At 36.4% G+C, this 546,447-nt stretch overlaps 1 protein-coding gene and 1 pseudogene across 1 annotated transcript; both read left to right on the top strand.

The window, feature by feature from the left end:
- Nucleotides 1-81,845: 81,845 nt before the first annotated feature.
- Nucleotides 81,846-518,952, top strand: COL25A1 (collagen type XXV alpha 1 chain). The gene is made up of 37 exons (XM_088792400.1): nucleotides 81,846-82,983; nucleotides 84,077-84,146; nucleotides 310,100-310,144; nucleotides 312,022-312,029; nucleotides 340,341-340,358; nucleotides 364,274-364,300; nucleotides 364,446-364,472; nucleotides 397,906-397,965; nucleotides 399,548-399,655; nucleotides 402,297-402,332; nucleotides 417,354-417,380; nucleotides 419,377-419,421; nucleotides 436,608-436,661; nucleotides 438,611-438,637; nucleotides 441,009-441,053; nucleotides 447,556-447,588; nucleotides 448,028-448,063; nucleotides 452,716-452,760; nucleotides 466,226-466,288; nucleotides 470,220-470,288; nucleotides 472,661-472,705; nucleotides 473,637-473,714; nucleotides 479,232-479,255; nucleotides 479,860-479,904; nucleotides 483,321-483,365; nucleotides 485,596-485,676; nucleotides 486,567-486,629; nucleotides 487,248-487,298; nucleotides 489,350-489,376; nucleotides 492,667-492,747; nucleotides 495,275-495,310; nucleotides 496,937-496,990; nucleotides 501,675-501,728; nucleotides 504,192-504,245; nucleotides 507,778-507,864; nucleotides 510,260-510,298; nucleotides 513,835-518,952. Exons 1-37 carry the CDS (start codon nucleotides 82,687-82,689, stop codon nucleotides 513,835-513,837), a joined length of 2,007 nt encoding a protein of 668 aa, XP_088648526.1. The 5' UTR covers nucleotides 81,846-82,686; the 3' UTR covers nucleotides 513,838-518,952.
- On the top strand, nucleotides 88,245-90,010 carry LOC141568449 (suppressor of SWI4 1 homolog pseudogene; annotated as a pseudogene).
- Nucleotides 518,953-546,447: the final 27,495 nt, after the last annotated feature.

The following is a 546,447-nucleotide window of genomic DNA, read 5'->3' as shown; positions in this document are numbered from 1 at the left end:
GTACCCTTCTGACACCATACATAGTTATTACAATATTACTGAGTATAATCCTTATGCTATACTCTACATCCCCATGACTACTTTGTAACAACTAATTTGTATTTCTTAATCCCTTCCCCTTTTCACACACACCCTGAACCCCCTCCCATCTGGCAACCAGATGAATCTGTTTCTGTTTTGTTTGCTTATTTTGTTCTGTAGATTACAAATATAAGCAAAATCACATTGCATCTGTCTTTCACTGTCTGACATACTCCACTCAGTACAATACACTCCAGATCCATTCATGCTACTATTCTTATAACCATTGTTTTTTATTTTTTTTTAGATCATGTTTTAATGCTATGTTACTTCCCTTGTCTTTTTTTTTTTTTTTAAAGGTTTTATTGGGGGAAGGGGAACAGGACTTTATTGGGGAACAGTGTGTACTTCCAGGACTTTTTTCCAAGTCAAGTTGTTATCCTTTCAGTCTTAGTTGTGGAGGGCGCAGCTCAGCTCCAGGTCCAGTTGCTGTTGCTAGTTGCTAATTGCAGGGGGCACAGCCCACCATCCCTTGCGGGAGTCAAACTGGCAACCTTGTGGTTGAGAGGATGCGCTCCAATCAACTGAGCCATCCGGGAGCTCAGCGGTAGCTCAGCTCAAGGTGCCATGTTCAATCTTAGTTGCAGGGGGCGGAGCCCATCATCCTTTGCGGGACTCGAGGAATAGAATTGACAACCTTGTGGTTAAGAGCCCACTGGCCCATGTGGGAATTGATCTGGCAGCCTTCGGAGTTAGGAGCATGGAGCTCCAACCGCCTGAGCCACCAGGCCGGCCCTATAACCATTGTTTTGAATTCTGTATCTGGTAGGTTGCTTGCCTCCATTTCGTTTGGCTCTTTTGCTGGAGTTTTCTAGTTTTCTCCTGTTCTTTCATTTGTGACGTATTTCTTTGTTTTTTCATTTTGACTGCCTCTTTGTGTTTGTTTCTATGTATTGTGTAGGGCTGCTATGTCTCCTGGTCTTGCCAGGTGGCCTTATGTAGTATGAGTCCTGTAGGGCCCAGTGGCACAGTCTTCCTGGTCAGCTAAGCCAGGTATTCCAGGAGTGTCCCTCGTGTGGGTGCGTGTGCTCTCCTGTTATAGTTGAGCCTTGATTGCTGTTGGCATGCCAGTGGGTGGTATTGACCCTCAGGCTGACTGGCTGCAGGGTTTGGCCATGTCTACAGTTTATGGACTGCTGTGCAGGGGTCTCCAGGAGACTCTGCTGCCTATTGAGAATGCCCTTTGCGTGTGCTGCTTGTGGGACTGATTGCATGGTGCTCTGCTATGGTCTGAAGCTATCCTCCAAGTATGTTGGTTCTTGGGCCTCTTGGGAGGGGCTTCAGTGCAGGCCAAGGGCAGCCACTGCCTACGACTGGGCAGGGACTAGCTGGTAGAGGTTACAAAGTGATCTGCAGTTGGTTGCTGCTTGTGCTGTACCTGGAGATACGTAGAAGCGGCCACGCTTTGAACTGAGACTGCTGCCACCAGTACCATGTCTGGGGTAGCTCCACAAAGAGCCAGGACATTCTGAGGCCTGCTGCCAATTACAGGCTCCTGTATGGTTCAGCTGCTGAAAGAGCCTCTGGCAGTAGGGAAATTGGCTAAGGCAGGGTCTCAGTGAGTCAGCAGGGTGGAGCAGTGGAGCTCACCAGGCCAATCAGATTCAGATTTAGCCTGTGGGGGCGGGCTCAACACAGGAAAAATGGCATCCACCTGCCGGATGCACAGGAGAAGGACCCCACATAGGGAAAATGGGAACTGTCCCTCCAGTCCTCGCCCCAAAGTTACACAACTCAGTCGCTCCCCATACGTCTCTGACACCCTTAGAGTCACTGTCCACCTGCCGAAGCCCAGGGTGAGTACCTATGGGGGCCCTTTAGGAGGATGTCTGGGTTTCCTGCAGCCTTCTGTCCCACCCAGGTAGTCAGAATCCTCACTGTTTTTCACAGCCAGAAGTGAGTGGTCCTCTTCTTGACACCAGTACTCTGGGCTGGGGAGCCTGATATGGGCGGCTGGGGTCCCTTGCTCCTCCATGGGGAAACACTGTGGCTGAGATATCCCTTCCTATTTTTATCTGTTACATGGAGGTTTGGGTTCTCGCCATTTCATGTCTCCGCCCCTCCTATAAGTCTCGACCTGGCTTCTTTTTGTCCTTAGTTATAAAACATCTGTTCAGCTAGACTTCAGATAGTTCTCCAGGTTGATTGTTCTATAATTTAGCTGTAATTTTATGTGTTCACAGGATGAGGCAAGCACAACATTTATCTACTCTGCCATCTTGGACCTCCCTCTGCCCATTTTTTAAAAAAAATTTGATTGTTTTTGTTGTTGTTCTTATTGTTGAGTTGTATGAGTTCTTTATATATTTTGGGTATTAGTCCCTTATTGTAGGTGTTGTTTGCAAATACCTTCACCTATTCCGTTGGTTGCCTCTTTGTTTTGCTGGTGGTTTCTTTTGTTGTGCAGAAGCTTTTAGTTTGATATAGTCCCATTTATTTATTTATTTATTATATAAATTTTATTTGGGAACTGTGTTTCTCCAGGGCCCATCAGCTCCACGTAGTTGTCCTTCAGTCTAGTTATGGAGGGTGCAGCTCAGCTCCAATTCCAGTTGCCATTTTCAACCTTTAGTTGCAGAGGGTGCAGCCCACCATCCCATGCGGAAATTGAACCAGCAACCTTATTGTTGAGAGCTCATGCTCTAACCAATTGAGCTATCTGGCTGTTCCCTCTGGAAGATCAGCAGCAGCTTCTTGTCTTCAATCTGGTTGTGGAGGACTCAGCTCACTGGCGCATGTGGGATTTGAAGCACAACTGTTGTTCAGAGCTCGCGCTCTAACCAACTGAGCCATCTGGCTGCCTCCCATTCATTTATTTTTGCTTTTACTTCCTTTGCATTTGGGGTCAAGTTCACAATAACCCCTCTGAGACCAAGGTCCATAAGTTTACTGCCTATTTTTTCTTCAATGTATTTTATTGTTTCAAGTCTTATGTTTAAATGTTTAATACATTTTTAGTTAATTTTTGTGTATGGTGTCAGATAGCAGTTTAGTTTTATTCTTTTTGCATATGGCTTTCCAATTTTCCCAACACCATTTACTGAAGAGGCTTTCTTTTCTCCATTGTATGTTTTTGGCTCCTTTGTTGAAAATTAGTTGCTTATATATGTGTGAGCTTATTTCTGGGCTCTCAATTTTATTCCATTGGTACTGTGTGTCTATTTTTCTGCCAATACCATGCTGTTTTGATTATTGTCACTTTGTGGTATAATTTGAAATTAGGGAATGTGATACCTCCAGCTTTGTTCGTTTTTTCTCAGGATTACTTTGGCTATTTAGGGTCTTCTGGGGTTTCATACATATTTGATGATTTTTGTTCTACTTCTTTGAAAAATGCCATTGGGATTTTGATGGGAATTGCATTAAATCTGTATATTGCTTTAGATAATATAACCATTTTAATTCTTCCAATCCATGAACATCTTTCCATTTCTTTGTGTATTCTTCAATTTCTTTCAACCATGTCTTGAAGTTTTCAGTGTATACGTACTTCACTTCCTCTGTTAAGTTTATTCCTAGATATTTTATCCCTTTTGTTGCAATTGTAAATGGGATTGTTTTCTTTATTTCTTTTTCTGATATTTGATTGCTAGTATATAGGAAAACAACAGATTTTTGTACGTTGATTTTATATCCTGCAACTTTACTGTATTTGTTTATTGTTTCTAGTAGACTTTTTGGTGGGGTCTTTAGGGTTTTCTATATCTAGAATCATGTCATCTGCCAAAAGTGACAGTATTACTTCTTCATTCCCAATTTGGATGCTTTTTAATTCCTTTTCTTGTCTGATTGTTCTGGCGAGGATTTCCAGTAATACGTTGAACAACAGTAGTGAGAGTAGGCATCCTGGTCTTGTTCCTTATCTTAGAGGAAAAGCTTCCAGGTTTTCACAATGAATTATGATATTAGCTGAAGGTTTGTCATATAGGCCTTTATTATGTTCAGGGACTTTCCTTCTCTACTCATTTTATTGAGTGTTTTAATCATAAATGGGTGTTGCAAGTTGTGAAATGCTTTTTGTGCATCTGTCAATACTATCATATGATATTTATCTTTTATTTTGTTAATGTGGTATATCACATTAATTGATTTGCATATGTGAACCATCCCAGCATTCCTGGAATGAGCCCCACTTGATTGTGATATATTATCTCTTTAATGTATTGTTGTATTTGATTTGCTAGTATTTTGTTGAGAATTTTTGCATCTGTGTTCATCAGAGATATTGGCCTGTAATTTTCATTTTTTGTGTTGTCCTTGACAGGTTTTGGTATTAAGGTAATGTTGGCCTTGTACGATTATGTAGGAAGTATTCCCTCTTCTTCAGTTTTTTTGGAAGAGTTTGAGAAAGATAAGCATTAAGTCTTCTTTGAATGTTTGGTAGAATTCACCAGTGAAGCCATCCAGTTCTGGCCTTTTGCTTTTTGGAAGGTTTTTGATTACTGTTTCAATTTCCTTACTGTTGATTGATCTATTTGGGTTTCCCAGTTCTTTATGGTTCCATCCAGGAAGGTTATATATTTCTAAGAATTTGTCTATTTCTTTCAGGTTATCAAATTTGGTGACATATAGCCTTTCATAGTATTCTTGTATAATCCTTTGTATTTCTATGGTGTCCATTGTAACTTCACCTCTTTCATTTCTGAATTTATTTATTCGTAGTCTCATTATCTTTGAATGAGATTCCCCACAGACACTGGGTTATAAGGTGCCCAGTGATAGTTTGCACAAACTTAATTGAAAAGGCCTAGCTCTTCTTATTTGCTAGATCTAGGACATTTATGATATATGAGTGATGTAGGGATAATTCTTAGTCTGTTTTCCATGGAACTCCAGTGGAACTATAAGTTGTATAGGTGAAACCAGGTCATATAATACATGTATTTTCTACATAATGAAGGGCAGAGAAAGTCAGCAAGTCTGGTATCTATTATTTCCCCCCCTTTAATTGAAGTTTGGGAAATATGAGCTTTGAGACACACTCTGGGCTCTGGGTTTAGCTAACACTTGGGGTGTGTGTGTTTGTGTGTGTGTGTGTTTCGTGTCTATTATGCTGCTGTAATCAGCCACCCAGGCTAAAGCAACAAAAAATGGCTGCAAATATACAAGTTCTTTATAGAGAGAATATAAACATTTTTGATAGTTAGTCTGCACATATATAAACAACAGGCAGAGTTATAATTTTATTCCATGATCATTAGGTACAAATGATGAAAATGGTACACAAATTACTACAATTAACTCACACGTTCACTTTCAAAATACGGTAAAAGAGGCAAAAATAACAATTGTTGCCATTTTTTGAGCACCTACTATGTGCCAGGCATTGTTTTAAGTTCATTAATACATTATTTCCATAGAATAATAGGCATTTAAAAATAATTTTATGGGGGAGAAATCTGAAAGTCAAAGAGAATAAGATCACAATTGTCTCAATAATTCAGTGAGTGGGATGAGAAATGGGAGAGGTCATAGGGAAAGAGGGGAAGGTTCCCTGAAAGACTCCAGAAATCCAGGTGCAAAGGTGGCTGATTCAGTCTCCAGCAGCTGATGATGTCCATTGAGAGGACTTTTCTTTTGAATGTTTTAGTTGGTTATGAAAAAGTGTAAGTTTTCAAGCATATTGAGGAATGCCACTCTCTATTCCTTCTCCAGCAAAAAAGCTTCAATAAGATCACTGAGAACTTCTTAAAAATATATCTTAGCGAGCTTTACTCAGGCAATGGTGTTCAGAACCATTTTGTTTCATTAAAAGAATCATCAGAAAATATAATCTAGTGAGATTATTAAAAACACTGTCATTAATATATCTTTCAAAAATTGTTTTTAAATTGTGCTTTTTTCAAAGTCCAATATCTGAGGCTCTAAAATGTACTAGCCCTCTTGGATTTTACAGTTAGGTTTAAAAAGAGATTAGAAAGTCCCACCTTCTTCTTTGTGGTATGAAGTGTCGGTGGGCTTCCACCGCCATCTGGTGGACAACATGTAGATGTGCTCTGATTTGAGAAGACTCCTCGTCATGGAGAGGAGTGTGATTCATGACAAGTTTTACAGACATGCAATTAATCTGAAAGGAATGCATGGGAATATAAAAATTAAATGGATCAAGAATAGTTTACTTCTCACTTAAATAAAGATGTTTACCCCACGGTCTTGTTTCAGAGGAAAGGAAGTTCTGTAGCTACATCCATTTCTATTTCTAGAATCCCACTTCTTCTACACCTAGAATTTCAACATTAAGGATCTATTCCTTTCTGATGAGATTGTCCTATTTCCTTTAATTTTAAAATACTGATAATCCAAATAAATAAGTAAGTAAGTAAGTAAGTAAGTAAGTAAGTAAATAAATAAATAACAGATAATCCTTATGGGTCTAACACCTTAAAGTGTTGAGGCGGAGATGTTGGGGAATGTGTGTGGCAAAGGAAAAGCAGCCTGTAGTGCTTGGTCCCTGAGTAGTTCTTGCTGTCTGTCTTTCAGTATATGGTTAGATTGCACTTGGTGTTTAGAATGGCCATGGGTCCCTTTCTGGTCAATGAATTATGAGTTCAGTTTATAAAAGTCCACGTGATTAAAGAAAAGTAATTAATAGTTGACAAAAGACAGCAGTGTAGATAGAAAATTCAGGGTTTTTTATTGTTATTGTTGTTGTTAATTTCCTTTGTCATTTTTCCATTAGTAAAGCAAATGAGGCATTAAATATACAGCTTGCTTAATGCCATCTTCTCCTGTCATAAATATATGACAAGTGGTATGAGACATGATAAAATATAATGAAATTAATTTTTTTGTACCAAAACATATTTAGCTATATAAATGCTGCCTTTCAAAGCAGTCAGTTTGGGTAATGATATGCTGTCAGTACACAAAACACACCAGAAATCATAAGCCTCCATTTGTCCCCAGTCCCAATGCCTTTACCTGCTGGCCAGCCTTCACCAATTGGCAAGACATTACTAAGCAAATGCGAGCTGACAAAGAAGCCCCAGCCCCATAAGTGGTCATATTGAATGTGACTAGGCCCTTCATGTCTGCCAAGTCACATCAAACCTGACCCTACCCTATCCACATTGTATTGCTGACTATTAAATTTAGGCCAGCCCTGTAGTTGTATAGAATCTACCCCTCAAGCCCCACCCCACCCTGGCTTGGATTCCTATTTTTAAACTCTGACCTGGGTAGCTCAGTGTAGTGGATAATGTATGAGCCTTCTTCTGTCTAGTTCCATTTAATTTCCTTCCCTTCCTAACCTCTACACTTACTACCTCACCCACGTAGTCATAGGGATAACTCTCAGCCATGCTTTTGCTACATGACCCTACAGTTGATTGAACTGGGAGTGGGCCACCAGACACAAACTGGTTGAATCAGAGTTCCTTCACTCTCAATTTGGGACTGAATAAGATAATTCAATGTCACTGTGGAATCTCTGTTGAATGGAATAGCTACAAATTCTGGAGCTCTAGACAGCCATCTTCAACCTTAGGGAGCGCTTAACAGCATTTTCTTGCACTTCCTTGTAATGTCATTGTTATCAGTGAAGAAAGGAGGAAAAGGATGAAGGAATGAATGAAAGATCACAGCAAGGAAAAGGACTGAAGCAGAGAGGAAGTACAGAGAGGCACGTAGAATGTTCCTGCCAGAGATGAAATACCCAAGGCTAACCCATTCCAGAGTCTCAACAGCAGTCCAACTCCTTACAGCAAGAATCTCTCCTGCTTTCTATAATATTAGAGCTGATTTGTTTCTTGCAGTCAAATGAGTTTACACCAACATCCCCATGGTTCTTGCATGCTTTCTGAGAAAGCTATAGAAGGAAATGTCTTCAGAAACAGTTCATAAGCCAATCACAAAATCAGTTTTACTACATTATAATCGCCGTTTATGAATTTGGTGACATTTAATATAGCAAATGTTCAGAAAATTCTTACTCTGTGCAATGCGCAGTGCTTGTAAATCACAGGCATGCAAAGATTAGTGAGAGCTAATAGTTACTTCGGAGAGGAAACAATATACAAAAATAATAATAGGTAATAAATTCCATGACACAGGTATAAGTAAAGTGGTTTGGAACAGAGAAAAGAGAGCAATTTATTTAGATTAAAAAGAAAACTTTATCAAATGCTGAAAGGCTGCCAAGCATGCTGAGAAGTGTGTTATGATCTGGAGATACAATGAAGAATAAAACATAATCTCTTATTTCAAGGAGCTTAGGTTTTATCACAAGGATAAGTGTAAGTGCGTTTGACATTCAAAGGAGCACCTCACCATGTGTTGGAGGTGGGGTTGGAAAACTGGAGATTTGAGAAGGCATCCAGAAGAGGGGATAGCTACATCGATATTGGAAGGCATAAAGGTGAAATGGGATCTCATAGAAGAAACTGCAAATATAAAAACCGAGTACTTAGACAGTTCTCTTAGCAACATTAGACATTAACACTCAGATTCTGTTACTCTCCACTTTTCTGTTTTTCCTCTTACCTGTTTGGCTCCTTCTCAGTCTTCTTGGTGCTGAGTTTCCTTCCCTTCTCTTTCCTCATTCCCTTGCTAGGAGTGTTTTAACTAACCAGTGCATATCTTGAGACCTGAGGTGTGGTCAGTGAGTCCTGTTGATCAGCTGGGGTGAGTGTCCTCCACCATGTTTCTCTGTCGTCCAGCAGTGGGCTGCTGGGATGTGTGGCCTCCAGCAGTTCCATTGCCACCAGCAGCCACATTTCTCCTTGGAGGTCTGAAAATCAGCCGTGGTGGGGAGATGTCTCCTCAGAATTTCAATATTTCCTTCCTGTTCATTCTCTGTTGGTTTTGGAGGTAGTACTGGCCATCTGCTGTTGCTATTTCTGTACCTCTTAGAATTCTCTTTTATCTCTTTTCAGTAGTTCACCACATTTTACTACTTAGCAATAGTTTATGTTACCCTTTTCTGTTTAAATAACTGATGTGGTTTCTGTTTCCTCATTGGAACTTGGCTGATATAATGAGGCAGGAGCTGGCAATGACTCTACAAAAAGCACAAATCATAACATAAAGAATTAAATAGTTTTATTTCATGAAAATTAAAGACTTCTGTTCATAGAAAGTCACCATTGACTCTAACCGGTGAAAACACAATATGTGTGATATGTAGATGATATATTACAGAATTGTACACCTGAAATCTGTGTAACTTTACTATTGTCACCCCAATAAACTTTAATTTAAAAATTAAATTAAATTAAAAATCAGTGAAAAATTAAAAGGCAAGTCAGTCGAGTAGAAAATACTTGCAATCCATATATCTGACAAAAGAATTGTATATAGAATATACAAAGTATCTAAAAAATAATACAATTGTGTTAGTCTGCTAGGGTGACCATAGACTGGGAGGCTTAAACAATTGAAATTAATTTTCTCACAGTTCTGGAGACTAGAAGTCCAATATCAAGATGTCAGCAGGTTTGGTTTCTTCCGAGGCCTCTGTACTTGGCTTACAGATGGTGCCTTCTCTCTGTATCCTCTCGTGGTTTTTCCTCTGTACACACATGTCTATGTCCAAAACCCTCTTCTTATAAGGACCACTGAGACACCTGCAGTTCGTATGGTCAGAGTATTCTCTCTATCGCAATAGTCCCTCTCCTCCTATTGCAGTAAACCTTTTAAGTAAAGTTGATCCTTACCTATGTCCAGATTTGTTTTTATTTTGCATTTCTTTCTTGCCTTCTGTGTGTTCAGCAGTGGGGCAATCTAGTAGGAATTAAGCAAGTCAATAGTCAATTACAAACCAGTAAGGAATGTATTATGTAGGGCCTGCTACGTAATTTGAGGAAATCTGTAAAATGAAAATGCCAGATGCCTTGTTCAAAAGAACAGGGAAAAGGTGTTAATAAAGGTACTAAAATGTTTTCTTTTTTCTTCCATGATCTCTTTCAACTTATTGTAGCATCCTGTATTTTTTATTTAATGTTCTAAATAAAGAAAAACTAAACTTTTTAAATATTAGCATGAATTTTACCATTCATCTTTATATTGTACAAAATCAGTTTAAATGTAAATATAAGAGCATTTAACATATGGAATCACCAAACTTATACAATTTGTACTTTAAAAAAGATTTTTATTAAAATAAAGCTAACATACAATATTATATCAGTTTCAGGTATACACCATAGTTACTCAATATTTATATACCTAAAGAAGTGATCACCGTGATAAGTGCAGGAACCATGTGACACCATACCACACTGTCACAATATTATTGACTATATTCCCCATGCTGTGCATTACATCCCCATGACTCACTTGTTTTATACCTGGAAATTTGAACCTCTTGTTCCCCTTCACCTTCTCCCTACTTTTAAATTTTTTTTCAATTAGAGGTGACAGTAAATATTATTTTATATTAATTTCAGGCATCCAACATAGTGGTTAGATATTTATATAATTTAAGACATTTATGTAATTATGTAGTAAGTGTCCTGTGGGGCCCAGTGTATAGTCTTCCTGGTCAATAGACCCAGGTCCTCTAAGTGTGTCCCTAGTGTGGGTTGTGTGTGCCCTCCTGTTGTAGTTGAGCCTTGGTAGCTGTTTGCATGTCATGGGAAGGATTGACCCTCGAGCTGATTGATTGTGAGGACCGGCTGTGACTACGATGGAGAAGTTGTGGTGCAGGGCCTGACCCCACAGAGCAGAATTCACTTTAGCAGTGCTCTGGTGCCTGATGGGTCTGCTCTTTAGGTGTGTCATCCTTGGAGGCAGCCAGATAATGCTCTGGCTCGGTGTGAAGCTGGCCACTGGATATGCCAGCTCTGGGACCTCCTGGGAGGGGACCCACTGCAGGCCAATTTCAGCTGCAGCCTGCGTCCTGCCCAGGGCCACCTGGAATGAGCCACAAAGAAATCTGCAGATGGCTGCTGCCTGTGCTGTGCTTGGAGGTGTGTTGAGAGGCCAACCCATGAAACAAAACCAGCTGTTGCTAGTTCCGGGCTTAGGGATCCACAGACAGAGGTAGGCTACATGCTGAAGCCAGATGCTGCTTGATTAGGTTTTGTGAACTTTTGAGAGATTTTGGGAAAGTCTTCAGCATGAACCAGGTTAGGCCTTAGTCCAGAAAAGCCACTGGAAGCATCTTGGGTGTGTTGGAAAAGTCAGGTAGGAGGGGTCTCAGAATCACCAGGGCGGGGTGAATGAATGGCATTAGCTAGATTGATGGAGACTCAGATATGGTAGCTGCCTGTGTCTGCACGCTGGGAAGGAGAAAGACTCAACAAAGAAACAATGGCCTCTACCAACTCCTCTGTGCAGGAGAAAGCTGCCCCATCCAGCCCTCGTCCTGAAACCAGATAACTCAGTTCCTCCCTGTATGTCCCTGGTGCCTTTCAAGCTGCTTTCCCAGCACTGGAGCTCAGAGGGAGTGAGTCCTTCAGTGGGTAAGTCCAAGCATGGGCCCTTTAAGAGGGTGTCCTGTGAGTGCAGCCACCCGTCTCACTCAGCCACAAATGCTGCTGGTTTTCACAACCAGAAGTTATAGGGACTTCTTCCCCCTGTACTGAAATCCTGGGCTGGGGAGCCTGGTGTGGGGCTGGGATCACCTGCTCCTCCAGGAACCTCTGCAGCTGAGATACCCTCTTGATTTTGAATGGTCTCACATGGGTGTGGGACAAGCTCATTCTGGATCTCCACCCCTCCTGCCAGTCTTGAGGTGGCTTCTTCTGCATGTCCTTAGTTGTAGGACTTCAGTTCAGCTAGACTTCAAGCGATTGTCAGTGATGATTGTTCTATAGTTTAGTTGTAATTTTGATGTTGTTGTGAGAGGATGCAAGCACAGCACTTACTTGCTCTGCCATCTTGACTGGACATCCCCTACAATTTGTACTTTTTAGCTCGTACATGCATATGCATTTTGTTCCTAATAGAAGAGTGAAAATGCTGCACAAAACGGACTCAACTTTTTCGCCAATTATTTATATGTTCAATCCTACCAATAGTCTCTGCTTTCAGCTTCCTGATATATAAGAATGGACTGAAAAGAAAAGGAACTATGGGTCCCCATATATGTCCCTCTCTTTCTATGTTATCATTTTCAATGTAAGTGATTGCCTAATACCAGGAAGCTATGTGAATAAGAGAGGAGATGGTAGGGTTCCTTAGTTGTTTCTTAGAGTGCCATTGCCTTCTTTCTGCTTTATTTACTTAAAGAAAATTCTTGTGTGAAAACTGTGGCTTATTGGGAATATTGCCACCTCCCTGTGTCGAATCACAGCTTAACATACTTACCTTGTACAGGCTTTGAGTCTCTCTGAAACTCCATCGCCTTCATATCACCCCCACCCAAGGGCAAGCTGCCATCTTCTATCATTTGGGCTACGGAAATAATCTACTGACTAGTCTATCTGCATCCATTCTTGTTTCTGTACCCCATTCTACACACTGCAGCCAGAGTGATCTTCTCAATACCAAATCTGGTCATGTTATCCCCAAATAAAAACCCTTTAGTGCTTTGATAATAAAGACAAAACTCCTTTATATGATCTAAATTTCTGCAAATTTTGTTTTTACGTTTTTTCCCAGTTTCAGTTTGCAGCATGCTCCACATGTGCACTCCCCGTTCCTGGACACTGGCCTTGCAGCTCTTCGATCACCCCATTTCTTTTGACTTTTTCTTAGAGAACTCTTCCCCACCTCCATCCCAGCCTCTCCTTTACCCAGTTAAACTGCACTCATTCTTCTGATTAGAGTTGAAATACCCCTTCCTCAAGGAAGCTGTCTCTTAACTCGGACAAGTTCAAATCTTCTAATTATTTTTTCATAGAACCACTTACCTCTCCTTGCAGCACTCATAACAATTGCAACGTTATATTTATTTTTGTGGTTATTTGATTTTTTCCCTATCTTTTCTAGTGTACAAATAAATGAAAGAGAAGAAACTACTTTTCTATGTGTCTTTTGTTGTTGTTTTTGTAATAGTTATTGTAGGTGGTGATTGATCAATTACTCAGGAGATTACTTGAAACGTGTCTTCCACACAGACCATGTCTATTTATTATTCCCACCACTGGGACCTAGAATCATTCCTGATACATACTAAAGAGTATGTATCAACATACTCATTCAACAACAAATAATCACTGAATGAATGATAGAAAACTTGATCAGACTTTTCCTTCTAAATGCCAAAGAAGTGTTGATTTCAATGAGTGCCAAGTAGCATTGCAAATAAACATATTGTCTGAACATTCCCTCCTTTTTCCTTTTTTTAAAATTTTATCTTAGTCTCAAAATCTCAACTGCAAGATAGATGCAATCCTCTGTTCCTTTGGGGTGAGAAGTTTGAAGGATTCACACTATCTTGCTTTAGTGTGCTTATCAGCTTATCTCTCTTTCTAACCACTCACCTATGGGCCCCTCCTTTTTCTGTCACTGATATAGTCCTTGCTTATATCCCAACTTCCATTTCGTTTTAGGCTAGACTCAGTGTTTCCAACATCTGTTATGGTTTAGAGGGACTCTTGAAATAGAAGTTCTTTCTGGGCCATGATACACAAAATCAAGAGATTGATTTTTTAGTAAAAACAAATGAATGACTATATAGCAAGGAACAACATTTCATAAGGAAGTTGACCTGGAAGTGGGCTGCTGTTATAAAGTGAGGCATTTGCCTGTTATTTCATCCCTAGAAGCCTGACCACTTCTGCCCAATCAGGACTTCCCATCACATTGTGTGCTTTGCTGTTCCATCCTCCACAGACCGTGTGGGTTACAATGTGTATATTGGCACTTGTTATACAGCAAGTGCAAACAGCTGACTTTCTTGCTGTTCATCCAGCGCCAAGATATTATTCCTCATAAGACCTTTTAACTGCTTTTGCAGTTAGTAACGTCAGTGACTGGGAAATCAAACATTTTATCTAGTGTTTTGTTAACGTAAGGCTATTTTCCAGATGTTTTCTAGAACTGTTCTTCCGATGCTGATTTGTGGCAGCGTTGATATTTTCTTTCTATAGCATTTTATTATTTTTGAGCAGTAAAATTTAATTTAGTTAGGGGAAATGTCTTTTCCAAACTCCTTGTTTCTGATGACACACAGTTATTTAGTGCCTCGCGTTAATCCCACGAACTATAGGACTTGGCCCAATTATAGACATAACTAGACAATAGAAGCTTTAGAAAAATCACTGCACCAGACCTTCACATCTATGGTGGCTACCAGATACACTGATGGATGATAGGCCCAGGGAATTTTAGGGCCAGGGGGATTATTTACTCAGATTCCCACTTTATTCATAAAACATAACTGGAACTCATAGACACTAAGTGATTTTTATCCTGGGCCACACATCTGGTTGCTAGTAAAATCAGAACTAGAACCCAGGTCTCCTAGATACTATGGAGTGGAAACCTTTTTTCTATGCCTTTCACCTGGAGGTGTACATGCAGATTTGCTTGCCCCTTCAGTGGCACAGGGATGCTTTATTGGCAAGGAAATCTCTTGACAGCATTTTGAAGAGGCAGGACAAACTCGTAAGCCAGTCTTCAGGAACCATCACTCTTTCCCAGTGACCAACCCTGTGATGTGGCACGCTGCCAGCCCTCTCTTCTTACAGGCTTGTACTGAGTTATCACATGATGGAATGACTTCTGTGCAAAGCCATTTTACCAGGAATCGTTTTTGTTTCTCTACTCTGCAATCCCTTCTTTCTCCCCATAAGCTCTCTCCTATCATACAAACTTTTAAGGGCCTCTCAAAGGTTTGTGATCATCTGTTTCTCCATCCACAGTGAAAGAAAGAGGGGAAAGAATCAAGTTCAGGATGTTGTGAGACCAAAAAGTTTTGAGAGTTTGACAGCAGTTTATAAATAACTCAGGGTAGATATTGCTGACAATGGGAAGTATATGTGGGAAACACCATCATAAATAAATATGTTCTTTGAAAATGAAGAGTGACAGCATACAGTCCAAACCCCCCAAACCTTAACAGAAATTCTCATAAAACTGTAGGTAGGCTTACACTATATTACACAAGTTTTAAACTCTGGATCATGGCCGAAAACATCACCTGCTTTAGGTCTTCAAATAGATGCTAAAGAGCTACAGAATGATATAATTGACGAGCAAAACAGTTTAAGATTTGCTTGTAATCTATAGACTGTCAACTTGGTGGTAACTGGTAAAGTAATTTGTGGTCCCTTTTTGTCTTTTTTAATTAGTGATATTTCTCTGCAGCTAGCCTTACAGGACAAATTGAAACACAGCTGCTGCATTGTAAATCACAAAGTGAAATAAGCAATGTCCAGTGAATAGCAAGAAGGCCCCAGAATAGCTCCTCTAACAATCCTGCTTGATTTCTCGACTGGACTCTTTCCTTGTGGGCGCAACGATGACTCATGCATGGAGGGCTGTGGGGCTTGGGATTCAAAGGCACAATAGGGCAGAGAGGAGCCCAAACTTGCTGTTGGGAATTGCACCAGATGAGTCAACAACAGCAAAGGAGGCCTGGAATACCAGCTTCAAAATCTGAGTCAAAACTTGAGCTTTGACTTTCAGGTCAGGGAAGGTGAACTGTTGAGTTTCCAGATGTCACCACTCTTTTAGAGGACAATTCCTGTGGATTCTAGACCTGGTATGTCACCTTGTGTGGGCATTGTTGCCAGCACCTCTTTCGTTCAATCCCAAACCATTGACATTTTTATTCAGATGAAATTATGTTAAAATAAATACCAAGTAATGACTTCATCAAGAGAACCAACACTGGGACCTTTAATTTATAACTGGTGTGTATGTTTGTGTGTGTGTGTGTGTGTGTGTGTGTGTGTGTGTGTGTGTTGGTACAAAGCTGGGAGAAAATTAGAGTGACAATGTCATGGAAAAGCACTATTTAGCCTGAGAGGGCCTGTGGAAACAAGAGGGGATGTTGCCAGGCCATTTACCTTTCTTCTCGCATTACTTAGTGATTTCGGAAAGAATGTAGATAGAAACTCGAACAACATTCTTTACATCTCTCTCGTCCACTGTGTTCTGTCTCCCCTCTAGTTCCAATCATTGTCATCTTGGATCTGGATTATTGTTAATCGTCTCCTGATTTACTTTTCTGCCTCTAGTTCTCCGTCCTCGAATTCATCGAACAACATATCCTTGTCAGACTAATCTCCCCAGAGCATTGGACTGATTGTGCCAATTGCTTAGTCATAAAGTTCAGTCACATTTATTTAAATTCCCTCTTTTCCCCTTAGTTCCTCAATGCCACCCAGGATCTCCCTCTAATCTGAGTTTCCTACTGATCTCCCAGTACTTCCTTTATGCACATTCTCTCCCTGTTAAATAGGACTCACTTCTCTCCCAACACCCTCTCCCCCCCACCCCCAATGTCCAGGCTCTTCCACAGCTGGTTGTCCTGTACGACAATGTCACATATTGAAATCATTCCCATCTTTCAAGGCTCAATTTAAAAGCTGCCCTGTCTATGAAATCTTTCTTAAACATCCATCCCTTTGGAAGTGTTATCTGTACCTCTGTTTTTCCACAGCATGTTGCGTTTTTATGTTTCTTGAGATACTTATGTACGACTTTCTATCTTTCGTCATTCTTACTGTGAGCCTTAGATGCTCTGGGTCGGCCAGCCTGGATTTTAATCCCAGGTCTGGTCATTTATGGGATCTTGGTTATTAACCTTGTAGAGTCTTGGGAGCTTCCTTGGTAAATTGGTAATAATTGTAGCTATCTTTTGATGAAGATTAAATGAGACAATGATTGTATACTTGGTGCTTCACATACAGTAAATGGTCAAAAAATTATGTTATTTTGTTTATGGTTATTGTTTTAATTTCCTTTCCAGACTAACGTCATTGAGGGTTAAATCTCTCTATATAGCAGGCATCAACAAACTTTTTCTGTAAAAAGCCAGACAGTCAATATTTTAGGCTTTGCAGGCAATGCATATATCTGTCACATTGTGAAATAACAGGAAAAATGATATATATCCGTCTCTACTCCGCACCCGCTCCCCCGCCTTCCTGGCACAGAGCTCCTAACACTCTTACAGTTTCCTAAGAGATAAGAGCACTAGCAGCATCTTTGTTCTAAGACTCAGTCTTTGACTTCAGTTCCTGACATGGGGCTGCTAAAACCATTGTAAATTCCTGGGTCTATGATAGGAGCGTTTCTTGTTCTAATGAGGTGACTCTGGGTGGGCCCCCGGATGGCTCCTGGGTGAGAGCTGGTCACCAGGAAGACCAATCAATGATTAGAAGCTTGGAATTGTCAGCTTCCCTCCACCCCTCCCCATCATCCAGAGAGGAGACATGGGATGGAAATGGTGCTAACAATTGGTAGTGTAGTGCTGACGTGAGGAAGCCTGCATAAAAATCCCCAAAGTAGAGGGTTTGGAGAGCTTCCAGGTGGGTGAACACATCCTTGTGACACAACTCCATGGGGACAGAAGCTCCTGCCCTGGGGACCCTGCCAGACCTCGCCCTATGTCTCTCTTCAGCTGACAGTTAATCTGCATCCTTTGTCATATCCTTTAATTAACTGGTAAATGTAAGTCAGTGTTTCCCTGAGTTCAGGGAGCCACTCTAGCAAGTCAATCAAAGCTGAGGTAGGGATTGTGGGAACTTTTGATTTGTAGCCAAGTTGGACAGAGGTTGTGGGTAACCTGGGGACCCACTGCTTATGATTGGCATCCAAAGTGGGGGGTAGTTTCAGGGGACTGAGCCCTTAACCTGTGGGATCCGATGCTATTTCTGGGTAGAGAGTGTCAAAATTGAGTTAAATTGTAGGACACCCAGCCGGTTCTCTACAGAGAACTGCTTGGTGTGGGGAAACCTCCACGCAGAAATGTTATGAGTGTGGCAGTAGTGTGAATGTAAATAGGACTCATAGAAGGAAAGAAATTAGTTTTTCCAAATATACACGTTCTTTTCTTTTTGTTTTGTTTCTCTTTTTTCTTCTTTGAAAATGTAAGATTCATCCCTAGCTCATAGACCATGCAAAAATAGGCCACAGGCTGGCTATAGTTTGCTGACCTCTGCTATGTAGTCTACAGTGCCCAGATCAGTGCTTCATGGATACAGAAGTTCACTGAGAAATGCTGTCTGATTAATTAAATGAGTGATTACATGATTGATCTCTGTTGAGTGCCTCTGTTCTTTTTCACCTTTTGCAAATGACTCCATTTTGCTCCCTTCACCCCTGCGCCATTCGGAGTCATGAATATTTCCAGCATGTCTGGTTCTAAGACAAGCTGGATGAAAACCCCAAAGCGTGGAGCCAGTAGTGAGTTGCCATTTTACACAGCTCTGACTCTCTGTATTGGCAGATTATCTCTGATCCAATCTAACAGAGAAGCTGTACATACAGTCAGTGAGGTTGAATTATTCTCGGGAGGAGCATGGTGAGAGTATTAGAACAATATTAAATACTGTAGTATTGCATTTAGAAGGGAGCTATTTATGTTTCTCGATGCGTGTGTGTCAGATCTTCTCACCCATGTTTGTTTTAATTCAGTGTCTGACAGATCCAAAAATAAGAATGGTGGTATTAGGGTGATTTTTAATCCTTGTTAACTGCACTGACATATCAACTCTTGGGATAGTATACATTATTTTTTCCTTTGTAGCTTGGTTTTATCACAATAGTATCAATTACGCATCTTTCCATAGATATGTGAGAATGAATGGCTTAACTCTGACAATTTTTATTACCGGCAATTCAGGCATTGACTCTGCTTCTCTTAAAAATCTATTTTAGAAAATAATTAATATGGTATACTACATTTGAAGCACAGACTATATCTTCACATGTATTTTAAATACTTCTCTCTTTAAATACTCAATGATTAAGGCTGATTATCATTCTTTATGTTAGGAGAACTCTATAAATGTACATGTTTACTTACCAGAGCAATATGATCATCAGTAATATCCATACAAATTGCATTCCTTAAAACAAGACAATTTCATATTTTGAAAGGTAGTGAAGATTCTTCGCTGAGAAGTACAAGAACATCCACTAGGTAGTGCTGTTGTACACTGAATTAGCCAAAGGAGCCTAAAGAAATACAAAGTAACAATAATTCCACCCACAAATTCATTATCATAATTGTTTAAGCAATTATTATTGGGAAGACAAATAAAAAAATAAATGGTACATAATTTAGTTTTATATAATTTTGAAGATGATGTCATTTGTAATTTTTGTTTCATATATAGAAAGAAAAATATCTTAGGAGAGGAGTGAAAAAAAAATCAACACTAATTTTTATTTTTTAATAAAACAACCAAAACGAATATATAAAAATAGGCTATTTAAGGAATGCAAGAAAATCAGAGATAAAGTACACATATAGACACTTGACAATGCTATCTTTTAATAATATTAGAAAACTTTTGGTTAATACACCAATTAATTATTAATCTGGAAATTTGGTAAAAATTCCATAGCAGTCAAGCAAAGTCTTAAAAGAAAGAGGAAAACTTAATTTTTATCCTGGTTCAAAATTCAAGCCCTATTCATTTTATTTCCAGGCTTATAGAAAAGTGACAGCGGCCAAAATAGCAAGCATAAACTATAAATTTTATGAACCATGCTTTAATTTACTTTTTAGGATTGACACATTGAAAGTTCAGTGGTGTTGTTGGTTATGACAATACCCAAGATTAGTTCAAAAAGTCTAGAGGGCAGTATGATCGTCCCTTCTATGAGTGTAGTCGCTATAGTTGTTATGGAAAGGTAAAGTTGAAACAGTGTGTTAAAAGGAATATTTCTCTTTTAACATTAGTTTCCTTTTTTTTTTTTTTTTTCAACCTATGGGGGGAAGAGAGGTATCTGAGCTGTAGACTGTGTACCTTTTCCCTCCTGGGCAGCAAAGCTCACAAGGAGAGTATTGCTGCTTCTCTGGTACTTCGCTCTCATGGAACAAATTTGCAAGGTCTGTGGCAGTGATTCATAGCTCAGGAAAGACACACCTTCCAGAAGCAAAGATGAAGAAAGAAGGATATTATATGTTTAGTCTTTGCTATTTTTATCCTTCTGGTTTTTAGTTAAGCTGTAACTTACAATCGTTTGGTTATGGTGACCCATTAATTCACCAAGCAGAAGTTCCATTTGAGTCAAAGACTCCTTTTTTTCCCCAAACTTAAAAGAAAATGAATCCGTATGTTCTTATGCTTTCCTGGTGGTGTGTTCTGTCATTTTCCTCATGCTCAAAGTCTATCCAACAGTCCTGGACTCGTCTTGAATAAAAATTTAGAGTTTCACATGAATAGAGAAATAGTGTTGAGTGTTTTCATTAAAAATGGACAAACATAAAAACCAAATTAGCTTTTTTTCTTGGCCCTTGTTTATAATATGCACTAAAAATTATGATTGTTCTTGGGAAATATTTTTAAGATTAAAGCTGACTTTACTGGTACTGAAATATTTGTTCCTTCTGGTGTGTCATATGGCAGGAACCTTGTGCCATGTAAAAACAACCATTTATATATTTAATTGTGCACATTTTCTTTAACATCTGCCTATCCTACTAGACCACAAACACCCCAAGGACTGTTTTATATAAACGGTGTCTATACAAATAGGTGCTTAAAAATTTTTGTAGAATGAACTAGCATATGAACAAGTAAAGATAAACATTGCTGAATTAAACAAATGAAATATCAGCCAAGCAGAAATTCAATCTTGGTTCAAAAATAATTTGTGAACTGTGAGTTAGTTAACCAGAATATTCCTAAGACTAAGTGCAGGAGTCCACGAGTAAGAGAAGCATTTAGGATCTAAGGAACTTGTCATCTTGATTGTTTCCTAAATTTTCCAGATCCTCAATACCTCTTCTAGAATTCAGTTTTCAGCACCTTGTTGCTTGAGTCTTCTATTTCATAGTGATTAGTCTACAGTTGGACAGCTGACAGCTGCATAGTACTTTCGGGTTTCATCTCTGGCCTCCAGTCACACTAGTTATGCCAAGTCCATAAGAACACCAAGTGATTTAATTAATGCCAGTAAGTATCGAATGCTTTCTTGAGCTTGGTTCTGTGGTATATTCTATACACCATGGTGAGTTATTCCTTTGTGCCTTTGTTAATGGCAATCTTCTACCTTGAATTTTTCTCCCCTTCCTTCTTCATCATCAATGCAAACACTACTCTTTCTTTAAGACTCATCTCAGGCCTCATGTACCCCATTGAGCATTTCCTGAGCCATAAGCCTCGGGTCCCATATGATATTATGCATAGCTCTGTTACAGAACTTAGTTATTTTATTTTACTACATATGAACTTTATCTGCTTGTTATCCATATCCCCCACTAGTCTATGAGCCCCTCAAAGTAAATCAATCAGAAGAGAACTAGCTATTATTTCCACTATCAAATGTACCCCACCGACCCATATCTGCACTCAAATCCTCTGACTGATTTCTTAGTACAATGGATGAACTGCCATTGATTCATCTAAGGCCCGTCTATCTACTTGGGCACTTCCTTTGCCCTTGATTTACACTTTGTCTTAAGTATATAGAATTCTAGTTTGGAAATAATTTTCTTTTAGAATTTTGAAGACATCACTCCATTGTCTTTTTATTTGCAGTGTTGCTGAGAAAGCCAAACCATTCTTACTATCCCTTTTTTAAAACTTCTGCATTATAGAAAAATTTAATATCTACAGAGAGAATAATATAACAAATCCCCACATATATATCACTGCTTCCACAATTATCAATTCATAGCCATTCCAAGACCTGAGTGGATTGCAGAGGGCCCTTGGGCAACATGGTTGCAGTTATAGACAAGAGTTCCTCAATGTACAGCTTCATAACTGGAAAAGGAAGACTTCCTTCCTGACTTGAATTCTGGGATACCACACTGGCCTGTTTAGTTTTTCCTGAACTCACCAGGCACCCAGTTAAAAACAATCATTTAAGAAATATTTTTTGTAGTGTTTTCTAAATGCCAGGCACTGTTTACAATAACAGCAAACGATAGTGAACAAAACAGACAAGTTTATGTCCTCATGGGTCATTTTTCCCCTTGCCTTTGCTAGGCTCATCCTTTTTCTGACCTCTGAATTATGTAGGGCCCCAGGACTTCGTCCTTAGACTTTTTTGTTTTTCCTAAGTTACCTCATTCAGTTTCATGGCTTTGAAAACACAAAGTGGTAACTCCAAATTTATATTTCCGACTCTGATTACTTCCCTGAATTCTAATCTCATATACCCTTGTCTACTCAGCCTTATCATTTGAAGTCAGTAGTGGACTGAATTGTGGCCCCCACAAGATATGTCTGCTTCTAATACTCAGATCACATTATTGGTACCTTATTTGGAAAAAGAGTTTTTGTAGATGTAAGTAAAGATTTTGAGATGAGGAGATCATCCTGGATTATCTAGATGGAGCCTAAATTTAATGACAAATACCCTTCTAAGAGACACGCAGAGGAGAACATAGATACCAAAACATGGCAATGTAAAGATGGAGGCAGAGATTGGAATGATATGACTGCAAGTCAAGGATGCCAAAGCCACCAGAAATTGAAAGAGACAAGGAACACATTCTTCCCTAAAGACTTCAGAGGGCTGTGACACCTTGATTTTGACTCTGGCCTCCAGGACTGTGAGAGAATAAATTTCTGTTGTCTTAAACCACCAAGTCCGTGCTAATTTATTATGGCAGCCTCAGGAAACTAATATAATGTCTAGTAGACATAAAACACTTAAATATCCAAAACAGAATTTGTGTGTGTGTGTTGGCCTCTTTGATCACAGCTCTTCTTTCTTCTCTGGTTCTTCTTGAATTCTTCTCCATTCAATAAATAGGGTATCCCACCATGACTTTGAAGATTTTATTCCATTGATTTTTAAATAATTTTCATTTAATATCCAATTTACAGAAATTTTGCAAGAAAGCACTTTGCCTCTTTTGCAAAAGAGGCAAAGACATCATAAGAAAACAACAGACAAATGTCCCTTTTAAATATAGACACAAAAATCCTCCACAAAATAATACCAAACCAAATTCAGAAATATATAAAAATGTTATACCATGACCAAGTGGGATTTATACCAGGAATGCAAGGTTATTTCAACATAATAAAAATAAATCAATGTAATACATCATATCAATGGAATAAAAAACAAAAAATGCATTAATTCTCTCAATATACATATAGAAAAAGTATTTGACAATAGCCAACATCCTTTCATGATAAAAACTCTTAACAAACTAGGACTAGAAGGGAAATTCCTCAACCTGATAAAGGGCATCTATGAAAACTTACAGCTAAGATCATAGTTAATGATGAAAGACTGCTTTTCCCCTAAGATCAGGAACAAGATAAGATTTCTTTTGCCACTCCTCTTCAACGTTATGCTGGAGGTTCTAACCAGGGCAGTTAGGCAAGAAAAAGAATGAAAGGTCATCCAGATTGGAAAGGAAGAAGTAAAGCTATCTCTGTTTGCAGATGCCATGATTGATCTTGTATATAGAAAATTCTAAGGCATCTACTAAAAACTGTTATAATTAATACAGTACAGGAAAGTTCAGGAAGTTTTCAGTATATAAGATCAATACACAAAAATCATTTCTATTTTTATGTCCTAGCAATAAACATTTTGAAAATGATAGTAGGGAAAGTATTCTATTTATAATAATGGCATTGAAAAGAATAAAATACTTAAGTATACATTTAACAAAATAAAGTGCGAGTCACACACTGAAAACTACAAAACATTGTTGAAAGAAAGAGAGTTTAAATAAATGGAAAGACATCCCATGTTCATGATTGGAAGATTTAGTATTTTTAAACTGGCATTATTTCCCAAATTGTACAGATTTAAGACAATCCCAATCAAAATCTTAGCTTTTTTTTTTTTTTTTTTTTGCATAAAATTGACAGGCTGAGTTTAAATTCATATGGAAATACAACGGAGCCTGAATAATCAAAACAATATTTAAAAGAACTAAGTTGGAAGATTCACATTTCCTGATTTCAAAATTTACTGCAAAGCTACAGTAATCAAAGCTTGAAATTCTACATATCTATTTCTTGGTCAAGAAATAAATCTCAGTTTGGTTAAAAAATATTTTTTTGTGACAAAATGTAACAAGTGGGTGTGCTGTGGGACAAAAATAGTGTGTTCCTGTATCTATCTGTCAATTCTCACCAGGTGGGAGCATGCCACATTCTTTCCAGGTGTGCTTAAGTGACAGTTGCTGGTGACAGAGGATTGGAGGGCTGAAATGGATTACTCTGGAGCCAGCAGCTCCAGGTCACTGCCCCTTTGGCAAGCCTACCTGCAATACCCCATTGAATTGTACACTTTAAATGGGTACATTGTATGGTATGGTGCTTTAGCTCACGAAGCCCATTCCAGGAGGTGGGGTGATGTCACCTTTCGATTTTAGGAGCTGTGATTAAGGTGGAGTGAGTGCATGGAGGTGTGGGGAACCTGCCTGTGGCTTTCTTTTTCTGTTTTTTTGTGTTTTTTTTTTAAACACCCCCAAAACATTTATCTTTCCCATTTTACCTGTGTATAAAATTTTAGTTCCTTGAGGACACACTCTCACACACATATTTTCTCAATTTTTAATTTGCAATTGTTTCCTTCCATACTTGCTCTTTGGACAGCTGTGGATGTGAGTGCTGGGGCCGGCAGAGGGGTGAGGTGCTTTTCTTCTGTGGAGGCAGCTTCCTTTCTCTCATCCCACCCTAATCTTCCCTTTTCTGTTTGCTGTTCAGAGAACTCAAAGGGAGTTGAAATTCACAGACCAGGACACATCTTTTGTTTATTTAATTGTATTGCCCAACAGAACTTGATTGTAAATAAAGAAGAAATCTGCTATATACTTAAAAAAAAAAAAAAAAAGACGTATGGTACTGGTATAAGCATAGACATATATGTTAATGGAATAGAATTTGAAGTCTAGAAATAAACCCCTACATTTATGCTCATTTCAATTTGACAAGGGCCTTAAGACCATTCAATGGGAAAAGAATAGTATTTTCAACAAATGGTGTTAGGAGAACTGGATAGCCACATGGAAAAGAATAATAAAATTTGGACCCTTACCTCGCACCATAAATAAACATTAACTAAAAATGGAATACTTAAATATAAGAGCTAAACTTATCAAACTCTTAGAATAAAACACTGGAATAAATTCTTGTGACCTTGGGTTCGGCAGTGCACAAACAACAAAAGAAAAAGTGGATAAATTGGACTTTATTAAAATTTTAAACTTTTGTGCTTCAAAAGATACCATCAAGAAAGTGAAAAGACAATCTATTGAATGGGAGAAATATGTGCAAAACATATCTGACAAGGGAATTATATCCAGAATATATAAAGAACAACTCAATAGTAAAAAGACAAATAACATCTTAAAAATGGGCAAAAGATTTCAACAGCTACTCCGGCAGGCAAAATAATGGTCCCCCAAATATGCCCATGTCCTAATCCCTGGAACCTATGAGTATACTAAAAAACATTGAATTGTACACTTTAAATGGGTATGTTGTATGGTATGTGAGTTTGATCTCAATAAAGCTGTTTTTTTACAGAATAGTTCAATGAACTCCTATATATATATATACATATATATATGTGTATATATATATATATATATATATGTATATATATTACCCAATCTTACCAATTACTTACATTTGCTTCCAGTTGCTTTATCATATTCTCTCTCTCTCTCTTTCTTTGGATGTACATATATATGTATGTATATGCACATATCTTTTCTGGATCCATTTGAAAATCATTTGAGATGATCGTGGAATACTACTCAACAATAGAAAAAATGAACTATTGATAACACTGCATTAGATGCATCTCATAATGATTATGCAGAGTGAAAGAAGCCAGACAAAATAAGAGTACATACTGCATATTCCCATTTACATAAAACTATGGAAAATGCAAACCAATCAATAGTGGCGGAAAGCAGATCTGTTGTCATTTGGGGGATGGGATGGGAGAATGAGGGGAGCAAGAGAAGGATTGCAAAGGGGCACATCCACCCAAAATACTTTTGGGGGTGATGACTATGTTCATTATTTTGATTGTGGTGATAATTTCACGAGTGTAGACATAGGTATAAATTTACCTAATTGTATACTTTAACTATGTACAGTTTATTGCATGTCAATTGTACCTCAATAAAGCTGTGAAAACTTTTCAACTTGTACACTTTAAATATAAGTAGTTTATTGTACATCAACTGTATCACAATAAAACTGTTAAAGAGATGAATGAAAAGTAAGAAAACAGTTTTAAATTATAAGCAAAGAGCTTATAATATAATTGCCTCTTAAACCTAAGAAAAGATACTCAACCTCACTCATAAAAAGAAAATTTCAAATTAAAGCACCACTGACATGCCTTTTAAATGGGCAAATGTGCAAACATTTCATAAAACACTGTACTGGCATAAGTTTGGGGAAACAGGTAGTAGTTTCCCCCATAGATGGTAAGTGTATTGACTGGTGAACAGCTAGGAAGGATACTTAGACAATATGTATCTGATTGCTGTATCCTTCTACATAGCTAGTCCACTTTTTTCCTACAGGTATACTTGTGTAAGTGCAAAACGACCTATGTTCAATGTTATTCATTGAAGTCGTATTTGTAGTAGTTAAAAGACTGGCAACAATCTGAATGCCTGTCCATAGGAGACAGGTGAAATCGGTTTAAAAAAAAAAAGAGAGAGAGAGAAAGTTCTTTGTAAGTATGGATAAAATCAATTAATCTTAAGTGAAAAAAGCAGGGTGCAGAACAGTGTGAATAGCATTCTACTATATGGATTAAAAATAAATCTACAAATGAATACTTGCCACAATCAACATAAGATTGTGTGGAAAGACACACAAGAAACTGGTTAACAACGGTTCCCTCTAGGGAGTGGTTTGAGGAAAGATTTGGGAATAAGTCTTTCTTACGTATTTTTTTAATGACTTGAATTTTGAATAATTTGAATGTATTTCCTACATTTAAAAAAAGCCTCTTGATTACTGATACTAATGAACCCCTCTGGGACGGCCAAAGTCTTAGCTCATAAGTGAATTTGGTTTTTTTACAGTTCTACCCCAATTCTCCCTCCCTCCCCTCATTCTTTTCCCCAGCACTTAAAAAAAAATAAGTTTATTTTTAATCCAACATTTCTGGATTTTTGCAGCACAAAAATCTTTCTTATTTTCAGATTACGTAGTTCATAGCACTTGTAGATATTGAAGTTTTCATTATTTCTTACCATATTTCTGAAGGTGACAGCTGGGTGAAAACAGTCTAAACATTTTTTAACACTTTGGAAGCATGTGGCCAAATTGCTCCTTGAAAGATTAACCAATTTACATTCTCACCTGCAAGTAATGGAAATACCCCTTTTCTTAAATTCTCATTAGCACTTGTGCTGTCATTTTTAAAAATTCCAATTTGATGGGCTAAACTTACATCTCATTATTTTAATTTGCATGTTCTAAGTTGTAATGAGTTGGAACACTTTTTCCAAGTTATACTAGTCATTTGAGTTCTTTTTAATCTTTTTTGTTTTTTCAATTCCTTAAGTAAAACATTGATTGCATTTTCATGATACATGATTAAAATCATATTGAATATACAAATATATATTAATATATAGTGTTAGGTAAGGACTCTGTATTTTTCCAGTGTTAACAAAAATTTTAAGCAACCATTTATTAAGAGTCTACTCTTTCTATATAGATTATAAAAGTGCTTTACTAATTATAAGTTCATATATATTCTTCGATATATCACAGATTTTAGAATCTGTTTCATTGACTTACACATCTGTTTAGTATCATGCCAGCACTACAATTAATTATTTATGCTTAAGAGCTTTAATTCCATTTTTTTTATCCTTTTATCATATAATTTTGGAACTGGAACTTGAAATGGAGTTGCATTAAATTTATATTGAAATGTAAGAGATTTGAAATTTTAGAATATTCTTCTCATTTGAGAACAAGGTATTTTACTCCACTTATTAAGAACCACGTTTATATTCCTCAGTAAAATTTTGTATTTCTTTTTATGTCGGCAGTACAAACTTCTTGTGAAGTGTACCCCATTTGGAATTTATAGCCCCTTCCCCAATGATTAGATTACCTTATTGTGCTCTTTCAACTTTCTGTCATATTATATCACTCAGCATCCTTCAGCTCTTGGCAGTTCCCCTGCTGTCAGAGTGGTTGATGGGAGTTTGAATGCCATAGGTCTGATGGATATGATTTACTCTTCTTGTGCTTGAATTGACCACCTCTTAGTCTCCTTTTACAGCCTGTAGAGAGTTTACAGTGACCCACTGCTGGACCAAAGATGAGAATCTGCAGTAGCTCTTCTTCATTTACATAAACAGCTAACTGGTTGCCTGCCAGATTTTTTAGTGCCACCCCACAGAGAGCTCACCACTTGTGCTTCTGATCCCTTCTTGGATATCTGATTCCAGGCACTTCCTTCCTCACAGGGCTTATCCCCACCCAGGGCCCCCTGAACAACCCTAGAAAAAAGTCAATTACTTGTTTCCGTTTGAACCCCAGAATCGTTCCTATATTGATTAAATACCTATATGAGCTCACAGAACGTAAAAGAACCTGGTCCTCAATCAGAACATGTAAAAAAAGAAAGAGTAAATCAAAGACAAGAGCCCCTTTCTATTGAAGCTCTCTATGCCAGGCACTTTCTAAGTTTTTTTAAGGTAAAATGAAATCTTTTATTCAAAACATTTTCTTTTCTATTTTTTCATTTTTTAAAAAATTGTGGTAAAATACACACAACAAAATTTACCACTTTAAGCAATTTTAAGTGTACCGTTCAATAGTGTGAAGTACATGTACGTTGTTGTGCAGTTGATCCCCAGAACATTTTCATCTTGCAAAACTGAAACTCTATAGCCATTAAACAACAACTTCCCGTTTCTCTCCCCACCACCCAACCGCAGCCCCTGGCAACCACCATTCTGCTGTGTTTTTAGGAGTTTGACGGCTCTTGATACTTCATATAAGTGAAATCAGATAGTATTTGTCTTTTGGGGACTGGCTTATTTCATTTAGCTGAATGTCCTCCATGTTTAGCATGTGTCAGAATTTCCTTCTTTTAAAACTGAATGATATACCACCGTATGTACATACCACATTTTGTTTATCCATTCCTCAATTGATGGACACTTGGACTTCTACCTTTTGGCTATTGAGAACAACGCTGCTATGAAAATGCATGTACAGATACTTCTTCAAGACACATGCTTTCAATTACTTTAAGTGTTTTACTAGATTTATCTCTTTGATCCTTACTACAGCTTTATGAATCAGGTACTATTAATATCCCAGCTTTACAGGTGCAGAAACTGAGGTACATAGAGGTTAAGTAACTAAGTAATTGTAATTCTAGAACTCTCATGTTTAATAGCACTCTGTACTGTTTTCTAAAAGAGGCATCTAGGTGTCTTGCACCAGAGAATGGAAAATAAGAAAAATGAAAATCATGTTTGCATTGCTAGTCTATAAAGTAAGAGGCAGGTATTAATTTTTACCATTCACTATATTCAAAGAATAATACAATAAAAAATAATATTTGGGTTATTTCTATTCCAACACAATGAATTATAAAGTTGAGAGCTATCCAGGTAATTCAGGAAAACATCCTGCTTTTGAGTTGCCTTTCAAAAGAATTAATCAGCTAATTGCTTTGATATATGAGTAATCTAGTAAGGTTATTTCTTATTTTCATTAGCAAACACATTCTCAATTTTCTGTATTTATAAACACAGCCATAATGAGATAGATAAGATGAAAATTAAAAAGGGTGACGGGTCTGTGAAAATCTTGTGAAACGGAGATCCTTTTTTAAATTGTTAATATCCACAAGTATTACTTTCAATGTATATCTTATATACATTGAAACCTATATACAGTATACCAATATACAGTAAACCAATATATACAGTATAAAACCGCCTATGTAATAATTTGAAATATTACTCTAGGAAGGAAAAATGAGCCTGAACAATAGACTCTTCATAGTTAAATAGCCAGTGTGTGGTAATAGAAAAACTGGTGATGGCAGTCATCATATGATCTGCATTCCTGGTCCTTGATTTGACTATGTCTTGACGTGCATATACCTTATCTAAGTTTTTGCAGTATAAATTCCAAGAGAAAAACAACATGAGAAATGTAAAAATGTTTTCTGTGGAATATTTTTTAATGGGTTATCTATAAAGCAAGAGTGCGAGCCCTGGTGCGTTCGCGAGGACACGAGCGCGCGCGCGCGCGTGTGTGTACTGCATATATCTTGATATTACTTCTTTTTCATTTTTTTCAACTTAGCTGCACATTAAAATCATCCATCTTCCTTGGGTCTCGAAACACTGCTGTGTCCTCAGGATCAGGAAATAAATATGATTTGTTTCCTGCCCCCCAAATAAATTATTTGAGTTGTTGTTTTAAGCTAAATTTTATTTCACTTCCTTTTAGGTTTTTTTTTTCTTTTACCTCTGACATTTTTTTTTTTTGTTATTGTAAAATTTATACATAGCAAACACATTTTAAAAATATGTAAAGTCCTTTCTAGAGATAGGAATCATTGAATAATTTTTTTCCCCCACAAAATTATCCTCAAGGTAGATGAAGAATGTTTTGGTTGTACAAATATATACACAGTAGTGGATAAATAAAGTATTTGAGGAAATTAAAAAATGCCCTCAATTTAAAAATAAGTAAAACACTACCCTACAATGGAGATATTAGATTTAAAGTTTTCATCATTGTTAATCTACTTTGATCACTTTTATATGATGGGATTTTAGGGTAAATGTATTGGTATCTCATTATAGGGGAGTACATGGTAATATCATAGTAAATGGAATTGTCAGGATTTTCCTTTTTTTTTTGCTACATGACAGAAAACCAGCTCAAATTTATTGAGATATAAAGGTGATTTTAATTGCTCACTGAATCTTAGACAGGGATGAACAGACAAAGCTGGGGCCTGGGCCTCAACAACTGCTGGAAACGGTGTCCAGCTGCCATTATATTGTCTCTTTATTGGCAAGTCCACTTCCTTCTCTTTAGCTGTAGACCAGGCTCCTCCACATGGCAGGAAGCAGAGCCCACTGACAGCTCCCTAAAATCCCCACCATTAACCACTGCACCAGATGCTGTTGCTGCCCTGGCCATGTGTCCTTGGCCCATCTGTGAGGCCTCCTACAATTGGGGAATTGCTCCCCTACCTGACCCAAGCTTCCTACCTCAAGCACCTGCATCTTTCTGCCTGAAGACAGTGACTAGGGAGTGAGCTGGGATAGCAGGTAGGGATAAACCAAAAGTGCCAGGTGGTTAATATACCCAGGAATAACTAACCTTCAGCCAAAATGGGATAAGAATTGGTGCATAATACCTTACTTCCTCCTTCTTTGTTGGAGCGGTGGTGGGGGGTGGGGGTGGGGCGTAATTCTGAGTTTTGTTTTATAGGCCTTTTAAAGGGTCCCCAGCAGGACTCAACACCTTTTATTATTGCTTTCTTCCTTTCCCTGTTTCACTTCCAACTCTCATTACTATGCTTCTAGGGATCATCTCTCACATAAACAACTTGTACCCAAATCTTTGTTTCAGAATGTTTTTGGGGGAGAATCCAAACTAAGACAACTATTTAACGGTAACTCATTTTGGTTTCCTTTGTGACCCAGTGCAAAAACCATGGAGAGATTTTTTTTAGATTGGCCCATCTTGGGTCAAATGCTTACCCATTGGCCAATCAGATGTTAGCCCTGGGGCAAGGATGTGGCAACTATGCTATGGCTAGAATATGGGTAAAGTCAGGGCTAACAGGAGTGAAGGGAAGGAGCAGGTATAAGATTTAGCAGGATGCTATTTGCAGAAGATAGGATATGTGTTGGGGTGATGCACTGTTGGGTACATAAAACAGTAGGTCTTTACCCATATGGTAGTTAATAGCATGTTTATAACATGTTTTACTGAGCCAATTTTTTTGTAACTTTGTTTTAAAATAATTTCAAATTTACAAAAAAGCAACAAGACTTGTATGAAGAGCTATCATATACCTATTGCCCAGATTTACCAATATTTTATATTTTGACCCTTTTTTTTATTTTTAATTTTTATTTTCTTTCTTTTTTATTGAGTTATAATTGACATAAACATTATATTAATTTCTGGTGTACAACATAATGATGTGATATTTATATATGTATGTCCCATTTGTTTTTATAATATTCTATCTCTGTGCATATATGTATATATCTAATTATATATCTAATTTATCTAATATATATATATACATACACACACTGGGGATACCAAAAAATGTATACAAGTGGACACTTTGATCAATGTTGCTCAAGCAACAGTTCTCTGTAATCAAAAGTGTCTGGACCCTGATGGTAACCACTTTAAGCACCTCTTGTAATTGCAGAAGTCAAACGTGACTTGTATTCATCTTTTGTTATCGGCATATATTGAGTATTACAATTTTAATAGTTTTCTCCTTTCTTAAAATGTGGATACATTTTTTTGGCACCCTCTGTATACATCTCTCTCGATAGATAGATAGATAGATAGATAGATAGATAGATAGATAGATAGATAGATAGATAGATACATACATACATACATACATACATACATACATACATACGTACAGTTGACCCTTGAACAACATAGGTTTGAACTGTGTGGGTCCACTTATATGCAGATGGTTTATGGTAAGTACAATCAGCCCTTTGTATCTGGGGGTTTTGCATCCTCAGATCCTACCAAGTGTGGATGGAAAACAGTATTTTTGTATTTTCAACGATGGATTCCCAGCCATAGATCCTCAACTGCAGATCGAAATGACTGTTTTTGATCAGTGGCTGGTTGAATTGTGGATGCACAGTGCTGACTGTACTTAAGTTTTTGGGGAGTGAAAAGTTATACCTGGATTTCCAACCGTGTTATGAGGAATGTGGTTAGAGCCCCTAACTCTTGCATTGTTCACTCATACATATGCCTTTACATGTACGGATACAGGATATGTATATATGTATCAATGTGTGTATCATATATTTCTTTCTCTGAACCATTTTAGAGTGTTAGAGGTATCTTGCCCCTTTACCCCTAAATACTTCAGTGTGTATATGCTAGGCGCAAGAAAAAGTATCCTCTTACATAATTTAAGTGCAGTCATAAACTCAGGAAATTTATCATTGATTTTACACTGTTATTTAACCTATAGTTCATATTCAAATGTTATCAATTATTTCAATGGTATCCTTCAGGGCTACATGTCTTTTCTCCCTAGTCTAGGATCCAGGAGCATGTATGGCATTAAACTGTCCAGTTTCTTTACTCTCTGTTAATCTGTAACGGTTTCATCAGTCTTTCCTTGATCTTGGCATTTTTTGAAAATGACAAGCCAGGTATTCAATAGAACGTCCTTTAGTTATGAAACCAATATATCTTTCACTGGTGGGTATGTGGGAAATAGAGTGAGAAGTGGCAGTGAGCAGAGGCTCCACAGAGAGCCTTGACAGTCAGCTCATTAACTTTGAAGTGGTTTCCATTCTACCTTATATTGTACTTAGCTCTGGAAAGACTAAATCATGAGAGAGAATGTTCACTGATTTAAGCTAGACAATGCAGTATTATTGGAACATGTAGGAACATGTGGATATAATTAAAGTGTCAGTGATGAATTCTTTAAATCATTCTTTTTTAAAAAGTATAATACTGTTCAAAGGTGGTCTCGAACCAAAACTTCTACATAGTGAGTGGGTATGTTGAATATATCATAGAAATTTATAGCTGAGTGGAGCTAGATATTATTTCGTGCATTTTACAGAACAAGAACTTTAGATTTACTGAGCTTAAGAAATTTGACTATGGTAGTCAGTGGAAAGTCAAGGTTAGATCTCACATCATCCTGATTCCTTGGCCAGAGCGCTTTTCTATTTTGCACCAAATGATCAAAACTATGCTACTCACTGTGGTTGTCATTATGAATCTCATTTGTGATTGGGTGGTAATCCAATTTTAACGTATTTGATTCATCTCTTTAATAAAACAAATGAAACTTTACCAGGAAAGTCCTCACTTTAAGGGCTACTACTTAAAATTGTCACTAAAATTAGCAATTCTTTTGTACCTCGAAACATTCATTCTGCCAATAGAAATGCTTCCATAGCTAAATGAACAACCATTTTAATACATTAATTTCTGTTGTTTAGATTTTTATATTTTAGTTACTGTTTCTAAGTAGACAATAGAATCTCCTCCAACTGTTTTAACAGTTAGAATGTGGACCCCGTCGTCTTATTTGTGACAAAAATTTTATACAGAGCTCTCCCTTCAACAGGAGAAATGGTTGAAAGACAGTTTAGTGTAGTCTAGAAGAGCATGAGTTTTAATCAGTCAAATGGAGTTTCAAATTCTGTAGCAGCCAATTCTACCGTGTTTCCCTGAAAATAGACTGGGTCTTATATTAATTTTTGCTCCAAAAGATGCATTAGGGCTAATGCTCAGGGGATGTCCTCCTGAAAAATCATGCTAGGGCTTATTTTCCATTTAGGTCTTATTTTCGGGGAAACACGGTAGCAGTATGGCTTGGGCAAATTAAATAATCTTTATGAGATTCCTCATCTATGTAATGGGAGAAAGAATATCAATTATTTGACTCTCTGGCATGTAATTACTTATTCTTCAGGATGTCAGAAAATGTCTTTTAAAGTGTCTGATGTGGTGGAAGTGCTCAATTGTGATTATTTTCCACTGGATAATTACCCAAATCCTGTGCTCTGAGGAGGTACTCAGGAGCATCATTAGAGAGTGAGGAAGTCAATCCTACCAGCTGGTGCTAAAAATAATCCAAGACAGTCATAAACAGTCCCTACAGTTATCCTTCAGAATTGCTTTGTCCCGGGTTTGGAGCTAGTAGTTAGCAACAGTTTACCCTGCTTTGTCCCACTTTTCTGATGAGTTAGTTGCATTAAAAGAAATAAAACTTCTTTCATTCCTCAAAGCCACCCTAGATTTTTATTTCTTCTGGTTTCACTGGCATAAAAATGTTTTGGGGCGGGTGTCTTTATAGCAGGACTTGTTCTGCACTCCTCTTGGGTGTCCATTGCTGTATTTATGTATTCCTTTCTTAATTTGATAATATGACCCAAGTGTCCATGGTATGTTAATGAAACTAGACTGGTAAAGCGATGTCTTGGAATTTTCAATCATCTCTGTGCTTTTGCTTCTCTATTAGTTTTCTCATCTCTAAAGCAAAGTGGTAAAATACATTTCATAGTCTTTCATAGGAATATTTCTTCCTTGGTTAAAGTCAGTAATGTCAAGTTAGGCATGAATTACAAAAATCTGAAAATGGGACCTATAACGGAAACTACAACTCAACCCTGTAACAACAATATCGCGAATGTGAAGCTGATACAGATTCAGTCACTGCTAGGATGAATTCCCCTGCTTTCAGGTCCCATGGGGTGGATCCTCTCTACTCTTCTCTTCCTGTTTGAACAGAAAAGATGCCAACAGTATCAGCAATGATCTGTATGAATCAGCTGCTTTTGAGTTTGACAATTTTCTTGGCAAAACACTTTAAAAGCAATTTGCCCAGCACATGAAGATCACAGGATTGCTAGTTTGGAAGGAGCAGGGGCGTCAGGGGTCCAGCCTCCAGTTGCAGCAAGCATTCCCTCTGCAGTCGCTGTAACAGATGCCAAACCAGGCTCTTTATCATTCAAAATGATAAAAGAAGTCATTCTAAAGAAAAAGGTGAAGTTCTGTATTTTGAGCCCCACAAACCTTTCCACCTTATTTTAGTCATTGTGTTCCAGGAACAGAAAATATAAAATGAAAGCAAAGTAGAATACTGTATTGAAATATGTCTATACAATTGAAAGAAGACATGCCTTTTGCTCTTCTTTTTATTACATTAATTTTTATTTTCTAATGGCATACACACAAACAAATTTATGCCAATACAGAATACACGCACAAAAATATACACATATGCCAGCAAAAAAAACACATGGACACAAACACACACATACACGTTCATATGCTTTATTTCAGGCCACCTCAAATTATTTTTATAAAGAGTGTTTAAACTATTACATAAGAAACGTGGCATTGAGAGTGCTGAGCCTGGTAACGAGGATTGGAACTTACACAGGCAGTCACGTGCTACACACAACAGTGTCTCAATTCCCAGGTGAAATTTGCTTGCTCTTGCAGGGAGTGCTCAATCATTTGCTGTACTGATCTCCCTCTCCTGGGGTCTCTATTTAAAAAAGAGCCCAGAAGGAAAGCTGAAACAGCTGAAAACAGAGCCAAATATGACAAAAAGCACAAGTAGCTTTTTGGTGGCATGTTGTAAGCTTTATTTCTTGGTAGTCTCATGTCGTAGAGAATATTCTTTTCTGCCTGCTCTGTTATCTGTCCCTTGGGAGATGCACTGATGATCAGTCATGGTCTGATACTGAGCTTTCTGGCCAAACACTACTGCTGACGTTGGGCTGCAGTTTCTGCAAGTGCCTCGTTTTGCACAGGGATGGTGTGAGAGGTGGAGGAATGATGGCAGAGAGCCAGGAGGCAACAGCTGTCTGTCACATAGTAAACAGGGACGGCTGCAGATCAAGGCCAAGCTGGAACACATGGCCGGCTGTGGGACAGAGCAGAGCTGCTGAAAATTGAATCCTTCCTCCTAGCTCCTGCCCCTATCAAATCACAGAGCAAGCAAGAGTTATTCTTATGGAGTTAGAGTTCCTAATTTTTATTTTCTCCACACATTTTGCTTTTGATTTTACTCCTAGTAACAAAAAGAAGGCTTGAAAAGCAAAGAGATTGCTATCTCAGGAGTATGAGGGCAAAAGTCTCCACCAAAACCTCACTATGCTAACTAATAGGCACTCACAGAATTCAGTTATATTTTCCACAGCTTGAGTCTCGTAGTGCCTACCTTTAGAATGCATGTTCTTGTGCCATCTATTATTAGCATTTAGCGTACCTTACGGTAATTACTGTTTATTATCTACCAGTGGGTCATAAAAATGAAAGATTAAGGTCACTACATGTTTACTTGTTTTTGAAGATGATTTAAAAACAAACAAACAACTCAGTGACTGCAGAAATGAAATGTTTAGTTATTTCTGAACACAGATGCGGCCAGAGCAACCTGGTTTCAACATTTTTAGACACTGACTACTTTCAGGACTCAAAAAATTCTGGCGATTCATGCTTGCCTTGGGTTGTTCCACCAACTCACAGGGCGATTCTACCCGTCAACCACGGTTTATTAACAGTACTTTATGTGCCAGGCCCTCCACTGGGTACTTTGGAGAATTACAAAAGAATAGAAGACAGTTTAAATTGTAAATTCTTGGGGGAGTTTATGATTTAATGAAAGAACCAGAGAAAACAAATCGGTACCTGTAAATATAATAGGCAAAACAAAATTGAGCTCGTGCACTTGGTGCCCTTATCAACTGATGTGTTACTCCTATGCCAAGGGCACTGATAACACACACTATTGGGTGTTCAGGAAATAAAAGCCTTCTCAGTATTTTTTTTCTCTCTTATCCTAAAAGTGGTAAATGGGGTACCATAGTTCCTAATTCATAAGGGATGCAACACAGCTTTGACTGAAAGTAGCAATGTTCTCAAGTATCAGAAATGATGCTTGAACTTGCCAAGACAGTCAGTCCCAATCATGCAGTGAGCTTGCTCTGCTTTGGAACTAAATGGTTCGAATAGCCTGTGTGGGATTCTGAGGTTAGACTCGGGGAGTCCATGCATCCAAGCTAGGCTTGTCAATACAGTTCATTCAAGAAACATTTGAGTGTCAATTACCTTCCTAATACTCTTCTAGACGTTGGGGATTTAATAATGAATAACAAAGATGCCTTTCTCTCAATGAGCTCATAGTGTAGGTGTGTGGGCAGGGGGTGGGGGGAAGTTTAGGTGGGGAGCAAGCAAGCAGAAAATTGCATTAGAATATGATTTTTCTTTTCTATTTTTGGATTTTGGAGTACAGGCGGTTGGTAGCTGTACAGCTACTAAAATTTCAGGAGGAGGGGATTGTGAGTGACAGAGCTGTTGCTAGGTATGGGCTTTGAGAGTGATAGAATTAAGAAACAAAATAGAGTTATGCTTACTGATGAAATTCTGATATTCTGAGGGCAGTGAAATTCCCAGGCATGACCATAAAGTGGAAACGAGTCTGTAACAACCACTGTTAGTGCCTGGCCCAATTTCTCTTCACCTTACCATTGTGGAAACCACTATGACTGACTTCTGACAGCCTGAAGGTTTTCCTGTAGTCTTCCGGTGAGATAACTTGGAGACTTGACTCACAGAGTTCTAGAGAGAGATTAAACTGGTGAAAGCTTTTAGGTGATCCTAGACAGTTAATAAGGGTAATTATGTTCATATTAGCTCCTCGCCATCCCTCAATCCTCCTTAACCAAGCCAATTTTTCTTTCTTCTGCTAGATCCAAACAGGGTAAGAAATTTTCATAGGTGAATGTCCACAGATGAATATGCATGTTCTAAAGGATATCCCACAGATCCCTGCTGAGTAAAGCAGATTTTCAAAATTTTTCACATAATTGGTCAAGGTTTATACCATATAACTTTGCCTTCTTGGCTGTAAATTAGATAGATCTAGAATGGGCCAGTCTATGAGTTGGCCTAAATGAAACATTCATTCAAAATATACTTGAGACTATACAGTATGCCAACCACTATGTTAGGCATTATGAGTGTAGCTATAAATAAGGTACATCTAAATTCATCCTTAATTAGGCTTCGGATGCAACACTTATAGAGACGGCAAGCAGGAAGTGGTGGCAAAAGCTGGGAGGTACACAATGGATGTGTCACAGAAATGCAGAAGCCACAGGAGGGAGAGACTTATGCCGGTTCTCAGTGGGAGAAGTTAAGACACAGAAGCAGAGACAGAGAGTGGCAAAGTCATGGCAATGTTATGACTCTAGAATTGGCATCCCACAAGCCTGCTGATGAGATGGCGACAAGGTAACTGGGTTGTAAAAGCTGCACTGGCTTCTAAGGACCACCTAGTTCCCAAACTCCATTTGTCTCTGAAAGCAGGCTCTGCTGGAGGTCCTGTTTATCCATGTCTTTGGGGTCTAAGATTTTGGTTTCTTATTTATTGGTGCATTATTATTATTATTATTATTTTACAGCAAGGCTTCATTAATGAAGGAAACTTGTGATGAATTCCTTTTCATTTTAAAGCTGATTAACGCAGAGATGAGAATATGGAATTAAGTTCTCACTTTTAACAGATGAGGAACCTGAGCTCTGGTGAAGCAAAGTGATTGTTTAGTGAGGAGAAACCCCTGCCTCCAAATTCACATTTTAGATTTGTCAAGAGCAAACACTAATAACCTCACTTATTGTGAGGAGGCTTAGAAACAAAGACGTCTCTTGGGTAGCCAGCATCCTAACCTGGCCTTCTGCATAGTCTTCAGACATATTAGACTCATTAAAATCTGTATATTTCACTAAATTTGTGCTGGTCCACCCACACTTATCTGTGTCATTCTCTAATCTTCCTATTTATTCTTTTGATTCGCTTTGTGCTACTCCACATATCTTTAAGCCAATAGCATCAGCATCACCTGGGAACTTGTTAAAAACGCAAGGTATTGAGCCCATCCCAAACTTACTGAATCAGAAGCTCAGCAGTTTGATCTGATAAGCCCTTTGGGTGATTCTTATGGCATGTTAGTGTCTGCGAATCACTGCTTTGGGCTAAGAAAATGCCTGGCTCCACTTGCAGCAAATGTTCAAAGTGTTTCTCCAGATTCCCATGGAAACATTTAGAAAAGAAGAGAGAGCATATCCTTTTAAAAACTAATCTCTCTGTTTGATGCTTATTAGACTTATTTTGCTGTTGTCATTGTTGGTGATGGTGATGATGTATATTTGTATATGTGTGTGTTTCAGTTCTAAGTACATCAATTCCAGTGGTGTGCTGGTAAATGTTTTACAACCAGCAGTCTGAAAAAAGAAAAGGAAAGACCTCATTAATAGGATTTGCTAATTTCTGTGGTGTAAATACTCCCACCATGGCCAATTTCAAGATACCAACATGACATCATTGAAAATGGAGCTGGGAAGAGATGTGGAGTGTAGTTGACTCTGATAAGTCAATACTTGCTCAATCCATCAATTTTGATTCTACACATTTAAGCATAAATCCCAGGACATAGCTGTATGTACATGTTTGCTGAATGAATTATGAGAGAGTAAACTAAGGATATAGGGCTAGAATTTTATCTTGTGGGTAAAGACAAAGTTAGTGTGATTGAAGACTTTAATTAGCATCTCATACTATTCTTCCTTGATTTTAATGACTCACAAAAGTAACAACAGAAAGAAAACTTAAACATATATTTACGTAAAATATATTCTCTAAATAGCTCTTTTTATTACATACTACAACAAATCAGCCTATTAAAATAGGAGCCATTTTCAACATAGCACTTTATGGCAATAAAACACTTTGCAAATCAATTTTATTGTTCCGCTCTACAACCTCAAAAGGTAATAGATATGAGTTCCTTATTTTTACAGATGAAGAAAGTAATGCACAAAGAGATCTTCAAACTTGCACATAGTGTGCTAATAGAAAAACTGGGATTAGGACTCGAGTCCTGGAATTTCCTAAATAGTTTATAAGGTTATATTTTCTAAAATGTAAATAATTTAAAATTAGACTTTATTTGGCTTTGGTATGCAGGGTTGACTCTGATTTCTGTTGGCAAAATGTACCAGACCTAAGGCTCACACTGATACTTGCCATGTCCCTTCTGCCATCCTTGACTTCCCATTGTCCCTGTCAAGAAGGATGTTAGAGGGCCAGCTTTCTTCCATATTCCTAAACCCACCCATCCTCCAAACCATAACTACCTGGGTTAGAGCTGGACACCAGACCTAGGGGTGGCCAATCAATAGGTTGGCCTGTGGCCCAAACAAAGTAGGACAGTTGTACTCTTTGTCTCTAGAACTCAGAATAACAAAAGATGAAAAAATTTGCATGGGAACTGAGAGTTAAAGGTTATGATATAAAGATATGCAGGAAAGGCCATGGAAGATTGTGGGTAAACTAAAGTTACGGGAAGCAAAAATTCTAGTAAGTAGAATATTTGGTTTAGAGAACAAATATAGTGATCAGATAAGGAAGACAGTAGTTAGAGAAAGGAAAATAAATAAATGTTTAGGAAAAAAAAAAACACCATGAGGAACAGACTATGTAGCAATTGGGTGAGAGGGAGAGATGGAGAAAGAAGCCATTTTCTGGGGCTGCTCTGGTGACTGGCAGCTTTCCAGCTTCTATCCATGTATCTATGTGTAAGTTCTGCTGCATGGAACAGGAACTCTGCATTAGTGACTTAGTTCAAAGGGGGTCTGTAGTCTTCACAGAAAACTGTAGTCTGAAGGCAGGCGGTTCAGGGCTGGAGCAGCGGCTCCACACCATGACGCACAAGGCTCCTCTAGCTTTATTTGTCACTACCCTTGACAGGTAGTGTTCATCTATCTATTTGTCATCACATGGCCTCCAGCATCACGTCCATTCCACGCCAGAAGAAAGAAATGATAAAGAGAAATGTATTTTCCATATATAAGTATCAGGAATTCAAAACTTCTGTTTTTGTCTCGTTGGCTTGGACAGTAAAATAGACTCCTAGCAACAAAAAAAGGGTAGGGAATATAGTCTTCCTTCCTTCCTTCCTTCCTTCCTTCCTTCCTTCCTTCCTTCCTTCCTTCCTTCCTTCCTTCATTCATTCTTTCCTTCCTCTCCCTCCCTTCCTTTCTTGCTTAGCACATTGCTGCCCAGGACAAAAATGGGAGTCCAGCTAATAATGAAGAAGGGGAGAACTGGGTCAGCAACTCACAGTGTTTGCCCAGTATCTTATATGTAGGCCTCTACCATTTGGGTAACTTGAGTGAGTCTTGAACTAAATTAGAACCAGCATGGAGGAGCTTGGTTGGCCTATCAGCCATCATAATTCTGCTACCCCCCTCCTTACATGAATGTAGCTGGCCTGTCCGGAAGAGTTAAAGCACTTAGAAAAAAACCCCAAACAGTAATTGATAATAACAATATAGATTTGTTAACAAATCATGCCAAACTCACTTTAAAAACATGTTTTTTTTAATTAGATTGAAAAGATCGAGAAACTCTGTAGACATAGAGTATCTTGCTTTTAGCAGGGCATTTAGTAAATTGTCTTAATGTCATTGCAAAAGAAGATATTCTACCACCATTTAACTTGATGGTGGTGGAGTAGCTGAACTTAAAGCTGGTTAAATATATTTACCTAGTATATTGACAAACCGATTAATGTTACACAGCTAAGAAGTCTTTAGAGGTGAACCAGTAGATGCTCCCCTTGACTTTGTCTACTTCAGTATTTCTGGTGGTGACTGGAAGAAGAGATAGATGTTCACTGATCCAGAGTTGGAAGGATAACTATTACAATAGGTGATGGAATAAAAACACATGCACAGAATGGACAGCCTTAGGTTCAATAGAATCAATCACATACATATAGCAGAGAGAGAATCTGGCTTAATAGCAGTTTGTGGGGAAAAAACAAAAAGGACTACATTCAGTCCAAGTCAACTGCGATGATTTGCTTGCCCCTCTCTCTCCTTTATCCAACTCAGCAAATCCACAACACGGGGGAAACCCAACCCTTTCTACCCTACACTTGCACCTGTGCAGCTGAAAGTGGCTGGAAGAAAATACAACCACACTGAAAGTCCTCACTTCAAATTCATGAACACATAGGCCCTTAATGCTGCTTGGTAGTCATAGAACCATATAAACGCTCCTGGGTGCGCTAGCTAGGACTTTTCGCTGGTTTACTGGCCTCTCTCTTCAAATCCTCAGCGTCTCCTCCCTCATCCTCCTTCTCAGCTGATGCTCGTGGCTGCTACTTAACGGGAAAAACTGAAGCAGGCAGAAGAGAATGTGCACAGACTCCCTGCCACCATGTGTACCTACCCCTCAGTATCTCCACGCACCTGTTCTTGCCAGCAACAGAACACTCTCCAGCACCTGCCTCTATTTGTGCAATGGATCCCACCCTTCTTGCCTCCAGAGATATCATCCTAGCAATTCTCCCTTCCTTGTCTGTATCAATTGTTCCCTCTCTGTGGGCAATTGCCACCAGCATTAAGTCATGTTGTCATTACTCTGTGAACTACTTCTAGTCCTGTGTGATCTGAAAATTGTGCCTCTTCCTCCTTATCTATGGTTCTTTCCCTGGCATCCGGGGGTTTCCTCTTCACAGACATGTGCTATTCGGTCCCCAGCTGAAGCTCCTCTAGCAGGATCCCCTGCAGAGCTCCAGAACTTTCTCTCTGTGCTGTTTCTCTCGTCCACTCTGCTACTCTGCTCTGTGTCCTTGCATTGCTTGTCCTCCCTGAATTCTCAGCTCCGTCTCCTCAACTCAGAAGGACCTCGGAGGTCTGTTTGGTTGCCCCCTCCAGGCTGTGGCCAGAAACTCTCTATAGGATATAAACTGGTGCAGGGATCACTGACCCATGTTGCCTATTTTCCAAATCTGAAAACTGCTGTTTCATGTGTTTTGTCCAGTTTTTCAGGCGTCTAAAGTGGGAGGGTAAATCCAGTCTCTACTGCTTCACTATGGCTGGAAGCATAGGAAGGAAGACCGCTGCCCCTAGCATATCCTCTGAACTTCTCTCTTCTGGGTCATCACTGATCTCTAGGGGGTGAAATCCAGTTCCCAGTCCCTGCTCTGCTTGGCCTGTAAGCAGCATGGCTGCATTTGAATGCTCTCTTCCACTTGCTGCATCTCTTCCTCTGGCTTTCAGGACAGCACTTTCCTTCTCTTCCCCATGGTACTGCTTATTCCCTCTCAGTCTCCTCTTCTGGTTCCCCCTTTCCTCCCTTGACCTCTGAATGTTTGAGTCCCGGGACTTAGTCCTTGGGCTCACTCTTCACCCAGTCCACTCTCCCTCCTGGCTGATCTCATCTAATCCATGAGATGTGCCCACATTTATGTCTGTAGCCCAGACTTTCTCCCCTCCTCGAGAGGTGCACACTCAGCTTCTTGCTCTACACCTCCATTTTAGGTTTAGTTATAGCTAAAACTCATCATGCTCTGAGTGGGAGTCCTGCTTTTTCTCTCTAAGTTTCTCCACTAGCAGCCCTCCTCAGCTCTGTGGCAGCAGCTCCAAGCTTCCGACTGTCTCTGGAAACTTGCAGTAATTGACTTCTCTTTCTCTCATACCTCCTATCTCACCCACCAGAAAATCCTCTGGATTCCATTCAGAACCTGACTACTTCTCATCTCCTTCGGGCTGCCACCCTGGTCTACGCCATCGTAGTCTTTCTCCCTCAGTATGGCACCAATCTCCTAACTCACTTTCTCTTCAGTGAGTTAGGAGGGGAAGGAATCTATTTAAGTCTTTTCTCAAATCATCCAGAATGGTCTATTTAAAATACAACTCAGATCATTGACCCTTCAAAACTGCAGAGGCTCTGGGTGATCCTCCCCTTCCTCCTTACCTCTGGGTCTTCCTCTATTACTGCTCTCCCCTCACTCATTGTGCTCCAGCCACGATGGCTTACTTGTGTGCTGGGGACATGCCAGGTGGGTCCCACCTCAAAATCTGTGCATCGTACTGCTGGAACACTATTTTTCCCGATATACCTCCCCATGGTTAACTCCCTAGCTTCCAGTCTTTGCTCAAAGAGGCCTCTCCTCATGAACCTGTTTAATACAGCTTGCTTCCTCACCCCCCACGTCACCAGTCCCTCCACTTGCTCACAGTAGGAACATAATAAATAGTTGCTGAATGGAAGAGTGAATAATGGCCGTTAAGAAAGCAAATGGAGTTTTGGAGTACTTTAGTAGAATCACAAATTCCACACAAGAAATATATAGTCTTATGGTGCTCTGCAGTGATGGTAAGTGGTAATTTTTTTGAGACTTTACTATGTGCTTTATAACTGTTATTATACCACATATTCACAGCAGTATTTTAAGGTAGTACTCTGTTATGTTGATTAAAAAAATGGGACACAGGGAGGTTAAATGAATTTTCCCATTCACATGGCTAAGAACTGGTAGTACCAGGATTCAAATTTAGGCAATTGACTCTGGAACCCATTTTCTTAACCACCCACTAGAACCGGAGTATATCAAGAGTAAAATGACTGCATTCTAGAAAACCTGTTGTGTGACAGAAGGCTGAAGGAACTGGCATTTTCCCGAGAAAAGAGAATGCTTGTTGGGGACATGACAATTTTCCAGTGTGTGAAGGGATGATGTAAAAGAAGGATGAAATTTTTATATTACTACAGAAAGGGAAAACTAGAGCTTGTGATAGAGACAATACAGAGAAGAAGATTATAGCCTAATATTAAGAACTTAAAAAAGTTAAAACTACTGGAGCTATAAAACATTAATATGACCTACTATTCAAAGTGACTACTTCTCTATCACAAAGTTTATGCTGACCTTGGATGACCATCTCTTGGGTATAAAATTTTTTTTTCCTTTATAAAATTCTTGACGTAGACGTTCAGACTTACCTTTCCAACTTGTAGATTTTTTAATTCACCTGTCCTTTATCTGATGGCCTCCTTAGATGTCCAGAGCAGTGTAAGAAAGGGACCATAGCTGGAGACTAGAACTGCTTCACTAGCGTGAGAAAGAGAAGCAATTCCTTCTCATTTACAGCAGCCTGCATTCCACAGGCATCTGGAGGTAGGGGAGGGACCATTTTCTATTTCAAAATGGAAAATGGTGTTCCCAGTATGAATGCATTGAGATTAAACTCACATAACAATTGTACTTTGCCCTTATTGGGAAGAGGGCATGTGTTAATTGGACTCACAGGAAAACTTATCATTGCTCAGGATGGAGGAAACTTCATTAAACAAAGCATCCAGCTTAAAGAAAAGAACTCATCTACTCGATGTGTCAAAAGAGGGTGCATCTGGAGGGTGGATGTGTAATAATGTTTTGGAAGGATGGTGGTGGAGCAAGCATAGGAAGCTTAGAGAAACAAAGCCCAAATTTTTCTACTTCACAAATTTTCCAATGTGCGGGACCTACTTTATTCCTTATTCTTGGTCCAGCACGGCATGGCCTGCAGTTTGTCTGAGTACCAGTCTGATCTGAGTTCTAATCCTGACTGTCATGCTTAGTTGTGAGACCATGGGCTAGACCTTTCATTAGCCACGGAGGCTCTGTTTCAGAGTGTCGATTAACAAGTACCTCAGAAGGTTGATTTCAGCATCAGAGGTAAAGAATATAGACAAAACTAAGTTTGGTTTTCTTGCTCAAAAATGTGAGTTCCCTTCCGTCTTCTGAATTTAAGGAGGGAAATCTAGAATTGTGTTGTCCAAACAGTAGTTTAGTCTGTTGCTAGTCCATGAACTGTCGTTACCGGTTAGAAGATGAAATGAGCAGCTTGAACCAGGGTATAAATCATGTGCACGGCTTCTTTCATTCAGGAGACCTATGCCCCTCCCCCACAAAAACATTGGCTGAACGGAACAGTGGGTTTGGTGACATAGCCATCATGTTCTGCTGTGAGTGCCTTACCTCATTGTGGATCAGTAATAAATATTGCATGACTAGCACTTTGAGTAGCACTGTATATAGAGACTCTACAATAAAGATTAAGGACATAGCAACTAGATCCTAGTGCCAGAACTGACCACTAGGTTCAAATCCTGGTTTCACTGCTTAGTAATTTCGGGCAAGTTACTTACCTCCTTGGTCCTCAGTGACCTCATCTGTAAAGAGCATATTAATTGAACGTCTGAGTTACTACATGTGAAACCTGGCATAAAGTAAATACCACGTAAGATTTTGCTATTGTTATTATCGGAGAATCTTTAGAATTAAGTTTTGGCCTTATAGGCACTAAGGCAGTTTGTCTTCACTCTATTAGAGATGACTACCCTTTTGTGGATCTTTATTTTTTTGTTTTTTTCCCTCCCTCCCTCCCTCCTTTCCACTCTCCTCCCCCCCTTACTCCTCTTCTTTCTCCCGTTTCCTCTCCTCTCCCCTTTCTCTCGCCCCATCCCTTTCTTTCTACTGTTGAAGTAGATGACATCATGACCTTTTCTGCTAGAGCTAAAGTTATATTCAGCCCTTGATGAATTCACTCAGCAATGTTAATAATATTTTGGAAGCTTGGTTTGTAGTGGGTTGTGACTTAATGTACTTGTCCTGGGGTAAAAAAGACCTCTACATCATTTTTTTCAGGGAAGAGAAAGGTTTTGTGGTTTCCCTCAGGGAAGTAGATTTGTTGCCCTGTCTCATTCCTGTTGATGAGGACAGTGATCTCTGTTCTTTTTTAAAAAAATTTTTATTAAATTTATTGGGGTGACCTTGGTTAGTAAAATTGCATAGGTTTCAAGTGTACAATTCTACAATACATCATCTGTATATTGCCTTGTGTGTTCACCACCCAAAGTCTGTTCTTCCATCACCATATATTTGACCCCTTTTCCCCTCTTCTACCAGCTCCCCTCCCCCCTTACCTGCTGGTAACCACTAAACTGTGGTCTCTGTCTATGCATCTGTGTTCCTTTGTTTGTTGTCTTGTTCATTTATTACTTCGATCACGACCACACCAGTGTCTTGAATGCATTCCCTTTGCTCCTCTACTTCTGCGCCTTCGTCCAGGTCATCGTTAGCTCCAGTCTGGGTTCTTGCAAATAGTTTCTAATTGGTCTATCTGTCTTTAATCCTTGCTCCATACTGAGGCAAGAGTAATCTTATGAAATGAAAATATGGTGACACTAACCTGCTTAAATCCCCTCCCGGCCTTCCTATTGCCTTCAGGGTAAAGATCAAATTCCTTAATTGGCTGAAAAAAGCCTGGCCTCTGTCCGTTCCTCCAGCATGGCCACTAACCACTCTCTTCCCTCTCTTGAGTTCTTTTTCATTTCTCAAACTCACTTCGCGTTCTCATATACATTTTTTTTCTGTCGGGATCATTCTGCCCCTTCTTTTCACCTGTTGAACTATCCGTTCAGGTCTCAGTTTAAATGCTGCTTTGTCATAGAAGCAGACTCTCTGGTTAGATGCCTTGCTATATATAATGCTGTTATGAAATGTTTGTCTTCTCTACTCGACTGTAAACTTCAGGAGGACTAGGGCCATATCTGTCTTTTTAGCTCCAGAGGTGGTCAACAAATATTTGTTAAGTGAATGAGTAAAGTGATTAGCTCATTGTCTGGCATATAGTAAGCAGTTAATGAATGGCAACTAGCTATGTCTCCATCTAGACCCATACCAATTCACACACACATGTGGCATGGCAATGTTAATAAAATAGTCTTTCTGTATATAAAATAGATTTACAATGAAGACAGTGATAGGAAGGATACAGTCTATTTATTTTTTGAAATTATTGAATGTGTATAAATTGGCTCTCCCACCAAACTGGAAAATAATCTTATAAATAAACATGTTCCTGTTTTGCTAAGACTTAAATTTGAATAAGCTTTCTGTGCCATGGAGGTGGTAGAAAAGTCCACGTGCAGTGAAACGTAAGTAGCCCGTATTATATGAACATACTCAGAGGTTGTGGTGAACACATGTTTCAGTTATTGCTATTTAACATGTACGTGTGGCACTGAGTGCTCACGTTGGGTCTGGGTACAGTGTATAATTTAAAAGTAGATGTCCTTCCTTGGCCGGTGGAGTTATGTGTTCTGATTCAGGAGAGGATGTAACAGGTTTAGGTTTTGTTAAACCTCAGCCCTACTACAAAGTTCTTCCTGGCTCCCTGGAATGTGTTATAAGCTCATGGCATTCCAGGTGAAGACAGTGGTGAAGTGAGAGGCCATGAGCCTGTAAAGTGAGAGGAGATGAGCAGTGTGAATTGAGGGGAATAACTGAAAGGCACTAACCTTCAGCTGCTGGCTTCCAGTTGCTACTTCCTCTCCAAAGGAAACAGTGGTATGCATAACGAAAAACCAATTAGGGAGTCAGAAAAATCACAGCCTGTAACATTTGCATCGCTTTCCATGATTGAAATGTTGAGAACCGAAAGTGACTTTCCTAGCCAATTTCTCATTGATAAGCTGGTTCAGGAATAGCTAAGCTCCATGGAGTCAATAAATGTAATTGCTTTCCTTCATTACTCTCTGATCTCAGTGTCAGCAGAACAAGAGTATGTGTTCACGAGGCTCTGTGAGTCTTCAGTATGTTTTCTCCAAGGTATACTCACTTTAACCTCTCAAATATAGAAACACATGTTTTCTTTCTTAAAAATTAGAAAGATCTCAAAGATCAAGGTATATCCAAATTGGATAAATACAGTTATTCACTCACTGTCTAGAGCTCAATCAAAATCTGTCAATGGACACCATCTCTAAAGATTTTACTCTGAAGGAGGGCAGACTGTGCTCTGTTAAGTATCTGTTCCCCACAACTCTATGTCATAGTAGTTCTGTGTTAGTGTGTATAATACATCTTGCCTTAGTCTATTGGCTCTTAAGGCTCTTTTGTGTTTTAATGATTGCAATGGCATGGCATAAGATCTTTATTATATGTGGCTTGGTCATGAGCATTGTTAAGAGATGTGAAAAGGATGTCCTTTCGGAAATCGATCTATGTATGATCAAAATTAATAGTCAGCACCCACAATACCTAACTTGATGAGGTCTTTTGGTTCCTAAGTAAGAGCCACGTGGTGCTGGGAAGTATAGAAGTCAACTTTCTTTCTCTTCTCAAATTCTCCATTGAGAGGGTTTGAATACATAACTGTTTTGCAAAGCTGTTTTAAGCAGCAGCAGCAGCAGCAGCAGCAGCAGCAGCAGCAGCAGCAGCAGCAGCAGCAGCAGCAGCAGCAGCATCTATTTGCTACAGAGACAGCCATGAAACAAGGAAAGTACTCCAAAATGTGTGAATGACTTCCCCACTATGCCCCAACCATGACCCATTTGAAACCTCACGTTGTCCCATTCTGGTTTCTGCAGAGTGGCATTGCATGTTGAGCCACAGCTGGAACCATGTTGATTCCTCACTCTCCGGTGATACTCTTTAGATCCCAAAGGAATTTTAGGTAAATCCACTCTTCAATTTTAGACACAAAATTTGAGATTATGTAAAATATCATGATACAGTCCTTTTCTTCCAAAGAGCTTAACATTTATTTTTTATGTATGTCATAGTCATTTCCTCCTATTAATGATCTGATGGAAAGAGAGACATATTTTCAAATATAATTTGAACACTGAAACAAAATCCACGAAGGATTTATACATTTTCAAAATATATTTGGTATTAATAGTATGTTAATAAGCATATTATACAAAAATATTTTCTTTCCTACTATAAAAGAAAAAAGCCTATACCCATGACATATATAATGATACATATTCGCTTTCTATTTATGAGAAATAATCTTAATTTGCTGATATACTGTTTGAATAAATTACCTCTGTGAACATCTCTCTCCTCTTATCATTTTCTTTTTTCAGGGGGAGGAGTTTACTTGAAAAATAAAATTCACACCCAATGAATTGAATACAGAAACAATTCCTAAGAATATGTGTAATGGCTGTTCATAGTACTGCACAGCTGTTATTATATTTAAATATCACAATTTTAAAGAGACGCCGTCATCCTGGGACATATGATGCATGCACAGGGTATAGCTGCTCTAGAAAGAGTCAAGGCAAATCCCATTTTTATGGCTTTAGATTTTAAATCCCAGGGAGACTTTACAGAAAGAGACTGACAAGAGGGACAGGTGGATATTGGTTCCAACTTGGTGACAAGTTTTCAACCTCAGCTGCATTCTTACAACAGGGGAGTGAAGAGCAGCTGGCGGCTTGGGAGCCACTGTTCTACAGATGGAATTCTTGTGGCAGAGGGAAGAATGTTCTATCTGGCTCCTCATGCTTTATGAACAAAGAGCACAACTTAAGAGCTTGAAGCTACTGTTTGATCTAAATGGTGGAGCTTTACTCCCCCTTTCTTCCTTCACATCTTTTGTATGATAGGCCTAGTGATTTATGTTTAGAAAAGAGTGTAAAGTTTCCCAATTTACTGTTACTCAATGATTTCTCTGAACTCTAGACGTTCTTCTAAGGCCCACCCCTCACATTTGTGAAGTTTGAGGCAAGAATATAAATAGAGACCCACAGATCACATAGCTAAATATTTATAAGTTATAAATCAAGTTAGCAAACCGTTTCGTAGGAGATGTTTTCTCCTAACCTGGCGTTCCCACCGGAGCACGGAGATATGAAGGGAGCTGATCCCCTTCTCTGTCTGCACAGGCTCTGTCCCGCACTGCACGGGGCGTCCTGTGCACATGTGCGGACACCCCAACTCACAGATCCAGGCTCCATCCACACCCCGTTGCTGATAGCTGCCCTTTGCTCACCCTTAGGAAGCAGATTGAAGATGATTTGGACAAGGAGTTTCGTGGTCATGGATCAGAAAGTGGTGCAGAAGGGAAAGCTCAGGCTTGGGGAGGGCAGGCCCCCCCTCATTTGCTACGTGGGGATGGGGAGGGCTGGAGGAGGGCCAGAGCGGGATGCCCAGCAGCACGGGGCTCAGGACAAGGGTTCTTTCACCTGGGTCTAAGGACAATGCTTTTCTTTCAAACCTCAAAGTGTACAACCCCGCTCTGACCAGAGAGGGAGAGGACTTTGTGCTTAACTTCTAAGTTCTCCATCTAATTAAGAATGCTTCAAGTCAGTAATTGTTTACCTGGTGTTTATGGCCCATCTGCTCTCAAACTAGGAATGATTTCATTGAAGACAAGGTAAACGCTTTACTGCCGCACATAAAATGTGAAACCTAGTGGTTCAACATGGAGATCATTCTTCCCCTGCATTTCTGTAGCATTGGGAAGGGTGACTGCAAATGTGGAATGGCGTCCTTCTAGTTATATTTGACAGGACTTTGGTCTGAAAGGTAAATGGTAACCATTATTCTAATCCTATAAATAAAGGAACTTGGAAAAGCCTTTCGCTTTATGGTTACTTCAAATACACAATAAACTAGTGAAGGAGCTAGTAGCTGATGCAAGAGTTTTACCTATGCTTAAACACCAATGAAATACAGGGTGAGATAGAACACAGAACCGAAAAGATCTAAATAATATTGCCTCTTGGTATATCTAACAGAAATGTAAAAGAAAGAGCCGAGGAAGGAATCCCCATTTGCATTATTCACAGAACTACTCATAAATTAGTGGCATGATGTAGGTGGAAAACCCCACATAGTGTTAGTAGGAAAGCTAATATTACATAGATTTTGACTTTAAGGTCCGGGGGGACCCAGCCAAGTGGAAAAATAGCTGAGTTATGGTGGAAACCAGTCACCTTGTTAAAACTGAACAACCAGGTGTTTAGGAAAAGAATGGTATGAGAGACTGGTTTATTTCTTGCTGAACACAACCATTCACTGTGAACACACAGAAAAGAAATCTTTGTTATAAGATTTTTTTTACAAGAATTACAAGACTCTTTGCTACAAGCATAGAGGAAGATAAAATTTTGTGTATTTGAATGTTTAAAAACTAACCTGTTTCACAAGTCATTTTGGGGTTCACAATGTAGCAAGTAGCGCTACTGTGAGCTGTGCCTTCCACAACTAAATTGAAACACTACTGGACTTGTAGCTGATGGATCCTGGAAAAACACACTTAAAATAAATAAAAGTTAAAAAAAAAAAAAGGATACAGATCATTCTCATTGCAAAAAACAAACAAATAAACAACAACAAAAAAATCCAGGCGATTATTATGCATAAGAGAGGTTTAGAGTACAAAATCATAGATCTTGGCTTAAAAAATAGTATTACCAAAAAATTACAGAAAAACATAAAGAATATTTACAACCATAAATATAAAATAAGTACTCTCAGGTGGCCTCCTGTTGCTTTGGGGATAAAAAGCTGGCATGATCTGGCCTCCCTGCCAATCAGCCTCATTTCCCAAATCTCTCTCTTTGCTCGGTGCTAACCTCGTAGGCCTTCTCTTTGTTCCTGCAACACCACACTCCTTTCTCTCATTCACAGTGTCGGATTGTCTTCCCTCTCCTGGCTAACCTCTTCTCCTGCTAGTCTCAGCTTAAATGTTATTTTCCCAGGGATCTTTTTCCAGGTTACCAGACTGGTTACGTCTTCCTATTGAGCACTTCCATTAAACCTTTCCTTCTGTGCAGAAATAAAACATTGTATCATAGGATGATCCCAGCCTTTTCCTTCTCAACTGCTAAAGAGTGTGCTTGTTTGTCTATTCCACTCTCCCACCTTCAAGGAGAATTTGGGGATGCTGTGTGGGAAGATAGAAGTGGAGAAGAAACCAGGAGGTGAAAAAGTAGAAATAAAGGGATTGATGTGGCCTCAGGCTAGAGGATGAGATGTTTTGTGGCTCCAAGGAGTGAGGCGAGTGACTAAGGAGATGGACTTGGTGGAAATGTTATTGAGGATGAGTATTTCCTTCCCGTTGTTATACTGGAATTCCCTGTTCGTTCTGGGACTGCTTTCTTTGCAGCAATGCTGAGACTGGATCACATGTGCCCTGGTGTTAGCAACACTTCTTGAAATGTACCACGTTTATAATCGTACAGTTGTTTGTGTAATTGTTCCATGCTCTTCCCTTCTTCCTCTCCCCTCTAGACCACAGGCAGGGCTCATATCTGTGTTGTTCAGAGCTAAATCCCGAGTGCAGAGGACAGCTTCTGGCCCATGGTAAACACCCAGTAAATGATAACTGAAGGGGGTAAATGAATAGATGAATGTGTCAGTCCATTCTGTTTTAGATTTCTAATCTCTAAATACCACCGTTGTCCTCAGTGACAAAATTATGCTCTCCTCAGCCAAAGCTCTCTAGAAGAAGGTGTCTTGAACTGGTTTTTAAATACCTATAATTAGAAACGTTTAAAATGAGTTATTTTTATTTTGCTTACCACATTCCTATAATTTTAAGAGGTACAGGGATTGAATATTAATATGATTCTTGTAATTGAAATGAAACTCACCACATAAATTATTTTTAAAGTATGTTAAAATATTTGCTGAAATAACTGTATCTTTGTTTACATGTTAGCTAAGAGTTTCTCTCTGTTAAAGAGAAAGACAAAGCCAGGTAGTATATATAATGGCAGCCACTTACTGAGACTTACCATGGACCTAGCACTGAGGTATTTGCTCTACACAGATTATATCCTTTAAACACATAAAAAATATATTTTAAAAAATTTTTTATTGGGCAATATTGGGGAGCAGTGTGTTTTTCCAGGAGCCATCAGTTGTAAGCCAAGTTGTTGTCTTCAATCTATTTGTGGAGGGCACAGCTCACTGGCCCAATATTTTGAGGTAGGTATTAGTTCCTGATTTTGCCAACAAGAGAACTAAGGTTGCCCGGGACTGCTAAATTAGGAAATTATGGAGCTGGCGTTAACACATGGGTCTGCTGATTCCAGAGCTAATGCTGGTGAGCACAGCATCCATTTTTCAATTTTGAGGAATAAACTGAGAGTTTATTTAACTTGTAGTTTTAACAGTAAGTCTGAGTTCACAGGACTGCTCTGCCGTCTCTTTTCCAGAAATCAGCTCCACTCATCCTGCCTTCAGTTCACACTACCAATTCTGGAACTTGACTGCTATTTACTATAGTGCTAGATATAGACCATGCATAGTTAATGCACATCACAAGGAGACTTATGCTTGTTGAGTAACTTGACAGAAGTTTACAACACAAAAGAACCCTCTCTCATCTAGGAATTCCTAGTTGTCACGTTAGTCCACCAGCTATTCCCAATTCCTCTGGGATGGCAGTTCCAGCTCCATTTTAAAGTGGAACAGTTTACATTATTTTTTACATGATGTTTTTATCATGGCTCATTCATTCATTCATTTAATTAGAAACCTTTTTTTGTGTACCTACTCTGTTCCAGGCCTTGTGAGGATCCAGCAGAGAAGAAAGACATGGTCTCTTCCCTTATATAATTTAATAAGTTAGCTTATAAATAGATAATATAAGCTATTTAGTTTAGGATTGTGATTGGCTTTATATAACTCAAAAAATACAAATTAACAGTGATTTAAGCAGCATAGAAATTTATTTCTCCTTCACATGAACAGAGCCTGGAGGTAGGTGGCCCAGGGTTGCTATGACAATTCAATGGTCATCAGTGACCCAGGCTTCTTCTATATGACTACTCTGTCATCTTAGCATGCTGTTTGTGGTCCAAGACAGCTGGTCCAAGTTCCAGGAATCCTGCCTGCATTCCAGCCAACAGAAAGGAAGGAAAGGGAAGGAGAGCACTCTTGCCTCATCTTAAGGAGAGGTTCTGTGCATTCCACACTTACCTTACATCTCATTTACCAGAATTTAATTACATGTTTATACCTAACTCCAAAGGAGGCTGGGAAGTACAGTCTATTAGTTTAGTGGCTACATGCTCAGCCAAAATCCAGTTTCTAGCTCTATTTCCAAGGTAAAAAGAGGAGAAATGTACTTGGGAAGCAATTAGCAAGCTTCCACATAGATAAAAACATTTTTTCTCCTGCCCATTTTATTGAGAAAAGTGGATATACATTATTGTATAAGTTTAAGGTACATAGCATGATTGTTTGACTTACATGTATTGTGAAATGATTAACCCAATAGGTTCAGCTAACTTCTGTCTTCATATATATATATATATGTATATGAAGACAGAAGTTAGCTGAACCTATTGGGTTCATTAACCCCCTTCAGTTATCACTTACTGCATGTTTATAATAAGTAATAAGGATACAATGTACAACACAATGTGTATATCCAGCACTGCTGTAGGACATATAGAAAAGCTGTGTGTGTGTCTATGTGTGTGTGTGTGTATATATATATATATATATATATATATATATATATATATATATACATGTGAAAAGAAAAGAAGGAAGAAAAAGGAAACAAATTTCTCCTTGCGATGAGAACTCTTAGGATTTATTCTCTTAACAGCTTTTCTGTATGTCCTACAGCAGTGCTGGCTATACACATGGTGTTGTACATTGTATCTTGAATTACTTATTTTATAACTGGAAGTTTGTATCTTTTGACCACTTTCCTCTAACTACCCGTCCCCCCACCTACTGCCTCTGGTAACCAAAAGTCTGATCTCTTTTTCTATGAGTGTGGTTTGTTTTTAAAAACATTTTCTAACCTCAAATAGCTTTATAAAAGTCAAAACATATTATTGAATAGAGTTGGATTATAGCTGCTTTTCTTTGACATTGTCTAATGGTCTTTAGTTTTTTATTGTAGTGATTTTTTTGTTCTTTAGGGCCCTAGGGCTTTTATCTGGTTTCTTCAGCAACTCCAATATCCCTGAATTTAGACTCATCCTCTTTGATGTGTTTTGGAAACAAGAAAGCTAGATGCCTTCATATATATTTTAGCTAAAAATTTTTATGTAATGTTTTCTTTTGGCATTATACCAAAGTGAAATCATTCAAAATGCCCTCAAGAGGTAAAAATAATATTTTGGAGGATAGTTAAAAACTTAATATTATAAAATTTAGGAAGATTGAAATCATATCTAGCATCTTCTCTGACCACAATGGTATGAAACTAGAAATCAATTACAAAAAAAAAGAAACTGAGAAATACGCAAACACATGGTGGCTAAATAACATCCTACTAAATAATGAATGGGTTGAAGGTTTAACAATGAGACTAAGGAGGAAATCAAAAGATTCCTTGAGACAAATGAAAATGAAACCACAATGACTCAAAATCTACGGTACACAACAAAAGCAGTCCTAAGAGGGAAATTTATAGCAATATAGGCCTACCTCAAGAAACAAGAAAAATCTCAAATAAAGAATCTAATCTAACACTTAAAGGAACTAGAAAAACAACAGAAAACAAAGCCCAAAGTGAGTAGAAGGAAGGAAATAATAAAGATCAGAGTGAAAATAAATGAAATAGAGTCGTCTAAGAAAACAATACAAAAGATCAGTGAAAAGAAGAGCTGATTATTTGAAAAGATAAACAAAATTGAAAAACCTTTTAGCAGACTCATCAAGAAGGAAAGAGAGAGGACCCAAATAAATAAAATCAGAAATGAAAGAGAAGTGACAACTGACAACAGAGAAATACAAAGAATTATAAGAAAATATTATGAATAATTATATGCCAATAAATTGGACAATCTGGAAGAAGTGGATAAATTCCTAGCAACATCCAATCTTCCAAAACTGAATCAAGAAGAAACAGAAAATCTGAACAGATCAATTACTACAAATGAAATCAAATCAGTAATCAAAAAATTCCCAGCAAACAAAACTCCCAACCATCAGCTTCACTGGTGAATTTTACCAGACATTCAAAGAATTAACACTTATCCTTCAAACCATTCCAAAAAATTCAAGTGGAGAGAAAGCTCCCCAACTCATTTTACAAAGCTACCATTACCGTGATGCTAAAACCAGACAAAGACATGACAAAAAAAGAAAATTATAGGCTGATATCCCTGAACATAGATGCAAAAATCCTCAACCAAATATGAGCAAATCAAGTTCAGCAGTGCATTAAAAAGATCATACACCATGATCAAGTGGGATTTATTCCTGGGATGTAAGTTTGGTTCAATATCCGCAAATTGTATATGTGATACACCACATAAACAAAATGAAAGATAAAATCATATGATCATATCAATAGATGCAGAAAATGTATTTGACAAAATCCAGCATCCATTTATGATAAAAACTATCAGCAAAGTGGGAATAGAGGGAACATACTTCAACATAATAAAGGCCGTATATGGCCAACCAAAGCTAATATTATACTCAATGGGGAAATACTAAAAGCATTCCCTTGAAGATCAGGAACAAGACAAGGATGCCCACTTTTACCACTTTTATTCAACATAGTACTGGAAGTCTTAGCCACAGCAATCAGACAAGAAAAAGAAATAAAAAACATCCATATTGGAAAGGAAGAAGTAAAACTGTCATTATTTGCAGATGACATAATACTATATACACCGTGTTTCCCCGAAAATGAGACCTAGCTGGACAATTAGCTCTAATGCATCTTTTGGAGCAAAAATTAACGTAAGACCTAGTCTTATATTATATTATGTTAGACAAGACCTGGTCTTATATTATAGTAAAATAAGACCGGTCTTATATTAATTTTTGCTCCAAAAGACGCATTAGAGCTGATTGTCTGTCTAGGTCTTATTTTTGGGGAAAGATGGTAGAGAACCTTATAGATTCCACCAAAAAACTATTAGAACTGATGAATGAATTCAGTAAACTAGTAGGATACAAAATTAATATTCAGAAATCACTTGCATTTTTATACACCAATAATTAACTATCAGAAAGAGAAATTAAGAAAACAATCCCATTTACAATTGCATCAAAAAAAAAGTTAAATACTTAGGAATAAATTTAACCAAAGAAGTAAGACACCTTTACTAGGAAAACTATGACACCGAGAAAAGAAATTGAAGAAGATACAAATAAATGGAAGCATATAGCATATTCATGGATAAGAAGAATTAGCATTGTTAAAATGTCCATATTACCCAAAGCAATCTACAGATTCAGTGCAGTCCTTATCAAAATACCAATGGCATTTTTCACAGAACTAGAATAAATAATCTTAAAATTTATGTGGAACCACAAAAGACCCTCAATAGCCACAGCAATCTTGAGAAAGAAGAACAAAGCTGGAGGCATCATGCTACCTGATATCAATCTATACTACAAGGCTATAGGAATCAAAACAGCATGTATTGGCATGAAAACAGACACATAGATCAATGAAATAGAATAGAGAGCCCAGAAATAAACCCATGCCCATATGGTCATTAAGTCTATGACAAAAGAGACTAGAATATACAATGGGGTAAAGGCAACCTATTCAATAAATGGTTTTGGACAGATACATGAAAAAAAAAAAAAAAAAGAAACTGGACCATCCTCTTATACCATATACAAGAATAAAGTCAAAATTGATTAAAATTTTAAATGTAAGACCTGAATCCATAAGATTCCAGAAGAAAACATAGGCAGTAAACTCTCTGACATCACTCATAGTAAATTTTTTTTTTTTATGTATCTCCTTGGGCAAGGCAAACAAAGAAAAAATAAACAAATGGAACCATACCAAACTAAAAAGTTTTTGCACAGCAAAGAAAACCACCAATAAAACAAAAAGACCACCTACTAAATGAGAGAAAATTGTAGCCAATGATATATAATTAAAACCACAATGAGATATTACCTCACTCCTGTCAGAATGGCTATCATCAATAAATCAACAAACAAAAGTGTTGGCAAAGATATGGAGAAAAGTGATCCCTCATGACCTGTTGGTGGGATTGCAAATTGGTGCAGCCACTATGTGGGAAAATAGTATGGAGATTCCTCAAAAAATTAAAAACAGAACTTATCTTATGACCCTGTAATTCCACTTCTTGGTATTTATCCAAAGAAATCCAAAACACTGATTCGAAAAGATACATGTAATCCTATGTTTATTGGAGCATTATTTACAATTGTCAAAATATGGAAGCAAGCAACCTAAATGCCCATCAATAGATGATTGGATAAAAAAAGAATTGGTACACGTATACAATGGAATATTACTTAACCATAATAAAAGAATGAAATTTTGCCATTTGCAACAACATAAATGGACCTAGAGGGTATTATGCTAAGTAAAATAAGTCAGTCTGAGAAAGACAAATACCATATGATCTCATTTATATATGGAATCTAAAGAACAAAATAAATGAACACACAAAACAGAAACAGACTCATAGATACAGAGAACAAACTGATGGTTGCCAAAGTGTAGGGAGGTTGGGGGTATGAGTATAAAAGGTGAAGGGATTAAGAAATACAAATTGGTAGGTACAAAATAGTCACAGGGATATAAATTGCAGCATAGAGAATATAGTAATAATATTGTACGAAGTATATATCATGCTAGGTGGGTACTAGACTAATTGGGGGATCACTGCATGTTATATAACTGTCTAACCACTATAGTGTACACCTGAAACTAATATAAAATAATATTGAATGTCCTCTGTAACTGAAAATAATTAAATAAAAAAAGGGGGGAAAAGTAGCATTATAATTAAGATATTTTTAAGAGCCTGTATAAAAAAGCTAGAAAAAAATGAAGCCACTGTTTTGAAAGAAATTGAGTTTTGGACTGTCTACTCAGAGAAGAAATAAGTATTAAGGTACTTTAATTATATAAAAATTTCAGATAAACGGTTCTTTTTCTTTTTTTTAACCTGTATAATCCAGAGATTGCCTCAAATGACCGTTTTATCATTTGGGCATGTATCAATCAATGTCCTGGCAGATAACATTCAAAGGGAAGAATTAAAGAAAGTTTAATGGAGGTTTAGACTATTTACAGAGGCAGGGGCATGTGTTATGGATGGAATGCTTGTGTGTCTCCCCACTCCCCAAACCATTTGTATGTTGAAGCTCTCACTCCCCAATGTGACTTATTCAGAGATAGGGCCTAGCAGGAGGTAATTAAGGGTAAATGAGATCATAAGGGTTGAGCCCTGATCCTATAGGTTTAGCATCCTTATCTCATTCCCCAGCCCTCAACTCCAGCAAAAAGAAGAGATTATATGAGCACACAGCAGGATGACAGCTCAAGGGGAGAGCCCTTACCAGAAACCAAACCCCACTGTTTTTTTTTTTTTAAGATTTTATTGGGGAAGGGGAACAGGACTTTACTGGGGAACAGTGTGTACTTCCAGGCCTTTTTTCCAAGTCAAGTTGTTGTCATTTCAGTCTTAGTTGTGGAGGACGCAGCTCAGCTCCAGGTCCAGTTGCCGTTTTCTAGTTGGAGGGGCCACAGCCCACCATCCCTTGCGGGAGTCAAACCGTCAACCTTGTGGTTGAGAGGACGCACTCCAACCAACTGAGCCATCTGGGAGGCAGCTCAGCTCAAGGTGCTGTGTTCAATCTTAGTTGCAGGGGGCAGAGCCCACCATCCCTTGCGGGACTCCAGGAGTTGAACCGGCAACCTTGTGGTTGAGAGCCCACTGGCCCATGTGGGAATCGAACCGGCAGCCTTCCGAGTTAGGAGTATGGAGCTCTAACCGCCTGAACCACCGGGCCGGCCCCCCCCCGCCCACTGGATTTTGATCTTGGACTTCCAGTCTCCAGAACTGTGAGAAAATAAATTTCTGCTGTTTAAGCCACTCACTTCGTGGGATTTTGTTATGGTAGCCCTAGCAGACTAATACAGCATAGTTAGGAGAACCCGTGAGGAAGGGTGTCTATCTGGGGCCTACCTGTCACAGCCCTGAGACCTGAGGGGCAAGTGGAAGAAGTTGTTTTCCTGGAAGCTTGTGAGAGCTCTAGCCTAGCCATGTCATGAGTACCACTCAACAGGAGCTGTGGCCTCACATAGAGTAATGCAGCCACTGTCAAGCTAGAGCTTGGCAGGGAGGAAGAGGGAGTTGGGCAGGAAGGGATGTGGAATGTATCCCCCAACTTCTCCCTCCTCCAGCTCTCTCTGATCTTCTGGAAGTGCTTCCCATTACAGAATGGATCTGTAGGGTAAATGAACAGCCAACACAATGTGCAAAGGTCATTTGAATACACCCACATGTCAGTCATTTTTACTAATTAATGCTTCCTGACATCAATATTATGCACTAAATTTCCCAAACTGGCTGCAGTTTAGCTTTTCAAGTGACAATTTCAGATACATGTTTCTAATTTCAGAATATGTTACCTATTTTCGTTCTTCTGAGTTTGGCTATACTTGTCCCTGGAAATGCCCACAGTTTTAGAAACTTTCATGCTAATATACACCATGTTTCCCCGAAAATAAGACTGAGTCTTATATTAATTTTTGCTCCAAAAGATGCATTAGGGCTTATGTTCAGGGGATGTCGTCCTGAAAAATCATGCTAGGGCTTATTTTCCAGTTAGGTCTTGTTTTCGGGGAAACAGTAAACTTGGTGGAAGTAGAACAAAACACACCTGCTCTCCTCGACTTGACCGTTAAGATCGATCAGGTGGGTTTCTAGCTCTGAAGCCTTCTTCTTTCTCTGCAGGATGTTACCTAGGAATTGGTGCAATCCGTGATAGATGAATTAGTGCTGTTTCAGAAAATTCTCCAAAATTATCTCTGTCCTCAAATAGTTCTTCCATCTATTTTTTTGCCACCACCTCCTACTTGACGTGATATTCCCCTCATTGGATGCCACTCTTTTGGACCAGAAAAATGTAGAAAGAAGCCCATGATGAGAACTAGGAGAGAGACATAGTTACCTGCTCCCATTTGCCACAGGTTTGGTTTCTTTGCATATTCCTTAGTTTTCTTTTGACACACATACTGAAACAAATGCTAACGAATCTCAGACAAGTAAGTTTTGATGTTTGGTATACAGAAAATGAGCACAGGCCTGAGCCAAAATGACCTGGCAGTGTGAGCGATCTGGAGAGTCGGAGAAAAGAGGCCCGAGGAGGTATGTTTCACAGGAATTACCACATTTTTCTTATTTGATCCTCACCATCACTCAGCGGGTTAGCTAGAAAATAGATGGTCTCATTTAAGAAAAGTTAAAGATTCTAAAACAAACAAAATAAAACTGAGGCCCAGCTAGGGTTAAGTAACTTACCAAGGCAAAATGGCTCAGCAAGCCAGGCCACGAACAGGAAACCATAGATCTTCCCCATACTTATTGTGTGGCTTAGGGTAGACCACGTTGCTATCTGTGGTTCATTTCCTTTTCCTCCTCGTGGTACAAAAGAGTCTCAGAAATATACAGAGAAAAGTTCTAAAAATCCCTATTACAAAAAACAACAACAACAACAAAAAAAACAATAAAAAAAAAAAAAACTTTTGCATCAAATATTACTAACCCAGCTTTCTAGTCCTTTAGTTTAAGTCAAGACCCAGTTAAGACGTATTTTCCTTTCTCTCACTCACCCTGGGCAATGACGAACGTGGGAGAGCTGGGGGAAGAAATGTTGATGAGGGGACTGGGAGCCTGGGCTGGAGTGTGCTTGGACACAGCCTCCCAGTCTTCCAAGAATCCCTGCTCTTTCTGGTGCCTGGATTCTGCTGGTGGGATGACCAACCATTCCAGCTTGCCTGGGAGTAGGGGGCTTCCCAGGAAGTAGGACTTTTAGTGCTAAAACCAGGAAAGTCTTGACTAAACCAGGATGAAGTGTGCACCTTAGTCCTGTTTTCTCTCTCTCTCTTTTTTTTTTCTTTTTTTTTTTTTTTACTCAAGCTATTTTTCAATTTTCCCTCCATCTTTAGGAACGATCCATTTTTCTTCATTAAGAACCACATGCAGGAACCAGCATAGCCAGCTTTATTTGTCAAACAAGGCAATACAGGCTGACTTCTCTTAAAAAAAAAAAAAGAACCACATGTTGGCTTGCATTTAGGGGCCATTGTATGAAAAGCATCTATCTTTAAATAATAGACTCATGCTCAGTCTGGGAGTTCATAGAGGAGATGCTCATAGTATGAGAAAGTGTCAGGAACAGAATTATGTCCTAGGAAATAGCAGATCCCACTCGGGCTTGAGCTTAGATGGGCTGATAAATTCATAGAGGACTGGCTGTGGAACTACAGGCCTCCTTTAAATTGGTATTTATCTTTTCACTATTCCCACCCCTTGTTCCATGGGCACGTATAATTAAATTCACATAAATTAAATCCCTCTTCTGAAAGAGACCTCAGTATATATAAGACTAATCCAGCAGTTAAAGACCTTAGGGGATGTGGAGAATGGCTCAGAGGTGAGCACTTGTAGAAACAAGTGTGACACAATATAAGATAGGACACTTCCAATCACAGTTTTGGCTGAAGCTCCAAAGGCTGAGAATAAAACAGCACATGCCTAGTCACCACTACGCACCAAGGGAGGTACTGGATTATCTGCCTCTTCATGACATGTTACATGATGGAGACCACAGAGGCTGGGAGAGAAGATTCCTTTGGGGTGACTTGTGGTATGGCTAGCCAGTCCTTCCATGAGAGAAGGGAAAGAAGGAGGTAAAGTTAGGAGGGCGAGCAGAAGCTGACCCTTCACATTCCCTCCCACACTAACATACAAAGCCTTCCAGGTCTCATGGGTTTTAAGCTAGGGTACAGGAAAATTTCTACATTAGCTAAAAGTTAGAAAGTTTGATGATTTCTTGCTACTGGATATTTTAATTACTCAAATATAACTTCTTGGGACAGAGAGTGATTGTAGTCACCAAGAAAATTCTGGAAAAGTTATAGGACCAGTTCATGATCTTATCCAAGGGATCAGAAGAAACAAATTCTTAGGTTGGATTTAAAGGGACTGTGTGTGTGTGTGTGTGTGTGTGTGAGAGAGAGAGAGAGAGAGACAGAGAGAGAGAGAGACAGAGAGAGAGAGACCCTGCTTAATGATAGATAGCTGGTATTCACACAATGCTTATTCTGTTTCATGTGTTAAGTCGTTTAATGCTTTCAGCAACTCTGTGAAACAGGTATTATTATTACCCTCATTTTACAGATGAGGAAATTGAGTCCCAGAAAGGTTAAGTAATTTCCCAAGGTCACACACCCAATAAGAGAGAAGTTGGCATTTAAACCCAGGCTCAGGAGTTCATATTCCTAATCACACTATGTTTTGCTTGTTTTCTGAGAAAATGTTTACAAAAAGATGCTGTGAGACTTATAGGAGTAGGAATGAGTTAGTAGAGCAATGGTCTGCAGCAGCAGTTAGGTAGTAGGAGGACGCCAGGTGCCAGCATTTTGGAACTCCAACTGGAACCTGCGTGCAAGGTTATTCTGGGACTACTGTAGGTTTTCACCCCAGAGGATTCTCACGAGACCTGGGATGGTGAGCTGCCAGTTCTGACCAAAAGAAAAAATATTCTTAGACATGGATCCATTGATGGTCTCTGTTTTTGAATATTACCTAATCTGTTTTTCCCATTTTTGAATTATTTTGCTTCTGCTCTGGCCCTCATTATCTGGGCTCCTTTCTCTTTCGAGTCATCAAAGCGCTAATACTAAAAGCCACTATTTAGTTATGATCCTCCTTCAACTCCAAGAGTGAATTTAAAAACATTTCTGATTAAATAAGTATGAAGTATCATATTTCATGCATAATGCTCACCTTTGTATGCAAGGCCTCCAAACGTCACAGATCCAGGATGTGCCCCAAACTATTTGATCTGATTAATTATTCTAATAAAGACTTATTTCCATAATACGTTAGACATAATGGAGAATACATTAATTTTTAAAAAAGTGTAGATACATTATTGCAGAGTTAAAATTTGCCAACCTTGAATGTCAGAATATACAAAGTCATAGTTTTCATAAACTCTATTACCCTCTCACACTTTTTATATCACTACAATTTAATGAATGTTATTTTATTGCATTAATGCAAAATTTAAGGTCAAAATAATGAAGCTACATTGAGGCTTACAGCAGGAAAACTAAGGAACTTGAGTGCATTTTTCTTCATCCATTCTGGTTATAACACTTACAGTGCCTCGATCCACCCTGCTAGTCAGCTGAGAGAAGGTGGTTGGAAATAGTAAAAAATTGCAGAAAGAAAGATTGGGAAGTCATATTAAAGTCATCTAGAAGGAGGCTGGGTTCTCTTCTTTTCTCACTATCACCTCTCACTTTCCAACTTAAGGTTGAATTCTTAAAAGAGTAAAACTTGGACAGGTTCAATATGAAATTCAAGTTTTTCTAAACCAATTTTTATTTTTATCAAGTTAATACATGCATATAGTTAAAATGCAAATGATATAAAATCCCACATAGCACTCTAAACTGAGTCCAAAAAAATTCAATTAAATATAATATGGGGTTGCAGTCTTCTGAAGTTAACAAATAATAAGGGTGAGTCTAGTACAGAGCATAGGAACCAATCACCAGTTCATTCAATTACATTGGAATTCATGTGATTGTGGGCGTATCAGCAACGGTTTCCCCGTAGTTCTATAATTCATAGTTAAAAGCAGCAATTCTCCCCTTGACTTTCCACACCGCTAGTTCCACTCCCCAGACATAATCTCCTCCAACATTTTGAGCTGTTCTTGGTGGTATTGACATTTATATTTTTAGATAATATTTTGGGATAAATCAGTAGTATTATATTATTGTAATATCTAAATATTATTCACTGAACAGGTAAGTAACATATGACGATTTTGATTCTTTTCTTGCATTATGGTTTTTCTGAACTTTTATTCTGTTTTTCATATGTTTATCCTCAATTCTTTCCACACGCACTATCAGATCTATCATGTATAAATTGCATTTTCCAAATACTCAAATGTGTTAGAATATCATCTCTTTATAATGTAAAGTTTAAGCTTACCTTCTGAGAAGCAACTACTACCAGGCTTGCTGTTACACCAAAAAAATGAATGAGAAAACAACAAAGACTAGTCAGTTTAGGAGTTTTATTCCATTAAATGATTGGAAACAGTCCATGCTTAATGTATATTTTTTAGTACCTCAGACTAACTAATTACTCTATATTTTTAATTTTTGAAAATAGAATAAAAATGAAAATCTAGACTTGAAAGAGACTTCATTCATTCATTCATCATTAATTTTTTAACAGAAGTTTTCAATAGATATTTTTCAACCATTTTTGACCTACCAAAATGGCAATTTTATGTGACTCGAATTACTGCGATATGTCTGTCACTCTGCAAGGCCCAAAGTCATAGTCGTCTTATTCAGTCCCTCACTTTACAAATGAGAAAGGAAAATGAAGCTGACTTGTAAAGTCCATTGATAAAGCTATTATGAGAACAATAAAGAATAATACATTTCTAAGCGCTAAACAAAAATATGATTGTTAGTAAATGCTTTGGAGGCATAGTTTACTTCCTGCGGATTTATGGTTCCTATGGCACAGTTTATTTTCCTGTTACTTTACTGTTCTAAATTTGAACATGTTGCTGAAATCTTATGTCATAGGTACTTAAAAAATGGAAAAAAACCAAAAAAACAAAACCCTCCCTAAAGTGTAAACAAATAAAAACATTATAAAGTGGGAGAGTCTGAAAACATGCCTATTTATTTTCACGTTACGGTGGAAAACTTTTTAGCCTCCTGGGTAAATATTCATTATCTTAATGTACTTCTGGCTAGTCAAGTCTTCAGGAGGATAAAAAATAGTCTGTGGGTTAAATATGTTTGCTGGAAACTACAGGGCTGGAATGAAAGCAACATCTGAATTTCACTCTGAAACCAGAAAATCTAATGCAGTAGTAATGATTTAGTCATGCTGCGTTTTCCAGGAATGATCAATAAAAGAGGGGAAGTCAAGTCCTACGTGGAGCACTGGAGCTCAATAAAGAATAAAGTATAAGAGCTGAAAAAGAAATCAGAGTTACATTATTTGGAAGCACATACTGGTAAGGGAAAGTCCAAACAGGAGTGTGAAGAGGAATGGAAAGAAACAAAACTGTTCCATTAAAAAGGTGTTTAAGGGGCTTATTCTCCCTCAGCGTGCATGCATATAAATTCCATTAGTGTTAATGGGACCTAAATGCATGGCTCAAGGGTAGAAGAGAGTGACTTGTGTATATGTAATTAAATGAAGTCTAGGAAAAGTCAATTAAAAACCACAAATGGTAGTTTGGGAGTCTAATAGACTTATAGATAACTGCAAGAGAGGCATTTAATTTTAATCAATGGAATAATGCATTTTTCTTTTGCTAAAGACAAAAGTTATAAAAATGGAAAAGGGAAAATAAGCCCAAATTGAACTCTCAAAATTATTGCTTAAATTTAAGGGATATAGTCTTGCATTCCAGATGGTAAAATTGACCCCTTGTGAAAGATTTATAATTTGCATTCAGATTGGAATGTTGAGTTATATAAAGAATTCAAATCCACTGCCCATTTTTCCTAGCTTTCACAGTGAGAAAGAAGAAACAGACAGAAGAGAGAAAGAGAGAGAGATGGAGAAAGAGAGAGAGAGAGAGAGAGAGAGAGAGAGAGAGAGAGAGAGAGAGAGATACATAGAAACAAAACTCTGGTCTTTGGTTACTTAGAAAAGAGAGCATAATCAAACCAGATTTTTTTTTTTATTTAAGTAACTAATTGTACAGAAACTAGTAGGTGGGAATCTCTTAATCAAGGGAGAAATTGTTTCTGGAAGAATAATTTGAGATTATTTTGCTCTAGTTCAAGTGAACAATAAAATTCTTTATCAAGAAGAGACAGAAAACCAAGAATGTTTTTCTTTATAGAAAAAAAGTTGGGGGTTATGAATAAAGTCTTTCTTTATGAGTATTTATTACTTATGTCTTATAAGCCATAAGTTATTTCAAACCAGGCATGTTGTAATCCTCTACTTTATTCCTCATAATTCTATGTGTATTAAATAGGTGCTCAAACATTTAACTAAAGAAGAATACATAAACATGAAGGTAGATTTAAAAAAGAAAACTTAATGACTTACCTAAAGTGTTTTCTTTGAAGTGTCTCAGCTATCCTCTGGTTTTGGAAAAGGCTGAATTTAGCACTGAGAAATGCTTTAGAAGGAAATTAAATACGTAAGAATTTATGTGATCTCTTTTCTAGTAAAAGAAACTACATTTAGGAAGAAGAATGTGAGTGAATTCTCCTTTGGCTGACTTTAATAAGAAGCAGATCTTAGAGAGATCTTAGAAGGACTTGCTATCATATACTTGCATTAAACTTTAATCCTTTACTCTATGATAGCTCCAGTGTTATGGCACTGAAGTCATACTGCTTCCCGTTCACTTTATTTTAATCATTTAAAAGAGTTCTTTACATTTGAGGATCTAATACAGCAATATTTTTGAAATAAAAGGGTTATAAAATTCACACATTCCCAGGACTGGCACCAGTTGTGCGTAGAAGTCTATGACTGCTAAGATCAACTTGCTCCAAGGTAGGAAAAGTTAAATATGGGTAATCTGAGAAGAATATAAAATGTGCAATGTCATTTCTGTACTGCTGGTGCATATAAGGTCGTACCTGAACCCAAAGGGTGTATTTAGTTTTAATGTAAATGCTAATTAGTGCAGTGACACTGCTGAGATGGGGCTGTCGGGTGCAGGAATAGAGGGTGGAATGGGAACCTGAAAACTGTCTTTATACAGTGAGAAATAGGTGATCTGTGCCGCATCAATGAAAAGGGAATGAAAAAGGGCTCTGCCATACGAGGTGTTGGCAGGATGTAGAGCAGCTAGAACTCTCAAACATGACTGGTGGTAGTGTAATTGTTGAGACCATTTTGAAAAGCTCTGTGGCAGTATCTACTAAAGCTGAACATTTGCAAATCATATGAACCAGCCATCTCCTAAATATATATGCAGAAGAAATGTGTAGATACTCATTAAAAGCCTTGAGCAAGTATGTTTATAGCAATAATATCTGTAATAGCCAAAAATTGGATCCATCCCCCAAACCCATCCATAATAAAATGGACAAATTGTGTTATGTTTAAGCAAAGAAATACATCCAGTAACAGGAGTAAATATGCATATCATTTGCAATAGTATGAATGACTCTTACAAACATAGTATTGAGCAAAGAAGTCCGGGGAAGACAAGTTTGTATTGTTTGATTCCATTTTTAGAATCAAAAAAAGAATCAAAAAGAAGAAGGTGAATCTGAACTATGTTTAGCTTGTAGTTTTCTAATGGGGAATGACAGAGGGCATTGTGATTCTTTCCTAATTTGGGCATGGGTTACCCAGGTGTGTTCATTTTGTAAAAATTTATGGAGTTGTACGTGTATGATTTGTGCAATTTCTACTTTTGTATGTGGTGTGCAATAAAAAGTTTACCCTCCTCCTCAAATAAATATAGACCCTGTGAAAGCTTGGAAACTCAAGTCATCAGGGAAGAACTTTAGGCAGAAAGGGTGATGTCAAGCTTCAAACAGGAAGAAAAGTTCGGAGGGTGGTGTGGTCTTTGCACCCAGTATTTAATCACTTAAGGGGATAGAATTTGAATTTGGGTAAAACTTTAGGTCATGATAAATAACAATATATACTGAGCATTAATATTCAAAGATCTGAAGAGATCCAAGCTTGAGTCAGAATAAACACAAATATGGGTTTCAAATGAATAAGACTAGAGACAGGGGCAGGCTGGAATGCCAGAGTTCAGAAAGCATAATCGTTGAGGTATGAGCAGCATATCACACAATAGCTTGGCGTGGCCTGCCAAACCCTGCTTGGGTTTCAAGTTCTCTTGCCCATGAATGAGGCCTTGGCAACTTTGTGTGGTTTATATGGAAGGCTAGAGAACAAAATAACATGGCTTACCATTTTATTTATAAATCACTTACTCATATAGTCATGCTCTGTACTTGTAAATTTTCCAGTTTTTCAAGCTACATTCTGACTTCTACATGTAAAACATGATGTAACAAGTACATCAGCTTTTATCTATTCATTTAATTCCAATTGCTCATCAATGCAATTAAGACTGGCAAAGACCCAAAGTAAGATACTTACTGATTTCAGGACCCTATGCAAAGTGAATCATTAAGAAAGTAAATCAGTAACAGAAACATTGAATACTTGCTGTATACTAGGCACTGTCCTCAGAACTTTACATGTATTTTCTTGGTTAATCCTGACAACCACCCTGGACCTCAGAGAAAAAGGCACATGATGACGAGCACAGAGTGAGGGTTCAAGGCCGGGTTTGTCTGACTTTACACTGTATGTTGTTTTATCTTGTGAACTATATACAAGCATTTAACCACCAGACATAAAAAATGCTTTGAAATCTCAGTGAATGCACCTGTAAGTCTCCCTTAGCTCAGCCTTCACCCGAAAGAAAAGGCTATCTGCATACCTTGCTCGAACACTTTTTTTCAACTACAAGAGCTGGAGCATATCCACAGGAAATACTCAGAAGGTAATGAAGGCAGTGGGAGATTTTTCTCATGGAAAGACTGGGCGATCATTTGGCAAAGAGATCAACACAACGTAGCTCCTGCCCCCTGGAGTGGTGCCCTCTCTGTGGGCCTTCACCTCTCTCCATTCCCACATGCAAAGTCCAGTTCTCCAGTTATCCCTCCTCAAGGCAAGAGGTGATCTCTTCTTTCTCGAATAGTCTACGAAAAATAGAGCCTGATTTTTTTCTTTTTGAGAGAACAGTGCATGGGGAAACTTTAAATACATATCTTGTGGGGACAGGATAAAAACATGGAGGTCATAAACTTAAACACCTCCAGAAAGGATATTTAAGTAACTGAAAGTGGTGGTGGTGAGGCCTTATCACACAGATTTTTTTATATAGAAAAGTAGGATTGAACTGTGTGTGTGTGTGTGTGTGTGTGTGTGTGTGTGTGCATGCATGTAGGAGGCTGTGGATTTGAAGGCCTAAAATTTGCAATTGGAGTCTTGCAAAGAGAAGGGCTGAAAGCTGCATTTATATAGCACTTTCATTAGACTGAGAAAGGGAAACATGCGGGTGTGAAGGATGGTGGTGGAGAACTGGTGGGAAATATGGTGAACTGAAGAAATTAAGCTCTCCCTAAGGAGGCAGCTTCTACTTAGCTCCAGCTGATGGTTGCCAGTTGGCAATGAAGACAGTTGCCAGATCTGAGTTTTCAGAAGATGGAAATCCAGATTTTTTTTAAATGGGAAATCTCCTATTTTTAAAACACTGTGTGGGCCAAACCAAACACGTTTGTGGGCTGAATCCAGTCTGTGACCTACCATCTTGAGACATTTGATTTATAGTCCTCACAAAACATGACATTTCTGTTCCAATTTGTAATCTCAGGCTTCTTACTTCCAGCCTCAGTTCATTTTCTGTACTCCACCTTCCTCCTTCGCTTCTTTATTATTTATATGCATGTCTGACACCCCCTCAAGATTATACATTTTTTGATGGTATAACTGCATCTTTTTCAATTTTGTATCTTCTCAGTGGGTTACTCTAGTGCTTAAATAGTGTAACACTCAGTAAGAGCTAGTTTAACAGGTATTTATTAAATAATGCCTTTTCAAAGCTAGTCACAAGAAAGTTGAATTTCTACTTGGGGTCCATTCATTCACTGAATCACAATTTGCCAAAAGACAAGTATCTTAAAGCCATTTTGGGATTTCCACTTCCAGGAATAGTCTACTATAATTCAGCCTGACTTTCTTGCAAACTAAATTAACATATCTTGACAAAATATAGAAAACATTTTATTAATAGCATCAAAGACCTAACAAGATAGCGAGGAATTGCTTTGAGAGAATAGGGAGAGGGTAAGAGTATACATTGGTGAATTGATATGTTTTTTATCCTGGGACATTTGCCATGCATAGCAGGTGGCAGAGGAGAGAAGGAAGGGTCATAAGTGGGCTAGGACAGCAAAACAAGATGGACACCTTGGAGACTCACCTACTGCCCTTTGGCTGGGACTCTCCCTGTGTCCTTACCTCTCCTGCATCCAACATTCAGTATGTGACCTTTCTGGGGAAATAGCTGAGCAGTGCTTTGGGCTTCCGAGGGATAAGAGTAGAAGCTCAGAAACATCTAAGGTCAGAAACCTTATGTAACATACTCTGGAACAACTTGGTGACTTGACTTTTCCCACTCAGCTTTTTTCTCTTGTAACTCATTCTGATAAGGCTAATCTTAAGTGAAATGATTCTTGAACCTGTGGTCAATGGAACTGTTAAATCTCTACGAAGTGTGCTGAATGTTAGCTTGAGGCAGTGCCACTCTTACTCTCTGACCTCACCTTTTCAGAGCCTCTGTTTGGATCCTCCTGCAGTTAACCCACTCCCCACAGAGTGAAGGGTCCGCTGGGCCAATGGGATATGCCCATCTAGTGCTGATTAGGTACTTTGTCCCTATCTCCAGCCATGTTCAGGGTACTAGACAGTGAAATTCCTCACCAAATGGTGCCAAAGCCCATTTCCCAGGCTCCCATGGGCTTCTTTCTCAGGCCTGTCTGCCAAAGGGCATGCCTTGCCATTGGGGTGTGCATCACTAGGTCCCTAGGGTAACCAAAGGGTAGGTTGTAGGGGTGTGTGTGTGTGTGTGTGTGTGGAATTGGGGGTTGGATGCCCACACGATCCCACATAGTGCTGGGTTATAGATTACTGAAAAGAAATAGCCATTCTAGGAACTTAGTGAAGCTGAGGTTTGTAAGAGTCCCTGAACTGGACTAGTTGCTATGATAACATGCGAGTAGCCAACTCATGTTGACAAAATTGTACTTAACATCAGTCTTGTTGGAAGACTTGGATTCCCAAATCAGGGAAAGCTCTTATTTGGGTGTGAGATGTATAATAGATGCCTATATAATGGGTGGCCTGGAAAATTTAACAAATGAGGTGATTAAAATATTATATATAGCCTGCTTGGATCTTTGCCCTCAGCCCACTGCCAGACCCCTCCTGATGCCACACTGTAACCACTTGCAAAGATTTCCGTCTTATACTAACTTCTAGGAATTTACTTAATCACATCTTAGATCCAGACATAGTAGTGACAAGAGTAAGAACGTGTACATCATGTTAGCAATGAGCTAAATACCCTATTAATTATACTAAATGACATCTCAAAGAGTGAGGCCTCAAATATTTTTTGTGGTGTCAACATGTTCCAGAAAAAACTATATACTTTTCACAAATGAGCATTTTTGCCTTTAATAATAATTACTTTTAGGAATGTTGGAACAACATGTCAAATACATCATGTTGGGAGAACTGAATAAAATTTGTTAAAAAAAATTTCCCCTAAAATGCTATAAACGCTACTTATTCTTTTCTACTTCAATTTTTATAGATGTCTGTGATGGATATGTTATATGAACGAGATGCTAAACTTTCATTGTTTAAAATGTTCTCATTCTGTTGAATATTTGTTTTAATGAAAAGAGAGTTTTAATAGCCAAGTTTTTATTTTTAAATTGAAATAAATTTTCAAAACTTAAAATTAACCATTTTCAAGTGTATGATTCAGTGTCATTTAGTGTATTCACAACGTTATGCAACCATACCTCTCTCTAGTTTCAAAATTTTGTCATCACCCTGGAGAAAAACCTGTATACTCATTAAGTAATCATTCACCTTTCCCCTCCCCCATCTCTGGTAACTGCTAAGCTGCTTTTGGTCTCTACGGATTTGCCTATTTTGGGTATATCATATAAAAGGACTCATATAATATGCGACCTTTGTGTCTGGCTTCTTTCATTTAACATAGTGTTTTTGAGAGGTTTATCCAAGTTTTAGCATTTATCAGTACTTTGTTCTTTTTTTATGGCAGAATAATATTCCATTGTACGTATATATCACAATTTGTCCATTAATCGGTTGACAGGCATTTGGGTTGTTTTTTCTTTTTGGCTATTATGAATATGCAATAAACATGCATGTACACGTTTCTGTGTGGATATGTGTTTTAATTCTCTTGGGTACATACCTAAGAGTGGAATTGTTGCATTATATGGTAATTTTATGCTTAACTTTTTGAGGAACTGCTAAAATATAACCAAGTTTTGTATACTCTGATTACCTTTGAATTTTAAACATAGTGTATCTTTTCTTTTAACAGCTTTATTGAGACCTAATTCACCCATTTAAAAAGTTCATCCATTTAGAGTATACTATTCAGTGGCTTTTATGATATTCCCAATGTGAATGAACCTTGAAAACATTATACTAAGTGAAAGAAGCCTGTCACAAAAGACCATATATTATACTGTATGACTCCATTTATATGAAATGTCTGGAATAGGCAAATCTGTATATAAAGTAGATTAGTGACTGTCTAGGCTTAGGGATAATGGAGGGGATGAGAGGTGACTGCAAAAGAGTACTAAGTGATAAAAATGTTTTAAAATTATAGTGATGGTTGCACAACGTGGGGGAATATCCTAAAAACCATTGAATAGTATACTCTACAACCATCATTACAATTTTAAAACATTTTTATCACTTAGTACTCTTTTGCAGTCATCTCTTATCTCCTCCATTACGCCTAAACCCAGACTATCACTAATCTGCTTTATATACAGATTTGCCTATCCTGGACATTTCATATAAATGGAGTCATAGTATACGGTCTTTTGTGACTGGCTTCTTTCACTTAGTATAATGTCTTCAAGGTTCATCCACATTGTAGCATATATCAAGTACTTTATTCCTTTTATGGCTGAATAATATTTCATTGTGTGACTGTACCATATTTTATTTATTCATTCATCAGTTGATGGGCATTTGGGCTGTTTCCACTTATTGGCTATTATGAATAATGTTGCTATAAACATCTGTGTACAAGTTTTTGTACAGATGTATGTTTTCAGTTCTCTTGGGGATATACCTAGGAGTGAAACTGCTGGTTCATATGGTAATTCTGTTTAAGTTTTTGAAGACATTCCAGACTCTTCCAAAGTGGCTGTACTGTTTTGCATTCCCTCCAGAAGTGTGTGAAGGTTTCAATTTCTCCATATCCTCGATAACATTTTTTATTTGTCTTTTTTATTATAGCCATCCTAGTGAGTGTGAAGTGGTATTGTGTTGCAGTTTTGAGTCACGTTTCCTTGATGGCTAATGATGTTGTGCATCTTTTCATATACTTTTTGGCCATTTGTGTATCTTCTTTGGAAAAATGTTCATTCAGATCCTTTATCTACTTTTTAATTGGGTTATTTTGTCTTTTTATTATTGAGGTGTAAAAGTTCTTTGTATTTTGTAAGTGCAAGTACCTTATCAGATGTGCAATTTGCAAATATATTCTCCTAATTTGTGGATTGTTTTTTTACATTCTTGATCTTTGAAACACAAAAGTTTTAAATTTGATGAAACCCAATGTACCTATTTTTTTCTTTTATTGCTTGTGATATTGATGTTGTATCTAAGAAGTCATAGCCCAAACCAAGGTCATAAAGATTTACTCTTCTGTTTCTTCTAAGGACTTTATCAATTTAGGTCTTTGATTATTTCAGGTTAATTTTTGTACCATGGTGTGTGAAGTAGAATCCAATTCATCTTTTGCATGAAATTTGGATATCCAGTTGTTCAAGTGATATTACATCTTCATATTACTTTTTCCTAAAAATCTGAGTATGTTTTTCTGTGTGAATGTATAATTACACCACATAATTGATTGAAAGTCCATCTTTTTCTCACTACTCTTCAGTGTCATTTCTTTCCCATTTTAATGCCAACATGTGGGTTTGTTTGCAGTCTCTTTATTCTATTAGGTTGGTGCAAAAGTAATTGCAGTTTAAAAGGTTAAAAATAACTGCAAAAACTGCAATTACTTTGCACCAACATAATATTTCTTTAATTTCTTCTGTCCCTGCAATAATCCCAAACTGTCGATTACTATACCTTTATAATATATTCTGGTATCTGACAGAACCACGTCCTCTTTTTATTCTTCTTTATAAAAAATATCTTAGCCATCTCTAAATGAAAAAAAAAATTGTTTTTTAAAAATATACAAAATAAGAAACTTGTATATGAATATTCATAGAAACTTCGTTCATATAGCAAAAAACTGGAAACAATTCAAATGTCCACCAACAATTGAATATGTAAACAGGTTGTGGTATACAATGGAATATTACTCTGCAATGAAAATAAACAAAACAGTGTTATATACAACACTAAATAAATCTCAAAAACATTATGTTGAGCAAAGGAAGCCAGCTACATAAGAATATATACCATATGCTTCTATTTATATGAAGTTATTGAACAGGCAAAACTAATCTAAGATAACATAAAACCCATCAATGGTTGCCTGGGATAGAGAATTCTTTAAATCATCTAAGAGCTGAAAAGTGGCTCTGACACTATTTTATTTTTGTAAACTGAGATAGGACTAAATAATGATTAAGACATATAGGTGCTTGATAGTATAAGACTGTACCTTTTCTTGCCCTTCAGTGCCTATATATCAGTAGATTGACACTTTTAAAGCAAAAATAATAATAGCCCCTGTAAGAGCTAAAATTTATATTGCACTTAATATTTACTAGGCATTGTAATGCTTTACACATATCATTCCATTTATTCACCCTGAAAAACTTTATAAGTAAGTATTATTATCTTTGTTTTATAGATGAAAAAACTGGGGCACAGAAAAGTTAACTAATTTACCCAAAGTCACACAGTTATTAAATGGCAGAGCTGGATTATTAATCTAGGCAGTCTGGCCTCAGAGTCTGTGTTTGTAACCATGATCTGAATCAATGCTACAAACACATTCTATCTACATAGCATTATAACAAAATATTAATTTGGTAAATTCAATGAAAAATTGCTCCTTGTTAGAATTAGCAGTATAATTGGCAAATTTGGGGGAAATGTAAATGGGGTTATTATCTTGTTACTTAAGATTTGAGAAAAAAAATTCACCTCCTCTCTTCAAATAAAAGAAAACAAATCAGAAACAAAACAACAAACATAAAACTGACTTTGTAGAGAGGAATGGGATTTGGGGGCTTGTATTATCCAGATTATTGGATTCCTACAGTTGTAAGCCTCTTGCTTAAACAGGCTTGTGTAAATGGGATCCGGTCCTTGATCTGCCTGAAAGAATTTCTTCAGCCTGTCACTAAGAGCCAAATCCTTCTCTTCTACTCATAGAGATACTTATAATTTGTGATGTACTGAAATTCACCTGGCTGTGGGAGAACTGCATCTCTTAAATTCACTTCACTGCCTACTTCATTCTATTTGGACAACTTTGTCTTCTTAAAAGATGTTCCTCTGAGAACACATTCTCATCTGAAGTTTATGAAATAGCATGCTCCATACAGCACACAGTTCTATAATTTTCTTTATTAAGTGGCTGGTTGTGGGTGTACAAAGATAGCCACAAATCCCCTCAGACATTTGTTTCTGTTTAATAACTTTCGTGGTGAATATTGGTTAAAATTGTGGTTTTAGGAACCTAATTAGCCTCAAAAATTAGTGGTGCTAAAAGATATTTTCTAACCAGACTTAAATATTTTTCTGTCATGTAATTAATATCTAAAAACAGCATAATATGTTTATCCCAGTTATTTGTTTTGGTCAGAGAATCTTTCTAAATACATATAAGACATTAAAATGTTAAATATGTGCTAGTTCTCCTCTATGCTATTATATAGTTCCTATTGATCAGCCTCTTAGATACGTATAGGAGTGGATTATGCCTTTTTAAAACATTAACATTTCTACCTAGTTGAAAAGCTCTTTTCCTCTACCTTATTCATTTTTTCTCCTTATCTTGTTTTTCTCCCAGTCACTTTCTTTCTCACTTTAACTTCCTGCCATGTCTCTGTCAGAAGTCTTTGTTTATTTGCCTTTTCCTGGGGCCTGCAGATTGGTAACAGTTGTGCTAGCAATGATACTGAGTCCCGGGTCAGAATCGTGGCTGCGCCAGCATTAGCAGGGAGGAGAGATGAGAGTGGCTGTACAGTTTGACTGGTTTATTGTTTTTGAGTTGCACCAACGGGAGACATCAAAGAAACAGAACACATTTTATTCAGTTGAATATGCCTCAGTAGAGGGCATCCTAATTTTACATGACATGGGAGAAGGCATATCTCTCCAATTCTTTCCCAATGGGCATGTCAGTGAAACAGGAATGCATAAACATTTCGGAGACAGGGATTGTTATGACAGGGCCTGCTGGAGTTATAGGGTATTACGGTGGTTACAATACTGCTTGTGATGCTGTAGCAGATGAAAACCGATTTCTTGTGACTGTGATTCTATTAGTTTCCCATTGCTGTTGTAACAATTACCACAGACTCAGTGACTTAAACAACACAAACTTATTAATTACAGTTCTGATGGTCAGAAGTCCTGAAATCAAAGGGATGGCAAGTCTTCATTTCTTCTGGAGGTTTTTTGGGAGAATTTGTTTCTTGACTTTGTCAGCTTTTAAAAACTGCCCATATTCTTTGGCTTCCATCTTCAAAGCTAGTATTCATATCACTCTGACCTCTGCCTCTGTCATCACATCTCCTCTTTGAGACTCTTATAAGAACCCCTGTGGTTACATTGGGCCCACCCACATAATTGAAAAGAATCTCCCCATCTCAAGATCTTTTGCTTAATCACATCTGCAAATCCATTTTATAAAGTAAGGTAACATTCCCCACTTTCAGGTTTTGGAGATTACAATATGGACATCTTTGGGGGTCCATTATTCTTCCAATCACATACGAATACCTGTTTTACAACCAGCTGCCTGCCTTTTATTACTATTGATATCAGTCTTAGATAAATTGGAGTCAGCTGGACTGTACCATTTTTAGTGCTATTTTTACTTTTTTGAATCCTTCTCCATATAAGAACCAACTGTGGTGTGATGAATCTACAGAACCACGTGCGTTCAAATCCCCAGAGCCTTCTTGATCCACGCATTCTCTGTGCTTGATGCAGAGAATCTACTGGGTTTTGAAACCTTAGTGTTAATGACAGTACATTTCTGAGCTATTGTGCCCACTAAACAAATAAAGCAAAATTAATCCTCTGGATAAAGATCCCAAATCCACAGAATTCCAACTCTATCTTTCCACTAAGATCTGACAGTTTTGAAAGCTTGCAGGAGTTGTTAATGTATTTTCTCATGGCCAATTTACACAAAGCATGATACAAAAACATTGTACCATCAAATTAAATGTGTGACTTACTGTCAGCATCAGTCAGCAGGGAAAAGGGTCTTTCTACCGACATTTGAAGAGAGAGATGTTTGCCGTGCCCCAAAAGTTCTTCATTCTCTTTTCCCCCATACTTTCATTAGAGAAACTGGTGTGGAAAGTGTGAGGGGAAAGATGAGTAATGAGGAAGGAGACATGACAGACACCAGGCAGTGACTTGTAAGAGATACGATTCCACTATAAGGACAATAGGCGGTATTGAGGAAATTTAGGTAGATGAGGAGGGCAAAGGAGAAGTCCAGGGTTATTACTGAGTATTTAGCTTGAGGCACCTCCATTTATTGAGGTGGGAAACAAAAGAAGAAGAGCAGGGTTTGGAAGTAAGACACAGATTAAGTTGGAATTGCTTAGGGGACATCGAAGTGGAGATGGCAGACTGGCAATTGGCTACGGGTCTGAAGCTCAGGAGAGAGATTCGGGCTTGCAATATGGGTTTATGACTCATCAGTGTAAGGTGGTAATTGAGAGCACTACTGGAGACAGTGTACAGTTAGAAGATGGAGTAAGATAAGAGACCTGAGGAGTGCCAACATTGAGAGGACAGGCAGAGGAAAAGCCTGCAAAGGAGGCTAAGGAATGGTTAGAGACGTAATTGAAAAATCAGAGTTGACATATGAAAAATTTGTACCTATTCCTTGGGTGCTATTATTGGAAACACATTTAATCACAATTACAAGTGACTTGAAAATTGTTTCCTAATACATAAAATGGGGCCAATACTTTCATCACAGGCTCATGAGGTTCACGTTTGAAAAATGTATTTGAAAATATTTTGTGAAGTGTTACACCAGTGTTCTCAAACATTTCGTGTGCATCAAAATCGTTAGGAAGACTTTCGAAGACACAGATTGTTGTATTTCTGATTCAGTAATAGCAGTAGTTGCTGATTCAATAGATGTGGGGTGGGGCCCAGAATTTAAATTTTGTATAAATTCTCAGATAATGCAGATGTTGTTGGTATAGACCACCCTTTGAAAGCACAGCGACTGTGTAATACAAATATAAGGAATTCACTTTTGATTTTATAGCAAAATTCACTGAGGTTTCCTCCAATGTTGTATCTGTTTCATCCCCTAATTGTTTTCATTCTTGTATCTTCCATCAGCAGACGTTGAAACATTTTTACCCTGTTTCATACCTAGCAATATGTGTTGACGTATGTGAAAGGTCATTTTAGCGCAGTATTTTGCTGGTTGTTTACACTGACGAGCAAAACTTGAGGTTAGCTTGATTAAGAAGGATAAGAAAAATATATGGTATTTCTTGTGGGGAGGAGGGCATAAGAAGAAACTCGTTGGACTAAGAGGTGGGATTTTTCCCCCCCCAAAGTCAATTAGATGTAGAATGCTACTTGTTACCTACTTACAAAAATCCCATTAGAGAACTCGTAATTTGATCCAGAGGGAGCAGTATGAGGAGAGTCAGGTAAGAGGAAAAATTGACCTCATTCTTCAGTCCTTTCCTAAATCCTGAGAAATGTGTACCTCAACACTCCCTTTTTCAATCCCACAAAACAGGGAATCAGGAAAACGCATTAGCACCCTAGTACAGACTAGGAACACGAAGCGGGGAGGAGACTCGGCCCCGTCAAGACAGAAGGAAACTGGGGGAGGGGAGAAAAAACTTCCGTAGGCGGAGAATCTGCAGCGGCCGTGGGAAGAGAAGGGAAGTGGGGAAATGTACCTCGGGCGTCAGCCAGACCCTTTGCCTCTGGGCATGTGGAAAAGTGAAGGAGGAGGGAGAAAGGCTGCCCAGAGCGAGATCCCAAGAGCTCCCGCCGCTGCTTTTGAGTGAAGATCTGGGGAGCTGGAGCTTTCTGCTCCACTTCTTCCCTCCTGGAGGCCGTTTCTCCAGATTTAACCGCGATAAAGAGAGGGCGCTGGGCCGAGTCAGTCCAAACCAGAGTTGCCGCCTAGTCCACAACAGCCCCACTTCGGCCCCTGGCCTGGGCGGGAGAAGTGGCCTTCGGGGACGCTGAAGTTACTCTATGGAGGGGGCGGAGTCGTCAAGCTCCTCTCCAATCACGGCGGCAGCTCGATTTGCATATATTATGCTAATATAGGCCTCCTGCTCAGCTCCCCAACCCAAGGGGGTCTGGGGCCGGAGCGGGCCGGGCGAAGGTGAATATATTAGGATAATGAGGCAGGCTTCGGTCGGGCTTAGGAGGGGGACGCGCTGCGGCGGGGCCGCCGGCCCGAAGCCGAGGCGGGAGGGGGCGGAGGCGGGACGTCGGCTCCGGGCGCGCGCGCACTCACACACTCACAGACTAGCATCCCGAAGGGTATTTAAGGCTCGCACGCGCGAGGCTGCGGAGAACCTTGGGGCAGTCGTGACATCGGCTTCGCTGCTTGCTTTTGCTCCTGGGTTATTTCGTTTCCTCTCTCCTCTCTCGCTCAGCCACCCTTTTAGCGCTGCGCTCCCGCCTTCTCTCAGCCGTTTTGCCTGGAACCGAGTCCAGGTGGGAAACAGGTCGGCGTGCAGAAAAACACCGACTAGGTAGAAATAAGGCGAACTAACAGACGCAACAGGTCCGCACTCCCGGACGAGGCGAGCGGCGACCCCAGCAGCTCTCTCGCCCGCTGGCCCCAGGCCCCCTGCGCGGCCGCTCGCGGGGACCTCGGAAGAGGTGTCTTCCTCTTGGGGGGCCAGCAGGGCCATCTGGGTGGGTTTCATTCCGGTTTTTACCTTACTGCCACCAGTCCCCGGACTGAGGGTCCTTTTCACCCCTAGCTAGGAGGGAAGAAGGCGCAGGACGGTCCACGACTGCTGTTCTAGGCGCTGAGGAGAGTAGGGGTCCGTCTCCGAGCCCCGGCTCCCACTCTGCCAACTAGTTGTGTGGCCACCGGGACTGAACTTTGGAGGAATCGTCCTTTTTCTTTCCTTTTAAGATTATTGGAAGTGGTAGAGGGTGGGAGGCGAAGCCGAGGCAGCCGACCCCGCCACGATGCTGCTGAAGAAGCCTGCGGGGAAAGGAGGCGCCCTGGAGCCAGGCTCCGAGGACCCGAACCCCGCCGGGCAGCGATGTGCCCGGACCGTGCCCCCATGCGCAGCTTTGGCGGCCCTCCTGTCAGTGGTGGCCGTAATGTCTTGTCTGTACCTGGGCGTGAAAACCAACGACCTCCAGGCGAGGATCGCCGCTCTCGAATCCGCCAAAGGGGACCCTTCCATCCATCTGCTTCCTGATTGCCTGGATCAGCTGAAAGCAGTGGTGCAAGAGAAAGTGGAGCGACTTCTGGCTCAGGTGTGAAAGGCTGGGGTATTTTGCATGTGGATAACATTTTGCACAGGCGGTATTCTGTGTACACGACCAGCCTCTACCCTTACTGTCCGCATTCTTGATGTGGCTGTGTGTGCATATGCTAGGCGACCATCTCATTGTATCGCACATTTGTATATGCATATCCTTTGATATTACCCTCTGTCTGTATCATCTTCCCTCACTCTTCTGAATGTTTGCATGTTATGTTTATACGGAAGTCTGTCTAAAAGGGGGAAGGGTGGCCAGAATGGCAGGGTGGTATTTTATCTCCTTTTACTTTCCCAGAATCACACGTGAATCTTTTCCAGTTTTGTGGAGACCATTCCTCCAATAGATAACATCTGTTATGTCCTTCATATGTTCTAAGAAGGTTAGGGCCATAGGTGTTTTTAACATACAAATGATAACCACTCGTAAAAGTAAAATAACCCTAAATGTGATTTAACTTCAGTCATTTCCCACATTGAATGTTTTCATATTAAATGTTTAAAAAGAAAAAAATAGTAGCTTAATTTTTTTGTAAAAGATGCAGTTCCAGGGGTGTTTATGAATGCAGAGCCATTGGACTTGAGAGTTGAAAGGAATGTGCATTATGTTTATCAAAACCAGGGGCAGCTTTAGATTAGAGTTAGGAGGGGGGTTTTCTGGAACTTGCTCTCCCAATAGAGAGGCTGTTTGGCAGTAGTTGCAGCACAACATGATTAGCAGTTGACCTTCATGTATAAAATATTGACTGTTTCAAAACCCGTAGCTTACCTAGAACTGCAGCATGTTAATGCCAGGTGTTTGCACTGATTGCATATGCTTGAGCTGAGAGAGGGTGAAGGTAGTAGAAGAAAGATGTTATGTAAGTCCAGCAGGCTTGATATTATGTCAATGGTCATTTTCTTTTTTTAGGGCTTGGGTAATGCTACCTTTCGATTAAAGTCCAAGTACATATGTAAACTTTAGTTATGCAGGTTATCAAATGCTGGTAAATCAAGCATATGGCCAGAGTCCCTAAAGAACCCATTTTTTTTGTTTTTTTACCATGCTACTGATGATTCTTAATATGTCTTTTTTTCCCCCCCTGCAGAAATCCTATGAACATATGGCTAAAATAAGAATCGCAAGAGAAGCACCTTCAGAATGCAACTGCCCAGCAGGTAAAATGGAACTTATTTAACAAGGTTTGCTCCATAGCAGAACATTTTAAAACAAAAGTCCTGTGTCTGTCAAGTCTACCTGTAATAATAGTAAAGAAACAATGCAGACCCAACTTACTTTAATAAAATCAACATGTCTCAGTCAAAAGAATGGCAAATAAAGCTCCAAATATTATTTTAAGCAACATACCAAGGTCTGTTATGGGAAAGCAAAAGAGAGAGAGATAATCGCCAAGGAAAATAGAGGCAAGATGATATACAAAGATGAAGTTCTTAGATTCACAGATTGAAAAGTATTCTTTAATTTTATTCAGTTTTAATGTCTAAGGTGAAAAGGACTGCAGAACACGTTAGATTCCAAAGTCTCTGGTGGCTAATGTTGGATTAGTACAGGTTTCCGTTTGTTCCTTTTGACATATGATTATGTTACTAAACCACCTTAATTTCCTCTCCTGCTTTTATTCTTTTCTATCAAAATACATTGTAGGTTCTCTCTCCTATCCTATAGCTAAAGGAAATTAGTTCTTTATCTTGAGCTTCCCATTGCAAACTACTGCATTCTCAATGACCTCTCAGAAAAGGCTGTTATATTTTTACCATTTTTCTGTGCAGCTTTAGTGAACCATATGAATGACAGCATATTAGTAGAAGGATGGAAAAGAGAGACATTAATGAATAAAACCCCTAGGTAATCAATAAGTCTTCCTTCATACCTCTGAGACTTGATAGTCATCTGTAGATCTAACAATTTAGAAGCCCTTGGAATATGTCCATTGAAAAACCTCTAGTGGATTCACTGATAAAAGCCATGAAAAACTCCCAGGAGTCGAGACTTTTATTTCGGATAAATGTTAATTTATGAAAATTTAATTTCTCTTACCATCTCTTGTGGAAAAGTGAGTCTTCTACGTTTTCTGTAATGTTCAGGAACATACTTATATATGGAAAGGCTAGTTCCTGTATTTTTTCATATTCTGAACTATTTTTCTCACAATAACTTGTTTTTTCCTCCCAATAACACAGCTAAACAAGGCACCATGTTTAGACATCTTAAATGTCAACTCCCAGTTGTACATCATAAAAGTTGTACTATTTGTCTTCTGCTACATTGCTGATAATAATGGAGCTGTATTTTTTTTTTAAATGAAGCAAGCCCTTTCAATTGAGAAGGCATATACATTAGGTAACAGGAAAACAAAGAGTTAATGTTTGACATTGTAGGTTTCATTCTTGGTTGTTTTAAGCTGGGAAAGACCTCAGAAGTCAAAAATTCAAGGAAGGCACTTTTCTAGCACAGGAATTAACTGGCAACAACCTCATCAGCTTGTAGGGATTATTTAAATTCCCAGGACAGTTGGTATAGGACTTCACTGATCATACCACGTAAGAGTCTAGCATTTTCTCTATACAGTATTCTTGGTAGCTGTGTGGAAAATAACTAATGTTTAATTAACAGGATTCTTAGTGAACTCAGTAAAAAGTAGAAAAGTGATAACTACAACACTGTTTTTTCTGGATTTAACTGCTTCATGTTTGATGTAGGCTAATTGTTGAGGTCTAATTTGTAATCTGAAAGTTATCACATTTCGAGTTTACCTTACATTATCTTGGAAGGTCAGTTGGAACTATTTTTCTTCTTAACATATTAATTGAATAACAAATGGTGATTTCACCATGATAACAAATAAATTAATAATATCAATGGTGAGTTCTTTGGCTTTTTTGTTGGCTCTCACTAATGGCTGCTTTACTTTCTTGCCACCACTAGAGCTCCACATTACATCAGTTTTCACCAGGTTACTTGAGAAGTAAATATTTGAAGGTGCACATTCAATGCACAGAATCAAACAGGTTTCTTGCTGACAAATCACTATTATAGAAATACTCTTTTCTGCTTGTAGAATAATTAGACATCCTTGAAATAAAAGCGTTATGTTGAAAATAGTATCCTGGGGGAAAACTAGTTATTTTGAATGATAGTCAGTGGAGTAGTGTTTTAGGGAATGAATGGGCTGGCCAAGAGGATTAGAAAGGAGATATAGCACTTCCCACCTGGTTTGGCTCTAACCCTGGTTTGCAGTGACTAAGAGTTGTCACCCAGACATCTGTTTGTAGGGCAGAATGAGACAAGTCTGTGACCTCAGCTTGCTCAGTTCCTGTGGACAGATGCCCACCCCTTGAAGTTGACACTCTTGTTGACAGTACCCGTCACAGAGCCAAGGACTGATAGCAAAGGACTAATGCTGTGTTGTTTGTGTTCACTTTAATTGCTTTTGATAGAACTCAGTCCCAGTAAGGTTTATCCAGGTAGGCTATAAGGAAATCATAGACTTTATAGATTTTTTAAAAACACAGCAAGGAACTTGTGTGGGAGAGGGAGGCAAAAGACTATTATTGAATAGTTTCTAATTGTAGGGTAAGCACTCTCTCATTTAATGTTCACAACAACCCTGTGAGTTAAATATTAGTGATTTCATTTTATAGATGAGGTAACTGGACTCAGAGAAGGTGACTAACTTAACATAGTAAATAAAGGCAAAGTCAGGATTCATACTCACATCTGACAGAATCGAAAGTCCAGCCTAATGAAGAATAGAGAATGAGTATAGGCTTTGGAGTTGGACAGTTTTGGATTGGAATTCTGGGTCTGCTACTAAATAACTATGTGACCTTGGTCAAACTAATGAACTCTATGAGGAAATTCCGGTTTCCTCATCTTCAAAAAAGTAGCTAATAATAACTTCCTCATAGTATGAGAATTTAAACAGTCTGGCGTATTGGTGGCTATTCATTAGATGATAACAATTACTATTCTTTTTATTATATTATGTGCTGCTTAACTCTTATCTGGTCTACAGGGACATGTGATATAGGTGGGAAAACTGAGGTCTGGAGATGTGTGTATAACTTGCTCAAAACCCAAAGGCTGGTTAATGACAGGTTTTGCACTTGAACACTGTGCTTCATTAAACAAATATATCTGTAGATCATTCATGCGGATAATCAATCAAAGAATGCAGTATCTATTGGTGCTACACCAAGATATTTACATTAACCTACTAAATTATTTTTACCAAAATTGCAGGAAAAACTTTTGACCTTGTAGGTAAACCGTGATTGAAGTAGATAAAACCTGGGCTTAAAAGAATGTGGGGATATATAAGAATGTCTTTACAGTTTTGATACCAGATGTTTGCAAAAAGAAATACTTTAACTAGCTGACTCATTTTCACACTTATTTTTAACAGGTTTCTTGAAGTATAATTTATATATTTACCCAGTTTAAGTGTGTAATTTAAAGATTTTAAAAATAAATTTATAGACTTGGGCACAATCCAATTTTAGAGCACCTTCCTCACCCCTGAAAATTCACATTTACTTTTTTCATATGCTGAAGCAAAGTTCTATTTTTTTTGAATATTTGCTTTAAAGAAACCCCAAAATAAAATTTAAAAACCATAAAGTTGGAGCTGTGTTTAGCAGAATATTTGATTTAGCAGCGGCTGAACCATAGAAATTCAGGTGGCATATGTGGCTTGGTCTCTGTAAAACTTGACCCTCCTATTTGAGAATAAATTGGCTCTTTGCTCTGGCTGTAGAATTCCATTTTGGGTTCTGTTCTTGGAGTCTTACATAAAGTATATATAAACCAGGCATATTTATGGGAGGGTTTCTATGTTCCAGTTGATACAGAACACTGGGAACCAGGCAGCCAACCAAATGATGTTTAGATAACAAAGGTTTTGGTGCCTTACTCATCAGTAGTGTTGCCTGCCTAGGGTATTAGGAATACGAACCTCTGTGGTGTAATGGGCAGAGAATGTGAATGGGCAATAAAGAATCCAGAATTCTAATCCTGTCTTTGTCATTAACATGTTATACAATCTGGGGCAAGTCACTTCTAAGAATGACTTTTATAGACTCTATTTTCATATCCCCAAAATAGGATTGTTGGACTAGAATGATTTTGAAGGGCATTTGTCAGTTCTCCAGGTATAAAGAGCCTTCTGTGTGCCAAATATCAATAGAGAGTTGGAATATACTGATGAACAAGGCAGACTTGGTATCTGTCCTCATGGAGCTTACATTTCAATGAGGATGACAGACATTTATTTAAATTTGACAAGAATTTACCGGTGTGACAAGTGCAGCCAAGGAAGAGAACAGTGTGATTTGGAGCACGTGACCAAAAGTTCTTCCATGTAAATACTAAGGATTTCTTTTTCTTTTCTCTGGGGAAAGAAGACATTCACAGTAGGAGAAAATCATATGAGAAAATCTGACTTCTGATTACAGATAAAGCTGTAGCAAAGGGGGAAAAGCTAATTGGCATAGCCTTACCTGGCTTTTGGCTTTCCAAAAGAATTTATGGTCAGGTGAAAGTACATAGACACCTAGTTTACCTGCACTGATACACAACTGAAACAAAAAATGTGGCTTTAATGTAGGTATAAGGGGTTGGGCGCTGCACCGGAAGTGGCGGGCAGAAGGGGCTTTGTGGAGAAAATGGCTGCAAGAGTCAGTCGGGGCGGTCCAGGCACAGAAGCGCTGGCGCACCCCGGTGCAGCTCCACAACCTCTAAGGCCTACCCTGCATAGCCCCACTTGTTTTTGTCTGGGCAGCACGGTTCATGGCGTCTGGCAGCTCAGCCTGGACTTACGGTGGGTCATAGAGCCGCCACTGCCGTCGGCCTGCAAGTATGCAAGAAAAATTCTCTAAAGGATTGTGTAGCAGTGGCTGCGCCGCGTGGGGTCACACATTTCCCGATCTTGAGCAAAACGGAGACCAATATCTACTTTAAGCTGATGCACCTCCCAGTAGGCCCCACCTGACCTTTGGGATCAACAAGTGCACGCTGTGCACGCACTGCATGCGTGAGCAGCAGTTCACCCGCTCGCCCCTCTGGTGCTCAGCAGCTTGGCCACTTGGCCTCCTGGCGTGCACATGAGGCTCATGGCCACCGTGTTTCAGAACCTGTTCCCCTCCATCAGCATGCACAAGGTGAACCTGAACACCATCAAGGCTGCCTACTCATCAACTACAACCCCAACTCCCAAGAGCTGGATTTCCGCCAGGATAGCATCAAAGGTGTTCCCGTGGGAGCAAGTTGCCAGACGAAGAAACTTCTCCAGAAGAAGTTCCCCAACATGAGCCGCCTGCAGGACATCAGTGAACTGCTGGCTTCAGGCGCAGGGCTATTGGCGAATGAGGCACAGCCGGATGGTGAACACATTATGGAGCTGTCCCAGGCTGTCGCTGGTCATGGCCCAGCAGAGCACGGTTGGGCTCACTGAGATTGGGCCTCGGATGACACTGTAGCTTATTAAGATCCAGGAGGGCGTCAGGGAGGGGGGAACATGTTGTTCCACAGTTTAGTAAACTGAGATGGAAGAAATGGTGGGCTATCCTGGCTGCCAAGGAGGAGAAGCTACAGCTTGAGGCCCAGAGGCAGGCCCAGAATGTCCACTGCAAGCAGGAGCAGCGACAGGCCCACAAGAACAAGAGCCTGGAGGGCATAAAGCGGGCAGGAGCAGAGGCTGATGGGGACAGCAATGCCAGGGAGCCTGGGGCCCTCCCAGAGGCAGAGGGGGCAGGTCAATAGGAGAAGGAGGAAGCTGAGTATTTCCGCCAGACAATGGGTGAGGAGACTGACAAAGACATATTCCTGAAGGCCCAGCGGAGAGGACCCACTGGGCCTCCAAGCGAGAAGGGGCCAGTAAAGGAGCGGAAGTTGGACGTTGGCAGTGATGGGAGGCCTCCACAGGCCAAGGGCAGGTGCTGGGGGCCCAGGCCAACGTGAGGCCTGGAGGGGCTGCTCGGGACAGTGGGTGGGGCCTAGCAGGCCACCTAAGAGAGTGGCTTGAGGCCATGCCTGAGCAGAGAATGGAATGTCCCAGATTAGAGCTTGAAAAATGCTGCCCTGGGCTCCTGCCTGGGGGTCTGTTTGCATCTCTCAGTTTCCTTTCCTAAAGGAACTAGTTCCCCAATCTCCCACTTTAATAAACATTGATTTCCTGTGGGGTAAAATATATGTTGTGACAGACAGGATGTAATTTATTCTTCTACCTTTCTCCTGGAAACAGTGAGATTTGTGTTGGATAAGATTTGAAACTTCCTGCCTGATGGTACTGAACAGTGCCAGTGGACCTGGACCTGGCTTTTCTACATTCACTGATAATGATGAAATGTAGCACAGCTAGTCATCTGCTTGGCAAGTTTGATAGAGATAAAAACGATACACCACATGATTTCTGAGGTCCTTATATACCTTCAAGTCTGCGAAAATGTATACGAAATAAGAATAAATGTAGCCACGTAAAGTCCGTCTGATTCATAAATGTGAGTGATAATAGCCTCTGGTTACGGGCTTTGTGGCATCTTCTAAATTTGGGGTGGAAATAAATGTTAACTGTATCTTTAAGGTTGTGTATCCTTTCCCATTGTATGAAAAGATCTTTAAATTACCTTGCTAGCATAAATTTACTTCATCATGTAAAACTCGTATTACCCACTAACATGGTTTTCCACTATTGTTGTATATTATTCCTAACCAACAGCACAATGAATGGAAAGAGTGCATCTAGTTAGGGTGTAATAATGTGTAGATTTTCAATTATCTGAGATAAACAATAGTCAGAAAGGATTGCAGAAAGAAAGCAAACTAAAATGCTATAAATGTTACTTAAATGAGAATAACAGGCAATCTCCTCTTCTTGTAAGGCTGAACAACACAATGTGACATCCAAGTGCCTCAAAGCGTTCATAGTAAATGGTTTCAGTCATAATAAGTACAACAGTTTGGGTATAACACTTTCAGTTGATCCAGTAGTGACAGCTTGCAAAATGCCCTGCCAGCCAAAGAACCGGGGGAAAATTGCCTTTTGAAGCAGTGTTCTTCTTACCTTCTCTTTCTCTTGTCTAAAAGTTATTAATAAGCTAATTTTTCAAACGTTCTTTTTCTTACCTTAGTAATTCTGTTTTTCCATGAGCTGGAAATTATTTAAAAGAAGGGCATAAATTCTGCATAGGTGTTAATTCTTTCTAGCTCATTGGAAGAATGTACAAGTTCAAATAACTTCTCAGGGTCATAATATCCCACTGCTTCTGATTGGTTTGTAACTGCAAAATCAACTACATGACATTAACAAAAAACAAAAGCATTTGAAGTCAAAGTTAGGTCTAGGAATGGAGAACGAGGGCATTCTTTTATTAACAAGATTAGGTAAATGGGAGGCTGATGGGAAAATATGCCAGAATCAGGACTGTTTTGCAGTCCATGGAGGCATTTTCTGTTGCAAGGGAACCTTACTAGACATTCATCAAAATAACATCAATCTGTGTTACCTTGAGTGGAAACCATCCAAAACACATAATGAAAAAGTGTTTTTATTCTATCCTTCCACTTGATGAACATTACTTGGTGCTTTGTTGGAAGCTGAGAACGTGAAAACAATGACTGAGTCAGCCTGGGCTGCAGTCTGTAACCCAGGATGGGACACTAAACACAGAAGCTGCCCTGCCCTCCCTGGTTTGCCAGCGTGGGTGAAGTTCCACACAGTGGTTTAATGCACCATAATATTTAACGCTTTTTTTTGTTTCAAATTGTGTTGGAAGTGGTAGTTGCATACTGGCATACTGAATTCTTAGACATGTATAGTTACTCTTTCATTTGGGATGTGTCCAGCAGTCTTGCAAAATTAAAAAATATTTTAAAATCCACTTGAAAAAAGGAGGAAATGCACACGAGTGGGAAGCAGAAGTAAGTGGAAATCACTTACCAATTAAAACGGAGCACTTTTCATTGGCATCATATATTCCTTCAAATGACTCTTCTGTAAGTCATTTAAATGGTAGGATTCCCTGAAGAAATGCCACCAGATGGCAGGCACCTTCCCTTTGTGACCACAAGGAGGAGGAACTGAGCTTAATAGTGGGACTTCCTCTGTTCTTCCACATCCTCAATTAAATTCCTAGCTGACCTCTATTTCTTGACTTCTGTTTGCAGGATTTCTAGAGAAAGCAAGTAATTTCTTCCATCTATATTTGAAAACTAAAATGTCCTACCTAGCAGCTTTAAGATATTTAAAATAATTTACTAAATTTTACATTTGTATTAGTCAAAAAGTTTAGTTATTTAGTAGATAAACTCACAGATAATGAACTTGAGGCTGGTAGTTCAATAGCTAGAAATAATGAACTAAATGTAATTGAATTTATCAGTTTGGGATTTTGTGCTTACGTTTTGTAATTTCTCAGAATCTAGAAATCATTTGTAATCACTATCATTCTTTTGACGTGATTTCAGCCCGAGTCTCCATTTCAACCTGTTGCCACATAATATGACGGTTGAAATATGTTCTTTATTTTTCTCATGTTGTGTTCTTTAGTCTGATTGCTTTCTGATTTGCCAGGAATGCCAAAAACTGTTTGTTCATTTGGATATTAGTAATTTAGATTTTAGGTGCTCTAGGCTTCTGGATTATGTGCACAAAGTTTTTATTATATTTGAAATGTGGTCAGCACATGTTTAAATGCAATTTTCACATTTAGGCCAAATGGCTGAGTAAACTGTATGACTTGGGGTCAATTCTAGTTTGTGAGTTATGGTAATACTGAGTCTGAATGCATCTAACTAGAAGTAACCTGGTTGTGAAACCAGAGGGCAACCGAGTCCGGGGCTTGTGCTGCCTGTGCCACTCAGCCAATAGACCAACACAGGAGTTGGGCTATAGAATGAGCGTTTATTGTCAAAGCATTGGTGGTCTGAGAACGCAGCAGGTTAACTCCTTCAAAAACTGCCTTCATGTTCTCAAGTCTGGCGTGGGGTATTGAAGGGAAAACCTGGGCATTCCTCCAGAGGCTACGTGAAAGTTCTAGGCGTCTGCATGGAGCATTCCCTCTGGCAGTGTGGTTCTCCTCTGGCATCAGCAACCCAGGAACAAGGATGAGAGTAGCTTGGAAAGAATGCTAGACCACAGAGATTGTGATCAATAAGACTAAGGGTATTAATCATAAGTTTCAGGGTAATTTTCTAAAAACAGAACCTGGGACAGGAGACATTCCCATCCCAAGCTGCAGGGGGGTGATCTATGGTTAAGTTATAGGTAGGTCAAGGAAAGGTGAGGCCGGCACGTCCCGCTGCTGTGAGGCCTCTACTACGGGGGTCCCAGCCAGGCCCTGCATCAGTGGCAGGGGGAGAATCTGGTTTTCCTTTCTTTACCAAAGTGTTCACATGTAAGGTGAGTAAAAACGGGGAAAGAGTCAGCCATGTCCTCTAATCTCTCGGAATCGCTCTGTCCCCACACCATCTCTTTACCATCATACTTAACAAGCCTGGTATTTTAGAGTTCCTATTATAATGGAAATCTGGACAATGGTTTGAGAGTCGGAGGAATTCTCCACTATATCTTTGTCTCCAGCATCCTTTTTGCTCTTGTAGCAGCTAATGGGAGAGAAAGATCTCATCGGTGCCTCTCCTTCGAGTCTATTATGAGGCCAGAATGGTGTTCTTACTTTTGATCCTTAAGATGCTAGAATTAAATATGCCCGGAAAATTGACGCAGTGATTTTCCAATATTTCTGTATCTTAGGTCAATTCTGGCAGCTATGAAAGATAAGTTGTTTGTATTAGCCTTCTAGGAATTATGAAAAACTCTAATGTGTGTCTTTGGAGCTTTAGAATCTAGCTGGCATTTGTTTTAGATGTACATGATATGATCATAAGATGAAACATTTCCACAAACCAACCTTTTGACTTTAAAACATGCTAGAAATGATGGCAAGTTCTAGGGCTTTGCCAGTGAACTTTGGAATACTGAAAGTTGTTTTTTTTCCTGAAAGAATTAGTGCTCAAGGTCAGAGCAGAGGAAGTTTGAATAGAAACAAACTTCTTAAATAACTGCCTTTCTGAGGATGGTTATCAACCTCATTGGAGGTGGAGTGAGTTAAGTGGGTCAAGGATGAGGTGACCCTCCTGGGCAGGTGCTAACTGTCAAGTGTTCTCATGGTATAATTGCATTCTACTTCCTGAGGGAATGGGTTAGGAGTCCAGTCTACCAATCTCATTTACGCATTCCATGGCCGGGTTTCTGGTTTGCATCTGTGTATCTCTAGGGCTTGTTATAGAGTTCTCCATAGAAGGTTCTCTATCAAATTCATAATGGTCATAATGCAGATCTGTCAGCCTGACTTGGTTGAGAACTTTTTATTGTGGTTTATCTCTTTACATACACAAATAGTCTCATCCCTGTGCTTTTTAAACATTTTCTCTAAGGACTTTGTGAGCTAAAACACATGAAAACTAATACAAATCTTGGAGATCAAATAGTTCAGGCATTTTCTATCATGTCTTAAAGAGGCTGAACCTTTTTAAAAAGTGAAATTTTATGAGAAAATCTGGTATAAGAAATCGGATGCAATGTTAGTTACACACTGATTGAACTTGAGGTTTAGAGGGGACAGAGACCCAAACCCTATATGCTCTTTCTTTCTGCTGCCCTCCCCTCTCCCCCTTGATGGCCCCTGAGATATCTCCAGAGAATTTTAGGACTCTGTAGGATACTGTTAGAAAATTACTGTAAGTTTAGTCCCCAGCATGATCCCAGTTGCTATATCTTGAGATACCATATATTTGTCAATACAGAAATCATCTCCAAAATTCTGTAACTAGAAACATTACTAGGCATAAAGGAAGTCAAATTATTTATTAAAATGAGAGGAATCTAGAAATGACTATAGTATAATATTGTTCTTTAATGAATTGTAGTAGTCCAGCAAAGGAGATGTTATTTAGATGTCATTTAGTCCAGCAAAGGAGATGTAATAATAGTAGTAACACCAGAAATCTGGGAAAATGTACTATGTAACTGAGCAGGGTACTGTTCATCAGGAAATCAACCTCAGCCTTTTTCTTAAAGTCACTTATTTATTTTTTACTGGGAAATATTGGGGAACAGTGTGTCTTTCCAGGACCCATCAGCTCCAAGTCAAGTCATTGTTTTCAATCTAGTCATGGTGAGCGCAGCTCACTGGCCCATGTGGGGATCGAACTGGTGACGTGGGTGTTATGAGCACTGTGCTCTAACCACGGAGCCAACCAGCCACCCCAAAGTCACCTATTTTTAAGCCTTCAAGTTACAATATAATTCTTGTTTTTAATGACAGTCTTTTGTGTTTTTTTCAAATTTCTTCCTTTGTATTTTTACTTTTTAATTCTATCCATTAATGTGGGGCTTTAACACCAAGTAACATCACTCCATTGCCTTTTAAATATATTTATTTAAAGCAATTGATTTTTAAGTTTAAAAGTAGTTAATACTTAGTTTGGAAAGTAGTATATGAAAAATATCTATCCCCAAATTGTATTATTTATAGAGAATTTATATTGTGAGAAAGTTATTAAAGTTGCTTTTAAGATCTTTGAGATTTTCTTACTTGATTTGATTCTTATTTATGTTACGCTCATGATGTCTATGTATTGAAATTTAAATTGACAGTGCAAAGAGAATATATGAATTATGCATCTTTGTTTAAATAATAATAGAAAAAATTTCAGGAATTAACATTATTCTAGCCCATCCTGAGTGATATATGTAGTACATTTCAGAGAGAGAGTGTAAATCTGAGTGCAGTCGTACTGTAACAAGTACTGCAAATGGAAATTTGAAAGACAATACTCTAGCTCCCATCAAAATGAATGTCCACTGTCATCAGCAATGCTATTTACTGTTTGAGTATCTAGTTGTGGACAGTAGTTTGGCCGAGTGCAACACCTTCCTCAAGTGTCCTATTGGACAGATAATAGAATGACACAGCAACAGTTCAAGTTATTGAGCTTTGGTGAGCAATTTATTTTCTCCTTAATACACAGTCTCACCCTGTGGACTTCCAGGAAGTCTGGAAGAGAAAAATGACTTTTTTTTTTAAAAGCTACTTTAGTTACTTTGCCTTTTGAGAGAAGACAACTATCAGTAAAGCAGCAAAGATAGGAAGGCTGACCAAGTACTGAAGGCTGGAAAGGCCGTGTATGCCAGTCAGAGCTATTGTAAGCTGCAAAACAGGTTTAACCAAAACAACTGTATTCCCTAAATTTACTTCCCCAACCCTTCCAGACATATTGACAACTTCCCAGGAGTTTAAGTAGAAGCCTTGACAAGATGGCTTAGTACTACTATACATGTTATACATCTGGAAGTTTTTAATAAAAGAAAAACTCTACCATTGAGAAATTACATCCATAAAGAAACCAGAGCTTTTATGTTCTTGTATATAGTTTCCTTTTGTGAAAAGTTATTTAATGCTCTAAATTTCAGCTACGTCTGAGGATATGTTCCTGAATATTGGTTTGGTTCTACAATCAAGATATGTACGAGGAATGCTATGTGTTAAATGTATATTATTTTTAGAATATTAAAAAATAATTTATTGTATTCTTGAATTGAGAGGTCTGAGGGATACTTTTTGTTCTCTACATGTGAGCCCAGGACACGAGACTCAGAATGTGTTTTATTCTTTTATGCCTTTATCTGAACAGAAAACCCATGCTTTCAGCATCAAATTTCAAGAAGAAATTCTAGGCAGAGAGGAAGTTTATAATCAGTCACATTTATCCCCTATGTATGTATATCATACATCATTTTTCTCACATTTTCACTCTTTTACAAGTCTTTTCACTTTTGTTTAATTGTAGTCATAGGCCGCTAGCATTTTTTTTTTTACATTTACCAGTTTATTATAAAGGATACAGATGAGCAACCAGATGAAGAGGCAAATAGAAGAAGGTCTGGAAGGGTCCTGAGTGCAGGAGCTTCTGTCCCCATGGGGATGGGGTGCGCCACCCTCCCAGCACATGGATGTGTTCAACTCAGAAGCTTTCCAACCCTGTTGTTTAGGATTCTATGGAAGTTCCATTATATAGGCAAGATTGAAGCATTGGCCGTTGATGATTAACTGAATCTCCGGACCTTCTCATCCTGGAGGTTGGGGGTGGGGCTGAAAGTTCCAAGCCACTAATTAGATGATTTGATTCCTCTGGCCACCAGCCCCCATTCTGAAGCTTTCCAGTCTCCCCCTCCCCCAGTCACCTCATGAAGGTACGAAAAAACTTTATCATTCTGGAGAGGCCAAAGGTCTTAGAAGCTCTTATGTCAGGAACCAGGGATGAAGACCAAGTATATACACATTTTTTTTAAAGAACTTCTTACTTTTTTTTTTTTTTTTTTTTTAAGATTTTATTGGGGAAGGGGAACAGGACTTTATTGGGGAACAGTGTGCACTTTCAGGACTTTTCTCCAAGTCAAGTTGTTGTCTTTTCAATCTTAGTTGTGGAGGGTTCTGTTCAGCTTCAAGTTGTTGTTCTTTCAGTCTTAGTTGTGGAGGGCGCAGCTCAGCTCCAGGTCCAGTTGCTGTTGCTAGTTGCAGGGGGCACAGCCCACCATCCCTTGCGGGAGTCAAACCGGCAACCTTGTGGTTGAGAGGACATACTCCAACCAACTGAGCCATCCGGGAGCTCAGCGGCAGCTCAGCTCAAGGTGCCATGTTCAATCTTAGTTGCAGGGGGCAGAGCCCACCATCCCTTGAGGGACTCGAGGCATTGAACTGGCAACCTTGTGGTTGGGAGCCCACTGGCCCATGTGGGAATCGAACCGGCAGCCTTCGGAGTTAGGAGCACGGAGCTCTAACCGCCTGAGCCACCGGGCCGGCCCCACATTTTTTCTTATGTTACAATATTACCAAGTCCTTTGCTCATTTTTAATCAAGTGATTTGTTTTGTTGCTGTTGAATTGCAAGAGTTCTTCATATATTCTTGCTAGTAACACCTTATCAGATACATGAATTGTAAATATTTCCTGACTTTTCACTCTGGTAAGTGTGTCCTTCGAAGAACCGTCTTTAATTTTGATGTAGTCCAATTTATCAATTTTTTCTTTTATTGCCTGTGCTTTTGGTGTCATATCTGAGAAATTATTGTCAAATATAATGTCATGAAGTTTTCTAACTATTCTATAGTGTTAGTTCTTCTATTTAGGTCTTTGACCCATTTTGAGTTAATTTTTGTATATGGTGTAAAGTAAGAATCCAACTTCATTCTTTTGCATGTAGATATCCAGTTTTCTCCACACCCTTTGTTGAAAAGACTGTCCTTTTCCCATTGAATGGTCTTGGTACCCTTGTCAAAAATCACTTGACCATATATGTGAGGGTTTCTTTCTGGGCTCTCTGTCCCATTCCGTTGGTCCACGTTTCTGTCTTTATGTCAGTACCACACTATTTTGATACCATCGCTTTGAAATCAGGAAGTATGAGATCTCCAACTTTATTATCTACTGACTGATTTTTTTACTGTCTCCATAGTTTTGCCTTTTCCAGAATGTCATATAGTTGGACTCACACAGTATGTAACTGCTAGCATTTTGAACATTCACACGGCATTCACAGTTATAGGATATGGTAAGATTAATAATGTTCATCTGAAAACCAAGAGTGAACACAGCAAACACACAGATAGAAATGATGCTCTGTCAGGCAGTCAGGCAGTGAGCAAGTGTTGTCCTACTGCAATCTGTTACTCACAAGCAGTGGACAGGATTGTCTTTGGGATGTAGTCATGTATTCATGAAACTACGATAATAGATCTTCTGTACTGCTCAAGAAGAACTCTCATTCTAGTCAGACTCTCCTCTCTATCCTCCCTCCCCTTCTCTAGTACAAGTAGAAACTCTTTTGTCTCCATTCTATGGATGAGAATCTACTTGGCTTACTGTTCACCTCTGATTTGATCAGTCAGGGACTTTATTATCCTTAGGTCCCCTAAACTCGAGGCCTTTCCGGGGCAATAGCTATACTTATTAAATCCAGCAGCAGAACTAAGAAAGCATGACTAGTAAATATCAGTACTTCTCCCAAATTTTAAAAAGTTACTAATTGTTTTCTCAAAAATTACTGATAACAGATAATTTTCAAAAGTAAAATTATGACTTTCATACAGGTATAAAATGAGCATGTGTTAAAGATTTTACTAAATTACTAAAGAAGTAATTGGCAAGATGTCATAACCTGTTCAATTGAGAATTTAAAGACAGACACACTTAGAGTTGCAGAATATTGAAATCAGTGTATAATGGAGGCAAACCTGGATTTTTCCACAGTGAGGGAGGGAGTCATTTTCACTCAGTCAGAAAGAATTTGCATGTCTATAGATGCCCACAACCTTACCAAATTTTAAACAGCTCACAAAGAATCAGAATCAAATAAGTGGGAAGGGTGCATTCTAGACAATGCATAGTTTTCCATTGGAACACATATTTTCTCCTATATTCCTAAAGCAGCTACACCGGAAAAGTTTTCAGGTAAGCAAAAAAAAAATGTTTTTACTCTTCAATGTAGTAATGGTTGTTATTCTACCTCCTTCCATGTTCCATGGGGATAGCACAGATTGCCAAGCCTGTATTATTGGCATGATTTACATAAAGTGGCCTTTAAAATTATAATACTGAAAATTTGTTTAATGTAGAGACCACTTTGGAAGACTCAGCTTCCTGTGTTTTGATGTCAGTGCATAGTTCCACTAATGTTAAAGACAGAGTGGCTGACCTTGCCCTTGTGGTTTGGGATATTATGCCCAGGCTATTATATTATTTACCCAGGCCACATATGGTTCTGGGATCCTGTGCTATTTTGACAATTCTGGCTTTGACTTTAGAGATCTTATCTACTACTTTTGCAACTTGGACACTCTCATCCAATTCCCATATGATCATTCTGCTTCAGACAACTTGTCTTTAGTCAATACTTCTAAGACTTACTCCCCTATTCTTGGTCAGTTACCTCTTCTGGTGACCCCTGCCTTGTTTGATCTCTACCTTTACTGTTACCTAGGCACAATGTTCATTTTACTAGTACTTTAAACAGCTTAGCCCTTCGCCGCCCAGGTATGGATGCTTGTCTTTGCTCCTACCTGTTTCAGTTGCTGCTACCTTTTATCAGAGCCCAGGTGGGTTTTGGTAGAAGAATGGCTCACACTAGATATTGGCTAGATATTGGCCCTGCCTATACATCCTATGAAGAAAACATGTCAGAAAGGGGGTGAGGGTGGGTGGGGATATGTTGAAGCTGCATGGTGATTGGTGTTTTATTGTAGGGAAATATTTACCTTCTCAGAAGCAGCTCATGTTCTGGTAGCCTCATATTACTAGATGGAGGAGAGGATTCATTATAAATATTAAATATTTTGGATATTAATGTCTAAAAATTATATACTGTGGGTGGTAACATCTCTGGTACTACCTAACTCAACTCTCGCAAAAATTAAAAAGTCACGTGTATAGTAGTCTTTAAACAATCTTTTTATTCAATTAACTAATAAAGAAATGTATTGCAGTTCACTATGGGTAAGACCCTGTGCCATATGCCTTACCGTTTAAAGAAATAAGTAGGCTGCTAAGCTCCTGTGAAGGAATCGTGGTGTCAGATATGCAGACTGAAGACTGCAAGAAAAGTAAAAGCTATAAAAGTATACCCTGTAGCCAACCGCATCCAATTTTAATGGATTTAAAACTACAATGATAATTGGTATTTGAACTCTTAATTCCAGTTCATTTACTTTTCATGATTTAAAAAATAGTAACATGTTATTAGAGAAGTTGGTATTTGATATTTTTCTTTAAAGAAAATGGAAAAGTTCTCTAATGAGTATTACGATACTTTGCAGAAATGCTGGTAACACACCAATTAGATGGTTTTTCTGAAGAAAAATAATCTGTCAGTTAGGTCAAGTGTAACATTTTTAACCCCTCCCCAGGCTACCTTTCATGGCAGTTATTTTTAAGGAGCCATGTGGGTTCGCTTTAACATCAGTTCAGAATCTCTGGCCATATTTTTTAGTGAAGATCCTGGCTAGACAGTCTTGGGTAATAAAAAACAGAGATCCTCTCGGGTGGTCTTTAGTAACAGTGGTGCAGGGAATACTCTACTTTGTCACTATTGATATTTTGGGCTGGATACTTCTTTGTTGTGGGAGGCTGTCCTGTGCATTGTAGGTTGTTCAGCAGCATCCTTGGCCTTTACCCACTAGATGCCAGTTGCACCTCTTAATTTCTACAACCAAAAATGTCTCCAGATATCTATCCCCTAGTGGTAAAAATCGCCCCCGGTTGAGAACGTTTCTTTTAAGGATACCCAGGGAATAAGGAAGGCAGGAATATTTCCTCTGGGCAGGCTCCCTGCGAAAACAGGAAATGGAGGGCAGCCGGAACAATTGGGATGCAGAGTACATCCTGCAGGATGACTGTACTATCTTCTCAGCAGGAGGCGTTCGGTGCAGTGCCCTCTGGGCTTAAGACATTTATCTCTGCTTCTGCTTTTCTCAAGGCTCCTCTCCTCTCCCACTTGTGGATGCGTCTGTTCGTTGCCTTGGGTCAAGATATTGCTCATGGTTGACCCCCTTTTTTGTGTTTGATTATAACATGGTTGTTATAATTATTAAAGTAATACATGCATGTGCCACAAATGCAAACATTTGAATGAAAAACGGTAGCTAATATCCCGTCTCTCTCCACAGAGGAGTCTAGTGTTAGTAATGTGTATGTGTCTTCCCAACACAGATTGATTTACATCATTCGTTTTAAAGGCTGTAGAATATTCTACTGTATAAATGTACCACAGTGGATTCAATAAGAAGTCAGATCACTTTTGCAAGTTCAGATACTGCTTTCCATTTTTGATTTTCCTGTTTCTGGAGGAGGAGATTTCTTTGATTCCTATTTCTATCCCACACAGCCTCAAGCTGTACACGTATGTATGGAAGATTAATAAATACATATGGACAAAATATATTACTGATGTGGTGTGCCAATGACAAATATTTCACAACTGCTCTCAAGAGAAGCCCTGATTTGTAGCATCAGGGTATAATTCTTCCACAAGGGTTGATTTCAAGTTAACAAAGTGACATTAGGAAGTGTTTGTTAGCTTTGTTTTAAATAGTTTTTTTCATTGTAAGTTTATATAATTTGAATTTTAATATTGACTGTGGTCAGCAATGGTCTTACAAAATCCTGAAAATTGAATAGTCAGCTCTTCTGAGTCAGCTTCCAGCGCCCACTGGCCCTGATATCCCTGTTTCCAAAGATAGTGTATTGCTTTGTTCTTGGTAATGTCTCTAAGTGGTGATGCTGCTTCCTATAGTATTTTATTATCTCAGTGTTGGGAGGATCTTTAAAGCTTATCTAGACTTATGTTGCATCTGATATTTGAATTCTCTCAGTGACGTTCTGGTTAAATGGTCATGCAACTTATGATTGTCTCTTGAATAGACCATTCGGACTTTGGACTGGTTGTTAAAAAGCTTCATGTTTTTGTGAGGTTTAAATTCATCTCCTATGAACATCCACCATTTGGTTCTTCACACCATCCCGCCTACTTCATAAAAAATAAATTGAATACTTCTGTACTCTTCAAATGTTTGAAATCACCTGTTATATTTCCTGTTGATGTTTTTGTTTTTGGAATAAATGTCCTTAGCTTGTTCCAGTGTTCTACTTAGTCTACTTCTTTCTCAAAGTGCTGTACATTGATTAGAATACAGCTCCAGATGGGGCCTGATAGGAGAGAGCGACAGAGAGAAACAGAGAGAGAGAGAGAGAGAGAGAGAGAGAGAGAGAGAGAGAGAGAGAGAGAGAGAGAGAGAGATTCCCTAGTTCCAGATACTATACTGTTAACTAATGCAACCTAAAGTTACAGTGATTTTTCTTGTTGGTAATTCTATTGACTGACACTGAGTTTAGTGTTGATGAAAACGCCGAAGTGTTTTTGTACACACTACTATTAAGTTCTGTCTTCTTTATCCTTGGTTGTATAGTATTTGTTTTTGTTTTCTTGAAAGGGGAAGATTAATCAAGACTTTATATTTATTTTCATTAAAATTTCACCTATTTTATAGACCCCCAATTCTAGCTTTTTCAGGAGTTGTTGGGATCACGATTCTTTCAATAAATTTCCAACTCCTCTTGGATTCATATAATTTAGAAATTTGATGAACTGACCTACAGTATTTTCTTTTGATTCTTTGATGAAATGTCTGAGCATGAGAGTACAGGACAGAGCATAGTGGCTTTCTAGTAGTCTTTTCATTTTGGCTGCCATTAATCTGTTTATGAGCACCTTTGGAATTGTCTTGCTTCCACTCAGTTGTCTTTCATGTATTACAATGCGTCCAACTGTGTTCCTCAGAACACCATTTCTTTTTCATGTTCACAAATGTTCTGAGGATAAAGTTTTCAAGGCAAATTAGAGACACACTGGGTTAAACAGATTTATTTACTGTAGGATTTATGTATTTATCACAATACATAATTCACAATTATGTATTGTGAATCTCCAAAATGGGGAATATAATGTATCATGTTTCCTAAACTTTTTTGTTCATGGAAAACTTTTTTCCTTTTAGATGAATTAATGTGGCTAAGAGTAAATTATTCTGTGGGTTGATAAATGTTTTTCACCAGGGCAAAATATAGAGAAGTAGTTTGGCGGTTTTCTGAACTTTAGGTGAGATCGTCCAGGGTTAATGAAGAACATGGTTCCCAACTTGCAGAAGTAAAGTTTGATGAGTATGTAGAAAAGAGGAGATGGAGGAGAAGAAAGAGAACAAAATATAGGGTAAATGAGGGTTAAGACTTAAGTCTAAAGCCAGAAGGTAAATTCAAATACCAGATGAGTAATGTACAATGTTTGTTAGACTGGGGTATCCTGTTATCAGATGGGAGATAAGACCCACTTAAAAGCATTCAAATAACTTTTTAAAACACTTTGCCAAATAAAGCAAATCTTTGGGTGCTATTTAGTCTGGTCAAAATGCTGAACTTCATGATAACAGCTACCTACCTCAACGGCACACAGAGGTACTCATTTCATTTTTGGAGAAAAATTGAATAACATATTTTATATAAACTCTTTTTTTTTTTCAGTACCATAATCCTCCCTAGTTAATGCTATTTAGTTTTGTTTGTGACATATTTCAGAGTATCAGATTGTTCTTAAGCTGATTAAGAATATTGTAATATTTTCCTTTCCTTAAAAGTGATTGTCATCCTTTGTTTCTTCAATGCTGCACCACGAATTGAGCAACAATAATAGAACTTATGTAGTAACTAGACATAAGTTACAATAAGCATTTAAGTTATATCAAAACCTCTTATGTAAAGTCTGAGTCAAGTAACCTAATATTATATGGCTCAAATGAATGTTCTCAAGACTTCAAATATATATTGAAAAGACAGCAAACTTAAAATTTTTTTTCTTGTAAAAGTAGAAAAATAGTTTCTTAAAATGGCATTATATAGTCATTATAAAACCATGCTAAATCTCTAGGTGATAGTCATGTGGATTGCCCATAATTTAACAGTTTCTGTTTTTATATCTCTAGATTATTTTCAATGCTTTTATAAATAACTTTACAGTGAATAATCTGACCCGTCTTGGTGTGCATCGCTGATAATTACCTATAATGATTAAAATTTTATGAACATTTTACAGCCCATAATGCATACAGTTCACATTAAAAAGTGAATGAAAGTACTGATCCCCTGGCACTCACTGGCATTATAGGGAACTCGAAGCGGAGGTGATAAAACCATAGTATCAGAAATTAACAAATTATGTTTAGGAATATTTTTAACTGTGCTTGATTCTACAAATAGTTACTTGAAATCTTCTCAGAATTCTTTCCAAAGGGTGTTAATTTTTCACCTTTTGGCTCAAATCAATAATTTTTGGTGGGTACAGTCTTTTATATGTAGAGATAGATAGATAGATAGATAGATAGATAGATAGATAGATAGATAGATAGATAGATAGATAGATATAATATATTGTCTCATATAATTTAACAACTTTAGTTCTTTTCCACTTCTGGCTTATGGTTCAATTTTTGTGCTATAGAGGGAAAAAATATTGTACTTTTTTCTAAGTACAAAGAATATTCTAATTATAATAATCATTCTTGAAGCACTTTTGTTGTTCTTGAAGTTTTGTCCTGAAGGCTTTGCAGAAACTGTTTTTGTTCCTCTTATTCTTTGGGGAGCTGGATTAAAAACCCAGCCAAAAATCCATCAGCATTCTACTGTATTTTTTGGAGTAGCTGAATAATTGCTTAGTATGAACTTTCGTGTTCATATAAAAACACGATTTTATTGAGAGATGAACTAGTTTTAAAAACATACGTGAAGCAAAAATATAATGTAACTGAATGTGACTTAGCGTTTGCCCATTAGCTTGGTATTGTGCTGTCTGCAGGATTGCATATTGGCACACCTTACAAGCTCGGCTATCAGAGTTTATGGTTATATTAATCACAGTACATTTGACTGTAACTTACAACTGTCGCTCTTCTTGGGGTTTTCAAGGAACTAGGGGTTTTGAGGAAGAAAGTTCTAGTAGTGTAACTAGCAAACGTGCTTATTTTGCTGCAAAATAAAGCTATAACTTTGAAAAGAAAACCCTCTGTTGCACTGTTTGCTTTAGTGTTGCACTTATTAATGGGCTAGATACAACCTTTTAAACAAGTTTTCTTGGATATAACCAGATTGATAACCATTTAAGAATGTGGAAGTGGCTTTCTCTGTTTTTTTAATTCTATTTTGCTTCCTGCGTGTAAAATATGGTTTTGAATAAATTATTAGTAGTTAACAACTATTAAGTTGTCCCTTTAAGTCACAATCAGCTCATATCCAGGTGCCTTCTGGAATGGACCACCTGGTCACCTAAACGTTCTAAAACCAGTTTGAGGGGTGGAGTGCTAGTCCTTTATAAAATTAGATTTTCTACTGTTTCATTAAAAAGGAATCTAAAATGTCAACATAACTGCACTTCCCATACCTCCCACTTTCTAAAATACCTTACTTATTTGGAATCAAGGTTTTCTTTACCTTTTTTGTAAAGAAGAGGAATTTGAAAAATATAACCAGCTGATTTCGAGGATTTGTTCAAGATAGAAATTTTCAGAGCATGACAAAGTCAATTCATAGCACCCTCTCGTATACTCTATAGTTGCTGGATCGCATTGCTGATAACGAAAGAAAAATCAAGCAGAGTCCTGCAAAGTTTTAGGTTTTTTTAGCTTTATTAAGGTACAATAAAAAAAAAAATTGTGTGTATTTAATTTGCACAAAGTTATTTGTTAAGGTGAACAACATTATGATTTAATATACATTGTGAAATAATCATCATCAAATTAACAATTTTAGTTTTAATTGTAATTGTTTTATTTGTAAACTAGTGAATGGTGACTAGTATGTAATAATTTGTAGTTTACTATATTTATTTAGAAGAGCCCTCTGTACACCAATTTTGATAAAAGTGGAGAATGTTGTCTTACAGATAAGTATTGTAAAATGTTTAATTGTACTATCTCAATTAATATTTTTCCTATTTAATATCCAAGTCTAACATTTTCCTATATGTGCTTTCTGTATCTATGTATTTACATCTATATACCTTTATAGTTATATGTGTGCGTTTTGTTGAACTGTTTGAATGTAAGATGTAGATATTATGATACTTCACTAAATATTTCAGCATAAATTTCCTAAGAATAAATATACTGTTATCATACCTAAGAAAATAAATAATTTCCTAATGTCATCTACTATCATATATTATATTTGAATTTCTCCAATTTTCTTGAGAAATGCTTTTTTTAGAGGTCAAACTTTCTTAATTTTTTAAAAACATTAAATCATTTTTTAAAAAGTATAAAAATAGTCTATTTTCACTAAACAAAAACATCAGAAATGGAGAAAAATATATGAAAAAACACAAAACAAACAATCCAGAGATAGACTCTTGTATGTTAGGCCCATATTTTATGCCCCATCCTTTCCTAGTAGTATTATAAGATTATCATTTATTTTAACATACATTATTCTGTTTTATGCCCCATCCTTTCCTAGTAGTATTATAAGATTATCATTTATTTTACCATACATTATTCTGTTTTAAGTTTATTATTAACAAATAGTTAATATTATGAAAGTACTACAATTCTTTCAAATGTTTTCTTATTGTTGTATGTTCAGATACAATTTCTAATTTTTCCCTGTTATAAATAATGCCATGATGAACATTGTTCCACATTGAGAGTATCTTTTCTAGCTACCATTTTTTCTTCTAACCAAATCAATTCAAGATTTATGCATTGTATTTGGTTGCTCTGTTACTCCAGTTCCTTTTAGGGTAGAAGATTTTCTCTCCTAAATTTTTTTTTTTTTTTTTTTTTTTTTATGACTGACTTTTTGAAGACACTGGGCCAGTTGTCTTGTAGAATATCTCATGTTCCAAATTTATCTATTTGTGCATGGTGTTATTTCACTCTATTTCTTGTGTTTCCTGTAAACCTTCTTTTCCCCCCAAAAAATAAGATGTTTTATTTGCCACCATTAGAAATCTCAGTTTTGGACTGGTGGCTCACATCCACCACCTTGTTGAACATTAGCCCCTGTCTTATCCCCAGTAGCTTTTTTAGAATGTCTGCCTTTACCAGGCGCCGTGAGTTTTCCTAATTTGAACTTGGGCTTCTTCGGCATTTTTACTTTTCTAACAATGACATCATGGAGCCGGTAAATAGATTGGCAAGCCTTTTCTACATTTTTTTTTCAATGTTGTCTGGAATCAATTTATTGACCACTTCAGGTCTTTTGTCTGCACCTCTTTCGTCATGATTTCTATCTTGTTCTTCTGATTTTGGCAGAACTGTTGGTGCTGATCATAAGAAGTCTTCTGAATGTGATTGTTGCATTTTTTAGTACAACCAAGACAGAACAGACAAAATAAATAACTATCAGTAAACAGTCTTCACATTAACATGAGCTTCAATCATGGTCTGCCATTCTTTGACCATAGAGTACATTTTGTCTTGGGTAAGATCCATGCCGTGGAAGTTAGGTAGTTTTTTCCCTGACCATCCTCAGTAATTAGTTTGGCTTTTCTAAATGCCACTTCATCATTCTGCAGATCAGCAAGGCTCACTTCAGAAGCACAACCCTTGTTGCCATCACATGCAACTTTGGTTCCTTGAGTTCTTGTGACGAGTGTTTTCCCAATATTTCTTATATTGAACATAGCTGGTGCTTCCACAGTGTACCAATGTTTCTTAGAAAATGGATCAACCACTTTTTCTTGGCTCCCTTTCTGCTGCCTTTTTAAATGTGCTTGTTTTTGCTGACTGCCATGGTGCTGCTCAGAGAGCCAAACAGTGTGTTTCCTGTAAAATCAATAAGATTCAGGTTACACATTTTTGGCAAAAATATTTTATAGGTGATATTGTCTCATCTATTGTTGCTTTAACAGCTGAATAGAATTCCATTGAATGGATTTGTATTTAAAAAATACTTTCAATGGATCGACATTTGGGTTGTTTCTTGTCTTAAAACCGCTTTTAAACATGCAGTAATGCACTTTGTTGAAGAGAAGGGAATACTCAAAATATGCTCATGTTTTCATCTTTCTTGTTCAGTCCTGTTCAATCCTTTTGAAGTGCTTAATATTTTTATATTTTCTTAGGTTTATGGAAGATCCAGAGAATTGGCATTCACTTATGTGAAAGACACCAATTTAAGACCAAGGCAAATACTTGAATCTGAGTGTTAAAAGGATCATCACCATATAGTGAAGTGTTTTCGCATTGGCTCTAATCCGAAGGCTTTTGTTAGAACATCCTCTCTCTGAAACTGGGGGTGCAGATCAGCTTGCGGAAGAGCTCCAGGAACCCCAGCTTCCTCATAAGATGATGTAGACCCTTTGCTAAATCCTAGACCCTAACCCATCTTTCAATAACCATGGAGATTGGAATTTCTTTATTAGAACAGACTATTCATATTTGTACCCTTAATGTTATGATTTCCAGAACTGGCGTAGTCTGCAGAAAACATGTTTTATAAAATATCTTTTATATTAGGTTATTTGCTTTTATACCCATTTTATTTTTCAAGAACTCATAGTTTGCTTCTAATTATGGGAGAGGTATATTTAAAAATGTATAATATTACCTTCTTCATGGCTAAACAGTGAGTCAGTTGAATTCCTTGGTTCTTAACTATGAAAATCTTATAGCCATAATTAAGGCAGAAGTTGAAATTGAATGTTAAACCAGTTGTAACAAATTGGAGGATCAGTTTACTTTAAAAAAAAATCACTTGTTGAGAGAATTCTTCAAGGAAAATGAACATTTCCAAGTCACCAAATTCTTCATGAACAGAATTGAAGCTGGAAGGTGTTCCATGGGGACACTGTTCTCATTTTAAATACATCATTAACAGAAAGCAATTTCTCACAATTAGCCGGACCTTAGTACTCAGTATAGCATATTGTAAATTTTCATAAGAAACGCATTTCTCATATATTTGGCACTATATTTAGTTCTTCAGACTACTGTAGGAGCTGGTAAATGGCCATTCAGCTCCACAAATATAACTTTCATATGAAAAACAGATAAAATATTTTCCAAGGAAGTATAGAACAAAATTCAATGAAAATGAATAGTTTAAGGCATCCAGCCTTTTTCTTTGGTGAAACTGCCAACTATTTCTTATTTTAATATACAATCTCAACATGAGAAAAATGAATGCTAGACAGAGGGTATAATCATTGTACATTTATAAAACTATATAGTTACATGCTGTCTGAGTAGTAGATTATATAAGGTTTGAAATTATATAGATCGAGTTATTGTGCTGCAGAGAGGTGGCCTGAATTGATGTGCTAATTCAACTCATGTTCATTGAAATAATAGCACAGAGTGCCATTATAGAAATGAAAAAAAGTATTCACATGCAAGTCATGGTGTAAAATAATAATAATAATAATAATAATAATAATAATAAAGTAATAATAATATAATAGGTATTAATTGGGCCAGAAAACCCTTAGTATTACACTGAAAGGCCGAACCAGATACATGGAGATGATGTACAATCTAACTTATCTGAAAGATTCCCAAGCTATTTACCATTGAGTGAAATTTTTCTGTGATCTATGTTAATATTTTGAACACTCTATTGTTTAAAATATATGAAAACACAAGGTTTCTTGGGATATTGTTCTGATATTTACGTGCAGGAAAAATCTAAATTAGTTGATAGATACTTTGAAAGAAGAAATTTTTAAAAATTCTATTTCAAAAATGAAGAAATCAGTATGATTGTCTCCTTTCCCCTTGCCCCACTCCTGGCCTGCCTCTTGTCTTTCAATCAGGCTAATTAGTTGAAGCAACTGCTTATAATCTTGTGCTTTTAAGAAAAGCTCTAAATGAGTATGAATGTGTGGATGATGATGGACAGGGGTTTCCTGTCTGCTTGATTAAACACATTGGTCACTGAGCAAACAGAGTTCCTAATCCCATTGAAGTTTTCGATCACCTTTCAGGAGCGTGGATGGAGGGATACCAAGGAAAAAGCTGAGGGGGAACATTTAATGGTGCATTAATAACGCTGTTATGCCTGGAACAAAGTTAGGTAGTATTTCTGCCATGTGATGCACAGTTTGAACCATGCATTCAGTTTTTTGTTTAGTTTTCAAGGAAATATTGAGAAGCTAAAGAAGTTCTAGAGGACAGCAATGAGGATGAAGGGCATCTAAAATGTATCTTGTAAATTTTAGGAATGACAGGAGGAAAATGGGAGCATTTAACTTGAAAAAGACAAGAGCTAGAGATTGTGGTGGTCATGTTAAGGAAAGCAGGGTAGTTATCTTCAGATATGTGGTGGACCATTTCTACTTAGCACTACAGGGCAAAACTTGGAGCCAGGTGTGGAAGTTAACAGGAAACAGGTTTCTGTCATCTGCCAAGCCCCCTCCCGCTTCCCCCGCCCCCAATAAGATTGTTTAAAAATGTCTTCCTTTTGATGTGGTAGCTCTCCATCATTGGGAGAATTCAAGAATTACAATACAAATAGTTATGTGCCTGCTATGTGTCAGCTCTGTGTTAGGTGTACAAAGTAATACGACATACTCTTTATCCTTGAGAGCTTATCATCCAGGATGAGGATACACACATATAATAAGAATAATGAAATGTTATTAGTTCTGTGAGAGCAGCACATGTGGAAGAGAACAGTGAGCTAAGGAAGACTTTATAGAAGACATTTTCTTTAACATTGAACAATATATGTTGGTGTTTGCCCAGTAGAGGGAGGTTGAAAGGAAAGAAAACACTTGCATGACTTCCTGTCAAAGACTTTGTGGGAGGCTTTTGCTGTTTTGACATCAGGGTGGTAGGTATGTAACCCCAAAGATATATAATAATTCTACAACTCCACCAAGTGATTGCCTTCTAAAAAAAGTTTTAGAGAGAAACCTGACATTGTACTCTATCCTTAATTTTGCCTGGGGTTCAATAGAAATTGTCATTTCTATTAATATTTCTTGTATAAAGAGTGAAGGAGACAGAACCATTAAAACTCTTTGGGAAAATGCCTGATGGCATTAAAGACAGATTCCAAGTGAAGACAGATTCCCTCTCCAACCCTCTATTCTTCTCCCTCAGGCGCCTCTGCATATTCTGTAGTTGACTACATTCACTGTGTGGCAAGATGCTACAAAGAGGGTCACTCACATCTCTGTCTTGCTTTGTGCCCAGACACACTAATCTTTTTGTTAGGCCATGGTTGGTCACCTCAGACTAACCCCTATGAAACCTCTGGGGAAAGTGGCTTGAGAGGAACTTTTTGTGACAGACAGCTATCAGTTCAAAGCCTATGCAGTGTCAGGGATGAAGGGAACTCTAATGGTCCATGAGAGGCGGCTCACAGGGGGTCCTTTTTGCGGGGCAGAAGAACGAATGGTTTGCTCCACTTGAGATCATACACAATACACAATAGATTCCAGACTTGCTCCCCTACTATACTTTACGCACGCCTTCTTCACATGGGAACATACACTTTTTATAAACCCAGCGGGGGCACATTTACTCGTTGCTACTGTTCTTTTCAGTTGTTTTCTTGGTATGCTAAGACTGCCCTTTTGTAGTGTGACAAAAAGGGGATTTAGTAAAACATTGGCTCCATAAAGAGGGCCATTGTGTGTACATGTACCTTCTTTGTGAAAACTAATTTTGTGTTTTAAACACAATCAGAGGAAAGTTCAACAACTAATAACTCTGGGTCTCAATTATTTGTGGTAAAATATAATCAATGGTTTTTACTATGCTAACACATACTGAAAAGTTTCACAGAGAAGGTAAATCATCTGGGTGTTATATAAGAAGATATACCTTATCGTGTTCCTAGACAATTTGTAAGTATTATAACCACGTGTTCTGCACCAAGTACTTAAGTATCCATTATACCAGTTTTACTTGCTAAATTTGGTAATTATTTTCCAGTTATAAATAGAATGTGATTTTTCCATTTATATTTTCAAGTCTTAAGTACTTAAGTTTTTAAAGTTTAAATAAAAAATTAACTTTAAATTTTTTTTGTTTATTTCCCTGAATTCGTAAATGATTCGTTTTAACAGAAATTAATTGCTGAGATAATTTTTAGCATTTTAAGTGATTACTTCTTTCCCCTAGGGTATTTTGCCATATTTTCTACATATTCAATGATATGGAATATTACGTGAAAGGACCTTTATTATGTACTCATTATATTGAAGGCAATAACATGCTTTTCCATTGTTGTCAACTAATCGGTGGGAATGATTTCTTCCTTGGTAAACCAGTCTAAAGCTAAAAGGAGTAGCTTTTAATTTATTAGAATCTTATTAAATCATTAGAATCTTATTAAATTTCTTTTTATTTCTTTTTGTTATATCAAAAATTAGAAATTTGTGATGAAAGTAATCTGTACACAAGTTAGGGTATTTTTAATAATGAATCAGAAAAGTAGATTTTTAATTGAGTTTTGATTATCAAGATTTTTTAAATAAAAAATAGAACATTTGACTGACAGGAAAATCAAATGTGCTTTGAAAAAATTGGAATTGTATAATGTATATACAAAGAAACATAACATAATACATGATTTTTATAGTGAGTCGTACTGGCTGTATGTGCTATGAATTCAGAGGAAAGAAGATTCAGGTCTGTGTGTCAGGTACTCTGCTATTTGCCACATAAAGAAGAAATGCCTTTAAAAATCCTTTAGTTTATTTTCAGTTTTGTTTTACACTTTATAATTAATCTCACATTAATTATGTCGTTTGACCTCTGTAGTAACCTGGAGAGCAGATGTGATAGTCATTACTATCACAATTTGCGTATAAGAAAACTGAGACTCAGAGGTCATGCCACCTGCCCAAGGTGGAGGTGTTAGCCTTTATTTTTCCAATTATTAGGAGGCACAAAAAGATCTGCTGGTGCACAGAATGAGTGTTTCCTTAAACTAGGGTTGCTGCTGCTGTACCGAGAAAGATGGTGTTTAGAACTTTTGGCAATATTGGAAACCATGGGGTCAGACATAATTGCTTTCAATCAGAAGTAATAATCATATGAAAATATATTATTTTGAAAACTTAGCCATTTTATTGTCTTTTGGCAAGCAAGAAATACAAAAATTACATTCATTTTCTGTATATTAATGGTTATTCCATTGCCCAATTTGCTGATATAGTTCAGTGCCAGTTTGGTCCTTTAACAGGACTATATAAGGCTCTGCGTGGCACTTAGTTAACTTGAGCTAAATGAAAAATTTCAATTATTAGCATCTAATTTAATTATTTTTAGTTAAAAAATCTTATTACCTTTTATTGGAAGGCTTTTGCTTAGTAAATCAGACAATTGCCATAATCTTAGTTCTTGTATAAATTGAGAATCTGGTGAGCATGAGGTATTTTAGTGGGCTGATGGGTTACTGGGATGCTACAGAGAGGTAGGTAATCCTACATGTGGCCTCTGATCTCTCTTTATCCTCTTTTTCATAGTTCAGATGTCCTCCCTTTCCGCTCCTGTTTCCCTCTCCCAGTTGGGCACATATTGAGACATTTCTAAAATGCAAATCTTTTAAAAATGTCATATCACATGTTCATTAATTCAACAAATATCTATTGAGCAAATATCTGCTGTGCCAGGTATTGGTGTAGGTAGTGAGGATACAACAGTGAGTCAGATAAACATTTGATATAAGTCGAGCAGTTTTAAAAGCTACTGGGGGTGATGGTAACATGCTATATCTTGATAGAGGTTTGGGTTACATACAAAGATACATGCATTTGTTAAAACTAGAGTTTAATATTTATAGTTTTCTCCTTTTGATGTACAATGTACATATAATTATATACACGTCTTAAATATATGTTTGCTGATTTTTGACAAATTCACAATCATTACGATGCTGCCTCCCTCCCTTGTCAGCAATGGATATAACCTTGCCTCCTACTTCACTGAGAAAATAGAAGCCATGAGACAGTCCCCTTCCCTCAATTTATAAATGTATCTGCAGTCATATCTATCCTATATTCCTTCTCTTCTGTTATTGTGGACAACATGTCCCTCCTCCTAGCTGAGCCCAATTCCTTCCTGTTTTTTTTTAAAATTTATTTTTCAATTACACTTGACATACGACATTATATTATTATAGTTTCAGGTGTACGACACAGTGATCAGACTTGCGAAGTGATGACCCCAATAAGTCTAGTACCCATCTGACACCACACATAATTATTATAATATTATTGACTATATTCCCTATGCTGTATTTTACATCTCCATGACTTTTTATAACTGCTGATTTGTACTTCTTAATCCCTTCACCTTTTACCCATCCCCTAGCACCCTCCCATCTGGCGACCATTAATTTGTTCTCTGTATCTATGGTTTGTTTCTGTTTTGTTTGTTCATTTATAAAATACAAATCTTGTCATGCTAAAATACTTCCATCATTCCCATTGCTTTGAGGATGGAGCCCACTTCTCACGGTGCTTAGTATCTGGCCGCAGGAAGCCCTCATTCTTTCAGACATGCTGGGTACCTACTGTCTTTGTTTCTGCCAGGAACTTTCTTCATTCTTGTTCCCTGCCCGGTAAATGCCTACCCATCCTTCAAGATGCACTGAAATAGACTCACTCAAATAGTTAGAAGTTCTATGAGAACTTGATATATCACTCTCGTAGTGATACCTCTTTGTATCTCAATTATTTCTGGACCGGACTATCCTCCACAGTGCCTTCCTCATAGTATATGCTCAATACGCATTTGACAGAAAACTTCTTTCAAAGAACTTTATGAAGAATTGGGAAACAAATACAAGTATCAATGAACCCATATTCCGAAGAAGATTATTTGGTTAATCCTAGATAACGCTCTCACAATTACCTCTGTTTCTATGTCCTTTAAATAATAGAGTTAGCTTAAATAATTTCCAAAGTATATTCTTGCTTTAAAATTCGGCCTTGTGAGGGCAGTAACAATTTGGTGTATTTTAATAATGGCATGCAGAAAGTGGTAGTTCATTTGCACACTGATGCACATATTCATGAAACCTTCATCCCTTTCCATGATTTTATTGTGATGTAGCTGGAAAAAGACTCCTTGAAACTTCTCAAAAATTTCCAAAAATATACTGCCTGCTAAGTTGAGAATTTTCTGAAAAAAGGATTTACAATAAAAACATTGCTAGAATTTTGAAAGGATTTGAGATTTTGTTTTCCCTGCTAATTCTTTGGAAAAGTTTAACATAAATGCTTTAAAAGTTATATGTGCTCTCCCTAGGTTCTCCACCCCATGTTAAAATTTGAAGTAAAAAGTAACTCATTAGTATGAAAAATAACTATGGTGTCCAGGGTTGAAGTTTTTTTATATAAAGAACTCCCTTGAAAGGTGCTGGTCAAATTTCTTTTCTACATAGTTCATAGCATGTAACTGGTACTCAATAATATTTAATATAATTAGTTACAGAGGCTTTGAAAATTTAGGCCTCTGAAGACCAAATCCAAAATGGTAGATGGGATTTTCACATTACTGTGAAGACAAGGTAGAAGTTGATATAGTTGGTCTCCTGGGGGTGCTTCATCACATAAGTGAAAGAGCTATATTCATCTAATTTATTTTAGCAAGGGAAAGACTGTTCTCTTTAATAGCCACTTATTTAAGGCCAAAGAGAAAAGAAGGCTAGAGGAAGTAATATCATTTTAAACTAGGTAAAATAGAATTTAGTACACTATAAAACTTGGCATTTTTTTTTCTATCATCTTTCTTTAACATCCAACATTATTTTCTTTGCCTTTGTTAAATTTACATTTTAGTTTTGCTTTTCTATATTATTAGGAATTTTGCATTTAAGTGTTTTTTGAGTAAAAATAATAATAAAAAGGAAAAAGAGTACTATACTCTAAATCAATACAAAAACCAGTGTTGGTTATTTTCCACTGAGGCGGCGTTGGTGTAGCCAGTAGGAGGAGCTCAGGCTTTGGAACCAGACAGAACTCGCCCTATTTCTGGCTCTACTGCTTGCCAGCTGTTTGGCCTTCGGCAAATAACTTAAATCCTTCCAGCCTCAGTTTCCTCATTTATAAAGTAGAAATATTTACATCATTAAGAATTAGAAACAATGTACAGCAGGCATCTAATAAAACACTGGCACATAGAAAGGTATTCAATAAATGGAATATAATAATTACACTGGTTAAGTCTTAGATAATTATGATCTTTGTTTATTAAAAGCATTATATGCCACAGATCTTTTTAGTGCCGAACACAAGGCCTGACACATGGCAGAGTCTCGATAAATATTTACTGAGTAAATGAACTAGTGTAATTTTGTGCAAAAGGGGCTTGGTCACATATACCATTAGTGTCATGTAGCAGAAATATGAAATAGGGATAACTGAAGAGAAACTCAAGAGTGGAGAAGTGGCCTAAAATCCCTGAGCTGTCACGTAGTAGCGCTGGACGGCATCCTCCCAGGGCTGCTCCAGGAAAAGACCTGCCCCTCAAGGCTTTACATACTTCCAGGATGGGTGAAGGGGCAGCAACAGTGAGGTAAGTGTGAAGGAGGGAACCCAGGGAAGCCTCCTGGTTGAGGAAGTGGTCTCCTTCGAAAGGGGAGCATTCAGATTTCAGAGGCTGGGCATCATGTCCCGTTGTGCCAGCTCATACCTGTGGAGCCAGCTTTTGGCTGAGCCTTGGGGCATCTAGATTTGTCTTCCTGAGCAGGCGAAGTAGTCTTATTTAGAAATTACCCGTTATGGTTTATACATATTAGATTGTCGTGATTGGCCTGCCATCTTTTTCTGTTTCATAAACAACAGTATTAAATATGTGCATGTCTTTGGCTCCAAACATTTAATTACATAATATTTTGTTATTTTTGAATAGGTTACACAGGCTCATTGTACAAGAATAAAAAAGATTATCTTTTTTCTACCCCATCCCTAACTTAAACTTCTCATCTGTTCTGAAGAAATCACAATAATGTATTTATTGTGTATCTTTCCAGTGGTGGCCTATGCATGCAAGTATATTATGTTCCATATGCTTTAAAAACTTGTACAATGGTCACCACTTTCTGACCTCACAACAGCAGTAATTTACAGCATAAAATATACCGTGTTTCCCTGAAAATAAGACCTAGCTGGACCATCAGCTCTAATGTGTCTTTGGGAGCAAAAATTAATATAAGACCCAGTCTTATATTATGTAAGACCCAGTCTTATATAAGACCCGGTATATTATATATTATATTATATTATATTATATTATATTATATTATATTATATTATATTATATTATATTATATTATATTATATTATATATCCGGTCTTATAGTAAAATAAGACCGGGTCTTATATTAATTTTTGCACCCAAAAGCCGCATTAGAGCTGATGGTCCAGCTAGGTCTTATTTTCGGGGAAACACGGTACACAACCACCGTGATTAAATGTGCATAAATACTTGTCCTAATTATAACTATCTCTTGAAAAGGAAACAAAACAAAGAGAAAAGGACAATGCTCATAATTGCCGACATCCTTTGGTCACCCAAATGTCTTAATGCATATGCTGTTACGTGTGGTGAAAATAATTGTGCTTTGTTAAAACAATGTTCTCTTTCAGTATATTGTAGATATTCACATCTTTCTTTTAAAAAAATGTTCAAAAGTGATTTTCAATCACTTTGATAATTTACTTGCAGTCCAGATTTTATGGTAAATTAAATTTAGCATTTTAAGTTTTAGATTTTCCCCCAAATAATCTTTCTCACAATGCACAATTTTTCCATACTAGTGAAATAATCTTGATGAATGGATGTCATAAGTAAGAAAAGACAGTATGGGCTAAATCCAAACCTCAGATGAAGTCAGATTTGATTAAGGGTCTTTTAGGCGATTTTATACTGTGTTATCCATAAGGGAGAGATACAAAGCCATATTGACTAAAGGAAAAAAAAAAGAAGAGTTAAAATTTCTTGCTTGATTTTTCTACTCAAAACTTACAATGGAATTTTGTTTCATTTGATCAAGGGCATGGAACATTTTCTTTTAATTGGGTGATTTTCTAGTTTCTTTTCTTTCTTAGATCCCTGGGTGTGTGTGTGTGTGTGTGTGTGTATATATATACTTTTATATATATAAAGAATATATATATACACATATATATATATGAATAGGAAAGAACATGCCATGTTTGAGTGTGAAAATTTATTTTGTTTACTGTCAATTTGGAAAACTTTTACTCAAATAACAGGTAAATATGGGACTTCACCTGATTTATTGGGCCTTATTATTTTGTCAGTTATAGGAATGAAAATTTGTCACCAGTTGTGCTAAATAAATGAGTAGGGGTTTCTGACCGTCTATTTGGAAAGGTGACTAGGTTCACCATTTTTAAAAACCCACAGGAAAAACTCTGTAGACTTTTCCCATTTGGTTTTAAGAGCTGTAGCTCAGCATTTGGGTTCATTAGCTTCTCCACCACATGATTTAGGATGATCTCAGATTCAAGTGATGCAGTTTAATCTAATTAAGACACAGTGCAGAATAAACTTGGAGGGCAGTGGTGAAGGGTCTCAGAGGACTCCCAAAAGGCTGACAGCACAAAAATCATAGGTTGGGTTTATAACTATAATTGCTACTTGGTTTTCTCTTGAAAAAAAAACCATGCAGTTCAACTGTACAGAAAAAGATTTGTATCCACATTTTTTATGTCATTATTTTCCCCAAGGTTGGGAATAATCTTTATCTTCTCTTTCTACAACGAATACTTTTTTTAGAGGGTAGTAAACATTACAAATTGAGGAGGTCATGCTGACTAGTCAGGGGGCAACCATTTATTTATGAAAGCCAGTCCTAGATTATTAGTGCATTCTCCCTTGGTCTATCTTGGTAACTTTAGTGCCCTCAACATCAACAATCTGTAAAGTATATTTTGGGGTCAATGGGGCCTTTTTAGGATACTGGAAGTTATATGGCTTAAAGCATAAGCTTGATCTTGGCATTCTTTCTTCACACCACTCCATTGTTGTGTGAAGATTTCTGAAGATCATTGATCTTCACCTCATTATTTCCAGAGAATAATTGTAGATTGTCTACTTCTTCAGCTGCTCATCCATAGCTTTTCAAGCAAATATAAAAATAATAGCTTATACTCATTAGGTTGAGTGCCAAGCATTTTTTTAAAAAGTCTTTTTCATGTATTTTCTCAGTTAATCCTTACAGCACCCTATTCACCCAATTTTATCGGTGGGATAAATGAGCCCCAAAGAGGTAAAATAACATCCACAGATCATGTAACTTTGAAAGTAGAGGTTAGCTCAGTCTTATTCCAGAGTCCAAACTTTTAGCTCCTAACTATTACACCTATTCCTGAAGAGAAGACCCTATTAAAACATCTTTAGCAAAGGAAATGTTTGGAGTTGGTATTAGCAGGAAGGATGGGTAGGGAGTAGAACAGTACCAGGGAGAAGAAAAGGACTGTGGGAAAGTATTCCATTAATATGAGAGGAACCAGAGAAAGGGTTGTGTTCATCTATATGGCTTGGTTGTAGTTTCTGTAGTTTCTGTACCAGTAAAATTTGTTTAATTCTTTTTTTATTTTTTTAGGTCGACTTTCTAAGTGCTTATTTTTGTAACGTTGCTTGTTTTTAATAGCCATTTAGCAGGTAGATAATCAGAAAAGCAGATCAAATATTCTGAAAGTAAAATTCAGGAAGGTCTGGTGGTATGTAGCGTAAGGCCACAACAAAGGCTGTTCTGGAGAAGAATCCTGACATTGGGATTCTGAAATGGTTACATCTTTAATTCTTTATGTGTTTTAAATGGCACAAAAGCACACAGACGTCTTGCTTCTCTTTAGTATATACTGTGTTTTTACATCAAGAAAACACATGCAAGAGTAAGTTCATTTTAATGAAAAAAGTATGAGGAAAATTTCACTGTTAATTGGAAAGAAATACTAAAGAGAAAGCATAGTCAGCTTGTTTAAAGAAAGTGGTGCTGTTTAAATTGTCCCTTGGTCTTCACCTCAGTATTATTGCAGATACGATCATTAGTCCAAAGTTTTAGCTCATGCTGAATACTTTGTAGTGTCTCAGTTCCTTAATAGATAGATTAATAGATTAGAGTAGGAGAGTTGAACTAATATAGCTCATGGTTTGCCCTGAAAACTTGAGGATTTTCTAATTAAATACTAATGATCAGTGAGCTTTGCTCAACTTACTAAATCATGAATTTTTCCATCTCACTGACAGGGTTAAAATTAGAAATGTCAAAAATGTCTGAACAAAAGCATGATTCATGGACTTGAACTTGAACTTGCTTTTAAATTTCTTTATTAGAAAAAGGCATTATAAATAGATTAACCAGAAATTACGGTGCATTAATCTGTCTTTTACCAAGACTGTGTTTCTAAGTTGGAAAACGTGCTTCTTTCAACTAAGGTGATGTTGGTCTCTCAAAAATATATTAACTTAATTAATTACCAATATCAGAGGCAAAAACTACATGGTTCAAAATAACAGAAGTCAGAACTCACTAGTGTGAATGAGTGGGATTGCTGAAGATGTTTGTGAACCTGGTGCTGCCAATAATACCACATGTTGCTGGATTTCATTTGAAATCTCCTTAGAGGCATTTAATCAGCAGGCCTTATTTTTAGTTGGGCATCTTAAACTCAAAATGGCTCAGACTGACATTTATCATTCCCTTTTCTCAAGCTAATTTGCTCCTACCTCTGCACCTCTCAGTGAATGGTGGTTATTGTCCAAACCAGACACTTGAGAACTATCCTTGACTCCGCCTGCACTCCCTATAATTTTTCATTTACCAAATCCCATCTATTCTCCTAAATTTCTCATGTCTGTCAGCTTTTCTCGGATCTTTCTGCTTCCCCTCTAGTCTTGCCCACTAGTATCTTTCGCTGGGGTTGGTAACAGCCTACTATTCCTTTATTGCTCTTCTCCAAGTCTGTTTTCCACACGGTAGCCAGAGTGCTTCTTCTAAAATAAAATCTGATAAATCCTGAAGCATATTTAAACCTACACAGATAACACGGTCTTTGACAGGACCTCCATCAGCCTTCCCAGCCCCGTCTCTCCTCTCCTGGTTGCCCTGGAGCCATATTGCACCGTTTCCACTTTTCTCCTGTTATATTCTTCAACTGACTTCTTCAATTCCAGCTTAAACTTCTCTTCCATCCTGAGCTTAAGTTCTCCTGCTTATGCACTTCTGTCTGGATTCCATAGAACTCAGTACCTTAAAAAAAAAATTGTACTTATAATCCTTTTTTGTTATTTCTTGTTAGATGGTTTGTTTCATTAGACTCTAAGGTACCCACAGGAAGGGATTCTCTCTGCCCATCACTGTATGCCAAGAATTTCTCATGGTGCTTGGCCCATAGAGGACATTTAAAAAATATTTGTTTAATGAATGATTGAGGTGTGCTTTTTGTGTTCTGTTTTGTTTTTTGATGGATCATATTATCTCCTATGTTACTCTGCAAAGTATATTCTCAAGGTAGCATGAACGAAGAAAATTTAGAAAATGTAATTAGTAGAGGGCATAGGGCTCAGTGATAGAAAATGTGGCAGGAATATAGTATAAAATTCCAGAGGCAGAGAGGGCTTTGTTTTAAACATTGTTCAGATTATCAATCTATCCATCAACCTCATACCAGTTTCCAGTGGAACAAAGTCTATAGTTTTCCACAGTAGTGCATTGTAGGAGCCAACAAACTTCAAATTAAACAGTTCTTTCTAATATCTTACATAAACTTGTATTTGCTATAATATAAAGTCATTTCCAATCTATATATATGCTTGTGTTATTACCAAATTTTTTCTGTTCTTCTCCAAAATCCAAGGTTTCCCCCCCTTTTATATCAATCTTATTTTTCTAATCTTTTAATTATTTTTATTGCTCATGTTTGAACCTTTCTGAGTTTGCCACCCTTGAAGTGGCAAACCGGGATTATCAATGCTTGATTAGAACTGAATACAGTGAAAAGAGAACTACCTTATAAAGGCTCATTATTGTGCTCTTTTGAAATATATCTCCAGCAGATCTCCACATGATATATTGTAAATGATTTAATAGTTTGTGATTAAAAATATTATTGCCCTTAGTCTGAAAGGTTTTGATGGACAAATTACCAGAAAATGATTCCTTCAATAAAATGTTATTATGCATAAAGAGCTTAAAATCACCTTATGTGATCCATGGCGATGTTAATACATATCCTTATTTCAGTCTTTTGTCCAGATTGGACTTAACTATGACCCTTTTGTCTAAGAAACTGTAAAGGAAGGAATATGTTCTTTGAAAATTGGATGCCACTCTTTTCTTGACATCAATAACTTTTGCTAATGACCTAAGAGGAATGGCTCTTTCAGGCGTGTAGTGGTTATACATATGATGCTGTATTATATACTATGATCTTTATTTTTCAATAAAGGTAAAGTTGAATGCAGGTAAAGTTGGTTAGGACTAAGATGGGAGCGTTTTAGAGCTTGCATTATATCATGCATTTAAGAATCTAGTAGGTAAATGTATGGGATATTGGGGAAATGCTCTGAAAATGTACAGGTCAGCAGTCAAGCTCATGCTGACCGTAAGGCACATTCTCTTACCACGTATTCTTACACTGAGCAACGGTGCTTTATTATAGGGAACAAAAGGGAAATAACATGGCCCAAGGCTATTTTAAATGACTATATATCAGAATACTAGATGGCTACACTATTATTACCTCAGTCATGATTTGCTCTGAGAGCACCTTGACAGATGCTTACAGAGCTGCTCACCAGGGCGAATGCTGCTTATTAGAGGGAAACACAATTTCTTTATATTGATAAAGCCGATTTAAATTCAAGAAGTATTTATTTAATACTTATAATGTGTCTAGCATTAAACTGTATACTGTGAAGAATTCTATTAAAATTTTTTTTCTTGTGATGAGACGAACTTTTAAGATCTATTCTCTTAGCGACTTTCAAATGTACAATATACTATTGTTAATAATAGTCACCATCTGGTTTTATATTTTTAAACTAGCTTGTCCAGTGCGTCAATCATAGATTATCCCCAAATCCTACGTTAACAAACACTGCTTTATTTTTCCCTTTCCCACTTCCCTAACAAAGCATTCCTCACAGCTACCCGTACTGACTTCTTCGTCGGATTCTGGAGGGGCACATTGACCTCTGATGTAGCCCTGAGTAGTTTGTCTTCTTGCATTGTTCTTTATTTCATGTGGTTAGATCTCATTTCTGAACTAGATTGAACATGCTAGGGAGGAACCCCATGTCTTCAATGATGGTATAGAAATGTACAATAACCGTTAAATAATATTGGCATGAGGAATGCTATTTTTGACTTTAAGATGTTAAAGATAATCACATCTCAAAGAAATATAATTCTTGAAGATACTATAATTTGAATAAGGCAGCTTAAACATTTTTATGGTTTTTATTACCTTCCAGTTTTCATAGGAAATCTCCCTTGGTTGCTTTATTTTTAAATGATAATAGTAATAACAATAATTTGTGTCATTCTTTGTAATTTACAGATTACATTTAGGTATAGAAATGAATTGGGCTAGCACTTTCCATTTGAACTAAATTTTGGAAATCTTTTTCTTTTAGTATTGAAAATATACTTATTTTCTTATAGTAATTAGTGATACTCCCCTCCCCTTATAGAGGTAATATAAGCTTGTTGAGGAAAAATATAGAATATAAGAACTTATGTAAAAGATAGTTCTACCAACCCAAGGCAGTGACTGTTCATGTTTAAACATGTTTCCTTTTTTTTTTAAATGTTAAATATGGTTTACATAGTTGGGAGTATATGCTATAGATAAAATTGTGTTCTATTTTTCATTTAACATTATTCAATAAACATTTCCCATGTTATTAAAAAGCTTTATAAACATCATTCTCGATATTTACATGGTAAAGATATACCATGATTTCTACAATACTTCTACCTATTTACGTACATTTTTTTTCTTATAATCAGACATTTAATAAATAGTATCATCTCAAGGTAAGACTTTTGGAAGGAATAAAATACATTAAACACAATATTGGTTATTTGTATAAGTAGAAGTATTTACTTCCTGCTTAAGTTCCCAAACCTTAGTAGTTCTCCATTTTACCTAATTCTTTTAATTTGATTCAACTATTTTTTTCTCTGTTCATTTTACTTTGTAGCTGTCTCCAAATTAAGGAAGCACATTATGAAAAATCTCTCTTCTCTTGCCCCCTGTTGTTCAGTACTCATTGAATAAAAAGATGTTTCAAAGACTTTATAGTATGATATCCAGTAGTTCAAAGAAAACATCTTAAAAATCTTGATGTGGACAACACAGGCAGCTTTGTAAAAGGAACTGGGTTAAACTCTGGAGAGTTTTCTCGCCTGTTCTCATGTTGTACCTGGTGCAGCTGCACCTTGAGTCATAAATTGGAATTCCAGCTTACTAAAAATTTCAGAAAGAGTTCATTCATCTCTTGTCAGTCACACAGTAACTCTTTATTTATTTTTAAGATTCTCCCTACAGTACATGCAATGAATGAATGATACGGCAGCTTCTTGCTATATTGCTTGTTTTTTCCTTTCTGTTTTTCTTTTGTTGTTGGTTTGAAACTAGGATTAAATGGAGAAAGACGATACAGATAGCTACTATTAAAAATGGAAATAGGTAGTAGCTCTCTGCTTGCACGCGTATCAGTGATTACTTATATTAATGTAATTATTTAGCAGTATAAACATGAGTATATGTTTCATATGTGAATTCATGCTTATGGTAATCCTAACTGCTGCCCTTGGGGGGTGTACAAAAGTATTGGGAAGATTCTGCTGTTGTATTTTAATGTGGCATTCCTGTTGCATCAGAACTAGGGCAATGCCTTATATAACTGAAATTAATCAACATAACCTTTGGGCCTTATCCATTAAAGCAAAATAAAGACTCAAGAAAGGAAAATGCCATTAGTCTCAGTGACAGAATTGTAGTTCCTTCCTACAGACTCTTTCTTTTAGTTACTGTGGCAACGAAGCCCCATTTTTCTAGTAATTAGGAAGTCTCAACGGTATTTGGAAGAAACAGATGCTAGTTTGCAGCAAGAGACATCTTAAATGAAAATTGAGTTTTTTGAAACTGGAAAGTTATTTCTTTTTTACTTTATTAAATTTATTGGGGTGACATTGGTTAATGAAATTATATAGGTTTCAGGTGTTACAGAAATACTTGTAATCATGTATTACAGTACAGTAATCATGTATTACAAAAATTATATAGGTTTCTGTAATACATGATCTGTATATTGCATTGTGTGTTCACCACCTAAAGTCATTCTCCTTCCATCATCATCTATTTGACCCCCTTTTCCTCTTCCTCCCCTCCCCACTTACCAACTCTGGTAACCACTAAACTATTGTCTGTGAGTTTTTGTTTGTTTATTTGTCTTGTTCATTGGTTGCTTTTAATTTTATATCCCACCTATGAGTGAAATTAGGTGGGACTTTTTTTTTCTGTCTGACTTAATTCGCTTAGTATGATAATCTCAAGATCTATCCATGTTGTCACAGATGGCAGTATTTCATCTTTTCTTATGGCTGAGTAATATTCCATTATATATATGCACCACGTCTTCTTTATCTAATCATCTATCAAAGGACACTTTAGTTGTTTCCAGGTCTTGGCCACTGAATAATGCTGCAGTGAACATAGGAGTACATATATCTTTACAGGTAAACATTTTCAGATTTTTTTTGGTAGATACCCAGAAGAAGGATTGCTGGATCATATAGTAGCTCTATTCTTAATTTTCTGAGGAACCTCCATACTGTTTTCCATAGTGGTTGTACCAATTTACATTCCCACTAGCATTGTATGAGGGTTCCTTTTTCTCCGCAACCTCTCCAACACTTCTTATTACTTGTCTTGTTGATAATAGTCATTCTAATAGGTGTGAGGTGGTGTCTCATTGTGGTTTTAATTTGAATTGCCCTAATAGCTAGTGTCATTGAGCATTTTTCATTTATCTGTTGGCCATTTATATGTCTTATTGGGAGAAGTGCTTGTTCAGGTCCTTTGCCCATTTTTTAATTGGATTGTTTGTTTTTTTGTTGTTGAGTTGTATGAGTTCCTTATATATTTTGGATATTAACCCCTTATTGGAGGCATTGTTTGCAAATGTCTTCTCCCATTCAGTTGGATGCCTGTTTGTTTTGTGGGTGGTTTCTTTTGCTGTGCAGAAGATTTTTAGTTTGATACAGCCCCACTTATTTATTTTTGCTTTTACTTCTTTTGCCTTTGAGGTGAAATTCATAAAATCCTCTCTGAACCCAAGGTCCATAAGTTTAGTACCTATACTGTTTTCTATGCAATTTTTTGTTTCAGATCTTATGTTTAAGTCTTTGATCCATTTTGAGTTAATTTTGGTGAATGGTGACAGATAGCAGTCTAGTTTCATTCTTTTGCATGTGGCTTTCCAATTTTCTTAGCACCATTTATTGAAGAAGATTTCTTTTCTCTATTGTATGTTTTTGGCTCCTTTGTCAAAAATTATTTGCCAATGTATATGTGGATTTATTTCTGGGTTCTCAATTCTGTTTCATTGGTCTGAGCGTCTGTCTGTTTTTCTGCCAATACCATGCTGTTTTGATTATTGTTGCTTTGTAGTATAATTTGAGGGAAGTTATTTTATAAAGAAAAACAGGATTTTGTGTCTAAACACTTAAATTAATTTTTTCCCACCATGAAAATTAATTTGGTTTCTTTCTCAATCACTCTATTGAAACTGCTTGTACATAGGAAACAACTGACCTCCCTGCAGGTAACTGTGGGATCTGTTCTTTGTAAGGCATGGTACTAGCATATGCTGAAGTTACTCAGAAGTATAAGTCTCCATCCCTGCCCTCAAGGGCCTGAGCCAGGGAAATAAAACATAAGGAACTGATATCTATGGAAGTGATTTGTAAACTTTGAAGTAATATGAAAATGTAGTTGTAATTATAACTTAAATTTTAGTAATGATGAATTAATGTGTCACAAAAAAATAAAGAAAAAGTGCAAATGAAATTCAAAATGGTATACCATAGCCAGTTTGACTGGAAAGCTCAGACAAGATGTCTTGAAAAGGGTGGTAATTAGACTGGATTTTTAATGATTATACTTTAGAAATTGATTGTTGGAGAATGGAAGGATCCTTCACATAGAAAAAATAGTAAGAACACATGCTTGAAATTACAGTTTAGAGGCAGCAATCTGACCAGTTCTTTTTAGCATTATAGCATAGGGGTTAAAGCATAACTCTAGAGTCAGATTGCATGCATTCAAATTTTGGTGTCACTACTGCTATTATTTTCATTATTGTTAATAACATGTTGGGGTGTTGTACAATATTTGTCTGAAAAGGTAGTAATAAAGCCAATAATTTTACTACAAATTATTAGTAAGACAATAAAAATGATAATGATTGTTAATAGATATCGAGCACTTATTAAACAGCGCAGTAACTGTTTTAAGAGTTTTACATATATTCGTTTTATTGTCAAAATAATTATATGAGGTAAGTATTATTATTTGTTCCCATTTTATACATGATAAACTGAGGCACAGATAGTCTAACTTGCCCAAGATCAAACAGCTAGTATAATGGTCATAGAGCTCATAAGTTTAACTAGGGCCATACTAGGGAGCAGTCTATTTATTTATTATTTTTTCAACTCTTTAACTATTTTTTAATTTTTTCCAGTTTTATTGAGATATAATTGACATCAGTTTAAGGTGTACAGTATAATGGAGAGCAGTTAAATATAAGAATGCACGTGGGTAACCGAAAAGACTATGAGGATGAATATTGTATGGTTAATGGAAAGCCATTTTGATTTGTGCACAGAAGAGTAATACGCTCAGACAATATTTTAGGGGGATTAATCCAGAAAGTATGAAGGACAGGGATTGGAAGCTGTAAGACCAAGCCACTGCAGTTTTCAGTTGTGAAATTATAAGGGTCTGAGGTTGGGTGGGGTCAGGAAGAATGGACAGGAAGGGCCTGAAAGGAAGATTCAGTTGGGCCCTGTTACTAGTTGGTGGGGGAGAAGAAGGTGTCAGTGATGATTTACAGGTGTTTTACTTAGGTTAATGCGATATCATTAATAGGTAGTCTGTCCTCATATTTAACCAACTTCTGAATGCCTAACATTCAAGCAACCTTTTGCAATTCTCTTTCCTTCTTTATTTTGGTGACTATTTTTAAGCCTTGGTTCTCCTCTTACCTAATTGCTCCTTCAGAGTTATTTCCTGTAGTGCACAGCCTTCAAAGCCTCAATCAGGAGCTCATTTCTCTTTCTTTTACTTGCCCACTTTAGTACAGACGGTGTATGCTGTCCAGTTGCCTTTAATGTGGAGGCAGGGTAACCTCATGAAGGGAGAAAGCTGGGCCTGAAGCCCAACTACACATTACTAGCTGTGGAATAACAATTTCTTTGATCTGAGTTTGCTCATTTCTAAATGGGAATGACACCTACCTTATGGAGTTATTATGAGCACTAAATGAGTCTAGGAAAAAGGCTCAAAACACAGTAGTCCCTTTCCTAGTTTTATTTGCTCCTTTTGTTCCTTTTTCTCCTATTTGAATGTTTCCCTTTGGTTCAAGTTGCTTCCCTGATGGGGTCTCTCCTACATTAAGAGGAATAGTCATGATTTTCTGCCAGATGTTACGCTGTACATTATCATCTTTCATGGATAAATAGCACAGCGATTGTCTTTCTGTTTTAAACATGGAATGAGTTAATACTCTAAAAAGATAAGATATGAACTACAAAGCGATGTAATAATATACTGGTTTTATGTGAAATTACATTTCAGACAGGGCGTGAAAATTTGTCTTCAAATTGGATTCTTAAGTGCGGAAGACAAGCTGTGGAAACATGATATATGAAATATAAAATGTTCTAAACCCCTTACATATCTAGAAAATTTACTTGTACAGATGTTATGAATGATACAATGATTGATCTTTTATGTAGCAATTAGAATAGGGATTTTATTTGATTCAACAGATGCTATTATGAAGAGAATGTATCTCAGCAAAGTACTGACACATACAAAATGAGAGGAAGCATCTTTTTTATAAATAGATGAGCCGAGATAATATTTGCTATGGGTAGCTAGTCAAAATGGTCAAGTTATCTAAGTTCTTGTTAGGCATTTGGAAATGACCCACAGGAGAGGTTTCCCTGATCCATGTAACTTGCATGGACTCCAATATCTCAAGGGCAATATATCACAAAATAAGAAAATATTAAATATAATCTCAGAACATAGAGGAGGTTTTAGGTTCAATCTAGTACAACCACTTTGTTTTAGAGAGGAAGAAACTGGGCCTAAAGGTTGAAAGAGACTTGCCCAAGACATCGCATAACAATGGTGACAAGTCAGAGATCAAATTTAGGTCTCTTAACTCCCAGTGTTCTTGCCACTTTGCAACAAAACGCCATGGGCCTCGAAACATTATTTCAACGAAACCCTGGCCTAGAAATGAGGTTTCTGTGAAATTGGAAAAAAATAAATAATAGGACTTGGAACTAAAGCTTCTTTAGTCATTATTTCTGATGACTTTTTCTATCCCATATTTCTGTAAAAATAAATATAAAACTCTTTTAGATCACAAAGGTTTAGTTATATTTCAGATATTCACGTGAAGTGGATGTTTCAGGAGTATACATCATGTTGGTATGCTGGGCACTGACATTCTAATGGGGGATGTGACCTCGGGTTTGAGAAGATGCCGCAAAGGACACTTACGGTCAAGCTAGTCGCCATTGTGCGCATTGCCCAAGGTGAATTTCATCTTAAGAAAATGAACTGTTTATACATTGTCTAAATGAACATATCTTACCATGTAACTGTTGGACAAATTAATTTTATTTAGGATATTATTGGAAATATATTAGCACCACAAAGTATCTGTTTATAATTTCTCTATGTGACTCCTTTCCAAAAGGCTTCGAGGGAGAAGAGATGAGATTAACGCCCATGAACAGACAATGTGGGAACTAGGTGTGCTCTGTTCTAAAGCCTGGCTGTGACTTTTGGACTATCTCTTGAAATCTGGAAAACGCTCGTTTTACGTACCTAAGTAAAGACACAGAGCAAAATGGAATAGAAACGTTGATGTGTCCAATACTCAAAGCAAATTGTGTTAGTGTGTACAACAGATGCCGTATTCGGTGTGAGGTAAATATACATGAGATTGTCAGAAGGCGTTAATATTTTGAAGTTAATATTTTAGTGAGAGGAATTTATTCGTTATTACTACCTTGATTTTTCATCAGCTTCTTCTACTTTCCTGGTTTGAGGGGAAATCAGAAAAAAAGTAAAGGGGTTTTTAAAACAGTCAAGTACATAATAATGACGATTACTTGAATGAATGAGTAAGCAGTGGTTCTCCTTTGGGAGGCGGTATAGTTGCTGGGAGGGAAAGGGCAGCACATGAGAATTATCTAGGTTGCCTGCCCAACCACAAATATTCACCCTCTTTCCCATTCTGAGATAGTCTGCCCTGGGGGAGAACCACGGCTTTGGAGCAATGAGTTAAAATATATTTGGAAAGCACCCAAACCATGAAGTCTGTGAGCTTTGCACCAAATTTTCAACTTCAGTGGAGTCTGGGTTTATTTTAGCAATGTGGCAGTTTTTTGGTTTCATGATTTAAGTTTTATTTTTAAATTAAATTGTAGTATAAGTTGAAGTCACATTTGAAATATATGAGTTTAAATCTTCCAAAGGATGCTATTTATGAGCAAAATAATTTTTCATTATGGCTAAGCTCAGAATTCTTGAAAAATTGTGGAAGTCATATTCTTATTGTTCCAAGGGAGAGAGCTCTCCCAGCAAGTAAAAAATTCACTGAGAAGAGGTATTGTCCCACCCAAACAGGATACTTTCTTTTTTAAAGAGTTCAACTGCCAGATTTCATAAACCTTATAGAAAAAGATAACATTTTCTTTGCCTATGACTCCGATTCATCCCTAATGGATGAAATTTTGTAAGCCTTGTATCTGCATTAGTGTTTTTTGAAAGGAATTCTGTGAAAACAGTACAGTTCCCAGTGCATGACAGACGCTCAAGAAATGCTAATTTTCTTTCTCCCTTTTCTTCTTTCTCAAGAGATATTAAGAGATGTACAGAATTTATTTCAAGAAATTAACATGTTTATTGATTTGGAAACCCTGTCAAAAAATTAGAAAACTCTCGCTCTGGGCGATATGTCTCATTTTCAAGTATATGGATCAACATGTAGTGACAGGCAAGCTTATTAAAGGAATTTCATTCAATTGAGCTCAATTTAACCAATTTTTATTTGCTATCTACTATACACAAGGCACCAATATAGACGTTATAGAGCAAGCAAAGATGAGTGCAACATTGCTCCTGTGTGCAAGGAGTTTATAATCCAAAGTTGGTGAATGTGAGTGGGCATATATTCAATACAGCATATATACACACACACATTCACACACATATATTCATATAAACATATATACATAGCACCCAGGTCTCCAAACTTCTAACCCCTTATTCTTTCCACTATACCACATGCCTCTTCTACTGGATGCCCAGTTCCTTGAGAAAGAAGGTGGGTTTTAGTCTCACCTCCCATTTACTTAGTGTAGCTGAAAGTGCTTCAGGATATCTCCAAAACGCTAGCCTTCTCTCTCTAAATTAGAACATTTGAAGGAAGCATGCATGAATTAGCAAACTGTATGTATTGTAGATTATTTATAAAGAAGCGTACATTTTAAAAGTTTCGAGTACATACAGTAACCCAATTTCCTTGCTAACAAGTGTTTTATTGATAGAGGAAAGTAAAAATCTCATTGGTCCTGCTTTAATGAACACATACAACTCTCATGTAATTAATATTCTAAAATACTGAAATACAGTTCACCTAGAAAGTTTAAGTAGGTCATGCATATTTACGTTAGTAATTTTTTTGTATTAAATAGATGCAAAGGTGAGGTTAAATCTTATCTTGATCAAAGTGTAATAAATTCAGTATTATTGGTATTGGAATTATGATTATTACTGTGTTGCACTTATATATGTAATTTTTAAAATTTATTTTGTCTCTCCTTTTAAGATTGTGAAATTCTTTTTTCTGCTGTAGAGAATAAGACATTGTTTTCTCCCTAAGCATCTAATCTGTGCTGGGCCAAGGTGGACAGCAGGTAGCTCATTAATATAGTTATTAGGCAAGTAACTGCATTATGCCCTGAGGAATATGAAGATAAAGGGGATATTAAGATGACATGACTTTGCTTCTTACTCATAGTCTATTAGGAGATGGCACATATAAATAATTACCATGTTCCATGAAAGAGGTCCAACTAGAATGTTTTGAGAATTTAGAGAAAAGAGTTGTTACTTTTGTCTGGGAGACTGAAAGCACACCTGGCATTTGAGCTGGACTCTTAAAGGCGAAGCTGGGTTTGAGCAAAAGGGAGATATTTCTGAGCAGTTTCTACCATTTGTATGAGTTAGTGAAGGTGGTTAAGAGATCTGATTCTTACTGCAACATCCGGCACCCAGTAAGTGTTCAATAAATTTATGCTGAATAAGTGCATGAACTACACAATTAATTGTATGCCACTAGCCAACTGTCTTCCTTATATGAAGGTTGTCAGAAAAGTAATTGGAAAATTTTTGCCCATGTGCTGACTTGAGCAGTGCCTCTGCATTTATCAGGGACTTTAACTGCTTTGTTTCCCTACATTCATCTTCTCATGAACATTCAGCACCGTGCTTTGTCCCTGAAAATGGTGCAGCTGCTTGATGGCTATGTCACCCACCCTTCACTAATCAGCTGTTCACCAGCGACCTGGATTGACATCTGACAAACAGATGATTGCCTGCAGGGAAGGGGAGGAAGAGTAGCCGGCCACTGGGAGCTGACTAGTGCTCAGGTTTGTTTGGCTTTATTGTAGAGCGTGGGTGGAGACTGGTGGCTGCTTATTTGCAAGCCAGTTGTGACGATAGGGAGATGCAGATAGTTTTTGTGTGGGACGGCTCTGAAATGCTGTGTTCACGAAGCCGAGCAGAGTGTGGAAGCTAATACAATGCCACTGAGGGTTCATGTGCCTTCACTGCTGCTAATTGAATGAGTAGCTGAGGTAGGGCATTGTCCAACACAGCTGCCCGGATAACTGATGACGATTTCATCCTCCATGTCAGATCAGGATATAGTCTGGACACACATGCAAGCAAAACAAACTTTTACCATAGTTGAATATCCACACGTGTATTGATAGAAATGATAAGAGTCTGAAAAAAGAAAATGCTAATTATCTTTTTACTAATTATAACTTTGAACAAGCTAGATCAAGAATAAAATGTTTTGAATTACCCTGGCTAAAGACTAGAGATAATAGTAATTATAATCCTAAAAATAATTTTCTATGGGGCTGTGTAGAGGGTAAAACATTCTCACATATTATCTTGACCGTTGAACAAGGTGGCCTGTTCCGCGTTCTCGTTCTCATTCTTGTCAACTTTCTTAGCATTTCACCCTGTTGACTATAACTTCTTCTGTAAACTTTCTTGCCCTTGGCATCCATGACAGTCAGCTCTCTTGATTCTCTTCTTTCTTTGCTGTCTTCTAGATCCCCTTGTTTCATCTGCTGGCTAGCAGTACCTCATGATTTTTTACTTGGATCTTGTCTCTTATATCTTTATAGTTTTTTTTCTTGGTGTCCTCTGTTCGGGTGAATCCCTTATCTTTACTTTCAGCTCTGATCTTTCGAGCTGCAGCCCCATATTTTCACCTGCCTGGTGGTTATCCTACGCAGAACGCCTTAGTTTTACCTCACACGTAGCATGTCCAAGATGAACTTCATCTGCTAAATCTGCTCCTCCTGTTGTCTACCTACTGGTTGTTTGTTCCTGACAACATCTACGTCTTCCTTTCATGTGTTTCTCCTGTTCATTATTTTTAATGTCCCTGCAATTGTACCTACACAGTGTGCCCCCTGCCCTAATCCAGGCTCACATTACCACTAATAGTTTTTCAGCTAGTTGTAATTGCGGTTTGCTTTGCTATATAAAACCAACTTACTTCCTTACCTTCATCGTTTCTTACCTGACATTCGGACCCTTCCATGATCAGGCTCCTTTCTACCTTTTCAGGTCTCTCTCTCTTTACTTCCTTTCCTCTGTATCACATGCCCCCCGCCCAATCTGGACACTGTAAATATCTCAAATATGCAGACATCAAGCCTCTCATTTTAGGGTTTTGATTACATACATTCTTTTATTCCCATCTTTTAGAGCCCATGTCGAATGCAGGCCTCCCAATTTAGAGATAATTCTTCAGCATCTGAACGTTTAGGGCACCAATTCTGTTTCTCTTTAGTGACAATTGTTACGGTCTGCCTTGCACTCTGGTGCTCATTTCTGTGCGTGTTCCATGTAAACGTCTTGAAGCTCACACTCACCTGGGGTTTTATCTTTGTGCCCCTCGCAAACCCCGGAACAGAGGCCGCTTCCTAGATAATTGAACACATTTGTAAAAAGTTTAACAGAGAGAGAATAAATCGGAGAAAGAGGATAGACTTATATATGGAGAAAAATGAGCACAGAGGTGTCAACTCTATGGAAGAATTAAATTGAAATACAATTGAATGCCAAAATATTTATAAAATTTTAAGTTTTGTTGCGTGTTTATTCAGAGATATTTTAATTTAGCTATAAAGATTCAGATATACTAATTTATAATAAATATGTTAAGAAAGTGCACACAGTAAGATCTTAAATCACTCCAGAGAAAACAAGAACGCCTTGAGATATGATGGGGTAATCACGCATCACCAATTAGAGTACCTTTCCTTTTGTTACATTTGTTTGAATATCTAATGATCAGAATTTTAGTGATGTAAGTGACAATGATTTAGTCTCCAAAACTTACTTTTACTTTAATGATTTATTTACTGCTAGAATTAGTAGTTCTTTGGCTCTATCATATGCTTCTATATGATTTATCATTTGCGTTTAATGTCTGTGCTTGATTTTATAAGAAGAGATGGGTGTTTGTATGCACTATCTTAAGGAAAATCTGAATATCGATCACTATAATCATCACTGTTTTGAAATGTTGCTTCTGAGCAGACTTAGGGAATTTGAAATATCTGCTTGTGATAGTGTATCTTCCTGCTGGAAAATGAGTTCCTGTCACTTTGGATATCCTTATTGCTGTTAGTATTTTCATTTTGTGTGTTACTTATGCTTTTTCAGCAAAATATTTGTTGTTATTTAGTAAAACACAACTAGAAGGTCATCTGTTAAAAAAATCCAGTGGCCGTGAGGTGCAGCCTCTGCCTACCTCCCCTCCCCATGGTCTTAGTTCTTAATACAGGCTTGTTTTATCTTCTTTAGGTTTGATCCTTACTTTGTGCTGTAGTTTTGGTAAATGATCATTTGCTCTATTTTTACTCGCTACCCTGTGCCGTATCTACCACTGTGCTCTGGTTCCTCAGTCTCTGTAGCCAGGGTTAACATAGTAGGTGTTCATTGAATATTTGTGCAGTGATTGGATGACTGGATCCAGCTCTTGAATTGCAGTCAAACCTGCTGCTTGCTGATTGTGTTCCCTGCTTGTTGGAGTTTTTCCTGCGTTTTCTTTGCCCAGCTCTATGCTCTGCCCATATGGTAGGATTCTTCTGTTATTTCAGGTTGGGCCTCCATTGTTGCTGGCTTCTCTGGAGTGGTCTTTTGATAGATACTTTGACCTTCCAAATAAACTTTCTTTCCACTCCTTCATACCAGTGAATTATCTCCTGCATCCCTGTCTCCATTCAGAGGGCCGAGTCCCTGGAGACATTGCAGGCTTCTTTGGCCCTAACAAACTGAATCATGTTGCTCTATGACAGGAGTGTCCATGTTTCCAGGTCTGCCTACGATGGTTCTGGTTTTTGCCTGCTGTTCTGGTTTGTTTTTATTAATAGAACCCCCTTCACTCTCAACAGTGTCTCAGTTGGGATAGTAAATTATATAATATGGTCACGTAACCTCTTCCTAAGATATGATAGTAACTGAACTTTTAAACTTTGTCTTATCTGTGTCAGTTTTAGTGTCCTAATGAGAAACTCTGAGGTTTAGTTTTTTTTAAATCAGATCACATAAGGTATCTAGTTTAAGTGATTTTGAATTTATAGCTATTGGAATAGAAATTATAAACTATAAAAATATCAAATGGACAAATCATGACAAAATATTTTTCTCAAGGCTCATACCTTTATTGTGCATTATATTATCATAGGCTTAAGAATTCCTGGGAAATCAATTTTAAAGGAGTTGTTTCTTGCCCTTCATCGAATATTCTGTAAACCAATACACTGCCTAAGACACTTAATTTTGAGTGCCTTTATTGTATATGTTTAGTTATAGAAGCTCTTTTGGGGACCATATCGCAAGTGCTATAGTTATTGAATCACTCAAGTGAGGAATGATAACAATTCTAAAAATATAGCATCTCAGGGTATTAAAAAAAAAGTGATAATATGCCTTTCATGTGCAGTGGAGCAGAAAATAGCTAGGCCCTGATAATTATTCTCAGGGCTGCTGTCTGTGAGTTAAGGCTTAACTGCCTTGAATTTCAGATGCTCCAACTCCTTTTTATTCACTTTATAAAGTCCCTTAAAACTGTTGCAAATTACTGCAATAGAAAGGGAACAGTGGGCTCTTATGACTACATTTAAATGAAATACAATCATATTAAGGCCTACAAGATGACACAGCAATTTTTCTGATCAATTCTGTGAACTTTACAGATATTATTTTGCTTTTCCTAATGTTTTGATGGATAGTAAGATATTGGAAAAAGGAAAAAGGTCACCCGCAGTGTAAACACTATGTCTTTCCATTGTGCATGCCTAACTTACTTTGACTTAGGGAATTAAATGTCTATGTTTGGGCTATTTTTCTTGATGAGGAAAAAAAAATCTTTTTTCACTTTTTATATCCTTCTGCCTATTTCAGGATAGGTAAAGACGAGGGTGTTTTTATATGAGTGTAAGATCAACAAAGGCAGTTTACTGGAGCCTGGGGCTCTTCATGTAAGATCTGAAAATCTTTTATGTAGGAAAGAGTCTCTGTCTCCTAGACCTGTTTTGACTTTGACGTCTAACTTCACTGCCTCTAGTACTTTTTTACATAAGTAATTGTGTATTAAAAGAGAAGAGAACCTGACTCAAAATCATGATTTTATAGGTATAGAAGGGACAGGAGGAGATTTTTCCTTCTACCTTCTGTTAAGCACCCTGAGTCCCACTCCAGGAAGATGGTCATCTAGGTCAGCTTGAAGACTTTTAGAGAGGATCATCCCTTCTAATATTAGATAACCTCTCTCTGAGAAATCTTTCTTAGATCTAACCCAAGTCCTTCATATTGGAATTTAAGGCCATTTCCTTGGGTTCTGTCCTCACTGTAGACAGAGAACAGCTGGTCACTGGAATAACTGATCAAATACCTTAAGAATGTGATTAAATCATCCATCAGTCTTCCCCTCACCAGGCGCAATAATCTCAGCTCCTTTAATCTTTCCCCATAGATATTACTTTCCAACCCTTTAATCATCTTTGTGGCTCTTCTCCACTTTAGTAGAGTTAAATTTGAACCCTACAAATTGGGCACAGGTTTTTTAAAAAAATTGTTCCTTTTAGAATAAAGAGTAATTCTCTGGTCCTACAAAGATTTGGCAGAGTTATAGCTGCACCCAGAGGCCCCTTTCATCCCAGAAACAGACATGGTTCCTAGACCTTTTACTTCCATGTTCACAAGACAATTTCTTCCACATGTGTTGATGGCATGATAACTCGTGGTCAAAAAGAGTTGAAGCCGTAATTTTCAGGTGATACTCTTTCTGAGCTCCTATTTTTCTCCCCTCCTACATGGAATATTTTTTATTTAGTTTATGAATATAACTATTAGTTAAAGGAATATTTTAAGCAGGATAGTTAGTATTTAGAAATAAGTCTTGTCCAGTTCAAGTTCCATCTTATGAACACTAATATTGGCTAGTCTCCCAGAGCATAAAACTACCATTCTTCATTTGACCTTCAACCCCACCCCCTCACCTCTTGAAAAACTTTGACAAATTATGTGTTGGTGTGTGTGATTATTGCAGGGAGTGAAGTGAAATGCATATGGGTTAAAGACATTCATTATTCCAAGGTTAGAGTTTGCCTTTAAAAAAAATAAATGAGGCAAAAGACTTTCAAGCAGAATAGACTAGTAGAAAAATTGTTGGTGGAATTGACTTCATGTTACACAAATGTCACAAAGCTGAGGAAACGTGGCTGTGAAACACAACAGCTATTGGAGTGTTTGTAGGAAAAACTGGATGACAAGCTTGCAAGCATGTGCAAAGCCAGCAGTATTCCATGGCATACAGGCTCAGGACACTGATGTCACAGTTAGAGAATGTGGCCGATATGAAAGGTGAAGTTCATCGGCCATTAACGTTTCAGACTCAGGCCCCATCGGTCTTTGTATTCAGCTCCCATTGCAAGTTTGACACAACATAAGGTCACAAGGTAGAAAAAAGTTAAGACTTGATATGCTGTCTTTCTGTCAACTTTTTTTTTTTTTCAGTTTAAGTGCAATAGAAGTATATTATATTTGTAATAAAAAAGACTTATGAACACATCAGGAACCTGTACAAATGAATTAAAGTCATGGAAGTAGTTGTCTGGGGGTAAGATTGGGGTTACTAGGTTCCACTAACTCTACTTCAACAACAAATTCTAAATGTTTCCTGTGTTGTAAATTAGAATCTACTTGTTTTAATTAATACCATGTGTATGCTCACAATGACTTGGGGACTAAAGGAGTACCAAGGTGAAAATGGGTTGTGTTTATCTGAGTCATTTATTCCTCAGGCCAAATATTTTTTGCTACGCGAGTACGAGTTTTCATAGATTTGAGTTAGCATCTGACCTGTTTCCTCTAAAGGTCTCCCATTACGTGGCTAACAGGTGATTTAATGATAGTGTATTCAGAAACTACTATGTGGAAAACCAGACCACCCTCCCTGGTTTGTATATGACTTAATACAATTTTTAGCAATAAATCTTGCTGATTAAAACAAGGTATCTATTATTTTAGGGATTGGACAGAGAAGGTGAAAGTGAAGAAACATGGCACTCCAGAAATACAAACCATATAGATGGCATTTTGGAAAGAAAGAGGGCATTTAAGCAAGAGGGCAAGGAATGCTGGCAAAGCTAAAAGGGAATAGCTTCAGCGTAGAGCAAGGAAGACTTGGCTCTAATAGATATTAACAAATTTCTAGAATGTGAGAATTAGAAAGACATCTTTGAGATTACATAGTTCAATTCTTTAAATGTATAGATTAAAAACAAACAAACACACAAAATCAAATTCCTGATTTGCCGAAAGGTGTTTCTTTTGTCTCTGTATTCTTCTACTGAAAGACTGGTGGGGTGAATACTGAGGTAGTGAACAGACATTCAGCCAATAAACCTGGGAGGTGTTGTGTAGTGTTCTGGAAGAATTCATCTCCATTCAGATAAACTAATAATACCAAATTGATTTTAGGAAAAGTAAATAAGTAAGTACTCTCAAGGAATTATTTATTTGCAGCCTGTGTTGTTCCAGAGAGGATTTATAATTTAATACAGGATAAAAAGATGTACAAGTGATCACAGTACAGTAGCAGTGGTGGGACTTAATGGGCTGCCAAACTACTGGGCAGACAAATGTATTATCTCATTAAATTCTTGCGGTGACCTGGTGAGGTATTATTTTTGCTGTCCTCCCTATTTTACAGCTTAGGACAGTGAAGCACGGAGAGATTAAATTACTAGCTCAAGTGACAATGTGAGAGTTTGCAGTCAGGTCTGTCTGCAGAGTCTGTTCATGGCTGAGCCATCACTGTACCTCTGAGGATACAAGGAAAAATGCTAATATACTGCAAGAAAGAGGTATATGGACTTATATGTGGAATTCAAAGATTGGAGAAAATCGTGTGGGCCAAGGTGGACAGCAGGGTTGGAGGTAGATTCTGCTAGAGATAGTGGTCCTGGTAATGGCTTTTGAAAGATGGTGGATTTTAGATAGACGTTAGTAAGAAGCATGTTCCTGAAAGTTTAAGGAGGCCATAATTTCTTTTAGCAATGATGGTATGGATTCCAGAATAGTTGGTTAAAAATGGCCATTTAAACCATTCCTTTACCAGTGTACATTCTGTGCGTTAGTATAAATGGAAATGTGCCAATCTCGGCTTTAAATAATTCTTGGGATCACTCCCTTGTTTATTCATATAATTTTTATTTCTCTTTTTACTGCCATGATTGAAGGTTTATAGTCCTGTAAATTTTGCATTTGAAAGGTTTCATCTGGGCAAACCCTAATTTTCCCCCAAAATATGTTGAGTTCTGAAAGAGAATTTTTCAAAAAGCTTTAAGCGTGAGATGCTTTATTCGTCCCGCTGATGGATGAATTGCTCTTGCTTTCTATTTCCCTAGTTGTACCACTTATTTGAGCAGTCAGGTCTCAGCACTTGTTTTATTTTTATTTTTGTAATGTATAGATCATCTTAGAAATGTTTTTATATTTCCTTTCTGGTATCCAAGAAGGAGAGCAAAGAGCTGCTACTGGGATGCTGGGATAATGTGTATTAATAACATTTTTATGAAACAGGGCACATTATAAGTTATATCTCTTTACATAATTCATTCATTACACTCACGTAGCTTTTTAACATGGTCAACTGATGAACTAGTAGTATAGCTTCTAGTTAAAAAACACCAGATTTTAATTTTACATGTTTCTAAAGCACTTTGAAGCCTTTCCTTCATTTTCAGTGGTCATTCTACATAATTTAATGCTATATAACAAAATAACAATGTTCTTAGAAGTTTTTTCTTTTTCACTTAATTTTCCTCCCCTATTCACTGCTTTTAACATGGCCTATAAATTGATATTTAGAAAATGGAAATCATTAGAGAAGAATATTAAATCAAAGAGTATTCTCAAAACAAATAATAAGCTGATTTTAAAGTATTGTAGGACAATAAATAACAAGACATTTCTGAAAATTAGTTATTTGGAGGAGACTCAGAGTTAAAGTATCTTTCTTGGGTTTGGATAACTTTTTCAATATAAATGCTATTTAGCAAACACCTGTATTTTGTGCCAGGCTTATAGACTGAACATGATTTATTCATTTCCTGAAATATTGAGTGGGGGGAATGGCCATTTAGGGTTGTACCCACAAGTTTTACGAGAGCTTTTAAGAATGAACTGGAGAAGTTACAGGTGTTTGGGGAATGTCTTTGGGTTTCATCCAATTCAGGACTAATATTCTCTGCCAGGTTCTATAGCTTCTGATGTCTGGCAAAACAGAAAATTCAAAATAGTCCTTATTTATCTATTTTAGTCTCTTATTAAGTGTATCTTGCTTTGTTCAACAGATGTATTCTTGAAAAATTTTGTGTAACAAAGTTTTGCAAATTAGATGTTTTAAATACATATTGGGACTTCTGATTTATTTGATATTACAAAAGTGAAGAAGTCTTTGGCAAAATGAATCATTCTCCAAAGTTACTTATACAAGTATATTTAAAATTATATATGTTTAAAAAATCCAAAATTTTATACCTTGGTGATTTTTTCCAGCAGTTATTATTTTATGATAGGATGGAACTTTTTATCTTCAAGCAATTTTATGAAGAAAACAAATGAAGTAGCTACAAAGTATAAGCAATATATAAGAAATCAGTGTTACATATTAAACAAAAACAATGTATTCACCCCTGTATCCAATCACTGTAGCCTGCACAGATGGTGCCGCCACAGAGAAGGTTATACCTAGAGCTAACTGCCCAATCTGTCAATTAGGAGGTTATCCTCAGCCATAAATAAATAATAACTACCTTTGCCATAGAGGAGTACACCTGAATCCAACTGCAGAATCTGTGCCACACAAGAGGGTGCACTGAGACCTAACTGTATAATCTGTGCCATGGATTGGGTTTCACCTGTACCTTATTATTTGTTTCATGGTTTTATGAATGAATTCTGTAAGGTCTGTATTCTTTGTCATATGCTGCCACTGAAGTCTCTGCTCAGCTCAGTGGTCAGCTAATGATTGGGCAGAGATTTCTTTAAATGTGTTGAACCAATAAGTCTTCCTTTAGGTTGAAGCAAGTTTCTCTCTTGAACTACTAGGGCTGCCAGCAACAACTGGGACAATATGTTTCCTGGTTTTCATCAAGGGACATTTAGGATGGGGGCAAAGGGAAAGAGAGGAGAGTGGGAGGGGGAGAAAGAGAAAGAGAGAGGGAGGGAGGAAGGGAGGGAGGGAGGGAGGGAGTAGAGAGAGAGAGAGAAAGAGAGAGAGAGACATTAGTTTCTCTGAGAAAACCAAATTGACCTAGAACAACTCTTTGCTGAAACTAATGTTAATTGCCAGCAAGGGGGGAGAAATTTATCACAGTTGGCTTGATTTAAACATTTGGAAGCGGAATGGATGTTGGAGAATTGACTACACTGGTAGCAGGGTTATTTCTGGAGAATACATAAGGGGAAAGCACAGTCTTGAAGGAGAAAAACAGCTCAGAAAGGGAAGACTGGAGACAATCACTGGGAATTCTTGCCCAAGCCTTGTCTTCAGCTCTTGCCTTCATCCTTGTTTATGCAAAGATGCATTTTGATATGGGAAGAATATTCACTTTAGTCCCAGTATGGAATAATTAAAAAAATTGTCTGTATGGGCTTCTACTCACCTTTTTCTTTTCTGGTACACAGTAAAACTTTTCTGGTACACAGTAAGGTTGTTTCAACAAATCATGTGGGACAATGGACGGGTCATTGAGAAAAAGTTTATAAGGTGTAAGTAGGTAGGAAATCTGAATATATTTGAAGCTGAGAAGTATCCTATTGTATTTCTGTTATTCAAGTTGGGGACCTTGTTAAGAGGGCGTTGTTATGTTTGGAAGCAGTAGATGATCTGCAGAGCATGTAATTATTCAGTAGCTAGAAAAGGGTGATAGAGCTGTACCTATCACTTATAATTACCCACTGCAGCAGGAGTATTGGAGCTTCTTATTCTATATGGTAAAAGCAGGTGGCTCATTTATTTATTTATTTATTTATTTATTTATTTTTTAAATGATTTTATTTATTTTTATTTATTTATTTATTTATTTTCCCCAAGTCAAGTTGTTGTCCTTTCAATTTAGTTGTGGAGGGTTCTGTTCAGCTTCAAGTTGTTGTTCTTTCAGTCTTAGTTGTGGAGGGCGCAGCTCAGCTCCAGGTCCAGTTGCCGTTGCTAGTTGCAGGGGGCACAGCCCACCATCCGTTGTGGGAGTCGAACCGGCAACCTTGTGGTTGAGAGGGTGCACTCCAACCAACTGAGCCATCCGGGAGCTCAGCGGCAGCTCAGCTCAAGGTGCTGTGTTCAATTTTTAGTTGCAGGGGGCGCTGCCCACTATCCCTTGTGGGAGTCGAGGAATTGAACTGGCAACCTTGTGGTTGAGAGCCCACTGGCCCATGTGGGAATCGAACCGGCAGCCTTCGGAGTTAGGAGCACGGAGCTCTAACCGCCTGAGCCACCGGGCCGGCCCCAGGTGGCTCATTTATTAGTAATTCTTCACAATATCTTTGTGGAGTGGATCCGTATTATAATCATTACCTGTCTCCTCCATGATGACTAAATTGAATCTCACAAATAGGAATCACTTTACTAAAGATCACACATATAGCTTATAATAAGTTCTGAATCAGTTCTTCCAGTGTTTGTTCAAGGCCCATTCAATGAGATTCCTTCAGCAAACGGACTTAGACATGATTTCCTCCAATAGTGAGGAAAAGGAAAAAATCCACGTACTGTCTTTTAATATTGTCTGTTTCCTGTTTCATAAGGTGAGATAGTTTTGGATTAGTTGAACCAGTGTGAATATGGTATCAGGGTACTATAGAGAGAAACTGAAGTGTAATTAACATGGGGGTAAAGAAAGAACAAGAGAACATGCGTTTATCAGTCTCAAAATAAAATTATAAGTAATATATTTGTTAAGTACTTAATTATGAGAGTGATTATATTTTCATTGGGCAGCACATTTCTCTGTCTTGCTAAATGGATTGCAATGCTTCATAGCAGATTAGCCTTAAAAAGCTGTGTCTTCTTTAAAGAAATAAAAGCAGCCCCAGGTCCTGCAATTCATAATATGTAGGTTACAGCCATATTTGGTAGGAAGGAAGAAAACAAAATTCATTAAGTACCCAAAAGATAGTTGTTGCTGACATTTGGTCTAATTCCAACATTTTGGACTTCCTCTTTTCCACTGCAGATAGCAATTATCACTTTTTAATGTGGCTTTGAAATTTTAGAACAGAATCCTTGTGAAGTGCATCAAACATTCTTGAACTGTTTTCAGAACATTCTTTTCATGGAGCCAAGGAACCAGCTGCTCTTCTGCCTTAGTCAGTTAGCATTTTGTCATTGATGCTTTTATGAATGTGTGTATAATAAAACAGAATCTGAGACATTGATCCCGTTGCATCTATTTTAAGGAGGCAGTTATAGCAAAATGAGACACTGATTTATAATGCATTGTTCCTCTGGTCTAGACCAAATTACGTATGGTTTGTCACAGAGGTTACCTATGTATATCTCTCAGGACAAATCATAGTATTGATGTAACTGTAGAACAATTGAATGGATTTTTTTTGTGTGTGTGCGTGTGTATGTGTTAAAGGAGACTGCAGTTATATGTTAGGGAATTATTATGGGCTTAGGGCTTTGATGTTTTTCTTGATAATTATACAAATGCATTGAAATGATGACACAACTATTAGGATAATTCAGTTTGAAAGTCTTTCTGTTGAAGACAAAGTTTTGTTGACTCTGTATGTTCAAAAAGTGAATCAAAATTTCAACCAAAGTTATTGTTCTTTATCAAAAAATAAAATTTTAAAATAATATTTTAAACTTACTACAAACGTGCATTACATGTCAAGTAATGTTTTAATTGAGGTAATTTTTATTTTTTTATTACAACACCATTACTTTCGTTACGGTTGAACTTTTATGATATTGTTTATAACTGACCAGTAAAGAAGTCTGATTAAATTTGACATTGTAAAAATGTAAAAAAAAAAAAAATTCGTAACTAAGGTGGGCCGTAGTGGGAAGTCACATCCTTGACCTGTAGCTTCCTTGACAAAGGTCAGTCTTTACCTTAAGTGAGCCTGTCTGTCATCTTTTTGCATCTAAGATAACATACCCTTGGAATCTCAAAGTAATCTCTTTCTCCAGACCCCCAAGGGGGAACAATCCACCACACTAGAGCAGGAAACTGCAAAATCCCTCATGCTATCTTGTTCCCCAAATACTATTTTAATGTGCTATAAAGTACTATCCTGTACCCACCAATGTAAAAGAAGTATGTGTCTCTTCATTTTACTTTTTATCCATTCCCAGAGATTTCCCCACTTTGCTTTCTCCCACTCCCTTAATCTACAACCAATGGATTTTATGTAACCTTCCTCCTTTGATTCTAATGTATAAAATAAGTTCAAAATGGCCATTTTCTGGAGCATTTTCTCAATCTGTTGAGACCTTGCTTCCCAGCTATTGTCATCAGTTTGACTCAATTAAACTCTTACAAGCTTTAAAAATATATATACATATATATATATTTCAACCAAAATTATAGGAGTGTTGTTTAGCATCAACACTTTTGATTCAATATCTAAAGTTAACTTGTTATTTTTATTGACTGAAATAGTAATACTTAACTAGCTCACTTGTTTTTCTGTGTGCCATGTTAGAAAATTAGTTGGTAGGATGAATTCTGAGTATATTGTGCCAAAGATCCATTGGGAAAATTATCAGCATGAATTATGATTTTTTGCTCACGGTGTGGCTTATTGACAAAGTATTGATATTTGAGTTAGGCACATTTTTCTCTTTTTATCTACTTACTCTACAAATTAATTGTATATAGAACTGGATGACTTCTGAAATCAACAACAATCGTATTTGGATTTTTGGTATTATCTGGACTAACGTGAGAAATTGAGGCGATGTCTTCAGAAATCTTTGCTATTTTCCTGTGCCAAAGCAATTATATATGACTAAGTTCTATGTTAGCTACTATTTATAGTTTAACCTTAGTTTTCACAACACAACCATTTGGTGTAAGGATTTAATTTCCTGATTTTGCACACGAGGAAAAAAGCTCAGCAAGTTTCTAACTTGCCTAAGACTGCACATTTAGTAACTTGGGGAGCTGAGGTTTCAACCAGGTCTGTCTGAATTGCAAGCCATGTTTTTCCTTTCTGCCATGTTGCTTCTCAGCAACAGAAGGAACATCTCTCTCACTAAGCACTAGGAAACCTGTTTAAAAAATCCCATTTAATTTGGGTGATCAGGATAGAATTCGTTGTAGGTTAAAAGAAAGAATAAAGTAAGCAGAGCTACATTTGCTCTTCCAAATAGACTTCTTTTATTGCATCTCTTACCACACACCTCATGTCATGTAAAAAGAGGCACTCGCTGTCTGCAGTTGTCTTTCCTGGATTTCTCTGTGAATTTTTGCCCTCTTTGATACATAATATCACACACCACAAACAAGAATGTGGTACAGCTTGAGACTGGCCTAAGCTGAGCTAGTCGTCAATAACATTTTATATGTAAATAAGGAAGTTGAACTAAGTAATAGCTAAATCTTGGAAATTCTAAGTTGGAAAATTCCAAGATGTATAGATTAGCTTGTCACATAATATGGACTTGACTATGAGTATTCGGTGGTTTTTAATACTGAAATGTAATCAGTATGTAATAACAGTAGTTATATTAAGTAACTCTCACGGGCCATGAATAATTTTACTCATTAACTTTTAATTTTTAATCAACAATTTTGAGTTTGTATTTTCGGTACTAGAAATATATTTCAACTGACCTCCATTTCTTCTCTGTTCCACTGATTTAAGTAGTCTGTTTGAATGTACTTTTTCCATCTTAAAACACATTTATTTTTTGATTAAGTCCTTTTGAAATAGAACCTTTGGATTGGCATATTGACATTGGCAAAGATGCTCCCCCCTTTGACAACTTAAACAGCCTGTGTGTAGCCATACACATATCATTGGTAAATTTTATAGCATCTTCTGGGCACTTAAACACTTGCAATGTTTAAACACATATGTAATTAGAGAATATTAGAAACTTTTTATGAAATGCAACAACTGTTGATTGTACTGAGGCAGGAAAGATAAATCATTGAAAATGTTAAAATAACACTATTTTATGGCACAGTGATATGTTTCACTGCAGTATTATATCACTGGAAAGGGGCCTTAGAAAGTACTGCTATGTGTGTATCAAACCAAAGATAAGGACTTGCACCTTGATCGTTCATAGATTCTATATTTGCACTTCACCTACTTGAAAAAAATGTATTTGTAAGTCCCCAAATTAATACCTGTGGCACTTTCAGTCATTTGTGGACATGCACAGTGTGCTGAAAAATGTGTCGCCCAAAGCTCACATTTCCAGTTGAGGTCCAACAACAGCCTTCTTGGTTCCACTCTTTAACTGCAAACAAATGTCCCTTTTGCAGTCTACTTAGTGCCACCTTTTTTACATTTCTGTGCTCTTTTGGGTTGTTGCACTGTTTAATATGGCCCCCAGGCAGAGTGCTGAAGGGCTGTCTAGTGTTAGCACAGGAAAGGTGTGATGAGCCTTATGGAGAAAACCCTTGTGTTAGATAAGCTTTGTTCAGGCATGAGTGATAATGCCATGTTTCCCTGAAAATTAGACTGGGTCTTATACTGCGTTTCCCCAAAAATAAGACCGGTCTTATATTAATTTTTGCTCCAAAAGACGCATTAGGGTGTATTTTCAGGGGATGTCTTATTTTTTCATGTACAACAATCTACATTTATTCAAATACAATCATATCACCTTCTTTCGAACATCGTCATAACATACTAAATGCATCCGTCTGGCTGACGATCTTAACTGGGGCTTATTTTCGGGGTAGGTCTTATATTCGTGGAAACATGGTAGTGCTGTTGCCCATACTATATTCAACGTTAATGAATCAGAAATATCTACTAAATAAGGTATCATTAAACAGGAACATACATAAAGCAAGGTTATGTGTTAAACAGTTGACGAAAATGATATGATCAAAGGCTCACCAGAACCTAGCCCTGTATTGTCCTTACGAGCAATGGTTCAGAATTTACTGATTTAATGTTTGTGGTGACTTTATAGAACTTAACTACTGCAAATAACAAGAATAGACTATATTTAGAGTCACAACAAAATGCCTCCAAAAGGATAGGGAAGACTTTTCAAATGTAGCTATTTAGAAATCAATTTTTCTTAGGGAAGGGGGGCAACCCCATAACTTAAAGCTATTTTTTGTTCTTGCTAGATGCCTCTCCTGGGATTTTCCTTAAGATATTAACATCACTCTTGTGCAATTTGGTTCATTCTCACTTTCAGATTTTACTACATCTATACTGTAAATGGCTGCATATTTTCAGAAAAGTGATATTTTAGTTAGTTAAGCGGTTGGGCCTTTAAAAAGAGATTTTTGTTGTAAGAGTCATCCAGGTAACCCTAAGATAGGCTATTCATTAACAAAGAGACAAAATAGTCTTTCCTACATCTTAGTCACTGAACTATCAGGAATGCCAATGCCAAAAACTTTAGCGGTCCCTGTACCTAAAGGGATGATGGTCCTACCATATTTGGTCTCTGGTTAAGAAAAGGATTTTCAGAGTGCTACAGCAAGTTTTCACATTGCAGGAAAAGCCTTGGTGGGATTCACTTTTGCCTGCTCTAATGGCCTAAGAAAGAAGGGAAGCCCTGAGATTTTTCCTTCGGATTGACAGGAGATAAGCCTTGGTTAATATTGCACATGTTAGCGTAATATGTCGTGTAGGAATTGAATGGTGCTTTTCATAAATCTCTGCTAAATTTGGGGGGCAAGTTAATATTAAATATTTATTTTACTGAAAATGGTTCTGTTAAATTAATTAAACAAGGTGGTTCAATACCATGGCAGCTTGTGTAAGCAAACCAAAATCTAAGCCTGTAAATGCCTCAAGGTTATGAAATTGAAACTTAAGGACAAACGTCCAAGAAGGCTTTAAGCTAGAGCCAGTCAGTAATTTCCTTGCTTTGCTTCTGTCTTTTTTCTTTGAACGTCTCTCCCTGAGCTCCTGTTGGTGGGGTGCTGTGAACCCCACTACAATTTGGCTTGATTAGTATTGATTTTTGTTCAAATAAACTTAGAATTTTTAATATGTCTCAGTTTATCTTTTAACAGTTCTTTGTGGGTCATTTTTAGAAGCAGTTGTCAGACACCTACTGATGTGGTCATATAATTGGAAAGTTCAACCTTTATGAGAATTGAATGTTGTGTTCCTTCAAGTGTGGTTCTAAAGCCACCCTCAGCATGATCAGCTGGAGGATTATGAAGTTTGCAGATTCCCTAGCAACAGTTCACTCCAAAATGATTAAATCAGATTTTCTTGGAGTATGACCCAGGTTATCTGTTATTTTTTATTTTTTATTTTTTTTAAAACAAATACCCAAGGGAGAGGATCTCTCTTCTACTGAGTTGGTAGAAAACCAGAATTCCTATCACATTTTAGTCAAGTAATTTACATTCTTTGGCTGAAATAGGTTTGATTTTTTTTTTTAATGTCTAAGGAGTATAAATATGTATGTGTATATATATATATATACATATGTATTCTCTCTGTCTCTATATCTATATATCTATAATATATCTATATCTATCTATATCCATCCCAAATTAAGTAAATTTACCGTGTTTCCCTGAAAATAAGACCTAGCTGTACAATCAGCTCTAATGCGTCTTTTGGAGCAACAATTAACATAAGACCCAGTATTATATTATATTATATTATATTATATTATATTATATTATATTATATTATATTATATTATATATGACCTGGTCTTATAGGAAAAAAAGACTGGGTCTTATATTAATTTTTTCTCCAAAAGACATATTAGAGCTGATTGTCTGGCTAGGTCTTATTTTTGGGGAAACACGGTAGTATTTGAAAATATAGATAAACTGTAGGATGGGATTTTTATTTTTTTTATTTTTAAATTTTTCAATTGCAGTTGGCATTCAATGTTACATTAATTTCAAGTGTACAGCATAGTGGTTAGACATTTATTTAACTTATGAAGTGAGCCCCCCAATGAGTCTAGTACCCACCTGGCACCATGCATAGTTATTACAGTATTACTATATTCTCTATGCTGTACTTTACATCCCTGTGATTATTTTGTAATTGCCAATTTGTACCTGTTAATCCCTTCACCTTTTTCATCTAGTCACCCAACGCCCCTCCCATCTGGCAACCATCAGTTTGTTCTCTGTATCTGTGAGTTTTTTTCTGTTTTGGTTGTTCATTTATTTTGCTTTTTAGATTCCACATATAAGTGAAATCATATGGTGTTTGTCTTTCTCTGTCTTACTTATTTCACTTAGCATAATACACTTTAGGTCCGTCCATGTTGTCCTAAGTGTAAGGTTTCATTCTTTTTTATGGCTGAGTAATATTCTCTCTCTCTCTCTCTCTCTCTCTCTCTCTCTCTCTCTCTCTCTCTCTCTCTCACATATATAGTGGGCTGACTGACATTTAAACATATATGCCAAACTAGAAATGTAGTCTTAATGCTATCACTCAAAGGACCTTCATCTATGGTTTTACCATATGTCCTTAAGCATTTCCACTCATACTTGAGTGGGCAATTCCAATGATTTTTTTGGGATTTCCTTTTGGAGTTTTTTAGAACCTGATCGATAGCATCTGTAAATGAGTCTCATGACTTTTTCCTTCTTTTCCTTTCCCGTCTTTCTTTTTAAACACAAATGATATTATCCATCAGGTTTGTCACTGTTATCACAAGTCCTGGCTAAGAATAACTGTAACTATTTCTAAAAAAACATATGTACTCTTAAAGGATAAAAAACACTGAGGATATTAAAAATATTTGTAATTCTAAAATGGGAGTTCAGAAAATATTAATAACAATGAAATAACTATCAATATGGTACTTAACGGTGTTTACTTGGAAGAGGATGATGATATAAATTCTGAGATGTATATTTCAAAATTAGTAGATAAGGTATATTCATAGATATGTAATTCATATATCTTCATTGATATTAATGTCTTATACTCAACACCAGTCAACCACTAGTTTGCATAGTATGCCTGGCTGCAAAATACATTATTTAGTAATAAACATGGAATATTAATACTTAATCATTTAATACCTTTACTGAGGTGAGATACAATACATTTTGTTAGGCAGTAGACTTACTAATAGGACTTAACAAGTAAATACAGTAGCTAAGACACAGTTTCCTATATTCTGTGGAGTTTTGAGTTTAATAAGGAGCTTACAGTGTTATAGGAAGGGAATCATCTTTACACAGATATAGATGAAATTTCATTTCCCTCTTAATATCAAGGTGGGAGTGAGAGAGACATGCCCCACTCCCTTTCTCTCAGGACTCTTTCCTAACTTGGTTGTGGATACTACCAGCTGCTGGAAACTCCCATCAACCAATTCCCCATACTCCTAAATTTTGGGGAGTTAGAGTTCTAAAATCAGTATTTAGGACACAGAATAATCCTTAGTGCAGTTTTCTAGGTGAACTTGGAGTATAATAACAAAGTCTAATATTCTCATGTATTCTCATGTAAAAATGCACCCCAAAATTCTAAGGGAAAACTTAAAAAGAAATTGAGGCCTGCCTCGTTACAATTGATATATTAGAATAGTAAATTTATTTTTGGGTAAGGTCTGAAATGGTATCCTAATAGGCTGATATGGATTGGAAAGATGCAAATGTCTATAACTATGTAACATTTAAAATTTTATTTCCATAGATGACAGAAAATTAAAAATTATAGCATGAAGAGATTTAGGCTGGGAATAAAGAAGCATTTCCTGATAGCGTATGGACTTAAAGCATTTTAAGAAAAGATAGTGAAATATCCCACCTTCAAGAATTAATCCTTGGTCTGTTTGAGTTGGTTTATCTGTAAGATCAGCTGAAGGCAGGAGATTAGCTTCTGTAGCCCCACTTAGCCCTCTGAATACAACACACATATACCTAATAATACACACAAGCATTCATTCCTAAAATTTATTTATTTGTTCTAATCATTTTTATTTAATGAAACAAATCATATGTCTTTTAAGATGTATACAAGACAGAGTGATTGAAACAATAAAGTGGATTTGTAGAGAATCTGTTTAGCCAGGGCGTTATTTAGAACAATGCAAAACAAAAACCAAAAGCAACAATGCAGCTTTTCCACTCAAAAATATAGATTTACTTCATCTTGAGCTCAGGACTGACAGCCTCCTTTGGGAGTATGTCTGGTTTATAGCTGTGAAGACAACATGACCTTTTAAAACTCTCTTGGGTCAGTGAGGAAATCGTTGACTAGGTGTGTGAAGTAAGGATTCTAAATTCTACATTTAACATTAATATAAAGGGAGATGGAATTTATAAGTTAACATATTAAAATGTTTATAGAGTAACTATTAAATTATTAAGTAGGTTAATATTAATTATTGAAAACATAAATTCTTTTTTTTAATTACAGCTTATTGGGGTGAGAACATAAATTCTTATAAATACTTAGTAGGGGGCTAAAGCTTATAAAAGTGATATTTTAGTTTATCAAGTTTCTCTGATATAAATGTTTCAAATGTTGAGAAGTATTAGGATTGAGGTTAAAGAATAAAGAATAATTTGAAATACTATGCTTCAATTATAAAGCATGATAATAAGTATAATTACAAAAATGTGATTTAATGGTTTTATTTTTAAATTTTATTAGTTTCTCTTGAAGCACTTATGTCCATTATGTTGAGATTTGCACCCACTTTATTTCCCCTCCTTTTAAGGGTTTATAATAGCAGCAACATTGGCTATTGACTCTGTGCTTATGAGGGTATTTAAAAAGCTTTTTTTTGGCATACATTGTCCTTAAAATTTATAACACTGAAGAAGACTGACATAAATATTAACATATAGTTATTGATTAATAAAGTCTTTACATTTCAGACATGATCATGAGCTCATACATTCAGTAGGTTGATCAGTGAAAGGAAGGCCAAGGCAGCTAGCTGTTCAGTACCGTTGGCTTGGAGCCTTTTCTACAGAAGGTATGAATTGGGTCTCCTAATTGTTAACAGCATTGCAGTGTCCTCAATCTGATATTCAAAAACTGTATTGCTTAAAATAATAGAAGTGTTGAAAGAGTTATTTCTAATTCACTTTTTGTTATAACAGATATTAATATATGTTTTTAAGTATTATAAATGAAGCATTTACATAATGTGTTGTAAGGAAAACAGAAGCCTGCTGGGTTCAGATATATTTTGGCAAATTCTCGAAAACTTTAACTGTGATTTCATCCATTACTATTTCAAACAAGTTTGTAATTTGATGTGACCCCTACAGTTATAGATTTTAGAAGCTGGTTTGACACTTTCAGAACTCATCAGATAAATTTGCATGAATTTTCATTCTACTCTGATTTAATGGAGATTAGTCAAACTTGAAAAAATTTGAAACTGTCTTAGTTTTCAATGAAAATTTATTCACACAAAGGGTAATATAGTTTTATAAGTTATTCACCCCAAATTATTTAGTACTTGATATATATAAGACATTGAACTAGGTTGGAAAACTCTTGCTTCGTAGATCTACCCTTTGGCTCTTACATTCAGTTTGCACATTGTTCAGTCTTGGTTCTATATTTCAGCCATGAAATTTTCTGGAAAAATACTCATACATGCTAGTAAGATATTTGTCCATTTTATATTCATTTCAGAAGAATTATAAATGCGGAAAATGCATAAACAACATAACACTGAAAACAGTGACATACCAATATTACAGGAAATAAATCATATTATGTTTGGTTACTAAAAAGAAAGAAAATGGTTTCCTTGTGCCCTAAAGGAATTTGAATTTAGTTTCCAGAATTTAGATTTCAATAAAGTACTTTTGAACTTTTTCTACTATTGTAATCTTAGTGACATTATCCTAGTGAGATTTGATTTGGTCTTAATAACAAAGCACATTTCTATATACTTATGAAAAAAAATCTACTCAATTTAGATAATACTATGTATATATCAAAAATGTTATTACCATACTTGATACTTTGTCCAATTTATTCAGTCTTCAATTCTTCATTAAAAAATAACAGTAGAATTTTCTGCATTCCATTGGGGAAACCACAGGGTGCCTGGTGAAAAACTTTTTAAATAGTCTCTGTGTCTAGTCTGAGTTGCCTTTGTTCATAAAAATCTATTATGTAGAGTTATTTCTGAATATCTCATCAGTTGAGATAAACCACAAGTACCTAAAGTGAACTGGATGTCTGTTTAATCTCAAGGAATCTTCAGGTTCAGAAATATGGATTCACTGAAGAGCAAAATCAGTTAATCTTTAAAATAAAATGTAATGAACCAATAAAAGAACTATAGTTCAAGTGGCTGACATCATACTAAATGTCTTCCAGAAAACAGAGATTTTCTCATAGTATTATTTTGATGAATCTTTCCCTTATAGAATATACAAAGACTCAATTGACTGAGAACTTGAAACAATCAGTGACTATGATATGGGGTCTATTGATTTTATTAGTTTAGAAGTAAGGCTATAAATCACATATGGTACCTTGTAGCCTACTTCAGATTAGAAAACAAATAATGCATACAGATTTCCCATCACAGTATTGAACATAAATACAAATAAACTTGACTTGTCTTTCAGGAGATTGTAATGGTATAGAAACAATAAACATACAACCATTTTCATTCTAGCATGACTTTTTCTTTTGTAGGGTACAAAGAAGTTGACTTATTGGAAGCTAAATTGATATTTTGTAATTTTATGTCACATAGGAGGCGATCTCAAGAAGAAACTAAAATTATAACTATAGTTTGGACATAAAGAAAGTATTAGCCTTTTCCTGCAGGCTAAGCAAAACTGAACTATGTAAAGTCATAGGCAGGCAGCTTTTACTAGGATATATAATTTTCTCTCAAGCTCATTGAGAATGACAGACAGGTATTAATGAAAATAAAGACATGGCATAGGAGAGCTAAAAAGTAACTAAAAAATTATGTCCAGGTTTATGTTTGCTTTTTGGGGGGATGATATAGAGAGTGGTGGTGCAGGATGCTGGAGGGTGGGCAGGGGAGGGAGAATGGGAGGAAGAGGCAGGTAACATGGAATGGAGATTGAGGTTAAAAAGTGGTCATTAAAAGACTTGAATAATTTTTTCTCAGTACTTTTTTTGATACTTGCTTGCTGTTGACTGGAAGCCCTACCAACAACATGAACAGTTGATGAAAACATATTTTGTGTGTTATATGTATTACATACTGTATTCTGACAGTAAAGTAAGCTAGAGAAAAGAAAATGTTGTTAAGAAAATCACAAGGAAGAGAAAATACATTTACAGTATTTATAGAAAAAAATCTGCATGTAAGTGGACCCACGTAGTTCACACCTGTGTTGTTCAAGGGTCAACTGTACTGGCTTCTGAGAAGTGAGAAACAGTATGAATTAGTGAATAGTACACTAGAAATAAAATAACCCAGAAATCTAGTCATGCGTAAATCAAATCTTCTGTGACCTCAATTTTATCACCTATAAATCAATGAATTTATAGATCATCTGTACATTTCCTTCTAGTTCTATCTTATCATGATTTGATAATTCTGTAAGTAAAGCCTTCTGGACTGGCTTCCTTGCTTTTCCAGTTGAAGAATTTCAACTGCCCAGGAAAAGTTTATATTAGCTCATTAATATAAAATTAAGTTTGTTTGCCCCTGACTAATTTCTGCAATTTATAACTGGCTAATCAGATTCTACCTATAACTAGGTTGATAATCTAATGGAGACCTAATAGATTGCAGAAGTCTTGTGAGGCATCCAGAGTCTCACAGAGGTATTTTAACTATGAACCTGCTTTGGTAGCTGATACTATAAAGGAGGAAGAATGATCACTTGGGTCTTAAGTCCAAATGTGTTTTTGATTTAAATTTTAGAGATCAGTATGATCTCATTAGAGCAAAAACTCCCATGAAAATGGTGGTTACCAATTTGGTCATTCTTGCTAGGTCAGTACAGAGCTTACATATTCAGGAATACATGTTTAAAGGTGTGAATTTTTTCTGAAGTGAATAAGATGCAAATTGGTGTTGTATATATTAGGTTCAAATCAACAGAAGTTCAAAAGCAGTTCATTGGGTAAGAATATGTATTCAACATCCTGAAGTTAGGAGACTTACGTGGCTTGTGCCATAAGAGCGGAGAGAATAAAGACTGCATAATTTGAGCAAGGACATGGCAGAGTGACAGATTATATCACAATCTGAAATGGGTGGAGACAAAAATCTAGACAGAGGCTAGATTGTCCTGAGTTTGGATAGAATTTATAACCTTCATGGGACTTCCCTTGTTTAGCTGCCATGAAGAGTAAGTTTAGTTCTAAAGCCAATAGAAAAAAAAAAAAGCAATTGATTCTGCAGAACTTTAGTATTTAGTAACACTTTCTACTATAGTACAATAATAAATCGTATCTCCTAATCAACAAAGTATTGTGGAGCCTCAAGTCACATTTTGTCAAACAGAGCAACCCATATTACAGGATTGATCCTAAAATGTGTCATCACCATTATTGGCAACTGAAAAATGATTTTACTGTGTAACTTTTAGTTGATCCATGGTACTGTTGTTGATTATTTATATGAGTAAGTCAATTTTGGGAGAAAAACACATACCTCCAAAAAAGACATGCATATATAATAGTGCATCAGCTCATAGGATCCGGAGCCAGGTTACCTAAGAACAAAGCTGGCCCCACTGTTTACTAGCTATGGGAATGGAAGACAGATTACATGTGACTTTCACGTGACAAAATTTGTGGCTCATCAGATCCTACCTATAACCAAGCTGACATCCTTGAGACTCATTGCATTACACATTTCAAAGCTTGTGTTTCTATCTGCTAAATTAGGATATTAGTAGTATCTCCCTCTTAGGGTTGCGTTGAAGCTTAAAAATTGAATCCACAAGAAAGGGCTTACAAGTGTGTCTAACATATAATAATTGCTTAAAAATATTAGCTATCATATTATTATTATAGCTATTGTTTATGTTTCAAATAAATGTTGTATTAATGGTTAGATAGCCAAAGGAACAAACAGAATTAGCCTTAAAATGTGGTCAAAGAAAATCTAAATTTCATTTGGAAGAAATATAAAGAGCATTGATTATTACTATTATTTTATATACAAACCATACTGAATATTACTTTTAAAAAAATCATGGTGGAAAAGTATAGCAAGGAATGCTACTTCCAAGTACAAGGAAGGACTCCACATCAATTGTAGTTACATTGCTTGAAAGAAAACAATGTTCTTTTGCTAGTAGGCATCTTTTCATGTACTTACTAGCTATATGTATAATGTCTTTGGAGAAATGTCTATTCAAATCCTTTGCCCACTTTTAAATTGGATTATCATTTTATTATCAAATTTTAAAAGTACTTTGGATACAGTCCATTATCAGATGCATGATTTGCAAATATCTTCTCCCATTCTGTGGGCTGTCTTTTCCTTTTTGATGATGTTCCTTGAAGCACAAGTTTTAAATTTTGATATTTAATTTATCTGTTTTTTTTCTTCTGTCTTTTGTGCTTTTGGTACCATATTAAAAAACAAAAACAAAAACAGAAAACATTGCCTAATACAAATTCATGCAGATTTGCTTCTATTTTTTTTCTTCTAAGGTTTTATCATTCTAACTCTTACATTTAGTTCTATAAGCCATTTTGAATTAAATTTTGTATATAGTTCGAGGTAGGGGTTCAATTCCTTTCTCCCTCCCTCCCCTTCCTTCCTTCATATCCCCCCCCTTCTCTCGCATGTGGATATCTAGTTTTCTCAGCATCATTTATTGAAATGACTATCTTTTCCCCAATTGAATGGACTTGGCAACCTTGTCAAAAATCAGTTGACTAAATGTAAATCCCATATCCTTTAAAAAATCTAGACTTTATCTAATTTGTTCCAGTTGAATGGAAAATTGAGTGTGATTTTTCTTAAAGACATTTCATAATAAAGTATCTTTTCCTTTCATTCAGTTGATAAATCATTATAATTGGCAGTTTCTTTGTTATTACTATGCAACTTTTTTTAATGTCTTAGCTCAAACTAATTTTCTTTTATTTCTCTAAGTCAAATAACCTTTGTCCTCCTTGCAGTACATCACTAAATTAACCTTCTATTTAGATGTTATTTAGTGTAGTATATTCAGAGGAAAAATATTAATCTGAATGCAGTTTTTTTGTAGCTAGAAAAAGGATTTGAATTACAAATCTATTGTATATCTAGTTCTTTAATTCATATGTAATAAACTAAAATTTTCTACAACTATCAGATTCACTTGAAACAAGGTAGTTTTTGTTAGTTTGAATTCCTAAATACGTTTTTCTGTACCTGTAACCTTTCCATCTAGTGTATTCTTACTTTTTGACTAATATCTCAGTTACACAGATTATACCCTAACCTCACTCTAAAAGCCCCAAGCTTTTTTAATTGAAGAATTAGTGTAGAAGGGTGAAATATTTGCTTGTATAGGATTAGGTAATTGAGATGTTGGATTTTGTTAAAAAAAAATAAATAAATAAAATAAACAATACCCTCCAACAAACAGCAGCAGTAAACACCTAAAATACACTACCATTAAGATAAAAACCAACAGATTTTTTTAGTAGCCAAAAGGGTAAATATTGTATAACTGAAGAGACATATGGAATAATTCTAATATTAAGAAAATTTGAGAGAGATTGGGAAAACTTTTATAGCTTCTAGAGGACAATTCACTTAAAAATCTAGTATAATTTTCAAAAGAGAAGTAAAACTTACATTAAGGAATTCTTTCCTTGACCTTTCTGTAAACCCCAATACACTCGAATTACAGATTTACTATTGTTCCCGAGAATTTCATTTTTATGAGAGATTGTCTTATCTAGGTTCTGCACTGGCTGTAAAACAAGCCACATCTGTTTGATTGACTCATTTGCCAAAATGTTGAAATTACCTTTGCAGTTTCCCACCTCTCCCCGTCTCTGTCTTTTAGGTTTACCAAGATCATTATCAATTACAACCTCTAACTTAACCTCTAACACTTTCATGTCATAACATGCTAATGCTATTGGCAAAGTTTCCATCAAGTATTCAGATTTTGTGTGGACTTGGAGAAAGTCAAAATGAAATGAGAAGGGAAGATAACTTTCTACTCGTTAGAGACATCAGTGAAAAATCCAAATGAAACAAAATTTGCACGCTGCCCCACCTGCTTCCTTAGCAATATCTTGGAACTATTAGATTATATTGGATTTTATTTAACTGATTAAAATTTATTTTGCCAAATACCCTCAATGGATTTGAAGATGCTGGTGATAAAAGTATGCTCAAGGACCTCATCAGTTAGAGCTAAATGGGACCAGAAACTGGTGTCTCACTGTAGTCCCGATTTTCTCTTGATGAGCTCGTTAATTATCTCTTCCATTTGCATTATAAGTCTGATAATAGCTAAGGGACTGGCTTGAACGTCTCCATTTCATGTTTGTACATATAGTAGTGATATTCCTGGAAATCGAAAATTAAATTTTTGTAAATAGAATAATTTTAAATACATAGTGGAGTTTTACCACCCAGAGATTACCATTATAAAATGAAACATATTTTATAAAGCTAACCACCTCTTGATTTATCTGTTTAAGGATATATTTTAACTATTTTATTTTAATTTTAAATTAAAAAAGAAATTTAATTACAGTTGACTTTCAATAGCTTTTTATTTTTTTAATTGAAAGAGCAGGGACCAATTATTTTTACCAAGTAAATAGTTTGAAAAATAATATTTGAATTTATTAAGTTGGGAAAGTTTTTAATGATTTAATTGAAAATAACTTTAATGAAGTATAAAATATCTTTATTAGGGATCTCTTCTTTGAAAAATTCATAATAGCAAAGTAGTTGATTTAATAGAATAAGAAAAGTAATAAAAATTAGATACCTTCAATCTGAAGAGTTCTATTTTGTCATCTGAGATAAAATATTAGCCTATTAATAAGAAGTCCTATTTCTTAAGATCTTAAGAATACAAAATAAAGCATTTGTTAAGCAAACATTGGCATAAAAATTAGATTTTTTTTGCTAAGAGAGATCAAGTTAATAAACCAAGAAAAATAATTTTAAGAAAGAATAATTTTCCCTGTTGCTCTTCGAATTTCCTTTTTAAAACTTCTGGTAAATATTTTATTCGTTTTTTATTGCCAGCTTTGGTTAAATATATAGGTAAATGTTTCAGTATCTTTAGATCTTCTACTCCTTTTTTGAGACCCCTTCCTTTCCTAAATATACCAGTTGTATTTGTTTCCTAGGGCTGCTGTAACAAAATACCACAAACTGTGTGGCTTAAAACAACAGAAATTTATTCTCTCACAGTTCTTGAGGATAGAAGTCAGAACTTGAGATGTTGGCAGAACCATTCGCCCTCTGAAGTCCCCAGGAGAGGATCCTTTCTTGCCTCGTCCAGCTTTGGGCCCCAGGTGTTCCTTGGCTTATGGCTGCATAACTCCAGTCTTTTTTTTTTTTTTTTTTTTTTTTAATTTTTTAAAAATAATTTATTTTTTAAATTTATTGGGGTGACAATTGTTAGTAAAATTACATAGATTTCAGGTATACGATTCTGTATTACATCATCTATAAATCCCATTGTGTGTTCACCACCCAGAGTCAGTTATCCTTCCATCACCATATATTTGATCCCCCTTACCCTCATCTCCCACCCCTCACCTAACTCCAGTCTTTTCCTCTGTCTTTACATGGCTGTTTTCCCTCTCTGTGTGTCTGAGTCTCTTCTCTTCTTTTTATAAGGACAACAGTCAGATTGGATTAGGGTTCTCTCTAATCCAGTATGACCTCATCTTAATTTATATTTCAAAAACCCCATTTTCAAATTAGTTCACTTTCACAGGTACCAGTGATTTAGGACTTGAACTTTTCTTTTTGGGGGACACAATTCAACCCATAGCACCCATGTATCATCTTTAATTTCCTAAGCTTTTCTATAGCAGCTCACTGAGTTTCTTTTCTGTTATCTTTGGATCTTGTTCCTTCCATCCATCCATCCATCCATCCATCCATCCATCCATCCATCCATCCATCCAATGAAATCTGTGTGCCAGGCACTGTCATAGGCACTGGGGGTACAGGACAGAATGAAATAAAATCCCTGCCTCATGTACTTACATTCCATTAGGAGTTGACAGACAATCAAGACATTAACTATATAAAACATCTTAATAACTGTCAACAAAGATGAATAAAGCACAGAAAGAAGATCAAGAGTTACAGGGATAGATCAGGCATGGCATGTGTGGGAACTACATTTTCAGACAGGATGGTCAGTGCCAGCTATCTACTCTGCTAAACAAACATGTCTGAACCTTTTGCTGGTTATCAGTAATCCAATGTACTGACTCACTCATGTAATATATTAAAAAGATCTTCCCAGAAATAATTCCTTAAATCAGAGGAATGGTGCAGATACAGGTTTGATTTTAGAAGGTAGACAAGATGGCTTTGAGGAGTATCTCTTGAAGTCTTCATTCAACTAATATGTACTAAGTATTTCGTGTGCCAAGAACTGTGCTTGGGGCAGGGGATACAAAATGGTGAGCCAAAAGGGCAGCTTCTGTCCTCAAGGGACTGTATGTTATAGGGGTGCCTCTCAAAATCCTGATACAATGCAGGAACATTCTTAGATAACAAAGAGCCAGCAGGTGATTGGTATATTGGTTATTGGTATATTTCCTGCTCATCTCTAGGCAAAAGAATTGAATGTAATTTCATCAGTTGTTTAAAAGACATTTCCTAAATACTCATAGCTTATTCACTAAAGGTCATGTATGAGAATTACAGAGAGGTAAGAAAATTTTTAGTATGAGGGTTAATGGCCAATCCCAGATAAACTGTATTTTGTTCTTGATTTAATATGTTTTAGGGTTATTTTTACAGAAATATTATGTTGGAAAATATTATTGCGAGCTACACAGCCCAGATGTGAATTATGAAAGCTGGTATAAGCCACATTTTGCTTGATGATTTGTTTATTGACTTTTAGAATATAGAATAAAAGAAAATCATGTACTTTCATTTAAGAAAACAAATCTTCAATTTGTAGAGGACAAATCAAAGTTTGCTGAATAGCTCACCTAGAAAATGACTCAAGTTGTTACCCTGATTTCCTGTAGACTGTGTATATCTGCCAGCTATTGTTTTACTAAGATGAATGAATCTCTGCCAAAGGATTTAAAAGCTCTTTTAGAACTATAAAATTCCTTAGCACACAGAAATAAAAGTTGCTGAGCTAAATGTTCATCAAAAGGCAATGCATCAAGCTGAGGAAAAAAACCCTCCAGACACACAGGCAGATTGTATATTTAGCTTTTCTTGTATATCATGTTAAAACAAAATTTATGGAACGCATCTGTTACTAGTCCAAAAACCAGATTAAACCAGAGTGGAACCCGACAAGGTCTTTCTCTCTAGTGCTATGGCAGCCATGCTAAGAGCGAAGGTCAGCCTTGGCATTCCCTGAGTGCTTAGTGAAGTTCCTATCTGGCACCTTTGACAGACAAACCATGACCAGTTCTGATGCTCTCCTGGTTTACTGAAGCCGTGGATTAGACGCCTCCTTGCTTCCCTTTTGTGGTGTGTTTTAGCTCATGTTGATACTATTTTTCTCCATTTGGCCCTCCTCCAACGCGAAACTTATTTTACAGATTTTTTTTTTTTATATCCAAGATGAGACTATCAAAGTCCTGTTGTTAGGAAATAAAATATGTACATTTTAATAATTGTAAAACTACTGTTTATTACTTTTCCTAACAAAGTTGATAATCTAGAACTTTTCTTAGTCCTACAGGTTTTTTACACAAACAATGTAGATTGATTTTGTAGCCACTCCCAGTTTCCTATAAACTATGTAATATGAAATATTAAAGTCAGGGAATGATACTGTCTATATTCCCTCTACAATTTTTTGGTTTACTACAATAGAAACTCATTTTAATGCTATTGTATGAAACAGCGTACTTGATATTATTAAATTTTCAATATATTTTGCTGTTATTATCATTTTTTTGCTTGGGATTAATTTGATTAAAGTGGGCCATTTATAAGGCCAATGAAACAGATTTGGTACCTGTGAGCGAAATTTTATTGTCTTTCATGGCCACACACTGTCCATTTGATCACAGATCAAAATCTCACCAGTATGTGTCACTGATTATAGAGGGAATCCAGGCAAAAGGGTACGGATAGCTTGAGGCTAATCCATCATGACTATAGGACACCAGCTTCTGATGTGTGACAGCAGGGTCACTTTCAGGGATGAAGGTTATCGTATTCAGGACATTATTTTTTTTTCTATTTATGTGATAGAGTGTCATACCAGAGTTGTGTTGCATTACTTGTCTGAAAATTAGATCAAACCAGATGTGGTTTAATTAAAATAAGATGTGAGTTCTCATGTTAGATGAAACTCATTATCTTTAATTTATTGGGGAACAAAGGCAGTATTAAAGTAAGTTTACAGTTTGGACAGCTAAGGTTAGGACATTGTTCTGGTTATATATTTTTGTGTAATAAGCTACCTCTCAACTAGCAACAATCATTTCATTTGCTCACATACCTGCAATTTGGACTGAACTGTCTTTGTTTCATGTGGAGTCAACTGGGATAGCTCAACTGGGCCTTCGGATCTATTTCTAAGATGATTCACTCACATGTCTGGCAAGTTAGTGCTGACTGTTGGCTGGGAGTTAAAGTGGGGCTGTTGACCAGGGTTCTCAGTTCCTTTCCACATGGGCCTCGCCATTGGGCTGGTTGGGCTTCCTCAACAGCATGGCAGCCAAATTCCAAGAGCAAGTATTCCAGAAGACAAGAAATATAAACTTCCAGCATATAAACTTCCACCTTGTGCCATATTCTATTGGTCAGTTGCAGAGCCCACTCGGATTTAAGGGGCAGGGACATAGGCCTCACCCCTTAATGGGAGGAGTGTCAAATAATTTGTAGCTGTCAATAATCTACAACAGATACTTCTTACAGCAAATGGAGAAGACTATTATCGTCTCAGTAAAAATATAAGTACTTGATCACTTCTGTAATCTTAGATTGGAATCTGTAGGTAACACTCCAAAACAATAGAATCAAGTCAACAGATACCATGATTTGATAGTTAGCTTTTCTATAGTATTTCCCTGTTTTTAGGTACGTACTAGCACATAAATCCCCTGTAGTAAACTTGAAGGCATCACCACTTATGGGCAGAAACAGGCCACCCTTTGTCAGTGGTCTCAAAAGGTTTTTGATTATGCATCTCTATTATTATTTGTAAAAAGAAAATATTTCTTCTTTTTATACGGTGAAGAATGTTAAGTGGAGACTTCTGTCACTAATTCTCATACTGTATCATTCCAGCAGCAGAAAGGCAGGCCTGTGGTTTTTCCCCTTTAACTGTGTTTCCCCGAAAATGAGAACCGGTCTTATACTAATTTTTGCTCCAAAAGACGCATTAAGGCTTATGTTCAGGGAATGACATCCTGAAAAATCATGCTAGGGCTTATTTTCCGGTTAGGTCTTATTTTCAGGGAAACACGGTATCAGGACCTCTCATTTTTTTCCTGGCATAATCTCTTATCATCTGTTTGGTATAATAAAAATAAAGTCCTTACCATTCAGTATTGTCACTTGCTTTTGGAAACAGAAATAGATACTAGTTTATTCTGACTATGGATGGAGGAACATATACACATTGTTTTCTGGGTCATTCTTTATTGCATAGAACTCTCTTAGGCTGTTAAATTTACTTGAAAATATTAATAAAATCATTGTGCTTTAACAGCAGATATCTAGTGGAAGAGAATCTGCAAAAAAGCTGCCTCTATTTAACATTCTTTATCATATACATGGAAGATATAGTCACTGAATATAACCATTAATGCAATAATAAAATATTTCAGTTAGTTACTATTCATTTTATACCACCTATTTTCCCAGGACAGTGCTAAGCAAGAAGGTAGAAAGTGTAAGAAATACTGGAGTCTGGTTTGCGTTTGTGCATGTAAATGAGAATAGAAAGGAGGGAGAGGGAAATGGTCGTGCTCCGGGCACCTTGTATCCCCTGTGAGAGGCTCCTGTCACGTCTAGCTCAGCATTAAGGAAATTCGGTGTGGTATGATCAAGGAAAGCTGTGCGACTCCTGTATATGTGCGTCTCCTTCTCTCTGAACCGGAAGGAAAAATATTTCCGTTATCACTTTTCCTTCATAGTATGATTCTTTGTAGTGTCTTCAATACAGTTAATAGTTTTTTTATAACATAAACCTGAGTATTGGAATTTAAAAAAAAAATTTTAAAATCACTATGCTGATTAACTTTTGAGAAAAATTCCTGTTTTTAAACAACCTCAATGAGATCTAAAAATGTAACTTTTTTCTTATTTACTAAAACCCAGGTGCCAAAAAATATATACACATGATTGGTATTCATCTTTTGTTATCGGTATATATTGAGTATTACAATTTTAATACAGATTTTTCCTTTCTGATAATGTGTACATATTTTTTTGACACCCTCTGTATTTTCTTTCTTGGAAAAAATAATTTTGCCTGCACAGGTCTGCAAATTCTGCTAGGCAGAGTGAGGTAGGGGCTGCAACTCGGTGTGGAACAGTGTCTGCTAAAAAGAGATGCCTCAGTATATATCTGTTGAATGAATGCATGTGGAACAAAAGACACCAGTATATTAAGTGATTTCATTAATTTTGGCATAGTGGGTTGCCTGAATTCAGAAGCATAAGAGCTTGCTGAAAAGAGCTAGAGGAACCCATTTCTCCAGCCAAAGCAGTTTTACCCAGACTGATACATCATAGATAAAATGGAAGGTTCATTTCATAGTTGTTATATTTCAGCTATTCTAGTAGTGTAATTTTTTTAAATATGATTGCATGTTATATTCTGACGAGCTGACGGCATGCAGAAAGGGTACATATGTGTATCTCTTTCTTTCTAAAGTGCTCTTTTAAATTGTAAAACATCTAGTTTATGACCACTGGGAAAGTGGTGATTGCAAATGGGCCTGCTTTAGAAAGACCAGGCCAGGACTTTCAGTGATTTTGGAAGGCGTTTAAGAATGTCTTAGCACCTAGTGTCATGGTGTCACATTGAAAAGCAATCCTTGAATAGAGCGTGCTCTGCTGTTGTTATTGGGAGCAGTCTGTAGGTAGCCGGATCTGCAAAACATAACTACATGTCTACTTGGATAAGTTATAAGTTAAATATCCACTTTCCTTTGTTTCTAACTTTTTCAACACCCTGAATATTCTGTAATGAGCAATAACAAGTATGGCTTGTAATCACTAACTCATTGTAAAAAATTTCGAACAAGTCTTGAATAATGGGGCAATGTTCAATGCTTATTTCAAAACAATTATTAACCTGTTATCTCTGTTTTGTTCCACATTACCTAAACAAATAAGCTGCTCTTTGCTCATTAACGTTTGCTTAAGGAAAAACTGTGCAATAGAATATTAGAATTTTGAGCAATTTCAATGCAAAGTGACAGCCAACCCCTGAGCTACATCCTAAGTGTTTTGTCAGTGACAGAAGCCTCAGGGACAGGATAGAAGCATCAGGAGTGAGAATAGAACTGTACAGAGGACCTCGGACAATCCTCTCACAATCCACTCAGACTCTGATATTACCTTACATCACTCTAACTGTGCTCCAGGAAGACTGCCAAGATGTTAAAGCTTCCCCTTCTACCCCCAGAGCTAATTGATGATCTGATATGGGATGCCTGACTCAACTGTATCACATACACACACAGTGAGGTCCTCCGGCAGCTGGCATACTCCTTGCTGATTCTTTGTTTGGCAACTTCCTAAAACAGCATGGGGCACCAGAAACACTTGGCACTTCACAGAAAAGTGAAGAAGTCTGTTAGTTAACCCCAGTGTGAGGGCAAACACATGTTAACTAGGGTCACTAATGCGTTGCATATCAGGTTAACGGATGTAATTTATGGGTTGTTGGATGGATAAAATGCTGGCTTTTTTGTTTGCAGTCATACACTTTTATTTCTAAATTCTCTGCAGAAATTAGGTATCTAAACATATTTCTGTACACAACTAAGGAATGTCAACTAAAAGAACCCCATTTGGTCAAGTCTGAGGCCAAGTTCAGCTGATTGGACGGGTCCTTGGGGGTCGCTGATGTATTGCAGCAGACAGTAGACATGAGGGAGTTGTCAGACTGCCACTGGGGCTTTCCTTTTCCCACTTATCCCCTCCCTGGTTCTTGCCAAATCTGCTTTGCATTTGAAGTTGATTGAAATGGGTCTCACTGTTAACCTGTCAACCGAAACCCCTGTGATTTAGAGGACTTTTTGTTCATTTCATTGGTGCAAGAAATTGAAGTGAGAAATCTGGATCCTTTTAGAGCACTGGAGATGACCAAACAGAACGGCATCTGGACTTACCCCCAATTAATGGAAAAGTGTTGTCAGGTGCAGGGGATGAAATTTTTTTTTTAGAAAGGTGGTCCTTTGGTGCCAAAAGTTTGTTGTGGGTAATGACTTCTCTGGAACTGTTCAGAAAATCCCTGGAAAACATTATAAAGAATTATACCATCTTAGATTTAGGTGCATTTATTCTTCCTAAGAGCACAAAATGCTTTCATATATAGGTTATCTCATTTATCTTCATAACATCAGCATGAAATAGCTTGTGGCAAGTATAATTATCCCCTTTTATACTGAGAGAAATGGGGTGCCAAGGGAAACTAGAAAGCCACAGAATGTTTATGTTTTGTAGTGTTTTTCTTTCCAAAGAGGTGAAAATACTCTATAAATATCTACACCTATTTTTATTCCACGAGGAAACAATTATTAGGGGTGAGTTGTGTACAGTGGAAGGATATTAACCATTTTGGGCCATAAGATAACTTTAGGGAAAAAAAATGTAAGTGGCTATCTATTAAATCACTTTTCTGATATAGTAAGTCTATTTCTGGTGAGTTGAGAGGGCTATGAATGAAAACGAATCTGTCTGAAAAATGGGTTAAAATAATCTTGTGCTTCCTTCTTGAAAACTAGAAGTTTCGCTTGCCTAGCAGTAGTGAAGCAGAACCAGATGTTATTTTCCAGGGCAGAAAGCAGCCGGACATGAGCACCTTGGTCCTGGAATCTGGGGGTTGAGCCAAATTGAAAGCATTGTTACTATATTACATCAGAGATGCTGTGAAGAAAAAGGATGAAAAAATTGTGGGACGTGAATTGGACTCCTTAGAAAAAAAGGTGTTTGGTAAATTAAATATGTTGTCAAGAGCCCCTGAATTATAACTGAGGAAAGTGTTAGGAGGAACTTTATTAGATAGGATGCAGGTTTTCCTAAGGCAACAGGGAATCTAAAAATACGGTGACAGTCAAAAAAGAAGTAGTTATCCTCTCTTGTAAGTCTGGTAAGTGGTCAGGGTGGTCTGGCAGCCCGACAGTATCAGGAACCCAGGACCCTCTGTCTTCTGTATTCAATGCAAACCTTTCATTTCATGGTCTAACATGACTGTTCTTGTTTTCCCTTCTCATGTCAGTGTTCCAATCAGTGGGGAAGGGGTGAAGGTCAGTGGAAACCTACCTCTGACTTCTGAGTGCACAAACCAGAAGTCCTTATTATTCCTAAGGCATGAGGGAAAAGAGCTTTTTGGTTGTGTTATTTCCCTCATTCCTTGGTACAGAATTTTTCAGAATTATTATTCAAGTTATGTTGCAAAACTGATAACATCTGTCAAATTCCAACTGGGAGTAAACCGACCATTTTGGGATTTGCTTTGGGATCCTTTAGGATCAAATGTTTTCCTTTAAGTTTTAAAATTATACTAATATAGATATATAGTTTTAGAAATCATAATGCATATGGTAGAACAGGTTTTTTTTCGGCCCCATCCTCTTTCCACCCTTAATTTCTATTTCATAGAAGCAACGACTTGAAACTACTTAGCTTTTTTCAGTTTTGTTATTGATCTCCCTAGGTCTAAATAATATGCATGTAGGACTGTATTTTTATTTTATAAAGTTTGCACACATTTTCTATTGATATCTGTCTTTTTAAGATGAATATTTTATTCTACAATGCCTACAATTGTTCCCCCCACAACACAAACATATCCTCTCCTGACCCTTTCAATGTAATTGTTTTATTATTTGTGGTTCAATCGTTATTCAATAATTATTTTATTATGCCTATATAGAAACTTGTAACTGCTGAGCTATGTAGTGTTCTATGATCACTTTTTCCCCTTGGCATTAAACATTGCTTTGTTTTTGTTTACTTTTCTATGTACTTCTCACTATTCATTTCACCATAAAGCCCTTTGCTAAGCTGTCCTGTTCATCTCACCATGGTAAAAAACAAAAACAAAACAAAACAAAAAACTCAGACAGCCTACCTGTAGGATTCTTTTTGTTTGTTTTCTTGGTGGCATCCTTCTCAGAGCTCTCAATACTCCTCCCTTCTGGGCTGGTGTTGTTTAGGCCTGGGAAGCTTGTCCTGAAGCTTCCGCTCACCATCACCCTATGCGTGGCCTATGCCTCCTCTCCACCCTCCCTGGATCTCATGTCCTCTTCCTTGGTGAGTCTCTGGGAATGGTGCACTACATCACCATTAATTCCTGACAAAGGGTGTATGGGAAGTAACTTGTTGAGACCTTTCATGTTTGAGGGTGTCCTTATTCAGTTGCCATATTTGATTTTTCGTTACTAAAGAATTCTAAGTTGGAAATCATATTAGCTCAAAAATTTGAGACATTTGTCTTCTAGTTTCCTTTATTGTAGCTGAGAATTGTAATGCCTTCCTGATTATACTTCATATGTGTCCTGCTTTTCTAGCTGTAGTTTTATAAAGCTTCTCTTTGTCTAAAGTTTTCTGAAATTTAAGTATGATATGCTTTTATGTGTCTTATTCAGTCATTAATTTGGGTACTTGGGGAAGGCATTTTCAATGTATTATTTCCTTTAGTTTGGGATTTTGGTGGGAAGGGAGTATTATTGCTTTGATTACCCCTGCCCCTCTACTGCCGCTTTTCATTCTCATTCTTTCTCTCTCTCATCACCCTCCATCTTCCTCTCTTTCATATATATATATGGCTATATGGATAGCTATGTATATCTACATTTGTATATATATGCACAGTTACATGTAAAGATATAGGCATGGATAGATAGATAGATAATGTGTTTTACAAATATCTTATCCCAGTCTGTGGCTTGTCTTTTATTCTCATAACAATGTCTTGAAGGACAAACGTTTTTAATTTTAATGAAATCCAATTTGTCAGTATTTTCTTTCATGGATAGTGATGATATTTAAAAAAATATTTATTTTTATGGTTCTAGAGTTATGGCTGGGAGGAGATATGTATCAAGTAATGGAATAAGCAGAGAACAAGTTGAAGATAGAGTTTTGGAAATCATCTGTATATTAATCACAGTTGAAGCTGTACAAGTCGATGACATTGTTAAGGGAGAGATGGAAAAGAGGTGAAAGATTGGAAAAGGGCTCTAAGGAATACATACACGTAGAGAAATAGGAACCAACAAAGAGACAGAGAAGACTTATGTTAGGGGAGAACCAAAGTGATACAATTTCACAAATGTAAGAGGAGGAGGTGCAAGGATCAGGGATGATAGTCAACACTGGATATGAAAGAAAAATTGAAAAAAAAATGGGGACCAATAAAAGAGCCATGGATTTGATAATTAGAAGTTCATGGATAGAAGTTTTTCCTTAAAGTATAAGGAGTGGAAGCCAGGATGCATAAAGTAAAATAGGAAACGGAGGTGGTGATCATAGAATATGCTTTCAGAAATGTTGACAGTAAAGACAAGTGAAAGAAGTTAACTAAAAGGCATAACACAGTTAAAGGATGTATCTCACCGGTAGTGAGGCTTTAGCTTGTCTGACTGCTGTTTGAAAGGAACCACTAGAGAGAGACACTGAAGATGGAAAGGGAATATTAGATAAAATGAGGTTACCATTTAATATATTGCTGCCTCAGAATAAGCCAATATTTATGTGTATGTGATTGGTTATTGAATGATTCAGATATTTTTAGAAAGCTTAATACTTTAACATATAAAGGGGTATATCAGTTAGTATAGGCTAGGTTCTACAATAATCCACAATCCCCAAATATCAGTAGTTTAAAATAACTGAGGTGTGTTTCTTGCTGACATTCCATGTATATCATGTAACAGGTAAGCTGGGGGTTTTGCTGCAGTGCATTCTTACTGTAGGATCCAGGCTATAGAGCATTCCTTTTACTGAGCATTGCCAGGTACCCTGGCAGAGGAAAGAGAGATATGGTAAATTATACACTGGCTTTTAAAGCTTCAAGTGACTTTTAGTCACTTTCACTCACATTTCATTGGCCAAATCAAGGCACATGACCTGCTGTTTTCCCAGGGGTGGGTAAGTACAACCTTTACACATTCACGAAGGAGACCTAGCCAGAGAGTATTTGTAAACACCCCTAATGGCTACTATGAGGAGTATACTTACTTGTATTACTACACTGAATTATAGTTATCAAAATATCTAACATTTATGTTCATTTCTATAAAAAGTTGTGCATTAGGCTTTTCTTCAGGAAAGTAATTTTATATTACAACTTTGCTTCAAAGGGGAAAATATAATTGAATTATAGCTCATTTACATTTATAGTGCCAATTTTAGAAATGTAATTCCCACTAGGTATCATGGTGGTAGAAGCATGAAAGGAATATATTGGATTTTACCAACTATCACTTTAAAATTAAAGTTAGAAATAAGAAAATTTGTTAAATTATTAACAGACATTTTTTTTGGAACTAGTTGACTAAAGATCCTTTTCATTCTTTAAAAATTCTGGGTAATTCTTTTAAACAATGTCAAGTGCTATAAAGCAAGAAAACAGAAGATGAAACAAAGATCTGAACTTGGCCACTCTGATCAAATTCTCAGGCTAACAGTTCAGCTCTCTCTAACTGTACAGCCACAGTTCAAAACATTCTCTGTGTTCCCAACAGGATACATTTTCTTTGTACAAGTGACTGTGTACATTTGGCTTAGTATGAATTCAGTCCCCAATTGCAATTTATAAATGCTGTACAAGGATGTATGTAGTGTTCAAATCAAGAGCTGTACTTTATTATCCTAGTTTCAAGTACCAGCATAATCTCATGAATCTGACAAATTCTTCACAAATCTGCATATTAGAAGTCTTCAGGGAAGCATCCTAGACATTTGTGGCATTATTAAGGATTTAAGTTGCAAAGCATTGTAAGTATGGCATGGCAGAAATAGTAATTATATGGATTTTGAAACATTTTTCTCATCACAGCTGAAACAGATTTATCTGTAACACTTTGCTGTGTCTGTTAAAAAGTGAGGCTCCAGTGCGAGCGTAGAATGCAGTCAGGGTGTTATTACTGCTGGGCGACATCCATTTTCTTGATGTCCTCTACAGTCTCTCTGCAGGACTTGATTGTTCAGTTAGTTCTACATAGTTATCCATGAGCTTAAGAAATAAAAGGAGTCTATTTGCCATACTATTAGGTTGGTGCAAAAGTAATTGTGGTTTAAAAGGTTACAAATTGCAAAAACTGCAGTTACTTTTGCACCAATCTCATAATAAAGTTCCTTTGGAACATGTAAAAAGAGTCAAATCAGATGTCAAAAGCCTGTGAGAGAGATACAACGTAATGAGTCTTAAACATTGGTGTTCTCCTAATGAAGTATAATAGTATTAATAGCTACATAGTATTAATAGCTACACATCAGTTTTGTGGGTGTGTGAATAGGTAGAGTTGGACGTGGTTAATAAAGTTGGTTTTACTATTCAGGGAGCTGAGAAGAGATGAATTATTTCTGAAGAGGGCCTTTTTGGCTCTGTTGTGTTGGGCCAAAAATTCTACAAAAGAGGTAAGCATTGGCTAGAGCCACACACTCATCTTTGAAACAACTGGGGTAGGATAAAATAGAAAAGGTTCAAAGTAAAAGCAAACATTTGATATAAAAGCACAAGAAAGAATTAATTTAATGATATATACAATCTGAGAAAAATGAAGTCTTGTTATCAAGGATCAAAGCTTGTTTAAAATAGATTTTTATTAATGAGAAAATGTATTGCTTGGATATAACCCTAGGAACATGTTAAAGTTTCGTGTGTATTATGAATAATCTTAGTTTATACTAGGGTGGCATTCTACTGATACTTGATAATTATTTCATTTCATGGAATATAAAATGTTTTGACAGATGAATAACTTATTCATCTGTTGAATCAGTCACTTTGAATCTGTAATAATACTCAGCATATGGTCAGCATATTAAGTCTTAGAAATTAGTTTCTGGATTAAGGTGTTGACCTGGTATTTTAAATGGAATAAAGGTTTAGAAATGGCCTGTATATTATGAGTTTTATGAAAATAATACCAAGTATGCCAAAAAATGTATACATATGACTTGTATTCATCTTTTGTTATTGGTATATATTGAGTATTACAATTTTAATACAGTTTTTTCTTTTTTAAAAATGTGTATACATTTTTTGGCACCCTCTGTATATAGGCTTTGAATTTAGGTGTTTCAAATTTTAACATGAAATTAAAAAAATATTTTCATGTGGCTTTCAATATTTAATATTTAAGCATATAGTTTGACTATATGTGAGATATATATATATATATATATATATATATATATATATATATATTATTGCATATTATGTGTGTATGTGTGGTTCATAGATTAAATGGACCATGAGTAACAAAAAATAGCAATACTATACATCTGAAAGTCTGAATTTTAATAGTACATGATAGTTATGTCTAAGACTAGCCTCTCTAAAATAATTCTGGCACTTATCAGTATTCACACACTCATAATCAAAATGTCTCGGCAATTGACTGATTTCCTGTGCTGTTGACAAGAACCTTAACTTTCTTGTTAAATTCACTACAGAGGTAGTAGATTTGATGTGTAAGATACGTAAAATGGAGTATGTTTATCTGTTCTTATTTCTACATGCACAGAAGAAAGCTTTGAAATGGCTTTTCTATAACCAGAAGCTGCACTACATTTTCATAAATGATAGACTCTGTATTTCTGAGGACAATTGAAAAACAAACAAAACCAAAACAGTCTTCTTCTGAAAGATTTGAAGTGGAGAGTTCTGTCATATTTCTTGTATAGAATCCTGGTAAAGATGCAATTGAAAGTATATGATTTGTGTTTGTGTATACAGCCATATTAGGATAAACACATTTAATATATATATATATAAAATATATGTATTATATATGTATGCACACACTACACATACAGATGTATACATATATTATGATACATATGATATTTTTATATTTTTTATACATTCGAAACAGAGAAATTTTTTTGTTGTTGTTTAGATAGCTAACTTTAAATAGGCATCCATACTGTGTACATATCTTTAAATGTTGCTTTGGACTTAAAGAATAAAGAAAGGGATCTGAATGAGTTTCCTTTCAATACTGCAGTAGTGATTTGCCAGAGATCTCTTCTCCCTGTAATGGAGGTACATTATGTTCTCTGTAGTGGATCCCAGCAACCTGTGTACAATGCACAGAAAATACCACTGTATTAGGCATGGAGCATGAGTCCAAACCCATTACACTAGGAAAGATACAACATTTACTCTTTGGTGGATTATTTCCTTCACTTCTGTTGCTATTTCAGAGGCAGTACAGAGGGTAACACAAGCCTCTCTGTAAATATGAAATTAAAAAGAATAGCTGGAAGTCTGTATGCTGGGAGCCAAGTATACAATACCACATTCACTTCCTTTTCAGAATACAAGAAAATGAAAAACATATGGGGTGACTTGTTGAGTTGATTTTTATTCTTTACTCTATTCTTGTTATGATTTGTTTTCAAAATCAAACATTCTAAGTGCTTCTCGGTGGATGCATGTGGGTTTGAAAACACCACAGCATGTGGGACCCGGTAAAACACGAATTTCATTTATTTTCCTTGGCTTCTGTATGTCATGATCTGTTCAATATGACAGTATGGGAAATAGTAAATTTTAGCAAGGTCTTAAGGCTGAGTCATGAACTTCACTTTGGTCAGAATGAGAAGTCTGGTAACAAGAAATGGACTGGTATTCCACTTGGTTTTTCCATTTATGCAATTCATATTATTATGTTTTAGTTTCTTACTGTTGAGATTGGAACACGTAATTATATGTCCAAGAACATCCTACTACATTTTTATTCCATGCGAAGTGCTTATTCTATTCTATCAGATGAACAGAGCATTAGGATCTATTCCGATAAGTGTATATAAAGTTGTAGCAGTCAGTTATTGCTACAGTAATGCTGTGTGACAAGCTGCCACACAATCTCTGTGACATAAAACGAATAACATTTATTAAGCTCAGCTGTTTGTGCGTCAGATGGATGTCAGCAGATCTAGACTGGGCTCATCTAGGGGAGCTGTCTGGGGCTACTCTGGTTTACATGTCTTTCTTTCTTTTCTTAGGACACTGGCCTAGGCCTTGTATGTTTTTATGGCAATGGTAGAAGTAAGAGGGCAAGCTCTATTGCAAGCTCTATGTGCTCTTCAATGGGGGGTGGGGGTGGGGAGTCACATTATATCCACTGGTACTCTACTGGTCAAAGCAATTCACATGGATAAACTCAAAGTCAAGGAGCAGAGAAATATTCTCATTCTCTTTACTGGAGAAATTGCAAATTGGAGGAATTGTGCCATGAACACAATCTGCCAAAAGGGATATTGCTTATTTTCGTACTGTTGATAAGAACAGAGCATGTAGATAGAATGGAGTGATGGAACCAAAGGAAGCAGTTCATCTCAATCTATTGCTTGATTGGGTATATAACTGTCTGATTATATAGCTTTCTCCTCCTCTTGTTCCCCTATATGCTCCATGGAGTAAGGATGATATCTTTTTTAATGATTTTATTCCCAGGGTCTAAAATAGTTCTTTGTATGAAAGCTCAGCATATATTATTACAATGAATTAGGAAACTTTATCTAAAGCTAGGCTTCTCCTAAAATCAATTGAGGAAACAGGTTAATTGAGATATAACTGACATAACATTGTACTAGTTTTAGGTGTACACCATAATGATTTCATATATTTATATATTGCAAAATGATTACCACAATAAGTTTAATTAACATTCGTTATCACACATCCTTAGAAATATTTTTTCCTGTGACCAGAACTTTTAAGATCTACTTTCTTAGGAACTTTCAAACATACAATGCAGTATTGTTAATGTAATCATCTTGCTGTACGTTATATCCCAGGATTTATTTATCTTATAACTGGAAGTTTGTACTTTTTGACCCTTTTCATTCATTTCACCCACCCCTCACTTCTGGCAACTACCAATCTGTTCTCTGCATCTATGAGTTCATTTTTTTTTTTAAAGATTCCACAGATTCGTAACAGTAAGATCATACGGTATTTGTCTTTCTCCGTCTGACTTATTTCACTTAGCATATTGCCTTCAAGTCCAACTGTGTTGTCTGGAATTATAGGATATCCTTTTTTTTAACAGCTGAATAATATTCTGTTGAATGTATATACCACATTTTGTTTATCCATTTATCCATTGGTGGACACTTAGGTTGTTTCCATGTCTTGGCTATTGTAAATAATGTTGCAATGAACATGGGGGAGTTGATATCTTTTTCTGATAGTGATTTTGTTCCTTTTGGATAAATACCCAGAAGTGGGATTGCTGGATCATATGATAGCTCTATTTTTAATATTTTGAGGAATCTCCATGCTGTTTTCCATAGTGGCTGTACCCTTTTACATTCCCACCAGCAGTGCACAAAGGTTCCCTTTTCTCCACTTCCTTTCTGACACTTATTGCTTATCTTTTTGATAATAGCCATTCTAACACGTTTGAGGTGATGATAGCTCATTATAGTTTTAATTGCGTTTCCTTGATGATTAGTGATGTTGAGCATCTTTTCATATGTGTGTTGGCCATCTGTATGTCTTTGGAAAAATGTCTACTCAGATCCTCTGCCCATTTAAAAAATTGTGTTATTTGTGTTTTGCTATTGAGTTCTTTATATATTTTGGGTACTAACCATTTGTCAGATATATGATTTGCAGATATTTTCCTCCATTTGGTAGGTTGCCTTTTCATTTTGTTGATGGTTTCCTTTGCTATTCAAAAGCTTTTTAGTTTGATGTAGTCCCACTTAATTATCTTTGCTTTTGATGAAATTCAAAAAATCATTGCCAAGACTGATGTGAAGGAACTTATCGCCTATGTTTTCTTCTAGGAGTTTATGGTTTCAGATCCACATTCAAATCTTTATTCTATTTTGAGTTGATTTTTGTGTATGCTATAAGATAGGGGTCTAGCTTTAGTCTTTTGCAGTGGCTGTCTAGTTTTCCCACCAGCATTTATTTAAGAGACTCTTCTTTCCTCATTGTATATTCTTGGCTTTTTTTTGTTTTAAGTTAATTAACTGTATATGTGTGGGATTATTTCTGGGCTCTTTATTCTGTTCCATGATCTATGTGTTTGCTTTTATGCCAGTATCATACTGTTTTGATTACTATAGCTTAGTAATATAATGTGAAATTGGGAAGTGTGGTGCCTTCTGCTTTGTTCTCCTTTCTCAAGATCCTTTTGGCTCTTTAGAGTCTTTTATGGTTCCATGCAAATTTTGGATTATTTGTTCTATTTCTGTGAAAAATTCCTTTGGAATTTTGATGTGGTTGCATTGAATCTATAGATTGATTTGGGTAGTATGAACATTTTAACAATATTAATTCTTCCAGTCCATGAGCTTAGAATATCTTTCCATCTATTTGTGTCTTTTTCATTTTCTTTCATCACTGTCTTATAGTTTTGCTGTACAGGTTTTTCACCTCCTTGGTTAAATTTATTCTTAGATATTTTATTCTTTTTGATGCAAGTGTAAATGGATTGTTAATTTCCATGATTAATTGATTTGTAACTTTAATTGAGCACTTATAATATGTAATATGCTGTGATTAGCACTGTGTGGGATGACTTTGTAAAAGTCATAACCTCTGGCCTCAAAGAGAGGAGATAAGAAACATGAGTAAATACTTACTTTTTACATTGGTTTTTGCCACCACAATCCTCTCTTTACAATTTATGGAAATGTCCAGCAGGATGAGCAGTTGTGGCTTTACTGCTAGCAAAATCATTCCCTCTTGCCCAAATATTTGAGATCTTGTCATTAGGAATCTGATAATTAAGCTAACTAGATATACCCTGTTTCCCCGAAAATAAGACCTAGATGGACAATCAGCTCTAATGCGTCTTTTGGAGCAAAAATTAATATAAGACCTGGTATTATATTATATTATATTATATTATATTATATTATATTATATTATATCCAGTCTTATAGTGGGTCTTATATTAATTTTTGCTCCAAAAGACACATTAGAGCTGATTGTCTGGCTAGGTCTTATTTTGGGGGAAACACAGTAGCTAAAACACTTTCCCAGTTAGTACTTAACCTGCTTGCTTGACAGTCTAATATTTAAAGAAAGAGAATGGTATTAAATGGTATCAAAGATATCAGTTGATATCTTTGTTCATCAAATTTTTCCTCTTCTCTTTTCATTGGTTTCTTCCTCTAAATATATAACAAGGCTCAAGTTGATATATTATAAGCCTTTGATCTTCTGACTTTCTACGGCCGTCCCATCTCTCTTCTCTTTGTTGCCAGATTCCTTGAAGGCATGATTTATAGTTGCAGACTGTTTCTAATTCATTGGTTTCCACCTCCTCTTTTACCTTTTATCTCACAGATCTGACCCCAGTTCTGCCACTGCTCACTGAGGATCAAATTCCTAACCTAAAGCCTTTCTTAAGGTGTGTCATCCCCCGTCTCTTTGTAGTGGTGGCCAAACATTACTATCTCTTGGACCTTCATTCTGCTTATAAATTTATTAACGACTCATTATGTCCTCAACACTATGCAAGCTTCCTGGAATAAACAAATGTATAGAACACAGTGTTTGGCATACAAGGATTTCACATACAATTAGTTTATTGGGGCATCACAACTTTGTGGGAGAACCAACGTGAAACTTTCAAAAATTTTCAAGTCACCACCTTCAATCTTCTGTTGAATTTACTTTTTTCTTAATGATAACTTAAAAAGATACCATAATTTTCTGATTGCATTCATTTATTGAAAATTCAGTCTAGTTTAGAGCTTACATCTCAAAGTCAATTTAAATCTCATCTCCTCTCCTCTGCCCATGGCTGACTTGACTAGTGATTCCCAGGATATGAAGGGGAAGAGAGGCTGTCATCTGCTTTTTACTCCTTATCCCCTTTCTCTGTCTTGGGGTGGTGATGGGAGGATGTGCTCTGAACGTAGCCAGCTCCACCCTTCCCTCTCCTGAGGAGCGTGCACAGCTCTCATCTTCACTTTGTTGGTGTCACTGTTTTTCTGGTCAATACTGACTGACATTTGATGCCCCCCATGTGGCTAGGATTCAAATGTCGGCTGTCTTCTGGGGACAGGTGTGAGTTTATCTCATCACCCCACCTTGAGATGAAGGAGCCACATAAATCAACCTCCTCCATCCTTTGCACTCATCATCACAGCTCCTTGATGTTAGGTCCCCACGTTTTATGTTGGTGCCCTCACAAAATTGTGACTCCTGAATAAACTAGTTTTTTATATATGATAAGTGCTATGTTCTATGTATCTGTTTATTCTAGGAAGCTTGCATAGTGGTGAGGCTATAATAAGTGGTTAATAAATTTATATGCAGAGTGAAAAAAGGTACAAGGGATGAGGTCCCCTCATCCAGTGGGTAGGCCTATGGAATGGGTAGCTCAAGCCCACCCACCTTTTTCAGTGTCCACTAGACCATAGGAAACTTACACTTCCTTTCCACTCCAGACGGGGAGAGGTCCAGCTGCCTCACTCACTGGCTGTTATTCTCTGCCCTATCATCTCACTCTAGTTCTCTTCAGTCCTATTTGGACAGGCACAGGCGAGGAAGATGGTCAAGTCCTCCACCTAAAAGTAATCTAACTGGAGAACATAACACGGTGGCCTTTTATTTATGGCAACCCCAACCTCATCCTATGAATGGAGGTGGGTAGGGAAGTACTCTGTTTCCTTTCACCACAAACTCAATACTCCCTAATAAAATGGGTGACTAGCTCTTTCAAATCCCCTCTCCTCCTCATTTCTAGCTTTCAGTTTTTATAATAGGAGAGGTATAGCAGGGCTGGTTCTACAACTTCTGAGTACTACCCAGGGGGAGACATCTAGTTCCAATTGTGGTGATTGTATAACCTGGCCTACTTAGTGCCTCTTCGGCCTTCACTATGAGTCTGATCAGGAGCAGCGGGGCCTCCCACTGAGCATCCCATTACGCAATAACAGGTGAGGAAAAACACTGAAATATTACAGGTCTCTGACAGAGGTTTGTATGTCAGAAAAACAAAGTATGAAGAAGTGGTGACTTAGTCACTTCTGTATTTATTGCCATAAAATCAGATGATTTCTGTGGTCACTGACCACTCCTTTCTCATAGACTCTGTCTCTTCACTTTGCCTGTAAGCTTTAGGTGCTTCTCCAATTTTTGTCTTCAATTTTCTATATTCTTCATAAACTTACTGAACAACCTTTCTAGTCTTACAGCCTCAACTTCCACTTCCCTCAGGATGACTCCAAAATTTAGCCCTGTCCTGAGCTCCCTTGTTACATTTGCGTTACTTAATTTATACCTTTGTAAAGATGTCTTGTCAGAATTCAAATTTAACATTATTCAAACTCAATTATCATTTTTCCTCAAACCAGTTTCTTCCAGTTTCCTAAGTTTCTATTATTTCTTACTCCTTATTTCCTGGCTGCCTGAACTCACATCTTGCCAACTGTTACACCTCTCCCTTCCTCCTCCTAGTTGTTTCTCACTTTCCTGAATTAGTTCTTCCCTCAGTTTCTCATATCTGTGTATTTCTTCTTGTATTACATTGCTAAGACTGCCATAATAAAGTACCGCAGATTTGGTGGCTTAAGCCACAGAAATGTATTTTTTCACAATTCTGGAGGTTAGGAGTCCGAGATCAAGATGTTCTTAGGATGGATTTCTCCTGAGGTCTCTCTCCTTGGCTTGTAGATGGCCGCCTCCTCCCTGTGTCTTCACGTGGTCTTCCCTCTGTACATGTCTGTTTCCAAATTCCTTCCTTTAAAATGATCCAGTCAGATTGGATTAGGGCCCATCCTGATGACCTCGTTATCACTTATTTACCTCTTTAAAGACCCCATCTCTGAATACAGTGACAGTCTGAGGTACTGGGGGGTAGGACTTCAGCATATGAATTTTGGGTAGATGCAATTCAGCCCATAACACTGCCTTTCCCACTGATAACCTTTAGTCAACGTATTATTAGGTTGGTGCAGAAGTAATTGCGGTTTTTGCAAGTGTTTTTAACCTTTTAAACCTCAATTATTTTTGCACCAACCTAATACTTCTTGCCTCAGCTATTGCGAAGTTTTCTACTACCCCACCCCTCTCCTCAAATATCCTGCTTTGATTTTTTTCACCACTTTCCTACCCCTGATCACTGGATTAATCTCTCTGAAGAAAATATACTTTTTTTCATTTGTGACACCTCGAACACTCTTAGCTTGACATCTACGTGGCTCCACCATGGGGCCACATCTGTCTTTCCAGGTTTGGCTGCCATTGCTCCTCAACATACCCTGTGTTATAGTCAAACGAAATTACTTCTGTGTCCCAAGCAGATTCTGTACTTCCCTTGGCTTTCCCTATTTCTAATCTTGCCCGTCCTTCACGACTCAGCTTAAATGGTTACTTAACTTATGTAGCTCTTCCTGACACTCTGTTGGAATGAATTCCTTTCTGACTGCTACTCCTATTGCACTTAATTTCATTTCTCTTAGAGAAGTTGCCACATTCTCCTTTGATTCTGGGAGTTTATATGACTCTTATCTGTGGCTCCAGTGTGTAAATCCCTTTAACACGGAGAGTGAATCTTGTGTTTCCTACAGTGCTTTCACATAGTTGGTAGAATATAAACTCACTTCGATGCTTTTTCAGTAACATTAAGGATTCAATCATTTGTGGTATGACTTTTAAGAAGCTGCACATGCAAGGGCTTCTCATAGTTCTTTTTGCTATCAGCATTCAATAAATGATTTAAACTATAGCGTCCACTTTTTGAACAACAAACATTGGTCTACTAACTCCACATGTGTGGAGACGCTTAAGGCTGCACACATTGCGTATGGAAAACAGAGGAGTCCTCAAAGCTGAAGGTGGTTGGGCTGAGGGAGAGGTTTTCAGGAACGTGGGTGAATGCAAGCGGACTACTAAGCCTTCAATCTTTTTGAGCAGCTGCTGAGCTCTCTGTGTTTTGTGTGTCCCTTTCTTGTGGGTGACAAGTACCAAATCTCTAAGGCACGCAAGGGAATGAAAATGAGAGTTTGGGGTTCAGGGCCTCAGCTGTTTGAATTTGTTTCCCTGGTCAAATAGCACGAATTCTCTCCTCCCCTTTGCATTGTCCGTCTCGGTTTCCCACAAGAATGTATTTTCCCCAACCTGACGGGCAAATGCATAATTTATTTCATCACTGAATTTACTGTGAAACCAATTGTTTTCGTAATGTGTGGAACCAATGTAAACAAAACCAAGAAGCATGGTTAGTGGCTTATTTAAAACACTGCTTTCTGTGTCCTGTTCCAGTGAGCTGTCTGCTTTGGGATAGTGATCTGTGTATTAGCGACCTTGCAGGAGAATGCTGAAGCAATTTGCCATTTTTCTGTAAATGTAACACTTCTGTAGCCCAGAAGGGAGATATGCCTCCTACAACAGATATACAATAATTTCAAAATCATAAATTAAGGCCATTTTCAAGGACTTATTTTGGATTATCATTTTCTTCCTTATGTGAAACAGAAGATGAAAGATGCCTCTCTGCTGCTCTAAATGTCAGGTTTGATGTGTGTACTGAATTTTATTACTTAGCTTTAAAAGCGACAGGCTAATAAAAAGAAAAAAGAGATACAGGTTATGAAACAGTAATGAAACTGCAAGGCTTAGAATATTTAGGCTTTCCTAAATAACTGATCAATTCTTATTGTATCCATCTATTCCATATCTTCCTTAAGAAGAAATTGAATGAGCAGATCAGATAATTTCAGGCCTGTAAAAACATTATTATTTAAAAATTTCTATCATACTCACTTATACTGTATTTCCTCGAAAATAAGACCTAGCTGTACAATCAACTCTAATGTATCTTTTGGAGCAAAAATTAATATGAGACCTGGTATTATATTATATTAATTATATTATAGTAGATCTTATATTATAGTAAAATAAGACTGGGATTTGTATTAATTTTTGCTCCAAAAGATGCATTAGCGCTGATTGTCTGGCTAGGTCTTATTTTCAGGGAAACACGGTATCATAATTTCCATCATACTCACTCATAAGTTTGCTAATAATACACATGACTTTTTTTTAGACACTGACCAACCTACTGCCTTACTTGCACTTCAGTCTCTTACGTGCCTCTGCCAAAGTTGTATTGTTTATGTTCCAGAGAGAATCAGGTGATCCCAACATTGGAATTGTTTAACTCATAAGGGTGTGGCTATGGATTGGTGCTGTGTGCATGTATCTATGTATCTTCTTTTTCTCCCTTCCTCCCTTCCCTCTTCTTTCTCTATTTTAATACTTAGCTAATATTCCTTATTCTTGTGATTAAAAATATTTGTCATTATGTTTCTTGGCATTGATCTTCTACCATATATTTTGCCTGAAATGTGATGAGTCCATTTCATTTGAATATCTGTGATTTGTTTCAATCTAAGAAAATTTTTCTTTGATTATATTTTTTATTATTGTTTCCATTCCAATTGCTTTGGTGAAATACTACAATAACTGGCTGTCTCTTTATTCTTTGTCTACAAACATGTCATCTTCTCTCATTCATTTTTCATCTACTTGTTTTCTTCTGCATTAATAGAGAACATTTCAAGTTTTTTTTTTTCATATCACTGGTTATATTTTATAAAGCATAAAATTTGCTCTTTATTGCCTTTATGCTCAATTTGTTTTATACCTGCTTTCTTAGTTTTTTAACATGAAATTTAAAACTACCATTCATTAAAAAAAAAATACCATAAATGAAATGAAAGGCAAAGGACAAATATTTGGTGGGGAAAATCCCACCAATGTTAATGATTTATAAACTTAATGCTAAAAACGCTCTTTCAACTGAAAAAAATATCAACACCAGTTCTAAAAAAAAAACTACATTCAAAACGCAGGCCTTCCTCCAGTGCTTTTCTCCTGTGCGTCTCCTTTACTGCTACTCATACGGAACACTTCACTTCTGATACTTCTGATCACCAAATGTGTGGGGGTTTTCTCCTACCAAGTAATTCTCTGTGACACCAGTTAGGTGCCCTACAATTTAACTGAATTCTGACACTATCTACCTGGAGATGACATCAGATTCCACAGGTGAAGGGCTCAGTCTTACAAGACTGCCCATTCCCCCGCCTTCAGATGCCAATCACAAGTCCAGGTTGTAACCTGTGCTTTTGACTGATCAGCTACAAATCTGGGTTCCCACAACCCACTCCTCAGGTTTGATTGATTCTTAGAGCAGCTCGCAGAACTCAAGGAAACACTTGCTTACATTTACCGGTTAACCGAAGGACATGATAAAGGATGCTGATGAACAACCAGATGAAGAGACACATGGGAGAAGTTCTGGGCGGGTCCCCAACACAGGAGCTTCTATCCCTGTGGAGCTGGGGTGTGTCACCTTCCAGATGTGGATGTGTTCACCAGCCCAGAAGCTCTCTGAACCTCATACTATTGGGATTTTTATGGAGTCTTCCTCACGTAGCCATGATCAATCATTAATTCCATTTCCATCCGCTCTCCCCTCTCTGGAGGATGGGGTAGAGGAGAAAATCCCAAACTTCTAATCATGGCTTGGTCTTTCTGGTGACCAGCTCCCATCTAGGAGCCCACCCAGAGTCGCCTCAGAGCAGGAGATAGTCCCATCACCCAGGAATTTACAAAGGTTTCGGGAGCTCTATGTCAGGACTTTGGGTCAAAGACCAAGTATTAGAACAAGACATGCTCCTAGTGTTCTTATCACTTATGAAATTACAAGGGTCTCAGGAGTCTGTGTCATGAATCAGGGGCAGAGACCAATTTATATTATTCTGCAACATCATAAGAGAAGAACTATCAGAAGCGATTGTGAGCTATTCATGGAAGATGACAAATAGACAAATACAGGACAAGAGCTCAACCTAATTAGTAACAATTTTAAACCAACATAATACTTTTAAATATGAAATTTCAAGAGTAAAAAGTAGACACAGTGCTGAAGTAGATTTGGATAATCACAGATCTTGCTGATAGGAGAGGAAACTTCAACAAACTTCTTGAAACCAATTTGTTGAGATGTGTCAAGAATCTTAAAAAGGAGAAAATTCATTGACCCAGCAATCTTACTTGAGAGAATTTATCTTAAAGAAATAATCAAAGATATTTGGAAAATTGTGAGTACAAGGATGCTCATTATGCTTTAAAATTGGAAAATAAAAACCCTAAATATCTAACAGAATCATACATGATAGAATGCATATATGATATATAATATTATGCATCTTTTTAAAAATTCTTTTTTGAAAGAGAATTTAATGTGTGAAAAACATTCATTTTATTCACTTTAATGTTAACTGAAAAAGTCAAAATTGTGTATGATCTTCATTGATTAGATAACCTCTCTCTACACATGCAATTTTCATATATTTATCATTATTACTATTAAGTTAATCCTGTGGTCATTTAATCATAGCCTTTTCTCTTAGATTTATCTTCTTTCATGGAAGGTATGTTGTCTTGAATCCTCCTATGGAGGATTCTTGTCACAGGTCTGTCATTACTCTCATTTTTTATGATGTGACTTTTCTCCCTTTTGGGAGTATGTCTCCATAGGTGCTTTCTCATGAAGTTACAAGAGATTACTTCAAGGGCTGCTTAGCAAAATATAATTTTAAGTAGGAAGAAGGAGAAAAGATTTTTTTAACCCTTATATCATTTTTCTTCAATTGATTTCCTTTATTTGCTATAGTATGAGAGAGAAGGCATCATACCTCTGTAGCTTGGGCAAGGGGTACAGCTGATTTTAGCTAAATGACTGCATTTCTCCATTGAAGTTTGCTTTACCACATTATATCACTATAATCAAATGAAGTTGCCAATCACAGAGGGTAGAGAAAACATGACTATATGGAATTATACAGTAGCTTTATTTTGAAGCTATGCCATGATTTATTAGTATGAATTAGTAATGTTAACTATTGTAGCTCTTAAAGTGTGGCTACTGTCTTAAATATTTTGTATATATTAACTAATTGAATTCTCCTACCAACTCTATGAGGTAAGCATTCCTTTCAAAATCTTAAAGATTAAGCAACTGAGGCACAGAGAAGTCAAGTAACTTGCCCTAAGTTTTATAGCTGGTAAGTGTCAGAGGTAGAGATTGTAACCAGACAGTATGGGTCCATATTCTGTGCTTTTAATCATCATGTTAGATGACCAGAAGCCAAATGACTGAACTTTTTATCCTAAAATCCCAAATTCAGATATTTTTGAATGTCATTAAGTATTAGATAAGTTAAAACAAAACAATAACTTGGGGAAACTTTAACTGAGAAGAAGAAAACATGGGAAAGAAAGAGGGAGAGAGAGAGAGAGAGAGAGAGAGAGAGAGAGAGAGAGAGAGAGAGAGAGAGAGAGAGAGAAACACCCTATACGTCAGTATTAAAAATGGTAGTATCCCACTACAATTATTTCTATATTTTCCCTTTTTTACCAAGTATTTTGGAAGTAATTTTAATAATATTGCCTTTTTTGGTATATAAAAATAACGCCAATGATTTCCCAATATTATTCCTTTAAGAGTTTTTCCCTATAGCAATGATAAAATAGCATTGGCTCATTGTGTATTTTTTCATACGACTTTCCATAGACCATCAATAGGTTGAATTTGTGAGATGGATGAACATAATTTTTATCTAGCTTTTGGCCACAGAAGAGCAAATCATACACTGATTTTAAATTCATGACTTTGGATCTTAGAAACATTCTCTAATCAAATCAGCTCATGAGAGCAGATTATTTACATCTGAAAAGCAAACATTATGTAAATGCTTCTTCTTCCCACATTTCTTTACATTTTATTTTCTCTTGGGTGTAGTAACCACATCTCATTTGTCTGTGGAATGAGTTGCCCTTCTGGAAGGGACAACTTGAAAGGACTATCACAGAAGGGCTTCCAATATCATTGGTGAGCATGTTTGCATTTTCAAGAATCCCTGCATCCACTAGAATATTCTTGGGATGCTTTTTCGAAAAATTGTGTTGGGATGTCTTTGTAGGCATCATGCAATAAAATAAAAGATATGCTCCAGCATGCATTTATAGACAAAATTAACTTTAAAGCTAGAGATCCTTTTTTTTCTGTAGATGTCTACCATTTATATCAAGTGTTTCTTCAGATTTTTTTACTTTGAAAATCCAAAGAAGTGGCAAATATATGAGAAAAGAGGGAAGTGGAAAAAATATGCAAAAAAAGATTAAGAAATGAATATAGATCAGAAGTTTGTTTTCATGCAAATAGGATAATGGAGTGTTAGAACTGAGATCTCTGTTTACTGAGAAGACTGACATCACAAAGAATTGAAGTGATTTCTCTAAGATGACACAGTCAGCAAATGGGCCATGGGAAGGAGACTTAAGAGTGGTTCTCTTTTGTTCCACCAGATCATAGTTACTTGAAGGTCAGGAGAGTAATGCAAGGTCCCGGTGAAAGCGATGCCTTATTGTTATTCTCTCATATATTAGGTAGATTGTGGCAAGTGGCAGGATGCCCTTGCATTCGTCTGCTGGGCTGCCATACAAAATCCCGTAGACTGTGTGACTTAAACAACAGAAATTAATTTTCTCACAGTTCTAGAGGCCAGAAGTCCCAGATCAAGGTCTGGCAGGGTTGGTTTTTGGTGAGTGGTCTTTTCCTGGCTTGCAGACAGCTGCCTTCTTGCTGTGTCCTCACATGGTGAAGCAAGAATGAGCTCTCTGGTATCTCTTCTTATAAAGACACTAATCCCATTAGATTAGAGCCTCACTTTTATGACCTCATTTAAACTTAATTATTTCTTTAGGAGCCTCATCTCCAAATACAGCCACACTAGGGGTTAGGGCTTCAACATATGATTTTGAGAGTGGGGGACACATACATTCAGTCCAGAACAGACCTGTGGTATCTTCTAGTATGCATACTTTTTTTTAATGGCTTTAAAAATGACTTTCTTTAACCTTAACAAGGTTCTTGACTGCTAATAACACTGTATTTTTTCTCTACAACCTTTGAATTTCAAAACACCAAACCAGTTTATACCAGTGAAGATTTCCCACTGACTTATCTTGTTCTGGGGGCTCCAGAGGGCAGAATCAGGTCCAAGAGATGGAATTTCCCAGGAAAAAGGTTTAATCTCGACTAAAGGAGGAACGGTGATACAGTTTGAACCATCTGAATAGAACTGTGTTTTCTCATGAGGTGGTGAGTTCGTCATTTCTGATCCAGGACCAGTTGGCAGGAATATTGTGGTAGGGTTTCAAGAAGTAGACAGGAAGCTGCTGTATGCGACCTCAGAGTTCTCTTCCACCCTGAAATTCTGTGATTACAGAATGTCACTTACAGGAAGTCTCTCGCTTTAGAAAAGGATGTACAAATGGAAATTACCTCAGTGTCTGGCTTATGACTTAGAACACAAAATTCTGACTGGCCTCTTCAGGCAGCCCTGGAACTTGAAGTTCTTTCAGATAGTGCCTTAAGTTTTAGGGCTACTGACCATGACTTTGGAACTAAATATAGTGTAGAAAGTACCATTGTGTATCCGACTGTAGGAGCCAGGGCAGCAGACTTGCTTCTTACCTTGGTGTCTAACACTTCATTAAGCTCGGGACACAGTCCTTTTGTTAGATGCCAGCACAAGCATTTCATTACAGATTCAGGAAATGATGAAGAGATAAATGTTAAAAAGAATGTTTTCCAAGGAAGATATTAATGGAGTGTTAATGCATCTCATTCTCTTCCCAGAGTAGAATCCTCTAGAGAGTTTTGAATTTATAGGAGTGAGTTAATCCATGCCAGTAGAATCCTTAGCTTCATTTAGCAACAAAGTGAATATGAATATTAATTAAAATACCTGGTTTAGCACTTCCTTGTAAGCAAAATTCCTTGAAAACTTCTATCTGGAACAAAGCCATATGCTTGCTCAGCCATGGAAACCTAGAGCCAAGAAAACTAATATATGCTTTCCTAGCTCTGAAGTGCAGGACAATAATAACATTGTATTCTCCACGCTGAAGAATTTCAGACAGCAGCATTTTCTTCGTGAAGCGGGCTTCAAAGCAGATTTGTGAAAGAACCTCTGAAAGCATTTCCCAAGCTCAATCATTTTTTAAAGCTGCTGTGTATTTTAAAGGTTTTAGTAATATGCGCTTCATAAATACTTGAAGTTTAAAAATCAATTTATTCTTTACCATTTCAACTTAGACACTGTAAATCACAAATGCTGCTCTGAATATTTTACCTGCCTTATTATGATTTCACTCATATGAGGGATATAAAACTGAAAGCAACAAATGAACAAATAAAACAAACAAACAAACAAAATTTCACAGAGACAGACAACGGTGTGGTGGTTACCAGAGGGAAAGGGGTGGGGCGAGGTAAAAGAAGGTACAGGGAGTCAAATATATGGTGACTGAAAGAGCTTCGACTTTAGGTGTGAATACATAATGCATATACAGATCATGTATTAGAGAATTGTGCACTTGAAACCCATATAATTTTATTAACCAATGTCACCCCAATAAATTTAATAAAATTTAAAAAAATCCAGCAAGGGAAATGTACATACAGGCATATGTATTGTGCTCTCTTTGAAAATTTTGCTTTTATGTTTTGCATTTAAAGAATACTTTAAAGTATGTAGCCTTTTTTTTTTGTTTTGCGTTTGAGTTTCAAATGTTTTCAAGATGCCCTAGAGAATCTGAAATACCTCGTTATAGTTCTTGATCAATATAAAGATAAAAAACTTCTTGCTGTATCTCCAAAACATCTTTCAAATGACCTTTTGTATTTGAAGTCACTTGGGGTAGGAGGAAAAGAAGGACGAAAGCACAGAAAAGTGAGGCTTGTAAACTGAAATAAAAGTCTTTGCATTTCTCCCGCTGATTACAAAACAGATGCTTGTTCTTTGCTTCTGGGAGTGGAGATGTGGCTGATGAATGGAAACCTATGAACTTGATTTTTTGTTTGCCATTTGGTGTGAGTACAAACTTTTCATCATCAATGTCTCTTTCTCTCACCCTTGCCTTTTATTCTCTTTTCGTTTTCTTCTTTTTAGATTTGTGGCAGGTGGGTATGGGAGCAAAGGATCCGAATCCGTGACATTGTGTGATCAGGATGTTGGCGGAGAACAACCTGGTCGTGTTCATTTCTTTTACAAGCTCTTTCACTATGTTTGCAGGTCTGGAGTGGTGAGGAGCTTCTCTCTCTGTCACCGTGTTGCTTAGGTTAATGGCCCTACAAGATTAATACATGATAATTTTAATAATTGCATGCAATGAAATCTTTGTTTTAAAATTCCTTACACCAGGTAAAAAGGTTGCAGTATAATAAGCCAGGAAGTGGAGACAAAAAGGATTTTGTTAAAGCGAGGCTGGTTCTGGTGTTTTGGGGGGCTGTGACCTCTATTGTTCTCAGAAAAGCAGCTTGAAGCTTGAAAGGCTAATAGGAAACCTATTCTATATTACAATACAAAAATTTCTCAAGCTAAAAATTTGCCATCTATCCTAACACCTGCTGGGGCCACTACCAGGACATTCTAATGGCTTTGTGGTGTGTGTGGCCTTAATCACTTGCCTTTAAAGTGAGGGAGCTCTAAATGTCTGCAGCTCAGGTTTTATTTAATAGAACACTTTTTATAAATTTTATGTAGTGCTAGCTAAATGACTTAGGCTTTTAGCTATTACCTGGGCATTTTAGTGCTTTAATACTCTGTTATTCATCCGATAGTTTACCCTTTTGCGTTCCTTATATTTCGTGTTGAACAGAACTTACCCTCTTGCCCATAGTTCCTGCTTTGTCCTTTATACAAACAATTTAACACAATAACAAAGAGTTTTGAAAGTAGTACTGTATATCCTGTTTGGACATTGAGCAATTGGTCTCTATTTTCAAAAGATAGATAGCAGTATCTTTAGTACAGATAATAATATAATCTAATGTCTTGACATCAAAGCTAAATCTATGTTAATTAATGTCAGCTGTATTTCATATGGTAAATGATGTTTTACTGAATTACTAAATTTAATTTCAGGGTAAAATCAAATAGTCACCATTTGGAGTAGGGACTTCTCTGGGCAGACCTCTGGTCTGTGAAGTCCCTGAAATTGGATATAAAATGTGTGTAGATGAATTTTCCAGGGAGAAGTCTATAACTTTTTCAGAGAGGTTCTGTCCCCCACCTCCACCCACAACCACATACAAAATTCAAGAATCAGAGGATTAATGAAAAGTAGAAGGGGCTAGCAAAAACTTACTTGGTGGGTTGGTAAAATGATGTGAGGATTTATTTCCAAGATAGCAATGATTTAATGACCTGGAGCTCAGTGAAGAAGTGCTTCCTCGTGTCAGACCTCTCAATTCCTCCAGTGCAGACCTTCTGAAAAGCCTTCACTCGCATTGTATAGATGAAGTAATATCAGGAATTACGACATTATTTGTTCAATTCTCTTTCCTTCTGAAAACAGTGTATCTCCAGAAATGTTACAAACACGTGTATCAAGGTGTTATTTTAGTAGCCTAGTTTACATATTTAAAAATTAGACAACCAATATTTTAATTTTTCATTGAAAATTTCAGTAACTTGCAAAAACTGCTTTTATTTTCTAAAATTGCAGTGTTTTATGATATTATTTCAAAGGACTCTTTAAATTTCAGAAATACAGAGTTGAAGCTTACTCGTATTTTGTAAACTTTGGAGTGGAAACATTTTTAATACAAGGTTTTTTTTTCTGTTTTGCTTTGTTTTTAATCTTTGAGTCCCAGAATCCCTATACCTGTATATAATCACCACCATTGCCAGGCATGTTTCTAAGTACTTCTCATGTATTAATTAATATGCAGTAGATAATACTATTAGCCCCATTTTACAGATAAGAAAACTGAAGCAAAGAGAGGTTAAGTAACTTGCCCAACATGCTCTCTCTCTAATATTTAAATGAGTGAACAAATGAATGGTTAAATTTCACTATCCTCGTTTTGCTCTCCATCTAATTATCAGAGCTGGAGTATTAAAAACCTGAATGCTTGTGTGTCTGACTCCTTATCTGGCTTCAAAGTCAAGATTATTTTAGAAATCAGCTTTGTATTTTGAGGCCACTTGGGAGTGTTGCCAAAGGTCTTATGTTATGGTCATTTGTGTGCATTTACTAATTAACTTGAGATCTACAAGCAATTTACGTACATTTTAATCTGTCTAAATTTGCCATTCTCTAAATGACTTCTGAGAGCAAGATATTTAAACACTCGCACTAAAATAAATGAAAGCCTTACTCTCACAAAGCATATTCCCACGTTAACATATTTTGGCTCCTAATCATTACATACAGTAAGAGGTAACGTGGTACCTTAACTCACTGCATTGCAGCATCTATCCTATGAAAGCCTTCGAACACAATAACTAAAATATATAAATATCTTCCTAACGGGCTGATTTTACTGTCATTGCTCATGGAAAAACCCCACTGATTTCAGATTGGGAAGCATTTTGTCATTAAGTTTTAATTGTTGATTAAATAACAAGAAACAGACAGGAACTTTCTAAACCTCTATTTAAAAAATAAAGCAACAGTCTCTTCCAGTAAGTTTCCAAGTGTCCACACTCTATAGGAGACTGTACCAACGAAAATACAACTTCAAAAACTTGGCTGTGCAGAAGATCTGAAAAAAATATATAGGTAGATAACACAGCAGTAGCTAACAAGCAGTTGTTTCTTAAGTGCTTTTGTGACTGGTTCTTTTAAATAATGAGATTCATAAAACATTGAGGTAAATATTATATATTCACATGGAAGCTACCTTTCTTTAACCCTGTCATGCAGGGTTTCTAACAAGGAGTTTGGTTTCTGACATTCAAAGAAACTGAAGCGAGGAGCAAATGTTTAGGATCATGAATGCATGTCAGGAGTCTCAGATGACAGCGGTGTCACAGGATGGGATGGGCGCGCATAGCTGACCGGTGCAGGGCTTTGAAATCGACAGCTCTTATGGGAGCTGCCCAAACAGTTGTTGTGTCAGGTGCAGTGGGGGGAGGTAAGGGCAGTTGAGGCAGGTTGCTGAAAGGCTGTTTGTGACTCAGGAGAGGATGTGCCGCTTTTGCCAGTTTGGAGGAATCTCAGGACTCGCTGATTTAATAGGGTGGGACACAGGTGGCAACTGTCACCTTGAAGGCCCTCCTGATATTAGTGGCACATGATGTGCTGTGCCTTCAGCCTAGGAAGTGAGGATATAGTTTCCTGAATACTTGACCTTGGTTGCAGATGAAACATGGAAAAGCATTTTAGGACAACTTTTACCCCCTTCCTTTTTAAATGGAAGTCTAAGATTGCTTAAATGGATTTATTCCTTAATGTTTCCTGCTCTAATGCTTAATATTCTCCTTTCCTGTGAAGGCCTGTTGTCCCAGAAAAACTCGATGTTACAATATTCCATTTGACTTGAAGCCCAAAGGTCAGCCAGATACTCTGAAATCCGTTTCTGCTGATGAAGAAACTGAGGCTTAGATTTGTTTGTCCTCACCCTCATCCTAGCGAACGCACTCAAGGTCAAATGTAAATCTGATCGTTTGGCTCCACATTTAGTTCAGTGCTCTTTCTACTCTACTAGACTCTGTCTAGATGGTAAGCTTTGGTTATTACTATTTTTCCTTTAACTCCCCAATATTCAGGCAAAAGGATCATGTCTTAAAACACAACAACAACTTTGGGCCCACAGTTAATAAACCCTTATCTTAACACAGTTGAGAAATTTTTTGAGTTTCAATTCCTTAGAAGACGGTTACTTCACAATTCCCTCTTTCAAAGAATGGTGCAGGTATTGGACTTTCTTACACCTTATCTGAGTCAGCGGCGTGGGGATGTGCACAGGAGGGAACACACATTGCCAGAATAGTAAAAAGAAATGATTTAAATAGATAACTGAATTAGGACCAGAAATTAAAGTCAATTCACCAGAAATTGCAAGTATCAATCTGTACGGAAGCCTCCTGTAATGGATGACAATTGATATTTTACTTGTGTTTAATTCATTTGTACATTTTAAAGCACTACGTTTGAAATACTACTCAGTTCTTTATAAAGTATCAATCCCTGACAGCGTAGGCCACTGTCCCTCTACTGTCTTACATGTTTACCTCGCTGCTCATTTGCATTACTTAGATAGTTAATTTTGATAACAGGTCATCTGCTGTCGCTGATGTTTGCTATGGAGACACCCACAGAAGCAGATTTAACTGGAGCCATAATTACACAGTGAATCACATTATATGGCAAATAATGTTCTGAAGTTTTAAATTATTCAAAAATGTTTTTGTTATGAGTTCTAGTACGTCCTCATTAGCATGGAGCTGGTCAGCCAGGCTGAATCAGTCATGCAGGGAGAATTTGTGTCCTGCCAGGCTTGTCACCTCCTGTTAACTCACAAGATAAACTTGGCCTGGAACTCATCTTGGCTGGGAAGACTGGAGGGTGTATTGAGAGCAGATGGTGCCCACTACATTTGGCCTAAAGGTTCAGCATCAAAATGGAGGAATAGGGTCTGAGGATGAAGGTAAGTTTTAGGAGGAAAAAAGTTTTGCAGCCTGCTTTGGTCCTGGGATAAGACAAGATCCTTCATTTAATATTTTTGAGTATAGATTTTACTGATTTTACTAACAATCCCCAATTGCGGTGACGGGTGGGTGGTTCTGTAGGCTGCTATTCAGGTTTTGTTTACACTACATTTTTTACCTCTGACATTTTCTCCCTCAGTCTCACTCACTCTACAGATGATGCAATTGAGGCTCTGAGAGGAACGTGTCCAAGTGACACAGCTAGGCAGTGACAGATGGGACTTCTGATCTAGGCCAATACAGACTTTTCTATGTTCCATCTCTTGTCACCACAGAGGAGAATGTTATTTGCCAATTTAGAAACTTGATTTCATTTGTCTCCATGTCTGTTTCTGCGATTTGTTGCCAGACCAGAAAATCTACATACAGATACTCCACCTGTAATAGTTTCCTAGGGCTGTTGTAACAAATTACCATAAACTTGGTAGCTTGAAACAAAAATTCATTCTCTCTTAGTTCTGGAAGCCAGCAATCTAAAATCATGGTTTCATAAGGGCCACACTCTCCCTGAACTCTAGGGGAAAGTCCTTCTTTACCTCTTACAGCTCTTGGCAGCTGCAGGTATTGGGGGGAGGGGGGGGGCTTATGAAAGCATAACTGCTATCTCTTCCTTCGTCTTTGCATGACCTCTCCCGTGTTTCTTCTCTTCTGTCTGTTTTCTTCTCTTATTATAAGGACAATTGGCATTAAATTCAGGGCTCAACTGGTTAATTCAGGATGATCTCATTTTCAGACTGCTCGTTAACTACATATGAAAACACCCCCTTTCCAAACACTGTCTTATTCACAGATATTGGCTTTAGGACCTGCACATATCTTTTGGGGGGGCTGCAGTTCAACCCATTGTACCTTAGGATATCTTCATTCACACAGCACTTTACTCTCTTTATAGGAACTTTCTCATTTTCACTCTTTTTTTTCTTCTTTTCACTCCAGTCTGTGTTTATTGACCCTTTCTAATGTCTGGGACAAACATTATTTATCAGCACTTTCCCTGGATCCTCTGTCCTGATAAGTTTAAGTCCCCTGTCTAGGTCCTGTGTGAATTTCTCGAGGACAGGGACTGTATATTTTACCTGTGTAGCTTCAGTGGATGGCCCTACTAGGTATACAATAAATATTTGTTGAGTAAATGCATGACAATTAGTAGAACTTTTCAAACACTTAATGAGCTATTGTACTATTCTCTAATACAGTTACTTCAAGCAGCATCTTCAATAGGAATTGACTCTTACTGGGGAGGACATTTGGCAGGTCATGAAATATAAATGAAAAATAATTTAAAATCAGTTAGAAAATACCGATACCACAGGCCCCCTAAAGGATGTAGGAGAAGCTTATTAGATGCAGCTGGACGTCTGTAGGTCTTCATTAGACAGGATCTGACCTGTATTTTCAGTTCTACCATGGCATTTTGTGTGGCCTTAGATATATCTGTTGAATGGCTAGAAGTTCAATAGATATTGAAGTATTTTATTCTCAGAAAAACTGAGACTAATTATATGTAAAAATTCAATATATTGGGATAAATAAATAAATAAACAAAACCTCATGTTTTGTGACTACTTGGGTAGATTGACTTTATGTACCAGTAGGGAACTATTTAAACTTAAAAAGTATGAGGAGAAAAAAAAATGTCACATGTTTTTGAGATATAATCACCATTGCGTGTTCTGTATGAAGAACTCTTATTAGAATGTTGTATAGTTCACCAAACTTGTGGTTTAGTTAGATAAGATTCTTCTGAACTTACACTAATATAAACTAGTTAAAGTTGGTTAATAATTATTACTTGAGGGAATGTGTACTGAGTGATAAAAGTTGTTCTCAATGCCCTGATTTTCAAATTAAAGTATATTGTTAGCTGCATTAAAATGCAGGTTTGGATTTGGTAGAAACTACTTGCTGTGTAATGCTAGAAACTTGATATCATTTTTTCCATGACTTTGACCATAAGTAGAAGCCGTTTTTCTGGTAATAGAGCTTAATAGTCAACTAAAACGATGGTCTGTATGAATGAAAGCAAGTCTGTGGTTTTGCATGAGAACAACCAATAAAGTTGCTGTTTTAATTGCCTCTTTTTCACTCCCTTGGTGAAGGAAGGATTCCTGTCTTAGAGTTAGAGAGATGGCTGAACACACAACACCTGACGCTGAACAGATGAGATTAACAACAGTTTACTAGTCACATATTCTCCTAGCTGGAGTAGGAAGACACCACACGCCATGCAGGGCCACAAAGGGGTTGCATAACCAAAGGCTGTGAGAGGCAGGCTTCATAATATCAAAAAGGGGGATTGCCCCTGGTTCCCCAGGAGGATGAAATTCTGTGGACTGACAGGGAACTAACACCCACTACTTAGGGATAAGCAGGAACTGTGCCTGGTCCCCTTGACAAAAACAGGGTTTTTCTGGAGGGAATTTTATCTCTGGGAGCAGAGGGAGGAAGGGAACATGTAATTAGGCTATTCCAGGCCCTACTGGTTTCAGGTCTCAAGGCAACACATAATATTGGGCCTTAATTTTTAGTCCTTGTACCACACTTGTTACTTGTGATTCACAAGCTTTTAGTGTTTTTAGGTATAGAGTTAAATTCATTTCGCATAAACTTCGGAGACTCAGAAGGTGATAATTTTTCACTTGTAGTCTAGAGGCAGAATTTAGAAAGTGGCTGAAAGGTTATATTTTGCATGTTCTCTCAGCCTTTAGCTTTTAATCCTCATAAACTTAGAAAATATAGCAATACTGAATATCTAAGAATTATATCTGACAATAATTATATTTTTGAGTTTATGGATCATGTATTTTAAACTTCCTGTAATTATGACATATTTTGTAACTAAACTGAGTTCTTTGTGAGAATTTCTATAATTGAATTTCTTCTACATTGGTATTTTTGCCAGCTCAGGCTTGCCATTTGATGGTTGCGAGAGAAGAAATACTCATAGAGAAGCTCGTGGAGAAACAATCACTTTAAATTTCTTACTGAGAAAGAGTATAACCACATGTCCTCATATGTACACCTTTAATGCAATTTCTTAATACATTCATAATAACATTTCCCATAATATATGTTAGTTAAGATTCAAACTGAAGGACATTTAATTTATAAAAAATTTATTTAGCTCACTGCATGGTTTTTACCATGTTCAATTTTAAGAACCCCAGCAACTTCTAGCAGTACCTTCTTTTTTTCTTTTCCATTTTTTTTTTTTTTTAATTTGGGAATATTGAAGAACAGTGTGTTTCTCCAGGGCCCATAAGCTCCAAGTCATTGTCCCTCAATCCAGTTGTGGGCAATACAGCTCAGCTCCAAGTCCTGTCACCATTTTCAATCTTTAGTTGCAAGGGACACAGCCCACCATCCCATGTGGGAATTGAACCAGCAACCTTGTTGTTGAGAGCTCGCACTCTAACCAACTGAGCCATCCGGCTGTTCCCTCTGGAAGCTCAGCAGCAGCTCGTTGTCTTCAATCTAGTTGTGGAGGGCACAGCTCACTGTCCCATGTGGGATTTGAACCATAACCCTGTCGTTCAGAACTCGCGCTCTAACCAACTGAGCTATCTGTCTGCCCCTAGCAGTACCTTCTTAAGGATCAAGCTTTTCTACATTGAAAGCTACTAGATAGAATGTTCGTCTACCCTAAGATGTTTTAAATGCTTAAGTATAACATTCTTAGTGTTTAAGTATTTGCATAATATCTTGTATTGGAAGATTGTTGATCAATCATGTTACTGTTTACCCCATAGTGATCGTTCCATGTTGTAGATTTGATTTCTTTTTATATTTGACTTTGATACAGTGAATGCTTGACAGGAGATGTGGCTGGTTTAAAGGCCCCAAAACATTGAGTTGCTACTCTCAGCCTCCTGAGACCCTAGAATGCTGTTTACTCAACTGAATTGCATTAAAGAAACATTTGAATTTTGGCCCCAGAGAGGGATTCTGAATTTTAGTGTCCTAATAGAACAAAAAGGAGTCCAGTCATTAGTTGAGTAGTTTGTGGCAAAGTGGTATAATCAAGATGGATTACAATCAAGATGGATTATGGTCCTGCAGGCAGGAGGCAGAAAGGATCAGACTGTGGTCAGGACGTGGATTTACAGAAAGGCTTAAATCAACTAAATTCATCTTCAGGTCCCAACTTAGACATCACTGCCTCAGAGATGCCTGTCTTACCCCGACTCCCACCGTTTTGGGTCATGTCCTTGCCAAGTACCTTATTCTTCCTCTATTCTATCACGGTTTATTGTATTTGTTTGCTTAAATATCTGTTTCCCCTGTTAGACTGTGAACTTTATGAGGGCAAAGACTATAATCATAGTATAGTTTACTGTTTTTATCCCCATCCTTTGCACAGTGCCTCACACATAAAGATTTACTGAGCAGTGGGTAAAGGGAGAAGCAAAGGGAGCTTTAAACCAGAGAATATTCTCAGTGAGGTCAGTAAGCAAATTGCTCCTACATAGTCTCAGGCCTCCAGAGTTGGTGACTCAGGTCAAGAACATATGAGGTCTTAAAATGTCTGCAGCTATTATGTCAAGTCCAAATGCCTTCAGGAAAACTATTTTTGTTTTCATTAACTCTACATAATTACCATTTTGTGATCTATTCTCTTAGCAAATTACAGGTATACAACACACCACAGTGAGCTATCATCACCGTGCTGTACATTAACTCTCCAGAAATTATTGATTTTGCATAACTGAAACTTTGTGCCCTTTCCACCTCCTTCCCTGCATCCCTTGGAAACAGCAAGACTTCTCACTGAATATGAGTGTTCAACCACTTAAAAAGATGTGTGAATTGCTTAGCCTACACTGAATTGTATGTAGTAAATTCAGCTCTGTACTTGAGTTAAACAGAAGAGCTGATGGTAAATGTTTATTATAGAATGTATTTAGAAAGAACTGGTATGGATTTCCTATTTCAAGAAGTACACGTTTTAGCATATAAACAAAATTTTATCTGTAATTTTCATCTTTCCTATTAGGAAATGTCTCTTTGCCCGAATGAATAAAATATCAGGAAAATATACATAGGGTACCATTCAATTTCAACCTAACTTTCCTATGGAAAATAAAGTATTCATAAAATTAATGGAGGTTAGTCCATCTATTATATAAATGAATTATATATAAATGAATATATGAAATAACATAGTTTTCAAATAAGTCATGGAATTTTAAATACTGAATTGTGTAACTCTTGTGGTTAATTATACAATACCTGTATGTTGCAAAGAGACGTGCTATGTAGTAAGGAAATCTAAAATGTTTTGACTTGTCTCTTTTGTTCTTTGCCCTTTTGGAAACAAAAACAAATATTTATATGACTTTAGAAAAATTTAAATATGTAAATCCAAATAAATTAGTTGAAGGAAAGATATACTTCATTATATTATGTGGGAATAAGTTATTATATAGATTAATTTGGACTACTTAGTCTCAATTAAAATCTCTAGAGCTGTAATGGGGTCTGATCAACTTAGCCAGAATGGTTCAACTTAGTCTAAATATGTGTTTAGAAAATTTATTGATTCAGCTATTATTGAGCACCAGTTAGGTGATTTTAAGCATCAGGTAGGTGATAGACAGCTGTAGATACAGATATAGACCTATGTGTATACACAAAAGATAGTCAAGACATTCTCTTTGCCCCCAAAGAGTATGAAGCCTACCGCAAGTGAAAGAGAAGGGAATATAGACCAATCTGAGTAAGTGTCATAACAGAAATGAACAAATCACTGTGACAGTGTTGCTAACCATTCCTGGCTAAATTTAGAGACGGCTGAGTTAGGAAGGTTTCCAGGCAGAAAATGGAGGGAAAAGAAATTATAAGTCAAGTAAGCAGTATGTACAGGACAGGATTCCCTGAGGAGCACAGATGGGCAGAAGTGAGGTATTGCCTGTGGCTGGACACACTGAATGAAGTGGAGTAGTAGCTGAGTCTGGAGAGGTGGTTTGGGAGTCAATTTGTATAAGGATATTCATGCCAAATTAAAGAATGAAAATGTGTCCTGTAGCGAGTGGGGAGTATGTGGAGGCTTTTAAACAGGAGGATGACATCATCAGATTTTTAGCAAGATAATTTTCAGAACGGTGTGGAGGAGGGAGAAAGTGGTGAGAATAGCTAGAGACACAGGCAGTAGTACAGGTGAGAGATGCCAAGACGGGCTAAGCCCACAGACGGGGGGATGGAGAAGAGCAATTTTGGACATTCCACTGAATTCTCATCAAGAGATTATAAAGACATTTTCATACATTTAGTTAAAAAGTACTTAATTCTCCCTAGGATGGTTAACATTTCATTTGTTTTATAAGCTTGTGATACTTTCTAAGTAAAATCGTGCAGTAGTTTGAATCACAGCTTGGTTTAGTTTTGTCTGGTTCCAGATTCAACTTTTGGCGCAGCACTGAAATAGTATCCCCAGCAAGGAGACTTGAACATGATATATAACAGCTCCTGAGAGTCATATATGTCAACAGGAACTGGAACTTCAGAGGGTATACTTTGAGTTCAGCAAGGGATATACTATAAATAATGTAAATTTGTGAGTCTTTTATGACTGAGCATTGCTTATGTATATGTGTGTAAAATGCATGTAGTAAAATGCATTGGCATGATGTAATAATTATCTTTTCCTATTTGTAAGTAAAAGAAAGAAATGTAACTCGTAGAGAAGCTGTAAGGCACATGAAATATGTTGCATTTCCAAAGTAACTAGCAAAAACTCCCACTCTCTTACTGGTACTTGCTTTTGATCTCTTCTATTTATTTGGTAGTATTTCTTCAGTCCGTGATGGTGAGTTTGCTGTAGTAAATTCACTCCAAATTCTTCAGCATTTTGAAGTCATAACGGAAAGTAAGACTGTAGAGGAGGAGTTCAGAGGGATAACACTGACATTTCTCATGTCTTGAAAACAGTCCTAGCCAAGGGATTGTCACAGTACATTTAATTTTTCATCAAGATGCAGAACCTCCTTCAACAGAAACGATGAGCCATTATGGGAGAGTTGGATTCTCAATTCTTACGATTCTCAATTCTTCGTTCAGCATTCTTTCTTAGGATCCTTGGGCCCCTAAAAGCTCAGCTAGTTACTGTTACCCATACCCTCTCTGCCCAAACTTACTGCATTAAGGGATTAAGGATATATATGAATAGAAGCCAAGGTGAGCAACTTTGACTGAATTGTTTCTCTCGTTCCAGAAATCATTCATCGGCCAACTTTCCACCCTCAGTGAGCCGAAATCATTGATAAGTTGTTGTGTCACTATAGATGATCTCCTTCTGTCATTTACTCCTGAACACCTGTAACTTTTCCTTTTCTTTCACTTTCACCTGTTCAATGATGGTCTTTTCTACTAGACTATCAGAAACTATATACATCTTGTTGACTGGTAGATATAGAGCTTAACCAGTGCCCACCCCCAAGCTAAGGCACATATTATATATGTCTCAAAAGAAAGGGTGGGGCAGATAGGGGGATAGAGAAAAGAAGGGAAGCTGGTCTTAGAGAATACAGCACAGGGTAAAATCTCATCACTTCAATTACAGTTGCAAATGTAATTATACTGACACTGTTCTTAAAAGGTGGAAAACATTATAGTAAGACATTTTAAGAATAGTGGCTGGCACAATATTCAATTTTCTTGCACGTTCGCAAACTTACTCTTCATCCATTCAGTAAGCCATAGGAAAAAAGACTTTATTTTGTGCCATACAGGTAAAATTAGTGATCGAAAATATAGAGGAGTTACGGGGCATAACTCAGAAAGAACTTGGCTCAATTCTTGATGTGTCCCTTGCCTCACTTTGCAGCCATATATTGCCTAGGATTTGCACACATGTTACCCTGAATGGGACTCTTGAGAGAGAAAGATGAGTTTTATAAAATGTACTTCTGGTTCAATTTCAAGGATTATTTAAACCTACTTAAGATGTTACACAAATTCCTATAGGGTTTCCCCCTCTTACAAGCTTTTGTCTAACAGGGCAAAGTTCTCATTTTCATTCCATTTTACGATACTTAAGAAGCGCATATTTGTTAAAAAGTTACCTAACAAAGACCTCATTGAACATATCCATTTTCTAGAAATATGATTAAAATTAATTTTCCAAGTTCAGCAGCACATTATTTACATGATGCTTTTTTACCACCTACAATGAACTTTCTTTTTGCAGATTTTCCATTCACTAACTAGAATAAAAGAAAATTGTCAGCTATAGCAGATTTAGTAGAAATTTCTAATATCACTGAGCATTACAAAAAAGGAATTCAGATTTCCTGAAAAAGCCATTGGTCACAAGCTATAATTTGCATATTTGATTCGTATTCAATGAGTACATTATTTGGCATTACTTTCCGGAGACAAAGAACAGTGGCAAAGTGCTACATTTAGAACCTTAATAAGACATATGTTCTCACAGTGCCAGAAATATTTTTGTTGTAAATATGCTTCATTGTAACAAATTGACACTGCTCAGTAGAGTGCAAAGCCCAATTTACAAATATTTTGATGTTTAGGCTCTAGGAAGAAATGGCACCTGTTCCAACTCTGAACGCAGAACCCAAATAAACAACAGAGTCACAGCACCACTAGAAGATGTCTTAATTGTTTTTATTTAGGAGCCAAAAGTAATAGGGAAGCTTAGAATTCTACACACCAGGTTTGTTGGAAAGCTGAGTCAATTGAATTCCCAGCCAAAATGAAAGCAGGAAAATGACACTTACTTGGTTGAGGACACAAAGGGAAAAAAGGAAAAGTGACAGAATAATAGTTAGATTGGCAGAGAGGAGCTAATGAGTCCCAGCTGTATTTAAAAGAAAGCTTTAAGGTTTTTTTAAGCAGAAGTAGTGATGGAAGGAAGGAGATTGGAGTAATTGATCTAACAGACACGCCAAATGAAATACATTTGTTGTTCAGTGGGGAATCTGGAATACGCCACTGACTACCTTTAGCTAATCTTATAAATTGCAACTGAAAATGCACTTTCACACACATGGATAACTCGCATTGACATGGACTACACTGATTTGAAATTCGGGTACTACATGTATGACAATTAAAGAGAAAATTTGAACTAATTCCATCCTTGGTGCAACTTTTTTTAAAAGTAAAAATTGAAATCTAAACTTAAAAATGTCAACTTTTTAAAGTAAGGGCTCAAGAAATTAGAAATTTTAATGTGGAAATTCCAGGTACTTGTAGATGCTGAAGATGCTTCAGCTCAAGAAACATTTATATTGAACACCCTTTATGCATAAGCCCTCTTCTAGAAACAAATCCTATGTTAACACTCTATATTATATGTCATTTATTTAAAGTGTTTCTAATGTCATGGAAATTGCATAAGCTTAATGTGAATTGTAATTTTTCTCACTGGTTTACACCATCATGACTACTAATCTTAGTTATATTTTTTAACAATGTAGAGTTTCCACAATTCCCTTTAAAGATCCTTAAAATTTATAAGCACTAATTGTAACTTTTCTCCACATTTTCTTTTTTTTCATGTTGATGATTGGGAATTATTAGAGATGATCCCAATATCTGATTATGGGTCTTGACTTGTTAGATAGAGTTGAGAAGTCTTTTCTTCCTCAGCCTAATGCAGAGGGACTTTATGACCACTTTACGTATTCTACTTTAAAGGTATAAAATTTTGTGTCAAAAATTTAAAAATCACCCTTTCTTGTTTATTAACTATTGAAGTTAACGTAAACTTAGGTTAATGAACATACTTAAATTCTTTTTTTTTGTTAACTCAGAGAATATATAATCACGTTCTATGAACAGATGATGTTACATGATTATCTTCATACCATGTTTCTCAAAAATAAGACCTAGCCGGACGTCAGCTCTAATGCGTCTTTTGGAGCCAAAATTAATATAAGACCTGATCTTTTATTATAGTAAAATAAGACCTGGTCTTATATTAATTTTTGCTACAAAAGACACATTAGAGCTGATGGTCTGGCTAGGTCTTATTTTCAGGGAAACACCATATCAACATACCATCATATATTGTTTTCCTATTTGGAAGTAATGTCTTTTGTTGCAAAGGTTTGAAGGATGGTTCTCTGGGTTCAGGTGTGGTCTAAAACCACAGAATGATGTGGGACTAAATGGTTCAGGGATCGTATTTCTCTGAGCTGTCCAACCAGGCTTACTAATAAGCAAAGTATTTTAAAAAGCAGGAAGATGCTGGTATACCAAACTAGATGTAATTGTGATTATTCAGAGACACTGGGCTGAGATAGAGAAAGTTTCATATTGCCAATTAATATCATAAACCAAATTGTGGAAATGCTTAAAATATTTAATAGAACAAAAGGCATCCTTATACAACTTAGAACCATTCAGAAAAATTGTAATTTTGCATAATTTTATTCAGTCTTATCCGTTCATTAAAAGATGATCCCTAAAGACCTGTTGAATAAACGAGGTGAGGTGAATAATCCTTGTTATATAGAGGATTAAATGAATGTTGTTCACCTAGTTTGGATTATGAATCTGAAATTGTATTGCACTAGTTAGGGTGGACTCACTGTTTTCATTCCCCCAAACCCCCCAAATCCAGTCTCTTAAGATTAAAAAAAATAAAATAAAAAAAGTGTGTTTCCTGCTGAGGTCACATCTAGTACGGGGATGGAGGTGTGGGGTGCAGGGGTTGTCTCTGCTCAGTGCAGTCATTCAGGGGTCCAGGATCCTTTCATTGTGTTTCTGGACTAACATCCCTTCAGATCCTTGTCTCCGTTTCTTATGACAAAGGATAGGAAAAGAGAAAAATCCAGGAGCATTTGCATAGAGGGCTAAAAGCGGTCCTCGTTACTTCTGCCCACATTCCACTGTGTGCCCAAGAAAAAGGAAACAGTTTGGTGAATACATAGCATTCTCTTCCGCAAACATTTCCTAAAAAGACATTTTGTAATTCATAATGTTCACTAATTAAAACTGAGCCATGCCACTCCTTAATCTGTATTACTTAAATTTTACTACTTGGATTAGGTAATTAGTTAGCAGAAGTGTTGAAGCAATTTGCAATTCTGTGATCATCAACATAGACCAATTGCACATGGGCTCTAAGCTGAAGGGTCAGGAAATCCCCATGAATTATTTATTTTACTTCTATAATTAGAAATGACTCTTTGGTGTATTGCAACAGATCAGAACCAGAAACTGGCCGGATTTGATGAGCAGAGACACAGGTGGCTTCTCATAATGAACCCGATATGAGGAATTTGGAGCAGTTCAAGAGCTGAGCTGGCGTCCAGGTGTTCTTGTTCCCAAAGTCAGACTTAGTTACCTGCCAAAGAAGTAAAGCCTCATTCATCAGAAAACACCTTTAGCCATTTATGCTGTTGAGGTTTCCAAAGGCTCCTGTGTAACACTCGTACCAGAATTTCCTGCTGAGGGGAAATGGTTGATCTTCTGCAATTAGTCTGCTTCAATTTCCCGATTGCTTCTTTTTCGTATGTTGCTAGCCCACCTCTCTTTCATTCAGTTCCTTCACATCCCATCCTGCTTATCGTCTAGTCATATAAAACAAAAGACTGGAGACTTGATTGCTACCTGGCTGCAGCAAAGGCCACTGTATCTGGTGGAAAAAATCTTGAGCTGATGCACTGGCAACTTAAAGTCTCTGCCACCAACTTAATAACTTTGTACACATCTCTAAACCTTGCTGGATTTGCCCAGATAGATTGGGAATCCATACAGCTGAGTGCTTAGGTTACATTTCATTTACTAGGTAGGATAGCTTTTGTCTGCCTGGGATGCCCAAGAAACCGAACCTGAGTGAGAAGCTTCCTGTCAGCAGTTTATTGGGAAGTGCAAGTCCCGGGAAGCAGAAGTGAGGGGGAAAGAGGAGCAAAACAGGGAGGATGGAAGATAGGTGAGTAAATACAAGGTGGTCCACTTCCAGCCTGGACACAGCTTTCTCACAAGCTCTCCAGAGGTAGCTCAGTCTCATAGGACAATATGAGAGAGGATGTATGAACTACTTCATTTCAGAATAGTCTCTCAAGGAGAGGAAGAGAGAAGAATTTATCCACTGACTCTCTCATGTTAAAATCAGTTAAAATTCCCCCTCCTCCCCAGGGAGGGTGGTAGTAACTCCTGTGCCCTTTCGGGTTGTCACTTGCATCTCTAAGCAGCTGCCAGGATTCCAGTTCCCCATGAGTCCAGTCCAGCCAGTCCCTCAGTGCCTCGCGGGGCCACCGCGTCTGAGTGGGTGCATCAGCTGCAGCCGTGGTCTGGCTCCAAGCCCTCAGGAATTGCTGCTGCCGAGGCTGCTCTGGCTGGAAACCAGTGTCCAATGGGGGTTTGGGGGAGGGGTGGGAAAAGACACACAAACTAAGTCCAGAAACTTTGGTTCTTTCCATCTAATTCTTTCTGGCCATACCTATTCTGATTTCTCTAGCTCCCATATTAGTCCAATTCGTTTTAAAGTGGTCTCCTTGACTCTAGATATTCCTCGTTGTAATCCAAACTCTTAGGGCACTGAATTTACATTGCGGTTACAGAGACCAACAAAAGTCAAGTGAACAAATAAACCTGATAATTTCAGGGAGTCATAAGTGCCATGGAGGAAACAAGACCTGCTGATGTATACTAATTGCAGGTGTCCTGAGAATCCGTACAGCTTGGCACTTAGAAGCTCTTCCCAAGTCTTTCCCCTGCTCAGCAATGCCTTGTTAATCTCGACAAATTATCTTCTGATTACTATCCAATATGGTCTCCCTGCTCCAGAGTCTTAAAATTATTTGCAAAGCTCTGAATTTGATTTACTAATTTCTATTTTTGGGCCTTTGTGTATACCAGTTGATGAGTAAAAATGCCCCCCCCCCCACCTCTTCCTAGTTTATTTTTCTCCTTGACAGTGTGATTAAAAGCTCACCTTCTGCAGGAAGCTTTTTCTGATATGCTTTTCCTCTGTTCTATCTTCAATTGCCTGTATTTATGTCTACTGCACTATGTTCCAGTAATTTGAACTGAATTCTATGGTATCTTAAAAATGTTCTCAAGTCTCTCTCAATGCTCTTTATTTAACATTGTTTTCCTGACCCCATATTCGGAGCCTTGAATGAAAGTGTTCGAATGACAGGCAGAGACCACCCAGGGAACTTATGGGCCCCTAAAGAGAAGATTCATTAAACATTACCTGTTGTCTGAGGTTTGGAGTGAACTGCTTCCTCATACATCATACTAGTTAACACAAGATCCCTGCTTAGGTTCTAACTGGTTCTGTGATCTCAGGCACTTCCCATCTAATTTTCTCATCTATAAAATGAGAGAGTTTTATACGTGAACTCCAACATCTTTTCCAGCTTCGACATGACTTTAAAATATTAATATTAATGTAGTAACTGGAATAATGTATCCATTTTGTTTAAGGAAACAGACCATAACTTCTAGAATTCAAGTGTGGAAAAGAAATACTTTATTATATAAAACAAAGAAAAATTTTTGGCTTTCAAAATTTAGAGTGCAGGAGAAGCGGTAGGTCTTGGGTAGAAATGTGAATTCCCTTCTCCTTTCCCTCACAATTCAGATTCAGTGTCAAGTGTTCAGGAAGCTTTTATTTAAACAATTAATCCAGGTAATTCTATTATAGGTATAATCTAATATTACTTGATGTAGATATGTAGGGATAAAGAAAGAAAGAATTGATTTACTAGATTAGAAGGCAAATCAGTAACAAGAACTAATTTGATTTTGTATCAGGTAGACCAACGTTAGCACTGTTGGTGATTCTTTGTGTCGGAGGCCTGTCCTGTGAATGGCAGGCTGTTTAGCAAAGCCGTTGGACTTTGCCCGCCAGCGGCCAGTACTGCTTTCCAGTCGTGAGAATCAGTGTTTCCAGAGATTGTCAAATGTCCCTGGGGGGCACAATTACCCTGATTGAGAACCTCTGACCTAGAACATGCTCAAGTGGAAGTCCGTATACAGAAGTTGAGATATGTAAAGCATTATAAATATTTATTGTATTGTTGTATAAAAGTTCCGGAGTCTAACCATATTCAAATTTATGAGGAAATGATTTACTGCAATGAATGGAAATAAGCCACTTATATAGTATGCAGGATGGTAAAGAGATTTTTGGGGGTGCTTATTTAAAAACTTTATTTTTTGAGATTGAAAAACAGTGAATCCTAATGAGAAGTTTTAGCTCTTTCCTCACTTACAGGTCAGGCCAACAGGTCACTGGTTTCCCCTTGGGGTCAATGGTTGGGTCACACAGCTCTTCCTGCTGACCTCTAGCTCGTTGACTGTCTGTTGGACCAACAATAAACTACTCTTGTCGTAATTAGAGTGAATGTGCTAAATTGTGCAGATGGATATAGGCTGGTCACAAGAGAACATTTAGGTGTTAGTGGCTTATCCATTGATAGACTGAATGAAGCACGGCAAACCTTAGATATAAAAATATAAAATAAGCAAAAGTCTCCTCTGCTTATGTTTACCTTCAATTTAAAGATAATATGGGTTTATAGCCTTAAAATCAAGTAACAATTTGTGCTAATATTTATTATTTTGGGTTAATTATGGCCAATTTCCAAGACAATTTTACTTCTAACAGTTTGCTCTATTTACAAACATATCTTAAAATTTACATTTGACTTCATTTTGCTAATTCAAACATTACTAAAAATCAACCAAACAGATTTTTTTTCTTCTTTTCAACTTTAATATGTTTATACACATACTCAGTTTTTAGGGAGCTCTCATCTGAGCAATGAAATTATATTTTTCTTAGACCTTTATTATTCATGGATGCACCTTGACTGTAAGTTAAGAAAAGCAATATAAATTTTTATAGCGGAACCTAAGTTAGAAAAAGCAACATAGATTTTGCTTCTCATGTTTAAGCTGTAGTCATGATTTTATTACACTATTTCTTCCCAAACATGATGGCTTTTATAGTTTTTCTGTGTACATAGTCTAAGAAAAATTGGTTATAGTTTTGTAACCAATTTCTCTTAGAATATGTAAAGTAACAAAATTTATAATAAAGTTAATTTTTTGTTACTTTATACTTTGACCTCTTTGAAAGTGCACAATTTTAAATATTTGTTTTTTCTATTTTGTTAATGAATTTTATTTTCTACCTTGCTACCAATCTCTTTGTTCGAACTGCCTTGTTATTTTATGGAGATTATGCTTTTTGTTTCTGATGCCTACCAGCCTACTCACTTGGATACTTTTAACACTCTCAGCTCATGAATATTTCTTCCGTTCCTGAGGATTTCACTCCTCCACGTCAAGAATTGTAGAAGCCATCCCAATGTTGATAATACACCAAACCCGCTGTCATTCCAACCCCAAATCCAGGACCCTGTCTTGTGAGGTTAGACTACCTAAAATCAGGGCCTTTTGCTTATTGTTTTCTTCACAATTAATGCTTTCCAGAGCTCTTTCTCTTTTAATCATCTATTCTTACTGCACGCCCTGCTTTATCCTATCCAATTACTTAACTGTTAGCAGTGTTTCCCCGAAAATAAGACCGGGTCTTATATTAATTTTTGCTCCAAAAGATGCATTAGAGCTTATGTTCAGGGGATGTCGTCCTGAAAAATCATGCTAGGGCTTGTTTTCCGGTTAGGTCTTATTTTCGGGGAAACACAGTAGTTATTTGTTGAGAAATCCTGAGAGGAGGAGCCAGTGCAGTGGAGGGAAAGACCTAGCAAAGGACAGTAGACTGCTGTGATGGTGAGAGGAATGAGGGTAGAGGAGTCCCAGTCAGATATCAGTGTCCTCTTGCAGGTGTCTGTTAGGAAGAAAAGTGAGAACTGATTCTTGTGCAAATTATCTTTTTTAGTTCCTTAAGAATTTGTCACCAGACTCACCACTCTTAGCATTGGAAACATTTGATTAGATTGTAGCAAGAGCCACCAGAGTGACATATTCAACTGAACCTGTGACAGTAACTTTAGATTTAATTAAAGACTTTGTACTGGAGAATACTTTGTATAGTATTCTTGGCTATTTTCTATTTTTATCCAGAATGTATCTGATATTTACTTGTATTTTGTTCCTATTCATGATCGTCCCTATTTTGGAGTACTATGAGACATTTTAGTATGTACTAATAGACCTTTTTACTTGATATTTAGTTACATTGGAAGTCTGTTTTTATGGATCATTCCATTTACTACAGAGTTGCTTTCTTTTTTTCTTTCAGCTTTATAATTGACAAATAGAATGATAAGATATTTAAAGTACTATACCCTGGGATGATTTGATATATGTATACATTGTGAAAGGATTTCTCCCATGTAGTTAGTTAATACAACCAACTACAGAGCTGATGTTAATCATAAAATAAAATGCATAATACAGCAATACATAATAACATACACTAGATTCATGCAAGTGTCATTGGTAGGCAAAGTCTTTCTTATTCATCAGGGAAGGAATATTTGGATGCTATAAGAAACTCCTGTGTTAACATTGCATGTTTATAGGGAGAGCAACTAGGTCACCAGGCACAGGTGTGTTTGTTCCCATTGAATTTTGAACCAGGTGACTATATTATTAACAAGCAGTGTTACAACTTTAGAACTTAGAGTATTCTCGTTAGAATTCTCAAGCGTATTCCCTTGAAGCCTTTCATAAATCATTGAAGCACAACACCATGTGCACACCTCGATTACTCCACTGATTACATGTAGTTCCTGTAATTGTCTCCTTAGATCTATGTCTCCTTTGTCGATAGTTGCTCCTAGAATACTGTTAGAACTTAAATAGGTATTTGTTTAATGAGTGAATAAACATCTTGTTTGATTGTCTTTTCTGTTGATTTCTACCTTGCCTGATTACCATTGTGCTGGGTATTCAGTATATTCTGAATAAAATACTATACATAGAGCAGAATGCAGCTTTTTGGTAGCATTTCCTAGAAACTTTTAGTGGGGAGAGGTGGATGCATCATTGAGAAAATGCTTTATCTGTTTCTTTTTCATTAACTGTAAAACATTGCCATTCATAGGAAGGCACACAGATTGGTAAATAACAAGGATAGTTCCATCTGCCTTTCCCGACCCTCCCCCTACTAGCTTTAAAGCATTTTGATAAGCTAAAACTTACAACAAATTTTCTCTCTCTTTTTCTTCAGTTAAATGGTCATGACTTTCCATAGGCTGGATACTACAAAGCATTTAAAATAGAATATGTGCACTGAACAAAATTAAAGAACACATTTTCTGAGAGCATACAGGGGAAAGTGGTGCACAAGTTAATTTATTTTATTCTTGAGTCCAACAGGTGGTTTGTCAACATCCATGTAATTTTATATAGAAGTATTCAGAGGCTTTAGCGCTGCAGATGATGGCATGTCAGTTATGTGCATGCCTTTGATCCATGTGTGCTTTGGTGTCGAGCACGGCACAGCCCTCCACGCAGGGCTCAGCAGCAGAGCTGTGAGTCGTATGCTTGGTGCCAATATGCTGGTTTCTCGTGGCAGCAGCCACTCCTCCTGGGCCGGAACAGGCAGCTGTACTTGTAAAAGATGTATTTTTTAAAATATATGAAACAGTTGTGCTGTTACCAATAGCCTTCAGATCTTATCAGACAGGATTGGTGATTTTAAAATAAATATGAAATAAAATTGCAGCAATGATTTTTTTATTTTGCTTCAGCTGATTATAACTCTGAATATATATCAAGAGCAGCAAGAGTGCTTTGGAATTTATTGCCATCTCTCTTTGGGGAAGTTGAAACACATTGTGCATATTGTCTTCAAGTTTCCCTTGAGGAGTTATGAAATAGTAGAGGTGAATATGTTGGGGGAACCCCCAGAGGAAGCACCAGAACTTATTTTGTTGACTAAATTATGAAATGACTTGACTCTCTGCTCTGCACTCTTGAGGTCGTCTGCTGAGGTTGGTTTCCTAAGCTGAGTTAAAGGGCAGAGGGGGGTGGTACATGAGGGTAAAGGGGATCAAATATATGGTGATGGAAGGAGAAAGGACTCTGGGTGGTGAACACACCATGTGATATATAGATGATGTATTACAGAACTGTACACCTGAAATCTATGTAATTTTACTAACAATTGTCACCCCAATAAACTTAAAAAAAAAGAAAAGAAAATTGTGATGATCTTACTGGAGTGTGCTCTTTGGATTTTAGTTGACTTAACTCATATTTTTAAATTGAGACTTGATTTTTAAGATATGGGATTTTAAAAAAAAATCCCAGTAATTTTGGTTGAGTCAAAATCATTTTGTGCACTTTCATCTCAATTTCTTCACCAGTTGAACTTATGCATGATACACAGCTCCTCTGTTTTTCTGGTCACTTGGCCCTTCCTGCGAATGCCTTTTAAGTTCTTCAAATTCAGGAGCTATATGTAAGGCACTTGACGATCAGCTGAAAACTGGAATGAAGGTGTATGATCTTGCATACTTGTTTACTGAGATGCTTTTGCTTTCGCTTTTTTCAAGCTTAAGTTGAAAATGAAAGAGGTGCTCCAGGTGTTATCACAGGTACCTAGGACCCAGGTGCAATTTCACGTAAATTTACAACAGTGGCTCTTGACTTTTGTTGGGTCACAGACTCCTTTTGAAACCTAGTGAAAGCTATGGTATCTATACACAGAAAAAAGTACATATGCAAAAGTTTTTGCATGTAATCTTAGGAAGTTAAAAGACTTGCTGGATTGCAAGGAAGAACCTTTGATGTGTGGTTCACTGCCAACAAGAACTGGATGAAACAGAGACAATTTTGGTTTTGTTCATTCTGTTTTCTTGTTTCTCTGTGATTTACAGTTTAGATCTTAAATTATCCTTCCCCCCCCCCCCCCCCCCGCATGTTCTTGCCCTCCTAAATCCCCAACCAGGCACTAGTTTTTGTATCTCAACAGATCACTTTGCTTTGTAGTTGATGTATAGTATAGATTTGGGGCAATTCCAAAAGGAATTGTCAGTGATGGCAAAATGAGATAGGAAGCCTGATTTAAAATCACTCACAGATGAATACTCTTCATTGCTTGCTGTCTGATCACTAAGAATTAAACATTTTTAACTAGCTGATTTTGCTAGCATATGACTTGCTGTGGTACTCCTCAGTTTTTACAAAGCACACCAGCAAGCATGGAAAGAAAAAAAAAGCAAGCCAGCTTTCCATATTGTAGTTGTCCTCATTCTAGTCCGGGGAGGCCTACTTCAAAAACTGAGTCTCCAAGGTCCTTAGCTTTTATCTAGAACAGACAATGTGCTTGAGAAAGTTCCTTTAGTTGTTTGTTTCAGTTGACATTGACACACTAGGTCAGACTTGTCCCAAAGCACCAAGTCTAAACGGCTTCCTTTCTGTATTTCTAATTGGGATGCTTTCGCAGGGGGGTCAAATTAGAGCTCCTGTGATTGGAGCTGCAGCACTGGCCGTCGACAGCATCAGATCAATTCTGCCTCTTGAGACATGTAAGACAGCCACTTAGAGTTTGTTCCTACAGACTTTTGACAAATGGTCCTACGCTGACTGTGTACCTAATAGACATTTTTTGTTTTTCTTCTGGATCTGTGCCCAAACCATGGTTTTCCCCTTAAGCACCTTATTTCTGCTTTGTTCTTTTTGCTTTGTCTTTTGTTTGCTGTGATTCAGTTTATTCAAAAGCATTTGCTGACTTTCTTGTTTACGTATCATATCTAGCATACTTACATCATGGCACCTGGCTTAACCAACCTCCTGAACTTATTAACCTCTTAGGAAAATTCATTCTGCTTGAGTGAGTAAAATAGAACTTTGAACACCTGCGTCATTCTGTCGGTCTGTTGATGAAGATAATATGTTATAGATTAGGTGGTGATAATTTATATTGGACATTATCACAACCAAAATTAATTGATTGGCAAAGACTGGATGTGATCTAAGATTCAAAAGATTCATTGATTCATTGACTATTTACCATGTACCAGGACTTTTTAAGATATATGTTTAATTGATTAATCTTATTTCTGTAGCGTTTTGGTACACAGATTTTCTCGGATACCATTTTGAGTAATTTTGAAAGAGGAAGCATTTATAAAGATTTTAAATTGCCTCATACATCTGAGTTTAGTTACTGGAATTTAAATACCTTACAGTATCCTTTTAGAATCCTATTGTTTTAAAGCCTGAGAAGTAATTTATGACTGAAAATAAGAGTGATACATTGGAGACCCAAGTATTTTTTTCTTTTTTGCCAACAGCCTGAGGGATAACAGGGGAGGTCAGACAACTTAAATCTGTTTCTTTTTCTTGGACTCTGTGGTATTCTTGTAGAAGAAGGAGAGGAATTGTTTCTGAACGGTGGAAGCGAGAGTGCCAAGGGGCTCTTATCTAAGTGCTGTAAAGTTTGATTGGCATTATGCTCCCTTGACCAGAGTTGTCTAAAAAGGGGGAAATTTCACATTATGAATATACTTAACACCATAAACATCTTTCCTGACTTGCTCTGAAATACTTTGAGTGATATCAGAGTTTATTTTGTGGTTAGAGAGATCTAAGTACATGGGAGGGAAACAGAGAGGCATAGAGAGGGTATAATAGGATTATCTTTTCTCCCTTCTAGCTAAAGATACATTTGCCAGGCCCTTCTCCCTTGTCCACTAAAGAAAGAAGACAGAGTATTTGGATATTAGAAAGGATTTTTCCTGATTGAAATCTTAAGAGTAGGGAAGTTAAATTAAAAGAAGAGAAACTTTCTATATGCTTTGCTTCAGTTGACACAAACTTTCTAATTCCTCAGGGAAGCATTTCTCATTTTCTGCTGACGATTTCAATTTCCCATGGCTTATTTGCATCTGCTTATTGATAATGACCCTGAGTGTTTTCTTTCCCACTCATGCTCAGAGGTGTTTTCGTGTTATTGCTGATGAGGGAACCGCCTCAGGTATGGAGAGGAAAGACTCTCCTGCCAACGTCTCCATTAAGTCCACGTACGTCCGCAGTCGTCACATCACATAGTCCCTTACTTTGTTCAGATCCACTGTCTTCAGCAATCCCATCTCTTCCTGGGCTCTGGAAACAATTAAAGTGTGTATGTATTTGTACATGTGTGTGTGGGGGGGGTTGGGGGACGGGGGAGAAGGGTGTGGAGGAAGAGAGGGAGGGAGGGAGAGAGAGAGAGAGAGAGAGAGATTGATTTTGAGAAACAAACTGGATAAACCACAGCAGTTGGGTTAGGGCTGCAATTAAGGCACTGAAAGTGCATACATGTTTAACAGAAATCTGGAGAGAGTCCTTGAGTGGTGAAGGACCTCAAGAAACGATCTTAGGTAATACTGTACATAAACTGTGTAATACAGATGGTTGTTTCTGTGCTGTATTCTTCAAGATTCCCATATGTAGAAATTCCACTGTGTCCCTGGATAGCCTTTCATTGCCACCCACACATAAAATATATTGAATCTAGATTTGATTTACTATAATGATGATAGTCAAAACCCCTGAACTGTTCCTAGTTCACAGATAGATTATTTAAAACATTTTTTTGCTACCGCTCTAAAATTTCATTTGCTCAAGTCTGTTGGTTTCTACTCGCTTAGGGACAGGGCTGGGTGTTGGTAGTATGGATTCAGGCAGGCCTCCCTCCAACACTGTATGTGCTTCTCAGCAAGCTGCTGACTCCGTGTTTCAGCTTCCTCCTCTGGAAAGAGGCATGGTAACACTGACACCGTCCCAACAGGGGCATAACAACTGTAACACTGGGTGGTAATCATCTTTAAGATACAATGGTACACAGCATTTGGTACACAACAGGGCACTTAATAAAAGTTAACTATTACTTGCTCTTAACTTTTTTATAAGTTACATAGAGCCTACAACCTTGATGAGCATATGAAAGATAGTGGAAATATATTAATTGAATAATTATTGATTGATAAATATAATTAAACGTGCATGAATTCAACAGAGCTAGTACTGAAATCCCTTTTCTGGTATATTCAAATATTATGTGTTTTCATAAAAATCACCGAAGGAGTATGTTGTTTGTGACTACTAAGTTTTGTTAAGATGAGTAGTAAAATATGTGGTTATTCTTTGGAGGCATATGCACTCTATCATAAAAATTAGAACGAGCTGTCTTTGGTGAAGTGTTTCCCTTTGCCTTAGGCCCTAGCTATACAAGTGCTGTTACTCCTGTTTTTCTTTCTTTCATTTTTTGTCTTTTTTAAAAAACATGTATATAGAGTATTATTTATTGTGGTAAAAAATATATACATGTAACATAAATTTTACCATTTAACCATTTTTGTGTATGGTCTGTAGCATTCAGTTGATTCACCATCACCACCAGCCATTTCCAGAACCTATTTATCTTCCGCAACTGATACTCTGTATGCATTAAACAATGACTCCCCATTCCCTCCTTCCCTCTTCCCCAGGCCCCTGACAACCATTCTACTTTTGGTCTCTATGAATTTTATTACTATAGGTAAAATAGAATCACACAATGTTTGTTCTTTTGTGACTTGCTTATGACACCTGGCTTGTCTTCAAGGTTCATCCAGGTTGGTGCAAAAGTAATTGTGGTTTAAAAGGTTAAAAATAATTGCAAAAACTGCAATTGCTTTTGCACCAACCTAATGTATGTGTTAGGATTTCCTTCCTTTTTAAGGCTGAATAATATTCCATTAAATGATATACCACATTTTGTTTATTCATTCATCCATCCAGGGACACTTGTGTTGCTTCTACCTTTTGGCTCTAATGATATAATGAATAATGCTGTGAATAATGCTGCTATTTCTTTTGTTTTTTAATTGCATAATTAGGCACCATTTACACTTCACAATATGATAATTAAATATGTAATACAATTATATGCAATTAATACAACTAGCATGGAAATACTGACACTTTTACATTTAATGTTATCAGGGGAGAAACAAAATTAAGGAAAAATGTGCTAAGTAACCCTAATTATTTCGAAGTAAAGGGTACCTTATTTTTCATAGTTGCTGTGACTGAATTTTCCCTGACCAGCTATAATTAAACATATGCTGATGGGTTTGTATAATGTAAACTCATCCGAATTTAAGTACAGTTTTTGGACTCCACTAATTATGTTTTACTAAGTTAAAATTTGCTCCATTTGTTTTATTACAATACATATTAAGGGTTATTAATCTTCTTTTGTGTTTATTGTGGAGTGTAGGGGAAATTTCACTTCGTTTTGATTAAAGTATGCTTTCTCTTAAAAAATTGCCTGTTCATATAGAGAATTGGTAAGCTTGAAATAACTTTTTTATTGCATGTATTTTATCCAGGAACATCATTAGGGATACTGGACTAGATCTAGTCAAACATCCAGTTAAGTGGAAGTTTAGCAAATAGCCTAGAATTCTTAGAATTTTCAGCATAGACAATTCTTTGTAATGAATGCCCTTTTATGCAGGCTAAGTTAACTTTATTCACTGGTTAGTAAATATTTCTTTAGTCTTGGCTTATATTGCCTGCTGTAGTCAGATCAGGTAAAAGCTTAAGTCATATATCCAGAGCATCTTTAGAAACATGAAAGATTTTATTTCTGAGAATCAATGAGAGATTAGCTAGCTTTGGAGCAATTGAAAGATAAGTTCGAAAATGGTGGTTTGTGTAACCCAACAGTGAGAGACTTTATTTCCAATATTTCTAGGATTCCTAAGGGTAACCTGGAGGTCTCCTTGGAGGCAGCTGATACTAACTAAAGAATTTTTAATGTTCATAGACCTTAAATTTTGTTTTTCAGGAAAAGTAAGAATTTGCTTAAAAATCAGGTTACTGGAAATCAAATAAACAAATAAACTTACATAGATTATTTCTCCACCAAGGAATTTTAATAAAATAGTAATGCTGAAACTCTAATGGATGTAAAGTACTGTGGTTATTCTGTAACTAATATCTGTTATATTATTATGGGAAAGTTGATAAAGAGAATGCCAGCTAAGTCTAGTATGTCTTAGAAGACACTAAATGGTCAGCCATTTTAGAAGGATTTTATAATTAGGAAGACATTATTCATTAGAGCATTTGATATTTGTATGTAAATTTCAGCAGGATAGAAATGACCTCTAGTTACATTCATATAGTTTTTTAAATTGAGGTAGGATTCGCATAAGATCAAATTAACCATTTCAAAGCATATAGTTTAGTGGTATTTTGGACATTCACATTGTTGTGAAAAATATACATTATTTTTTACTAAGTGCTAACTGATATTAATATCTATGACATTCTTAGAAACTACATTTACCAAGTTAAAGAACTTTTAAAAAGATTTGAAATTTCTCTTTTTTGCTGGTCATACCTAGTTAATTTTCAACCAACCAAAACAGAAGTTAGGAAAGCAGGGATTGATATCTAATAATCATTTTCTTTTGCATTTGGAGAGCTAATGTGATTAAAAATGTTAAATTAATAAAGTGAATAGACAACATAATTTACCTTTTCAAAGCTTCAGTCAAGGAATATACCGTATTTTACCATGTGTGTAGACTGCACCTCCATGTATAAAACGTACCCACGTTTTTGGCCCAAACTTTCAGGGAAAACAATCTTTTGTTTTAATTTTTTTTTTAAATGATAATAGAGTTTATTTTATTTGTGTTTTTTTTAATTCAATTTTTTGTTTACATTTAGGTACTTGTATTATAAAGGAATTTTAGCATTTATTTTTTAACATATTATGGTACAAGAAATTTTATGTAACAAATAATTATAAAACACAAGAACAGATACAAGGTACAAGAAATTTTATGTACCGGTAATAAATTTTCTATATTTACGCATTATAGATGGCCAACAGCTCTTTGTCATTTCGGGTTCGTCCTAAATTCAACAAACCCGATTGTCATATTTCAGGGTATTATTTTGCATCCGAATATCATTATTGATTCCTAGAGTTACAGTTTCAACTCATAAGCCTAAATAAAAGAATTGAAAACATTTATATGGATACGGAATTAGCACTACCCATGTATAATGCGCATCCTTATTTTTCCCTCACAAATTTGGGCAAAAGTGTGCTTTATACATGGCAAAATACAATAATCTGAAGAGTAAACCTTTTCTTTCTGAAGAAAGTCAATGACAATTTGATGTGTATATAATCTTGAGATCTAATATTGATCATTCAGATGGTAGAATGCTAAAGAATATAAATGCATATATACTGTATTCCAGAACTGAAATTTGTGACTAGACATAAGTCCCAGTGTCAAGTTTGATTCTCCTAGAAACCGTTGTTTTCCCCACTTTAACTCTAGATGTAATTTTCCGATCTTATGTAACTGTTGATTATATTAATAGTTATTTTTGAAACATGCTGTTAAAATAAATTAGAGAGCTGCAAGACACTTCACCCTGCACCCCCAGTCTGAAATAGAGCTTCTTACTCTGTAACATCCCTCGTGTTTATCCAAAGTATGAATTCCCAATTTCTTGACAGTCTAGAAATTATGACCACAGTTTTTACTCATCTCGTAAGTCCCCTTAGGAGGTATTACTTGATTAACTAGACAGGAGCAAACTGCCAAAGACCTTAGAAACTTAAGAAGCCTAATAGATTCTCTTTTTAAGAATTGCAATGGGGCTAAGTAGCTTTTAGGAAAAGCACAGAAAAATGGATCAGAATGTGATCATTCATCATATTGCAATGGCCTATTTGTGGCTTTGCTTTCTGTATCTCAAAGTAATAGCAACCAACTTGTTTGAAGTAGCTTAGATAAATTAGAGACTCTGTATCTGTGTGTTTATATTACATGTTCATTACACAGTCATATAAAATTATTTCCAGCAGACTATCAATCCAAAAACTTTCATTAAGTATGAAAACCAGAAAGGGCCTCTTGATCATTCATATGTGTCTACGTTATCATCCATCTAATCCTGTAGAACAGCCAGCTATTATATACGTCACATCATTTTTCACAAATATGTGTATATATATATATATATATATATATATATATATATATATACATATATACATTACATTCATTAAAAATCGTAATTATTTAAGAAGGAAGCTGCAAATAAAGTAAAACACAGGTAGCACTGAGCCAGATATTTCACAACGCTCTCAATTCAACATCCATATAGTTGTTTGATTTTCCGTGTTTTGTAGACTCATTTATATTTAGCAACTCCTAACCTCAGTGACATACCATATATTATTCTTGTGGCTTTCAGACAGAACTGTGTATGTTGCCAATGTCATAATTTTTAGATTGTAAATTCCCATGGGCAGGGATTATATTTTATTAATGTTTTTAAAAATCACCTCATTGAACAGCACTGTCATGCACTATACTAGTGTCAATCAATATTTATTGATGAGCATTTAAGAATAGTGTAGCTTTTCAAGTATTTCAATATTAAATTGCTGAAGTTTAATACATGTTAAATTATATTCAATATTATTCAACTTTTCTTTAATGATGGCAAATGATCCTGTAGGAAATCATTTTTAAATGGCTCTTGATCATTATCTATTGGCAATTAATGGATTCATTGCCAAAGTGATTCTATTCCACCAACATTCATAGAATACTTATTGTGTGCAAACACTTTGCTGGAAAGTAGGGCTATAAAAATGAACAAGCAGTTCACAATTTAGGGGCTTATGTAGAAGTGGAGAATGAAGATATTTCAGAGAGGCAGATGCGACAATACAAATAAAATACAATAATAAACTGTTGTGGAGGAGCAATCAGTTGATTTATTTGGTGTGCTTTTGAAGAAAGATATTTTAAAGAGAAGGTGAAGTGAAGATGTTTAAAATATCCAAGATAGAGAAGGGGGAGAAGGGAAGTGGGTATGAAGACGATTCCAAGAAGAGGGAGAAGTATAAGCTGAGATGTATAGGCATGAACGTTTGCGAAATGGTGAGAAGGCTGGTGCAGCTACACCCCAAAATATTGGTGGAGGAGAGGCAGCAGAGGAAACTGGTCAGAGGTTAAGGCCAGAGTGTGAAAAGTCATTGAACGCCGTTCTAAAGGGTGGTGAGAAGAAGCCACCGGAGCTTGGAAAGCAAGGGAGTGACAAGATCAAAACTGTAATGAGAAATAAGTATCGCAACAGTATGCATGGAGCCGAGCGAGACTGGTGGCAGGGAGCTCCTGGGAAAGAGCAGGGGCAGTGTAAACGGGACCAGGGGACAGACTCAGGAGTCGTCCGTGAGTCCTGTAAACAGGCATCCAAGAGAGTTTCATTTTTCCTAATTTGGGCACCTGGTGAGATGGTACAATGGATGTCTGCTTTGGATAAATGGATCCTGAAGTTCTTTTGTAAAGAACACGCTATTAGTTATACTAGTTAAGTAATACTTGGAATTAATATGTATAAGTAAAATCAACTTCTGTTAGTATTTTAAAATATTGTTGTTAAGTCTCATTTCTGTAAGTTTAATTTCTTTATCTGGAAAATTGTGTGGCTTGAGTTAAGAATTAAACAATCACTAAGCTTTGCTAACGTTCTAAATTCTGTCATTATAAATTTCTGTTGATCTAGTTTGTTTGAGCTGAAACATTCCGGTAGCGGAACAGTAATAGTAAGACACTGGTAGTGAAGTTCAAGTTCTTTATGCTTACCGATACTTTATCTCTACATTATTTATTTTCACTTTAATTTACACTCTCTGAGCCCTTTTAAACTACCTAGGAAGTGATGAAGCTTGTACTAACAGAGTTTTGACCTCTAGTAAAGAAAATATTATTCATGACACTATTGTTAAAGAACAATAAGGCAGACTTTATTCAGGGAGACTATCCGATGGGTGGGTATAGGGACCACTGCAGTGGGGGAGAGAGACTGGACTCAACTACAAACACAATTAAGAAAAGTGGGGATTTAGAGCCAAGAGCAGGGTGGGGGTCAATGGATGGAAAATTACTAAAAGGAAACCTGAGATTTATGGGGAGTTCTGGCCAAACCGACCTAACATGATTCCTGCTGAAGGCAGGCCAGAGTGTTCAGATATCATCTGGGGATGGCGGAAGTTGAGGAATTTGATCAGATGGAGCAGAGGATGGGGGATTGTGGCTAAACCAACTTCACAAGATTCTGCTAAAATTGGACAATGCAGAGATGAACATAAAAGCCCTAAAGTATAGGCCTAGTTGAAAAAGAGCTCAGAAGAGGCTGACTGAAGTTTGGTCATGGAGAGAATCTTTGTCACCTCTTAGTACAGAGATCCTGGCCCACTGCTATCTACTTCAGTAGAATGATTTTTTTCTCTCAACTTGGGTAACCTTTCAAGCAATCCATTGATAGAGGCAACACATTCTCATTTTAAGGTTGATTTTTAAATATACAAATAGATGTATATTCTACTGTTTTGTCAATCAGGCCCCCAAATAAGAATTAAAAAAAAAAAATCTTGGTTATAAATACTTTCTGTAAGTAAACATTTCAAAAGTTGTTTCTCCTTAACTAATTTTCCAGAGAGGGGTCAGAGAGTGAGCAGTTGCCGTGGGGTCATGCACAGGCTCAGAGTGAGCAAAGCTAAGCCTCTGTTTATAGTGTTCATGGGTCTCCAACCGGGAAGCCCACAGCCTCATGTTAGGTCTCCTTATGGTGGAAAAGAGGAACGGATTCAATGGCTTAGTGTTAATCTTCACAGATTAAATTGCAAATATGTTTGCAATTTAGAAGTCTGCATCTACATTCTGTTCCTCATCGGGCATTTTAAATTGGATAACAAACTGACATGCAAGCCTGGACTACACTGAGGAAAATGCAGGTGAGAAATACACGTGATGTCAAGGGCCTCTAAGTGCTGTGTATTTGACCCCTTTTCTTGCCATGACCCGTGCTAATAAAATACTGCGATCCTCTCTAGGTCTGCACAGTTTGGGGTTTCACCCATATCTTTTTGTGGTCCTTGTTCCAGTCTTTGTGTCAGGCTCCTGTGTGGTATTTCCTTTCAGTATACTATATACAGGCTTGGTCTGAAGACATTTGCAGATTCCAGGGATACATTGACTCAACATTCTTAAGCCCAGTAGTTACGCAAGTATAAAATTTGGAGGTCATTAATTGAAGTGAAATCATGGGAAATGAGAAAAGGAAACCCCATATTCTGCAAGAGTGGAAACCCACTTCTCTGTCTTTAAGGGAAATTGCTGCATCAGACATGGTCTGCATCACCGCTGCCTCTTGACAGGTTCACCTTGGAGAGACACAAATTAAATCCTTTCAGTTGCTGTTTTGAAGCTAAAAGTGTTTGACCGGTTCAGCCCCTGAATGGTGTTTAAGGAATAAAGAGAAAAGAGCAGGAAGTTCTAATTGGCAAATTACTCCTTGTTATTTAGTTTGGCTTCCAAGTTGGAAATTCCAATAATGAGGAGCTTTGTGGGACTTGCCCTTGAGCAGAACCAGGGGGCTTTTTGTTCAATTACTATTTAATGTGAAGCTATTCAAGAAACATATTGTAACATTTAAGCCATCACTTTCTATTATACAAATATTGTCGTGTAATGATTTTTAAATCTCTCTCCATGGATGCTTTTATGATTCTGAACCATCTAATAGTATAAATTGCAAATAAGACATAAATGAATTTTTCATAGGAAGTAGTATTTATAGGCATATTATTATTTAATGATAGTTTCCTAATATTTTAGAAAATATATGTTTACTTAACAGTTGTCTTAACTTCATCATAGTTATTCTACTTAGAATTCTGATTAGAAAAAAACCCCGAAGATTTTACAAAGCCGTTCTAAACTGACTTTACAGGAAGGTGGATATTTCCTTTTGATGCTAAAATGTCAGGATGTTAATGGAGAATTTCTTTGATTGTTTACTTAATAAGTTATAGGTGTTTTTGACATTAATTTTGACTTACGCATCTAAATTGGAAAATATGAGTTTCAATTTGCAGAATTACCTTACAGACAAATTAGTATTACTGTAGCATGGAGAATTATTTCACATTTGGGGAGATAGAAAACTGGTTAAAAAGAGTATGTTTTACTTTCTATCTTGATGGCACCACTGAACTCAAAATTAGACTGTTGTCAAAGTTATGAAGGAATGAAGTAAAGACTAGAGTTTTTCTCGATGAAAGGCAATTATAAGGATAAATGATTATGTATAATTTTTATTAAACTTCACAGAATATAGCTACATCATTTAGATACATAAAAGCTAAGATTTTAGTAGAAAACTTCTGGGTAGATAGGGATGTTGGATTTTAGCAGAAAAGAGATCTTTCCTTTCTTGATTATTGGAACATTGCATATTCATTTAACAGTTTACTTGGCTAAAGGGTTTTATGACATACAATATTACGAGAAAGAATCATGCAGTTGAAATGACTGTGAATTAATTACCAGTTTCCTTTTTACAATTAAATGTCTCACACAGGAACAATTCATGTAGTACTTTTGGAAATGCTAATGACTCCTGAGGTACTAATCTTGTCTTGTTTCTGAATACTTACAAAATTGTGTTTCCCCACTGGGCCATGGTCTTAACCTGTGTTGTGAAGTGCGACGCAGAGGTGTCAACCTGGTAAATGGAATGGTGTTCTGATGAGATGGAAGTCTGAAATTTTTTCCCAAATGTGTTCGGCTTCACGGATCAAAAAGAATGAAATTGCTTCTTTTTCCCGTAGTATTTTAACTTCTCTAAATTAGAATGTATATTTGAAAGGAGTGATAACAATCAGAAGTGCTACAAGCTCGTGACTCCTTTGCAATGCCTGTAGGACAGACTTACTCATTGATTAGTGGCCTCAGCTCTTTTAATTTGTTGACAAATTGTACTAAGGACACCCAGATTTTTTTGAGATCCTAATAAATTTGAGGTATTGTATCAAGTTGGGATTTGGGAGATGATGGAGGAGAGGCAGGAGTCATGTCACTGAAGTGTATGTGTGACTTGCATAACAGCTTAAATCATTGCCTGTGTTCTGATGGGGGCATAATGTGATGAGTCCTCCCTTTTATGATCCCTTTACTGCCCTGTCCCCCCCACCCCCGCTTTGTTTTTGGTGGCAATTGGGGAATGGATTGCAAGGGCTTCAGACTCTAAGTGGGGGAAATGATTTGGAGGCTATTACCAATGGTCTAGGTTGGAGATGACTGAGGCCTCAATTAAGGCAGTGAGTCAATGAATCTGAATAGGAAGGGGGTGATTCTACAGTTTTTCAGAAATTAATCAGGTTGATTGTTGACAAATTAATTTGAGAAGTGAGTTGGTCCTTTTATATACGATAGTGAACTTTCGAACTAGAATTTTGCAGGATAAATTATTTGCTTAAATGTTTATTTTCATTGATGGTTCCAGATTATTCTTTTATGCTTACTGTAACAGTTTTACGAATGTCTAAAATTGCAAATGGAACATATTTAATATTATTTCCTGCTTCAAATCGTGTAATTAAATCTCATTTCTTTAGGTTAATAATGCTCAACCCAGTTCCTTAACCTGGTATATTAGCTATCTGTTGCTGTGTTAGCAAATGACCCCAAAAGTTAGTGGTTGGAAACAATACACCTTTATGATCTCACAGATTCTGTGGGTGACATGTCCAGGAGTAGGTGGTACTGATTCAGGGTCTCTCACAAAGCTGCAGTCAAGGAGGGCTGCTGTCATGTCAAGGGGCAACTTGGGGAGAATCTGCTTCTAAGCTCATACACGTGAGCCATAAAGAACATGTGGGCTTCTCCAAAGGACTGCCTCATGGCCTGGTGCTCAGCTTCCCCCAACGTGAGAGATGGAGGAATGATCCACAGGGAGAAGGAGCATCCAAGACAGAGGCCACAGTTGTTTTCTAAGTCACCTTGGAAGTGACAGCCCATCAGTTTGGAGGTACACTATTTGTTAGAAGTGAGGCAATAAGCCAGCCCACACTCCAGGGGACCTGTGTGTTTTCTCAGAGGCTGTCTACCACACACAACTTACATCATCTGGACCCTAACTACCCAGCTCTCCAGTTCCATGCCTTGCTAGTGTCCATTCATAGTAGACTCCAGACAAATGAAACTTCTTTCAGTCCCTGAAATGCTCCGTGTTCTCTTGCCTCCAGAACTTCTCCTCTTCACTTGGCTAACTCATGTGTGCCCTATAGATTTCAGCTTAAGTATCATTTCCTCAGGAAGCATTTCCTGACTATTTCCTCTCCTAATTCCGCAATTACAGTAAGAACTCTTTCTCCTTTTTCAATTTTAGCGTATATCAGACTCTAAGATTATTGCTTTTCATATTCGTGTGCTTTTTGTGACAACTATAAGTTGTATCCTTAACACTGGGGCTCTGCCTGGCATAATACTAGATACTTATTAATATTTGTTGAATGAATGGCTAAGTGAATATCAGGATACCTAAGATATGGTCAACAAACTTAACGGTTTCATATGTATGGATCTGCCAGAGAGTCACCACATGTAACTTCCTCTGAATACATTTTATTGAACCAGGTCTGAAGTCTGTTGCTTAAAAAAAAAAAAAGTCAGTTTTCTGTTTTATAACTTTATTTTATCCTCTCATTTTTATAACTTAATGCTTAGACCTTTGTTGCAGACTGAATTTGGAGTTTAGAGAACAAGAGAAAAGTGCTGTTTAAAAGGAGCTTCATTTGTTCGGTAGAAACCTGTTCTTGTTTGGACTTAAACTGTCCTCACTTGATTTGAAAGGTGGTAGTGGCTTACATTAAGAAGAATAAAAACAATTTAGTCTGAACATGGTATATTGCTTTCAGTCTAGATAGAGTCTTAGTTAGTATTAAATTTTTGCATTGAAAATGTGGACATAATAGTTTGTATTTCCTGGCTTCACAATTGGGGCAACTTTATGTGATCATGCATTTCTTTTTTTGGATGGGGGAGGTGAAGGGATTAGAAAGTACAAATTAGTAGTCACAAGATAGTCACAGAGATATGAAATACAGTTTGGGGAATATAGTCAATAATGTTGTAAAGATCATGTAGGGTGCCAGATGGGCACTGGACTTATCAGGGGGATCACTTCATAGATTGTGTAGCTGCCTGACCACTGCACTGTACACCTGAAGCTGAAGTAGAATAATACTGAATGTCAACTATAAATAAATATGTGTGTGTGTGCGTGTGTGTGTGTGTGTGTGCGTGTGTGTGTGTGTGTGTAGCCATGGGATGTAAAGTACAGCATAAGGAATATAGTCATGTTATTGTAACAGCTATATACGATGTCAAAGGGTTAGTAGATGAGGGGGTTATCACTTTGTGAGAGGTGTAAATGTTTAATTATTACGTTGTTTTGTACACCTGAAACTAATAAAAACTAAAAAATTTTTAAAATGAGAAAAACTTTTTTTCAGTGAGTAAACACAATAATGAAGCAGTACAGCCAGAAAGAATGTATATATTTTTAATTCTTCAAAGGGTAGTCTCTTCACTTTGGTCATTTCCTCAATTCCTCCTCACTTCTGAGTCCTATATAATCTGTCTCCATGTCTCCATGGACTTTTTCTGGCAAAGCTCACCTCTATCAGCTTACTGCCCAATGCAGGGCCTCCAGGGGCTCCTCTAATTGAACTTTTCTACTGCGCTTCACTCTTGAGCACCACCTCTTTTTTGAAACTCTTTCTACTTGAAGGTACCACTCTCCTGGTGGTGGTTCTCCTCCTCCTCCTTCTCCTCCTTCTCCTTCTCCTCCTCCTCCTTCTCCTTAATCCTTCTTCTCCTTTTCCTTCTCCCTCTCCTGTTTCTGTTTCTCCTCTTACTCCTTCTTCACCATCTTTTTTTTCCCATTTTCTTCTTAGCTGTCTTCTTGAGCTCCTCTTTGTCTGCTCCGTAAGGACATCTATCTACAGATTCTATTTTGTCCCTCTATTTTCCCTTTGGTCTATAAGGGATCCCTTTTCTTGCCTATTACCTGTCATCTATATTCTGATGACTTCAAGTCTCCAGCTTAGCATCTCCAAGTCTTAGACTTTTATTTCCAGTCTCTGTTGATCTTTCCACCAAGATGTTCTGAAAGCACCTCAGACTAAACTTGCTTCTCTGCACCTTATTCCCCCTCTCACTTGATAGCTCTACCATCTATCCAGTTCACATATTGATTCTAGATTCCTTCTTTTCCATCACCTACTCCTTGATGTGATTATCTAATTACCTACTCCCAGTGATTTTACCTTCTAAATTTATGGTTCTTAACCTTTTCTCCCCCAAACACCTGAGAGCTATCACACACTTATAGACACCATTAACATTAGGTCACAGTATCAGTGATTGTCATTGGAGGTGGGGGTGCGGTCCTTAGGGGAAATCCTTTGAGGAAGTGGAGGGCAATTTGAAGCAGGTCTCTACATGGTTCTAATAGACTCCAGAGACTGAGACTGAGAATTGCTGTTGGAAGCATTGTGGGGATCAGATGCTCTCACCCTCGCAGATGCTACTGTTTTAGTTAAGCCTTTATCAATTCCCTACTTGATGGCTGGAACACCATTTCACCTGCAGTCTAACCTATCTTTTACATAGTCACCAGAGTAATTATCTAATAAATAGTCTATCATGTCCTACTTAAGACTTTTAAAGCCTCCCCATTACCCATAAGAAAACAAAAACGAGTTCTGTGGTTTGGCCTCTGTCTCTCTGCCTTTCATTGATTCCACAGCCATGTGGAACTTGGCATTTCTGAGTATCCGTTTCTTTTTCTCGTCTTAGCATTTTCCTCTGAGGTATCCTTTTCCTGTGTTTTATTTGGCTGACAAACATTTAATACTCATTTGTTTCAAGAAACATTTCCCGATGCACAGCCTTCTCTCCACAGTTCTCCCAAGATATGTTCAAATGTGTGCCTGTAAAATTTTGTGAAAATTTGTATCACTGCACTTGCCGTAGTTCGCCGCTATTATCTGTTTTTTTATTTTCTTTCCACTGACAAAGAGTTTTTGAGATGAGGATTAGGTCTTACTCATCTTAATCTCTAGTGTCTATATAATATCTCTATATGTTCATAAATGTTTGCTGAAGGAAAAGGTGAATTAATAGATTTAAGCAGTTTATCCATTTCTCCACTTAAAAATATTTATTGTTTACTTACTTTGTGCCAACCACCAGTCTGCACTCAGAGTGCTATAGTGATTTTTAAAAAACGATAATAAATTCCTGCCTCCATAGGTCTTACGTTATTTTGCTAATACATGTCTATGTAATAACAGACTTTCCTCATAAACATTGAAAAATTTGGGCCCTTTCTTGGTGAATAATTGAGTCTCTGCTAATTATTTTTTAAAATTTGTGCTATAGATGTTTTTTCTTGTAACATTTTTTCAAGGGCAAGTACTCATTAGGTAGAAAAACCCAATAAGTCACAATAGTAAATACTACACCATATTGGACAACAGTAAAAAGTAATATTAAGGTAGGATCCAGTGTTTCAGTTAAATTTTTACTTTTATTACTTGGGTCACAGTAGCAAACCTTCCTTTAATATCCTATTAACTACAGAATGTATTCTTTCTCCAACATTTGTACAAATTAAACTGCAAAATTAGTTTCCTTACAGGTGTTTCACACTAAGTATTATTCAAGAAAGAGAGGAAGTATATCTTATTTTTGAAACTATGAGTCTAGAATATACCTGTTGATAGGTTATAGTTCTACTCTAATGGTAGTAGATGCTATTCTAATTAATGTTATAAATGGGCTCTATATTAAAAGTTGTCTTTTAAAATAATAATGAATTTAGTTATTTTTAGGAGGAAAAAATAAGGTCCACAAATCAAGTATTTCATTAGAAAAAATGTAAATGAATATGTTAAATGAATTGTCCTGTTTTTTGTGCCATAGTATATCACCACGATGTTATCCTCATAGCTCTAAATACTACTGTTTATATTCAAGTGGAAAAATCAAAACAACACATTTCCACAAAATAAGGTCTGACCCTGGAAGGTTTAAAGAATTATATTATTAAAAGAGGCTTTGAAGGATAGCCTTTTCATTCTTATATCGCCCAGAAATGAAAAAGTCTGTGTCATTAATTCTTTATCTTCAGAGGATAATGCATAACATCAGAAAACGAATTCTAATATATCAAAAGCTCTATTTTGGTTCAATGTTTTGGTTTAAATTTTCCTAATAGCTAATAGAAATTTATCCTTTTACTTTAAAAGATCCTATTATTAAATTAATGTGATATAATTCATTTAAAATGTGCCTATTGAATCAAATTACTAAACTTTTTGAGATTTTATTTAAATTAAAATTCTTTTACATATTGTCAAGCATAAAAGTGGGAAAAAGCAAATCTGAGCTAAGACTCTTACTTTATATCTACCAATTGTCGATCCAGCAATACGGGGTTCCAAGAAAAGTAAAAGGAAGTTCTTCAAAGGGTGTTGGAAGTAGCCTCTTTGAAAATTTTACTTGAGAATCTAGGACCAAAATTGCAATAAAAAAAAATACATACATACATACATACATACATACATACATATATATATATATATAATATTTAAAGTCTAATGGCTTTCCCTCCTTGAATGAACACCAACCCCTCTTTCTCTCTGTGACACAGTTTATTGTGTTTATTGATGCATTTGTGACTAGCTATCCCTCTACACCCATTCACTTTTCTTTTTCAAATCTAATGTTTTAAACCTTCCTGGCCCTTTTCAGCACCAGGAGTCTCCAGAGATAGTTGTGATGAACTTACTTAGCAACCTGTATCTCCATCAAAGGATGGTCTTCTTTCCTATCTGACCCCACAGCAGCTTGGTAGCTAGGGGAGAGCTGAAGCCTTACTCGGCCTCTCCGTCTTGCACTCAATGAATGGTGCCATTGGTGAGTGCGTTGACATATTCTAGCAGGGGCACATTCTCCCCATTTGGCGCTGCAGTGTGTCTGGCGGTACAGTGTCACTATTCACGTGCATTGGCTGGGTTCCTGGTGAAGATGGAGATGAGGATGGCTGGCTTCGGTGATGAGTTTGCCTTGGGATGTGCTGCCCCTGCCTTTCCGTGTGCGTCACACTTCCGCTCCTGGATACAGATGACATCTGGATAATGTTGTATAAGACAAAGGATTTTACTGCCCTTGTTAGCAACATCTTGATCACGTGTTTTTTGTCTCCCAGTACCGTACTCGTGTACTCCCCTCATCTTTTTTCCCTATATATTCCCATCGAATACCTGTAAAATATGTGGTTTTATAAAACAAAATTTATACCCTACCAGAGATAATCTGATTTAAGTCAGGCAGCAGTACAGCAGTATGTTTATAATTTTATTCAGAATAATCTTGCTTTCAATCATCTTTTGCATTTCAGCCTTTTCAGTATCTAGAAGAGTGCTGTCTAATGGAAATAAATACATTGCTAACCACATACACAGTTTAAAATTTTCTAATAGCTACACTTAAAGAAGTGAAAAGAAACAGATGAAATTAATTTTAATAATATATATTATTTAACCCAGTGTATCCAAAATATTCTTTTCAAAACACAGTCACAAAAATATTACTAATACATATTTTTCGTTCTTTTTCTCATACTGTCTTCAAAAATGGTAGAGCCACCTCTTCTTTATCTCCTCTTAAGAGCACTTTGTCATATAATGTTAAACATTACTGTTTAATTGGATCATATTGCCAAGTAATCTGACATAAGCCAAAAGATTGTTAGAAACATAAACTTTTGTTCACTACTGTTATGCTGAAACTCATCCCAAGTAGATATTGTACCTTGAGATATGAACGATGGTATAAAACTATCATGATTAGCAAGATATTTAAAATTATTTATTTTTTATGTCATTCTTTTAATACCTCTAGTTTTGTGTATGAATTATAAACTAATGGTTCAGTAGTATGTAATTTATAAATAATTATAAATATGTTATGAATGTATGTTCAAAATTGAAAGTAATACATGATCAAAATGTTTGATGACCACTGGTTATCAGGATAAAGTCCAAAATTTTCAGGTTAGTTTTTAAAGTCCTTCTTCCTTGCCCACGTATTAACCCCACTGAAGCTGTCAGTACTTTCCCCCATGGTTCCTCTAAATTAAAGCCACCAGCAAAAGCCAGATCCTCCTTAACTTATTTGTTTGAACCCAATATATTCACTTTTCATATCTGTGATTTTTGCTCAAGCTTATTTTTTTGTTTGCTTCTTTCCTTAATCTTTTCAGCTATAAAAATATTATCCTTCAGGATTTAGCACAGTTTCCAACTCCTAGAAATCATCCCTGAATGATCACTTCATCCTATATTTCTAGCATTCTAGCCTGAATCCTTATATTATTTTTTTCTGTGTCATTTATTTCAACATCTTTTTCTTAGACTACCTCTTATTATTTATCCTCTTTTTGGTGTATGCTCTGTTTTCTTGATTAAATTTTAAGTATTTTGAAAGCAAGGACTATGTTTGTCTTTGTATGACCTTTTAGAGCCTATTATAATGTATAGAGCTACAAAGTATTATGTAAATAAAGACTACCTGAATCAGAATTAAGTACTGTGTTTTTTTTTTAATACTTTAATCATACTCATCAGTATGGTCTCTGTGTGTATGTTCCATGGAAAGATGGGTTTAATAAATAATTAATCGCTTTGTGAAGCCCAGGAGTTTTCTGTTAGCAGACCACAATTCTTTTATGAAACAACTTTGTCTTTGCAAAAGTGGGGGACAATTTAGAGACCGTCCTTGAAGGGCTTCATAAATGTGTCCAACTCTATATAATCTCCCATTATGACTTATAAGTGTTTAATTTGAGCAGCACATGCTGAGGAAGGAAGGCATTGTCCTAATACTCAAATATATCAAGCACTTTAGAATATTTTATGTCCAGAGAATAATATGTGGCACCAGTGTAATGTTCTGCCTGGTCATGATTGATTGTTTTTGTTTGTTTGTTTGTTTCAGGTGTACAAAATAACAGTGATTAGATATTTACACACCTCACAAAATGATAACCCGAAGTCTACTACCCATCTGACACCATACATAGCTATTACAATAACATTATACATCCTATACTGTGCTTTATATTTCATGACTAAGTTTTTAAAATTATAGTTGACATTCAATATTATTTTATATTAGCTTCAGGTGTATATTGTAGTGGTTAGGCATTTATATAATTTATGAAGTGATCCCCCCCAATAAGTCTAGGACCTATCTGACGCTATACATAGGTTTTACAATATTATTGACTGTTTCCCATACTATATTCCACAGTCCTGTGACTATTTTGTAAGTACCAATTTGTACTTCTTAATCCCTTCACCTTTCTCACTGGTCCCCAACCCCCCTCCCTTCTAGCTCAGTTTTTCCTCTGTATGAGTCTTTTTCTCTTGTTTTGTTTGTTTGTTTGTTTATTCTGTTCTTTAGATTCCACATATAAGTGAGATCATATATATGTCTTTCTCAGTCTGATTTATTTCATTTAGCATGATACCCTCTAGGTCCATCCATATTGTTGCAAGTGGTAAGATTTCATTCTTTTTTATGGCAGAGTAATATTCCATTATATAAATGTACCATAATTTATTTTATCCAATCATCTATTGATGTGCATTTCTGTTGTTTCCATATCTTGGCTATTGTGAATAGCAGCACTGCAGTAAACATAAGGATGCATATATTTTTTTGAATTAGTGTTTCGGATTGCTTTGGATAAATACCAAGGAGTAGAATTGCTGGGTCATATGGTAGTTCTATTTTTAATTTTTTGAGGAAACTCCGTACTGTTTTCCACAGTGGCTGCATCAATTTGCAATCCCACCATCAGTACACAAGTGTTCCCTTTTCTCCACATCCTCATGAGTGATTTTTTCCCCCAGTATTTTGAAGCTCTTGTCTTTTCTTTCATTTCTGTTATTGCCCTCATCTAATTCTTTAATGAATGAAAAAATGAGTTAGGAAAGTGAAAATGTGAAAGGAAGTGAAGAGAGAAGTATGCTGTGAGGTAGTATCCCATAGCTTTAAAAATGAAAATTATCAGGTCATCTTTGATATTTGGAATAAATATGATAGACATTATGTTAGATTGTAAGAGGTATCCAGTACAATTTATTTTTTGTCCTTAAAACATGAAGAGCAGCTGTACTTCGGAATATTATTAAGTTGTGCACTGATTTGAGTTTCTCTTCTAACATCATTATACTGTTTTGTTTTTAACTGTCAGTAAGGACCTAGTGATATGATAATGAAATGTTTTGGAATTCTTTTCTCAAATCAGAGCAGACAAGGTTAGGAAGCCTTTTTTCAGTTTCTCATTTCCAGGGATGAATTTAAGATGTAAATCTCATTGTTTGCAAACGTTCTGATGCCTTGAAAGTCTTGATCTAAGAGAAGTGTGTAAAACATGAATAAATTGGCCTCTAATGACTCAATTTGCCTTGTTTAGAAAGAATGTCAACATTTATCAGGAAAGTATACTTTTCACTTATGTGCTTTACTTTAGTTGTTTATCACAAGACTTAAGAAAAAATTCTGGATATTTTTAAACCTCTTTTCATTTAGCAAAATAGTGAAATTTTCCCCTATACATTTTTTGCTTCCTAAAAAGAACACTTCGGCACAACAAAGCACCCAGGAAATAATTATAGAGCTTGGTGAATGAGAAAAAACTTTGTGTTGGAATATGAATTAGAGTTATTTGTATCTTTTCCCATCTTTTTGTTTCTTTCAAAGGAGGAACTATTAATAGGTAGTATTTTTAAAGTCACAAAATATTATTTACTTAATCTTATCAGAAAAATGGCCAACATTGTTTTTAATTTGATATTGAAGTCATGTTCAGTTACTCATTCTTTCTATGTTTATATCTACTATCAATTGCAATTTTCATCTTATCAGCCCTCTGGGGCTTCAAAAGTCAGACAACTGTCATGTATGTTCTACTGGAATTATTCTAGCTCTAGTTTACTCTTTAATGGAGATAGATTACTGATTCTAAGTGCTAAAAATTGATGATGATTACTATAAAAATATTAGGTTGGTGCAAAAGTAAGTGCAGTTTAAAAAGTTAAAAATAATTACAGGGCTGGCCCGGTGTCTCAGGTGGTTAGAACTCCATGCTCCTAACTCCGAAGGCTGCCGGTCCGATTCCCACACGGGCCAGTGGGCTCTCAACCACAAGGTTGCCAGTTCAATTCCTTGAGTCCCACAAGGGATGGTGGGCATCGCCCCCTGCAACTAAGATTGAACATGGCACCATGAGCTGAGCTGCTGCTGAGCTCCCGAATGGCTCAGTTGGTTGGAGCGCGTCCTGTCAACCACAAGGTTGCCAGTTTGACTCCCGCAAGGGATTGTGGGCTGTGCCCCCTGCAACTAGCAACGGCAACTGGACCTGGAGCTGAGCTGCGCCGTCCACAACTAAGACTGAAAGGACAACCACTTGAAGCTGAATGGTACCCTCCACAACTAAGATTGAAAGGACAACAACTTGACTTGGAAAAAAAAATGTCCTGGGAGTACACACTGTTCCCCAATAAAGTCCTGTTCCCCTTCCCCAATAAAATCTTAAAAAAAAAAAAAAAAATTGTAAAAATCGCAATTACTTTTTCACCAACCTAATATTAAAATATCTTTTCTAATAACTACTAGCCTTCTCAGCCAATGAGCATGGGCACAAATACCTGAGGATTAGTAATTTTATAGAGAAATGAAGTGGAATATTGACAGTTTTATACTCCGGAAATACTTTATTTAAGAAGATGTATTGACATTGCCTAGTTTAGTCTCAATTTTTGAAGATTCATTCACGATAGCTTTAGACTGAGCATAGAAATATACCCCTTAAAAGAAATCGGGAGTTTAGCACCCTGCCAGCTGTACTTAGCACAAAGCTTCTGTAATTTAGAAGTAGTCCTTCCTGAGAAAGTTATTTCCCCTTTCACTGCAGATAAATCTGTGTATCGAATAGACTATCTAGATTATAGCACTGCCTCTAAAAAAAATCTTTATATACATTAGTGATGTAATGCTATCATGGTTTGTTCCCTAAAGGATAGTAGTCTTCTGTCTGCCTCCTTCCACACATACATTGTAGGAATAAAATTTAAGTTTAAGTTTACACATCTCTTTAATAAGCTGTTAGGAAAGCAGTTTCCCATCTGTAGACATGGGTTCTATTGCTAAGTAGGGTCTTGTTAGCAGGAATTATATCTCAGAATACTTCTGCTTAGCATGTTGTTATTCTAGGGAAAAATTTGAAGTTTTGTTTTTAAAAATTATATAAGTATTAAGCAAACATGATAAATAAATAGGCTATTTCAAGCTTTCAGGACACTCAAAATATCAAGCACAGTTAAATGTATCCATCGAGAAAGTCCCAGGTATAGTAAAAGGGGAAATAAAAATAATATTTTATATTTTTGCTATGTTTTTCTATCCAAAGGTGGTAACAAATTAGTAGAACTGAATTATTTGGCTACAAAAGTCTGGGTAGAAATCTCTGTACGAATCAGGACAATTCAAGTTGAGACCAACCATTTTGCATTTGTTGTTCAGTGTCTGCTGTTAAAGGAAAACTTTACTACTTTTCAATTGTTAACACATCTCTTTTTTTTCTCTTTTTCTGAAGGTGTGATAACTATTCATTCTCCACTAGGTATAAAAGATTAGACTCTGGAAAGAAAATAAACGACACATTTCAATTTTTTCATCTTTCTTTGTGAGCTCATGTTCTTTAGTGATATTTTCTTAAAATTTTTTTAGAGCAGAAAAATAAAAGGTTTGTGTATCATTAAGGAGAGATAATAGCCAGAATGGAAAATTTCACAAAATCATATATTTTAGATTTTTATTTCAGAGGATGATTATAGCTAATAATGTCTAGCTTCCACTGAGTACTTTGCCCACATAATTACATGGTGTAATTTGACTTTACATTTTAGGACATTAATTAAAACCTTCAATTTAAGTCAGGATCAAATGCTGAGAAATATATGGGAGGGGTTTGAAGCTGAATATCTTGCTGCATAAAATTAAACACTGATTAAGTAGAGAGCAGAGATTGTCAAAAAATACCATCTTGCACAAAGTAAAATGCTGGTTTGATATGTTTTAAAGTCAATCTCAATGTCTGAAACAGCTGGATAAAAATGGTTGTAGAAAGTAGTGTTTTCCTTCTTGTATTTCTAGTTTTGCATTTTGTGAACTTCTTTTGCTTCGTGCATTGAACATACTCTGAACCTTTAATGTAAAGTCATCAGTGTAAAATCTGGGCCTGGGGAGAATGGGTTGAAGTCGCATGTAGATTTTATGTATCTGTCCCTCAATTTGTGTAAACTCACCATGCTGTTTGTTTGCATTTGTATGTCAGAGGCAGTGAGCAAAGATCAGGAGATGCAGGGGTTTCAAGATGAAGGAGAAATCCTAGGGAGACAGAAGTAATCCATGGTGGCTTTAGGGCCCAGGCGCATGTCCAAGAACAACAGCTGGCCTCATCCAATGCCTTAGAATAATTATAAATATATCATGGTTCTTTACACAAATGTGGAAATAATTTCATTTTTCAATTCCAATATCATCAATAGAATATTTTTTCTTTGTTATTGTGAAATGTCTTATTTCTTAATCTTTGGCCCCGAAATAAATATATGACTACATACATATTTCGTTGGGGAGAAGTTCCCTATACTTTACTATTTGTTTTTCCATGTACTTATTGATTTACCTAAGCCCTATTTTTGCCCTAATTTAATCATAGGAACTAAATCATTTATCCATTCAACAAACATTGTTAAAACGGGCTAGGAACTTGGCTTAATATAGATCAGACTGTGAAAATAAGGAGAAATAGTTTTCATTTAGAAGCACATAGTTAATAGAATGATATAATTTTGTTTTGTTAAGCAAAGATCTGTAGATTTAAATTATAATTTAAAGCAAAAATCTGTAATTTGGGGCAGTAAATCTGGAATCGTGACATTGGATCCTATTCTTCTGCTGTTCATTTTTTTTTTTTTTTTTTTTTTTTTGAGGAGAGAAGGCATCCTTATTAATGTTCTTATTAACAGAGCAAAGTTGGTTAAACACCCCACACATCTGTCATTATACTCCACTCTACACTTGAAAGGTATCAAATGTACGCGTATATCACTGGGATCTTTGGGAAGAAGTTCATAACCCTCAAGTAGTAGGCTCAATTAGAAGAATCTTGATTCCTCTTGCATAGCCTTAGAGGGTTTGCAGTGGTTAAATTTTATCTTTTATTCAATAAGCTATTGCAGATAATTACCTACATTTCCTGAGTGTGATGTACCTGAGTAATGATGAACAGACGTGGTGAAATCTTTCAGACATCTTTGCTACCCTTCCACTTTTTTACTCTATCCTCTTTCCTTGGAATTGCCTTACTTTTGAGGACTGTCAAAGTATCTGAATAACTCAAGAAGTATACTTCTCCATGTTCAGGGTTCACATGTTTTTTCATGGAAAGTCATTGGTCAGAAGATTTAATATCAAACATACTTTTTGGTATATCTAAAACTTATATGTATATTTCTTTCTTTTCTTTTCCTTGATACACTCACAGCACAAAATGTCTCTCAATTAGAATTACGAATAATTTTAGTTATAAATTTCATTGGGAATTCTTTACTTCACAGACCCATAATGAAAGTTACTGTAAGTTGTATAAGTAATGTCTTCCTTTTCTAATTCCCATAGCATTTTCTTTGTAAGCACTTCAGCACATCTCATATTTCATCTCCTTTTTTGCTGCTGAATTTTTGTTTCTTTTTAAATTAACAACACTATTTTTTTTAGAGCAGCTTTAGGTTCATAGCAAAACTGAGTGGAAAATGCAGAGGTTTCCCCTATACCTTTTGTCTATCCCACTACCACTCTCCCCAACCCTCTTCTCCCACTGTGGGCATCCTGTACCAGAGTGGTACATTTGTTACAAACGATGAACCTACACTGACACGTCATTATCATCCAAAGTCCATAGTTGACATTAGGGCTCACTCTTGGGGTTGTACATTTTATGGGTTTTGACATATGTATAATGATATATATATATTCACCATTGTAATATCATACAGAATAGTTCCATTGCCCTAAAAATCCTCTGTGCTCTGCTTATTCATTCATCCCGTAATCACTAATCTTTTCATTTTCTCTACAGTTTTGCATCATCCCAAATGTCATGTAGTTGGAACCATACAATATGTAACCAGTTCAGATTGGCTTCTTTTTTGAGTGAGTTTTGACTGCTGAGAGTTTTCATCATGAATTAGTATTGCTTAGTGTGTATTTAAGTTTTCTCCATGGCTTCATAATTCATTTCTTTTTAGCCCTGCCTAATATTCCATTGTCAGATTGTACCACACTCTATCCATTCACCTACTGAAGTACATGCTGGATGTTTCCAAATTTTGACAATTATAAATAAAATGGCTATCAACATCTGTGTGCAGGTTTTTGTGTGGACATAGGACGCATTAAATTTATTTGGGTAAACACCAAGGAGCATGATTTCTGGATTGTATGGTAAGAGTATGTTTAGTTTTGTAAGAAACTACCAAACTTTCTTCCAAAGTGGCTGTACCATTTTGCATTCCCACCAACAGGGAATGAGAGTTCCTATTGCTCCACATCTTCACCAGCATTTATTGTTGTCAGTGTTTTAGATTTTGGTCATTCTAATAGGTAGTGTAGCAGTATTTCATTGTTGTTTTAATTTTCAATTACCTATTGAGATATGATTTCCTATGCTTATTTGTCATCTATATATCTTTGGTGATGTATACTCAGGTTTTGGCCCATTTTTTAATTGGATTTTTCATTTTCTTATACTTGGTTTTAAGAGTTCTTTTTATATTTTGGATAATAGTCCTTTATCAGATTTGTCTTTTGCAAATATCTTCTCCCAGTCTGTGGCTTGTCTTCTCATTTGCTTGACTTCTCATCGTCTTTTGCAGCACATGGGTTTTTAATTTTAATGAAGTCCAGCATATCAATTATTTCTTTCATGGCTGTGCCTTTGATGTTGCATCCAAAAAGTCATCACCATACCTAAGGTCGCCTAGGTATTCTCCTATGTTATCTTCTAGGAGTTTTGTAGTTTTGCATTTTACATTTAAATCTATGATCCATTTTGAGTTAATTTTTGTGAAGAGTGTAAAGTCTGAGTCCAGGTTTTTTCTGCATGTGAATATCCAGTTCTTCCAGCACCATTTGTTGAAAAGACTGTCTTTGCTCCATTGTATTGCCTTTTGCTCCTTTGTCAAAGATCAGTTGACTATTTATGTGGACCTGTTTCTGGACTCTCTGTTTTGTTTCACTCATCTTTCTGTGTATTTTTTCACCAATACTGTCTTGACTACTGTAGTTTTATAGTAAGTATTGAAGTTGGATAGTGTCAAGCATTGTTTTTGCTCAATTTTTAAGTTGGTAGTGTCAACTTCAATACTTACTATAACTTCAAAAATCCTCCAACTTTGTTCTTTACTACTGAGTTGGCTATTCTAGGTCCTTAGACTCTCCATATAAACTTTAAAATTAGTTTGTTGATGTCCACAAAACATTGCTAGAATCTTGATTAGGATTATGTTAAATATATAGGTCAAGTTAAGAAGAACTGATATCCTAACACTAGTGAGTCTATTTATCCATGAACATGGACTATCTCTCTATTTATTTAGTTCTTATTTGATATCTTTCATCAGAGTGTTGTAGTTTTCCTCATATAGAACTTGTTGTATTTTGTTAGATTTATGCCTAACTATTTCAATATTTTAGGTAAAAATCTAAATGGTAATTTTTTAAAAATTTCAAATTCCATGTGTTAATTTTTTATGTATAATAAATTTATGTGTAATAAATTTGTTCATTTGTTATGTATAATAAAGTGTTTGACTTTTGTATATTAATCTTGTGTTCTCCAACCTTGCTATAATTGTTCCAGGAATCTTTTGTTGTTGTTGATTCTTTTGAATTTTCTACATGAACAATCATGCCATGTGAACAAAGACAATTCTATTTCTTCCTCCATAATCTATATACCTTTCATTCCCTTTTCTTGTCTTATTGCATTAGCTAGAACTTGCAATATGATTCTGAAAAGCAGCGGTATGAGGAGACAACTTGCCTTTTTCCCGGTCTTAGCAGGAAAGCTTTGGGTTTCTTACCACTGAATATGGTATCAGTAAGTTTGTTTGTAGGTGTTTTTATCACATTGAGGAAGTTCCCCTCTATCCCCAGTCTGCTGAGAGTTTTCATCATGAATTAGTATTGGTTAGTGTGAAAAGCTTTTCACCATCTATTTATTTATCTGATCATGCGATTTTGTTCTTTAGCCTATTGATGTGATAGATTGATTACATTAATTGATTTTCAAAGATTGAGCCAGCCTTTTTATACCTAGGATAAATACTACTTGGCCATAGTTTATTAAGTATTTTTATACATGGTTGGAGTCAATTTGCTAACATTCTGTTAAGGATTTTTGCATCTATGTTCATGAGAGAGAGTGGCCTGTAGTTTTCTTGTAACATCGTTGTCTAATTTGGTAGTCGGGTAATGCTTGCCTCATGGAATGAGTTAGAAAGCATTCCTTCTGCTTCTATGTTCTGGAAGAGATTGTAGAGAATTGTTATAATTTCTTCCTTAAATATTTAGTAGAATGCATCGGTGAACCCATATGGGGCTGGTACTTTGTGTTTGGGAAGTTTATTAATTGTGGATTCAATTTTTAAAATAGGTATAAGCCTGTTCAGATTGTGTGTTTCTTCTTGAGTGAGTTTTGACAGTGTGTCTTTCAAAGAATTGGTCCATTTCACCTAGGTAACCAATTTGTAGGCATTAATTTTTTTCATAGTATTCTTTTATTAACCTTTTAATGTCCATGGGATATGTAATGATGGCCCCCATCTCATTTTCGATATTAATTTGTGTCTTCTCTTTTTCTTAACCTGGTTAGTGGCTTATCAATTTTATCGATCTTTTCAAAGAACCAGCTTTTCGTTTTGTTGATTTTCCTCTATTGACTTATTGTTTTCAATTTCATTGATTTCTATTCTAATTTTTATTATTATTTTTCTTCTGATTACTTTGGATTAAATTTGCTCTTCTTAGTTTCCTTAGGTGGAAACTTAGATATTTAATTTTATTGGCTCTTTCTTCTTTTCTAATATGTGCATTTAATGCCCCATCTAAGCATTGTTTTTGCTCCATCCCACAAATTTTAATGTTACATTTTTTATTTTGATTTAGTTAAATATTTCTTAGTTTTTCTTGCAATTTTATCTTGGCCCCATGTGTTATTAAGAAGTGTTTTTTTTGCTTTTTTTTTTTTTTTAATTAAGATTTTATTTTTTTAGAGAACTTTTGAGTTCACAGCAAAATTGAAAAAGGTACAGAGATTGCCCATATACTCTGTACCCTCACACATGCATAGTCTCCCTCATTATCAGCATCCTCCCCCAGAAGGTACATTTGTTACAGTTGATGAACCTACCCTGACACATCATTGTCACCCAGTATCCATAGTTTATATTATGGTTCACTGTTGGTGTTATACAGTCTATAGGTTTGGACAAATGTATAATGATATGTATTAATCATTATGGTATCATACAGTGTGATTTCACTGCCTTAAAAAGCCTCTGTGCTCCACCTACTCATTCCTCTGAAGCCCTAGCAACTGCTGATCTTTTTATTGTTTCCACAGTTTTGCCTTTCCAGAATGTCATATAGTTGGAATCAAATAGAATCGAAGTGTGCTCTTTAATGTCCTAGTGTTTTGGGATTTTCTAGCTATCTTTCTGTTATTGATTTCTACTTTGATTCCATGTGGTCTGAGAGCAATGTTGTATAATTTCTATCTTTTAGAATTTATTAATGTATGTTTTATGACCCCAAATTTGATCTATCTTGGCGAATGTTCCATGTGTGTTTGAGAAGAATGTATAATATGGTGTTGTTGGATAAAGTAGTCTATAGATGCTAATTATATCCAGGTGATTGATGGTGTGGTTAGATTCAACTATGTCCTTACTTGTTTCCTTCTTGCTCGATCTGTCCAGTTCTGATAAAGCGGTGTTGAAGTCTCCAATTACAACAGTGGATTCATCTATTTCTCCTTGCAGTTCTGTCAGGTTTTCCCTGATTTGATGCCCTTTTGTTAGGTGCATACACATTAAGGATTATTATATCTTCTTGGAGTATTTATCCCTTTATTATTGTGTAATACCCCTCTTTATCCCAGATAATATTTCTTGCTCTAAAGTCTGCTCTGACTAAAATTAATATAGCTACTCTAGCTTTATTTAGGTACAAGGTATATCTTTCTCTATCCATTTACATTTAATCTATGTGTCTTTTTATTTAAAAACTGTTTTCTTGTAGACTTGAATCTTGTTTTATAATCCACTCTGTTTTCGATCCAATCTCTGTCTTTCAACTGGTGTTTTATACTATTGAAATTTAAAGGGACTATTGTTATAGTTGGATTAATACCCATAATTTTTATTGCCCTTGTTTTTTGTTCTAATTTTTGTCTTCATACTTTTTCTGCTTTCGTTGGTTTTAATTGAGCATTTTATATCATTCCCTTTCCTCTCCTTTCTAAGCATATCAATTATACTTCTCTTTTTTTTTTCACCTTTTTCAGTGTTTCCCCTAGAGTTCACAATGTACATTCACAATTAATGTAAATCCACTTTCAAATAACACTATACTATTTCATGAGTTGTGCGAATACCTCATAACAACAAAGCAAATAACAAAGCAATCCAAATTCCTTTCTCCCATTCCATGTATCTTTGCTGTCATTCACTTCACTTATTCCTAAGCATGCATATATACATAATCATACATAATTGAGTACATTGTTATTATTTTGAAGAAGGTGTTATATGTTAGATCAATTAACAATAAGAAAACCAAAAGATTTTATTTTACCTTCACTTATTCCTTCTCTGATGCTCTTCCTTTTTTTATATAGGTCCAAGTTTATGAGCTATTTACTTTTTGTTCTCTCTGGAGAGCTTCTTTTACCATTTCTTGCAAGGCAGGTGTACTGGTAACAAATTCCCTCAATTTTTGCTTGTCTGAGATATATTTATTTCTCCGTCACCACAGGATACAGAATTTTTGGTTGGTGAATTCAATTTTGAAGGATAATTTTATAGGGTATAGAATTCTCAACACCTTACATATATCACTCCACTCTCTTTTTATTTCCATGGTTTCTGAGAAGTTGGATGTAATTCTTATCTTTGCTCCTATCTTTGTTTCCCTCACTTCCTGGCTTTTTCAAGATTTAAAGTTCATATCTCATTTTCTGAAATTTGAATATGATATGCCTAGGTGTAGCTTTTGTTTATTTGTTTTTATCATTTATCTGTTTGGTGTACTTTGAGCTTCCTGGATCTGTGGTTTGGTATCTGACATTAATTTGAGGAAATTCCCAATTTCTTCAAGTACTTTATTACTTTAAATACTGCTTTTTCTTTCTTTCTCTCTTCTCTAGTATTCCCATTAGGCTTATGCTGCACTTTTGTAATTTCCCATAGTTCGTTGATATTCTATTTTGCTTTTGAAATTTTTTTATTCTGTTTTCACTTTATTTTTCAGTTTTGGAAGTTTCTACTGCCGTTTTCTCAATATCAGAGATTTTTTTCCTTAGCCATGTCCGGTCTACTAATGAGGCCATCAAAGGCAGTCTGCATTTCTGTTCCAGTGTTTTTTAAATCGCTATTATTTCTTTTTATTCTCCCTTATAATTTCTATCTCTCTGCTTACGTTATCCATCTGTTCTTGTATTGTTGTGTACTTTTTTTATTAAAGTCCTTAGCATATTAATCATAGTTAAAAAAAAAAATTCCTGACCTGATAATTCTAAACATTTCTGCTGTATCTGACTCTGTCTCTGATGTTTGTTCATTCTCTTCAAATTGTGTTTCTTGTCTTTTAGTAGGCCTTGTAATTTTTTGTTAAAAGATGGACATGATGTACCGGGAAAAAGGAAGTGTGATAAATAGGCCTTTAATAATATAGCGGTAAGCTACAGGGCAGGGGAGGGGGGCGCGTGCGCATTCTATAGTTCTAGGATTACGTCTCAATCTTTTGGTGAGCCAAGGCCCCTGGACCATGAATTTCACCAGTGCTTCTCAGATTCCCCTCCCTCTTAGGTGGGACAGGATAATTGGGGTGGGGGGGTGGGGGGACTAGATTTGGTATTTTTCTTCCCCCTGGTAAGTTAGACTCTGACATAACCGCAACAGGTTTTGCTGTGGTAAAATTGATACTCCTGAAGGCAGGCCTTTTTAAAAAAACGAAAAAAAAAAAAAAAAAAAAACCCACAATGTTCTCATGTATTTTAATATGGTTCCTTTCCATCTTCCCCTGCTATAAGCCTGAGGGGATTTTTCTCCAGTATTCACTATGAGGTCCTGGAGGTAGAACTCACAGATGTATGGGGACCCTGACATGACTGGTTTCTCCTGGAGTTTTTAACTCTAAGACTTGCACACATCAAGCTTCCAGCAATTCATCAATTATAGTTTCGACTTCCCTGCCCCAGCACTAGTTCAGGTGCTGGTTTCTGCTTTGGGGGTTCTGCTTCAATAAATTGTGAAAGTTGTGATTCTCTGTGACCTCAGTTCTCTGAAAGATTTAAGAAGAGTTGTTGATTTTGTTCAATTTGTTCAACTTTTTACCTGTGGTTAGGACTGAGTAGTGACTTCTAAGCTCCTTATATGCTGGACTGGAAACTGGAAGTTATGTTTCTTGAAAGCACAGATTATGGTGAGTTCATCTGTATATATCCCGTTAAAAAGTTATCATGATGTCTCCCACATTGCTGGTTCTCAATAAATACTTTCAAATGAATGACTAGATACATGCCTACACTTTATAAATTTTTCTGTGATCCCTTTCTACTGTCAAAATTCCATTTTTTCCCCCTTCATCTGTCTTAAAATGTGACACCTTTGTTGCTGCAGGTGTGAACACTGAATCTACAAATGAGTTATGTAACTGGAATTTGTCCCAACTTGAATCAGGGCAACTATCCCTTACCAGTTTTACGTGTAACCCAAAGGTCACTTTCTCTATGATACATGTTAAGCATAGGAAGTATTTTATGTGCACTGTTGAGATAGCATCTTGGCGGCTGCTTCTCCGTATCTCATGTTCCTTTTGCAGATCTAAGTGCTGCTAGGGCTACTTCTCACATTGATGTATTAGAAGCCAGAATTCTCAAACTCTTGGCTCCTTGATGCAACTATCCTTACCCTGGCTTCAGTAGAGGGATTATGTAACAAAAGCCACAATTCTTTGTATTGCCTGATTCCTTAACCTTCTTCCTGCTGGACCTTCCTCATATTTCTACGCAACTTTTACAGTTTTCATCAGCTTTATCCAAGGAATGGGGATGATTGATGGAAGTTAGAACACAGACAAAAACAGATATAAAATTGATGTGAATGTTCCTTTAGTTCAAATGAAAAGAGCGAAAAAAAATGTAAGCCCTGCCTACCTCATTTTCTAGCTTTGCTGTGTGACTCGATGCCTACTCTTTGACTTTTGACAGAACTTCAAAAACCTACAGGTTAACTCTCTACCTGCCTCCACCCAATCCTACCCAATAACATTTGGTCCCCTTATACTTCATCTTCCTTTCTACACAAGAAAATCTTTCAAATGCATGAATCCTATAACAGCCAGAAATAATTCAGTTTAGCCTGGGAGAGGGACTATGTTGTGAGGTGGTGAAGCTCCAACAGAAGGGGCTAGGGGGCTTTTCTACCTCAGTTCTGGATCTCTTTTAGGTCTCCCTGCTACCATGTGTCCCCAAAAATAAGACCTAGCCAGACAATCAGCTCTAATGAGTCTTTTGGAGCAAAAATTAACATAAGACCTGGTCTTATATTTTGTTAGATAAGACCCGGTCTTATAATAAAATGAGACTGGGACTTATATTAATTTTTGCTCCAAAAGACGCATTAGAGCTGATTATCTGGCTAGGTCTTATTTTTTGGGAAACACGGTAATACAAAGTATTTCTCTGCCTCTTTATTCTTCATGATAGTCAAGTGGACAATTATTGGATCAAGTACATACAAGCACCCACACACATTCACATACAGACACCCTCCCCAAATAGAAAAGTGATTTTTGTGGAAGAGCAGTAGAGATCCATACTAAACAAAGGTCTTTCCCTAAATATAACCAACCCTGCAGATTCCTATGCCCGCAACCCCCCTATGACAATTTTGTACTCAGAGGTCAACCTTGCATGAGGCATGGGTCTATTACCATATTCTACCAAAGTAGTAAGCGTATTACCTGCCTCCTGGTGGCTGCTCCCTGGTTCTCTTGGCATGGTCTTGAAATTATACTTTTCTGTAGCTTATGCCATCTCATATTCTGAGTTAAGGTGTCACCTATAATAATCTCTGGAAATGGAAAGGAAAAAAATAAGATCTGTTTTCATTCTACTCAAGTAAATCCCCTAGAAGTGGGGGTGGGGGTGTTCTTTCAGTTGCTGTTTAAAATCTATTGGAGAAGATGATTTATAAGAAATTTTTTTGATGTATGTAATTTTATGATTCTAAGTAATACTACAAGAATGTTATACCTATTTTGACTCTTATTTAAACATGTGAATTTGATTTTGGACCAAAACCATTTCAATACATTCTGTGTCTATTTTACAAGTATTTCATTGGACGCCTATATTCATAAATTTTTAATAATATCCTGCTTTCTACTGTTCTAGCGATTAGTGGTCTAGCTATCTAATTTGACTGCTGTTTGATATTGCTTGAACAAATACTTTATTGAAGCTATTCTTTACTATACTGGCAACTTTTTTATGCTGTAATTATATAGCCACTCCTTCCCTCAGAAGACCAAAAATTAGGAGGTCCTCATGATGTAGTACTACCATAATTTACATTCAAGTGTAATTTTAGCATCCAGAGTCACACTTTTATTTGTTACCAGCACTGTGCATGCCTTACATAAAGAAAAGACCCTGTTACCTAACATTGGCAACCTCACACTCTAGTACCTGCCGAAAATGAAATTCTCTGTCACATTGATATTCTTGGTAAGTGTGTTTGAGTCCTACGCTCCAGCCTTACTGAAGTACTTTGAATTCCCAGGACACTGACTGCTTTCTTATGTCCTCATGACTTTCACACACTGCTCCCTTAGCCTAGATGTCACATTCCACCTCTCGACCCCACTCTCCATCACCTTCTACACCTGCATAACTCCTTATCTTTCAAAACTTAGCTCGGATGTCACATCCTTTGGGAAGCCTTTTTCAGTTCTGCCCCCACCCTCAAGTCTGGATTGCCTGTCCATCCTGCATTCATACTTGCACATAATTGTTGTCTTTGAAAGTATGCACTTTTTTAGATCTTTGTCCTAAATTGTGAGCCTGTTGATCTTAGGAACTATGCCATTTATCTCTATATTGGCAGCACATAGTAGATAGCCATCAATGTTTAATGAACTGATGGCAGCATTGCTTGTAGACACTTATGTGAGTGTTCCTTCTGGTTTTTCTATTCTATCTAGATGACGTATGCAGAGCTTGCTGGTATACCAAGTTATAAATCTTATGGGAAGGGCTTTTTCATTTCTTGATATATTTGGATCTTATTCCAGAACTATTGTCGTTATTTTATTTTTTTGTGAGGGATAGACATTAGCGATTACCGTTCACCTATTGTATCTAAGACCTTCTGCTAGGTGCTTAGTATGTTTTCTCATTTAATGCTTATGATGTTCCCTTAAGATTGGTTTTCATCATCTTCATTATGTGATTGAGCAACGGGACACTGGGGAAGTTAAGTAATTTGTTCAATTTCATGTGGTTAAGTGGCAGAGCCAGGATTTGAATTCTAGGTATATCTATTATTTAGAGCTCTTACTTTTTGTACTACATATATTATATTTATTTAAATGCATATTAAGTGCTTAAGGAAAGTTACTGTAAGAACATTTTCATTTATGGAAATAGAATTAAAGCTCAATCACCAGCCCTGCTGTATTGCCCAATTTATCATAAATAGCTATTTAGTTTTAAACATGTTTGGCTTTAAAGATCTCCGTTAAACAGAGAGTGAGCTTTTTCAAAATCCATATTGCGATAAAAATAGTCTCCTGAATACTTTAATAATTATAGGAAATTATTAATAATGCTTAAACTAAAAATGAAATTACATTTGATCACACACACACACACACACACACACACAAATACACAAATCCGTACATCTAAACCATCAAGACAGAGTTTTGTGTTAAAAAAAATAATGTATTATTAGAGGATCACTTTGGAATTCTCTAAAAATGTGATACTGCAGCTCTGCACAGTGTCCAGGATACAGGATCTGGTTTGCACATTTGCGACAAATCTCTTCCCAAAGCTGCAAAACAATTTGTTTCTGTCATCAGGGGGTTAAAGAAGCAGTTTTCTTCCTGTGCTGTTGAGAGAGGCTTTTTTCCCCTAAGAGATCCGGGAAATACATCAGAAGAGGAGATTATTCACATTTGCCCCTATGCTACTAAACAGTTGTTTGTTTTTTCTCTCTCTAGTGTAGAAGCCTTTCTGATTCTCTACTTATCAAAGAAAGTGAAGAACTGCTCCTATGTGCTGCCACCACTGCTGAGTCAGTTCTTTGGTTTTTCCTGTATCAGTCAGATTTTAACTTGACTGTACAAGGGTCTTTAGTTCAAAGCTCAGCTGTATTTGGTGGTCCTTCTTCAAGTCTTTATGGACATTTGCCAATTTTGTAAAACTGCTACAGAGTTCAACAGACTTTTTACATTCTTGGCAAGATTCCAGCTCTAAGAGATCTGGGATAAGAGAGAACACTACACAGAGAATAGAAAAAACCTTTGTGGAAATGTGATGGAGTAGTTTATGTCATATACTTAGTCATTTTTTTCTGCTCTGAATGATATGAATTTTTCAGGTTATATTAAATGTAAAATTTATTTTCTTTGGTATGACTCTCATTTGTCTTTCTTTTTTGAAGATAAATTTTCTTAATAAGGAAATACTTGTGTATTAGTTTTACTGTAAAAATTTAATATATACTAAGGAGACATATTCAAGGGATAAGAAATAAAATTCACTTTTTTATAGACAGCATAGCAAAATAGAAATATTGGCTTTTATAATTTATTCATCCATTTAGGTAAACTTGAAAGACATTAGGGGAGAAACAATTCTCAAAGTTTCATAATTAAATTTATTGATAGTAACAATGACAAAAATAATTAACATTTATTGAGCATTTATTTATAAATAGAAACTGTTCTCATTGTTTTACATGTCATTTTATTAAATATTCACAGGAATCTTATGAGGATTAATTAATTTATTATTTACTTTTTACGAAAGAGAAAAATGAAGCACTGGGAAGTTAGGAAACTTTTCTAAGGTCACACAGCATTTCAGTTAGTATCCTTTTGAAGACAAGTAAAAGAAAACAAAACAATAAGGACATTTACTATCTTACCGAACTATAAATCTAGAGGTAGAGCTACTCTAGGGTTGATTAACTCAATATCATCAAAGACTGATTTTCTTTTCATCTCTTTCCCTCTTCTTAGCAAATTGTCTTGTCCTCCCAGCTCCCCTCTAAGATGATTGCCATATTTTCAGGCATCATAGGCAGAAAGCTTTGTCATCAGACAGGGAAAAATGGGAGAAACCCTTTTCTCAGCTCTCTTTTTAAGCAAGAGGAATCTCTTCCAGCAACTGGTTGGGCAGTTTTCTACTGATGTCTCATTGGCCAGAATTGCAGCATGTGCTCAGGCTTAAACCAATCACCCAAAAAGGAGAAAAGCACCACCAGATTGGCTTAATTTAATTAAGATTCAGTCTCTGGAGAAGGAGAGGGGCATAGTGTCTCCTAGAAATACACCCTCAGAGGAAAGTAAACAAAATAGGATTTTGTTAATGAAGAAAATGGGGGTCGGGCCAACTATATCTGCTACCCGTAGCTAATGAGTTGTAGCCTGAAATTCAAACCCCAGGAAGTCTGTCTCTTAGCCTGTGCTCTGAGCTACCTTGCTATGAAAAGTTTGATGTTATGTTCTAAGGCAGTTTTCTCTAATTTCTTGTAAAATCACATACTCTAAGAAGCAAACAAGCATAATTTTAAACAAGAATTTGGCGTAAAAAATGTTTTCACTCCATAATCCACCACATTCATTTAGCTTGGAAAGGATATATGTGCCTTGATGTACGTACCTTAAGAAAAATAAACTGTAGTCATCATCTTTAATCTCATTTACTTCTCTTGAGAAGCAGTAAATCACTACAGAATTGGGCGGGGGGATGGGGAGGAGCCTCGTGCCTCATATAAATATCCCGAAGATCTTCCGTAACAACTGAATTTATTATCCATGTCCGTGTTTATTCATAAGAAAATTGAAATAGAGTGCGGTAATTTAATTTGTACTACTAAATCTATTCAGTCATTCATTTACTACTTCTTTGATTTACTCAATAAATGTTTATTTAGGGCAAATAAAAACAAGAAGAAAGAGCAAAAGGGACTAAGAGAAAAACAGGTGAACAGAAACCGAGAGAATAACCAGAAGCCTGGGAGAACTTTAATCTTAGTCTCAAAGATTAAAATGATATTCTTCCAACACGAATTTCTTGCAACATGAATTTCTTTAGTCTTAAGGGAATACACACTGTACAAAATGACATTGAACAAGATTTTTTTTTAATCATCATGTAATTACGCATCGATTATATTCCTGACAGTATTTGGTATTGTTAATATAAAATAAACACTACATTCTTCCTTGAAAGAAGTTATTGCCTAATGAGGGAGAAAAATAAACAATGACAACATTATGAAACCTATAAAATGGAATTTATTCCAAGACTAGAAGGTCAGGGAAGGCTTCACATAGGAATGTAATGTTTGAACTGAGACTTAAAGGATGAGAGGAAATTTACAAGTGATGTAGCCACTACCCAATTGGCTGGGGCCAAATCTAAATTGGGATCCCTGGGCTGTACCATAGTGAACATGAGAGAAGTTCCAGAGGAAAGATTCCAAAGCCAGATCAGAGAAGACATTTTACTGGTTTATTTGCACCGGGCCAGAAATAACATAAACAGGCTGTGACAGAGGAGGTGAAAGGTGTTGTGGGCTGAAGAATTTGTAAAGCAAGGAACCAACTATAGACAGAGGATTAAATATAAAAGGAAAGTCAGGAGGATATATTGGCACTTCAAATCCAGAGGAGGCTAAGGATAACTAAAGAGCACTGGGATAGAGCGAGTCCAGGATACAATTTCCCGGACTCTCATTCCTGTTGTAAAGCTGTCAATTTCTCCTGGATGCAGAGAAGTGGAAGGTGAGACATTCCACACAGAACAAACAGTAGTTGCAAAATTATAGTATAGCACATTTAGGAAACACAATTTATGACTGAGTAAAGACTCCACGTGTAGGTATACTCATACAAGGAGAGGTTAGAGAAAAATATGGAATGATGATCAGGGAAAGACTTTGAAGGGTCTAATGTGCCACATGGAATTTTGAACTGATTCCACACGTAAGGAATCCTTGGAGAATACATGTTATCAGCTTTGGATTTTAGAAAGCTCGCTCTGGAACTGGTATGGAGATAAGTTTCAGGGAGATGGGATTTGAATCATGGAGATAAGGTAGAATGCTACTGCAATAGTGCAGGTAATAACAGATGAAGATCTAAACTAAGACAGGGATAGTAGACATGGAAAGGGGGAAGGGAAATATATATTGTCTGGACTGTAGGTATGGATGACCTATTAGATGTATGAGGTGACACAGAAGTAAGTGTCAAGGGTAAATCTTCACGTTCTCGGTAGACAGGGGTACTCTTGACAGGGGTACTCTTGGTTGAAATTAAAGGATAAATAGGAGCAGGATAAATTGTCGTGTTTCCCTGAAAACAAGACCTACCCCCAAAATAAGCCCCAGTTAAGATCGTCAGCCAAACAGACACATTTAGTACATTATGACGATGTTCCAGAAGATGACATGACTGTATTTGACATCCCCTGAAAATATGCCCTAATGCATCTTTTGGAGCCAAAAGTAATATAAGACCCGGTCTCATTTTCGGGGAAACACGGTAGGAGAGTATGAGTTTGGGACAAGGAAGGGGGAGGAGTGAAGGAATAATTTGAACAACTCAGTTTTGTGCAAATCACGTTGGAGGCATTTGGGGAATTTGCCCATGGGAAATTGGTACTATCGACCTGGCCATCATAGTATATGAATTAAAGCTACAGATTTGGGAGGCATGGATATTTAGGTTGAGCCACAGAGGTTGGTAAACTCCTGCAAGAAAAACAGTTAACAGAGAAGAGTGTAAAGGATATGAACTTTGAGAAACATTAACATTCCAGCGATAGTGAGAAAAAGTGGAGTCTATAAATAACGGAATGGGATTATGAAAACCAAGAGTAAAGAAGTTTCAAGGAGACTGCAAAAACATCCACACTACAGAGAGTAGGTGAGGCTTCCTGGATGAGAACCAGCTGAATATTAACCCTGGGGATACGTCACAGATCACTGATTTGGTACCTTTTTGGGAGTACCTGGTTACCTCTAGCCTTGTGATATAATGGTGTTAGGAACCTGGCCATAAGTTAATATAAAAAGAAACAATAAGTACTATTTTAATTTTAAAAAATCATATTAAAATTATCTTAATGAAGAATAGAGGAAAGAGAGGGATTATTTATAATATAACAGAAAAGTCTAAAGTTTAATGGTGCTGACAGGTTTCGGTCAACAGAAAATAAGTAGCAAATGACTGTAGGTCAGCAAGAATAGAGAAGGGGAAGCATGGCTGGGTGCCCAATGGAATTTCTGAGTGCTCCTCCATCCTTTGTGATGGAGCTCCTGAACATACTTTATAGCACAGGCTCATCACTGAATAGTGGAGCAAGGGGTTTGTACCTCACAGGAGGCCATGTGGTGTGGTTGGAAGGACAAGAAACATGGAAGACATGGATATAATGCTGATCTCTGACACTTCTGATGATCAGTAGTTGCTTTTCTCTTCCATCCTGAATGATGATAAATTCATGCTAAACTTTAAAAGTTCTTCCCAGCAGTTATTTGTCCTCTGAATCAATGGCACACACTTTCTCTGTATCTTTTTATATTATTCAAGGTGTGTCTATATCAGAAATAATAATTTGAATATTTAATACTTATATGTATATATTTAAGTGTTTCTATAATTTTTGCATATATGTGTTGTGGGCTAGAGTGTGCATAGAAATAAATGTAACCTAAACACAACATTTCATTTCTGTGTTCACAGGCAAAAGTTGACATTTTTTAACATAAAGTGTAAAATTAAAAAAAAAAAATGTTTCCCACCATATGCTATAAATAATTATCTACATTCTCATGTAAGATACAGATTTTATGAAAACTGGCCAAGTACATGAATAGGTTTTTAAGGTATATAGACAGTTTATGCTAATAGATTTCAGTGTTTTTTTTTAAGAACAAAAGAATGCAAAGAGTTGATCACATGGAATTCAAAGTTAAATGGAATTTAAGAAAACAATGTTATACATTGATGCTGTCCTCTGCTCAGTTAAGCTGTGTATCCATGAGACACCTAGTGAGAAAAAGAACAAAGATCTTGGATTTATTTTTAAGTATGTTATTAAAAAAAAAAAGTCATTAGTAGTCATGTTGATGGTCCTTTTTTGTGTGAAGTCTGTCAGTTTCTGATATTTGTTGGTGTGACTTTAAAGTTGTCAGTATTATTCCCTGACAGGGAGGGGCTGGTATCTCTGTTTTCTTCATTTATTTTAGGGGAAGTCCCGTGATGAAAGGGAGGGATACCTGACCCTCATCTGCCTTTTTCCCCCTATGGTCTTTTCTTCTCCCTACACCCAACATTTTTATTTTTCACTTGTCAAAGGTGAAAAAAAAAGTTTATTATCTTACTAAATGACAAATGGTTAGTTTTCTCATTAGAAAGAGATGAAAATTTTTATATTAGCTCAAGGGAACTATGATACATATTACTTCTGAATCGTGTTGAGGTCTACATTTTAAAATATCTCATCATCTTTGAGGATGAAATGGGTGGGGATCTGTAAATATTGGACTTAGTGGAAAATAACTCTTGAAGGTGCATTAAGAATCTGGAAAACAATCTTTCCTTGGGAATTTCATGGAGGCAGGAGAAAAAGTGTTTTTAGTAACTGCCTTATTTTCTTTAATATCATTTTTTGTCTATTTTTTTTTCCATTGGAAATTCATGGTGGATACTAAATTTGTCATTAGGATTTACACTAAACTAAGTTTTAAAAGACCTTTCATTGGAACATTGATTAAATTTTTAATAGATATTGAGAATTATACATGCATATAGTTCCAAAGTGATTGTTGGGTTGAAATTTTGCTCTATTTTGATGAGAACTTTTCATTGCTTATTTTGATGAGAACTCTTATATCTAATATGTTATGTCCAATGTTAATAAGATAAATGCGTTTAGCCATACCTTTCCTATACAGATTTATTGATTTTTCTATGGCTTCTGAGCTAGCTGACTACCTCTTCAAGGTATTCATGTGTCATGAATAATACTATAAAGTAGCTGTGTGGGAAAAGCATGTCAGTCTTTATAGCCAGCCTCTCTTATAAAATAAACCATTTTAGAATTTCCTAGATTTTCTTTTTTTTTTTTGGGGGGGGGCACATTTTAAGGTAAAGAAAATACCCTTTGCACTCTCAAAATAAATATAAATGTCAATTTGTTGATTTTAAGTAGGTGTAGTTTGTGCTAAAGTTGAGGAATGAAGAAGAATTGAAATAGAATTTCACAGCCCATCTTTCTGAAATTTTAAACTGTATGTCATGTCACTGTAACAATAATCTGTAATAGGAAATTCTGGGATGGGACTGGGGAGACAGAGAAGAAAGGTAATATTGTATAATTAATTGCTTTGTTAAAAATTGACTTTTTTAAATATGGAGATTAAGAATGTCTCTTCTATGTTCTCAGCCCAATTGCATGAGAGATAGCACTCATACTAAAAATGTAGATGGTACAGGCAGTTTACTCATTAAGTGCAGTAGAGGCTCATGTCTGACATCTTAGTAATAGTATATTCTTGAGTAAAATTGGTGATTAGGATTGTTAGAGCAAAGTAGTTTTGACAGAAAATTTTACAGCTTCTAGAATTAACCACATTCAATAAATGGAAATACAATTGACAGGTTTTATGAAGGAAGCTAAAGTACATTTAAAAGGAAAAGCTGCTGCTTGGTATGTTAAAGTTTGCTGAAAAGGATTTGGGTTTATTCAATATCTTTCCTTCTGTTTGTTTGAGAAAACCAGCCTTAAGGACAAGTACCAGAGCTTTTTCTAGGGTCATTTTACATGTATACCCTTTAAAATAAAGAAAATGGAATATTTCCAAGTGGTAGAGACTTATTTTTATAGTCCATTTTACCTTTTCATAGCTCTCCATTTTTCATTGTTACATATTATGAAATTATCAAAGTAAAATTATGTAATGAGTTTCTTTCATGTTTTAACCATTTAGTTTAAATAAAAAGAGAAACAGAATTTTTTAAATAATTTTTTTATCATAGACAATTACAAGCAAATCCAAAAGTATTGAGAATAGATTAATGAAATTAATTTGTATTCAACCAGCCTGAACAATGATCAACATATGGCCTCCATTCCTACCCACTTACTCCAATGCCAGGATTATTTTGAAGAAAATCTGAGATAAAATATTTAATATGAAGATATTTCAGAATTTATTTCTAAAAATTTAGGACTTTTTCTTTGCCATAATCACAGCATCATTCTCACACCCAATAAATAGCAATACTTTCTTAATATCACCAAATATCTACACAATATTTTCATTTCCCCAAGTATTGTGAATTTCTAATTTTTTTTGGTACGAATCAGGGTCCAAACTTCTTAAAATTGATTGACATGTCTCGTAAATTTTCTTTCATCTATAGGTTGTGAAGAAATTAGGTATTTTTTTCCTACAGTTTCCCAAAGTCTGGATTTTGTTATTGCATTCCCAAAGGTGTCTTTTAATGTGTCCCTCTATTCCCTGTATTTCCTTCAAATTAGTAGTGAGAGCTAGAAGCTTGATCAAAATTAACTTCATGTTTTGGCAAGACTGTCATAATGGGAGTTTGGGGCTTCTGTTAAGTAAGTAATGTCTGACTCTTGCTCTCTTTCATTATCTGGCTTTGATGAAAATTCACTGGAACTGTTAATTCATTTGGTGTTGCCAAAAAAGTGAATTTTTAAATTTTAGTATTCTTTTTTTCACTCATTAATTGGAATATTTCTATAAAGAGGAACGTCCCGTTATTATCTGTTTGAGTTACACTGAGTTATGGTTTCTATAGGAAAGGAAGGATTCATGCCTAATTCTTGCCTTTTATTTATCTATGTTCAAAATCATGGACTGGTTTCCTAGCATCTGCCAAAAGTGATCAATATGTGTGTTTTAATATCATTGAAAACTCATTAATTTAATGAGTCAATACTTTGTAGTTATTCTTATTAGTGCTTAAATTGCCCCATTTTTCCCCCACTTGGCTCCTGAGCCCTTGAACAGAACTCTGGTAGTCTTGATAGCATCCTCGCTACCTAGTATGACAAAATGCCTCAGGTTCCTCTTGATCACATCAGTATTTACATGACTTGTAAGTATTTACTTAAATATATAGCAAAAGTGGTAGATTTAAACCCAAACGTAATGATAATGACATTAAATGTAAATAGTCTAAACACTCCCAATTAAACGTCAGATATTGTCATATTGGATAAACAGCAAGACTCAATCATATGAATGTTCAGAAATTCACTACAAATATAAAGAAAGCTGAGTGGCTATATTAATGTCAGGTAAGGTAGATTTTCAAACGAGGAAGATTACCAGGGAGATAGAGGGATATTTCATAATGATAAAGAAGTCAATTCATCAAAAGGACATAGCAGTCCTAAAAGTATATACAATTAATAAAAGCACTTCTAAATATATGAAGCAAAAATTGGTAGAACTACAAAGAGAAAATAAAAAGTTCTGTAGTTGTAAAGAATTTAATAACTCCTTCATAAATTGATAGAACAAATAAGGAAATAGAAGGTCTGAAGAACACTATTGACCAACTTGACTTTGTTGATATTTCTAGTACATTCTACCCAACAGCAGAACATTCTCCATTGTATATTCACCAGCTAGCCTGAATTCTGAGCTGTTAAACAATGTTCAATAAATTTAAGAGGATTGAAACCATACAGAATATATTATTTGACCATAATGAAATTAAATCAGAAATTGATAAAAGAAAAATATCTGAAAATTAGACAGTACACAACTAAATTGCACAAAGGTTGAGAAAACAACTCACAAAGTAGTTAAATATGTTTATCTACCTGTATGGATGATTGTATATATATAACTATATAATATCGCATTTTATTACATATAAATTTATTGCATATAAACACACATGTGCATGCATTTCAAGTTGAAAGTTTCATATATGTTTGAGTTTATTTGAAATGAATGGAATTAGAATTGTTGATTGTGGATTTCTATAGGGCAAACAGGATAATCATGCTTGGTATGATGGAAAGTGCTCCTCATAAGGAACTGAATTCCCAAGGGGAACAAAATATCACAAAAATATAAATGCGATGCATTTCAGATGACCCTTTAAGCTTTTTATAAAAATGATAGCCTGGATAATGGACAATTTATTTATACAATGAAGTTCACTGAACTGTTGGGTGTGGGTTTTGTTAGGGGATGAGGAAGAACATTTCAGCGGTAGCTCAAGCAGTTCAGGGTGTGTGAAGGGGAAACCTAAGAGAAGTATTGAAACGGTCTCAGCTTTGTGAAAGACACAGCCAGATGTCAGCCTAAAGAGGAGCCTTTGTCTGCTTTCTGTGCTGGGTAGAGAATGTCATGAAAGGGATAATAAACATATGGAATAAATTACTGGGAAAGGCAATAGGAGAAGAGCACAGATGAGCTTCAGAGACACCTAGACTTATTTCTGGAATAAGGAAAGTAATGCCTATTATGGCAAAACAGGAGGGTTGTGTTAGCCTATATGGGATTTTTTTTCTTTTGTTCAGTTTTTGCATTTTCAGTATTTTGATTTGTACATTTTACATATTTTGAAATCTCCGTTCTAATATCCTTCCCAAACCACACTCTTCTTTTCAACTTTATCTTCCACGAGGCCAGATAAGCTTAGGTTTGGGACATCAAGAACTATTCACTGTAGTTTATTTAGCAAACTTTGCTGCTACTGACTACAGCTTTTATTCATTAACCTTGCTCTTACCTGTAGTCACTGAGAGTTTGGCTTTACCTGCTCATTCCTCCTCAACTTCTACCTTTCCTTTTCCAATCACTATCATGGCTAAATCACACAATGTTTGACAAAATATGTTGAATATTTGTGGTTCTTCCCGACTCCCTTTAAATCCTATTTTGAAATGTTTTCAGATTGTCTGGGGGCAATTCTGTGATCTAAACAATATACTCTCATCCCACTTTAAAAGGGAGAGTTACGCATTGTTTCCCACTCCTCTAGTATCCCACTGAGATCTTCATTGAAGTCTCCTTTGAAGTAGCCACTTTTTAATTTCCTTGCAATGCTCTCTCTAGAATCCTGAGACCAGAGCTAGGTACTAGTAAACTTATATAAATTGTCAGAGAAAACTAATCAAAGTGTGAGTGAGGGAATCTTTTCATAGCTATCACTGTGCGGTCTTCTACCTTCAGTTCTGAGGGCTCATTCTAAGGCAATTGGGAGTATTTCATGTTTCTGGGATTGCAGTGTATAGCATACTCATCCTTCTCCAGTATTACATCCCAAACTCTGCACGCTGTAAGACAGGTCTTCCCAGGGTTGTTTTATGGAAATTCTTGATTAGCAATAATTATTAGAGGTTAACATTATTCTCTGGAGAAGATAAACATGGTGTTAAAGGTTAAGAGATTTTTACCAAAAAAAAAAAAAAAAAGAGAGAGATTTTTACAAACATTTTTATTCTTTAAGTTTCGAAATACTATGGGGAAAATATGTACATATATATATTTCTCTTTATGTAAAAAAATATTTAGATAATATAAACAAGATTAACAAATAGAAAATAACAATTTCCTTTATTTCAATTGCCCAAAGAAAGCTGCTGTTAACTTTTAAGTCTGTTTCCAGTCTTTTTTTTTCCTTTGTAACTGGCTTTAGTTTCATTTAACATTTTTTAAAACTGTTTCCGTATCCTTATTGGCATTCTAATTTGTAATTTTTAATAAGCACTAGTGTTCTTTGAAAATTTACTTATACTTCATTGTTGAATACTTAGTGGTTTCTCCTGTGTTATGACTACGTGTTTTACTGTGACAAATCCTGCAGACAAATCCTTGAGTACATCCATAATTATTTCCGTAGGTTGAATTACTAAAAATAATATATCAAAGAGTATGTACACGTTGCTAAACTGCCCTTCAGAAAAATTGCACCAAATTTTACTCCCACTAACAATATATGAAAGGGCCCAGTTTCCTGTATATTTGTGTTATCATTTTAAATCTGAAAGTTTGGTGAGAAAAAAATACTATCGCTTTGTTATTTTAATTTGATTAAATGATATCTAAATATTAGCAATTCATATAGTTTTAAAAATATGTCTGTTGACCTTTTTATTTTTTTGTAAATGAACTCTTCATGTCTTTGTCCACTTTTCTATTTATGTTTACATCAGACCTTTTTATATATTAATTATATATATTTTTCTGTCAGGGTATTGATCTTTCATATTTATTTATAGTATTTTTAGATATGTAGAACACATAACTTTCATGTATTCAAATGTATTATTTCTTTTTCCTTATGATTTTTTAATGTTTGAGAGAACTTATTTTTAAGTTTTTCCATCCCGTTTTATGTCTAATATTCAATTATTGATTTCACAAGTATTTATTAAATACCTACTCTATATCAGTTACTGTTTTTAATATTATGGATATGTTGGTAAGCAAGATAGATATGTTTGTGGAAGAGAGGTGTTTTGTCAGAATCTTTAGCTATTGAAACACGTCCTTATTTCCACTGATCTAGAAAGAAACGCTCACCGATGCCAGAACTATGTGTCATGGAGACATGGGAACAAATTAGACATAAAGAACAGTGGACCTGTGGGCTACGTTCTTAGAGCACAGGGTTCAGTGTCTCATTATATTATTTTCCTAATGACTTAAAAGTATTTCTGACATTTTCCCAGTCTTTAAATAAAAGTTTTTGAATTGAGAGAAGGGTGACATGTAAGAAATTATCTGAAAGCACTTAGAAACTCAGGCAGATTTTATGGGTGAGATTAGGGGTTCAAGACTAAAGGTTAGAATTAACGTGTAGTCAACATTCTCTAATGGATTATATTTAATAAAAAATGCATGAGAAAGACAAAACATGAGTATAACTAGTGGTACATGTTAAATATGTTATGGTAGGAATGGAAACGAGAGGAATTATAACTGTGTTTAGTACAAGATTTTGTTGACATATATAATGAATTTAAAGTTGACCGTGGAAACTTTAAAACAATATTGGAGGATGAAGGTGGCTGCATATAATTTAAATCTAACTTAAAATTTGCTGTACATAGCCTTTGCCTTCATAGATATGATTATATAAGCTGAATTTTCCCCCCAAAATGATTCCTTTGTTACCTTGCATGTTTCTTTTATGCTGTCATAACTTCTTGAGTTTTGTCTCACCATTTATTTATAGTATTACATATACATATGCCGTTGACAATATAACCAAAGCATCACTTTCACTTTCTTCTTCCTTCATTTTTACATCACTACGTCCTTTGAAGTAGCTTATTTTATCATAGCCATTTACAGATAAGGAGACTGAATTTTCACAGGTTGTGTTACCTTTCCAAGCTCACAAAGCTGGTAACTGCAGAAGCCAGAAATGAACTAAGACAGTCTTGATTTCAAAATTCATACTTTTAATCACTACCTAATATGGCCTTTTCATTATTTCAGTCAATTTTCTAATCTCTCAGTTATGCAATTGCCAGTGATAATATAAATCTCTTGTGTTTGAAGCAGGTTGGGAGGTAGGGGTAATTTTATTATTTATCTTCTTGATGAATTATATTTGTTACTATCTGGTGAAATTATTAGACCCAGATAGTAAAGTGAATTTAAATTAGTAAAGCAAACTAATGTAAGTAAAAAGCCTGATGGAGACTTTAGTGATGTAAGATTGAAGTTTTGTTGCTGTTGTTTTCTGAGAATAGAAAAGTATATCACTCAGAGAGTGGAAATGATTCATAAGAGCAAAGATATTTGAATTATACTTAAAAAGAATTGCATCTACCACACAGGAAAATACTTAACTAAATAGGACAGGTTGCTTTATCATTTTATCCAAAGCCTTGCATGGATTATGGATTCCTCACTTAAAGCAAGTGCTAGTGTCACCAGTACAAACATCCACTTGTCCAGAGGTATGGACTCTCATTTCCCATCTCTCTGTGTTTTGGAGCAGCTCTGCTTAACCATCACATTACCCAGGGCCTTTCTCTGGCTCATAGATGCTTACCTGTGAGACAGTTTGGGTCTTAGAAACTGGGCATCAGCTTACGCAATTTAGCACTTCTGTGTCAGTTTAAAGAAAAATAGCACCCCCAAAATCAAGACAATTTTTAGGAAGTATATTGATGAAGGACCACAAAAGTGCTTCCTAGAGCAACAAAAAGGCCCTCGTGTGTGCACATTCACATAGTGATAGAAGTAAATAGTTACTGAAACAGAGGCCTTCACAAAATTGATATACCATTTGTCCTCAGTGAATGGTATCACTTCATTATGTCAATTGATTGTTATTTACACCTTAAAAAGTAAAATTTGTTGTTTACCTGAAATGATATAATTTCAATTAACACGGTTCACCTATCAGCATCTGTCCTGTAATCGGATAGAAGTCACTGTTCGTTAGGAGCTCAGTGGCTGAATGCCATTTTAGGACAGGCCAGTTTTTTGTTTGGTTTGTTTATATGAGATCAAAAACAAAAGAAGCTAAACTTGTAAAAAAGTTTATAGTAGGTTAACTAGTTGACAAGCGGAATTTTAAATCTACAGAACTTTAATAATAATAATAATAATAAAGCAAGTCTTAATAGTGAACTGTAGAAGAAAAAGTTTTATTCATAGAATAAAACTTATGCTAATAGGGCAATTATGCTAATAGGGAAAATTATGCTAATAGGGCAAAATCCATTTGCAGTCAGTACACCATTTTGTTATCCATGAAGAAAACATGCATTAAATTCCAAGTGATAATGACAGTGTTCATTTGGCTAGCACGTCACCAAACGCATTGTTTTCTATCGCTGTCTAACCCTACATTCCAGTTCCAAACACTTTCACTCATTTCAGTTTCCTAAACCTTCCTAAACTGACTCAGTTCATGAATTCATCTTCAAAATCTGCACAAATCTAACGCTTGTGTATGCAAAGAGCAAATTTGTAGTTTTGGTAAACAATTACTATTGCTACCTTTACATGATTCATTCTGTGAATGTGGGTATGCCCATCCGGGGCTGCCAGGAGTAATACGACAGCTTGATCTCTTCTTATTTTCTTGATAAGAGCCTCTGGGAAGTCAGCAGATCACCTTATTAAGTCCAATTAGGCCTTGTGTTACAAATACCCTGGTCTTCCACCCCATTTACTGTCGTCTGATCCAGAATAATACTTTCACAGGCTTCTTACCATGTTTCCCTGAAAATAAGACCTAGCCAGACAATCAGCTCTAAAGCATCTTTAGGAGCAAAAATTAATATAAGTATATTATAGTAAAATAAGACCAGGTCAATATAACATAACATAACATAACATAACATAACATAACATAACATAACATAACATAACATAACATAATAATAATATAATGATAATGATAATATGTACAATACTGGATCTTATATTAATTTTTGCTCCAAAAGATGCATTAGAGCTCATTGTCTGGCTAGGTCTTATTTTCGGGGAAACAAGCTAGAAGTTCAGCTGCTTTTCAGTCTGGGAAGGCTGGGTAGGATCCTCCAAGCTTTCCCAAGAGAAGCATGAGCTGCTCGTGCATTGTCTCTGTATGAGCTCTCATGGGATGAAACCTTTGGGCCCAGACAAAATGGCCGCACATGTGCTGCACTTAGTAATGTGCACTGGAGAAAGTAAGTCAAAGAGAATCCTCAGTCTCTGTCCATTTTCTAGCATATTGGTTTTGCATTGTTATGCCACCTTCCAATAAAGAAGAATGAGGAGAGTTTCCTTTGTTCCCCAAAGCATGTCTGAGCAGCAAATTTTCACTATTTCTAGGTAAAACAGAAACAAGCAGAAAAACTCACCAGCATATTTTTAGAAAAGAAACACATACATCATCTACTTTGTTCTAAGGGAAGCTGAGTCCTTAAAAAGTGTGCCGTCTTTGGCGTTCTGGAAGATGTAAAATGGAATTACTTCTCAGTGCATACTAGAATCACTGATTAGTTAGTATCAACATAATGATAGGATGTCTTTTCACTATCATTTAAAGAATTAGGATGTAAGAAATATTGGGAATTTTAAGTTATCCCTTTCGATATTTAAGTGACACATTTTGTTACATGCGCTTAAAATTTCCAGTGTATTGTAACAGTATTCAAGCTGAAAACATTTTATTGGGGATAATGTTTTGCCACATTAACAACAAATGGTGGTTGATTATATGGGAGTAAAGTGAATGGCATTCTTTTTAAAACCTGAAGAAATTAGACTAGCAAAAATATGGGCTAATGATTCAAGTGCATGATTAGTATATATTTAAACTGGTTTGTTCCTGTCTAATCTTTAGAAGGTTCTGTTTCACCTGTAGTTTTTGAAAAGCTGTTTTCAAATGTTGTCTTTATAATTCATCAGATGATTCAAAGAAGGCTTATTTTGACTTTCAGAGGGGGATTTGCAAACTAATCAACAATCCACATTTCCACTGATAAATGTCTTAAATCCTAAAGTTTTCAGACGTGAGGCATGAAGTATATTGCCAGAATGTAGTGTCTGAATGCTGTGTGATGTAAATGATTTGATTAAGTTGACAGTCAGCTACCAAACATAAGAACCTTATGTCAAATACGAGGTATGAGTATGAATCAAGCTAAGTCCAAAAGAAAGTTTTGGCGAGTAAAGGAACAGAAGATTCCTATGTTAGTAAATATAAAGCCACACATTATTTTTGAGGAATCATTTGTAAAATTTATTTAAAAAAAGGAAGGAAAGAAAAAAAATAACCATGGTACAAAGTGAACTTGAATGTTCAAGAGGATTATGGTGATATATTTAATGGTTCTCTTCTGATGAAGTTCAGTGTCTGTGCCAAGCAAATGTAATGGAAATGAGAAAAATTAAATTCAAGAGTTTGCCTTGTGAAACCCCAGTTCTTCTGGCAGGATCTGAATGAGGACTTGTTTGACTAGTCAGCCCTAAATACTATCTCTTATCCAACATGTGCCTGTGGTTTGGATTGATTTCCTTTGTATTTTTATGCAACTGTCAACTGAGAAAGGAAGAGCTTACTGGCCCCCACTGGAAGTCTACTTTACATACATAGAAAGGTTTACAGAACCCTGAAGATAAACTTTAGTGATTCATTCACTGATTCATTATTTCTTTTATTTATTGTTTCATTTATTCAACAGACATTTATTGAAGCACTTATAGACACTATGCTGAATTTCACTAGACACATAAAAATACAGGGCCTTTGAAATTATGCCTTTTTTGATTTGTTATGGATATTTTCCAACTTAAATTTCTTAAGTAGTTAAAAACATTTTTGTAGTGAGAACTACTGAAAGAAGTCATCAAAAGTCGATATGGATTTAGAGAAAGCTAAGTCTTCTGATGAAAATGTTGAAGTAACCAGAATTTATATTCACATTATGTTAATATATTATATTTATATTATAAATATGTGCTGTTAAAATGTTTGGTCCCAGTATGCTTTGCCTCAGATATTATTTCACAAGATTGTCATTAGTTCTGGAAAATTTTCATACAACACAGTTCTTAGAACACAGCATTTTATTTTTAAACCTATCTTTTGGCTGTGTGTATTTTTTAAGAGGAAGAATTCAATTAGTTGTGATGTCAAAGGATTTTTGGTTGTAATCCACAAAAGGGTGGTGAACTAATGGGTGGCACAGTGATGTGATTTTTCATTTTAGTTTATCTTTTTCAAAGTATTATTAAAGTTTCCTTTTCTCATAGTTTCCTTTTAATTTATCATCTGAAGTGTACATGGAAGATCACTGAGTCTCATGTAGACGATCTCTACATGGAAGATCACTAAGTCTAATATTTCTTATTTTGTTCAGGCCTGGAGTAGGAAAGTGTAACTTTCCCCAGTGAGGATAAAAAAGTGACTGTAATTTGACATTAATTTGTAAAGTGGTTGTCAGAGTTACCATTTTTTTTCCTAACATTCGATTTAACCTTCAACCCTCTAAACTTCTTATGAACATGAGTTATTGTCATCTCCTTCCTATAGATGAGGATCTGGGGCTCCACATAGATTGAGGGAGCTACGCAAGGTCACACAACTTCAGCTGAGTTGAGACTCAAACTAGAGCTTCTCATGCCAAGTTGTATCCTCTTTTTCATTACAACGTAGCTACCTCCAGCAATCCTTGGGAATTAATAAGAAACGCTTTGAATAGAGGAGGCACGAGAGTAGTCTTATGAACATTGTTGTTTACCTATAGTTGTCAAAGTCACGCTTTTGTTTTTGATTGACAGCAAGGTAAGCAAGTTTTAGCAGCTTTGTTTTATACATCATTTAATACAAGTACCTTGAAATAAAAGGTAGCTTCTAAAAGGGTTAGAAGGAATGGGAATGAATTTTGAGAATTGCCCCAAAGTAAGTCTATTCTTTGTTGAAAGCAATATTTATTCCAGCGTGTGTGTAAGTGTGTGTGTGGCGTGATACGTTATATATGTATGCGTGCATGTGTGTGTTTTAACTTCTTTTCAGGTTGTTTGCCTCTGTTTCACGTCTCACTGTGGCCCAGTGGTAGTGGCCCTTTTCTTACGGTCACTTTACCTGGGTCACGAATAGCTTTCTTTATTGCATTAAAGGGCTATAAATTTTTCCTGATCCCAAGCTGAGTTTTAACCAGTTACCTCAAGGTGAAAAGCTCAGTATCACATTACTGTTTCCTTGGGCTGTCATCCATTGCCCCTGACCAACATGTCATAAATGTGTTAAGAGCTTGAAGCTCTTTCAGCTCCCGGCTTGGTTCTAATCTGAGGTACACAGAACAGGCTCACATATCAGGGAATCTTGGAAAACTTGCTCCTTTACTTGTGTGTTCAGGCAGAGCAGCCAGACTCTTCAAAGTAAGTGGTGATGTGTGCTGGCCTACTTCAGATTAAAATGGATTCTTTCTGAGTCTGGTGTTAAGGACAACAGTATTGCACAGGGCTTTTTCCACCCAAAGAGTTATTAGTCAAATATATAAGCTACTACACAGGTAAGGGAAGAATTGTCCTGGAAATGCTTTGACGGGCTTCTGAAAGAGCTCTCAGGGAATGATATAGACTCTTGGGCACTCTATCGTGAATTCGGTGTTAAGTGTTGTAGATATGTGTAGAAGCATAGGACAGACACACATACAGAGGCAATTTGGATTAAAATAGCTTTTTCAACAACAGCATAGGACATCTCAGAAAGAAATGTATGATAATTGAGAACTGAACTGTATAGACAACTGCTTTAGGGTTTTGAGGGCAGAGGGAGTCGTTTTCACTCAGGAAGATTTCCTGAGAGAAATGAGTTTGAGCTGCATCTTACAGAGTGATGGGATTTGGAGGGACAAAAACTATTCATGAGCAAAAACACAGCGGGGCCGGGGGGTGGGGGGCGGACGTGTGAAAGCCTTTTAGAGGAGTAGGAAAGTGTATCTAATTCCATGCCAGGCGAAGGACTGAACTTCATCCTGAAGCATTTCAAAAAATGCTTCCACCAACTTCCCATTCAACTATTTCTATGATTCTTTGTCTTCCAGGGGGTGTTGCCAAATTTATATTTTACCCTTCACAGTGCGGGGGGGGGGGGGGGCGGGGGGGCGGGGGGGGGGAAGGAACCCAGAAAATTTAGATTCTATTCCTGTACATTAAAAAAAATGCAATTTTTGCTGAAGACAGTAGTACCTTCCTCAGACTATTTCACTTAAAAAAAAAAAAATTGTCTCTTTGTTCAATCCAGACTGTAAAAATTAGCAACCTTGATTTAACTTTGGTGATGTGCATTCATCCTTTACAGCTGTCAATCACTAATGCTGAGTCCAAAAGACAGTTTGCTTTGTTGTTACATCATATCAGGTAGTGCTCACTATAGTTCTCAATGATGTTAATTCAGAAAATAAACATTCAAGTGGGATTTAAAACTGATGTGTTCTACTTTGCATTCTGACCAAGAGTAAGTATATGAAACCTAAGGAGTAAAGTAGGTTTGTTTCTGTTTTCTTTAAATAGCACTTACTTATAAGTATATTATTTTTAATAAGACATTTAGCCATAACATAACTACATGTCAGCACTTGCAAGCAATTTGTTTAGTTCTGGTTGCTATAAGTTCTAGGACTGTATATTTTAAATTTAGTTTCTGAAAACACTTTCAGGGTTTCCTAACAGCTTTTTGAATTTTTGATAAATGCAGTGAGATGACTGATGATAGATATCTTCCTCCGTGTTTAATTGAGATGCAAAGCCATTTATCAAAGGGAAAAAAATTACTATGTGAAGATAGAATGTACAAGAAAAATAAAGAAAACCTGTTAACAAGGAAATAGAAGATGAAGATGAAGATTAAACTTTCATGGATAAAAATTATCAAAGGTTTGTTATAGAAAGAATTCTGTAAAATTATCAGCTCTCTATGCTTTTTATAGTTCAAATGTACTAATTTGGACTTAAACTCTGTTTAGAGAAAACAGCAACTTGCTTAAAAAAATCACTTCACTTTATTCTGAAATAGAAACATTTAATATTTATATATATTTTAACTGAAATAGGAATGTTTTACATGTGTATATAATGAATTTTGTAAGCCTAAACTTTCTGCATAATACAGAGTTTCAGATTTATGTCACTTTGGTTAAATCTTTAAAAACAATTTACCTATTCAGCAAATATAGTTGTAAAGTATATTCATATAAGTCACATAACAGATACAACTGTCCTAAATGCTCAAGTAGATCTGATCTCATTGTTTATGATCATTCAAATAAAAACTGAGCTGCAGTTTAGCTTTGCATTTTTTAGTGAAAGAACAGAGTAAATAAAATCAGTACATATATATATGTACATATATATGTAATTATTTCCAAGCACTTTTGAATTCTCTACTTTGTGGAAAGAAAGAGAAACTAATATTTATTAAAAAGAGTTTTTGCCATGTACTTCCTCACACCCTGTGAGGTAGGCATTTTAGTAAAGATATTGAAGATCAGAAACAACACTGAGCTGTCCAAAGTGGATTAAAGTCATTTCATTGGAAGAATTGCTCATTCCTGGGGTTTTTTTATAGGCATGACTCTGTTATCTTCTACTATTGAATTTTGCCATGGAGAAGGATGAGTGCAATCTTATTTTTTTTTTCTTTTTCTCTCTATTAGAAATGACTTGTTTTTTCTGCCAGGATGATTACATGATTCTTTATCTGTAACTTTTTAAGATTAGGTCTCCAATTTGATTGTTCTGTGTCAGTTTTTCCTAGGACATATAATGACTCTTTCAATTCAGATGTTTTCTTTAAGATGCCCTTGAACTACACCTTCCAAGTTTCCCACTGTTTGTCCAACCCTCTTCTTCAGGTGCCAGGCATGTTCAGGCACAAGTCCATTTTCAGTCTTCTCTGAAATCTTTTATCAATAAAGAGTTATTAAGTTTCACGAGACCAAGTTGAATGAGACCAGGTCCCTGCTCTCCAGAAGTTTACAGATTCATGGGGGAAGCAGACAGATAAATCAGCCATTTTAGAACAGATGTCTCTTGTGATGGTAGAAGTACCAAGCGGGCTCACTGAAAGAACAAACATCTCAAATCTAGTCTTTGAATATCCTGAGGAGTTTTTTAAAAAGAACTAGGGATAGACACTATTGTTTTTATAGTCAACTGAATTTTTGTAAGTTCCGTACAATTGAGATGAAAGAGAACTGTTCTAATATTTTACACATTTTGAGTGCTAATATCTATTAATCTATTTTAGAAAGCATGGTATAAAGCAAGCATATTATTAGGAACTGGGAAGACAACAATTAAGGACAAATGTCAATACCTAAGAAACTGAGAATTATTAGAAAATAACAATTATCACATCTGTTGTGTCATGACGAAGATATGTACCGAGTGCTTTGGGAACACCCATGTTGACCATTCCTTGCCAACTTGTTCAATGATATAATGTGTGCAGCTGCATCAGTGGGTTTGTTGACATTTTCAATGCATTATGCAAAATAAATAAATGTTACTTATTACTTCCTGTGATAGGCACAATTTTAAAGTTACCCCTAATGACCCACACCCTTGTATAACCCTTTACTGTGGGCAGGATGTGTTACTTTTTTCTAACCAATAGGATATGACAAAGCTGATAGGATACCACTGCTGTGATGATGTTACATTATATGAGAAAGGTGAAGAGATTTCTCAGATGGAATTAAGTTCTCTAATCAATTGATTCTAAGTAAATCAAAAGGCAGTTTTGCTGGTTGGATCTTATCTAATCTGTGAGCCGTATGAAAGTATCTAGGGACCAGAGATGGAGGAACTTCGAGACTTTCTCTCTCACACTGGTCTTTAATAAGCAAGTCACAATAAGTTCTATAAATGCAAGTTCTATATATACCAACGTCCATGTGAAAGTTGAATGGGATCACATTCAACACATTGATTGCCACATTGCTAGATCGTGAGCAGAGAACCCAGTTAAGCTATTTCTGAACTCCTGACCATGGAATAATAAATGTATACTGTTTTAGAGAGAGAGAGAGAGAAAGAGAGAGAGAGAGAGAGAGAGAGAGAACTGGATTCTATTCTTGGGTCTGCCCCCAAGTTCTAAAGTGATACATTTTCTGGAAGTGTTTTCTTATTTTTAACATGGGGATAAGATACTTGGTCCTAATTTGTGGGATTATGCCAAAGTTAAAATAAGGCATTTTATAAATAACTCATACCCTTAAAATGTACCTTAATGGTTTCTTATCATTAGATTCATCATTGTTTTTGTTTCTAGTGGGCAGGGGAGACTGAGTTGGCACACATTTTGTGATCTCTATAGATAATGCATATGAAACAGCATAATGCCTGGAACATAATGAACAATAAATATGAACTATTATAAAATGTACTAACAGTAGTAGTGTTTTCACGAAATGGCAAAATTATTTACCATTTATGCCTTTCATGTTTGTCCTCCCCATAGAATCTGACAATGCAAAGTTTTCTCATTTATGCAGTTTTGGATCAGTAAAATTGGAAAAATAAAATTTCATCTTGTTTAATAATTTCTATATACCAGGGGTGCCAAAAAAATGCATACAAGTGGACACTTTGGTCTACGTTGCTCAAGCAGTAGTTCGCGGTAATCAGAAGTGTCTGGATGCTGATGGTAACCACTTTGAGCATCGCTTATAACTGCAGAAGTCAAACGTGACTTGTATTCATCTTTTGTTATCGGTATATATTGAGTATTACAATTTTAATACAGTTTTCCTTTCTTAAATGTGTCTACATTTCTTTGGCACCCTCTGTCTAAAGTATGGAGCTGGTAAGAATTATAACACCATATATTCATTATGAATCATATTTAGTGTGAAATCTTTTTTAGCAAGCTGGGAATTGTCTCATACATGTGGATTCAAAATAATTCAGCCCTCTTACTACTAGAAAGTTTTGAGAATTTATGGTTTCATGTGGACTTTTAAAATTTGAGCTTGTTCTTGCAACTTGTATGGGATTAAGAGCTCAGAACCACTGATTTAAACCTCGGTTCAGTTTTGCCACAGTTGGCAACAGAACCTGAAGTTGTGCTCCCTGACTGACATTCATTGTGGAGCTATAATTATTCTAATTCTTAACAAATTCAGAATTATTCTTGTCATCTAGTGATAGTAGAAAGGTAGAGTCATACAGCTGAGAAAATAAAAGATGTTTTCCATTTACTCTTATTTATATTTAACTCTCATTTGGGTCATTCAAATTAAATTTATACCTAGGCAGATTAGGGAAAAAACACACAATGTATATCTATTGCCTGTTTTTGAAACTTAGAGAATGATGAGGTTACAGACTCTGCAAAACAAAGTCACAGATATTACCCCTAACTTTGATAATTATGGATTACATAAAATGCTTCTGACACTTTTGCTAAATTTCATGATACATATATCATTGCTCTAAATGTCTTTTAATAGGTGTTTTTATGAGTCAATATCTAAGACAAAAGGTTTTCTTTCAAAGGTCTCTTCTCTAGTTTATAAATCCTCTTCTCTCTATATCTGCAGAATAGTGTTTTGGTGAACACCTGTGCAGAGCACTGTATAAGATGTTTTTCAGAAATTAAACTGAACTGAGACAGCCCCTCAACTGTTTTAACTAACATTCTCAAGTGTCAGATAAGATAAATAGGGTTAACACAAAGCATTTATCTAATACATACGATGATCAACATAAAATATGTCTTTCGTTGTATGTTGATTATTTTAAAATATTATTTCAAGTGTTCAATATGTTTTTTGTATAAATGTATTTTCAAGTTAACAAAAAGGAAACTTAGAGTCTATTCATTACACCAGAAGCTTCAGAGTATTAAATAACTCCTCTACTAACTTTTGGGATGCTAGTCAAGTTGTGTGTTGTTTTTAAAATATAATGATATGAATAGTGTATAGAATAAGGCTTAAATAATAATCAGAGAACAGTGTGTATCTTAGTCCACTGCGGCTACCTGACCCAGTATTTAGCTATGGGAATTCTAATTCTTCAAGAAAAACTACTGGTAACACATGCAGAAAGCAATACATTTTTGAGTAATATGTATCCTAATATCCTGTGTGTGTGTGTGTGTGTGTGTGTGTGTGTGTATATATATATATATATATATATATATATATATACCTGAATGTCTGTATTTCATAACAGAGCTTATTAAAATAAAGAAGGCAAAATAAAAGTAACATGCCTTCTTAGGGGTGTAGCAAGCAGCTCAATCAGTAATGTATTAAATGATCTTAATAAACCTGAAGCGATCAAAGGAGCAGAGGGCCACTGAATATGAAACAAGGATCTTGTACATTAGAGATGAGTCTGTTTCCTGGTCTGTGCATACAAGTTAGAGTCTATCTTTCAGGCAAGGGTGGTAGGTATTCGGATCATGTCGGAGAAGTCATTAGCCTTCAAGGCATAGGTTAAGTAGTGGTGTTTCTATGCCTGGTGCTATTTCAGTGTGTTGGGGTGGACACGCAGAAGGGAGAGGTTGGGGGATAGGTAATGTGGGCATAGGTGCAGAATACCTTAATTGCTCTGTTCAATCCAAAGGCTTTATGTAATCCCGAGGATCCTAAGGTACCATCTACATGATTTATGACTGCCGATGTTGACCTTAATCATCCTGTATATGCTGTTTCCCTCAAAGAGAGTTTTTGGTTCTGTTTTATTTTTACTGAAGTGAAAATAATGCCACAGCACGAATGCTAGCAGTAGTAATATGGCTCTTGGATCACTTGAATGTTGTGTCTCCATCAGATTCTTGGAACATTTTGCCCACACACTGGGTGGTTAATAGGCAGGTCATATTCAGCCCTCATACTATTCACACTCTGAATAGGATTCCACACAGACTAGGTGACAGCAGGTGTCCCATTATTCTCTATTTGTTAGACCTCTTTCTTGTCCTTCCTGCTCCACCCCATTCTGCTGACCCGTAATACAGCCCCCTATGTCAGAGGTCCTATAAGTGAATTTATTTGTGATATTTTGGGTTAATGAATAGGCTTTATGTTTAGAACAGTTTTAGATTTACAGAACAATTGAGCATATAGTTCTGAGAGTTTCACAGAACTCACCCCCACTCCACAGGTTCCCCTGTCAGTAACATCTTACATTAGTGTGGTACATTCGTTACAATTAATGAACTGATATTGATTCAGTAATATTAACTAGAGCAACATTAATTAAAGTAACTTTACTGACATTTCCTTGTTTTTATCTAATGTCCTTTTTCTGTTCCAGGATCCCATCCACGATACCATATTACATTTAGTCATGAGGCCTCTTTAGGCTTGTTTTGTCTCTGGCAGTTTCTCAGACTTTCCTGGTTTTTGATAACTTTGACTGTTTTGAGGATTACCTCCTGGCCAGATAGAATGTCCTTCAGTCCTTTAGTTGGGATTTTTCTGATGTTTTTCTCATAGTTAGACTGGGGTTATGGATTTGGAGAAGGAATACCACTAAGGTAAAGTGCCAATTTCATCACATGATATCAAACGTACATGCTATCTACGTGATTTCTTTTTAAATTGGGAAATATTGGGGAACAGTGTGTTTCTCCAGGGCCCATCATCTCCAAATCGTTGCCCTTCAGTCTAGTTGTGGAGGGCGCAGCTCAACTCCAAGTTCAGTCGCCGTTTTCAATCTTTAGTTGCAGGGGGCGCAGCCCACCATCCCATGTGGGATTTGAACCAGCAACCCTGGTGTTCGAGCTCGTGCTCTAACCAACTGATCCATCTGGCCACCCCTCTACATGATTTTGACTGTTGATGTTGAGTTTAATCACCTGGCTGAAATACTGTTTGAATTCTTCCTATTTGTGATATTTTGATAATGCTCTGAGCACTTTTAAGAGACATTCAACTAACTCCTTTAAAGGTGTGTAAAGGGAGCCTGTTCATTAAAAAAGCAGCTCTCCTAGGCTCCTACAAGTAAGGGGGGACTCTTCCAAGAAGAGTTAACAAGAATTTTATTTGCATAGCCGGGTACAGATGGTGCCTAATTACTAAGAGTTAGGCAATAATTCTAATGGTCCAGCATAGGATTGGGTATAACACTGATTTCTTACTTAGAAGCCTTAAGAACTCTACTTATAATGACAGAATCAAGAATACCAGTTAGAGAACAGCTCACACAGCTTCTCTATTTATTTTTGAATTTATGTTTTATGTTACATGGATCAAATCCTGTTGTAAAGATCACATCACAAAACATCTCTCAAAGCAAGGATAAGAGAGAGATTATCTGTAATATAGTCATTTAAAGGCTGATTTTCCCCCACTGTTTTCCAACTTTATCATTGTTATTAAACCAATTGGCTTCTATCCCTTCAGTTTTATGGATATTGAAGTCAAACATGCAACATATGTTTTATTTTACCAAGTAAGATTCCATTTTTGTTTTGGTACCAGAGTGTTTTTGAGTTGAACATTTAGCATCCCTGGGCTAGTGTGTTAATTATATATTATTCATAGTGAAAGGTTCACATTTGTTATGCTGCAACTGTTCAGTTCTTGACAAATGACTCGGATAGGTCACACCCATTTTTAATAAATATGGAACAGCAGGAACTGAATTTCTTCTCAAAAATGTGTAGTACTGGGAGCTGCTTTGGCAAGTTACCATTTGCTCTTTTACTTTAAGTCTAGAAAACTCATGTGCTTTCCAGCGGAGCTAATAATATTTTTTAGGGGGAGGGTCCTCCTGGGGCTTCCTTAGTAGCTTCCACTCCCATTACTCCTGTGGCTTACGCCACTCTCCATATTTAGTAAAGTTTATACCGTGTTTCCCCCCAAATAAGACCTAACCAGAAAATAAGCCCTAGCATGGTTTTTCAGGATGATAACCCCTGAACATAAGTCCGAATGCGTGTTTTGGAGCAAAAATTAATATAAGACCTGGTCTTATTTTCGGGGAAACACAGTAGTAACTCACATCTCACCCTTGCAAGCTATATTGGGTATGTTTTCAGGGCAAAAAAACTCTTATGTGCTACCATTTATTCTCTTCACAAATATTTATTGGGCATTTTCATGTGGTCGGCAGTGTACTTGGTGCTAGCAGTGCACAGATGGGTACCTTACATGGAGCACAAAGATTTAGTGAGTTAGTTTCGCTGAAATGCCCAACACAGAGGGAGATGAGATTAGAAAAGTGGCAGGCATTGCAGAGGACCCTGAATGCTAGACTAAAGTGTTTGCATTCTATCCCTTGATGGCTTTTTGTACAGTGGAAATATTTAATCTGAGATGTCCTTATGGAGGGTTATACTAAGAACAGTAGGTTTATTGTATTGGAAAGGGAAAAGACTGCAAGCTAGGCATTCACTTGGAATTTTACAATTGTCCAGCTGAATGGAATCAAAGACCTAAAGTGAGGTGGAGTAAGCAGAATCAGGTGTGAGATACATTGACTAGACAAGGGAGAAAGAGAATCGTCAGTTTGTAAGATTGGAACCTAAGGGACCGTAGTACAGTATCAGCTATTCACAGAGAGGAGATCCAAGGGGTGCATCTGAAGGGAAGATAAATTTTGTTTCAAAAGTTTTCTATTTGAGGAGTTTGAAGTTTGTATAGTTGCACATATAAGACAATTAGAAAGCCAGGCTTTCATCTTGTATAGGGCCCAGGGCTGGCACATCAATGCGGGACAAGGTCAAGTAGATAAGAGAGTAGACAGAAAAGACAGTGGGGCAAGGACAAAAACATGGTGAAGGCAACACTGATATCAAAGAGGACTGAGAAGCAGTGGCCAGAAGAGTGGAATGAGAACAGGATAATGTGGTGTCGCAGAAACCAAACGTTGCTGTGAAGTCTGAGGTTGGGGACTGAAAAAATAATCTGAGTTTGGAAAGTTATTGTTGAATTTTGAGAGAGTTCTTTTAGAATTGTTGAGGACAAAAATAAAAAATAATGCTGGAAAGAGTAAGGCATATATGAAAATATTCTTGCGATTACTATTTGAGAAAATAGAGGAGCACTAAATAGTATGTCCCAGAAAACAAAGCAAGACGAAATGATACAATCTGAAAACCACCCAGGTAGCTTTCAGATGTGAAACTGCTGATTTATACCAAGTGAGAGATTGGCATTGTATTATAAGTGAACCTTGATGGGCCCACAGAACGTAATGGACTATGGGCTTGGATACTGGGCACGAAAACCTGGTATGTGGTTCTTGGTGTAGCATTGCTTGTATAATAACATACCAGAATAAATTCTCAAAGAATTCAATTTAACGTAAAAAGTGGTTTAGACTCCCCTGTTGTGTTAGAAGGAGTAAGTGTGTGATATGAAAATAAGCATGCTTCAGCCATCTGGGTCACCAGGAATTATCATATCTTGAGAATTTGCAGTAGAAAATGCTTTTTCTACTTTATGTTGCAGATTTTGTTTTTCTTTTCAAGAAATAATTTGTAAGCAGCTTCCTTCATTACAGTTTTGGTTTCTAAACTTCAACTTTGCAAGAATAATATTAATACAAGAATAATATTAATAATATTAATAATAAATTATAATTTATTCTTTTTTTCCTTTCATTTATTATTTTTTTCTTCCACAAACATTAGTTAATGAAATCCCTTCCAAACTCTGTACCAGGCATTGAAGAATCAAAGGTGAATAAGACATGTCCCTTGTCCTTAAAGAACTACCAGTCCCATAGTGGAAACAGATGAAACCATGAATGCAGTAACTGGTCGTAGCCTCTGAGGCAAGTGTACATGATTTCAAGAGGACACAAAACAAGGGAACTCTAAGTCCTTCTTGGGGGCAGGGTCATCAGAAAAAAAGCTTTGGAAAGTTGGTGACACATAAAATAAGTCTTGAAATATGTGTAGGTGGGATGTTCTCTCTTAAAAAAAGTGCAAGTAGTTTTTTTCCTTTTATTTAAATAGTTTTTCTATTGCTGAATTTAAAAGAATAGACGATGGAGAGAAAAGATGGAAGGGAAATCTACATGAATAACTGGGGAGATGAAAGCTAGTCTTTTTTTGTCCCCTTATTTCATATCTTTCCTTATGGAAGATTGTTGCAGAAACCTGTTGACTCTGTATGAAAGTATTTTAGTATGAAAATTATTGGTGTTGCTCTATTTTGGTCATACAAACTATATAGTTAAAGAAGAAATGAAGCAGTCTGGAATGTATGGAATAATACAAATGGTTATACTTCTTTTTAGAGTTGGTTTTCAAATTTTCGGATTTCTTTTTTTATTAGGTTGGTGCAAAAGTTATTGCGGTTTAAAAGATTAAAAATAATTGCAAAAACCGCAATTACTTTTGCACCAACCTAATAGCTTGTCACAATCACATTTTTTTTTTTTTTTGACATTTAAAGGCAGTAACTAAGCAGACTAATTTATATCAGTAAATCAAATATCTTACTATTATGGAGTTAACAATATCAAAAATTCTTAGACTAGACTTCTTAGGCAAATACTTGAATCTATTTCTCAAAATGTCCTGAAGTACATGTACGCTTCTTTGTTTGGAAGTCCTATTAAATTTTCATTATACTATCAGATTTTTAAAACTGCTTGTTTCCTTTCGAAAGTTTTATTTTAGAAATGGCTCTATTACACTTGTCTGATATACAGTTTTCATAAATTTCCTTCTCCATACTGTATTTCTCATCCAATAATATTCCATGAGAAATTCTTTTCTTTAGGAAAAAATATTTTATCGAAAATATTAATCCAGAAACATGGTACAGTTAGATCAGTTTGGGTTCGTTATTAATGCTTACTAAAAATTATAACAGGAAGAAATGAAAACAAATGGAATGTATTTTCTCTCAGTCTTTCACACTTACAGACATTTACTCAAATTTTTATATGTTCCTCTCCTTTTTTTCTGAATAGATGATTCAGAACATATTTATTTGATACAATGCAATAAAATTCTGGTGAGTAATAGATTATTCGAAGTTAAGCCATAATGGGATAGTAGATTTGAAGGACCTTGTGCATTTTTACTATGATGCACCAGATGTATATTAATCAATTCATATGTATGAGACAGCCAAGATGCACAGTAAATTTAGATAGTATCTTGGGAAAAATATGGAACATACATGAAATGGCTTTAAGTTCACCCAACTGTACTGCTTACCTGCAGTGTGACCTTGGGCAAGTTACTTAATCTCTGAAACTTTTTCTTATCTGTTCAGTGTGGATCCTACTACTCTACTTAGAACTTTTATGAGGATCAAATGAGAGAAATATATCATGTTTCTAGCTCAATGAATGACATATAGTAAGTAGTTCAGTAATGTAAGAGAATCGATTGCAATAATTCAAGTGAGAGAAGAAAGTTGAAAATAGAACATTATCATTGAGGATGGGAAGGAAGGTATATATTTAGGAAATATTCATAAAATTGAAGAGATAAAATCTAATAGGAGTACAATTGTGAAAGAATAGTAATAAATAGGAGGCAGTTTGAATTTAAGCCTAAAGAACATAAAACATGTAGAAATCCCATATGATACTCATTAGATACCCTGGGTTCAACATCGTTTGATAGTTACATAAAAAATATAGCTGCTCATCACTGTCCTTAAGATAACTTTAATGAATAACATATTTAAAAATTCTAAAAATTGGGTTTATGTAAAATGGTGAGAGGTACAGAATAGTTTTTGGAGAAGAACTCGTCAATTTTTGTAGTGGGAACTTTTTGTGAAAGTGTATCACAGACTTAGGGAGTCCTAGAGGTGACTTATCCCTTACTTCTTGTGTATATATACCTAACATTTTTCTCTATTAGGATTATCTCTCTTAGGTATTATATTACTGTTTTTGTCTTTATTGTGTTTTAAAATATATAGAGAAGCAGTTTAGTATAGTGGTTAAGACCTAAGACTTGGGAATCAGACTGCCTGGGTTCTTTCCTCAGCTCTACTTACTAAATAGTTAAAAAGTTACCTAACTTCCCTATGCCTCAGTTTTCTTATCTGTAAAATGGGGATAACAATAGCACCTATCCCATAAAGTTGAGGTGAGGATTCAGTGAGTCAATATTTGTAATAGAACAGTGCCTAACAGAGTGGTTTTGCTATATATGTGTTAGTTGTTAATGTGGCGGTGATGATGATGATGGTAATGACAACATAATTCAGTGGTGACGATGTTCAAACAGAAGCTGGCACAGTCCGCTGATCTTAAATAAAGCAAGCAGTCACCCACTGTGAGTTTAAACCGCTGTACTGATTGAATCTATACTGACTGGAAAGAAAGCCATTTACTGCATATCCTATTTCTACACCTTTTGCCATATGAGTTTTGATTCCATATCATTGCTCCGTTTTCTCTAGTGATTTCAGTATATGTGACCGAATTCTCAAAACTACCAGCTTTCACTCACTTCAACTCTCTGGACTGTAAAATAAGACTTTTTTTTTTTTAAAGAGGGATTAGAAATATGTGATACAAAAATTAGCGTGTCGACTCCAAAATGCAGAAAACTCTGCCCTTAATAAATAAAAATATATTATCTTATTTTTTGCAGGGAAAAGACATGCACTTTTCCCAGCTGCTGTCCATCGACGAATGAACTCATTGTGTGTACTTTTTAGCTCTCTGACCTTGAGCTTATTATGGCTCTTTTCATCATCTTATCATTATAGTTGTTTGTACACCTCCATCTACGTACTGGAATCCTCCTACAGATAAGGGCAGTGTGTTACTTTTCTGCTTTTCATTCGCTTAGCAAAGTACCTAGCTCAGAAAGTGCCAAAAGTTTTTTGTTGTTATTGAATGAATGAATATATGAATCAATCCAAAATGACTGCCAAAAAAATTACAAAGAGTTTTCGGTTATGCTAAACACTACCCTATCCAGTTAAAGTGGGTTAATACTGAATAATGGAGAATGTTCTTTAGTAGAACAATGAGAGCATTCAAGTGACTAGCAGGAGAATCTGTCTGGACAGCAAGAACAAATGAAAACACAGGAAAATCTTACGTAGAAGAAAATTCACCTAAAAGATTGTGAAACGGCTTTTTAATTCAATCTGAATCTCAGGATTATTATGAAACTCTGTTTCAGAATGATCTGTCTTACTTAGTTCCATTCTTTCATTCACCTCCTGAAGAAAAACAACAAAAACAAACAAACAAATAAAACAAAAACAAGAAACCACAGTAACCTAGATCATCAGCCTGTTTCCAGGAGTGTCAGCAGAAATGGTCAGATTCCTCTGCCCACGAGGCTCTGTAAGCTTGCCAGTGAAAACATGCATGTTGTTCTTCTAGCCTTTTGTATTTGGTGTGCCATGTAGTAAGCGGAAACAAGAATCAGGCTGCTCTTCCCCCAACACTCACACTGAGAAGTGTCCCAGGGCACCAGCGTGCTGCAGCGGCTGACCACACCAGGGAAGTGTGCAGGATTTACGACAAAGGCAGGCAGGAAGAGCCCCCTAGGATTTCAGCACCAGGTCTCACACGACAGTAACCTGTGAGGCTGAGTTGCAGTACTCGACAGTGTTGCAGGCATTTGACAGTGTTGGCAGTTCCATCACCACATAGTCCACACTATTCTCCTGCTTTGTGAATCTTCTGGTTTTTGCCCCAATGGGTTTTTCACCTTTCACCCAGAAATAACTCTCCTATATGTTATTAGCCCTACTTATGCATTTCAGTGGGCTTGTGGCAAATTGTCTTTTTTCCCACAATCTACTTGAATCTTTATCCACTGTTTCAATACATGTGCATTTTTAATCTGATGCTAGAAAGCTGTGGAAAGCAACTGTACAATAAGTACTTTGTAAAAACATGCTTCATTTTTTGAAAAAAGCTTGCTTGACAGTTCTGATGATGCAAATGTTTCTTGTCTTTTTGCAGATTTTAGATTATCTAGCAATATATGATAAATAAATAACCCCAGAAATTAGATAAAATAATGCTAACATTCCCCAAACCAGCATGATTGATTTAATTGCACTGTGATAAATGTTGTAATGGAGCATCAGAAATATCAGAGGCAACTTTTACAAGATCCCTGATTCTTGTTTTAAAAGCCAAGCAAAACATAAACTTCCATATCGGTCTAGGAAATGAGTTATAGGTGATATTATTCCAATGTTTGTTTGAGTTCTAGAAGGTATAGGAAAATTTGTGGTAAATTAATAGAGAAACTCAAACATTGCAAAAAGCTTCTTAAAAGATAAGTCAAGAGTCTCTGTGGGTAGACCCTATAATGGTGACCTCCCAGGATAAGTCAAGAAGAAATGACAAGTAAACCCCCTACCAGCATTATATTAAGAGGAGACCTCCTCCATGCTCTCTGCCTCCCAGAATTACCCTGTCTGGGTGATAGCCAGAGTTGAATGTATAGCCATCACACTTCTCTAAATGTGAAAATTTCGGTCACCTTGAAACACAGTGAGTGGGTAGACGACCCTGTCAGAGTTATAAATGACTTCCTTACATTGCAGATTTTGCTTTCTCCTCCAGTCTTATCCTTAGGCACTTGATCTTAGTACAGCTTTCAACACCACTGATTATGATATAGTTTGAAAATGCTTGAGGGAGTTTGCCTTTTTGTCTGTTTCCGTTTTTAAATGGTTTCATTCTTACCCTTCAGACAGTTGACATCATGTATCAATGGCCGCCCATTGTTCTGGTGCTGAAGTGCTGGAGGCTGGTACTCAGAGGCCTAACATGGGCCTACGGCTGTTGAAAACCCTCAGGCTGCCGTTAGGCCTAGCCTGTTAGACACAATAATGGCAGACAGTGTTAGCTGAACTGTTTAAAGATACTGCTGCCACTTTTGTTCTTTGGTGGGAGCTGGGGTAAGAGGCAAAACATGGGAGGCTAGTTTTGTTTTTAATGGAATTATGGAAATACAGGTTTGGAGAGAAATTCCACAAGCTGATAGTTTGTCCCATGTTCCCTAGAGCAATGGGTTGGCCTTGTACTTAAGTATTGCCGCATAGAGATAGAGATAGAGATAGAGATAGAGATAGAGATAGAGATAGAGATAGAGCTATCTATCTATCTATCTATCTAGTATCTGTTCTACAATCTCCACTTGTTTACTAGATTTCTGTTCTAAAAGTTTATTGTTTTAAAACTTTCCTTTATATAACTTTAATGTTTCCTGATTTGGTTTTCCATTTTCATTTGCCTATGTTTACTTATCAGACTGTTTGTTTAGTATGTGATGTACCAGTGAGTTTATTTGATGATTTATTTTAAACATACTAATAGTGATCACTACAGGACTCTCTGTTCTACTTATTAGCATAACAAGTATTCTTATTAGGAATGCTATGGAAAATTTTGTCATTTTTCTTAATTAGGAGTCTACAGAACACCAAGGTGAGGCACGTAATCACTCAAAACTGCTAAATTGTTTAATAAATGAATAAGTTACTAGGATTATTAAAAGTTGACAGTGAGGCTAGAAATCAAGTTTTACTTAAAGAAAAAGTTATAATTTTATTGCAAATTACAAAGCAGGTATTGCTTACCAAGTTTAAAACACCCCCAAAATATTATCTACATGTCCCTTCCATCTACAGCATTCTGCTAAATGCTTAGAATATAGATATATTTATTGTGAGTGTTTAAGCATTTAAATTTTACGTTGTCAGTTACAACTCCAGTGATGTTTTGGCATTTATATGGGCTTTCAAGTGAACCTATACGATCATGCAGTTGTTGATTTGACTAAGTCTGAATGGGTTATATGGAAGGTAAAAATATACACAGAAAGTGAAATACTCCTTAAAATTCTTAGTGCATTTTTTTTTCATATTGTGTTAACTATTTTTCCTTTGGGACTATGTTTTTTTCAATGTTAATGAAAGTCTTTGAGGGGAAAATATAATTAAAAATGTGTGCTGTCCTACAATTTTATGAGATTTAATACATGAAAAAATGAGGTTTTAATATTACTTTTATCTTTTGCCTATTTTGTCGTTCTTTCTTTTTCAGATCACATAATAGCAACTCTTATGACCAATTATTATGTTTCCCCTTCAAACATGATTCTGGTCATGTCTTGACTTTAGTCCCAAATTTATGGAATAATTTAAATTTCTTCTTTATTTGTTAGTATATACACCTATTTCCTAAATGTTTCCTGTTTTAAAGTACACATAGACAACTGCTCTAGCAATGAAGTATGTTATTATAATAAGATACAAGCATGTGTATAAATCACTTGAAAATTAAAATTTAAAGAACAAAAAAAATAAAACTAATAATGATATTCCATTCTGCTTATTGAGAATGTCACCACAGATACTAGCAATTCAGTAAATGTTGGTGTTTTCTGGATTTCGAATTAATGTTTGACTATCACATTCCCATCATAAAACTATGAGATACTGCCATCTGGGGAATGTTACCAGCCTTTAGCAGACTCATCTATATATCTGTTACTGAGAACCTCAATCAATTTTAGTGAAATTACATTTTCTTTATCTTTTTGCTTTTTTGTTAGGGATACAGATAAGAAAAGGACCGCCTTGCTTTAGTGTTTTGTTTTAGGGTAACTGTTTTGGGTAGAAATGTATGAGTTGGAGTCACTAATTTTTTTCGTCATGTGCACAGTCCTCTCAGCCTTATTAAGAAAGCAACTGTGTGCTTTATTTACTAGGGCCTGAGTATGGATGGCACTCTAGGAACTTTGTAAAAATGTACTGAAACAAGATCAATTTTCTTAAATGAAACATCTGTGATTTTCTGGAACTATAAGGTTCCATTGAATGCCTAAATTGTGGCACTATTGTAGTGTAAATCATTTAATCATATTCTCATAATTAATGAGAGTAATCCACAGAACTCCCTTTGGAGCTTGTGTTAATTTCATTACTTAAGCTAAATCACATCATCAGGAATCCATCCGCCTGTAAGTGAGATTTTGATGCAGTTTAGGAAGCTTGGGAGAACACTTTGGATTTTGTTTAACATTTTGTATCATTTGGCACATTTATGTTGTAAGCTTTGTTTTCTATGACAGCAACAGAAAATTTTAGTAGTAGTTGCTTATTTCCTCTTCGAAGCAAAAAAAGCCAGTAATATTGTGTGTGTATTGGGGAAGGGGGCTAGAATTGGTCATATTCTCTGGAGCCACTTTGATTTGTTTTTCAAACAGCCACAAAAATATTGACTGTTGACCCTGCCTATATAATCTACATCTTACTTTTTTTGTGGGCTGAATGATTATAGTCTGGGCAAAAGGACATTGTTTTGGTTTTATATACATATGTTAAGCTATTATTTTCAGTTGTGGCCATTGTGTCATGGAAATGACACTGAACAATTAGAATCCAAGGGTGAACAGCAAAACAGTAGAGGCTTGAAGATATCATCTATGAGAAGATATTAAAGACTTCATGGCAGCCTTGTAGGAAAGCAACCAGGAAAGATATGCTAACGTCTTAAAGTCTGTACGTTAATGCTAGAATGAGTAGAAAAATATTGATTATCAGTGGACCACAAAAACAGATAAAACTGGAGTATTCCAAAGGATATATTGTGTTGTGGTTCAGAGATAAACCTTAGATATCTAGCAATCAACAATGAAATGCTGTATTATTAAACCAAAATTCCAGGTATACTTATTAAGGAAGATCTGCTGCAACTGTGTTATTCTTTTTGAATAAATATACACCAGGTGGAGGAGCCAGCTCAAAGGATGAAAATGAGTTTTGTGCTTATGGACTCTCTGGTCCAATAGCTCTCAGTGTTCTCATGATGTACATGACAGAGGTTCTCTTGAGAGTCATTTCCAAACCCTAGAGGGATTTTAATAGACAATCAGCAGCCCTAGTTATGTTCAGGAATAAAAAGATGTTTAAGGTGTTTGTTTATTGAGATAAGAGGCCAAGGTCTTGGTTTCTTACCTTCCAACACCACCCCTCCCTTTCTGCCATCCGCCCAACACACACACACACACACACACACACACACACACACACACACTGAGATTGTTATACACATATTGTGTGTATCACAGTACAGTGATCCTATCTAGACACATAGTGAATAATGGTAAATCTGTCCTCAGAGAAAAGCCTCAACCTGAAAAGCTTCAACCCAGGACACGGGAGAAATGGAATAAGCCATTAAATCCTATACTGTGTTGCAGAGTCAGGGAAGCTCATGTTAGTGGTTGGAATGGGGTGGTGCTGAGCAGTATAAGTTTATGTGGGCCCCCTATAGAGTTATGTAACTGATTTAGCACATCTGGGTAAAGAATAGCTTGGCAGCTATCGTGCTGATTGCAACATTTATTATTGAGAAATAAGACATCTTGGTGAGGTTGGGGATGTGCAATGGTCTTGGTGCCTGTCATTTCAGAGTAATCAAAGGGTTTCAGAAAGAAGACAGAAACATTGCACAGGGTTCAAACTGAGAATGTGGGTGGGTCTATGTTAGAGACTTTAGGAAGGGCAGAAATGATGAAGTCACTGTCAACCACCAGATTTCAAAGACCCATATTGATCCTATAATTGCAGGAGGAGCGAAGTTCCAAAATCTGGGATCCTTACAATATGGGTCTGCTGGGTATGCTGTAGACTGGAAAGAAAATCTCGGTGATAATAGTAACCTAAAATAACAATTTTCAAAATAATGCAAAGAACTCATTGTTTTCATCTCAAAACTCACCCCTACAAAAGACATAAACTGGGTTTATAAAAGAGGAAATGTAACTAGTAAGTACAAAATGTTCACCCCAATGAGTAAAAAAGTAAGTGTGAGTTAAATTGAAGTAACGTCTTTCATCGATTAACTTAGAAATTTCAAAATTAATGAAATTATCCAGTACTGGTGTAGATATGGAGACTGGAAAGATCATGTATTTCTGGTCAATTTCCACAAAAAGGATCTTTGACTCTCTTAGCTCAGCAGTCATATTTCTGAAACTGCATTATAAGGAAATAATCTCTATTAAGGAAAACAAAAACAAAAACACCTGCTTTCATTTATACAGTCTGCTATAACAAAATACCATAGACTGGGTAACTTATAAAAAACAGGAGTTTATTTTCCATAGTTCTGGAGATTGGAAGTCCAGGGTCATAGCACCGGCGTGGTTGGGTTCTGATGAAGGCCCTCCTCAGGGTGGCAGACTGCTACCTTCTCACTGTGTCCTCATGGTGGACGGGGCCGGGGTTCTCTCGGAAGCCTCTTTAATAAGGGCAGTCATCCCATTCATGAAGACTCCTCCCCCATGGCCTAATTACCTCCCAAAGGCCCCAGCTCCTAATACCATCACCTTGCCAATTAGGATTTCAACATATACATTTTAGGGAGATACAAACATTCAGACCATGGCAAGCCATATGCACAAAAATGTTCATCGTGATGTTGTTAACAATACTCAAAATGTGTGGGAAACCAACCAACATGTTCAACAGAATCAAGGATTATGTAATTTACTGTAAAATGAGACATCTTTTTAACTAAATATGATTAAAGATAATGATTATGAAGACTGATACAATATAGGAAATGCTTATTGTGTGAGATTAAGTAACAAAAGATTTTAAAATGTTATGTACATAAAACAAGCATGTACTAAAGTCAAACAATATCTGTTAGGGAAGTGGGGTTTTTTTTATTGCCTTTCTTAATTTTCTAAGTTTCCTATTACATAGTTGTCCTGCTTTTATTTCTCAAAATTATATCTTTAAAAATTTAGTTATCTAAGGTAAGTAGCATTATGCCAAGTTTACAATGAACAAATAAAATGAATTTTCAAATGTTTAAAAGCCAGCAGCTTCCACATCTAGGCAATCCCAGTTCTCTTTTTTTCCTCCAAGAAAATAGAGCCTTAGATAGATATGAGCATTTCATTTAAGTAGAGCCCGAAAATGTGCTTGTTTTGCTTTGCACAAAGTACCCTGATCCATTCCCGCTCCTTCCCTCCCTCCTTTTCTCTCACTTTCCCTCCCTCCCTTTTACTCATCTGTCAAAAATGATAAATCTGTTGCATGTGCACCAGGGCCTTAGACTAAATATCCTACTTACCCGTGACTATTGTTTCTTCATCGCTTTTATTTTTTCATTCAAATATAATGATCCAAATGCTGTGTTGAGTTTGGGGAGGCCTATAATATGTCATTAGGAAGACCTTGATAAAAGAAGGGCAGGTGTCCCACCTGTGAAAAAGCAATAATAGAGGGGATTCGTTTTCCAAGTTCAGCATGGGGCTTACTCCACTGGCCAGCTTCCAAGCTACTGAAGATATGCACAGCTGGCCTTGGAGGAGCTTCCGAAAGCAGCAGCACATGCCCCAGTGGACTTCTGGGTGTTTCATAGGATGGGACCTAACCTTAGACAAGTTTTAAGTTTTAGCTGATTGTTGGACTCTTTCACATTCTTTTGGTGTATCGGGAAAAAGAACATCCAGTATTGTTTACCTGATGGAGATACTATGTCAGTGTCTTTGGTTTTATTTGAGATCTGAACCTCCTCTCCGTTTCCTAAGACAGACTTTAATTGAGTTGAATTAGACTGGGAAAAGTATCACCTCTCTAATCCCTTTTCTTCCATCTTTTCCTCCTATTCCATTGCTTCTTTCCCTCTTTAAATCATTACCATAATCTTGGCCTCAAAAAATCAGCATAAGCCAAAGGCAGTCTCATGAGGGAAATATTACTTTCATGTGTGGCCTAAACATAGCACATAAACTACTCCCTGGAAAAGAAAACAAAACTTGTTCACCAGAAGAATGAGAATATATTCTGCTGTAAAGAGACTTTTCCACTGTGCTTCCTGATATCCTAAACGGTCCCCAATGTTATGAAACAAAATTTGGGTTCCGTCTGGCACCAAAGCATTAAGATAAAAACGTTTTCAGTATTTTTTTCTTCCTGAAAGTCAAAGAGTTACACTGTGTTTAGATGATGAGGCCGCCCATTAAAGCAGCGGAGGAGGGCTTGTGGGGTGCAGTAGAGTCTCTTAGGAATTGTACTTGAAGAACACACGTTCTAAAGAGGATTTCTATAGTGAGTCAGAAGAAAGAGGTTTTTAAATTTTTAAAATATTTTTATACTCATACGTTGGTCTCTTCTGAACCTTATTACACTTCCTGGAAAGTTACAGAAGAGAGATAAAAAGCACAACTCAAAAGAGTCAGCTCTTGGGAGTTTTAGTTTATCATTACTCTCTCTCTGTGTGAAAGCCAAAGAAAATTTAAAGGTCACATGTGTCTACAGGAAAATCCTTATAAGAAATCACAGATACTATATGAGAATGAGAATGATTTTATCCGTAAAGTTTATACTCTCAAAGTGACATGATGAAATTTGATTTTTATAGCTCATTCATTCATAAATTCACCAAACATCTGTTAATACTATATCATTTTTTAAGGCACTAACGCTCAAGATGAATCAGACTACTCCCCTGCTCTCAGGTGCTTGAGAATAGTAGATGGAAGCTGACTTGTACAGGAGTAATTACAATACACTTATAACGTAAGTGCTATGATGATGGTGGAAGTGAGCAAGGTGGTATTCAAACTATTGATCAAGCAATATGGTAGGGGCGCCAACAAATCTGAACAGATAGCAGCCTCAAAGCTGGAAAAGATTTTGAGAGATCTCCTGCTGGGATAGGTCTTTTCTCCTTTAGTGGGGTGACCCAGGGGGCTTCAAGGAAGGAGCCTGAATGGTCAAAGTTGCTTGGTGGGGGGCGGGGGAGGAGGGTAGTGCCTTCAGAATTGGCCAGTAATCAGTGTGGTAGTGCTGATGTGTACCAGCTCCATATCAGTTCTGCATTTGGAGTGTTATAATTCATTTAAAAATGAATGTTCAGATAGTTCCATCACGATTATTCTAGATTACTGTCTATTTTAAATTCATTGAGTACATTTCTGCAGCTGTCACTGAGCTTTGCTTCAAATGATATATGTATCACCCTCCGGCAGGTGTGGACTGTAAAGACTTTGATGGGACTCTGCTCAGCTTGAGGTTCTGGATTTAAATGACTGATAGCATGTGTGGGTTCACCAAAGCTATTACAATTACAAAAGGGTAGTATGTTCTACCTTTAATCTGACCGTATTGCATTTCATCATTGGGTGCTGCACTGAAATGAAAAACCTTGCCATATAGTGAATACTTTAATCTATTGTCATAAAGAAGGCCTTGTCAATCTTGGCTCGAAAATCTAGGCTTAATGACCAAACTGGAGCTAAATAACAATAGAGGTTATTCAGTAATTATCTTTGTATTTCCTCTAAATTAATATTAAATATTTTTGGTTATTTCATCCAATAAAATAAAAGTTAAGGAATAAAACTGAGAAGAAACTTATTCTTTAACCACACACATATTGCAGGTGGCCAGTTAGCTCAGTTGGCTAGAGCATGGTGCTGCTAAACACACACACACACACACACACACACACACACACACACACACACACACATCCATAAAATGCACAAAGGTACTTACAAGCCACTTGGCTTTATTTGGGTTACTGCATCCATATTTTATAGTACCAAAAATACAACAAAATGTTCTGTGAGGTGGTTATAGAAGGCAGTTCTCTACATTCTTCTGGAATGCAGAACTTGATCTGGTTAAATTATAAGTGACAAAGCTGAACAAAGACTGGCTACTGATTTATTACAACTTGTGATGCAATTGAATGGAAGTGTTCCTACTTCCGAACATTGCTTCACAAGGGAGCCAGCGTGTGTAGCAAGATCAAACAACTGTGCTTCATGGCTGTGTGTATTCAGGCAGAATGGTTAGGACTCCAGAGGGATTTGTGTGCCTGCATCATGCCCTGGGCACTTCCCGTCCTCAATCCCTGTGGAATTTCTCAGCTGCAGCCATCAGTCCTAGGGGTTAGATGTGCCTGAAAGAAGCAGACCACATTGCTCTCATTCGTTACCACTGCCTAGTTCTTGCCACATTTCTGAAAAGCCAATGAACTGTGGGCCTGGCTGACCTCCCTACCATTGCATTTGATACAGCATCCCTCTATCTCTACCTTCTCAAGGCAGGACGTCCACACTTGACACAGAAAAATATGGCAGTGGCTGCTATTATTGTACCTACTTAATGATTTATCTGCCTTGTTGATGTGAAATCAATTGACTAGACTGGCATTCTTGCATTTCCTTTGGGGGACCTAGAGTTACTACTTTTGTAGGTACTAGAGAGCACATGTGGCTGTTAGTTAGGAAATGACTTATTTTCTTTTGTTTCTCACAAAGAACATATTATTATTGGTAGGAGCTCTAGTACAGTCTTTTCATGTTACAGATGAGCAGTCTAAGATTCTGCAAAACAAGGCATAGGAGGTCTCTGGTTCGCACCCATTAATCCTGCTGTCTCCTATTTCAGGGGGGATTCAAATAAATATTCCACTGATGGAAATCCAGAATTAAGTCAGTGTATGTGAGTGGGAATATTGGAAGGAATTTCACAGATTTGAAAGGGAATCAGTAGAAAGATACAAATAACCCTAATAGGTTTGGCCTCGTTTTGTGATTTGTTGTTACAGATTCTGTAATATCATCAAGTTATCCATTTCACTTGGCTGGGACTTTGTAATTTTTGTCTGTGAAACGGACCCTGAATGCTATAGATGTTCAAATACAACAGCAATGGTTTCCAAGTTTTGAGGCTTGCACCTTCTATTGTAAAGGTCTGTGGAACATATCTTGAAAGAAGAAATGCAGACTCTGAAGAGAACTTAATTTATATTAACATGCCAATATTCTGATACTATTTCCAATGCCTAAGGTTGACATCTGACTAGTGTGTTAATGATAGGGGGACTTTTTGTTTTTATCTACCCAACGTATATAAATAGTACCACCGATTTTTTATTCAATAAGGCTCAACTCCTTGGAGCCACCTTTAACTTTCAACTTCTCCTATTTTTCTCTATATCAAGTTAAGCATCCAAGTTTGATTCTTCTTATCAAAATTATTTTTTTGTATCTAATTTTTGTCCCCATTGCCATTTTATGCCTTAGCTTTTGGAAGAGACTCATAATTGACTTTGATGACTTCTGCCAGGTTAGTCCTCCTAAAATGCCACTTTCTTTATGTCATTATCTTACTAATCAATTTATAATGGAAGGCTTCCTATTACCTTATTACCTGTTGGGGAATTTCCTAACTTCTTCTCCTGTCATTTGAGGCCTTCTATAATCTAGACCTACTTTACTTATCCAACCTTGTTTCAAACAAAAGTTCAAATTCCAGTGAGGGTGGTCTCTTGGTTAGCTGCACTTTGCATGGCTAGCTGTATTTATTCACGGCTTACTCAATATCCTCCCTTATCTTCTTTTATCTAGTCTTTTAAGTCAAGCTAAAGTTTCACCTCTCTGAGAAGCTTCTCCCAATTTTCCTCTCTGAGCTTCTGTGGTATAACAAACGCCCTATACAGTATAATACTATATTATACTGGCTAACATGACTCTTTAATTGTTTTTGTTTTGTTTTTGGTCTTGTATCTCTAAAAAGGTCATGAGATCTTTTCAGAAGAAACCATCCATAAACGGTGTTGATAGCATAAAGCATTCTTGCTTATTCTTTGAATTTAAATATTTTAACAGTCAACAACTGTTTTAGATATGCCCTCCTTTATCTCAACATAAAATATTCAGAGAACAATCAAGTTTAATCAGGTATCTAGGGGATTTATTTTATTTATAGAAATCCTTTTTCATACTGAGTATTAATAACTAACTTCAAAGCTACTGGTAGAATTTAATAGTTTCTTAATAATGATTGTGTAATGAGGGGACTGAATATGGAGGATGATTAATGATGCATGAACTGATTAAGTTATATATATTCAGAAATACGGTAGAATATAGGTGGTATAAAATGGATTAAGAACCTAATTTTCCTCATTTTTGTTCATACTCAAATGCAGATATGGAGAATCACTATAAATGAAAATTTATTTCATTGAACACTACACAAAGCTCTTTGTGTAAGAAATTTATTTTACTTATATTGTGAAATTGTCTTATTCAAAACCCCTTCTTTTGTGTTTTGAAAGGCACCTAATGAGCCTATTTATTGACATATTTAAAATATGAGAGCTGCCTGTTGGCTCAGTTGGTTAGAACGCAGTGCTCTTAACAACAAGGTTGCCAGTTCGATCCCCACATGGGCCACTGTGAGTTGTGCCCTCCCCAACTAGACTGAAACAACTACGTGACTTGGAGCTGATGGGTCCTGGAAAAACACACTTAAATAAAGAAAAGCTTAAAAAATACGTATGAGTCATATTACTAAGGAGCATAAAATAGATTTTATAGAACCAATTCCATTTCTGAATATCTGGTTCCTTTGTACAGTTTATATTTTCCTTGAAGGTTTTCATTTTAATGTTATCCTGGTATCATAATAAAGTGCCATATTTTAAACTATTCCATTTTATGAAAAACTCTTATGATAACAAGTTGCAAAATAAGAGAACTCAAATTCTACTTTGAAATTACCCTGTAACTCTTGAACTTTCACCCCTGGTTGTTAGTTCTAGAGTTCCTGGTCTACTCTATCTTTCATAAGTCCTTTAAGGATGATTGGCATTTGTCGTCAGGCTTTAGACATATTACTTATTGGCCTCTGACACACATCCAAACATTGGCAAGCTTCAAGGTTCCCATCTTAGTTAGAACAAAGGATGCTTGATAGAAAGCCAAGAAGATTTTGGTGTGTATTTTCTTTATTATTTAAGTCTCTAAGAGAGTATGTCTACCGAAGTAAAAGACTTAAGTTTTTTTTTTGTTTGTTTGTTTTTTTTGTAACTTTGTGTTAGTTTCTATACAACATAGAAAAGAAACTCAACCCCAAAGTTAAAATCGTTCATCTTGGATTGGTTCTTCTGCAGTTTCATTGGAAAATGTTTGTTTGCCGTGTGATGGATATAGCAGCAATGAAGTGCCAGAATTATTATGAAATCATATGTGGAAGCATTTTATTTGTAAAAATCTACTCATAATGTTTTGTATTCTAGGGAATTTGCCTGTCAGGATGAATCTGAGAATTAACTGTAAGAAACAACTGTGTTTATGTTGAAGGAGGCAAGGAAACTGTGGAGTGGTTGAGAGATTTCAAGTATCTTTTTTAATGGCCAAATGGGACTTGATTTTCTAGTGAAGATCACCCATGTTAGCATTTCTATGGGAGGCCAACCATTATCCTAACTTGCACTGTATTTTGTTCTAGTTAGTTTAACAAGATAATTTGACATTTTGTAGAGTACTTTTCGTATGTATGACATTTCGAATACATCATAGCATTGAGCAAATTAGTTCCTTATATAGGCAAATAGCAGATTCTCCTTAAACAGTGGTTTGAAGTATAAAATGTCATTCCTATTCCTATTTAGGAAACTAAGAATAATGGTAAAAAAAAATGTGTGGTTTTACTTAGCAACTCTTAAAATGTTTATTAAACCGGTAGTGATATTACAAGAAGGCAGAATTTATATCACTTCATAGGTATGCTGGAAAAAAGATTGGAGGAGAAAAAATGAGCCACATATATGGAGAGGGAGAAGGGATTGCCAGTCCTATGTTATATCTTCTTGAAATTGAAAGTAAGTAAGGAGAGGACAAGAATAATGAAATACCAGAGATTGGGCAAAAGAGACTCTTGTACGTCACATGGAGATTTGGGGTTGAGAAATACTGGGACTAGGTTTTCCTAATGAGAAAATCTTGTAAGGATTGCATCCCATATTTAATGGAAGCTTATTGATGAGGGGAATTACATGATGAAAATATGTTAAAATGATTACCCTAGTAATTGTGTCTAGGTGAATTTGAGCGAGACCAGTAAGAATTCAGAGCTGAAGAGCAAAGACCTAAACTGTCTCAGGTCGATGTTATCTACATTTTGTAGATGTAGGTTAATCTGCCCAAAGTTACACAGGTAATGTGTTGAAGAATCAGATTCAAACATATGTCCACATGGCTGATTTAAAAACTCGTACTCTGCTGTCTTACCCTTTTTTAACCAGAATAAATACTACAGAAGTGTCATTTGTTCAGCTGTTTAAAAAATAGTCATCCATTTAACTAATATTTCATTATGTGCCAGGCACTGAGAATATAATAGTGAATAAGACAGACACTACTCCTCATTTCTAAAAGATCAATATTTTTATTTGTCTCATTCTAAACTTATATATAACAGACTTGTTAAAAGTGATGTGTATGCTATAGTTAATAGTACTGTATTGTACACTTCAAATTTTGTTAAGAGGGTAGAGCTAATGTCCAGTGTTCTTACCATCAATAAAATAAAATAAATTGGCATGCATGGTTTAAGAGTACATTAACTGAGCATATACATAAATATGTGCTAATCACAACCCCCTAGGTTAACCATGAGTGTTTTTAGTATGTGAAGAGAGAATAATTCTTTCTTGAGCTTTGTAAAATAAAATTGTACTAACTATGGCCAATAATTTCTCATGATTATTTTACATTTATAATGAGAAGCTAAAAATAAGCCTATAAACTAGAATTGTAAACAGAGGCCTTCAGAAATGCTCATGAATCTATTCTTTCTAAGTTTATTAAAAGCTCCTATTTTTCTTAATGGCAGCTCTGTGTGTTTGTATCAGAAAATAGAGTGATCCATAGAGTGCTCAGTAAAAAGTAAGTCCATAACTTTAGAATTTACGATTCAGGAGTCAGACTGTCTGGGTATAAATCCCCAGCCCACCTCTTACTTGATGTGTGATGCTGACCAAGTCATTTAACCTCTCTATGTTATCACCTTCCAAAATTATATTGCGATTACACAGCTAGTATAAATAAGTGAAATGATGCATGAGTGGTGCTTACCAAATGCGAGATGGGTGAACACTCATAAATATTAACAGTCATCATTATCCCTTTTATTATGGTCAAGTATTTTGTGGGGGTTTTTGCCCATGATACTGTGTGGTCATCAGACTCGCTGGCTTCCATGGGCAGCCTTTTTCTATCACTCCTGCTCTACTTGCTATAGTACACTGACGCCTTCACGCTAGTTTCGTCAGGTCTAGTTTCCATGTTTCCATTTGCCTCTGAAGCATTCCTCCTTCTCTTCTGGTGGTTTCATCTCGACATTTTGTTTACTCATTCTCCATCACTAATTGTCAGTGTTAAACTACTCCTGTTACGATTATTTTTCCTACTGGTGACTAATTTCTGCTATAGGCATATTAAATAATTCATTTAACACCAACCTAAAGACCTGTGGGCCATTTACATGTGTGTAAATTGTGTATGTGCTGCTGCCATATGAATTCATCTATCAGCAATTTGGCAAAAGCCCGTGACATTGCAAAGCCATTAATGAAAACAAATCCCAGTTTCCATTAGCCCACTTTTTTTTTCCATTTCCCAAAAGAAAGATTGTCTCAATCTCTGATAAATTGTGAATTAACATTATTTAATTTATTGAGCATGTGACAAACTATATTCAACAATTACATTTTTTTTCTGTTAGTCTAAAAATTCTGTTTATCTTTAAAAGATCTTTTTACCACTCTACATTCCATTGGAAACATGGAATCTAGAGAGCTCATTTAAATTTTTCTACAAGCTTGGGAGCTCAACTTTTTAAAAAGTGAATATATTGCCTTGTATATATAATAACCACTCTTGTTATATAGCATATATTCGCACAAAGAAACATATATTTCCTATTTCCCAACCCCTACTCTCTGACATCTTGCAGCTCCCTCCCCTGCAAATAGAAATAACAAAAGCTGTCATGACAAATCCCCTGTAGGATCATGGGGTAAAACATTCTATACCATAATAATGAAACACTTTATGTGTGGGAGAAGAATGATAGAAATAACAACCGTGCCACATCAGACCTCATTAAAGTCAGTGCACTACAACACTGGGCTTTGTGTTCTCTTGAACAGTTTCTATTGAATATTCTACTATATTATCTAAATACTGAAAACAGAAATAAAGACAACTCTTCATTTGCTGGAATTCCATTTATGGAAACAAACCATCTACATAAAGCCTGGAAATGTTTCTTTGCACTTGGTTTGGAAATTCGTTTCTTTTATTAAGTACAGTGGTTTTTCAGTATGTTCTTGTGAGAGTCTCCAATTGTCTTGTAAACATGGTCATTTTCCCCTAGTTGTAAAATTTACAAATCAATTATTTCTTGGGTAAACTTGAAATGTTTCATTTAAGCTTAGCACCAGCTGGAACTGAACTTATATTGAAATAACTGGGAAGAAGGGTTACAAGGAAAAGGCAGTTTTTGCCTATTGGCCTCTTTCAACGAGGAATAGAAACTCAACCAGTGAAAAATAACTCTAATGATCAAGTAGTGTTAAGAATTAGATGTACCACAATTCTGATGTAAGTTACTTGTGTTTATTTAAAAGCTTTTCATAGCAATTGCTAAAATTGGAAAAATACAGAAATAGATAAAACAGGAGTCCTGCTCTCAATGTATATCATGAGAAAGATGAAAACATACTTTGCCAGAAGGTCTTGCCTTGTTGCTTAAGTACTCTCCTCATGAGAAGTATATTTTGGAATAACTAGCCCAGTGTCTTCTAAATCAGTGGCTTTTAAACCATTTTGGCTACTACCCCAAGGAAGCGTTGCCATTTTACATTTAAATCAGCGCACACACTCATATCCACCCAATTGGCGTAGGTGGCGTAATGTGTACACTGTTAATGCCCTCATATTCATTAGCCACTGAAGGGAGTTATTTTGTTTTGTTTTGTCTTTTTATACCTTCCATAAGTCACATTGTTTTATTCCCATTCATTGAACACAATTTCTGCACATACTTATATTTCAGAAGTTTTACTTAAAATTGTGGAAAAAATTCCTGGTATATAACCTAGAAAATAAGCATATTTATGAAGGAAATATTTATAAAATTAATGTGAAGATTTGGTAGTTTTGTTTGATTTTTAAAATTCCCTCTAGAAATTTGACAAAACAACTGATTACTAATCTTAGGGGGCCAGTACGTTATAGATATTTATAGCCTTGGTGAGGTTATGATATGTCCTGGTTAGGACACACAAATAAGTATAGCAACTTAAGTTTTGTGGTTTATTACTAACGTAGTAATAAACTATTTTTCTAAAAAACTATTAATTTTTATACTTTCATTACTCTACTAACGTGTAAGAATAGAATTTGAAACATTTGTTAGCATGTCTCTTGTGTTGTTAAAAAAGGGAGAAATACTTTCACAACTTTTCAATTGAACTTATTGCCTTTAAAATAAATACTGTATATCTGAATAATACTCTATAGTGAGAGTTTTGGAGCATGGCTGTTGTAAACCTAATACCTATTATTTATTAGGATTAACTTTATTTTATAAACAGACATTCCATTTCCAGGAACTTTAAAACAAACGCACACACGTGAAGGATATTTAAAACAAACAAGCCTGTTTTATATATAGTGGAGTACATGCTGATTTAAAATATCTTGGGAAATAAATCTCTTGAATAAAAAAGTTATTTCTTTTAAAAATGATCATGGTATGAAATAATGTTGGCGTGCTTCAAATAGCCCATAGGCAGTATTCCTTTTAAGTCTCATCAGGTGATAAGCCCTGAGCCTGTTGCTAGAGATATAAGGATGAATGAGAGAATTCCTCTCCTCAAGAGCTCACAGTCTAGTGGGAGACTGTAACAGGTAATAATATACATATATATTTGCCTAAGTAGCCATGTTATAAAAATATGAGGCAGGCCACTGATAAAGCAGTTTGGAAAGTTTGTGCTGTGTCTAGTCTCTCAGTCTATGGAGTGTGAGTTCAAAAGGGAGAGGCAGCGTGGTAAGGCAAAGAGCATTGAACTTGTGTGGGGACAGAGCCAGGAGTTCAGTTTCCAGGCTCTAGGCCGCATGTGGAAAGGTGCTGGCTCAGGTAGTAAATGGCCATCAATTGTAATCGGATGGACATCAGCTGTGGCTAGTTGGCCGTCAGCTGTAACCAGTAAGCCATTGACCACTAAAATAACTGCTGTGGCTACGCTAACAGAAAATGGGGACTAGCAAGAAGGTGGTGGCTGAGCTAGCAAGCATGGATTGCAGTTAGCACGGCGGGTTGCAGATCGTGTGGATCCTGATTCCCGTGTCTCCCGCCCAGCCGCCAGTGAGAATATAGTAGTATGACTCCCCTACCTATGGCTCCGTGGGTGTTCCTTTTTGGCCTCACCATGTCCTGTGTTCCTATGTGGAGAGCGGGACCAGAGACCCTGCATGACACCCTGCATGACAACTTGGTTGGAATCAGGAAACTGGTGTCTGCTGTGTGGGACCTTCAGCAGGTTGTTTTCACCTTGATTTTATAGTTGCAGAAATATGAATCATTGATTTATAACCTTGTTTTAGCCAATGAACTTTTACTGCAAATTGTTGCAACTCGATATGACAAATTGGAGCTGCCCTGACGGTCCATCATGAAGCATATTGTGAAAAACTGTGGGCTGTATCACTTCCTGGGTATATTGTAGTAGAGACGTGTTGTGAGTATGGAGAAAACACATTTTAGCTGATATTCGACTTCTCCCAGTTATTGGCTGTTTAAGCTTTTTTTGCTTCTAATTGTAGAATGAAAGGCTTTGGTCTATATTGAAAGAATTTCAGGCATTCAGCAAGCAAGCACATGGGAGGACTTTGGGGAACGCTCTGAAATGAACCTGTTCCTGCTTGTAAGGTTAATCTAGATCTGAAGGTAAACCTGGTTTAGTCTATTGAAAGTATCTGGAGGATGGATGGGATGGATGGTTCAGAAAGGATGATCAGAGTCTCCTCTGTGCACAGCAGGTTCCTCCCTCCCTAGAGCCATCCGCAGCTGTTGGAGACCTATTCCTGGGGTCTCCTAGGTTTGCACGCATCTCTCCTCTAGCCTCCCTATCCCAGCATGCATCTCACCGTGGGGCTTGCTCATCTTCTCGCTGCTCAGACTCACTCTTTCCCTCCCTGACCACAAGCTCAGCCTCCTGCTCTTTCGTCTGCCTTCAGAATTCTGGATAAGAGTGTTTGCTTTTTGAAATCTTTACCATTGTTTGAGGTATTTTGTAGTATTTTCTCTAATGTCCTTCAGGAGTCTCTATGCTTCTAGAGATGAAACTTATAAGAAGTTTCAGCTTTTTATGAGGATGTGTCAAATTGTTTAGCAGTCTTACTATTTTTATTGACAAAGATGCCAGTAATATATCATGAAAATAGTTTATAAGCCTTGCTGAATTAATGAAAAATAAAGGAAACGGTCCGTTAACATAGTATATGGCACTTTACAGTGTTCATCAGCAGTCATATAAATGTGGTAGTTAGTTCTAGTCACCAGATCTCCTGGCAGACGAAAATGAAAGAGGTTAATTGGAAGTTGGCTTAATGTACACAGTAGTGCAAACCTTTTAACTCTGTTCCATGTTCTTTTCATTATACTGAATTTCCTCTTTGAATAGAAGGTAGTGCTGATCTCTCACACTTTTATTCACATACATATTCAGTGTTTCTTACCAAATGCTCAAGTATATTACGATCACTTAATAACTAAATATAAAAAGAAAATAAAAATAAAGCAAAAGAAGGGAGGCCATTATTTACTGGGCTCCTAGTTTGTGCTTTTACATGCATTCATTACCTCCTTCACAGAAATTCAGTCAGGAATTAATTCCCTAATGACCCGTGTCATTAATGACCTTGAGATCATTTGTGTAATGATATAGCTACATTTCTCTCTGTCCTCAGGTTTTTATGACAACATACCTACGCACAATCACCAAGGGCTGACCCTTCTCTTTCTTTGTTTTAAAGCACTTTATTAAAATATGATTGACATGGAAAAAGCTGTGTATATCTAATATTTACAATTCAATGAGTTTGGGATAAGTATACATCCATGAAATCATCATCATCATCAAGGCCATACACATATTCATCACCTCCCAAAGTTTCTTTCTGCATCATTATTATTAAGAATGCTTAACATAAGATCTACCCTCTTAGCAAATTTTAGGTGTAAAGTACTACGTTGTTTGCTATAGGCATAGACTATCCTGGATGGTAGAGCTCCAGCATTTATTTATCTTGTATAATTAAAACTTTGTACACTTTGACCATCACCTCTCCATTTCCCTACCCCCACCTCCTGACAATGACCATTCGACTCTCTGCTTCTGTGAATTTGACTATTTTTGATGCCACATATAAATGAGATCATACAGTATTTGTCTTTCTGTATCTGGCTTATTTCACTTAGCATAATGTCCTCCAGGTCCATCCATGTTATTGCAAATGGCAGAATTTCCTTCTTTTTAAAGGCTGAATTATAGTCCACTGTATATATCTATCTATATCTATATATCTATAGCTATATCTATATATCACATTTTCTTTGTCCATTCATCTGTTGATGAGCTTTGTTTCCATATCTTGGCTATTGTGGAAAATGCTGCAATGAACCTGGGAGTGCAAGTATCTCTTTGAGGTCCTGATTTCAAAACCTTTGGCTAAATACCCAAAAGTGCAATTGTTGGATCATTTGGTAGTTCTGTTTTTAATTTTTAAAGGAACCTCTATACTATTTTCCTTAGTGGCTACACCAATTTACATTCCCACCAACAGTGTATCTGGGTTCTTTTTTCTCTACTTATCTTCTTTTTAAAAAAATAACCTAGCAGGTGTGAGGTGATAGCTCATTGTGGTTTTGATTTATATTTCTCTGATGATCAGTGATGTTGAGCACCTTTTCATATACCTGTTGGCCGTTTGTATGTCTTCTTTGGAAAAAATGTCTATTTAGGTTTCTTGCCCATTTTTTAGTTGGGTTATTTGATTTTTTGCTATTAATTTGTAGGACTTCCTTATATATTTTAGGTATTAACCCTTTATTGCATGTATCATTTGCAAATATCTCCTTCCATTCTGGAGGTTGAGTTTTTATTTTGTTGATCTTTTCCATGGATGTGCAGAAACTTTTTAGTTTGATATAATCCCACTTGTTTATTTTGCTTTTGTTGCCTGTGTTTTTGACGTCATATCTAAAAAGTCATTGCCAAAACCAATGTCAAGGAACTTTGTCCCTATGTTTTCTTCTACATTTATGGTTTCAGTTCTTTAAGTCTTTAATTCATTTTGAGTTGATTTCTCCCTTTTGTTTCTTTTTTTCTTTCTTTTTTTTTTTTTTTTTTTTTTTGCTCTTCTTTAAATGAAAGTTTATTAGGGTGACAATTGTTAGTAAAATTACATAGGTTTCAGGTGTACAATTCTGTAATACATCATCTATATATCACATTGTGTGTTCACCACCCAGAGTCAGTTCTCTTTCCATCACCATATATTTGATCCCTTCTACCCTCATCTACTACCCCCCGCCCCTCTTACCCTCTGGTAACCACTAAACTATTGTCTGTGTCTATGAGTTTTTGTTTCTTCATTTGTTTGTCTTCTTCTTTTGTTGTTTTCCGTTTTATATACCACATATAGGTGAAATCATATGGTTCTTAACTTTCTCTGTCTGACTTATTTTGCTTACCATGATAATCTAAAGATCCATCCGTGTTGTCCCAAATGGTACTATTTCATCTTCTCTTATGGCAGAATATTATTCCTTTGTGTATATATACCACATCTTCTTTATCCAGTCATCTATCAAAGGACACTTTGGTTGTTTCCATGTGTTGACCACCATAAATAAAGCTGCAATGAACATTGGAGCACATATATCTTTATAGATAAATGTTCTCAGATTTTTTTTGTAGATACCCAGGAGAGGGTTTGCTGGGTCATATGGTAATTCTATTTTTAATTTTCTGAGCAACCTCCACACTGCCTTCCATAGTGGCTGCACCAATCTGCATTCCCACCAACAGTGTATGAGGGTTCCTTTTTCTCCACAGCCTCTCCAACATTTGTTGATGATAGCCATTCTAACTGGTATGAGGTGATATCTCATTGTGGTTTTTATTTGCATTTCTCTGATGATTAGTGATGTTGAGCATTTTTTCATATGTCTATTGGCCATTTGTATGTCTTCTTTGGAGATCCCTTTTGTTTCTATCCACATTATTTCTTCTCTTCAAAAAGCAGCCACAGTCAGAAATGTATGTTCAAATAGAGAGAGATATACAACAAAACAAAATACTCATCCAGTTATGAATTTTGAAACTTTTCTCAAACACTTCCTATGTGTTTAATGCTTATAAGACATAAAAATATTTTTAAATACAAATAAAATCCCCATAAAAAATAATTTCTTCTCCGAGTACCCAGAAAGGTTATATTTAAGCTCAGCTTGAAATACTAGTAGGAGTGGAGAAGAGTGATCAGATCCGAATAATAGGAGTAGAATTGATAAGGTATTGGTAATTTATCTGATAAACCAGATAAGGCTATTCCAGATACCTGCAATGACCGCCTGCCCTCAAGACCATGGAACGGCCCATCTATATAGGTATATGTTTATTTCTAGGCACATATCTAATCTTAGAAAAGAGCCTTATCACAGATAGGTATCATTAGTGAGGAGTAGAGTTCTCCAGCAATATTACTTGTGGGCCAAAGAAACTGGTTTGGCTTAAGACGCATTGCGATGATGTGATTTAATGATCTGTTTGCAGTTGGGATTTTTTAACATTGGTTTTTAAAGTATTACCATGGATAATTTTTACTAATTTCTGTCTCATACTGACAGTTTGCATTATCTTTCAAGCAAAAACTTTTTGAAGCATGAACAGTACTGGTTATCATGAAATTTCTTATCATGAAGAGCAATCTGCTTTTATAGCCTCCCTCTGTTTTCTATAATTCATTCTTCATTTCATGAATTCTCTGCTTGTAAGTTTTCACTTTCTCTGTTGCTGATAGCTTCTGCTTTTTCTCTTCCCATTCATATTCTTGAACCAGTTTCTTTTGCAGAGTCATGCCTTTCTGCTGATAGAATGTACTGAGAATTTCTACTGCAAGGATCTGGCCAAATTCAGTGAATAAGAGTCGGGTTCCAGCTTCTATATTTGTTCTTACAGCTCATGCCTGGCTGACACTTCATCACTCAGTTTGGAATGGAAATGGCCACTATCTTTTTCAACTATTGTTAACATCAGTTTTGTCTGGGAAACAGCCATCATTTGTCTTTTTTGATTTTTCATATTCTCACTCTGGTGATCTGCCAGCTGTCCATTGTCAATTTTATCCCATCCATATAATTTTTTATTATTTTACTCTTAAATTCAGAAGCAATATCAAATTGTCTCATTTGCATAGCAGACATCTTCAAAACTTCTGTTTATTCTTTTTGTAAGCAGGATCTTTATGTCTTACTGAGAGTTTTGTATAATTTATTAGCTCAGTATAATGCCCACTCCAGTCTTCGGTTTCTTCTAGTAATTGTAACATGCTCTTCTCAAATCTAGTATTCTCTTCGTAAATCCAATAGAGTTTAGGTTCCCATCCTTTCATAACTTAGTTTAGCTTCCTTCATTTTCGCTCTCAAATATTATGAAATTCTTTGTAAAACCTTATCATATTTAATAGATGTTTGTCTTGTCATATATCTTTTTACTTTTCTTAGATTCTATTTTTCTCAATTCTCAATATAATCAGGTTTCCCATAGTATTTGATTCATTTGGCTAAGCCTTCTGTTTGAATAACAGAACATGGCAAACATGTTCAGAAGTGCTCTAACTTTGTTTCTTGATTTCTTTAAAAAATACTATTGCTTCTTTGCTGATTTTTTCATTGTCTGATTTCTTTTAAATATAATTTTTTAAAAGTTTATTTCAAACTGTTTTAAATATTTGTGCATTCTATTGTTTTTACATAATGAATTCTATTAAAGAGGAATATTTTTCAGGGAGCAAGTGATAAACTAATTCCAATAAACAAATATAATCATAGGCCCTAAGATTTGTCATACAAATCAGGACTGGGCCCTTTGGCACTTATTGTGGGTGAGATAGCAGTCGGTCTAAGTACCTCCCTAAGTAATTTTCCCTCTGGTAGTTCCTAGCATTTTCTCTTTATCCTTGAATATTCTGAAGTTTCTCCTTCTATGTGCTTAACTGTGATTTATTTTCACTTGCCACTTGGAGTATAAGTTCAATCTTAGGACTCCTATATTCAGTTCTGGAAAATTCTCATCTATTATCTCTTAAACAAAGGCTTCTTTATCATTTCTTTTGGATTCTCTTATTGATCTAAGTAATATCGTTCTTCTTAACATAGATACATAGATACATAGATCGATAGTGTCTTAGTCTGTTTGGGCTGCTATATAGACTGGGTGGCTTCTAAACAACAGACATTTATTTCTCTCAGTTCTTGAAACTGGAAAGTCTAAGATCAAGGTGGCAGCAGGGTTGCCCTCTGCAGAGGCCACCTTCCTGCTTTATAACAGGTGCCTTCTCACTGTGTCCTCACAGAGTGGAAGGGTCTAGGAAGCTCTGTGGGGTCTCTTATAAGGCACTAATCCCATTCATGAAGGCTTCAGCCTTGAGGCTTAAGCACCTGCCCAAAGCCCTACCTCCTAATACTGTCATCTTTGGGGGTGAGAATTTCCCCATGTAAATTTTGAGGGTGTGCATTCTGTATCTTCCACATCATTTCTTTCTTCAACCATATGCAGGCTAGCACTTAATTGGTTTATGTTTTTCTTTTTTAATTTCGATGACTTTACTTTTCATTTTTAAGATTTCTAAAGGATTCTTTTTCAAATCCCCTTTTCTTTTTTTCCCCTTGTTCACATTTAAAAATCCCTGCTCTTTAATGGATGTTACTTCTTCATTTATTTCTTAAAGCTTAATTAACATACCAACTGTTGCCTGATGGTTTCTTAAAATTAATTTTATCTGGAAATAATTCATAACCTTATTATTGAGTGCTGTCTTTCTTAGCATTAGATGTCTTTATATGTTTTTGGAATTTTAGTTTGTATATTCATTATGAATAGTAGGGTTTTGTTGTTGTTGTTTTTGGTGTACTTTTCTCCCTGTGTTTGTCTACCTTTCTTTCCTCTGTGCTCACCCTTTCTTACCTAACCATTTTGTTTCTCTTTATCTGCCCTCCCAGCCTTCTAGACCAGACTTGTCTTAAAATGGCATTTTAGGACTCTGTCCCAGATTTATGTTGGGGATATCATAGAACTAGGCACCATATCAGCAGATGCTTCCTTCATTTTCTGATTGAGCAATTATATCTATACATTCCTCATCCTTTAAGTGAGAGACCTAGGTGTTTTTTCAGTGTCTCTTTAGCATTTTCAAACCCCTGGCTTTAAGTAGTGATTCTGGCTCTGGTTAGAGAACTTATGAGCATTTGTTCTTCAAGAATAGAGTTCGTGGCCACCATTCCCACTTCTAGAACTGGAACCCAGCAGGCTCGTGATTTTTTCCCTGCTCTCCACTTTGCATTTCTGGACTGTGAACATGTCCGTTTCTTTTTTAATACAAATAATTCTAAAATGTTTTTTCTTTTTACAATTGACCATATTTTTGGAATAGAAGGAACAAATCAGAGTATAAACTCATTGTACCATCTTCACATAATTCTACTAATGAAATTTTCATGTGTATATTTTAATATTTTCAACTTCTTTGCCTTTTCAGATAAGATATATATCTTATTTATGACCTATAATTCCGACTATGCAGATCACAGACAATCATAAGTATATAGTAGTTGCTAAAAACTTCTTACTTTAATTGATTTTGTAGTAGAAAAATATCTGATTTTTAATCTTAAGGATACTATAACTATCAGAATATGTCAGTATATATCTGTGTGTATGTGTGTGAGAGTGTGTGTATAAATGTGTATTTTATATCCCTATTAGGGTCCCACTGGATTTATTTACCTGTTTACATGATTCTCCTTTTACTTCTAATCTGCCATGAATATCCTGAATATGATAAGATCTTCTTTTTATGCTAGAATACAGAAAGAAATCTGAAATTTCTCATGACAATTTTGGACTCTGCTATAAAGCTGTTTCTCCTAAAATTTTCCATTGATTTTATTGCTTGATTGTTTTTAACCTCTTACAAAACACAGATGGCCAGACTTGTTCTGTGTAAGGGCTTGAGGGGAAACTAACTGGCCCGCTGATGTTCTTATTTCTCATCATAGTGTTTCCATGTGGAAGTCAGTAGCTCAGGATCACATTAAGAGTCGGCTGGATGCTAAGGCCTCTACTGCTTGTGTCTTGAACTTTCGAATTTGGAAGTCATCAGTCCAACTTAGCAGCTCATTCTTTAAAACCAGGAAGTTCTGTATTTTCCTTGGCCTCTTTCTTCCAGCAAATGTTACACGACCTCAATTCTCATTGTGGGCTAATTATTCTCTTCTATTTGCTGGAATCACAATTCAGTGGGAGCTATTCCTACCCAAAGAAATGAAGGGAGAAATTATGTAGTTGAAAATAATGGTTTGAAAGCCATGATAGGCTAGAATCCTGTGCTAAGTCTGATACATACTACCTTGGTGGTCTTCATAGGCAACTCATTGAAAAAAAAACAAGTTTTTCTCCATTTTTAAAATGGGATCATCATACAGACTAAATATTTATTTAATGACAATAATGAGCTAGCCCCTTAGAAGCATGAGACCTGTAGTTACTACCTAAGCACTTTACGGTTAAAACGGTTGTTAACTTAGCTGGTTCTCAGAGAAATGCCAATATAGGAAAATTCACATTTAACAGAAATATTTGTAAGATTATTTTCATTAACATATAAGTTTAACTAACTGCCAACTAAATATTTTTAAGAGAATCGTGATGGATCCGACTGAAGAGAAACCATAGTTATTTGTACTTAGTACTTTTAATTATTAATATCCTGAAACCTTCCGAAAAGAAATTTTCCTAAGCAACATGAAATCTCACCACCATCAATTTGCTTAGCAAAGCCTTTATTGATAACACCAAGACAGGATGAACAAAAATTCTGAATCTTTCGTGTTCCTATGTCACACTAGATGCTAAGAGATCAAGTACAACTTTTAGGACTAAATGAAGCTTAAAAGTTATGTTGAAATACCAACAATAGAGCTGGCCTTTACAAACGTCTGGTCCCTTTCTTGAAGTTCTCAGTTAAAAAGAGTGATAAAATATATAGAAGTTATTTACTGGCCATTTTGGAACCAAAAATTCAAAAAACTGTTCTTTGTATTTCAGGCCCTCCAGGAAAACGAGGTAAGAGGGGCCGAAGAGGAGAATCTGGTAAGTCTCTCTTTCAGCTGCTCTGTGTCATTCATATTCTGCATCTGTTCCTCCTAATTCAGATTATATTGTCTTGTCAGAGGTCGTGCAGGTGTGTGTAATTATCACTAGCACCCAATTTGGCTGATTTATTGTGTCGAGTCTGACTTTTCAGTGTATAGTGAGGGTTTCTTAGCAGCACACGCTGTGGCAACATCACCTATGCGTTCATCTTCATAGCTGGTCAGTAAATGCAGGTTCTCTATGAAAACATATGCCTTGGGATACCAGGGCACATGTCTTGGAAAGCTTTATTATTATTTTATCCAACTGGTACAATTTGTCATGCTTTTACTCTCATTCTTTTCAAAGTTTGAGAATTTTTATTCCTCTTGTATAACCATAGAAATTTTGTGATGACAGGAGCCTTAGTAATCAATCCAGCACTTTCATTTTGTAGTTGAGGAAACAGAGACCCAGAACAGTCAGGTGATTTGGCCAAGGCCATGCAATTTTTTATAAGCAGAACTTGAAATACAACCAATTGTCCTGACGCCCACTTCAGTGAGTTTTTGCTTTCAGGCCAAATCCCTGTATGTAAAGTGAAACAGAAGAGTCAAATAAAAACTTTTTTTTTTGAAAGCAAGATATCCAAGTGAGTGAGTTCATGTACTGTTTTACTTGTTCTATAAAGTCTATGACTCTGAAAACATAAATGAAGTCTTATCAGGCTATCAGTTCTTCCTTGCAAGATAAGAGGAAGGTAATTTAAGGTCTGATTCTAGTGTTTGCTAAGAAATGTTACTTTCTATATTTTTTCGGTATTAAAAACAATTAGTTACTGAGGTTTGAAAGACTAGAAGTACTAATCTATCAAAAAGAGGATAGAAGATTGATTTTTTTGGTCCAATTTCCTCTTCATTTTGGAAAAAAGATGTCAATGTAGAAAGGGTTTATGAAAATTCAATAATTTGGGTAGCGTACTCTTTAAGAGTATTCTCACAACTTGTCATTAAACCTCACTGAATCTAAATAATTGGAAACTTGTCTAGGTATTCCCTTCACAAAGTGCAAAGTTTCATAATAGAGGATGCTTTATGCATTTGTTCTGAGGAAAAACAAATGATAAAACATTGTTAAAGTCAAATAATCACTGAATTGATCTTTATGTCAAATGAAAGGAAAAGGATTGAGGGAAAAGAGTGAAAATTTATGTTTATACACAGTTTTATAGAAAACGTAAAAGTCAATTCCTAACTTTCTGGTTACTTAGAACTGGTATTTTAATTGAGCATACAGTGTGTGAAATACTGAAATTTTCTTAGATTTTTGCCAGTGTTTTGATGATAATGCATAGTTTTAAAGAAACTTATATAAATATCAGAGTTTATTCTTTTATATATTGGCAATACTACTGAATAAAACACATTTTTAGAACAAATAATGAGTGCATTTTTAATTTAGCCATTTTACCAATCTCAAGAAAGTTATTTATATCAATTCTCTATAACTGGTCTATCATAAATGACCAAAGATCCTCCTGATTCATATTTTATCTAAATTTTTTGATATATAAATTAGACAGTCTTTACTTAAGATATGTGAATATATTAGTAATTCATAAAGAGGTCTCAGGGAATGCAAACATTCCTTGAAATTTTATGAAAAATTTTTTGTGCACATAGATGTAAATGTATTTTTCTGATATGGTGTCAAAAGTTTCGTGATCTAAAAAAAAAGATTAAGAATCATTGAATTCTAAATGACCTCTGTGTCTCTTGTATTGTGCTGATAATTATGACGATGCTTTAATCTTTTATTTAATCTTAATATTTTGCATATTCACTAATTTGTCTCTCCCTTTTTCTTACCTTCTCTATCCACTCCCCACTGTATAGGTCCTCCTGTAAGTATCTTTGCTGGATTTTGGCTGTTCTACATTTATCAGGATCACGTATGTTAAAACTTGGTTATAACATCAAAATATAGTCTATATTTCAATTAGAAAAATGTTACTGACCTTTTAAGAGTACTTAACTTTGGGAAATTATTTTTTAAATGCACTAGTTTGTGACCGTGTGATGTGTTGGAGTGCAATGTGTCAACTAAAAGAACTTTTATTAATAAGTATCATCACAAACCAATTACTCTCTTGGTACTTTGGAAACAACTTATGAAGTTCCTGATATTAAACGCTTTTCCTGGAATTCTGAGGGTTTTTGCAAGCAAATCTCCAAGCTCTTTCACACTTCTTTTTTCATCTGTTTAACCTTGTATCTCAAGTATTTGCATTTGCCCGTCCACCAAATGTAGAATGGCAACATGATCGTGGAAATGATACCCCCCATGGGCTCGGTCCAACACTCCTCCTTAGGCAACACTCCCTTTGAAGTCCGCTGGAGTTTTGCCTGCATAAAGAGCATGAGATGGAGCCCTTGGAGAGTTGCACTTTCTTTTTTCTTTGCTTGAGTAGGTCATAGCGGCAGCATTCCAGTCTGCTTTGCACTCACAGGAACAGATTATCTTGTCAGCTTTGAGCTAGATGTGTTTTTGAGTAATATCCTGGATATCTGTTGTCTGACCCCAGTGTTTGTGCTGTGCACTGTACATTTACGGTAGCAATGATCATTGGCCTTAAGATACTTTCTCATCCTGAATAGCCATTTTGCTCCAGGGTTCACAGACTCCACATTGGCAACTTACCTAACAGGCCAGCATGGTCCAGGGAGAGGGGCTTAGCTTATACTCGTTTACTTTATTCAGAGGAAGCATTGGCTTCCAAATATCTTTTGCAGTCTTCCTGCCACATTCAAGGATGGAACATAAATCATGTTAGAAATGACTGTGCTTCTGTAACTGACTTTCAGTTCTTGCTTAATACTAGGCAGATGGCATGCCCCAGGCCTAGGAGCCTGATTCTTTGGCTTCTTATTTAATCCTCTGCCTTTAAAACTAGAAACAAACCACTACTACCCAGAGGAAACTCCGGAGATTACAGCCAGAATAGAGTGTTCAAGGCTTTTTTTTTGGTGGATGTAAGTATTACACAGACCAAGAGGTAGTTAAATCTCATTTCTGCCTTATGGTGACTTTTAGGGTTCCAGAATTTCCTCTTTGGCTCTGCGCAAATTTAGGCAGCCGTGTAGCTGTTGCTTTCTGGGAGCTATCTGTTAGTCCAGGTTCTCTACCTAAGGATTTCAATTGTTCTTCCTTTTGTTATTATATAAAAAGAGGACTCACACGTTTTAAGCCCCTGGTAAATGGCAGGCAATATTCTAGGCACGTAACCCTCATACTTTTCATTTTATCTCAAAACTGGTCTCTGATATTACCATACCTATTGTTCAGTATAGAAACTGAGGGTCATAGAGCTTAATTATCAATGGTTGCACAGTCAGAGAAGGTTTGCAAAGCTGGAATTCAATTAGATATGTCTGATTTTAAACATGTTCTGACTACCACCTTACCCCAATTCCTTACGAATGATAGATGTGTTATAACATGAATGATTGGTACACAGGTTTGGAAGACCATGGGTCAAATAATATTCCTTGATATAAATAATTACATAAATAAAAGCATGACAAAAAAATGTAAAATAGCTAATACATAAGACAAGTATTAATACTGCCCCATCTCAACTGCATCTTAAAGATCTTATACTGGGTTTAGCAAATTACATCAAATTCAACAAATAAGGTATAATTACAAGTTTTCATATTGACTAAGAGATAATTCAGGTTGTTCACATTTGACAAAATGAAAAACCACTGATTTTGAAAAAGATAATATATATTTTCATATGTGTGTGTGTGTGTGTGTGTGTGTGTGTGTGTGTGCGTGTGTATAATATGCTATCTTTACTAACACAGAGGAGTCTTGCCATAGTACTTGGGACCCCATAACATGAGGACCTTTATGAGTGAAGTACCTACCTTGTAATGAAATCCTCTTGAGCCTCAAATTCTTAAACCCCCCTCATGTATGATTTTCAAGAAGTATTTGCTTTTCATCAAATTTTGCTTTAGACTAAGTGGCTTTATGAAATATTTCCATTATCTTTCTTGCAACTGAATAAAAGTGAATGAACAGTGACATTATTATGATTAGATATATTGATAAATTTTATATTTATTTACATGCAATATTTAATTATTGACAATTGTAACTTGCAGTTAACATACTCTTCCTGTTCTTAGCATCATTTAATTTTGTGTATTTTTCCTTCTACTCTTTTCATAAACTGAAATCTAAAAGTTTCTATAATTTTATTTTTAGAGAATTTTATTTCACTAGTTTTGTATTTAAAAAAAAATATTTCACTATCTCCACAAATAAGAAATTATCCATAACATCAAGGATTACATTACCATTTTAATGGCAATTGCCCATGATTCCATTCTGTAAATTAAATGTAAATCGCAAAGGTAGTCTGAGAAGTTAAGTAGTCTTGCTTTAGATAAGCAATCCTTGGAACAAAGCCTGTATCAAGTACATCCCTCCAACTTCCTTCTGGCCATGAGCTTCTGTGATCCTGTGGTTTATGCTGAGGTATAACCTGCTCCTGATGTGTGTTTTCTTGTCATTCACTTTCAATAGTGTTCAGCAGTGCAGAAGACAGCATTAGGGCACTCATTAAAACAAACAAATAAATATTGGTTCACCTGATAGGCAATGGCAGATTTCTTTTTTCTCTGAGTCACCATTTTTCATTGCCCTCCTAATGTAATACTCTCAAGTAAGATTAAAAAAAAATGAAAAAAACAACTTAATGATAAAATTTAATTTAGGAATCTTATTTTACATTTTCATTGGATGTAATTTGAAAAACTTGGCTTTATCACACTAGAATAATGTGTGGCTAAAGCATTTCTCTTGTCAGTTTCTGTATCTTGCATATTGAGATCATTTATAATTTAAAACTTGAAATACAATTTGAATTAGATCCCTCATATCAATTTACTCTTTAGGAAGCTTGTTCGGTTTATTCTCCAACCTTATCTGTTTTGACAAACATATATTGCTACCACAAAATCCCTGCTATAAAAGATTGCAATAGAGCAATTTTATGATAATGTATGTAATTTATTTTTATGTGGATATCACATAATTTTTTCTGTTTCCTTTCTCATAAAGGTAACATGTATGAAAACATTGTTCTAAAGGAATCCATGCAAGTGCTTGGGGTACCTAGCTCAGATACATAAATGCATTTGCTAGAATGATTTACCTGACCATTGTGTTACCTGACTCCAGATGACATGAGATAGTACCTTGTATTTTGGATCAAATGGATTTGTGTTTCAATAAGAAGCAAAGAGCATGATCAAATTTACCTAATTACTTCAGGGTTTTCAAATGTAGCAAATTTTGCAATTGTTTTGACCATTTTGAGAGACAATGGGGGATGTAGTTTCTCTGTCCTTTTGTCCCAAAAGTAGGAGCCATTCTAATATTCACAGGTAACAAATTCAAGTAAGTCCTACAACTATAGCCAGAAAAGTCAGGAGACCTGTTTTAAGTGGCTTTTCTAGTTGTATCAGTCTATCAAGCCCTATTATTGTGCTTGGCTGACAGATCTATGATGTTCTTGTTGGGAGTATAAACCTTCTGATGTGTGCATGTGACGCTGTTGTGCAGCCTGTCTGGTCCACCCACTTTCAATCATTGTCAACTTGATATGAAACCCAGCAACTTGTTGACAGATGAATGAAGCAGACTTAGCCAAGTTAAGCTTATGGTGCTCTTTTGGCCAATGTGGTAGATGAATTAGGAAAAGAGATCTCTATAGAACTTTTAAATGAGAAACTCTGGTATCCTTACATCGTATTGAAAAAACAATGACTTGTAAGTCAACAGTAGATCTTTTCCAGATATGCTAATAACTGCAATTTATAGTAACTACCTACTGTATGTGACACCAATTCTCATACCAGCCCTGTGAATGAGAGATTTATTGTACCCATTTTACACAGGAGGAAACTGAGGGTTGAGTAAGGCAAGTAATCATTCCAAGGACTTACATTTAGCGGAGGCAAAACCAGAATTTGAATCCAAGCCTAGCTCTCTTCAAAGCTCATTTCTCCCCTGGATTTCTACAAGATGTTTTTCAGTTAAGTAAGGTTTAAGTGTTACCACCATTTTTGCAAGTATCTTTGTTGTTGTAACTAATCCTACCATCTGCTATCTATGGTTCATTTCAAGCTTTTCTTAGCTGTCTCTAGATTTTACATCTTTTATGTGCTCTTTCATACTGACAATTACTCAAAGCAAACTTATTAATCATCTAATTCTCATCTAGTGTGGAAGTAAGTTGTGTGGAGGTATAAGCTTTGACCCTTGAGTCAAGAAAACAACATAAAATTGTCATGGAGTTTTCAGCAAATTTTTCTTTAACGACTTCAATTGTATTCCTATTATATTCAATTGTTAATTATTAAAAATATTTTTATTTCAATTAGGGTTCAAAGCGTGTGCTTTTGAATGTGTAGTGACTGTTATTTTTCTATAACAATGGGATATTATTTTTAATGGAGGGAGCAAACCATCTGTCTTTGTAGGAAGCAGTATTGCTACAAAATACCAGGATGGCTAGATAAATTCTGATATAGTCACCATAACAAGCCAAAGAAACAAACTAAACAAACCTGGAGAATTAATTTGTGTTTAAAGGCTGTTTGGGGACAGAGTTATAATAGAATGACTTTAGGCTGTCAGAGATGGGTAGCTCATTTTGGGACCCTGAACACTGGTTTGTCTCCTGGAACAGAAAGTAGAAAAAGAGACTATAACTGTGATTCTAACATAAAATGGATTCCCCATTGTCTTTTATATCTTGTTTTGAGTGGTTAAAGCTGCCATGTTTGAAGACGGAACAGTGTTCAGTGGTAATTTGTTTCGATGTTTCCTCTGATGTTGTTTATGTAGCTTTAGTGCCAGATTAAACAGAAGTTTGGAATTCTTGAAGGGGAAAGATAATGGGTCAAGAGCCCACAAAATGAAATAAATAGGAGTGTTAAGTTAAAAAATGAAGATGAGGAGGAGGAAATAGACATACAAAAATATTGACAATATTTTTCTTTGCAACATTATTTTTTCTTGTGGTCTATTTCTAGATACCATCTGTTTTATAATAAGTTTAGCTGTTATAGCAGACAACCCCTGATATGTTAGTGGCTTACCACAATAGAAATTTATTTCTTATAAATTGAGGGGCAACGCTTCTTGTAGGGACCCAGATTTGTGGAGTCTCTACTATCTTTTATATGTGTGTTCCCTGGCTGTAGACATATAGCCATCAGATAAGATAAAGAAGGAAAAAGAATGGAGGGTCAAGAGGGGAGGTGTTATTTTTTGTTGTTGTTTTTTCGCCAACACCAGAAATACAGGATTTTATGGTTTATGTCACTTCTGACCAGATTTCTCTGGCAAGAGTCAAGTTACATTTTCACACCTAAAAGCATGGAAAGGAGAGAAATGTACTTGTGAGCTCAGAAGTAAAAGTAAACAAATTTGGTGACCAGCCAATCTTTGCTGCCCTGTCTGGAAATAATTCTTGGAAGAAATAGAAAGAACCAGAAATCTCCAGAAAGATATACATAGGTATGTCACTTGGGTAATAATGTGACCTGTTTTATCGTAACATTTTAGAAGAAATGAAGAAAAACTACATCAAAACTATTTTCTATCACCAGAAACTTAAACAGAAAAAGAAATATAAAAGGGAGAGATTTTTTTTTTTTATAAAGAGAAACACAAAAGCTGCGGGGTGCTTTGTAAGAAGAATAGGATATTACTGCCAGGTCTTGAGCCTTAGGCCCCCCTGGGTTACTTCATAACTTCATTGATAAGGAGGGCTTCTTATTTTTAAGCATTTACAAAATCTTCAAGCACCAACAGTTATGGCCTTCTCTTTTTTCTCCTTATTGTTTGTCATGCCACTGAGCGACTTCATTACCTTATTTTGGGTCTGGAGTGACTTCCTCAACTGGAAATAATTCTGTTTATCTATTTTGTTTTCTATTCCCCATGGTTTCAGGTGAAAGTTTAATTTTTAGCAATACTTCTCTGAAAAAATGACTAACACTTTTAGAGTCACTTTTATGAGGTTTGAAGAATGAGCAACTGCCATTCTTATAGTGAAAAACATAATTAAAACAAAAATGTGAGAGTTTAAGGATGAATCTTCTCTCTCCCAAAGATACTTGGTAGATGAAATAAGAGAGAACTAGGAGAGTGTTTTTTGTTTGTTTGCTTTGTTTTTAGCTTAAAAAAATGAAACAGGTGGCACAAAACAGTCAGAATTATTAGAAAGTAACCTTTCAGTTTTAAAGTCTGCTTCAGGTTGTTCATTGGCCACCTGCCTACCTTTCTGATATCTAGTCTACAAACAAACAAAGGGGATGTCATGTTACGTCTTCTTGTTTGACTTTCTTATGACCAAATACTTTGTCATATTTCTGAATTCCTAGGGTTGTCTGCCTATGCAGAACTGTAAATATCTTATGCGACAAATTAGGGAAGTAATTATATCACTTCTGTGGATTTGTGAGGCAATAACTAGCCATAGATAGCAGGAGAGCCATTCTAAAATAACATGCTGTTAGAAAGCAGTTTGGATATATTTTTTGAATGCTAATATTTTGAACAAGGTCAAATGAATGATTTAAGGGTACATTATTGTTTTCTCATGAATGGCCAAACATTGAATAATCTTTGAAGCCTCAATGTCCTTATTCTTCCAAACTACCTACTTAAAATGCTATGATTTCCTCTTATACAAAGAGTGGCTCCTGCTTATTTCAGATCATGTGGACACCATGAAGTTGGCCTGCATTTGGCCTAAGTTCACTAAGTGGCCTGTTGGATCTGAACTGGGTCCTGTGCTATAATATAGAAAGAATTCCCTCCTTTTGTTGTTAAATGAATGTTAGTTCTTGCTTTGGCAATTAAAAAGACATCTAGCCATGGAACTTAAAGTATCCCAAGTCACCTAAATGTTCTTAGGGGTGTTTTTTAGTCATTATGAATGATATTTTTAGTGCACCTTTTATTTTCACAAGTCTTCATGGTTTCTTAAGATTTGCTTAGGCTTAAATAAAATAAAAGTTTTTCTTGTTTTCTTAACTTGCATATATATATACATACAAACACACATATCTACACTTGTATATATATATACACATATATATACATATGTATATATATATGTATATATATATATATAAATATATATACATATATATATACACATATGTATATATATGTGTGTGTGTAGAGAGCGAGACAGAGAAATACCAAAAAAGTGTATACACATTTTAAGAAAGGAAAACTATATTAAAATTGTAGTACTCAATATATGCCAATAACAAAAGATGACTACAGGACATATTTGACTTCTGTAATTACAAAAGGTGCTCAAAGTGGTTACCATCAGCATCCAGACACTTCTGATTACGGCGAACTACTGCTTGAGCAACGTTGACCAGTGTCCACTTGTATACATTTTTTTGGCACCTCTGGTACAGTGCCCATTCATTCATGATTCATTCATCAAGCGCATAGTGAGTGCCTAATATGTGCCCTGCCCTCTGCTATATCTGATGGAGATAAAATAGCAAATAAGACGTAGCCACTGTCTTCAAGGAACTTAGAGTCTAGTGAGAACAAAATAAAACGAAACAAAAGCACAGCAATGTTATGTGACAGGTTTACTCAGGATATGTCAAGGTACATTGACAGAACAGTAGAGAAGTAAGTCACCCAGATTTGGGTGGGGAAGGGATCAGGAATGCCTCTGGATCTGAGATCAGTCAAGGCATTGTCAAAGTGGAAAATCTAAGTAGTGCCACGTTTGCAGGCAGATGAGCATTTTCAAAGCCTTTCAGACACAAGAAAGAATGGCATTTTGGGAAACTGTATATTAAATAAGGTTGGCATGTAAAGTTCAAGGAGGAAGTTAGGGAGTAAACAGAACAGAGATTGGAGTAAGATGAGCGTGTGAAGGACTTTGCATACCTTGTTAAGTAATTATCCTAAAAGCATACAGAGTCTGAAAGATTTAAGAAAGGGTGTGGCATGGTCAAACATTTGAGAAAGATAACTCTTGCTAAAGAATAGGAGGACAAAAGAGAAAAGAGAGATATTAAGGTATTGTTGGTTATTTAGAAATAAAATGGCCTAGAGAGATATAAAGAATGGAATATATGCAGGTGGTAGTAATGAGGTAGAAATGGCAGACATGTGTGACTAGATGTAGGGGTGAGGAGGAAGGAGGGGTAGAGGTGATTCTCAAGTTTTGCTTTGGGGAATAATAGTGTGGGCCACTGGAATAGAGAGTAAAGAAGGAAAATCAAGTTTGGGCAGGGAATGATGCTGAGGTCTGATGTGAAGTTGTTGAGTTTTAGATGCATATGGGACATCCATATGGAAACATCGAGTAGCCAATTGGCTCAGGGGAGAGGTCTGAGCTAAAGTAAGAGCTTTCAGAATAATTAAAGTATAGCTGGTTGTTGAAGTGATTGAAGCAGATCAGTTTACTCAGCTCATGAAAATGAGACATCCCCTCCCCTAAGAATTTATCATTTAAGAAATAGGTGGACACATTGGAGCCCTTAAAGGAGACTGAGATGGAGTGTGTAGAGAGGTGGAAGGAGAATTAAGACATACTGCTGTCATGGAAGACACAAAGGAAAAACTCTCAAAATGAAGAGAGTGTTAAACAGTGTCAGGGACTTTAAAATGGAAAATAGGGTAAAGATTGAAAAGTGTACACTGTGTTTACCAATACAAAAGGCTTTGGTGCTGCTTTTCAGAACCTCATGCATATTAATTATTATCGCTTTGTTCCCTTACTATGGTCTATACCTATAAGCCTCTTTATATAGGATGGGTAAAGTGGATGCAATACAAATCAACCACAGCTGGAAAACCCATGAATCCTCAGGACAGCACATTTTATTAAAATGTCTCTTTTGATTATTCCCACAGTGTGAATGAAATAAGACATATAGCATTTGGTTGGAAGATACATACACCCAGTGCCAAGTTGTACCTCACAACTTATGAGCACAAAGGGAGGTCCCCTGTTTAGTCCCTCCCTCTCTCCTTCTTTCATTCCTTAAATAATCTTTTAAATATAGTCCCTGTCTCAGACAGCTTTGTATCTGGTTGAAAAGAAAAGTCTCCACCTATGTTTATTATTTATTAATAATACAAGTCATTTTGTGCTTAAATGGCACATGAATGAGCCAGATAGTCACAGCAATAGTTCAGAAAGAAGAAGTTTCATTAAGCATATGAATGGCCAGGAAAATTGGAACTTGAGCTGAGACTTGAAAGATGGGATCAGTGAAGCGGAAGAGGGTAGCTGAGAGGTGGTAATGAGCCATTGGAGAGGCCGAGGTGTCTGGAGTAGACGGCTGCTGATAGGAGTAGTAGAGTTATCCTAGGGGGATTGGTCAGACTCCACATGGAGAGCTTTGAATGCCAGACTTAGCAGTTTGAATTTTAAATGCTAACAGAAGAAGCTGTGGGCAGTTAATTAGCAATAAGCGAAAGCCTGTTGAGAATGACTGTTCTGAGAGTGATTTTCAGGATAGCTGCTGGAAGCAACCTGAAGAAAGTCTGGACTGGGTTAAAGGTACGCATAGGGTGGACTCTACCTGAGAAAGTTACCAAGGAAGAATCTAAGGTCTATAGAATGGACATAAGGAGAGTGGGACAGAGCCAGGAGTGCAGTTTCCAGGCTCTCAGCCTCAAGTGGAAAGGTGCTGGCTCGGATAGTAAATGGCCATCAACTGTGATCGGATGGCCATCAGCTATGGCTAGTTGGCCATCAGCTGTAACCAGTGAGCCATTGGCCACTAATATAACTGCCGTGGCTACGCTAGCAGCGGATGGTGGCTGGCAAGTGCAGATTGCCGTTAGCACGGTAAATTGCAGTTAGCAAGGGGTTGGTTGGCAGGCAGAATAGTGGACGGCAGGTTGCAGATTGTGTGGATCCTACTGCCTGTGTGCGTCTTGCCCGGCTGCCAGAGAGACTGGGGTACAGGAAGATCCCTCTTGGGGTACTGGTGGATGTTTGCTGCCTGTGTCTCCAACCCAGCTGCCAGCGAGACTACAGTGATATGACTCCCCTACCTATGGCTCCGTGGGTGTTCTTTTTTGGCCTCAGCATATCCTGCGTTCTTGTGTGGGGAGCGGGAGCTGAGCCCCTGCCTGACACCCTGCATGACAAGGAGTCAGCCAGAGGCAAAGTGACACAGTGTAGGACACTGCAGGAGCAGCAACTCAATAAAAGGAGCCTTTTATTGGGGCGGGGGAGGAAGATTTCAGTGTTGAGTATTTTGAGTTTGAGTTATTGGTAAGATATCTGGAGATATTTATTGACTTTGAAAGATACCAAACTCCTTTCATTGTGACCAAAAATGATCATTCACTTGGGGTTATAGTCTCTGTATGCTGTACGCTGGCACAGTTGGAGTGCACATGCTCCTGCTAACTGGCAAATAAATAAAGACTGAGAAGAATCCACAGGGTTTTCCAATACAAATGGCCTTAGTGTTTGTATCAGCTGGGGTCCTCCAGAGCAACAGAACTGATAGAATAGCTTGCTCTCTCTCTCTCTCTCTCTCTCTCTCTCTCTCTCTCTCTCTCTCTCTCTCTCCCTCTCTCTCATATATACATATATATATATACATATACATATATATATATGTATATGTATATGTGTGTGTGTGTGTATATATATATATATATATATATATATATATATATATATATATGATTTATTTCAGGGAATTGGCTCATGCAATTTTGGGGGCTGGTAAGTCCAAAATCTGTAGGCAGGCCAGCAGGATGGAAACTGAGACATGGTTTCTATGTTATAGTCTTGAGGCAAAATTACTTCTCTGGGAAACCTCAATTTTTGTTCCTAAGGCCTTTGACTGATTGGACAAAGCCTACCCATATTATCAAGGGTAATCTGCTTTACTTGAAGTCAACTGATTATAAATGTCAATCACATTTATAAAATATCTTCACAGCAACATCTAGATTAATGTTTGATCAAACAACCAGGCACCACCGCTTAGTCATATTGACACAAAAGTAGTCATTACAGTAATGTTTCCAAATAAACACCTCTTCTAGCCATTTCTGCAGATTCCCTCCAAGCATGCAGGGTATACCCTCACACTTGTCCTTTCTTGCTGTCTTCTCTTCTCTGGAAATCTTCCCTCCTCACTCCTCCTGCCCTTTCCATGATTCAGCTTTCATATTCCATGTGCTTAGCCTTATAACTTTGGTGGCAATGTGTAAATATACAGTCTTCATTTGACAAACATTCTTCACTATTAATTATTGTGATACATTTAATTGGAAGCTAGAGATCAAAGCCCTTTCATAAAGACCTTTTGATGCTACAACCCTGTGAAGTAGGTAGAGCTGATTGTATTGCTCTATTCATTACCTATAAGTGGGGCTCAGAGAAGGGGAGTAATATACTTGGGCCGCACATGGCTCATAAGAGCATGTGGACAGCACTGAGCTCTAGAATGTTTATGTGTGATCTTTCTGTAGCATAAAAATGCAGACCTCTCAACTATTTAGAGAAAGGCAACAGGAGAGTCTCTCCTACTTGACAGAGTTGCGGATGAAACACACTTGAGGAAAACTGGCGTTTGGAATCTATGTAAAAGAATGCATTTGGTGATAGCATTTCTGCTGCCCAGAGCTCACATCCAGATTCAGGAAAAGAACAAAAATGGAGCAGCAGGGGCTGGCCAGGGACTGAGGTGAGCATGAGTTGGGAGGTCCAAAGGCTGCAGACCAAGCCAAAGAGCAAGGGGCTTGCTCTTTCTAGTCACACCCCCACCGCGCTCTCTTCCACCTGACCTTTGACCGGTCACATCTTACAGTGTTCCGTGGAAGGCAAGTAGAGATGGGAAAACTAGGGCATCTACACAAAGTGACTGAATCACCACTTCCTTCTATTAATAAACAGATGAAATCCATATTTGTGTAGCTAACCCGCTGAAAAAGAAGGAGAATGTTTGGCAGGCACAGTAGAAACCCAATCTGGAAGCTACAAATTTAAAAACAATTATTTTAAATTTCATATCACAAACTTCCTTTTGGAGGCTTCCATGAGCTATATCTATGTTAGGATATTCTTCTGGGAGTAGAAACTTAAGCGCCCCAGAGTTTGTGCGGCCCAGAGCCATGGATTTGATAGGACACATGAAAGCATACTTTAGTCCTGTACTGCAGACATGGTCTTTTGTTCTGATATATAATTTCATTCAACAGTAGTAGACACGCATACTTTGTCTCTTGATTTGCAGTTTTGGGAACAATTTCAAGTTGTTCCCTTCCAGAGCACATTATTAACAACCAATTGGCATACAGTTTCAGTCTTTTTCACAGGTGAGAGTGAAAATTGAAAGAGTGGATTAGAGAGTTCTCTGCAGGCACCCTGGATAATTTATCGCTCTTCTGTTGTAATGGCTGAATGTATATATCTTTCACCATATGTAGCCTTCCATTTAGACTTCTAATCAATGGTAAAGAATAAGAGCTGGTTTTTAAAAACCATCCCTTCGAGTGGAATTAATCAGCTTGTGGTTTCCTTTCAGGTACTCTGACCATTATCCAATATGCCCTATATATCCTCAGACAGGAAATGACCTAAACTTCCATTTCCAGTTGTGGGGTTATTTATCCTGATGCCCCCCTCTAAGTCCACCAAACCCTCTATTTTGCATATTAAAGTTAAGCCTCTAATCATTGATTGATTCTTCATGTCCGTCTGGAAAGTTGATCTGGCCTTGCAATTACATACAAACTTACTTTGTGCATTATGTGGCATGAGTTGAAAAGAAATTATTTTTAAATTCTTGTATTGTTTACCAGTTTGAAAGTTGTGTGAAAGATGAGGATTTATTCCTTCGCTTGACTAGATCCCCTGGGTTTTATTTGTTAAGAATGTTATTTTCCCATGGGCATTAACTGCCCTATTTAGAGGGGAAAAAGTTCTCTATTTTATCTTTAGTTTGGTGATGTTAGTAGAGTTTGGGAGAAGAGCATAAAAAAACTGATGGCAACCTCAGATCATTGGAACATTTTGAACAAAATGGAAAATTGCTTGACTTTGTATCAAATATCATAATTTAAAAACACACCTCACTATAGAAATTACATATTCCCTATAATATGAAGTTTTCTATGTGCATATAAATAATCAAAACCACAAGGCAAATGAGTTTTGAGGGAAACCACCTCCTATTCATCATTGTGAAAAGCGGAAGCTTTTATTTTGTCATTAAAAAGTGTCATTAAGTAGGCAGTTTCTTTTATTCGTGTTCATTTCTAGAACTTTCCAGTACTTTCTAGAAACTCTATTAACTAAAGCACCTCAGTAATTTTCTAGGCTTGGGTTCTGTTAAAATAAATAGAAAGCTTTCATTCATGCAAATTATTACTGAAAATTGACCTTTCTTCTCTCTGTGTGGGAACTCAGTCTATTGCCCTAAAGTACAGAGATTACCAAGATGTAACCTACTTTAGTACTTTCAGTGATTTGTAATATCCTTATCATATTGTCAATAAATTGGACGCCATGGATAATACAGGCATTCCCTTTGGGAAGGGTTTTGATAACACACAAACAGGGAGGATGGCTTACATCAGAATGTTTCTTGTTTGGGGTCTGGTAGTCAGCATCATTTCAGGTGAGAAATGTTTCCTTGCTATATCCTGCTTTTGCTCGCTGACAGTAGCTAGAGCGATGGCTCACTATTAAAATCAATATGATGAATCTCTTAGACAAAGACATCTCTTTTGTTACATATTGGTTCTCACCTTGTCTCACTCTGTGCTAGCTAGCCTTTTGAATATATTAGGATACCAAGATCCTAAACTACAGATCTTCAAACTTCTTACTTTTAATCTATAACCAAAACGAGGTAAAGGTTGTTTGGCGTATCCATTAAGGGCATCATATGATGCCCAGCAATATAAATATATGTACTTATGTAAAACCAGCTCCTTTTCTAACATTCAACTATATATGTTGATAGGACACTAAATGCCCCATAGTGGAATACTAAGTTCTAATATTGGTATTTAAAGTCTTTTAGTTTCTTTTTGACAAGTTTAGAAATGATGCAAGTTTAACAAGTTTAGAAATCTGTAGCAATTGACCAAGATATTGACTCTTCAGTCAGAATGACTTATAAATCAAACTTTACTGCTAAGTAGAAAAAAAATGATTTTAAAAAGAGGATCTTTTTCTGAGATTTTATCTTCAAATCCTGGAAGGCTTCAGAGTACATAAATATGAAAAGTATAAAATTTTAGTTGATGGGAACATTGGAGATTGAGTCCAAGTTTTCTCTTCATTTTTTAAATTAATGAACTAAGAATGGAGCCCGAACAGGAATTTGAAGGAAGACATTGCCAAACTAACATAGAACTACTATGTTTCCCGAAAATAAGACCTAGCTGGACAATCAGCTCTAATGCATCTTTTGGAACAAAAATTAATATAAGACCCAGTCTTATTTTACTATAAGAGTGGATCTTATATAATATAATATAATATAATATAGGACAGGGTCTTATATTAATTTTTGCTCCAAAAGATGTATTAGAGCTGATTGTCCAGCTAGGTCTTATTTTCAGGGAAACACGGTGATGAAAGTGGACATACAGGGTGTGATAATTAAGTTCGCTAACTTGTTGCAACGATGTTGCTAACCTTTTTTGATATCAGAAGGATTATTCATTATGAATTTGTAGCAATTAGACAAACAGTTAACCAAGTTTACTATTTGGAAGTTCTGAAAAGGCTGAGTGAAAAAGATGAAAATGACCTGAACTTTTTGCCAACAATTCATGGCTCTTACATCACAACAATGCACCAGCTCAGACTGCACTGTCAGTGAGGGAGTTTTTAGCCAGTAAACAAATCACTGTATTGGAACATCCTCCCTACTCACGTGATCTGGCCCCCAGTGACTTATTTCCTTACCTGAAGATAAAGGAAATAGTGAAAAAAAGACGTTTTGATGAATTCAGGACATCAAGGGTACTATGACGACAGCTCTGATGGCCATTCCAGAAAAAGAGTTCCAAAATTGCTTTGAAGGGTGAGCTAGGCACTGGCATCGGTGCATAGCTTCCCAAGGGGAGTACTTCGAAGGTGACTGTAGTGATATTCAGCAGTGAGGTATGTAGCACTTTTTCTAGGATGAATTTGCAAGCTTAATTGGCAGACCTCGTATGAATAATGGTACATAGTATGTTTTATTTAAATTAATTTATTTCTAAGGGAATATTTTTAAAATGCTCCATATTTTAAAACATTCAATTCATCAAAGTCATCATATCACATCTGTTACAAAGATTCGTCTCTTGCTGAACTATAGCCAACTAATTTTCCAGAAATGACATTTTTCACAGTTTCTTGTGTTCTCATCATCATGACATAAACCACATCAAGTGTATTTCTTGAGTGATGCTCAAGATGAATTAGCCATGTGCATTCTGTTTCTACACATGGAGTTTCAGTTTCTTAAGAAAAATAAGGACTTTCAGATAAAGATGTCTTTCAGGTTTCAGTCAGCCATAAAATTTTACATTTTTGTTTTTTAAATACTTGTGTGATTAAGAAATAGAATAATACCATGAAGGAAATCTATTTCCTACTTTTAAGTGTTATCCTTTAATTACTTTAGTTAAAACTCTACTTTGTTCATCTTTAATTCCATATGTTTTCCCTTGATTGAAGTGTAAATAGAGTTAAGAGAAAGTTTGGGGATCTATTTACTATTGAATTGAATTAAAATATTTTAATAATTTAGCATTATTTATAAACTTTGATTTTATTGGTTTGGAGTCAAATCTTATTTAAGCAAAATTAATATTTGTGTAAGTGAAAGACTAAAAATATGTTATAAAATGATATAAGATTGAATGATATGTATGTTTGTTGAAAAGGATATTGCTGCAAAAACAAATTATGTTTTTTTTCCCAACAACGTCTAGAAGAAAATGGATTCTACAGCGTTGTTAAATGGGTTTGATATTTTTCATTATTTACCTACTATAGGCGCTTCATGAAAGAGAAAGAAAAATTTCGAATCCTGGGAAATTTCTACACCAGGAAAAAGGCAGATTAAACTCTGTTCTCTAAGATCAGAAAGCAAAGAGTTTTCAAATTTATTGTTTCCTTCAAAAATTTGAAAATCTGAATCATGGTTTGGTTGAATTGACGTCTGTCTTCCGATTGGGACTGCTTTTCGTTGTTCTTGCCTGCAATCGCAATATGGCTGTACAAATAAGGAGACCAGATTCCATTGTACGCAGATTGTTCACGTGGGAATATACACAAGAGCTAAAGGAACCCGGAACTGCACTACACCTGCCCTCTGACATCAATGAAAAATCCTCCCTCTTCTTAATGGCAGAACCAGGTCCCTTGACTTCCTTTGTGAATAAGGACAGTACTACATAACTCTCATGTCCTAGTTCATGCCTCATACACCTATACATTCTGTGTGCGTGTGTGCGCATGTGTGCATGTGTGTGAACTGAACTGAAACTTCTCCTTGAATTCTCCTTTCAATGAGGGAAAAAAAATGGCTGAGGTTTGCAGTTTGTCAAAAGCTTTGAAAAGATTGCTTTAGCAGACTTTATTCCTGGAGTTTTGTACCGCCTCCCCACCCCTTTAGGAAGGGCCTGGTGGGATAGACTAATTTACTTCATGTATACCAATTATTAATACAAACGAGTACCTTGGCCTACTTCCTTTCATTTATACAATTCCAGGGATGGTCAGTCAGCCATGCTCCAGGCAAGACATAGAACCATTCATGCATGGGAGCTTGTGCTTTATTCTCTCCCCAGTAGGCTCTGAGCACGCTGTGGCTGCGGCCCACCAAAGGGTATCTTTTATCCCTCAGCTGTTATTTCGAATCATTCCGAAAGAACCTGCCGAGCCTCATCAATAGAGGTAATTTAGCTAGTGGCTCTAAAATGCTAAGTTATACTTCCTGTCTCAACTGAGCACATTTATAGTATAGAAGAAGTGAAACGTATTCAGTATTCTTTTGACTTACAGTATCTAATTTAGTCCCAGTATCATTAACTATATAACTACCTGTTAAAATAAATTAAGGTGGTTTACTGTTCAATACAATTAATTTTATTGCAGTGAGAAAAGAGAACTATAACTAGTTTTCACAATTTGAGCCTTTGTCAAAGGTCTTCCAGTTGCTTGGGAAGAAAAAGCCCAATAAAGTATGGGAATCTGAGAATGTATTAGCTTTTCAGAATTGTTTGTGTCACTATAAATTCCCCTGTTGAAGTGTCCATGCCTTGTGTTTTCCTTGTTTCTCTAACACTACCACAGTGCCTGGAATTTCATAGGTTGGTTGAATAAAAATTCATATAAGGGTGAATTTAAAAAAAAATCAAAACTTTATTGTATGTGTTTCTTCACTGTCCAAGGTGTAGTATAGCATAATTGTTCAAATGTAGGTTCTGGAATCTGATAGAACTGAATTTATATCTTCATCTTTCCATGTACTAGTTGTGTGATCTTGGGCAAGTCCCTTAACTGCTCCGTCTCAGTTTCCACAACTATAAAATGGGCTAATAATGGTACCCATAATGTCCACAAAACAAATAGCACAGTGCTTGGCATATTATCCCAGCACCATAAGTCTTAGCTGTTCAAGGAACATACCATTTAATAGGAGAGAGAAGATATCAATAGCTATAATGTTAGGCAGAACGTAATGTCATAAAAGTATTAAGAAAACCATCTATGGGTATTCAGAAGAAATCAAGTTTCCATCGGCTATAGGAAAGCAGGCAAATCTTTTGGAAGAGGTGAATGCCTTAAAGCTTGGATGGGATTTTGACAAATGGAATGAATGGTCACCTTAGCAAGAGCAAGTGTGAACCAAGGGAAGAAAGCCTGTAACAATTGGAGGGAAGTCATAGGGCCAAAGGGCTCTCCAGAGGCTGCCAAGGGCTTTGACTGCCAGGTCTGAGCCTTGATTTGGTTAAAATGAGATGTCGTTACCTTTGAAAGAGTGAAAGTGGGGTTTTACAATTTGATCAGTCCATCCTGCTGGAACTGCCTGAGTGTTCTGAGTGCCATATTTCTTCCTCTGGCATTTCAGTGGCACCGTGTTTACATAGCCACTGTAACCCTTAAAGTTTTGTGACTTGGTTAGTACAGTTTCTTTGGCCTTGTTACAGAAAATGTAGGAATGGGTGATTCATATAAATTCTATGATAGCTCATCATCAACAATGTCTAAAGACAATAATAATTGTAGAAAAATTTAGAGTCTTTTAGGCAACATATTTTGCATGATTATACTTCCAATGATTTTTGAGTCCTTATTGAATAAATATATGTAATACTATCTTTATTATTGTTGTACTGTTTTTGAGACTATATTTTTACAAGTAGGCCTTAAAAATATAAATATAAAATAGCTAAAATAAATTAAAAACGTGTTTTGAAAAACTGTTAAAACAGTAGTGACGAAAACTATAATAATAGATCAACACATCAGATGTTGTGCTAATTGATAAAAGCATTGATACAGTTGAACTTATTAAATATAGTTTAGTGGGAATATCACAAAAGTAATGCAGAAGGAATAACAAATATGTCTGACAAAGAAATGGAGACCACTATCCCCTATGCCTCCCACCTCCCAAAGCCTCACCCCTTCCCTCCTTAACAGATTACCGTATTTTGCAGTGTATAATGCACACTTTTTTGGCCCAGATTTGTGAGGGAAAAATGAGGATGCACATTATACATGTGTAGCACTATTTCTGTATCTATGTACATGTTTTTAATTCTTTTATTTATGCTTGTGAGTTAAAAGTGTAACTTGAGAGATTGATAACGATATCCATATGCAAAATAACACCCTGGAGTACGAGAATCAGTTTCGTTGAACTTATGATGAACTTGCAACGATGAAGACTTCTTAGCCTTCTGTGATGCTGAAATATGGTAAATTTGTTACCAGTACGTAAAATGTCTTGTACCTTGTATCTGTTCTTGTGTTTTGTAATTATGTGTTACATAAAATGTCGTGTACCACAATGTTAAAAAATAAATGCTAAAATTCCTTTTTAATACATAAAACAAGTACCTAAATGTAAACAAATAAAAATTGACATAAAAAAATTGGAAGATTTTTTTCCCCTGAAAGTTTGGGCCCAAAATGTGGGTGTGCATTATAAACAGCAAAATATGGTACAAGCCATGGTCCATCATTATAACCATGTTCTTGTATAACCTGAAGTCTCCTTGCTCTCTCCCTCTGGTCTGTCCCGGGGAAACCCCAAGCCTAACTACATACAACTCACCCTATACGCTGCACCTGTACCCACGTCCTGAATACAGGTGAAGAAAAGTAACCCTGTTAAACAGGTGAAGAAAAGTAACCCTGTTAACTGGTTTCATTTTAAATTCAACCACTAATCTCAAGAGGATCCATTCTTTCTGTTTACTTTGGGTTTTGTTGTTTCTTTTTCTAGTTACTTTAGGTGTAGAGCTAGATTGTTTATTTGTGATTTTTCTTGGTTCTTGAGGTAGTCCTACAAAGCTTTGAACTTCCCTTTCAAGACTCTGTGCAGTCCTCATTTAAGTTTCTTTTTGAAATTCTCTTAAATCCTGGCTTCTTTAACTCGAGTTTGTTGTTGTTGTTCTTAATTCTTTTCCTCCTCAATTTCCTTTTGGGATACTCTTCCTCTCTTACTCCTGAAATGTTTGTATTTCTCTACCCAGGGGATCTTAACCTGGAGTGAAATATTCACTAGAGAATCCATGGATAGACTTCAGGGTGTGTGTGTGTGTGTGTGTGTGTGTGTGTGTGTGTGCAAAATTTTAAGTGTTTCATGTGCGTATATTTCTAAGTAGAGCAGCTACAGCTTTTATCTAATTCAAAAAAGAGTTAAGCATCACTCCTACTTGCTTCTGCTGGGTAATCTTACCTAAGCCCATGGCTTCAACCACCAACATGATGCACATGAGAATAGAACAGGGTTCAAGTCAGACAAATCCATGTTCATATTTCAGTTTCCCCTTTTAGAAACTGTGTGTCTCTAGGAATGTTACCTTACCTCTCTGAAACTTGCTTTGTTCAACTACAAAGTGGGAGAATTGACCCCTAATTTGCAGTTACTGTATCACAAACCTCTTGGTAGTTTTTATGATGCAGCCTCAAACATCTCGGTCCCTAAAGCACATAAGCTTGTCAGCTTGAAGAGCTGCTCCTTTCTCCCCAATTTTAAAATAGGTTTTCGCTTTTGGGGCTCTGTCTCACTGGAGCAGTAAGCATTATGTAGCTCATGAATTATGAATTTATTGGCTCTGCTAACACACATTTATTAACACAAACTAAGACAGACAGCTGCAGAGAGCAGTCAGGTCTATTGTTTTGTACAATATTTAGAAAAATTAAATTGGGCACTTATATAAATTAATCATACTGAGAGATGTTTATACATTGGCTTCCAGTATTTATTTGGAGCAATAAAGTAACATACTTCTAAAGATGTTGATAAACATTGAAGAAACCAAATTATTCATTATATACAATGCAATAAAAAATTGGCAGGATAGTAAAAATTGCCTGTGCATTCTTTTAGAAGGCATGTGTTTTTAAAACTATGGAAGCTGATTAGGTGTCTCTTCTCACATGTATTCCATATGTTTATTGTATCCTATTAAAATATATGTTTATAAAACTTTTCATTTATTTATACCTTGTTAGTCTTTTCTGATTCCATGCTCATTGGTGAAAAGACTTGGATATATACAGTAGTTTCTCCTTATCTGTGGTTTCACTTTCCACAGTTTCAGTTACCTATGTTCAACTGTGGTCTGAAAATATTAAATGGAACATTCCAGAAATAAACAATTCATAAGTTTTAAATTGCCCAGCACTCTGAGTAACGTGATGATATTTCGAGCCATCCTGCTCTATCCTGCCTGGGACATGAATCATCCCTTTGTCCAGTGTCTCCACCTCACTTTATGTCATTACATAGGCATTGCATCATCTCACATCATCACAAGAAGGCTGAGTACAGTACAAAAAATATTTTGAGAGAAGATGAAATAGTGCCATTTGCAACAACATGGATGGATCTTGAGATTATTATGCTAAGGGAAATAAGACAGACAGAAAACGTCAAGAACCATATGATTTCACTGATATGTGGTATATAAAACTGAAAGCAACAAAGGAACAAGACAAACAAATAAAAACTCATAGACATAGACAATAGTTTAGTGGTTACCAGAGGGTAAGGGGGAAGGAGGTTGGTAGATGAGGGTAAACGAGACCAAATATATGGTGATGGCAGGAGAACTGACTTGGGATGGTAAACACACAATGTGATATATAGATGATGTATTACAGAATTGTACACTTGAAACCTATGTAACTTTACTAACCATTGTCACCCCAATAAACTTTAATAAAAATATTTTGAGAAAGACCACATTCACATAACTTTTATTGCAGCATATTGTTATAATTGACCTACAGTTATTACTGTTATTATATTATTATTACTGTGCCTTATTTATAAATTAAACTTTAGTGTAGGCATATGTATAGGGAAAAACATAGTATATATAGGGTTCCGTACTATCTGTGGTTTTGGGGGGGTTGTCTCAGAAGATATCTCGCGTAGATAACAGGGGACTAGTCATGTTTAGGAGTTTGATAAACATTTATAGCTAAGATCATAAGTTCGTTAAATAACTCCATGAAATAATACAGCTGAATCCCCAAATCAAATATTTTGGTTTACAAAGCAGTGAAGTTTCCAACAAGCTGCCTAGTAGGGAGCCATGGCCTCCTATCATAATTGGTGCTTGCCTCTGGAACTCTCTTGCCCCTGTCTCTACTACTAATCTACTCTTAAAAGTGATATGGGGCATGCACAAAAAGTGAATTAAAAACCTTTACTTATTGAACTTTGAAGAATAGTTTTATAAATTTTGCAACATTCTTTCAAGTAATGTAAAAATACCCTGAAATGAGAAAAAGTTGGAAAATGGTATTTGAAATCACTGACATAGATCTTTAAGTGAATGGATCTAGTATGGAAAGAAATTAACAAGATTCTGTTTAAAAGTTTTCTGCAGTGAATTAGGTATCATGTGATAAATATTTTTATATCAAGACATGGGACTAGTAAAATTTTGAGAAGTATAGAAAACTCTACAGAAATAATTACCCATAATTCCAACACTCAGAAATAACTACTATTTTCTTATACTTTCCCTCCCTCCTTCTCTCTCTCTCTCTCTCTCTCTCCTTTCTTCTTTCTTCTCTTCACATAGGTAGATTAACAAATATGTTTCAGAGTAAATATATATATGCATATATATATATGTAAAATTATATCCTAGAAAATGTATAATCTGTATTTTATATACTATAATATAAAGAAATAAAGTATATAAATTTCATAATTGGAATAACACTGCATTTTCAGTGTTGAATCATAAGGAAGTAATCAGGGATATAGTCAAATGTTTATAAAGAAAGATATAAACATCATTTATAATAGCAAAAATTTGAATTGACCTCAGTGGGACATGAGGTATTCAATGAATTTTAATGTTAGTTAATGCATAAATAACAGTCTTTTTCTTATGTTCTATGTGAGCAATTTTTAATGACAAAAAAGCACATATAAAATTCTTTTCTTGTTTCCATTATGAACATTTAATTACAGGAAAGAAAAATATGGTATTGCATTAGAAAATATAATAATGTTTCTTAATTATTGTGGGAAGAACTTGTTAACCTGTTTAAGTATAAGACTAAATCTTTAAATATAGTTATTTATTTATGAAAGGTAAACATGGAAGAAATCTTCCAAGTTTTGAATCAATTTTTATTTTCTTTACGTGAACCCAACAAAACCATTTACATGTTTGTTCTCGCTCTCTTTGTTTGTCTCTCAAATTTTAAAAATGAAATATCCTCCAGGCTTGAGACTATAGCTGTGTATTTTCCTCGAGATTAGAATATGGCTTCTTATTCTACAGAATGAAAACCAGTGAGGCTTAAGTATTTTTCAAAAAAAATTCTTAAATTGAAATACCCTTATCTAAGTAATATTATGTGACTGTAGCTAAGGTGAAAATTACTAATATCATGTAGGGTAACACATTAAGCAATATAAATTATGAATAATGTTTATTTCAGTGAAGCATGTGGGAGTCCTTGGAAGCATGAGCAGCTTATACATTGTGAGATTATGCAGTCTTTACAAAGCCATTTTAAAATTAATACACATAATCCTTAATGCTTTAGTTCAATTGCTCTTCTCTATAGTATACCATTTGCATATTAATTGGTTTTTAAGATTTATAGACTTTATCTAAATTTGAATTAGTTGAATAAATTGTTGGTATTGGATATATAGCCAACTTTAAGTTGCCATGCTAAATTTTATAGCATTTTATAATTATCAAAGTAATTTGATGTAATAGCCTCATATTAATTGGATGTGGGAGCTTAATTAAACTAGAAAGTGATTTTTTCTTCAGGATAGACTTTTCATGGCTTTTGTTTTGTGCCACGTGTAAAGGACCAAAATCCTGTGAAGCCTCTGTAGTCTTTGCCTGCCTCCATTCCATCTCTATTATCTGAATACAATTCCAGTGAGTGGGGAGACTTCCTCTGTGGCATGGATGTGTTTATTGTGCAATGACCAGAATTCAAGAGCCCCCTTTCTAAATTATTGGATTGAGAAACCACATTTTAAAATATAAGCCTATGATGTAAGAATAGTAAACTTTCTAACAGTTCTATAAAAACATTACAAACCATTTTTGGACCATTCAAAATATTCTCACCTTTCACCCATTCAACAATTGTTTCTGAAACAGCTTGTAACTTGGGCACTGGGATATTGGGCATTAAATGTGAACACATTCACGGTGCAGGGAAAATAGGCAAGATTCCTGCTTCCTGGAGCTGCAAGTGTAGAGTGCATGTGTTCCACTTACTGAAACAGATTCTATGTCAAACTGCGACTCTTGAGATGTTAAGGACCCCAATGAGGAGATGATTCCATGGGAGGATTTCTATTGCTCCTCCAAACCTCCTGCCACCAGGACAATCCTGTTGCCAGAGTTCCTCCGATGTTCTAAAGCTTTACCTGGATGCCCACGTGCTGTTTTCACCTGAGGGAAAAATACGCTTGACATCCAAATGTGTGGATTTCAGATACTTCAAGAGATAATGAAATTAATCAACTTCAAATGCTCTTTTTAGGCAGTAAGGGTTCCAAAATGCAAAACATAGAAATTATTGTTTTGAAGTATTTTCTTTCAATTCAAGAGAATCAAATAAATCTGAATTGAGGGTAAGTACTAATGGTGGTCATCAAGGTTGGGTTTCTTAGTGAAGAGTTTCTAAGTTATTGAAGTAATTTCTTTCAAATTACCTTGAAGCAGAGGTAGCACCTATTAAAGTTGCATGATCAATACTAATATTCCCTCAAGATTTTGTAAATGAAAGATTTTTTTTAAATTTCAAATTTATCATAGTAACAGTATACGTGGTTCTGTTATCCTAACCAGTATTTCAAAGTAAGATTGTACTTTGTAAGCGCCAATTTTGTCTGCCTATCTGTACATGTGTTAATGGAAAAACAGCACTTGTCCCATCTGAAAAGGAATGACACAGTGTTATCATACATAAAAACGTATCATGTAGTGAAACTAATTGCCTCTGTCAGGAATCTAAATGACTTTGTCAATTTAGAGAAGAGTGTTAGCACTTTCTGGCAACCATAATTGTGATAACAGTCTAACAAAGAATGGTTAATATTGCTCTTTAATTGCCTAATGTAACAATACATACTCCAGTGATACATCGTCTCATTTATCATGTTCCATTGTGGTTTACTTGCCTCACAAAACTTTCAACTTGCTTTGAACACTTTTCTGTCAGGCATCAGCTACTGGCTAATTGCTTCCCACCATGCTGTTCTGATTACCACTTTTTAAAGTCAGTTCCTCCTGCTGTTTCTTTTTCTTCACGCTGGTGCCTTAGCTGCCTGGAGGGCATTGCGTTGAGCTGTTGACTCAGAGCACTCAGCATTCTCCATCTTTACATGTGTGTTGGTTCCAAACTTCAGTATTTCTGTGATTTAACTATTTCCCTTGGCATGGTTCTTGATTATAGTAGATTCAGGTTTTTTGTGTTTTTTTTATATAGAAACAGTTTGGTGATTTGCTTGGGGAAAAGGTCCTTTTCAGGAATTCCATTTTTAAAAACTCATCTTAAGTTGTATTTTGTGAGCCTTAGTCACAATTTACATCTTCTAATTTAGAGTGCATTTTAGAAAACCGAAAGAAATTAGCGTTCACATTTGATTCTTAGTAATATTCCCTATCTATACATTAGAATAGACTAGAAAAATGTCTACTAATGAAGGATAATCATTGTAGTTCTCAATGAACTGCTCAGAAGCAACTTGAAGAAATTCTGAAATATTTCTTTTGGCAATTTTTCTGTGAAGAAGGCTTTATCACCCAGTGCCCTCAGTGACAGGGAGTTTCTGAGTGGGCTTCACTCTTGAGCTCTTGTCTGTTCTCTGTGCTCTGCACTCCCACAGGTAGGAGGGCACTGCCCTGCCCACTGACACTTCTCTGATCACTTCCCTCATGTGGCCAGATGTCTCTATTGCCATGACTACAAGACTTCAGCTGCTAGACTGTTTTCTTGCGGGTACTTTAGGTGTCTACTAGTGAGTCGTTTGTTACATCACATTGAGTGTAGGCAGTCCTAGAATCTTGGGTAAGATTTGTCAGGCTTGCATTGTGTAATCCATGTTTCAGGGAGAATTACTGAAATACATTGATTTTCTGAAAAACCTCCCTACCAACCCACTTCCATTCCTCTTTTTCATGTTCCCTACCCTTCCTACTCACACACACACACACACACACACACACACACACACACACACACCATACACACCTGAAATTCTTATCACATGTGAAGGTAATCTGAGTTTCCTGATGCTATGTGCTTTCCAACGCTCATGTGAAAATCAACTTTTTCATTTTACCATCATTTACTAATTGTTCTCATTGTCACTAACATAAAATCCATAACACAATGTATATTTGTGTATAATAACATATAAATGTATGCACACATGCTAAAATTATTTGTTTAGTGTGATGGCAGAAATGCCACATTTTAATGATAGACAGGAAAAGTGTCATGTGTAGAACAACCATAGGAGTTAAAGAATCTCAGCCACAATGCTAAAATATATTCTTTTGGAAAAATCTTTCTAATTTTAGAGAATCCTACATTTTAGTTTTCACACAAAAAATATAAGAAGTGTAATGTATTCTGAGGTTCTATAAAGATACATGTTCACATTTCTAACTTTGCAGTAGTTTTAAACTTCAGAAAGATCAGAAGCTAAGAGCATCTGGAGTGAGAGCTAGCGTGCAGGTGAGAGTGAGCACCTGTAATTTTCTCCATTTCGTGGATCTGGGAAGATCCATATTTTCATGTAGGTGGAGAGCCCTGCCCGTGTATGTTCTCCACGTTTCGAGCTCCTATTAGGGCTGTCTGTTGCCCTCAAGAACTTTGCTGACCTGGTTTCTGTACCGGTATCAGGTGACAGGCTGTTGCTTGCTGGTCCGAGGTCTGTATCTGGAAGCAGAGATTTCACTGTTCCAGCTGGGGAGTGGTGGGGAAGTTTAGAGCATCCACTCACTTGAAGAGTGCTCTGGTGTCACTGTTGATCTGAGCAAGTCTAAACACAGCTGTGAGTTTAAACTTCCAGAGAGAAAGGCAGAATGACCTGATGGAAAATGCATGAATTTCGGGATCAGATTGGGGTTTGAATTCTGGCTTTTCCGCCGATAGACTGTGTGATTTTTAGCTTCTTTCTGTGAACCTCCGTTTCCTCATTTATAAAATGCAGGGCATTTAGAAGTAATACATGGAATAACATATCTCAAAGTGCCTGGTACTCGGTAAGGAATTAATGTTATTCTCTTTCTCTCTCCCCAGTACTAAAGAGAACAGGAGTGGAGTGAGCAACCTCCACAGCAGCTTGGTTTAATTATATAAAATCTGGCCAACCACATTTCAAACAAAGATTTTGCAAATCATCTGTTCCATCCCCAGTTAGAGAACAAGTACCTAAAGAAATTCCAAGCTTGGAGAGGGGCTAAAAGAGAGAGAGCCTCTCTGGGAGTTGTGTTAGCTCCATGCTTTCCTGTATAACACCTTTGGCGTACAGAGGATGCAATGAGATTGTGCATTATTAATTTGTTTTTAAAGATTTCCCTAACTCAGTATGAACTTTTTCTTTCATTTCATCTTACACAAAACTCAGCTGGAGATTTTAAGGTGATAGGTAATCAATACTTTTATTCACAGGTGATTTTCTCTTACTGAGAAGCATTTACAAATTATGCTACTTTGAAATTTTTACCAGTTTAAGTAACAAGAAAGTGACATTCAAAATGAATTAGATTGGCAGGAGGTTACGTAATATATTGACAGTATGAAGAGTTATGACGCACGTTAATTGAGCCAAAGACCTCTCATATCCTTTTAAAATGCCCTCTGCTTAGATTATGTAGAGTGAGAGAGAGATGTTTATTTAAAAAGATTAACTTAAAGTATTATTGCAACAATGAGAAATATAAAGACTTAGTGAGTTCTAGAACTAAAATATCTGCCTCTTTTTTTCTTAACTCTGTGCCATCTTTGAAGATGTAGCTCATAGAAATAGTCTGTGCTAGCAGACGCTCCCTTTAACTGACCCTTTCATTATGATCATGTGAGGTATACTTCACCTTTTGCCTTCTCTTTCTCCAGTTTAATTCTAGAGCATACTAAAATCCTTGAGTCATTTGGGAGTTAATATAACAGACCATAACATTAAGATTTTACATAAATACCATAGAGTAAAAATATTATGGTGCTAGCTAAGGTGTAATACGATTTTTTTAAAACCACAAAGTGAAGTTTGTCAGTAGTTAGGTATTGTCTTCGAAAATACTTTGAAAGGATTTTCAGAACTAGTTTAAGTTTTAGTGGTGAAATATTTCCTTAAGAAAACAATTTTGTAACTATTTCCCTTTTTTCTTTTTTTTTCAATTTCAGGGTCAGGCTGGTCCTCAGGTAAGTGACCTCTTTTCTAGCAAATGAATTCCAATTCAGGATTTTTCCAGAGTGCAGGTTTCACTGTAACTCTTTCCAAATGATATTTTTAAAAGCTATGAGCCAGTAATAATGACACCGCACAGTAGACCAAATATTTCCCAGGAGTAAAGCTTTGGGGCCTCTTCAGGGTTGTATGAGCCACGTCAGCTGTTGGACCAGATGGCAAGTTTAACAATGTACTATCATATAAAGCAAAACTCTTAACTGATATGAAACAGAGCCATGGGACTTTAATGCAAGACAAAATGACTTAGTAGACGTCGGGTCTAAACTGGTTCACATTAGGTACTGATTAATCATGTACTAATAATGTCACTGTAAATCCACACAGACTCTGATTATGTGGACTGTGATCCTACCAGCTACTTTTGATTCATGATAGATAGATATTGAATTCATTCTCCATTTTTAATATAAACCAACTGCTGAAGACATGATTTATAATTAAATGTGAATGCAGTCAACAGAAAATCTTGTGAGCCCTAAATCATATTAAAGAAAAAAAGGAAATTTTAGGAAGGGGAGGAATGTATATAAAGATGAAAGTAAAAGCAAAGGGAGTTGTCAGACATGAAGAGTGAGTAAAACCCAACAAATTAAATATTAACACTTATTGCATTCCATAGGAAGCTATAGAGAAGGAAATGCCATTATTGCTTTACCTTTAACACAATACCTGTAAATAACATAATTATTTCTTGAGTTCACCTCATGTCTCTTTCCCCTTGATATGCTGAACACTACTTCTGTCCTAGATTGTTTGATAAATAAAGGATTTTCATGATATTTTTGTTAGTATCATAAATTGTGTATTGTGTTAATTCTCATACTAGATCATGAGAATGTTATGTATAGTTTTTATGAGCTCTGTGTATTAAGAATGTCTAACAAAACAAACAAAAAACTCCGCGTGCTTCAGTAGAGGAGTCTTTTTCATATTACACTCATGAGAAAAATGTTGATGTGTAATTAATTTATATTCCTGTCAGAGAATACTCTTGTTATTTGTGATTTTCATTCTTATATTCTTGGCTCAAGGTGATTATTGGAAAGAAAATATCCATAAAAGAAAGTTGTAGCTTATTCTCTAAATTTAAAACTGCCACATTATAATGGGATGAAGACAAAGTAAGAGGTGCTTTGCGTGCTTTATCTTATTTTATGCTTACAATAGCCCTGCAAAGTATATATATAATCAGAACAGATAAATGACTCACCTGGGGTGACACCATAAAACTGGGAGCAGAAGTCAAGTTTGTCTCTAAAACCTTCATACCCCCTGTAGCTCTCAAGAGAAGAGAAGAGGTGAGATAACAGATGATAAAAGCAGTTCGAGTGTTGGGTTTGAGAGAAGATGATAATCTTCAACCTATTTTAAGTTTTCATAGGACCACTGTCTTAGCCTGCATCACCGCCCCTATCCCAAAGCGGTTCTTCAGATAAGGATTTGGGCATAAGTAGTTCATTTGGGAGATGATCCCAGGAAGCATTGCGAGGGGATGGGAAAATCACACAGGGAGGGCAAGGAAACCAGAAAATGGATGCATTAATGAACAGGGTACTGTTGTGGATAACTGGGGATCCATCCTGCTGATAATCTATAAAAGACTGTGTAGAGCTTGCCTCAGAATCGTCCCACTGTGGGGTAGGGAAATTGATGTATTAATCTACTAATTTCTCACTCTTCATTGTTGCGAGTCGTGCCTGGCTGTTAACTCGCTGGCACTTCCGACCTGCACCCAGAAGGGCTAGCCCGCTCCAGCTGCTAGAGGAATGCAGGGAGCCATAGGGACATATGGGACCTGTATTCTAACACCGTCTTCGAAGAAGGCAGTGGTGTGTGTTGACACCTACGTCTACTAAAACATCAAAAGCCACTGTCCTACAGACAAAACAAAGAGTAGAAATTAAGATTTGGAAATTGGACAAAAAGACAGCTTTAAAAGCATGTTAGTTAATGAGATGTTAAAAAGAATAACTGTAAAAAGAAGAACATGGTCATAATAAATCTTGAGTGTACGGCCACAATCAATGAGTAGAAGAAAGCTGATAAACAAGCACAGGCAGCCAAGAATGGACAGAACCTGAAACATTCTGGATCACTCTAGCTAAGATTTGAAAGTATATCATGGCACTTCAGGATACCTTCACATCAGGTCTTATATTTACTATAGCTCTTCAGAAAAATAAAATCTATCTAACTGCCTATACTTGAAAATTTTGGAAACTTTCAAGGAGGATAGGACTGGCATTTTCAAATGGTGACCTACTTTGTTTTTCCTTCATTCTGGCTACCGGTTTGTCTTTGATGGACACTCAAATCACATGATCGTTTCATTCAAAATGCCTTCCTCATGACACAGCCAAAGAAAAGCTATGAATTCAGGAAGGAAAGGGATGAGGGGAAATGCAGAGCCAAGGAATACCCTCACATTATCTTTCTAAGGCATGAAAAATAGGCAGTTTTGTTGCTATGTCACCCAGGATAAGTCTGCCTTACCTCTTATGTCTGCATCATTATAATGTTTTTCAGAAGAAGCTTCCATTTTTAGATTTTAAATGAAATGATTCTTAATGTTCTTCATTTAGTACTTGATTATTAACTTTGCTCTGAGATTTTTATAAATTACACATGAATTTTTATATATAGGCTCCTTTTCATCTATAATTTTAATTGTCTTTGTTACCTATTGTAATGCATTACTTTCCCAGCCCTTAATCTACTCTTGGAATTTTTTTAAAATAAAAAGTGGACTTTAAATAGGCTTTTAACTCTAAGAACAGATTTTATCTGTCTAAAAATATGAACACTTAGAAATGAACTGTGTAGTAGGTGTAATTCAATAGGTGCAGCAGTTATAGTATTTTATACAATTATATCTCACATTAACACCTTACCGTGAATCCACTTTGTCCTTGAGTAAATTTACATAAACTATATATTAAACCTGTTTAATAGAGACTCATAAGGTACATACAGAGAAAAAGCAAGCAATGTACATTTAAAAGCTAAATTAGGAAATTATAATAGCTTCTTAAATGGTTGTAAGGTTTCTTTTATTTGATCAAATTTCTCTTAAAATGCCCATAATTTATTTGGGTCACTAAAATGGATTTTATTCACATATAGTGTATATAATAACTTACATAATTTGAGGTATGCATTCATTTTTTTTTCTTTATCCTTTTGGTGACTTAAAACAATATCTACTTTTTTTCTTAAAATGTCAACTTTTTCAGTTTCCCTGGCTTTATAGGATTTCAGGGCTAAAACTCTTCATAACTTATTTTTTGTTATATATATATATGATTCAACATAATGAATTTATCTACATTCCTTCCCTCCTGATCCTGCTCCTCCCTCATTCTTGTATCTGTCTTCTTAGCATATATAGTTAATTGTGGGGAAAGCGTAAGGCACAGAAACTGCAAAACTTTCTCTTTACCTTCTCACCCCATCTCCTTTTGCAATTAGTTAAGGGAAGAAAAGGAAGTAGTCAGTTTTCCAACTAAACAAGCTTTCTCTAAACAAGATTCCTTAACTAATTCTCAAACCCAGGTTCCGCCCCCCGCCGCCCCCCCCCCCCCCCCCAGCCATAACCATGTCACCCAGTGATGACCCTTAGCTAGACTAACTGTTGAAAATTCACACTTCCTGTGACTGGGTACCATTGTGAGAGATACATTTCTAAAATTCCAAATGCCAACTTTCAATGGATTCCCCATTGAAAAAGTATTATCAATACTGTTTCTATTGTACAATAAGAATTTTTTTTTAATACATTAGGAATAGGCTTTTGTGGATTGGGCTGGAAACATAAACTGTATTTATATTATGATTTCTGTGGGAACTTGCGATCAGATTTCCAAACAACTAAATTCCAAAAAAAAAAAAAGAATTGCAAATGCTTGAGTTGGGAAGCTCTACATCCTTTCACGTTTATTAAAAGATTTGGACAGAATTATAATTGGCAACTTGTTTTTCACGTGCACATGTTTATGTCAGCGCGAGTTTTCTTGCGTAGGGTGAACATCCCCACATCGTCTCATTCACAGTATTATTTACTATACAGCACAAAACTCTTCTCAGAGAGGGAAAATCTCAATTTTGCTTCTTTGCTATCACACTTCTTTAGTAAGGGCTTCCAGAATAATAAGGTTTTATTTTGCAGATCAGTGACAAAAAGGGAAAATGTGTATTATTCAAGGAGTTCTTCTGATCATCTTCCTAAAGTTGCAGCCACTTAGATGGGTTTAGCTTAGATTTTTACACCATGGGGAAGACTGGAAAGCTAAATGACAGTGAACCCAGTTGCAATGATCATGTGAAATTGAATACGAAAATAGGCCTCGGGGAAGAGAGGTGAGTCTTTGCATTTACTTAAATGGGTGAGAAAATGGGTCTTGACAAGGGAAATGAGATGGTGAAAGGGTATTAGAAAGAGAAAAGGCAATTGCAGCAGCTGTGGTTAAGATGGGGAAAGAGGCAGGAAAACGAATGGAGAGGATGTTGCTGTGAATCCACTGAAACAAAGGAGATCAAATTCTTAGAGAGGAAAAGGGATAGGATAGAGTAAATAAGGTCATGGAGACTTGAAAAAGTTGTTGGATAAAAAGAAAAAATAATAGCAAGTGATAGCAGAGAGTAACTAAGGGAGGAAAGAAGGAAAGAAAATTAGAAAAAAAACACAGATGAGCATTTGTATTTCAAACTAGAGGTAATAAGAATCTTTTGGGGGTGGGGCAAAAATAATCTATTGAAATAAAATTCACCCTGATATTTGTTCATTAATTCATATTAACATAATGCATTTAATTACTCAAGTATTTATTTAGCCCCTGCTACACACAAGGTACAATGATGAGGCTGTGAAATTGTGGTGAACAAGACAGAGTCAACTTCTGTTCCTTTGATCGTTCTTTGAGTATTAATAGTCAAATAGAGTGTGGAAGTCCTGTCAATTCTTGCAGACCCACTGTGGGAGAATGACGCTGGCCCTGCTAGTCCTGCCCTAGAGCTGCACAGCTGGGACATCCCCGGGTTCAGTGGGGACCTTCCACATGAGGCATTTAAGGAGGACTTTTGCCAATATGCAGGTGATCAATGCTTTTGCTCTAAGTGTGGTCCTGGTGCCCTGCCTTAGTTCTGACAATTGGGTTACTGCCTAGATCCAGGCACTGTTATTCTCGTAACTGAGTCCTTTCCTGACTCCCCACTCCTGCATTCCCTGTCTACATTACTCTCTTCCTCCCAGGCCTTCCTTTTCCTTTCCCCTCTACTCCCAGGTCTTAGAGTCATGGTTCTCATGCTCCGTGTGACCTTGCTAATGGCTGCCAGAACAATTAAATCCCTCTAGCTCACTGCCCACCTGACAGGATTTTACATTTCTTTTTTTTTCTTTTCACCCTGACTTCCCCGTTGCCGTTCTGCACACTGTGAAGACGTGCTTTTCTGCCCAGTCGTTGCTACAAGCGAAGAGACTCAGGAAAGAAAGCATTTAGCTTTTTCCTATCTCTATGGTGAAGACATCAAGTGTGGGGATTGAGTAAAGCATCAAACAATGTCATCCTATATGTGTCTACCAGATAAAGGTTTTCTGTCATGGTTCTGATTATGTCATTCTTCTGACCCCAAAGCTTTGAGTCTCAATGTGATTACCATTTAGAGTGGAAAACAATGTAGCTCCTTGCCTGAGGTTCAAATCCTTTGATTTGGCCTGTTTTTCTGGACCCAATCGCCTGCTAATTTTTCATTAATGCCCTTTCTGGACACTGCTTCTTTCAAACCAAATCAAACCACTTGCTTTTTTTCCCCTTCAAATCTCTTTTTCTTCATTTGTCTTTTCTTCGAATAGTCTTTTCTCCAGAACTGCTTTCTTCCCAGCCCCTAGATGCTCTCAGTTTCCACACATCCAAATATGATCACCTTTCATCCTTACATGCCAGCTCTTCCATCAAGATGTCTTTTTTCTTCCTTAGCTGAATGTAATTTCTCCCTTTTGCTGAATTCCTACAGCATTTTATCTGTACAGCTTTTTATATTACTTTAAACTTAAAATAGAAGGGCATAGATAGCAAAGGCAGACAGATCATAATTGAAATCCTAGCTCTTCCACTAACAAGCTTTGTGATCTTGGGCAACTTACTCAATTACTCTGAGTCTCATTTTCCTCCCTGTAAAGCAGAGATAATAATGTTTTATCTCAATAGATGGTGTGGAGATTAAAGTACTATATGTATAACTTCTAACTTGGTACCTAATACATAGCATGCACTCAGTAAATAATAATTCCCTCCTTCCCTTTTCCTCTGCCTACTGTATTATAGTTATTTATAAACATCTTTTCTCCCTTTATCACTAACTTTTATGATCTTTAAGAGTGGAATCTTTGTTTTCTGTTATCTTTAGTATCCTCTACAACACTTAACGTAGATCCTTGTACATAATAGTTCAACAAATGTTAGTGAGTTTTGAGTGGTATATACAAGAGCTTAAGGAAATGGAAGCTGAAGAAGAGAGAAAACGCTCAGCTTCTCATAATTCTAAATGTGCCACTCAAATACCAGGTGTCATCAATAATGCCATTTAAAACAGGTCTCTAAGGTTTCTAAGCTCTGACATTTTATTGAACTTAATCAATTTTAGTATTTCACTTTCATGTGGTTTGGAGAGTTTGGATGCCTTTGTTTCCTTACCTTGCATAGTTTATTTATAATTATATTTAATTTTTGGTGAAAATAAACAGATAAAATTAACCCAGGGCCATACTAATGATGTATTATTTATTTTGTAACATTTTATGTGTAGGATTCAAGGCTTGACTTTGATTTTTAATAATCAAGACAATAATAGAAAGTAGTTCATGGTAGTTGTGTGTAATGCCACCTTGCTTAAACAATAATATTATCCCACGAGCAAATAATTTAAAACAAATTGTAGAAACCAGTTTTTTTTAAAAAAACCTTCTCAGAATTCCATCTCATATACTTTAGAAAGATACGTTGGCCTTCTTTTCCACCCCAAATTACTCCATCAGTATATTCAATAGAGGATAATGAAAGAGTGGAAGCATTGTGTTAAGTGAAAGATACCCCTTCCATACCCAGGACATTTATTTTGCACAAAATAACTCACCGTTGGTGTTGCACGTGAACATAAAGGAGATATAATTCCCTCAGGAATTTGGAGTACCAAAGCTGCGTGCATGTTGTAATTCTGTATTACTCAGTGAGAAAAAAATGTAAGAGAAAACCACAAGCAAATACCATCAGGCAACTGCACATGGAGGCGTGTGGCTTCCATTTGTATTTCTTTTAGATGCATTTGAAAAAAAGTGGAAGATGTCACTTTACCTTTTCCCCCCCAAAACCCTTTTTGCTTTTTTTTGTTGTTGTTCTGGCATTGTCATTGCCATTTCACATTTTACTAAAATTTATAAAAATCAAGCTATATGTGCCTTGTAAGGAATTATTTCTGTTATTTTGGGGCAGTATTTAACTTTCTATTCATATGTTTTTAATTATATACTAAGATCCTTCTAACCTAACACTTTAGCAATTCCCATGTTTTATGTTTGTGTTCCAGTCCAACCTTTTTCCGATCCATATAGTCTGACTTGGGGGCAAGGGAACGACAGCTACATTCTCCAAGCAATTTAGAAAGCATATGCGTGTGTGTGTGTGTGTGTGTGTGTGTGTGTGTGTGTGTGTGTAGAAAGTTTTTATTTTGCTCACTACATAATAGAACTGTTTATTAAACTACATCAATCATGCTAGATTTGCTAATTATTATCATTTCCCATTATCTATAGTTTAGGTAGTGTTTAGATGATAAAGAGAATTATCTTAACATTTTAAATTTGGGGGGTATTTTATTAAATAAATAGTTAATATGATATAAAGGACTCCATTGTACTCCAAATAGCTTATATCTTTAAGAATACACATAGCATAACAGCTTATTTATTGTATTAGAACCCATATATTTTATTTTTACATGGTCATTTGTGTATTGAAATGGTATAACATCATTCTCGAAGTTTAATTTTAGCTTAGAATTTTTTGCCACTGAAATTAATTAAAGAACTTTTATTGCCAACTTTATGCTTTGTTTTCTATCAAATCATATTCCTTTTAATTCTGTCTGAATAAAGGTGAATAACACGTAGCTTTTCATGAATGATTAAGTTAATCCAATGTTGATTTGCATATGTGGAAGCTTTTATTATTCCATGAACTTCTGACTCATTTTTGTATCTCAATTTCTTTATACAGTGTTGATATATAGTATAGAAGGCACAATAAATTTCTGTTAAATAAATATATGCATTTAACAATTCAAATTTAAAGATAATAATCATTTGATGATGAAATGACTGAAACGACTGAAAATATCAGCTTTTAGCAGTCTATTTTCAAAGCAGTACATGGAATGCATTGACTAAGGTTCAGGGGTGGCTTCATGGGCAGACTTGGGTTTAAATCTTGGTCTCCCACTTATGAACTGTATAACTTCAGGCAAGTTATCTTTTCATTCAGTTTTTCAATGTAAAATAAGGGTGGTTGGTTTGAGTTAATACATGACTTAATGAAGCTCTTAGAACAGTTTATGACACACATGTGTTATTATTTGAGGCCTATTTATGCACAAACCTTCTCACATAAGCGCTCACACAGAGATAGATACATAAAGGCATGTTACCCTTACAGTGGTACTTCAGCTGATGGATAAATGCCCAATGAAATGATGGCCTCAGAGCATATAGAGGTTTACGATAGGTAATTCAATCTTAAAATTAAAAAATTCATGAAAAGTGATTATCACTGTTAGATATGGTTATAACATAGGACTCTATGTATAACAAACATTTATGTGCTCATTTGTCAGTGTGTCTAATTCTTTCTAAAGACAGTAAAAGTTTTAGTTAGAAATATTGTTCTTTAGTGAAAATTAATTCAGCTTGAAATGTTTAAACTTTAAATTTTTATAAATGTTCTCAAGTATATTACATATATATATAATTTCAATATATATTTTCATGGGTTCCTTTGATAATTTTGATATCATAACCAAAATTCTTAATAGACTAAATTTATTTTCTTATTAAATATTTCCAGTCATATTCAATTGATAGCACATTTTTCATATAGAATATATTTCTTGGATCATGTGAAGATTAAAATGGAGGAATGCTATAAGATAGTAGGTAAAATGATAGCTCCAGAAACATTTTACTCCGTCTTCTCTCTTTTGATCGGCCACATTAAAACTTACCTTAAATAATGACTATAGGATACTCTACTGTCTCCCTAAGCTAATAAACCCGAAGTGATTCTTTACACCTAAGATTTATTTTTTTTCAAATGGTCAGTATATTCAATGTTAATTGTTTAAGATCTTAGATCAGCAGAATCTATCATAGTAATTCACATTCCATAAATATGTTTTTTTTAATAAAAAATACATGGAATTGATTTGTATTTCCCTGATGATTAGTGATGTTGAGCATCTTTTCATACGTCTGTTAGCCATCTGTATGTCCTCTTTGGAGAAATGTCTGCTCAGGTCCTCTGCCCATTTTTTAATTGGAGTGTTTATTTTTTTGGTGTTAAGTTCTATGAATTTCTTATGTATTTTGGATACTAACCACATATCAAATATATAATTTGTGAATATCCTCACACTTGTCAGAATGGCTATCATCAAAAAAATTAACAAATTAACATGTTTTGGTGATGATGTGGAGAAAAAGGTACCCTTGTACACTCTTGGGATTGTAGAGGGGTGCAGCTACTGTGGAAAACAGTATGGAAATTCTTCAAAAAATAGAGCTGCCATAAAACTCACCAATACGACTTCTGGGTATTTATCTGAAAAAATTCAAAACATGAATTCAAAAAGATATGTACCCCCCTCTATTCATTGTAGCATTATTTATAATAGGCAAGATATGGAAGCAACCTAGGTGTCCATCTATAAATGAAGATATATATATATATATATATATATATATATATATATATATATACACACACATATATATACACACATATATATGTATATATAAATACATATAGACACACACACACATATATATATCTCCAAAAAATGTATACACAATTTAAGAAAGGAAAAATCTGTATTAAAATTGTAACACTCAATATATAGTGATAAAAACAGATGAATACAAGTCATGTTTGACTTCTGCAATTACAAGAGATGCTCAAAGTGGTTACCATCAGCGTCCAGACACTTCTGATTATGGTGAACTACTATTTGAGTAATGTTGACCAAAGTGTCCACCTGTGTACATTTTATTGGCACACACACACACACACACACACACACACACATATCGGGGGTGCCAAAAATATGTATACACATGACTTGTATTCATCTTTTGTTATTGGTATGTATTGAGTATTACAATTTTAATACAGTTTTTTCCCTTCTTAAAATTCATATGCCTTTTTTTGGCACCCTCTGCATATGTATATATTATACACACACACACATATATATACACATATATACATATATATACACATATACACACATATACATTATATATATATATACACACACACACACATGATGGAGCAATAAAAAAGAATGAAATCTTGCCATTTGTGACAACATGGATGGACCTAGAGGGTATTATGCTAAGTGAAATAAGTCAGTCAAAGAAAGACAAATACCATATGATTTCACTTATATGTGGAATCTGAAAAGCAAAACAAATGAACAAACAAAACAAAACAGAAACAGACCCATAGCAAGCTGATGGCTGCCAAAGGGGAGGGGTGTGGGGGATGGGTAGAAAAATAAATAAAATATCTGTCTGTTCTTTAAGAAAAGTATGGAGTTGAAGATCAATCAAAGGTGTTGCATCCTCAGTTGACATAGTTGAATAAATATCATTATTATTTTGCTTTGAATAGTTCTGGCACACCTTCCTTGAACCTTCTTGAGAACCAGAACTATGGAGTTATTTGGACAACAATAAACATAGTGGGATTTTGAGTTTCTGTAAGAAATTTTGCTCCTTGCAATAAACTCAGGGTCACCATTTACATTTGTGCAAGTTGTGCACTGCACAAGGCTGCTCAGGCAAAGAGCAGGTCTGAAATCCAGCTCCTACCATGTTTCCCCGAAAATAAGACCGGGTCTTATTAAGTTTTGCTCCAAAAGACATGGTAAGGCTTATGTTCAGGGGATGTCATCCTGAAAAATCATGCTAAGGCGTATTTTCCGGTTAGGTCTTATATTCAGGGAAACACGGTACTTCACTTACCAAGCTCTGCGCCCTGGCATAGGGCTGCATCTGTCTGGAGGAAAGACTACTTATCTAAATCATACGAAGTCTCAATTTGGGCCATGAGGACACAGAAGGAAGTGCATAAATTTACTACTACAAAATCAAAACAAAACAAACAAACAAAAAACACTAACCAGAGTCTTAGTGGAGGGCATTGGATCTAAGGTGCAATGGATCCAGGAAGAAAGGTAGAGTAGGCTGTAGCTGTCACCCTAGAGGGAAGCCACTGCTGGGTATGGAGTAAATTAAGTAGTAGCTGAAACTGTGGCAGTGAGTGAGGTGCCCAGAGAGTGTATAGAGTGTGTAGAGGGGAAGAGAAGAAGTCATGGTGGGGGAAGGGTTTATTATGAAGTACAGAAGAGGAAAAGCCCATCAGACAGTAAAAGACCCAGAAAAAGGAACTGCCAGAGATGCTGAAAGAGGAGTGACCAGCCACGTGAAGTATTGTCAATGGGCTTGCAATTAGGAGTCATTTAGTAACTTTAGTAACCTGCTGATTTTCAAGGCAGTGTCACCATGGTTTTAGGAGTGACTCTGTATTGAAAATGTGCTGAGAGTGAAATCAAATAATCTTTCTAAAAGCTTGAAGTCACAGGAAGGAGACAGGAGTCAAAAATACCTGTCTGTGTTTGGGATGTGAGGAAGAAAATCTTTCATTGGATAGAGCTCATTTCATCCTCAAGAACTGCGTAAAGTTGTTTTATTCGTTTTGCTGTTAGTCTTAACTTTTGTGATATGGATTCATGAGTCAACAAATGAGAAACTGTAGTCACCCGAAAGGCACAGTTTCTAGCTGAAATCAAATATATCCTCATAAGCATTAATTGGAAGCAGAGTGGACATAATACAAACACCTGTGATTTCCTGATTGTCAACAGTCTCTTCAGGGAACACTAATTTTTGCCCTGATGTCTTGTTGAAGACCTCTGTTGCAGAAAGTCTGCTAATGTATTTATTAGATACTTATCGTGTACAAGGTACAAGGCTAGACGTTTGAATTAGAAAGAGAAAAGGAGAAGGGAAGTAATATTTGTGGAAGACCATATGTTCTTTTAATGACTTCCTACAGCTTCCGTATGAGGTGCTGATTATTTGTTCCGTCTTACAGTAGATGTGAATACCAAGGCTCAGAGAGGTTGAGTGATATGCCCAGGTCATGTGGTGGTACATATCAAAGCTTCCAGAGTCATGTTTGTTACATTTCCCCATATACCTTCTTTCTGTGCGTAAGGGCTCTGATAGTTTAGAGTGGAAGCATAAATGTTATACCCTGCAGGGTGAGCTACGTTTTATAAATGAGTCACAAGTGCTTTAGGAGTTCAAACATAGGGAAAGAACATTTCCAAAAGTGGGTCAGGTAAAGTCAGGGAAGAGAGGTCAATGAGATGAGCCATCAATGACTGGCTATAATGATAGTGAGATTGTAGAAGAGGTGAAGAGGGGACTTTTGCTGCAAGGACTAACATTTCTTTCAGAAACTCAAATTTCTGCTGTTTATTTTTTCCCCCAAGGCACTTCATTGCTCAGATTTCCAGATAACACGTTTCAAGGAAGGAGGGCTGTAATTATTCCAAGTAGAATGATAAGTGTTGATGTTTATTCAGCAGAAAGAATGAGATAAACAAAGATACAGAGAGTGATACGATGAGGGGCATTCTGAGAATAGCTGGTATTCAACACAGACTGGAGGAGAAGGTCCTTATGGCAGGGATGGAAGGGGCATCCAGCAGAAAAGGAATGTTAGGAGCAGAGTTAGAGGACTTTGGACATAGGCAGAAGTTAACATTTTATTTGGTAGGAATCTGAAGGGTCATCTAAGATAAAATCTTAAATTATATAACTACTTCTTTTGGAAATTTTCGAACATTCTGAAGAGGAAGAGAAAATACTGTCATAAATTGTGCTACACCCATCACCCAGCTTCAAGAATTATCATTGGCTAATCTTGTTTTATGCATCCCTTTCCTTCATCTGTTCTGTTTTTTGATGATGTGCTTAAAAGGGAAACCTAGATGTCATGTCATTGCATTAGCAAGTACTGATTTAGGAATCTGTAACTGACAGGGCCTTGCTAAAACATAACCATTATTTTATTATCAACCCTAATAAAATGAGCAATAATTCCTCAATATCATCATACCCAATCATATTCAAATTTCCCTAATTATCTCAAAAATGTCTCTTTACAGATGGTTCATGTGAATCAAGACCCGAAACTCACACTTGGCATTTAATTTCTATAATTCTTTAATCTCTTTCACTCTACAGTTGTCTTTCTTCTCTCTTTTTTTTTTTTTTTCATGATGTCAATTTTTTCCAGGACATTCTTCCTATATGTAGAATGCCCCACATTCTGAACTGGTCTAATGACTTTCTCATGTGCTATTCAGCTTATTCCCCTATCTTCAGTATTTCTTATAAATTGTGAGTTCCGTTTAGAGGTTTGATTAGGCTCTGGTTCAGTTTTCAGGAAGGCTCTCGTATAAAGGTATGTTGTATCCTAGTTCACCATATCAAGAGACATGTAGTGTTTGGTTGGTCAGCAGGTCAAGTGGGATTGGCCGGATTCCCCACACCTGTCACCTCCTTTGCATCCAAGGAGGATTGTTTCCTATAATAGTTTTTCATTACAGATTACAAATGTACCCTTGATGTTTTTTGAGCTAAGGAATATGTTCAGAAATGTGCTTTCGAAAGCATAATCTGACAAAAGTGTGTAGGATGGAGTAGATTAAAGGAAGACCAGGAGAGGCTTGTAGACTAGTCCTGTTTTCCAGAAACAAGGGTGCCAGCAACAAATATGAGAAAATAGATTCAGTGGAATTTGTGGAGAATGAAATCTGTAGGACTTGGCAATAGAGTCCATTTACTCAATCGAACAGAACACTGAGTGTTTAGGCATGGAGAAGTAGTGGTCTGTTTAACAAAAATAGGGAAGTCTGGAGTCAGGACTGGCTTGAAACAGAAATTGAGAAGCTTGGTTTGAGAATGTTGAGTTGAGCTGATGATGGCATATCTTAGCTTAGACATCTGGTGAGCAGTTGGGAATGCAGGATTGCAGCCTGGAAAAGAATTTGGAACATAAGTCAGGTAATAGTTAAAGCCTTGAGGGTTTATTTGATAGCTGATGAAGGGAGTAAAGTGAAAAGACAAAAGGTTTAGACACAAATTTGGGCAATCCTGACATTTATGAAATTTATCAACCCTTCCTCCCCAAAGCTCCCGCTTATTTAGTTTTAGTTTAGCCCAGGGTAACTCCTTTCCATGCCCTGAGGACAAGCTCAGCAGTCTCCTTTCCCATAGCTTAGGTTTCTTCTTCCTAAGGGAAAGAAATGCCCCAAGACCCGTGTGTATTTCAGCTCTTGTTACCTTATCTTTCCCAAAACCAGACTGTAAAAATATGACGTCTATACTGCCACCTCCTCTCTTTCCTTAAGTCCAATTTCCATTCTTTCCATGACCAATCTATTATTTAGGGAAGTTTGGTAGAAATAGTAAGAATAAGGTAGGACTTTACAATGAAGGAATAGAAGGCGAAGGCAGTGTTTCTTTCTCCTGACTTTGGGAGAGGATGAATGAACATGTGTGGAGACCAAGGGGAAGAATCCGAAGGAGCCGTGATGGTGGAAGAGAGAAGTGAAAGTCACATAAAGAGCAGGGCAAGGCTGGGGAGGAGACAGGTACAATATGATCTTCACCCTATAGAAAGAAGAGCATGAAGATACAGAAAAATTTGGAACCTGAGAGCACGGTAATTGCAGAAGCTTACATTAAAAGCTTTTAATCTTTTTAGTCATCAGCTGAAAATGAGGGAGATTGGGCTTCTAATTTACACTGGAAGCTTGAGAATCATAGACAAACCCTGGATTCAGGCTCTCCTAGCCTCATCTGACAGTTGTTGTTGTTTTTTCATTCCTCTGCATATCTTCTTAGACTCAAATGGACAGCCTACCCTCGCCTCTGTGTTGTGCTCAGTTGCCTTTCACAAAACCAATATCATTCTATAAGAAACTACAAATGAAGCAAAGACTTGAAGTGACCTTCAAACCAGGTTTTTTTAAGTAGCTTGGGCAAAATGATGCGGGGACAGTATTTGGGAAACATGCTGAAATAGGCAATTATAAATTAAACCCAAGGTTTAAAGATGCATGTACCTCTGAATATATTTGAATTATACTGAGGACACTGAGAGTATTGTAGGATAGTTTACACGATTAGCTGTAAAATCACAGGGCTACTGTGGACATTTGGAGAGCAAGTTGATACTTTCTTTCCACAAAAGGAATGTTTAGGATTCCAAGTCTTTCACCATGGAGTTCATTTTATTTGACCTCTTAAAAATAAGTTAAAAATGCAAAGTTAAACAAAAAAGTTTGAGCAATCCCTTAAAACATTTAGAGGCAAGGAATGACGCAGGGAAGGAGGGCCCCCTTGGTTTTGATTGGCAGGAGCGGTAATTTGGCTGTATTTAATTTGTATTGTGTTAGAAAAGAAAGCCAGAGTGAGCTTCCCTGATTCCTGCTGTTTTATAAGCCCTTAACTCCATTGAGCTATATCAGTCTTACTTTTGAGAGTCCTTTTTTAATGTTTGGTTTTTCTAAATTTTCTTTTAGTGCTAGACCCCATTAATTGTTTCCTTATGGCAGCTGCTTGTGATTTAGGACTGATCGTGGGCACGTATAGTCCCTTGTTCAGGACTCACAATGACACCACAAAAGAACTTACAGTTACGATCTCACTACAGAAAATGCCCAGAAAATAATAGATGTAAAAATTAGTTTTGCAAGCAGTGGGGCTGATTTTGGTATTTTAAATTTCTGTTTATACGTACTCCTTTTCTGCTTGGTCTCTTTTAATCATCAATGCAAAATGAAAGGTGTGAAGTCTGAAGCTATAAATCCGTTTATAGCTGTAATTCCCTTCCCTGACTTAACGGAGTTTGACACTTTAATAAACACGGTTCTTCTGCAGCAACACTGAATCTGGTTCTTGTATAATTCTTTATGTGTTGCTGCTTTGAACACAGTTTTATTGCATTCTTTTCTTTCTGGTGTTTCAATTAAACAAGAATTGATTGAGCACCTACTATATGCTAGGAGTGACTAGGTGGTTCTAAGGCCTGAAGTTTAAGCTGGTTTGGTCATTAAAGTAATGTGGTGAAAACTACAATGAAGTATTTTTGTTTTGCTTTGTTTTGTTTGGTAATAGTTCCTGAACATGGAGGTATACTATATTAAACCTGCATATTCTCCCAATGTTTTCACCATCCACCTAACACATTTCTCACCACATTGACTTTTGACTTTAGGAAATCAGTATGTGTACTTTCTTCACATTCAGGTCAACTATATGGAAAAGAAATTTTATTTTGTTTGCCATGATTAACATATTAAATATATCGAGTGTGTACTTAATAATCACTTTCATTGGTAAATCAGGCATTCTACAAATTGCTTGACAGACAGTTTCATTTTAGTCAAACAGTAAGCATTGTTTTCCCCATTTTATAGACGTAGAAACTGAGGCTCACAGAGGTTAATTAACCTGCCAAAGATCACATAGGTCATCATCTGTTTGACTCCGAAACTTGAGCTCTTAACACCAAGATACTTTATTTTATATATACTTTATTTTAAAATCTCCCCAAATTATACTTTTACTTTTTATGTTTTCCTTTTTTCTGAGGTACTTAAACAGAAATTATGTACAAGACACACAGAGAGACACATTGATCTATACTTAATATAGAGGAACTTCTACATTTTCACATCAGGTTTTCCATAAAAAGTTTAAAATTTGCAAGTTACTAGCTGAAGTTATTTGCCAACCTGGAAGTCTATAAAACAAACAAACAAATAGTGATTTGAGAAGGAAATGTCCCTAAAAAATATATTATGCTAGTAATCCAGAAAACTATTCACCTATGAATTCAAGGTTGAGGAATGTACTTGGAAGAACACATGTTCACATTTTAGTTAGAGGTGAACCTGTGCTAACTGCATAAAACACTTTATTCAGACGTAAGGAAGATTTATCCACATGCAAATAGGTAGGGCCCTTATTTTTGAAGCAAACGGTCGATTTTTCCATTGTTAATACTATTTGCAATATGATTTTCTGCAGTTTCAGATACCTGCAGTTTCAGATATCATGGTGCCAAGTTCTATTTCTTCATGAATGTATGGCTTACGAGTATCTACCTCATTGGCATAATGGCACAAGCTAATGACGCAGTCAGAGAACAGGCAGAGGTCTTACCATCAGTAGAACTGAGGCTCCTATCCTACTTAAACCAGGGAAGACTGGCCATCCCCTGTGTCCCTCCTCCCTGGGAGACTGTACATTGATAAAGTCACGTCTGCGGGAGCGCCTGAGCACACACACATCCAACGCAGGGTGACCACTGAGAGTGTCCTGTGCGCCTACAGAATGGGCAGTGCAGCAAACTCTGTCTTCTGTGTCCTTAAAAGACTAGGGAAATTGTGGCTTTTGAAATACAGTCAGCCCATGTTCAGTTTGCAGTCTAAACAGTGGAGGAAGGGAAATATCATAAAGGTGCACTTTATTCCTAAGTTAACACAGAAAAAGGATGGCCTCTGCCTGGTAGCACCACAGGGCGGCCATCATGTATTGTCTGTGCTCCTTTTACCCAACAGTGACGATGGAGGATTCTCTCTCTCTCAGTGATTTCTGATTGGGTCAGCCAAAGCTGGATTTGAAATACACCCCTGAAACCAGATTTAAAACTCTGTATGGTTCACTTGGCTCTGGAGCTGCTGTGTTTAATAGGGTTGAACCAGCTTAGGGCAACACACTTTTATGCAAATGCACTAATTTGTGAGATTTCAAATGAATGGGACTTCTTAAACTATGTTGATGATCTGTTCATGGCCCGCATGTCCAATCAGTTAACAGATCTTGTCGGTTCTCACTCAGACATGTCTTCTGAATCTAGAATCTTCCCTAGTTTCCCATTGTCATGATGTTAATTCAGATCTTTACCAATCTCTCTTCTGGACCAAGGTAACAGCTTCCTAAGAAGAATAACATTCCATGCTCTGAGAGTTCCACCCATCACACTTGATCTTGCTGCTCTCTTGTTAAACTGATGACAGAATCTAGCTTAGGGACCTGGGTTTTGTTAGCCAGCCTTCCCAGATCTCTCTTTCCTACTATTCCCCATCTCCACTCCCACACCACTGTGTTCTTACCAGTTGAACTCCTCATCTTTCTCTGATAGCACGAGGTCCTCACACTGATTTATGTTCTTCCCTGCTGCCCAATCTGCTTCACCCCTGCCCAGTACCCCTTATCTCTGGCCAACTTCCAAGAGCCAGTTCCAATGTCATCTTTTTCACTCCAGCTTGCCTAGCTTCTTTCCTCTCTGGACTCCCACAACACAGTGTTTATTCCACTGTATAATTAAATTTACGTGTCCCTCCTCCAGACTCGGACCATGTCGCCTGGCTAATAGTTGGCCATAAATGCTTAGAAAATGAAACTTGCTTGTTCTCATAATTCTATAATAATAAAAAGATTAATCAGAAAAAGGTTTGTCATATTTCAAAAATAAAAATGGCCTACAATTTTCTGGGATAGAAATCATAACCCCATTCTTGTTCCAACGTCTTTGGCTGCCAAGAATTTTCAGAGTTTGCTCCTTTTCCATTTTTTTTCTACTGCTAGCAGAATCTAATTTTATTTTCATGATTGCCATCTTTTAAAGTCATTCCCTCTTCAACCATTGCCAGTTCAAAGTAGGCAAAATTTACAATTGTAGTGAATGAAAAGTCTTTATCGGGACATCCAGCCCCTATGAATATATCACCTATATTTTTTTCAGCTGTTTTTCAATTACTTTTATGCAAATTGAAATCCAATTTTTCCTGAATCTCATTTGTTGTGCCTCTTATTCACTGTGCTTTTAGTTTGGCTTTATCATTTAATTGAAATAGATAACAGAACATGGAAAATAAACTAAAATCTTAGTTACTTGAATAGAAGCAGATTTTGGGAGACTGAAATTGGTATAAGCCAAGACCCACATTAAAGGCTTGGTACAAATAAAAACATTGTTACCATAAAGTCATTTGAATAGCAGCTAATTTGAAGTTTGCCACTGAAAATTTTAAATATGTTGGTAGTAAATTAATAATACTCTAACAACACTCTAAGCGAAATGTTCCAACTACTAAGTAAAAGCACTAATAATAAAAATTCTGGTGGCACCTTTAAAATTTATGTAAATAGAGCTGGTTACATAAAACTAATTAGAAAGATTATTTCAAATATTTTTATTTATCTAAGTGGACATTATAGAAGATCTGACTCTAACATATGAGACCAGATGAGAAGAACAGGAATTCCAAAAGAATTCTTATATAAACCTGTGACTCACTATTCACTTATTTATGACCACTAATTTTACCATATTTACTTTCCATTGATCTTAACCATGTTTTAGTGACAAAGTTTTATCTTCAAATAGTTACCAACCAGTCACTGATACTGAAACTTGCACAATAAATATATTGGTTTAGTTGGAAGCAAGAAAATGCAATTGAAAAATAGTCTAATTCAAATAATTCATTAATTTGTGTTGCTGCCAGTCATTTAGTTAATATCAGTGAGTTTTTCTTTTACTCTAAAGACAAACAAAACAGCTTATATAATGACCCGGCTGTAATTTTAAAAGTTAGTAATCAAGGAAACCATTCTTTTATTTGTAATGTTTTGACTTAGAAAAGAACCATGGTTTTAAAATTTTGAAATACTATCTGTGTTTACTAAGGTAGCCCATGTTTTTATTTCTTCAAAGTCAATCATATGTGCAGTGAAGAGGGTCCAATTCAGAAAGAAGAGTGGGATTTCTGTCAAGCAGAAAAAAAACACCTGCCATTAATCCCAAGAGCACAAGTGGGTCTGAAGTGTCCAAAGCAGCCACCACAGCTGTGAATGGAGGTTGACCTCTGCTTCAGTTCTGTCTTGAGCTGGCAGGTGCCAGGACGCCATTCTGTCTGCTTCGAACCAGCCCCTTTTGTAGCAGCGGTATTTATTGCTCTGTTGTGAATGCAGATTTTCCTGTGTTCATGAATTAAGCAACCTTGCTTATGGCAAGCTGTCTAAAGAGTTCTAGTTGACACATGTGGCTTTGGCATAAGTAATGGGACTTTGGGAAACAGTCATCTCTGTTCTCCAGTATAAAATTATTTCAGAAAAGCTTTGACCTCAAATATGCCATATAACCTGACAAAGTGACTTTAGAGGACTGGTACAATGAGAAGCGTGGCCTCTGAAATCTCACCAGCAAAAGCAAATAGAACTTTAAAGAGGATCAGCTTTTGGGAAGGAAGGGGTGAAAGCTGGGGAGAGCTCCCCAGTAACTGTAAGTGACCTTAGAGTAGCTGGATTTTCTAGAGGTGATTTTCCTTAATGCTAGTATATGGAAAGTGTTTGATTGTAGCACAGGCTTTTCTAGAACAAACTATTTTGCTTTGCTAATTAGCTTCTCCCGCCATATTCTCCACCAGTGCTTAGAACATCATTGTAAAACTCTCTACAAGCATTCAACAAATGTACATGAAAATCAAAATGGAGTTAAAAAAAACATGCTAATTAAATCGAGACTAAAATCTTCATTATATTTCTTAAACTTGGTGGTAGGTATACTCTCATTCTTTTCTTTGGGTTGCCCTTGGCCCAACCAAAGATAAATTATACTGATAGAGTATTAGTAAGCATTTTGTGTGTGTTTAAAGTGATCAAGTAAATTCCTTAAACTTAATTTTACAGAGGTAGGCACACAGACTGTACTAATTACTCACTACTTGATTCACTGAAAACATTGATAAAAACATTAAAAATTTACTGAAAATATTAAGAAAAATAATTTTCTTATCCTCCCTCTTTTAACGGCAAAATTATATTCTAAGTAAGAGATAAAAGACTTTGTCAAGTTGATTCTATTATCTGAGCTCCCTCTTCCCTTCCCTGATTTTCTATAATTTCTCTTTCTCTCATTTTGAACTTGAGATCTTGGGGCTACTCTCCCCAACCCTGTGGGAAATGCAGTTGGGAGGCATTTCGGAAGGTACCTGTTGAAGGCAGACACATGGTCATCATTCTCTCTGAGAATCTTGTGCTACAGCTGAGTCCTAGCACTTAGCAACCCATACTGCATTTAAAGTCCCAAAGGCTTGGTTAAAGACCTGGCTAACTTGCTTACAAGAGGCCTACCCTTGATGTTGTTTCTTTAATTTTAGACATCTATACAAGTATTAATACTTTCTTCATTGGGTTGGGAGAAGATTAAATGCTGTAACAGGTTCTTTGTTGATGGTAAAATATACAAAATATAAGACATGATGTTATTGTTATTACTAATTTTATGATAATCTCTCAACTATGACTGTTTCCCCAAAAATAAGACCTAGCCAGACAATCAGCTCTAATGAGTCCTTTGGAGCAATAATTAATATAAAACCAAGTCTTATATAATATTATGTAAGACCCGGTCTTATAGTAAAATAAGACCGGGTTTTATATTAATTTTTGCTCCAAAAGATGCATTAGAGCTGATTGTCCGGCTAGGCCTGATTTTCAAGGAAACATCATATCAGAAGTGCCACAGCTGAGAATGGGAATTTAGTACAGTTCCTCTGTCACTGATACTTAGCAGCAGATAGCTTAGTAGGCAGAGCATTTCTACCTGCCCACCTGAAGAGACAGTGGTCTCCACTGGGACTTAAGAAGGGTACTTGGCTAGAACCTTGGTTTTACCTTCAGTCTAGACTTCTCCTTGTCGCCCAGCTCTACTGAAGGTCAACGTGAGAGATTGAAGGGTAACTCTGAAATGCTCCTGTTCCTCAGGTAGGCAGAGCCCAAAACATGACTTTATTTTTATGAGCTATGGAAAAAAAGTATTGATGCCCTAGAATTAGTATTTCCTGCTAGTATTTTTGTTCAAAGGTAAAGAAAACCTTAGTGTGGCTCAAGAACAGACAGATGCCTAACAAAACAGAAATTCCTAAAAATATCTACATACATATAGGCATCTAATTTATGCCAAAGACGATGATGTACTACAATGGGGAAAAGATGCATTTTTAAAAAATGGTGTTGGGTTAATTTGATATCCACATGGAGGGAAAAGGCCTCTTGGCTTTGACCTCACATCAGACACAAAATCAATTTTTTTGTGAATTCAGATCTAAATATGAAAGATAAATACTAAAGCTCTTAGATTTTAGAATAAAGAGAAGAACCTCTTCATGATCTTGAAGTAGGCAAAGACTTATTAAATGGAACAAAAAAAGAGATAAGTATAAACAGAAAGAAGTGTTAAATTGAGTTTTATTAAAATTAAGAACTGTTTACCAAAACACCTTTAAGAGAATAAAAACACAATATGCAGAGTGGGAGAATGTATTTGTGTGCTCTCTCTCATATATGTGTGTGTGTGTGTGCGTGTGTATGTATATATGTGTATATATGTATGTATATATGTATATATGTAATATATGGTATTACAGTATAACGTATAGTATAATATATAAAGAACTCTAACAAATCAATAGTACAATTCAATAGAAAAAGGGCAAAAGATATAAACACTATGGAAGAGGATGCAAAATGGCCAATACGTGCATTAAGAGAAGTTAAACATAATCAATCACTAAAGAAATACAAATTAGACTGCAATATGAAACTACTACACTTCCCACCAGAATGTTTACAGTGTGAAAAATATGGAAAATAATCAAGTATTGGTGATGCTATAGGGGAACTGAAGTTCTCATTGCTGATGGGAGTGTAAATTGTTAGAACCACACTGAACCTAACAATTCCACTTCTAGATACATACCCAACATAAATGCATAAAAATGTCATTTGCTAAAATGTTACCCTATCAAAAAAAGACAGGAATGTATACAATTTTTAAGCAAAGGATGCTTATAGCAACACTATTCGTAATAGTCAAGACCTAGAAACTCCTGGAAACAAATGGTTCCTTAACAGTAGAATAAGTAAATAAATTATGTTTTATTCTCACAATGGAGTCTTGCAAAACAGTAAGAAAAATGATCTACAACTGCACACAAAAATTATGTATGAATTTCACACATACTGAACAAAAGAGGACAGACACATACTGTATGATTCCATTTACGTGAAGCACATGAACTATTCTGTCAGAGGTCAAAAGTAGTGATTACCATTGGTAGAATAATGACAAGAAAATGTCATAATATGCACTTCTGGGTTTCTTTAGCTGGTTCTACTTGTATAGATAGGTGTGTTCAGTTTGTGAAAATTTGTTCAGCATGTAATATACTTATGACATATGTACTTTTCTGTGTGTGTATATATACCTTCATACCATATGTAATTTTTATATTCTAACCGTATTATAGTTTACAACCCAAAATTTCTTGAGAAACTTCATTGACAGCTATATCTCCGTGCCCTTTACACGAACCTTGCAACTAACCCTAGCTCATCTTTCAAGTTACAATTTTTAAAAATTTATATTCATTTTTCTCTTTCTTCTTTTAGGGCCCTCCTGGTCCAAAAGGTGATAAGGTAAGAAAATGAATAGCAGAAACAAATTAAGTTAGTGGAAATCCATATTGGCATGACCTATACTGTTTTACTTTTATCTTTTTAACGAGCATCACATACAGACTTCATGCTAAGACTGTCTATCATCTCATTTCCTACTCTACAGGGAGAACAAGGTGATCAGGGACCTCGGGTAAGTTGTATTCTTCCAATCCTGAACAGAAAATTAGCTTTCAGCTCCAAACTTATTGACTAAAAGTAGCCCTGGCTTCATAACTGCCTATGTGTCACATAGCTTAGTAATGGCTGGCAAAAATACCATACCACTTGTAAGTGTAATAGTCTTGATAATAACTAGTGTGTATATATATCCTGTTGTGTTATCTTAATTTGATATCTGTGAATAGAATACTCTAGAATAGCCCTACCGATTAAGGGCCAGAATCCCTACTAAAACACAACAACACCTTTCGAATGGCTATTGGGTCCTTCAGATTTGCATACACTGTTTTGCAATATAAAGGCCATATGGATTCCTATTGAATTTGGCCTTTTTCTGCAGTTAAACGTTATGTGCTATTGCATAAATATGTTATATTATAGATGAAAATATCGATGCATTTTGTATTTGTATTCTTCATCATGTTTGAATAATACTTATTCGAATTTCTTATGTTTTATAGATTTTTAAGCAGACAAAAGGTGTAATATAATTTAGCATTCCAGGGAGGAAGGGCATTCTTTTATTCTTCTTGAATGTGGCTCTTTTAACCAATATAACACAATGGTGAATGCTTTGTTGTTACCTTGGTAGTGCCAAGTCCTCTGCTTCACATCTGTGCCTTATTACCCAAATGTTCAGACATACTGTTCCAATGATGTAGTGGCTCCGTTCAGACATACCTCTCAATTTTCTCAAGTCACTACGCACAAAAGCGAGTATTTGGTTGAAGAGAGTCATTTTTTACAGTGGAAAAGCACATTTAAAACTTTCAGGTTGAAAACACAATTGTGTAGGATTTTTTGGTCCCTGTGTAACTATTGAATTCATGTAGAAGTTTTATTGCAAAAGATGTAGTTAATGAAAACTTGAAAAGTTTGTAGTCTTATCTCCTCATGTTTATTAAACTAGATAAAATAATTCACTGTCCTTTCTACAGCTATTCTTCATGTAGAAATAATGATTATGCCTCAGAGCATTTCGTTTCTCATGGCAGTTATTCTAGCTGATGACTAGCTTCAAGCTAAAAGCTCATGTTATGGTCGAGGAGATTAAACATCATGATATATGGATGTGAATGGAATAAAATTCTCAAACCTTAAATGATTAGAGTATAGCCACTTGCTCTGTATGTGGTGATTATTTCACATGGCATGTTTCCATGTATTGAGTATCATTTCTTTCTACACGCAATATCAAAATCACTCAACTTGCCCTTTCCAGGTAAGAGGGAGACTGTTTCCATTTTGAGAAATCTTCTTTTGGCAGAGGAAGTGAAGGGGTGGTTCACAGCTTAGCTGTCATCAGTATGCATGCAGTCCTCATTTTCAAAAAGGTGTGTTGGCTTTCATCGTTCCAAAAAGTGATGATTGATTATAAAGCTAGGCCAAATTTTCAGGATGAAACCTGAAACCATGTGAAATTCACCTGGTTTCATGTTGCATTACAAACTAAGACTTGGACCAGGTTTCTTGGAAGTTTGGCCAAAGTTCATGAACTACTTTGACGAACCCAGACTGCCTTTCATACAGATTTCAGCCAGTTTTCACACTGACTGGGGCCAAGTTTCACACGATTCAGGGGCCATTTAGCATTTCAGGTGGAAAGTGGCAAAAAATGATACTATTTTCCTTTGTATTGAAGGAATTTGGATTGAATTAATAATGCAAGACAAATCTTCATGGGTAAGAATCTAAATGTCCTGGGAAGTATATGTAAAAGAAAATGAGAACCTACCGAACTGCCTGTCTTTCCTCAGATTCCTAATTTAGAGACAAGGCACGTCACATTTAGTGCTGTTAGAATTTTATAAACATTTCTTTCTAGTAAGATAGTATTAGCTACTTATTAGAAATTTATTATATCAAGATAATAAAATGAAGGTTTTATATTTCCAGAAAAATCAAAGTTAGAACTAGAAAAGTCTTCAACTTAATAAAAATTAATTTTACCAACATCCTCTTTTCTAGCACACTATTCTAGCTGATGCTGATGGAGACACTCTTATTTTTAAATGTAGATCTTTGTATTTGAACACCCTGATCATTTTTATCCTATCAAAGATTTTGAATTCTGATTTTTACCATTTGTTTCAAGTAATTTATTTCTTTCCATAATTAACAATATGGCCCTCCATCATTTCAATTCTTTGTTACTGATTTTCCACTGTGAGATCTATACTGTTTACTTGAATATAAAGTTCTTTTTTTTCTCTTTGGCTTCCTAAGTGTTAAACAAGACGATATTGAGGTATAATACGTGAATCAAAGGAAAAAAGTGAAGATAATATAGAAATTAAGAAGGTGAATTATCTCGAAACTCTTGGACATATATTTAGCAATACATGCTTAGCATACTGTATTTCCCTAAAAATAAGACCTAGCCAGACCATCAGTTATAATGCGTCTTTTAGAGCAAAAATTAATAGAAGACCCAGTCTTATTTTAATATAAGATCGAGTCTATATTATATTATATAAGAGTCTTATATAAGACTCAATCTTATATTAATTTTTGCTCTAAAAGACGCATTAGAGCTGATGGTCTGGCTAGGTCTCATTTTGGGGGAAACATGGTATACCATGTTCAAGATACTATGCTTAATCTATAGAGACTATATACGTATGTCTCCACTTCTTTCTTTCTCTCTCTCTCTCTCTCTCTCTCTCTCTCTCTCTCTCACTCACTCACTCTCCCATCAATTTCAACCTACTATTATCTCATGTTCTTGATTACTGTGGTAGACTTCCAATGAATTTTGCTTTCACTCTTGAGCCTGTATAATCCATTTTCTACACAGCAGCCAGAGAGATCATTTTACATTGTAAATTAGATAGTGTTACTCCCTGTTTTAAACCTTAGAATAAAATGCAAACCACTTTGCTTGGCCTACACAGACTCTCAAGATTGGGTCCTGCCTCCCTCTGTAACCTCGCTCACACTAGTCTTCCCCTTCACCCACTGTGCCTTCCACGTGTTCTTCAAACACACCACACTCACTCCTAACTTGACAATGAGTTTCCATTTGCTCTCTTCTGGTCTTCTTGGGATGGGGTTCTTCTTATTATTGAGATTTCATCACAAATACCTCCTCAGGGAGAACTTCCCTAACTATCAAATCTAAATCTGAAATTATCCTATTTTGCTTCTTTATTTACTTGCTTGTTATCTGTAAATGACACCCCTCCTTGAAACATAAACCCCAAATACTTGGTCTGCCTTGTTCATACCACCATTGCCTAGGATAGTAAGGATTCGATAAATATTTATTGAATGTTAGAATAAAATATTATTATATCATTACTTCCCTCAAGGATCTGATTATCTCATGGATGCCTGAATAAGAAAACTATGTGGTTGTATGTTAATGGACCTTAAAGAACTATGCCAAGAGTTGCTAGAAAAGTGAACATTCTTACATTTTAAATAATCACTAGAGACTTTGGGAGAGCTGTCACCTGAGCTAGGACCTAATGAATGGGTAATCTTTAGAAGATAAGATTAAGAACAAAACTACACATTCCAGGAAGAAGAAATAGTACAAACAATATTACACAAATACTAAATAACAGCATTCATTTAAGGAACAATAATATTTCATTTGTCGAGGAAATAGGTTAAATGTAGAAAAATTATATCATGTAAGGTTGAAAATTGTTATCGAGGTGATATTATGGAGCATTTCGAATGTCCCGTGTGGTAGGGAATGGGAAGCTATTTAAGATTTTTGGTTACATCATTTGATGTCTATTACCACCAGACTATTTGGTGTTATTACCAAATGTTCTTTATGGAAATATATTTGGTTGTTGATGTAAGAAATGTTCAAACTACAGATAATTTTTGTACGAGTTTATTTGAGCCAAACTCACAACACACGAGGAAGCAAGATCTCAAATGCTCCACAGAATGACAGTTTTGCAGTTCTTTTTATACATTTGGAAGTAAGGAGTGAACATCAGTAAGATTACATGATGTGAGAAAAAGTAAGGTAGGGAAATCTTGATTGAATTACAGAATAGTTACCAAGATTATGTGCTCCTTTGAGGGTAGTTATGCCAGGCCACCCCACCAAGGAGTCTAAAAAAAAGAGGATTACTCTGGTATTTCAAAGGAGAGTTAATATAGATGCACAAGAACAATGGACAGGGCTTGCTTAAAGGAAAGATAAACTTTTTATAGACCTGGGGTGTGACTACCCCCTTGACCTGCCCAGTTAGGGATTTATGATTAGATCACCCTGTGAGGTCATTATCTTGTCAGATTTATTACAGAGCCCTTTTTTGTCCACATAGTGATAGCAACCAGTATGAGAAGGAATTGGAAGAGACCGAAAGCAGGAAACAGCGTAGACCAAGAAACTAAGTCAGTCATTAGGACAAGATAGATTATAAGAATCTGGGCTATAAGGATAATGTCTAGTCCTCAGCAGAGAGATGAGCAGAGGGGGTAGGCTGGCCCAACCTGGAACATTAGCTATCATTGGAGGTCAGGAGCCAGCCATACTGAGCAGAAAGTGCAGTGTCAAAATGAGAAGCTCAGTCGTGGGGAGGGGCTATGTTGGTGAGCCAAATGAGAGATTCCAAAGGAGTCACCAAAGTATTAGCGAAAGCTCCATGTTTTCTATGGGAGTTCGAATATGAGTTTACTTTTCTCACGTAATGAGAAGTTCAGAGAAGACAGTTGATGGTGTTATTTACACATATGTAATTCAATGTTGTTACTATGGAAGTCTCTGTGAATCTAATGGTCTTTCTTTCATAATTACAAGAAAGACTTCAAATTCAACCATTACATCTATACCTGTATCTGCAGGGAAGATAATGGGAGGAGAATCTGTATCAAGAAAACAAAATTTTTCCCATTAATTTCATAATACACTTCTGCTCATGTCTCATTGGCCAGACTTTTCACATAGTTAGCTCAAAGCTGGAAGTGAACCAAGGAGAATGGGCTTGAAAAGGGAATTTGGGTCATCCCATCAGTAGGGTTTGTCATAAGTGCCAAACAAAAACCCGGGGAGACAAAGAGGGAAAACCAGAGGTGACACTAGTAGAGGAGAAATTGGTAAGAGAGAAGTTTTGAGGCGGAAGATGGAAGATGAATTTGATCAGTATTTACATCCAGGATCTGGCCATGGGTGGAACTGTGGCAATGTTAAAGTTTAAAAAAAAAAAATTAAGCAGCTAGGGAATAAAATTGAAGGATACTGAGGTGAAAATTCAACACATGTCTTGGAGTTAGTTGGATGTAGGGGCTGAAACTGAAAAAGAAGATACAGATATGTCAAGCTTCTGGCTTTGCTTGATAAACTTGGTCAGAAGAAAGTAGAGAGGATGAATAAGTTGAATTTTAGTTACGTTGAACTTTTGATCTTGATAGATTTTTTTCACTTGAATAATGTAACAAACAGTTGGAAACATGAGACTAGAACTCTAAGGTGGTGTCATAATGGGACGTAAGGTCACATAGCTGAATGTCACAGAGTGAGCACTGAAACCGTAGGAGTAGAAAATGGTAGGTGAAAGGGTGAAGCAAGAACCACTTCAGAAATATCGGCAGTTAGGGAGTGGGACAAGGAAGGGAGTCAACAAAAGAGTGAGCTTTCAAAGAAACACCAGGACACATTTGAGCACTAAAGGAAAAACTACTTAAAAAGGGGTGGGAGAGGCAACAAAATGTTCTTAATAAAAAGAAAAACACAGGGATGAAACCAATAAAAAGCTTTTGGACTTGGTGTTCTGGAGTGTGGGATATTAAGGAAGTGCCTTTTGTTAAATAGTGAAAGTGAAAGATTGCAAGAAGTTGAAAAGGTAAATAGTAGGAAAGTTGACTATCTTTGAATACTGTTGATGGCATATGATTTAATGCAGAGGAAAGTGAGCTAACTTTTTTGACATGAGCTTTCTGTCAGTATACATTAAACCAATTTCAAGTTTATGATTTTAGGCATACTATAACAACCATAGATACTATTTGGTTTTATTCTATAAGACACTGAATGTTAGATTTCCATATATGAATGCACCCTGACATTAGAATTGCACTTCCCTCCTTGCTTCTTGGCGAGATGTCATTACAGATTTGCCATTAATCTTCACTTCATTTTTACAGTCAAACATTTTGCTTCAGCAGTTAAGCCTTTAGGCTTTATGGTCAGGATGGTGCTTTCTCTGTGCTGTCAGTCACCCCGAGCCCATGCTCGTTTGTCTTCATTTCATCCTCTTAGGTTTGTGTTACAGAATATTGAGGCTATGCCTTTACCCTATATTCAAGCAGAGGTTGGAGACCTGCTGTAAGGGAGTTGTAGGGGCATTCCTAGACTGAATGAATGTTGGATGAGGAAATAATACTTTACATAATAATTATAAGAGCTAATTACTTAGAGTCTTACAACTTGCTGAACACCTTTCTAGGTAAGTTTCCTACATCATCTCTACGCCTTATTCAGTTCAGCAAGGTAGGTTATCAGGAAAAAAAAAAGAGGAAAAGAAATGCAGTATGATGGTTGTATCCGTATGGGCTGGGGTAAGGCTGGACACGTATCAAATTCTAACTCTACCACTGTCTGTCTCTATGGTTATGATAAGATTAAATAAAATAACATGAAAAATCTATAATAAGTCCTCAGCAGATCATAGCTGATTATTCTCCCCAAATTTCACATGAGGAATCTGGGATAAAGTAACTTGCCCAAGTTCATGCAATTTGTAAGTGGTAGAATTGGGGTTCAAACTCAGCTCTGTCACCCTCTAGATTGTGCTGTTCCCAGTGGATCAGCAGCTTCCCTATTGGTAAGGTCGCCCTTATGGTCATCAACCTCCATGTGGAACAATAGGGGTTGTAGAAATATCTGTGGCTCAAATAATAGCAATAATAATGATAAATAATTTTATTGGGTTCTTAAAATATGCCAAATACTCTATGAAGCTTTATCTTGTTTCAAGAACCCTATGAAATACTTATCTTTATTACTTCCATGTAATGAAGAAACCAAGATTTAGAAAGTTTAAACATTTTTTCCAATTTAACTGTGCCAGTCAGTGGCACAGCTGGGATTTCAGCCTAGGAATTTACAGATTACATTTTTTCAGGTGTTCTTTCATTTATCCTTAAAAGTAACTTTGTGAGTTAGTAGCACAAACATTAATATGACATTTCTTTTTTTTTTTTTTTTGGTGATGATGATTGAGCTCAAGCAAGTTAAGTGACTTGTGCACATTCTTTCACATACATTTACTAAAAGACAATTGGGGGACACCAACCCCAATTTCAAGAGCTGCTCTCTTTCCAAATGCCAAGCTACCTCCACATGGCTGCTAGGACCTTTCCAACTTTGATTCCATGCCTCTGTGATTTTAGAAAATTGAAAAATACTTTAAACCATTGAAAAAGCTGAGGAACACAAATACAAATAGGTGCACCATTTTTCTTTGCAATCAGGATAATCGTAGCATGACAATCCATGCACTGTCAATCTTCCAAAAAACGAATGAATGAATGCTACATAGTAATACCTCAGAACCTGTCTGCATGGAGCATAGGGAGGCAGAGCAATGCTGACCCCCAACCAAGAGGCATCAGAGTACCCAATTACCTTGTTATAATACAATCGTGCTTCTCAATGGCACCAATTTGAAAATTGTGTAAAATCAAGATCCTGGCATATTTGCTATTAGTGATTTTTTTTTCCTATAGGATAACCAGATGAATGAAGTCTGTTCTCTGCTGTTCATAATGCTGTGTTTGTATGTTTTACAGCGTAGTTTGTTGATTCTGTTTTTAGTTGAGCCTCTCTTTTCAAAAGATTGAATTACATTTCTTGATCTGTAACAGAACCTGAAGTCAAGTGTAAAAATCTCAAGACTTTTAAGGATTCTCCCATTGTTGTCTGTACCCACTGCAACTACCACTGTCTCTCTTCATTATCAAAGAGGAGTTCTTGCTTGCCCAGTTCATAAGGCCTCTGCCCTCATCTTGAACCATAGCCCTGGGAGTCACACTGGTACCCTGGGCTTTGATGTTAATGGCTCATATTTCTTTTCTATATCTTCAAAACTTAAAAGCATAGCTTTAAAAATAAGCAAAGCTATTTTAATGTTTAATATCATCTTTTTAAATTAGGGTATTATGTTCTGAAATTGTGGTAAATATATTAATGAAACTTAGGCAATAAAATGAGCAAATATCATGAAGTTATCTTGTGACTATATGTCACCATTCTAATCGGTTGGCTACCATCACCTTGCCAAATAACACAGAGCCCTGATAAAGAAAAGATTTAGTGGTTATTGGTCTCAACATCATCAGCCAACAGCTGGTTTTAAATGAGTCCTGGGCTCACAGTTTCAATAAGCCACCCAGGAGCTCTGCTAAACTATTTTCATAAAATTCTTTTCTCTTCCCAGTGTATTCAAGTAAATTTTCATAACAGCTGGGACTATGTAAAACTGATAGCATCTTAAAAACATCTTCAGCAAGACAGATTAAGTTCCAAAAAGGAAAGCAGTTAGAAGTTTATTTTATTATCTTAACCTTTGTTGACTTGAATGATTAAACAGATTCTTTGGCTCTGCTAAAGCATTTAGGCCTGGATATTAATTTGATGTTCTTATTTACTTAACCCTTGCCTTTCTCTTTAGTCCTAATGAGTACACTACTCATTTGATACTGAATGTATTGCCTGTGAAAAGGGAATTGATATAACACAATGGAAAGAAATAAATTGTGAGAAAATTATTTTAATGCTTTCCAGATTCAGAAGAAGTTGGCATGGAAACAGCAAGCTCATTAAAATTTGCAAACGTTCTTATTATATTTTATAATCAAAGTTCTCTTTTGAGTGTTCTCTGTCATACTTTAAACCATTAAGAGCTGGTATATTGAACTAAGTCCAGGAACATTTGTAAATTTGTCCCAATGTGGGTCAATTAAAAAAATAAATTATCTTTGCAAACAATTGTTAATGTACAAACAATATTTCCATTGGAAATATTGTAAATTATGTCTCAGTTATTGGTTGTATAGCTGAGCTCATCGAGTAAGAAAAAGAAAAATATATTTGGAAAGTGTGAGGAATAATTACCTATTTTACATGACTTCAGATTTGATGCATTACTGTCTAATGTAAAAGATTATATAAGTAAATCTATAAATATAGCAATCCAGTTGGGTAAACTTTTATATAAAATATTTGGAAGTAAAAGTGGACATTTTGCAAAATCATATATTAAAACAACAAATAGTGGAAAGCCTGAGATTTGAGCCCTTAACTGAAAATTCTGTTAATGACTACGGATGCATTCAGATAAAACCAAAATCCAATCCTAAGCATATCCTCTGATAAGGAATTCTGGAGAATGATGCCAACCAATTTAAATAGCCATTGGATTTCTTTCAGTATTTTTAATGCAGTTACCTTTATAATAAAATAATTAGTCATTCCATTATATAAAGAAAAAGAAAGATTTCATTTGTCTGCACTTTTGTACTCATTGCTTATATCAACTTCAATATTCTTCATTTTACTCTTTTACATGATTTATATATCTGGACATATACCTTACAGTCTTTTCAGGCTAATGTGCACCATTTCATATTTTTCTTGAAAATGAGTGAAATGAAAGATTTTAGCTGAAAGAGAATAAGTGTATATATCTTTAATATTATGCATTTATATTTCCTTTGTTTGCATATTTGCAAGTGCCACTTTCTGTAAAATATTTTTAAGAATACTTGATACATTAATAGCCCCTCAAACAAAACTATGCAGAAGATTTTCTTTGTCTCATATTTACGCAAGTTAATTTTCTCTTTAATTAAAACACAAGTCTTATGTTTATTAATCCATATAAAGTGGAGCTATGCTTTGCATTAATGCCTGCAACTGAAGCATATAATAAAAGGTGGAGGGAAAGATAGATTTGGGGTGGATGGCTTTCAATATTATATAAGGAAGAGAAAGTAAGCCTTTAGGTAAATATGTTAAAATCTGTATGTGAAGTGGACAAAAAATCAAGCATACTGTAGTTGATAAGATCAATGAATAATGAACATGTTGCAGATAGGAAATTCAGCAATTTATAAGCAGTTTACACTATCAAAATCCAATGTAATTACCACCATGCTTTTTCCATCACTCCCAAATGCAGAATTATAATTGCAACAAAAATGTTAGTGAAGTGGATTAACCAAATGGAAATCAAGAAAGTATGAAACAGCAGATTTTTAACGGTGCATCAGGATTTGCAGAAGGGACTAGAATGTGAGACTATTTTTGATTCTTCCCTTCAGAATGGGTGGAATAATGGCTTATGCATTGACAGATTGTGTTTAGGGAGAACAGTTCCTGTAGTTCTGAATGAGATGGGTCTCTGGAAAGTCATTTAGTGCCAGACAGCAGTGTCTTTCATAAGCGTACCTGCACTAATGTGTCCAGCAGCTTCTCACAGCAGACACAGCCTGTAAATCACAAGTGGCAAACAGGACAGGCTTTGTAGGGAAAGGATGTTAGTTGCGAGGTCCTACTTCAAATGCAATTCTGTAGCGACTTTGGAGGGAGTCAAGAAGCTTTGATTCTCATCTCTTAGAAGTCAGTTAAATTTTGTTTGAAAAATATTGATATTAACAGAAACCCTTACAGACCACTAGTTGTTTTGTATTAGCACAAATAAACTTATAATTTAATGCATACACTAATAATAGTAGTAGTCATAATAAGAAGAACAACAATAGTAATAATGTAACGTTATTGTTTTCATAGTTCCATGTGCCAAGAAAACTTCTGGGCATTCTTATCATGCTATTAGCTTGTGAGTCTAGCATGAATCTGTTGATAAAGGAGTCTGAGTGATGGAAAAGGTGATCTCAAAACCCTCCAATGTAGCATTCAAAACATCAGAGAACTAGTAACACAGAACAGTCTTTCCAGGACAGGAACTTTAACTAGGTACAGGCCTGAAGGATTTCATTATAATTAAGAATTAAGATAGGGAACTGATGCTGAGTAAGCAGGCGGAGGGAGAAATTGGCATGGCTGAGTGTATGCAGTTCTGGCTTGAAGCCTGTGTGATGTGTTCAAGGAAACTGCAGATGGTAATTGCTGCCTGTCACTATTTCTTCAAAAGAACATGTCAGCCTGAACGTTCTGAGCTTATTCGCAGGTGAGGAAAAAGGTAAAGGTGACACCACCAAAGTTTTAATTAAGAAAACATTCAATGTTTTTAAAAATATTTGTATTCCTTGGGCCTTTAAACAGCCTTATTTCTAGAAGCTGAGTTAATCTTTTTATCTAGACTATTAAAATTGTGGGCCAACCTGGCAATATCTCACCCACGTCCTGACTGACCCTACTGTGACTTAGGGGAGGTCATCATTGGGTGAGATTTCCAGGACTGGAGAAGAGAAGTTCTTCCACTGGTGAAGTAGGAAGCATGGAATGAAAGATGTGACTGAGGCAGCCGTGCCCAAACCCAGGACACACACAGAATCTGCTAAAACATGCCTAGTGCTAAGTTGCATATGCTATGGTATTTTGTCTTTTTTCAAGGTTTACAAGTTGTTTCTCATATTACGAATTATCAAACACTTGCCTTTCTCACAACCTATCATTTAAATTATTATACTGTGTATCATTATGTATGTGGGTGTTTGTACATATATTAATTCTTATTAACAGACATTTTTCATCTAAAGAGCTATTTTGTATACACATATATGTGTGTGTGAATATTTCTGTAAAATTGCAGCTGTCTATACTATCTTTATGAAACAGAGTTTCCACGAGTAGAGATTACTAGTCACATACACAAGACCTAAATAACACATACAAATGTCAGCCTACTTTTGTTTATACTCTAATTCCTATTAAGAAAAGATAGGCAAATTCAAAGCAAACTGAGAAATTTTGGGGGTGTTAAATTTATATGTCTTCCTTAACTGCTTGTTTTAAAAGCGTTTTTTTTCTATTCATTGTGGTATTTCAGAAGTGCTTAAAGAGAATGTAAATTTACTATTAATAATTGAATGCTTAAATTTTCTTCTTGCGTGCTTAGACTGCAAGGAACTTCATTCTCAATGTTCCTTTGCAAAGTTAGATGGAAACGATGATGGTGACAGTTCTTAACTATCTCATCAAACATCGGCTCTGACTTCGCAGGGGGTGTCCACTGACAGCTTCTTTTCAATAATCCTTAAGGGACAAATACTTGCCTTGACTTGAATGTCAGAGAAAAGTTTGAGATGTAGTTCAGAATTCAGTTGCTGTTGCTTAACTGTCTTATTTCTTTATATTTCTTAGTGGTCAAAGAAGTCAGAAGTTCCTACAATGTCAGGACCAGAATTTTCTTTTAGGAATATAAACTTTTTGATATGGAAGGAACTCAAACATATTCTTTGCATTGATTGCATTAACATGTTACAGCAGCACCGTGTAATTTTTCAGCCTTGATTCTTCTTTACTCTCAATTTATTTTTATCCTATTGAACTGTTCTTTGAGAAGGTAAAATATTGGAAAGATTGTATAGTTAGCATAGTTTTTCAAATGTTTTGAAAATCAGAAACTATTTTGTCTTCATTAGCATGGCTGGTATCCATCATATGGCAAAAAGCCACTAGCTAAAATTTAATCATTTTTATGGTTAATTTTTTTTTATATTTCTTTGATATTAGATTTTTATTGTTTAAAAACTTGTAATCCATATGACAATCACTATTGTTTTGATGAAAACAATAGTAAGGAATATCTTACTTTTTAATAATATGTTGTTCTTCCTCTGTAACTATTATGTTTAATTGAAGACCTTTACCCCCTACACACACCACTTCCATTTTCTGGCAAAGATAAAGATACGTTATTTCTACTTTAACCAAATTAAGTTTCTAAAAAATCTTCATTGTTAATGGATATTCTAGAATACAGCATTATAAAGCCATTTTATTTTTGTTGCCTTTTTTGCTCAGTACAATATTACTTTTCAGTCTTACAACCTTCTGTTTAGTAGTCATTCACAATTATTCAATAATATCATAAAAAGGAAATGAATTTTGAGGAGTTACAGGAAAGAGGGAATGTCTGGAGATCTATTAGACGTTTTAGATTTGTTCATAAAATTAATGTAGAGATTTACAACTTCACCCTTCATTTTACACTTTTAGGCAGAAAAGTCAAACAAAATCGAAATGGAGAAAGCTTGCTATGTCACCAGGACAATGTTGAATGTTAATGCTGTAACTCTACACTGGTCTGTGGTATTACTTCCACTTTGGAGCCCTGTAGTTGTAATAAAATGTGTCAGAGAAGAATGCAAAGTTTGAGTCATGATATCTACCCAGAATTTTATATAGTAACTGTTACAATAGCTCAAGATTTTTAGAATGTGTCAAACGAAATGGCATGTGCCAAGGGGGGGTTGTAGTTTGAGAAACTGTCACAGCTTATATGGGATATCTTTTTAGGGTGGCGAATAACAACCTCGGTTGTAGCAGGAGGAGGCAACTTTAATGTCTTTATTTTTCCTTATTTTTGAAAGATGTACACTATTTTGTGCAATCTTTCCTCTATGTTTTGAATTAATAATTCTCATGAGGCATGTTAGAGGCTACAAACTGGTGGCCTGTGGACTATATTCTGATAGTAAATATATTTTATTTGGCTTTCCAAAATTAGTTGCTAACATTTTAATATTGAACAATTTCATATAAAATCTTATTTTTTATTTCTCTTGGAGAATTAGAAGGTCTGGCACCCCTGGATACACATGTTTTATAATTTCACTTGGCAGAAGCTCAATGGAGTCTATCTGGAGCATACATTCCGCTTTATATATCATGACACGCAGCCTACTTCATTTATTTACATATATGTACATGGTTCCTGTTGGCGTTGGAGTTGCAATACCTGAATTAGATGATTATATCATTAAGATGATTTTGCTTCTGATATTATGATGACAAAGTTCACGAAAATATGCAGATACACAAGGAACAAAACAACTAATGACGAATCATTTATTTTCTAGGAAGAATGCTGCATTATTGCCTCTAATTTACATACCATTTGTTTTTAAATTAATTAGAGTTTTTCTTACATTGGTGATTGTCAACCTATGGTACTATAGCATTTTTAATTAGTATACTAAGTCTGTTAAAAGGTTAAAATGAGTACTGGTTCAAACTTGGTAGTTTTATATCAAGATAACACTATAATTTATGCTATCTTGAAGAATTTTGCTGAAATATGCATTATAGAATAACAGAATTAAAAAAATTAACCACAGTTCTATATAAAATAGAATAATAATTAAACAACTGCAAATAATTTTAAAAAGGTAAATATTAGTCCTTTAGTTATGTATGTTTAAAGTTAAAAACAACACAGACTTTGAAGGCTTGCACTTCAGAGTCATTCCTTTGAGGAAAATGTGGCCCCAAATTTAAAATTTCCTCTAGGTTTGTCTTAAAAGTCTCTATGTATGTTTATAACTTAAGATGTTATAACTCAGACAGCTATATAGGTTGCAGCTAATGTTCATAGATATTTAGAATCATAGTATGAATTTAGTTGCATATTTTTATTAGACCCAAATAATTTTCTTTATAATACTAGATAGTATACATCTAGAAACATTCATGTTTTCAGGCACTTTATTGTTTTTCTGTTTTATTTTGCTTTACAATTTATTACAGTGGCATTCGTTAGTAAAATTATATAAGTTTCAAGTGTATAATTCTATAATACATCATCTATATATCACATTGTGTGCTCACCACCCAGAGTCAGTTCTCCTTCCATCACCATGCATTTGATCCCCCTTTCCCTCTTCTACCACCTACCCCTCCCCTCTTACTCTCTGGTAACCACTAAACTGTTGTCTTTATCTACGAGGTTTTTTTTATTTCTTTGTTTGTCTTTTTCCTTTGTTGTTTTCAGTTTTATATCTCACATACGAGTGAAGTCAAATGGTTCTTGACTTTTTCTGTCTGACTTATTTCGCTTAGCATGATAATCTCAAGATGCATCCATGTTGTTGCAAATGGCACTATTTCATCTTTTTTTAAGCCAAGTAGTATGTCATTGTGTATATGTACCACATCTTCTTTATCTATTGAAGGACACTTTGGTTGTTTCCATGTCTGGCGACCGTAAATGATAATGCAGTGAACATCAGGGTGCATAAATCTTTATGGATAAATGTTTTCAGATTTTTTGGGTAAATACCCAGGAGAGGGATTGCTGGGTCATATGATAAGTCTATTCTTAATTTTTTGAGGAGCCTCCATACTGTTTTCCTTAGCAGCTGTATCAATTTACATTCCCACCAACAGTATATAAGTGTTCCTTTTTCTCCACGGCCTCTCCAACATTTGTTATTATTTGTCTCGATAGCCATTGACGATAGTCATTCTAACAGGGGTGAAGTGATATCTCATTGTGGTTTTGATTTGCATTTCCCTAATAGCTAGTGAAGTTGAGCATTTTCATATATCTGTTGACCATTTTTATGTCTTCTTGGGAGAAGTATCTGTTCATCTCCTCTGCCTATTTTTTAATTGGATTGTTTTTTTGTTGTTGAATTGTATGAGTTCTTTATATATTTTGGATATCAGCCCCTTATTGGAGGCATTGTTGACAAATACAGAGGGTGCCAAAAAAAATGTACACACATTTTAAGAAAGAAAAACTGTATTAAAATTTTAATACTCAATATATACCAATAACAAAAGATGAATACAAGTCACGTTCGACTTCGGCAATTACAAGAGGTACTCAAAGTGGTTACCGTCAGTGTTCAGACACTTCTGATTATGGCGAACTACTGCTTGAAAAACGTTGACCAAAGTGTCCACTTTTATACATTTTTTTGGCACTCCTGATATATTCTCCCATTCAGTGGGATTTCCTCTTTGTTTTTTTGATGGTTTCTTTTGCTGTGCAGAAGCTTATTAGATTGTTATAGTCCCAATTCATTTATTTTTGCTTTTACTATCCTTGCCTTTGAGGTCAAATTCATAAAATCCTCTTTGAGCCCAAGGTGTACCTGTGTTTTCTTCTGTGCAGTTCATTGTTTCAGGTCTTATATTTTTAGGTCTTTGATCTATTTTGAGTTAATTTTTGTATATGGTGACAGATAGTCTTGTTTCATTCTTTTGCATGTGGCTTTCCATTTCTCAGCACCACTTATTGAAGAAGATTTCTTTTCTCCATTGTATATTTTTGGCTCCTTTGTCAAAAATTATCTGCCCATATATATGTGGATTTATTTCTGGGTTTTTAATTCTATTCCATTGGTCCTTGTGTCTGTTTTTCTGCCAATTGTTGTTGCTGTTTTGATTATTGTCACTTTGTAGTACAAATTGAAGTCTAGGAGTATGATACCCCAGCCTTGGTCTTTTTTCTTAGGATTGCTTTGACTATTTAGGGTCTTTTGTAATTCCATACAAATCTGATTTTTTTGTTCTATTTGTTTAAAAATGCCATTGGGATTTTGATGGGGATTGCATTAAATCTATATATTGCTTTGGGTAATACGGCCGTTTTGACTATGTTGATTCTTCCAATCTATGAAAATTGAATGTCTTTCCATTTCTTTGTGTCTTCTTCAATTTATTTTAAGAATGTCTTATAGTTTCAGTACATAAGGTCCTTCACATCCTTTAAGTTTATTCCTAGGTATTTTATCCTTTTTGCTGCAATTGCAAAAGCAATTGTTTTTTGTATTTCTTTTTCTGAGATTTCATTGTTAGTATATAGGAATGCAATGGATTTTTGTATGTTGATTTTGTAGCCAGCAACTTTACTGTATTCATTTATTGTTTCTAATAGCATTTTGGTGGAGTCTTTAGGGTTTTCTATATACAGCATCATGTCATCTGCAAAGAGTGATAATTTAACTTCTTCATTCCCAATTTAGATGCCTTTTGTTTTTTTCTCTCTTGCCTGATTGCTCTGGCTGGGAATTCCAACACTATGTTGAATAACAGTGGTAACAGGCTGCAACTCTATCTTGTTCCCCAACGTAGAGCAAAAGGCTTTAGTTTTTCACCATGAAGTGTGAGACCAGTTGAGGTTTTGTCATAAATGGCCTTTATTATGTTGAGGTACTTTTCTTCTATAGCTATTTTATGAAGTGTTTAAATCATAAATGGATATTGTATCTTGTCAAATGCTTTTCTGCATCTATTGATATAATCATATTATTTTTGTCCTTTATTTTGTTTATGTGGTGTATCACATTGATCAATTTGCATATGTTGAACCATCCTGTGCCCCCAGAATGAACCCCATTTGATCGTCATGTATAACCTTTTTAATGTATTGTTGTATTCAATTTGCTAGAATTTTGTTTAGGATTTTTGTGTCTATACTCATCAGCGATGTGGTCTTTAGTTTTCTTTTTTTATGTTATTTTTTCCAGGTTTTCATATCAGGGTAATGTTGGCCTCATAAAATGAGTTAGGAAGTATTGAAGAGGACAGGCATTAAATTCTCTTTGAATGTTTGGTAGAATTCACTAGTGAAGCCATCTGGTCCTGGACTTTTGCTTAGGAGAAGGTTTCGGATGATTGTTTCAATTTTCTTACTGTTGATCGGTTTATTTAGATTTTCCAGTTCTTTGTGATTTAGTCTAGTAAGACTATATGTTTCTAAGAACTTGTCCATGTCTTTTAGGTTAGGTTTTTGTTATTCTGATTGTATAGTTGGATTAATAGAAACATCTCCCCTATGTTTCCAACAAAATTGCCCTGAGGGGGCACCAATAAAAAACAAGTTCATAAATTGCTTGAATCCCTTTATAACTATGCTGACAAATCTTAAGAAAAATAACTAATTTGAATCAGTATTATTTGATCCTTTTTTCCCTGTGTCCTCCTTGATATAAGAATAAATTAAAACCCGATTTGTCTGAGTGTAATGAATACAGAATTTGAAGGTGTGGTACAACGGATTAAAAAAAAAAAAACATGGCAGAAAAAGGATCTTACAGGGTAGATTATATTCCCTTTTATGGAAGAGAATGGTATGCATTTGAAACATTTTTTTTCTTATAGTGGTTTTAACTGTTGAATAATATAGGAACTGAAAATTGCCTTGTTATTAGAATTATAAATCTTTTTGGCAATGCCAGGAAGGGTTTCTCAATAAATCTTGATTGTCCTTTTTTAAAAGGGTGGTGAGGGAATAGATAATATGGACAGGATAAATTCACTTTTTCTTTGTGAAATTCAAATTTTCTCTGATAACTGCAAAATAAACCCATTTCAGAGCTAGCCAATTGCTTACAATCTTATATAGGGTGGCCTAAGCTCATGGTTCCTGATTTTTATTCAAATACCTCTGGTGGCAAAGAGGTCACTCTCTTACAAAGCAGACTATTCTAATAGTTCTAAATATTACAAGTATTTTAACCATTCGTTCAAAAAAATATTTATTGTTCCTTCTTTTGAATCAGCATCTGCTCTTCTCTACTTCCTATATGTTTAGTTTTAGTCCTGCTTTATGAAATAATTCCTCTTCCACACGACAACCCATAAGTGATTTTATGGAAACACTGAATGAAGCTCAAGGTTAGAATGAACCCCAAGGCTCTTCTAGTCCAAACCCTCATTTGCCACTTCCCTCAACTAGTACTGGCCTAGCGTGAGCCTGAATATACCCCGTGATGGTGGTGGTGGTGATGCTCTACATGCAGTTCTGAGCTTATTTAAAATCGTTCTAATATTCCATCTCATCTGCTCCTGCTCCAACCCCAACTCCTTCATCCACTCCTCAAGACACAGTTTTGTGTCTTCTTACACTCCTGGTTGTTCTGTGCAGGCATATACTCCTGACTGTCTATGTCCTCCTTAAAGGTTAATGCACAGAAATTAAACACATTAATTCAGGTACAGCCTGGATCAAGTGGGATTTCACCTACCTGCTTATGTTTCTGTTTTTGTTAATACAGCCTGGAATTAGATTACCTTAAACAACATTGGCAGTCATGCCACATATTGATATATAAGTTTTTTATCAACTTAAATTCTAAAGTTTTGTTTTTCACTGTTAATAACCCTCAGATCCCCAGTTACATTTTTATATAGCTTGTTTATTAGATCTGAACACTGTTTCTTACTTTTATTCCCATATTATTAGTGTACTCTACCCTGTTGAGATCCTCTCTGGAATGTGATTCTGCCATCCAATAAATATGACATCTCTTCTTCTGTCCCATTTTTCTGGATATCTGAGATATAACTGTAGAAACAGATATCCATATATAGAGAAAAATCATCCCCAGACCCAAAGCTTGAGAAAACTAACCTAATTCATTATTATAAATGTTTAATGGAGCACGACTGAGAGCATGAACTGCTTAGTATTACATAGGTAAATTGTTCAACCAGTTACAAATCCATTATTTTTCATTGGTTTCAGTTCACTTTTCTTAATTTAGTATCTAAGAATAATATACGAAACTTAGACATACCTTTTGCTGTAATCTGGTTATATATGTACATCCATCTACTAATAACCCTTTTTAAAAAGGAAATAAAGATCGTATTTTAAACTGTACTTTTTCCCAAACTTTCATTAATAACCCTTTTAATAATCTATTCTCATTTTGACTTAATAAAATTTTACCAATCTGTCTGTATTTTGCAGGAGTAGCTTCATTTTTTTCTTCTATTATTTCTTTTACTTTCTACAGTTCCTGAAAAACTGTCTGAATGGTTTGATTTTTTTTTTTTTTTTTTTGCACATGTTCAGTATTTTGAAAGTCATTTCTTCAGACTGATTTAGTTTCCCAAAGTTTTTACTTACAGGTTCTTTACTTTTCTTGGCATTTTATACTACCTATATTTGTACCAAGTTTTAGTCCAAATATTTATATTTTTCTGTTTGACAGAATTAGAAGCTAAATAGGAACTGGCTGCTATTGATTTCTTCTGTAAATTAACATTTAACTCTCAGTTGACTGAAGGGAAAAAAAGGCTTATTCCTTTATTATTGTTCTTTTTAATTCTAACTGAAAATGTTCTTTTTGCCCTTTGTATTTTCCCCCAAACCCAATGGGTCCTTAGTACTCCTGACAGATATTTTTTAAAATTAAAATTTATTGGTGTGACAATTGTTAGTAAAATTACATAGGTGTCAAGTGTACAATTCTGTATTACATCATCTATATACGTATCACATTGTGTGTTCACCACCCAGAGTCAGTTCTCCTTCCATCACCGTATATTTGATCCTCTTTTCCCTCTTTTACCACTCCCCACCCCCTTACCCTCTGGTAACCACTAAACTGTTGTCTGTGTCTGTATGTTTTTGTTTCTTTATTTGTTTGTCTTGTTCCTTTGTTGCTTTCAGTTGTATATCCCATATATCAGTGAAGTCATATGGTTCTCGACTTTTTCTGTCCGACTTATTTCACTTAGCATGATAATCTCACAATCCATCCATGTTGTCACAAATGGTCCTATTTCATCCTTTTTTACTGCCGAATAGTATTCCATTGTGTATATATATATCACATCTTTATCCAATCATCTATCGAAGGACACTTTGATTATTTCCATGTCTTGGCCACTGTAAATAAGACTGCAGTGAACATGGGAGCACACATATCTTTACAGATAAATGTTTTCAGATTTTTTGGGTAGGTACCCAGGAGAGGGATTGCTGGGTCATATGGTAATTCTATTCTTAATTTTTTGAGGAACCCCCACACTGCCTTTGTGCAGCTGCACAAATCTGCATTCCCACCAAGAGTGTAATGAGGGTTCCTTTTTCTCCACAGACTCTCCAACACTTATTATTTGTCTTTTTGATGCTAACCATTCTAACAGTTGTGAGATGATATCTCATTGTGGTTTTTATTTGCATTTCTCTGATGATTAGTGATGTTTGAGCATCTTTTCATATGTCTATTAGCCATCTGTATGTCCTCTTTGGAGAAATGTCTATTCAGGTCCTCTGCCCATTTTTTAATTGGATTATTTGTTTTTTGTTGTTGAGTTGTATGAGTTCCTTATATATTTTGGATACTAGCCCCTTATTGGAGGCATTGTTTGCAAATATCTTCTTCCATTTGGTTCCTTGCCTCTTCATTGTGTTGATGGTTTCTTTTGCTCTGCAGAAGCTTTTTAATTTGATATAGTCCCGTTCATTTATTTTAGCTATCTTAATGTCCCATACCACTCTGCTATATTAATCCTTAGTTTGACTTTTACTTCCTTTTTCCTTCCCCTCCTTACATCTAATTATGACAAGGAAAGCCTACAAATAATAAGAGAGTGGAAGGGAAATTAAAGGCCTAATAATTCACAAATTGTATAATGATTCCTTGTACACAATTTGACTCTGGCAGTTCCTTTGAAAATAATTTTTTTCTTAGTCACATTTGTTTCATGCCACTTTCCCAACATTTACAAATTTCCCCATACATTTCAGAAGTCAAGAAACAGACAACTGTACTATCCATGTTTATGAAGCTTTATCCCAGTTCTGGAAAACGATAAATTATTCTTCCTCACTTTTGTATTCTCTAATTGCTAATATTCCATATCACACAAGGAGAAAGGTTGACAGTGCCTTATGTATAACTAAGTAATTCAATTTCAATAATGATAGCATAGGCATACGTCTTGTAATTTTTTTAGCCTCATATGGGAATCATAAAAGTTGTAGTTGATGAGGTAGTAAATAGGTTACTAATCTGAGTATACCAGACCCACCTGGTTTTCAAAATGTAAACTTTGTTCCATATGGGTGACGAAATTGAAGATGCACTGAAGAAAAAAATAAGACCTATGAAATATGTCTGTATTTTGGAAATGGGGTTATTCCTGTTAGATCTTTTATGACATCAGAGAAATATATTTTCCTTGGTCTTACTTATACGTATGCACATACATATACATCATTTCATGTGTTCAAATGCAAAAAACAGTTACTGTTTTTTTCCTTTACTAGTAAAACAGTTACTGTTTTTTTCCTTTACTAGTACAGAAGGCAAATATTTCATTTAATATTTACTAAATTAAAAGACCATGTTACACTTTGAATTAATTCCTGTAATTATAAGGAAAAAATATTGTTTCTATTATATGTGGCAAAGTTTTTTAATAAATGGAATATTAAGTACATTTAAATCAAGAGAGAATTTTATCAGGAATTGCAGCTATGGCTTATTTTGAGTCCTTCTTTTCAGTAACTTTCTAAACAAGTTCTTCTTTACTCTTCACATTTTTGGTTGGCTTATTATTCTAATTATTTGAAATTGGGAGGTATAAAAGGAAATTTGAAGTAAAAAAGAATTTGAATATTATCATTGTAGTTATTTCAAGTAAATTATATGTGCAAATAAACATCACTTTTAAAAATTAAATATGATAAACATTATAGTGTCTTGCAACTTAATATTAAAAATGCAGTACTACATTCCATTAAAAAACATCATCCACCATAGCCAGGAAATTACCACCAGAAATTAGAAACTTCATATTATGATTTCTAATATCTATATTATTCTAAAATTTAGATTTAACTTCCCAGAAATCAGGAAATTCTGTTCTGAGATTCACAAAGAAACCATAACTGTCACATAGAAGACAACAGCCTCTTTCATAAGGAGCTCAAATCATGGTACCCCTCATGAAAGGATCCATCACTATGGGATATAGTCCTTCCTTTTCTAAGAGGAATTACACCTCGTTCCGTTCTTCCTCCTAGAGATCCTGTATAACAATCACATGTTGAAGTTCTTATGATTTAAGAACTAGTGTTCTGAATTACAATGTGTCATTGATGTAATGAGAACTTGTAACCATTTCTTCAAAAGCTAATGCAACAAAGTAAAGTTCCTTCAAAGGCTAATGTATTAGTTCCCTTCTGAAGCAAACACTAGTCTTATTTTTCATTCAACATTCAAAAATACTAGATCAGAGATCTTTAACTGGTGGTCTGTGGGCCAAATCCTCCTGTCAAATGTATTTTTGTTTGGACTATAAAATGTTTTAAGGTAAATTTGAATTGCTAACAAACATTTAAAATCTGAAGCAGTCATTAAAAGGAAACCCTTGGATTTCTGGCTTTTCTTGAAATATGTAAAGACGTAGCAGCATAAGGTTCGCTTTACTTTGTAGCAAAATCAATTGTGTCCTCATTATTTCCTTTTAGTCCTGGCTTGGCTTACCATGCAGGTAAATCTCCCCACTCTGTTTTGTCTTAAACCTGATCTCTTATTAATTTTAATCAAAGTATAATTGACATGCAATATTATATTAGTTTCAGGTGTACAACATAGTGATTCTACATACATTTACAATGCCATCATTATGATAAGTCTATTAACCATATGTCACCATAAAAAGTTATTACGATATTATTGACTATCTCTCTTGTGCTGTACATTATATCCCTGTGACTTATTTATTTTATAACTGGAAGTTTGTATCTCTTATTCCTCTTCACCTTTTTCACCCATCCCTTCACCCCTCTCCCCTCTGGCAACCATCCGTTTGTTTTGTAAGTTTGTTTTGTGGTTTTTTTTCAGATTCCACATATAAGTAAATTTGTATGGTATTTGTCTTTCTCTGTCTGACTTATTTCACTAAACATAATATCTTCTTGGTCCATCCCTGTTGTTACAAATGGCAAGAATTTATTCTTTTTTATTGCTGAGTAATATTCCATCTATACCACATCTTCTTTATCCATTCATTTATTGATGGACACCTAGGTTGCTTCCATTTCTTGACTGTTATCTGTCTAGCCCTTAAAGTCACTTGAATTTACTCCATATGCATAAGTGATATCAAATATAAAGATAATAATAGGGCGCTGAAATGTGTCCTGGATTGTAGTCAACATTTTAGTCCTATATGGAAACATGCAAATTTCAGGTGTGCTTTCAAACCACAGATATTTCAGTTTTGTATAATTGAACAAACCCTGGGAAAACACTAAAAATTTAGGATGTGGACCAAAGGAGGATACAGTATTAGAGAATAGGACCAGCTAACTAGTGGCGGAAGGTCCCTAGAGTAGTCCTGCTCCAAGTAGTACTGCTCCCAAGTGCTAGTGAACTCTTCCTAGCACTCTGTTATCTTAGTGTTGCTAAGGTCATTTTTGACGAGTTCCACTATTGCAGAGGGCTATCAAGCATTTACTGTGGGTTCACATTTATTTATGAGGGAGGGTGAATTTCAGAGGTGGCGTAGGAAGTACAGGGATAACTGTGCACCCGTTACAGCTGGCTCTTTTACAGGCTGGCTTGCAGCCATCTACCTCTCTTGTTGGAAGTAGAAAAGAAGCTGCCATCTAGGGAACATGCCCAGGGAATTTTACAGTCAAGTCAATCTAGTATCATACAAAGGAAGTTTAGCAAATATCCATGAAGCCAGATACTGAACAGAGTTTCTAGGGAACAACAGGACCCTTTTGCTTTCTCTCCCAGAATGAAGAATGCAAAAAAGTTGAATTTTTCTCACAGGCTACTGGATAAATGCCTATTTTCCCGTCAGTATAAGGTGCCCTGTCAGCTAATGAATCTCCTACTTTCTGGCACTGTTCTTTCCTGATCCTGCTGTGCCTGCTCTCCCAGAGGTAGACTGTTTCCTTTCAGAAAATGGATAGGGTACATTCAAGTTGAGGTGAGCCCTTGACCTGGCAACCTCAACTAGAAAGCACTGTCGGTTTTATTGAAGAGTAGATGCAAAATATTGTATTGCACCCTGCGTGATACTGTACCATCTTAGAGGGAAGAGTCCTTGAGAATTAAAAGAGTGTTAGTTTGGGCTCCATAATTCAGATTTGTATTTCAAATGCAAATTGCATTAAATTCAGATGGGGTGGAATTAAAGCTTGCTTTTGCACTGTTTATTTTTTTAAAGAGGGAGTTTTTAAGAAAATTATTATGCATTGTTTGGTAATCAAATTGATCTTCTAAACAAGACTTCTGGAGGTGTTTTTTGTTTGTTTGTTTAATTTCCTAAAAGAACAAAATTTTCACAGGTCTTTTTTTGCATTTACTTGCAAAACATATATACTAATTATAACGTGCTTATTCATTAAAAGTTAATTAAAAGATGTGAACTATATGAAAATTGATCAGGATAGTTCTGATTAAAAATTAAATTGAAATTATAAAGGTAAATTTATCTTTAATTACTATAAACTGGTGTAAATCATAATGTATAATTCAGATTATCATGTATTTAGATAGACATTTCCTAGACTAACCTATATTAACAAATTTTATTGTTCAAAACTTAAATAACTGCCTAACCTTCAAACCTTACTACTCTTTCTATAATCTTTAATTCTGCTAAAGGGATCTTTTTTGTCAAGTGTGAAACAAGCTCACAATCCTTTCTCGAAACTCTCAGGGTCAAATGCATTTCAGAAAGTAGAGTTTTTAGGCCTTAGAAAGTTGATATCGTTCAAACACCACGTATTGTCTGGCGCCCTTAGAGAGCCAGAGGCACCTGTAATCAAACCATCAATTTCTGCAGTGAGACATACGCGTGTTCACACGAAGAAGGATTATTAGTGACCACAAATGGCCTCACATCTCTTCAAATAAGTGCCACCAAATGAGTTTACTGCGAACTTTAGAAAACTTTAGTTTAAACTTATGAAGGCATATTTTATTAGTGGGGGGGGGGGGGGTTGGGATCTTTGGATTCGGAAATTATAGATAAGGCATAGAGGACTGTATCTTGATTTTAAAATCTATTCTTCATAATTGTGCCAGGGTTGTCTTCCTCAGACTTACTCTTGGCATGGAACCTTCATTGAATAAAAATCTTCATAGCTTCCCACTACTTCCCTCTTTAAGCTTCCTTTAAGACATCCCACATCTATAGCCTTTTCCAAGCTCTTCCCTGAAAAGTGTGTGATTCACCCCCAACCAAACTCAACTTACCAGCAATCCCAGAGTGCACCTTCCACATCTTTGCTCAGTGCCCTGCAGACTGCACTACCTTCTAACAGAGGCGCAAGTCCACAACCCATCTCAGATACTGTCATTCTAGTCATCTTCTCTCTCCTGTCTCAAATCCCACCTTTACAGGAGCCTTACTCCATTCCCTAGTCAGAATGTGCTTTAGTAGAATACTGCCTGCTCTTCTAGTTATAGCACTAAGTTAGTATGTTTTCTATTTGAATTGGTAATCATGTGCTAGCCTCCCCACCTGACTAGATTTAACCCCCTGCAGCTTCGTTCAGTGTACTTGGTGTAGAGCATGTACCAGGGGTGCCAAAAAAATGTATACACATGATTTGTATTTATCTTTCATCTTTTGTTATCGGTATATATCAAGTATGACAATTTTAATACAGTTTTTTTTCTTTCATAAAATGTGTATACACTTTTTTGGCACCCTCAGTGTTTACGAGATATTGGTTACATGAAAGAATGAATGTGTTCGTTAATGTCTTTCTTGATTGCATTGATCTGACCACCCACAGGAGTCCTGTACCCCATAATCACCATAATCACTGCCATTGCCCCCGTGTCCTAACCTTTCCCATACAGAGAACAGGATCGAGATCTCAAGGGAGTACCTAGAACAAGACAGAATCTTTGTGTTCCAAGTGTAGGTTTAGTATTACTTTGGAAAAGGAAAATATGTTTTCTCTTTGGGTCTAGTATGCAACGTAATGATATTATCAGGAAGGAGAGGTACCAGTGCCCGTGAAAGTGGCCAGACACCGCGGGCCATAGGGCTACTCTGTTCTGTAGGTCTCAATGTAAATCTCACTTCCTTGGAGAAGTCTTCCCTGACCGGCCAACCTGGGTTCGGTCCCCTTTCTGTGCACTCATAGCTTTTGTTTTGTTTATAGTCATTATATTCACTTTTGAGGTATGAATCTCAAGCCAAAAACTGATATCAGTAAGAAATAGGACTTGATTTTCTATAAACATTTGATTTCTGAATCTGAGCCTCCATTCTTCTGAGCTGACCAAAAGAAGAAACTATCAGTCTTCTTGGGCTCTCCATACTTGCCTCCTCCATTAGGACTGTTTCACACTTCTGGGGTCTTACAGCATCAAGAGACCTGGGGGTGGGAATGAGAGGCCCCTGGTCTTCAGTCATCAGTCCATACAGTTTGCTGCTGAGAAGGCAGCATGGCTTGACTGACCTGCATGGCCCTTAGTGTAGAGTGTGTCACCGCTGCATCGTGGGGCGTAGGAAACTTTCTACTGTGTCTGTGCCCCACCTCAGATAGGGGAATCTTTTGCAAGGCTTCCTGTGTTCCCGTGCATCTAGACATGTCACATAGCCATTCTTTTTTGGGGTATTGTTGCCTTCCTGGAAGTGCTGCTGGGAAGCAGGGCTAAGATCCCTTCTGCTCTTGGGGACCATGGGCCTTCCACTCTTCCAGTTTGGGGGAGTATCTTCCTAGATATTCTTGATTTCCAGAAATATTGATAGACAAGTTTGGTTTTCCACCCTGTCTCCTCATACTTCCTCTAAGGCAATAACAGATGGCCAACTAAGAGCCTGATGGCGGAGCAAAGGAAATAGAAAAAAATTAAGAGAAAAAGAGCATCGATAAATATATCAAAAGAGATCTCAGTCACATTTGTAGTTGCTTGTTTGATGTCTCTCTGTCTCGGTTATACTCTGAGCTCCGTGAAGCCCAGGATAAAGCTTTCTAATCCCAATGTCCAAGTATTGCCTTGTTTATAGCAGGATCCTATTAAATTCTTGAATAAATGGGAATGAAATTCAGAAACTGGATTTATGGAAAGTATAGACTCAGGAGAAGAGGGTCTGGGTGTGAATCTTGGCTCTCTTCCTTACAGTTAGGTGGGCAAAACCCTTAACCTCTTCATGCCTCAAGTTCCTCATCTGTCAGATGGTTGGGAGTTAAGAGTTAATTGAGTTTATAAAGCTCCTAGGCTAATACCTGGCACATACTATGTATCACGTGAATGTTTACCACTATTCTTACCATTATGCTCATTATAATGAGAAACCCTCACACAGGACTGTTCCTTTAATGTCCTAACACAAAGAACAGCTCTTATCCGACGATAGCAAATTTTGTTTTTGTACGATCTCCCAGACTTCTAGGCTGTTTTATTTTTCTCCCATGTAACCTGTGTCTACACTACTCTGGTTCCCACAGGGCCATGCTTCTTCGGGAATCTGACCTCTTTTCATCTCCTGCTGTCCTTTCTTAGCTATATGTCCTTAGGAGACACCACAACCTGGAATCCCTTATTAGATCATATATGACAGCTAGAGCCTTTCTCAGTAGTGTTTAGGCAGTTTTTAAAAATTTCACACTTGCCAGTGTTGAAAGTTATCTGCCGTCTCTCTGCTTATTCACAGAGCTTTTGCAGTTTGTCTTTACTTAGCATTTTAGTAGCTATAGTATTTAATCACATTTGTCAATGTAAAGATTGCATTTTTCTTTCTCTTCTAAATAATTTGTAAATTTATACTTATCATTTACAAATAAACAGGTAATTCCTGGAGTGACTGGGATTAACATTTATGATAGCATACAATAATAGAATGAAACTTAGAGTATCTATAAAAAACAAGGTTAACATTTTGAGTCAATATTGTACAATTCAACTACAGAAAGCTAGTTCTTTCCATCATTAGCATTTCCATAAGGCAATTTTTTCAGTCAATTATAAATTCTGATTTTCATTTGCCCAAATGCTCATATTATGGCTTTTCAAAGGATTCCTTTAGCTATTTAGAGTTTCATATAGTTAATTTTTCTACTCAGACAGATTATACCATCTACTCCAATAGAGAATGATTTAGCAGCATATTTCTTTCTCTTAGTTTCTTTTGTTTCCTTATTTAGCCTTCTAACAGTTCCTGCTGTTAAACTAACGTTATTCTTTCACCTAAATATTTTTGCATTCTATTATAATATTTTCCCATCTGGTGTCTCTTAGCTAGAAATCATTTTATCAACTTGTAGGAATATTTATCTTTATTTAGGCTGCACACATAGCCACTGTAATGGTTGTATTGTAATGCATGCTACATTTGGGGAAAACAGAATCATGATACTATTTACATTATGGAAAACTTCAGGGATTCTCATTTCTCAACATAACACATATTTTTTCTTTCAATATGATTTGCTGTTATGGCCCCTTAAACACCTTTACAGTTAAAATAATTGTTTGTTTTCTCCTCCATCGCTCTACAGCCTCAGGTATACATACCCCCAGTGCTTATCAGTGAACACTAACTGTCAGTGACATTGGCCGTTGTTAGCTTATTCTTACTATGGGTCGTTTATGTACATTTGTACAGCACAATTAATGATGCAGTAAACAGTGAGGTCAAGTATGCATGTCTATCGTTTTGAGTCACTTGCCTGTGTAGAACAGAGGTAGCTTTCCTCCTGCTTCTACAACCACTTCATAGTCATCCTCTTTGTAGTTGCCTCTTCCTCTGCTTAGCCCTTAAACCGAAGTCTTTCCAAGTGTTCTTTCCTGGATATGTTCTGTCTACAACCTCCCTACATGATTTCCACAGCCCTATGCCTCGTAATTCCCATCTGTCTCCTGACACTTTTATGTGCATATCCAACCTCTACCTCGAGGCTGTCCACAGACACCTTGAATTCAGCAAGTCCCTGACTGAATTCATTATCTGTAACCACCTACCTGCCCAGAAAACCCAGTCTCCTACTGTCCTCTCTAGACCAAGGATCATTCTCCGTTCCTCTTTCTCCTATACTCTCAGCCAAGCAACAAGTCCTGCAAATTCAACCTCCTTAATAATACTTGAAACTATCAGTTTGTCCCTCCCCTAGTTCTAGGACACAGTCCCTTCACTAGACTATGGCAGCATTTTCCTAAACAGTCTCTGTGTTCAGTTTTCCTCTTGCTCTGCCAACCGCCATCCCCTCATTCACTCGGCTGGGGACGTCTTCTACGGCTCCTCAAGCCTGGTGTTAGGGGCACGTGTTACTTCCTTCATAGCCCCTCTCCTTGTCCGTCATAACAGCTGTCACTCCGTATGATGACTGCTTGCTTACTTTCCCTCATTTCCCCACTAGACGTGACACCCTGTGAGCTTAGGGTCTCACTCACCATTCAATCCCCAGGGCCTAATGCAGCGAATGCTGCACAGAAGGCATTCAACAAATACTTCTTCAATATTGTAGACTGTTAGTCAATTTTTAAGCTTTCTAATGCTTAACCTATAAATAAAGTAGACAGAAATTAGAAACACATAAATTACATGATGACAAAATCTGGAATTAGAACTCCTGAATTGAATTTCTGGCTCTATCATTGCCTTGAATACTTTTGACAAAACACAAAGTTTTCTCACTATAGTGTAACCATGTAACACATAACACTCATCATTACCGAGTACACGATAAAAATGACTATAGCATCTTGAATTTATGGCTTCTAAGTAGTGAGAAGCATTTCTTATGAATTATTTATTTGTTCAACATCCCTTTGGGGTAGGCTTGCGTCTTTCCTCCTAGAAGGTTATGAAGGGAGAGAGAGCGCCTCCTTTAATGCTGTCAAAACACTGGTCCTGAGATGATGGCTACCTACTTCACAGCACGTCAGGAACATTCACGAAACAGTTTGAGTCTTTTTGCTCTCAGGAAGAAAATGGGTTGTATAAGGTAGTTTGGTACTCTTGTAAATCCCATTTCTTAAGAATTTAAAATATTTGGGGGTGAAATTTGTACAAATTATTTCAGTATTTCCGCTTATTCCTGGACTCTTTCTCCATGTTTTTCTGGAGACACATTTTTTTTCCACGCCCATTCAAACCATCTGTGTACCAGGCAAGTTTTCTGAGATGTAAAACCAAGTGAAATATCTGAATTCCATTTATTTAGAAAGACCTATGACTAATGATACTGTGGGAAAATGACATATTTAATGAAAAGGTATACTTTCTGTGTGAACAGCAGGGGAGCCTAGAAGTTATGGCTACACAAAGCCATGACCTACAGATAAGATTCAGCACCAGTGCTTTTCACACTTACCCTCCAGAGACCACCTGCAGGAAGCAGAGAGTCAGCTCATTGTCTGTGTGTGATCTGGAGATAACCACCAATGACAAGTTCTCTACCACTGTCAAACAGTAAATTTTTTTAAATGTGTGCAAATTTCACATTTTACCCCAAATTATGTCCATGTTTGCTTTATATAAAAATGTTTAAAATGATTTACCATTAATTAAAATAAACTCTTAAGAAAAATGTACGATGTTTATTATTGCCTTTAAGTGCTCCCAGGACACTGGCATGTACCCTTCAAGCATTAACCCCCATTCGAAAAGCACAGGGTCCCAGGGCATTGCAGCCCAGGCCCTGGGATTTTTGTTAAAATTTAAAAGAATTCCTCCACATGTCCCCTTTCAATCTTGCAACATGTAAACTCCTGAAGTCCTTTTGCCTAGATCACTAATGAAATCTTTAAAATGGAACTCTAAGCACCTAATTGGTAGCATGTCCACAGTTAAAATGATTGAGGAACATAAAATCAGCTTCATCAGACATTTTCTGTTTGAGGAAAAGATCTGTTCAAGGTGAGAAATAGCTGTCTACTTCCTTTTTAGATCTGGTTAATGCTAGAAACTAAACTAAGAAGTTCTAAAACTTAATGCTTTTTTTTTTTTTTTTTTTTTTTTAGCATTTAGCAAATATGATCAAAGAGCAAGCTGATCATGCTCAGATATGAGTACAAGAAGTGACTTATTTATACATTCAAATTTCAAAACATTTGTAAGGCCTGCCATGTGTGCTGTTAAAAGCTTTTTAATTTTAAATTATTTTTGTTAGATAATCCCGTTTAAAGTGACATTATGATTTATCGCCACTAATCAAGATTCTGATCCCTCATAGACTTCTTGTTTGTATCTGTTTTTGTTCTTTGTTACATAAATATGAGGTTTATATATAAAATTCTGACTGTGTAATATAGGGCTAATGAGTCACAGATGGAAGGATGCTGGCACATTACCATCTAATAACATTTTAAACTCATATTCTATAGTAAAACAAAAGCAAATTGTACACATCTGTTTTCCAACTTGTACCATTTCTGAATTTGTGTAGAGTCTATGCTTAAAGGACTTTTACTTAGGGGGAAGAAAAAGAGGATACAGGTCACCTTGAAACTACCCAGCTACTTAATAACCTTATCAGAAAGGATTTGGCAAAAGGGATACAATTTCCTCTGCTTTGCTTCCTGAGAAGGCTCAGCTCTAAAGAATGAGAATCAAAGACATTAACGCTGAAGTGATGTCACACTACAAACATAATTTTATTGGCTTACTTAAAAAGAAAAAACTATATTCTTAATAAGGAGAAAATAAGGGAGAAAACATGCCAAAATGGTCAAATTAAAAAACTGAAAATTTTCTGCCCTTGCCTAAAAATATCCCTAAAATAGATTTGGGTGGGAAGAGGAGAAGACAGTAAGGAGGAGAGAACAGAGGAAGGCAGCCTGCAGACACTTGAGGCCATGTATTGCTGTGGTTATTGTTTGTTTTATTTGTATGTTAAACATGTTCTGTGTGAAAAAAAATGGAATAAAAGGGTCCCATATCACATGTTGTTGGAAAAGAAATAGAACAAAGGCAAAATTTCTCTCTCAGACCTACCCAATTCATAATGCCTGAGAGGAAGAGTTCATACAGTTAGTGAAGTACAGGACCCTAAAACATCTCTCCCCGTTCTCCTTGGTTAAGGAATTCAAAACCACTTTTCTGCTTCAAGGGGTGTGTGAACTGTCAAGTTCTTTTGGAAAAGTTATGTGACACAAGTAATTACCACAAAGTGTGACCATAACTCCCTCTGACATGAAATACGCATATTATAAGAGACAGATTTCCATCTACCACCTCTGCTGGAATTTCTGAAACAGGAAAAACCTGAGAATCATATGATTAGAGAGAGAAATTTTGATATGTGGGTGGTAAGACTATATTTTATGAGGCGTACTGCATTTATTCCGAGAAATACTTCTGATCTGACTGCAAAATTCTGCTCATGGTTGTCCAAAAATGAATCAATACACATATTGTCTGTCCTGAATTGTAGAGTCAACAGAATATCAATAGGGGGAAATTGCAGTGTTGTTTTCATAACAGTGTCTGTAACTATCTCCATTTTGTACTAACACTTTGTACATAAGATTCCAGACATGTTAAGACTATATATACACAGATCTTATTGTACGTGCCACAAGAAGCAGTTGCAAATTCTCAGTCGGGCCATTCCCTTTAAGAAACGGTTCACTTGTGAGCCTTGTATGTCTGATTTTATTTATGGTATGTCAAACAAGGCAAGACTTAGAGCTGGGACAGGGTGGTATTAGGTACATGTTTGTTTTGTTTGTCCACCAGTGAAATGTCTGTGTGACGTTTTGTGTCGTGTTTTGGTGCTGTGCCATGTCCATAGGGTCTGCCAGGCTTCCCCACAGTTGCTGCTCTACACAGTAATCAGATCCTCACCGTCAAGGTTTGTGGTTGGCATCCATACCTGCTCGGTCAGAGCCTACAATCAGCATAAGAGTGAGCAAGAACAGCGAAACTGGCTTGCCGAGTCCCCTGCTGCCTTTAATCACGCACGTCAGGTTATTGGGACCTGCGGACCTCACCTACATCAATGAGGTCAAATATATATTAAGAAGGAGAATCTTGAGCTTGTAAGAGAGGAGGGTATTGAAGATGAGCAGGGACAGTGAAGAGAGGCAGACATGACTCTAGGTCTGTGCCATGCCTCAATGGTTTAATTTGCATTCATTGCAAAGCTCTGTGGTATGTCAATTAAATAATCCTAAATACTCTGGATTTCGGCATCAATAAATGGCAGTTGTGTTCATGCCACATTATGCTGGTTGACAAGTCTGACGGAAATTGAACTGGCGCTTTGTCTATGGACTTTCTGCTCAGAGCACAGAATGCAGGTGACTCGCGCTTACCTGCTTCTTTAATATACTATGTTAGAAGGCCCAACACCCTCAGCAAAATGATGGGATACAAAACAAAAAAGCAAAAAAGGTTCATGTCTAATAAAACTCTGGTCTCACCATCCTGTTTCAGGGTTATATTTCTTTCAAGGAAGAGCCAGAAGGTCTAATGTCAGACACAAGTGCCAGTTCTGTTTTATTTAATAGTCATTATAAGTCTAATGTGTGTATCTTTATTTCTTTCTTGGGGCCTTCTGATGTCTATTCTTCAACTCTCTCATCTCTGAACTTCAACCTTTGACCTCACCTGACTGATCAGATGGTGTTTCCTAAAATCAATCATGGGTTTCTCTCTGCTGATCAGCAGCTCATTAAACGCCGCCTGATTAAGGTAGTGCTTATTCTTGCTCACGTCTAATTTCTTCTTTGCATTCAGTTATTACTCTGTATACTGTTGCTTTGCTGTTTATCTCTCATGGGTGGGATGGGGATGGGGGCAGTTTACTTGGAAATACCTTAGAACAAAATTATGTTCAATAAGCTGCATTTATTTGAAATGTATATGAAAGTACCAAAATAAAAATATAGAGAGAGCCTAACTAGTTCTTTCTTAATTAAAAAAAGAAAGACAGCTTAAGATATATCTAGTAATGGACCCAGTTTCTAAGGTCTCTAGCTTTGGTGATGTATACATTATTATACATCATGACAAGAGCTTTGTATGCTTAATGTTATAGGTTATGAAAAAGTAAACACATTTGCCCAACTTCAAATGCAGCCATTTTATTAAACAATGTGGCTGTAACTGATGCAGCATTATCATGAATAAAGTTATGCAAAAGTTTTGTCCCAGCTCTGAATATAGTGATAATAGACACGCCATTTCCAAGAGCTGAGAGTGCTGGTTCCTGAGCTGCTTTGATTTTAATAGCTCTACTCTGCTCACCCAGCATGAATATTTATTTGATCCCTGCTGGCAGGCAAATTGCCTACAGGCTTCATGTTTCTAGTTGCTCTGGTTTTTTCATAGTATAAATGTGGATTAGATAATATAAATTTAAAGTGTTGGAAAGGAGACCTGAGTCTTCATCTTTCCTAGTCATGGTTGTTCTGTCCCCTTCTCCATTGTAGGGTGACCAAGGACAGGCTGGGCCTCCAGGGCCCCCAGGCCCTCCAGGCCCAAGAGGACCTCCCGGGGACACAGGAAAAGATGGCCCCCGTGGAATGCCCGGAGTGCCCGTGAGTTGCTTTATGGATCAGTTGTTCTCACAAGTTTTGTTTTGTTTTAAAGGCTAAGAATTGGAATGGAATGGGGTTGGGAGAGGCTGTAGGGTTAGGGGGTTGAGTGAGTGGAGTGGGTTGAGGTAAATCAGATGCTAGGAAAGTCCCCAAGAAAAGAAGCACTGCCAGTAGGATTCAGCTTTACCACTCAATCCACGGGGAACCCACACACACTACTGAGAGAGACCTGGCGACAGCCACTAAGCTGGTTTTCAGGTAAGCCTCCAGAAGTCTGTGATTGGAGATGTCTGATGTCACTTGTGTCCTAACTGCCATAGAGTGCATCAATGCCTTTGGTTTGAATGGGAGACTAGTTTGAAAAACTAGCATGGGGAGTAATAACATTTCCCAAAGATCAATGGCAAAGATAAAAAACTCCCATAGAATGTATGAAAAGTAAAGAAATTAAATCTTTCTAATACTAAATCCCCTGTAAATAACTTGACCAAAAATGAATTGCTAATAAAACAGCAAAATATCAGTGGGTATGGTTTGAATATCTTTTGTCCTTTGTATGTGAAGCTTATTAATAGAAATGATTTAAAAGTGATCTCCATTAACCCAAAAAATTTCATAGAAAATAAAAGTGATCTTAATACGTAGATCTAAGTACTAAGTTACTAAGTAGTTAGCTATTAAGATTAATCAAGTGTCAATAATATAGTGGCACAGGACACTAGATAAATGGTTTGGTTTGGTAGACACAATCCAGAAATTGAAAGAACTACATGGAAAAGGTGAAAAAATTTTACGCTTATATTATGAAGTTAGGATATGAAATTCAGGTTCATTGATGAATTGAATTAATGTATTGCTTTAGCTTAAAATATTTTCATTAGTGTTTTCATAGCACAAAAATAATAATGAAAATATTTATCCACAGAGTAGAAAATTTTGAAAATAAAGACAACCAAAAAGAAAAAAATATGCAGCCACAGTCATTAATGTTTTAGTATATTTTATTTTTATATTCATATATTGTATTTTTTTTCAAAGAATGATTCACATAGGGTGCTTTAAAACTTTTCTGAGACAACCTTCCATAAGCCCCATTTCTCTTTCTGAAATCTGCTGCTAGTTGTCATATGAAATGAGGAATTAACTTGGAACATATGATTTGCTGGTTGTTGGGACTGCTCTCACTAAACCATCAGAGACAGTGGTTTCATTCTAAAATGTCTCCCCTTTTCTTGGGAGGATATCTCAAAAGATAGAGAAAGCCGCAGCTTTAGGGATATTTAAAGCTCTCCAGTTGATTGCTGGTTGCCAACAAAGATACAATGAGTGTCTCTTCAAATAAGAGGAATAGTTAAAACCGTTTTTGATCACACAGAATGAATCAGATCATCGAGTATTGTATACTCTACAGAAAATTCAAGGTATAAATTGCTTCCAAGAAACAAGATAAAGTTAAGGAATGACAAACTGTAAACCATCCAAATATTATGTCATCCTTTAGATGACTGTAGTCTATTCATCTAAGTAAGAAATGGAGCTTTTATACAAAGGTACGAGTATTTTTTTAATTCCACAAATACAATTTGAACTGGATTTATAGTCTCAGAGTTAATTTTTATATACTATCATAACCACTGGAAAAATATTTTATAAAGATAAACTGAGAAGTACTTATTTTTAAAGTCCAGCAACATCTATATACATAGGGTGCCAAAAAAATGTATTCACATTTAAGAAAGGAAAAAAGCTGCATTAAAATTGTAATACTCAATATATACATCGATAACAAAAGATGAATACAGGTCCCGTTTGACTTCTTTAATCACAGGAGGTGCTCAAAGTGGTTACCATCAGCGTAATTTTAATACAGTTTTTTCCTTTGTTAAAAAAAATATATATATATATATTTTTGGCACCTTCTGTATATTGGCATTACAAGCATGGTTTTTCCAGAAAATACATGTAACCAATGACTGTCATTATAATAGTATAATAAAACATGATAAGGAATTCTGTATAAATCTGCATATTAGAAAGTTATGATAGTATGATAGTGGTATGATATGGCAGAAAATTTTATTTTACTATATGCTGTCAATTTTAACAAAGCATGTTACCTTCAGCCATCATTGATTGAAAATAAGCCAAATTCAAAATCAATCTCTGCTCCTTTTTTAATTTAATTCCTGCACTAAGAACAATTGTCTCTCTGCCCTATATATAGAAGTTCTGAGTTCTCATAAAAAGGATCATGTCATTATCTTGTGTCATTATAAACAGGACATAACAAATGAGTTATTACTGTAATTGTAATTAAATATTTTTCTAGGACCATTTATTGACTTACAATATAATTGCTCTTATTAATTTTATTTAGAATACATTCTGGCATAATCTTAAATCTTTGCTATAATCTAGAGTCCTTTTATTAAATACTCAAATGTTTATAAAATGCATTTGGAGAAAGAATATTGGTTCCTTTTTGTATTGCATTGTGTTTGCATTCCTCAATTTAGCCTGAGAAGTATATTTGACATTCATGCATCCCAGTCGGTGCTAAGAAAAAGGAAAAAAAAAAAAAGATTGAAAAAAATTTTTAATGTTCATAGCATTAATAAAATTATCATTATTCTTTTTTAAGGGTGAACCAGGGAAACCAGGAGAACAAGGCTTCATGGCAAGTATTGCAATTTATCTCTTTTGTTAAATTCTATAAATTTCTATACAATTTCTATAAAAATAATGGAAGTCCAACAAGTTATTCAAAGCTATGGTCAAGATTATATGTAACAAATGTATCTGTCTTATGTATATAACAAAAAGGGTGAAAATTAGTAGACGTTTAAAAATAATATGGCCTATTGTATAGTAAGGGTTACAAGACAACACATCTACAGAGCTGACCCAAGAGAAAAAGAGAGGGAGATTCCGGGTGGGAGGAGTGACAGAGAATCTCTTAGAAGATCACAGGAGAGAATTTTTTTATGCAGCTCTGCTACAAGGGAGATTAAATTCAGGGATCTGCTTATTTGCTTAAATAAAATGTTTTCAAAGGCATCAGGTGTGAGTAACTGTGAATTAGTATAGGAAAGCTTCCACAGTGATTCAAGGAGTTTTTCTTTTGTGGAAGGGCTCTACCCAGAGAGAAACAGTTGTGCCCACTTGATCTCTGTCATTAAAAAAGGTCATGAAATGATTCCACATGGATTCGCTCATAGACAGGCAGGTCCCAGTTTCTCCTGATTGTTTATGTTTTGCTGGTAAGAGAAGTGGGGCAGCTTGCTGAGCCCTGAAGAGTACAAGCCCTTCACCCTGGCCTCTCGCTGTGTCTCTTCCCTGTCACCAGAGCTGCCTTTCTGATCTATTTCATGACATGAACAATATTGGGAAACACAGGGTGACACTCTAATAACCCTAATTCCACAGGACAGCTCCGTTTCGTACTCATCCTGGATGCAGGGATCACAATAAGCTTGATCATGTCTATTCCACATAATATGTGACGTGCAACATGCAGGTGTTCAGGGTAAAAAAATTACTTTTAAAAAAATAGCTAAATCCTAGTGAAACGTATACACAGGAACACGACAGTTGGTTAAGAATTAAAACAAATGTGTGACTGGGTTAAAGGTCAAAGTCTTCTTCCTTCACACGATGCCTTCAACAGCCCTCCTGGGGCAAAACTCACCAAGTTGTAATCATAGCTATAGTATAGCTGCCTTTGAAACATTACTGGTAAAGTGAAAGCACCCTAGGACCAAATTTAACCCTTCCCCTGGCAATTCTCTCTTCCTGACCTATAATACCAAGATAGGTATTTGGTAATACCAATAGATAATGGGGGGTTGGGAGGGATACTATAGTGGATTCTTTTTAAAGAGAATAAAATGAAACAATAACAAAAAAGACCATATGTAAAAACTAAACAAAACATCTGTCATCAGTGGTAGCTTTGCATACAAGAGCAGCATTAGCTGTCAGGGTTATAGGGTCACAGGGGGTGAAGGATTCTTGGAAAACTACAATATAAATTTTGAAATTGCTTTAGGCAATTGAATGCACCTGTGATTTCTATCCAGGATAATGGTCAAAACATATTCCTCCCAGACATTCTTATATTGAAGGCTACTTGGGGCCCTTAGGAGCTCTTGTTTGTTCCCACATATTTACATCTAGCTCCGATTTTTATTATTACCGTTGGTGTTCTACCCTGATGCCCAGTGCAGCACCCTAATATACACAGTGCTAGAACACAAATGGATGTTTTTTAAACCACAATCTTATCTTCCTTAAATTCATATATTCTCTCTAGAATATACTGTGTGAATAACAACTTAATTCCATTTCCCTACAATTCCTAGCTTAGTATCATTAAATACAAATGTTGTACCTAGTCTTAAATGAATTATGTTATTATCTTAATGTGCTCCAATTTTCCATTTCTTATAGCAACTTTTGAGTGAAGATGATCCTGGCTATTTTTTTCTATAAACTTTTTCTTCTGTCTTTAAACTCTTCAGATTGAGTTCATACTCTCATTTTAAAAATACAGCTAAGAAACTTAATTGAAATCACAAATTAAGTTCAAAGTGTAATGTTGTGATCTTCTAATGTGCGTTGTACTGTTTTTTTTTAAATGTAAAATCCTTTTTTAAAAGAAAACTTCTATAATATATATAAAGAAAAGTAGACAAATCATAAGTCTACATCTCAGTGAATTTTCACAGTGACGTAACTATGTAACCAAAAACTAGGTCAAGAAATAGAATATTATCATATCTCAGCAAACCCCCACTACCCTCCAGTCACCACCCCCTCTTATCAAAGTTTACCACTATTCTTACTTCTGCCACCATAGATTAATTTTACCTGCATTTGAATTTTACATTAATAGACTCATACAGATTGTACACTTTTGTGTCTGGCTTCTTTCGTTCAGCATTATATTTGTGAGATCATCCACGTCTGTTTTAATAGCCTTCACAGCTGCTTAAAAAAAAATTAGGAGGAAGAATCTTACTTCCTTGACTACCCCGTTAAAACTCCATCACTCAAACAGCAGTGAATGAATGAATAGTCTGTCTGACCTTGGGCAAGTCACTTAACCTCTCACTTTCTCATCTGTAAAGAAAGGGTAATAATACCCTCTCTGCCTCCTTATAAGGTTGCCAACGACAAATGCAATAAATTAGGGGAAGCACTTTAAAATATGTAACGAAGAGCTATATGAGTATGTTATTATTATTATCACTCAATAGTTCCCTCTAGAGTAAATTACAGGTGAGCGTGGATTTATATAACAGATGTATTCCTGTAAAGTTCTGTATGAATCAGAATTTCATAAATCAACATATCTTAAATATGCTGGGGAATTTTGCTATTTAAAGCAATCCAATTCAGAGTCTTTTTGTAAAGTAATATAATCCCTTAATTCTTCTTCCCAGCAAACTGAATTTTTATATCTTATATTTGCTTAAAGTGAAAGATTTCTATGATTTAAAAAGCTATCATTTTTAAAAACCACTATTTATGTTTGTTAACTTAAATAGCACCTGTATATATTAACCAATCTCAAAGAGAGAAGAGGAGACTGGAAATGTAATAGTAGTTTTCATGAGGAGAAAAATTTCCTTAGAAAGTTTCTCTTTTCTTTTAAATCATGTGTGTTTGTGCGTGTGTGTGTGTGTGTGTGTGTGTGTGTGTGTGTGTTGACTCAAAGTCTGGTAGGGAGAAAACTATATTATACTATAAGTAGTTCTGGCACCAGAACTACTTAGGGGTATATGACTATAGTCAGAGATCCTTTTTCCTGATCTATACTATGTGGGCAAATTCCTATTTTGCCTATCTCTCTGGGTAATGGTGAGAAGCTAGTGAAGTCATAATAATACAAAAATGCTTTATGAACTACAAAGAGTTCATAAATGAGAAGTACTGCAGTTAAAACAAAACTCTGGTGGCACAACTTGGCATACGGAAAGACCACACTGTGAAATGTAAGGGCTCAGAACATAAGGATCATAGCCGTAAAGTTACAGTGTAACAGATACTGCGATGATCGATGATCGTGCCACTTACAACTTTCGTGCTGTTTGTCATTGTTTTTAGCCTTCTTCTATACATCACATCATCTTACATTATCAATTTTTCATAACACTTTTCATAACACATCTTTCCAAAAGCCCCCACATTTGTTGGTTTGTGTATGGAGGAGTGTTTGCGTACATGAGGGTCTTGAAAGTCACTGGAGAATTCTTCAAAATTTAAAATGTCCCTGTTGATGAAATAAAATAAAAAACTAGAAACAATCTAAAATTAGCCCTTAAAAAACTGTTTATGAGTGTGTCAGGTGGGGAATTCGTTTTCCTAATCCAGGATATATATTTTATATTGCAAAAGTAACTGTCGGAAGACTAACAGCATCTCTGATAGAATAAAGAAGACATGTAGCTCAAACAGTTCCACATTTATTTAATCTTGCTGTGCATCTATTGTGTAAACATGACCTTTGGGTTTTCTAAGAAATTCAGGGTGAGATTTTAAAAGACAGAATCTTGAGCTAAAATAAGTTGGACTCCATCGACATAAGAAGAGAACTGCTCTAGCTCATAAAACCTGGCCCAAACATCAAAGCAAGGACTGACCACAATTGGAAGTGCTAAAGTTCTGAACCCTAGCATGAGTGATATTTATTTTTCAGTTTTTCAGGTATTTAAATCCTTGTTAAAATAGTATTTTTGAAGTTGTCTTCCTTTTGGTATTCTCACTATTTTTTTGATAAATGCAATAGTTCTCAAAAGCATAAAAGATAGATGGTACACACACACACACACACACACACACACACACACACACACAACTAGTCCCAGTTTCCCGGAAATTATTTTTTGATACAAAATGTGTATATCCAGGGTTTCAAAAACCAAATTACTTTCCCTACTCTGAAACTCGCTCTTCATTCCTCTCTCTCCCTCCAATTATATGCAAACTCCATAGTATATACGTTCTGAATTATAGGAGTATTTAAAATGTCATTCCTTGGGTCCTGATGTTGTCTGAGAATTTAAAACCCAGAAAAACTTTGCTGTTATTGTGCCTTAAAGTGAAGTTTGGACTGTGTCAAAGAGATCACAGATATTTTCAGTTCATTTTCATTTTGCCTGTAAACGCATATAATACATTTGGATCGAGTGAACACATATGATGCTTTTTAGTTAGTTAATAACATAAGCATAAATAAGTGCTTCTGCTTCATTTAAAATAAAATTGAAATAACCAATACATGCAGATTCCCTTTCAATACATCCAGTTATAATGCATTTCTATCCCTCAGATCTGAGAAGACTCATCATTTTAGTTAATTGTCCTTGCTCTGCCAGCTGTCTTGATCAGCAGGCTGGCAGACATCAGCGACAACAGCAGGCATGCTTCTCTTCCTGATTTTCATCTGGCAGAGAAAGCAAAGCCTCAAACCTTCAAATCACAAATAACAAAAATGACCCAATCATCTTAGCGTATTTAGTTATTAGACTAGATCTTCACATTAAAATCTTGTTTGGTAAAACTATGTGTACTTTAGTTGTACACACTGCCTGCTGGGATGGCTTAGCAACCGTTTTAATGCTTTATTATCCTCACTGAATCTGATTTTCCATGAAGTGCATGTAAATGCCACACCAACGGAACCCTTCCCATTTCCTTGGTCCTTTTGTCCAGAATCTGTAATGCTTGGTTTTCCAAATGGACAGAGAGAAAGCAGAGAAATAATGCCTTCCCCTTCTGGTGCTATCCCACTGCCCCATCCGAGTGCCCGACTGCAGGGAACTCATTCTGGGTGAATTCCTGTGTGCGTGGACTTGTATAGAGGTGTCTAAAGCTCACTTTAGCGTGGTAATAGACGGGAACATTTAACTTTGCTTTAAAGTAGGTTTGGTCGCCTAGAAACAAAAAGTCTGCTTTTGGGGAAACATTTTCCATAGTGATTTAAGAACACAATCAAGTAACATAAACATGAAAAGATCGTCTAAAAGGCTGAAGAGATGACTGTCTATATTCTTCTCTATCTCATTTTGGTTTTCTTAACTCCTGGACTGTGGATCAGCTCTAGTTTTAATAGCTTGCACAGTTCCAGTTAAAGGTCTAATAGACTCTATCATAATGAATGAGTTAAGATACCTGTACCTTAAATTTCTCCTCTATGAAAATGGTGAGACTAAGTGATACCTGAGTCCACTTCCAGCTCAGGTATCATCCTGTCATCCTACTATGTTGTCATTATTAATGCAGAAGACATATATTAATAGTCATTTATCTATGTTATATATGTACACCTATACATTCTATAAATAATTAGATACAGTGAACAATAGTCGTATATTATGTTTTAAAAAAATTTTTCTCTTTCAAAACCTATAATCAACTTCTCTAGTTATCATTTCTTTTAACTTTAGAATCCAACCTAGTGTGGCTAAACTGATGCAAAATATGTTACTCTTATATGAGGGTATTCGTGAAATTATAATTAATCTCTTTTACCAAATTCTCACACCTTATCATTAGATTAAGAAAAAACTTCAAAATCAAATTGGGTCCATGTAAGGCCTGTGCCTTACATCTGCAGATTAGAGGCAAATGTACAAATATTAGGGCAAGAGTATAAATGGAAACCCTTGTACAATATATCTAAATACTGAAAAGGTATAAACCAAACTAATAAACTAGTAAGTATGTTCTATCCTCTAACCTTCATGGATATAGTTTCATAATGACTTGGAAAGTTCAAGTGCAGAATTGTTGCCCTCCTTGGAGATCCATGCCAGACCGTGGCGGTGATGCTGGATGAGGAGAGCTGTAACACAGCCCCATCCCGGCCCCGGCCTGCTCCCTTTCTCTCCCACACCTCCCTCCATCCCTCCTCTTGATGACACTCTAGCTCTCACATGTAGACATTCTGGGATGCTCACAGGATCAAACTCCACGCACACACCTCAGAATCCCCACTTCTTTGCCCTCTCCTTCAGTTTATTATTGTGCACACCAGTAGTGCAGTTCACCTTTGGAAGAACAGGCCTAAGAAAGAGGGCACTCACAGCCTTTGAAGTGAGCTCCAGGGTTCTTCCTACCCAAAGCCTAAGGTCAGGGGTCAACCACCAAGTGAGGAGGAATGAACCAGAAAAGAACCCTCTAAAGTACGGCCCAGGGCGAAGGGCAGTACAGAGTCCCCATGTCTGCTTTGGTCACCTCCTTTGGGAAAACTTCACACACACACACACACACACACACACACACACACACACACACACTCTCACACACACACACACACACATTCACTCTCCCCCAAACTAGGTGAGAAGCTGTCTTCTCCTTCACAGCATTTATCACGTCATATAATAACTGTGCTTGGTACTTAGTGTATTCAATAAACTGAGAGACTAAATGATATGAATCAGTGAGTCAGTAAATCAGGTATTGATACAAAGGAATCAGGGTTACATATTTCTCCCGAGCAGTATCATTGCACTCCAGGGGTAGGATTAGGCAGGGTAGATCCAACAGAATACTATAAAACTGCTATTTCTCCAGAATCTTCTTCTATTCACTCAAATATTACAGATTATTTGAATTACAGATTATTGTGTTCATGAATGTGCAAGGTGTAACTAAAAGACTGATTTTCATGAGGACAGTAGTAGTATATCAATTTCTAGTCACCATGGGGCTATTTTTATAATGTAAAAGACAGAAGAAATCTTAGGAATGATCTAGTTTCTCACTTCGTAGATAAAGAATCATTATCAGAGTGAATACATTATTTGACAAAGATACAAAGTAGTCAGTGGCAGAACTAGAGTCCAGTTCACCTGATTGCATTCTTATGCATTTTACAGTTCAGTTCTGCCAGATCTGTGCTTTCCAATACAGTAGCCACTAGCCACATGTGGCTATTTAAATTTAAATTAGGTTAAATAAAATTTAAAATCCAGTTCCCAATAATTGCACTAACTGCATTTCAGTAGCCACATGTGGTTAATGGCTACCGTACTGGATAGAGCAATCTTGACCATTTCATCATTCCAGAAAGTTCTGTTGGACAGTGCTGATCTAGATAGAAAACAGATCTCACTAGTAAACGAATATATATTATACCCCTAAATTTAAGTCCTCCTTCTGTGGATCATGGGATATTTAAATTTCAGCAGCTAGTGTTTCTCAGCATTGTTGATTTAAAATAGGAAAAGCACTTATAACTGACTAAAAATACTTTTTACTGAGTGTAGTGTAGGGTGATAGGCCTTTGTGAACCATAAATTTGTTTCCTTTATGGTACACTGGGGAAGTATGCTTAATCACTGAGGGCAGAGGAAGCCTGTTAATTTTTTCTTTCTTTCCGGGTCATTTCCATCTTGGGTTTAACAATGAGAAACAATTTATTCAATATTTAGAAGGGATGGAGCAAGCTAATTTCAGCCCTGGATATATGGTGAGAGGTGATAGTCTCTGTTTTGGAACCTAATCAGAACGTGGATTCTCAAATACCTAGATCTGTCTTTAATCTGCTGGTGATAGTTAATGCTAAACATTTAGTCTTGGGTCCTAGTTTTGTCACATAGCGAGAAAAATGTATTCTTTAATTTCCTGAGCTTTAAGAGACCTCCCTTACAGAGGTCACAGCTTCATGATTTTGAGAAATACCAGTAAATGAGTCATCCTGGTTTAATATTTCCCCAAAACAATCAGCACATAAAATAGAAAAGTCAGAAATAATTTATTTTTAAAAATAATTACTCCATTTAAAAGTGTTTTTCATCAAATATTTATGAATTAATGTAATGAAGTGCCATCTTATTGACAAGACCTAAATGAGACCTGTTTTAGAGGAACTTCTTCAAATAATAGAAATTATGGAGTGCTATTGTTGAAACAAAAATACCAGATCCTTAAACAGAAACAACTGCCTCCAAACTGGTAACTCTTTCCAGTGAGGTTGAGGTAGGCATGATAGTTTGAGCAGTAAAATAATGGAGGAAATCTGATAAATGGAATTTAATATTTTTTATGTTGATTAATTCATTGTTTCAGTTGAGTCAGTAATTATTTTTTTGCTAGGCTCTGACCTAAGTGCTGAGGATGTAAAATATATGGACTGAGGAATTTGCTGCCTAGCCGAGTATATTTTATAAATATGTAAATATATTAAAATACAGACAATTAAAATGTGCTTGAGAAGCACAGAGGATAAAAACAAACTCTGTCTGGGTGCATTGGGAAAGGCTCACAAAGGAAGTGAATTATGACCACTAAACCTAGAAGAATGATTAAGAACTTCACATGAAGGCCAGTAGGAGGCTGCTTGGGAAAATACAAATGATTAAGTGGGATGGAAGACAGAGTCCATGAAAGACTCAAAACAAGAGATGAGGCTCTCCCATGTCCGCACCAGCCGTTCTTTTCTTGTTTATGCTGCGTTCCTTCATACCCAGTTCAACTAAATCATTCATTGGCTTTTACACTGAAAACATTTCAGCACACTCTCTTATATTCTAAACATTTCCCAGTAGTTTCTAGTTTGGCACTTCCACACACTTAAGCTATGAAATCTGAATCTTGTAAAATATCGCTTGAATTATACTCCAGACATACATATAATTGTGGCTAGGGTTTATGTTTCTTGACCTTCCCTCATCAAACATCCAAGTAGAACATGGAATTTTATAGAAGTACATCTTAAGTGAATCTTGTTCAGGACAAATTTCCATTATTTATTTCAAATTTCCTCTTACTCTTTATAAACCAAGTTTATAGATTTTCTGATCTTGTGATGCATTTGACCAGATTAATATCTTTCAAAAAGGTATAATTAAAGTCTGCTGCATCAAACCCTTGAGAGCGTCTGATACTAATATTTTATGACTCTATAAGTTAGATTATATGTGTTATCATTCTTCCCTATGGAACCAGATTTTTAAAAGTATTTTCTTCATTTTATTAGATTAAATCATGGAAAATTTCTTAACTCGAAAAGGAAATACTTTTAAATGGCTCAATCGTTTGGGGCTTTTATCCTTCCCTTCACAGGTGGACCACCTCTTTCTGGTTCCCTGTGTTTTTTATTACAGAAGCTGGTTGTATATTCTTGTATCTAGAAATGACCAGCAGCTTTCAGAGCTTCACCTTTTACTGTCAGCCATCAGGGACAGAACAGGAACTGTGTCCTCCCCCTGCTCACACACAACATCATTTCCTAATAGCAGGCAACCAGCACTGGCCTTCAGACACCTCCCAAGAGGCATCCGAAAGCACATCATTTAGAAACTCTGCCTCCTGTTTAAATAATTAATACCTCAATCAAATTTGTGCTAACATCGACAGTGTCAGAAAAATTCGTTAATTTTTCCCATTCCATCACCTACAAGCAAAGGTTTTTTTCAAATTAAAATTTACAAAAAAATGTTTATGAACTGGAAAGTACAGTAAGTGCATAATGGTTATAGAAACATCCTTTTCTTAACCGCTGGCTTTGAAGCTTCCCTTGGGTGGATAATTCTACCTTCCGTTTGCATGATGGCTTTCTGAAGTACGTTAGCGACCTTACACCTACATCCGCACCCACACCACTCTGGGTGTTAACGAGATCGCGGAACTAAGATGGTTTGGGCTTTGCTGTTTCAGTGTGGAAGCCACGAACTGAAATCCTCCACTCACTCTTGCGCTTAGAGCTGATCTACCGGCTGTTAGCAAAGGCCATAGTGTTAGAAACACGCTCGTGAACACAGGGTGAAAACTCTTGACATTCCTGTCTGGAGACACTGTTTTGTCTATGGTATAAGAAAAAACTTGATGTACTTTATGCATGGATTCATTCCTTCATTTTTATAATGTTTATGACATTCAAAGTAAACACCATTGCGCTTATCATCACCCAGAAGGCCATACAAATATGGTCTCCCTTCCTTACCCGTATCCCCATCTTGTGCTCCTACCTACGGCCTCCCTGGTATTCTTTGAACACACTTAGCATGTGCCCACCTCTTGACCTTTGACCTTGCTGTTCCCACAGCTAGGACACCCTTCTCCCTCTGTATGCCTGGCTCCCTGCCTGACCTCTTCCAGAGCTCCGTCCAGTAGTCTGTTTATCAGTGAGGCCTTCACTGACCACCCCCTCCCCCAATTTAAAGACTACTGCATCTACACCTCCTTATCCCAATCCCCCTGTTGGCTTTAACACTTACCACCCCATACAATTTTATATTTTACTTGCTTATTTGTTTACTGTCTTTCTCTATTCACTAGAATATGAAGTCCAGGGGGGGCATGCATTTTTCCTTAGTTTGTTCACTGCTGTATCCCCAGTGCCTACAACATTGCCTGACATTCAATGGGCATTCGAAAACTATCAAATGGATGAATTAATGAATGAACTCGAAAGGGTTCACTGAACAAGTACTACATGCCAACTACTGTGTGTGACAAAAGACATTTAGAGTGAAGAAAGAAGTAATCAGACAATTACAATACTGTTGGCAATGTCTATGAAAGAAGTGCTCTCATAGGGGTGCTTGGAAGAACAAAAGAAGGGCACATAACCCCATAATTCAGAGCTCAGGGTGGGGATACTGAGCTCTGAATTATGGAGTACATGGAAGAGAGAGGACCAGAGAGAAAAAAACCCATTATAGAAACCAACAGCCAGAGGTGTAGAGATGCGAAAGCATGACTTATGTGTTGAATTGCTATTGCAAAAGCTTGGACTTCTCTCAAAAGCTATGGAAAGCCACTGAAGGATTTTTTCAGCACAGGAAAGATATGAACCCGTTGCCTGTTAAAAAGCTCACTCAGGCAGCACTGAAGGAGAAAGGACTGAAGGAGAGTGAAAGCAGAGTGGACCTTAGGTGGATGTCACATCAGCTAGTGAGTGAGAAGCAGGTTTGAACAAGAGCATAACAATGCAGCTGAACAAGAGGCTGGAGCAGAGAGATATTCTTGAGTAAATATCTGGTGGACTTGGAGCAGAAGGAGTAAAGGATCCTCTCAGTCCTGATTGACATACTTTTGGCAAAGACAATCACTAAATGGGGACTATCACATTTCTTTAACTTACTTGCTTACCATATTCTACACAATATTTTACATAAACTTTAGAGATGGAACCTAGCAGGGGTGGCGTATATAGGAAAGAAAATCATGTGCACAATGTAAATTTCTTACTCATTTATAAGTTTTAACTTTGCATAGCTCTCCATGGCCTCTTCTGAAAGATCATGAAAACTTTGGTGTAAAAGTTCCTTTGCAGACAAGTGATATTGTTGCTTCACACTTAGAAGTTTTCAGTGACTTATTCGTTTGAATAACGATATGTCCATTATACAAAATCTTTCAATGAAAACCGTTTATATATTTTACAATACCCAGAACCCATATTGAAAGGAGCATATTTTAAGGTTCAAATTATATTTTAACACTTCTGGGGTTACACTTAAAATAGCTTAATATGTTGAGGTTCTATATGTTACACACTGTATAATCTTGAGACATATATAAAGAAATTATTTTGAAAAGTGAAAGAGACGAGATTATTCCCGTCTACTTGGTTGTATACAAAGTATATGGAAATATAAAGGCGCCTGCCAAGAGAATATCTAAGAAAGGAACAACTCACTGATTAATTAAAATGGACTAAAAAGATTGACTCTTTGGCTTGGAAAACTATTTGATCCAAACTTATTAAGTCATGGGGATAACAATAATGTAATTATTTTAGAAATCTTAGAACACACCAAAAGTGACTTTAATTTTAGGAATAATAAGAAACACTAGTTAGACTAGTAAGTAACGAACTTATGACATTCTTTATCCAAGTCATTATCATAATGATTTTTGACGCAGGCTGAAAATATAAATAAGATAAAAGATTAGGTAGATAAGTTAATGAATGGTTCTATGGCTTTTGTCCATACTTTATATATTTATATTTGTACTAGAAACCACAAAACTAATCAAATGTAGAAATCTTAATCAACTGGTAGCAATATACCCTAACTTCAAAATCAATTTTTGAGTGGTGAAACTTTCATTTGTAAGTTCAAATTTTATGACCACAATATCATAAATATAAAATGGTATTATTAATCTAAGGATACTCAAAGCACATACATAAAAGCAAAGTCTTTATCGGTAAAACAACTGTTTGGCATCTATGTGTGTGTGTGCACAGGTGTATACTTACTCAAGTGTGTGTCTGTGCCTTATATTCAACTCTGCTTTATTCTCAGTCCCCTCCTAGTAACGGATGACACTCTCCTTGGCTTGCTATCATTTTTCCTGCCAGTGAGATCAAAGGAGAATGTGCACATTTTGGGTAGTTGAGAATATATCCTCAGCAAATAGTTGTGAATAATCCACAAGACATGTATTCACAATTCAAAATAGATGTTGTATCCTAAACACTGCTTTTATTTTTTTGAGTTTAGTAAAAATAGCAGTAGTTTCCTAAAGTGAAGAAAAACATATTTATTTTCATTTTAGCAATCCTGTGACTTGCATTAAATAGTCCTAAAATATTCAATTAATATAATTTTATGGATTTCAGTTATAAGTAGTCTTTCTAAATCTCTGATCTAATGTGATCATGCAACAGAGACCAAATTAGAAAGTACCAAATATGTTAGTCTTTAGTTAAAATCACTTGATTTAACATTTGCTCTTATTTTTGTATAAAGTATTCCCTTCCAGGGTTATACATTAGTGTAATGAAGTATCCAATTTTAGTGAACAATATTGTTTCAAGTGGCAAAGTTTGGTTTATAATAGGAAACAAACGTTTTTGAATTGAACATATACATTCTCAGTCTAAACATTGAATTAATGTACTTTTTGTTATATGATTTCCTTTCTAACATCAACATTTTAAGAAGTGAAATACTCTGGAGACGCTTGGAAAAATGGAATCACAGACAGTGATAAAACCCAAGTCTTTTCTTCACTCTCAGATCTCCTATCACTACTCACTACAGCTTCCAAACTCTGCCTTTACTTAGCACTAACGTTCCCTTCCCAAACAATTTACCCAAGTGAGGAAATGATTAAACATGTTTATGTGCTAAGGGGAAGGAACTAGTGGAAAGCAGGAGGCTCTGATACGGATGCAGGGATAATTGATTTTCTCAAATCCCAGAGGGCGGAGGCAAGGATGGATTCCAGAGTCTACACAGTGCGTTCGCCCTGCATAGGAGCCTCTTCTTCCTCTGACACAGGAGGGAGGTCCAATGGGTTTGAACTGATGAGAGACATGATGTTGAGGGAATTTACACCTGATAGCCTCTAGTTGCTCTGCAAAATCTAAAACAGAGAGAATTTTAAATAGAAGGAGTGTGCAGGGTGGGGAGAATGTCTGACCACACAGATATGTCAGATAGCAAACTCATTAAGAAGTTGGTTGGTTGAATAATCTAAAAGAATCATATATATATGATAGTGTACAGTGTACCTTTGCTAATCTAAAGATGAGGAAATTATAGGAGGAGATTATTAGTCTTGTGAGGATTACAAAATAATTTAGGAGGAACAGATTCTTCTACTGTTCCTAAACATTGTGTATTTTTAATTAAAAAAAAAAATTATGCACGATCACTTTTTCCTCTAGTGACCACTCTAGCGCTTTATTTAATGTTTCAGAGTATGAATGTAAGATGCTGATCAACTGAAATATCTGTCACTCATTAAAAATAAGCTACCCATTAGTTAAGTGTAATGGGATAAAGAGCTTTTTATATAAAATGATAGAGTGTCTATAACGTTGTTAAAATATACTAAAATTAAAAGTACTTTTTTAAAAATTGGAAGAAAATGCTTACAATGTTTAATTAAAAAAATAGACATGAATAGTTAGAATTGTAACTGTATCTCTTTGTGCATCTTCTCCACTGTCCCAAAGCCATGCCTTGTTCTAAATAAAGCCAACTGAACCCCAACACTGACTTTGTGCTTGAAAACTTGCTAAATCTCAGAGCTGCCACATTTCCGTTTTATATGTAAATATTTCCATTCATCTTCCTAAATATTATATTTCTTCCTCCCTCACTCCACCCCTTAATATTATAGTTTGTGCAACAGCTGACCACATCTTTTGTTCCCTTTTCTGGTACATACTAGATGCCACAATTCACCGTGTCATCCCTTATTTGTAAACAAATGTTTGTGCAGGTCAATTGGCCACATTTCATAAGAGGAAGAATAGAATAAAATATGTTTATTTGTAATGCTGTTCAATTATTTCCTTTGCAAATCTGATGACCAAAGTTTTGAAGATGCAGAAGTCATATAATGTGTTCATTCACTGGGGAAGGGAACTGCACTACATTTTAACTGCTTCTAGCAGCAGCATCTCAATCTTCCTAAATGAGACTGGTGTGATAGATTTGCAGGTATTTGAAGAAACAGATGCGCTGGGATAACAAAGATTATTTCTTTTTTAAAGGAAAAAAAATCAGGATCTTACTGCATATGCTTAATGTTCTTCAAAGAGAACACGAGAGAAGAAAAGATTTCTTGTGTACTTCCAACTGAAAGTTTTCATTTTCCTTGATGTAAAAACATGAGCATATTTCATCACAGTTAAGAGAACCTTATAGAATAGCACAGTTTTAATTGGTCATTTAAGTTTAAATGGTTACAGTATTATGTTAATTGAATTTTTTTTTAGGGTCCCCTGGGGCCTCCAGGACAAAAGGTAGAGTATAATAAACGATACTGTGAAAGTAATTATGTTCCTATTGCCTAATGGCTAAGCATGAAAGTTGAATGACATTAGCCACTGTAAACTATGCTGAAACCCTCTGGTTTGTGCAGTCTGCTTTCTAAAAAATACAATCATATAGCATGAACCATAAGCTTTCTAATCAACTCCATTACAGAAAATCCAGTAAATCCAGAGCAGACTGCTTTAAAGCTGTCTGCCAAACTTGTAGGTTATTGAATTTTTAATTCAAATACTGGTAAAACACAGCAAAACTTTGAATGTGAAGGTTCATAGGACATTGAAAATTGAATGCGAAGCCTTGCTCTAATATTTGATTGCCAAATGACTAAACAAAGGATGTACTTGTTGCTTGGTGACTGTATTGGAATGGCCCACTAGTGTTTTCTTTTGCTGAGGTAACCTACAAAGTGACTTCCTGACTGTCATTTCAACGTTATCCACAGTCATCAGAATTGACCATTATATTCTGCTGGAGAGGGTCTAAAACTTCTAAAATTAATCAGTACTGCAGTAATAAACATCAATAACAGGCTGATGGCCCTTTGCCAAAAAAATATAACTAAGTCCTCATTCCACCTCCCACCCTGCAAGGGGAGGGAAAAAAGGATATTTAACCTGCAGAAAACTAAATAAAACAATTGTATGACAACAGGTGGAAAAGTGATTATCTTTATCTTTGGAATCCATCAAAGATGGAGACTTTTTATCCTTAAGCATTGGGCATGTGGCATCTGTTGAAACATAATCCTCCAAACCAAGTAAAAGCCAACGAGTTGTGAGACAATTTGTGTATAGGAACACTTTGTCCTCTGCAATAATGTCTCTATTAAGCTTGGTGTGAAATTGTAAAGCTACCCTAATCCACATGCAACCAGGATAAAATTACTGCCTCAGGCTTTGGGAAGTCCTTTAATGATGCACGCAATACAATCATGGAAAGCACCAAGGAACTTGCCATCTCTATTTGTTTTGTATATAATGACTATCTTTTAATAGACTATTTATCAGAGCAGTTTTAGCTATATAATGAGTATTTTTAAAACTTTAGCTCCTTATTGTTAAGAAATCTAATATTATACATCTACTAAGAAAAAGTTATTTTCTAGTGCTAGGCAAAGAATAAGCACATTGTCTTTAAAAAAAAAAAAAAATGGTTTCTCCAGAGCATAAAAGGGAGGTGTCTCGAGGGAAATAACATCACTATTTGAAAACATTTGCTAATGTTACTGTATCCAGGTAAATGTCATAGATTTTCCTCGGGTAACAATTAGCTCTCTTATTCTCAGTTCACCCCATCTCTGTCCAACCACTGGCATTCACCCCAGCATGCACGTGTACTTTAATATTTAGTGTACAGAAGTCATGTTGTTTCTAGTGAATACTTAACAGTTGTAACAACTTTTCTAGTCTGCTTTGCTAGCCATATTCATACTCATGTGGCCTAAATGTATTCCCTGAAAGTCCAGGGGGAAATGCTGCAAATACAACAAATTTGAGTTTACAACACAGATCCCTTATTTGACTAATTGTTGAACAAGTGGTTATTATTTCAATTACTTTTTGCTTTATGGTATTTAAACTTATGAAATACAAGAGTTACTGCTACTGCTAAGCTCTTTCCAGGTGGAACTAAGCCTATTTATTTCCTAAAAACACTTAAATTTAGAGCCATGTGGCCTTGTGATAGCCACGAATCTCAATTTATGATGTGACTTTTTAAAAAAATCATATTACAGTTAAGTGGATAATTAGAAACATGGCTAAATTTAACTCCATAGTTTCTGGGAAAGCTTGATGAATCTGCTTACATTATGGTATGTTTAAACACAGTAGATAAGAACTGAAAAATATAGCCTCCCAGATGTTATTGAGTAAGGTAGAGTTATGACTGACATAACTAATACAGTATAAATTTAGAATTGAAATGTTTGTGATATCAATTTAATTTAATCATGTGTCCCCATAGGGTTCTGTTGGAGCACCTGGAATTCCAGGGATAAATGGGCAAAAGGTGAGTTCTACAGAATATGGTATTCTATAGGTTTTTGATCATTTGGAGATGATTAAAATTTGAAAATTATTCCAGTCCTGTAATGTTAGTAATAAGTTGTATGCTTATTAAACCTCTACATATACTTTTGAAATATAGGGAAATTATGGTGCAAATGATCAAAGTAGTTTAAATGTTAAAGATGCATTAAACAGTCAGAAACTCAGAAAATTTTCCATTTTATTTTGATAAGTTATATGAAATACAACTATATCTTTCCATAAATATATATGGAGTCCGGAAAATACTATGTTTAACATAAATTGTGATAAACAAAATGCATTCTAGTTCATTCTTGTCATACCAAAAGCAATATATATTATTTCTTTCATTAGCAAAACTTAATCTTACAGAGGGAATCTATTGGAATCTTCTGAATCCAGAAGCAAGCTCTTTTTACTGTAAAGCAAAATTGAGAATTAAGTAGACTTTCCAAGCTCTGGTGGCACACTTTTATTGTACTGTTAATAATAAGGGGGGGAAATAAAATGAAAAAAAAAAAAAAAGAAACTCTCACAGGTCTACATAGATATATCTATGTACATGTGTACCTTTATCCTGGCAACATACTTACTAGTTGGAAAAAACACCTAGCTTTATCCACAGGTAGGTCTGATATTTTGTGCTTCCCAACAGACTGACTGGCTCTTCAATCTGGAACCTCTACAGAGACCAGGAAAGCCATGGTGGCAGCTAATAAAGCCACTAGCTGGGCCAGTGTACTAGGAGCCAGGGAGCTGAGCTAGGGACTTTCCTGTCTCCCTCATAGGTTTTGGCCTGGCTCTGTGAAATCCATGATCCATCAGCTGGTCTTCCCAGAGGATTTTAAATCCATGCATTGAATTCTGAAATCATAAGGAGCCCAACCCTTACAGACAGAATAAACCCCCTCATGACTTTCTCCATCTTGTCCATCTTTTCTTCTCTAATAAGACACCAATAATCACAATTTAAAGCCTACTGAGTGGCTTACGAGCATGAGTCTGCCTCTTAGAGACCGTGAATTTTGGCAAAATCTATGCATTCTCTGGCCTCAGTTTTCTCATCTGTAGAAGCGAGAGAATAGCAATTCCTACCTAACAGGGTTATGGGAAAACCCTATGACAGTGTTTGATGTTACTATTAATACTAAACAGTTTCCTTCATTTTATTTCAGTGAAATTCTGGAAATTTGATTGATTGCTCTTTTCTAAGAGTCTCTCTGTTTCCAGAATTCCTCAATTCCCAAGTGAAATTAATGTTATCAGCCAAGACTCACGGTATCTTTTAGTCCACCAACCAAACAGTGCACACTCACCAGAAGTGAACGGCCCATGCCACAGCTGTTTTCCTTTTAGTAAAATGCATATCATTTTGTTTCACAAATCCTGGTGGAGATTAACTTTCTGTTTAGAAATTGCAGAGCATGGAGAAGGACATAAGCAACAATGTGAAAGTGTGTTCATTAGAAGATGGATTTGAAAATTACATAACTCAGGATAATATTTAGAAAGGACAAAATACGTATATAGCATAAGCATTGTTTTTAATATTGGTGAAAAACAAGACTTGTATACCTAAGGTTGATGTTTTCCTTTTTCTTCTTCATTTCTTTACTTTTTTCAACTTTGAAACAATCAGGAAAATTTATAGAAGTCTTTAACCTTAAATAAAACAACTTTAAACTTGTCATATGTATGCTTATGAAGACTACATATTCTTTATTTTTGCAAAGGAAATATGCAATTTCCTTAGCAAGAGAAAGGAATGTGACATTTTCTTGTCCTAGTTACCAAGTTTAAATTATATTTCAACTAAATAGACAGTTAATATTGCAGTTTTATGTCTTGCTATACATCTTTCTGGCTTTTAAAGTGTTTTCTATAAGACCTAGGGAAGCTAAATGATTTCACACTTTTATGATGATATCGGCAAAATATAGTTTAAATTTGTTTTTCCTACTCCATAGAACTTAACCTAAAATTTTGTGTGTGGAATTTCTGTTAATCCTGGTCATTATGTAACATTTGTAATATTTAGTGTATCATCTTTAGGAAAATAAAGTGCAAAAAAGAGTCCCCTTCACTGAAACAGCAGGTCATTTAGACAGTAAAAACAAAGTTCTAAATAGAGTAACAGTTCTATACTTAGAAAACACGAAATAAGTCTTGGATCTCTAGAATTTGCTTCTCTTAAGAAGAGAGCTTACAGTGACATAATTTTTTAAAGCACCTCAATGTCCTTAAACTGTCTTGAGAAAACATCTTTTCCACATTACAATTTTACTTTTTCCAAAGACATACTTTTAATGCTTAGAAAATAGTTTTCAGACAATGGTTAAGAAAGGATATGCTTTTTAAGCCATCAGAAAAATATGGCAAATAACTAGAAAATAAAACGATTTTTCTCCTATAAAAAAGAAAGAAAACTAGAAAATATTTTGTTTTCCACCGGAACATTTTCCATCCATTCAAATTAACAAAATTAGTGATTGGCTTTGGCTACTAAACTTGGTGGTGACTTTTCTTTTCTTTCTTTTTTTTTTTACTTTCCATTGTTTTACTCCTTTCCTGTAAATTTTGGTCACCTTGATTGCTAATCTGAATATTTCTTATTTTTGTAATAGTCTTCCAGTTCTTCAGATCATATTAGGAAAAAGACTGATATAAGCAGTAACATGGCATTAAACTCCAATCTCGCTCCTTGCATCACGATCTATGATGGACTACTAAGCACCTTTCTGTAAAAAGTGGGAGGCTGTGTAGGATGAGGGATGGACTCTGCAGTCAGAGGGAGAAGGCTTCCAGCCTCTCTCCTTGACTGGGCAAGTTACTGAACATTTCTAAGGCTCAAGTGTAAACCACAAACACAGACCTTGCACGATTAACTAGATAATGCCTCTAAAGTGAATGTAATGTAATAGGTACTCAATAAATGTTGTCAAGTATATTAGCAGTATTATCACACTTTAAGAGTATCAGCAAATAAACCTTAGGCTTACTCTCAAGTTGGGAGCAGAAGCCAATTGACTTCATGATACAGAGAAAATGAATATGCAAAATTACACACAAATGTAATGTACAAAATATAAATATAAAATAGTTATCTGTCACTTGGCTCCCCACTTCTTACCCCCCCTCCCCGCCCCCTGCCCCACGTGCTGCATACCAGGTCGTTAGTTGGGATGTAGGGACTGTAGATAAGGGAAAGAGAAGGACACGTCTCGTCTTGTTATCTGAAAGCCCAGCCATCAGCATGGCGTGGTGTGGGAGCGTGTCCTGGGGTCCGGACACTCTGTGCTCTTACACCTCACATGCAGCCTCTGAAAGGCCCTTTTCCTCTCTGGGTCAAGCGGCTTCATTTGTAACATGAGAGAGGGTGCTGCACTGATTTATCTCTAAGGCCCTAAGTGATACTGTGCACCGACAAAAAATCACCTGTATCTCACTTCCAATTCCACCAACTTGGAACATCTTCTGTTCCCAGTTCTGAAAGCTGTCATTTCCATAATTTGGATTTCTTTCTAACAACTGAAGAGGTTAGGGAAGATTTCATGGTGTCTTACCTAAAAATATAAAAAGCTGCCCTCTTCTCCCCCGGCTAATTGTACACAAAAAATTTTGTGATTCTCATGAATAGATCTTGTTGGTAAAGGTATAATCAGTATTTTATTTGTGCCCCATGATGCCTTCTCTCTCTCTCTCTCTCTCTCTCTCTCTCCCTTTCTCTTACACACACACACACACACACGCACACACACTCACAGAGATATATCTCAATATTTGTCAATTAAATCCTACTTCTCAGATATACTGGAGAAGTTGGGCTTTTAAAAATAATTTTGTAGTAGAACTTTTTTAAACTGAAGCATCCTTCTACAAAATACATGGATATATATTTATGTACGTATGTGTGTGTGTGTATATATATATATATATATATATATATATATATATATATATGCATATATGTATATAACTTCTAAATTTCAATCTTTAACCAGTATTATTATAACCCTGTCCTTTTCTACTCTTTCTACATTTTCACATTAGTTGGCATCCATAAGAATAAATCATCATAATGACAATTTATTTGACTAGCAGTCAGCTCCCATTGCTATGTAAATACCATAGCAGAGGAGGTCTGGGGAGAGATATAGGGTATATTAGAAATCTGATTTGTGCATCCCTTAGTACACATCCTCGGCACTATGAAAATAACGTTAGGGTTTCAGGATTCTAAACAAAGTATTTTGTCTAAGCTGGAATTGTTCTGAGGCCACAGCGTCATAGGGATCATTTCCAAAGCAAAACATAAATACCAGATGATCTTGTTTCATGTATTTTTCAAGTGTTTTCTAGAATTTATTTTTAAAACTTCAAAATATAATATAAATAAAAAATTGCTATTAGTGCATCATCTATGAATCTATCCCGAGATAGATAGCTGTGTGATTTTTAAGTCACATTAAATTTTAATTAGTTTATAGTTACGGTGTTTAGAGTTCCTTTTCATCTCTTATCCGTGGGTCTCACAGTTCTTCACTGACATTCATGCTCACAGCATACTTCTAATGACATTTTTATCGTAAGTATATTTAGAGAGAAGATAAATTTAATCTCTCAGGCTTCCAAAGGTCAAGCTGTTTATTCAAGTCTATACAGTGGGCTATGCAATGAACTCAATATTTTTCATTCTTGATTTACTTACTGTAACCACTAAATACATTTTTTTTGCTACCTTAACTCTATCATTGAACAGTCTGAATTAAATTCCTGAAGGATTTGAATATGTTATAGTTCTGTATGTTTTCTAGTTAGTTAGCATAAAATTTTCCAGTAGTGGAATTTACTCTGTGATCTATTACCCAACACATTTATGACTTTTTTATTTCAGACTTTATTTTAAATGAAGATGTTTAGAGTAAATGAAGTGATTAATTTCTGATTCCAGATTAAGTAATAATTCAGGAAATGTACCTTACAGCAATTAAGCCCTTTTGCAGGTTAAAGTTGAGAATTAATTCATTTTTATTAATATTTCTATCTTTTAATGTTAGCAGTTGTGTATTTTAGAATATGAAGAATACATGACTGTTTTTCCTCTAGTAACTATGTATAATAGAATGTGTTCTTTGTTTTTAAAGAAACATCATTTTTATCTATCACAGGATATTTATATTGTCAAATCCCTTCATCCCTGAGTGTGATTCATACATTCTGAGGCATTTTTATATATAAGCTTACTTTTAAAGAGACATTTCACTCCATTTTACTTAAGTGGCACAAACAATATTTCTATTCTTTATGTCATTTAAGTTCCTTCAGAGAGGAATAAAAAGTTAGTTGAAAGAGGTAATTTAATGCTGGCTTGAAATAAAGCAGTGACAGTAAGTTGTTTTTAAAACCACGTTCCCCCTGAACGTTATTTAGGCGTGGTACTATCACATTTGATACCAGTTATCATTCTACTAAATCAAAATATTTGGGGGGAGAATAAAAAGTTGCGGAGTGGGACAGATGGGGTGAGGTGGGTGAGAAGAAAAGAAGCTGCTCATTGGCTGTCACAAAACAAACAGCAAAGCAACTCTGTCTGAATGGATTATCATATCATCAAGTCCATTTATTTTCCATTTTAATTCAAAAAACACTATATATGTTACTAATTTACTAGAAAATACTGATTTACTAGAACTGATTAAATTGTGTACATAATTTTCAAAAGCTTTTTTTTAAAAAAAAACTTCCCTTAAGTGTGTCCATTGATTCACTCATTGATTTCTTCAATCATCCTTTCCGCCCTAACTACTAAGTACCAGGCACCATCAGAGCACTGACATAAAAGCTGTCTCTGCCCTCGTGGAATTTCCAGCCTGATTGGGGATGGGAACATTCAATGAACATTTACACTAAAAATCTGCTAAAGTACAAAGCTGTTAAGGACTGTGGGGGAGAAGCCCGGGGCAGCCTGGCCTGGAGCACAGGGTCAGGAATGCTTCCCTGAAAAAGTGACTTCAGGGGAGACTGAAAAGCTGCACAGCATTTGGCAAAGGGAAGAGTAGCTATCACTGAGTTGCGGTACTTCCAAATTCAATTACAGACAAGCTTGGTCTTAGAATTGTTTCTAAGATACCATATTATCACCCACTATAGGGGTGTCATAGACTACCTTTTTTCATCGTAGACTACCTTTTCTCTAAGTTTCTGACCGCTAAAATATTAAGTCAGTATAACCCACAAAGCCTGTTCGTATATCATTAGATCTGACCTCTTAATGATGCTCTTGATTTTGAAGTTTGTATTAAAAATCAGGCTGCAATGAAATAATTTGTTGTGACCATTGTAAGAGGTTAGCATCCACCCAGTTCCATCTCTGTGATACCAGACTACATTGCCAAGGGGACAGTATCCCTTATCCAGCTGTGAAACAGCTTCTATCAATCAGGATTAACTTATGAGGAATTAAATTTCTTCCAGGGTACTCTTCTCTGTCTTCTCTGTCTGATGCAGAGAATAGAAGAGTGCATTATATCCTAATTACTAACACTTATTCAAGTACTTACTAACTTAGCTCACTTATTCCTCATAGCAGTCCTAGGAGGTAAGTATAGTATTATCTCAATTTTATTAATGAGAAACTGAGGCACAGGAAGGACAAATACTTTGCCTGGCATCACCCAGGTATTTGTTGTAGAGCTCAGCTGCAAAGCCAGGAGGTCTGCCCCCAGACTTAAGAGTGAGAATTTTAAATTCAGAATGTCTCAGCTCTGCTCTTCAGTATTTGTGTGATCTTAGATAAGTTACTTACCTTCTGTGAGCCTTAGTTTCTTCATTTGCCAAATAAGGATTATAATATTTACTCAAAGTTTAATCAGAAAAAGTAAAGAAAGTAATAAATGTAACTGTTTATTCAAATGGATTATTATGTAACACATTAATAAGAGGTTTCCTGACTCAGAAACCTCTTAGGTGTATAAGTGAATGTTAGTAAGAACTGTTCTCTTTCTACTGGTCTTTAGAAATTTTCTAGTTGGACATAATCATTTAACGTTTCCACTAATAATTAGTCACATTGTCTTCCCAGGAGAAAAGAATCATTTATCAATCATTTAAGCTATATATAGATTTGTTATTAAGAACCATACTTTAGGAAAGAAGGAATTCGCTGGGTTTTTTAACTTAAAATGGACATACAGAGGGTGCCCCCCAAAAAATGTACACACATTTTGAGAAAGGAAAACTGTATTAAAATTGTAATAATATATACTGATAACAAAAGATGAATACAAGTCACGTTTGACTTCTGCAATTACAAGAGGTGCTCAAAGTGGTTACCATCAGCGTCCAGACACTTCTGATTACGGTGAACTACTGCTTGAGCAACGTTGACCAAAGTGTCCACTTGTACACATTTTTTTGGCACCTCCGGTATTATCAAGGTCACATTATGTTGCAAGTCATAGAATACTTAACAGACCCAGTTTTTAAAATAAAGGTCATGTAACTTGGAAGTGCAGCACTAATGTAGGCTTCAGCTTGACTTTGCTCAGTACCTAAGCCTAATCACTAATAAGGCAGGTTCTTTCATCTCCTCATCCTGTCTCCCCGTTGCTGCCTTCATCCCAGGTCCTGCTGTCATGGTTGTTCAGATGCTGCCAGTCAGTCCTGGGGCTTCGTTCTTTCCTATCTATCTACAGAGAGTGAGTGTGTGTCTTTCCCCAAACAACCAAAAAACTTTTGGGTCTCTTTGTGATTGAATACACATAGTCCATAGCCTCTCCCGTAGTCCCTTGCTAGGGGAAGGTGAGATGCTGATTATTTACTGCCACTGTAATTTCTTTTCTAGGATCCCCAGTCTCATAGAAAGTTGCAATAAACACTAATTGTGTGATTTAGAAGACATTTGTGTCACACAGGGAGCTGAACCCACTCACTGTGCTGTATGAGGCTTCCCCCAGTCCTAGCAAATTCTCCCACTTCACGTAACTCCCTTCACTCAGTTTGACATGTTGTTTTCCTAACACTTGTCTTTGTTCTTAATCCTTTTTCTCCCCATAAGAGTACACACAGAGAACAATGTGTTTTGTATGCAGAAAAGAGTACCCCTCTGTGGCATCATGCTCTCTGTCTGGTTTTTGCTCACTTTTGCATCTTTCATATGCTATTTAAAAAGGAGGTACTGGAGAGTTTTTCCCTTAGACCCAGGCAAGCGGTGCTCCTCATCTAGCACCCCTGTCCCTCTGGTGGTGTGACCCTTCCCATGGGGTGAGGAGTCCACAAGGCCAAGGAGACATGCCTACTCAAAGCCCAGTCTCCCTACTTCTAGATCACATGCCATGTACCCAGAAAGCAAGAATTCCTCCTCAACTGTCCTGAGTCTGCTTCCAGTGCCTGTGTTGGCCTTGTCCCCAGGTCCATATTTCCAAGGGCGGAGCACACAGCTAGAGTGTACACCCCTTAACTTGTGGGTGGCTTTGGAGCAGATATCACTGGGGAATCTGTGGAAAGAGCTTGCAGGTTGGGGAGTTTACACACAACCCCCAAGGCTCTGCCTGGGGAACAGTAGAGCTGGGTCTGGGAAGAGAAGGGAGGGCATTAGCCTCATGGGGTGGGTGGGGGGTCATCCATGTGGACTCCTGCCCAGACCTTCAAATTTTAGGGGTATGCTCAAGGCAGAAATTCTCATTTGTATACATTTTACCCAAATAAACTCAACTTAGCTACTTTCTGTGACCCCCCTAAATTCTTAGCTCTCCCTTTGCATTTGAACTTCTTTGTTCAAGTTATATTTTGTACACTTTTCTCTACAGTCACAGTATAGAAAACTAAAATAAAAAGTGCTAACCAGCAGACTTATTTCTGAAATAGTCCATACCATAATATTAATGATACAACTAATCATATTTTCTTATTTTACATTTTAAGACATTTGTCCTTTTTTTGAAAAAGGATAATGAAGGCTTGATTACTGGGTTCACTTTAGTTATGATTTTAATCAGTTTAAGACTCATTTCAGTATATTATCTGAAATGGAATAAGTTCCTGGCTGATAGACCTGTCTACTTTTCTACTCATGAGTGTTCATATTACCAGTGTGGACAAAGAGACTCTAATTTTAGGGAGGGAGTTTGCTGATTAGAGAAACAAGACAAAGTTCCCTACAGGGATGGCAGAGCTCTGATGCATAACAAAAACCTAACTGCCCAGGCTAAGGGTTTTCTGGGTTTTTTTTTTTTTTTACTCTCACCGTGTTACAAAGTCTCCTCTGCCTCCAGGAAAGACACAGAAAAAGAATTAGGGATTGGGTATGCTCGGAGAAGCTTTTTCAGAATTACCAAATCACTTCACATAAGAGAGAGTGATGCTGAATTTCCAGGATGGTCTAGGAAGGTGAGATGGGAAGGGGAGAAAGGAGAAGCCAGGGAGATGAAGAAAAACTACATGCTCTGTAATGTGACAGCTTCCCAAGAACACCAAGCATTCAATCCTGAACTCACAAAAGGCCCGGGGAAAGTGGGGTTCTTGAAGCAACTGGTGAAGAACTGCTGACCCATCTGAATGGGTCTGGGGCAAAACAGAGATGCAGGATCTTGAGAAGAGGGACCCGGAGAGCAGGCCTTGACTTTCATAACCTGTGAAACTGGGACTTCAGCCAAGTTTAATCAGATGTCTGAGGAATAAAGAGCCACCAGTGACATCTTTAGTCCAATGACAGCAACAAATAATAAAACTAAATCTTAATTCTTTAGAGCTGGGAGAAAGCAAACATTCAATATACTCCCACACACTGACTGCATAGAAGAAAAGCTGAGCCCCACAGAAGCTCACGCAATTTGCTCTACATGCCAGGACCAGCAGTGGAGACCATGGCGCTAGACTGGAGGCTTCCTAAGTTAGGGAAGTTCAAAACAAGTCCCTATTTTATGCTAAAATTAAAGAGATAAGCCTAACAAAAATGAATGATTTTTTTTTTTTTTTTTTTTTTTCCTGACGCAAGTTGTTCAAATAGAAGTAATACAGGAAGGGGAGTCAGAAGACCTAGGTTCTAATCTCACATCTCCTTGTTTGCATCTATTTACCTCTGGAGAAGTTCCTTCCCCTCTCTGAATGTGTTTCTTCCTGTGTTAAGAATGACTGGCTTGGATCCTTTCAACGAAAATATTTCACTATTTTGTGAGGACTTCTGCTTAGGGAAAAGCAGATGTTAGCATGAGTTCATGAGGTAAATGATGACACGTGGGTATGTTTGGTCTTTTGGGGACTTTAGATAACATGATAATTTATATAACCAGCATTGCCCCAGCTGTTTCTCACCCTTCGCCTGAGGCACATGGGGTGAGGGGAAGGAGCAGATGGAAGAGGGTAGATAACCGAATATATGGAAGTATTTCTCATGGCCAGTCTCTGTACCCACAGGCAGAATTGTGGGAGCCATTAGGCCTTCTAGGCAACCACGTTTCCATTGTCAGAGTCCTGGAGGCGCTCAGGGCTTTTCCTGCAAAGCTCATTCCTGGCATCCTGCCCTTCACGGGACTCCTCCCCACACTCACTCCCACCCTTCACTCTGACCCCACACTCTTCCCTTATTCTTCAGTCTTCCTGTTCCAGATGGAGCTTCATGACTCGGAGGGGTCCCGCTCGGTTCCCATCTCTCCCATCTTTTTCCTGGGTCCTGCTGGAGTTGAGACAAAGAGCCATCTCTTGCCACCATGGTTATAGGTCTTTTCTAGCTTCCCAGTAGAGAAATGGCTATAAGGGCTTCATATCTTCACGTGAGTTTAATGTGTTTGCTTCTCCTATAGTCACTCGTTCCTCCAACATATGTGTCCTGAACTATGTTACGTGTAATGAACACTTTCTAGGCCCTATGGAAAGAATAGTGAACAAAATAGACAATGTTTATATTCTAGTGGTGATGAGGGGATGGGGCTGGGAAATCGAGTCATCATATGAAATATAGGATGCCCAATTAAATTTAAATTTCAGATAAACAATCGTAAGTTTTCATATGACGGCCCCGTGTAATCTTTGGGATATACTTAACTAAAAAATTATTTGCTATTTATCTGAAATTCAAATTTAACAGGGTGCCTTATATTTTTATTTCCCAAATCTGGCAATCCTTGAGGAAGACAAAAAAGGAACAAAAAATTATACCTTAGGTGGTAATTGGTGCAACAGAGAAAATAAAGTAAGGCAATGGGCATAGGGAGTGGTAGCTATGATGGGGATTCCGGGGCACCCCTGTAATAAGGGGACGTCTGAGTCAAAGCTGAAGGAGGGGAGAGATTAACTCCAGGAATATCTGAGGGAAGGTGATCCACGAGTGAGAACCCCAAGTTGGCTCCCGCTTAGCATCTTGAAACAAAGGTCAGTGTGGCTGGAGCGTGATATGGAAGCAGCAAACGGGGAGGTCAGACGCAGCAGGGCCAGACTATGTGGGGCCCCTTGCAAGGATTTTGGCTCTTATTTTTAGTACAGTGGGGTGGACATGGCAAGAACTGAGCAAAGCAGCTGTATGGCTGACTTGTTTTTAGGAAAATGTTGGGGGCAGGTGGGTGACCAAGAGGTAGGTTAGGAGGTCGCTAGAGTCAGCTTCTAACCCCTGGCCAATGGCACAGGCTGCACAGAGGCTGACTGGGGCTGCCACATCACACACAGGGCCTCGCTCTCCCTGACCCCTCAGCAGCCTCTGCTCTGAGCGCTCCTGTGTGTGCTGGATCCCACACCCACTGTCCTATCGACAGACTTCGGTGGTGGATTTTGACTCCACACACAGTGAAGCCTGTCTCCTGAAGTTTTGCTGTATGTAGATTTGCTTGAATACTGATTGGGCTCCTTCCCTGCTTTTTAAAGGCTTTTGGTTTATGACATCTTCTCATAATTAAAGAATTATATAGTCTAACTAGTGCTGTTCAACAGAAATATAATGCAAGCCCCAAATACAAACCACGTATGTAAATTTGCATTTTCTAGGAGCCACGTTAAGAAAAGTAAAAAGAAACAGGTTAATACTAATTTTACTAATAGACTTTATTTAACTCATATATCTAACACTTATTTCGGCATAATTTAAATTAATATTTCAAGATTAATAATATTTCATTATTAATGAGATATTTTGCTTTCTTTTCCTACTAAGTCTTCAAAAATCATATTTCACACTTTGTCACATATCAGGACTGGCCACATTTCTAGTGATCAGTAGCCACATGTGGTTAGTGGTGCATGTTGGACAACACAAGTTTAAACTCTGCTCATTCGCAAGGATTAGTCCATATCACAGTCTTTACGGCATGAGAACAGGGGGTCAGCAGTTCTAGACTCAAAGAGAAGTGGGAAAATTATCCAGGGAGCAAATTGGATCAAATACTGTGGGACCAAGAACACTTTTCCATTTGGATTCTAAATACATTGGTGCTAGACATCCGTGAAATGGATGGAATTTACTTGTTTACATCCCACAACAAGTAAATTACTAATTTTATGTTTATTCCATTTATGTGCCGTGTGTAAGAATCTAACATGGGCTGCTCTGCTTTCAGTGTGGGTGTGGGGCTCAGTTTTTGGGTTTTGATCCCAGCTTCTCCTTCTACTTCGTGCTGTTCAGTACTAGGTTGTACATTTCTAAATGTGTTTGTTTTAACTATAATGTCACCAAAGATTTTGCTTCTCATTGAGTACAATGATTGACAATCTCCAATATACAAGCGGACTGTGTTTCAGATTTCAAATATATATAGGTAGCGTACATAGAAGAACTGTTTGCTGGGATGAATAGCTCAACAGGCCAACCCACACAAACTTGTTAAAAAGATAGTGGAGCTAAACTGTATGTTATTAGTGTCAACTTTCTCTCCCTTACGTCCAGCTTCTTCAGCTGGGGGTGTGTATCCCTGGGAGCTCACAGACACGTGCAGGAGTACAAAAACACAAAGGATTCTTCTAGAGTGTTAATAACACTTGAAGGTTGGGGCTAGGATTCTTACTTAATATAATTATGTGGTAAAATGCTACATTTCTATAAATTTCAAGGTAAAATACGTTGCTTGTTTTGTACCTCTTACCTTCACCCAAGTTTATGTTCATATTCATTTGCCATTAGGGGACTAGAATGAAAAGCTAAATTAAACCAGAGATAGGGAATACGTATGAATGGAGAGCAGAAACCTCATTGCCCTGACTCTTCCCACTTCTTTTGCTGCCGGTCCATGTTTCTTGTAGTTATTTGCCTCTTCTGTTTGGATGAGTTCTTTAAGAAAATGTAGGACATGAAGGAAACAAATCTGTTTTTGACAAGTGAATGTGAAATTATATTATGGTAAAAATTCTAAGCTATGACTCATTCTAAGTTCCCATTGCCAGAATGGAAAACAATGTGATTGAGTGATGGCGAGCAATGTCACTGCTAAATGACCTATTTCCCTTTAGCACTCAAGTCCATGAGACAACTGCGTTCTTTTTATCTTTAAGTATTCTTTCAAGTTGTCCCTGAATGGCAGTACCTGAAATAATTGTAAAAGCCTTGAGTGATGTTTTACATTAGAGTTCTAAAGTGTATTTAGTTTGGGGGGGGGGGGGAGAGAGAGAGAGAGAGAGAGAGAGAGAGAGAGAGAGAGAGAGAGAGAGAGAAAAGAAAAGAAAAGGAAAAAGAAAACAAAGCAGCAAGCCATGCTTCTTAAAAGTCAGTCCAACGTATTTTTAGCTTCAATACTCAAATTGTGATTTGGTAGTAATACGCTGGGAATAGTCTTAGAATTTAAGGTATAGTAGAGAAAACCCCATCAAACTACTTGCAGTTAAGATGTTAGCTGCTGTTTTTCTTTATTACTATCTTTGGAATGTCTTTCAGTACTTGTGAATGTGAAATGCATTCAGAAATAGATGGATAGATTACCCAACAAACAAGACTAGCTCTTAATACATGCACAAAACCTAATTCCCCCTTTTTTTCTGTACTTTTCTGATATATTTTTCTGCATATGTACATTTTTATTACATTATGTAATAAAATAATACCATTGTAACTTTATTTGAAGAGGCTTCATGGTAATTATATTTTGTCAAAACTTTGCTCAAAAAAAAGTTCTATGATTTCAATAAGATGGCCTCAAGTTATTTTTGTATGTATCTTTTTTTCTCATTCAAAAATAAGCTCTTTTGGCACAGGCATGTCCTGTCTATTACCTTTGTATGCCATGAAATACTCAGCCCAGAGTAGAACATATAATAAATTTTCACTAAACTCAGTGTTAGTTAAGTGAATTAATGCCTTCAGTATTCCACAGTTTGGCCTTGGTACTCAGAGTTGTACAGCATTTATCCTTAACATTCCTTTCTCACCACCTGGGAAACTAAGTTTGAATAATAACAGAATGCTCCATAACCCCTGATTCTAAGTCTGAATATATTTTTCTTGATATAATTTATCAGAAAGGTAAAATCCTATACATCATTTTTCCTTCTTTTCATCCTCGTTTGATTCGTTCAGGAAACAGCTTACTCACTTTTTAGCTTTAAAATTTTGTGAGATATCTATTTAAATTATAAACACATGGAAAATATTTAATCTTACAAGTGATAAATGTAAAATTGAGCAGCAGGAAACTCATGTTTGTGCTTTTAAAATAGCCACAAAAATAATACTGTAACATCTAGTGGTGATGAAATTGTGGAAAAGTAATACAGAGTGGGTGCCTACACGAGCAGATAAAACTCAGAACCCTTTTGGAAAGCAATTAAGAAATATTTTGAGGGTGTTTAGTTTATCTTTAATAACAAAAATTGGAAACAACCTAAGTATTGAACAATTTGGGACAGATTAAACAAATGATCACACCTAACTTTGATAGATGATTATGAAACTACTCATAAGACAATCATGAATACTGTGTGAAAACAAATGTGTGGTATAAAATAATATGAAACCGTAATGTCAAACTATGTAGTCAGCTTACAGTTGCTTAAAAATATATAAGCATACATAAGAAAAATACTAGAAGGAAATGGGACAAAATGAAAACAATTATTATAGGGTGATGGAATTATGGGTGCAATTTTTTTGTTTCCTTTTATGTTAAAAGATTATTTTAACAATGTATAAAATCAAAGAAGAAAGGGATCAAGTTTTAGTCCCTCAATGTTCATAAATTAAGGAAGATGTTATGCAGATACCTAAGCAACATTTCTCTTCCTTGTTTCAAAATTTCAGCATGTATTTTGTTTGGTTCCAGGGGCTTAACCATTTATTATTATTCTGGCTACCATGGTTATTCTTTGAAAGTCTAAACAAAGTTTGTATTGTATCTTGGCAGCATCTCTTGTTTGCATCAAATCATGAGTTATGACATGAGTGCATCCTGTTGGAGAGTCTTTGAAGAAAACAGACTTGATAGCTCTTTTTCTGGTCACAGGGTAAAATGATAGTCCTCTTTCGGGGTATATTCTATTTCCAATTCTATTTCCATTCTTACCCTTTGTGATGTACAAATGGCCAATCAAAATTTTCCTATAAGGCCATCTTTATTCTAAGTCAACATTTTTGCCATTTCACCAAGGGAAGTGCAAGAATTACAAGTACAGTGAACTTTATATAGGAAGCAGAATTTCTTCCAGGAAGTTAAGATTTTTACAATTTTAATAATTTAGTATAATAGTAAAACATTTTTTGCTCTTCTAGAAAGACATCATGAGCTTCATATTGCTTAGTTTATCTGGGTGTACATAGATCATGTTTATATGTAAGGTTCAATTCAGGTTTCTATACATTCTGAAAGGTTATTTATAAATGAGTATAAACCAAATGATAATGAGGATAGAAATACTCATCATTTACTCTCTCCCAATTTCTAGATGCATGCATGCATTCATTCATTCATTCATTCATTCAGCAATGCATTATATCATTAACAGCACAACCTCTTAAGCCAGATCGTGAGAGTTCAAATTTTGGCTACAGTTGTGTAAATCTGGAAAAATTACTTCACTTTTTGGTGCGTTAATTTCTTCATTTGTTAAGTAGAGATGTTACCTCATAGAAATTTGTGAGAATTAAGTGAGTTAATAAATGTAAAGTTCCTGGCACTTAAAAATGTTACTATCATTATACACTACTATATTTGTGCTGAGAGCACAAATGTAAGGCACGATCCCTGCCCTCCAAGTGATTTAGAAAACATGCTTAAAAATCAACCTAAAGCTAATCTAATAATTAAATCTGTTTGTTTGTTTGTTTGTTTTTTAAACCAACTAAGGAGCAACTTTACTATCTTCAGTGAAAGAAGGAAGTTGTCCAATAGTTAGAAAACACAGTAAAAGGCTTTGGAATGTTTTAAAAAGAAAATGAAATTCTAGTTGATAGTTTGAGCCATGTGGAAGCATCGAGAGCCAGAGTATGTCTCCTTTGCTTCTGGGCCCTTCAAGGTACTTCTCCTCTTTGGAAAACAATGGCTGGTTCAGACTCTAGAATGACAGGTATACATCATCATCATCTTTCTGAAATGGGACACTCTCTAACCTAATAGCCATCATCTTTTTCACAAATGCCTATCACTCAATATGACAATGAGAGCCACAAGTTTGAATGTTTTATTCTAATTATTTTTACAGTGAAATTGGAAAGAGAAAACAAGGCCATTTTTACTTTTCATTTTCGTGTCAAATGTGTCTAAATGAATTAAGTAGGTGTTCAAAGATGAGTATGTTCTTCAAGATTTAGATTTGGAAATGCACATTTAGAGAGTAAATTAGATATTATATTGATTATATCTAATCAATATAATGATTTCGTCTATATTTTCCTGAGCTGATGAATCGCTTGAAAATTCTCCATCAAGAAGTCTTGTGTTTTCAGATGTCTTTTACTTATTTAACAAATATTATTTGATGCCTACAATGTACCCAGCATCATGTTAGATATTCATTTCATGTTAGTAAGTTGTTTCAGCTTTCTTAATGGAGAAAACACTGAACAAAGGAAATGAGCCCTGTTTTATCCTTGGTGCCCAGCACATAGAATTTTGAACCAAACAAGCTAACTTGTATTTCCACTGGTAGACACTTAGTTTCTGTCTACTTTTAGAGCAGTATTGGATGACCGTATCTTCTAATGATCTATATAATGTATTGACTTTGTCTGTTTCATTAAGTAGTACCTTTTTTTTTTTTGAGGGTGAGCCCGGGTTGCCTGGAACAGTAGGACAGGACGGGATACCAGGGCCAAAGGTTAGTACAAATAAAACCAAGCAGAATCATTTGAGATATGACTTTAAATGAAATCGTAAGCTATTACACAATTTTTAATATCCCACTAGTTTTACCTGGATGGAATTTTTTATTAATAGTATAATATACTACAGTACAGAACTTTGTGACTAATGAATAAATTATGTTTGTGATTCTTATTAGCATTCCAGATGCAGAAAAACAAATACAGGATATGACTGTTTAAAATCTGTATTCTGAGATACTTGAATAACATGAGAAAAACCACGTTTCAAATGTGACTTGTCGTTGGCCACTTAATATGGGCATATCAAAATGTACGCCATATACATACTGCCTACAATTTGCATAATAGTTACAAAACTTTAAAGATGATTTAAACAGTGCCATTATGGCTTTTCCTCAAGATTTGGCCATCTCCAGCACTTATAAAACATAACTAATTAATCAAATGAAGAGCAGAATAAAGCTATGGCATGTTTAAAATTTTAAAAATTGATGTAGTCAATTACTAAATAGGGAAAAAATGTAATGAAGAATTTTTTTTGGATTGCAAGTTTTCTTTGTTTCTTGAACAAATGAATCTGTTAAATATAAAAAGATTGGTGTCGGTTTAGTTTAAACCAAACAGGCAGACAAATCCCAAATCCTTTGAAGAGTGAACATCCCTTGAAGTACAAAACTAACGTCTAATCCCATCAGCTGTGCTGGTATTTATCCATACCCACAGATGCCTGTCAGCTGATTTTACAGATCACATTGCTATTGACAGGCGCCTAGGATGGACCTAAAATTTATAGACCTGTCCTTTGTCCTGCAGGAGAGGAAAGAAAAATATTCCTTCTGGTACTACAACCATCGTCCTGTCTTTCCCCTCTCTTGTTCCATGCTAAAAAAACAAATGATAGGAGTTAATGCTCAATGCATGTTCTCAGTGCTATTCTTCTGTTGCCTAGCGACCATCCGGATGGATGTTGAGCAATGAAAGATGGTCAGAAATTCAGAAAGCCAGAGGGTCAGGCTGACTTCCAGCAAATTAAAAGAATCTTGCCTCCAAACTGACTTCCAAAGTGGGTTATAATTTTTAAAAACACAATAATCACCTTAAACCATTTTTTAAGTAGTTGATCTCATGGCAACATTTATTCATGTTTTTCACAAAGGGAATATTATCATAACGTGTCATTTGCTTAAGAACTCTCCCACTCCATCCCCTGTCCCTTCCTGCATAAAGTGAAAATGAGACTATTTTCAGAACACAATTTTTCACTTTAGTCCTCATACTGTCCTAGTCATCATTTGGAGTAAAGACATTCTCCTAAACTCCCTTTGATTCTGCCCCATTCTAGTGTCTTTCCTGAAGGTACTGGTGCCTCCTAAAATACACCTGATTGAGAACATGCTGGTTGCCAGTAGGCTAAAAAGAGTTCATGACATTGTGAAGGCCCCAAGTTCAGGACTGTGTTTGTGGTCCTGTTAAGGGAAGACAGTTTGGGGAACTACAGTGGGACTCCAGACTCCTGAAATAGTCCACGTACCAGGAGCTGCTTTGAATCAAGACTTCATGGAAGGATGTGCTAGCCCGCCTTACTGATTCTGAGTTTGGACAGAACAAAAAGTCCTAGACTAAGAAGCCACCCAAGATGGTAAATTGCCACCACATTGTTCCCCTTAGAGTCCCAAAAGCTAGTTTAAGAATGATAATCTTAAATATCTTTCTTTAGTCCTCTCAAAGCAGAGAATTAAGATTACATTTGACATTGATATCTATACCCAATTCTCCAGGAAACTCATCTTGCCATTTGTTTTCATATAGCAACTATATATTGCTATACAAAGAAAGGGTCACATATGATTTACCTACTATGTTCAGTATCTGACTTTGTTTGGTGTTGCTTAATTAGGTTTTATAATTTAACATGTCAATCAATCTTTGTTCTTTTGCCCAGGGAGAACCTGGAGAACAAGGAGAAAAGGTGAGAATGATTCTTCCGGCATTTACTGGTATATTCCCCCGCCCCAGAAAACGTACCAACTGAACTGTATATAAGTATGAATAGATAGATATAGATAAATAGTTATCGATATTATGACCACTATTTTTTTCCAAACAATTAATTAGTGGAAGGAGAAAATAGTGTAATTCTTATGTATAGACAGAAGGTTTAAAGAAAGGAAAGAAAAGGAGCAAATTTAAATATTCTATTATCTGTCTTTTAAATGGCTTTCAAAAACCCCTGGGCCTGCAAAATTTCTGTTCTCCCTACTCGCTAATGCCACTCGGTACCTTTCTAAGCATTCACATCTCTCTACTGCTACTTAGGTCACTAAGTAAAGAATACAGATGTTTACCTGCAGCAAATATACAGAGTTGCCCCACAAAGAACTTCCATAAAAACCAAAAAGAGAAACAAAAGAAGGAGAGTGCCATATGTTAAATTTCTCCTAGACATCCTGCCTTACTACCTTTGGGTTCTCCTGATTATTTTTAGACCCTCTACATATTGTAGTGCTAGTGTTCTTGGTTCCCATACTATTTACTTTAATAGTGTTTGAGCAGTGTGTCATCTGCATAGGAAACTACCACCGTACTATGTAATGCTCTTCGTAAGTGATCCGATCTTTCTGAAAAATCAGTATTATCACCTCTGATCCCAAAAGAAGTACATCTAAAGACCCAGCAGTTTTCTTGAATGTAAGTGTAATTTTTGGCATGGTAAAAAAAAAAAAAGAAAAAAAAATTTATTTCAATGGAAGGAAAGCAAAAGACCAGGTCAGTCAGTCCTTCCATTGTATGACCACTTTGAGCCAGTCTTTCTAATAGGAAAGTTTGTTTCATTTATTTTGCTTTTTTAATGAAAGGATTTTTAAGCAGCTGTTTTAAAAGTATGCTAATAGACTGCCTATCAAAGTTCCCTTAAAATAGATTATCAGTACATTTACTTGGCATCCAACCAGTTCATGGTAATTAACTTAAAATTAATTAGTCATCAGATGACGCTTGTTTGGAAATTAAGGAAGGAAAAGGAGTAGTGCCAGCACCGTTCCGGGATTCAGCAGATAAAGCGGTTCAGGCTCCCCAGGCTTCTGTGGGTTGTCCATCACCAGAGATAAATGCCTGAGCAGGTTAGCTTCATGCTTATTGAAACAAGAAAAGCAAATAGGAATAAGTAAATGTCTCCCTCCCTTGCCGTGCCTCCTTCTCCCAGGGAAACCATTATCAGTAGTTTCTCTCTTACGTTAAGGAAATTTTTAAATGATAGAAAAGTGACCTCTAATGAAGCGAGACAGAAGGGCATGCCAGCTTATGGAATGGAAGAACAATAGTGCATTACTGTTGCTACTGGCTATTGTTAGCAGCTTGTGTGTCGGATACTGTCCTAGTTGCCTTACACACAGTATGTTGTTTATCTCTGAGGACCCCATAAAGTGTTCTTGCCCTTACACGTGAGAAATTGGATGCAATGAGAATTTTGCCCAGTAGGTGCTGGAGCTGGGCTCGGTCTCTCTGGCTCCAAATCCATGATGCTTCTACCACAACATGCTGTAAGATTTAAATGAAAGAATTCCGAATTTAAGGAAGCAAAGCATGGGTAATAAATGATTTTTTCCCCCTAATGTATCGCTTTCTGGGTAGAAAGCACATGTCAGGAAGGGAATAGACATAGGAAATCTCAAAAATAACCAACGAAGCATAAACTCCCCAATTTGTTTTACTATGGTTAAAAAAAAGCAGTTTTCTAATAAAATATAAAACATTCATTTCACAAATGCCCAACATGCTGGCACAGATAAATCAAACACTCAGGGCACAGGTTTTGAGGACCAGATCATACATTTTGAGGCTCTGGAGATTTGAGATGGTCTTGAAGACAAGAGTAATAGGATTTATATAGATCGAAGGGAAAGGAGAGGCAGGGTTCCAGGTGGCAAGAATTGCCTGAGGAAGGACACAAAGGTGGTGAGGCACATGGCACATGGAGGGAATGGTCAGGAGAAAGTCTGTGACAGTGGAGCTTTGAGCAGAGGCGTAAAGAGATGGCGTTAAGGAGGCTTTAAGAGCCAGGATAAGCTGTTAGAAATCAGAGAAATTGCTGCTCTCTGTCAATAAGATGGAGTAGTTTAAAACTGTTCAGCCACGTTCACTGTAATAAAATGTATTTGGACCAGTGACATCAGGCAGCTGCTCAGGTAAAAGTACGTTAGCAGCTCTGTAGAACACTTACAACAGATTTTAATATATATATAACGGTAGTGCTTTTGAAAGAAAACTTAAGATAATGGGTAATATTCTTTGCTTAATGTCACCAATATATTTCACATCTATCGCTCTTTTCCCCCTCTTAGGGAGATGCTGGAGAGAGCGGCCCCAAAGGTGACACAGGCGAAAAGGTACAAGTGTTGTGAAATATGGAAGAGTATGTATATGGGCAGAAATATTATTTTGTATATATGAAAATAGGAGATTTTGAGAAAAGTAAGTGAATGGTAGTATTTTAATATGACAAGATCAGAGATGATTTTACAAGTTTAGAAAATATTTGAATATTTAATTTATAAAAGGTAATTATTCCACAAGCTCCTAGCTACAAATTTAAATATTAGAAACATAAATGATATGTCACAAATTCTAGAAAATGTGTAGCTAGGCTTACAGTAATATGGCTTTCAATAATAAAAACTCTTATTCGTGTATAAGTGGGACACTTCCTTTATATGCAGAGATAAAAAGAGAGTTCCTAAAGTGATTCCATTTGTCCCAATTTTAGGAGAGAACATGTCAGAGGATTGGGATGAGATTTAAAAGTTTGAAAGTAAATGTCACTTGATTAGAGCAGCCTTGAAGATTTGCCTCAACTTGAAATCTGCTATATCCAGATATTTTGTCAGCTTTTGTTTTGTCATTATTTTTTATCTTTTAAACCATCATTTATATGACAGTAATCTCGTGGTTCATCTTCCTATCTCTTTTTTCCCCAGTCTATCAGTACAGCTTTTGCTTAGATTCATGCTTACAGACATATCTGATGTCAGAAGGATATTTTACTTCACTTGTGCTATATGTTAAGAATTAAGAAAAAGATCTTTTAAGAAACTGAAAATAAAACAGTCAGTCAGATTTTAATTTAAATCAGGCTAAGTAATTGAGTAATGAAAAAAAGAATTGAATTATTCATTTAGGCTTATAGTTCAGAATAAGAATATTCTATTTTAAAAGTTCTTACTGTACAGATGGATAATGGTTACTTATAAAAACATACTTATAAAATAAAGAGAAATTTATCTTTCTCTTTCTTGTAAATATTGATATAAATATGGTATGTGGTGGAATGAATTGATATCATCAAGTAGTAATTGTGTTTGTATACAAGGAGCAGTCTAGAAATTAGAGTAGACTCTCAGTTTCTTGTAGAACAGGGTTTCCCAACCTCAGCCTTATTGATATATAGGACCAGACAATTGTTGTGGGGACTGTTGGATGTTTAACATCATTCCTGGCCTTTGTCTACTCCATGCCACTAGCACCCTTGAGTTGTGACAACTAAACCCATCTCGTGACATTGCCAAATGTCCCCTGAGGGGTAAAATTACCCCTAATTGAAAACTGCTTCTATTTACCTGTCAAATTTAAGTATTGTGCTATAATCAAATATAGCATGAATATGTTTAATACTAATCAGACCAATGATATATCTCGATTACACCCAGAGTCAAAATTTCAAACCCCCGATATATAAATGTGGGTGTTATATTTAACTTTCTTGTTTTGCTTAGAAGCATAGGTTAACACACTTTTCTTGTAAAGGGCCAGAAAATAAATATTTTAGGTTTTGTGGGCCATATGCTCTCTCTCACAATTGCTCAACTCTGTCATTGCAGCATGACAGCACCCATAGACAGTATGTACACAACTGAGTGTGGCTGTGCCCTATAACACTTTATTTTTGGATACTGAAATTTTAATTTCATGTAATTTTTAAGTGTCATGAAATATTATTATTCCTTTGGTATTTTTTTAACCATGTAAAAAGGTAAAAACCATTCTTAGCTTTTGGGCCACACAAAAACAGGTGCGTAGGTGATTTCGCCCCACAGACCATAGTTGCCAACCTCTGCTTAGAGAAAGGAAATCTAAATAGAGAATAGTTTCTTCAAGTAAGAAAAAACTTTATGCCAAGTCTGAACTATGCCTATGTGAACTTATGTAGAGAATTTTATGCTTCAGAAGATGTATTTTTAAAGCTTCGTTTTTGTAATGTAGGCCAATAATTGTTTCTTTAGTCATAGATTTTTTTAAATTTAATTTTCCAATAGTAAAGCAACTTTTTTGCTTTGAAAGACCAAGTTCATCTCAAAGGAATACTGTTCTTATTTTTGTATTAATGCAAATCATTTACCATACTGACTCACACATAGTAAACTCTCAATAAATGTTAGCTTTCTTACCACATGGAAATTGAAATCAACTAGATTGGTTGTTTTCCTTTTTTATCAAAAAGTTTTATTAGTCAACTGAAATTAAGTACAAGAAATGCTTCAGTTAAAACGGAAATCATTTCTATAAACTTTCAATGGGTCTAAACAGGGAATTGTAAATAGGAATCTGTAACGTATAATATGTAATCTGACCTGTAGCATTCATCCCCGAGAATGCTGTAATTGGAATATAATTTTTGATGTGTTTTTTTAAACATTTCCTGCTTCTGTCACATAATTTGTTTCCAGCATGTTGCAAACAGTCTTCTCATGGCCTTGGTTTCAGTATGTGAAACTCATTCATCATTTACCAAGTTTGAGATGTAAAATCAAAAAATGCTTCTTTTCTGCCATTGATGTAGTAAATTACGTCAGTGACTGATTCACTTTAATAGGATTTTTTTCCTTTTGATCCAACTCAGTGCCTTTGGATGGTAAAGCAATCTAAGCCTTTCCAGACTGGTCATCTGGAAACACTGTGGAACTGTAAAAACCACTAGGCTGGATTTCTCCATGCCTAGCAAGTACAGTGCACTCTAGCTTTAAGAATGACCTGCCAGAGACTGATTCCAATTGTGTGTGGAGTCACTATGGAAGGGTGTGTTCTGCTCTTTGGAGTGTTGATTCCACCAACAAACATAAAAATGGATTTCTTATCTATTATTCCCCGCTTGAAAGTAGGTGTTTTTGCAGCACACTGAATGATCATGCCACTCTAGTCACAATTGTATCTGTTGATTCAGATGCATCTTCACTATTACCTGCCTGTGCCTTCATTTTCTCTGCTCCCCCATCTCCATTCCTATAAATAGACTGTCTTCTTGGTTTATGCCTTATATCATCTTTGATTTGCATCCTCTGAGCCTTTGCGGAAGCCACACCCATATTTGCAATCACCAATTGAATTGTATTCTTTTCTTAAAATCACCATGAAGAGCTAGCTATCTCAGTGGGCGCGCCCACAATCAGTGCAGAGCCATCGCTAAATTAACAACGTATGATTCCCTTAGCTTAGAACACTCTTGCTCTCTATCCACCTCCACCTCCACCTCCAGCTTCTAATCCTATTCCTCGGTCCACTTAAATCTAAATTTATGTCATTTCCCTGGGGAAACCTTTCAGCCTCCTTTGAATTGGTTAGGTTACCTACTGTATGCTCCACAGCCCTCTTTATGATCCCTTTCATAGCTGTATCACGATTATAATCTGTAATCCTTTGTTTATTAGGCATCCAGCTCACTGAAAAAGAAAAAACAAACAAATGAACACAAAACTATATGATACCAACCGTTAAATTTCTAGCACCAATCCAAGTTCCTGGCACATAGTTGGAAGATAATAAATATTTATTGAATGAACAACCATTATTTTTTTTTTTTTTTACTTTCAACTTTTTCTCATTTTCATTTAATGGCAGAACTTTTTCCTGTACCATTCATTTGCTTATCATGTCTTCTGTGTAGATGCAGACTTTTCCAAACATGAGAATCTCTTCATAGCCCAGATTTTTTTTAATGAAAAGAAAGTGTTTTTCATGCTTTCAATCAGTAATATTTTTGTACACATGTAGAAGTAAATGATTATCATATGCACAGGACAAGGATGGGAATGGCAACTGTGTCTCCCAGCTCCTAGCATCTCTGCATCCAAAACATGGCTGGCATATAATTGGTGCTCAATAAATATTTATTAAACAAATTATTGAATGATAGAAATGTGCCCACACTCACTTCATATAGCCACATAGACGTTATTAACACACATATATAATTACATAATGAGTTTTGTGTTTGAAAATAATTAAACCAAAAACAAAACTCTGTGTGCGTCAATGATAAATAACAAAGTCAAATTCATTTACCTCAAGTATCTTCTCAAAGTATTTCCCCCATTTATGATTTGCCCCTTGAAAACTTTTATTTTCAAACCAACTGATTTATAAAGCTAGGAATTTACTTAAGGCACAGTGGGTTTTTTCCAACTTTAATACTGTATTCATTTTCACTGGTAGAGGAATGAGGATTATAAACACTGACTGTTACATTTCCACTATTTGCAGCATTATCCTTTAAAATGTTTAACTTATGAATGTCTTCCAGCAGATGCCTTATCACTTGAAAGTTATAAAAATCTTTGAGATTTCACAGTTCTAATTTTTTAAAAAGAGAATTAAAATATCACTTATAGTTGTCCATCATATGAAACTGCTCCAATATCTACAAATAAATCAGCCTTTCAGAAAATTGCCTTTTTTTCCATCCACTTTCTATGAGAACTAAATCTAGTCTTTATTCTCCTTAGTGAATGGATTATATTCACTAGAAACAGATTTAACTTTCTGTTAAAACACTAGAAAACATTTTAAATTACAATTAATACACGGCACTTCCTTTTATTTACAAGTTTACTACAGCCTTTATGTCTTGTTGTCAAAATGAAATAAACCAATAATTGTTTTCTTAGTCCAATAAAAAAGAACATGGCAATAGAATTTAGGAAGTCCAAAATTCACTTAGCCTCTAGTTGTTGCAATTCCCTCATCTATTAAATGAAAATAGTAATATCTGCTTCATCTCCTGGGAGTTTTGTGATGTATAAGTTAGATGAAAAAGGGGACTTAGCCAAGTCAAAATTGCTTTTATGAATACAAAGGTCTTATTGTGCAAAATACTGCGAACCTGATTCATTGGCGTTGATGGCTTTCAGACTTGATTTAGTAGAATTAGAAATAACTATTATTTTATTAGTCACATTTATTTCACTTCCCATGAAGAACTCAATTGAATGTTAATGATTGGTAAGAGAAATCAGTATCATTCTACAGTAAGACAGTATTTGGGGTCCTCCTCTTTATATTTCATCATGTTTTAATTTTTCCTTGGGAACTAGTAATTACAGATGTCAAAGAATCTTACATATATATCAGTTTCCTTAATAAGCTAATTTATGTCCTTCTCCTTTTTAAGCTTTTTTTTTCTTATTTTTGCTTTCTAAAGATGTTTTCATTTTGATTCTGGACTTCTGACTTGCTTAAAACATTCTTTTTGAGATTTGTTCATTTACCATATATATCATCAAGCATATATTATGGGCCAGGCCCTGAATTAAAATAGACACTAAATCTGATTGTCTAATGGAGGGACAGACAATGAATAGGCAGAAAACATAATTACTAAGTGAGCTATGCTGCACAGTATGATGTGTGTGCGAGAGGGGTGTTTCTAGGTTGGCTGGTGAACGGTTATTTGCGGCAAAGCCACTAGAGCAGAGACCCAAAGAAAGAGAAGGTGCCAGCCATGGGAAGAAGGAAGAGGAGAGAGTAATCAAGGGAGGGGCACGTGTACGGAGGCCTGAGGCCTTACTCTCTCTCTCTAAGAGAGATTGATGAGTAGTTTCCCAAATCTACAAGGAAATAGACTCCTAGAGCTCCTTGAGCACTTGCACCAATATGAGAGCTGAGAAAATCCCAATATGTGCCTTCCTTCTTGTGGCTGTTTCTATTTTCTTGACAATCTCAAACAACCAAGTCTTCTCCCTTTATTTTCCTTATAGCTTGTTCATGAGACAGAAGGCTAGAAGGAGCTTGGAAATGTACACCCTTTGCTGGCCTCATTTCAGAAATAAGCAGCATTCTCAGCTATCCTCCATATTCTTTTCCATTAGTCCCTATCTGCTTATTCGTAACACATTTGCTCTCAAAATGTAGTCACCCTCTATGAAATCCGGATGGAAAACAGTGCCTGTTAGAAAACCAGATTCCATCAAGATTTTCTCTCAGATTTGCATGTGTCCCTGTCACCCACAAGTCATTCATCATCCTGTAACTTTCCGGTGACTGTGTTACAATGAAATAAGTGTAAAGCTAAAATAAAAAAAAAAATGCCGGTCATAGCTGTGACAGTGCTTCATGAGGAAGACAGTCTGACCTGCTACATGGCTTTTTCCAGCTCAACATCATTAACCCTTGACTTCATCTGTTGAACCCTGACTTTCTGAGGACTGAAAGGGTCAGGGAACTCCCACTAAATGGTAGTCACTGACATTAATAAATTCCAGAAATAGTAAAAACCAAAATTCCAGATCCCCAAATTATAATTTATTGCTTTAAAATACAATTTTAGCACTAGATACAGGGAAAGATCCGTATTTATATGTTTCTGTTTATTTCAAGGAATGTAGTCCTTATGTATTTTGCATGCAAAGTAGACCCATGTTTTTAGAAAAGCACAGTGTTTATCTTGGAAATTGTTGACATCTTAACAGCTGACATATTGATACGAAGTGTTACCAAGCCTGGTTAGGCCCATTAGTTATGGGGTGCCTGTCAAGCGTGCCCCTGTCGATAATGGCTCTCTGCGTGTTTGTGTGTTTCCTATTCCCTTGACTCTGGAATAATCTCTCATGGGTTTCATTTTAGGGTGACCCAGGATCATCTGCTGCAGGAATTAAGGTAATGATAGCCTTGCAAGTGTTTGTACCCCAGGAGTTACAGTGTTGATTTTTATAAGCCTCTGCTTTCTCTTCTCTTTTAACACCTTTAATGGTTATAACTCTGTGCCTATTCTCCAGCAATAATCAGCTTCCAAATGCAACAGAGAGTATCTGCTGGAAATCTGATAAAGACTTCAATAAGACATCTTGCCTTCTCTTGCCTTTCTGATTGATTGGTTTTTATGGAAATGTGGATTTGTATGTGAGCTTTAATCACAGCAAAAAAAAAAAAAAAAAAAAATTCCTGTGTCTAGTGACACAGAGAGTAACAGAATGAAATAAATGAAATGTATGTGATCCAGGAAGCTGGGCCATCTCTTTGAGAGTGTCCAGAGGCCAAATGTTTTGGAAAAATCCTTGTAAGACTGTCCTTTTCATCTTTGGCTTTCTTTGACCAGGGAGAACCAGGAGAATCGGGTCGTCCAGGGCAAAAGGTAATATCTCTATTCTGGTGTGCTCTTTGTACTGTCTTGTATTCACCATTTTATACCTGCTATCCACTGTGGAATACAAAAACAATTATTGCAAAGTGTTGTAGTTTTTACGCTTTGCATGCCAAGTGTTATTGATTTGCATATTAAAAGGGTTGAAGCTGACCACGGCAAAAGTGAAAACATACTCTGTACATGTAAAACAAAGCTTTAGGAACTAAAGTCTGCATGTACTGACCCGTTTGAGACTAACAAAGATAAGTTGGGTTGGAATGTCAACAACTTACCTTGCATGTTTAGAGATACTCTACCTGTTTCTATCTTTCATGAGAAGAAATGAATATTTACTAAACTGACCCAGCAGGGAATGATGTACAGTTTTTTTTTTAAATTATATTCCTTTCATTTCAAATACTTCCCTAACTGATGATTTTTTATGTGAATAACATCTATCTGCACTGAATGTCATACAAAGAGGTTTGTTCATAAAGTGAAATTTAATTAGAGACACTAACCAAACCACTTGAACCAATCTATAGATACATATTAATTTATTTCATCATTTGTGCTTCACTTCAGTGATAAATTAGAGGACATGCAGTGAATATGTTTAGATTCATATTCTCATTTCAGTCTGAGGCAGGAAACAACTGTTAGCAGTTTATCGTCTGAGCATCTGGATATCAATGCCCAGTGCAGTCAGATTTGAGATAACAGATGTATTATCGCTAACAAGTAAATGGGAACTCCATATTAGGTTAAATCTCTGAAGATCATGAGTCTGCCTTTGTCTAGCTGATGTTGTAGAAAAAGAAAAAACAACATGAATAGAAACAGAATTTACCTCATTAGTGTAAAGGGAAAGAGAATAAATTCCCTCGTGTTAGTTTGGAACCTTAAAACATAATAAAATAAAGTTTCTATATTCTTGAAATCTGAGAGGATCATTGCTTTGTTTTAAACACTTTGGATTAAAGTAGTTTTTGAGACAGTCTTTCACCGTCTCTCAATGTTTCTCTAATTTAAAATTAGATTTTGCTCTTGAAACTAAGAATCTAAGAGTAGTAATGATTCATGAAGCACAGTTTCTGGTAAAGTTGAGACGTTTCCAAAGAGCCCAGCAAAACTCTGAAAATTTTGCTATTCAATTCCTAAGATTTCCTACTGATTCTTTATTTGAGAAACTTAAAATTAGTGATATCGTCACAGATCCATTGGCTGCTTTGGTTTGAAAAAGCAATTAATCTTCTCACATGGTCTAATTTTAGGTCTCTTAGTTTTTAAAAATTAAAGGCTAAATTTAAACTGCTCTTCAATTCTGTGCTAAAAGAAATGTTTGCAAGACTGTTACATCCTTTTTAAAAAACAAAACAAATCTGCCAAAATCTCATATAGGTTCCACTGTTTTCAGAGTGGAAGATCCAAATTGATTTTCAATCGCTTAATAAAACATTGCCTTGTGATTATTTAGAAATACAGTTTACATTCATTTCTGGAAGTTTATAGGTTTACATATGGAAACATTGAATTTCTTTTGTATTTCATTAAACACCTGTTTTAAATTATATTGAGAGAAGCTTACAACCAATCTGAATGAACATGTGCCCTGAAATGAGCAGCATCTTTTTCATTAATATTGAGGCCAGATTCTACCCTTTGACGCAATCTCACTTTCCCACAATATTTATGACTTCCTTTGTCTAATATCTGGATTTGGCAATACTTACCCAAGCATTGATTTAAAAGTAGAGTATTTCCATGCTTGCTGCTTACTTAGATTAGAAAATGACAAACAGAAGTGAGTATAGAATCAATTCAAGAGGTCTTCTGTGGTATTTTTCTCACCGCTGCAAAACTATGTTGTGGGTTCATTGATACTTAAGCTCCTGCATTAGGGACATTCCCAGAAAAGTAGAGGATATCATGACAGAAGGAAAAGCCCTTTGATTAGCTTTCCACTGTCTGGTATTTTGCAATAGGAAAGTTTGTTCTTTAGACTAACGTTCAGAATGTAGGAATGATTTCACTATAGGTTGTTTTTTTTCCTTTTACAGACTCAACAACAATGCGTATGATTGATACATGAGTTAGTGCGTTTATATGTTTGTAAAGTGAGTGTGTAGATTTATAAAACAGGTATTATGTTTCACCACATAATCCTTACCTTATTTTTTTAAATTTCGAAGGGATATTTCAAAATAGTGGAAGGGACCCTCACAGTTTAATTATATCTTGAAGTCTGTCACACATGGACATTGCAGGAAAGCAGGTTCCAACTTTGACAGCAGACAAGGATCTCCTATAATGGAGAATAAAGAGTGAAAGGGAAAGAAAAGCAGAAGGATAATATATCTGCATGAAGTTTAATCTTCTTGGACAAGTATTCTCCAAATGGAATACCAAAACAATCTTAGTTATGACCCAGATCTGACCTTGGGCTGTGTATAACCAAGAACTCAACTCAGAGAAGTTCCTGAGTGAAGGGACAGGAAGAATGGAGAAATTAAATAACTATCTCTTAATTAAAAGCTAAGCCTTCATGGTATAAAGATAGAAAATTTATATAGGAAGAAATGTCTTCCTAAAAATATTAAGAGATGTTCCATAAACGGTAACATTAAATATTTTATAATTTTTCATTATGTCAACTTTTAAGTAAACATAAATTTGGAAAGGTCAAATTTATAAAAATACAAGAGTATTAAGTAATAATTCCTGAAACATTTGTTCATTAGTAAGTACATTTATAATCTCTATACATACATACATACATACATACATACATATATACACATACATATGATATAGGGAACAGCTTAATGCTCAAAGTCTCTGTAAGTAGTCAATCTGCATTATAAAATATTACATAATATCCTATACATCTTTCTCATTGTTAGAAAACATGGGAGCGTGTCTATGTATGCATGTGTATATAAATACCTTTCTTCAAATTGGTCATATGATCCTTTCAATTTTGTGAGAGGAAAGGGTGTAGTGAGAACTCCTGCTGGGAAACAGTGTTACAACCTATACATTTCCACACATGTTTCAAATAGGATGTCCTGAGTTTTAGGGGACTTTTATAAAACAATACAAAACAATAGATTTATCACCAATATGTTTACTTGTGTGTGTTGCATACTCTACTGCAATTTAGTGTTTTTCAAGGCCTTATACTTTTTTTAAAAAAGTAAAAGAGAATCTTCAGTAAAATATGGATACAAACCCTTTTCCCTAAATTTTCCTAAATGTATTGATTGAAGAAGGAAAGAGGAAGAAAAAGTAAAATAAAATGTATAATGTTGTGTCCGTACAAAGTTTAATCTACGTGGACATATATTCTTTGAATGGAATATCACATTGTTCATATCCATCCTTTCTTCTCTGGCTTAATCTCATTGTAGTGTTATTGTTCACAGTGCAAACTTTATTTGTCGTTTCAGACAGAATAGCTTTTCTTTTGCATTCCTGAAGCACCTTTGCCCTAAACCATCAGGGAAGTCATTGTCCTTTTTATGTCTATCCATACAGCTTAATAAACAGCATATGAGCTCATTTTGTGATATTACCAGAGCAAGTTATGACTTCATAATTTGAAAGTAATAATACTAAATATGAAGTGTCTGATTGTTCTTAATAGGTTTTCTTTGGAATGAGGGTTGTTAAAGCATTTAGATTAAAAGAAGTGCCTCCCTCTACTACTTTAATGGTTAGTTTGATGCTCCTATCTCTTTTAGGATAGCTGTCATCCCACTGATTGACCATCATGAAAATGTGTGACCCTTTTACCTTCAAATGTTATTTCCACAAATAGTCACCTCAGTCAAACACAGGATGGGCTTTCATTTTCTCCAGCAATTCCATTATGTTTCTTTAGTGGAATTTGGGAGATTTTCTAAGTAATGTAACCTCTTGTCACTATACTTTGTACTTAAAATAACGTGGACCATTCTGTGAAAATGAGAAGGTTTATTGTGACTCCAGCGTGCTCACCCAAAATGTACCACTTAATCTCAAACCTGTATTCAGGAACAGCTGCATGGTACTATTAGCCCTAAATTGCTAACCCGGGTTACCCAGACTCAGCAATTGTCAGAAATATGGGCTGGAGTTAAGTATAATATTAACCATGCATTTATCTTCTCATCATTCAGGAATGGAAAAGAAATCTTACTATACTTTTAAGTGAGCAAGACTTTTAATGTATATTGTTTTGATGTAACCATCTGTTCATACAGCCAACTCTTGATTATCTGAGGTAAGAGAGCACTGAACTAGGAGGTATTAGTTAGATACATGCATAATCCTCATTTCAGCAAAGAGCTTCCGCCTCCCCAACAAATCATGTACCAGGAAGTAATAAAACATGGGAGTTTCTTCTCCTTTTACTTCTCTTCCTTGCCTTCTGGTAGAGATGCCAGTGAGCCATGAAGTGGCAGGAAAAGGGAAAAATCCCTGAAAAATCTGCAGAAATGGTCAGCCAATCCCTGAATCAAGAGTTGACTGAACTGTATAATTTCACCAAACTTCTTGAAAAGAGACCATGTATATATAGATAGGTGGCAAGTATTCAGCTAGGAACATTTGCCATGCTTTTCTCCAGGGACTGACTGAGTGGATATTGTTCTGTAATCCTGTGTGATTTTCCTGTGTAGGGTGAACCAGGGCTTCCTGGGCTTCCTGGACTTCCGGGGATAAAGGTAAATACTGCACAGACAGTCTTGGTTTCATAGAACTGCTACTGTAAGAGTCACAAAAGTTGGAGGAAAATAGAGAAAAAAATACATAGTGCTGTTCTTTAAATACTCACCAACCATCTCAACCAATTAAATATTTGAATTAAAAATGAAGCACAGGTATTTCTAAAGTTTTCCATTGCTATCTGGACTGTATATTCTGCTATTTAAGCAAATGCCCTACTATGCCCCTTAAGCAAATGTAAGCAAATGTACATTTGCCATTAAGGAAATGTAAAAGCCACTTCATTTGAAGTCATAGGAATTCTTGAAAGTCTAGAATGTCTACCTTCACATTTTATTCTTAAGAGCCTATCAAATTTTGACCAGAATTAGAGTCTTTACTTCCCCATAAATCTAACATTTAGGCAGCTGTTTTTGTGATTCACCCATTATAATAATCCCCCCAAATGTTTTGTGTTTCCACTTCCTGTCAATAATTCTCACAGAGAAGTACAAATCATTTCACTATAGTTTAACCTATATACTTTTTATGTATCTCTTGAAATAATTGCTTCAAGCTTAGTTTGAAACATTGTTTTACATGTTTTTAAACCATCTAAAAATGTGAAGAAATATATTTTTTAAATTGTTTAAAATTTTTCACATGGCAACTGACAAGGCTTAAAAGTTCTACTGCATTAGATGTAGTTACTCCTTTAAAATCAGCTTCTTATTTTAAAGTTATTTTCTAAATTCCATAATTTTTTGATAGGGTAGCATAATGCAAGTAGATTTTTCCTTACATTCACACCTTATAGAGTTTTGAATTGTTCTCTACTGCACATTAGACCATTCTAAAATTAATATTCCTAGTTTCAGTGTAAGGTTGTATATAGTGTTTCATGAATGTTGTATTTGAAGTGTGTTATATGAAATAATATGATTTTAGAAAAAATATGTTAAATTATTGAGTTCCCAGACATCATATGGTATCATATATAATATTTTATGTACATATTTTGGTATAATTATCAGACATGAAAGCTGTCTTCCAGGTTGGCACTCAGAAATTTTGGTTCTGCTTTCTGTTTGATGGTTCCAGATTAGTGTTGTAGAAATTCAGATGTGTGTTTTTAATATATTTTTAGTTTTTGGCTTCTTCAGTGAAAAAATACACCCTATGACAATAGTTTACTAAAGAGTCAAAGTTATTTCCTCATTATTTGGTATATAGCAAAAACAATTTAATAAAACAATATGTGGTTTCGTGCTGTAGAGTAAATTTATGGCAGTTCCTTTGTAATTCCCACACATTTTAAAAAGAGTTTTTAAAAAATGATTAGAGGATCATAGATTTTTAAAATAAATTTAAGAAAGTCATATTCATCATGATTTATAAAGAACGTGGTAGCATTATAAATAAGGGCAAAGCCTTTAAAGGAGGGGGGCATTTTGGAAGGACTCGGGGGTTTCCTACAGCACTTGTCTGTAGGTCAGCAGGGCTGTGCTGCCAACACCAAGTCACATGACAGGAACCAGTCCTGTGCTGAAATCATTGTGCACTTCCTTGTTGAGAGAGAATAGTATATAGGGTAAAGGTATTTGGTTTTTTTCCCCTCTAACACAAACAAACAAAAAACAATTTCAATTACTACTATTCTGTATCATTACCTTTAAGTTATTTTGTGTCCTCCACCATGAAAAATATCCCACGTCATTTTTCTAGTTTTCTGTGGACTAATCTGAAAGTTTTGAACTTTTTCAAGTTGGGAAGGATGTTGATGATATGCCACCTCCAGTAAATGCTTTTGTTCCTAGGCTCATAGTCAAATTTTTTGCCAGACAAATTTTGTTGAGATCACATAGCTGATATTTTCCTTTGCTTTTCTAACTTTGACTAGTGATTATAGCGACAAGAAGCTATCAATTGACAAAAACCTTTTTATCACTCACTTTTCTGTGTAATTGCCAAGTACTGTTGGATAACTACCTAGTATGTTATTTAAGTCACGGATTCTATTTTTGGATGAATAAGCTTTGTCTTCTTGCTCTAGTTCAAGATGTGAGTGATAAGCTTTCCTCATAATGCAGTAAATGCTCCGTATCAATAAGTAATTTTGTAAAGGAAACATTTTAAGAACATATCATAGTCACTAGTAGTCATTGGGTATTTATAAATGTAGAGTTAATAGTTTATAATTTTATGATATAGCTTCATTACTTGGGATATTCTTTATTCCTCTAATATATGTTGCTTCAATTAGGTAGCTAACCACAGGAGAGTTAAGCATGATTTTATAGTTTGAAAGCATAACAATATTTAAAAGATGAAACCACCGTGTATGGATTTTGAAAGCGTGGTAGCAAGAACATTAGTCATAACCTCCCTAGATTTGTGTTTGTTTATTCTTTGGAAATACTTCCTGTTGCTATTCATCTCCTTCTTATCTGCTGGTACTACAGAGAGCATGCAAATGCCATCCATTATTTCCAAGACGTTGAGGAAACCAGCCATGACATACCAGGGGAGCTTTGATTTGCCACCTGTTGCTCTCGGGGAATGGTTGGAAACTTAATGAGCATCCAAATGCCTTCCACACAGCTCTCAGGAAATGAGCAAAGTGCCTAAATACAGACAGCAGACTCGTCTATCTATCACGTCAGGGTCCCACTCAGAGAAAAGTGCTAATACCTTAGGCATACATAATAAAAGTCACTTAGAACAGGCATAACTTAATTTCAAATTACACTTAAGCTTCCGGCACAAGTACTGGAAAGTCCTCTCACCATGTGGAAGACATTTGAAATTCCTATTTCATGCATTCATGGTTCATATAATGTCAAGATGTTCAATTGGGAAAATTAAATTATGCACAATGTACCATGCAGACTAATCTTCTGGAATAAGATTTGAGCTCAGAAAATTATTTTTATAAACAAGCCTTCAGATATATTTTTCATTGGCAAAACTTATTGTAACTAGCTTTCCTGGTATTACATAAAAGAGTAAGATTCAAAGTCCCTGTTTTAAAAAGCTTTTCTCTCTATGCTTATTTTGAAAAATGTAGATACATTACTTAGCCCTTAGGTGATTACATGACCCTAGTAATGAAGGAGAAATAGAACAGTAATGAAGAGTCCTGAGTGTAGAACCAAATCACTGGTCCGACCCCTCAGCAGTTTCTGAATCTATAGCCTGATGTGAGACAAGTTTCCTAACCTCTCTGCACTCCAATTTCCTTCTAAAATGAGAATCATTACTGTCCATAACTCAGAGGGTTGGTGTGAGGATTAAATGAATTAATATATGTGTAGCTCCTAAAATATTGCCAAGCATAAAGTAAATGCTATATGAATTTTAGCTATTGTTCTTTCTTCCTCTTGGAGCAGCTCAGAATATTGGAAACATTGGTTACATACCTCCCTGTTCTGTATAGTCTTTCCTCATGTGAGTAATTTTAACCTAAAGAACATGAAGCCATTATACCCCACAGGGTAATAGGTGTAAATTCTTTTGCAGTGACAGGTGAATGCTAAGAGCAGTAAGGTAACCTGCTTTCTCTTGAACCACGGCATCACAGTATTCTCCTTTTCCTATAACCCAAATGTACTCCAGGAGCAAAGGATGAGGGAACATACCGTTCTGGGCATAAGACATGGTACTGTCCAAGTTCTCTTCCCCGACCCTCTTCACACAAAAAGCAAAAGGAAAACGACATTTAATAAGGAAATTCTCTAGGCCCCAGTTGTGGTGTTGCCTAGTCCGAGACATTTTTTTACAAATATTGATTTTCAGTGCTTGCTTTCCTCCTTTCAACGTAGACCACCAGTTTATCTCATCACATTCAAAAAGTAAATTGGAAAAAAAATAAAATATATAGCACAGTAAAATTAATACAGTAGGGAGACCTAATACATCAAAAATTACATCAAATCAGGAAAAAAGCATACACATCATTTAGTTGGCAAAGAAATTTTTATGGTATTTTCCCCTCAAAGCTTGATATTGTTGTTCTGGCTTCTCCATTGGTGAAAATTTGACATTTAGATCAAGAACTTGACGATTGGGAGGGTATGAGACAATAACTAACTCTTTGTACCTCATTATATGAAATCATCCTTGACACCAAGGCATATAAAGACTAACTTTTACAGGTGGCGGGAACACTTAATTTGGCATTCTTAGAATCCACTGAAAATGAGATTCCTTCCTCCGCAACATCAACTCACATTTTACAAATAGCAGAGGAAAGTTTTTGGAAGTAACATAGAATGTGAAATAAATTCCTAAGAGAAAGAAGAAAAGGAAGAAATACTGGTTAAAAGGATAGTGTGTTATTGGTACTTATAATTATTTCCTGCTTGCACAAAGTGCATCTGAGCAGTTGAATAATTTAAGAGTCCAATTAAGAAATGCATACAACCAGAAATCAGAGATTGCTTAGCAGCCAGAATGAAACCTCCAATAAATACACCAAATGTGCTTTCATGATGTAATCCTGTTAAGAAAAAAAAAAAAGCAGAAAGGTATGTTTTCTGGGTTTTAAATAAACCTGCTACGGTAGTTCATTTTCATCATAACCACCAAGATGTTTTAATTTACACTCAAATTTGATCCTTAAGGGAAATAAGTGTTTTGGGGACAGAGTCTACTTTCTCTTTTTTTTTTTTTTCCCCTCAATAATTTTACAAATCAATCATTATCAAAACTGGCTGCCTGGAGGTTCTTATTACAACAAATGTTCTTGCTGTAATCCTCAAAAGCAGGTATCATGCTGACTTGAATTCTAATTAGCCTTTAAGCAAGAATAATATTGTATGGCTAATGCATTCATTGTCAAGACACATTAATCAAAATTATTGGTGATGCTTTTAGCAACCAGGCAAATCACCACATATTTTTCAAGCCCTGTTGTACTGTTTTTTTTGGGCAATGAAAATTGGATCTGCTTGGGGATAATAAATATCATGGAAAACATGACTTGGTTTAAGCTGGTATATTAGAGGGTTTTTTTAGACAGGTTAAAAAATGATATCTTTTATTCCTTTAATTGATAATGACTTATAAAAATAAAACAAATGGTATTAAACGAAAAACCAGAGATTTTTCTATGGGCAAGAGCTAATCAGTTAGGACTTTCTGGCCACCCTTCCATTTAACAGATGGTAAGTTCTGGAAGTTTATAGGGAAACATCTGGTAAGCCATTCTGTATGAATGAAGCTCTCTCTTCCTTTTTCACCTTGACTAACAATTCCATCTCTGAATTTGTTGAGTCCTCTTATCTATACGAAGGACATCCTTTATGTAAACTTGAAAAAAAAAAAAGTGTTAGGTGAACTGTCCCAATAGCCATTTAAAAGATAAAGGTCATCTGAAATACTTCCTTGCTATGTATTAAAGGTAAGTTTGAAGAAAAATCAGACTCAGATTGTATTACAAAATTCTAAGACTTAATGAGACCACTGGTGGTCATTGTTAGATTTCAGAAAAAGGTCATGTTCTTAAGGCATTTCCTAGCTTTCCCTGGCCTTTATGTAATAGAGAAGGCCAGGTTTTGTTGCCCTCTTGTTTTGTGAAGATAGTACTTGTTTGCATTGATTGGGGGGATTTTTGTTTTGTTTTGGGGTTTTGGGGGGTACAGAATACACAGAATTTAAGCTATCTCAATAGATTGTTTACATTTTTAAAAAGTAATACTAAATGAGTTGAGCAAAAGTGGCTTCAGTCAAAATCTTATTTTGTGGTATCTCCCTTTTATCTTATAGAGTGAATAGATCCCACCTTCTTATACCTAAATCTGTACATATTGCCAACTTATGAAAGAAAGCAGAGAGCGAGAGAGAAAGAGAGAGAGAGCTCTAATACTGACACTCTAATCAGCAAGGGAATCTCTTGTTTGGTGAAAAAATAGAATATTATTTCAAATATAGTACCTATTAGTTACTGTGACTTATTTTTATTGAGCTTCATACTACAAGATCAAAGTTGTGTTACCGAACTCAAGGGTTCATTTGCCTGCACGCATCAAAGCTAATGGAGACTGGAGCAGGAGTTTGCAGCAAAGCAAGTAGAGGTTTATTTCAGGAAATGCACGGAACCCAGAGACACAGGAAAGCTGGTGCTGAAAGACCTGGCTCCCTGATGGCTTGTAGGTTACAGGTATATGGAGCAAAATCACAAGACACCAAGGGTTAGGGGTTCGAGGTCGTGCTGGGAGCTGATTGGTTGGAGGTGAGAGAAGGGTAATGAATCACTTCAGGTCTTGAGGACAGTTCTGAGGGCTTTTCTGGAGTTCCTCTGTTGGTCTCATTGGAAAGTTTCCTGGGCTCAGGAACTGAAACATAGCTTAGGTCAAGATGTTGTCTTAGCCTGCCGGAAGTCCTGACCACATGACCATTAGTCAGGTCTGGACTACAGTCTTCCACTGTCTCAGTGGTTGCTGGTTATCAGGGAAAGGCTAGATCTCTGAAGGGCACATTGAGAGAGAGAGGGGGAGAGGGAGGGGGAGGGGGAGAGGGAGAGGGAGAGGGAGAGGGAGAGGGAGAGGGAGAGGGAGAGGGAGAGGGAGAGGGAGAGGGAGAGGGAGAGGGAGAGGGAGAGGGAGAGGGAGAGGGAGAGGGAGAGGGAGAGGGAGAGGGAGAGGGAGAGGGAGAGGGAGAGGGAGAGGGAGAGGGAGAGGGAGAGGGAGAGGGAGAGGGAGAGGGAGAGGGAGAGGGAGAGGGAGAGGGAGAGGGAGAGGGAGAGGGAGAGGGAGAGGGAGAGATATTTCTAGACCTAGGATTTAAAGGCTGCTGAAATGGTTAGCTATAGTTGGAAAGATCAATGTGAGACCATTAGGCTCATGGTCATGTGAAGATCCACCTTTGATTTCAGCTATAGACTTGGTTCTGCATTTTTATGTGCCCTGGTTGTTTAAAGCTTTCATTCAAATTAGCAATGTGTGTGAGATTTTTCGGATGGATCCCCTCGCCCCTGCGGCTGCTTCCAGCAGTTTGCTGCTAGGTCTACACTGTGCTTCCTCCTGAATTCATAGCATTTCTAGTGCCCAACCTGAGTCCCAGTTTAGTTTTCAAAACCACAGCTACTTGATTCTTTTCTACCAGCTCAACACAGGAAAATGTGTTACAGTCTTGGTTTTGAAATCTAGGTTATAAACTTATTGGTGTTGAGCTATGTAATTAATGTTAACTATAAACAAAAGACAAAACTCATGAAACAACTCAGGAAGAAATCAGATACAATATTCAGGACAAGACCAGAAAATTTAACCAAATTTTTCTTCATTTTGGGATTTGATGCTGCGTTAGTGCCATATTACAATAGCACTAACAGAGTTGAGATTTCTCTGTCTCTGACAACCATTTACATCACTGGTTAACATGTGGTTTGTGTATCAAAATATGGTGCCAGCTATTTTTTAGCGATTAACATTTTGGATTATGTTAAGGGTTCTGATAAATAGTGTTGTATATATTTTATCTACAGGCTTTCGTTAAATCATAGCTTTGTGTTTATTTTAAGAGTTAAACGTGATATTGTTTATATTTTTCTATGTTTGTCCCAAGAGTAGATCTAGTTGGACGTTTCCAGGACCAGTGAAAACAGTACAAAAACAATAACAGAGTAAACCTGGATTCAATTGTTATGGCCATGATAGTGGAACAGAAAATTTGAGATGCTTCTTCCTCTCTATTCTTTTTTGCCCCATCTTCCTCCTGCCTCCAGCCCCTGCACTCCTCTACTATTCTTCTCCTTCTTTTTACTTTTCTCTCTTTCTGTAATTAGGCACTAACTTTGCAAGCAGTGGCATTTTAAGATCTGTCAGTTGGTTGCCATCATTCTTTTAATTCCCTTCCACACACAATCAGCAGCACCAATATGAATAGAATCCCAATTGACTTTGTGATCTTGTTCTCACTGATAATAAAAGTAAACACCTAAAATGCTACCTCACTAGAGATGGTGAGTAAATAGATAGATGGAGGAAAATTTAGACTATATATATAAAACAAGAGAAAAGTGTGTGTGTGTGTGTGTGTGTGTGTGTGTGTGTGTGTATGAAACTTGAGAGAAAAAAAGTGGCTCTGAAGAATTAATAATTAGTGCTCTTCGTAATGTATGCTATTCATTGGTGCCCTGGTGTTCATGACAAACCAGTGTTTACAGTCTTTGCCTTTTCCTCATTTTTCTTAGACTTTTTTTTGTTATCATTAAAAAAAAACAACAATGAACCTATCATAAACTAAAAAGGTTAATATTGCTCCAGAAAATATCATATTTTATTCTTTTCATGTCAGTTGTGGAACTATTTTATTTTCTGTTTACCTGTGTAAATCCGTGTTTCCCTGAATATGATGCCCAGCATCTGCCCTTTTCAAAGGATCTCTGCCTTATGTTTCCCATGTTATTCCTAAAATAGCTCACTGAAATTATAATTTGGATTCTCTAGTTCAGGTAATTTTTTTGTAAAAACCAAACCAAAACAAAACAAAACAAAAGCCTCTAGCTTTAGTTGTTTCTTCATTAAAAGTAATGTAAGAGCTTAATTTCATTGTAGTGCCAGTTTCCTGTATTGTATCTCATTCCCACCTGTCTACTCAGACGAATACGTGTGAATAATTTTCAATGTAGCAATCTCCTATTTCTCCTTAATTAAATGAGATTAGATATGTAAAAACAGCTCTGAGAATCATTTTATAGTTATTCTCCTGTTTATTGCCCTGAAAACTTACATAACCTCATTTTTGTGTTGTTTGTTTTACTCCAACGAGGATTTCCCCAAATTGTTTTGTGTTTGAATCATGTTTCAGCTGCTTTCCCCTACCTTCCCCTGATCCAGTCTTCCTCTATTCTGGTTCACTGGAATTGTGACTACAGTAGAATAACCAGTAGCTTTTTTTTTTTTTATCATGTTAATATATTATCACATAGAACAATATATTGTCATAGCCTTTCTACTAGACATTTTAGGAGATTGTAGAAATTTTGAACTCTACATCAGCCCTTGTCAAAAAGGCAAGCTTTTTTTTTTAAAAAGGATTGCATTTATTTAGGAAAATTCAATAGATATGACTATTTTCTCCTTTCCTTTCCTTAGTCATAGTAAACCTGTCACTTCTCTACAATGTTGGTTTTGCAATCCTAAATGCTCTAGTAATTTGATGTTATATCATAAATTGATGATATATTCACCTAAGAAAATACAGGGTTACTTCTTAAAATAAGTTGAAGGGGTATTGAGTATAGCCCCATCCAGGTTGTAAAGAAACAAGAAGTCACCTTTATATTACCAATTAGTTTGGGAGATATAATACTTCTGTTACTATTACTACCAATAATAATGATAGCTAACATTTTTGAGCCAATAAATTCAGTGATAATAACAAACATTTATTCTTTACTTACTTTATTCTAGAGACCATGCTAAGTGCTTTGCTTGCATTATCTTATAATAATACGTCTTAACTAAGCCACCCCTAACAATGCCAGAATATTCCGTTATTTTGCACCTCTAGATTCCAGCTTGCAAAGCTAGGTTTTAACTCAATTCTGTACCAACCGTTCTCAAATATTTTGGTCTCAAAACCCTTTCACATGCTTAAAAATGAGGGTTGAGAGTTGCTTATGTAGGTTATATTTATTGACCTTTCTGTATTAGAAATTAAAACTCAGAAATTTAAAAAAACCCGTCCTGTGTTAATTAAATAACATGTTTTATGAAATATAACTGAATCTTCAGTAAGAAAAGTGGCATTTTTAAATTATTTTTTATTTTTTGCAAATCTCTTTAATGTCTGGCTTAATAGAAAGCTGCTGGATTCTCATACCTGCATTCCATCTGTTGGAATTTGTTGTTTTTGTTTGAAATATATGAAGAAAAACCAGCCTTGTACAGATATGTAATTGGATAAGGGTAGATTATTTTAATAAAGTCTCTCCATAAAATTATGGATATTCTTCTTTGATCATACCCCAAACTCTACAAGTGGTGGTTTCTTAAAGGTTAGGTGACGTGGAATCTGAAACCATATCAATGAACTTTCCCTTCTCTGTACACTAATAAGGACAAGTGAAAAGGCACTTTGAGATCCTCTGGTATAAGCTTAGGAAGGTGAGAAGCTGTTCAACAGACTCAATCAGGACCATGAGTCAATACATTTATGCCTTACTTACTTCCACAATTGTCTTTCAAGCCTGAGATGAAAAAAGAGACCAATGATTATTTCCTCCCCATCCTGCGAAGGTATAGAGAGGATGGAGCTAATGTTTCTAAAGTGATTAAGAGTTCTGGAATTAAATAAGCTTAAAACTGTGACCCTAAAGTTAAGTATGCTATTTTTCTCCTTGAATAAATTGAAATAAATAAATATCATGTATGGATATGATAGAAAGTTTCTTAGGGTGGCTGGATAAGGTATAAGCATACTCAAAGTCTTTAGAATTAGCCAGTATTAATTGTGCTAAATTTGTTGTGGCTGTCAAATGCATTGCTAACTTTATATCTTGAAATAAAAATATTTCCCCTCAACATTCTGTGTAAAAGAACTTTCTGTGCATTTACTCAGGAGAATTTATGTTCTGTTTTTTAAAAGAAAAAAAACCACTTTTGTCTGACCACTGAGATCACAAAGCCTTATTTGTTTATTTGTGAACTATGAAACTGCACGCTTCATCTTTTTATAAACTAAGCACTAACATGAATAAGAAATGCATTTTTGCAATGTTTGCTGTTTTTTCTTCTCTTTTATTAGTATGCTTTAATGGTGCTTCTATTTGCTTTGCTAAACATTAAATCATTTTATTTCTACTTGAAGATATGCAAGAGTCTTGTCTACATATGAACTTTCGACCTATTAACTTGCATTATATTTCTATGACAGTAAGTTATTATTAATGATAGACATTGACTTTAATACAATTTTGTTCTTGAGGGTGCAGAGGGAATATTTATATATTTACATATATAATTGTATTGGGAGAAATATCTTACTTGTAAGTAAATGTATTCCTTATGATTTTTTGTTTTTGTTTAAAATAACAAGTTAAACTCCTTCACAAGTAGAATAGTCATCATTGCTTTCTATGAATAGAATTGATTTTCATTTTAGACCATTAAGAGATCCACCCAAAATTAGTTCTTAAGATTCTCCTTTCCAGTACATGCAAGGGCATGGGAACAGCTAGAACAGAGTGAGAGAAATTTCACAAATAAACCTAAAGCATTAGTTCCCATCTACCTTCCCCCCCTTAAACCAGTACCATGAGCATCAGAGCTAGAGATAAATCCGTTTGTGTTATATATCAATATGATACATTTTGTGGTGGTGATATCAATTTGTTTCCCACCCAATACCCAAGATTTTATATAGCATATTTTAAAAGCTCACTTGTTTCAAAAATATTTGATGACATTTTAACATTTCTTATAAAACATCCTCTCTGTATCTTCCTTCTTACTCAACTCCAAGTATCAAAAAACAAATGTTAAAATATCACTACCTTAGAAACAAATCAAATGGATCAACAATATTAGCAACTGCTCCAGAAATAATCCAACAAAGGCTGGGAAAAAAATGAAAAAACAGGAAATATGGGAACAGAGCCATTGTATTTCTTGCTTCATTATAGATCTCAGGAAGTTAAGCTCTTACATTTGCGTTCACATTTTTAAAAAGAAAATAAAACTATGGATAGTATAGTCAAGAAAACGTGAACACTGGTCTCAGGTGTTTCCTGACACCAAATAGTGGTGTCTTTTCCAACACTGATTATCCAACTCTGATTCTCTGACATCAACTGTGTGTCCTATAATTCAATCCTACTGTGACACTAAACTACTCAGAGTTAGCATTAGACTCCATAGACTTAAGGCCTCAGTCCCACAAGACTGCCCTCACTTCAGCCGAAAATCACAAATACTGGGTCCCCTGGTTACCTGCCCTTTTGTCTAACTTAGCTACAAATTCAGGGGTATTCACAACCTCCCACTCCTACCCCCACTCAAGTTTGCTAGAACAACTCATAGAACTCAGGAAAATGCCATACTTACTACTACAGCTTATTATAAAAGATAAAAATGAACAGCCATATAAAGAGGTACACAGGGTGAAGATCAGAAGGGCCTCGAGCACAGTGCCATCTGTCCTCATGGAGTTGGGGTACAATATCCTGCCAGCATGTGGATGTGTTCACCAACTCCAATTCCCATTGTTTAGGAGTTTCTATGGAGGTTCCATTGTAGGCATGATGCATTAAATTATTGGCCACTGGTGATTGAACTTAGTCTCCCGCCCCTCTCCCCTCTCTGGAGATGGTGAGAGCAGGGAAGGGCTGAAAGTTTTCACCTTCTTATCACAGCCACCATCCTAAAGCTATCTAGGGGCCACCAAGAGTCACTTCATTAGCATAAACTCAGGTATGTTTGAAAGGGGCTTGTTAAGAATAACAGAAGATTCTTCTATTACTCTTATCACTCAGGAAATTCCAAGGTCTTTAGGAGCTCTGTGCAAGGAACCAGGAACAAGACCAAATATATTTTTTACTATACCACAACTGGGTTTCCTCCAGATAGTGAAGAGGTTATGGAGGTGTGGCAAAGAGATATTTTTCCTTTCGTGCTGAACATTCTGAATCTTTTCCCTAGCCACATCCATTATTCAGGTATCTATTGCTGTATACCATATTACCCCCCAAACTGGAGTGGCTTAAAACAAGAATTATCTCACATCTCACAATTTCGGAGGAACAGGAATTTGTGCATAGCTCAGCTGGATACCCCTGGATCAATGTCTCCCATGGGGATTCAGTCAAGCTGTCAGGCAGGGCTGTGTTCTCACCTGAAGACGCTACTCTGGTAGAACACCTGCTCCCAAGTCCACACATGTGGCGGTTGGAAGACCTCAGACCTCACTATGTGGACCTCTTTATTGGGCTGCTCACAGCATGGCAGCTTGCTTTCCCCGAAGCAAATAATCCAAGTGAGCACAAGAAACAGCCCCCAAGATGGAAGCCATAATGTTTCTATAACTTAGTCTCAGAAGTGGTATCCCATTACTTCTGCCATATTCTGTTCATTAGATATGAGTCAGTAAATCCAGTCTACACCCAAGCAGAGGGCATTACACAAGGGCGTGAATACCAGGAGGTGGAATCATTTACACCTATCTTAGAGGCCACCTACCACAGCTGCCCAAGCATAACTGGATTTGGTAAATGGGTAAGAAGCACTGGACTACAGGTGACAAAGGAAATTATAAAGACATCTATGTGGTTGCTTTGCCACTTTTGCTTTCTAAAGTTTCTCCAAAGCTTTGCTCCAACTATTTTCATTGATCAAAACCTAATCTGATTCATGTTATAGTCAGTAGCTGGATCTCAGCAAGAAAACTGTATACAATCAGAGCAGTAAAATCCTAGTAGAAGGAAATCAGTTTACTTACTTATTATCAAGTGAATAATTATCTCATATGCCCATCTTTTTAAAGGGAGAACCAGGTTTCATTGGTCCTCAAGGAGAGCCAGGCTTACCAGGGTTACCAGGAACAAAGGTGAGTGGAGTCTTTTTTCCCTTCATTTCTTTCTGAATTTTTTTGTCATGTTTTTAGTCCATTATATTCAAAGAAATGTGGGGTAACTTTACTATTTATGACCATATGTTTTCACCTAGTAGAAAACTGAAGCAGCCTACCACGCCTTCCTAACACTTCTAATGGGGATACCATATTAAGTAGAGTAATAGGCAATTAATTTTAGAAAGCTTTAGTCAAGACAACACAAACGTGGAATATATTAATTGTTCTAATTTTCCCCAAAATTGCTCCTAAATTGATGTGATGCTATTAGCTTCCTGGTCCTATGGAAAAGTGGGGAAATTCTGAGGAAGTGCGCTAGAACCCATTAACTCCTGCTCTTTATCGTTGATTTTAGTATATACTTCTAAATCAAACGTTATTATTATTCCTGTATCACTTCCTAGATTTCAGGGAGTGCTGATATTATATAGAATCCTAAGCGCCTCGTCCCAAAAGGATCCATCCTGAATAACGTCTGTAGAAAGATTCTGTAATGAAAACCATCTCAGGATCTTCCACTTGGCAACCCTAGAGAGAGCCCTAAAAGCACAATCTATATACCACCATATAAAAAAAATTATGTTGCTGTGGATACAGCCAGGCCTGTAGTTCTCTTTTTATCTGCACACTACGACATAAAATGGTACAGTTCTGAGGATGGAACTTGACTCATGACAGACTCATGAATCAAAGAAAGGGCAAAATTAGATCAAACTACATGCTTTTATTTTTAAACCATAGCAGTCTTTGCCTTAATATGTATTGCATTCACCAGAAATCAGCCAGGATGATTTCCAGGAGCTAGAGAAATGTGTTCATGGTCTATTCTGACAGAAGAGTCCTCATTCCCACTGGTCAAAAGAAAATAACTCTAATCCTAGTAAATGGAAACTGTGTGGCCTAAGGGGAACTGAGACTCGATCAAATTTAAGCAAAATTGCTGTTTGTTCGAGCAATTTCTTTTTCACATAATGAGCTGTCAGGCTTATTAACAAAATATGAAGAATGCCGGTTTTAGCCTGAACAGATTCACACAAGAAACACACTTTCTGGAATAAAAAGAGAAAGAGAGCAAGCGAATAATGAGCATTCTGTGTTCATATAAGAACTGTGGTACTTATTCAGACTTGCAGCCTCAGAGAAGGAAGGCGCCCTCGTGGATAGACGCAAATAGTGGAAACCTGGTCAGTCCCACCAACAGCCAGGAATGAACTACACCTCTAAATGTCTGCGGCATTTGGTTTGCTAAACAAGGGAAAATAGAAGAAACACAGGCAGTACAGAGTGGAGTTTATCCCTAAATATCTTTTCTTTAGTTCACTGATTTTAAACTATTCCACAGTTCCCAAATAACCCAGATGGAGAGCCATAAAATCAACATTAATTACTGTTCATGAAGAACCCAGCCTGATTTTGCAGACCAAATATTTTTATAATAGATAGTACTCTGAATTCCCAGTAAAAGTAAAGAATGTACTGTACCTGTTTTGTATTTTTCACAGGAAGGGATGTGGATAGGAAATTCATTTTATTAATAACATTGTGAAGTTTATTTTCATCTAAATTGCCTATTTAACATGAATTTGGTATCACAACGAAAAAGGTCATGATTATTGAAAAATCTCGTCCAGCCAAACACTAGTTGTTTTTTTTCAGTTGTGTAAGCAGTCTGCATTTGTACCACTCAATTCAGATTAAAAAAATAAACTAATTCTGCATTTTTTTACCCCCAACATAGTAGAGAAACCATAATGAAGGAAGATGTATAATGGCAGCTAAACATCTGTTTCTACACTGCTGTAGCCTCAACTTTACCTCAGTCCTGGGAGAGACCTACATTAGTGTAAAGAAATGGGGCCTATTCCCAATAATTTAGAATAGTTTGAATAATACTGTTTATTCATTAGATCAGTTTTTCTGTTGTTGTTTTTTGTTTTTGTTTTTGTTTTTGCCAGACATTCTGCTAGTATTTGAGAATAGAGAGTAAATGCAGCAAAAACAGTCTCTACTCTCCTGAAGCTTACATTCCATTATGTGTGAGGGAGGGTGGGAGGAGAGAAAGAAGTAAACAAACAAATAATATAATTCCAGTGATGATAACCAACTCATTAGGGGCACTGAAATTAAAAAGTGTTTCTAGGTAAAGATACATAGACTCCACTCCGATGTTATACTACAGATAAATGATTTTCAAAGGTTTTTGTTTTTCCCTAAAATAAGCTTATGGTTACTATTTTAGAACTCTTCTGTAAAATATTAAGAGAAACACCAAATATGGTACTTTTTAAAAATAAGACTTCCATATATAAACAGAAGGGCTTCCGTCTCTAATCTGGAAAATCTCTCTGGAGCGTCTTTTCCATCTCCTGCATCCAATCAAGTCTTTTGCCCTCCTCCCACCTTGTCCATTTTTCCACTCTCTCCCATTCATGCTGAGAAACCCACTGAGTCTTCTTTTATCCTTGCTCAACTCTATCCCACCTCCCCTGTAAAACCACAAAGGCTTTGAGAGGGAACGATACAGATGGAATTTAAAGCCCTACATCACCCATCACAGATCCAATCCTACTTTCTTCTCCTTTCCAAGATGTTCAGTTCCTTCAGTGAGGAGGGTGCCATTCTCATCCATAAATGTTCTATCACCCGTCTGAATTCAGAATTGGTTTGATTATTGAAATTGCACCCATCATGCAGGAAGCCAGACACGCTACTCTGTTTTCAGGGAGTATAAATCAGCACCGTCTTCCTGGAGGGTGATTTGGCAAACTGCTAAAATGTTCTTACTTTATGACACAGAAATTCTCCAACTATGAATTTATCCTAAGAAAAGGACCAGTGATGCTCTAAAGATCAACATACAAAAATGCTTATACAAAAATTGAAGATTGAGCACAATCCATTTTAAATTACAGTTCTCTTCTTTAAAAGCTTTGTGACTTTGGAAAAGTTACTTAACCTTTCTGAGCCTTAGTTTCCTCATCTGTAGACTATAAATGCTAATACGTTTCTCATTGGTTCTGAGGACTGAATAGGATAATGCATGTAAAGTGGTTTGTGCAGCAGTTCCTGCACTCATTAACAGCATGGTCATAAACAGCAAAAATTATAAAATACACCTTCTCATCCTTCAGGACATGGCTCACGTCTCACCTTCAGGGAGCCAGTCTGGATCACTGAAAACCCTATAGGGTTTCCTCTTCTCTCACATATGGCCCTGCATTACTCCTGAATTCTTAATTATTTTGTTCATGTGGATTTTGTTAGGCTCCTTGGGGGCAGTGACCAGGTTCATACTTCACAGAGATGTGAACAGAAGAAAAAGCTGTAACACCTCTGTGTTTTGTACCATGCTGAGCACTTTATAAGTTATGAGATCAGTACTACAATTTTCTACATTTTACAAATGAAACTGAGGCTTTCAGAACTTAACTAAGTTGCCCCAAAATAGAGAACTGGTAAACAACAGAGCCAGGGTTAAGACCCAGGATGTGAGATTACAAAGCCTGACAAGTTGAGGCCATTATACAGCTTTAACCACTTCGTCATGCTTCTTCCCAGCAGGACTTAGAAAGTGGCTACAGAACGAAATATGTGTCTATTTCTGTTTTGAGGTATCGTGACAGCCCTTATCAAGTCCCTTTAAAGGTCTTTCTATTTACCAACATAGGTATCTGACAGGCATTTACCAATCCAGTTCCTTATCTAGCAAATGGGAATAATACAGTTGATTGAACAATAGTTTTATTAAATGAGATAATTCATGTTGAGATTAATACAGTGCTGGGTACATGACAAAGAAATGGCAACTCTCCACTTTCTTTGGTTTTGTTCAATTTATTAATCTGCCAGCTGTGGGTGAGGGGTGGGGAGGCGGATTGCCATTTACCTGCTTTGCAATGTGTGACAGGGTGAACGAGGGGAGGCAGGACCTCCTGGAAGAGGTGAGCGAGGGGAGCCTGGAATCCCTGGACAAAAGGTCAGTTATTCTTATGTTGAAAAATAACATTCTTTGGTTTGGGAATGTGTGCCATTTGCTTTGCAAAATGAAACTAAAACTTAAAAGTTCCTCAACAGATATTAATATAGCCAAAATCACAAATAATTTATTGAAGTAGATACAAATTGGTTCTTTTCAAAAGGGATTTTACAGTTCAACTTTTCCAGTTTTCTCTGTTCCTTTCAATGAACAGATTTAATAACACATCCGAATGTAAAGGGGGCGGTACTATCATTAACACATTATCACTCACTGGGTATTAAAACACTGAGAAAGTATTGCTGTGTGTTGTGTAAGTTTCGATGGTGACTTGATGGTCACACCTTGAAAACATTAGAGCGAAGGATTTATTTGACTGTTTAATCTTTATTCCTCTAAACTCCTTGTAAACTAATATGGTAACACTTTATTTTAATAACCCATCCTAGAGACACAGGAAATGATTTACTCCTTGATGAAAAGGAAATTTATGCAAACACTGTTAAGACTAATGAGAATTAGTCACAGAGCTCTTCCTATCCACTGGTGGGAGGGAAATCTTCACTTATAGTGGAATGAAGGTTGATGGGGAGACCAGAGAATGAACCAATGATACAGTGTTGACACTTATGTTAAGTGTTTTAATAGCCAGCATTACATGGAGCCAGATACTGTGGCAGTTAAATAAAGTGTTTCCATTCTTCGTTGTTCTGAGTCACTGTTAATTTCTTTTTTCTGTTCTTATCTCCTCTGTATGTTTCTCTTGTTCATCTTCATATTCTCCTATAATAGGGAAAACAAGGTGAATCAGGAGCTAGAGGCCCAAAGGGGTCAAAGGTCAGTAACCGGATAATCATTTTAATGTAACGTGAGGCCTTTAAGAGCTGTGCTCTTTGCTTCTTGCACAGAGAATCATGTTTTAGATTAAAGTCCTTCACACACTGAAACTGCAATAATTTCATCCTTATGATGATATCTCAAACAATTGGTCTGTTTCATCTTGTTCGATTTGGTGTGTTCTGTGCTTCAGACTGTTCTTTAAGAGAAGTTGTATTTCCAATTTCATAAGAATAGTTTCTTTGGAAAAATTAAGTAATTTACTTAATTTATGAATGGTAACATCTTATTTTTCATTTCTTGGCTCTCTTTGTGATATATGTTCAAGTTGTATTTTGCTTTTAAGTTAGCTGACTCCTTTCATTGCATTAAAATGTCACCACCAGTTGAAATTCTTTCCTTTTCCATGCTGTCTATAGTATTTACAATTATCTATATGCTGTTAGCAGAATGAGGTTATTTAAGATGCTATTAGCTAATAACATGGTAAAATGAATGCAAAATGAGGAAAAGAGCAGAAATTATTAATTCTCCATTTATAGAAATTTTAATTATTATCATCAATGTTGTTAGCATAATGTGGATGGATAAAAACTATAATCCTTTTTCCTGCTTATCTTTGTTGGTCCTTACCCAGGTTATAGGAATATGTAGAAAGACATATCAAAATGTCTTGAATTCCATTTAGAAAAAGATCTGTATAAATTTGAGGCTGTTTTAAAGGACCTTCAAATCTACACAGGTTCAAGTCTTTTCTTCAATGTTCCTGTTTAGATTTCTGAGAATTTTGAGTGTTCTCAGAGTGATGTATGTGCAGTCTGAGGCTTGGACTACTCCTGGTGTCTCTCCAGGTGGGGTAATAACACCATAAATGGAACTTCAGAGATTTTCTGTATTGCACTGAAAATAAAGAGAAAGCTGAGTTTGCCCTGCCCCTGACCTTCAGCCATGCCCACTCGTCCCAGCTAGCTGCTGTCCACTTCAGCACCTTCTGAGTCTTAAATGCCTGTACCTACAGAAAAACTTTTCCTTAGAGTCCCATCATCAGAAGCAGACTTAGCTGGTGAACTTTTCCTCCTGATTCTCCCTAGAATGAGCTCTCCATTCCTTCCCTGTCTTGATTATTTACACTTTTCTTCTCAGAGGACAGACAGTTGAAGTGGTTAGCTGTTTTTCCCTTTGTCCCAAGTGTTTTCATATAAAGGCTAGAATATGGCTCAATCTGAGAGGTAAAAGCATACTTTGGGTGTCATGGAAACCACCTGCTTTTGAAGATCCCTAGTGAGAGAGCTAACATATATATTGTTGTTCCAACATACTTTACTATCTGAAAGGGGAATTCTAATTTACTTCAAGGTGCATGTTAAAGAAGCATTTGCCGTGTCAGTGGTTATTGTTCTTCCAGTTATTTCCACTTCTGAAGTTTGTATTAAGGGTGATGCTATATAGTATTAAATACATTCTTAGATCTGACATAGTTCTAGACTGTTTTCTCAACTACTAATTAAGTTTTTCTCTTTTTTCACTGGGGAAAGGGTGACCGTGGAGACAAAGGAGACTCTGGAACCCTGGGACCAAGGGTGAGTGTGTCTCTCATGTAAGCTTTTGCCTCCTATAAGCCTAGATTTGAAGTATATGTCTATGTGGTTTTTCATAAGGCACCTGACTAATAGTAACAAATAATAGCACTGGAGGTAGACTACTATAATTATTGCTGCTACCCCCCCACTTCCTATTATTTTTAATTCTAGTAACCAAGAGCAATGAGGATATAGATTTAAACACAAAAATTAGCTCACAAGAAGGTCTAAAGAACTCTCAATCTATTTTCCCGCTGCTACATGAGCAATAGGAAGCCCATAGCCATCCAACTAGTATACTTTTCCATTTTTCAGTTAACCCAATTATAAAGAAAACAATGATCCATACTTTCAGAGCCTTTTTGAAACACAGGCAGGGAATTAGGACATGACTAATGGAAATTCATTGGCAGAGCTAGTGAATAGGGTAGACGGCTTAAAAATATATGTATTCTTCTTTGTGTTCCGTATTTGGTTTCATTTTAATGGAATGCTGTTCCTGTTGGGAAAACCAGGCATTTCCAAAAACAGTGTTTTATCTTCTTAAAGAATGAAGAAGCGATGTACGAGTTATAGAAAATGTTAGGGGTTGCTTTAATGAATATGGATCAAGCCAGTAAGTGTTTGCAAGTCAAATCAGATTAGCCTACATTTTATAATTCTCAGAAAACAGTTTCAGAGATTGAATCATATCTTTATTTTTTAAGATTTCATATCTTTAACGTACCACAGACAGGAAATTAGAAACAGTTTGTCTCCTTTGAAATAAGGACAGAATTCTAACATGATTAAGTATCCTAAAGTACAGTTGTGTCTTAGTCGGGAATTACGGTCAAAGAGAGCTGCAAGCTGTTATTTCTGTTTTTGCCACGGTCCCCTCTATATCCTAGCCTAACCCCCAGGATTTTCTCTTGGTTGGTCTTTTTCATAGGGGCCACCTGGTCAGAAGGGGGATCAAGGAGCCACCGAGATCATAGACTATAACGGCAACCTTCACGAAGCCTTGCAGGCAAGTGACAGCTCCCTGACGTGACACAAACAGTGACACCAGTGGGCACCATGTAATGTGTGTAAATATCAGCTTCCACACCCCTTGCATCCCGGAGGGCTCTACTGCTCAAAGCACTCTCTCCCTGTCCTGAACCCATCCCCTTCTTCCTGCCCCAGTTTATCCTCTTTATTTCTTAGCACTTTTCAATCTTTCAATCTTTCCTTTCCCTTCCACCTTCAGATCTGCTTAAGTCTTACCTGCTTCAGGTTTAAACCTTGTGTCACCAATGTTTGTCTCCTTACTTGAAATGTAGAACTATCGAAGCAATATAGAGCCCCGTGGCTCTAGAGTTGAAGCTGCCAGGGTTCAAATCTCAGCTCTCTGGCTTACTAAATGCATAACCTAGGACAAGTTATTTTACTTCTCTGTGCCTCAGTTTTCTCGTTTGTAACTCCCTCGTAGGTTTGTTACAAGCAATGGCTGAATACCTGGCACATAACTAGTCCTCCTATAGGCATTTCTTATTCCTGTTACTATTTAATTATTTATCTGCCATTAAGTAAAAACCATAGACTGTGTGGCTTGTTCCACTACCTATGCTTCCCATTCATCCGTTTCATGCTTAGACTCCTGCATTGTAGCCTGTATCATCATTCCATTGTAATTTCTCTTGTAAGGGTCACTAATGACCTCCAGGCCAAGCCCACTGTGCAAATGGGTTGTAATTTCTCTTGTAAGGGTCACTAATGACCTCCAGGCCAAGTCCACTGTGCAAATGGCCCTTGACTTTTCTGTGACATTTTCCTGGTATACTAGCCCACCTTCCTTTTGAAACTTTTTCTTTCCGGTCTCTCTGATCCTCTACTCTTATGTCTTCTTGATTTTCTTCTTTGATGGATCCACTCTGTTTTAGTATTTCCAGTTTGTACGTTACCTAAGTTTTAGTATCCTCAAGTCTCTGGCCTTTTCTTGGTACAATCACTCCATGTTCTTCCATGTTATGGCTGCTTCCAAATCTCTCATCACCAGGTCTGATCTGTATGTACCTCCAGCTGTCTAGGAATATTTCTAGTATGGATGCACCATTGCCTTATTAACTTCCACCAGTACACACAATTAAACTGGATACCTTTCCCACCAGCAAATGATTCCCCTTTTTAACTGACCAGTTTCTGTTCATGATACCAAAAGTCTTTGAATTTCCTGAGATAGAAACTTCAGTCATTTTAAAACTATTCTTTGTCTTTCATCCATTATATCTCATCAGATGCTACTTTTTCCTTTTTCAAAGTATCGCTTGAAGTTGCCCCCATTCTATCCATTTCCAAGTAGGTCTGCATCCTGTTTATTTCAGGTCTAATATTGCAACAAGCCCTCACCCAGTTCCTCTGCCATAATGCCTCCTCGCCCTTCTAATCTACCCTGTCTATCACTCCAAGACTAATTTTTCTTAATTATCACTATTTGGATGGCTCCAATCTCTTCAGAAACCTAAATGGACCCTTTCATCTACTCTATCAAGCTCAAACGTCTCCATCTGACTTTTAAGGCTCTATAGTTTTGCCTTTGCTGTACAGAATTTTCTGTTTCTCCACAACAGACGTTTTCCTCTGAAGTGCTTGTATTTATCACAGCCGTAAAAATCCCCCTCTTTTTGCCTAGTTCATCCCGTTCTTCTTTCCTTTATTTGATCCATCTACATCTTCTCCAACTGCCACCATCCAGATGAGTTCCTCCTCTTAATCCTTTTAAACATTAGCAGTCAGGGCCCAGTTGTTTAACATTTAATTATTCTCAAATTGCATAATTTATTTTAGTCTTGCCACTTACTGGACTCGAAGTTACTTGGTGACTTCCAGGAAACGTATCTCATGCTCACTCTGTATGCTGCAACTTGCCTGACTGTACAGGTCTGGGTGTAAATATTAAACAAACTGTTATTGGTTCAGTGAGTGACTACACTTAGTTCATATGTACAATCCATTTGTTTGCTTGAAAGCCAAATCAGTTGTTTGAAATATTTGCTATTTTGTACTTGCTTGGTTTTTTTGCCATCCTTATGACTTCACTAACATTCTCTAATGATGGTAAACATATATTTCTATGGGTCCTTTGCTACCATTTTTAACTCGTAGAGTAATAAATAGTTTTTACAGAATCTATCTTCAGCTCAGCCTCCTTTTCTGTTCTTTTCATTCTTTTTCTTCTGGTAAAATACCAAAAAAAAAGCATGCTTACTGCTTAAAGAAATGCTGCTGGGTCAGTATGTTCAGGAAAGAGCCTGACTTTGTGTTCTTCAGTCCAAGTGGTTACACACGAGTAGTAGCCTCTGGGCTATCGTGAAGTTCTAGAACCAGCTTTCTAAATTGTTCCCTTTTCACAAAAGTTGTTAACAGCATATGTAATGAAAGAGAGAAACAGAACAAGACATTTAGGTGTACCTGCTATGTTTTCAAAGTTCTTATAAAACATAGGGACATATTTTTTTTTAAACTTTATTAGCAGTGTTATAAATTTCCCTTAAACTGCTTCCAATGTCACCATATTTTTTTTTTACCATAATTCTTACTACCATCTTTAAGAGATATCCATTCTCTTACCTTTCAAGGAATGCTCCAATATTATTGGCCATTTTCTGAAAAAAATTGTGAAAGAGTCTATTTAAAGCAGGCTGTGCATGAACAGGACCTGGTATGGAGCAAGCTACCCTTCGCCTAAAATCGGACGCTGTTTCGAGCTCCCTTCTGCTACTCACTAGCTAAGTCATTTTGGGGAAGTCCCTTAATGTAGCTATACTTCATTGATCTGATCTGGAAAATGAGGATATTTTGGAATAGATTTAAGAGTCTATAAAATCGGATATTATGTTTAGGATTATTTTTCAGGAGCTCCTGAACATTCTTTGTGGTGTTTCTAAACACACTATACTTTGTTAAAATTCTGACATCTGCATCTTGACATGAAACGATATTTGTGCTCAGTTTCTTTTTCTCACCTTGAGTTCTATATGACTGTAAACAAGTCAATATTCATCATAGTCAACTAGTTCATGTTTATATCGCAACCTAAAGATTTATCATTCTTAGGGGCTTATCAGGACAAGTATAGGTATATATGCTGTCCTTATAAATAGCTTATAGTTTCTTCACTTCAAAACTATTTATTTGTTTCCTAATAAGGTACTCTAGTGGATTAAAAGTCCCTAATAAAACGAACCAACCTAAAATAACTATTAGAGTAAGAGGAAGTAGTAGACATTTATTTTTCTAATTCTCTATTCAGTGATGAATTTTCACAGCGTTGCTGATTTCATTAGGTTATTGCTTCCTCTCAAAAAAAATCTGCAAAAAAAACTAAGACAATTAGATAAATAGGAGTATATTACAGTTGTAAAAATATCAAATTAGAAATATAAAATTTTACTGTTGCCTCTATTGAAAGTTATTTACAGGAACATTTGCCATAAGCCAATTATTTTGACTTTTATTTCAGGCAATTACATTTCCACAATTAGCGGTAAAATCTCTCCACTTCCTAACTGAAGCTTTTAAAATTCCTCAACACCATTTAAACTAAACCTGTTCTCTAGTGTAAATCACGATTTTAAGCTTGCATTTTGATGAGAAATGAAAGAAAATAACCTTTAATTCTAAAGAGAGTCACATAAGCATCTCAGGGAATAAATCACAAAGCAGCCCGCTACCTTCTTCAGTGGGCAGTCACTCTAGCGCATGCCTCCCATTTCACTTCATTCCTCACGAGAGAATGGCATGCCTTTCCTTATCACTACCCAAAATTCTGGTTTTCAAATCATTACTGAATAACTTCAAGAGAGAATCGTACTGAGTTTTATGTAGCTTTAACTTGGAGGAACCAGATACAAGAAGTCCAAAGTGAGCAAACAGCCTTACTCTATGTGTCTGCACACTGGTGCTTCAAGATAGTAGTAATAAAGCTCTGTTTTTGGGAAATTAATTTAGTTTTCTGTTATTTGTTCTATTAATTCAATGGGACCTCCCCTATATAATTTTCAGTTCTCAGAGGTATAGTTTTTTAACAAGATGATTTAAATCCCATCTGTTAGATAGTTCAGTTACCATTAATAATATTCTTTTATTATGCACCTCATCATAAAATATGTTGTTATCCTTAAATTTAAAAGAAAAAAAAAAGAAGACAAACTATTTTAGGTGGAGAATGAATCATATATGGAGCATGTTGAAAAACCTCCAAGAGTTCAAATTTTAAACTCCCTTCCCTTTTTAAGGTCTTAGGATTCTGCTTTCTAGTTAAAATTGTACTATGTAATTGGAAGGCAATGATAAACAAATTATTTCTACTCTATAATTTTCTAATAGCCTTTTTTAAATGATTCATCTACTTATAGGAGCAAAGACGTAGCTTTTTGGAACCATTTATCCAGCTCTTGCTTTAGGTGAATCCCCTAAGAATAAATTAAGTGGTGTCTTATGTTACACAGATATGATTGTATAAAAATCATGGTCATTTTGCCTTTATCTTAGACGCACTCCTATGTTTTCTCTGAAGCTGCTGTAACTGATTTTATCATAGAGTACAAAGCTGAACCATTTGTACACATGCATCCATATATTGTTTTCTAAGGAGTAATGACACCATGTCACTAGAGACTCAATTGTTTGAAATAAGATAATGTTAAGATTATTTTTTAAAACAACGATAATAAAAAACAGCAACAACAACCTGAATTAGAAATTGGAATGGAGTAGTTGGAAACAAAAGGATGGTGTTAAACCAGTTTTCACAAGTTGACACGTAATTGGATGATGTTTATGACTGGAGCCCCTAATGGAGAATGTTTTCCCCTCTATGATTCATGAAGTGGTTATAGATCCTGTAGAATATTTAACACAAGACTTATACTAGAAAAGATTAATACAAAAACGATTCATAGATTAGGGATTGGGTGTTTTGGAGATTCATACTTTTAAGAGAATATGTTTTGTTACAGTACTCTAGCACTTTACATTAAAAAACTAGATGAATCCCATGTCAGCTCCTGTCTTTAGTCATGTGTGTGTAACACACACACACACACACACACACACAGACATACAGCTGATTATAATGCAACAAATGCACTACAGACTAAAAGAGAAAAAATATCACTTACACAATTAGATACTTCGGTTGGTTTTCTCTAATCAAAGTACTTTAGAATGGAACTCTTAAGAATAGTGAAATTTCTCAGGTCACAAACCTCTAGGGCATACTATTTGACTACATAACATTTTTAAATCAGATGAATTAAAATTCTCACACTTGCTTTTTTCCTTATCCATAGATTTTTAAAATAAACTTCTAAAAATAATTTTTAAAAGAAACTTTACAATATATTGTATTCCTTTGAAGATAATATGCTCTCAGTATCTTGTCAATTCCGATGACATCAGTCTTGCAAAAACATGTTCAAAAAGTTGATTGTTTCAGAAATGTATTATTGTACTTTGGCACACAAGATAGGTAACTGTCTTTATCAATGCATTTTCCCAACAGAGGATTACCACCTTAACTGTCACGGTAACTCCTATTGCATGATTTCTGTGGTTTGTGGCTTTGTATTTGATGTTGATGCATGCTGCCTATAATGGTACTAATGTAGCAATTATTTTTATCTGATGTTTAACTTTATGTTTTCTTATACTAATAACCTTTTACAAGTTGAATCACTCTGTGTGCTTCATGAAAAATGTCAAGAAAAAAGGAGCTGTTTTTCTTAAAAATCTTTAGCCTTATCTTAACAATACAGCTTTGTTCTTTGGTGTTTGGGAAATCAAAGCCTTTGGAGAGGGAGAGGAGAAATGTCTAGAAACACAGATAACATTAGCAAGCTAATTTAACTCAACAAAATGAATGTGGGATAGCAATTTTTCATTGTCTTATGAATCAACTCAAAAGCATCTTCAGTATTATTTTGGCCTAAATGTTTGTTGATGTTTTTGTGTATAAGTAGGTAGTATTTATAATTCTGTAACTGTTGAAATTTTTCCTCATTGTAAATCAATATTGGGGGACATTTGATTATGATAAAATTAGGAAGGTATATAGTATACTTATTATTTAAAGCATAAAATTTAATGCATGTGCTGGGTTACTTTTTAAACTTTGTCTCTTCTGGATTTAGGGTCCCCCTGGACCACCAGGACCTCAAGGACTACAGGGGCCAAAGGTTATTCTTGTTTTACTTGTTTCCATTTATCACATGTGGTGCAGAGAATCCCATACTAAATAAGTGTATCTTTGAAAATGAATCTTACAAAATGTTAGAGAAGCTGAGATTAGCAATATTACTTAAAAGAGCTAAGAATCGCAATTCAGGTTTGGGCTAAAGGAAGCGGGATCAGAACAAAAGCAAAATTAGGAAGTAAAGGAGAGAAATAGGAATGGCATTAAATTTAGAAGAAGGACATTCAGAAAAACAGAATATTAGACAAGGGAAGAACAAGTTTTACAGAAATTATAAATGTAAAGAAACACTAATTGTGGTATATGAAGAAAGGAAAATATTTAAATAGAGGAGGATCGAAGGAACATTTACTCTGACACTGAAAAATATTCTTCACTCCAATCCTTTGGAGGGAAGCTCTAGCATTATGCATCCACAAATGACAATTTTAGGAATCATTTTTGAGTCATTTTTTTATAACATATCCTGTTATACATATTCAGACATTCTGCCTTTTAAATCTTATCTAATGCAACATGCCAGCTATGAACTGTAGAAACCTAGAATTACTTGATTATATCTGAAATTTGTTGGTGGCGTTAAATTTTTCCCTCCAATCTAAAGCTTAGTTATACAAGCACATTTGATCAATTAACACGAGGCCAGTCACTCTGGCTTTTCAGAACTGAGTTACATGTGTTGAAATATGACTTTCGTCATTGAATTTTTGTAGTCGATTCAAGTAGTTTAGAAATCCGTTTTTTGTTTATGCCTTGTAAGGCAGTTTATTTGCTAAGTCTATCATACACACACACACACACACACACACACACACACACACTCACCAGCTTTTGTACACTTACCTTTCATGATACTTAAAAACAGAGGAAGCTAGCATAAAAATGTAATTTTTTCTATTAAAAAAAGGAGTATAAAGTAAAATATTACTGAGTTCTTTGGCTATGTGAGATATATTTGAACATAGATCTTAATTTCAAACAGATTTCCTGTATAGCAATGTCAGTTTGGCATTTTTAACTTTCTGTTTCTCCACCGCATTCTGGTCCCTGAGAGATGTAACACACACACACACACACACACACACACACACACACACACACACACACTCAAACTCACACAAATGCTCCAGTCACACACAATCTTTATTCCTGGTGAGCAAGTCGGTCTGGATTCTTATCGTAAATATCTTGATGAGCTGGAGTAGACAACCTACCAGGAGATATACAGATTCCTTTTTCCTTTGTGTAGAGTCAACCAAGGTCTGAATTCCTGGTTCATCTCTTCACTTGGCTAAGTCTCCAGAACCAAAATTCTCCCCAGTGCTCAATACGTACCTCATTCCCTACAAAGCTCAACACCATCCCGGACTTTCCTTTACACCCCAAAGGCCTACAAAAGCCCAAAAGGTACCCATCCATTGACCCAAAGGGTCAAAAAGGACGACCTAGCCAAAATCCACATCCCCCTTGTTTTACAATCCAATTGCTATTCACTTTTTAATTCAGTTAGTTAATAAGTAATTTTTGAGTCTCTACTCTGTGATAAATACTAATATCTAGTAAAGATACCAAAGTATATTAAGGAGTTTCAACAAGGGGCTTACAGCCTGGGGAGGAAGATAGGCAAGTAAAGCAATAATTATCTACAAATAGAATAACTGCTTTGATTAAAATCAAAATGGGAAAGCCCATCTCTGCCTTGGGAATCAAGGATGGCTTCAAGCTGATATTTAAAGATGGGGAAATTGGCCAAATGAATGTCTAGACAAGTGGGGTACATGGAAGCGGTTATTCTTCCCCTCTTAACTCTTACTCCTGCCACCCTTCCCACTGTACTGTCACTCTGTCCCACCCCTCACACCTCACAATGGTCTTGTAATTGAGATCTGAGGTTAGTTGACATAGTCCTTTATGCTTTCCATGATCTCTCCTTGAGAAAGGTGGGATAATTAGGGTGAGCTGCACATGGCCATGAGCCACAAATACAACCAGAGTCAAATATAAAACCCATTCTCACTCAGGACTCAGCCTCAGAATGAATGGGAATCTATTCAATTAGCATTTCTCCTTCCTTTATCAAACGGGGATTGTTCAACCTCTTGCACATCCAATAACTTTACAAGCTACTCTCGATGGCTGAAGGATAAATGAATAACTCATGAATTATGTTTTTCTTTTAAACATTCATGGGTCACATTTTAAAGGTAAAAGTTTAGCAAAGCAATCATTATTGGACCCAGAGTGCTGACAAGTATTCAGACGGAATGAAACTAAGGCTCGCCAGTTGCATTCAACCTCAGCAGGCTTGTTTGTGGCAAAATAAACTTTGCTGCTACCACAAAGAGCAGGAAATCTGAAATAAGGAAAGGCCTTTCTTTTCTTTTTTCATTTGTTTGTCATGCCTTCTTAAACACTGGGAAGCTCAAATTTCATGCTGTGGCCAATAGCTCTTAAAGTTTTTACCAGGGAAAAGAGCTCTAGCCATTCCAATACTGTGGTTTATAACATTACCAAACAAGCCTTTCTAGAAAAATACAGCCTCAAGTCAGCTCCCTTGAAAATCTGTCTGTGAGGCAGGCCACTCACCCTCAAAAGATCTGTTTTTACAAAGTTTCCACAATGTGGAAAGCAGGGATATTTATAATGGAATCCAAATACGTAATTCATTGATATAAAATATCTAGCCTTTCAAAGAATTTTTTCAGTACCTTTCCAGCCGAAAGGTGACTGGACATTTGTTGTTTGAATAAATCTCTAGCACATTGTTTAAGTTTGTTTTTAATAGAAGATCCTCAGTTAAGAAAACATAAATCTATATATTTTGCGTTTGTCAAGGGTTCTAATAAATCATAATATAAATACTAAATTTAGTTCATTCCTAGCATAGTAGAGGAAATTGAATTGATCCAAAAACAATTTTATGTGGATTAAGCTATTATCTGATTTATTATACCCTTCAGTGAGGCTTATCTGAAAGTAACACATTTCCAATCATAATGAATTTGTGTCCACGGTTCAAACAATCATAAAGATTGTTTAAGAAGAAAAAAATTAACAAACTGAGGCCTATAGGTTGTTGCTGTAGGATATGGTAAGCCATCAAATGATCTCTATCAGTTTTCTTTCACTAATTTTTTTTTTTTTAGCTAGCATCTCACATGGGAAAAAAATAAAATAAAAACATTGGATCTTAACTACATATAAGTATTGTTGTACATAATATTCAAGAAAATGTTATTTCACTTAGTTTAGATATGTGGTATGATGTAAGAGTATTCTTGGATTATGATGCATTTGCTGAAAGTCAAATTGTGCTGTTACCAGCTAGCAACATATTTATTTAGTTTAGTATGCTACCAATGATAAATGGAAGGAAGCCATCAATTTTTATCTTAACAGGGAGAGCCAGGATCTCCAGGAATCCCAGGAGTTGATGGAGAGCAGGTAATTTTCAAAGAATACATACTGTCATTTAAAGCATCATTATTGATCACTACTTTTATTATAGTTTTAAGCCAAAAAGGCATGAGTGTTGATACATGATATCCTCTCTTTTTTTTCACCATCTGTTCTGGAGACTACATTAACTTTAAAAAGAAATTAAAAAAAAAAAAAAAAGAAATTGGTTTTAGACAGTTTTTTTGTTGTTGTTGTTTGTTTGTTTTTTGCAGAAACATACGAGTACAAGCTACCATATGACTTTAGTTTTGTCTTACTACTTCTTATCAATCTACCAGTGGTTCCTTTGTGAACTTTCAATAGACTTGTAAAATTATTACCAATTTAGTAAGAATAGCCTAATTTTTGTCAGTGAATACAAATAATTCAAGATGAAAATTAGTGACCATAGTTTCCACAAAATTAGATATTGCTTGTGTTATTTTGACAATGTTTTCTTTTCCCAAAAAACATTATACCTAATTTTCTAGATCATTAGAAAAGACAGAAACAAGCAAGACATTAGTAGCTTTGCAGAATGTGGTGGTTTCTCCAAGGGTTTCCCCCAAAACAGAGGTTGGCAAACTTTTCCTATAATTGATCAGATACTAAGTAACTGTTTTAGGCTTTGCAGGGCACATACAGTCTTTATCATTTTGTTTTTTTAACAACCCTTAAACTTTTTAAAAACATTCAGCATGTGTCAAAACAAGCCCTGGGCTGGATTTGGCTGATAAGCCAAAAATAATCTGGCCAGGAGACTGTGAACAGTGTTCAAAATTCAGAATCGAATCACAGGATTAGTTTTAAGCTATTTGGTTTTTCTGAGCTCCTATTATTTACCCAAGAAATAGCTAAAATCAAGTAGATCATAAGAAATCAAGGGGATTCTTGATACAGTTAGTGAAATGTACTCCTCAGAAGACAGTATTAGATAAGGAAATTAAGTTTAAGAGAAGAGTTATTTTAATATCAGAGATGTATGTTGAAATTACATAATGTCACGTTAAATAAACGTGGTAGTTAAAGAGACTTTAGATGATTGCTATGTCAATCAGAGATCACATTAGAATTTTAAAACCTGCTTGTATATTACCTTTCCCATTATTAGTCATTATAAATAAATTGACATATGTAACAACATAATCCATTGTCCCTAAATATCCAATAGCTGGATTTTTTTTTTTCCTATAGGCTTTACAAGGTTTTCTTCTGTTACTAAGTGCAGTAGGTTGGCTAGTCTTCTGCTATCGCTAGATTCCTAAAATCAACCAGGGTCTGACTTACCAGTAAGATTCATTTATCCATTGAGACACCTACCTACCCTTCCACCCACCCAGTGGGTGATTCTTCAGTAGGTGCTATGAAATAGGCTTAAGTAACAAGAAGAGACACATTTCTGTCCACAGTGGTTTTAGCATAGAAAAGATGAATAGGTTGTATAGCCTTGGAGCCCCTTGCTATGATTATCTCTACTGAGGAATGGGTCATCTGGTCATATCACATTGAGTTCTCTTTGATGAAAACGCTTAACAACATAAATTAATTTCAGTATTAGTATCACAAAATTCAGATTTGTTAGCATTCAAAATACAGATTTACCTATTTCCTCACTGTAAAAATGAGAATAAAAATAACAACTTGGATCACCTCATAGAGATTTCATAAGAACAAAATAAGAACATTGTGGAAAAGCTGAAGTATTTCTAAGCATGGATTGATCAAAAGTGTGCAGTGAATGATTTACCTGTCTGTAGATTGGACCATTGAAAACTGATGGTGTGGGAACTTCTGCCTGCTTTTAAGGGGAGTATAGTGGGTGAAGATAGGAGAAATTTATTTGGACCTTTGTTATTATAGCACTAGGTCCTGGTTCAAATGTATATTGTACTCTTGAGAATTAAATCCATTCAATTGTTTTCAGGACAGGTGATGTAGAATTAGCTGCCAGGTAAAACTATGGAATCAGGAGAAATGATGTCAACACCTAAGTCCATGTGTTCCATACTTAAATGGCCTCAGTCATAGAATTTAATCACTTCTATTATGTAGGTAAATAGTATTGATTCAGTGTAGAAGGTTGCTACAGGAAATAACTCTACCTAAAAATGAAAATGAGGATCGTCTCTGTGTAGGACTTGTCTATTGGCAAAATTGATCTGGAATTCTGTTTTCCCTAGGATGTAACTACCAAGGGTCAGTATGATTCTTAAATGCAAACCATATCACTTTGTAGGGACTCAAAGGTTCAAAGGGAGACGTGGGGGACCCAGGTATGCCAGGTGAAAAAGGAGGCATCGGACTTCCAGGATTACCGGTATGTTTATACTTTTTGTGATGTGTTCACATTAAGAAAGCTAGCAGGAGAATTGTATTATAAGCTGCAGTATCATCTAACGGTTCATACAATAGTCTTCGTTTTAAATAATTGGAGTATTATTGGTTAATCGCTACAGCTGGGGTTCTAAAACAAATTTTAAAGCATCTAAGCAAATGAACTATAAAAAAAAAGCCTTCATGTTTTCCTGAATTATTTTCACTAGAATATAGTAAAATAAAGTTGGTCACTTTTACTTAGCATGCATAAGATGGTGATAACTGATCATTTAAAAATAAACCATGATAAAAGAAAATTAATTGAACAATGTAAAACAATTGAAAAACAAATTACTCTGGAATGTGTTCTTTATGTGTATGATACTATGGGATGGTGTTTTTATGGGGTTTTTTCACTCATAATATTTACTGAGAATTGGGAGGGGAAACTGCAAAAAAAAAAAAAAAGTAGGACAAAAAATAGAAAACCTCACTGCCCTTGATCTTTTTTAAAACAAGGAAATGTGTAAATAAGTGTCAATGACAACATAGTTAAAAGACTGACCTTTGCCTTATAAAGTGAGCATCATCATAAAAAATATAACATTTATAATCTGATTTATTAAGCAAATATATAAGTTTAACCAATCAAACCTAACTTTGTTTGCATTTACTTTATATTTTATTTCACATGTTACCCACAGTCCTAGGGGCTTGAGGAAGCTTGCTGTTTAAGACTAAAATGCAGGGAGATAAATCCTTCTTTTACTTATCATACGTGTAATATTATAAAAATGTCAAGAGTATGATGGGTTTGGGGAGAAATTTCAGCTGCTTCTTACACTTTGGAAATAATTTGACTAGCTCAACTCTCTTAATTGTTATTTGTAGGGTGCCAATGGAATGAAAGGGGACAAAGGAGACTCTGGATTGCCAGGTCCTCAGGGCCCTTCCGTAAGTCTATATGGCTAACCTTCCATGGTTTCTGAAAAACTCTGAAACGGGCCTATTATTCATCTAGTTCAACCTGTGCCAGATGGCTTATCAAAAATGAAAAGACCGTCAACCCGTTGGTTTGTCAAACTGTAGAAGAAATATCTGTTGGCCTTGTACAATGAGAGACAAAATGTCCCAGAGGCAATTTTTCAGAAGACTGTCTAATCCTGAGCAGAAAATCAATGGTTTTCCCACAATGCTTGTGGGTAGAGCTTTGTGAATACAGAACATACATTCTTTTTTTTTTTTTTAGAGCCCTGTTGTTACTTAGTGAAATATATGAAAGTTTAATAGTGGTTGTGGCACTATAGCGTTTCTTGGTAATCAGTTGCTTCCTTTTCTTTTAATGTAGTTTTGATTTATTCTGGATTTTGTGAAACAATTGTATTTTTTTTCTAAGTTTTTGTTCTCATGAAGAAATTTCTAAACCTAGAGAATCAAACACATCACTTTTTCCAGTATCCTTCTTTCTCTGCAACTATTAGTGGCCTTAGCAGAACCCCGGCAAAAGATTCAAGCCAAACCACCTTGTCTAAATGAAGTAACCAAATCCATGTTTATTTTTTGGACATACAGATCATAGGCCCACCAGGCCCACCAGGGCCCCATGGCCCACCAGGCCCCATGGTAAGTCTCTCTTCTCTCCAAAATGTAATCATTTATTTATGAGCATGCTACTATAGAAAACATGAATGCATTCCTCCAAACAGCCTCCAAACAGAAAAGGAAGCAAACAGATTGTATTTTGTACTGCTCTCATGGAATGGATAGAAAATACGAGTTGCTTTGAGATATACTGACTTTACAGTATTATCGTTTACTTCCCCAAACACATCCATTGGGAAGAGATAGTTTTGTGATAGGAAAGTTGAAGACAGACAGATTTGTCAAGCTTTCCTCCAACCTTATGACATCAATATCAGAAAATCATTTTAACCAATCTCTGTTCTAGGCCATTAGTAGCAAAATATTTGTAGCAATTAATGACTGTTTCTAACCTTTAATGAAATGTTCAATAAGAACATTTATAAAATAATATGATAAAAATTGAAGCTCAGTTCTACAGATGACATATATTATTGAATCTTTTCCTTTGTACGTTTATAGTACTTTGGTAGATACAATGTTTACGGCAAGTATCCATCAATGACCAATGGAGACAATGACCATGCCCTCATAGGGCGTCTGTCCAGTGAGGAAGGCAGCCATTAAACCAGTGTAATTTTCCAAATGTCTACCTGATGACAGCTTTGTTAAGACTGGAATATGGAATGCAGAGTGTTTTGAATGCTTTTGACTGGGGCAGGATGGAGACAAGTGTGGCAGTTTCTAAGGTCACGTTCATGTCTAAGGTTTAACTAATCATATGGATTAAATAAATTGTGGGTCACTCTTTCCTCCTGCTGCTCTATGAAAGAGCATCATTGCAATGATCTGAGCCACAGAGAGTAGCCCCAGATCCAATCATCTGTTTATTACTAACTGTCATTTCTATTTTATCCACAAAACAATTATAATTAAACTTATTTTCTTAAAATTAAACAGTTTGTTAAGAATTAAGTAAATAGCATGCTTTTGGCTTTTTTATAATCCATTTTAAGTTCGAAGATTAATTTAAAAACATGATATCCTGTTCTATCATAAAATTAATTAGTTCAAAGGAATTTTAAATCATTACTAAAATGAGATAAGAATATTTGATGAAATATCATTTTCTGAAAATGTTTATCCACAACTTAATCTGAAGAGAAAATATTATTCCAATGTAGACATACCTAACAAATATCTATGCATTGCTTGATAAAAAAATTTTCCTACTGTTTTATGATTTCACTGATGGGTATTTAAATACTCTTCTCTCTAATGGCTTATTGAAATCACTTGGAAGTTTAAAGCAATTCACAGTAACCTCTAGTTAATTTAGGTTGGCTAATTAGTCTCTATATTTAGATTTTCCACAAAATACAGGGGAAAAGCTCTGATTCATGCATGCAATATGACTTCCTTCCATTGGTAAATATTGGTTATAAGAACCTTGAAGAATTCATCTTTGTAAAAATAAATGCATTCTAAATAATAATGCTTACCACTACTGTATTATAATCCCTTCATTAGTCATAAATTAAATAACTGATACAACAGGGTTCCAGACTTGACTATCATCTTTCATTTCCTTTCTACTTTAGATACCTCAACACCTGAGGCTAGAGCAGTTAGAAATGGAAAAGGTCCGCTTTTAACTGGTACTTAAAGTCTGGGACTTTTCTTTGGCAAATTTCTCTTTTAAGAACTATCTGTATTCCATATAAACTTATAAAGTATTTCATATATTCCAGCTAGATTTTTTTGTTTTTTCAGATGGGAATTTGAGAAATAGGAGTAGTGTGGGTTCACAATACTTTGTTTTCTGTTTTTTAATTTCATATAACCCTTTCAGATTCCTCCCTCCCTCTCACAGGTATTTAACAGAAAGAATTGCTATTAATTATTTGCCTATTACTGAACAATTCAGGAGCTGGAAGGAACTTTCACCAGTGGTAACATCCACTGGCCTACCTCTCGCTGTGGCTTAAACAATAAGATTCTTGTTTTATACCTCTTTTGTTATTTTATGTAATCACTTCTGCTGGGAAACAGTGAATCAGTTCTTAATTAAAAGCTGTGTTTTTCATTTTCAGGGACCCCATGGACTTCCTGGACCAAAGGTAATGTAACAAATCCCTTGATTATTTGATTTCTGTTTCCTTGTTAATCATGGAGAAGCATGATGGAAGCATGTCTGTCCTGTCTTATTTACTTGTCAAGTAATGTTGATAATCTTTAAGCCTTTAAGTATCCAGATGTTTAAATCTCATAAAACAGAATGACTTAGGACAAATTTAAGTGACATCACCTAGAGATGAATTATTCCCCGTTTTGCCTTTTTCCCTTGTCACTATATAAGTTTCTTAAATCACTAATCATAACATACTCAAAATCAACCATTTAGAAGTAAATCTGACAAGGTTCTCAGACTAGTCCACATGCTTTCTCATTATAGTAACTTTAGTTGCACATTTAGTCGTACATGTTATTGATATTTCTTGTCATATATCAGTACTGCATCTCAATGCTTTGACTATCCAGTATCTTAATTTTCTACTCCCCCAGAGGTCACTAGTCTAGAATGGAGGGGGGTGTATGAGGTATGCTATACTGAGGAGAAGATTGAATTACAGTCATGTATTCTATACTCTGGATTAACAAGAGAACAATAGAGAGTATCCCCTCCTTGTCAGCATTAGTGCAGCTTATATTATGAAGATGGTTTCCACCTGTTCTCTGCCTTTGTGTAGACCAAGAGGACACCTTAGAGAATTAAAGTGAGCCCTGAAAGACAATCTTCTTCCAGGGAGCACATGTGATGCGGACCTATATTGGAATCTCAGCTTTGCCCCTGACAGGCTGTTACCTTGGGCAGATTATTTACTCCCTCTGATCCTTCATTTACTCAACTAGGCAACCTACCACATAGGGTTATAATGATTGAATGAGGTATGATTATAAAACACTTAGCAAAATCGCTGGTGCAGTTGTTGATAAACACCCAAGAAATGTCAGTTGTTATCCTGTGATTTGATGCTCTGTTTTGAACAGAAATTTTTAGCTAGTCCACAAGGCTGCTTGAGAGAAGGTTCAAGTACTCTTGAAAGCTCCCCAATAGTGAGTTGGTGCATTTAAATGGTGCCGGTGGGGTAGCACATGAATGTTGGCACTAGGCATCAGAAAGGCAACCCACTCTCTTCTCTGGGGACTCCCTCTGGCCCACCCTGCTTTCGGGGTGGCACAGGTATTGGTCTGACTGCAGAAATCTGAGTTTCCTCAGGCAGGTGACTCACCCCACCATGGGAAGAGTTTATGCCTCATTAGTCTTCTTTACCTTACCTTCTGATAAGACCCATGAGTGACCATGTCTCAGAAGCATGGATTATAGTTTGGGGTAAGAGCATCATTCTGGTGGTGAGAGAGAGAGCCCATCTATCAGCTTTATGGTCTTAGTAGTTCTCTAACCTCTCTGGGCCTCTTTCCACACTCTTGGCTTCTCCTTGGATGATAAGGCACCTCTAAAGACAAGCCAAATTGTAATGCCTCAAACTAAAGTCACCAAAACTGCGTTTTTAATTCCATGAGTGATTCAGATATCCCATCACCATTAGATGAATAGATGCCCAAGATTCTTTTGCTATCTAAAATGCAATGATTTTCTTTTTGCCTACAGTTTAATCATACTTAAAACATAGATTTCAGAGAATGTTTATAAAGTTTCAAAGACCTCACAGATTACCTGTGTTTGTTCCTTGATTTTATAGATGATAAATTATAGGCCCGGGAAATTTAGGTTATTTACCCTAAATTACACTGCTCATTAAATGACAGATCTGGAACTAGAATTTAGGCCCAGCATTGAAATTTAGTCTTCTTGCCACTGAATTTGATTGTTTATAAACTCATCTTCTCAATTAATGCCCACTCCTAGGTATCAATTGATTCCTCAGCCCACTCCTAGGTATCACATGCTTCCTCAGCAAAGAATTTCACAGACTACCAACGCTTTCCTGCCAATTCATCATCTCAAGACCACTTGCTGGAAGGCGACACACATGCAAAGTTGTGTATCTCAAGTTTAGACCAGTTAACTGAAGTTGACTATTGAGCCTTGGCCTTAACCTCACATTAACTCTAGCTCTGTGACACTCCCAGGGTCATACTTTACCAACCATAGCACATTTGGATTTCCTATAATGGCAGCACTGTGATCATCCTACCTTTAGAATCCCAAAATTTCACTAGGTGTGTCCAAATGCATTCATCACTTTGTGACCCCTTTGAAAATTCAAATATATAGCATGTTTCCAAGGATAAGCTGTGTCCCAGAATTTATTGATGAGAAGAATTACCTGGAAGGCTTATTAAAAATACATATTTCCTGTCCTACTAAGGTCTAGGTGGGGCCCTGGACTTTTTATATTTAGCAAGCTATGCACTGATTTTCATCATCAGGCAAATGGGGAAAATACTGCCCTTCTGCCATGTAAACATAACCTCTCCCTCTTCCTACTCCACCCAGAAAGTCTCTACAGGATATTTGAGACTGAAATCATCTTCCTTTCATAAATCTTTCAAGATTTTCTTGATGAAATTAATGTCTGTGCTTAAAAGTTGAAAAGGAACAGGTCAGAATTCTATTTCTAACATACTACTGACAGAAAATAGGTGTACTGTATTCTTAGATTTTTTAAAAAAACAGAGTCAACAGAATTTATCACTTCTCACAGCTTTTTAAAATTTCACCCTAAGTTAAATTCAAACCTGCTTTATTCTAACACTGGGCACATGGACAGTTAGTAAAACTGCATGTGAGTTCTGTGCTCTTCATATTCTCTTCTGGAATTGGCTATTTGTTATCTACTGCATTGAATAATCCATGTAGGGACCAGACATGGCAATGTCAGTGAATGAGGACTCACTCACTAAGTGACATTACTTCAAACATCAGCTGCAATATTTTCAGTGCATTACCCTGGGCAAAATGCTTAAAGGCTTAAAATGACTGTATTTAACACTGTCCTGCATATTCCAGTTTTCCATTGCAGCAGAGTGGGTTTCTCTACTGAACCCCCTTCCACATCCTGCTCTCGGATTGTCTTTGATTTGCTTGGTCAGAACAGTGTAGCATGACACCAATTTCTCGAGATGTAACTGAAAAACTCAGGAACTCAGTTGCATATATTTTGATTGTAAGGATCTTTTGCTTCTTAGAATATTATTTAATTGTCAATTTCAGTTTATTTTTAATTTTTTAAAAGTTAATTTTGAACTGATACAAGACAAATCTAGCCTGACTCAGCTGTTACCTAAAACTGGAATCTGCAATCATTTCAGAGACTGGCTCTCTTCTCTCACAGTTGAAATGCCCGTGATAGCAACCAAAATTGGCATTTGCTTTTGCATTTAGGGTGAACCAGGGTTAAATGGTGTTAAAGGATTGAAGGGTGAACCAGGTCAAAAGGGTGACAGAGGACCCCTTGGTCTTCCAGTAAGTAAAGAAAACTTTCCATTTCAGTGCAAATCTCAGACTTTCCTTTCTACCCTAAGCAACAACTCTGGTTTACTCGGTGACTATCTTACAGTTAAGATTTCTGTAATTGGAGAACACATTATGTTAGTGCAGAGCTCAGCCCAGTTGTGTTCTCTGATATCTGCTCTTTGTCAGAGGAAGACCCCATAACACACAATGCCATAAGTGTTCTGTCCTTCAATTACATACGTGCCAACCTTCCTCTTTTAAAACTGACACTTCTTCTCCCATCACCCTCCTCTTTCAAAAAGGATTGTGCTGATTATTTCATAATTTCTCCCAACAGTTTTTATAATTTAGTGCAGTTCAAAATTCTCCCTCAATTTATTTGTCTCCTTTAATACCCAAACTGTAGCCCTCTGTTGGTGGCAGGTATGCAATTGGCCATTGCTGATGGCGTGAGGTCAGTGCTGCGGCCCCTTATATTAATCAACCGTATCGTGGTCTAAATGTTGTATGTTGTTTGTTTTGAAAATGCCGTCTTATGAGGTTCTTGTGGTAATAATGGATAGGATGGAAGAAGTATTTTGCAGTTGTTTAGAGATTTTTATTTTTAACAACAAAAAGGGGGGCAGGAGATTTTTACCTTTCGGGCACTTTATGCCAGTCTTTTTTCCACAACAATTGAAAAAAAAAAGATTTAAAAAAAATTTTAATGATTATTGAATATGAGGTTTTAGTTTCAAGCTTTTAACATTCTGCCTATTCAGTGAATGCAGATAAAAATCAATAAAGAACATTATAGATTACATTATTAAAATAGGACATGAAATTGATAATAGAAAATAGTTTATACGCATAATTTACACATAAAAAGGTTACTGACTACTTGTTTTACTTTTTCCTGTGGGTACTATCTCTTAATAGCCAGTGCCTTACATAGATAAGTCCTGTAGTAGATACTCAGTATATATTCATTTACTGAATGAATGATATAAGCCTTGTATTAGAGCATAGGTTAAATCACACCAATTTGATCAATGGACCCCAGGCATAAAACCTCTATAACATATATGAGCCATTAATTCACATCGCAGGTAATTGTAATATTATCAGTGCAAAAATTTTACCATCTCCCTATTTATTTTTAAATGTTATAATAATGGTGACTCTGAAGAAAGTAAATACGAAAAGGCAAAAGGAAGTTTGGATTTCTATTTTATTTAAACCCTCAATCTGATTTCTTTAAAATATGCCCTAATTTCAAATTTAGGGCTAGTAATATTTTTTATATAACATTTAGCCAAAAGTTCTACATATGCTGGCATTAAACAAACAAACGAACAAACACACATTTTTTAAAAATTCCAATCATTGCTAACTAAAGATATATTTTGCAGTTACAGTCTGATTCATAACAGAATTATACAGAATGAATTGTAAAATAAAAATCTAAAATTATCCAAAATATATATGGTATAGCCTCATTGATAGAGTTCTCAGCTGGAATAATTTTTTTCTTTCATTAGGTATTATTAATTACATCTGAAGCATACAAGAGGGAACTAGTTCTGCAGCCTTGCCAAGTGAATGTATGGGGCTAGTGCATTGTCCTTCTTAAATACTCCTTGATCTAATCAATATTTTAAAGGACTATAAATACCTATTTGAGTTTTGAGATACAAAAGCCATTTCAAAGAAGTAATGTGCTTTTTCTTGAAACAAGCATTGAAAATGTCATATTTTAATTATAGCCTGGAATTCAAGGTAAACAGATGCAGACATTGACTGAGAATAACATTAAATTTTTAAAGCATTTTTCATTCAGATTTTGATGCTATGATTATTGGAAGCCAATTGAGGAATGATTTTGTTTGGGACAGTTCTTTTTTTGTTTTGACTCATGAAAATCTCATGGCTTTTCCTGTTCCTATAAGTCCCTCTAGTGGTGACTAATTTGAACACAGTAAGAACAGCCCAGAAAACAATGACTATTGTTCATATCAAATCCACAAAGAGTCATCCTGGCAGGTTCAAGTTTTGCTTTTGTTCCTCATAAATGCTGTTTTAACAAGTAAAACTAGAGCTCTTTCTTCATCTCTGAAATGCTAGCCCTGATTGATTATTATAATGAGCCCTTTAGGAGATTGGCCATTATTTTTCTTCAGAACCTAAAGAAAAATATTGCAAATAGTACAGTCTGTAGGAAATGAATTTCATATGGATATTAGCAGCCTGGGATGGTTACCAGTAACCTCTTTAAAGCCCACTTTATAAACCTCATTAACTTGATTTCTAAATAAATAAGAATTTGTCAAATGGAAATGTCATTAAAATGCCATCATCTGTGGGGGTGTTTATTGTCCTGTGTTTTTGTTTTTTTTTTAACTAACAATTTGTAGCAATGTGGTATTCATCCCAGAATCCTGTGACTGCGTATTATGTTGTTTGAAGTGTTACATTTCTTCATCGGTACCTCATACTAATCTCTGTTCTTGTCATTCGTGTTACACCCACCAACCGTGCTATCAACCAAATCACACAGGGAGCATCTGGCTTAGACGGAAAGCCAGGAGCCCGGGTGAGTCAGTACCTCGTCTTGCTCCAACGCGTTTGTGGTGATGAATTTTGTGCATCAGGACAGACCCTTTTGGCTCATGTACTCTCATCAAATGATGAAGGTACCTAGGACTGGGGTGAAAGGAAAAGTGGACAAAGAAAAGAGAAAGGTGGACAGAGCTTGGGTGGCAGCTCTAACTGGTCACACAGCCGACATTGTAGAACATCTTTCTGTAGCCTGGGCTCAAGTCTGAATAACATGCTAGGTGGGAAGAATGGCCACTCTAATTGATGTCATTGTCTTAGAATCCCAGACAAATATTTCTACAACCAGTGGACATTTCCTGTAATTACATGAGAGACGCCCTCTGAAGGGATTAAAATAATGTAAATTTATTTTAACGTGCTTTTCCTTTTTATGTTTATGTCCATATTAGAAATGTAACTTCTTCATTGGAGCTAACTTTCAAATCTCTGTTCATCCCAATTACTTGTCTGTCTTCTGTCATTTGTCACTTTTCTTTGGTTTTTAACATCTCTTAAATTTCAGCCACAGATACTCAGTATTTAGAAGTCTTCTGAAGATGGACTTTGAGTGCAAGCAGTAAGAAAAAGATCAGTTTAAGATGATGAGAATTCATTAGAATAAATTTAGAATTTATTAGGATAAATGTAAAACCCCAAATTATTTCATATCGTACGGCTCTAATAGAATAAACAGGAACAGTAGAACAGAAATAGGAATGCTTTAAAAAATTGTGTCAGAAGGATTCCATTTGCAAATATTATAATAAATTATTTGCACATATAAGGATAGTGTTCCTGAAAATGAGCAACTATACTTGAAGTCCTTGATACATTTATAACAATCAAAAAGAAATTTCAGCTCTTCAGTTCTAAAAACCTTCTTCAGACAATCATAATTTCCCTGCACCTCAGTATTCCTATATTCATTCAGATATGATCTTATCCACCACAGAAATCCTAATCCAGAACCAAGGGGTCAGAGGGCAGTTCTACCATTAAATCCTTGTCTGCCTGGTTTGCGCTTTATAATCCTAGACTTCAGCAACGGCAGCAGAACCTACAAGAATAATTCCTTCCTTCTAAGCCCCCTGCTGCTCCCAACAAAGCTGAAGAAAGTTTGGTTTGAATAGTTATACACTGTTCTTATCTATGTAATATTTTTTCACTTGTATAACTGTGCAAGCTTCTTAAACAGCTGAAAACAAGGCTGCAGAGCATTCGTGGCCAAGGAAAGTGGGAGTGACAGTGGGAGTGGAGAATGAATATGAACAGGAGATAATGTGAAGGAAAAACAATTACATTTTTTTTCTTAAGATTATGGGGGCAAAGTGAAGCTGTTCCGTTTAGTCAGGGAGGAAATACATAATTAAATATGATATACAGCTTTTTGTGTATGCCCTTCATTGAAATCTGCAGTTATATAATTCAGCACTTTTGCATGAGCTTCTTGAAAACTACTGGCATGAAAGAATTAACTATAAAGCACTTTGAAAGGAGATGAGTGTCTCACTGATATTCTAAGGCATCATTCACCCAGGAAAAGTCCAGGATAAATTGTAACTGCATTTCTTATAGCCCTTGGGATATGTCTCATATTATCTTATTTTTGTCTTCTTTTTAGGGTACAGATGGCCCTATGGGACCCCATGGCCCTGCAGGTCCCAAAGGAGAAAGAGTAAGTTGCTCCTGAGGTTATTAAGCTGTAACCTAAACAAAACAGTGTGTCTTTTCCATTTTATTTGAACTGAACAGTTCTTTTCCCAGAAGAAACAAGGAGCTATCTAATATTAAATGAAAATAGATACCATCTTAAGTTCTATTCAAAGTTCTCACACTGAGAGCAGAGAACAACAGAGTATTAACATAGACTATGGCTGCCTTAATAATAATAATAGTAATAATAAAAAAATGCCTACATTTTCCTGGCTAAAATAAATAGCTCAGACCATTCCTTCTTAACACATAAGGAAGATATTTTTATTTGGCCTTAACCCAGTAAATTGAAGCCAATGGGGCCAACATTTCCAGGTCTACATATTCTTGTTGATAATCTTTTATATAAAGCTACTGTATTCATTGAGAGTAAGGTATGGCTTTTTTTTAAGGAAAATTACAAAACCTAAGCACTCTCTGCTACACAGTTACACATGCTGCTTTAAAAAAAGAAGAAAAAGAATAGCCTGTCTTTCCTTCACCATAAGGAAATAATTTCAGTGCATTATAAAACAAAAACCTTTCACTAACCTCTCTATGGCTAGGCCATGTTTCCATATCCTTGGGAAAAAAAAAAAAAAAAGACAGCATAGAAGATAAATAACTGACACAAAAAAATGTACTGGCACATCAGCAGCTGGTCATCTGTCTGGAACTTCTCTCCTTCTTTCTCTGTTTTTTTCCTACTTTTTCTTTTCCTCACCTTGGAAAACTTAGTAGTGTTTTTGTGTGTCGGTGTCGAATCGTGTCATCAGTTTCCCCACCATCCAGGACAGGATGTAAAGAAAGTATCCTAATAGTAAGGGCTTCAAAATGTTGGAATACTTCATTGTGCAAGTTTGTGGTCTTTTGAAAACTAGATAGAATTTCATCAGTCTAGGATAATTTGCTTTAAAATAGAAGACCACATAGTGATTTCTTTGGCACACATCCCAATTCCATGTTCTATAAAGTGAATTCATTCATTCAGTAAATATTTATCACATGTTGCGATGTACAAAACACCGTGTAATTCTAGTGTGAAATGGAAACACTCTCCTCCCTTTTATGTAAAGTCTATTTTGCTATCTGCTCCACTGAATTGAATAATAAATACCATTGTAATTAATTCATCATCCTATAATATTTTACTGATACACTACATGTATTTATTCAGTACTGTAAAGGAAATAGCTATTTTCCCTGATCTAGAAGAGTGTACAACCTAATTGCAGAAGAAAAAAAATATCTGTGAAAAATAACCAGATAATGAGGCCAAAGTGAACACAAATAGTAGTGGTGAGGAAGGTTGGCTTTATCCAAGAATGCTTCTAAAAAGAGGCAAGTCCCAAAGGAATGAATAATCTGAGTCTGCAATTATCTTTATATGATCTGATTTCGAAGATCAAGCCAACAACTTATAAAGATCATCCTCATTAAAAATATTTAAAAGCTAAGTGCCTCCCTCTGCTGAACCATTCAAGCACCGTATCAAGAAATTCAGTACGTGTACTAAAAATGGAGCAGCAAATCTCAAGTAGTCTTTTGGCAGAATGCCCTGGGGCTCAAGAGGGTTTACCATTTGGTAAATCAGCTGCTACTTCCGATAGCCCCACAGTGTCACAAGAGTATCAGGTCTCCGCGCTGGGGCAGAATTAACCAGGAGAGCAAATGAAATCTCTAAGAATTTTTGAAAGCATAGTTTAAGTCAAATGGTGTGCAGTGTAAAGTGTTACACTTGTATTTACTCAGCATGTTAACTATCTTAACTGGATCATATATCAATACTCTCCAAGTGCCCCTCACCCAAAGTGCTAAACTGGAGTGTGATTCTCAGAGTTAATTGATGGAGGCGCCATCTGGACGCTCTTGAAAACGTTTCAAATTTTAAAGGGAGGAATCAGGAAAGAGCGCCATTCTAGAATAATCCTTTAGTGGAGACGTGCAAATTACAGAGCCTGAATGAAATTAGACCAGCCTAAAAGAAACCGGGCATTTGACAGACAACATTATTCAGAAATCGTCAACTACATGACTGACAGCGCTGGTTTTCAGCTCTTCAAGCACCCGATGGTCCCTGTCTGCAGTTGATTTCTTCATCTGGCCTTGTCATTGCTTAGGAACTCTGCAGAGGATGTTAAATTTGAGTGGTTCAAAAGCTCTTTTGGAATTATTGAATTCAAGAAAAGAAGATGCCATTCCAATCCCTGTGTTAATATTTCATTCCTAAAAGTTTTCAAGCTGGGACCATTAGAATGCTTTTGGCTCTAAGTGTTAGAACCCCAACTCAAAATGCCTTGAGCAATAAAGAAATTTCTTATTTTATATAACCAAACATTCAAAGGAGGGACCCTGGCTTTGCTTCTGTGCCCTTTCTGTGTGCTGGCTTTGTCTTCTGACCACAGGCAAACTGGTCGTGGTGGTTCTACACCTCTCGTCCAGTGAGGCAGCAGCAGGGGACACACATGGAGACCTTCTCTTCCTGTGCCTCTTCCTGAACAGTGAGGAACCCCTGCCCGTAGCTTCCCAACTGACTCCCTCCGACACTTCATTGGCCAGAATTGGGTCATGTGTCCACTTCTAACATAGTCATTGATGAGTGAAATGGAATCGTCATTATTAGCTTAAATTATTGGGGTCATTATAATAATTATTTGAGGTGGCCAATTCTATAAAAGGAGTTCCACAGACTCCTAGGGAACTAAACCCACTCCAGGTTATGTGAATATTTTAGTGAGAACTTAATTCAAATAAGACATGGTATATTCATTTTAAAAACAAAATAAAGCCGAGACGCTCAATCAGAGGAGGGAGAAGGAAGTAGGTATATCAAAATAATCTGTGGAGATTTTTCAAACGAAATCTACTCTAATCTGTTGAGTTTTTTAAAACTAGACCCACTCCAGGTTATGTGAACTCCTCTTTTATGCCCCCACCTCCCACCACACACACACACACACACACATACACACACACACACACACACACACCCCCCACCACCATCACCATTTTTTATTAAAATCATAAATAACATTGTCAGCTCAAACTGAAATAAATTTATTTTGAATTAATGGTCATTGGGTTGCCAAGCCCTTTTTATTAAAAATAAGACCTCTAATTATATAATAATAATGATAGCTGCTATTTATAGGATATGTTATTTGGCAACAATGAATTTCATAACCACATTTATCTTCAGAAAAATTATTGTAGAATATCTATTAATATTCTTATTTTACAGCCAATGAAACTCAGGTACAGAAAGGTTAAGAAATTTACCTAAGGCCACACAGCCAGCAAGTGCCAGAATTGGAATTCAAATTTAAATGCTTCATTTCAAAGCCTGGCCATTTACTAAATGCAATTGCTGCTCCTTCCATAATAAACATAAAGTAATAATGAATAAAAGTTCAACAAGTTTTTATCATAATTCATTTTCAGTAATCTCCCTGTACTATATGTACTTCTAGGTGACATTGCCAATTAGCTCCACCACCACCCCAAGTTTAAATTAAAGAAGAATGTTAACAGTGGTTTGAAATTTGCTCAAATGGGAATCTGAAGTATAGGGAAACACAGAAAAATACTTGGATTTGCATGCACAGTTATCAGCTGAACTTGGCATTTGACCTATGAAAAAGATTTGCTAACCTTTAAACTTCTTCAGGGGTGTGATATAAGAAGGTAACATTTTCTGTTTAGCCACTCATGTAAACATCACGGTGACTCCTGGAAGTTTTCATGCTAAATATTGACAAACGCATTAATGTTGGAGATGGCAGCAGACAAAAACACTATTTGAAATGCAGCACAACTCTTTCTTTATTATCACAATTATTTCATATTCATGGGACCACCTCCAATTGCACTTATTCTTTGTAAGCACTCAAAGTGATCATTTAATCCAGGCAAGCTATACTATTTCAATAGGCACCTGGAGAGAGATCGATGAAGGTAGTACATACCTACTTTATCAGGCGTTTAGTAGAAGGCATAAAAGTTTTTAAACCCTTTTCAGAAAGGAAGCAAAACAGGTAAATGATTGTATTAATTTTATTTGATTCATTAATTCAGTAAATATGTACTGATATGCCAGACACTGTTGTGAGCCTTGGGAGTGCAGCAGGTAACAAAGGCAGAGGCCCTGGCACCCTAATTTGCATATTTCCCATCATGGGCTGGGCAGAGAATGAACAGATTATAACCTGTGTGTGTCTCCCGGTGTGTGAGTGCCATGTGCAGCTCAGTAAAGGGCTGGAGTGGCCAAGTAAGGCCTTGATGACGAAGAGACATTTGATAGAAAGTAAAAAAGGCATTTTATTCTTACGTTTTTTTTAAACAGTAGTAACTTAAAATAACTAGTAACAAATAAATGCTTCACATTAACGTCAAAGAAACCCAAGTATAGCACCCTAGATGTGCCAGTTCTTTTGCAAAACCAGGCAGCAGCAGTCTGACTTACTGCCCTTCTTTCAAAGGTCATTTAGTAAAATAGTCTAATTTGAATTGCGTTTACTATATCATTGGCAGTGACTCTGGAAGAGCCTGAATCTTTGGATTTTTGATAGAATGATACTTCAAATAGAGACTTTAATCATAAATCATTAGGGAAAGTGTTTGACTATAGGTGTTTGTGTATGATTTGAATTTTCCATCTTTCATTTTAGGGTGAAAAGGGAGCTGTGGGAGAGCCCGGACCCAGAGGGCCCTATGGTCTGCCTGTGAGTTCTCTGTCATGTGTGCTACCTCCCCCTTCAGCATGCATTGATCACCTGTCACTGGCCCAGTTAACCCCTCCTTCGTGGGGCCAACTAATCACATTCTAGGAGTAAATAACAATTCTCGACAACCCCCATGTCACTGTGTCCTCCAGAGCTAGGTCATATTTGTGTCATACTCTCCCACTCACGTATAGACACACACCCACACACTTCACGAGATTGAAAGGATCAGACTTTGTCCATGAGATGAATGATACTGACCAGAAAGCTGGATTTCCACTGTCAGATGACGCCTTCCTTCTGCCGTCTGACTGGACGCCCATAATTGGCACTTCTTTGGAAGGGCACTGTACCAAAAGGGGTATAGACGCTTTATTTAAAACAGCTTCCTGCAGACTTCATCTAATCTCATAGGTTACTTACTAAAACTTCTCTTGCTAATAAAAGTTGTTTCTCAAGTTGTTATTTATGAGGACGTGGATGTCTCTGAGACCTCTAAGTTACTGTGATGACAAGGGCTCGTCAGAACAGAGAAAATTGATAGTGTTCAGTCTTCTGAAGATTCTCAATTACACAGATCTCAAATTGAGACCTCACGTTTGCTTCCAAATTATCTATGGGATAATCATAAATGATTCCATGGGGTAGGGGAGGACCCAATAGAAACATATGCTGTATTCAGGTTTTTAACCCCTCAGTACCTTCCATATACCTTGTACCTTCCAGCTTTTATGACCTGAAATAATAAACTGAAACCATGATTATTTCAGTGCTAGAAGAGGCTGATTTTAAAATAGAGTTCAAAGGAAGGCTGATTTCGAAGGAGATTTCAATTGACAGAATCAATGCAACCTGTCAGTAACTTTGGGTGGATTTGCTGTGTGACACAATAGGGCACTGCCCTGGTAACCTGCACTATGGGAGTGAATGTGTCATCCTTGCACAACAGTCTTACGACTCCTTTTACATTTGGGGAGCATTCATTTGCAAAGTTTACCTAAAAACAGTGTTGCAGGTGTGACCTTCATACCCTCAGTATTTATAGACAAGGTGCACGTCTAGCCAAATTAAAACCATACTTAACAATAAACAGTTTCCACATTTTTTACTGACTTATGAACTAACTACTTTGTTATCAAATTAAAACAGCATTGATTTACATACTCTAGTAGTGCCGGTGTGTTTTTCAATCAACTAAACACTATTTTTGCTTGCAACTTACTCCTGGATTGATAACTTGGACACCAAGCATTTAACTTCAGCAAAATAACAGACTGTTTAACCCAATATAGAAGAAAACAAGTTTTATGACCCTCAGCGACAACATTAACAGTCACTTTACTTGATTTAGTAAAAGACATTTGTGTTACTAATCAATCAAGAATCTTTTTCACTTCTCTGAAATAGGTCTAATACTGGTGTTGCATGTCCAGGCAGCCTTAAATAAAACAATAACTCCTCATGAAACTCAGGAACACTAACGTAGCTACTATGGTTCTTTGGCAGGGGAAAGATGGAGAGCCTGGTCTTGATGTAAGTAATATACACACACAGTAAACATCTTCCTATTATCACAGGTGCTGATGGTCTCCATCATCAATAGCAGCAAGAATACTTCTTATGTTTTTCAGTGTACATAGTTATGCATATGGCTGTGTGTGTAGATAGCAATATGAAAAACACAACTAGTGTCTGCATGAGATAAACATAAAAGAAACAAATGATTATCTGGTATAAAATGAATGATCGACAGTTGATAGTGCCTCTTCAAAATACTTTCCCAAATTACGGATACACTCAACTTCTGCAGTTGAACCATTTATTTTAAAATATACATAAAATTGAAGTATCTTTCACATGCTACCCTTAGGGAATGAATGGTATATCTATTCTCAAAGCTGTTATGCAATATTATCCTTTTAGCCTGAAGTCCCTTTGTATCTTATAATTCTGTACGTATAAAGAATCTCAAAACTAAATGCCTCTTGAAATGAGCACTGCTCACCCTGTATTATGTGAACAATAACAATAACAAAAGTAATAATAATTATTGTTTATTGAGCACCTGTTATGTACAGATGTAATTTTGGTACTGTATATCACCACATTTAATGCTCACAGCAACAGTTGTATAGTAGATATCATTAACCCATTTGATGGACAAGACACTAAAATGCTGAGGTAAGTGATTTGCCCAAAGCAGTGAACCTGTCAGGATTCAAACTAGGATCTTGATATTCTCTCCACTGTGTGTTTCCTAGGGGAAGAAAGCAAGAAACCTGTTGTATATAGATAATTGAGATGTTGGTAAACTATTATTTCTAAGTGCTACTTTATCTAAGTTTTGAGATTGTTGGACATGCCATTTTTTTTATATCTGCATTCAGAAACATGAAATCTTAAATTTATTTTTTCAATTACATTACATTAATAGATTTCTTTGGTTTGCTTTTTATCCTGTAGGGCTTCCCTGGTCCACGAGGCGAGAAGGGTGATGTAGGAGAAAAGGGAGAAAAGGTGACCTCTCCATCCCAGCATGGGCCTGTTTGATTTTTCTCATGCTGTCTGCTTTGCTGTTCAGCCTGTGCAGTTCTTTCATACATCTAATCTTTCTCTATCCTGTGCTCCAAAAACATGCCAACACCTGATCTAAAAAACCAGGTCTTCACAGAGGAATGAAGAAGGCTACACCACTAGAAATAAGGACACTGTCTAGTACAGAGGAAAATTATAATCCCCAGAGAGCCAGGCTACGATTTTTCAACTACCTGACACCAATGTGTTGAAAGATGTAATGTTCAGGGACTCTTGAAAATGGAAAAAAAAAAAAAAAAAAAGGCATTTATTACATTAAAGTAAACTGAAATAGCACAAATGTGCAGTGATCTCCTGGCAGAGCTCACCTAACTCTGTAAAGCCCACACCTCAGTTATCTTCACAATATTTCCAGAAGAGAGACAGAAGGTTTGTCATGTATCTTGACTTTTTGACTGGAAAATGGGAGACAAGCAGTGTGACTGATAAACCCCAGTGGGTCCATTAGGTAGGGACTAGGACTTACTGCTTTTAGACCCTGCAGATATTTTTAAATAAAGATATTAGTGTATTTTCTGAGGTTGTGTTTAGGTTCTATCTCAGGACCATCAGCTCCAGAATATATAGGAGCCAGAATCAGGCAAAATGGTTTTATATCTGAAAGCAAAATTTGGATTATGGATTTTTAAAATCATGTTTTCATTTCCTTTTCCCTTTGCTTGGATCTTTGAAGAATAATTTTCTACTCTGGACACAGCAAAAGAAGCAAACAAAAACTCATCATTTCAATAGAATAGTGACAATCTTAAAGTGGCTGAAATTGCACTTTCACAGTTCAAATTTAAACCAATTACATTTCTCGGATTAATTCATGTCCTGATCTACTGAACAACACACTGTATTCAAAACCCTATAAATTCTCTTTTATAAGTGAGGTTCATAGCTGTTGAAAAGCAAGGCCAAATGCGAGTTGTCTAAGAACGAAGAGTATTAAGCCTACTGTGCATTCTTTAGGCCTTAAACATTACTTAGTTTCCCATTGGTAAGAGAGCTCATGGGAGTGGTTATGTAAAAGCACCACCACCATCATCTTAAGGTCATTGAGCACTTATGTGTTTTCCCAAATGCTCTACATGAAATAAGTCTTTCAATCCTCATAACAACCCACTGAGGTTGGTGCTATTTCATCCCATTTCACAGACAAGGAAACTGAGGCATAAAAATAGTTATTTTATTCTGAATGATAAATTCTGACTATAAAATATGCATGTTTTGAGATCAGTTGTGTATTTTAGTTCAAGGTGTGTATGTTTTAAAGATTCTAGGCATTTATATTTACCTAATGGATTGTATGAGTCTAAAGTCTGACTCAAAAGTATGTCACCATTATGAGGATACTTATTTTAATTATCTTTCAAACAAAGAAAAATACCAGTGTTATAACTTATGAAAACATTAAGCTACACGTTTAATCCTCAGAGTAATGTTAATCACCCATAGAAAATATTTCCATATTTCAGATTCCATGTATAGACATTTTATATTTAGGAAAATTCAGTTCTAAATGTGAACACCTTATGTATATCATTCTTTGACATGGGAGATAAATATTAGCAGGAGCCCTTATGCGCTCACACCCACAATGACAGATGGTTCTGTGTTACATAGGGAATCCCTAACTTACAAAACTATGTTGATTAATAATAATTCTGATATATTTTTCTTTGTACAATAGTCTATATTTTCCATAAAGCTTGAAATTCACGAAAATATGACTGAAAAATGATTCCCATAGCCTGATCAGTCAGCATTCATATGACAACACTTTTCTGTTGAGTTATAATCTGAGTTGATTTACCAATCAAACAATGAAGTGGATTCTAAATAATACTCAACATACCTGTTGTCAGTCACACCTACATGAAGAAGAGTCCACTGTCTCCTGGGAGAAAAGAGCTCACTCAAACAAGTTTAAATGAATTGTATGTCATGGCACTGAAGTGATTTGCTGAGGTGGGATGTCCATTCATCTTGCCTGAGTGAGCAATTTCCTCCCAAATGCTCCTCCCGTCTTACTTCCTGTCACACCTGCTCTCCTTTCACCCTGGCTTCTCAGGTCTTTGTCTTTGATTATGATCAACTAAACAATACAGAATTTCTCTTTCCCCAGTATTAAAGAAACCCAAATGTTTTTGATTCTGAGCCTTCTGATGCAATCTTTTTGGCACACAGGAGATAAATGAGGCGCTTTCGTTCATTCAGTCAAAATGAATACATTAATTTGAATGCATAGCATATATTTCTGTTTTATATATATGTCTTTTCACCTTTGAATATTCATGCTGTTTTGCTTCTGAATTTATTCAGTTTTATCGTAACTCCCATCCTGATTGCAGATGAATACACTAATTTAAATATGTATTGTATTTTGTATTCTGTACTCACCAACTTCTTGTCTATAAATATGCATACATATTTATGTTAATGTGAAACAGCTGAGGTGCATTCCTACCTTCTCCTCCTTTTGCCTCCTTTCCTTAATTCCTCCATCCCTATGATCCATGCAGATTTCCACAACCTTTACCTTGATTCCTAAATACTAATTTCCATGGCTACATTCCCACTATGTAATTATCCTGCCTACCTCATTTTTAGTATTAGCTCAACTGAGTCCAAACTGCTTTTCCTCTCTTGAACAGAATTTTTTTTTTGGCTTTTGTTACATTGTAAGCTGGAAACCCATTTACCATTGTGAACACCTGGCATGAGATCAATAAGAGTGAATTAAAGAAGATTCTGGGTTTATAAATAAGTCTGTTTGTCCACCTGGCATTGCTGAGAAGTATTAGCACATTTTAAACTTATTTACCTGACTTAATAAGGAAAGTATTTGCTCTTAGTTTCGTGAAAAGGAATGTTAAAAGAAATAGAAGTATATTTTTAATCCATTGAATATTTTCTAATGAGAACTACAAAAATGTGATAAAATAGGATGTATTTCAAAAAGATAGAAGCTGCTAGAATTCTTTTATTTTTCTCTGGCTCAGTGTAGCTTTCATCTATTATAGGATTATTAAAAGAACAAGTTGACAGGTATGGAAAATTGGGTGAAGTATCCGTTATTCCTCTGAACTTCACCTGCCACTGGCTGGCTTCAGTGCAATTGGTAGCCATCCCCCCCAGATCCATGGCAGAAACACCCCGTTCACGGGGGGCTACTGCACTGGGCTCTAAGTCAGCACTGGTCCTCCTGTCTGATATGTGGGCCTTTTAGGTCTCCTATCTTCTTACTGAGTATCACAAACAAAATCCCACGTATCATTACCCAGAATCCATTGTCACTCTGTTATTTTTATAATATCATGCCATACGTACATAAACCAGAAAACAGTGGTAAATGCCCTTCCAGACTCTTATTGGCTAAACCATCTTTTGAATCACTGTTATTCTCCCCCTCGTCCCCCTCCCCCCGCCAAATAAAACCTGTCTTTTATTTAAACCCTTGTATCCACAGGGGGAAAAGGGAAAGAAAGGCAAAAAGGGGCCTAAAGGGGAGAAAGGAGAACAGGGTGCCCCTGGATTAGATGCACCTTGCCCATTGGTATGTCTGACTCATGGAACTCTGTCTCCAGATGTCATGTGTGAAGGGATAAGCTGGGAGAAGAGCAAGCTGGAGGGACCTGTAACAGCAGGGGTTCTGGTTAGGGTCATTTAACCCAGACTTCCAGGTACCAGAAATATCTAATTGGGTTATCCTGATATGTGTCACACCTTGTCTCTGGACACCAGCTCTGCCTGGTTTCTTAACACAAGTAGCGACCTGCAACTGGAACCTGAATGTAGGATCTGAAGAGGAACCAGCGCTATTCTGTGTTTCTCAAAAGAGGTCACGGTTCCCAGACAAGCCCTCATTGTAGGAATATGTCAAGCTCTGTTTTATTTCATCCAAAATACTTCACTGAATGTTACTTTTCACTTCAGAGTTGCTCCTCTCCCAGCCTTTTGTTATTATGGTTATTTCTTTAGCAGAATTTGTGCGTAAGTGATTTCTTGTGTTAGTAACATTATGAGTTAATCTTTACAAACAGGGATTCCGTGGCGTTAAGGGGGAAAAAGGGGAGCCAGGCCAGCCTGGCCTGGATGGGCTGGATGCCCCTTGCCAATTGGTACAGTATTTCTCTTTCCTACTACCCTGCATGCAGTTCCCTTTGTTTATTATATATGTATCTCTGTCAGTGTAAAGTGGTGCTTCCGGAGCAAGCTTTACATGATAAACACACTGCAAGCATGTGCATGAATAGCTCCTTCAGAGACTCTGCAGAGTGAAGAGAGCACGCATGCATTTCTATCAATGACTGCAAATTAATATCCTGACATTGTTCTCACAACTGACAGGACCACCAGTTCTGCATTCTGGGGAATATTAATTTAGTCAATTAATATTTAAAGATTACATTAAAATTGCATAAAAGACTTCTATGTAAAGGCAGAATAAGGCCGTAACGTTGGATTTTACCCCTAAATTGAACTTTTTTTTCTTTTCCTCTAAAGGAAATAAAGGTATTTTTGCCTCTTCCACATAATTTTCCGTAAGGCGGTAAATAAGGCCGAACCTACAGAGTTAAGCTTTTGTGGTCAAAAGTTAGCCAATTTGCGGGAATGCTGTTAAGAGACCGTAGGAAAGAAAGCCAAACTTCTCTGAGCTTCTAAAGATGATAATAGTCTGCAGCCCAAACCCTCTTCTTTGTCACATAACCTTTCCAATTTAATGGTCTCTCCTTTTGAAACTCACTTTGCTAAAGTACACAGAACTCCCCTATCTCCATTGGCATGAACTCAAAATCCTCTTCGTACTAAAATCTAAAATTCTACTGGGTGATCCTTCTCCTCGTACCAATCTGGCATTACCGAATTTTTCCCAAATGTCTTATAAAGCTATTTCAAAGTGTTGTTGTTTTTTTCACATTTATAAAAAGCATATTCATATTTTCTGAGGTATAAAGGGAAACATTTTATGGTTGTGTTGATGGTTATACTTGGTCTGCATGTTCTTATATTGTTCTTTAGTGCGAAGCATGATGCTATAAAGATAGATTTGTTTCTCAAGTCTTTTAAGAGATTGTATTTATAGAAAAAATTTTTATTCAGTCCATAATTGCAATTAGAAAATATCAATGTGAAGTGCCCAGTCTTTTATTTTGTTTGCCTGGTATTGATAATAAATAATATTTCACAATCATTTTGTTGGGAGAAAACACAAGCATGCCTCATAATATACCAAGTCTCCCTGACTTATTTGTGTCATTTGTATCTGAAGAGTGCTTACACTTTAAGTGAAAATAAATGTTGCAACATTTAGGAATCCCTTGTTTATTTGGAATTTATTGACTGGCTTCTGAAGAATTTTAATAGAAAAATTAATAAATGCTATGGATATTTTACTATAAAGATAGACAGGCTGCCTATCTTTTAATTCAATTACTTAAATATGTTCTCTATCTGTTTTCAATATAGAAAAGTGAAAGATAGCATGTAAAGAACTATAAACTTCAGATAGAAATGGTTCATCACTGATTATTCACCATTGTCATGCATTCAACCATAGACCATAGTGACCAGGAAGTGAAATTATTTTGGTTCATTTAATAAAGATAATTGTGAAATGTGTTTTAATGAAATTAAGAGGAATAGTACAGTTCTACTAAAGGTGGAACTGAGTAGACCACTATGCTTTGTAAATTACCTTTTCAAAATTAGGCGTAATTTTTTCTATACTTTATGTATTTTCAAAATGTGTACTCTAGAAAACATTTGAATTTTCTTCATTTTAATTAATGTTGGCTATGGGAGTTAATTATTATTATTGGAAAAAGATGCCTATGACTAAAGCTACCTAATGACTAGAAAACCATCTTTTAAGCCTCTGAGCATGTGAATTATGGAGTCGGATCACTTTTGAGAAGTCTGAGGAATTCTTGTTCTTCTCTTTAAAACAGGGGCCAGATGGATTACCCATGCCTGGATGTTGGCAAAAGGTGGGCTTTATGGAATAATTTCTAAAAAAGCACTCTCCCTTTCTCTTCGCCTGGCCTAGCCTTTTCCATTAGAACAGACCTTTTGAATTTGACATTGCTGAAAGCTGTTTGGATATTAAATACCTTTTGATTAATACTCGTATGTTTACAGCTAATTTCTTCCTAAACTGAGGAGTGAAAACAGTTCCTAGCAAACACTGTAATTTGGAACCTTCCCTATCGAATCCTTTCTTTGGAATGGAAAGGGGCAGGCAGTGCACCCTCCTAACGGTTGTCTCTCAATAAACTCCCTGTCTCCTTACTGTCTAACACTACTCTTAATTGTGATTCTTTTCCTATTTATACTCAATTACTTAGGCAAACATTGCAGTACATGGTAGAACCCTGTGAATATTAGTCACAAAGCTGAGAAAGCAGAAAATGGAAGCATGATCTTTTTTTTTTTCAATGATGCCTTGAGAATCTGGTCATGTTTAAGTTTGTGTCTTTTATGGTATTAGTTTATTCTAGCATCTTCATGTGGCTACCCATGGTCACTGTGTAGGGAAGGAAACTTATCCCTAACCTTCTGTGTGCTAAGCCCTTTCATGTAAATGGCATCATTTTATTTAATCCTCACAATGACCCTATAGGGTGTTAGAATCCTCAATGATGCCGGTGAGGAAGCTGAAATTCAGGAGGTTAAGTAACTTCCAAGGCACCGAGCTTGTAAGTACAGAATTAGAAGTGGTGAGCACACAATGTGATATATAGATGGTGCATTGCAGAATTGTACACTTGAAACCTATGTCATTTTACTAACCATTGTCGCCTCAATAAATTTTAAAAAAAAAAGAAGTAGATGATGGGGAGCAGTGGCAGAACTTTAAGCAAGGAAGAATTGTGTGTGTGCTCTGCTACCAAACCTTTACACAAAAATGGTGTGAACCTAACTATAAAAGACTGTGTATGTGCTTCTGAAGGATAAAGGAATTCCACTGATGTAAAAATGAGCTAGGGGGAAGTATACATGCTGTTTTGATCATTTTGAAATTTTTTCTCTAATACCCTGTGGCTTATTCAGTAATTTTTGACAGCATGTTATACAAAACTATGTAGGATTACAGAAAGATGAAGAGAAACTTGACTCGCCTGGTTTCGTCTTAGCTCAACTACATTGGTGAGATCCTATGTAACTCACTTTCTTGCTTAACTGCTGTCACCCCACTTGACCAGGGAAAGAAACACCTTCCTTCTCTCTCAGCAACGTCATTTATTTGGTAGCTTCCCAAACTCCACTTTCAGACTGTCAGATAACTATCCCAATCATATCTGAGGTCAAGGGGTTCTCAGGAAGATGGACCTATCATTGTATTATTCTTTGCCTGAGAAAAGTATCCTTTCATCATCATAACCCCTGTTCTCGGAATGTTTAATACCATCCTGAGCTGGAATTACCATTTACTCTTTAACCTTTGACCTATAATCTGATACTATCATGATTTTTTAATACAGTTATTGGCACACCTTACATAGAGGGAGATGTGAAAGGCTTGCTTTGTCAGCCTTCTGACACTACTCAGAACTGGGTTCACATCATTTTCAGCCACTTCTAAATCAGTTCCTTTTTGTGACGGCATAATAATGGCAACAAGCAAAGCACTCATCATCTTTTGGGTTCATGAAAATGCCACACCTAGTGGTAATATGAGTAGCATCAGAAAATCAGAAATTTCCCTTTTAAGTACTCATTTTTCCACAGAATAGATACTATAGTCTACATAAGATTAAGAATCTCTTAAATCTAGCATCTTCTTATATAAAGAATAATCATATAAAGAATAATCACTCAGCGATAAAACTGTATATTGCTTACCACACTGTTCCCCCACACAAATGCAAATCATTGTAATCAACCTCTCCCCAAAAAGAAGAAACAATTAGAAAAATGGAATGTTCTGAAATCTCTTATGTGGTCAACATAGCTATCTCAAATACACTGTTAGTCAAATCAAATTATTTTTTAAATGATATTTTAAAAAGACAGCCAGTGGATTCCTTTTGGTTGGTCCCATTTTATGTGGATCACCCTTTTAAATGTTGTTTATTTGCCTCTAGAGCTCAGTGGTGAATGTTTGACTGAAAATTCAGATTTGGGCAGCAGTATAAATCACTGTAATTAATGAACAAGTCTCCTTGGTCATGCTACTATCCATAATAATTTTTTTCATGCAAAACGGGTTGATCTTTGTTTAAATTATTTTCCTTTCTAGATACTGTTCAGTTTTCCAAATTTTGAAGAATAGTGATGTACCAGTTCATAGTGTAATTGGTACAGTAAGTAAATGGCAGAATTTATGGTTAAGAAAATACTTACAGACTATTAGTGTTGTCATCCATCCCCGTCCAGTGATTAAAACTAATAGGAAAAATACCTACAGCCTTTGTATTTTTGAATGCTTCACTAAACCTTATTTTTCCATGTAGGGCTGAAAGGTTTTCAGCAGAAACTTCCTAAAACAAGGTGACAGATTTTTAAATTAAGTTTTAAAGTCTGGGGGTGGGAAAGAATCTTTAAAATTCTGTAGATCGTTTACAAAACATTGGTACTCAAAAAATGCATCTGTTTGAAACTTGAGATAAGTGAGAGCTTGGAGAAAGGAGTACTTCCTGTAGGACATTCTCTGGCGTGGACACAAGATGCGTAAACATGGAGTGAACTCCATCTCTAAAAATCACAAAATTCTCTGCCTCTTAAACATATCTAATATAGCGTCTATTTTTCTTGGAGAGAGAAAAATAAACGTTTTTAATTAATGAACTGGACTTCTACTTTTCTCGTTGATTTTTACTTTTGAGTAAAAGTCAACATCTCCAAGATCTGCTCTATGAGTGTCTACCTCAAAGACCATTGTTCCTCAGTTCTCCAGACTTAACTTTTGTTCTCGGAAAACTTTAATAATTATGGCTGTTGAAACTATAGATGTAAGGGACCAGAGATTTATGGTACCTTAGATCACAATAGAACCTATAATACTACTTGAAGACCAGATAGCAGGCAGGTTTACCTTGCACACCATCCACAGCTGGGCAGGACTAGCGAAACAAAAGATGAAACAAGAATGGAAGTAGAGTATTGTCGTCAGGTGTTGGTGAAATAAACAGTGCAACTGAGGTCAGAATCCTCAGCCTTTTCCACGGTGTGTTTTAATGCTTGGAGAAGATTACGTAAGTTATAAATAGGACATGTACTTTAACTATGGCACACATATATTAAAATCCTAATTTTCTGCTTTCCCAGAATAGTTACTGAAACAAACACCACAAACTTTTTGGCAGCAAGAGGAAAATGTGGGTTGAAGCTAGGATGGAAATTTTGATAACTGGAGTTTTAGAAAAGTAATGTATAGGACAGGTATTGATTTACTCATTGATTTTTAAAAAAAAGCTCTATTCAGGGTTCTACCAGTTTGCTTAAAATAAATGTTAATTTGGAATTTTTATCCTAGACCACTAATTTTATATATTTGTCTTTTTTGTTGTTTGTTTTTCTGCAGTGATGAATCTAACCTTCCGAGCATGAAGTTGTATATATAATGGTCCACTTTTTATATTTATAGTTGAAAATTGAATTGCAGATTTTGCAAGTCTGACATATGTTTACATATAGCTGCTTCTTCCCGTTTGCAGTAGTACACATGTCCATCTTTTCTTCACTTACATCTGAAATTGGGCAATATGTGAAACTAGTGAGAAGCCTGCAAAAAATATAGATCAGTATCTTATCTCTTTATCTTATGTGAAAATATGTGTTTATATGGACACATCATTGATAGAGAATGATTGTCCTTGTTATTTTCTTACTTTGGGCTTGTTAATTGCATGGACAAAAGGTGCCATGAAATAGTTTACAAGAAATTGTGACCAAATATGGACTCAAAACTAAGACTATGTACTATACCGACTGATCTTAGAGTTTATTGTCACATCCCTACTCACCTTCACTATGACCATTGATTCCACACTACCCCCTGAAACTGACTAAAAAAGCATGACGGTGTGCCAAACCTGCTTGTTTTTGTGCAACCTCAGATGCTAGCATGCCACTTGATGAATCCTTTGATCACAACTGAGCTTTTATTTCTTTTGTCATCTCAAGGGGGTTACACCATGGCTTATTGCCAAAAAGAGATAAGGTGGCGGAGAGTACTCACACAAATGGTCTTGTATTTTGAGGGAGTTGCAGTCCCAACTGCAGATCTACAGCTTCCAATATTGTGGGCTCACGTGGCCACCTTGGTTGAAATATCAAGGGTTTGAGCTGGTTGTGCCGCCAGTTTTCCTTGGGCTGCCCTTGGCAGTGAAGACCAGGAAAGAGGGCCGGTTCAGCATCCTGCGCTGCCTCTCGTGTGACCAAGTAGGAAAGAGGTTTACAAATGCAGTCACCCAGAACAGCAGTCTTTTTAAAAAATAAACTGAATTCCAGCAGCTGTGAACATGGGTGCCTTTGGGAAATGACAGAGACATACAGCACTTCTTTTGGATGGAAGATTGTTGGAATGGCAGCCCCTGTTTCTGAGAATGAAGGGTGTCCCATCAAAGTTCAGTTTGCTGAAGAAATCACATGTCCTGAGAAGAGGTTGGTCGAAATAATCTCTCCTGAAGATATAAGAAGGCTCATCCCGCAATTTCTACCAAAGTTAATGTGACAGTTTCCCTTCTCTCCAAGAGCCAACCCATTTCAAACATTTTCTACAAAGTTCTAGAAACAGGAAGATACTTTCTATTCTTTTTAATACTTTCTCTTTTCTTTCTTAGTCCAAGGAATACTAAGGAAAGATTTGTTGCAGCTTTTGTCATATTGCTTTGAACAATTGTTTTTAAAGAAAAGTGTTGAAATCCTAATAACTTGGTACCAACAGCCACGATGACCTTTTACTAACTTCTTACTGTCTTGTTCTGAATAATTGAAAAGAATATAAAAGAAACTCCACTTTCAGTTCAGTCATTGTAAAGTATCAAAGTTGAACAATTTTTTCAGTACTTTTTGACATTTTTTTCATATGAGGACTATAACATTTATAGTGATTATCAATTAAGATAAAATCAAGATTTGGTCACATTTGATAATATTAACTCATTTCTATTTTTTGTAGTTCTATTTAGATCTAAGTTTTGTCTATATTTAGATTTCTTTATCTTTTTTTTTTTACATTTCTAAATGTTTGTCTTATGCGCAGACCAAATCTGAGATCTCAAAAAGCTGTGAAATACAGTTGCCAAAACGAGTATTTTTTCATCTACTTGCTCAAAAGTTACCTAACTGTATTAGAGTGAGTAATTCTTTGCACAGTAAGGTGTTGGTAACATGTTTTGAAATAGCTTATTCTAAGTCAAGTTCCATTAGGAGAAACATTGTCAATGAGGAGTAGTTACTCTTTCAACCTATGGATAATATGATTTTTCTCCTGACTTAATGCCATTTTGTGGGAAATTTTCTAGTTTCATGCATAGGTTTTCACCACCAGAGAGGAAATTTGTTCATCATTGGCTTATGGGAACAACAGTTAAGATACAATTATAAGACAAGTATCCTAAGATCCTTATGATCTCTTTCATGTTATATAGCCAAATGCTCAGTTATAGAAAATGCCTTCTTTTATTTCCATTAAGTTTTCAAGATTGGAAAGATGTTCAAACTATTAGATCAATCTAATCAGTCACATGTCTAGTAACATTCCACACTCTGAAGCCAATTTGGCATTTTTAAAACAACAGAAGGCATTTTTCTAACCATCTCCGGTATGACATGGTTAGGATAAGGTATTGTTCGATCTCTGAAACAATTTGTCTTAAATGGATTGGAAAAATGAGCTAACATGGGTAGAAGTACAGTTTCTTCAGGAAAACAAACAGTAGCGTCTTGAGAAAAATCTGGCAGCTGTATTTCCTCCTATCTTTCCTTCTACTCCTCTAGAACAACCGGTATTAAGATGGATCACTATTTAAACATGCACAGCTTCAAAAGAGAATACCTCAAAAGATAATCATTTTATGTACAAAAAAAATGTGTTTTTGTTTTAAATACAGCCCTTTAAGAATACTGTGCTGTCCTATGTGTATATTGGGTTTTTGCTTTGACTTGACCACGTTGACTTTTATTCCATAATTAAAGGAAGCTGTAAACTTCCATTACATTTATTTCCTTGGGGGAAGCAAAGGGATGATCGCACTCCTTTTTTTTGTTCGGTGGAATTACTAGGTCTTAACCACTATGGATAATCTTAAACTTTTGGTTACTGAAATATTTTCAACCGTCCATTTTGTCATCAATATAGAGATTCCTCACATAATTACCAAATGAACTAGTAAGTTATGTCTGCTGATATATGTGTTGGCAGCTACATACTTTTCTTAGATTTCTTTTTTTATTTTTTATTATTGAATAGAGGATTGAGAAAAAAATACATGAAAAACACATTGGAAATAAGTCAAGATTAGGTCATTTCTGATAAGCATCTTTTAAGGATACCAAATTGGTATGTGTTTTAGCTTTAAAATTGTCTTTAATTCACGTTGGTGCTGATGTATTTCTTTTCTTTTTCTTTATGGACAGTGCAACTCTACTATGGATAATTTCATTTCTCTGTTTAATAGCATTCCTAAACTGTTAGTGTGTTATTATATTTTTAAAGTTTATGAATTTGCTATAATTGTGGCTCAATGGCCAGTCTTTCTTAACGTCAAACAAAACAAAACATTGTACCTATAGATAATGTGTCTTCACTTGGATCATGGATCCTCTAATTTCATGTTCTTTTCATATACCATATGCCTTTTATCAGCTTTCATTCTCATGTTTTAGCTTATATGATGTGGTTAAGTGTGACGAAGCCAGAGTTGGACAAGTCTGCATACATTCATAGTGTACCTAACACACAAATATGCCTAAATTTTTCTTCTAGTTTTCATTTTTATTATGAAAAGCAGTCTTGGAGAATTTTTCTTATTTGATTTTATAAAAAACATGAGAATGTCTTGAATTTCTGTCCCCAGAAAATTCTGTTCTCGACTTTACTTTCTGTGCATGATGTTCTGATGGAACAGTAAGAACTTATGCATCCAGAATTTGTTCTACATGTCCTTTGCTATTTTGGAAAATGATTGAATCAGCATGTCAGTACCTATGGAGAAATTGTCTTTGGTAGCTTACATTTTTATCACTTAGAAAATGAGTTTAATTTTCCAAGGTTTTTATGTTTTTTAATGTTTCTATGCTAGCATAAAATCTTAACACCACTTTTTTCCCCCGTATATATTATCTTGCCCAGAAGTAAGTTATGCTTGTGTGGTGGGTGGTGTTTTAATATCTTCTAATAAGTAATCATAGGAATTAGAAAATATTGATGTTTTCTCTATTTCTTGATAAGCAAGTTATATTAATAATTAACATTACCAAAAATAAACTTTTCTAACTTCTGCCAAAACAAAAACCCTGCTGTCGCTAGAAAGTCAAGTCCATAGCAACCTAAATTTATATTCTCATAAATAACAAGTAAGAACAATTATATGTGTTTTATTCTGGCTATTAAAATCATTCATTCCCAGTGGAAGTGACATGTTTGACCAATTAGGATTCCACTGACCTTTACTCCCTACTTTTTTCCATTTTTGTTGAAATATGTTCATATTGGCTAAATTTACTATATGCCATAGCAGAGATAACCCTTCCAACTTAAATTGTTAGTGGATTTAGTTTTTGCTGATCCAATATGGAAACATTTTAATGGCATGGCTGATTTTTTTAAATGTATTTAAATGAATAAGATTCCCTGTGCTGCTTATTGACAGAACTGTCCTTTTGGCAATAGGAAGACTTTTTCAACCTGATCTGTTGATTTATTGATAACAAAGAAAGTACCATCATTTCTCAAAATGCAGGATATTTTCACATGTCTCAGAAATATTAATAAATTGGATTCACAAAAGAATGTCTTACGTACTGACATTTCTGTGAATATTCTTTATACTGTTGTAAATGTTTCATGCAACTTAACATTTTTAAAAGATGTATGTATCTGATTTTCCTTTAGAAAATATTATATTTTTATTTGTATTTTTTACATTTTAAAGTTCATCTCTATGTGCAGCTATTTTTATATTGCCAAAAAAATCACATAAATACAAAATAAGAGGAAAATTCAAAAAAAAAATATTTTGGCAAGCATTATGCTGCGTATTTTTCTTAATGTTTTGTGGGCCAGTCTCATGTAATTGATTATTCTAAGAATATGTTGTGTCTTAGCACTGTAAATATGGCACAAACCTGTTTTTCTCAATAGTGTAAATAATTGAAAGATTGAATTCTTTCTATTTGATTTCTTATTTGAATTTCATTATAATTTCTTCAGCTGGCATTGCTGAATCAGAAGATGCGTGTGGTTTTCAATTTCCAGTTTGAAGATAATTGCATTGTGTTCAATTTCTAATTTGTTTTTATTTGTTTTTTTAACTTGTTTACAGTGTTCCTAGTTTGTGAGAAGTTGATCTTCAGAATTATTTTTACACTATTTATGACTTATTTTCATAATGTAAAAAGTGTGTAATTATTGCAATATTAATCCAAACAATGTTAATGAATTGTATTGTTATAAAGTTTTATTGATGTTCATGAACACTTTAGCCTGTTTTCTTGATTTAAACACACTCCATAAATAATTTTATTCTATTTTCCTACAATATTGCAATGCCACCATTCAACTCAGTGCACATGCCTAGCTATGATGATTTAAAAAAAAAAAAAAAATTAGTACTTTCTGTTTATCAAGTAGTAATGCCTCCAGACTGAGCTTCCCCTCCAAATTCACTTCTCTTCCAGAATTCTCCATCTTGATGAATTAAACTTCCTTACACTCCATTGACTCTTAACTCCACTACATCAAATCGGTCATCATTGTGCAATTAGAATGTAGTACATAGTGATCACTTAAATGTATTGAAGAATGAATGAATGAATGAATGAATGAATGAATGAATGAATGAATGCCTCCACTCAAGTCACCACTTATTTACAAGTTCTGACTAAAAGCACTCACTTTTCAGTCCTCATCTTTCTCTTAACAGCAGCATTAGAGGCAGTTGACCACTGCACCCTCCTAGACATTTTTCCTTTCAGTTCCCATGTCCCTACATTCTTGTTTTCTCCTTTCCTTTCTCATTTTCCGCCTGCTCTTTCTTCTCCACCTGATAATTATGATTATCCTCAGGACTCTGACCTACATGCTTCTTTTGCCTTTGCTCTTTTCCGCCACTTTCTCTCTTATTCAGTCTCACGAAAACCAAGTTTCTATTTCATTGCACATTTTCTTCTAACTTCCAGACCAACTGATATAGGCATGTCCACCTGGAGGTTCCATATCATCTTCATCTTCATACTCGGTTCCCTTGCAGACTTCTATATTGTACTGAACATACCATCGCCACCTGCCCTCCAAGCAAACAAGACAGAAACTTCAGAATCATTCTGGACACTGCCCACCTGTCACCACCCACGCATTCCCTTACATATGCAGCATCTGCTCCATTATCAATTCTCTCCCATTCTACCTCCTAAATACCCCTCAGATCCACCTCTCATCCCCATGACTATTGCCTTAGTTTAGACTCCCCCATTTCTCAATTGGACTTTTAGAAGACCCTTCTAACCGACCTCCCCTCCTCTGATAGCCACCTCCCCTCCACCTTATACTCCATATCACTCTGAGGGTGAGGATTCAAAGAAAGCAAATATGGCTGTGTCTTATTTATGAATTCATCTTCCCATTTCATTTTACATAGAACTTCCGGCAAATTAAAAGAACACATAAAGAAATTAAAATATGTAAGTTTAAAAATAACCAAGAATAACATATATAAACAAAATTCAAGACCACAAAGAAAGTTATAATGAAAAGATACGACATAAAATTGTATAGCTCTGAGCTTCTTTGTGTCCATAACAAAAAGAAAGAAATCAATAACATGTTTACTTCATCCATAATGTGATGGATGAAAAAAATCAAAACTGATAAGAAAGTTGTTATGTGAGATTTCTTATAGAGGGTACTGTATTTTAGGGCGTCCCTACAATGAATGTAACATCAAGTTTTTATAATGTTCCTCAGTATAAGCCAAGGGCACATGCCAAAACCAACTTCACCAAAAACAGTTCCTCAGGGAAATTTAATCATGCCATTCTCTTGTTTAAAATCCTCCAGTAGACCCCCATTATCATTGAGATCCTTTGGTATAAAGTATTCAGCTTTTTATGATCCCATTCTACCTAGCATCATGTCTTAACGGGTCACCCTCACCGAAAGGTCTTCCCATGTTAAGCCATTTGTGGATCCCTTTGGCTGTTTTCTATGCTTGACATGGTTTCCATTCCCATCTCCACCATCCATTTAAAGAATTCTTGCTCTTCCAAGACTCAATCCATGTGTCAACTTACTAAACACCCCTTCCCGCCAAGTTTAGATGCTCCATCTTCTCTGCTCCAATAATTTATTTGTCACTGCTATACCACATATCTAAATGTCAATAATTGTATCTTTGCCTATCTCCTCCACTAGGGGTTTTTAACCAAGCATGAACCCAACTCATAGTAGGTTCCCAATAAATGAATAAATGAATGACAAAAGTTGAAATAACAAAACTCACTTGGACTTACCAATTTTATTAATGTACATAATGGGTAAAGCAATTCACACAGCTAAGTTCTTAGAAATCCAAGTAGTTCTTGAACTAAAGGAAGATGTTCTATGACCTTTATCAAGTCTAAATTAAGGATACGTTTTGTATGAAGTAGGATGCAATGTCACCTAACAAGTGGCCAAAGAGGATTAAAAGTTTAAAGAAAGTGGAGAGGATTTGAATTACCCCTATGGAGAACAGGAACAAACAGTAGGAAACACATTGTGATTGTTGAGCAGCCCGGGGAAGGTGAGAACCATGATTTTCTTGAGACTATCTGCACTATTGTGCAGTATGCATGGTGTTGTCATCCATTTAAACATCAAATGTTTATCTTCTAATTCTTCTTTCTCTCAATCTGTGTTTTCCTTTCACTACCCCTCCATGTTAGGAAGTTAGATCTAATCCAGGAATCCTCAAACTTCAGTATTCATCCAAATTACCTGCAAAGTTTCTAAAAACACACACTGCTGGGGCCACACCATGAATTTCTGATTCAATAGGTGCGAGATAGGACTTGAGAATTTACACATCTAACAATCTCCTTGGTGATGATAATGCATTTGGTCCAGGGTCCACTCTTTGAGAAGTGCTGTTAGTCTAGTTTATCTAATGAAATGTTAGTGACATTAACACAAGGGTGGCAACCTTCCTTTTACTGTGAATAGCTTTCAAGGAATTTTCTCTCTGAGATATTATCTAAAACTCTGAGCTCACTGTTTGGCAACTCTCTCAAGTGGAAGCTGCTAATTCTCCAATAGCCTTCACATACCTCAAGAATGGAAAGAAAGCTACAGATCCACATTGCTCCCCATTGCCAGTTCCAGGCAATTAATTCTCCATCCATAATATTGAAAGTCCCGCTTCCTTGGGACTCACATTAATTGGTTATTACCACTCTTCCTTGCTGCAGTCATCTACTGACCTCCCAGTCATATCCCTTCATTCATTAAGGACTTTGGCACCCAGTTCCTGGTGAACTTCTTCACCCTAAGTGCTGCCATTATCATGGATGAATCAACAATACAGCCAACACCTGAGTCTATCTTCGTAGACCTGATTTCTAATAACTTTGTGCACCATCCAATTCTGCCACCTACTCCCCTGACACACTGATTTTGTCAACTTCTGGAACTGATCCAACTATGGAGTAATATATTGAAACACCTCACTCTGAACCCTCCTATCTGCCAGAACATCCTACCCAATAACTCCCACTATATCTGTTCTTGAACCTTCCAAGGACTTCATTCCCTTTACCTTTCAGCCTCCTCCTTATCAGCCCCATATAACTCCACTGCCTCTTCTCCTGGACTAACTTACACAGTTCAAATTTTCACCTACATTGATGCCAATAACTTCATTCTCCCACTGTTCTTTCATTTGCCCACTTTGGAAAAGCCAAATCCTATAATAACCCATCTATCCACGCTCTGCATCTTTACCTGGTCTAGGGCCACAGGAGAAAATCACACAGCAGTACAGATTGGACCCACCATAAATTCAAAGTCTTTTTTAAAAAGATTTTTATTAAAATATTGCTGACATACAATATTATATTAATGTCAGGTGTACACAATTGTTATTCAACACTTGTATACCTAAAGAAGTGACTTCTGTAAGTCCAGCAACCATCTCACACCATACTATGCTATCACAATGTTATTGACTATATTCCCCATACTGTGCATTACATCCCCATAACTTCTTTCTTTTATACCTGGAAATTTAAGTCTCTTATTCTCCTTTACCTTCTTCCCCCTTTTTCAATTACAGTTGACATTCAATATTATTTTATATTAATTTTAGGTGTACAGCATAGTGGTTAGACATTAATATAATTTAAGAAGTGATCCCCCTGACTAGTCTAATACCCACCTGGCACTATACATAATTATTACCATTATTATTGACTATATTCCCTATGCTTTACTTTACATCCCCATGACAAGTTTGTGATTACCAATTTGTACTTCTTAATGCCCTCATCTTTTTCTTCCTGCTCCCAACCCCCTCCTATCTATCACCCCAATAAATCTAGTACCCATCTGACACCATACATAGTTATTACAATATTATTGACTATATTCCTATGCTATACCTACATCCCCATAACTGCTTTGTAACAACCAATTTGTACTTCTTAATCTCTTCCCCTTTGTTACCCATTTCCAACTGACTTCCCATCTGGCAACCATCAAAATGTTCTCTATATCTTTGAGTTTGTTTCTGTTTTGTTTGCTCGTTTAGTTTGTTCTTTAGATTCCACATATAAGCAAAATCACACTGCATCTGTCTTTCACTGTCTGACATACTTTACTCAGCACAAAGCCCTCCATGTCCATCCTTACCACCACAGAGGGTAAAAACCCATTCCCTTCCCTGGTTGAGCAATATTCCATTGTACATATATACTACTTACCTTTATCCATTCTTCCATCTACAGATACCCAGGCTGTCTCCACATGTGGCCAATGTAAACAATGTTGCACTGAAATATGGATGCATGCATCCCCTTGAAGTAGCGTTTTGGATTTCTTCAGATAATTACCCAGAAGTGGGACTACTGGGTCCTTCTTTGTCTCTTGTTATAGCCTTTGTTTCAAAGTCTATTTTGTCTGGTATAAGTATTGATACCACAGTTTTTTGTTTTTGTTTTTTCATTTTCATGAAATGTTTTTTTCCCGTCTCTTTACTTTCAGTCTCTGTGTGTCTTTTAATCTGAAGTGAGTCTCTTGTAGGCAGCATATGTAAGGATTTTGTTTTCTTATCCATTCAGCCCTCCTATATCTTTTGATTGGAGCATTTAATCCATTTACATTAAAAGTAATTATTGATAGATATGTAGTTATTGCCATTTTATATTACTCTTTTTTATATTTATTTATTTTTTATTTTTGTCTTAAAGAAGTCCCTCTAACATTTTTTGTAATACTGGTTTGTTGGTGATGAACTCCTTCAGCTTTTACTTGTCTGGGAAGCTTTTTATCAGTACTTTGATTCTAAATGATAGCTTTGCTGGGTAGAGTAATCTTGGTTGTATGTCCTTGTTTTTTTATCACAGTGATATGTTATGCCAATCCCTTCTGGCCTGCAAAGTTTCTGTTGAGAAATCAGCTGACAATCTTATGGGAGCCCCCTTACAAATTATTAGTTGCCTTTCTCTTGCTGCTTTTAGGATTCTCTCTTTATCTTTAAACTTTGGCATTTTAATTGTGATGTGTCTTGGTGTGGGCCTCTTTAGGTTCATATTGTTTGGGAACTTCTGTGCTTTCTGAGTTGGTTTATCTATTTCCTTCACCAGGTTAGGAAAGTATTCTGTCATTATTTTTTCAAATAGGTTTGCAAATCCTTGCTCTGTCTCTTCTCCTTCTGGTATCTCTATAATGCAAATGTTGGTATGCTTGATGTTGTGCCAGTGGCCCCTTAAACTCTCATTTTCTTGGATTCTTTTTTCTTTTTGCTGTTCTGATTGGGTGTTTTCTGCCATCTTATATTCTAAATCACTGATTCAGTCCTCTGCTTCATCTAATAACTGTTGATTCCCTGCAATGTATCCTTCATTTCCATTATTATATTCTTTATTTCTGACTGGTTCTTTCTTATGTTTTCTATCTCCATTTTTATGTTTCCTGTCTCTTTATTGAAGTTCTCCCTGAGATCACTGTAACCAGTGTTTTGAATTCTGCATCTAGTAGATTGCTTGTCTCCATTTTGTTTAGTTCTTTTTCTGGAGCTTTGTTCTGTTCTTTTATTTGGGACATGTTTGTCTCCTCATTTTTGCTGCCTCACTGTTTTGTTTTGTTTTGTTTTGTTGTTGTTTTTTCTGTGTAGCACTGTTCTGCTTCCTGGTCTTATGTAGTAGGTGTCCTGTGTGACACAGTGGTGCAGTCTCCCTGGTCACTTGAGCAGGATGCTCCATGTGTGTTCCCTGTGTGGATTGTGTGTGCTCTCCTGTTGTAGTTGAGACTTGATTGCTATTGGCATGTCAATGGGAGGGATTGACCCTCAGACTAATTGGTTGTGAGAACTGGCTGTGACTACAGTGAAGGAGCTGTTTGCAGGGGCTGACCTTACAAAGCAGGGTTAACTTTAGCAGGGCTTTGGTGCCTGCCCAGTCTGCCTTTTGAGTATGTTGTCCTTGGAGGTGGCCAGGTGATGCTCTGGCCCAGTCTGAAGCTGGCCAGTGGGCCTGCCAGCCCCAGGGCCTCCCAGAAGGGGGCCCACTGCATGCCAAGTTTAGCCACAGTCTGTATCCTGCCCAGGCCAACCTGGCATGAGCCACAAAGCAATCAAGAGATGGCTGCTTCCCACACTGTGCTTGGAAGTGCCTTCAGAGTCCAAGCTGCAAGCCAAGGTTAGCTGTCACTATTGCCAGGCTTAGGACTGCCAAAGAGGTACAGGACATGCCAAAGCCAGATACTACTTGTTCAGGTTTTGTGAACCTTTCAGAGATTTTAGGAAAGTTCACAGCATGAGCCAAAACAGGCCGTTTATATGGAAAAGCCACTAGAATTGGCTTGGGTGTGCCCAAAAGTTGGATGGGGTGTTGTCTCAGGGAATCGCTATGGTGGGGCAGGTAAGCAGGTGATAGCCAGTTTGATGGAGACTCAGATATTGCGACTGTCTGCATCTGTACCCAGTGAGAGGGAGGGCTCAACAAAAATAAATGGCTCCTGCCAGCTCCTCCGTCCCGGAAAAAACTGCACCTCTAGCTCTCACCCTGAAACTAGGCAATTCAGTTTCTCCCTTTATGTTCCTGGCATCTTTCAAGGCGCTGCTCCAGCGCTGGAGCTCACAGCAAGTAAGTCCATTGGTGAGAAAGTTCGTGGGTGGGCCCCTTAAGTGCAGTGCCTGGGAGAGCAGCTGCCCTCGAGCTCACTCAATCACAATCTCCACTGGTTTGCACAGCCAGAAGTTATGGGGACTTCTTTCCCCAGCACTGAAACCCTGGGCTGAGGAGGGGCTGGGGCCCCTTGGTCCTCAGGGCGGGGGGGAGGGGGCGCCTCTGCAGATGAGATATCCCTCCCGATTTTTAATGGTCATATGTAGGTGTAGAACCAGCCCATTCAGTATCTCTGCCCCTCCTACTAGTCGCAAGGTGGCTTCTTCTGTATGTCCGTAGTTGTAGGGCTTCAATTCAGCAATACCTCAGGTGATTCTCAATAATGGTTATTCTGTGATTTAGTTGTAATGGATGTAGTTCTGAGATGAGTTGAGCACAGCGGTTACCTACTCCACCATCTTGACTGGAAATCCATAAATTCAGAGTCTTCAAACTCTCTGTGCGATGACAACCACCAACAATCAATGATCTGTTCCCCTAGTTAAGGTGAGTAATTCAAACTTTTACAACCTTTTTTAATCTCCATCCCTCTCACATTGTGACCTATTTGCATTCACCAAAGAAGAGATGCCCTCAAATCCCTCCATTGAGACTGAAAACATGCCCACATCTACATCCTTGATTTCTTCCTTCTGTAATAATAGAAGATGGTGTCACACTTCCTGCTTAAGGCTAACCTCTGCTCCAGCTCCACTCCAGGCTTCTCGGGGATCTTGTTCTGTTCATCAACTTCTTCTCTTCAGACTCTGCCCTAAACACATTTGAATATATTCTTGTGTCTTCCATTTCCTCAAGACCATGTACCCCCTTTAGTTGCTGCCCTCTCTCTTTCCTGCCTTACCTTCTAAGACAACCTTTTAGGAATTTGATTATACTCACCCTACCCACTTCTTTACCTCTCATTCACTCCTCAAGCGCTGCCCCCACAACTCCACCAAATTATTCTCTCCCATAGTGAACTCCCTAAAGACCCATGAATTAAGTTACCATCAATATGCCCCAATCTCTCTCCAGCTCCAGTTTTGATTGCAATGTTTGGATGTGCAGCAGGCACCTCAAATTCAGATGTGAACTGAACTTGCCCTCCCTCCTAGTCTCTATCTCAGGAAATGATATAATCATTCATACAGTTGACAAACCAAAATTTACCTGTGATATGACTCAACCCTCTGCCTCATCATCCAATCAATCTCCATGACCAGCTGATTCTTCTAGCTCAACATGTACTAGGCCTATCATCTTCATAGAATGCCCATGGTGACAACCTAAGGCCCAGTAACTTGTACCTCTTGCCTGGATTACTCTAGTAGCAGGTCTCGCAAAAGTTGGTCCTGCCTTACACTGTAGCCAGAATGATCTTTCATTGCTTAAAACACTTTAAATTGAAGCTCTTCATTTCTCTCAGGATAAATATCAAAACCCTTATTTTGGTTTACAAGATCCTTCTGAATCTAGTCCAATTCTACTTCTCTAGCCTTACCTCTCATCATTCGCTCCCTTGCACCTTATCTAGACACCCTGAACTTATTTTTCAGTTCTTCAGCCAGACTCTTTTCTGTCACTTCCAGATGTTCTCTCTATGACTTTGTTATCCTTTCATTTCCTAAAAACTCACTTTATCTCTGTAACTCCTACTTATTCTTCAGGTCTTAGTTTAGACATTGTTACCTCTGGAGAACCTTCTCTAGGTCCTTAAACTTTGCATCTTGAATTTCAGTTATCATAGCACTTTTTACATGGCATTTTCCCATAGAGAGAGAGACAGGTACATCTGTGTTGTTTGCTCTTGGGTCTTTAATGTCCAGCACAATGCCTGGAATGTATATTTGTTGAATAAATAAATGAATGAAAGCAACTACCCAAAGGGATACAGAACAAGCCATCCAAGGATATTATAAGCAACTGAGTGTGAGAATATGCAATGCAATACTGAGCATATAATTTATGTTAAAATTTATATGACTTCTAGGAACTCAAAATTATAACAAGAAATTCATCAAAAGAGGGACATAATTCTATCAGAATTTTCCTTTATATTCTCTTACCAATTATAGTATCAATATCAAATAATGATAGCAGCAAAAACTAAGGCAGACTATTCCTCACTTTTTTGGACCAAGTTGTATTCTCCAGAAAACATATGTCCTGTGAAATTGTAATGGGTATTTCACAAGTAAGGTCATTAAATGTAAGAATATGAACTGGAATGTCTATGTAAGGGATAAAAGATACATTTTCCATAGAGCACAGTTTGGAAAATGCAGCTCCACACTATTATGTGACCTAAATCATTCAAAATCTGCCATAGCTCAGGTATGCAGCAGTCAGCGTGTTTGTTGCTCAGTTGGCATTCCTATCACAAAGAGTGACTATTCAAAGCTGTTTTCACTGGTAACACCTCACCCTTTGGCACCCTTTCTACTCCCCATTTTCATCTCCATTGTTACCCTCATCTCCTGTCACATCTCTACCCTAAAAGTACTAGGGTTCACTTCTTAGCTTGAATTGGAGCCTGATTTTAGTATCAACCCGAAACCATTATTCAAGGGCAATGACAAGGTCCAAGATAAAGTCCCATTTGGGAAATATTTTTCAGGAGAGTGCATAATAGGCAATCAACTGGAAACAAACTTTTTTTGCTAAATTATTAGTTGACTTGCAAATTAAAGGAGTGGTTGGAATATGAGAAGAAGGAAATAGATGGACCACACTTATATTGACACAATATATCAAGTCGCTGACTGAGAAGCTAGGAATATTGAAATGGTGAGGCTGTAGAATAGTTGTTGACTTCACTTTGTTGGCTGAAATGTGTAACAGTTGGACAAAGTATCAAATATTTTAGCTACTTAGGTATTGAATAACTGTAGCGTTTCCTGGACTATTCTGTCTGCCTTCAGCCAAAGCAAACATAAACAAAAGCAAGTGATAATGAACAATTAGGTAAAGGTGTTTGACAAGAGAATTTATCCTTAAATGATTTTAGCCACTTATTTTGTACTACTTGCTGTTTTAAACTTATTGCCCATAATTTACTATCCATAACTTACTGCCATAATTAGCTCTCACTTCTCTTCTTTAATTCATTTAACAATTTTGGTGCTTCTCTGAGAATGCCACAGCAGTAAAGGTATCTTTTCTTCTTTTAGGCTAAAAGGTGCATTAATTTTGACACAGTACTTTCCTCCTGGATTCATCACCTTTTCCAAAAATATAAGAAACGGGGGGAGAAGCCTAAATATGTTATGTTTTTGACACAAGTAAAGGAGGTAAACATATAACATAAGAAAGGAGAAATTAAGATACAACATTTGATAAAATTCAATTGGTATTCCTGATAAAAACTGAAATGGAATAGTTTTCTTAATCAGATATAGGTATGAATATGTGAAAATACACATTGATATGCATACATTATAAAATAATTACCACAATCAAGCTAATTATCATGTTAATCACCTTACATAATTAACCTTTTGTGTGTGAAGTGAGAATACTTGAGATCTACTCTCTTACAAATTTCAAGCATACAATATAGTATGAACTATAGTCACCATGCTGCACATTAGACCTCCTGAAGTTATTTATCTTCCATAACTGAAACTTTGTACCCTTTGACTAACAGCTCCCATTCTTCCCAATCCCTAGCGCCTGGAAACCACCATTTTACTCTCTGCTTTTATGAGTTCGACTTTTTTAGACTCCACATGTAAGTGAGATCTTCAGTATTTGTCTTTCTGTGTCTGGCTTACTTCTGTTAGCTTACTGTCTTCCAGGTTGATCCATGTTATCACAAATGGTAGGATTTCCTTTTTTCTCGTGGCCGAATAATATTCCACTGTGTGTGTGTGTGTGTGTGTGTGTATGTGAATCACATTTTCTTTATCCATTCGTCTGTTGACAGACAATTAGGGTGTTTCTGTATCTTGGCATGGTAAATAATTCTGCAGGTAGTTTTCTTTTATAATAATAATTTGAGTTCAAAAATACCAAATGTCACCACCTTCCATGACACTTACCAATTTTCCTTGTGTAAAGATAGTTAACTGTTGACAGAAGAAAGATACGGGACTTTCAGGAATAAACAATTAGGGGGAAGGTCATCAAAAAACAGCTGAATTGCAAACCATTGAAATAGAGGCATTTTGCTACTTTTTCACCCGTGTTGTTTTTACAGTCTATCAAACCACTGGACAAGATAGAACTTCAAGTGACTTTCTCATGCAGTTCCACATGCCAGAACATGTATATAACACTGAACTTTTGTGTTTCAAGCATGACACTACATGGCATACCATGATATTAACAAAAACCAAAAGATTATGAACACCTCAATTAGGGTAATGGACTTTCCAGGAACTAGTTTCTTTCTGTTTAAGTTCAATAGTGCACAATTTTATTGACACTCAGTAAAGGTTAATTCATAAATATTTTGCAACACTCTTTCTTCTGTCATATATCTCCCTAGCAAGTCAGTGTATGGTTGAGTTCTCTTAAAGGTACCTGCATTTGGACTAGAATCTAGCTCCCACTGAAGCACAGCCAGACGTCAATAATTAGCTCTGGTGATGCTTCTTCCTCTACAGAGGTAATGTCTCTCACTCACTTGCGCTCAAGCTGTTTTCTGATACCAGTGATGGATTTTCAATGAACCAAGAAAATGCTCTTATTCAAGGTGCTATGAGTCCAGTGGCATGAATTTAAGTGACCCACCAACATGTCCAAACCTAATTGGTTCTTTGGCTGTATATACCCTGGGCACTGTGACCAAGCTCTAATCAATCAGTTCACCTTAATACTCTCAGAGGGCTGCTGCCAAACTCTGAAAATGACACAAACAAATTCAAGATCTGTACAGGTAAAGAGGTAATAGTAAACACATGTCATTGAATGAGTGCTCACCACATACCACTATGCTATCACATGTATTATCTCATTTAATCCTCATAACCACCCTGTGATGCAGATAAATTATTGTTCTCATTTTACACATTAGAAAACTGAAACTCACAAAAGTTAAGTAATTTCCCCAAGCTCACACAACTAGAAAGTAGCAGAGCCAGAATTTGAGTTAAGGTACAATTCGGCACAAAGGAGGAACATTTGGTCAACCCAACTCCATTTCTCACTCTATGACTCAAGAATGCTAAAAAGGATGTGGCTGGATTCTTGGGAGGAGGCTGCAAACCCACCCTGGTCTCTCCAATGTCTGTGGCCAACATCTGGAACTGGTCCATATGGGAACTGGAGGGTAAACTTTCTCCTCCTCTCTAAGACCAGAACCAAAATTAGGAATCAGGATAGTTGCTAAAAATGTCTTCTGTCCCCTCCACCACATACATCAAATCTTGTAGTAAATTGGGTCACTATCTCTTGATACGTTTCCCACTTCCAAAAGTCTAGCCCTAGTTCAATACAACCCTCCTTCCATATAATATAATCTATTTCTTTGTCAGAGTAAATCCGAGAGCAGGAAGAAGCCCATTATAGTGGTTAAATTGACACAAATTTCAAATGTAACTCTAGACCCCCAAATCAAATTCATGCATATATGTAAATATACACATAAATATTGTATGTAAGTAAACATATATACAATATTTACATAGAAATTATTATATTACTATTACATTATCAATTACATTATACACACACACATACACATACGCACACACACACACAAACACACACATGCACACAGAGGGTGCCAGAAAAAAATGCATGCACATTTTAAGAAAGGAAAAAACTGTATTAAAATTGTAATACTCAATATATACCGATAACAAAAGATGAATACAAGTCACGTTTGACTTCTGCAATTACAAGAGGTGCTCAAAGTGGTTACCATCAGTGTCCACACTCTTCTGATTACAGCGAACTACTGCTGAGCAACGTTGACCAAAGTGTCCACTTGTATACATTTTATACATTTTTATGGCACCCCTGATGTGTGTGTGTGTGTGTGTGTGTGTGTGTGTGTGTGTGTGCTTCTGGGTCTCAGGACAGCAGGAAACAGAGCCAGAACCAACCCTCTTGTGTAGAAGCAGCTGATCCATATTTCAAATATGTAAGGATAAAATTAAGGTAGAAAAAAGGAAACACAAGTCTCATTACATGACTAAGGTGCTGTTTTTGTTACATTTACTATACTCTGAAATATTCAACCATTTACACTAAGACCACTCATGAGAGATGTGAATCGGATATCGAAAAGGTATGCCTGAGAAAAACTGATAACTAGAATAAATTTACTTAATGCATAAAATATTCTGAGTTAGAATATTTGATGGTGGAATAACCCTAAGATTCTGCTCAATTATCAGCATTTTCACAGTGATGGAGGAAAGAGAGGACTCTAAGTATGCATGTAACTGCAATGTATCATGTGAGCTTGGTAATTACAATAAAAGCTTCCATTTAATAGACTCCATGCTTCAGAACACTTTCCTGTATAGTATCTCCTAAGAATAATTATAGTTTGAGTTCATACTGAACTTGTCTTCTGAAGTGCTGAGGGCACCTTCACATATAAAATGTAACGAAGCAGAACCCTCCTGGGGGAAAGCAACATGGTGTCAATGAAATATAAGTAGGAATTACTTGCAGTGTATTCCAAGACTTTAATGAATGCAACAGTCAGACTTTCAGAAAACCAAAATCTGATTCATAGAGAAGTGGGGAAATGAGAGGTAAAATATATAAACGGGTGTTGGAGTGCATACCAGGAACCACAAAATAAACAAACAAACAGAAGACCGGAATCGTGGCAGTTTCAAGGGGTTCCTAATTTCAAGGGGTAGCCTCAGGTGTTCCTTGGCTGACAGATGCCATTCTTGTGTTTTTACCTGGTCTTCCCTCTCTACCTGTCTATCTGTTACCCAATTTCCCCTTTGTATAAGGACTCAGTCATGTTAGATTAGGGTCCACGCTAACTTGACCCCATCTTAACTTGATCAACTGCGAAGACCTCATTTTCAAAAAAGGTCACATTCAGAGGTACGGCGGATTAGGAGTGCAACCTCTTTTGGGGGGACATGTTTCAATCCATAACTGGTGGACAGAAAAGAAAAAAGTAAGTTGAATACAGGTATCACCCTGGGAGCTTTGCTTTTCTACCCTGAAAATCATGATACCCAGAAAACTGCTTCGAAACTTGAGTAATTTTCTAGGAGTGATGCTGATACTCTAGAAATAAAGGGTTTGGCATACAGCACCTTGTTTGTTTCTGCTCAATGCATTTTTTTTTTTCTTTGAAAGCTTATGAGTTTATTTGAGCCAAACTGACAACAGTTGCCAGGAAGCAAAGTTTTAAGGGATTGAAAAAATGTTTCCGCTTTTTTTAAATTAAAGTTTATTGGGGTGACAGTAGTTAATAAAGTTACATAGGTTTCAAGTGTACAATTCTGTAATACATCATCTATATATCACATTGTGTGTTCACCATCCAGAGTCAGTTCTCCTTCCATCACCATATATTTGATGTCATTTACCCTCATCTACCACCCCCTGCCCCCTTACCCTCTGGTAACCACTAAACTATTGTCTATGTCCATGAGTTGTTTCTTTGTCTTGTTCCTTTGCTGCTTTCAGTTTTATATCCCATATATGAGTGAAGTCATATGGTTCTTGACATTTTCTGTCTGACTTATTTTGCTTAGCATAATAATCTCAAGATCCATCCATGTTGTCGCAAATGACACTATTTCATCTTTTCTTAGGGCAGAATAGTATTCCATTGTGTGTATATACCACATCTTCTTTATCCGATCATCTATCAAAGGACACTTTGGTTGTTTCCATTTGATGCTTTTTAAAAAGAGAGGGCCCCATAATAAAGAAACTTTGGTATTAGTATTCTTTGAGGTTGCTTATTAAAAACAGATTTTTATGTAGCTAACACAGGAATTTATTTATATTTCAGATGAAGTCTACAAGCCAGACAACTTGGACAAACAGGTGGTAACTCACAACTTTGAATAGAAATCACCTAAAATACTTTTTGAATTATGAAAATGTCAATGGTAAACCCCATTTTGTTCCAGAGCCCATTCATGTAGCACTTACTCATGGAAGTAATATATTAAAATGTGTTTTCCTTCCTCAGGATTTCTCACATATATTAATCTTTAATGCAAAAGAAAAGATCACATAAGAGATTAAAAAGAATGCAAAATAGTACATATTCTTAATATTTTTGAACTATTATTTTTGCTTAATGATCCCATTAAGCTTTAATTTTTAATTGACATTATAACTTTAATTGTTTCATGATGTTATAGTTTCATTGTAAATTAGAAACCCTTAAATTGCTGGTATTCTGCACTGAACTGAAAACTTCTGTGTCTCAAAAATAATTAGAGTCTCTTTGGTAACTAACAAGAGTGCTGTATTTACTATCATGGAGTAACTGGTACACAAAAAGGATCAGGACATCTTTCTGTAGTTAAATAGTGTATTAGGTACATGGAGGAAAATGGACACTCCTGGTGTCCAAGCCCTCATTTGATTGAAAATTTCAAAGTACTTATTCTTCCAAATATGAGACTTAAAATTTTCTATAATTTGTCTATTTTTCTTTTTTTGTTGTTGTTAGTAAACTTTTTAAAAATTAAATTTATCAGGGTGACAATGGTTAGTAAAATTACATAGGTTTCAAGTGTACAATTCTGTATTACATCATCTATATATCACATTGTGTGTTCACCACCCAGAGTCAGTTCTCTTTCCGTCACCATATAGTTGACCACCTTTACCATCTTCTGCCATCCGCCCTCTCCCCTTACCTTCTGGTAACCACTAAACTGTTGTCTGTGTCTATGAGTTTTTGTTTATTTGTTTGTCTTGTTCCTTTGTTGCTTTCAGTTTTATATCCCACCTATGAGTGAAGTCATATGGGTCTCGACTTTTTCTGTCTGACTTACTTCTTTAGCATTCCCCCAATCTGTCTTCTTGCATTAACTGCAAGTCCCAGACTAAGAAAAATTATAATCTGATTTTGAGTTTGTGAAGGGTTTTCTGTCTTTTTCATGCCTGACTTCCCATAAATACTATGCCTAACCAATAAAATGTATTTCAACCTAGTGCAGAATTCTGAAGGATAAAGGCATTTTTCATAGCACATCTCACCAACAGAGGGCAGACCCTGAATGCCCAGAAAAGTAGTGTGTCCTCAAAGGCCCTTGGGCATGATTTCCTTACAAACTCATGCAGGATTAAGCGTTACAGCTCCAAGTCCTCTTGGCAGCATTAGTGACCTCAAATCCAATTCACTTATGTGAAATGTATTTCCTTTGGATGCACGTCTTATCTCTCAAATAACATCCTCTTGTTTTAACAAAACTATTAAAAGCAAACAAATAAGCAAACCAAATGTTTCTACAAATCCCAAATCCAAATAACACAAGGATTAGAACAAAATCTGACATATACAACTAGCAGGTTTTTCCAGTAAATCCAGGAAAGATGTGTGTTTGATAAAATCCAGAAATCTACAGGCTGATTAACATAAAGATTTATATTTCAATTAAAATAAATAAACTGCAAACAAAATATTAGCCCCAGAAAGGCCCACCTATTTGAAAACTGGCAGAAAAAATTGACTGAGTGCTAATGAAGTCTTGATTTTAAAAAATTAAATGAATTATGTACATGCTTTTTAAAACAGTAATGTTACATTTTACAAAGTCACCTTTATTGAAATGATAGCAAGTTCTAAAAATTCAATTAATATAAAAGTATTTGATCATGTTCAAAAGTGAAATTTGTTTACTATTTTTCTATATCTATCTCAATCAGTCTATTTTCTTACCCCACACTTCATTTAAATAAAAAACGTTTTGGTACACAACATATGCAAAGCCCCATAATAAGATTTAAAAAAATGAGAGGCTCCTGCTCTCATGGTATTTGCAATCAATATAAACAAAATCAGCTCATTGGAATTCCCTGGAACATAAAACAAATTCTATAATGGTGACACAAAAAAAGTGTTGTGGGGAAAACCAAGAAGAAATACCAAACAGCTCTTGAACTCATGGATCTTAAACAGAAGAAAAGTGCTTTCATATTACTGTCATGGCTTTTAAGCCCTGAATCAGGCTTTTCTTAGCAAGTGAGGACATTTTGATTGGAGTTTAGCAGAAGTTCTGGTACACTGGCAGACGAGTTTGTTTCTGCATATGAGCCTTTTATATAAAAATGTTTTATGTGAGAAAGGCCTAGAAATACATTACTGGTGACACTATACAAGCAGACCAGGGACCTGTCTGGGATTGGACTAGACAGGGCTGGTCCCTGAAACCAGGGATGGCTCTGGGCCCTGGTGACCCTCCAGGTCAGAGGAATTCAAAGAGAGGGGTCCAGCATCTGGAGTAGCTGACAATTCTACTCTAACTTCTGAGCAATTGGGGAAAGAGTACCTTCAATTTGGGAAAGAGTACCTTCAGGGAAAGAGACTCTTTTGGGAAAGAGTACCTTCAGACTAAGGAGAACAGTGTATACTTTTCCTCTTGACCTCCACTATTTACTAGGCGTGTTCACTGAGGCACAAATGAGAAAGTAGATCGAGATTTCCAAAAAGAATAGGCGTTTGGCAGTAAAGAAACGTGTGTTTTCATTCATTTCTGAGCTTGAGATTAAGGATCTATAACACAGTGCCTTAAAATAAGCCCTTTCTACACTCTGACGTTATCCAAATGTAAAGCACATGGATAGTTTAGCTCCACATGATAACCCTCCCCCACTCCAAAATCTCTCTTCCACCTTCAAATAATTTACTGTGGCTGATAATTAGCACAATTTGACTAATATGCATTTTATAACCTTCTTGTATATAGAACCTGTCCAGATGTTACCAAAACTGTAAAAAGAAAAGAATGTGATGCCTATCTAACATCGCCCTCATCATGATTAAAAGAAGAAAAAACCAAGCCTTAGGTAAGCCCTAAGGACTTATTATTATTACCATTATTGTCAACATAACATAAAATATTGTATTTTTCTAGCATTCCTCGATTTAAAAACCATTTCACATTATAATGTCATCTAAAGGTATAAAAACAAGCTTTGGAAAGGGACATGCTTGGCTGTAAGTCCCTGTAGAAAATGAGGATGGGAACTTGTAGAAGAAAGACTGTTCCATGATGTGACCACTGCCTGGGCGTTGTGGGACCCGTGGCTAGATCTAGGGTAGAACAGAGATTGCTTCCCCTAGGTCACCTCAGAGACTCTCTGATCAACCCCTCCCCTAAGCCTCACAGCCGTGCTGGTTCGAGCTGGTTCCTAGAACAGGCCATTGCCTTGCCTCGGGCAAGCATGATAGACATTTTCCCCTTATCTGAGGCAGGTAATGCCCCAGTATCCCTATCCACCCTGCTCTGTCCTATATTAACCCCTTAGTGCCTGCCCTATGGGGAGGAGGATATCCATAGAAGATAATCCCGCCTCGTATGTAAATTCCCTTAATAAACTTAATGTAAGGATGAAGTTGTTAGCCTCTTCCTCTGGTCTCTTGTCCCCGGAAAATTTTCCCAAAAGGACTAGAACCCTGTTCCAGGCAGAAAAGGTTTCAGGTACCTGACAAGATCTCTCCTGAGAGCTAAGGCTGCCAAGTAATAAGGAGTCACGAGGCTACTGTCACGAGATTCAGAACCGTTTTAATTCAAGATTAGGAGAACGTGCATAGTAGTGTCTTTGCAGGGCTGAGAATACACCCATCAGCATGAAATACTTCCTAGAATTTCTGGACTGCTAGATTTCATTACTTCCTGCACTGAAATAATTCACCCAAGTAGCCTAGCAATTTAAGAGTCAGAACCAGCACTTATCGAGCAATTTCCATATGTCAGGACTATATAGATAATTTATTTACCCTCTGTGGGAACAGCGTCCCAGAGAGCAGTTTCCAGGCTCTCAGCCTCACAGGGAAAGGTGCTGGATCAGTTATTAGATGGCCATCAGCTGTGACTAGTTGGCCATCAGCTGTTACCGGTTAGCCATTGGCCACTGATATAACAGCCGTCGCTACGCTGGGGTTGATGGGTTGGTTGGCAGAGAAGCAGACGGCAGGTTGCGGATCGTGTGGCTCCTGCTTTCTGTGTCTCCAACCCAGCCACCAGCGAGAATATAGTGGTATGACTCCCCTACCTATGGCTCCGTGGGTGTTCCTTTTTGGCCTTACCATATCCTGCATTCTTATACGGGGAGCAGGACCAGAGACCCTGCATGACACTCTCTCTCCTCTGAGACTCAGTTACCCGGTTTTACCTGAGGAAACCAAAGAGAAAAATTAAATGATCTGACCCAGGGCACAGGCATAAGCTCAGAGCCAGGCCTCAAACCGAGATCCTCTGCCAGCCAAGTCCTGACTCTGGCACCACCCTGCGTTTCGTCACAGGAGGGTGGCTGTCTGTTGGAGCGCTGCAGAGTTCTGCCCCACAGAGGCAGGAGTTGGGACGCTTCTTCCTTTTCAGAACCTGCTTTCAAAAAACTTGATTTAATGTAACATTCAGAATCTTAATTTGAATTCCTAAAGCAACAATTGGAAAACAAGTGTCAGAAAACTCAGTAATATTAAAAGCTATACACGCTCTTCATAGGGAGAGTGTGAACACTGGCAATTCAAATGAGAAGGTTGTTGAAGTTGAGAGAAAAATGATAAATTTCCTGGAACTGACAGCATTTTTTTTTCAAATAAAATATACTTTTGTACCAATAGCATTTTAAACCCCATTAGCCAGAGGTCTTTATAAAGGATAAAATGAGAAGAGAGGTGTGTAAAGCTATGAACCTTCATAACTGATGTATGTGATCAATTGATTCTCTTAGTTAATTCTTGTGCGAAAAAGAGGTGCCAGTAGCATGGGAATTCCCAGATCTTAGCTCTAAAATATTAAACAGCAAAAGTTATTAATGTCCTACCAAGACCAGACATTTTAATATATGTTTAATATACAGAGGGTGCCAAAACAATGTATCCACATTTTAAGAAAGGAAAAACTGTAGTAACATTGTCATACTGAATATATACCCATAACAAAAGATGAATATAAGCCATGTGTATACGTTTTTTTGGCACCCCAGGTATATATTAACAATAATGGCTCACACTAATTAAACACTTGCTGTAAGGATGCCAGGCACTATTCTTTACCATATTATCTCATTTGATCCTCCCAACAACCTACTGTTTGCTCTATTTTCCATAAAAGGAGGTTGAATAACTTAGCCCCAAATCGTAAAACCTGCCAACAGCGGAGTCAGGATTTGATTGAAGCAGTCTGAATCCAGGACCTGAACTCTAACCCATGTATGATGTCACTTAACTTAAACCTCCCCAGGGTCCTGTGACATCCTTCCTATGGCTAAGAAAATTGAGACCCAAATGGGTTAAGCAGGTCCAACAGCTCAATTTTAAATTCAGGTCAGCCAGTCTCCCGAACTCTGTTCCTTCCACCACAGTTTCCTTAAAAGGGAAAGAGATGCCATAGGGAATATAGTCAACAATATAGTAATAACTATGTAGGGTGTCAAATGGTTACCACACTTACCAGGGTGATCACTTTGTAGGGTATATAAATGTCTAATCGCTATGTTGTACACCTGAAACTAATACAATATTATATATCAATTGTAATTGAAAAATAAATTTTAAAAAGAATGAATAAAAACAGAGATGGCAAAGATGAAGACAACAGACAGGGCGACAGACTCTACAGATGTTTCCCTGGGATATGTCAGCTGGGGCTTCCCTGCCCCTCAGCAACCTAGAAAGTAGTGTCTACCAACACCTGTATACATTGTGGGGGACGTCCCAGGAGCGGTTCAGGCACTGTTTCCTTCTCTGCTCCAGGGTCCTGCCTCTGCTGAATCCTAGTCCCCAATCTGCACTGTGGACCCCGTTATGGAATTCTGCCCTGCTCCCCTGATTTCCACAGCAGTCCCAGGGAAAACATCGTATGTGTGGACCAGATAGCCCTGTTCTCCTTGATCTTTTCTTCCGCACAAGCCCCAGCTGCCCCTGATGATGCTTGTCTTTCTCTTCTTCCTGTTTTCTCTTCCCATCCCCTCTTCTCCTTGAGTCCTTCATCTCCATAACAAGCGTTCCTTCCCCTTTCCAAGGCAGAGCAGTTCCGTCTTATGACGTCTTCTGTACAAGACTCTGCCCTGAGACCTACAATTTCAGATCCAGAGACCTTCTCAAGACAATTTGCTTTCCAAGGTAGCTAGCTAGCTTTCCTTCCCAAAGGGAGGCATGAATCTGGCTTTTGCAGTAGCAATCGCCCCTGCTCCAAAATCTGCCACAGAGCTATATAATCAGAAACCAATAGCCTGGGAGTCATTGCAAGGCTACAGAAACAGAATGTCATGAAAACCTCAGTATACTTACATTTTTAAAAGTTCATAATATCAACTTAAATAACACTTTACTTCCATTTTTAAAAATTGATAATACATGTTATATAATTTTGGCTGTTACTGTATCCCTCAGTCTCAGGGGCAAACCAGGAAGAAAGGGATCTCATTAGCCAAGCACTTGGCAGCCACGTGGCTCCTGAAGCCTGCCAGTTCCTGGGAGGCTGCTTCCTGGCATCCTGCCCAGAGGCATTGGCACTCCCGTGTTCCATGTTTATCCTTGCAGTGTCAACTAGTTCTGTACGTAGTCACCAAAAGAGGCTGACATTTCTGGACTTTTTCACAGAAAAGGGAGCTAACATATAAGCTGAATGCTGCTGCATTGCTGGCCTTAAATTTTTTTTTGGTTTGACTATGACCCTCCAACATAGACTTTCTCCAGGAAAAGCAGCTGATGCTCAGTGTCAGCCAAACCTGAGAGGAGCTGTCTTAACTCCTTGTTAGCAGAGACTAGCTTGGCAGTGTGAAGAACAGAATGAACACAGAAATTCCCAAGAATGAAGCTTTGAGAGGAGGATAGGTAACTATGGCAGGTCGCCCAGGTGTTAGGCAAAACAGAAGGGACACAAGCTTTTAGATCTTGTCCTGACTCTACCCCAAAGCAGCTCTGTGGCCTTGAGCAAATCATTCAATCTCTGAGTCTCAATTTCCTCCTCTGAAAATAGAGATAATAATATCTACCTGGCTGGTATGAAGATTGGAGAGATGGTAAGCACCTAGCATATGCCAACAACATGGTGGGGAGGGCAATACTTTGTAGCTGTGGATTGTTGCACTGGTGACTAAATTTGGAATTTATTTTTAAAATATTTATTGAGTAGCTACTATGTGCCAGGCTCTGGACTAGCCACTAAGAATAGAGTGGGGAAAGGTTGGACCCAGTTTCCAGCCCATGGAACTTTAATTCTAGGGAGGAAAAACAGGCCTTAAACACACAATGACACAGTGAATTAATTAATTAATTACAACTGTGACAAGTGCTACAAAGGTAAAGTAGGGGATGTTACGGAAATCCTAAACAAAGATAGGCTGGCTAGAGTTGCTTTCCAAAGGCTGTTGGGGAAGCCGCCGAGAGATAGCATTATTGAGGTGGGGGTGAAGTGGGAGAGGTGGGAGTAGGGTGGGCATCAGGAGAGCTTCCTGCTGAGGTCCCAGATGAGGCAGCGCCAAGGAGGGCCAGTGTGCCACCTGCACTGAGCAAACAAAGCAGGTGGGCAGTGGGAGAATGGGCGCGAGGTGGGGCTGGAGGACACAGGGCTTGCAGGCTCCGTTTAGGATCGTGGGCTTTATTTCTAAGAAGAGTGGGAAATCATTAAGAAGTATTCACAAGAGGGGGGATGATCCACCTTCGTATTAAAGGTGTGACTCTGGCTGTTTCGAGGGTGACACTGGAGGGGGTCCAAGAGGAAGCCTGGAGCCGTAATTAAGAGGTTGTTGGTATAATTCAGGCAAGAGATGCTGATATCTTAGAAGAGGAATACCAGAGATGTGTTGAAATGGCATGGTGGCTCTAGCCTATCTTCTATTAAAATGTTTCTCAAACTTGCCGGATGATGGAAATCTATGAAGTTTGCTAAAATACGGGTTCCGAGGGGAGCTCCCAATCTAGAGATTCCACGGTCCTGGGGTGAGGCTTGGGAATCTGTACTTTAAGGAAGCATTCCCGGTAATTCTTCTCATTAGGCAAGTTTGCCCAGTGCTACCCGCAGAGTACCCTGGAAAATATGCCTTCCTGTCCCTGTGAAATAAATCAGTTCTTCTAGAGATCGTGCTTTTCATGCCCCAACCAGTGGAGGGTGCAGATGAGAGTTTTTAGTTCACATAGAACTAAACATACTTAGAAAGTACTAAAAGTTCACGTAGAACTAAAAGTACTTCAGCTATAACATGTCCGACATTCAAATTATCTGAATTGGTGTTTTTTAAAAGTATATTTCTTGAAATATGAGTTTTCTGGAACATTAATAGATGTATGGCTGTCAAGGGAGACAAGAAACAGGCACTCCATGACTGCAAACACTGACAGGAACAGCTGGAACGGAGGGCAGGGGAGTGGAGCGTCAGGCTACTTCTGCGTTCCATAAAATTCCTGCAAAGCTCAGGGACACCTCTCCAGCCCATCAGTTGTTCACCTGGAGACTGTTATTTGCCTCCAACCTCTGTCAATTTCTCCAGAAGAAAATATCAAGACTTTACATGGAGTATGTCCTTGGAAAATTCTTTTCAGTATTGGCCTTGTTGCATATTATCCAGTTGCAGTAGGAAGGAAGTTCTTGGCAGTCTATCCATCCAGTTATCCTCTCTGTCAGTTTATCCATAGAGAGACAGCGTGGCACAGTGGCTAAGAGAGCAAGTCTGAGAATCGGACTCCCACTGTTCAAACCCTGGTTCTTTTACTTATTAACTGGAGAAGCTCCTTAATCTTGTTCTTTAGTTTTCTCATCTGGAAAAGGAAATAATAATGGTATATTATTTTGCTAGGGCTGCCATAACAAAGTACCACAACTGATGGCTAAGACAACAGGAATTTATTGTGTCACTATTCTGGAGGCCAGCAGTCTGAGATCAGAGGGGTGGTTTCTTTAGATGGCTGTCTTCTCACTGTGTCCTCACCTTGTCTTGCCTCTGTGCACATCATGTCCTAATCTCCCCCTGTCATATTGGATTAGGGTCCACTCTAATTACCTTATTTTACCTTTTTAAAGGCCCTGTTTCTAAATACAATCACATTCTGAGGTATTGGGGGTTTTACTTCTAGAAAGTTGACACTGCCTAGGAGGAAAAAATTTTCCTCTCTCCACACTTAGGTTCTGTACTAGGAGGCCTGCAAATTAAGCTGACAAAAGACAGATTGACGGGAGAAAAGACAAAATTTTATTCACTTATCGTGAAGCACTCAGAAAATTGCAACTCAAAAGGGTATTTAGAATTTGGAGCTCATATACCATCTCTTAAAGAGAAAAGCACAGGACCAAAATGCCATCACTTGTGCTAAAGCCCATGATAGTAAACCTGGATTCGGTACCTGACCTAATTGCAGTTTCAACCTCTCTCAGAAATGTAATCTTAATGAACCAGTCTGGAAGTTTTCTGGTCAAACACCAGTAAGATAATCTGTCACATGGGCTCTCTCCATTGCCCTCCCCACTAGAAAGAAGAGGCAGTCTGTATAACTAAAACCCTTGCAGTTCTCTTCCCCCCAAAACAAGATGTCCTGGTCTAAAAATAATTCTTTCTTTCTTTTTTTTTTTTTTTTTTTTTTGTTGTTGTTAATAGCTCCCTTGCCCCACCCCTCTTCCTATAAAAATCTTCCAGTAACTCCTGGGAGTACCCTTCTATTTGCTAGATGGCATGCTGCCCCATTCGTGAATTGCTTAATAAAGTCAATTAGATCTTCAAATTTACTCAGTTGAATTTTGTTTTTTAAGGTATCTTACTAGTGGCGGGAAGAAACGGCATGTATGAGAAAACAAAATACTTTTAGGAAAGATAAATGAGCCCTTAGGAGAATAGATGGCAGATATGATAGTTTTGTGACAGTGTCTGTTCAAGTGGTCTTCTATCCAGGCGATAAAAGTCAGTCTTCCCTGGTTGTGAAACACTGAGGGGAGGATTTATGACAGCTGAGTTCTTTTGGGAGGCTCTGCTTTTAGGCAAATATGAGAAGTTCGGGGGGAAAAAAATACTCCTCCTGTATCTGTTCATTCTCAAATGCCTACAGCTCAAAATAATTTTTATGCCACAGTGGCACATTCTGGACCGCTAACAATAGAAATAAGCTCATTACAAAGCACAAGTATCAGTAGTCAGCTTCTTGAGTTTTTATGTGGCACTCAGGATAGCTACAGGTTCCAGTAAGAACTGAGATGAGCCTAGGGTATTTAAAATATAGCTTTACTCCACCACCACACCCCTTTCCCCAACCAGTCCCTCATCCCCACCCCCACCACACTCAAACACAAGTCTGGAAGACTCTTATGGACTTATTTTGGGGGAAATTTCAGGATGGAGGGAGAACAGGAATAGGTGTGTATGATCCTAATGTGCCATCGGTATACAGCAGGGACACATACCTACATACCGTGTGTGGTCTAATGGCTCATTTAAAGTGGTTTTGAACTTCCAAGGATGGGCCTGTCAGTCTCCTCCTGATGTGAACTACCCTGTTTCCCCGAAAATAAGACCTAGCCAGACAATTAGCTCTAATGTGTCTTTTGTAGCAAAACTTAATATAAGACCGGGTATTATATTATATTATATTATACCCAGTCTTATATATCACATCATAGCTTGCCTGGTCTTATTTTACTATAATTTACTATAATACGGGGTCTTATATTAATTTTTGCCCCAAAAGATGCATTAGCGCTGATTGTCTGGCTAGGTCTTATTTTCAGGGAAACACGGTATTAGGTTGGTGCAAAAGTAATTGCCGTTAAAAGGTTAAAAACAATTGCAAAAACCGCAATTACTTTTGCACCAACCTAATAGGAGCTGTGTGCACAGTTATACACACATGCTGACATCAGTGAGCGTGGACTCCTGGGGGAAGTTAAGACATGTGACCTGCACTCTCATGCAAGGTGTGTCGGGGCAAAGGAGACTCTGGATATCATGTGTCATGTCAGCAAAGCATCACACGCAACATTTGTCCCAGATGTTGTATGGTTTTCAGAAAAGGCAAGTCCTCATGAGAGGTAGGGTAGCTCAGGGCAAGACAGGGTAACAGGTAATAGTAAGGAACTAGTCAAATTTCTCCCATTCCATCTTGAGTATTGTATAATAAGCTGGAGAATCTCTGTTGTTTGGGACTTACAGTTCACTCACCTTTCTTGCTGACAAGAAAATTAAAACCTGCCATTCAGACTCTTCTCATTGGACTATTAAGTGGAATTCTTATTGTCCCAAGCTCATGTGGGCTGTGCCTTCTCATTTCAGTCGTGTACAAGTACGGTTTGTTTGCCCAAGCCTAGATAGTTGAGAAATCTGTGACCTTCAGGTCAGAACAAACTCGATAGGGTGAGCCAATCAATAGGGTCAGGACCAAAATGAAAACTGAGCGAACGTCAACTTCTGGGGAGAAAAGGCACTCCAGCGACCACTCCTACCAAGTAGTCATATGATGGAGAATATGTGAGAAAAATATACCAAAAAATACCTTGGAATTTGTTTTTTTGACAAAGCATCGTATAGGGTTACCTATTGACTTTTATCCATCATTATTTTGGTGCTATTGCATGTCTGTTCTTTATTTAAAGACCGTCCTTGATTAATATTGTATATTCCACATTGCAAAAGTGGAAACAATGGGAAAATGATCTTTCATGCAACAGTAACTTGCTTTTTCGTAAAAGATAATGAGTCAAATCTCTCTAAAAGAAATGGTAAAAATGTAAGTTGGCAGTCATCATACAAGTAGAAGGAACAATTTCAAGGGCTATATGGCTCCTAAGAACTTTCATCTTCAAAGCAAGGTATTAAGTCTTTAAATGTGTTTCCTCTTTCAGTCAGTCAGTCAGTCAGTCAGTCAACAAATATTTATCAGTCTACCATATGCAAGAGCTGTGCTGGTGCTGGGTACACCGATGAACAAGACAGATAAAGATCAAACAAAGAGGGGATTAAGACAGAGGAACAGAGTAAGGATTAGTTTTTGTTTTATTTTTTTTAATTAATTGAGAACTACTGAGACACAGTTGTTAAGAATGACCTCTCCAAGGCTGTTGGGGACATTTAAACTGAAACTGAAGCAAATGCAAAGTCCTTGAAATGACTCAGGACAAGGGAGAGCAGTGTGTGTGTGTGTGTGTGTGTGTGTGTGTGGTGTGTGTGTGTGTGTGTGTGTGTGTGTGTGTAGGTTGGGTTGGGGGGGAGGGACCCAGAATAAGCGGAGAAGAAAGCTGGAAGAATTGATGGGTTTTATGGAAGGACGGGACTTGATGATGCTGCATAGGGTGGAAAGGGGAGGCAAGGAAATGAGTTACAGAGTGCTTTTGGGTAGGCCTTGGGCGAGATGCAGAAGGCTTACGTAGGGTGGTAGTAGATAGGGTAGCACCGGTTAGATTTAAGATGTGTTTTGAAGTAGAGTCCACAGGGCTCAAAAATAATTTGACACGGGAATAGAGTTGAGAAAAAGAAAGGAATAATCCAGGACTCAGGTTTCTGGTTTAGGATCATTTCC

The sequence above is a fragment of the Rhinolophus sinicus genome, chromosome 1, assembly GCF_057876585.1.
Source record: "Rhinolophus sinicus isolate RSI-liver-muscle chromosome 1, RSI-T2T, whole genome shotgun sequence".
Classification (NCBI taxonomy): domain Eukaryota; kingdom Metazoa; phylum Chordata; class Mammalia; order Chiroptera; family Rhinolophidae; genus Rhinolophus; species Rhinolophus sinicus.
This window is presented reverse-complemented; position numbering and strand designations above follow the sequence as displayed.

Bases quoted from the DNA above. Each gene is read 5' to 3' on its own strand.
- COL25A1 (XM_088792400.1), top strand. From the start codon at position 82,687: ATGCTGCTGAAGAAGCCTGCGGGGAAAGGAGGCGCCCTGGAGCCAGGC. The intron at 479,256-479,859 runs GTAACTCCTATT...TTCTGGATTTAG, and splicing joins TTACCACCTTAACTGTCACG to GGTCCCCCTGGACCACCAGG. The intron at 501,729-504,191 runs GTGAGTTCTCTG...TTTATCCTGTAG, and splicing joins GAGGGCCCTATGGTCTGCCT to GGCTTCCCTGGTCCACGAGG.